General features: G+C 40.4%; 4 protein-coding genes and 2 long non-coding RNA genes across 17 annotated transcripts; 4 read left to right on the top strand and 2 right to left on the bottom strand.

Moving 5' to 3' along the window:
- Positions 1 to 4,666: 4,666 nt before the first annotated feature.
- PTPN21 (protein tyrosine phosphatase non-receptor type 21) lies at positions 4,667 to 83,159 on the bottom strand. The gene is made up of 19 exons (XM_003408808.4): positions 83,053 to 83,159; positions 81,788 to 82,167; positions 55,134 to 55,303; positions 50,806 to 50,903; positions 47,977 to 48,044; positions 47,107 to 47,177; positions 44,805 to 44,892; positions 44,335 to 44,423; positions 41,567 to 41,654; positions 40,629 to 40,708; positions 25,199 to 25,259; positions 24,457 to 24,541; positions 17,481 to 18,940; positions 12,118 to 12,255; positions 10,978 to 11,199; positions 8,926 to 9,054; positions 8,551 to 8,785; positions 7,955 to 8,115; positions 4,667 to 7,008 (listed from the first exon to the last, which is right to left on the bottom strand). The coding sequence occupies exons 2-19, from the start codon at positions 81,965 to 81,967 to the stop codon at positions 6,880 to 6,882; spliced, it is 3,552 nt and encodes a 1,183-aa protein (XP_003408856.1). The 5' UTR covers positions 81,968 to 82,167; positions 83,053 to 83,159; the 3' UTR covers positions 4,667 to 6,879.
- On the top strand, positions 55,182 to 74,091 carry LOC111750175 (uncharacterized). 4 transcript variants are annotated; one of them, XR_010323207.1, is made up of 4 exons: positions 55,182 to 55,294; positions 57,470 to 57,872; positions 62,643 to 62,683; positions 64,288 to 74,091. It is a non-coding gene; the product is annotated as an uncharacterized LOC111750175 (long non-coding RNA). The 4 variants fall into 4 exon arrangements; XR_002785346.2 differs by having other exon boundaries at positions 57,470 to 57,587; XR_002785345.2 differs by lacking the exon at positions 62,643 to 62,683.
- On the top strand, positions 82,590 to 85,935 carry LOC111750176 (uncharacterized). Its single transcript, XR_002785348.2, has 2 exons — positions 82,590 to 83,428; positions 83,778 to 85,935. It is a non-coding gene; the product is annotated as an uncharacterized LOC111750176 (long non-coding RNA).
- A 15,437-nt stretch (positions 85,936 to 101,372) lies between these two features.
- ZC3H14 (zinc finger CCCH-type containing 14) lies at positions 101,373 to 162,788 on the top strand. 9 transcript variants are annotated; one of them, XR_010323208.1, is made up of 18 exons: positions 101,373 to 101,500; positions 101,966 to 102,008; positions 116,136 to 116,250; positions 118,523 to 118,563; positions 119,064 to 119,259; positions 119,624 to 120,053; positions 120,718 to 120,878; positions 121,301 to 121,401; positions 122,986 to 123,144; positions 139,979 to 140,053; positions 144,681 to 144,843; positions 145,587 to 145,819; positions 149,009 to 149,129; positions 149,872 to 150,008; positions 150,261 to 150,352; positions 151,124 to 151,230; positions 151,808 to 151,972; positions 157,437 to 162,788. XR_010323208.1 is itself a non-coding variant. In XM_064292839.1 (17 exons), the coding sequence occupies exons 1-17, from the start codon at positions 101,465 to 101,467 to the stop codon at positions 151,812 to 151,814; spliced, it is 2,217 nt and encodes a 738-aa protein (XP_064148909.1). In that variant the 5' UTR covers positions 101,373 to 101,464; the 3' UTR covers positions 151,815 to 152,944. The 9 variants fall into 9 exon arrangements, 8 of the variants coding, with proteins under 8 accessions (XP_064148909.1, XP_064148910.1, XP_064148911.1 ...); XM_064292839.1 differs by lacking the exon at positions 157,437 to 162,788 and having other exon boundaries at positions 151,808 to 152,944; XM_064292840.1 differs by lacking the exon at positions 157,437 to 162,788 and having other exon boundaries at positions 150,264 to 150,352; positions 151,808 to 152,944.
- Positions 154,718 to 299,953, bottom strand: EML5 (EMAP like 5; the record flags this gene model as incomplete). The annotated part of the gene is made up of 42 exons (XM_064291859.1): positions 154,718 to 156,074; positions 156,770 to 156,923; positions 157,653 to 157,756; positions 158,070 to 158,232; positions 159,803 to 159,975; positions 160,149 to 160,337; positions 161,179 to 161,293; positions 162,784 to 162,941; positions 165,232 to 165,440; positions 166,149 to 166,322; positions 173,045 to 173,065; positions 179,485 to 179,583; positions 181,409 to 181,538; positions 182,682 to 182,760; positions 184,893 to 184,901; positions 186,998 to 187,012; positions 190,020 to 190,146; positions 190,798 to 190,999; positions 194,660 to 194,836; positions 195,704 to 195,792; positions 196,916 to 197,047; positions 197,772 to 197,924; positions 221,711 to 221,852; positions 226,776 to 226,903; positions 228,011 to 228,122; positions 228,763 to 228,965; positions 234,499 to 234,599; positions 235,806 to 235,899; positions 237,232 to 237,337; positions 239,684 to 239,870; positions 241,278 to 241,396; positions 242,105 to 242,211; positions 242,877 to 243,044; positions 253,007 to 253,219; positions 254,272 to 254,528; positions 261,865 to 262,002; positions 267,434 to 267,635; positions 269,177 to 269,312; positions 270,143 to 270,328; positions 273,074 to 273,142; positions 275,743 to 275,841; positions 299,699 to 299,953. Coding segments are annotated over 42 exons (5,850 nt in total), but the record flags the coding sequence as incomplete, so codon positions are not given.
- A 54,542-nt stretch (positions 299,954 to 354,495) lies between these two features.
- On the top strand, positions 354,496 to 401,497 carry TTC8 (tetratricopeptide repeat domain 8). Its single transcript, XM_003408812.4, has 14 exons — positions 354,496 to 354,658; positions 372,263 to 372,383; positions 373,454 to 373,517; positions 373,622 to 373,781; positions 374,005 to 374,094; positions 375,026 to 375,070; positions 377,964 to 378,049; positions 380,515 to 380,602; positions 383,425 to 383,535; positions 392,724 to 392,863; positions 394,405 to 394,579; positions 395,279 to 395,401; positions 398,448 to 398,531; positions 400,674 to 401,497. Exons 1-14 carry the CDS (start codon positions 354,545 to 354,547, stop codon positions 400,788 to 400,790), a joined length of 1,518 nt encoding a protein of 505 aa, XP_003408860.2. The 5' UTR covers positions 354,496 to 354,544; the 3' UTR covers positions 400,791 to 401,497.
- The last annotated feature ends 175,219 nt before the right edge of the window (positions 401,498 to 576,716 follow it).

A 576,716-nucleotide genomic window follows, 5' to 3' on the forward strand; every position in this document is an offset into this window, starting at 1 on the left:
GAAAAATCAGGACTACATTTATCTCTATGCAGTAGGATCTACGGTAAAAAAAAAAAAAAGGCAGCTTAAAATACACTATTATTTTCACACAAATCATATCTTGCTTCAAATATTTATTTTCATGGCAAAGATAGACTATAATATATTCATTTCACAGATATTCAGTCCTTCAAACTTTTTTGCCCATTAAATGTACACACTTTTACAAACCAATTACACTTAAGAAGAATCAAGCTCTTCTGATTATACATTTTTACATTCTTGATCACCAGTCGCACAAAACTCCTTTTTAAACTGGAAAATACTACTAGACAACTATACTACCATTTCAAAAGGGTGGAATTTCCACTGCATTGCTTAAATTACAGGGCAGCTTTTTAAGAAAGTATTTTGTGTAAATTTTCTCCAAATTTGGTTTTCAGTTTGTTAGGGCTTTTAAAATCATATCAACACGTTGCAATTTTTATTTAAATAAGACTTGCTATCTAGATGCTTAAAATGTGTTTTGCCAAATTTACTATGGGTGACATTTTAATTGCTTCTGTTTTTAACCAGGTTATACAACACATTTCTGATTTGTTATCATATAATTCTTTCATTTGAACTAAAAAGCTTTTATAAATTAGAATATTTCCCCCTATTAATAGCACAAAAGAGGAAAACATTGAAGTGTTTTTCACAGGAAAATATTTACTTATCTAACATGTGCCTGATAAAAATCCAAGTATTTTGTATGTTAATGTAGAAAATTAGCTGAGAACAAAGTAAAAACCAAAAATATATCCTAATGGCCCAATGCTAATCAATCTTTTGAGCAAGGCTTGACTATATATCCAAGTTTTGAAAAAGGTTTGATACGGTAACAAGTATTTTTACTTTTTCCCATTTTCGGTGTGTTGGGTAGAAATTGAGGATACTAATAAATGTGTAATAGATCGATTTTACCTTGAGAAGTTAAGCTTAGCTTTCATACCGAATTGAAAAAATCTCGTGTCTAAATTGATAACATTAACAAAAATTTTTTCAAAAACAACTGCAAATTAGTGTTTTATGATTGATTTTTTCTTTCCATTTTTTATTCAACATCATTTGAGAAGAACAGCTCCCATAATAGATGTCTTTAAAATGGGCACGCTAGTCAAAGCTGCATGATCTAAAAGCCTAATTGACACTTTTGTTTGACTCACATTGATTCAAGAGTTTTGTATTATTTTTAATCTTGTTTCTTTTAAATGTGTTCTGGAAATAAGTTTGTCACTTCTGGAGAGTATTTGGTTTTTTTCAGGCTATTTGTTGAACTGAACTACCATTGTACTGATACATTGTTCCAGTTAAAACCACAAAACCATTAGATCCTTTTGGGACACTTAATTCTAATATTAAATTACATTTTAATAAATATTACCGTAAAGTAAGTAAAAGATTTATGTACCATTCAATGGTCCATTAATTTCAAATGATTTCTAATAAACTTCCAGGGCAAGGAAATGTGGACACTCTCTTGGCATTTGGGGAAGCAGCCTGGCCTGTGATATGTGCACTCTTAGGAAAGAGGAGGGACTATGCTCATAGTCCTCAATCGTTTATTCACTTTTTCTCTGCTCAACAATGAGCTGATGGAAACAAAAAGCTAGTTATCACTAAGCCTGTACTAGACTCTTCAACCTACCCAAAACCTTGAGGCCTGGATAGATTCACGTTCTGGTTAACCCAGATAATTAGCCAACCTTCTGAATTTCTTTGGCTGTATAGAGTTACTCCAGAGTGTAAATACTGTAGATGTTTGTTTCCCCAGGTTGTAGACTGGGAATTTAAAGCACACATGCACACTTACATTTCAGTAGTATACACATTTGACAACTGAAATAAGGTCATCTTTTTGCATAGTTTAAAAACTACCTACCAGTTCAGTGAAAACTGCCGATTTCTTACCCTGGAATAGTGCTACATCTGTGCTATCATAGCCAGCACAGGGAAACCAAATTACATGTTCAAAGCCAAGGGGTTTTAGATTTTTAAACTTTTATATGACAACACAGTCATTTAATGGACGGCAAGTAGTAATGATCAAATTACTTATCTAATAATAAGTAATTTTCAGAAATTTGGATTGTATCAGCTATCGGGTTAGAAGTTCTACAGCTAGTTCCAACACAATTATTCCTGTCTTGTTATCCACTTGTACCAATTTATAATATTAAAGCATAATTTAAAATATGTGGTTACTTCCTCTTAACCCATCAAAATATTAGAAAAATTTTTACTCCAAATTTTTGAAAACTAAGTTAATTTTGCAAGCATACATGGATAATTTCAACATTTTTGGATACATGTCACACACGTGGACCTTATTTTACACGCATGTTATTAGACACAGCCTTTACCTCAGAGTCTTTGTCTTGGAACTACGGCTCCCTCAGCTGGGTGCTGAGACCCTGAACTTCCTTCTTGCCCATCCCTTACTTCCCATTTCATGCCAGTGACATCCCAAGGAAGGATATGTAAGTGGCAACAGGAAACACAGGGTTTTTTGTTTGTTTTTGCCATTTTCCCTCCTCCACCTCACACAGGCAGCATCCTGTTCACTTCCTATCTCCCATCCTGTCCCTTACCCCACAGGCTCCACTCAAGCTTCTGTAACAGATGCTGGGATATTCACTTATGTGGCGTTCTCGAGGGAAACACTGACCTATCTGCAGTTATCTGCAGTCTCTGCCCCTTGCCTGGCAGATGCACTGACCCACCACCAGGGTGCAGTAGGGAGAAATGCTGTATATGTGTTTTTGGCACACAGACTCTTGGCAGTTTGGTTCTGCACCACTGTTTACACTTCAGGTCCCCTAGGTTTAAATAAGCTTTAGGGAACAAGCCAAGAATTTGAAACCCATTTAGAGCATTATTTGCAAGGGAAAACATTATTATCTCAAAAATTCAACTTACAACCGAACCTTCAAAGCATAATTGTTACTTGTGAACTGCTTGTAATGTACCTAAAATTACGCCACTTTGACAATCCAAGGGCCCCTTCCAATGTTTCCGAAAATCCTCTCTCTATCCACCTACACCCAACACATATAAACTTTAAACAACTGGATATTCTGATTTCTCATTTCTCTACAAGTAATGGTACAAAAACCCAAGCCAAGCCCATTGCTGTCAAGTCGATTCTGACTTATAGCAACCCTTTAGGACAGAGTAGAACTTCCCCCATAGGGTTTCCAAGGAGCACCTGGTGGTTTCAAACTGCTGACCTTGTTTAGTAGCCAAACTCTTAACCACTGTGCCGCCAGCGTTTCCAGTAATGGTATAGATACTAGGTAAAGGGAGCCTTATCCACAGAATTTGAAAAACTCATGGGCTTTTGAGAAATGTTTCCCCAGCAAATTCCTAATGTATTCCTCTGTTTTTAAAATGTCTATTCCTCAGCTCAAAAAAGTCTCCAATTTATTTATTTTTTTTTAAACTTTAAACTAGAAAGGGATATTTTCATTTTGTTCTGCATGAAATCTTCTTAGTGGGAAGCAAATTCCCCTAAATTTAAATCTAAGAGTTCCTATAAAAAGTCTGGTTTTTAAAAAACTTTTAAAAAACAGTCATTCTTGTTTCCACTCGTTCATGGAAATCTCAAAGAATAAACTTGCTCTTGGTGAGATGTGGCTGACCTCCAGGTTTCTCAGTATTGTGAACATTTAACATATTAACCCATTTGAAATTACTGTTCTCTTCTGATGATGAAGTATCCACAGAAGAAGTGGCCATGCCAGGCTCTTATCACTCAGTCCTGCTCCACAGCACTCTCTGTTTGTGCTTCTGGCCAGACCTCGCTCTTTCTGGAAGTTTTAAGGAAGCATAGGTCCTTGTATTAATCCTGCCAAAGGGTCTTAAAACAAAAACAAAAACAAAAAAAACCCACTGCTGTCGAGTCGATTCCAATTCATAGCAACCCTATAGAGCACAGTAGTTTTCAAGGAGCGCCTGGTGGATTCAAACTGCCAACCTTTTAGTTAGCAGCGACTTAACCACTATGCTACCAGGGTTTCCGCCAAAGGGACTTAAGAGGGCTAAATTCTAAAGCTTTCTGAGCGCTTCACAGTAGATGTTACAGAAGAAAATAATTAATAATGATTGCAATTAACATTCCAAATGATATTCTAAAATGGGAATTTTCTTTGCTCAAAACTATCAACTAGAATGTCATCAAAAAGCCCCCACTAATTAGAAAAACTATGATGCCAGAGATGACCAAAACTGGTAAGTGAAAAATATGATTTATAATCTAATTTTTGTGAAATCTAATTTTTGGAAATTTTTATATAAAATTAATACCAAGGAACTAAAAGGCATGAATAAATGAAGCATTGTGTATGACTGGTAGACAATCACAGCCTCAGTTCAGACATGGTAAGCCTACAAAAACTCAATGTTCTACGTTTGCTCTTGAAAATCACATTATTTAAAAGTCTAATAATGTAGATTTATTTTTATTCAGAATGCTTACGTATTCACTAACGAATTAAAAGCTTAAAATTCAAAAGGGACAAAAAATCACATGGCTCTTAGCTGTCAAACATGCAAGATTTTAAGAGTAACAGATTTGAACAGTATAATTTTGCCCTCATAAGAAATTTACTTAGAATCAAATTATTACAGAGGGAAGACAAATAGATCATATATTACTCTTTAATTAGATTTTCCTTTTACAATATGTTCTTGTCAACAGGGCACTTCAAAATGTTTAAACCCGACAGAAACACACTTCTTTAAAAAAATGTGCCATCAGAGTCTTAGAAACATCCCTGTCCTTTGTACACTGTGGAGGTGAGAGAGGTTAGCATACAAACTTTTATTCCATTCTTCTGGGGAGCTCTTTCTGAATATCACCAATCAGGTCTATTTTTCTTTAAACTGAACTTTTTAAATAACAACTTTGGATTTAAAATTAACATTTTGCCCCTAAGTGAAACACATGCCTACTTTCAGCATTCACTTCCATTAACATCTTCTGAACTTTTCTCTGAAGTGGTTGGTCTCTGGGTAACTCAGAGTTAGGCTGACCTGCAGAGAGAGCAGGAAACGCGAGACGCCGTCTCATGACTAACAGCACACACGCAGTGGTCATAATAGTGAATAAACCTGCTTCAGGAGTTAGCACAGGAATCAGAACCATCCCTAGAATATTGTAGTTTGGGGAAATCGCCCAAGATTCTACATTTTGGAAGCTGTACACCGTGGAGAAGCAGCCTTAGAAGAAGGAAAAAAGTAGACGGTGCTCAGCCAAATGTACCAATTAGTCCTTGCCTACTCCACTCCAACTGTATCAGGCCATCCAGGCCTGGGCCAAAGGCGACACTCTCCCCCTTTAGTTCAACCCAGCTCTGTCCATTGGGATATGCCTACACGGGATGGGTGAGCTTTGGATGGGTGGTGGGTTGGGGGGTGAGCAGACTAAACAGCTAAAATTAACCTCTGGGTAAATTTAGGGGATTAAAGAGCTAAAATTCAAGTACCTCTTGAATACCACAGCAATCTCTGATGGCCCAACAAGTTTGGGCTGTGGTTTTGAGAAAAGAAGATAAAACTATTACTAATGATTTCCTTCTTTCAACCAAAAGAAAATAAAGCCTTTTCAAGGTTTCTTTGAATGATAATATAAACCTGACTTCATCTGTGAAAAAAGAATAAAGGTTTAGGTCAAAGAATCCCAAGGAAATAGAGTAAGTCCCCAAGCGTGACAGGCCCTGAATTTCCTGGGGATAGCTCTGGAGGCTCAGCCCCCACACTGGGCCTCCACTCTCCCTCCCAGCCTCGCAGTCTGAGTATAGATAACACTGTGTGTCTGTAACCGCAGAGGCCCCTGCGTCTACCCGCACCCCGCACGTACTCTCATCCTAGCCCTCCTACATACGCTGAGTCCTTATCTCTTCCAAAACACTCTTCTGAAACAATGTCCATCGTTATCATTGATACAGTTCACCTACAAAACAGCACATATATAAAAGCTCAAATTTATTGCTTTGAACAAAAAAAAAAAGTGCTTAAAACCATCATATACAGTTGTTTTTTTACTTCATTTTCAACCAACAAAACTCATTCAGGTTTATGAATAATACTGAAAAAATAGTGAATATGATTATTCTTTTTACATTTTAAATAATGTGTCCTCGTTCCCAACTTTTCCTTACATTAACTGACTCATTTCAGTGTCTTAATGAGTTGAGCTCTTCCTTGGAAAATACAGAAGGTACAAATATATAGAATTTTTAGGATAAAAAATTTTCTGAATATAAAAAATGCTTTCTATGTTTCAAAATAACACCTTCAGATTCTCTTTATAGTTCTGGGCTTGATAACTAAACCATAAGTACCCAAGGTTTTTTTTTAAAATAACAAAAGATAGTAATAAGGTTTTAAATACAAAGTTACACAGGAACCACTCATCACTGTGGGTCATCCTCGTGGAAAGTTCAGTTTCTTGCTAAACCCCCTCAATATTTTAGTCATAAAATAAAATTCCATTATCAAAAACTAGCTTTAAAATCTACACGCCTTAATGATTGCCAGAACTGCCCAGTGCAGCTTCAGTAAGATAGAGAATTGTCTAGAAGACACAACTTCCAAGATGCGTGCAAGTACTGCAAACCCGACAGAGCAGAGCAGGGCCGTGCCCTCTTCGTCAGCACCTTTCCCGAGTTCAAATCCCCCCTTGTGCTTTGCATATTTCCCTCCGTGCTCTGCCACCCATGCCGTACCGTCTCTGTCCCGATGTACTGCTCTGCGTGACTCAAGTGTCAAGGAGAAAGTACGAGTTAGGCAAGCACTTTTTTTTTTTTAGCTGTAAACGCTTCACATGATTGGGTCCCCGTAAGAAGCTGTGGGAGCTTATATGAGCCTCGAGCTTTTCAGGAACTGAATGAGAACTCTGTATACGAAGGTGTACTGGCACAGGGTCTGCACCATCATCATCCTCTGCTGCCTCAGAACGTCCAGCACTCTTGGGATATCCAGCACCTGGAGGGCGAGAAGGGCAATGAAGGCCACGCGCTCCCCCGGGGGGACGGGGGTGGGAGGATAGTGTCCTAGCAGAAGCCCGGTCAGGAGACAGACAGGCTTATAACTACACTAGCATCTTCTACAATAAAAAACCACAACAGCCTACTTCTGATTAGTTTTCACTACAACTAGACTGTCCCTGAAGGTCTGTTTCTTCACCGTCCCCTGGCCGTAGCTCACTGACTGTGTCTCGTTAGATATGAATTACCACATCTCGCCAAGTACCCAGCTTTCACAAAAATGCAGTGTGGTAAGTGCTATTGGTATCTAGCTCAGCAGTCCCCACACAGGGCTCTGACCAGCACTACTGTCCTTGAAATGTAACGAGGTGTTTCAGGGAAAAAGGGGTTCTGAGGTCAAATTTGACAAACACCGGGTAAAACAAAATTAAACAGCTTTATTTACTGTATTCATAGCAACCCCATGTGACAGAGTAGAACTGCCCCTAAAGGGTTTTCCTGGCTGTAATCTTTATGGGAGCAGATCACCAGGTCTTGGGTGGGTTTGAACCACCAACCTTTCGGTTAGCAGTTGAGTGCTTAACCATTTGCACCACCAGGACACGATGGCACCTAACAACAACCTGTATGAGTTCTCAGAGTCTTTAATATGCTAATAAGTATTGTGAATCTCCAAGGAGACATGGCCTTTGGTCAGAACCCAGTGCCATGGAGTCGATTCCAACTCATAGCGACCCTATAGGACAAGGTAGAAACTGCCCCACAGAGTTCCAGGGAGCGCCTGGCGGAGTCAGGAGTACCTAATAACACTTGAGGCCTCCAAGTCCAAGGAAATTTATTCAAAAAGAACTATCAGGCCACTACATCCCCCTCCTTCCCAGCTTGTTCCCACCCTCCTTCTGCCCTCAGCAAAAAGGGTGGGGCTTAACATAAAAAATAATCACCTCATTGTGTTCCAGACAGGCAATCATTATTTCTGACAAAATGACGACTCCAGTCCTTCCCACTCCAGCACTGCAATGGACCAGTAATGGAGGGTTGGGGCTTTTTGGTTCACTTGTACTATTTGTATGACGTCGAACAGACTGGATCTCTTCAAGGTATGCTGTGAAAATCAATAAAACAGAAAAATACAGAGGGATTAAGGCCTATCAAAATGATAACTCAATCTTCAGATTATCTCCAGTGATTGCGAAGACTCCAGATCAAGAGCTCAGGGTGCCTCTTAGTCAACCCCAATTACTAGCTGAGAGTGTGTGGTCTTGGGCAAGTCACTGACTGGGCTTCCACATTCTCACGTCCAAAAGAAATGCAGTAGAGACTCTCTGAGCGTCAGTTATATCACCCTACTTACTACCAAATTATACTTTTCAAAAAGTCTTCTCTTAAGCCTCCCCAAAACATTTGTGGTCTTTAAAATTAAGTCCAAAGCTTATACAAGACAACATAAATTAAGAAATAATTGAGAAACTTAAGTCCCCCTCTCTGCCACTGACTTACCAGCTCCAGAGGAGGCTGTCCTGGGAACTCAGACACTTACATAAAAATCCCTTGAGGTCCTCCGGACAGCCATGCTCAGGCCAATCTGTGTACTGGAGATGCCACACTGTCCTCTCCTGCCCTGTGAGAAGGTGTTTCATCTTCAAGCCTGTGGTGGCATAGCAGCCAGAATCTGTGCGGAACCGGGTGGTGATCTTAAACCTGCCATAGGTGACGGTGTTGTGCCTGGAACCAAGTCGTGGCCAATACCTGAAGCTCTTCTCTCTTCCACCCTCCTTAAAAGACAAGTACACACAGACAGCATGTCTGAAATCTAGAAATGAAATCCTATCCTTGAAAGGTCAGGACTCTATGTGATTAACATAAACCATCCTTCTGAGGCTGAGACACTTCACGAAGAGAAACGAGTACTTACCTCTTCTGCTGTCACCATTGCTATAATGGCAATTCCCTGTTCCCACACCATCTGCCAAAAATCCTGACATGTATTCTGTAATGGTCCCTGCGTGGCAATATAATCCCACTCGATTCCACTGATAGAGACCTGGAATTAGAAAAGGTAAAAATAGATATGTTGTTAGTTGCCATTGAGTCAATTTCGACTCATGGCAACCCCATGTGTGCAGGGCAGAACTGCTCCATGAGGTTTCCAAAGTTGTGACCTTTCGGGAGCAGATCATCAGGCCTTACTTCCGAGGCACCTCTGGGTGGATACTACCAACAAAAGTGAGCTGATCCAGAGAGGCTCAGCCAATTGCCCAAGGTCACAGAGACAGCGTGTGAGTTCACCGTACATTAGTTTATAAAGACATCAGTAATGGGTTAAGTGCGCTGCACATAATAAGAACTCAATAAACAGTTGTTACAGCTGCTGCTATGGTGGTAGTTTTTAAATAAATAAATTAAAAATAATACCAACATCACAGTACCCCAAATTTCAAACACAATTTCACCTCACAAAATACTAGTTAAACACATTGAAAAAAAGTATTAACAATTAAGCCAAAACCTAAGTTAAATATCCAGTTCCTAGAAAAAAAAACCCTCCTACTTAAGGTAGTCTCACCTGCGACCTTCTGAGTCAAGATCACTGCCACAATAATATTAAGTTTTCCACTTAAGATTCCACATCCCTGAGAACAGTCTGGACTTGTAGTCAGGAGACCTGGGGTAAATCTCAGCCCCACCAGTATTTAGTAACTACAGTGTTTTCCGAGTGTCCAATGGATGTAAAACCAGACCCCCCCCCCACAACCCTCCCCCCGTCAAGGCTCTGCACCCACTCAGGGGGCACGGGAAGAGGCAGGCACCATGACGGGTGCCAGGGTTACAACACAGAGCAAGAACTAGGAAGGAAGGGTCTAAAAGGCAGCCTGGAGGACAGGCGCCATCACTTATTTAGAATTAAGTAAACTGCGGTGGCTCAGCTGGTGGGTGGTAGACGGAGGAGGCAACTCAGATCCACCCCATTCTGAAGCTCACGCTTTTCCCATTATTCTTCAGCTGCTCCTTAAGACTCTGAAACATCAAGTTAGAGCTACTACCGTTCAGTCACGAGAGACATAGGGATGCGTTATTTTTTAAAAAGCTGTTTTTCAATAAATTATGTCTATATTAAAAAACAAAATAGTATGAGCATACATTCCCAAAAACCATCGAGGGGTACTGACATTCATAGGCAGGCTGATATGGCTTTTAGAAGTCTCAAGTGTCAAACTGCTCTCTTATCAAAATAGTACTTGCAACCTAAAGAAAGCGTGAGAAAAGAAAACACCACCTGACCAGATGCTCACTCACGGTAACGATGTCTCTCCTTCACAAAATAAAGAATTGAGTCTCTAGCCAGCAGCAACGAAGGGTAGACTGATGGAAGAGGAGAGAGCACCCAGCTTCATTTACCCACTTGCTGTGAATCATTACTTTTTCCATCCTAATGGCTCTAACTTTACCCCAATTAAATGGCATTTTACTGTTTCTAGGAAAGGACTGCTTCTTCTACACACAAATGACGTTTTAAAAAATGACTTATAGGTAGTCTGCAGAGAGAACAGATGGCAGCTTCGTAAATAACAGCTTTTGTGAACACGATCCAACACCCAGACGCTTTCGCTACGTAAAAATGCATGTAAGTCTATGATGAGAAACACGAACTAGCAATTCAGCTGCTCATGAGAGAACTTATGAGCCAGAACAGAGGTCTCCAGGTTTAGAAAGACAACTTTCTAAACCCAGGCAAGTAAGCGATCCCTCTGTCCTGGCACACGACGTGGGAGCAGTCGTTTCCCACGTGCAGAAAGTAGCTATGGCACCTGCCCTGGTGCAGGATTTCCCAGCTTAAATATAGAGCTTGTCACAATGGTTCAAAACTAGGGTGCTTTTAGAACAAGACAGGAATACGATTCTTACCCTTCTTGTAACTTAGCTCAAAACTGCACATGCCTTTTATCACTCTACATGTTCCTCTCACCTTAATATGTGATGCATTGATGTAACCAGTATTGTTTTCTTTAGTCGGGACCAACTCCACCCTGGCATCGTCATAAGGAAGGACATCTTGGAATCGATTTCTTTCTGCATTTTCAGGGAGCCGTGCTGTCGAGCACTCCCCATCGACTAGCCGTTTTTTAAGAATTCTTTCATATTCTGTGAATACCATTCCTTGTTCTAACCGCTGTTCCAGAATTTGACACTGAAAGACAGAACACACAGAATAACGTGAGTATTACCATGTGTTACGGTTGCACTCTGGCTGTACATATGAAATCTTGTTTTCTGCTTCAAGTCTAGCATTAGTCTAATGTTGAAAATTCTGGGTGAAACCAAAAACAAAAGTTGAAACAAGCCATGACAATAACAGTTAAAAGAACAAAAGAAATAATCTTATTGGTGAGAAATATTAATTCAAAATTCTACTTAAAGCTGGAAAGTGGCCTAGAGCAATTTCTTGAATTTATTTCTCTCTAAATCTACAATCAATCTCGTGACCCCTAAGACACAGAAGTTCTCCTGGAGAACAGCAACTCTAGAGAAAGATAATCAGTTCCAATCTCTATGCATAAACGCTTCAATTTCATGAAAAATGATATATAAGAAATTGAAAACAGTAGTAAATATTGGAAACTATCTCCAGGATCCAACTGTAAGCAAATTCATTTTTGCCTAGCATAATTCATGCTTGTCTGACTTTGACATAATAAAATCTCATAGGAAATACATCTCAATCTCAAAGGAAGTTTTGAAAAGTTTCCTGTTTACTCTTGGGGTAGATTTTCAACATAAGGAAAACAATTTGTTTTCTTTCCTACGTATACTCATATGCATTTGCAGATTTCGTCAAACTGCAAAACCATCAAAAATCAAGACTGCCACCAATGGTTGGAAGAAGGTAAAGAACAACATTCACAAACAAAATTAATCAACATTCTAGCCTGAAACTCTCTCTTAAGATATTAGCTAGAAATTTACCCCCATTCTGAAGCCCAGATAACAAAACTCCTTACTACTCATTTATAATTATTAAATAGATGAGAGAACCTCATGAAAGCATTTTGGCAGTATGTTCCTGATAGTCCCAGAGAAGACATGATACCCAATGTTGCATACGTACCCTTTCATCATTGGTTGCTCTAGTAGACACTTCCTTTCCTTCATCAGGTAAAGGCAACCGCGACAGAGAGAGTCCATTTAGAGCGGCCAATTTAAGAGGACCAATTTTTTTTGTACCTCCTTGACTCTTTTTCATTCCCTGTAAAAATATTTAATGTATATATGAAAAAAGTACAAATACGACACCCCTGAAAGGAAATTTCGATGGACTGAAGACTGGAAACAAGTAGGAGTGTTCTGCTTGCCAACAAGCACAAGAGAGATTACACGCCTTCACACGTTTGTTTAACCAACACTAGGAAGGAGACATTCCTTTCAAGGCCAAAGCCCTGATAAGTCTTCCAGATATCAGGTTTTGAAACTGAACTGGTTACAAGGCTGTGTTGTAACAAGAGGTTAGGTTCCAGGCAGACAGCATTCCTTCACAGAATTCCCGAATTTCAGCACAGGACACAAAATCAGTTGCAGTCACTTGAGAGTAACACGCTTTTAATAATTTCAAAAAACATAATTCTTAAAATCATTCTGAACAAATTAAATGCTTCTGGTGGTAGCTGTGTACTGCCTTCCCACATTCTATTCTCCATGCTGCAAGCTCGTGTCACCTGGGTTGGACTACCATACTTCTCAGAGCTGCCACACTTTTAAACCAAGAAAATACAGGGAGTGAAATCGCCACCATGACACCAGAGGGACAGAGTATAAAAGAAAGTGCCCACAGATGTCTGTCTCCTGAAAACAGGTGTTTCCTAAAATTATTGTTAAAGATAATTATTTTCCTCTCGAAGACAAATAAGTCTGAGAATACTAACTGTCCTTAGATATTCTACACCTCCTTGGAAGCCACAAGAACTGTAATGAGAGCAACCCAACTTGGAAGAAATGGTTTTCTCAGCTCTGTCTCATAAAAGAAATCAGTATTACTCCAGTTCGACCAGGCCAGAAAAAGCTGTAAGACCCCAGCATCAAGATATCAGAGCAAGAACAAAAGGAGAAGACATTTAGGTTAAAAAAAAGTTCTGTAAAATTGTTGCTATACAAGAGAGAATGAAGAAAACCAGACACAGGGAAAGATTAGTCTAAAGGACTAATGGACCACAACTACACGGCCTCCATCAGACTGAGTCCAGCACAACTAGATGGTGCCCCACTACCACTTACTGCTCTGATAAGGATCACAACACAGGGTTCCAGACAGAGCTGGGGAAACATGCAGAACAAAATTCTAACTCATAAAAAAAGGCCAAGCTTACAGGCCCGACAGAGACTAGAGAAACCCAAGAGTATGGCCCCCAGGCATTAGTTCAGTAATGAATTCACTCCTGAGCTTCGTCCTTCAGCCAAAGATTAGACAGGCCCATAAAACGACACGAGACTAAAGGGGCACACCATAGGGGCAGGGACTAGAAGGCAGGACACAGGAAAGCTGATAATGGGAAACCCAAGGTTGAGAAGGGGAGAGTGTTGATGTGTCGTGGGGTTGGTAACTAATTACCACAAAACAATATATGTGTACTAATTGTTTAACGAGAAGGTAGTTTGTTCTGTGAACCTTCATCTAGTGTACAATAAAAATAAATAATTGTTGCTATAATCGGAGAACTTGATTGGTACCTAACTCAAAAACGTAGCTGATTTTTTTTTCTTTTTTTAAATAATATTTTATTGAGATTTTGGTAAAAGTTTACACAGCAAGTTAGGTTCCCATTTGACAATTTTCACACAAATTGTTCAGTGACAGTAACGTTTATCACAATTTGTCAATATTCCCTTTAATTGTGTTCTGTTTGTTATGAATTAATTTTTAATTTCATAATTCACATTTTAAAATGAGCTCCCCAAATAATGAGATCTGGACTAGGAACAGGTAGTCTTGGGTTATATTCCCAGTCCAGCCTCTAACTGATCGAATGACTTTAGGTAAATCACTTTTCTTCTCTGCATCTCAGCTAGACAGACAGACAGACAAAGAAGTTCCTACTTAGTCTAAAATTTCATGAGTCTAATGTGAACTGAAAACAGTGGTATGCTGGTAAATGTTTAATAACTGGAGAGAAAGTTCTGATTTGTAGTGTTTGCCCATTTCTATCGTGTAAATACTCCCACCATATTCGATTTCAAACTATCAACATGACATCAGCTTGGCTTGCAAAATTCCTAAAAATGTATCAGTCAGCTCTCGCCAGCCAGGAGGAGCTGGCTCCAGCACGTCACTGCTTGAGAGTGACTCAAAATGTCCCACACTGATATGCTGGATGAAGTCGACTGACTATAAGGTCAGTTCTAAAGCCAGTATTTGACGAAAGTTGTATATACTCAAAACTAGCCTCAAATATCCCTTAAACCACCCTTAGACTACATGGTACATCATTTTAAATGCATATCCTGCACAGTGGTTTCTTATGGGTGAATCACCACGCAAGACTAAAGGGGCAAGAAAAAGAAAATCTGTGCGTAGCTGTACCAGCACTCAAACCATTCTGCCTTTAAAATAACAATCAAGTGCCTGCAGGTGGAGATGTGTGGAGAATTCTAAAGTCTTACCGCTTGTCGGCTATTTACTTCCCTGTTTTTAATATTAAGCCTCTACAAACTAAATTCACGTTAGTATATCTGTTTGTTGTAACAATTAAACAAGTATATCTGTTTGTTGTAACAATTAAACAAGATAATGGCAACCCCATGAAGAGGCCAAAGGACTTAGTAGGAGGTTAGACTCTTCAACTCTTGTGCAGTCAGCAAGTTAATATAAGATGCAACCTCAGAGTAGTAAGTTAACATTTACTGAGCACATTCTATATGCCAGGATCTTGTTTTTATTTCCCCAACAGCTCTTTGGGGTCATCTCACTTTACAGATGAGAAAATTGAGTCACAAAGAGATCAAACAGCTTGCCCACAGTCACAAAACTACTTCTTTGTATAAGGTGATCAATGGCAAAACAGAGAAAATCTTTCATTAAAATCAGTAATTCATGCTGGGCTGAGGGCTATGGGACCATGGTCTCGGGGAACATCTAGCTCAATTGGTATAACACAGTTTATAAAGAAAATGTTTTACATTCTCCTTTGATGAGTAGTGTCTGAGGTCTTAAAAGCCTGTGAGCAGCCATCTAAGATACTCCACTGGTCTCACCCATTCGGGAGGAAGAAGAATGAAGAAAACTAAAGATACAAGAGGAAGACTTGTCCAAAGGACTAATGGGCCACATCTATCACAGCCTGCACCAGACTGAGACCAGTACAACTCGATGGCGCCCAGCTACCACCACTGACTGCTCTGACAGGGATCACAGTAGAGGGCCCTGGACACAGCCGGTAATACAGAACCCAAGGGAGAGTGCTGACATGTCGTGGGGTTGTTAACCAACGTCATAAAACAATATGTGTACAATTTATTGAGAAACTAGTTTATTCTGTAAACCTTCATCTAAAGTACAATAAAAAAAATTAAATAAACAAATATACACAATTAAAGTACCTGGTTTTTGAAAAAAATCAGCAATTCAGCATCACAGAATTGAGAAAGCGTCTTTTCATGCTTGATGTTCTGAGGGCCTTTACACAAGGAGGAGACTCTCATGCAAAAATAAGGGGATCAAAACATACTCCAATCATACAACTGTGTTAATATTGTAGGTCTTCAAAATAAGTGAGAATAAAATTTGTATTTTCAGAGAACCAAATTGATCAAAGTCTTGAGATTTCACTAAGCCTGACCAGGAGCCGTTGAGAACACACAGGAACAAAATAGGCTTAAATATGGGGCTTTACTCAAAACAAGTACCTCTGAGGAACAGGCTCAGGTCACACAAAGAACAAGCTCTTGATGTAATGGGAAGAGGGTTAACTATAACTGGGCCCTGTCCAACTGGCTCAGGAACTCAGGTACAGTTAGTGTGGGAAACACCAAGCTCTGGCCTCACCCTGAATCACTGATCACCAGCCCGTGTTCTCAATCTCAGCCAATTTGACACACTGGCCTTTGCTGTTCAGGTAGGTGAGTAGGATTATACTCCCAGGAAGAATTAAAAATAAACTCAAAATTCTAACCCAAAGTGATGAAAAGAAAATAAACACATTAAATCCATCAAACTTTGTTAAGTAGCTTTAGTCTGTGTATGGGTGCTATAAAATCGTGTTTTTCCTGCTTATGAAGAGGTTCACAGCATTGCAGAGGATCTAAGACACCAGGCCAGCACCCCACTTCAGAGATGGGCCCTGCAGTCTAAGTATACAGTCTGGCAGAGACGGGGGAGGATCCTGGCCACCAGGACAATGGGAGCAAAGGTATAAAGGCAGCACGTGGGCGACAGAATGGATGTGCCAATCACTTTAGCTTGGCTACAGGCATGGGTACAGGGCATGGGGGCAGCAGGGTGGAAGTGTGAGCTGTGAGGGCAGGAAGCCTGTGCACCACCGCTAGATGACAGAGGGGACACGTCTGCATGACAAGATCCACAAGTGTTTGGCCAAAGGTTGGAGACTCAAAGTTAAAAAGTTTCCATGGAAAGACAGGGAATAGCAAGGCTTAGTCAAGCAATCATTACTGAAGAGAGGATCATACATGTAATACTTCGATGTAGAAAAGTAGAAAATAAGAGAAGGTGGCAAAGAAAAATATGGGTCTAAAATTCCAGCTCAGTCACTTACTAGTTGTGCAAACTTGGCCAAGTTAATGTAATGTCACAGAGTCTATTTCCTCATCTGCAAAACGGGACTAATAACAGGCTTCCCATAAACAAGGTGGTAAGGCAGACACTGTGCTCAGCACTGCTAATGAACGCTCTGAGAGAGGCGCCTATCCGTGTTTGTTTCAAACAGGTAAGAAGTGCTTAGCGGACAGTTACTGTTTCGATGTTGGGAAAACTTAGTTTAAAGGATGTTATTCCTAGTTGGGACCCCTGGTGGCACAGTGGTTAAACACTCCGCCGCTAAGCAAAAAGTCAGTGGTTCGAACTCACCAGCAGCTCCATGGGAGAAAGATACGGCAGTCTGCTTCCATAAAGACCACAGCCTTAGAAACAGTTCTATTCTGTCCTATAGGGTTGCTACAAGTCAGAATTGACTCAACAGCAACGGGTTTGGTTTTCATTTACTCCTAGTTAAGGAGTCCTGTCACAAACTGTTAAGCACTCACTACTAGCATAAAGATTGGCAGTTCAAACCCACCCAGAGGTGCCTTAGAAGACAGACCTGGTGATCTACTACTGAAAGGTCACAGCCTGGAAAATCCTATGGAGCAGTTCTACTCTGTATACGAGGGGTCCCCATGAGTGGGAATCAACTCGATGGCAACTACAAACGACAACATTCCTCGTTGCTTAGAGAGGGCCACACCGAAAGAGGCACACTGAACTCTTACCCCTAATGGCGGCAGTCCCTCCACGATGTTCTTCTTTCCCGAGAGGAGGTCGGACACAGGCCTTTTCTTCAGAGAATCCCTCCTTGCCCGGTACCTCCCTGATGTCGTGAGGTCGGACTCTGACATGGAGGGCATCAGCGGCCCATCTCTCCTAGGCCGCTGAGCTTCGGCCAGCATGCGAATGGGGCTGACGTCCCTCACCCTCTTCTCAGTCTCTGTGACATGGAGCTTGGGCTCGAGAATATGCAGAGGGCCGGCAAACGGAGCAACGGAACTGCAGGAATAGCTCAGCTGAGGCTCTTGGGAGTAATCGCCCGAGACAGCCAGGAGCTGCCGGGGCTCGTGCGCACAGGGAGACAGGGCCGCACAGGTTTTGTTCCCCTCTTCACAACCGTCCTCTTCTTCACTGCTGTGTACCAGCATAGTGGCGTCTGAAAGAGATTTCTTATGGCCACATCTCAGGCTTTCCTGCTCGTCAGTCTCTCCTGCTTTTGTTCTTTCCATGAGGACACCGGGCTGGGAGCCTGCTGAGGCTGCCCGCGGTGCCACATCCGCTGCCGAGGCAGACATGGTCCTCTCTTTAAGCCTCATGCCTTCAAAGCTGTGAGCCAGCCCAGCGATCTCAATGCTATTCCTCTTCCGTAACTGAGCGTGCCGGGCCGAGGTGAGCGGCTCGCTGACCTCCTGGAGAGAGTGGGCCACCGGCAAGCTGTCCTCCTGGAACGTCTGCACCGAGTGATGGACCCGCCGGGTGATGAGATCCGGGTTGCTGCTGCTTATGTAGAGGTGGCGCGACAGGTCCGGGGTGCTGTTGGCAGGTCTCGGGTACTGGTAAGGGGGGGGTGGGCGGTACACCTGTGTCTTCATGATGTTGGGAGCCGGGTAATCGTGGGCCTGGAGCTGCGCATTGGTCAGCTCGGGCACACTGACTGCCCCCACCACAGGCCGCCTCTCTGCAGGGTACGGATAGGGAGACTGGCTGTGGAAACTATAGTTTAAGTTGAATGGGTAGTGCACCGACTGGGGCGAGGTGAAGTGTGCATGCTCCCGAATTTCAGGCTGGCTGTAGACCAGGGCGTCGGGCCTGCTGTAAGCATATGAATTGCCAATGTTGAGATTTCGCAGCGAGTGACTCTGCCTTTCTGCGTGCATCATGCCTCTGTTCAGCTGCTTCATCACGGTCTCGTAATCCGGGGTAGGGCGGTAAGATGGGGGTATCAGGGCGCTATGCCGATGTGACGGGACACAGTCAGGTCTCATGACGTCACTTCCAGTAATACTCGGGTTAGAGGACATAGGGGAGGGCTGCAAGTAGGGCTGGGGATTATTTAAGGAGTTAGTGCTGTGTGCACTGTAGACGCTACCATTACGGATTCGACCACTGAGGTCAACCTGGGCTCTATCCAAACTTGTCTGAGAGTGACAATAGTATCCATTCTGGTTGTTCACAAACAGGTTATCTGGGAAAAAAAAAAAATATATATATATATATATATATATTTAAAATGTATTTAAAAATTTTTTTAATGTATTAAATTGGACCAATTACTACAGTCAAATACTGAGACAGGCACTGAACTGCTATGACATTCAATGTGGCTTATAAAAATCTATCAGCGAACCTGAGCACCTTGTTTCCCAGAGCCTCAGCTTCCTCATCTACAGAACAGGGACTCTGCCTGCTTTTGCTAGTCAGGAGCTGACACTCAATAAAGATTAACCAAATCTAAGGCCAATATGAAGAGAGCCATTCATTCCAAAACCTGCACACAACTGTTTATAGCAGCTTTACTCGTAACCACCAAAACTTGGAAGCAAACAAAATGTCCTTCAATATGGATAAACACTGCTACTTCCATAAATGGAATATTACTCAGTGATAAAAAGAAATGAGCTAATAAGCCATGAAAAGACATGGAGGAAACTTAAATGCATATTGCTAAGTGAAAAAAGCCAGTCTGAAAAGGTCACACAGTATATGATTCCAACTATATAACATTCCGGAAACTCTGATGGCATAGTGGTTAAATGGTACGGCTGCTAACCAAGAGGTCAGCGGTCCGAATCCACCAGGCACTCCTTGGCAACTCTATTGGGCAGTTCTACTCTGTCCAATAGGGTCGCTATGAGTCAGAATCGACTCAACGGCAGTGGGTTTGGTATATGACATTCTGGAGAACGAAAAACTACAGGGGCAGAAAAGATCAGTGGTTGTCAGGTATTCGAGGCAGGAGGGGGTGAGTGGGGAAGGAGAGAAGGATGAATAGGTGGAGCACAGGGCATTTTTAGGGCAGTGAAACTATTCTCCATGATACTATAAGGGTGGATACATGACATTATACATCTGGCAAAGCCCATAAAGTGACTCCTAATATAAACTACACACTTTAGTTAATAATAACGTACCAACAGCCATTTATCAGTTCTAACAAATGTATCACATTAATGCAAGATGTTAATAATAGGGGTAACTGTGTGGAGGGAGAGGGGGTATATGGGAGCTCTACTTTCTATGCAATTTTTCTGTAAACCTAAAACCGCTCTAAAAAAATAAAAGTTTTTTTTTTTTAAATACACTGGCATCACAAAACACTGTATTTTTATGAAAGTCAAAAACGTGTTTTACTAGAAATATGAAAAGGGCTTTCTAGAACTCTGGGAACTGGAGGCAGATAATAATGTTCAGGGTGTCAGGCTACTGACTCTGCTTTCTCTCCCTGGGTAGGAATGTGGCCTTCTTGATGCTGAGCTGGTTCAAGAACCAACTGTCTGTAGACACTTTGTTATACAGAATTCTAGATTGTTCGTATAGGATCTTCCAGAATGGCGATAAAAGCTTCGACTACAAAAGGGCAATGGTACAGCAGGATCTGAGCTCTTCCAGGTCCAACAGCATCTCCAATAGCTGTACATGCTGTGCCCTGTGCAGTGACCAAGAAGAACTAGGCCCCCTGCCCTAGCCACCACGCATCAGTAAGATAGGGGAGCCGTGGCTAACAGTCTGAGTCAGGCGCCAAGTCTAGTCTTACAATGGCTACCTGTATGGGCCTGCCAAGGGTTGCAAGGGGGCATGTTTGTTCCTGCCAATCTGTAGCTCACCTGAAACACTGCTGCTAATGAGGGTGATTTCTAACATCTCAAAGAAAATCAGCATCAAGTCCTTCAGATAACGGTTCCTTTGAAAAGTAATCTTTTTGTGATTCAAAGCTCCATGACAGTTTAAGTAACAAGTGATAACCAAAACGACAGACCAACCCTAGTATGTGGACTTTATTCTGACTGCACATGCAGCTACTCAAAGAAACAGCCCTCAGAAGGCCACATCGTGTTCTTCCTGCTGACACACAATGCTTCCTTGTCACTGTACTTTTCCTACATTTGTAACACTCTGCCATCTCTAAGTCTCTAGAGTCCTCCTTCTGCCCACTCTCACCACAGCTCAGTGGCTCTGGTGCTGATTCCCCATCTGGGCTGGAATAATACCCCCTGGTGGCACAGTGGTTAAGAGCTCGGCTGCTAACCAAAAGGTCGACAGTTCAAATCCACCAGCTGCTCCTTGGAAACTCTATGGAGCAGTTCTACTCTGTTCTACAGGGTCACTATGAGTTAGAATCGACTCAACAGCAACGAGTTTGGTTTTTGGTTTGGTCTGCCTGATGTCTCTGCCTCCAGGCTCCCTACACCCCACAAACCAGACTATCATCAGTGAGCCTGTGTAGGGATGCGGCCTCCTTGATGCTAAGCTGGTTTGGAAGTAACCAAAATGTCCTTCAGTATGGATAAACAAAGAGTTGTACATGCACACAATGGAATAATACTCAGCGATAAGAAGCCATGAAAAGACATCGAGGAAACTTAAATGCATAGTGCTAAGTGAAAAAAACCAGTCTGAAAAGGTCACATAGCATATGATTCCAACTATAGGAGATTCTGATAAAGAAAAAAGAGCCCTTCTGCCAGAACAAAGTCCACTTCCTAGACTGTGGTCTATTACTTTGATAATCACTTGTCACTTAAACCGTCATGGAGCTTCTGAATCACAAAAAGATTGCTTTTCAAAGGAACTGTTCTCTGAAGGACTTGATGCTGATTTTCTTTGAGATGTTAGCAATCACCCTCATTAGATGTAAAAGCATATCCTAAGAACGGAAGATGACTCAAGTACAGGTAAATAAAAGGGGAAAGGTGTGCACAAAAATCAGCAGAGCTCATGGAAAGGGGAAGAGAGCCATGTTGTAGGAGTCTGGAGATGGAAAGGGTCACCCCCAGCTCAGGCTGGCTTGATGGAGACAGAGAAGGGCTAATCGAGAACAGCCTCACAGAAGACATGGCGTTTCAGAGGCCTTGGAGTCCAGGTGGGTGGGGTAGGCATGTCCAGCTTTCATCAGGAGTCAGGTCTCTCTACTTCCAGGGGCACAAAGGGTTACTCCTCCTCACCATGACGTTAGACACATCCATGGTCAGCTAACAGTCAAGGAAAGTGAGCAGAGGGTTAAGAGCTAGTGCCATATCCATGCTCTCTTCCTTCTGCCACCCAACCAACCCCATTCCAGGAGGAAGAGTCCTCCCAGCCCGAGCCATTGAGGAAGGCAGAGACCCTCTGCCAGTGCAGAATGGACTGGTGACCTGATAAAAAAGTAAGCTTGGCTGTTTTAAGTTACTGAGAGTTTAGCATCATTTGTTACCACAGCCTAACCTAGCCTATCCTGACTAAACGGTAGCATGTGGACAGGAGGTGCAGGGGACAAGGGCATTCTGGGAGAAAGAACAACATGGGCAAAGCTGGGAGACCACTCTCAGAGCGCACACTCAGGTTGGCTCCTGCATCAGGTAGCTAGAGAGGAGTAAAATAACAATGGGAAGAAAGATTGGAAAAAGTAGGACAAAGGAAGATGGGGAGAGTCTTGAACACCAAGTCAAAGAATGATACTGTCAGGGCTGCATGTCAGGGAAACTAGCCTGGCAGCCAAGTGCTAGATGAACCAGGAGAGTGGAGATCGAAGATCTCAGTTCATGTGCTGCAACAGCTAGTGAGAAGATTAAAAAAGAAGGATTGGGTTGGATCAGGAGTGGAGGGAGGGGTAGGAGAAGGTGGTCTGCAAGAGATATTACATGAGGAAAGAGAAAGAGGCAATAGGATTTGTAACTGACTGGGTTATATGCAGTTTAGAATCCAAATAACCAGGACAGTGACTTCATGCTAAAATGAAGGAACATGGGAAGGACAAGCTTATGGAATATAGGGATAAGTTCAAATTTATTATTTATTTTCATTTTCATCATGTCATAACTCTGGTACTATGTACTGGGTATTTCCCATATGCCAGGTACTCCGTTGAGGGCTTGACATGGGCTAGCTCCCTTAATTGTCACAACCACCCTATGAGGCAGTTGGAAATGTTGGGCTGGAGCACAGGAGTGAGGATGGGAAAGAAAATATAGATGTGGCAGTCATCCCTACTGAAAGCCCAAATTTGGATGAGATTGCTATGGCAGCTTGCCAAAGAAGGGAAGAAGGTCACAGGCAGCCTTTGGGGCACCACGAAAGATACTGGCAGTGTAAGGAAAGGTGCAGGGTCAGAGAGGGAGGGAGGGAGGACTCAGAGTACTGGGAAGAGATTTTCAAGGAGAGAATGACTGGATTTGGGGGGGTGGATAAAGGGGGCCTGGGTGCTCTGGCCCTATAAGAGGACAACTTTAACAGAGCACCACAGGCAGAGGAAGAGGCAATCAGCAAGCAGAAGAAGCACACGGAGATTATTCTTAGAAGGGGATGATAAAGGAAAGAAAAAAATAAGTCATACCATAGTATACGGACAGAGGAGAGCAAAACACCTTCAGGATGTTTGTAGACTGAGGGGAATGAACGAGTAGCAAGGAGAGATTAACAAGGCAGAGAGAAGAGGAGAGGAAGGGGCTGGGGTCACATGTACAAAACAAGGGCAGACTGCAAGGAGGAGAGGAGAGTGAAGAAGAGACAAACACATCCTCAGGTGAACCCTCTTGGCAATCACACCCGAAAGCACTGCTCCTCAACTGCCTACCTCACCACGTGCAAATTCTCATCTTTACACATAACACCCGAGACAAACAAAGCACTCACAGCCATTCTTCTAGTCCCTCCACGCATCGCTGCCTAACAATTTCCTACCTGAGAGCCCACTGAATGGCTCTGCTCTCCGAACATTCCCTTCCTAATGCTGTGCCATGGGTACCATGGCATTCACTGTCCCCTAATACCAGAAGCAGCAATTCCAATCAAGTACCTGCCCACTACCCCTACCTGTTGAAATCCACCCATCTCTCAAAGTCCACTTCACCTTCGTCCAGTCTCCCCATCACGGTAAGAGTCCCTCTCGCACCGAAAGGTACAGCAATCGCGTGCTCTCTGTCATCAAACCAATCATGCTCTCTTTGTATTCAAGTTATTTGTGTACTTGTCTTATCCTCCTTCTTAAAATATTAGATTACTCATCTGCATAAATCTCCTTGGCCTTTAGTAGAGCCTTGTAGACAGAGTTTCCAGTAAATGTCTGTTAAATGAATGCCTGAGACTCAGCATCAGAGGTGCTGTCCTACACACAGCTCCCTTGTCACTTGAAAACTGCAAAAATAAAATGTCTAAACCTTTACAATAAAAAGTCCTCAGGCAGGGAAAAACCAAAGTGACCTTGGGACAACGTGTGCCACAAAGCAAGGATACGCTCAAGGACTAAAGGCACAGTGTTAGAAGGACAGCTCCCATTGATCAAATTTGGGATCAACCAAATGTCAAGTTTGATACTGCATATTTTCTACACATGTCGAAGAGAGTGCATCTAACGGCTTCTTCTCTGAATCCAGGATGGCTGTAATAATGACAACAATTTTGGGCATAAGTTCTGCCACAACTAGCCTGGCTTCAATATCTCCAGGCCCTCAAAAATTTATTAATAGTAATAATTTAACACGGCATTTCAGAGATAGTGTACTTTACCTTGGGAAGAAGTGTATGGTTCTGTATAATGTCCATTATAATGTAGCTGGGGTGGGGGAGGCATCCCATACGGCTGGGGTTTTGGCTAAGAAATGCAAAGTTGGAAACAGGGTTAGAACACATTGCCCCATACATATGCATTATATAATATACATAAAGTAATTCTCTGTTGGTTTCTTTCTCTCCATTAAAAAGCTTTTAAAGAGGTTCAATATATTACATGCAGAAAATAAGCATTTAGATGCTATAGCCCTTATCATTTCTAACATTTTCAATATCCATCTAATGCAATGCCAAGCCCTACACACTGATTCCAAGGGCACTGGATGACACAACAAAATAATCTACATGCAAAAAGTTAAAAGCAAAAAAGAATAGGCACCAATTTCCCCAATTATTGTATAAAACATTTGAATATAAAAGCTGGTATGTATTATATTTAACCTTATTAGACCAAGTTCAATAGTATTTTAAATACCTGCTAACTTATGATTACTCTTGACTCAGTAGTCAAAAGGATAACATTTTTAATATTAGGTTGGAGCTAAAATTTAAGTAGATGCAATATAATAAATATTAGATTGGATCTACAGAAAACTGTCATTTCTTTGGTTAAAAATTATCAAGTACCAGCACACTTTTATGGTTCAAATACAAAATCAAAAACCACTAAAGGCATGTTTTTTCAAGAAAAAATGGCATCACTAAAAGAAAAAAAAACACAGTTTTCTTTCTTTCTTACCAGAGACATCCTTGAAGAAGACCTCCTCCTAACTGGGTTCACTGTGACACTCTGAGTTTGCCTATAAAATAAGACATGTCTTTGAGAAGAGCCTGTTGTATAACTATACAGTATTCTTAATTCTACCAAAGTAAATTAAGGTTTAAAAAGGTAAAAAGACCCTGTAAACCTTCATCTGAAGTACAATTTAAAAAAAAAATTTTTTTTTAAGGTAAAAAGAAAATCTTTTAAAGCAAAAAAAACAAAACAAACCAATGACAAATTAGAGAAAAGAAAGGAGATTCTCTGTCCTCACCTGGGGCCTCGGCCCATTCCTGCACCCCTGACCCCTCCGACCACATTCTGGGGTTTGAGCCTCTTCCTGGAGCATCAGTGGCCTGTACCACCAGAGGGGTCACCAGGAGTGTCCTTCCCTAGCCCATCCAGAAAAAACTACTGGGTGGACATTAGAGGGGGAGAAAGAACACAAGGCTAGATCATCCACAGACTCATCCCAGGGGAAGCAGGTTCAGTGCAAGTACATCTCTCCTGTCACCTAGGTTGGCACTGAACATCTCCATTAACTGACCTGAGGAGTGACCATCAACTAGCTGCCCACAGGCTACAAATATAGTGATAAGTTTATACTTTGGTACTTCGGAACCTATATTTCGTGTAAGGAACTAAATTAGGGAAAGCAGTAAAGTAGAAAATTTGGTTTAGTGAGCCTAGGGTAAACCACTCCACATTTCTTTGTAAGAAACTTCTCTCTGATTGGCTTTAAATGTACATGTTTTTAAAAAGCCATGTATCAGAGGAGACTTCCGTTTCCAACCAAGATAGTGTAACACAAGCCAGATTTACCTTCCCACCCTAAACAACTATAAGAACTAGGAGAAAACAACAAGAGTTTTCAAACACTGGAAATCAAGCAGCACAGAACAGTGCCCCCTAAGAAAGGGGAAACAAGTGAGGTGAACCCTCCAATTGCCCATGTTTACTGCCTGAAGAGTTTCCAGCCTGCATCAAAGCGAGGGGAACCCAGCCATTCAATAAAGGCTGCTTAGGTCCCGCCTAAAAAGGCTTAAAAAGTAAGCTTTAAAATGTTCACACTGTTTCCAAGTAATTTAACCACAATCCAGAACAATGCTAAAATTATTTAAAGAATACCTGATGACCAACAAGGTAAAATTCACAATGTCTAGAATCTAATAAAACATAACCATGTATACAAAGAAATGGGGAAATACAACCTATAATAAGGAGCAAACTCAATCAATCAAGAAATTACACAGGTAATAGAAACAGTAGGCAAGGACATTAAAGCAATCATTATAACTATGTTCAGTGAAATAAAACACAAGCATGTTAAGGGAAGACATGAGACATATAAAAAGACCCAGAACAAACTTGTAGAGATGACAATTTCTGATATGAAAAATATACTACATGGAATTAACAGATCAGACAGTGCAGAAGAAAGTATCAGTGAAAGTGAAGATGTAATGACAGGAACTATCCAAAATGAAACACACAGAGAAGAACGAACAGGCCATCAGTGAACTGTAGAACAACTTCAAGCAGCCCGATGTAAATGTAATCCAAGTTCTGGAAACAGGCAACGGAAGAGGAGGAACAAAAAATATTTGAAGAAATAATGGAAAAATTCCTAAATCTGATGTAAACTGTAAGCCAACCAATGAGTCCTAACCAAAAGAAATATGAAGAGATCTGTATCAAGGTATATCGAATTGCTTAAAACCTACACTAAAGCAGAAAATCATAAAAGCAGCAGAAGAAATAGAAACATTACATGCTGAGAAAGAAAGAATGACAGGAGACTTTTCATTCAAAACAATATAAGCCAAAAGTCACTGGAGCAACATCTTTAAAGTACAGAAGGAAAAACAACAACCATCAGCCTACAATTCAAAAACGAAGGAAAAATAAAGACTTTTTATACATACAAAACTCCAACACTTAAAGACCTATACTACAAAAAGTACTAAAGGAAGTCCTTCAGGTAGAAGGAAAATGATACCACATATCTGGATCTACACTATGGACTAAAAAGCACTGGAAGTGATAAATATAAGAGTAAATGTACAATCATTTAAAAATATAATCTAATGCTTAAAAAAGGAGTCCTGGTGGCTAAATGGTTAAGCTCTCAGCTGCTAGTCAAAAGGTCAGCAGTTCAAACCCACCAGCCACTTTGCAGGAGAACGATGTGGCAGTCTGCTTTCATAAAGATTACAGCCTTGGAAACCCTATGGGGCAGTTCTACTCTGTCCTATAGGGTTGTTATGAGTCAGAATAGACTCAATAGCACACAGTAACAATGTTTAAAGAAAAGAAAAAAGAATGTACAAACCCGCTGCTCAGACTCACAGTGACCCTAGAGGACAAAGGAGAACTGCCCCATAGGGTTTCCAAGGAATGCATGGTAGATTCAAACTGCTGACCTTTTGGTTAGCAGCCTTAGTGCTTAACCATAATACCACCAGGGTTCCCAAAAGAATGTACAGCAGAGCAAAATGTATGAAACGATACCACAGAGGCTGAGAGAGGGGAAATGGAAGTATACTATAGGTTACTATACGCATGGTATTATAATATTACTTGAAAGTAGATTATGATAAGTTAAAGCTGTATACAACTAGCCAAAGAAAAACTTTTTTAAGAGGTACAGTCAGTTAGATCAGGAAAAAGAGAAAACACAAATTATCAAAAACAAGAATGAAAAAGGGGACATCACTATAGATCCTAAGGAAATCTGGTGGCTCAATGGTTAAGTGCTCATCTGCGAACCAAAAGGTCAAGAGTTCAAACTCACCAGCCACTCCGTGAGAAAAGACCAGGCAATCTGCTCCCGTTGTTCTACTTTGTCCTATAGGGTCACTATGAATTGGAACTGACTCGATGGCACACAAAAACTACAGAAACTACATACATTAACAGCATAAGGGAATATCATGAACAACTTTAGGCCAACTACTGACACTTTTAAAGGAAATGGACACATTCCTTGAAAGGCACAAACTAACAAAGATCATTCAAGAAAAAGCAGGTAATCCAAACAGCACTATTAAGTAAACTGAATTTGTTGTTAAAAATTTTCCACAAAAATAAATAAATAAATAAAACACCCAGGCCCAAATGGCGTCCTTGGTGAATTCATTCTATCAAACATTTAAGGAAGAAATAATATCAACTCTACATAAACTATTTCAGAAAGCTGAAGGGGAGGGCCGGAATTCTTTGAAGCCAGCATTAAGTACCCTGATACCAAAATCAGACAAAGACAAGTAGGAAAAAAAACAAAACCATAGACCAAAATCTTTCATGAAAAATTCTTAACAAAATTTTAGCAAATTGAATACATCATTACAAAGTGGGAATTACCCCAGGAATGCAAGACTGAGTTCAACACTCAAACATCAATGTAATTCATCATATTAATAGACCAAAAGGAAGATTTAAAATACAATCACCTCGATGGATACAGAAAAACCATTTTTTTAAACAATCAATGACCATTCATAAGAAAATAAACAATCAAATATATCAAATTCATGGATTGGAAGAATTGGTATTTTTAATATGCCAATTATCCTCAAACTGATCCGCAGATTCAACACAATTCCAGTCAAAATTCTATTAGGATTTTTTATAGGTATCAACAAACTGTTCTCAAATTTGTAGGAAAAGGCAAAGGAACTCAGATAACAAAGCAATTTGAAAAAGAACAAAATTTGAGGGCTAACAATACCTGATTTCAAGGCTTACTATAAAGCTACATTAATCAAGACAATGTGGTATTCGCAAAAGGAATTATAAATCAATAAAGCAGAATAAAGAGTTCAGAAATAGACACACGAACACGGTTAACTGATTTTTGGCAAAGGTGCACAGGAGCAAATGGACTGTAGACCTAAAGGTAAAACTAGGAAACTTACAGAAAGGTCAGTCAAGGGACAGCTGTGCCTGGCTAAACACCAGAATGAGGGGAAGGGGATGGAATGAGTTTAAAAGAATGCAGATGGCCTGTGTCCCAACAGCAGATATAGTTTGCTAATCTGTAACCAACATCAAAGGAGTTCGGGTGGTGAAATGATTAAGTATTAGGCTGCTAACCAAAAGATTCGCAGTTTGAACCCACCAGCAGCTCCACTGGAGAAAAGACCTGCCAATCTGCTCCCGTAAAGATTATAACCTAGGAAACCCTATGGGACAGTTCTACTCTGTTGGGTCCCTATGAGTAGAAATCAGTTAACAACCAACATCAATTGCTCATACGTCTTCATTATAGTCACACATCACTTAACATCCATGATCTGTCTGTGAAATAGGACATTATGTGATTTGGACGTTATGCAAACACCGTATTACAGTTTATATGGGCAGGCCCCCGTGTTCCATGCCTTGAGGAGCAGGAGCTGCCTGGGCCCCACAGCCTCCGTTCACTGGACAAAGCCCAAGAGCTGTATCCACTAGATACAGGAGGCCAGTCCTGCTGGGTGTGTGGCTGTGGCCAGGCAGGGGCTACACTGGCAGATGGATCGGAATTTTGTGCATGTCCGGGCGCAGAGAGGTGGTCATGGGGACTGAGTGGTGAGTGGATATACAGGTACTAGGAGCGCAGCTGGCAGTGGTGGCCCTGGCTGCCACCACCCTGCTGGTCTAGCTGCTTCCTGATCATGCACAGCCACCACCAGGAGCCAGAAGCCCACGAGTACCCCTGCCTGGCTGGCAAACATGGAAGTAGAGGAGCTGCAGCAGTGCACAGGGAGTGAATGGCTGCACAGCTTCTGGGTAGATGAATGAAGCCAGGAGGGAGGAAGAAGGAAGAAGAGGTAGAAGAGAGGCTCTGCTGGGATTGGGATGTGCCCTGGAGCCCCAGTGCTCATTTGCTCTTGGGGTTTGGAGTCTTTAAAACCATTGTTGTTGTTGTTGTGTTAGGTACCCTCAAGTTAGTTCCAACTCATAGTGACCCTATGTACAACAAAACACTGCCTGGTCCTGTACCATCCTCACAATCATTGTTATGCTTGAGCCCACTGTTGTGGCCACTGTGTCAACTACTAGGGGGAAATAATACACAAAAGGAGAACTGCTTTCCTGTTTTAAAAACAACAAAAAAAAAACCTTATGGGACCACAGATGTTTACGCGGTCAGACGTTGCCAGAACGGATGTTACGCAGTGATTGACTGTATTTCTCTAAATATCGTTCTCATAGCGCATGATATTTTTAAAGTGAACAGTTATCAGAAATACTGATTAAGGTGCTGTGTTTAGTTATTTGAACAAAGAATTACATTTTGGCTTTTAAAAAGCATAACAGAGGGAAATGCACGTGCTCCTTTCTCTCAGGATCACTACAGTGCAGAGAACCACAAAGCTTCACCATCCACAAACAGGCTGGTGCTAAAGGAGAAAAAAGGAATCTTGACCACCAAGCCCATAGTGATGGGAAGTTATCACCAGGTTCCATACTGAAAAGAAGGTCACTTATGTCCAGAAATGAAGTCTGCCTTTTGATGCCTTTTAAGAGCTGGTATTTGCTCGACATTGTATAACTTTGAATGCCAAACAATACTAAGGAATGCCAGACAGACGTTTATCAAATAATCAGATTTTTAACTCTTCACAGCAGATTCCAACTTTGAATTGATTAGGTTAAAAAGAAAGAAAAAAAAAAGACACATAAAAGTCCATTTGTAACTCTCTTGTTTTTAAACATAGGCAGAATTTTTTTTGATCTTGTTAGTGATGGGATATCTGTGCCTGTGCACATCTGCTCAGCTTTACTGAAAGTAAGATCTAGGACCTGGACCAAAGGAGGATGAAGAACACCAAGGACACAAGGTAATGACCCACCCAAGAGACAGAAAGGGCCACATAAACCAGAAACTCCATCAGCCTGAGACCAGAAGAACTAGATGGTGCCTGGCTATAACCGATGACCACCCTGACAGGGAACACAAGAGATAACCCCTGAGGGAGCAGGACAGCAGTAGGATGCAGACCCCAAGTTCTCGTGAAAAGACCAGACTTAACGGTCTGACTGAGACTAGAAGGACCCCAGTGGTCATGGCCCCCAGAGCTTCTGTTGGCCCAGCACAGGAACCGTTCCTGAAGCCAACTCTTCAGACATGGATTGGACTGGACAATGGGCTGGAGAGGGATGCTGGTGAGGAGTGAGCTTCTTGGATCAGGTGAACACTTGTGACTATGTTAGCATCTCCTGTCTAGGGGGGAGATGAGAGGGTAGAGGGGGTTAGAAGCTGGCGGAATGGACACAAAAAGACAGAGTGGAGGGCAGGAGCGGGCTGTCTCGTTGGGGGGGGAGCAATTGGGAGTATACAGCAAGGTGTATGTAAGTTTTTGTGTGAGAGACTGACTTGATTTGTAAACTTTCACTTAAAGCACAATAAAAATTAAAAAAGAAAATAACATCTAGAAACCTAAACACACTGGATTCTTGGCTTTGTTGATGACATGTCACATAATTTTATCAAAGCACTTCTTTTTAAACCTTTTACCATCTGTCCTGGCTCGTGGCACTAATGTGACACATAATTACTGATTACAAACATATTTTGAGGACTTTTAGATACGACACCAAAAGCATAAGCAGCAAAAAAGACAAAACAGATAAACTGGACTTCATCAAAAATTTTCAAAGCTTGTACATAAAAGGATTTTATCAACAAAAACAAGAGACAATCTATAGAATCAGTGAAAATATTTGGGAACCACATGCTTTATAAGTGTTTGGTGTCTATAAGACATAAATAACTACTATAACTCAACAACAAACGACAGCCCAATCTAAAAAATGGGCAAAGTATTTGAATAGACATGTCACCAAAAAAGACATACAAATGGCCAATAAGCACTTAAAAAGATGCTCAATATCGTTAATCATTACAGAAATGCAAATCAAAGCCACAATGAGATAATACTTTACACCCATTAGAAGGAATATTATTGGAGAAGTGGAAAACGGTAAGTGTTGGTGAGGATGTGGGGAAATTGGAACCCTCATCCATTGTTGGTGGGATTGTAAAATGGTACACCCGCTACGGAAAACAGTTTGGCGATCCCTCAAAGTTAAACATAGAATTGTCATATGATCAAACCATTCCACTCCAAGGTATACGCCCAGTAAGACTTGAAAGCAGGGAAACAAATACTTGCACACAAAATTTCAGTGTAGAACTATTCATTACAGCTGAAAGAAACAACCCAAATGTCTATCAACATATGAATGGATAAAGAAAATGTGGTATTTCCACACAATAGAATATGTATTCAGTCACAAAGAGAAATGAAGTTCTGATATACGCTAGACATGAATGAGCTTTGAGAACATACGCTGACAGAAATAAGTCAGATACAAAAGGACAACTATTGTATGATGTCACATGAAATATCTAGAATAGGCAAATACACAGACCAAAGTTTATTACTGTCTACCAGGGGCAGGTGGGAGGGGATAAGAGGGAGTTACTGTTTAAGGGCACTGAGTTTCTGTTAAAGGTGATAAAAAATGGGGGAATGGTGGTGATGGTTGTACAACATGGTGAATGTAATTAGTGTACCTGAATTACACACATAAAAATAGTTAAAATGGAAAATGGTCTGTTATATGTATTTTTACTAAAATTAAATTTAAAAAGTATTTTGAGACCTTTGGTTATAGTATTCTAGGGATTAATCACTAAAAACTTCACAATCACAATCCATTTAATCAGCAAATCGACCATAATATGGAGTCTCACGTCTCACAATTTAACATTATTCTTAGCACTCTAAAAACTGGAACCTTATATTCAAACTCTGAACGTTGACTTATTTTTATAAGACGTTTGAGATAAACGAAAACTGGTGCTTATTAGGAACTTAACATCAATTGGTGGAAACAATTGTTTTTCCTGTTGGTTTTTTGAAACTAAGTGTTTTCTTTAATCATTTCCTTTCATTTATCATTGAAATCTATTAAGGTTCTTGATGAAAACAGATGTCTCTTTTCCAAGTAAGCTCCATGCTGCCATTATTTACATTCATCAACAATAATAAAATGGATGTTAATTCTATTGTACTACAAAAGTACTTATATCTGTTGGCAAAGCACTGCGGGGTCCTAACTGGAGGCCTCCTTCATCAAATAAGTCTCCATGGTATATCTGGGCTTTGAAAAAAAAACCCTCCTTAACTACACATTAATATATTACTTAAAATCAATGTCCAGCATTTGAAGGCACTGCATTTTGCAGCCTTGAAGTTGACGCTTCCTCTAGAACTCCACTGCCAGAGCTAGGTGTAGGGAACAGAGTCCTCTGAAGTTTATATTCAGTCCCTCACAGACTCACTCTCTAGATGAAGTGAACTTCTGTTTCAAAGTACTGAAATTCACAAATGTGAGTTAAAGGACAGCTGAGAGAATCCGCTAGCAACAAACTCCAACAACATGTCCACAGTTGCTCAATCTGGAACAAAAATAAAACTTAAGTGTGTTAAATCCCAAATCCAAGGATTTGCTTAGGAGCGTAGGTGGCGACTCCCACCCACAACACCTATTCTGGCACCCTTGCTGGCAGCACCAAGTGTGGAGGCAAGCACTGCCCACTCCTGGGGCCAGTTCTGAAAAATACAACACCAAACAGTGCATGTTCCACCTACCAAACTGTCTGCCCCGAGGTAGCCTCACCATAAAGTCCAGTCTTCTAACTTCCTCTTTCTTCTTGGCAATGTTCTTGTAAGTGCAGTTTTCTTTGAGATCACCCATCCTAAGCTTAGTACACAAGAGAAAATGGTGTAACTACTGACTGAGTTTCTCAGGCTTTGGGGGGCAGTTACTACGCCGATCGGCACTGCTAAAAATGAGACAACTAAGGAACTCTTAGAAGAAATCGCTGGAATGTGTGCACTGGAGAAGACCAAACAAGAAAAGGCAGCCAGCCAGAGTAAAATAAATAATTATCCTTCAGTGAAATTATGCTAAGGACTGTAGATGACTATCTCTTGGCACCTGAATACCAACTCCATGAGGGCGCTTTGGTTACGCTGAGTTTACAGATGAGGAAACTGATAGTCAGATTAATAAACTGCTCCAAGTCACACCACTAACAAGCAGCAGAACTGGCATTTGAACCCAGACAGATCTGCCAGGTTCCTGAGCACAGGCTCCTAAACACTGATCATTTGTCTGACACCCTCCCCAATCCCAACCAAGTAAGTTCCATGGAGACAAGAGGACAGACCATGGTGTCTCTAGTGTCTGGCACACTGCCTAGCACACAAGGAAGCCCTCAAATGTTTGTTGAACAAATGAAGGACACAGTGAATGAGGAATGAAGATGATGCTTATTACTAAGCTTGACAGTGAAGCTCATATTTCTAGGAGTTTTCCGAATTTTGCTTTGCGAGCTAATTGTTTGCTTTCTTTTATGTTCATAGGTAATAAAAGGAGATGAATTTTTATATGAAAAAATGCACTGAAATGCCTAGAAAATGTTTGTCTCAATGACTTTCCTTTTGAGCTTGGGTAAAGGTAAGGAAGAACAAAAGTTCCCCTCTGGCCCTATACTAGGGTAGACCACAGCTGACTGTCCACGTGGCGTAAAGGTTGCTGACCTGGCTCTGTGACACCTACCCCTACTTGTCCTCACTCTCCCCCTGTTCTGGGGCTTAGGGTGGTAAAGAGAGGGTTGGAATAAGCTTTTTGACCCAATGGATTTACATTACTATCTCATTTAATTCCTAACTCTAAAACAACAGCAAGTAAAGGTCCCACAGTCCCCACCTTATAAATTAAAAAAAGGAAGACAGATTGTGATCAATACAACATTTTTAAGGCTTAAAACACTTGCACGATATAGAAAGATCATTCTGTTAACTAAAGTGCCTTTGTTTTGCTGGTAATAGGGAACCTAAGGTTGAGAAGGGAGAGTGCTGACATGTCATGGGGTGGTTAACCAATGTCATAAAACAATATGTATACTGTTTAATGAGAAACTAGTTTGTTTTGTAAACCTTCATCTAAAGTACAATAATTTAAAAAATAAAGTACCTTTGTTTCAAGGGCAGGGGGCAGGGAGAGGGTCAAGACTCTTGTATCCTGCCATTCTGTAAAAACTAAAATACAGTCATCTGGGTCAAGGTTAAATGAATTGCCTAAGTCCATCCAAAGCACTATTATATTATGTATCAGGACCAGGGCTGAGGGGTGGAGGGAGTCACTCTAGTAGTAGGGTCTGCCAGTCAGCCCCGGCCTGATGCAGGCTTCCAGAACCCACTGTTCAGTCCAGGCCTGCCGCAGCTATACAAAATATGCTTGTCGCACCTAAGTTTACCCATCTGGACCACAAGAACGAGTTCTACCAATACTTGAGAATTATCATAATATTAAATGTAACTAAATATTCTGGGTTAAGAGCCTTAAAAGAAATCACTATAAAAATGAGTTATTTTAATTTTACTACCCATGAAAATATTGAAAATGAAGGATCCATTTACTTCACCTGGGGAACAACAGCTCCCAACAAAACGTATTAATTTCCCCCAGAATGAAGTGGGTATCATTCATGATAAATAAAGACGGAGGAATAGTTTGTGAATATGGACTTCCATAATCTATTTAACATATAGTGATTACAAACAAAATCTGGAAAATAGCCCTTTAAACATAATTACTCCATTTTAAAAAGATCTTATTTTCCTTGTACAGGTACAGTATATGCAAACTGAATGTGGCATATATGTAGTTTCATTCGCACTTGACAATAAACAGTAATATTACAAAAATTAAGACTTCTCAGATTGAGCCAAGACAGCCCTGGTGGTGCAGTGGTTAAAGTACTCGGCCGCTAACAAGAAGGCTGGCAGTTCAAACCCGCCAGCTGCTCCTTGGGAGAAAAATGTGGGAGTCTGCTTCCATAAAGATTATAGTCTTGGAAACCCTATGGGGCAGTTCTACTCTGTCCTATAGGGTCACTATGAGTTGGAATCAACTTGATGACAATGAGTTTTTTTAGAGCCTGAGCCACTGACCACAAAGAAACAATCATGTACTTACTTTCCATATAAATATTTAAATCATTGCCAGGTGGCTATTTGCAAAAACATTCTTTAAAAGAAAAAAAATTTACAAATAAATGAATATGGATGCCTATTGGAAAGGGATTCTGATTTATGGTTTCTTCAAGGTGACTGATTCTCCACTACTTTCCAGAAAGGTAATGAATTTCAGTCAGGTAAGGATGGCTCAGTATTATGAACTCTTAAACTTATGAAAAGGTTGTGTTACGAAAGACTGCATATCTATTGCTTGAATCTCAGAGCACATTTCTGCACAGAAATAATGTCACACATTGTGGGGTAACCAGGCCAGCCCAGAGGAGCCCCAATGTACCACCCAGAACCAACAGCACCACCGAATCTAGCCACCAGGGGGAGCTGAATACACAAACACACACAGAACTCCAAAACCTGGCAGCACACAGGAGAGGCTTCCCTTAGCGGCAAAGAAAGCAGAGGTTCCTCCCCTGTCAGTTAAAAAAAAAAAAAGTCAGTTAGTGTCTACCAAAACCCCATCACCAGCCCCACAGTGACAACTCAGATGAAGACAAGTGTGGGAGGACGGAGAAGGGAAGAGAGGGGAACTGAAGCCCAAAGGGCTAAATGTAGGATGTTTCTCCTAAATGGAAGGACGCTCGTCACGTCCTTTCTTTTATTTCACAAGTCCCAAAAATGGACCTGGCTGTTTCTCTTCACACCACTGCTCCTGACCAGAGTTTTTTTCACGCTGTGAATCCTCATAAAACAGAAAGGACTTCACAGCCTTTTCCTTCCCCTCCTGGTCCCAGAGAACAAAATGTCTTTTTACGGTTTTTCCCCCTAGTTTATTATCAGCCATAAATGGAAAGCAGACAAGGAGCAAAGGGCTCTCTCCTCTGTGAACTCCCATCTCTGTCTCACTCAGGCTTCCATCATTCACCAAGCCCTCACGTACCAGGCACTTGCCAGACACAAGGGCACAAAGACGAGTGGGATGAGGCCCAGTCCTCAACGAGCTCCACGGACAACAGACAATGGAGCTCCACCTGAAAGCAGAGACATGAACTGAGCTCCTCTAACAGTCTAGCACGGTGGCTAAGAGCACAGGCTCCAATCTTGCTGCTTCCACTTACTAGTCACATGGCAGGGGCAGACACTGCACTGCTCTAAGTCTCTGCAGCTTCATCTCTAAAAAACCCATTAAAACCAAACCTACCACCATCGAGTGTCGATTCCAAATCATAGCAACCCTACAGGACAGGGTAGGACTGCCTATAGGGTTTCCAAGGAGTGCCTGATGGATTCAAAATGCCAACCTTTTGGTTAGCAACCATAGCTCTTAATCACTACGCCCCTCATCTCTAAAGGGGGGGTGTATGATGGTGCCAAAACAGGGTTACTGCAAGGATTTTGAGATGAAAGTGCTCAGCATAATGCTTGACACATACCCGAACCAATTGCCATCGAAATGATTCCAACTCATAGCAACCCTACAGGACAGATTAGAACTACCCATAGGGTACCTAGCCTGTAACTTTAAGGAAGCAGATCGCCATATATTTCTCCCACAGAGCAGCAGGTGGGTTCAAACCACCAACCTTCCGGTTAACAGCCAAGCACTTTAACCACTGTGCCACATAGTAAGCATTTGCTAGATCAGAATTATTGTTATAAAAAGGCAGGAAAAAAACCTAGAACTTTAGAGTGATATGAAGGACTAAGCAAACTAACTACTTGGTACAGTTCAAGGCAGCTGCGTTCAAACTGGATCTTCAAAAGTGACTAAGTTCATCAGGGCCACAGACGGATCCTGATAGAAGGGTAGAAAAATGTGAACCAGAACTCATATTCTTAGGAAGTCCAGACTTGCTGGAACAGTTGAAGACTAGAGGACTACCTGAGACTAATACCCTGAGATACTCCATAACCTTGAACAGAAACTGCCCCCAAGGTCACATTTTAGCTGAACAACAGATTGGCTCATAAAATAAAGAATATTACCTGTGAGTACCACGCATCTTTAAAAAATCATCTATATGAGACCAAAATTATACTGGTAAGGAGTGGGCTTCTTGGATCAAGTGGACACATGAGACTATGTGGGCAGCTCCTGTCTGGAGGGGAGATGAGAGATCAAAGAGGGTCAGAAGCTGGCCTAACGGACATGAAAATAGAGAGTGGCGAGAAGGAGTGTGCCGTCTCATTAGGCGGAGAGCAACTAGGAGTGTTTATAAATTTTTGTATGAGAGACTGACTTGATTTGTAAACTTTTCACTTAAAGCACAAATTAAAAAAAAAAAATCATCTATATGAGACCACATGATCAACAATTACCATAAAGCAAAGGTAAAAGAGTAAGGGGACAGGGAAAACAATTACTTGGAATGAAACATCCAGAATGGAATGAATGAGCATGTTAACACATTGTCAAAAATGTAACCAACTGTCAGAGAACAATTTGTGTAGTAATTGTTAAACGAGAATCTAATTTGCCGTGTAAACTTTCACCAAAAACACAATAAAATAATATTAAAAAAAAAAAAGAGAGTGACTAAAAGTTTGTCAGCAAGGCGGGAGAAGGGCATCCCAGCAAAGGCTTCAAGAGGGAATGGTAGATCAGGACTGCTGGGTTTTGGGGGCCAGGATTGAAAATAAGCTGGGTCGGGGGCAGATGAGCCCAGAGGAGGAGCAGCACAGGTGGTGGCACTTAACCCCATAGCTAACAGCAAGTGGGGAGGGGAGGCAGGGAACACGCTCAGTTGTGGTCCTGACCTATAACTGATAGCCATACTCCGTCCTTTGTTCCTCTATCCAGAAGACTGGCTGGAGACGGGTGAGGTGGCGCAGGCCAGATGGTCCAGGGGACAGAGGACAGTTTAAAGAAATGTTATGGAGATGGAGAGAAACTTTTCAGGTCTCAGTTTAGATGCAACGTCCATGGGAAAGCCTGCCTCTTCTATTGAGACTATATGGTGGTTGATACTAAGTTGTTAGCAGAAGGGGAGATAAAAATAGTCAGATTTCAGATATATTCTGAAGGGGTGGCTGATAAAATGTGGAGACGAATTGGATGTGGGATGAAGGAGAAACAGGAATTAAGTGTGACTTCCAGGTTTAGGCCTGAGGAACTAGGTGAATATCAAGTGCTGCCATTTGTCAAAATGGAAAAGAATAGGTGAGAAGCAGGTCTGGGGACAGGAATAGAAGGAAGAAGTCCAGAGCTCTGTTTTAAACATATCAAACTTGAGATGCCTCTTAGGTACCCAAATGGAATGTCAAGATGACAGCAGATGTATGAGTCAAGAGCTCAGAGAGAAGATGGGCCACACATAAGGTTTGATGTATCTTCAGTATATAGATGCTATTATAAGCCATGAGACAAGGTGAAATCCCCTAGAGAAGGAGTGTAGATAGACAAGACATCTAAGGACTCAACCAGCAAAGGCCACTGAGAAGAAACAGTTTAGAATGAGGAAAACCTGGAGAGGGTGGTATCCTGGCAGCCAAGAAGAACAGAGTTCAGGAAGGAGTAGTCAGTAGGTAAGTGCTACTGAGTGGTTGAATGAAAAAACTCCTGAAATGACCACTGGGGGAAGGTCACCGGTGACTGTGACAAGCAGGGTCAGCGGTGTGGCGGGCGAGGGGAAGCGGGGCCAGCAGTGTAGCAGGAGAGGGTCAGCGGGGTCAGCGGTGTAGCAGGCAAGAAGCGGGGTCAGCGGCGCGGCGGGCGAGGGGCAGCAGGGGCAGCGGTGTGGCAGTTGAGGGGCAGCGGGGTCAGCAGTGTGGCAGATGAAAGCAAGCAGGGTGAAAAGCAGACAGAAAGCACGTACCAGCACATACAGCTTTGTGAAGACATTTACTATACAGGAGAGCAGAGATACAGGCCGTGGCTAGTGGGGGATGTGGAATGAAGGACAAGGGTCTTCATATGTGAAACATCACAGCAGGTATGTACTGGGAAGGATCCAGTAAGGGGGAGCCCACGTGGGATAATCAAAATGCATATTAGGAAGAAGGGGCAGAAATTCTTCAAATGCCTTGAGAATCTAGATAATCTTTAATTGCTCAAAACGCTGACCAGGGACTGTTTGAAAAAAAAAAAAAACGAAGGGTAAAAAGGAATATCCTTTAAAAAATTGGTAACTTGTTGAAAGAAATCTTAGAGACATATGTAGTCACCGGAAGTTGGCCAAAGCGAAAATAAGAAAAAAAAATTAACGTCATTTTAACATGTAAAAAAAAAAAGATGTTATGATAAAAGTGTCATAAAAATAAGATGATATGCTTCTGATAAAACCTGCTTTTCTAGCTGATACAATGAAGCTCAAAACGAAAATGTGGACACTGATTATTTTCTCCCATGTCTGTGAGCAGGATATACTTACAGGCTACACTGGTTTAGTCTATAGAATTTGTGTCGAGCAACACAGAGTCTCCACACGTATTTTGCTGTTTCCATGTCTTCCTGGCAAACAAAATTGCATAAAGTGACATGAAAGTACATACACAACTTGATACTTTTCATGCAGAGCTTATCTGAGAACAAGACACAGTTGGGTGACAAAGTCCCTTTCAGTACACACACTGTGATTCTTTCATTTTCTGTGGTTAATACTTTGCCTTACCCTACGAATGCTACAATTCACATTTAAATTACCAAGACAGAAGAACATAAAATGTTCTAAGAGTATGACCCTTACATTAAGCACTTTCAAAATGACTTAAAATTTTTTAAATGATAAAAATATCAATTTTTATTCTTGACAAAGAGATACCCCAAAATAATTTTAAACAAAACAGTTGACTCTGCGACTGAATACTGCCTTTGTCAAGAGCGACAACAGCATAAAACCATAACCTGTTGCCACTGAGTCGACTTCAACTCATAGCGACCCTACAGGACAGGGTAGAACTGCCCCATAGGGTATCCAAGGAGGGGCTGGTGGATTCAAACTGCTGACCCTTTGTTTAGCAGCTGAGCTCTTTAATCACTGCGCTACCAGGGCTCCAATAACAGCATAGAACTGTTAAGATAATATTTCTGCAGATCTATTCATTTATCAATGGAAATTAAGAGATCAGTCCTCACTTTCCCCACTAGTCCCTTTCCTTTAAGTCATCACTATCAGTCGGCATTTATCCAAGGACTCATTCATTCTTTCAACAATGTTTACTGAGCACTGACATTCTGTCATGTGCTGTTATGCAAATTATAAAATAATATAACATTTTATAATACTTATCAAATTATAAAATACCATAATTTCAACACCATCCCCGAGGACACACACGCACTCCATGCAGATTCCTCATGTTTACTCACAGTTTGAAACTGGATGGTCTCCTCTTTATTGGCCAGCTCTAAAGCGAAAAAGGACTTGTTGTGGGACATGTTAGCAATATCATACCACCTAAAGAACAACAAATAGAGAACAGCAGCATGAGTGCTCATGTTTACGGCAGGAGAGAGAATGCACCAATTTTTCTTCCTAAACTTGATTCATAAGTTATTATTTGTTACACATTTTAGAAAGGGGACAGTTTTATTCAGCTAGCATTCATTCTCTAAAGTTACAACTGGCCGCAAAAAGTAAATGCATGTGAACTAAACAGGGCTTGGAACCAGTTCATTCCGGCATGAACTCCTGCTGAAAATGGGCGTTTCCACTCCAGATATACTGAATCAGAATCTACATTTTAACAGGATCCCCAGGTGCTTCTTATCTATACTAAATTTTGAGAACCACTGCTCTACTAGTAGTTCTCTGGAAACCTGTTAGAAATGTGAATTCTCAGCAGGAGTTTGAACCCGAATGAATGGGTCAAAGCCCTGAATTGCTAAATAAGTGGAGAGATGCAAAATCTATTTATCCTCATTTGCCTGATTAGCTCAATTCCTGTCTTAGCAGGTTGCCAAGGCCTCAATCATTCATTCAACGAATATTTTACAGGGCTTCGCCCTAGTGACACAGTGGTTAAGTGTTTGGCTGCCAACCAAAAGGTCGGCTGTTCGAATCCACCAGTCGCTCCTTAGAATCCCTATGGGGCAGTTCCACCTTGTTCTATAGGGTCACTATGAGTCAGAATCAACTCGATGGCAATGGGTTTGGGTTTTGGTTAATCTTTACAGAAGGAGGCTGCCACATTTTTCTCCCTCGGAGTGGCTGGTTGGTTCAAACTGGCAACCTTTTGGTTAGGAGCCAAGCGCTTAACCACTGTGCCACCAGGACTCCCAAAAGCTAGCATCATGGAGGGAAGTGGAAAGCAGGGATAAAGAAGCTGTTTAACACAGCAGTTAAGAGCTCAGGCTTGACATCAAGAATCTGAGTGCTAGTTCTGGTTATGCCCATTAATAACTGGGTGACCTTGGCCTCATCTCTTTCTAAGCCTCAATTTTCCTATGTGCAAAATGGCACTAATACCTACTGCCCAGAGTTGTGAGAATTACATACAAAAAGAGACAGAAACTACTCAGCATAGTGATTGGCTCAAAATAACCACTAAATAAATGGTAGCCCAAAAGAACCAAAACACATTTATAACATAGTAAGTTTTATAACTTTATAAAAACAAAATATTTAATTTTTCATCAAGAGATGATAGAACTGAAGTAGACAGAATCTCTAAGAGTAAAACTGTCAATATTTATATAAAACAATATTTAAGATTTTCTAGATTATGGATTTCAAGGAATTAAAAGGCAGGAATTGACCAACACAGCCCGATTCACTATCTATAAGACACAAATTGGAGCACAGACCAATATTAAGATGGAAATTTCAATCATACGTAATTTCATCGTTCAGAGTTGGTCTGTGTTTCTTGCTATATACATTCCAGGATCTCTTTAAGTGAACAGTATCACTTTTTTGTAATCAAAAAAAGAAATGTAACATTCAAAAAAGCAATTAAAATGTTCTTAGACGTTGTGGAGGGACCCCAGAGGTCATGGCCCCGGACTCTCTGTTAGCCCAAAACTAGGACCATTCCTGAAGCCAACTCTTCAGGCAAAGATTAGACTGGACTATCAGACATAAAACAATATGGGTGAGGAGTGTGCTTCTTAGCTCAAGGAGAGATGTGAGATTACACGGACAGCTCCTGTCTGGAGGCAAGATGGGCAGGGACAGGGGGACGGGAGCTGGTTGAATGGACATGGGAAATACAGGATGGAGGGAAGGAGTGTGCTATCACATTGTAGGGAGAGCATTAGGATCATGAGACAGTGTGTGTATAGGTTTTTGTATGAGAAACTGACTTGAACTGTGGACATTACATTCACTTAGAGCACAATACAAAAAAATGTTCGTGGATGTTGGTATTTTGAGATATTCTGGTACATAACTAGAGTCAGAGGAAACGCCTAGATTTTCCCCAAGAAAGAGCCCTGTAAACCAGAGCTCAAATGCAGAATGCACATCGAAACAAACAATGGCCACCACATGGCAAGAAAAGGGTCACACTTTTAAGCATTTCATAAACAGGCCATCATTCTCAGCATCATTTTTGGCACATTTGATTTTGAGGGAAGTAGATTATAAAAAGAATAGTTACATTCAGGGGGTATTTTATTCTAGCAAGGGAAAATTTCCATTTTCAAATCAGTTGAGAGACACTAGTGAGCAATTTAACTAGTATAAACCAACCCTTTGCCATCGAGTTGATTCCGACTCATAGAAACCCTATAGGACAGAGTAGAACTGCCCCACAGAGTTTCAAGGAGCAGCTGGTGGATTCACACTGCCAACCTTTTGGCTAGCAGCCAAGCTCTTAGCCACTGTGCCACGAGGGCTCCTTAACTAGTGTACCTCCAAAAGCCACTGCCTTTGAGTCAATTCTGACTCCTAGTGACCACATAGGGTTTCTAAGCCTGTATATCTTTATGGAAGCAGACTGCCACATCTTTCTCCCACAGAGCCCCTGGTGGTTTTAAACTGCCGACCTTTCAGTTAGCAGTCGATGTCTTTATTCACTTTATTCACTGTGCCATCAGGGCTCCTTTTAACTAGTACAGTACTAAAAAAAAAAAAAAAAAAATGCACCAACAGGAGCCACAGAAAATGTACTCTAAAGAAAGGTGTAGAAATATACCTGAATATCACAGGAGGCCTTCCGTTCTTGTGCTTCACAAAGATACCTTCAAGACAAGCACCGATGGATATATCACTTCCTTGGCTATCCTAAAAGGAGACAGCAGAGGAAACACTCTAGAAGCAGATGCACAAAACTACAACAACTACATCTAGTTCACTAAACTTCTTTCCCAGATATAAAGTGTTCAGGAGGTCCACACAGTAACTGTTTTGAAGGAAAAAATCTGAATGGTATAAATGCTCTATCTTGTAAACATATATGAAAATTAAAGAGTCGGGCCTCTCAAAGTACTCTGTGCAAAAAAAGGAATATGTGTTACTACAAAATCATGGTCATGAGGACCTCAGCTTTTACACTATCAGCCTTTTGCACATCTTTGGTCTTAACACATCAGAGCATCCTTGGGCTTCCCCATTGGAACTGCTGAGACTCACTACAGGCTGCCCAGCCGCTGCAGTGTAGCTTACCTTCGCAGGGTAGCTCTCTTCTCCATAGCCATCCATCCTCTCCACCTCCTGCATGTAGAGCATTTCAGCATCAGGAGCTGTGAGCCCTCTGCAACCCAAAAGAGGTTACTGAGATTGTTCACTAAACTAAAAATGAAAAGGAAAAAAAAAAAGCTTTTCCAAAAAAGTACATATCAATTTGGCAGAAAATACTATAAATATATCAAGCGTCTTAGCATCTCTAATTGTTTGTGTCAATCCATCAATATTTACTGAAAACCAACTACACGCAAAGCACTGTGCTGAATGCTGAGGGTTAGTTATATGAGAGCCTACCGCTTTGTACTTTCGGCAGGGGAGGTGGCAGCTGGGAATAAAAAAAAACTTAAAAACCTTCTTCAAGTGAAAGCCAGAATTTTTTCTAAACCACTGGGTAACTACTTATTATCTAAAATATCAGGCATTGCCAAGCATCATATGCTAAATGCCAAATAAGAGCAGGGAAAAGGGTCCGAGGAGGTCAGAGGACAGAGATCCCTGTTAGCTTGGGTGACTGGAGAGAACTGTGAGGAGGGGTATAAAGGCAGTGTGGGTAAAGAAGACGTGCTCAATCACATGAAGACTCGCCTCTCCAGCCCCATTCTCCCATTGCTCCCTTGCCCCCAATGCACCCATCCCAAATGCTTTGCATTTTTTTGAATACACCATGTTCCCTCACACCTCTGTGCTTCTGCACATGCTAATTCCTCTTCTTGGTATACCTATCAGCCCCTTGTGTACCCGGTCAAGCCCTAATATCCTGACTCAGCCCATGTATCATTTCTTTGTCACCTCCTGTAGTTCTCCCGAGTCTAGGTCAGATGCCTTGCTCTGTGCAGACCCACCACAGTCTGTGCTTACCTCTCCTGCTGCAACCAGACTGTGATGCCACAAACTACACTGCAGAACATATTCTAATTACTATCACAATCGCTTGTCCCATCTACTGGTAAGCTGCAAGGCAGGGAACGTATTCCTTAAAGGCAGGGAATTAGCCATTCCTCGGTATGCCCACAGCATCCAGCACTCTGCCTCATACAGAGCTACACTACCAAACTGTCTTTTAAGGAAATGCACAAATGAATGAAGGTGACAACAAAAGACAGGGCAATGTGTGCCTGAGGGAGAACAAGAAAATATTCACGAGCATTTGGGAAGGGGAGAAGAGATAAGAGGAAAGTGATATTTTAAGAAAATCAATCTTCCGTAAGGAGTCCCTAGGTGGCATAAAAGGTTAACTGCCCAAAGGCTGGCAGTTTGAACCCACCCAGAGGCACCTTGAAAGACAGGCCTGAAGGATCTGTCTCTGAAAGGTCACAGCCTTGAAAGCCGTACAGAGCAGTTCTACTATGCACACATGGGGTCACCACGAGTTGAAACTAACTCGACGGCAACCAACAACAACAACAACAACCTTTTGTAGGCAGCTGTATGGATTTGGTGGGAAGGGACTAGAAGCAAAACATTGTTTTTAAGGGAAGGGAATAAACAATCAGCTGTCATCAGTCAGATCTGGGGTCATACCCCACTTCTACCTCTCACTGAGTGTGTAACTTTGGGCAAGTTATTTAGCTTTTGTGAGCTTGGGTTCCCCATCTGTAAGATGGAGGTCACAACGTTTACTTTAAAGAGCAGTTATAAGAATTTAATTATACACACACATCGAAGGGGGGCAAGCAGAGAGAACTTACAACTGCGCGGCTGTTAGGGTTACATTAAAATGTAGCTTTAGAAGAGGGTTTTTTCTTACAGACAACATAACAGATTCACCATCAGAGAAAGTCAGTATCTACCAGCATACCGAAGCACGCAGAAACATAGGTCAGGACAATGCGCTCCGCCACTCTGAGCAGTTTCCCCAGGGGACGGAGATGTAGCCTCCAAAGGTGTGCAGGGAGAAATAACCTGTACCTGCTGCCATCGTAACAGAAAACAAATCTACTTAATCTTGTACTAACCTACACAGGATTAGGTTACCACGCTAGCCTTTAACTCATAAGGTAAAGACTTGGTACCCTTCAATAACAGGCCACTTTCAACTTTCTCAATTTTCTCATCAGTAAAACATGAAAAATTAAATGAGTTAATACGGTAAGTGCTTCGAACCCCACCTGGCACATAGTTAAGTGCTATGTAAATGCTGGTACTCATAGTACAAGCAGCAGTAATAGTAGTAGTAGCAGTAGTGACAAAAAAAAATCTGAATTTAATTGTCAATGCATTTTTCAGAAGTCAATAGGCGTGAGTTCTACACTATTTCCATCTCTTATTTCTCAGCATTTACCTGTATTTCTGATGTAGCGAGGCCACTTTTTGGGTTGCTTCTTCCAATACTTTTTCATCTTGTAACCAGCCCTGAACAAAACACACAGCAGGTAAGTACGTAAACAAATCAACCACATTTCTTAGGAAGAATCATTGCTACTGATTGTGCCCAACTCTTGTCACTTCCTGGCAAAAACACAAGTAAGCTTAATGATGTGGGAGATTTGCCTAAGTCTGTCATCAAGATTCAGGATCTTTTTAAGGAATTAAGTGGCTTCTGCTCAGGAGTCAAAGAACGTGCACTGTCTTCTCAATTCACCGAAGAAAACGTTTCAGCTGAGTGAGCACAGCAGGCTGGCATCCCGGTCGGCCAGCTCTGAGCCCAGCACATTAGCAGCATCTTGGGCATTCTCTGCCTCGCAGTAGAGGCACTCAGCAGAGCACAGTTTTCATGTCAAGTCCACCAACAGTGACTTAAAAAGTAGAAGGCAGTGTGTTTTTTGATACCTAAATCCTTTTCATTGGTGACAAGAAACCAAACCCATTTCAAAATAATTTTGTGAGGTTTCGAGCCTTCAGGTAAAAGGACGACATTGATGTGGTTCGTCAAAGGCTGGAGTTAATCCCTAACTTCAGACTCACATTCAAATATAAAACTAATTTCTCTGGCCAGAAAACAAGTGACAACAGAGCCTTCAGTTTCTGTGGGTTCACAAGAACCAAGAAGATAAGGAAAGTATTCACATTTCAGCTGTTTATAGGAGGTAACTGAATTCTTATTGCTATTCTGCCATAACGCAAAACTACCATATAGACTTCAAGTCCAGGGTTATTTAAGGTATGGGAATAAACTGTCTTTAAAAAGGCCCAGTGTAAAAGGACGACTTACCACAGGAAACAAGGCAAATTTCTGAAGAAAGTCCTGGGATTCATACTGATCAAAGTCACCAAAATCAGCTGTACAAAATGACAAATAGTCACCTGTCAATTCTATTTCATGTGCATGGCAGTACATTTAAAAAAAAAAACCAAACCCATTGCCATTGAGTCTATTCCGACTCATAGGTGACACTACAGGACAGAGTAGAACTGCCTCATAGGGTTTCCAGGGCTGTAATCTTTACTGAACCAGACTACCGCATCTTTCTACCATGGCGCAGATGGTGGGTTCAAATTGTCGACCTTTCAGTTAGCAGCCAAGTCTTAACCACTGTGCCACCAGGGCTCTTTTAGCAATGCACACAAAATTCCACATGTAGTATATAGATTGCATGCTTATGATTCAGAAGTCAAATCTTTCTTAACACAGTTATAAAGTGTGTATTTTTAAAATACCTTTTTTGAAAAAACATTAGATAGATCCATGTATCCAACCTTGGAAAAATGCTTATGACTAAAGTAAAAAACAAGTTACAAATGATATATAACAAAATCTCATTTTCATAATAAAGAACAAACCTACACTGTAATCAAGTAACCGCAGTGGCACAATGCTTAAGTACTCCGCTGCTAAGTAAAAGGTTGTCAACCCAAACTCACCCAGTAGCTCTGCGAGAGGGACCTGGCAATCTGCTCCCATGACAGCCTAGGAAACCCACAGGGCAATTCTATTCTGTCATATTGGGTCACTGAGTTGGAATCAACTCAACGGCACCTAACAACAGTAACAATGCTGTAATCATATATTCTTGTTGTTGTTAGCTGCCGTTGAGTAGGCTCTGACTCATAGCAACACTACGTACAACAGAACGAAACACTGCCCTGTCTGCAGTACATTCAACAACGTTCTGCTGCTATTCATAAGGTTTTCACTGGTCGATTTTTTCAGAAGTCGACTGGCAGGTCCTTCTTAAGTCTGTCTTAGTCTGGAAGTTCTGCTGACACCTGTCCACCATGGATGACCCTACTGGTATTTGAAATACCAGCAGCATAGCTTACAGCATCACGGCAACACACAAACCACCACAGCACAACCAACCGACAGACAAGTGGCGGTACTTACTTATTTACGCACTGGTAAATCCATCGTATGGATTTCATTTCAGGGGTTATTAGTAATAGTGATTACCTCTGGGAAATGGAATTAGGTCACGGGAATATATTATAGCAAGATATATTAGTTTTGAAATTTAAAAGTATTGAAAAAAAATTGACAGTTTAGCAAAAAGTTTATGAAGAACTAACTCTTAAAGCCACAGATGATACTTAAGAAACCTCAAAGTTTTCCTGAAAGGGAATGTGGCTCCATGTATATTAGGCATTTGTTTGTCTACAAGTAATAATATATGTCTGCATGCCTGCTGGTATCTGGAGGAATGTTGTTAATTGTTCTTCTGATTGAACTTCTATTCCCCATAAAATAAATGCTAGTTATTTTATGAAACAAGGTTCCATCAAGTACATACATACATGTCTAATACATGTAGATTGGGCAAGTGAGGAATAAAAGACTTAGACAATTCATAAATGTGAAATACAAAATCGTTATCTATTATTACTGCCGATGCTCTAAAATTCAGGACAACTGTTTAAGAAAGCAAACAAAATGAAGTGTACTGAAAATATAAGTGAACATAACCTCATTCATTGGTTGGGAGATCTTTCTTCCAAATGGCAGAGTAAGTACTCGAACTAGGGGAACACAAATATTGAATGCTTTATAAGTGTATAGAGACCATTTGAGGAGCTATGGAGGGTAGATGAGTTCCTGAAACTATTGCCCTGAGATAATCTTTAAAATTTAAACCAAAAATATCCCCGAGTCTTCTTAAAACCAAAAAATACTGTAGCTTAAAAAAAAAAAAAGCTTAACTAGTTTAAAAAAAAAAAGCCTGCCTTGAGCATTATGCTCTTTTAAGAACTCTCTGTATGGGATCAAATTGACAAACAGCAACTCAAAAGATTCGATAGGAACCTTAGGGGGCAGTGAGTTTATGGTAATGGGGGAGGAACGACTCAGAAAAGGAGGGTGAGAATGGTTGCACAACTCAAAGAATGTGATCATTGTGACTTAATTGTACATGTAGAAACCGTTGAATCCATATATATTTTGCTGTGTATATTCTCAACAACAACAAAATAAATCAAATGAAGAAAAAAATGTATAGAGACCAAAGTTCATTAGTGGTTACCAGGGGCGAGCAGAAGGGAAGGGAAAAGAGTCCAATGCTAGGGGACACTAAGCTTATTAAGGGTGATAGTATGATCTGGGACTAGATATGGGTGATGGTTGGACAACAGGATGAACAGAATTAATGTCCCTGAACCATACGCGTGAAGGCTACTAAAACGTCAACTGTTTTGTTGCATATATATTTTCCACAATAAAAAAAAATGCTTTTACACATATGCATTTCTGTTTATTTGACTATTTGCCCTGCTGTCATATGATAAGATGGTTAACCTTCCAGAAGTCTCACATTTTACTGAAGTAATCCAACTTCAGCGCTTTATTCTGTTGTACATGGGGTCACTATGTGTTGGAACCGACTCAATGGCACCTAACAACGACAAACCCAAATTCATTTTTTTTTCCTGAAGAAGTTCCTTAGATAATAGAATGACATTTTGCTAATATGTAAATACTACTAAAGATGTACACCCAAAAAAAAAAAATGTATACAGAAGGTTGATTACTTTAAAAATTCCTTGCCGCTTTTGTTACAACACACTTTCTAATCTTATAGAAGGATTTACATTATTGACTGTCTTTAATTACCTTGAACAGCTAAGCCTGCTAGCTGAATTGCTTGTTCTAGTGTACAAGGAATGTTTCCTTCCAAGATATCTTTCTTCAGTTGCAAATAATACTGATACCTATTAAAAAAAAAAAAAAGTCAATTTTTAAAAGCCAGTATCAACATTGCCTGCAATTAAGATACAATGCATTTCACTATAACTTAGTAGAGGAGCGTAAACCATAATGCCAGATGGTTTCAAAAAATGTCTGGAATGCCCCGGCCATATTCACACACACACAATTTAATCAATTTATTTAGTCACTTATCCCAAACTGTAGTTACTTCAAGGCTAAAACCATCTAGAAGACAACTGGTTATCGGTCTCATGCCCTTCATGTTTCTCTTTTCAACTGGAGAAAGAGAGAATCATTGCCCAATCTTGTACTTTAAAAACTCTTGTCTAGTAGATTGGGTATATTAGATTTTGCTGACCCAGTGTGGTAGAAATTCCCTAGCCCTGGAAAATTGGCCCAGAGCAAAATGGCTCCTGATATTTCAGAACAGACTTATGCTAAAATATTTGTTGATGAAACCCCTAAAAGAATAGCTGCTAAGATGCTTTTTCAATTCAAACATACCAACGATCATGGAGATGGCACAGGATGGAGTAATACTTCATTCCGTTATACATAAGGTCAAACTGCATTGAAGCCAACCCAATGGCAACTAAGAACAACAACATCTTAACAATATTAAGCCTTCCAACCTATGAACAAAATATATCTCCATCTATTTGTCTTAAGATCTCTCAACAATGTTTTGTAGTTCCCAGTATCTGGATTTTTCACATCTTTTGTCAGCTGTACCCCTAAATATTTCATAGTTTTGATGCTATGTATATGGTATTTGTTCAGTTGACAGTATATAGGAATATAATTGATCTTATACCGTCCTACCTTGATGAATTTAGTTTTAATTACAGTAGCTGTCTGTAAATTCCACTGGATTTCCCACATAGACATAAATGAGTGTCTACCCTGTAAATAATTCTGTTTCAGTGTAAATGCTAGTGCAAATGACTAAAAAAGACCTAAATGATACTTCTCCGTCTGTTGTTTTATTGCTTAATTTTACGTAGCCAGAAAAAAACCACCACCAAACCCTTTGCTGTTGAGTCGATTCTAACTCACAGCGATCCTACAGGACAGAGAAGAACTTTCCAAGAAGCGGCTGGTAGATTCAAACTGCCAACCTTTTTGATTAGAGGCCAAGCTCTTAACCACTGCCCTACCAGGGCTCTTGTGTAGCCCAAGACTTCAACAAAAGGAAGAAGAAAGTACATTGTTCTTGCTTTTCATTATTATACATAGTTGTAAAACATATGTAATAGTTGCAAATACTGGTGTGGGTGTGGGTGTGGGTGTGGGTGTGTAGGTGTGTATTTTTTTTCCCCTTTTAATGTTGGTATGCCCAGGTCCTGCTCTGTCTTCTTCCTAGTATCCACATACTCACCCTAAAAGACAGCTTCTACTCCCGAGGTTTTGACTAACCCCCAAATATAACGTACCCTCCAAGGTGGTGATGAATACCAGATCATCATCTCCAGTCCAGGCTTCGCTCTCCAGCCCGAGACCTGTACGCTCGCCTCCAGGAAGCTTGCCTTAAACCTTGGGGGTAGTCATGTGACTTAGTTCTGGCCAATGAGAGGTGAGTAGTAGCTTCAAGGGGAAGTGGGGCTTCCAGGAAGGCCTCTTAAAAGAAGGTGATTTCACTGAGAGTAGGGCTGATTTTACCTTTCCTGCTGCCTGGAATATGGTTTTAATAGCTAGACCTTCTTTAGATATGTTGGACTAAAAAGTAACCTAGTGAATGGAAACAATATGCTGAGGATGGCGGCACGGTAGGAGAAAGAGCATGGATCCCTCTTTGTGGAGCTATGATACAAGCTCTGCACAGCTGACCTCTGGACTGCTTTTACAGGAGAAGCCAATGATATTTCCGGTTTTCTGTGATATATGACCATACTTAGTCCTAAGTGATACAAGTTCTCCCTCTATTAGACTCTCCTACGCTTAATCAAGGAGACGTCTTGCTGATTGAATCTAACAGGCCCATTCTGTCTGAGCTCCTCCTATTGCTAAAGCCTTTGTTTAAACCCGTATTACTAGACTAATACTTAAATTACGGCATCAACTCTCCTAACTGGTGTCTTGCCACCTCTGATCTACCCTCCAGGATGGTTTCACAGTAATCTTTGTAAAAGTCAAATTTGATCATTCCATTCAAGTTCAAAAATGTCTTCTCCATTGTACCATAACTTCATAGCTGGCACATGCCAACTTATCGAGCTTCCTCTCTCCTCTAAATAACATCTGAAATTCCCTGAAAATATCAGCCTCTATCCATTTTCCCCCAGCTTTTTACACAAGCGATTTCCTCTAACTAGAAAATTCCTTCTAAAGTCAATAGAAAAGTCAGCTTCCTTATTGTTCTCATTCATAGTTTTCCACGTCCCGTTAGGAATTCCTTGCTTTAATGAAAGCATTTGTTATCATAATTTACAGTTCTTACTTACACAGACTGCCAGTTCCACCAGACTACGGAGCAACTCCTCCAGGGTAGGATTAAAGTCTATTCACTAATGTATTCACCTCCCACACCTGACCAAAGCTCCCAAATCACACCGTATCACATCCTTAATAAATGTTTAAATAAGTAAGTCAAGATGATCAGTTCATGTTGTTTGTCTCCTGGCTTCCACTTCTCTCCTCAATACAGACCTGTTTTACAGTCAGTATGGGTTTATCCCTATCACCTGTTCCTAGCTTTCCCTCCTCGTCCAGTAATTAATTGGCAAACACAGTACTTAAAAACAACATTCTGCAAAAACGGGACAGTGCCAAGTGCTTGCTATATGCAGGGCTTTTTCTGGGTATTATAGATATTGGAGCCCTGGTAGCCCAGTGGTTAAGAGCTTAGCCGCTAACCAAAAAATTAGCAATTCAAATCTACCAGTCACTTTCTGGAAACCCTATAGGGCAGTTCTACTCTGTCCTACAGGGTCGCTATGAGTCAGAATCAACTAGACAGCAAAGGGTTTGGTTTTTGGTTTTATTATAGATATTGTGGGAAAGGTAAAGCTAAAAGAAAACAAATATTTAAAATCTAGGAAAGAGATAAGACATGTACACTAATAACCATAATGAAAAAGGTCATGATAATTGACATCATAATCCAAGGACAGGCAAATCGCAGGACAGTGTGAAGATGGCAAAGCTCACACCTGCCTGGGGTCATAGAAGGCTTCATGGAGAAGGGGTCTTCTGAACTACAATTTGGAGGATGAATAGGATTCCACTGTATAAATGAGAGAAAGATCTAGGACACAGAGATGCAAAAGCATCAGGCATGTTCAGGGCACTGGAAGTAGTCCAGCTGGCCTCAAAAGTAATACTAAATAGGGTTAAAACAACAAAGTTGAGGTGGATTTCAGAGAACTTTGAAAAGCTGGCTCAAGATATAAGTTTTATTCCATTGTGTTTTGTTTTGTCTTCAAGGAAAAAAAAGAGGGAGAGAGGGAACATGTAGTTACCCCACCTCATTCCCTAATCTCATCTTCCCTTCCTGTTTTGATCCCCTTAAAGTACATGACGTATTGGCCAAAAGCTTCTGATCTTCAATGTCCCCTCACCTCACTTCACGGAGCCCTACTGGCATAACAGTTAAGTCCCCGGCTGCTAACCGCAAGGCTGGCAGTTCAAACCCACCCAGCTGCCCTGTGGGATAAAGACCTGGCAATCTACTTCTGTAAAGATTAAGAGCCAAAAAAACCCTATGAAACAATGTTTAGTTTTTAAATTACTGACCCGACAGAAATTGACTTGACAGTACCCAACAACAACAACACCCCACTTCTCACATACAAACACACATGCACACACACAGTCTACAGGGTACAGGTCCTGGAATCAAGAATTATAAGAACCCTGCTGCACACTGAAGAATGAGCAAGGTTTGGTACTTTTTTTTTTTTAATCTCCTCTCTCATTTCATTGTTACAAAGGATCAGAAACAAAACAACAAAAACATTAAAGGCACCATCACTACAAGAGGAGTTCTCAGCCAGGGTCAAAAGCTCATTTTCCCCTGAATCACTCCTCCGTGCCTAGGGAAGCCATAACTCATGCCGCACACAGTAAGACACACGGACGTAACCACGCAGCAGAACCTCCACGTAGAGCGTGGCTCCAAATGTGGGGCGGAAGGGCAACGTTTCAGTCTCGTCTCTTCTGACTGTGGCCTTACTTTCACTTTTTGACTCTCACCCGATTTACTTCCTAAAGGCAAACAGTGCCCTCCTTCTCACCTGGTAATCTCCTGCTGCAACTGCGAAACCGAAGGCACGTAAAACACCACTCCAAAATAGACGGTGGGTTCCACTGCGTATTTATCCAGCTGCTTCTTTAGAGGCTTCTCCAAATCTACCCACCGGCGCTGGTTCTGCTTGTTGTAGTACCAGAGGCTGAAGTAAGTGATCTGGAAAGAGGGAGGGTCACTGAAGGAGGCAATAATGTACAAAAGGAATCAATCACTTTAACTGCAATAAACCATGACCTGGGACCAAGGGACAGCAGTCTCCTATTGCCGCTCTTCTCAGAAAGGGCCAACTACTGAAAAAAAAAAAAGACTAGCTAAGGAGCTCTGATGGTGCCAACGGTTAAGCTCTCAGTTGCTAACAGAACAGTTCGAAGTTCGAACCCACCCAGGAGCTGTGCAAGAGAAAGAGAGCAATCTGCTCTCATAAAGATTACAGCCTAAAAAACCCTATGGGAAGTTCAACTCTGTCACGTGGGGTCGCTATGAGCACCCAACATCATCATTTATATCTAGAGACTCCTATTCAGGAAATAGAGGAAAAAGTCAGTTATGCTCACATACCATTTCTTGAACTCTGCACAAAATGCATTCATATAGTTTTACACGTTAGCCTAGAAATCAATGTAACGGGTGCTAGATTTTTCATACAAGTTTTCACAAAAATCAGTATGTTGAACAAATAGTTTAGTTTTTTTTAATTACTGATATATTAAATTTATTACATTATTTTAATATAAGCATAACTGGGCTTTGTCTTAGTTACTGAGCGCTGCTATAAGAGGAATACAAATGTGTGACTTTAACACAGATAAATTTATTCTCTCACAGTTTAGGAGGCCAGAAGCCCAAACTGAGGATGCTGGCCCTAGGGGAAGGCTTTCTCTCTGGTGGCTCCAGGGGAAGGTGCTTACTCCTTGGCTCCTTGGTGATCTTCATGAGGCATGGCATGTATCCTCTCCAGTCTCTGCTAGCTTGTTTTTTAATCTCTTTCACATCTCAAAAGAGATTAACTCAAGATACACCCTACACTAATCCTGCCTCAATAACATAACAAAGACAACTCACTCCCAAATAGGATATAGCCACAGGCATATAGGTTAGGATTTATAACACATGTTTTGGGGGGACACAAGTCAATCCGTAATAGGCTTCTATCAAGTAAAATTCTTCTGACTAAACACTGTTAACCCAAATTTTCACTACTCCGGAATTTGGCTTCTGTAAATAAATTATTTTATGTAAAATTATTTCATGTAAGTATTATAAATTCTAGCAGTTAGAGACACAGTCCTAACTCTTCTTGCCCCCAAAAGCTCATTAGATACAAATTTAAACAACTAATGCGATGGAGGTGAATTCTCTCTCACACACACAAAACGCTGTAGCTAAAGCAGTAAACTAACCTAAGTGTTTTTCTCAGAGCTTTAAAAAAAAGTTCAGAAATTAGCATTTAGACCTCATTTGCTGTGTAATGAAACCACTAAGGTAAATCCATACTGGCCCTGGGCCGGGTCAATCTGCAAGGGTATCAATGCACTTAATAGTCCCAAGACCTGAAATGACAGCCTCATGCCACTGCTAATATTTACCTCCAAATCAATGTACAGATCAAGGCAATTGGAAAACCACTACTTTGTAGATCTTAACTCTAGAGCAATGCTGTCAAATAGAACTTTCTACAATGATGTAAATTTCCTATATCTGTCCAATACAAAATGAAGGTCCAAGAGAAATGTTCAATACAAAAGCCAAATAGCCATGTGGGTATTGAGTACTCGAAATGTAGCTAGCACAATAGAGGGACTGAATTTTTAGTGTTATTTAATTTTAATTGACTCAAATCTAAATAGTCACCTGTGGCTAGTAGCTACTGTACTGGATAGTGCAGCCCTAGTGCAACAATAATAAAACTTAGAAATAGTAATACTCAAGCTATTTCTTTGACCTATAATCCTCAAATAAAAAAATGAATTTTTAATTTGCAAGGAAAAAGAACTATACAAACTTGCCCTCATTTTAATTTCATCTTACAATTTTTATCAACATTTTTGCTGTTAAAATATTTTAGGAGAGAAAAAACCATAAACTTTAAAATGAATCTATATCAAATAAGCTCCATAAGAGTGGGGAATATGCCCAATTTCCATTTATACCTACAAATCTCCTAAAATAATGCAGGAATTCAGTAACTACTTTGTTGAATAAAAGAATGAATATTCTCTTGCTTCTTAGTTGCTATGCAAGCCATCACATATGAATAGGTTTTTTGTCTTTTTTTTTATCGTGGTGAGTATGTAAGTAACAAAACGTTTGTCATTTCTACAGTCTTCACATGCACAGTTCCCTAACATCAATTACGTTCATCACGTCGGTCACCCATCGCCGTTAACCGTGGCTGAACTTTTTACCAGTGGAATATTTGTTAACATTTACTACGCACCAGGTGAGTTCTGAGACACTCAGGTATGCTGTGGATTGAATCTTCACCACTCCCCTCATGTACCAGCCATTTTCATCTGTGTGAAACGAGTGTATTTCCAAGTACTGTCCCTGGACCACCGCCATCAGAATCACCTGGAGAGCATCCTGGACCTTGTACCCCAGAGTTACTAAACCTCCAGTTAATTCCTGTGCCCATTAAAGTTTGAAAACCACTGCATTTGCCACACTGCCCCATCATCACGCAGGAGAAAAGGCACACAACCAATCCATGCTGGAAAACCTGGAGGTAAGGAGATCAAAACACACTTTAATGTGCCAGAAAGTCTGAATCCTATTGACAATTACTTTCTGGAGTTATGATTACATTTCAAATGATTACATTATATCTGTAAGGACAGAACACATACCACGTTTACAGAAAACAAGTACTGTTCCTTTCCTTTTAAACTCCTCTTACAAAAAAAGAAAAATCTGGTTTAACAGAAGGGACACGATGCTTAAAGTCCCAAGTCATGGGTTTGACTTCCAGCTTGGCCACTTAATAGCTATGGGAATTGGACAAGTCAATAGGTCCAATTCAGTGTTCTCAAGTGTAAAATGAAGTAATACTTCCCTCACAACTCCACCACAAGGACTAAAGAGGGGAAACCACACGAAAGCATTTTGCTACTAAAAAATCGCTGTATTTTTTTAAAAGATTATTTAGTCTCACTCCTCTGCCAAGCACCAACACCACCAATTGTAAAACCTCCCCCTCCCAAAAAGGAAAAAACTTTTCTAATTACAGTTATTTGGGTTGATTACAACACAATGAGTTTCTGTGAACTGTATGTTTGTTTTGTGTTCCATCCTAGAACCCAAGTCTCTAGACTAGATGTACCATGCTTGGTCTCAAACGCACACCACTGCTAAGCACTTAATTCCATAAACATTTATTTTTTGGCAAAAACACTAAAGGCTTTGTGCTAGGTCCAGGGTGGGTATCTTTAGGATCTAAAAACTGTTTTGGTCATAACAGCATTACAGTGCTTTTAACCAACATTAAAAAAATCTTTAAAAATCCTTTGTGTACATTACTTTTCCCTTTAAACAGCTGGACTTGAATGTCCCAAATCCAAGAATTTAAACAGACCTGTAAAACAATAGGGTTCTTCTGTAGTCTGTGGCTGTGCCTTTTTTTTTAACTGATTATGATATAATTAAACAGAAATACCTGCTGAAAAGCCTGCCAGAATTATACAAAATAGCACATTCTAAAATGAATCCTCTCAAAATGTGCTAAGTTTCTGAGATTTACTATGACTTGGTAAGTATTTATGTTAGCAATGCATTTATTACTCACGTCACACAGAGATAGAAAATCAGACAGAAACAGATAAATACATCTGTGAAATGACATCATTCGTTTTTCAAGATTACATGCCTTACAAGGAGTGGCAAAGAACATATCTAATTGTGCAGCAGCTGAAAAGAATGGTGGATTTAGCAAATTATTTGCTGATAAGCTATTTCAGATATAGGAGAGTCTAAGATTTTGGACGTTTGAACGTTGGTCCATTTTATGTTATAGAAAAGTTATTTGTTCTGGTTCTTGCTTCTCTATTCAAGTTCTATCTTAAGAAGTGGTTAAGGCTAGCCAAAATCAAGTTCATACCTCGTTAAATACTTCAACTGGGTATTGTATTTCTAAAACTGCTGCTAGAAATGTTTGTATGCATGTGAGTAACTAAAATCTTTTAACATTATAGTCCTTGAATTTCAGGCTTTCTTAGAATTTCTATATATAATCAAGTAATACTTCCGATCAGATAAGGTTTTATGACTGTAACAGGATTCGTTTCTAAGATGGGTAAGTGGAGCTTGGGCAACAAAATGTTGTGACTAATTCTCGTCAGGCAAAGAATTTTCAGCATGAGTTCATTTCTTTGGTTTGTCTTGGCTAACGATATTATGAATTTTATCTTTAAATATTTAAATATATCAATTTAAGTTCATTAGAAAAAAACCAAGAAAAGAAAAAATGAGCCAGAAGTAGATGAGCCTAGAATGAGTTAAATTTTCTATTTTCTCATATCTAAACTTAGGTCAAGGTTGTGTAGAGTTTGATGATTATCTGGCAACCTCAATTACCTGAGCATAATTAAGGAATGGACAACAGGTAAAATGAATTTGAGCAACGAAAAATATATGTCAAAGTCAAAGTTACATGGAAGTTCCCCCCTCCCTTATTTTACACATAGTTTTAGTGAGTTTAGTGATTTGGCTATCCAATTCAAAGTATTAAAAAAGTGACAAATAAAAGGAAAAACGTTAAATAAAACCACATTGGCAGCAGCAGCAGTGATGGGCAGTAAACACCCTATCAGCAAGGAAGAACACATGCATACAAACAAAAGTTCTTTAAAAAGAAGTTATAAAGAATTACAAGGGCAGGGAAACTAGAGTACTGGAAACGGAACAACCAGAACACAAACAGAATGATGACACATTGTGACAATGTAACTACAGAAATTGTCCAAAAAAATCCACTGCTGTCGAGTCGATTCTGACTCAGAGCAACCCTATAGAAATTGTCAAATGAGAACCTAATTTACTGCGTAAATTTTCACCAGAAACAGAATTTTTAAAAATTGTAAGGGCCCTCAAAACAGTTGTTTGGGCAAAAGTAAACTTTGGTTATTAGTGGTTATGAAGACCACTTCATTTCCCAAAGATGGTCAGGAAGATAACTTGTTTTATACATAGCTTTAACCAAAAGACTGGCCGTTCAAATCCACCAGGCGCTCCTTGGAAACTCTATGGGGCAGTTCTACTCTGTCCTATGGGGTCGCTATGAGTCGGAATTGACTCGACGGCAATAGGTCTTGGTACTTCAGCCAATTTAACTGCAGTTTTATTAATTCACTTGTAAATTTAAGCATATTTTCCAAAGCCAAATATGAAAAACTTTTCACTGTTTGCTATTCTGTTACCTGCTGTAATTTATGTGTTTTCAAAGGTCTGACTAGTGGCATAGTAACTAGCATAGTAGCTAATTACTTCCTCTAAGACACTATGCCTGCAATTCCAATAGGAGTACAGTGCAAAAACACTACAGTATTTGACTCCACCACTCACTAACTTTGGGGCAAGGCACTTCTCTTGATGAGTCTCAGTTTCTTCATAGCAAAAACAAAGAAAATAACACCTGACCTAACATCACCAAAGAGTTATGCCAAGGTACATCATAAACTATTATTGAGCTGATAAAACTCTTATACTTACTATGAGTATATAAATTAACAGATACTATCTCTTCAGGTGTGGCCAAAAGAATAGTAAACTTACCTCAAGCATGCTTCTTCCTCAAAAATATAACCACGCAAACAATAATCAAACTAAATTCTTCCTTTACATGCTTAAGTCAGGATATTATGGGATTTTTTATTTTTTTTAAGTACAAAGACCTCAACATGGATAGGCCCCCTGGGTGCCTTAAATGTCACCTATTATCAATCATTATTGGTCTTGGATATTTTCCCAGCATCATGTGTCCTCTCTTCCTTGAGTCCAAACCTCCTGGGTCATACCTGTCCTGGTGCTGTTTATGGACTTGGTTTAATAGTAATAAAACTTTTCCAAAGACTAGCCTTTAATTACCGGCTTTTTGTGCATGCCTTCCACCACTCCGTATTATCCAACTTCCCAGTACCTTTCTGGATAAGAAGCTTTAACTCCATGTGGTTTCTCTTTCTCCACAACTGTGTCTCTCACTGGGGACCAAAGCAAGTCGACTTGACTTCTCGGAAACTCATTGCGACTGATTCATCTGGCATCCTCTCCTTCTAGATTGATTCCCAATTATCACTGAACAGATTTTTATGAAACTTCTTCATTGTCAGATATTTTTACATTCTCTGTCTTTCTATTTTGCTCTGAACATCAGAAAAGTTTTCATAAAGTTATCCAATGATTTCTTCATATCTACTTAACATTTTTCATAGCTACGCTGCTAAACTGTACAGATAACTGTATCTGCTATGAATACTACAATGAAAACAAAAGTTCCATAGACCTTAGCTTCTTTTTCAGATACTATATGGGTGGCTTACTTCATGCTGAGACAAAGTGATTTGATAATCAAGATTTTTGTTCAAAGGAAAAGATGGTTTATAAATTTTTGAGTCTGGGTAAAAGATACAGTGCCCGAATCACAGTCTTCTAAAGAGACACCAGCTATTACAAGCAGGTCCAAATCCTGTCAGAATGTATAAAACCCTTTCCTAATCCCCCAGTCATTTCTTGTCTAATTATTTCAACAGTCTTTTTAGTTGTATTATTTTTAAAGCAGAGCAGAGGGACACACAAATTAGCTGGCGGGTTTTTTAAGCCCCTGGTGCATTGAGTTTGATAAAGTTAATCCCATATAAAACTGCAGATATAATTTTATCGTGATGCCATTCTTAGACTACGCAGAAGTCAGAAGACTTTTCATCAGGAAAGAGATGAGAGGAGATAGCACTAGATAAAGCCTATCCCTTGCAGAGAGATCATCTAACAAGGGTAGTTAACGAGTATTAACCTAATTCAAGGCCTGGAGTTTACCTCTACACTGAGTCTCCCATGAATAGTGGAGCATCTTACTTCTTCACTCTTTCCTTTTGACAGATGGTATGGTGGTCACATTGCCTCAGAGGCTGAACTTCTTCCTTTGTGTTTAGTTTTAACCACTTTCTTCTCTCCTTGATCAAAAAACATATCTATTTTACAGCCAAGGTAACGATATACAGTATCACTATACTCTACTCAACTATAAATGAGGACTCAAAAAATAACAATCAAAAGTATATATATCATGGTTTTTTAATTATAGTGAAACATTTATGAAGCTGAAGCTCAACTAACTGAACTCATCAAGTGGGCAGAATTTTTTTTTGTTGTAGCATTTAGTGTTCAGGAAAAGAGTCAAATGATAAGCCAATTTCAGGTATTTATTGAAAGAGGAATGTCCAAGGCTTGAATTGGGATCCTTGTCTTCACAGATGAATTACTCACATCTTTTCTATTACTGTCCTAGACAATAGGATGCTACGAAGAACACAAAGACCCTGCAACACAGTAAGATCATTTTTAAAGAAGTATATTATACTGTACTTTCTATCACTGAATTATACATGTAAAAACTGAATTGGCAAATATTTCATTATTTATTTTGTTACCACAATAAAAAAAGTATATGATACTCTACTTTCTAAGAAAAATGGATTAGTATCATAGGAAGAGTAATCAATTCATTGAATTAATGCTGACTGAACACCTAGTGTGTGTCAAACACTGTTCTAGGTACAGGGGATACAGCATTGAACAAAAGAGAATAAAATCCCTGTCCTTATGTAGCTTACACTCCAGTATAGGAAAGACGAAAAGTAAGTAAAAGATATGGCAGGCCAGATACCGATAACTGCCATGGAGAAAGATATTTAATTAAAAGGATTAAAACAATATCAACACATTTTTAACGAGTAAACTAGGATTAAATGATGAACATTTCACTACCCAGGAATGACAGAGGTCTGAGATATTATCACATACAGCTTCAATACAGGCAAAGGCTAACGCTTTGTTTTGTACTACCGCATAGAAGGTTAGGACCCACGCCATCCAGAGCCAGCGTAACTGAGGGTAAACCAGAACCTCCCCTTCTCCTGTCACTTTGGTTCATCAGTTTGTTGTACAGCAGAAACATTTTTTATATCCCATTGCAAAAAACTAGTCAGTCAGTCAGGCTTTCTCTTTATTCAAATCTCCTAAATTTGAGCCTCTTTGGGCTTGCCCATTAGCTTAATCCATAAATACATAAATATCTATGTTTTAGGGCAGTGGGTAAATAGTACCCTTTTTCTTTTTTATTGAGAAGACAGTGGGAAGACAGATAGCCTCAGGCTAATTCGGCCTATATTCCAGTGTTTAGGCTTCAATTAATTCACAGGGAAAAAAATTTTTTTAATGTTTTCCTGAACTCAGGTCTTAGTTATTCCCCTCTGTTTTGACTGGCCACGGACACTGAGCAGTGTGAGCAATATTTTTAGAAACTGTTTAACCTCACAGTATAAAGATGAAAAGGAAGAACTGAAATGAGTACATTTAGGAATAGCTGCCTATTCTTCCGCTATTCGCTTTTTGGCAGGTTTGAATTACAGTTGGTCCCTGTTACAAAGAAACATTGGCGATGTTAAGTGAGGGGGCCTGCAGGCAGATAGAGAGTATTAGAGGATTTTAAATACATTTTCACAAAGAATCTAGTCAAGGTTAATTCTTATTGCCAAAAAGAATATTATCTGACGTATTTTCCACTGCCTTAAAAAAAATACCACGACCCCACTGTTCTTAAATTAGTATTATCATAAAAATGTTATTTAAAAAATGTTAGAATTATAACACCAAGGAAATTACTTCTGTTGTTAAAAGCCTAAATACAGGCACATGAAGAAACACCTAGATTTCTGTTATTAAAAGCGGTACTTGTTTTTTTCATTAAATCATGGCTTTATGATACACGAAATAACATTTCTCCGCACATTTACAAGGTAGTTTTCTAGTTGTACCAAATACTTCTTCCATATACACAAATGTTACAGGCAAATAACAAAGCTGTTTGCTTTTTAGTTTTTATAGAAAAGCTATTTTTCCCTTTTTTATTAATAATATAAGGTTCCATTTAGCAAGGGCCACCACTGAAGAAGTCTGAGCTGCACTGAAGACACTGGTGAAAAGCAAGGCTCCAGGAACTGACAGAATACCAGTGGAGATGTCTCAACAAATGGATGCAGCACTGGAAGTACTCACTTGTCTCTGCCAAGAAATCTGGAAGACAGCTGCCTAGCCAACAGACTGGAAGAGATCCATATTTATGCCATTCCCAACAAAGGTGAGCCAACCAAATGCAGAAATTATTGAACAATATCACACACAACTAAAATGTTGCAGAAGATCATTCAAAAGCAGCTGCAGCAGTATATCCACAGGGAACTGCCAGAAACTTAAGCCAGATTCAGAAGAGGAGGTGAAACCAGGGATGTCATTGCTGATGTCAGATGGATCCTGGCTGAAAGTAGAGAATACCAGAAAAATGTTTATCTGTGTGACTATGCAAAGGCATTCAACTATGTGGATCATAACAAATTATGGGTAACACTGTGAAGAACGAGAATTCCAGAACACTTAATTGTGCTCATGAGGAACTTGTCCATAGATTAAGAGGCAGTTGTTTAAACAGAACAAAGTGATACTGTGTGGTTTAAATTCGAGAAAGGTGTGCGTCAGGGTTGTACCCTTTCACCACACCTATTCAATCTGCATGCCAAGTAAATAATCTGAGACGCTGGATGATATGAAGAAGAATGAGGCATCAGCATTGAAGGAAGCCTCATCAACAATCTGCGTTATGAAGAAGACAAAACCTTGCTTGCTGAAGAGGACTTGAAGTACTTACTGATGAAGATCAAAGACCACAGCCTTCAATATGGATTACACCTCAACATAAAGAAAACAAAAATCCTCACAACTGGACCAATAAGCAAAATTATGATAAATGGAGCAAAGTCTGAAGTTGTCAAGGATTTCATTTCACCTGGATTCACAATCAACACCCATGGAAGCAGCAGTCAAGAAGTCAAAACACACATTGCATGGCGCAAAGCAGCTGCAAAAAACCTCTTTAAAGTGTTGAAAAGCAAAGATATCACCTTGAAGACTAAGGTGCGCCTGACCCAAGCCCTGGTATTTTCAATCATCTTATGTGCATGTGAAAGCTGGATGATGAATAAGGAAGACCAAAGAAGAACTGACGCCTTTGAATTGTGGTGTTGGCAAAGAATATTAAATATATCACGGACTGCCAAAAAGAATGAATAAATCTGTCTTGGAAGAAGTACAACCAGAAGGCTCCTTGGAAGCAAGAATGGCGACACGACATCTCACATACTCTGGACATATTATCAGGAGGGATCAGTCCCTGGAGAAGGACATTATGCTTGGTAAAGTAGAGGGTCAGTGAAAAAGAGGAAGACCCTCAACGAGGTGGATTGACACGGTGGCTGCAACAAGGGGTTCAAGCATACCAAGGATTGTGAGGATGGTGCAGGACCAGGCAGTGTCTCCTTCTGTTGTACATAGGATCACTATGAGTCAGAACTGACTCGACAGCACCTAACAACATAACAACACCACAATTGAGTTTTAATGGGATTCCTCTTAAACGATGTTCCTCATCAACCACCAAGGCACAGAAAAAACAACCCACTGCAGACAAGTCAATTCCAACTCATAGTGACCCTATAGGACAGAGTAGAACTGCCCCATAGGATTTCCAAGGAGCCACTGGTGGATTCAAACTGCCGACCTTTTGGTTAGTAGTCAATCTCTTAACTACTGTGCCACCAGGGATTCAAGGCACAGAGGGCACCTCATGAAGTAAAGGTGTGTAACTCAGAAACATATAGCCAGTATTTTTTAGTGAGTCGGAATCAACTCAGTGGCAATGGGTTTGGCTTTTTTTTGTTTGTTTGCTTAAGTACCATAATGCCAGTTACATTTTATTCCAAGAAATGCTATGTAAAAATAGATAAGGCAAGATATTTTCATTATATTTAAAAGTAGAAAGGGATGAACTGGCATGAGTATGTATGCGCTATCGGGAAAACAGGAATTATTCTATAGTCATTATCCTCTATCCAAGGAATACAAATAAGTCTCAATGAAAACATAGATAATAAAGGTTAAATGACAGAAACATGACAAGCAGATTTTAAAATGGAATAACAATGTATAGTGGCTCCGTCCTCATGCTCATCACTCAGACTGTAGAAGAAAAACACTTGTGTGGTATGAGCTGCCACAGCGACCACTAAGAACACCTGCACGCACAGCGTTGATCCGCAGCCCTCAGTGTGGCAGCCAGCACTTCAAGGGACTCACAGCTCTACCACTGTTTCTCGTTGGGACACAGATTCTAACTCCGGGAGCCCCCCAAACTCATCCAAAAGCAGTGCAACCAGATATTGCTTTGGAGAACCTCTCAGCAGGGAATTCTCCTGGGGTATATTTCATCAGCCTGATACCTCCGACTCTGCCAGGAACAAGTCATGCGAGGCTTCCTATCCAACAGCTCTGCCCTAAGCGCTCCAGGCATTCCCGGAGGGGTCTTACTGGTCTAATTAGGATTCACATTTCTTCTTATGCTTATCCTTCTTTGCCTGATGTGGCTTCCAAAGCACAACTTCAAGCAAAACAATAAACTGCCATAATTAAAATAAGTGACAAAAAATTACCCTGAGAGTTCTTCAACAATCTCCAGCAGATCTGGGAGACTGCGGGCTGCCCATCACCTGCTCAAGGTTATACAACTGTGAGGAAAGATGCTGGTCAAGGGCTCAGAAAAACTACTCCAGTTGTGGCTCCTGCCATGTAGCTGTGAGCAAGTTACTTAACACCTCTGTGTCTCAGTTTACCCTTCTGTAAAATAGAGATGAAGATAATAGTACCTCACCCGTAGGATCGTTGGAGGAACAAAATAAGTGAAAACATTTAAGGCACTTACAAGAGTATCTCACACATAGGAAGTCCTCATACGATATTAGCTCTTATTATCATAGTTTTCCAGTCCCCTTAAACAGTATAAAATTTCACATGGTATCTTAATTAAAAAGAAAACAGTTGCCATTGAGTCAATTCTGAGTAATGGTGACCCCACATGTGTCAGAGTAGAACTGTGCTCCAGAGGGTTTTCAATGGCTGTGACCTTTCGGACGCAGATCACCAGGCCTTCCTTCTGAGGTACCTATGGGTGGATTTGAACCAACAATCTTTCTGTTAGCAGCCAAGCACTTAACCATTTATGTCGCCCAGGGATTCCTTCATCTGACATACTTGGTTTAACCTAAATTGATCTGGCAAGTCAAAAAAGTCTGAGCCATCTAAATAACTGTAACATGACTAAGTCAAGACAAGTTTTTATATTCACAGAGAAAATGAGCTTATGCTATCCAGCATGAGATTAGCCTGCTCGGTCAAAACTTATTCAAAATAACACAATTACTCTGTCCTATTCGTAAGTAAATCTAGACACCGTATACAAGTGATCTCAACTGAGTTAGAAAGTGGTAAATGTCCTTGATAGAAGTTATTTCTACTACATGCTGCTAATTCTCATATAGCATTTGCGATATACATAGGTTCTTCTAGTGAAATTAGCATCTTAAGCAAGAATTTAAATCAACTCTGGACAACCTGTCAGTTCACTGAAAGAGAAAGGAAATTTACGTGACATTTGTTTATGAATAGACTGCTTGGAGAACCAAATAGGAAAATATTTGCTCAACCAGCATATTGTTAAGAAAGCGCTATGAGTAAAGTCCATGTTTAACAGAAAAGAAAATACAGAGAATGTAGGATGTGTATCTGACAAGAAGAATGAAGGAGAGGGCTTATAATTAGCTGGGGAATTTGGTTCATATATATGCATGTGAAAGCTGGACAACAAATAAGGAAGACCAAAGAAGAAATGATGCATTTGAACTGTGGTGTTGGCAAAGATTACTAAATATACCATGGACTGCCAGAAGAACAAACAAATCTGTCTTGGAGGAAGTACAGCCAAAATGCTCCTTGGAAGCAGGGATGGCAAGACTTTGTCTCATGTATTTTGGACATTGCAGTGCAATGAATTACTTAATATGGCCCTCATAACCACAGTCTTTGTAACTCCCATCAAATGATTGAGTAGGACCATGTTAATAAGACAGATGGAGCCCTAACAAGGGGATTGGTTGGTTTTCCCATCCCACTAGGCTTAAAATAAGCCATCCCAGAGGCAAGATGGAAACCCTGGTAGCGTAGTGGTTAAGAGCTAGAGCTCTTAACTAAAAGGTCAGCAGTTCAAATCCACCAGGTGCTCCCTGGAAACCCAATGGGGTATTTCTACTCTGTCCTATAGGGTTACTATGGGTCAGAATCAACTCGACGGCAGTGGGTTTTAGTTTTAGAGGCAGGAGGAGAGGATCTTACCACCACCAAGGAAGAAGAGCCAGGAGCGGAGCACATCCTTTGGACCTGAGATCCCTGCCTGGAACCAAGAGACTGAGAGACAGAGCTGTAACACTGAAGATGGCAAGAAGCGGAGGCAGAGAAATGGTGGCAGGAGAGACCAGCAGGAGATGGCACAGTGGGCTTCCTGGCCAAAAGAGCAAGAAAGCTGAGTGCCGTTGGGCAGGAGACTTGCTGGTGGAGAAGAGTGCCTCTGGGCACTTACTGGAGCTAGGTTTGCCAACCCACAGAGCTAGTGCTGAGCACCTTCAGGCTGAGGCTTACTGGCAGAGTTGGGTACCTCTGGGCACTCAGAGGCAGAGCTAAAAGAGCTTTGTTACACTTGCCCGAGCAAGTAAGAGGCTGACGGGCCAGAGAGAGGCCAGCCTGTCTATGGGCATGGCTGAGAAGAGGCTATCCTGATGGAAGAACTGTATCCTGAGCATTCCTAAACCTGAATTATAACCTGTTACTTCCCCTAATAAACCCCATAACTATGAGTATGGTCTGTGAGATCTGTGTGGCCATTGCAATGAATTATCTAACTCAGCAAAGAAATGCTGTGGGAGGCACAGTTGGTGTCAGAATTGGTAAAGATGGCAGAGAGAAGTATGTCTGACCTCTACCTCAAAGGAATCAGCCTTGGGCTACTGATCCTGATTCTCCTTCCTCCTTGTGAAGTTAGAGGAGGTCAGACGCTGCTGCCGTGTTATTTTTACAAACATGTGATCAGGAAGGACCAGTCTCTGGAGAAGCGTATTATGCTTGGTAAAGTACAGGGTCAGCAAAAAAGAAGACGACCTTCAACTAGATGGACTGACACAGTGGCTGCAACGAAAGGCTCAAACATAGCAATGATTGTGAGGATGGCACAAGACTGCAGTGTTTCATTCTGTTGTACATGGGGTGGCTATAAGTTGGAACCAAATTAACAGCACCTAACAACAACAATCGCCAAAGCGTTACCATACACCTACTTCATAGGTAGACACAAAGGTGCCGCCAGGAGGGGAAGACTGATATGGATCTGTCATCAGGGGAGCAATGAAGAAATTCACACTCACAACCTCCTGTCTTTCCTCCCTGAAAGGGTTTTTCCTTAATAGCAGCTGAAAGGTTGGTGGTTCAAACCCACCCAGCAACTCCACAGAAGAAATAGGCCCGGCAATCTGCTTCTGTAAAGATTACAGCCAAGAAAATCCTGTGGAGAGACGTAAAAGACCTATACAAAGAAAACTACAAGACACTACTGCAAGAAACCAAAAGAGACCTACGCAAGTGGAAAAACATACCTTGGTCATGGATAGGAAGACTTAACATTGCAAAAACGTCTGTTCTACCAAAAACCATCTATAGATACAATGCAATTCCAATCCAAATTCCAACAACATTTTTTAATGAGATGGAAAAGCAAATCACCAACTTCATATGGAAGAGAAAGAGGCCCCAGATAAGTAAAGCATTACTGAAAAAGAAGAACAAAGTGGGAGGCCTCACTCTACCTGATTTTAGAACCTATTATACTGCCACAGTAGTCAAAACAGCCTGGTACTGGTACAACAACAGGCACATAGACCAATGGAACAGAATTAAGAATCCAGTCATAAATCCATCCACATATGAGCAGCTGATATTTGACAAAGGCTCAAAGTCAGTTAAACGGGGAAAAGACAGTCTTTTTAACAAATGGTGCTGGCATAACTGGATACCCATCTGCAAAAAAATGAAACAAGACCCATACCTCACACGATGCACAAAAACTAACTCAAAATGGATCAAAGACTTAAATATAAAATCGAAAACGATAAAGATAATGGAAGAAAAAATAGGGACAACACTAGGAGCCCTAATACGTGGCATGAACAATATATAAAACATTACTAAAAATACAGAAGAGAAACTAGATAACTGGGGAGCTCCTAAAAATCAAACACCTTTGCTTATCCAAAGACTGCACCAAAAGAGTAAAAAGATTACCTACAGACTGGGAAAAAGTTTTTGGATATCACATTTCCGATCAGCGCCTGATCTCTAAAATCTGCATGATACTGCAAAAACTCCACTACGAAAAGACAAATAACCCTATTAAAAAATGGGCAAAAGATATCAACAGGCACTTCACTAAAGAAGACACTCAGGCAGCGAACAGATACATGAGGAAATGTTCACGATTATTAGCCATTAGAGAAATGCAAATCAAAACTACAATGAGATTCCATCTCACTCCAACAAGGCTGCCATTAATCCAAAAAACACATAATAATAAATGTTGGAGAGGTTGTGGAGAGACAGGAACACTTATACACCGCTGGTGGGAATGTAAAATGGTACAACCACTTTGGAAATCGATTTGGCGCTTCCTTAAAAAGCTAGAAATAGAACTACCATACGATCCAGCAATCCCACTCTTTGGAATATATCCTAGAGAAGTAAGAGCCTTTACATGAACAGATATATGCACACCCATGTTCACTGCAGCACTGTTTACAACAGCAAAAAGATGGAAGCAACCAAGGTGCCCATCAATGGATGAAAAGATAAATAAATTATGGTATAGTCACACAATGGAATACTACGCATCGATGAAGAACAATGATGAATCCATGAAACATTTCAGAACATGGAGGAATCCGGAAGGCATTATGCTGAGTGAAATTAGTCTATTGCAAAAGGACAAATATTGTACAAGACCACTATTACAAGAACTCAAGAAATAGTTCAAACAGAGAAGAAAATATTCTTTGATGGTTATAAGAGGGGAAGGGAGGGAGAGGAGTTTTCACTAATTAAATAGTAGTTAAGAACTGTTTTAGGTGATGGGAAAGACAACACACAATACAGGAGAGGTCAGCACAACTGGAATAAACCAAAAGCAAAGAAGTTTCCTGAATAAACTGAATGCTTTGAAGGCCTGCATAGCAGGGGTGGGGGTTTAAGGACCATGGTTTCAGGGTACATCTAAATCAATCAGCACGATAAAATCTATTAAGATAACATTCTACATCCCATTCTGGAGAGTGGCATCTGGGGTCTTAAACTCTAGCAAGCAGCCATCTAAGATCCATCAATGGTCTCAACCCACCTGGAGCAAAGGAGAATGAAGAACGCCAAAGGCACAAGGTAATTATGAACCCAAGAGACAGAAAGGGCCACATAAACCAGAGACTACATCAGCCTGAGACCTGAAGAACTAGATGATGCCTGGCCACAACTGATGACTGCCCTGACAGGAAACACAACACAGAACCCCTGAGGGAGCAGGAGAGCAGTGGGATGCAGACCCCAAATTCTTGTAAAAAGACCAGACTTAATGGTCTGACTGAGACTAGAAGAACCCTGGAGGTCATGGTCCCCAGACCTTCTGTTAGCCCAAGACAGGAACCATTCCCAAAGCCAACTCTTCAGACAGGGATTGGACTGGACAATGGGACAGAAAATGATACTGGTGAAGAGTGAGCTTCTTGGATTCAAGTAGACAGATGAGCCTATGTTGGCATCTCCTGTCTGGAGGGGAGATGGGAGGGCGGAGAGGGGCTCAGAAGCTGGCCGAATGGGCACGAAAAGAGAAGAGTGGAGGGAAGAAGTGTGCTGTCTCACTAGGGGGAGAGCAATTAGGAGTATATAGCAAGATGTGTATAAATTTTTGTATGAGAGACTGACTTGATTTATAAACTCTCATTTAAAGCACAATAAAAATTAAAAAAGAAAGAAAGAAAAGAAAATCCTGTGGAGCAGTTCTATTCTGTAACACATGCGGCAGCCATGAGTTGGGGGTCAACTCAACAGCAGCTAACAACAACAACAAAGTTGTTTTAGGGAGGGAGTGAATAATCCACAAATGGCCTTTTCTGAGATCTGAAGATGAGGGCCACTGAAAAGGGGCATTTCGGGGTAGGGAGGTAGCATCTTTCACAGGTAAATTATTTTCTTAAAAATATGAAGGTCTTGAATTGTTCACAAATGTCACTTCCTGCCAGTACCTTCACTTTTGGGAAAGAAAGACTGAGGAGGAAAGGTCCTGTTATGCCAAGAGAAGGAGAAAGATTGCATCATTCGGGAGGCCTCCAGGCCCATGGCCAGAGCTCATGGATAGATCTGGGGGATCCATAAGCCTCCCGAAATTGTACCCAAAATTCTACATGTTTATTAGATTCTCAAAAAGCCCATGACCCCCATAAATTTAAAAGTCAAAATTCAAGCAGAAGTCTGACAAATGTGAACTCAAATTCTGGCTCTTCTAACAGCTGTGTGATCCTGAGCAAATCAACCAACCTTTCAGAACCTCAGTAACCTCACCTAAAATGGAAAAGATAATGCCTAACTCACTGTGAGGATTAAATAAGGTAATGCAGGCTAAGCTTCCAGCCCAATAATGTTCATCCACCCAAATGGAGAGCAGCAGGAGGCCACTGAAGCTTCTAGTATTATTATAAGAAATGGACTCTGAAACCACACACCAAGGACAATGACAGAACTGAGAGAGAGCCCCCAAAACGCTGTAAGTTCCCCCATGTCTGCCATTTTGTAACTCAACTCAGAGACCTCTCCATATGAGCAACTTCACGCTTAAGTCCATATGGTCATGAGACTACCCTATTGTGGCAAATTAATGGCGAGTGAGATTAAAGGACATTTTTGATCTCTCTTAACCGAAAAACTCAATAATATAAGAAAACCAACTAAGACCTTAAATGTATTAGACATTAAGCTAAGGTTGGGAGTTGCTGGATGGTGCAAATGATTAGCAAGCTCAGGTGCTAACCAAAAGGTTGGAGGTTCTAGTACAAGCAGAGGCACATCAGAAGGCATGGCAATCTACTTCCAAAAGGTCAGTCGTTGAAAACCTTATGAAGCCAGTTCTACTCTGACAAACATGGGGTTGCCATGAGTTGGAGTTGGTGGCAACTGGGTTGGTTTGTTTGTTTTTGGTTAAGCTAAAGTTGAGTAATACTCCATAATACTTCATTTCTTTAAATAAAAAGGTTTCCAAATTCTGTAATTACTATGTGATGATGTATTATGTACTTTAAAATGCACAGTATATCCATGATTCCATGTGTCATTCCTATACTAAAGTATGTGGCCAATTCTTAATTTTCTAGGCCAAATAAAAAAAGCAATAGAAAATCTAAAATTTGCAAAAAAATCCTTGATCATTTATCATTGGTTTTAGAAGGTGGAAAGCTTTATGTAGGTAGGGAGACCAATCTAACATTTAAATTTGCTTTCAGTAGTCCAACGGATCCAACTGAAAATATTTACTGAGCTTGTCTATACCTCTTACCACCGAAAAAAATCCTATTTGTTTTATAGCATACATACCCGAATGCATAACTACTTAGCCCAAAATGTTTACAGGTTTTATACTTTTACCTTACACATATTTCAGCTATTTTTAAAGTCCAAATGGAAACAGCTAGCACAGAAGGAAATCCACATGAAATTCTTGAGGTCTACTCAGGTAACGGTCAAGATAAGGTCAGTGGATATTTGGAATACCTAAGAAGCTAACTTAAAATAAAACAATCTGATGGCCAAGAACACTTTCTAAAGTTGTGCTTGAGAGTAATGGCTTGCATTCTATGCTTGGTTCCTCTCTATTCCAACATACCCCTTAGCTAAGAAATTTCCCCATCTGCCAGAAGGCATTATGAGGAGAATCTGTTCAAAGTCTGGCAAGGAAGCTGCCACTCCCTTTACATAGCAATCTTACCCAGGGACCTGCTAAAACTAGATCATTTTCTAAGTGTTTTAGAAGCAGCCTAAGGGAAGAAATAAAAGTCTAAAGAAAAATGTGCGTTTATGCCTGTATACAAAGCTTTGTAAATATTCAACTCTCTGAGGAAATAAATTCATCCCGCAAATTAAGGTTGACTTAACTGACGTGCTATCCATGCCCTTGGTTTGTGTTTTATTTTGTTTCTCTTTTTAAGATTGTGTTGACTTTCCCTGTATTATTTGTTCTTTCCTTCACCAAAGTTGATACTTGTCTACTATTTAGCGATCACCATGCCCTTTGAAACCCACTGCCATCAAGTCAATTCCAACTCATAGCGACCCTACAGGACAGAGTAGAACTGCCCCATAGGGTTTTCAAGGCTGTAATCTTTATAGAGGTAGACTGCCATATCTTTCTCCTGCAGAGTACCTGGTAGGTTCGAACCACTGAACTTTCAGTCAGCACCAGGGCTCGTTACTGTCCATGTAATCAATCTAAACTCAAAATAAGAATCTGAATTTTTAAACTAAGAAGACTTTTATTCAACAGCTATGTGCTGTAAGCCAATCAGGTACATGGCGCTATCCCAGGCACTGGTGACATAATAGTGAATACAACAGACAGTCCTACTCTGATGGAGCTTACATTCATTCTAAAGGACAAAAACTTGACACAGAATGCAATGTGCTTCGAATACAACTGACACATTTTATGCAGATTTGGGATAAACCACTAAAAAAAGAGAGATGCCATAGTAAGAACATCTAAATTTTGCTAGGTTTTTCACCTTATTCAACAGGCTATTACAGACATTTAGTGGTGGCTTAGTATTTATCTCGACTGCAAAATCATAACTAAAAATGCAGGCCACATATGGAGACAAGGATGAGGATTCTCATGTAGACAGACAGAAAATTCAGAAACAGCTGAAAGAATATTGTCCTCTAGGATTTCTGTTAGGAGCCCTTGGGTGCTGTGAATGGTTATGCTCCGTTACTAGTTGAAAGGTTGGCAGTTCGAACCCACCCAGGGGCACCAAGGAAGACAGACCTGGCAATCTGCTTCTGAAAGGTCACAGCCTTGAAAACGCTATGGAGTGCAGTTCCACTCTGTCCACGTGCGATCGCTGGGAGTCGGAACAGCCTCAACAGCAACCACCACCACCGCCACCGAGACGTAAGCTATGAAATCAACACGTAACGCACCACAGCAAAATATGGAAAATTACCTTCAAAAGGCTTCCAGGACTTCAGAGCTTCCCTGTACCCCAGGGATAAAAAAACTTAAAGAACTCGAACCAAATGTAAAATAAAGCTGAATGAGGATAAAGGAAGGCAGAGCGTATAAGAAAGAGTTCGCAAAGAATCTAATAAAATCCATGACGGCATAATAAAAATGTGACTTCAAAGTGTAATATCAGACCTGAAAAGAGCCCTTAAAAGAGATAAACCCTAAAGAAAAAAATTATATAAACAATCTAGAATTTCACAAAGTAATTTTTCTAAAAACCTAGGAGTTGGGCTGGGCACTGGAGGCTAGTGGAGAAGTAAGAACCTAGTCAAGCTTTTGCTGGTTTTCCTTTTTTTCTGGGCCATCAGGCAGTGACACTGTACCAATTACCTTCAGCTGGTATGAAAACAGCCGCTCCAACGTGACAGCTAAAACATGACGGCATGCTAAAACCGTGACGGTTCAGTAATGTGTAAAAGTGTGATTACCAGTGACCGCTATACTTGTGTGTACCAGAAAATATTTACAAACAAGCATATATTTTTAGTAATAGTGGAAACAATAAAATTATTTGCAAAAAAAAAAAAAACAGTTACTCTGAAGAGAAGTTGCTTGGTCACCACAACAGACAGATGGGAGTCAGAAATAACAGCAATACTGAAGACCGACATTTGAGAGTTTCCTAAACATCAGGTCCTCTGCTAATGTTCTACATTTACCCTTGAGTTCTCCTGACCACCATCAATTAGATGCTATTATTCCAATTTACAGATGAAAACCAGGTGGATTTGGGAAGTAATTTGCCCAAGGTCACACAGCTGATAACTGGCAGAGCTGGGAGTCAAACCTAAGCTTTTCTAACTCTACTGGCCAATGTCTTGATTTGTTAAACAGTCTTCTCAAGAAGCACACAGAGGCAGTGCCCACCTAAGTACCGCCCAAGAACATGGGTCTAGGCCTGGGGCAGGACTATCTCTCACTATGTAAGGCTTTCAGCACAACTTCCGTTCTCTGACTCTAACTCATGGTGACCCCGTGTATTTCAGGGTAAAACTGCACTCCAGAGGGTTTTCAGTGGCTGTGACCTTTTGGCCTTTCTCCCATGGGCGCCTCTGGGTGGATCTGAACTGCCAACCTTTCCGTTAGTAACTGAGTGAAGGAGCCCTGGTGACAACAATGGTTTAAGTGCTCGAAGGCTAACCAACAGGTCAGCAATTCCAACCCACCAGTGGCTCCTCAGGAGAAAAGACCCAGCAAAAAGACCAGGCGATCTGCTCCCCTAAAAATTACAGCCTAGGAAACCCTATGGGGCAGTTCTACACTGTGATACAGGGCTGGGCACACAACAACACCACCCTTTCTCTTACTCCATGATCACCAAACAAATTCTAGTTTGCTTGGCTCCCATGGGACCTACCTGCAGAGTGAGAATGGCCTGACCAGAGGGCATACATACTTGGAGCCTTTGGCAGTTCCACATTGCCTCATAAATTACTAACCTTCCACCCTGGTTTTCCACATCACTCTCAGTGGGCTGGGTAAACACACGTCGTCCTCCCTGAAGCCTCAGGATTTGACGCCTGCTGACCTGACGGCACTGGGTGGGTGGGACCTGACCCAGGACTCCAGACTGCTGAATCCGTCAAGGTGATACTGGTGGCCCAGGAGTGGGCATCCCCAGCTGACACCCTCTAGTCTCACCACCTCCTTCAAGCCTCTACAACATACACTTAAAAAAGTGGAAAATTCTCTAAAGGTATGTAAGGCTTTCTGTGCAACTTCCCTTCCGACTCCAGCTTATGGCAACCCCATGTGTTTCAGAGTAAAACTGCACTCCAGAGGGTTTTCAAAATCCGCCAAAGACTCTCCTAGCCTCTCCTGAAAAAGTCTTGTGAAACTCAGAATGAATGAAATGCAGAGAATTTCAACAGCTCTGAGAAGCTGTTGCTGTAATCAACTGCCACATTTCCCTAAGGGGATTAATTTTTTTTTCCATTTTTAAATGTCACTTCCCATAGTTCAAACAGGTTTAGAAACAAGTTAACACACACTAAGTTAACTAAACTGGATAAAAGTATATCAACCTTTTTAATTTTTAATGTACTATAAAATATCTCAGACATTCAACAAAGATGATGACTAAAAAAGCAAACACCCACATACTCACACACCCTGCTAAAAAAATAAAATACTACCAAACAAGTGAAGCCCCTGGGTATAGCTTTATAATGGTACTATTGTATAACCCTTGTCATTGTCATTATAGATGTGAAATGGTATTCACTTAAGGAAGAATTGTAGAGACTTTTTTTCCAATTTAAATTTGAGCAGTGACAAAGCTTATGCCAAACTGACACGCTGTAATTCTGAGTTTGCTTGGTGGGAGAATAGCCGGAGATACTAACATACCATTATTTCTTGGTATAAATCACATGCGTGCGATACATACACAAACTAAAAACAGGTGTTGGCCGCCTCAGACTGTTTCTGAACAGTCATTTGGTAAGATTAGGCCTGGGGCTTGAGCCTTCTGTTTACGTGCTACAGAGCAGCGCTTCTCAGCTTTAAGAGGACATGTTTGCTACACAAACTAACACCCTAATTCCGACTGCTGTTAAATGTTGAAAATTGCGGATTGTCTCTCCAAGGGCAAGAAATTTTCTACAAACCAGGCCTCTTCCCTCTCAAAGCATCCTATTCTGCTTAAAAAAAAAAAAAAAAAAGGCTCATAATATGCCCACAGTTGTAGGAAGCTGCTTTGTTCTCAGAGACTTATAACCACAAACAAGAGATGGCAACTTTTTTGGCCTTCGTAATGAACAGAGAAGCAAAGCAATACCTGTGTGTTCAGTTCGACCTGTATTCACTGAGCACATTCCAGGTCTGGTACTCTGGGTACAAAAGCAAATAAATTATAGCTCCTTAAGAAGCTGACTCTCTAGGAGTTTAGGCAGACCTGGTGTTGCATAAGGAAGAAAGAAAGGGGCGCGGGGGGGTGGGGGAAGGAGCCAAAATAGGAAAAACAGGTGAAAGGAGCAAAAAAGATGGAATAAGCATAACTAAGCAGGGACCGTCACTGAGGCCCACTCTCCTGGTTTACTTTCTAATTGGGCTTCTCCAGCTGTTTCTTCCCAAGGCTCCCCCTCCTCTAGTTAACCCTGAGCGGTCTCTAGGCCCTCTTTTTCTCCCCTGGGCAGCCTCATCCCCTGTCCCAGCTTTGATTACTGACCTAGGCTGATGATTCCCAAATCTCTTCCCTCCAGCCTGAATCTCTCACCTGAGTTACAGACCAGCATACCCATCTGTCTGCTCAATGTCACCAATTAGCATCTCAAAACTCAGTATTCCAAAACTGAACTCCCCACACGCCTCTCCTTGCACCCCTCAAACCTGCTCCACCTCTTATGTCTCCTCTCTCAGTTACAGTCCCCACCATCTCCTGGAAACCTGAGTATCTACCTGGACCCTTTGCTAGCTCTTTCCATCAACGCTTACTAGCTAAGTTTTTGTTATCGGTTAAATTGTGTCCCCAAAAAGGATATGTTGAAGTCTTAGCCCCCCGTGCCTGTGAATGTGACCTTATTTAGAAACAGGGTCTCTACTGGAACAGTGGTTAAAGTGGTTGGCTGCTAATCGAAAGGTTAGCAGTTTGAAAACGACCGGTGGCTCTAAGGGAGAAAGATGTGGCAGTCTGCTTCTGTAGAGATTTACAGCCTTGGAAACCCTATGAGTCAGAACTGACTTGACGGCAGTGGTGGTGGATAAATGTAATTAGTTAACATGAAGCCATACTGGAGTAGGGTGGGCCATAATCCAATATAACTGGTATCCTTATAAGAAGAAAAGGGAGACAGGGAGACACCAATGGAAGACGACCACGTGAGGATGGAAGCAGAGATCCGAGTCATGCCACCACAAGCCAAGAAATGCCTGGGGCTATGAGTAGGGGGAAAAGGCAAGGAAGGATCTTCATCTCAAGGTTTGGAGGGAGCATGGCCCTGCCAATACCTCGATTTTGGGTTTCTGCCCTCCAAAACTGTGGGAAAATAAATTTCTGTCATTTTAGGCTACTCAGTTTGCAGTACTTCACTACAGCAGTCCTGGGAAACTGAGACTGTCCTGAATCTCTCCAGACTTTACCCACTTCTTCCTACCCCCATCCAAATCTAGGTGGTCACCACCTACACCAAAACCACCCCTTCCTAATCATTCTCCAGAGGGATGTTTCTTTGCAAAACAGTAACACACCATCACTTAAAAACCTTTTTCTGGTGTCCTCACTTGTTGTTGTTGTTGTTAGGTGCCGTCGAGTCGGTTCCGACTCATAGCGACCCTATGCACAACAGAACGCAACACTTCCCGGTCCTGCGCCATCCTTAAAATCGTTGATATGCTTGAGCCCGTTGTTGCAGCCACTGTGTCAATCCACCTCGTTGAGGGTCTTCCTCTTTTCCGCTGACCCTATACTTTGCCAAGCATGATGTCCTTCTCCAGGGACTGATCTCTCCTTCAGGGAAAGTCCAAATCCTTTAACAAAAGCCCCACCTTCTAAGTCCCAACCTCTCGGCTTTCCCACTCCTCACTTCAGCCTCCAGGCAGATCAGCTGCTTTTGCCTCAGAGCCACTACTCGTGCAGTTCCTTTGGTTGGAACAGTCTTTTCCAGCCCCCAGAAGACTCCCCTGCCCAATTCTTCAGGTCCCAGCTCAGACACCACGTGTTCTGAGAATCTTTCTCTTTGCTGACCCCCCCTATAGCTCATAGCATCCTGTACTTGCTCTACGATAGCATGCATCATGCCTGTTTTCGTGTTGCTAGCAACACTAGGGTGAACTCCTAGTGTGTGCCTAGGGTGAACTTATAGGTCTTCAATGTTGAATAATCAAGATACAGGATAGTCACCAAGGACAAAGTTTATCTACTCCTGACTTTTTATGAAGTACATCAGCAGGATTTCCAGTTAGGAATATAATTTGGGCATTCAAGTAGAATAACCAGTTTCTCCATTTTACTGCTACCCTAGAACTAGGGGGCTAAAGGCAAGGAGAATCCTAGGTTTAATTATAGCCTTTTTCTTCAAGGCCTTAACTGGAATCAGCCATGAATACTGTGGTCCTATAAACAGTCATCTAAATGAAACCAAACAGTAAACATTTACCCTAGACTAAGGATGAGAAGGTAAGGGGGGACAGGAAAGCTAGATTAATATAAACAGAACAACCAGAATGGAAATAATGAGAATGCTCACACACTGTGAAAGAAGTAACCAATACCACTGAACAATATAGAAATTGTTAAATGAGAACCTAATTTGCCGTGTAAGCTTTCACCAAAAACACAGTAGTTTAAAAAAAAAAAAAGACATTATCTCGATACACGAGGCCCCCACAACTCTCTTACTGACAAAATTTTGAGGTTTTCCAGGGCGAACCTATGACTACGGGAATAGACTAGTTACTAGAGCTTATGGCTATGCAGACACATTAAATGACACAACCAGTTTAAGGGTGTGACATCACCGTTGTCCCCAAGGCTCAGACGAGGGAATTGGGGCTCAAACGGGTCAAATAATTTGTCCAAAGTCATGCAACTAGTTGGTGAGAAAACCAGATTCAAAATCCAGGCAGTATGTCTCTAGAATCTTGGCCCTGCCTGTGGTAAAAAGTCAATGAATATTTGCTGAGTGAATGTAAGTCAGTGAACTGTACAAGAGCAGGATGACCCATTTGGGATTGTATTAGAAAAGAAAAAGTTGGATAATCCAACATGCATTCGTATCTGATCATGGATTACATTTGGGGGGGAACAAATCTGCATTTTCAAAAGCTCAAAGAAAGAAAAAACAGTTGTCTTCCAGCAGATTCTCAGTCATGGTAACCCCATGTGCTTCACAGTAGAACTAGGCTCCAGAGGGTTTTCAGTGGCTGTGGTTTTTTTGGAAGTAGGTTATCTGGCCTTTTTTCCAAAAACTCGGGCACTGCTATTTCACATCAGGGGCACCCTCAAGGCAAGACATCTCACTCTGTAGGTATTCCTTCCTCACGGGGAGGGGGCTTGTAGGCTCAACTCATATCATGACCAGGGACATGTTTTAGTATCCTGTGGGCTAGAACACACAGACAGCATGCATGAAAGTGGTGAGAAGTAAGGAACAAAGTCAGGCCAGAGACACTGGACCTCCTTTGCTGCTTACCTCCCGCAACTCCAGTCTTTGGGCCACAGCCTCCAGGCTCTCCTGGCCAGTGCTCTCCACCGACAGCGTGAATTCCACAAACTCGTTGTTGAGCAGCTGGATCCGGGCAACCAGGCAGCTCTTGCTGGAGACGGTGTAGCGCCGGGTGCGTTTCAGTTTCAATCCAAATGGCAGTGGCATCTTCTTCTTCCTTCAAGAGTCTAGGGACAAGGAGGGAAAAGCACCCCCGCCAATCCAGCGGAGGTGATGCAGAGAGGAAGCAATCCTGTCCTGACGGGATGAGTCTGTCCGGTCTTGGGCTGCTCACCCAGCAGCCGCTGCTGCCATTAAAAAGCAATCGAGTCTCCAAAGGCCAGGTGAAGGGAGCATCCACTCCAGCGCTGAAGAAAAAGGGACGCTGGTTACATGGGCAATCTGGCAGCTCTGGGCTTGGCTTTTAAAAATACAAATCAACGAGACTGTGTCCTGAGAATAAGCTTTCCTTCTCCTCCGGAAAAAGAAGACACTGAATAGGATCTTGGAGGCAGTGGGCAAGCTTACCACCAGAGCTGAGAGCTGGATTGTCAGACTCCACCCCTCCTCATCCTACAAACGGTGATTACAACCATTGTAATGAGATAATCCCGGGCACCAAGGCAACGCCAAGTTTAGGAGCGCTCATTAGTGGTTCTCTTCCTTTTTTGGATAAAGTTTTGCTTTTTCATAGATAACACTTACTGGTCTTCCCCCCTCAACACTCCAAATATCAGGGTTCTTTATTTATTTATTTTGGTCCTTAAGGGAGATAACAAAAAAAAAAAAAAACACCACCCATTACCGTTGAGTCGATTCCGACTCATAGGGACCCTATAGGACAGAGCAGAAGTGCCCCATAGGGTTTCCAAGGAGCGCCTGGGAGATAAGCTGCTGACCTTTGGGCTGGCAGCCGTAGCTCTTAACCAGTACACCACCAGGGCTGGTTCAAGTCCCAGGCCCAGCCCCGTTAGGCAGATTAATCCCGGGTCCAGATGGAAGGTATAATTCCTCCCTCACATATGGCAGCTGAGAGGTTCAAGCGAGGTGAACCAAGCCAAAGTGCCTAACGAGCATTTGTAGAACCCTTTCTGGTTTACAATATTTCCTTCATCAAATTGATTTATTTGTAAAATCATAAGACCCTACAAATACTGGTTATGGGATTACCACCAGCACCGTGGCAGTTCTGAAAAGCGTGGCCCCGGCTCCTCTCCAGGGTGGGGTTGCCCAGAGAGGCGCTGACGCTTCACCTAAGCAGGGCCGCGGCCCAGAGGACGACACAGACGAGGCCTTAAACGCCATCCTGGGGGAAGGAGCTGCGGACCGAGCTGAGCAACCCCGTGCAGTCGCGCTCGGGCTCGGGCTCCTCCCGCAGCCTCCCCCCGGAAGAGGAGGTGGCGTTGCCGGGCCAACGGGCAGCCTCGGGAGGCCCGGAACCCTCCTAACGCGGCCGCGTTTCCGGACGGACACACCCGGTTGGACCGACCCCCCTCTGCTCCCGGAGGGAACATATAAAGGGCCCCACGCGAGCCCTACTGGCGGTGGAGAGGTTGGTGGAGTCCAGATTCGGAGCCACGGAATCCCAAAACACGCGACTTGGAACATTTTTAACCACGTCTGCTGATGGTAACTCCTGTATTGAGGAGGCACACTGGGGGCGGGCGGCAGCTGGGGGCTTTTATGTCAACTGGACTTTTTCTTTTTTCTCCCTAAACGAGCGGACAAAATCCCATATAGTTCCAGAATCCGGTGACGGCTTCCGCCCTTCCTTGCTGAAGGCTGCCCCGAGGAACAGCTGTTTAGTTCAGGGATGGGCTGAGCCAGGATTCGATCCCGGGTCCCTCACCCCAAGTCCTGTACTCCGCGCTCTCCTGGCTGGGTCTCAGCCAGAGGTGATGGGCGTCAGGGCTGGAGAGCAGGGTTTAGCTATTACGCTATACTTTGCCAAACTTCACATTTTGAAATTCCATTCCAGAAATGTATATCGTGGGATTTGTGAGAATTCAAAGACGACTCCTAAATCGTTGCTGCCCTTACAGAGTTTACAAGGATGCCGTTATTACCCAGCTGTGTCTCTAATAAAGACCCCCACCGAGGTTTTCTCTTTGCTTTTGTGTGTTCTGTTGTGTGCGTGTGTTTTGTTTTGGTTGTTGGTGGTTTTTCTTTGGTTTTGTTTCCTGGTTATCTCCAAAGAGCCAGAAAAAGAAAATAAAAGTTAAAAACAAGGGATAGAGGAGGAAGGCCACCGGAAAAATGGAACCATAAAAGGACTGTGTTAATTTAACAGCATTTGCTGAGTGCTTTCTGTAGGTAAAAGCACTATTCTAAGGAGGGAAATAGAAAATAACTATTATGAAAAGATACAGCCTCCACCTTCGTTAGTTTTCAACATGCTTTGTTGTTTCAGGGATACAAACTAAATAGATGAAGCAAAATGAAAGAAAAAAACAAATCAAATAACAACCTTAAATAATAAGCTTTCAACTAGAAAAGTGCCTGATAAGCCAGCAGTATTTGCTTAAGCTTAAAAAGATTATGTGTACTTAACATATCATAGACGCTAAATACCCTTTCATGAGATGAGGTTGTAATCTCAATTTTTATTTACAAATTATGGTAACTGGAAACAGGGCAGATTGAGTAATAGAGATGAAAAAGTAAGATATATCTATAGAGGAAAGATAAATATTTGTATGAAGGGATGTTCAAACACGGTAGTCTCTTCACTGTGAAGACAGAACCAAGCCTTGAAGGCAGTAAATGCTACACTATGTACCTTATGAACTTGAGCTCTTATTAAGCAAACTCAGGAGTAAAACTTTCAATTGTCCCTGAGATTTGAAATGTTTTACAGTATCAGGTTTAAGAAAAAGCTAATGTTTACTGAATTTTTTTTTCTTTTGGTAGATGTTATGTCATTGGAAAACTTAGGGTATGTGTCTATCAGTTTCATTTTTCCCCCATGATGTATTCAAGAGAATGGCATGATTTTTGCTTCTATGAGTCGGAATCGACTCGACGGCACTGGGTTCTGTATAAAACCCACTGTGTTAAAATCATCTTTCCCCTCATACAATATTTACAACATTATCAATGATTTACTGATCTTACTTTTCAGTTATATACAGTATTTGCTACCAAATGATGTCACAAAGTTTTGAATGTTTGAAGATAATGAAATTGAGAAGTAGAAATTAAAGTGCTTTTTTGGTCTATTTCAAGTGTAAAATAACGTGCAATAATTAAAAGGCATTTGGGTGTGGAATTATAAGTTATATAACTACTAAACTACACAGATAATTCATAAATATTAACTTTGAAGGAAAATACTAGGAGATACTTTGTTTTTTTTATGTAGAAAGAAAACAGATATATATTAAGTTCTGCTTTAGTACAAGCTTTCAAAAGGTAGTCTGAGCTATTTTGTGAGTTCGTTTTAATTTTTGCCCTCCACGACCTGTTCCAAAAGCTTCTCAAATACACTTTAATCCTGAATCCTGTAGACTTTTTCCTCTTGTTGCTAAGGTCCTCATCACAGGTCATTTTGCCAATATTGCTTTAAAATAAAATAATAAAGGGAGAGAGTATGTGGCATTTCTAGAGTAAGATCTAAATCTGTAGCATTAAACCAAATCTATGTTTCTCCTGGGAAAAAACATAATTGTGCGAAGATAAGAATAAAATACCCTAAAAACAAAACAGATCATTCTTTTCAGAGTAAAACTACTGACACGTCCTAAGCTTAAGAAATAAAATTCTGTCAGCAACTATTAAGCGTACCGCGGTTGTCACCTGGAGCACACGAGTTTCTGTTTTTGTTTTTAAAGCATTTGCGAGCAGACGCTATTACGATAAGGCTTTCTCAGGAAAGAGGAAAATAGGACGAGCTTGCCAATAGCGGCCAGTCTAATCAGGATTTGCAGAAATCACAAGTCGGAATTTGCAGACCCGAGAATTCTTTTTCCAGAGTAAACACTCTTTACTCGAAAACAAAAGTCGTCACCCACACAGTCCTTCCCTGCGCCCCCTCTCGCCCAAGTTACCCGGCAAACTTCACGTTTACATATTCCGAGAGACGCAAATACGCCTAAAACAGTCGGAACCCTGGTCCAGGAGCAAGCTGCAACAATCATTTGAGGGGCTCAGGACAGAAGTGCAAGCCGCCCTCTGTAAGCTACCCAAGTCTATCAGGCGGAGCCTGGGCAGGGCAGACTTCTCTCTTTGTTGCGCGCCTGCCATCGGGTAACCGCGACCCATCCTCCTGGACGCAAGGCTGTGACGCGCTCCGGGGTCCCCGCGCGCGGACGCACCCCAGCGCCCGGCACGCGCGCCTCCCGGCCGGGGCCCCGCGCCTCACCTGCTCCGGCTCCCGCATCCTCGGGGCCGCGCGCTCCTCAGCGGCCCGCCTCCCGGGGCCCCGCCGCGCCGCCGCCGCAGCCGCGCCCGCACTCCAGCCCGCGACGCGCCGCGCTCATGGGGCCCGCGCGCCTCACTTCCTGTCTCCCGAACCGCGGCCCGCAGACCATCCCCTGGGCACAGTCGGCCGGCGGCCACGGCGAGGGAGCGGCCCGGATCGGGGAGCCGCCGGCCGGAGCGCCTCACAAAGAAGCCCGCCGGGGGCGGCAGGAAGGCGGACGCACGGCCGGACACGGGACGCGCGGCCGGAGCAGCGGAGCGGCCGGCGGGCGTCCCTCCCCCTGGCCCCGCGGCGGATCCGGGCGGCGGCGGCCCGTGACCTCAGAGAGTTGGAATGCGGGCGGCGGGGCGCGGGCGCGGCGCGGGGGAGGCGCGGACAGCTGCGCCCGGCCGCCGGGGAGGGGGCGCGCCACGGCTTTTTATAAATCCTATGACCACTTATTTTAAGAGTTTCCAAATTAAGCGGGGCTTTTAATAAAATGAGGGGAGGGGGATATTACTTGAATTCCAGGTAAAGGGTTCTGGCCCTGTATTATCATTACCAAAAACCCGCTGCCATGGAGTTGTGACTTACAGCGACCCATAGGGTTTCAAAGACTGTAATCTTTTCGAAGTATATTGCCACATCTTTCTCCCGCAGAGCTGCTAGTGGCTTCCAACGACCCACCTTTTGGTTAACAGCCTAGTACTTTAACCACTGCCACTAGAGCTCCTGTGTGTTATTACTAGGTGCTTTGTAAAATGCAATTATACCTGGAGTTATTCATTTGCTCTTGTATATTCCTAGAGACAATTCAAATACTGTATTTCTTCTTTTCATAGTTACTTCTAAGGCTATATCCCCAAAAATTAGACATCGAACAATGCTGGGTCACAATGTCTAACCTCCAAGACACTCTTCACCACCAAGTAAAGATCGCTATTCCTAAAATAGCCTGTAAAACCAAAAACCAAACCTGTTGCCGTCCAGTCAATTGCGATTCACAGCGACCCTCTAGGACCCTCTACGTAGACCAAGAGCCAGTGGTTAGAACAGAACAAGGGGATACCGCATGGTTTAAAATCAGGAAAGGTGTGCAAGAGGGTTGTATCCTTTCACCATACTTATTCAATCTATATGCTGAGCAAATAATAAAGAAACTGGACTACATATAGAAGAATGCGACGTCAGGATTGGAGGAAGAACATTAACAACTTTACATGCGCAGGTGACACAAGCTTGTTTGCTTAAACCAAAGAAGACTTGAAGCACGCACTGATCAAAATCAAAGACTACAGCCTTTAGTATGGATTACATCTCAACATAAAGAGAACAAGTCCTCACAACTGGGCCAATAAGCAACATCATGGTAAATGGAGAAAGTATTGGAAGTTGTCAAAGATGTCGTTTTACTTGGATCTCATGGAAGCAGCAGTCAAGAAATCAAACAATGTATTACATTGAGCAAATCTGCTGCAAAAGACTTCTTTAAAGTGTTAAAAAGCAAAGATGTCACCTTGAGGCCTAAGGTGTACCTGACCCAAGCCATGGTATTTTCAGTCACCTCATATGCATGCAAGAGGTGGACAGTGAATAAGGAAGACCAAAGAATTGGAGCCTTTCAATTAACAATGTTGTCGAAGAACATTGAATATACCATGGACTGCCAGAAGGACAAACAAATCTGTCTTGGAAAAGTACAGCCAGTATGTTCCTCAGAATCAAGGATGGCTAGACTTTGTCTTATGATTTTGGACACGTTATCAGGAGAGACCAGTCCCTGAAGAAGGACATCATGCTTGGTAAAGTAGAGGGTCAGCGAAAAAGAGGAAGACCCTCAACAAGATGGATTGACACAGTGGCTGCAACAATGGGCTCAAACACATCAACGATTCTGAGGATGGTGTGGGGTTGGGTGGTTTTTCGTTTTGTTTTGCATGGGGTCCGCTATGAGATGGAACTGACTCGACAACACCTAACAACAAGAGCTGCCCCATAGGGTTTCCAAGGAAGCCAACTGCCACATCTTTCTCCTGAGTAACAGCTGGTAGGTTTAAATCTCTGACTTGCCTGTTAACAGTTGAGCGCTTAACCACTGCACCACCAAAGCTCCATCAAATAACCTGTAGGTCCCCAACAGAGAACCTTTCCTGAGTGTCATTAAAAACAGGCATTATACATGCCATATGTTTTTTTTTTATGTATATGCAATACAGAGTAGAGCTGATACGGGTGGAAACGCTAGGCTCAAATTGAAGGGTTCAAATCCCCGCTCCAACACTTACTAACTGGGTGAACTTGTGCAAATTTCTTAACCTCTCTGTACCCGCTTCCTTTCATGTAAAACAGGGATAATAATAATCACTATCCAATAAACCCAATACCAAACCCAGTGCCATCGAGTAGATTCCGACTCCTAGCAACCCTATAGGACAGAGTAGAACTGCCCTATAGAGTTTCCTCCTGGTGGATTCAAACTACCGACCCTTTGGTTAGCAGCTGTAGCACTTACCAGTATGCCACCAGCGTTTCCCACTATCCAATAACTTGTGTTAAATATGTGTGAAACTTTTCACTTAACTCCAGGCCCTCGTAGTGATGTTTATTATTATACTTTTATTGCATTGTATTATCATTAATGTATTGCAACACTTAAGCTAAGGAGTAAAGCTGTGTGACCTTAACACCATCACAATGGGGTGTTTGATCTTTCCTTAGCATATGGTTTGAGTGACTAGAGCAGAAAAGCTTTTAGTATGTGCAAATTTTAGTTTCAATGATTTTTAAATTCTTTTGTTTTTATGTCTCATTTCACTTAAATCTCATTTTCTTCAACAATTAACACTTATTGAATACGTACTACCCATAAGAGGTGGCTCCTACCAATGAGGAACTTTGGGCCTAATGGGTGATAAACACCCGCATACCCCTACATCTAGAAGGCCTAACTGGTGAGCCCTATGATCAGTGTACAGGTGTTATTGGAGAACAACGCTGGGCAAGATTCAGCTGGGCTCATGTAGCTAAAGGCAAGCAAGATAACATGCTCCTAACCCACCACCCTGACGACGCACTGTGGTGGCTTGCATGTTGGTCTGATGCTAGAAGCTTTGCCACCAGTACTTCAAATATCAGCAGGATCACCCACAGTGAACAAGTGTCAATGAATCATCCAGACTCAGGCCGACTAGGAAGAAAGGCCTGGCAATCTAATTTGAAAATCAGCCAATGAAAACCCTATGGATCACAACAGATTATTGTCCAATATAGTGCTAGAAGACAAGCCCCCTAGGTTGGAAGGCATTAAAAAAACAGTAGCTACAACAATGGACTCTAGCATACCAAAGATCATGAAGATGGTGTAGGACCAGCAACATTTTCTGTTCTGTTGCACATGGGGTTGTTATGAGTCGGAGCTGACTCAACTTGATGGCAATGGCAACTAACAACAACAAAATACTTCTAATAGAAAAAATAGGTTGATTCTATTTGTAATTGACATTTCATCTGAACATTTTGAGGGGGTCAATTTGTGCATGAGGGAAGAAAAGAGATGAAAATGGACTCCTAGGCTGGAAATAATGAAATTATGTGTGACTCCTCTTTTGCTTATCTCCAGCCTGTCCTCAAGTCTTGGATATTTCTTCCTTTGCAAGGTCTGATGGATTCTTTCCTCTGTTCCCTCTGGTATATTCTAATCCAAGCTCTCATTATTTTGCATCTGGATTATTGCAACAAGCTACTCTCTGCTGTCCTTACATCTGGTTTCTCTGTTCCCTCTTCTCTCTATATTAACACCAGGCTTACTTCTCCCTTGGCTTTTCACTCCCAGCGGATCCCCCGAAGGCTAAGCCCTTCGGCCTGACCTTCAGGACCTTCCTAAACTAGCCTTGTCTCTCTGACCACCTTTCTTCCTCTCTCCTCCCCAGCATGTACTCTCTGCCCGCATTAAGCTGTTTCCCCCAGTGGCATGTCCTGCCCCCCGCCCATTTGTCTAAGCCTTCCGCTTCTCTCCAAGGCTCAGTTCAAGGCTCTCTGCTTCCAAGACAACATTCTAGCCACACCATTCCACAGTGATCCCCACACTTGGCAAGAACTTTAAAAATGGTTTCATGGAGGCTTCTTTTATATCTCCTGGAATTCCTAGGACAGCACTGGGCAGAGAGTAGATACTAAATAAAAACTTGTTAATTGAATCGGGAAGAAAATAAAAGAATTTTAAAAATAGAAAATGAACATAAAACCCAAGTGAGGCTAGACAACGGAGTTGAGCATCCTCCCTCAGAGTCAACAGTTGTCATTTGCTGACCAAGTACTTAAGCTCTGTTTTCCCCCAACCCCGTTAATTTGGCAGCAGAATCCATATGACAAGTCACTTGAACAACTCTTTGAAAGTGTCAGAGATGAAATTATTATTGGCTCATGTTTTGGATGCAAGGATGCAAGGTAATTTATATGGTCCAACCCCAAAACATACAAAAGTGTCTAAATGAAAAGTACCCATCCCACCCTTCCTGCTAGACCCACAGCTCTTTTCCTGGGGGTAACCAGTGTGACAATATTCCCATGCATCCTTTAAGAGATATCCTGTATGTATATTAGCCATTGTATATATATGTATCGTACCTCTTGTTGGAGCCCTGGTGGTGCAGTAGTTAAGTGCTCAGCTGCTAACCCGTTAGATTGGCGGTTTGAAACCACCAGCTGTTCCGTGGGAGAAAGATGTGGCAGTCTGCTTGCATAAAGATCACCGTCTTGTGGGAACCATGTTCTTGGGGAACATCTAGCTCAATTGGCGTAACATAGGTTATAAAGAAAATGTTCTACATCCTGTTTTGGTGAGTAGCATCTGGGGTCTTAAAAGCTTGCAATTGGCCAGCCATCTAAGATACTCAACTGGTCTCATCCCATCTGGAGCAAGACAAAATGAAGAAAGCCAAAGACACAAAGAAAAGATTAATCCAAAGGACTGTTGGACCACAAGTACCACAGCCTCCACCGGACTGAGTCCAGCAGAACTAGATGGTGCCCTGCTACCACCACTGACTGCTCTGACAGGGATCAAGATAGAGGGTCCCAGACAGAGCTGGAGAAAAAAATGCAGAACAAAATTCTAACTCTCTCTGTCTCACACACACACACACACACAGACACACACACACACACACACACACAAAGACCACAAAGACCAGACTTACTGGTCTGACAGAGCCTGGAGAAACCCGGAGAGTATGGCCCCCGGACTCCCTTTTAGCTCAGTACTGAAGCCACTCCTGAGGTTCATCTTTCAGCCAAAGATTAGACAAGCCCATAAAACATGAGATTAAATGGGCACACCAGCCCGGGGGCAAGGACAAGAAGGCAGGAGGGAACAGGAAAGCTGGTAATGGGAAGCCCAAGGTTGAGAAGGTAAGAGTGTTGACATGTTGGGGGCCGGGGGGGTGGTGGGAACCAATACCACAAAACAATATGTGTATTAATTGTTTAATGAGAAACTAATTTGCTCCGTAAACCCTCATCTAAAATACAATTAAAAAAATAAAAGGATTACAGCCTTGGAAACCTTATGGGGCAGTTCTGTTCAATATGATTGCTATGAATTGGGATCGACTTGAGAGCAATGGGTTTTTTTTTTTTTTTTTTGGAGGGGGGTTTATCTCCTGCTGTTACCAAAGAAGTGGCGTATTATGTATACACTTCACGTGAGTATATTTCTTATTAAATAAAATTTAAAAGTGAAAGTCCTGCACAAAAAAAGATGCTCAATAAAGAAACAAACAAAAAAAAAAACAAACCTGTTACCATCAAGTCAATTCCAACTCATAGCCAACCTGTAGGACACAGTAGAAATGCCCCAACGGGTTTCCACCCGGTGGATTGGAACTGTCAACCTTTTGGTTAGCAGCAGAGCTGTTAACCACTGTCCCATCACTGCTCTAAAAATTGTGTTTTTTGTTGGTACATCGACTGGTATTTTCTTAGGAGTTAAGAAGTCAATCTGCTTTGATCGCTTGGTGAATACTTAATCAGGGATCTATATTAGTTTCCTAGGGTTAAGCCCTTGACTACAGGCTGAAATGTTGGCAGTTCGAACCCACTTAGAGGCATCTCAGAAGAAAGCCCTGGAGATCTGCTTCTGAAAGGTCACGGCCTTGAAAGCTCTATGGAGCAGTCCTACTCTGCAAACACAGTGTCGGTGTGAATCAGAATCGACTCAACAGCAACCAACGACAGCAACAATAGGATTGCTAAAACAAAGTAGGTGGCTTAAAAGGAGAGAAATTTATTGTCTCATAGTTCTAGAGACTAGAAGTCCAAAATTAAGGTGTCAGCTGGAGCAGTTCCTTCTGCAGACTCTGAGGGAGAATCTGCTCCATGCTTCTCTCCAGCTTCTGCTGACAACCAGTGATGCTTGGTGTTTCCTGGCTTGCAACTGCATTGCTCCAATTTCTCCTCTGTCTTCACATGGCTATCTTCCCTTTGTGTCTTTCTCTATCTCTTCTTGTCTTTTATGACACTACTCATATTGGATCAGGACCTACCTACTCCAGTATGACTTCATGTTAACTGAAAACATCTTCAAAGACCCTATTTCCAAAAAAGCCACATTCACAAGTACTTGGGGTTAGGACTTGAACATAAATTTTCAGGGGACACAATTCAATCCATAACAGGATCTTAATCAGTACATGGATGTTGAAAAACCAGCTGCCATTGAGTCAATTCTGACTCATGGCAACCCCATGTGTGTCAGAGTAAAAGTGGTCTCCATAGGATTTTCAGTGGCTGATTTTTCAGAATTAGATCACGGGCTTTTCTTCTAAGGTGTCCACAGGTGAACTCGAACCTCCAACCTTTCAGTTAGCAGCCAAACATGTTAACTGTTTGCACGACCCAGGGATGCTAACCACTATATAAATTACCATCCTCTTCAAGAATCTAAGTTGAACAAATGCCCCACTTCACAGAGATAATGTTCCCTGGAGGGAGGGGAGTAGTGGGAGCCAGAGCTGGAAAGGTGGAGTCTATTTTGGCTTCTGAATCCTTGCCATGTATGCTGCCAACCACATTCAACACCGCATTTGTTGAATGTGGTTGGCACATTCAAAGAGTGAGAATTTAGGGGACAGATTCCCCTGGACATCAAAGAAGTGATGGGCTTGACAATTTATTTGTTCAAATGAACAAGAAATAGAGAATTATGTTAGCTTCAGTAGCAAAAAATGGCTGCTGCAACTATAATTCCCAACACTTAGGGCTTTTGATCTAAGAACAGACTGGCCATGTGATATTCACCATCATACAACTTTATCCGTTCATCCATCTTTTATTGGAAACCAGATGCTGGCAGAATGAAAGTGAGTAAGATGTGTGCCCCACCTTCAAAGGCTCACTGTATGAACAATAGGTCACTATATAATTCTAGTAGACCAGGAATCTTGTTGTTGTTAGGAGCTGTCGAGTTGAAAAGATGCCCAGTTCTGTGCCATCTTTGCAATCATTGCTACATTTGAGCCCATTGTTGCAACCACTGTGTCAATCCATCTCTTTGAGGGTCTTCTTTTTGCTGACCCTGAATTTTACCAAGCATGGTGTTCTTCTCGGGGAATTAGATCCTCCTTGTAACATGTCCAAAGTAAGCGAAATGAAGTCTTACCATCCTTGTTTCTAAGGTGTGCTCTGGTTGTACTTCCCCCAACACAGATGTATTCATTCTTCTAGCAGTCCATGGTGTATTCAATATTGTTTGTCAACACCACAATTCAAATGCATCAATTCTTCTCTGCTCTTCCTTTTTCATTACCTAGGTGACACCAGGAAGTTTACTAAGCTGAAAAATCCAAACTGCTTGCTATTGAGTCATAAGGCCACACGTGTCAGAGTAGAACCATGCTCCATTTTTTCAAGGTTTTTCAAGACTGTGACCTTCCAGAAGTGAAAGTACTTCTGGCTGGGTTCAGACTGCCAACCTTTCAGTTAGTAGTCAAACGCTGAACTGTTTGTGCCACACAGGACTCCAGGGTATTTACCAATGAGTGTATATTCTAAGTGGATTGGTAATTCTAGGAGGGAGATATTAGTTTCCCTGGTTAATAAATGTGATCAGCTTCTGCCTGAGTTCAAAAGGAGGGATAAAGTTTTGCTGAAAGTAAACCACTGCTGCTTGGATGTGCAACAGCTGGATGGAATGCAAACCTGATACAAGGTCAGCGGGGCCAAGATTAGAGGATTTGGGGTTTCACAGAGTTGGTACTCAGGCTTCTGGCTTCAAAGCCAATGCTCTTTTCAGTCACCTCTCCTTTGGAAGACAGCCCAGAGCTTTCGTAGCTGGCACCGTGGTTCGCTGGAGGCTGGTTGTGATACTGCCCCCTAGAGCAAAATATGTCATTCTTCCTGAACCAGAGACCTTCCTTCCATGTTTGGTAGAAATTGTCAGTGTCCATATCTGTTGTTGTTGTTAGGTGCTGTCGAATCAGTTCCTACTCAGAGCGACCCTATTGTATAACAAAACGAAGCACTGCCTGGTCCTACACCATCCTCACAATCGTTAATATGCTTGAGCCCATTGTTGCAGCCATTGTGTTCATCCATTTCATTGAGGGTCTTCCTCTTTTTTGCTGACCCTCTACTTTAGCAAGCATGATGCCCTTCTCTAGAGACTGGTCCTTCCTGATAACATGTCCAAAATATGTGAGACAAGTCTCACCATCCTCACATGTAAGGAGCATTCTGGCTGTACTTTTTCCAAGACAGATTTGTTTGTTCTTCTGGCAGTCCATGGGTATATTCAAATATTCTTTGCCAACACCATAACTCAAAGGCATCAATTCTTCTTTGGTCTTCCTTATTCATTGTCCAGCTTTTGCATGCATATGAAGTGATTGAAAACACCATGGCTTGGGTCAGGCGCACCTTAGTCCTTAAAGTAACATCTTTGCTTTTTACCACTTTAAAGAGGTCTTTTGCAGCAGATTTGCCTAATGCAATGCATCATTTGATTTCTTGACTGCTGTTTCCTTGGGTGTTGATAGCGGATCCAAGTGAAATGAAATCCTGGATGATTTCAGTCTTTTCTCCATTATCATGATGTTGCTTATTGGTCCAGTCATGAGGATTTTTGTTTTCTTCATGTCGAGGTGTAATCCATACTGAAGGCTATAGTCTTTAACCTTCATCAGTAAGTACTTCAAGTCCTCTTCACTTTCAGCAAGCAAGGTTGTGTCACCTGCATAACGTAGGTTGTTAATGAATCTTCCTCCAATCCAGATGCCCTGTTCATCTTCATATAGTCCAGCTTCTTGGACTATTTGCCTAGCATATAGATTGAATAAATATGGTGAAAGGATACAACCCTGACACACACTTTCCTGACTTTAAACTACACATTATCCCCCTGTTCTGTTCAAATGACTTCCTCTTGATCTATGTTCAGGTTCCTCATGAGCACAATAAAGTGTTCCAGAATCCCCATTCTTTGCAATGTTACCCATAATTTGCTATGGTCCACACAGCTGAACGACTTTGCATACTCAATAAAACACACAGGTAAACATCTTTATGGTATTCTCTGCTTTCAGCCAGGATCCATTCGACATCAGCAATAATAGCCCTCATTCCACATCCTTTTCTGAGTCTACCTTGAATTTCTGGCAGTTCCCTGTCAATGTACAGCCGCAACCACTTTGGAATGATCTTCAGCAAAATTTTACTTGGGCGTGATATTAATGATATTGTTCAATAATTACCGCATTCAGTTGGATCACCTCTCTTTGGAATAGGCATAAATATGGATCTCTTCCAGTTGGTTGGCCAGGTAGCTGTCTTCTAAATTTCTTGGCATAAATGAGTAAACACTTCCAGCACTGCAACTGTTTGTTGAAACATCTCAGTCAGTATTCTGTCAATCCCCGGAGCCTTGTTTTTCACCAATGTCATCAGTGAAGCTTGTACTTCCTCCTTCAGTATCACCAGTTCTTGATCATATGCTACCTCTCGAAATGACTGAATGTCAACCAATTTTTTTTGGTACAGTGACTCCGTATATTCCTTCCAAAAGACTAAATGTCCACCTAGCTTAGTCTTTTCAAGTTGAATATCCCTCGTCCCTTTAATGGTTTCTCTCAGGGCATTATTGTGATCACCTTCAGCTGACGTATTATGGTTTGTGAAGCTTACAGGCACGGGGCATTGGTGGTTCAGCGGTAAAATTCTCACCCTTCTTGCAGGAGACCTGGGTTTGATCCCAAGCCAATGCCCCTGTCTCAGGCTGGGTTCTCTAGAGAAGCAAAACCAACATAGCATACAAATATACATAGAGAGACATTTATATTAAGAAAATGACTCTCACAGTTACAGAGGCTGGAACATGGGTCAGGCTGGAGGCTTCTCCTGATTCACTTACCCACAGCGGCTGGCTAGCCCAAGATCAGCGAGTCAGATAGCAGGACTCTGGCTCACAAGCTGAGAAGAGTAATGAATCCCAAGATCAGCAGGCAAGATGGAAGGTAAGCTGCTAGGTCAAGTCCAAGAAATGAAAGTCAGACGAACAGGAGCCAGTTGCACGATCCAGTGTGAACAAAAGCCCAAGAGCCTTGCCAGAAAGTCCACCTGGTGTTGGATGCAGGCCACATCCCTACGGAAACTCTCTTTCAACTGCTTGGCTACTCACAGCAGATCTCATCATGCAGGTGACCACAGTCTATCAGATCTCATCATGGAGGTGAGCACATCAGTATACATCTGCCAAACTATATCATAACTGCCAAACCCCTGAAGAACATGGCCCAGCCAAGTAGACACACAACCTTAAGCGTCACAGCCCCTCATGCGCAGTGACAACCTGTCTGTCTGTGGAGGCTTGCATGTTTCTATGATGCTGAATAGATTTCACCGGAGCGTCCAGACTAAGATAGGCTAGGAAAAAAGACCTGATGCCCTACTCCTGAAAAATCACCCCCCAAAAATTCTGTGGATCACAAATCCTGTGGATCAGTTGACCTGCACTGATCAGTTCATTCTGTTGTGTGTGGGGTCACCATGATTAGGGGTCAACTCAAACTCAACTTAGCGGTCATGCTCCCTCTGTGATCTGGACACAGTGCTTGGGAGATCTAAATGTACAAGTTCTTAAGCAGCCTCTGAGTCTCTTTTTCCAAAGTATCAAACTGGTCGTCTTAGTTAACTAGTGCTGCCATAACAGAAATACAGTACTGCAAATGCATGGCTGTAAAGAATAGACATTTATTGTCTCACAGTTTGAGAGTCTGGGCATCCAGATCAGAGCATCTACTGTAGAGGAGGATCCTTCCTTGTCCATAGCCCCAGGCGTTCCTTGGCGTTCCTTGCCTTATAGAGAGATCTTCACATGACATCTCTTTTTCCCCTGTGTGTGTCTCTCTGTGTCTGTACTCTCCTTACAAGATACCACTTACAAGGAATTAGATTTAGAATCCATCCTACTCAGTTATGATCTCATTAACAGAACAAAAGAAAAATCCCGCTCCCAAACACAGGCACAGGGGTTAGGTCTTCAGCATCTTCTTGGGGACACAATTCAATCCAAAATATTGCCCTAAAGGTTAAACCTATCTTGAATATATTTTAAGAAAACTTTCTCCATTCTTGAATACGTTTTAATGAAAATAATCTTTTTTATCCACAAAAATACACTTTCAATATTCTCTAAATATTGACTGAGAATTTTGTATCCAGTAACGGGAAAATATGTTCTTATTCTTAATTCTGAAATGGTGGGTAAAGAAATAGAAAAAATTTATCTGTCTTTAGCCATTGGATTGTGAGGGTCTTGAAAGCAGGGACTTGTTCTTGCTCAACTGTGTGCTTCTGGCTCCCAGCAAAGTATCTGGCTCAGTGTAGGTGTTTAATTTTTAATCAACAAACATAGTGCTGCTACAAGGCAGATGCAGTTTGAAATGCTTCATAAACATTAACTTATTTAATCCTCATAATAACCCTACGAAGATGAAACTAATGTCATACTATCTGTTGTAGGCTGGGTTCTCTACAGAAGCAAAGCCAGTGAAGTGTCAACATATATAGAGAGAGAGAAAGAGAGAGAGAGAGAGAGAGATTTATATTAAGGAAATGGCTCACACATTTGTAGAGCCTGGAAAGTTTCAAGTCCCTGGGTCAGGCTGGAGATTTCTCCTAAATCATGTAGCTGCAGGGGCTGGAAAATTCCAGGATTGACAGGTCAGACAACAGACTGCTGGCTCACAGACTGCATTTGCTGACAAATCCCAAGATCGGCAGGTAAACTGCTAGCTTAAGTCCCAAGAACCAGAGGGCAGTTGAACAGGATCCAGCTTCAGGATCCAGAGTGAGCAAAAGGCTGTGAGCCTTGCCAGAAAGTCCATCTATATTGGATGCAGGCCACGTCCCCCGAAACTCCTTTTTAACTAATTGGCTACTCAAAGCCGATCTCACCATGGAGGTAATCACATTATATTGGATCTCATCATAAAGGTGATTACATCATCATATGACGGCCAAACTACATCATAACTGCCAAACCACTGAGAATCATGGCCCAACCATTGACACACAACCTTAACGATCACACTGTCTTAGTTATCTAGTGCTGCAATAACAAAAATACCCCAAGTGGATGACTTTAACAAACAGAAATTTATTCTCTCACTGCTCAGGAGGCTAGAAGTCCAAATTCAGCGCGCTAGCTCTAGGAGGAAGTTTTTCTCTCTCTGTCAGCTCTGGAGGAAGGTTCTTTTCATGAATCTTCCCCTGGGTCTAGGAGCTTCTCAGCACAAGGACCCCAGTCCAAAAGACTCTCTCCACTCTTGGTTTTTCTTGCTTGGTGGTAATGCTGTCCCTTCCTTCTCTGCTTACTTCTCTCTTTTATACCTCAAAAGAGATTGACCCAAGATACAACCTAATCCTGTAGATTGTGTCCTGCCTAATTAACATAACTGCCTCTAATCCTGCCTCATTAATATCACAAACCAAAAAAAAAAAAAACCAAACCAGTTGCCATCCAGTCAATTCTGACTCATAGACATCCTATAGGAGAGAATAGAACTGCCCCATTGAGTTTCCAAGGAGCAGCTGGTGGATTTGAGCTGCTGAACTTTTGGTTATCAGCCAAACTCTTAACCATTGTGCTACCATGGTTCCATTAACATCATAGAGGTTAGGATTTACAACACATAGGATAATCACATTAGATCACAAAATGATGGACAACCACGCAATACTGGGAATCACAGCTTAGCCAAGATGACGTTCATTTTTGGGGGACTCAATTCAATCCGTAACACATATTCATGTCACAGATGTGGAAACTGAGGCACAGAGGGGCTAAGCAACTTGCCTAAGGACTTAGAGGTAGTGGCAGAGCTGGGATTCAAACCCAGGCTGTCTGACTCCCGCCTCCTTGTTCTTGTTCCCAGTCACTCTGCTCTGCTGCCTTCATCGATGCTGAATGAGAACACGATCATTGAATTGATCCATGAGGGATGCTTTCGTAACGGAGGTCTTTAATTTTATTTATTCTCCAAATATTTAATGAGTGCTTAGTATGTGTCTAGCATCCTGAAAGAAATTTTGGAGAAATACAAAGACCCATAGGAAGTTTCTAATTTTGGCAGGAAGGAAACCCACACTCACACGATTAGCATTACTGAACATATTGTTATACTAGTAGTTTCCACGTAGTGTTAGAGGAATTCAGAAGAAAGAATTATGTGAGATTATGAAGGGACTATGGGTCAGACAGATCCTAGGAGGCTCCCGTGATTCCTGCTCCTGTTGTTCACAATCTGTGTAATCCCTTTCCAGTGAATGTGGATGGGATCTTTGACTTTCTTCCAAAGGTGAACAGGTTTTCCAGGTGTAGTTAAGTTCTTAAATCAATTGATTTCGAGTCAGGCCCTGTGTGGGCCCGATTTAATCAGGTGAATGCCCTTAAAACGAGGACTAGGCCCTCCCTGAGCTGATAGACTCTTTGTTGGCTTGATTAAGTGAGCAGCAATGTTGGAGAAGACCACCTGACAAGGCACCGAGGGCAAGCCCAAGGGCAGCCTCACAAGGAAATAAATTCTTTCAACAACCTGAATGAGCTTGGAAGCTGATTTTTCTTCACCTCCAGTTGAGAACACAGCCTGCCCTCCTTGATTGCAGCCTTGTGAGACCCTGAGCAGAAGATCAATCCAGCTAAGCTGTGCCTGAACTCCTGATCCACAGAAACCGTGAGATAGTAAATGAATATTGCTTTAAGCTGCTACATTTGTGTAAATTGTATTCTTGAGAGTACAATTTACACAGATTTACTCTCAGGAATCAGTTGATATGGGGGAGAAGGGAAACCTCTCTCTGTGGCTACTCTGGTTCCCAGGTTTTGCGAATAGGGATGGAGAGAATTAAGCTGCAATTGATAGAAATAGGTGGGTCAAGAGTAGCAACCAGTCTGAGCCGGGAAAAGGAAGATGATGACTTCAGTTTTGATTTCGGAGAAAATACCAGCCAATGCCTGTAGTCGGCCGGAGTTTGAGAGTGGAATTGTGGTGAGAATTTGAGTCTGAAGGGAAATTTGGTCTTCATCAGCATTGAGGTGACAGGTGAAGTCCTGAGAATAAAACGGTCCTCCAAAAGAGGTTCAGAGAGATTGGAGAAGGAAAATGAGGACTAGATCTTGGGGAAAGGCCACTGATGGGCTTGGGATAAGAGGGGAGAACCAGATGTAGGAAAACCAGGCCATGTGTAGAGTCAAAGATCCGTTCTGTTTGCTGGATATTCCATTTTTCCCTCCAAGTGTAAATATAATGCAACGTCTAAGAGACAGGTTAAATATCTGGGTCAATATCACATTAATAGCTAGTGGAGGATGGATTCGAACTGAGATCTCACATCAAAGCGCCGGATCTTTCCGCTGCACATTTAATTCACTCTAAATTTCTAAAAGAGAGTAAGATGGATACGTGCAGGCCAGAAAAGCTGAACATGGAATGACCCTCCCGAGTCTCAGAGGGGCCCTCTATCCTCTCTGCCGCCAGCAGAGGGCGCAGGAGCTCAGGCTTCGTGGGCCGAGGCGTGCGCATGCGCATGCGCAGCCGCGCTCGCCCCTTGCTCGCTCCCGTGCGCCGGGCCGGCGGGGGCGGGGCACGCAGTGCGCGCGGCCGGGGGCGGAGCGGCGGCGGCGGCTGCAGCGGCGGGTCTGCGGAGTGGAGCCGGCACCGGGCTCTCGGTAGCGAAGCGCCGTCGGTGCCGAGCCTGCCGCCCGCCGCGGAGCCATGGAGATCGGCACCGAGATCAGCCGCAAGATCCGGGTGAGCGCCGGCCGGCGCCGGCCGGGGGAGGGAAGCGGGCCCCGGGCTGGGCCGCGGAGGGCAGGCGGGCGCGCGGTTGTCAGGAGTAACGGGGGCGGTGGGCCCGGCCTGGCCGTCGCGGCCTGGCCGCGCCGGGCGCTCCCGTCGGGCCGCGGGCCGGGGAGCGGCGCCTCCTCGCCCAGGCCACCTCGGGCCTGGGCGCAGCCGCGGCCTCGGACTGCGCGGCCGGGTGCGGGCGGAGAAGGAGCCCTCGGGAAACGGAAGGACGCGTGCCAGCCGGTGAGAGCCGCTCCGGGTCTGCGGCGGGAGGGGAGCGCGGCGGGGCGGGAGGGGGGCCGAGGCGCCTCCCTGCCGCCGAGGGGCAGCAGGAGCTGTGCGCGCCGTCGAAGTTGTGCCTGCGCTGCAGAATCGGTCTTGATTTGTAAGACTCACCTTTCTCATCTGCACGTTTTTTCCTCCCCTTAGAGTGCCATTAAAGGGAAATTGCAAGAATTAGGAGCTTACGTTGGTAAGTTTTTTGTTGTTCTAGTCGCTGTTAGCCAAATATAATTTAGAGTTTGCAGCCAAGTGAATTTTAGGGAATGCGTTTTTCCCATGGTGTTTTTGGAGAAAGCCCTAGTGTCTTTTCAGATCTTATTTTTTTCACACCGCTTCCTAATCGGGCGTTTGGAAATTGTTTGGCTACCTCTGTTAAGGTTCTATCATGTTTTCTTCAATGTTTCTCCGGTTTTATTTTATTTTTCCTAGTTTCATTTCCTTGTCTTGTTTTCAGAACTATTATTTTGTATATGAATGGTGGAGGCTTTCTGGCTTTTGCCTCTAATCGTTCAGCGAGTTTTATTTTCAGATCACTTTATTTTCTTCCTGCCCTTTTCTCTCTCACCTTGAGACAGTGACGTTTCCTCTCTCTCATTCTTTTGTGGTTTATAATTTGAGTGTTTACTCTGGGCCAGTTACTGTGCTTAACCGATGTATATTCATTAATGTGGTAATCGCCAGGAGAACATTGGAAGGTACGTGATAACATACACAATTATACAAGCGAGGAAACAGACTGCATACCTACTTAAGCAAGACTGGGTGTATTTGGCTCCAAAGCCGGTTCAGCCTATAAAAATAATAACTACCACTTATAAGGGCAATTATTAAAGTGTGGGAGACCCCAAGGGTGTCTGAGATCAAAGCTATTTTCATTGTAATATTAAGAAGGTACTCGTCGTTTTCACTATATTGATACTTGGACTGTGCACAAGCAATGGTGGGTAAAATTGTTGGTGTCTTAGCTTGCATCAAGATAGTGACACCAAACTCTTACTGGAAATCGTATTATTCATCTCCCTGCACTTGCAGTTAAAACAGAAAGAACCAATTTCACTTAAGAATGTCATTAAGTAAGCAGTAGCAATGTTTTTTAAACCCTGGCCTTTGAGTACACCTCTTTAATATTTAGTGAGTAAATACGAAGTACTCCGGAAGCACTAAAGTATGCTTTCTTATGAAAAAAGTTCTGTGTGATTGTTTGAGTGGAGAACTAAACTAGTCGCATTTGAATGGAATGTCATTTTTTAAAATTTATTTGTTGAGAATATGCACAGCAGAATGTAACCAATTCAGCGATTTCTACATGTACAGTTCAGTGTCATTGATTACATTTTTCGGGTTATGCAACCATTTGTTGTGGGAATTGAATCGAGTTCTTGCTTCTCACTGGTCAAGAATGAGCAGGTAAGGCACGAAGAGTTTTCCACATGAGTAAAGCTTTATTGGAGAGGCTTGCAAGCGGGGACGGGTAGGGCTTAAGCTACATACACTAACCCATGTCTCACAGAACAAAAGACTTGCCTGGGTTTTTAAAAGTTCTTGGGTGGGAAAAGATTCATGTTTATTCACAGGCATAGGCGGGGATACGTTAATTACGGTGTATGCACAGCAGCTTTCTAAGATGGCTCCTGTCCAGGAGGCCTCTGGGATTCATAGCAGGACTTATTATGGGGTGTCCACCTGAGCAGTCTCTCACTCCCTGAGTTTGATTTCCTGGCTGCTGCTGCAGCCCCTCACTGCCCTGGTGGAAAGTCACACGGCGTGGAAAGTCACACAGCGGTCACAGGTGGATGTTCTGAGTATGTCCTTGGGGCTGGTTTTCTTCAGCTGCTTCTGAAAGACAACTTTAAAGAAGTTTGCAGGCTATTTTCTGATACCCTGCCCCATTGTTCTGGGGACTGGCTTCGTTTCTTCGCAGTGGTCTGTTTCCTGTACTTTGCTTGGAGATCTGGGGGCTCCTCTGTTCCCTGTCTTGCACCCCACCCCCCCAGCCGCCGGAGACTTTAAACCCATAAATCTTTATGGGAATGTGGATGGAGATCTTTGCTTGTATGACTTCTTCATGCTGGACTGGGGCATTGTCTCTTGCTGCCTGATTTAAATTAGTGCACACTCTTGGGACCCTCTTGTTGGGGAATCACTTGGTAGCCTTGCATGACCAGGAGCTTGGCTTGAAGTTGTTGTAACGTGGCAGATATGAACTTTATCAAAAGCTTAAACAGGCAGGGGCTGAACATGAGTGGCTGTGGCTGCATTGTATACTGTTGTCCTGGTCAAGGTTCCAGACACTATGGTGGTAACTCTTGTGGCTAGGAGTACCAATGGTACCCGCCTTGTCTGGTGCAAGACTCCACTGGTGCCCTGGGTAGGAGTGGACATAATGCAGGGTGCAAGGCAAGATAGAGCAAGAAGAGTGTGGGCTTGGTTCTAGGTGCAAATGTACCACAGTCCCGGTGGGGTGGGGGGCACGTTATTACTATATTTTCTGAGGACTCTACATATAGCATTTCATATGGACTGAGTTTTAAATCCCCTGTAGTGGAAGCCCTAATTCTCATGAGGGCTGTGGTACTAACATAATCCACGGTTCCTGAGTTTTTTTGGCACAGCTTTGCCGATGTCCTTTTTAGAGTTCGATTCATCTTTTCTTCTTTTCCTCAGGACTAAGGATGCCAGGCTGTGTGTCTGTGAATGCTGGGCCCTTGTCAGGTTGTAGTGACCTTGGTAGTCCAAATCGGGGAATTATTTCTTTTCCACTTTTAAAGCCTTTTCAGTTCCAGTGGGAAAGGCTTCTACCCATCCAGTGAACGTATCTACAAACACCAACAGGTATTTTATTCCTTGCTTGGATGGCATAACAGTGAAGTCCATTTGCCAGTCCTCCCCTGGCTACGTACCCCAGTGTTGGACGGGTCTAGCCAGAGGTGGGGGTATAGGGTGGCTTTGTGGGCTGTTCCTCAGACAGATCTCACAACTGTTGGTAATTTGTTTAACTACTTTGTGTAGCTCTCTTTGTTTTACACATTTAGGTAGTAGTCTCAAGAGGGTGTCTCTGCCATGGTTTGTAGCATCATGAAAGGTTTTTACTATTGCCCATAATAAATACTCAGGCACATATGATACTCTTTCATACTTAATCTATCTTGTCGCATCATAAAAAAAACCCTTTCTTTCCTTTTGCCTTTTTAAGGAATGAGGGCCATTAATTGTGATGTCTATGCCATCTTTGCAGCAGCTTTAGCGGCCAAATTGGCCTTGAGATTCCTCACTGAATAGGCTCAGATACTCCGAGGCGTGGTAAAACGGTGGCAGGGTTCAAAGTTTGGCACACCTGTAAGTTTAACTCTGGGGTTTCTAGAAGGAGGGCCCAAAAAGGGTAGAAACCAAGTAATAGAGGGGAGTGCTTCTCGTACTGCCCACCATGTATCTTGGCCTCCCCTTCTTTTGTTTTTCAGTCTCATACTGTTTTTTTCTTTACATTCTCTGGCCCTCCTCACAGAAAAGGGGTAAAGTAAAGTTCCTTACTTTAGGTTTTCCGTCAACCCCAATGACTGTACAGTCACGACTGGAGAGTGGGCCAGGATTTTGGGTTAAAACAGAGAAGGTAGCTTCTGCGTCTAGGAAAATTCAATCTGCTTACCTCCCATGTTGAGAGTAACCCAAAAGCTCTGCTGGGGAAAGAGTGATGGTCTTCTGGCAGGGAGCGGAGTGGACCTCTGGGCCTTGTCAACAGGGCAGCTCTTCCTCTTCCTCTGAGAGGGACATTAGGTGATGTGAGCCTGCCTGGACTGGCCTCCAGGGGAGGTCAACTGGGTGCCATGTTTTTGGACGCTCAGGGCACTCTGCCTTCTCATGGCCTCTCTCTTTTTGCAGTACCCATAGTGGTCAGGGTCCCTACTCACCAGCCAATGAGGAAATTCTTGTGGAGGTCTTGGTCTTCAGGATTCTGTAGGGTTACCTCGAGGTGGGCCCTGAAGTGCTACTGCCAACAGTCAGGCCTTTTTCTTCTTTTTATCCTCCGCTGCCAGGTCCGTGTTGTTAAATACCTTAAAGGCTTCCTCAACCAGTCGTGAGAATGGAGCTTGGGTCCTGCCTCTATATTTTGCAGTTTCCTTCTAATATCTGCTGCAGACTGGGTAATAAAGTATATAGCTAGCAAAGTCTTTTATTCCAGGCTCTCAGGGTCAAAAAAAAAAAAAAAAAATTTTTTTTTTTTCCCTCAGTGTCAGTGTTAGTATATTTTCTAAAAGCCTCAATCAGCTTGATGAGGAAGACTGCTGGGTTCTCCTCTGCTGTCTGGGTAATTTCTTCCACCGTATCATAATTAACAGGCTTGGCTACATACTTCTGTATCGCACCTACGACACCTGTAACTAAATGGCTCTTTCCTTACCATCCCCATTGTAACGCCAATTCGACCCTGCATCGGGGACTGCTTCTTCTCTCGGTCTGAAAATAACATGTGTTGGTTGTGGGCGGTTAGCATCATCTGCCTGTTCTCTAGCCTTAGCCAGGGTCTTAGTCTTCTCATCTGTGCTACAATCGTGAGTTAAAATGGCCATCACATCTGCCCAGGTCAAATTATGTTCAAGCTGAGTTTCATGAACTCGTCCTTAAACCTCTCAGGGTCTTTTGACACACTCTTTAACTTTTCTTTGCACTGGCTTAAGTCTGAGACTGAAAATGGCACTTGAACCCAGGTTGTGCCCCTAGCCCCATAGTGATCTTTAAGAAATTTATCATAAGTAGGAATTTTCGTTACCATCCATACCCTGAGTGTTGGTCCAGTGGGCTTCTTTTTGACTCTTGTTTTACAGTGGGTAATGAATTTAACGTTATCTTTCTAATATTTACCATGAATGTTTAAAGATAATCCTGAAGTTCTCAAAATGTACTGTCTGTGCATTTATCAATCTAAACAAGAAATTGTCCAAGTAAATTCGCTACCATTTGAAAAGGGATCGTCTAAACTAGTGTGGGTGGATATATCACATAAAAAACATATGTAGAAGGAACACATCAAGTTTGTCTAGGGGAAACAAAATAAAGAAAAACTTATATGTGACAACCAAGTTTTCATTAGAGAATTCATGATTAGCAAGATAATACAGGATGGGCTTCTCCTGTTGGAGATCTTCAGTTAATCTGTTCAAAACTAAGTGTTCTGTCTGAGGGCAAGCTGCCCCTCCTTGGTTTACTTATTAACAGTCATGGGTCACTTACTCAGAAGCAGAAGTGGAATCTAAGACAAAATTGAGTCTGAGCCATGAGGTTGATCTCCTCTGAGAGCTTGATTTCTTTAAGATACATAATTTTCTGCATAAGCAAGAGGGTAGGAGTTTGATTACAAACGTTAGGTATTTTATACAACATTGTCTTTAAGGCTGATTAAACCAATTTCTGATTTACTGTAAACATAACTCTATTGAACTTTGGAGTCAGTTTTTCAAAACAGACTGAATTCTTCAAAACAAAGTGTGAAGCTCAGAGTAAAATGGTCTTGTTAGTTTATCTGGATTATTGTTTGACTCAAAGTGGCTTTCAGGAATCAGTTTTTTTTCCCCTCAAAGTTTGAGGTTCAGAAGGACACCCAAAGGCAGTGGCCTGTGTGGGTTGTCTCAACCTCTAAGAAAGCCAGAAATCTGGATTTTAAGAGAATAACTCTTTTATGGTTCTTCTTTTGGATCATGATCTTTTTATAGAATCTTTTGATCAAAAATATTCAATAAATTGGGCACTGTCTGGTTTTTAAGATCTCAGGCACCATACAGCAAATCAGGAGGTAGAATAGAAACACTAATATTAGGCCAGTTGTATGAAATAACCAATGAAACCATGACCCTCAGGCCTTTGAACCAAGGCAACAAATCTCATGAGGTGTTTGTTCACTCGTAAGCAGCATCAGTAACTGCTTTTCGTGTGTGTACCTCAGCAGCAGCTACATTCTGCCAAACCTAAGATTGCGTATTAATACACACACAGCAACGTTCATCTGTTAAGGCACAAACTGTTCCTTTAGAGAACTGCTAGGAAATCTAATGATATTCTAATTTGTAAAATCATAGTTCAGATTTCAGACACTTTTCTGGTTATGATATTTATAACTTTAAGTTTGTGAACAGGAACTTCTAATTTAAGAGTTACAGTGTCTAAACTTACTAGTTAGATAATTTAGGAGAAAAGAGGAATATGATTTCTTATCTCCAGAAAGTAGAACCTTAAAGCATTTTTTATTTACAGGAAGACTTCAAAAACATCAGCAATATTCCCACATAAAACCCATAGTATCATTTTGTTTACTCAGTCTTATGTAGTTAATTTCTTTCTGTTCCATGTGATACTGGATCAACCGCAGTCTGAACCCACTAGCATCTGCATAACAGAACTGGAAATTTTAATTGAGTCTAGTCACAGTCTCTTTCTTAAGTCTAATACAGCCCATCCTTTTTGTTGAGATGTTCTGGTCAAACGTTTTCAGAAAATCAGCAAAGTAAAAACTTACCTGTAGTTGACAAAACTTGATATGGTCATGATTAATTTATAAACATAATTCTTAATGGTGAAAGACCTGATGGAAGTTAATTACAAGCACAATGCAAAGACCAAATAAAATCAGTTAAGAAAAAAAAAAAAACTTAAGATAAAAATATTTCTAATAATAGCCATTAACCATATTTTTAAAGAACTTCAGATGTAACACAAAATAATCCCGAGACACAACACTGTACAGTCAGGATATGCCAGGAACGTACCAAGATTATCAAGTCTCTAAGTACCTGAATAGTAATAAAAATAACTTCATAGGTAAAGGATGTGAATTCTTTAATCAAGCCATTGGCTTTAATGGTGTTGGATTTGAAAAGTAAATGTGAAATTTGCAACCAAGTTAGCAATAAATAATGATATGTGTTTGCTGTCTAATATTAGGCAAGAACACAAAAGAAAATATAAATTTTAACCCAAAGAGAAAGAATCAGGCGCTTCTCATGATTTTAACAACACGTTCTATGTAATTTATAACATGTTAAATAAACCTTTTTAGCACTCTGTCTTCATAAAAAATTTTTTATGGCTTTCAGACTTGTCAGAAGTTTATCATAAGTTGCCAAGAAACAGTACTTCAGTTATTTAACCAAAGATCTTAAAAACCTTGGTTTTTTCTTCCTAAAGCCATGTGGCCTGATCTCTGACCCAGGAATCTTACTCTAATGACAGACTGAACCTTTGTCTTTGAAGCACATTACATAAAGAAGAGATTAACTCTTTAACTCGGTAATCAAAGAAAATTTTAACAGCGAGAAACCTAATTCTTTGTTTTATGTGTTATTCAACGTCAAAGCTCTTAACAGTCTCATAAATTGAACTGTTAGTGAGACAGGTAAAGTTTTTGACCATTATCAAGTAAATTTTTTTTTTTAAATAAACGTAAACATTCTTTGTTGCATACCTTTTATACTACACCCCTTTAAGTGGCAAAAAATGAACTCATTAGTTGACCCAGATATACACATGTATGTATCCTTTCTCTTGTGGTTTAAAAAGCAAAAAGCATATAAGCTTAAATTATGATGACTATCTGTTAACTCATTTTAACGTCAATAAGTTACCTAAAAGGTCTTAGAAATTATTTTAAGGGTGTATACGATAAAACATAACTAATTGAAATAAAGTTTCTTTAAATATTTCCAGTTTTCATTTGACGTTTACTATTTCTCATATTTTTCCAATCTAATTTTTATCAACTCACTTTGGAAATCACAAAGTCTCTGTTCAGCTGACTAATTCACTTATATGAATATAATCTTAAGTCTCTGGGTACTGTTGGAAACATTTTTCCAGGCCATTTCAGGCATGCTCATTGTGATTTCTGTTTGACCTTGGCAGTGGAGGGCTGGGGGCTGAGGAGGCCTGATCTTGCCCTTTTAACACTGGGTTAGAAGACAGGATTTTTTTTTTTTTGAAGACAGGATTAGCCCATTCTGACTCATTTACATATGTTTAAGTTGATGGAGGCGTTTTGAAAGGCTCTTTACCCAGTAAATACCAAAGCTCTTTAGCGATTTTGTAAATGAATCTTACCAATTCTTGGCTAGGGAGACTGGGGGCTGGAGGGATTCATCCCAGTTCATTTGCATATGTTTTAAGTGCACCTAGACATTTTGAAAGACAAAAGATAATTTCTCTTTTGCTGTTCTGGAACTGCTGCTTTTCTTTTAAGACAAAATTATCTTTTTTCTTTAAACCATCTAGAGCAAAAGATGACCAATTGCTCCGTAAACAGCCCAATCCATAAATTCTCAGGAGTCTTTATAAGCATGTTCTAATTTAATCTGAATTTCCTTTCACTAATTAATTTCTATGCAACACACACAAACTACAGATAAGATGCAGACAGAGGTGACCAAGGTAATCTTGCAGTCTCAACCTGCCAGACAGCTCTGGCCGTACATGAGACAAACGAACAGAAAGCACTCGGACTAGACAAGTCAGAAAGGAAAAGGGGGAACAAGGATGATCTTAGTAAGATCTAACACATTACTAGGAATATCTGAATCTCCACTTTGGTCTTCCAGATACTTCTTATCTCCTGTACCAAACAGAGGGGCTTCAATCTCTCAATCTAAACAGAGATGTCTACATCCATTCACCGGAAACGGTGAGCCATCTAGAGACAGACAATATCCAGACATGCAAAAATGACGCCTGAAACAAGTGGCTGGGCAAAAGGTCAGCTTGAGAGGAAAGGAAAGAGGAAAAGGGTCAGGCTGCAGTTCCCATCAAAGAGTGCACTTCCAGCAGACCAGAAATTCCCTACTCCCTGGGGTCAAAAAGAAGGCGTCCCTTGGTCCCTAGGGTCAGAAGACCTGTTGCATTGGGGACCCTCCGGGGAAGGCATGCTTTGGTCCCTAGGGTCAGAAAAACCGGTTGCATTGGGGACCCTCCGTTGACCTTTCAGTAGTAATTCTGGTGTGGCGCCCCCTAGCCCCTGAGGTTTAAGAAGGCATCTCTGGGTCCCTAGGCTTGGAAACCCATCACACTGGGGATCCTTCACCTTTCACTAGTGACTCCGGCCTCCACGGTATGAGACACCCATCCATGCGGGACTCCCGGGTAGCCTGACCCTTATCCACCACTTGGATTTCTATGAGTCCTTGTTATCGCGTTTCACGTTTCCAAGGAAAAACAGAAAAACAAAGTTTGCTTGGGACAAAAATAAAACTAAGGTTGGGTTGTGAGGAGTAAGGGGGAGAAGTCCTTACCTGGGGCGAGAAGAAATCAGTCTTGGCAGGTGCTTCGTTTGTCTGCTGGGGTCAGGCAGTTTTCCCCAGGCTGCCATGGGCCGGAGAACGAGACACAAAGGATTCCCTGTGCCTCCTGGCTCACCAGATTGTTGCCGGAATTGAATAAGGTTCTTGCGTCTTACTGGTGAAGAATAAGCAGGCAAGGCACGAAGAGTTTGCCACATGACCAAAGCTTTATTGAAGAGGATTGCAAGCGGAGATGAGGAGGGCCTCAGCTATGTTTACCCCTGTCTCACAGAACAAAAGACATGACTGGGTTTTTAAAAGTTTTGGGGCAGGAAAAGATTCCTGTTTATTCGTAGGCATAGGTGGGGATATGTTAACTACGGGTGTGCACGCAGCAGCTTTCTAAGATGGCTCCTGTCCCAGAGGCCTCGGATTCATAGCAGGACTTATTAGGGGGCGTCATGCCTGCTCAGTCTCTTGCTCCCCGAGTTCAATTTTGTGGCTGCTGCTGCAGTCCCTCACTGCCCCTGGTGGAAGGCCACACAGTGGTCACAGGTGGATGTTCTGTTTATGTCCCTGGGGCTGGTTTTCTTCAGCTGCTTCTGAAAGACAACTTTAAAGAAGTTTGCCCCGTTCTAGGGAATGGCTTTGTTTCTTCGCCCTGGCCCATTTCCTGTACTTTGTTTGCAGATTTGGGTTTCCCTCTGTTCCTCCTCTTAATTGATTACGTTGTTCAGGTTGTGTAACCATTCTCACCCTCATTTTCTGACTTGTCCCTCCCCCATTGACATAAACTCAGTGCTCCCTGAATTTCTTGTCTAATCTTTGGAGTTGATGTTGTAGATTTGATACCATATAGTTCTTAACGGAGCACAAAGCTCAAGGCAGACAGTCTTAACTAATTAAGCTAAGCTTTTGTTTGGTTTAAAGAAGATTTCAAGAGATATTTATGGTTTAAGGTTTAAAGAATATGTCAGGGCAATAGTTTTGGAAGTTCATCCAGCCTCAAAGACTCCAGAAAGTCTGGATTCCATGAGAATTTGGAATTGTGTTCTGAGTTTTCTCCCTTTTGATCAGGATTCTTATGTAAAATCTTTTTGATTAAAACATGTACTATAATTTTTAATTCCTAAGAAGGACTGAAAAACTGTGGTTATGTATGTACGCTTAGGTGTTTGGTAGAGAGTTTCTTGAAAGTGAGCAAAGGAAAGAACTGATAGTCTTTATTGCCAATGACAAAAGTTGAGCTTTCAAATGAAAATTAGAATTTTTTAAAATTTGTGTCTGCCTCCATGTTTAAAAACCTTCATGTTGAAATCAGTGGTGATATTGAGGAACGTGATTCTTTTTTTTTATTGTATAATGAAACATATCAACATGTCCACAGATTGTATAGCTTGTTTAACGAGTGGAAAACCTATTAAAGGTGCAGGTGGATCAGTGGGTTTTCGTGTAACGTTAAAAAAAGGTCCTTGGTGAAGTTTTAGCTTCCACATTGCAGCTAACTTCTATGAAACTACCAGTGGTCAAGCTTTAGTGTAGTATCACAGAAGAGTATCTCCATTACCTGAACAGGCTGTACAATACTCCTCTCTTTTCCAAATACACATGTGCTTGAGACCAGATTTTCTTCATGTTTTTCAATTAAAGCAACATATCACAACAGATTCAGAAGCAAAAATGAGAATCCAGTCGTTTTCTTTTAAGCCAGATTTTAAAGAAATTTGTGAAAATATGAAACAACAATCTTTGGGCTAAACCTTTTTTTTTATTTTTGTTTTGGAAAATATAGTTAATTTTCATGGAAATAATGTTGTTAACAGAATGGGTTTATTGTTAATGTGTACGCCTACTCCTCACTTACCGACTATCTAATTATCCAACATTTTGCATTTACGACAGTAGTAAAAAATTTAGTATCTGACTGTTTTGCACACTAACAGTATATGTCTGGCAGTAACCTTTTCATGACCAGTAGGACATATAGCACCCATCTACATTTTCCGCCTCTTGGGTCCAGAGGGATGTATGTGTCCCGCATAATATTTTGTGATCTGATATGGTCATCCTCCATCTTCACATGACACTGATCTCACATAACAACCTAGTTTTTGGAACCTAACCATGTCGGTAAGTGAGGAGTGGTTGTATTATTTTTGAATAAGTATCTTTAAGAATTCTTAACTTTAATTTCTACTGTGAATATCAATAAATCTAACCCACACAAACAGGAGGTCTTTGGAGTCTTTAATAGTTTTCAAGAAATGTAAAGGGGGTGTGAGACCCAAAAGTTTGAGAATTGTGAATTACGGGGTTCCTATCATGTACTGGGCGCATTTCATAAATTATCTGTTGTCAGAATTGTAAGGCTTTAACAGATGAGAAAATTGAGCACAGAGAGGTTAAAGATGAAGCTGAACCAGAATTTATTTATTTTTTTTATTCCTTTAACAGTTGATGGATGCCCCCTGTGTGCCAGGAACTTGCTTTGGATCAAAAAGAAATCCACAGAAAACTTACACTAAGAATTTTCTTTATTCTAGCACACGAAAGCACAAACATGTTCGAGTATAACTTCAATGTTATTAATGACTGCTATCATTTATACAAGGAGCCCTGGTAGTGCAGTGGTTAAGTGCTCAGCTGCTAACTGAAAGGTCAGGAGTTTGAACCCACCTAGTGGCTCGGTAAGAGAAAGATTGGCAGCCTTCTCCCCTAAAGATTACAGCCTAGAGAATCCTATGGGGCAGTTCTACTCCGTCACATTGGGTCGGTGTGAGTCAGAAATTGACACGATGGCACTGAACATCATCGTTTATACTCTGTGTACGTGGGGTTGCTATGAATCGGAATCCACTTGACAGCAACTGACAACAAAGTGATTTATCAAAAATTCCACATCAAGAATTTTGAGTTAGTTAAAAATCTGGGTAAAGTTTAACCTAATCTGAGATGGAAATGTAGTTGTCATAAAAATACGTGTTTTATAGTTTTCAAAGCATTTTTACTTAGCCTTTAAGGTTATGAAAACAGTTCTTCAGTAAGCACTTGAAATACCATTTTTAAGACATTGGATGGGATACAAAGGTGAACAACCCGTTTTAGAGATGGTTAGGTCTTCTGTGTGTGTTTGAAATGGAGCACCTCAGTGAGATGGCAGTTGTAATTCAGAACAGTCTTTCATTGACATTTTAGAAGTACGATCTTGAAAAAACCTTAAAAATTTTTACTGCAGTTATCTTTTCAGTATACTAATTTAAAATGAACCTGAGAAATCCTTCAGGATCCTGTAGGGCTATATCATGATGATATTTTACCTTTTTACTACGTCCTCGTTTCCCATTGCATATCTGCTGAGAAAAACCAAAACTAACCAAAGCAGTTGCTGTGGAGCCGATCCCAACTCAGCGCAGCCCCGTGTGTTTCAGAGGAGAACTTGCCTGGAGTTTCAGGGGCTGTGACCTTTCGGGAGTAGATTGCCAGGCATTTATTTTGAGGCTCCTTTGGGTGGATTTGAACTGCCAAGCTTTCAGTTAGTAGCTGAGTGCTTAACTCCCATCTACTGAGAGAACCACCTGTTGATTTCTAACAGCTTTATTGAGATAAAGTTTACGTGCATTAAACTGCACACGCTTAAAGTGTACACTTTGGTATGTTTTGATGTGTATGTACCCATGAAACCACTATAATCAGGATAATGAACATATCCATCACCCCTAAAAGTTTCCTGGGGCTGCTTTGTAATTCCATCCTTCCTACCCTTCTTTGCCCTCGCTTTGTACCCAAGCAACCACTGATCCCATTTTATAAAATTTTAGAAACTATGAACTAATACATAGTGACAAAAAGCCCAGTCTGTTTGTCTTCATCACTGACATCGTGAGGGAGAAAAATGGTCAAGGCTGCCAAAGTACCCACAATTTTTTGTCTGTTAACTTTTCCTGAATTGACTGGTGGCACATAGTAGGTTTTCAAGAAATTGTAGCATAAATCAGCTGCCAGGCTTATTTATCAAAATTGCCGGAAAGCATTGGGAGCCTTTTGATGATCTGCGTAGAGAACGTATGAGTGGGAATCGACTCGATGGCACTGGGTTTGGTTTTTGGTTTTATAGAGAACAATAAATGTGTACTTTTCCTTGGGGGCATCTTCTCACTTCATAATTTAAGTGTCCATCCGGCATTCTGATTTCTTTCTTTCCTTTCATAGATTGGGTTTTCTCAATATATTTGTGTCTTCTAGAACTGGATTTTTGGTATTTCTCCTTGAAACAGATGTCTGATAGTACTTCTGAAATGAACCTTTCTGCCTACATAGAAATACTATGAGTATTTAAGGTATTAAAGAAATCTAAGGGAGTTCTGAGTTTTTTGTGTGGGGGGGGGGGGTTAGGGTCCTGATGAGTGGCTTTTGCTTCCTTGTCTTTTTACTGTAGTGGGTTTGTTTCTTTATGTTTTTTGGTTCCTAGGCTCTTTCTTCATAACTCTGTGTAGGAGGGTATAAAAGTGGAAGAATGAATTGAGTTTGAAATTATTTAATGTTGAGATTGAATTCTTTAAATGATGTAGAGTTTTGGGGTGGTTTTTGATAACTTGATGTTGCTACAGATTTGTTACCCTGAGTAACTGAAACCTGGCTAAATAAAGGATGAAGATTTTCTGAGAAATTAGTATCATTTTGAAACATTCTAAATAAACACAAAACTAAACAAATCTCAATTTATACTTTCTGGGGAATGTCCAGATACCTTCTGAAAGCGTCTCTGAAATTAACGAGCATTAAAAGGATTCCTTTCATGGAAGTGAATGCACTCTCAAGTTTATAGTGTCCTTTAGCATATCTGGTTATGAGTGTTCTTTAGTTATGCACTGTTACCGTTTTTCTAGTCATTGAAATACCTAAAGAATAAAGAGAAAAAAAATCAAAAGCTATGTGTTCTTGTCCAACATAATTTCATTAGAGCTGAGATAGTGAATCTTCTTAGAGCTGTATCTGTATTTTCAGCATATCAATTTTAAGTAGAGGAAAACGTAAAAACCTTTTGATACCTTTTTCTTTTTAAATAGACGAAGAACTTCCTGATTACATTATGGTGATGGTGGCCAACAAGAAAAGCCAGGACCAAATGACAGAGGACCTGTCCCTGTTTCTAGGGAACAACACAATTCGATTCACTGTGTGGTATGTTTTTGAATATCTATTCCTCAGGCCACAATTTGGGACAAGCCAGAGTAGGCATTTTGTCTGGAAAAAGTCACTTGACAGGCAAGGTAGGTTAGGTTCAGTGTGAACAGGCAGGCTGTGAGTGATGAGAGCACGGTCTCAGAGCCAGACTGCCAGAGTTTAATCTTGCCTCTGCTGCTGGCCTCAGTTTCTGCATCTGTGAAATGGGCATAGTAAATCACCTCAGGATTGTTGTGGGGATTAAATGAGCTAATACATGTAAAGTGCTTACAATGTGCCTGTCACGTAGTGAGTCCTTTATATGTGTGAGCTGTAGTAACTGTTTCTTTTTTAAACTTCCGTATCTCATAATTCCTTTTCCTCCACCAAAGTAAATATGTATGTTGTTTGAGCTGGGTTGGCTTCTGTATTGCTTTTTCCAACAAGTTAACTCTATGGGGTGAGGTTTTTTTTTTTTTTTTTTTTTTAGCTTTTAAAAATTTTTTACCTCCTGTCTTCATTTAACAAACTAAAATCTTAATCATCTTCAAGGTTTGGAATTTTGAAATAGTCAACTTTCTTTTCAAGTATAAATTAACATACCTTTGGATGTCCCTTTTCAAACCACATATACCTTGTTTTAGAATTAGTGATGAAAAGTGTAAGATTCGGTTTAATGTCCTGGTATCTGCTCTGAGGTACAGTGAGGGATGGGGGAGGGTAATGATGTGGCCGAGAGTGGAGCAGGAAGTACTAATATAACCCTTAGACTACAACAAATTACAGTACTAGTCTTACAGGGTTGCTATGAGTCAGAATCGACTCGATGGCACTGGGTTTAGTTGATGATGAAGGAAAAGCTGAGCGAACAAAATGGCCTGCTTCATTTTTAAATTGCAGGAGACTGGGAGAAAGAATACTAAGATGAAACCCATTGCTGTTGAGTCGATTCTGTCTCGATAGGAGGTACTAAAGAGGTTGATGAAACTGGTTAGCTTCTTGTCTTTAACTCAGAATTTATCTTCAAGGTGTTTTTGCCCCAGCAGGCAACAATATGCTTTACAGTGCTCACGAAGTCTTGTGAAAAATTCCACACAGAATTTTCTGGGTTTATATTACACACACCCTGAAGAACATTGTTAGAGCGTGGTCCTCAGAGATTTTGATACACACAGTGCTTCAGCGTAGGTGACTGAATCCATTTGTTACAGTTTGTCCCCAGATTTTTTTTTTTTAAGTCTTCAGCATTACAAAGTACATTTTTATTACTAACTTTTTGTTCACCTCTTGGATCCCTTGGTTTTAATTTGAGTCCCAGTGATCTAAGGTGAGATTAACATAGTTGATCGTTTCTCAGATAACCTGATGGGCTGCTTTAGACAGATTTCTTACATAAACAGGTTAATGATGGAATCTGAATTTAAAATCAGATTAATTGAACTTTTTCACCTTTGAAATTCAGTTCTTTGAAATATACTGATGTGAGTGATGGTATCTCCATTTTGGCACTCTTTTTTCCTAAGTTTATTGTTCATAACACCAGCCCCAAATGGACTATCCTGATTCTTGGGAGCCCTGCAATAATTGTGTTCTTGGGGGCAGTGACGTGTGACTGGGTTCTGGGTGAAACAGTATTAAAATGAGATCTTTCTGATATTTTCAGCAAACGGCCCCTTGGAAGGACTGTAAGGCAAATTTGCTTCCTACATAACTATGACAGCAGCTTATGTTATAAGCAAGGTTGTGGTCTGTGTTTGCTTATAGTGTTAGTTTTGAAAGTAATAGTCATAGTGAAGTGGTATAGCATATTTTGGGATTATTTATAACTTTTTTCACCCCTCAGAATTAAGTCATCCAAGAAACCATGTAAGTAGCTAAATTTAAACTCTACTTAAGCAGTCACAGTGATTTATATAACATGTTCATGACACTTTATCCTGTTTTACTTTAAGCTACATTGAGGCTTTCAGTTGTTAGGAAACCAAGAACCAAGTTACATTCTTTGTAGGCCAGGATGGTGTGGACAGATGAGATCCTTAGTGTTATGGTTATAGAGGCTAGATGTTGAAAATAGGGAAGAAAAAGTAATCTGATTTTTGATTGGTCTGTGCAGTATTCATGTAAAACCTTTTTTATTAATGTGAAACTTGGAAATTAATATTATATTAAATAGCATTTATCAATATTTACCCAAATATTGATTTTTATAATGTCATCAAATTTACGGTGGCAGTTGAAATAAAATATTCCTTGATTAAGGAGGGCTTTAATATTTTCCTTTTTCTTTTAGGCTTCATGGTGTTTTAGATAAACTTCGCTCTGTTACAACTGGTAAGATTTGTAAAAACTAATTTTTTTTTTTATAGCATGTGATTTTTTTTCTAAAGTCAGCATTTATATTGCTTTGGAAAAAAATTTGGAAACCGTGATTAATTTGAAGATTTTTAGGAAGCATATGTTTTTATGAATTTAAGGGCAATAAATTTTTTTTATGTAATATAAGGAAATAATTATACAGGTAGGCAAAGATTCAGCCTCAAGGATGTCTCAGAATTTTATAATTGGAAATTATGTAAAAGTCTAGTATAATAAATTGGATAAATTATGATACGCACACACAAGACACATACACACATCAGTTTTCAAAAAATATGTGTGTATGTTTTTCCCCAAAAAATCACCATTGCAATAATTGGTGGGTTTTAGTTCTCTTTGTGCTTTTTTTATATTTTTCAAACTTTAAGAAACAGTGATTTTAAATTGATGATGAGGGAAGGGAAAGTTTGAAGAAATACGAATAGATGGAAAAGATCACGTCCTTTTCTTGCCAGAACCCTCTAGCCTGAAGTCATCCGACAGCAACATCTTTGATAGCAGCGTGTCGTTCAACAAGGGCAGCCTCAGTCGAGGAGATGAGAGAAAGCACGAAGCTGCAGTGCCCCCCCTTGCAGTTTCTAGCACCAGGTCTGAAAAAAGAGATTCCAGAGTTTCCACAAGTTCACAGGAGCAGAAAACCACCAGTGTCAGGTAAGAGTCCTGTGTAGATCTGCCCTGGGTAGTTGGGTATGTGTATGTGGTATCTAACATTAGTTTCTCTGTCTTGAAATTGCATTTTTTAGCAATTTTTGCAAACAGTGGGGTAGTCATGAGAAATTTTTTGAATGAAATAATGAATGGATAAGATGAGATTTGGATAAATATGATTACCTTTTATTTCAAATGTAGTAAATCAAAGTTTTAAAAAATTCGATTTCAAAGTAGTTTTTAATGGAATACATGAAAGGAGTACCCAAACTTTTCCATTAAAATGTTTTAAGTTAACTCTTCTTTGAAGACATGAAGATATTCTAAATTGATTATAACAAGTTTTTTTTTTTTTTTTTTTAAATAGACAGACTTATGATGATGGAGCTGCAACCCGACTGATGTCCACAGTGAAACCTCTGAGGGAGCCAGCACCCTCTGAAGATGTGATTGACATTAAGCCTGAGCCAGATGACCTCATTGATGAAGATCTCAATTTTGTGCAGGAGAATGCCTTATCTCAAAAAAAACCGACAGTGACACTCACATATGGGTCTTCTCGCCCGTCTATTGAAATTTATCGGCCACCTGCAAGTCGAAATGCAGACAGTGGTGCTCATTTAAACAGGTTGCAATTTCAGCAGCAGCAAAACAGTATTCATGCTGCCAAACAGGTCGATATCCAGAGCAGCCGGGTGTATGACGCTGGACGCGTGTGTGAACCGGAAGTGCTGAACAGCTTAGAGAAGACTTACGGTCCCTTCTTCAGAAACAGCTCAGAAAAAATGAGTATTGAGGTTTGTGTATGCTTTTAAATTCTGCTTGTTCGGCTGCAGTTTGGTAGTTCTTGATACTAAAATGTACATGAAGTAACTAGACATACAAGTCAACTTTATTTTATACCGATTTCTGTGCTACTCAGCATATTCCTCCAGTCAGATTTTCCACTTTGTGGTTGGTTTTATATCTTGTGTACCTTCCTATGTTGCCGGCACTTGGGATAGCAGATCTCAAATCTCAGGTTATCTTGCGGGTAGCCTGTAGGAGAGGTCCATGTTGAAATGACACTGTTGATACGTTTAAGATACTCTGTAATGTGATTATCTGTCACCGTCGTCATTATATTTCATACCTGAACATAACTTTTGGGAGGCTTTAGGTCAGTTTTGGATTTATTACGGCAATTTGCTCATAAGCAACCAAGTAACTCCGTTTTATTTGTTCCTCAGTAGTGCTTATCTGCAGCTGTTCCTAAATGAGTGTAAAACTCTAATTTTTATTTTTGTTCTTAGCTAAAAATTGGCTATTAGAGATAACACTTATATTTTTATTTAAAAAAAGCAGAAAATACCCCATGAGTTCTTCATATGGCTGGCTTTTATTAAAAAGGAGAAATAGTTTGTGATAAAACTTTGTTGTTTTCTGAGACTAGGTAAATATTTTTACATCTATCTATTGTAGGAAGAAAACTTTCGGAAGAGAAAGTTGCCTGTGGTGAGTTCAGTTATTAAAGTAAAAAAATTCAGTCACGATGGAGAAGAGGAGGAGGAAGATGATGATTATGGCTCCCGAGCAGGAAGCGTCTCCAGCAGCGTGTCAGTGCCAGCGAAGCCCGAGAGGAGGTACCTGAACAAGCCTGTAAACTAGTCCTCCACTGTCTGTGAGGTGGCCTCCAGCTGCCCGATGGAGCCTTGTGGGTTCTTGAGGAGGATAATCCTGAAAATAAATCATAATTTAATTTGATGACATGTAAGACTTCTGCACTGGTGTTTGAGAAGCACTTATATTAATGAGAGAGACATTGCCTAATGTGGAGATGATTGCAGAGAATATTACAAACCCTAATATGATGTGGAAACAACGGTTGATCAGATTCATTTAAAAAAAATTACAAGGTTCCAGTGTAGTTAGTATTCCCCAAAAACTACAGGTAGCCTGTTCAAAACCTAAGAGAAACCTGTAGGAGAAGCATAATGGATGGCTGTCACGAGAGAACTCAACTTTAATTAAAATTTAATAACAGTACCTTTCTTGTCCATTTTAGACCTTCACTTCCACCTTCTAAACAAGCTAACAAGAACCTCATTTTGAAAGCTATATCTGAAGCTCAAGAATCTGTAACAAAAACAACAAACTATTCTACAGGTAATTTAAATGTGTTATGTTTACGTTGCATAAATAAATGTAAGAGACATTTCTGTAACTCTTGAGTAAGGAAAATGAGTGCTTTCTAAGTTGTAAATAAAGGCTCCTGCCAGATGTCAGGACTAAAACGAGGCTCAGGGAAAAGGAGTTTTAAAAGATGGTTTGAGCAGTTGGAGAGACTTTCCCACCTGTCACTATAGTTCTTCGAGCACCATGCAACCCCTTTTACTCTCTCATTCCAATGAGTATGGGATGTATAATAAAAACATTTAAAGGGAGTTTTGATACAGATGGGACTTTAATATCAGTAGCATTAGACTTGACATTAGATATGTACGTAAAAGGGAGGAAAATTGGATAATATTAAGTGACCGAAGTTAGGGAAGTTTAAGATTAGTGTTACATGAATAGGTTGGTTTCTTTCCTTTCATTGGAACCCATTAATGCAACATAAGGCGAGAACTGATTGCAGTCCTAGCAGGGGTGCTAAATCATTTATGAGAGAATATAAAGGCAAAAAAAAAAAAAAGGCATTACATGTATTTAAAACAAAGGAGATGAATCAACTATCAGCTCGTCTTACAGAAAGTCATTCTGAAATGCAAACCAGATGATGATTGCTGTATTGTGTTGTCTGTAAATTCCATACTCTGCACCCCACTTGCTGTGGCCAGTGTGTCAAACTTCTATAAGCAAGCTGATGATGACTACCCTCTTCAGCATGTTTTTATTTCATTCCTGCCACGGATCTGATGGATATTCTTTCAGCATTGCTCTGCGTGTCCATCCTCTCTTGCCCCTCTTTTGGTGACTCCTTCCCAAGATAAAATAAACTGTTAGCCACAAACTTTTGATCCCAGTGGGTTTTGGAATATAGGATAAGGACTATCAAACAAAGCCCAACACTTGACATAAGGATTTACCTAATTTGCCTTCTTTTTCTGGTCCATTAGCAATGTTAGTCATTTCGAATGATGACAAATATGCGTACCATGACCTTGAAATTTTGTGCTTTTATAATAGTTGGCAATCCACAAGCTTTAAAGGAATAACATGGAAATTCTTTTTTTACACAGATGATCTAAATTAAAATTCTGAATTGATAAAAGATCGTAAAACAGAGTCTACGCTGCATTTAGCTACAGATAAATACATATGTGCAATAATGTGTTTATGGAATGTGGCTTAACATGTATAGTTGTGCGTGTACATACGTATATGTATATGGGTAATAGGTCAAGTATCTCTCAGAAGTGTTGTAAGAAAAAAATGAGGTGATGTTTATGAACTGTTTTGAACTCCTCATGTCCTGTACACAACGAGGAAGCATTTATATTTGATACGACATATCGGCCATTGGGAAACCCTGGTGGCATAGTGGTTAATGCTATGGCTGCTAACCAAAGGGTCGGTAGTTCGAATCCGCCAGGCACTCCTTGGAAACTCTGTGGGGCAGTTCTAGTCTGTCCTATAGGGTCGCAATGAGTTGGAATCAACTCGACAGCACTGGGTTTGGTTTTTTTTCTGGTATCGGCCGTTGAGTTTTGATGTGTCACTGAATTTACATTTCCTTTTATATAAAAGTCCCGCAGAAGCAGACACTTCCAGTTGCTCCTAGAACTCGAACTTCTCAAGAAGAATTGCTAGCAGAAGTGGTCCAGGCGCAAAGCAGGACCCCCAGGATAAGTCCCCCCATTAATAAAGAAGAGGAAACAAAAGGAGATAATATAGAAAAAAGTCAAGGTAATAACTGAAATATTTGACCCTTCATTACACTTTTTTTTTGTGAGGCATTAAATATTTTCCAGTGGGTTTTTATGAAATGCTACTTCTACTGTGGGGAAAGTGCTGATTAGGTCTAAAAATTGAATAAGAAGGGACCATGAGGAAACCTATACTTTTCAAAGATTTTTTTTTTAACTCTTGTTTGTTGCGGAAATGTTTAACATTCTCAAAAGTGGAAAGAAGAGTACAGTGAACTCCCATGAACCCAATGACTCAGCCTCAAAAATTACCAAAATACTGGCACTGTTTTACAAACCTCCTACTTAAAGATACATAGATAATTCACATTCTCCCTTCCCCTCTTTTTGCTAATCCTAGCTGTATTCTTTGAAGCTCAAAATCTTAGTTATCTTTAAGTCTCCCCTCCTAGCGTTCTGTTGCTGTGACCTGCCACATCTGCCGTATTGTCACCTTGGCCCTCCTTTGTCCCTTCTGTCTGGCATACTGCAGCTAGCTTCCAGCTAATCTTTTTCTCCCCGTTTCCTCTCATGTCTCCCCATTCCTGCACACATAGTTTCCTGTGTGACTTCCAAACTGTGACTCTGATCATCTGTCTCCCTTCCAAGAGCATTTACTATCCCCCCCATGCTTATTGCCCAGGACTAATGACAGCAGCCTGGCCTTTAGGCAGGCTCTATCGTCTGCCCTTGGGTCTGCCCAGCCCTTTTCCACTACTCTTCAGCCTGTTCCTTCTATTCCAATCAAAAAAGATTATTTTCTTCTGTTTCTCCTTATCTACAAAAATCTGAATTTTAAAACCCCAGCAAAAAAACTCTGGTCATTGTGTTATTTCTAATTTTATGTCCTTGTTTGTACTTTTTCTAATCTTGTAATACATTTTTTTATTCCTTCTCAACTGTGTCTTTAAATTGTTCCAAACGCATCTAAAAATTTACTTGTTCCATGAAGTCTTTTAAGTCCATCCTATATTTGGCACTAGGTTATATTTGTCTCTTCATTATCTATTTTTTAAAAATTTTTGACTGTATGTGCAATTTGCCATACTAGTATTATATGCCATTCTGATAAATGATAGACTGAGAACAAGAAAACCCCAAAATAGCCATTGGGTGCAACTGGAAAGTGTGAATGAGCCAATTTGGGAAGACCAACTGGAAGTTGGGAGGGATTTGGCCCAATGCAGTAGCAGGTGCGGATAACAGGCTGCAGTAAAGGCTCGAGGGCTGCAGCAGTCTGTTGTTGTTCGGTGCCGTTGAGTTGGATCCAACTCATAGCAACCCTATACTGCCTGGTCCTGTGCCTTCCTCACAGTCCTTGCTTTGTTTGAGTCCATTGTTAACAGCCACTGTGTCAGTCCATCTCATTGAGGGTCTTCCTCTTTTTCTCTGACCCTCCACCAAGCCTGATGTCCTTCTCTAGGGGACTAGTCCCTCCTGATAACATGTACAAAGTAGAGGAGCATTTCGGCTGTACTTCTTCCTAGACGGATTTGTTCATTCTTCTGCCAGTCCGTGGTGTATTCAGTGTTCTTCACCAACACCATAATTCAGATGCATGAATTCTTTGGTCTTCTTTATTGTCCGGCTTTCATATGCATATGAAAAAACAAAAAAAAATTTTTTTTTTTTCTTGAGATTGAAAATACCATGGGTTGGGTCAGGCACACTTCAGTCCTCAAAGTGACATCTTTGCTTTTTTTTTTAACACTTTCAAGAGGTCTTCTGCAGCAGATTTGCCCAGTGTAATACATTGTTTGATTTCTTGATTGTTGCTTTCATGGGTACCAATTATGGATCCAAGTAAAGTGAAATCCTTGATAACTTCAGTATTTTCTCTGTTTATCGTGATGTTACTTATTGGTCCACTTGTGAGACTCTGCTCTTTGATCTTCATCAGTAAGTGGTTCAACTCCTCTTTACTTTCAAAAAGCAAGGTTGTGTCGTCTGCATATTGCAGGTCATTAATGAGTCTTCTTCCAATCCTGTTGCCACGTTGTTCTTCATATAGCCCAGCTTCTCAGATTATTTGCTCAGTATACAGATTGAATAGGTCTGGTGAAAGGATTCAACCCTGATGCACACCTTTCCTGACTTTCAACCATGCGGTATCCCCGTGTTCTGTTGGAACGACTGCCTCTTGGTCTATGTTTACAGGATCCTCACGAGCACAAGTATTCTGGAATTCCCATTATTTGTAATGTTAGCCATAATTTATTAGGATACACACAGTCGAATGCCTTTGCATAGTCAATAAAACACAGATAAACATCTTTCTGGTTTTCTCTACATTCAGCCAAGATGCATCTGACATCATCAGTGATACCCCTTGTTCCATGTCCTCTTCTGAGTCCAACTTGAATTTCTGGCAGTTCTCTGCCAATGTACTGCTGCAACCATTTTTGAATTATCTTCAGCAAAATTTTACTTGCGTGTAACATTAATGATAGTGTTCGATAATTTCTGTATTCCGTCGGATCACCTTTCTTTGGAATGGGTACAAATAAGGGTCTCTTCCAGCTAGTTGGCCAGGTAGCTGTCTTATATTTCTTGGCATGGTCTCGTGTGAGCTTCCAGCGTTGCATCTGTTTGCTGAAACACTTCAGTTGGTACTCCATCAATTCCTGGAGCCTTGTTTTTCACCAATGCCTTCAGCGCAGCTTGGACTTTGTTCTTAAGTGGTTCTTGATCATACGCTGCCTCCTGAAATGGTTGAATGTTGACCACTTCTTTTTGGTACGGTGACTCTGTGTATTCCTTCTATCTTTTGATGCTTGCTGTGTCGTTCAATATTTTCCCTGTGATACTCTTCAATAGCGACTCGAGGCTTGAATTTTTTTCTTCAGTTCTTTCAGCTTAGGAAATGCTGAGCATGTTCTTACCTTTGTTTTGTAACTCTGGGTCTTTGCACATTTCATTATGGTATTTTGTCTTCTCGAGCCGCCTTTTGAAATCTTCTGTTCAGCTCTTTTACTTCATTCAGCTCTTTTACTTCATTCCTTCCTTTCATTTTAGCTACTCTATTTCTATTTCAAGAGAAAGTTTCAGAGTCTCTTCTGACATCCATTTTGTTTTTTTCTTTCTTGTCTTTTTAATGACCTTTTGTTTTCTTCCTGTGTGATGTCCTTGATATCATCTCACAACTCCTCTGGTCTTCAGTCATTAGTGTTCAATGAGTCAAATCTGTTCTTGAGATGGTTTCTAAATTTAGGTGGGATATATTCAAGGTCATACTTTGGGTCTCGTGGACCTGTTTAAATTTTTTTCAGCTTCAGCTTGAACTTGGCATGTTGTCAGTTGATGGTCTGTTCTGCAGTCAGCCCCTGGCCTTGTTCTGACTGATGGTACTAAGCTTCTCTATCATCTCTTTCTATAGTTATAGTTGATTTGATTCCTCTGTGTTCCATCTGGTGAGATCCATGTGTATAGTCACCATTTATGTTGTCAAAGATATTTCCAGTGACTAGTTGTTAACTTTACAAAATTCTATCATGGGATCTGTGGTGTCAGTTCTGTCGTGTGATATCCCATGTCATTTCTGTCACCAAGGCCATATTTTCCAACGTCTACTCTTCTTCGCTTCCACTTTTGCATTCCAATCACGAGTAATTATCAGTGCATCTTGATTGCATGTTTGATCAATTTCAGACTGCAGAAGTTGGTGAAAATCTCGTTTCCCTGTGTTTGGCATTTTTGATTGGTGTGTGAATTTGAATGTTGGTCATATTTACTGATCTCCCTTGTCCATGTATAGGTATTATCCTATCACTGACAGGGTTGTACTTCGGGATAGATCTTGAAATGTTCTGTTTGACAGTGAATGTGATGCTACTTATCTTTAATTTGTCATTCCCTGCATAGTAGACCATTTGATTGTCAGATCAAAGTGGCCAATACCAGTCCATTTCAGCTTACTAATGCCTAGGATATCGGTCATCAAGTGTTCCATTTCATTTTTGCCAACTTCTGGTTTTCCTAGATATTCTTTGTACATTCCAGGTTCTGACTTCTAAAGGCTGTTTGCAGCTTTTTCTTCTCATTTTGAGTCGTGCCACATGAGCAAATGAAGGCCCCGAAAGCTTTACTCCATCGACGTCATTAAGGTCGACTTTACTTTCAGGAGGCAGCTCTTCCCCATTTGTCTGTTGAGTGTCTTCCAACCTGAGGGGCTCATCTTCTGTCACTGTATCAGTGTTCCACTCTTACCCATAATAAGGTTTTCACTGGTCAGTTTTTTTCAGAAGTAGATCACCAGGTCCTTCTCCCTAGTCTGTAGAGTCTCCCCTGAAACCTGTCCACCATGGGGTGATCTGCTGGTATTTGAGATACCTGTGGCACAGCTTCTGGCATCACAGCAACATGCAGGCCACCACAGTATGACAAGCTGACAGATAAGTGGTGGCAGCAGTCTACTCTCTGTGGACTTTCAAATTTGATGAACCTGAGCTGGTGCTCCCTTCAAAGACAGGACTCTTCGTGGGAAGAAATTGCTTGTTTGTGGAATCAAATGTAACAGAGAAGAGACAGTAGAGATAAATAGAATATCAGGTAATAGTGGGGAAGGATACAGGTAGGAAATCTCAAAAAGCAAGATGCCATATTAACATGACAAAATCAACAGAAGGATGTCCTCTTTGAGGTTAGAAAAGCTGTCTGAACCCAACCTTGTAAAATGAGCAACAGAAATAAATGTGTCAAGGTCAGATTATATACAAAGTTAGTAAAAAGAGAAAAGATATTAGGACCATAGTCTCATGGGACAACTCAGTCAATTGGTGTAACATAGCTCACAAAAATCATGATCTGCCTCCTACTGAAATGAGTAGCCTCTGGGGTCTTGAAAGCTTTCGAGTGGCTGTCTAAGACACAGCTACAGGTCTTGACTTACCAGGAGCAAAACAGTAAGAAGGTAACCAAAAGCACAGCAAAGGAACAAGTCTACAAGACCCACAATGTCATCATCCATAAGACTAGAACTAGATGGTACCTGGCTACCATTGCTGACTGTTCTGTCCAGTGCTGCAGTAGTCGGTCCTAGATTGAATGGGAGAAATATATGGAGCAGAACTCAAATCCTTTAAAAAAAAACCTGGAACAGAGAACAGAGGACCCCTGAGACTATCGTCTTGAGACACTCTTTGATCCTAGAACTGAGCCTGTCACCTGAGATCACCGTTTTGTGAAATAGAGTGGCACACAAAATAAAGGATATTACCTGTAAGATCGGTGCCGTACTTAAAAACCATGAGTATGAGACCAAAAGGTCAAAAATTTCTCAAAATTAAAGATGAGAAGATAAGGGGGCAGGGAAAGTAGAGGACTGGAACGGGAACAAACAGAACACAAGGGGAATGTTGACACATGATAAATGCAACTAACGTCACTGAACAGTTCAGGTAGAAATTGTCAAATGAGAACCTAACTTGCTGAGGAAACTTTCACTAAAATCTCAAAATATTTTTTAAAAAAGATAATAAAGAATAGAACAAATAGTGTTACAGAGAAAGCAGGCTGCAAAAGCAGATCAAAACTAACATGCCATCTCAGAACGAGCTAGGAGTCTTTTAAGAAATGATACAAAACGTGAAAAACCTAAGAAATAATACACAACATGAAAAGCCCAAGAAATGATACAAGGAAAACCAAATATATCAGAATTAGGATGATTTAGAAATGAAGTGACAACTGAAGAATTAGAAATAAGAGGCAGAATCCATTGAGAAATGAAGACTAAACCAGCAACAACTCACATGTTGTGACGGTGAGAGCTGAGCAGTCGTGAGAGGCTGTACAGTCCACACAGGCTGACGTAGAAAGTTTGCAGACCCCTGCCTTAGTAGATGAGGGGAAATTATTTAAAATTATTGCAGCTAATAAGTGAAAACAAAATGCTAGAATTTGAGTTTGTCTTTTTTTTTTTTTTTTTAACTCCAGCCAGATATGAATCCAGGCATGGAGCATAATGGCTACTGAAACATTTTTTTTTTTTTTGAAGAACTGAAAATTTGTGTCTCCATGTGAAACAACAAGGCAGTACTGTAGTCTGGCCAGTAGGTGTGAACCTGAGTGATCAGGGCTCTGGATTGAGCAGTCAGCTTGCAGGAAGTGCAGAGGTAGAGGATGTGTTGAACTGTACCATGAGTGTTCAGTAAGCAAACTCCAGACCCTGGGACACTGTAAGCTAATCAGGCTGGGGCTTCCAGATGAAAAGACTTAAAAGGTAAAATAAAAGTAGCAAGGTTAAGAGTGTCTAGGGATGCACACTTGTGTGATAAAACCTTAAAGAAACTTAAGCCATTACTCTAAAAGGCAAGTAGTGCTTCCTTTTAGAAAGAGAGGCCTGTGGTCAGGGTGGACACATGGAGGGGCTTCTGGGTTGGCTGGCCAAGTTCTATTTAGTGACGTGGGTGGTGTTAAAACGGTGTTGGCCCTCTACAAATTCATGAAGCTAAATGTTTTGTGTAGTTTTGTGTATCATTGTTTTGTTTTAAAACAGAAAATTTTCAAAAAATTGCAGTGGTGTCAAGTGTCTTTGCTTATGAGGACTTTTACCATTCTTATTACAGTCATATATTCACAAGTACTTTGCAAGCAACCAAGATCTGTTACCGTGCTTACTTGCTATCTTAAAGCTTCATCTCTGACCGAATTTTAAAAATCTAAGTATGCAAATGTGTCGGTACAAGTTGTCTCATCTCTCCAGCCTGTTTTTCACTAGCCTACCACTCACAGTATTCATGCTTTTTTTTTTTTCCGTCTTAGAGCTGTGTGTCACTGGAAGTTAGTTTCATTTTGTCAGTTTTTTCAGAGACTTAGCAGCAACAAAAACAATTCTGGTTTTATTGCTTCTTTTTTTTTGTTTATTTTCTCTCTCATTGATTTCTGCTCTGATTTCTAATATGTCCTAAATTTTTTCCAACTTATTAATTTATCTTAGCCTGTTTTTTCAAATGTAAGCATTTCAGCTGGAAATTTTTCTTTGTGTATCACTTTTGCTGCATATCACAAGTTTTGATGTGTGACTTTCTCGTTATAATTCTAAATATCTTTAATTTCCATTCTGATTTTCATCTTTGACATGAGTTATTTGAAAATGTTTTCAATTTACAGTATTTGGAGGCTTTGTTTTTGTTATTTAATTTTTTTCTTATATACTACTGACTGCATTGCATGGTCAGATAACGCGATCTGTGTGATACATAATCTTTGAAAATTGTTAAGCTTGCTTAGTGCATAATCAATTTTGTACCTATCCACGTGCATTTTGGAAGAAAGTGAACTCTACTTGTTGGGTTGAGAATTATGCATGTGTTCAATAGGTCAAGTTCGACAGTTGTGTTCTTTTTGGTCTGCTTGATTTATTAATAATTGAGACAGGGTATTGAAATTGCCTACCAATATGAGGGGTTTAATTTAATTTCTCTATACATGGGTCAGTTCTTACTTTGTTTACTTTGAGGCGATTTATGTTAGGTGCATACATATTTTAAATGGTTGTATTTTTGTGCTAATAGAACCTTTCATCTTTATCTCTGACCCCCTATACCAAATGATGCTTTTATCATAAAGTCATGTTTTTGTGTGATATTAATGAAATCATTTAATTAGTATTTGTCTCATATCTTTTCCATGCTTTTATTTTCAGGTGTCTTTGTTCTTAGGCTTTAGGAATGTATCTCTCTCAAATATCATAAAGCTAGGTTTTTTTTTTTTTTTCCTTAAATCCAGTATAACAGCTTGTCTTTTATTGGAGAATTTAGACGATTTGCATTTATTAAAATTATTGATGTAGTTAAGACTGATTTCTACCATCTTCTCTTCTAATGAACATTGGCTTGCTTTTCCGTTTCTTTTTTCCTCCTCTTAACGCCTTTTTTTGGTTCATTAATTGCTGTTATTGTTGATTACTGCAATTTCCTGACTGGCTTGCAATTTAAACACTCAATTTCTGTTCTTTTTAGTGGTTACCTTTGGAATATTACCATGCAAATTTAATTTCATATTGTAAAAATTGATAATCCTGACCCTGTTCTCAAACAGTAAACAGACTTTGGAATCCTTTGGCTGCAGACTTTACCTCCTGACTATACATTATGTTTCTAACAATTTAATCTTTTTATTAATTGCATAAATTGGATATCATGGTTATTATTTTACCCATGCAGTGTTTGTGCAGATTTACCTACATGTTAATTCATTTTATTTATTCTCAGCTCTCTGTTATTTGGGCATCATCATTCTCCAATGTTCTGAAGTATATTTGAAGTATATTGCTGAGAGGTCTTTTTGGAATAGGCCTCTTGGTAAATTTCCCAAGAGTCTGTTTACACATGAGTGTTTTTATTTCTCCTTGTTCTTGTGCAGTAGTGTTGCTGAATACCCAAATCTAGGTTAAAAACATTTATTTGCTCTCATCAACCTGTTTATATCATTCCACTGTCTTTTGGCTTCCACTGTTTGTTGAACGGACTTCTGTCATTCTAATTGTCTGTCATTCCTTTGTAGGTGGTCTGTTCTTTCTCTCTGGCTGCTTTCAAGATCTCTTTGTCTTTGATGTTCTGAAGTTTCACTAAGATGTGTGTAGGCATGGATTTCTTTTTATTTTTTCTGTTTGGTACATGTTGTATAAAAAAATCACATATATATTTAAAATAAAATATTTTACATTATAAAGTATATGCTTACCATAGAAAATTTAGAAAAACAAATCAAGTACCTGCTGATAGATTTAAAAATAATCAAATAGTATGGAAACATTTAAAATAAAAAGCAGTATTACTTGTTGCATCCTTCTCTACAGGACCTTCACTTACCGGTTGTTGTTGTTGTTAGGTGCCGTCAAGCCGGTTCCAACTCATACCAACCCTATAGGATAGAGTAGAACTGCCCCATAGGTTTTCCAGGGAGCGGCTAGTGGATTTGAACTCCTGACCTTTTGGTTAGCAGCTGAGATCTTAACCACTACACCACCAGGGCTCTTCATGTCTGAGAAGTTACCATTTTTAAATGTTTCTGTTTTATGTATTTTAAAAATATTGCCATGCCTGTAATAATAAGCTTATACCACTGTTCCTTCATTCACCAACCATAGATGGTATCTGTTGACTTTTTACTATAATATGTAAAGATCTAATTCATTCACATCTTTGCCAGCCTTCAAGACCACATAGTGAAATCACTATTTTTAGGTCATTTATTGGCTACTTCTGTAATTTTAAATAGACTCAAATATGTATTTCTTGTTTGATTAACTATCTTTCAGTATATTTTGACTCCCAAAAGATACTGCTGTTTATGCCATTTTTGAACCCTTACATCTTCCTCATCCCACTTCTAAAATTTGTCATCTGTGCTTTTGTTTGGAAGCAAGGCCTAGTAATCTACTTCTGCAGGATCAGCCATTGAAAACTGTGTGAAGCACAGTTCTGCTCTGACACACGTGTTACCATGAGTTGGAATTGAGTAGACAGCAACTAGTTTTTGGTACTGTATGTTGTCAGAGTTGATCGTATTTAGATTTTGTTCTGTTTTCCTGGTTAAAGCTACTATGCTTTGTCTGTAGGTTGACCCTAAAAGTTGGCAACACTTAAGCGGCATTTGCATTATTAAGATTGTATAAATATTATTCATTACAGAGCTGTATTTACATTTTCTGTCTTGTATCGTTTTTTTTGTGTAGGGATTCCCTAGAGTTTTTTTTGGTTTTCCCCTATTGTACAGTTTTTTCTCCCCCCTCAGGTTCTAATATCTTTTAATTTTTTCCTTCTTCTTGCATTGTCCACCTGTATTACAACCTTAAAGGTCTATGATTTTATAGTACTAAGTCTTGACGTCCCGTTTTTTTCTTAGGTACCTTCTTCGTAGCACTCTCTCTCCTCTTTTTTGCTAATCTGACTGGTTACTTTCTAGGGTCTCCATGAGTCGAAATCAACTTGACGGCACTGGGTTTGGTTTTTTTGGTTTTTCTTAGTGTTCTGGAGTTTCATTATGGTATGTCTAGCTGCTAGTTGAGGAGCCCTGGCGGTGCAGTGGTTAAGTGCTCAGCTGCTAACCAAAAGGTCAGCAGTTGGAACTCACCAGCCTCTCCATGGGAGAAAGATGTGGCAGTCTGCTTCTGTAAAGTTTACAGCCTTGGAAACCCTATGGGGTAGTTCTGCTTTGTCCTGTAGGGTCCCTATGAGTTAGAATCGACTCGACAGCAGTGGATTTTAGGTGCTAGTCACTTTTGGGCTGAACACTTTGTGCATCATTTTAACTTGGAAATTAATTCCCTTCAGTTCAGAAAATTTCTCTCGCATTATTCTTTAAATATTTTCTTCTGTGTTTTCATCGTTCTCTTCTTTTGGAAATTGTTGAATGATAGACTTCCTAGATTGATCTTCTGTCTGCCCATCTCTTTTCTCTCCTTTTGACTTGCTCTTGTTGTTTTACTCTCTGGAATATTTTCTTGGCTGTATTTTCAACTCCTTTAATTGAATTTTTGTTTATTTAGGCAAGCATATTTTTTATTTCCACAAGCTTGCTCTTGTTCTCTGTTTTTCATGAGATCTTATTTTATGGATACAGTATTGTCTCAAATTTGTCTGAATATTCTAATTAGAGGGTTTTATCTTTTCAGAAAATTCTTTTGCCCCCAAAATTCTTTGGATAATTTCCTTCAAGGCCAATTTTTGTTTTCTTGTTTTTTGTCTTTTCTTTTATAGGCTTAAAAAAAAAAGTCTTTAAATATGTGGTTCCTGCTTTAAGAAAAAGCAGTACAAAGGCTTACCTAGAGTTGTGTGGGCTCAGCTTTGCTGTGGGCAGGCTTAGCTTTTCACGAAGCAGGCAGGGAGCTGCAGTTACCCACCACGGGCTTTGCAGTTGAGGAGCAGTTTCCCTGGGGGGTGCTGCCGTTGCCACTGGCTGTCTAGATTCTCCTCAGATAATTTGCTCAGTTTCTTTAGAAAAGAACCCTCTTTTAAAAATTAAAAATTTTAATTTTATCCTTTAAATGTCTGTGTGTGGCTGTATCATTCTCAGACCTTGTTTTCTGCTCCACTGCTGGCGTAGTGGTTAAGTGCTACAGCTGCTAACCAAAGGGTTGGCAGTTCAAATCCACCAGGTGCTCCTTGGAAACTCTATGGGGCAGTTCTACTCTGGCCTGTATAGGGTCGCTATGAGTTGGAATCGACTTGACGGCATTGGGTTTTTTTGGGGCTTTCTAAGTTGACTTTGCTCATTGCTCCAGCTTCTTTCGTTTGGATTGCCCTTTGGTCGTTTTGTCTAGACTCAAGGCTTTAAAAATCGTCTCTGGGTTGTCAACTCCCAAATTCATCTCTCTAGCCTGGACCTTGCCCTGATTTCTAAATTGTTTCAACTGCTTACTCTGCATTTCTTCTTGGATGTGAAATAAGGCATTTCAGGCTTATCTAAAACTAACTACTGGTCTTTCTCTCCATCCCGCTCTTCCTGCAGTCTTCCTCATTTTATTGATGGCGTCAATGGCAGCTCTGTCTTTCCAGTTGCTGGGGCCAGAAACCTAGTGCCTCTCTCTCTCCCTCTCCTTCCTCTGTCCTCATTTCCCTCTCCTATCCCCCTCCTGCCGTGCTTCACCATGTGCACATCTGCTTCTACATCCTGGTTTCGGCGACCGTCCGTGACTTGCCCTCCCTAGTGGAACAGCATCCCGCAGGTCTGTCCGCTGCCAGACTCACTCGCCTGGAGTCTGTTCCACAGAGGAGCAGGGCCATCCTTTGAGACTGCAGTTCAGAGCCTGCGCTCACTAGCCAGTATCTGTCTTCCAGAAGTTGTCGAAATCGCATCTACTATAGTCGTTTCCCCAACCCCTCATCTCTAAATCAGTGGTCTTCTCATTTTTGACCAAAGAAAATGTAAAAACTGAAATTTAAGGAGGATAAGACGGAGTTATAAGTATTTTTAATTTAATTTCTGGTATTTTCTTCGTGTACCTCAGTGGATGATCTTAAAAACTCAATTTGGAAATCACTGCTGTATGTTAAGGACTTAGGCCCTTTTAAAGTTCTTTAGTTCATTTTTACTGACTCTAGAAGGAGAGGCTAGAAATACATGTACTCAGTGTGTCGCGTTAGGCTGGAAACACCGAAATCCTCTTAGTAAAGAGGCTTTTTATATTCAGAGAAAGCAGGAATATCCCCCCCTTCATTCTGCCATTGCCTTCCTCAGAGATAAGCACTTCTAACAGTGTGATGTGTATCAGTGCAGTCTTCTAAGACATTTCTCATATGCACATGTGCATATTTTATAAACACACATCCGTATATGTGTATATAAAAGAGCAGCGACGGTGCATGGGTTTCCCTATGACGTGTTTCATTCCACTTTGTGTATGAAGAGAAGCCTGATAACGTAGTGGTTATGAATGTGGACTCTGGAACCAGGCTGCCTAGCTTTTATCCAGGCTTCTGCCACTTACTAGCTGACCTTCATCTCTCTGTGCTTCGTTTCCTAGTCTTATAAACAGGGATAACAGAAGCACCTACCACAACGTTATTGTGTGGATTAAATAAATGTTAAAATACGTAAACTTCCTTTGTTGGTAGATAATTACACAGGAAGCTTTGGAAGGATCTTTGCTTATTTTACATTTCAGAGTTGGACTGGGCACAGTGAGTGATACTGGAAACACCTTTTTAGATACCTTCTCTACGACTTGTTCTCTTAGACAGTTTTCCTGCTTTTCTCGTTGAAGCAGTGTTCACTACCCTCTAGTGAACCAGCTGGTTTTCAGGTGCTTCTTGACTGAGAATGTCCTGCTGAAAAAACTTGGCCTTAATGTTTGCAATAAATGTCATTTGTCAGCTAGTGCTCCTGAAGAATTCTGTGTGCACCCACAGCCCTGTTGGAAATTGCGCAAATTATTCTTTGTTTAAAAATTTTGAAGAATTAGTTTTCAGAAATGTGGAGAAATGAATAAAGGTTCTTACTATAAAAATTCCAGCACTTTCTCTTTATTCTGTCTTTCTGACCAACATCTATTTAACTGGGAAACCAAAGGCTGTAATTCTGTATTAGAATTCTTCTTTTGAAGAGGTTGTGGGGAATCATGTCCACCAACTTGGTATCCTGAAATTTTGGCTGATTTGTTGCTTAGAAGTCAAAACAAGCAGTCTCAAATTGAGGTCATGGAAAGACATTCTGTGTTCATGGATGGGAAGACTTTTTGTTAAGATGACGTTACTCCCCAAATTGATTTACAGATTCAACTCAATCTCTGTCAAAATCCCAGCTAACTTATTTGCAAAAAAATTGATAAGATGATCCGAAAATTCATTTGGAAATATAAGGGACCCAGATTATCCAAAACAATCTTGAAAAAGAATAACAAAGTTGGAGGACTCACACTTCCCTATTTCAGAATTTACTGCAAAGCTGTAATAATCAAAACTATGTGTTGTTGCATAAGGACAGACATATAGATCTGTGGTATAGAATTGAGAGTCCAGAAATAAACTCATGTATCTGTGATCAAATGCTTTTGACAAAGGAACCAAGACCGTTCAGTTGGAAAAGATTGGACTTCCTGACAGATGGTGCTGAGACAACTGGTTATCCCCATGGAAAAGAATGAAGTTAGACCCGACCTTCCACTATATACAAAAATGAACTCCAAATGGGTCAGAGACCTAAAACTGTAAAGCTCTTAGGAAAAAATATAAGGGTAAATCTTTGACCTCAGATTGGGCAGTGCTTTCTTAGATGTGACACCAAAAGTGCGGGTACCAAGAGAAAAAAATAAATTGAACTTCATCTAAAGTAAAAACTTTTGTGCTTCAGAGGATACTGTCTAGAAAGAAAAAGGACAGCCCACAGAACGGGAGAAAACGTGCCAATCTGATAATGGTGTCCTGTCAAACCTAGGCCAAGTCCTCGTTTCCTCCTCTACTTATTGAATTTATACCATATTATATCAGTGCAGTTGAATTCATTATTACCACATGTATTTTTAAGTGAATTTATCTATTGTCATGGGTCAGACCACCATCCCTGCCCTCTACCCACAAAGGAAATGCCGAGTACTGTCCTACACTATTTTCAAGGGGGAAATGAAACTCAAGATACTAGATAAAAACATGATTTAGAAATAATCTGAAGCTTGAAAATTATAGTTTAATAAAGGGGAAAAATACATTAAATTCACATCATGTTCAGGTAGTTGTCAATGTTATATTGCTGAATTTATGGCTCACCTTTTCAGTATCCCTGCCGTATAAGGTAAATAATAAAAAAAATTGTGTGTCACATGTCTATTTTCAGCCAATCAGGAGCCAGGATTATTTTTCGTATGTCACAATGGAGTTTATTGTTTGGAGAGGAGCTGCAAGTAGGACTTAGGAGATAAAGAGGGCCATGTATTAGGGTGTCTTAGTTGTAGTGAAGAGAAAATTGGTCAGGTTTGTTTAGTATTTTCAAATTTACTTTGAGTTCTGACTCTAGAAATGCACAACCCTGTCTTTTTAATTATTGGTTTTGAAATGTTACTTATTCTTAACGCTCCTTAAGGTAACAGCCTTGAGCACTGCTGCTACTTTTGATGAAACATTTTAATAGGCTGTGAAGAAAAGATGAGCGATTATTAAAGGAGACAGAGAATTTTATGAAGATGTCTTCAAGGTTTCAGTCATCATCTGTACCGATTGTCTTCTCCCCGGGGCCAGTCGATTTAGGTTCTGTAACAAATTCCTCTTGTTCGCTGAATGAGCTAGATAGTATTTCACATCTTTTAAGGAAAATATCAGCTGATATCAATGAAATCAAAGGAATGAAGGCAGCAATTTTGAGAGTAGAAGCCAATCTTTTTGATCTGAATGTTAGAGTATCACAGAATGAAGCAAAAATTTCATCTTTGGAGGTTAAAATGAATGAGTATTCAGCACCCACATCTGAATGCACCAGGCAGTTAGAAGATGTTGAAGAGGACCTTGGTTTTGCGTCGTCACAGTCAAGGACTACTGATGTGAAAATAATCGGCATCCTTAGAAATGTTGAGAAAGGTAAACCCTTCGTAGGATACGGTGTCTTCTGGGTACTTGTCCTTTATGTCTTTCTCCTGTAACTTGACTAGCTCAGTGGAGGCAGCAAGTCATAAAGAACTTGAATTTTTCCTGGACCTTGGGTAATGAATTTGGACTTCACATGATTTAACCTAGAAGCCTAGAGTTTATCACAATTCCATCCTTTATTAGTGTTTTGATCAGGTGGATTAGTGTAGAGATGAAGGAAAACTTGAAATGTGTGAGAATGGTTCTTTCATGTGTCTGAGTGAAATTATTTTCTAATGTTTAATTTCTTCATTCACTGTTCATGTTAAAGAGCCCTGTCGTAGTATTTGAACCTAGTACTTGGATCAGAAGACCTTTCTGTCTGTAACCTAGCATATGTCTGCTCCCCAAGCTGCCCTAGAGGGACACAAATGACCCCTGTGCTTCAGCTCTGATCCTTGCTGTGCTTTTGCCATGCTAATTTTAGAAGGAATTCACTTTTATTTTTTTTTGGCGGGGAGGGGCATACCACTAAAAGCATATCATAACTTAACGTTTTACAAAAAAACAGAAGCTGATAAAATTTCAAATTGAATATAGCTTTTAAAATTTAAAAACACTTTTTAATAAAACTTGGTACTTGCAAAGAGATTGCCAATTTATATGCTTGTATTGAGTGAGCAAAGCCTGTCCTTTCAGAACGACTGGTAACAGATGTACCAAAAGTTAATATGCAGACATCTTAATAATTAAGTACTTTGAACACTATCAAGTACATCCCTTTGTACACTGCAGTGTAACACGTTTGTTTTAAATCAGCAAGTGAGTGCCTAATATCTGCTAAGTACTCTGGTTTACAGAGAAGATTGATACCCTCCCATCCTTTGAGGAGCTTACTGTCAAACCTTGTACGAGATTGCAAACATACCGAAGATGGAGAAAATCAGTCTTAGGTCATTGTTTTGTTTTGCAATGTGGCTACTAGGGAATTACGAACCTGTGTAAGGAATAATACATACTATAGATTGAGCTGAAGAAGGACATCATGCTTGGTAAAGTAGAGGGTCAGCGAAAAAGAGGAAGACCCTCGATGAGATAGATTGGCACAATGGCTGCAGCAGCAGGCTCAAACATAACAGCGATTGTGAGGATGGCTCAGGATCGGGCAGTGTTTCACTGTGTTGTACATAGGGTCACTTAAGTAAGAACCGACTCAGCAGCACCCAGCAGCAATGTAGCTTGAGCATCTGTCCTTTTAGGTGATCCAAATGAGTGGCATACTTAGTCACCGGAGAACAGTTTGCCTTTTGGGAACTCCATGACTGGATAACTCTGGAGTGTCTTGTTTTGCAATTCCAGGAGGTTTTGTTACCTTCAAAGATGAGGAGTGAGGGGAAGGTAGGGGATGGGAAGGTGGGTCGTAATGGTGAGAGCTCAGGTGCTGGAGGAGCTGCTTGCCGTGTTTATCTTGCAGTTGGCTGTGGCCCACCTCCCACGGTGGGTCCAGGAAGTGCCTTCCCCTGGCTTTTCCACACTTGTATCTTTATTCCCAGCCTTTACCTCCAGTTCAAGAAAACTGACTTCCTGACTGACGTGGGAGAATCAGGAGTGTCTTACATTGCCATTTCTGGTTCAACCTTGAGTACAGCTTTTTGGCTCATAAAGATAGACCTTTTTTGGTAAATATTACTAAATTATATCACTGAAGCTTTAAGCTATTTTTAAGACTTTGAGTTAAGAGCCTAGAAGGATTATTTTTGCTTAATTTCTGGGAAACACACATACTGATATTGTTTGTTTTTTAAGGTTAGTGAAGTTTTAAAATTTATATTCTAGGACCTCAACAAAGGCAATTGTTTTCCCGACTGCAAATTGACCCAGTAATGGCAGAAACTCTGCAGATCAGTCAAGGTTGGTAATAATCTTTTCATTGTAGTCTAGCAGTTTCAGTTGCTCTTTCCACCTCATTTAATGTGTCTTGTATCCCTCAGATCTGCCCTCACACGCAGTATTTAGATCTGTGAAAAAATATTAGGGCTGGAAGACAAGGCCTTCATTTTCCTCATATTATGTGGTGTTTGTGTTTCCACTTCATTCAGAAACTTCCTTTCTTTGATGCCATGCTACCCAGGTCCCTGCCACCTATTGGCTGCTTACTCCCCAGCTCTCAGGGACGACTGAGTCCCTAACCTACTCTCTCCCTCTCTACCCAAGTCTCATGGTTGCCCTGAGCTGCTTTAGCATCCTTTCATTGGCCTGTTAACCTTATCTCCAGTGACCCTCACTTTTATTTCAGTTTAGAATCTCATCACCAGGGCCACTCCCTAGTACTTCTTGGAACCACTGTAATTTGCTTTACCTGTGTCCCCTGTCCCCAGCGCACACAGACACACACACACACTCGGTGACCTACTTTAGGACTGGGTCCAGAACCTTATTTATCTCCATTTCCTCAGTGCCCTGCCCCTGCTGGATGTCTGGTCAGTATCTGATAAATGCTGAATGAATAAAAGAAACCGGTGCATACCTGAAATCTCAAATTCAGAAATCTCTTTTCTCCCGCTTACTTATGTTTTCTCTAAGCCTACCCTTTGTTGGAAGCTCTGGTCCCTTGACCCCACCCTGTCAGCTTCCTGAATTTTCTTCCCTCTCAGTTAATGACTCCGCAGTTAGTGCCTGTATCCCTGACCCTTCCCTGGCCTCCTTCTCAGAGAAGGAGGCGTGCTTGTCTCCTCTGAGGGCCACCCTCCACCCAGATGCCAGGTCGTACCCATTTGCTGAACATTATAGTGTCGTCGCACCCCTGTAGCTTTCGTCTCTGCTGCCTGTTAGAAGTGTTTAGACACTCTCCATCCTTGGTTTTGCCCTCATCTCCAGCATTCCATCCTGCTTTCTGCCTAAGAGCATTTCCTTTCAAAGAGTTTGGCAGTCAGAGTCTGTGTATATCATATCCACTTCATAATATCTTGCTCGTTTTTTCTTTTCTGTTTCTTTTAAGTTTTATTTTTATCTAGAGTTTGATATAGTTTGAACATCATCATATAGTTCTCTGTGACTTATAAATGAATGCAGTCCTTTACTTACCTCCAATTTTTTATTTCAGAGAGCTCTTTTGTTTCTTCGTGTGCCTTTTTTTTTTTAAGAATATTGATTTTGTTTCATGGGTACGATACCTTCTTTAAAGACAGATTTTGATACTTTTTCCCTCTTTTTATGGTCTTATTTTCTTCAAGCTTTTTGTTTGCTTTGATTGCTGTCTTTCATGATAGATGTTTTCTTCAGATGTCTGGGGATCCTTGGCTGGATTATATCTAAGAGTGGACACTTAAAAGATGGTTGCTGATGGTCTTGGTTCCTGAGTCAGGGGGACTTTTGACTTCAACTTTGAATGTAGATCCTGCTGTGGGTAGTGATTTGTCTTGGCACTCTTTTGGGGGAACCCTTGATATCAGTGTCTTTAGGCATTTCCTCTTAGGTTGGTGGGGTTCTCCAAAGAAGGATATTTCAGACAATGCCTTGGCTACCCGAGCTCTGGAGCCAAGGAGAGAAATGGCGGGGGAGGCTCCTCAACACCAGTTATTGTGTGAAGTTCAGTTAACGTCCTCCATTTCTGCATGATATTTCTTCCTTCAGCGTGATTGCTGGCAGCCCTCTGTCTTAAGCTTCACTTTTCTCCAAGGGAGAATGTATGAAATTAGCAAAGGTTGTCAGAACTCAGACTCCTTTGTTTTAAAAAAGTATGTATTTGAATTGGTTTTGCTTAGCACCTTTCCGTCAGACACCATGATACTTCACTCATAGGCCTCTCCAGCAGTGATCAGCAGGGAAACACACCTGTAACCTTTCCACATACCTTGAACACAGAGTTAGGGGAATAGGTATGATAAGTATTAAAGACAGGAAAATAGATGAATAGAATTAGAGTTTGGGAAGAACTAACTGCAAGTAGTCCTCTTTTTGCCCTGTCTTTTCCTCCACCTTTTCCTCAGGTCCCCTTGCTGCCTTCCTCAGCTCGTGGAGGATTTGTGATCTGAGATGCTCCATGACTGGCTTAGGGTTCAGCTTTTGTGGATCTACTGAGTTAGTTTCTGCCCTTCCGTTTGCTTTCCATTATTAAAATTTATGGTAATTTTTCCTTTCCCAGTTATGTTCTTTGTGGGCTTATGACCCCTCCTCCCTTTTTAACCCTTCATTGACATTTTAATGGAGTTTTAGAAGGGAACAAGAGTAAACTCATGGGTTCAGCCTGCGGTCTTTACCCAGAAGACCTCATTTACACTCCCGGCTGCTGGCTTCCATTTGACCCAAGTGTTGATGTTTTAACCTTTACAGAGGTGGCCGGCAGCTCCTGAAGATTGTAAAGACCTATTTTCAGTCATCACCTTCCTAAAATCTGTAACGGGTGACACTTTAATTACCAGGCTTTCTTCCGTCTTCTGATCCTTTGGCTTCTAGGACTTCACTCTGTCTTTAGTCTCCTAATTATTCCTTTTCATTCCCCTTTATCAGCACCTCTCCTTCTCCACATTCTCACAAGATGCAAACTAGTAAAAGCGTTTGGCCTCGAGAAGTGCAGGGTGGTGAGAAGTCCAACGGCCCCTGGACCAAATCCTGGGCTCCACCAGGGCTGGCCGGGAGCCGTCAGTGCATCATTGAGTGAGTGAGCTGCAGGTGGGACATCTCTAATGGGGGAATATCTACTTCTGGGGCTTTGTGTGAGGCGGGGTCAGTGAGAGCGATGTCTAGCCCTGAAGACGTGCAGCTTATCGGGCTCTCTTATTTTACCTTCAGAGTCTACGTTGCTTGTCTTGTATCTTTACCTCTCCTGCTGAGGGTCAAGTCTGCATTTTCAACTTTTTCCTAAATATCTGCCTGAGAGCACCACAGGCTAAACAAATCTAAAATTAAGCTTACCTTTATCTTTGCCCCCTTTTAAATCTGCTCTTTTTCCTACCTTTATTTCCTGTCTCCATAAATGGCGTCATTATCTACCCGGTCTCTCCTCCTGCTATGTCTACGTCTGCCTTTGCTGTCTCCGCTGCCCCCTTCCAGGGATGGCGGTTGAAAATTGCAGCTGCTGTGAGCTGCTGGTGCCGATGGGAGTGTGGAGTGTGTCTTCTCTCCCCTCGGGTGTGTTAGACTAGGACAAGGGGTTGAGAATCTTTAACTCAGAGCCTCACCGTCTCTTCTGGGCAACAGCCTTTTAACGGATATCCAGGACTTCAGTCCATTCGTAGTTCTGGTTCCCTAAAAACTAATTTAATCCTGTCACTTCCCTACTTAGAAAACTTTGATTCCTTATTACTTTTAGACCAAAATCCAAACTCATTAAGACCTACAAGACCCTGCATTACCTGCATCAGCCTTCCTTGCCATCCACCTGCCCGACCCACCACACAGGCCCTTCCAACCACGCCACGTTTTTCCCTGTTTCTCAGACTCCTTGTGCCTCGTGCTGGCCTCTGCCTTTCTATGTCAGGTTTCCTCTGCCTGGAATGTTCTACCTGCTCCCATCGCGCTCTCTCCTTCCAGTTTCTTTCTGCCCATTTCCTTAATACTTGTTCCGTATGTTCCATCCTTGGTAAACTTTTCCTTAATTTTCCAGAATTAAGTAGGTTGCTTTGTATTCTGCCAACACCTTGTTCATGTCCTTTTTTGGGCCACCTTTTGGGTCATACTGTTCTGAAATTACATGTACGTCTATTTTTCTTCTTTGTGTACCGAGCACAGAGCTCTTAGGTATTCAGTAAATATTTGTTTAATGAATGAATGCAAATAATTGTTCTGTTCATTTTGGTCCCTGTTATTTAGCTGTTAACCTTAAAAGTAGTACAGCTCGTTAACTTTTTTGTCAGTTGATGGCATATTGATAGGCCATCCGTACCTACCCCAGGCTGCAGGTCTTGGCACGTTTTATGAAGTAGACAGGCCTGAAAAGGAAGTTGTAGATGATGTTAGCTTATGGCTGTGAGCATGAAGGTCAGTATTTTCCTTGCCATATCTCTTTAAATACCCATTCATCTTAAAATTCTCTTTCCAAGTAATTCTGTACCTACAAACAGGTAGAAATAGTATAAATTCAATATTTCATCAAGATGTATTCTTTGTAAGTGGTACTGTGCAAAATGATCAGACCGATTTTGAAAAGCAGGGAAGCAGTCTGCGTATCATAACTGTGTGTGATAGCATTAGGACTCTTAAACTAGCCATGCTTTTAGAAGAGATTGTTGTACAGAAAGTAAGTTTATATTGTTAATAATATCCCATTTGATGGCTCACAGAAGCTGTTTGTGTTGTGGGCAGGAAGTGTTAATTAGAATCACTTGGCAATGTGCCGGGTGAGGAAAAGACTACCTGAATTCTCTGAACAGTTGTCTGGCATAGAATCACAGCCTATTCGTGAGTAGGACCAGTTGTAATTTTCCTTTGAAAATGATCACAAATATGTAAAAGACTGACATTCTTCTCACATTGTGTGATGTTGGGGATGTAAGGTATATTCAAAAGTAAACATTTGTGGCCAATTTTTTTGGCTCAGATTACTATGACATGGAATCCATGGTCCATGCAGACACAAGATCATTTATTCTGAAGAAGCCAAAGCTGTCTGAGGAGATAGTAGTGGCACCAAACCACGAGTCGGGGATGAAGACTGCAGATACCCTTCGGGTACTTTCAGGACACCTTATGCAGACACCACGGTAGATGGTTTCTTTTTCTTGTGTAGCTCCTTTGTGTTGATTAGATAGTATAGGCTGAGCCTTAGTTCCCAGCTTCTCCCCTCCCGCCCCAGCCCTCATTGTATTGATGAAACAGCGAGGCCATGAATAGTAAGCCAGGTTCCATTTTCAAAAAGTCCAGTTCATCTTTCTTGTTCAGAAATCAGTTAGCCTGCAAATAAAAACTCAGCATATGATTTAGCTGTGTTAATAAGACTCTTTATACACATCCAGGAAATGAAACTTAAAAAGTCAGGTAACTAAAATCAGGAAATTTTTCTAGGGAGAGTTAGCAGATGGGGTGGAGGTGATTCTTCCCTTAGAAAATAGAGTAAGTAAAAGGAACGAACGTACAGATAACGAAACTAACGTAAATAAGAGCTGCTGGCCAGTATATTCACAGCATAGATGGTAATTTTTCAGTTTATTTCCGTGTGACTCTGTGAGGGTCAAATGGACTCTGGGGTTGGGGTTTAGGGGAGATTCTCTCAGTAAGTGCAGGCTGGAGGGTCATGGTTGGTGCTGTCGTAGTGACTGTCCATGGCACTGTCTTAGCAGCAGTCCCTTAATATGCCAAACTTAGAAGTCCTACCAAGACTTTTTTTTTTACTGGACAAATGCGAAGCAAGTCAGGGAGGGGTAGTTCTGCTGAAGAGCACTTTAGGAGGCATAGCTTTTTTGTGTTTGTTTCCCTAATTCTATGGTATTTTCTATCTGTCTGGCAGAGATCTTGTACAACCAGATAAACCTGCAAGTCCCAAGTTTATAGTGACGCTGGATGGTGTCCCCAGCCCCCCAGGATACATGTCAGATCAAGAGGAAGACATGTGCTTTGAAGGAATGAAACCAGTAAACCAAACTGCAGCCTCAAACAAGGGACTCAGAGGTCTCCTCCACCCACAGCAGTTGCAGTTGATGAGCAGGCAGCTTGAGGACCCAAATGGTAGCTTCTCCAACGGTGTGTTGAGAGCTCAGATGATCCCTTTTCCAGGGGGCTGTCGTTGTGAAGGGATCTTTGACATGTTTCTTGAACGAATATCCAGTGGTAGCCTTTTTTTTTTTAATTCCTTCAGACAAAAGTACCAGTTAAATTTGAGACTGTGATTCAAGTGCTAACATGGAGTTCAGCCATGGAGCCTTCTTAATTTTGCCTGTTGAAGGATGGATGCTCATTCTTGATGCCTTATTTACCTCTTTTTTTTTTAACTACTTATTTCCCTTTGTACTAGTGATAGTCTTTCCTGTAACTAATTTGATCTTGAGAGAAAAATTAATTTGGCTTTCAATGCTGTTTTTACCTCAATGAAATTTTCTTGAAAGGAGTTTCTTGCCTGAATTGTCAAAATACTTATTGGAGGTGCAGAAAGGACCTTATGTTTAAAGTTACATTGAAAGGTAATATTTGGCCGGAGGCAGATGAACTCAATTCGGATAGTGGCATGCCTCTAGGCAGGCCAATGTTCCTTACGACTGCTTCTTCTCTCCCTGGACGCCACGGGTGGCTGCAGCACCACCAATCGTTTTCATTCATGATAGAGAATGATAATCATGCCCCGCACACTGTTTGAAGTTTTAGAAAAACCTCTTCACTGGCAGGGAAGATAATTACTGAATCTTAAAAATGCACAGTTGCAAAGAAAAAACAGTACAGTAATGAACTTTGAAAAATTTCCCAAGTAATCCTTTTCGTGGCATAGTTACAAAAATGTATTGAATACCTTATTTAATTATGAAAAATATAATAGACATTAGGAAGAGATCATTAACTAAAAGCTGTACTGCCATGAGTCAGTAATGTAGTGTCATGGTTGTGCTCGATGGAGGGAGTTGTGATGCTGAAAATCTGACACCTTGATGTAAGGAGAAAGGGGGCTGGTCATGGAAATCTCAAGGTCTTTATGTCAATCAGGTAGAAGGACTTTTAAAAATGGCAACAGGTGGTAAGAACTGTAATGGTCAGGCAGTACAGATTTCTTGATGCCATTTTTTTTTCTAAAATGAGAGAATTTTTGGTTATCAGTTTGGTAGAATGATTTTCTTTGGCAGGCTAGAGTCTAGTTTTGTTTAAATGTCGATTTCCATGTTGGATCCACTGGTGTAGACATAGTAGCGGCAGCACTATGAATAGCACATTGGTGTGAAAACTCTTGCCTACGTTGAACAGGTGCCGGCCGATGCGGAGACCACTGCGGTCGGTGGGAAGCTGCCTCCCCCGTGGCTTTGATTTAGGCTCCTCTGCTGCTCAGGGATGAAGCTTTGGCTCCGGCCTCCATTGCTTGTCCCCTTCAAGCAGGGAGTTTGAAACCTTGTAACTGCTTGCCAGGTGTTTCAAAGGGTGCAACCAATGGCAGCAGCCTCTGTTTGAAGCCACCCCCACTGGCTATTATTATATGGCAGCACAGATTTTACAGTTTTCAATATTAAATGAATTTGCTTCTCGAAACTCAAGCAGGAAAAGTTTTAAGAGCTTATGAAGTAAATGTTAGTTGGAGACCTTTGTGTATATGACTTAACACGTTCCCATGTATTTTTTTCTTTCATATTGGTTGTAGTATCCAGCTGCTTAGCTCCAGCCAAACTGTTTTGTTAGTCTTCCCTTATTTATACTGGGCTGTCCTGCATATATCACAGTCTAACGTGTGTTAAGGGTAGGGCACGGCATACTTCTTTGCAGGGGTGACACAGGAACCATTTAAAAGTGGGGGAAACAACTCCCTCTAGCCTCACCCAGTTTTCTTTGGAACTAAGAATACTTTCATATCCCAGAACCAAAATGACTTTACTGATTATGTTTAAAGTAGCATGGGAAATTTATGTATTGGACATCATCATAATAGTTGTTTGATGATGCTCCCATCTGGGCTGTGTGGCTGATTGTGCCTTGTACACCTATCATGAAGACTGAACTTCAGTCATGAGACCGAGCTTCATGAAAGCAGTAAACACCGATAATACCAGCTGCTGCTGCTGTTAGGTTGTGATTGGTTGCCTATTTTGCATTCTTACATGTAGTCATCAAACTCTAAGGAAGACATGATTTTCTTTTTGTATAGATGAAGAAACAGAAGTTCAGAGATGTTAGATTTGCCCAAAATGTATAACTCAGCTATTAAGTTACAAAACCAAATTGGAACTTCTTGACCTAAGGCAAATGACTAAGAGAAATGGGATTGGAGCGCTACTTGATTTCGTAAACATGATTATAAACTATGATATGTAATACTCCTACATTTTTTTTTTTCTTTTTGGCTAGAATGTCTTGGGCCAGAAGTTGGCAGCTAATTAGAGTCTAAAGGTGTAATTTCATTTGTTTTATTCAGTGGTTTTAATTTTAGTTGCCAGTATTTAAAATGTAAATGTCAACATAAAAAGGTAGATTTTGGGCTTCCTTTCTGGCAACACAGGCCCCTCTTTCCCTTGTCAGAGTACCTGACACTGTAATTGGGCCTGAAATTGTGATTGGAGCAGCGGTGAGCCCTGCAGATGGTGTGTGTGCTTGTTCTCTCATTTGCTAGTGCCCACCTCTCCCTTTGTTTCCTCAACATGGAGATGTCGTTGCCATTCACTGTCTTAAACCAGCCTGGTGATCCCCTGGGCCTTGTGGGTAATGGTATTTGTGGCCCATTTAGGCAAAAGTGTCTCCCTCCCTTTTTAGACATTGCTGTGAGTTTATCACTTTGACTTAGAAACTACTTATAACCCAGTAATTGGAAACATTTTTGTATTTGGGCCACTTTGTAATCTGGCCTGAATGTTAGAGTTAATTCATATTCCCAGCCACCTTATATGTTTTCAGTTTCTGTGTGTTTTTATCAGCTCCTACTTGACATTCTTCGCTCTCTTACGTTTAACCCAGCTCTGAAATAATATTGAGAATTAGAGCTTAGTGCTAGGACTTTGGCTGCAGTTGCAGTAACAGAGTGCTTGTCCAGTTTACTTTTCACAACGAAAACGGCAGTCTACTTCCTGATAATCTTACAGGGTTCTACTACCAGTGTTCATCAGATTTTTTGGACTCATTTGTTTTGTGTCACTGTAAACATAAAAGAAAGTAAGATTTTAAGACTGGGGATTAAGGGAAATTTATTAAAGGGGCCACATACCAAATCGATCATAAGTAATGAGATACTTTTCTCTCCCTTCGTAGCTGAGATGAGTGAATTGAATGTGGCACAGAAACCGGAAAAACTTTTGGAGCGCTGCAAGTACTGGCCTGCCTGTAAAAATGGAGATGAGTGTGCTTACCATCACCCCGTCTCACCTTGCAAGTAAGTAGCATCAAACCGATTCAGGTGTTGAGGTTAACGTCTGTAGCTTATAGCTTGTTTATTTCTCTTTCGTATGGATAAGTTTCAGTAGCTTGTTACAGAGTTTTAAAACTAAATGCAGTGGCACTTGCCGTAGCCCTCCCCCGAACAGTATACTTCTGTTACGTGTGGTTGTTGGGGCTGCGGGCGAAGGGAAGTTGGAGAGGCTGCTTTGTGCCTCGAACCTGTGAGATACTGAATTTTCTGGTTTCTTTGAGGGTTTTGTAGATGATAACTGCCCTGGTTTGTATGTACTGTGTCCATACACACATACACAGATTATTTTGAAGAATTGGGAAAATTTTAGCTACAGTAATGAGAAAACGTTTTGGACTTAGGTTTTATTTTTTCGTACTTGCTGGCTGGTTCAATGTAATGAGCTTTGTGAGAGGACATTTAGGAGAATTTTTTTTAGTCCTGTGGGTAGAATCTCTCCATGTTCTAGCCTCTTTAAGGAACTTTTGGTGCGGGAATAATATGGATGTACATTCTGGGCAGACCATGGGATGGATCTCTTTAGCTGTAGCGTGGTGCCTTGCATGTAAGATATGCCCACTGTATTTATTGGTTTATTTCATTAATATTACAAATGTAGACTTTGAACAGAGGGTAAGCGGTGTGATTTTTATCAGACACAAAATCAGCAGTGATGATAGCGTATAAGGCGCTCTTAAATGTGAATAATACGGTTTTTGTTTCACAGAGCCTTTCCCAATTGTAAATTTGCTGAAAAATGTTTGTTTGTTCATCCAAATTGTAAATACGATGCAAAGTGTACCAAGCCAGATTGTCCCTTCACTCATATGAGCAGAAGAATTCCAGTACTGCCTCCAAAACCAGGTGAGTGACTTTGGGCACTACATTGAGTAAAAAATGGAAAATGACATTCTGTGAGTGTAAACTGAATTTAAAAAAAAAAAGAGTATTTAGAAATTTTTGACAGAATCAGTTAATGTAACCAGTTACGTGACATACATATATTCTGAAGGGTTTTATCTTGACTAATGTATAAACCTTATTCTAATTTTTAAAATGGTTCCCACCCCCATAAAAAACATCAGTAGATTTGCTCAATCTTTGTGTTTTTGTCAGCAGTTACAACACCAGCACCACCTTCTAGTACTCAGCTCTGCCGTTACTTCCCTGCTTGTAAGAAAATGGAATGTCCTTTCTATCATCCAAAAGTAAGAACTTTTATTTTCCCAAAGATCAATTTAGTGATAACTTCTCAATTCTGAGATCTGGAAGATGGCTAGTAAATTTAATGGCTTGCATTTTTTCCAGTCAGACTTTTTTTTTTTTTTGGTCAGAGATTGCTTGATAGCCTATAAGACCTTAAGTTATTCCTTAGATGTCACTGCGCCCCAGTCTGGCCTCTTAGACCGCTAAGTTCTCGGGAAAGGAGGCTCATCTTTGTATTAGTCACATTTTCCATTCTTCTCTTCCCCTAAGCATGAGGAGGGTGTGTTTTTATTTTTTACTTTACCTAATGCCAGAACTACAATGACATACTGCTCGATACCATCCAAGCTTGTAGTGATGGTGTTGTATCAGTGTGCTAAAGTTTGGTGTTATGTATCTCTGCTTGTTGAGAGTGCATAATCTCCCCGAGATAGCAGCCGGAAGACCATATGAAAGACCCTCACTTCTCTCAACTGTAACTGGGCAGAGTGACAAGTGGAAGGGATGTTGGGCAGTGTGTGCATAGATGACTCCTACCCTAGTTAGAAGACATTGGTATGTTAAGGTTCCCTTTGAAATTTCACTTGCCGTGATTCTTTGACTAGGATTTTCTGTCTTGGGGAGGGGGTGGTTCATTTACCAAGGCTTCAGTAGTCTTAAAATTAACATTACAGGCTGTATGTCATGGTTAGGGTGGGCTGGTTACTCTCATCTCAGATTGTTTTATATTTATATTAGCTTTACAAATATTGTTGAAACGATTCTGTCTTTAGCACTGTAGGTTTAACACTCAGTGTACAAGACCTGACTGTGCGTTTTACCATCCCACCATTACTGTACCACCACGACATGCCTTGAAATGGATTCGACCTCAAACCAGGTAAAGAATAAAATTAGTTTTTCCAGTGTCATTTCAAACACTTTTCTAATAGGTAGGCGGTTCCTCAAATTATAAAGTCATAAATATTGGGGAAATTGCAAGCTAGCAATTTGGCTTTTCTCCTCTGTTTAATTATATAAGGATCCTTTGAATAACAATTTAGTACAGTGACCAAATTTTGTTTTATCCAGTGATTGATTACCTAGGTCATCTCCAATTCAGATTGCTTTTACTCCTGATCGTCTACTAGGGGAACATATCCAAAGGCCTTTAGGAATCCATATATATATGTATATATATGTGTATACAGCTTATGAACATCAATTTATTTTCCTAGATATTAGCACTTATAAAACATTGAAAAGAAGTTGCAAAATATTTTAGTGTGGCCTATAAGTTTGTTATTATTATCTTCTGTGTACCTTACATAATTGAATTATCTTCTTAAAAAAAATCTGAAGTTTACACTGCAACTTGTAGACCAAATACTCACTGTCTGAAAATATTCAACATTAGCTGAGATATATGGTGTATATGGCTGCAAAGCAGTTTCACGTTGTTGGTTCTGTTTATTCAGTGAATGACACCCAGTCCTACCTGGCAGAAGATCATGGATTTTGGAAGTTGCCATCTCCTGATGAAAGATATTCTACAGAACTTGTCAAATCTTTGAAACTTGGAATATATTGCTTTCATAATAAGAAGTTTATTGCCTATCTGAAGTGTCTGATTTTTCAAGTTTGTAAGTTGTTTAGTGGTTTTAACATTGTTTTTGTTCATTTTGTTTTTACTATGAAAAGATGGTTTAAGGAAAAGCTAAAGTCTGTTGAAACATTTGAGGCATGTTTGTACACTGCTGTTTGAAGTATCAGCATTTATAATGTGATATTTTTGAAAACAGAAGCGTGGTCAAAAGTGTTGAGGTGGCCGTCATTCAGTTCTGTTTGTTGTTTGTTTGTTTTTTAAGTGACTTTACTTTGAAAAGCATACAGGCCTCTTAGGTTAAGTGCCACTTAGGTAAAATGGCTCCCCGACTCCTGGGAAGGACTAGAGAGGTAGACGTGTAGCATGGAAACGGTGGAAATGGCAAGTGCAAAAAATGTGAACAATTCCTTAAAATGCTTTCATTTACTATTAACATATGCTCTTTAAATAAATATTTTGGGGAACTACATTATCACAAAATTATACAAATTTTTTTACAAGTATATACATAAAGTATCAGAAAACAGATTTTAAACTCATAAGGTATAGCCATACATATATATTCTCACATTCTGAAAAATAACATTCTTAGAAATCACCCCACAGAAAATATACTTAGTTACTACTAAAGATAATTTTTGAAATATAAAAATTAGATTTAATAGTATATTTTAAATGACAACTATATAGAGATCGGATGGGTAAACCTCAAAATAGGACTAAACTTCTGGACTGTTGAATTAATATACAGAGTTGTGTGTGTATGGTTTCTAAAATTGTTAAGGCAAGGAGTGTCAAATGCTTTAGAATTAAATAACAAATGGATCACTGATTCAAAGACGTGATATATAGTTTTTTTTTTTTTTTAATTAAAACTACAAGGTGGTTAGAAAAGAATTAATGCAAAAGAGATAATACAGACTTAGACATTCTCAGGACCAAATTAAATCAGTGCTGTTTAAAAAAAAAAAATTGACTTGCTTAGTCATGTACCCAGGGAATAATAAAACCACATGTGTAAGAGAAAGTCTGTGTTCAAGAGCGTAAAGCCAGCAGTTAAAAGTTTTGTGGTCATTTGGTTTTCCAACGGAAGAAAAAAGAATTAACCAGTTATTAAACCATTGCGTAAGTTGCACTTTGCTGTGCTGATCTCAGAGAAAGACTTGAAACGTGAAGAAAGACAAAGCACACAGTAGCATAAAGCTGTCTATGTCTTTAGGCCTAGGTGCAGTGACAATCCTGTTTTCATTCAAAAAAGTTTATTCCATTGAACTTAAGGCGTTGTTCATTCCAGAGTTACTGAATTGATTCGTGTTTATCGTCTTTGCAGAAGTAATTTTGTTTTAAATTTCTGAAAATTCAGACTTTTCATTATTTATACATGGTATATAGCTGCATTCTTAGAGTTCTACTATAAAGAACATAAATGAAAAAAAAAGGGCTTAAGTGGTTTATTTTAGTCATTTTACGTGAAGGACATAACGTTAAAATCTGATCATTTTTGCTATTTAACAGACTACTAGAAAACACATTTAAGAGTGTACTGTTATCATTCTGTTGCTATGGTTTATGGGCAAGCTAAGATTGACCCTAAAACTTGTGTTGGATAATTTGGTCTAAAATGAACCACCATAAAAAAAGGGTCACAAAAAGGGATGGGATGCGTGTGGGTGGCAGTCCACGGCTTGTGCCTGAGGGCACAGTGTGCTTTGGCATGCATTGATACACAGACAACAGCTGGCCCTCCAGGTACCAGCAAGTGGCTCAGGTTACCAAGCCAGGAGCTTAATCAGGTACTGTACACAATTCTCTGGGCAGAGTCTAAATGGCCTATCACATTGATTAACCTTCCCTTGGTTGGTGGCTGGTACAAGCAGGGCAGTCACCGGGTGCCCTTTACTCATGATCTTCACTCCTGAAACTGACTACAGCAGTGAGTAAGGCTGGCTCTTACCAGGTTGGCCACGATGAAGAGCAAAAACGCAGCAGAAGCAATTTTATTCTGTGTAGTTTCTACCTATACAGTAACGGAAATGGAATTTCTCTTTAGCCAAAAGTTGGCAAATGTGACTCAGAAGGAAAATTTAAAACTCTGTAAGAGCCTCAAAAAATGGAAAATTTTCTTTTTATGGGAGTGTGGTTTAGGAAATTTTTAATTTATTGACTGAATGGAAATTTGATATTAATGCATTCTAAAATTCAGCTTAATTTAGGAGAACCCATTTATAGGACTAATGAAAGATTGTCATCTTAAGTTTCAGGCTTCCAGATGCCTTAATAGTTCAGACACAGCTATTCAGAGCTGTGAACTGATGAGCTTCACTCACTGGCCAGGCTTTCTGTAATATCATTCAGTCGTCTTTGTTTCTGATGTTCACAAGTGCTGGAGACAGAAATTAGCTGTCTGGAGGCTTCAGTATGTCTTGTCCAAACATACCTGGCTTTCCAGAAACCTGAGGGGAGGGGTCTTTCATGCTACAAAGATAATGAACGCGGGACCAATAGATCATCTTAAACTTCTTCACTTAGAAAAATATATTTTTTAATAGCAGTCTACATAATTTCCAGTCTTCAGGAAACTACAGATAGACTAACAGCAAATTCCTGAATGGTTAGTACTGATCTTTGGCAGCATTTAAGGTGAACAGGAGTAAGAATCTAAGAGTTCAGCCTCAAAATACCAGAAAGGAATTTTAATGACAAGCTTCACAAACGGACCTGCATTCATTCAGTGTGGATGGGATCTACGGGATGGCAGACATCTAACTGAACAAAGTTTTCCAGTAGAAAAAAAAAAAGCTATAAAAATTTTATTCCAATAGTTACTAAATTGTATAACTTTATAAATGTGAACTTAAACCTTTCACTTACATGTTAAGCAAAATGTTTATATTAGATTACATCTTCAAATATATTCAGTATTCCAGTTAGATAGCCGCTTAAAACTTTAAAAACTGTACACCATTGGAAATGGTTGTTTATCATGCTGCTTTTCCATTAATGAAGCTACCATCATGTTTTAATTTTTCAATTATAGAGATGGCTTTTGAACATAAAAAGATTGACAGCGGCTCAAAAATGAAAACAGTAATCATATACTACTCCTCCTGAATGCACAACTGCCAGGAGAGAAGTGTCCTCTATAAAAAGGGCTTTATTAATGCCTTAGAAGCATTGCATTCTCCAGTAAAACTTCTATTTCCTTAGGGAAAATAATATTTGCCTTTAAAAAACTGATCTTTTAGGGTGATGGTGGGTGTTTCCTTCTGGAAGTGCAAGGATAAAATATTTCATTAAACCATGAACCTTGAAAATAAAATATGAATGCTGAAAAGAAACAGAGTTTTGCTTAAAAAAAAAAAAATACCCAAGTTGGGTTTTAAGCTTTTGGTTGGTTGGTTGGTTGAGATGCGGCCCCCTAAGTCTGCCTGGCAGTTCTGCCGAATTGGCAGTCTACCCAGAAAAGGAGGGCTGGCTGCTGCCGCCACGTGTGCATTCAGTCCGTCCTCAAAATTCACCTATCTCGCAGTGTGTGAATTATGGACAGTTAGCCAAAGCGAATGGCACATATTTGGAACTTATCAGTCTTCTTTTGTGATTCTGGGACTTTGCCCCCATTACAATCTTGGGTTAGCACCACTTGACCAAGCAGGGTTTGTTTTTTTCCTCTCTCTAATTCTGGTCTCTCAAGGCTTTTAATTTATGTAGCATCTTCTCGGCATCCATATTTTTCAGTGAGGCGTATGTATACATTTCCAGATAAATAAACTGCAGTCAGAGAAAGAAATTGCAGTGAGTTCATTATATTTCTAGATTTTCAGAACAGTTTTTTATTTTCAATTGAGCTTTCCAATCACACGTGTAGAATTTTCCCTCAGCTTCTTTGATTCTGTGTCTGTATAGTACAGGACTCAGAGTAACCACCTGGTTATGCTGCCTTTGGCTTATAAACTCAGGTTGTAGAAGAAGTTACATTACATCTCTTAACAACCAGTAAAACACAGCCTGCTCCTTTCTTGGGCTGAGAAAGTTACCAACCTGCAGTCGTCACCTCCAGCACTGACAACATGGCGATCTCCACTGGTAAATCGGATGTTAGTCACGTGGGGCGAATGACCGAAGAACCTTTTGTGCTTTGCCTAAAAAAACAACAGTGAAAAACAAAGCTCAGGGCATGTGATGCACAAAAAGGCCAAAGGTTCCTTTATACATACTTGCAAAGTACAACTTGATTTCTATTTCTACCATTATTAAGAGTGCCAGAGATCACTACAAAAGTATGTTAGAAAAAGTGGAGGAAATGAGAAGAATGGGATATTACAGAATTAAAGTAGAATTAGTGAACAATCAATAAATGAGCCATGATCTCTATCACAAAGGCTCTGAAGAGAGAAGGGGGTTAGGACTGAAGCTAATGATTATGGTGCTTTTCAGAGGTAATGATGGATCTGCACTAAACACAACCCTGGTTATTTGGGCAGTCAGGTGTCTCCAGGCACTCTGAAATGTTTTTCTCTGAGGAATGTGAAACTTGGCAAATACACTGATTAAATGTTTGCCAAAAAGCCAATCAGTTTTATTAGGATAACTTCCAGAGATGGTATTACTGGGGGAAGGGAGAGGGAATATTTCAAATAGCTTTTTAGTTCAGGGTAATGGGTTTACAAGTAGGAAGTCTGGAAAGGAGGAATACAGGAGAAGTTTTAAAGTATTTTCAAATCAGGACAAAACAACGTATTTTAGCTATCAATTCATGAGGGAAAAGTACTGACGTGCTCAGTCATCTCAGTTGGGAGTAAAAGGATAGGAAATACTAAACCAGACACAGACTTACGAATTTTTCCGGGCATGGGAAGTCAAATAACTTAACCATGCCAAAATCGTCGCCTGTTACAAGGCTGACTCCTGAATGAGAAACGCAGGCACAGTTGACGTCTGCTCTATCAGCATGTCTGGACCAGATTCCCAAAACTTCATCTCCCAGAATACTGGAGGAAGAAATAAAACCAACCGTAGCAAACACAAGGTTACTCTATTGAAAAAAGGGAGTTTCTTGGCAATTAATCTCTTCAGTACCTAATCATGTTATTTAAAACAACAGGAAGTAAGGTGCATCATTGGGAGGCCTCTCCTCCCTCTTTAATGAAATTTTATAATTTAAAGGGCTTATAGACAATCATCCTTTAACAATTCAATAAATACTTCACAAAAATGGATACCAACTATTTTTTAAATTAAAACTGATGCTTAGGTTATGGGAATTTGATAGCATTTTTCACTTTCATTGATTAAAAGTGGATGCTCATGGTTACCTGTCTTAGCTAATCTGAACAAATTTTTAAGCTTCCATCTAATAGCTTCAGATAGCATTCCTTTAGATAGAAAAATAATAGTTGCCTAATAGCACCACATATATTTTTATTGCCTGTTATTAAGCCTTGTGTCAAGGAAAATATCCAGATATCTTTAAAGTCTAACTTTGATTTCCTTTCTTTTAAAAGGTAGCACACCCAGATAGCATGGAATGGCCAATCAGAAAGGACCCCAGCATGCACAAACCATTATTCTCTTCCTAGGAAGAATTCAAAGTATTGTAACAAAAGCCTGAGACTCAAGTACTATTCCCTACTGGGATGGCTCTAACTGCTGAGAAATAGGATTTTCCAGTCTTCCCAGCTGCCCTCAGTTCTTCCTTTCTGAACATATGAAGTGTTTACCTAGTCCACGTAGCCCAAGTAATTCTGTCAATGGCAGCCTGATCCAAAAGATGTTTTCCTGAAGGCACTTCATAGACATGCCGTTTATAGCAACCAGTGGAGACCTTTCATCATAATAAAATGGGACAAGAACTCCATTATGTGAGGTAAAATCCGCAAGAGGTTTATTGTGTGCGAGCAAAATGCTACTTGATTTACATTTCTAACATTGTTAATGCAAAGATCACTACCGAGATCTAAAAATGAGATATTACTGGGAAGAATGGGATATTACAGAATTAATGCCAAAATAATGAACAGTCAATAAATGTAAGCATTCAGGAGCTCTGGAACTCAGGAGCTTGAAACGCGTTCACGGCAGGAAATGTGAAAGCAGAACCACCTTTGTAAATTGGGCCGGTAGTACTGGTACTGTACCTGGAGATACCTGCTATCTGCAGAGAAGTCCATTTGAATGACAAAGCTTGGGATGTCTTTGCAGTAGCTGATTCTGTTAAGGGTGGGCCCCAGTGTCAGGTCATAAAAATCCACTGAGTTCTCACTGGAACCCACTGCTAGATATCGGGAATCTGGACTAAATCTGGATATGGAACAAAACATGTAAAAGGTGTGTGAGACCACACAAATTAGTGTAATTGTATATGTAAGACCAGTGGCTTCCTTTCTAGCTCTTGAAAATTAGTGATACGGCCTCAAACTTACAGACACAACTGATACAGAGGTTCATCTGTGTTACATGAAACAAGAAAGCCTTTCTATTTTACTTTAAATGTTTCCTGAATTCTCATCTCTCAAGTCATAAGACCGAAGAAGAGCTGATGCCTTAGAATTGTGGTGCTGGCGAAGAATACTGAATATGCACACTATGGACTACCAAACGAACGAACAAATCTGTCTTGGATGAAGTACTGCCAGAATGCTCCTGAGGAGCAAGGATGTTGAGACTACATCTCACATACTTTGAACATCTTATCAGGAGGGATCTGTCCATGGAGGACATGGTGCTGGGTAAAGTAGAAGGTCAGCAAAAAAGAGGAAGACCCTCAGTGAGATGGACTGACACAAGGGCTGCAAAAATGGGCTCAAGCATAGCAATGATCATGAGGATGGCACAGGACCGGGCAGTGTTTCATTCTGTTGTACACACGGTCGCTATGAGTTGGAGCCAACTCAGCAGCACCTGACAAGTCATTAAAAAAAAAAAAATTTTTTTTAAACCACTAACAATTACATAACCAAATTTGATAATTCACTAAAATAGGATTCTTTCATCTGGAAAGATGACATCTTAATAGCAAAAAACAGACTGGCTTAACACACCTCAGGAAATTAGAACGAAGTGACACTACTCGAAGCTTGGGAAACATTTCTTAAAAGACAAAGTACTATTTCACCTCGCAATCACGGGAGGGAGTATGGATGGGACAATTCAGTCTTTTGAAAATGTTCCCTGAGTCTTGTGGTGCCTTAGGGACGTGTGGAGGGCTAAGGAAAGCCCGCAGTTACTGTTTCATATCTTGAGGTTCTGAGTAAGGTTTCATTTCTAAGGAGTGTTTACTGATATGAAAAGAGTACAAGCTTTCAACAGACCTGGGTTAATGATCTACAGGTCGCACAGCAGTGTTCAGGAAGTGGCAGCCACTATTAAACTATGCTTAATGGAAAATACGGGTTTAAGAAAGTTTCATATTAACTCAGATTCTGGGACACAGCAGATGTTCAATGCGTGCTGAATGAACTATATATTCTCAATTTGAGATGATTAAGGGAATAATAAGCATTATTAAGGATATATTTGAGGGTAGAATTTCAGTTTTCCAGGTTGACAACTGACAGGCAAATGACTCTTAGCTATTATAGTGGCAGATAGTTCCTGACAAGATGAACTTAGTGGACGTGTCTGGTGTGACACTTAGCATCCAACATTCCCTAAGTGCTTGTATTAGACACTGTGGTGGTGCCCAGTGGACTTATAACTTACCGAGTAAACTAGTATATAAACAGGCATATTTCAGTGTACAATTTATGATGTGATAAAATGCTACAGGAACTTGGGACTGTTTTTGAAGGTGTAGCTAAGGACAATTTTTCAAATGCATGCTGGGTCATGTAAATATATACTGGAAATGCTGTTCCATTTGTTGACTGACCTGATATCATGGAGGGCACATCGTCTGTCTCTCTTCTTTCCCCATATTTTTAGAGAGCTCACTAGTAAAATAATAAATTCTCCATTTTTCATTCCAATGGCCACCATGTCTCCTTCAGGGCTGTAACACACAGTACGGGCAGCATGTCCCAAATTCACTTTGTTTAACATCTTCTGCATAATAACCAAAAGAGTCAAAGAGCTACATTAAGTATGGTACTCACAAACCACCTTCCCCCCAAAATTCTCAACGTAATTCTGAAGTAGTTCTTCTAAGTCCTAACAATTTAGGTCTTCCACTACCCTTCTTAGAAATTGTAACATTAAAAAAAATAGTTTGTACCTACTTTATCAGCAATATCCCAGAGTCTCACTGTCCCATCTTCTGCAGCAGAAAGGAAAAAGTCCCTGGAAGGATGTGTTGCTAGTCCCCAGATTGGTCCATCCACATGACCATTAACTAAAATATTACAGGCTGCATTTTTCTCTCCAATTTCAATTATTTCAGCATTTCTTGTCCCAACTAATATCTTGCCCTGAAACACAAATGGGACCAATACGTTTGATGTAATACAGTAGCTGCTCGTCTTAATCACATAAGAATGATGCCATTCTACTTGCAGAGAGCTTTCTGCTGTTCTTTATACTTTTTACTGGTCTTGTGACTTATCTAGCAGCAAGCTCACCATTTGCTCATGCAAACGTCTATGGCTAAGGTACACACCTGCGGGAGCGCTGGCTTGGTGGCATGTTACAGTCTGTGCTAAAGGACAGAGCTTTTCTCTAAGGCAATGCACTAGCTGCAGTAAGCGAAGTTTTGACTTTGACTAGGATATTTTAATCTTACGCTCTCCAGAGAGTAGGTGCATTTGGACTACAGGAAGAAAATACCGGGGCTTTTATTTATACTTAAAAAAAAAAAAAGCTTCTATTTAATACACAGACTGAAGATAATGTATCTAACTTACAAATACACTTACTGGGATGCATACATGTTCCACATTTTTATAGGAATATGTGTTGTTTTTTTAATGCAGACAGCTGCTCTACTCAAAATGAGTCAGCTAAGGAAATGCAACTCTGTCTATCATAGCTGAGTTAGCGGATTCAAGAAAATGTGTGGCTTCAAATCCAGGTGTTTAGAAAAGGTGAGAATAGCTTCCTATTCTAGGCACTGCACGGTGCAAAGGCTTTCATATGTGCGTGCCAACAGTGGAACTGTAAGGAGAGCAGCAGGGAAAAGGCAGAGTAAAACTGGCAAGCAAATCCCTCCTAAGAAATTCACATTGAGTATTCAGCAGCTGCAAAGGGCGAGAGAACCACAGTCATAACCGCCGTTTTCTGCTGCATGATGTGCGCTCCAGGAACACATCTTACTTTGCCTCTGCACACAGAACGAACACAATCTGTGACTTGTCCTGTCTCAAGCCTGAAGGCACGGCATCGCCTCAATTCCTGATCCCACAATTTAACTGCTCCTCCTTCTTTTGACCTAAGGAAAGAACAACCCAAACCAAAATAGGAATTTATTATTGCTTATTAACAATAATTTTTCATTATAAACACTAAACTATAAGCAAAATAACTAAAAAAGACTCTGAAACTTGTAATTTGCTTCTAATATCCTAAGCTCTCTATGGCAATTTTAAGATATACTGTATGGCAGTCAAGCTTTCAGCTTAAGCAAATTTTATAGTGTGAAAAGTTTTTTTGACATGAACATAAACACAATTATTCTGTCCATTTTTGTCTCAATTCTTGATGGAGGAAATGTACAAAATGATTTTTAACATTAAAGGGAGAATGGAAATGGAAGGCTAGATAATAGGATCACAGATACTATGACAGTGTACAGAGGAAAATCACTTACTGGAAAAGTTTAGCAGGCTACTAGTGAGTAGGAATGACCAAGATGAGACGACAGAAGGGGAAACTGTTTGGATACTACGCAAAAGGTAAAATCTAGCCCACTTAGGATTTTTCTCTTGAGACAACTGAATAAAAACACTCCTTCACTTCCTGTTCAATGCACTGCTAGTCTTCGAGAAAAAAAAAACATGTCCATGTACCATACTACACTCTGCCACTATGTCGAAGGCAAAAGCACAGCCGGGTTGAACTAATATATGTGAGTTCTTTCAGTCGTGTATTGAACTGTACTGACTACTACTTCATCACTTCCCTATCACTTTTTAACACGCACCTGCCTGTGTCAGTGGGAAATCACTTACAGGTACCAGTTACTGTTGGGAGATTTGAAAATCACTCAGAAAAAGGCTTCTCCACAGACTTAACTTTTGAGGTCTTTTATCATATAATTTAACAGTTTGCCTCAAGCAAAAGCAAACAAGGCAAAGCTTGTCTTCAGCACCTGCTTATCCTTTTCTTGGAGCCCTGCTGGCTCAGTGGTTAAGAGCTTGGCTGCTAACCAAAAGGTCAGCAGTTCAGATTCACCAGCAGCTCCTTGGAAACCCCATGGGGCAGTTCTTCTCTGTCCTGTAGGGTCACTATGACTTGGAACTGACTCAGTGGCACCTAACCACAACATCCTTTTCTAATGCAGCAGTATCTGTCATTTTGAACAAAATGACTTCCTATCAGTTTCAACAAAAAAGACAGTTAAGATGCAGTCTGGGTTCGATGCTCAGGTGGTTCCCCTATTACTCAGCAAATACTTACACAGGCATATATACAGACATTAAGAAAATCAAGTCTTGACCTGCAGGACAACTACCTGTCCACGCTCAGGACAGGTAGAGTTGAGGTTTAGCTATAATTAGAGAAAACCTGGAAGCAAATGAAGACCAGAAATAAGAAGCAACAGAAGGCACATAAAAGGCAAAAAAGCTGCGTATCAGAAGGAAAGTCAGAGAAGAGGATGACTGCTGTAGCCTAGAGGTAACTAGAATACTAACGGCAAACCTCAGGTAGATCACAAATGCGTACACACACAGTGAGGCTGTGAAAGGAAAGAGGACTCACGGCCTTTCTTTGCCACCAGTCACAATGAGTCCGTCTCGCAGGGTGGTGTACATGGCAAACACAGGCCCGTTGTGAGCTCTGGCCACGATTCGACACAATACGTGATCTTTCCACACACAGACATCACCACTGATGGTACCTGTAAACGTCAAGTTATTCTGAAAAGGAGTGGGGAGGGGGAGATAAACTCATCAAAAGTTCAAACAGAGTTCAAACAGATGTTAATTCTCTACATGTAACCCTGTCTCACCTTTGACACAAAGAGCAGGGAAGGTGGGAGAACCTGAACTTGAGGCTCAGCTTTGCCAGACCCGCTTCCCGTTCCAGTTCTACTGCGCAGTACCAGACAGAATAACCTTGGTCAAGACTTTCAACCTCTATGGGAATCTGAGTTTTCATGTGAAAAATGAGGGAGTTGGGTCTCTCGGGTCCTTCCAATCCTAAAGTACTATAATCCTAGTTTATATTGTTCCTTTGGATTGCTTCCCTCCAAGAGATACAGAGACTCTCATTAGTTACTGAGAGTGAAAAGGATAGGAAGTGAAGATAGCTTTTTATTATTTTCTCAAAGAAAGTGAAACCGTTACCTATAGGAAAGTTGCGGGAGTGTTTCGGATTTCACTAAGTCATGCAGTTATATACGAAATTAACACCTGCCGTGATTTCTTAAAATAGCAAAAGTTAATGTATTCCTTCAATCAAACAATCCAGAATAAGATTGATTTGTTAAGGTCCGAAAGTTTAATAATTGCTCTAGATCACCCTGAGAATTGTAATCCTGACTTAGTTCATGTACGCAGACACTGGGAAATCAAATCCTGCATCACATGCTATTTTCATCCCATTTTAACTTCATTTTTAGAGCAAGTAGTATAAGATCTTTCTTTCACAAAAACAATATGGAAAGACCAATAAGAATGGGAATTACAATGAAAACCATGAACTGAGATTTTTCTTTCCTCCTGTCTTTCTGAGAATACTAGATAGAGCTCTCTACACCAATCTAATGTTAGCTCCCAATTTTTCTGGCATTTATGACTGTTCCTCATATCTCATATTTGCATAACACTGACTTGTCACTAGGCACCATCATTAATTCACGCCTCAGTCTACGATGAGAATGTAAATGCTTTAGGTGCAGAAACCAGGATTTTACTGCCTTTGCTTTTTTCACAGCCCCTAGCATAAACGGAGCTCGAAAATACTTAAACTGACCATAAAGCCACCTTGCTATATCCTGTAGCAAACATTCTCACTGACCTCACTGTTGCTTCATACATAACAGGCAATGATGACTAAATCTTTAATCTTCAATTTTATTTCTTTTGGGAACGGGCAATTGCCTACATAAGGAATGTTATAGGTGAAGAAAGTTAATCTACGTGGACAAATTAAATGCCAGAAACGTGATCTGCAAAGGAGTTACTAGTAAGAATCCCCAGTATGTTTTGTAGTAAGAATCCCCAGTATGTTCAACTGAACTTTGACATGGTGTGTCCAACATTTTCAATGGTCTTTTTCTCAAAAACCTAAGTGCACTGAAAGGTTCTAAAATCATAATTTTCTTCTTTCAAATACTGTATACCCAGTGCCGTCGAGTCGATTCTGACTCATATCGACCCTATAGGACAGAGTAGAACTGCCCCATAGTTTCCAAGGAGCGCCTGGCAGATTTGAACTGCCAACCCTTTGGTTTGCTGCCGTAGCACTTAACCAGTATGCCACCAGGGTTTCCAAATACTGTATAAATGCTCTAAGAAGAATAATCCATGTAGTTTTTGGATGCGCTAGAGGATTTATAAGCCCTAGCCAAGGCAAAGTATTAAGGGGAAGGGTTGTGGACTGGAAAACCACAGGCAGATTAGGTGGGGCTGGGACAAAGCCAGGAGAGGGCTCCTGAACCCTCTTCTGTCCAGACAGGAATTGCTGCGCTCTCCTTTTTTCTACTTCCTTCTTCCTGTGAGTCGGATAATCTCCTTTTGTCTACTTCAGTCTTCCGGGGAATTACAGAAGCAATGCATTACGGTGACAGAAAGCAAAGACAAGCCTAAATACAAATACCACCTTAAATCACTTGAAAATCTTGTTTTTTTGATTTACTTTTCTTTTACTCTGACAAATAGGATGCTGAGAAACTACTAGGAAGGAAGAAATATTAGGACATTTAGGGTGATAATTACAAGATTAATGAAGGCTTTTGGAATCGTAATGGCCCAAGGACTCATGTTTCATCATAATCCTTCTCCCCTCTCATGAACTCTCCTTCTCACTCCCTGATTTTGACAGTATCAGATGTTTGAAAGACATGTGTAACCAGAACATATGTAATGAATAGCAGCTAACAGTGGCATATAAACCACCCTGATGCTAATCTATCAAAGGCAGGAACACCCAAAGTAGTTCGTGCCATTCCAAGTTACACCACCACAGGCATCTGGAGAGACATACTGCACCAAATGCTACAGCGAGCATGGTCTGCATGCGGACATCATCCAGGGTGCTCAGGAGCCCTTTTTTGCTCAGAAGAGCCCTGCCGGCCAGGGTCCAGAACTTCACATGTTTCACTCCCACAGACACAAACTGCGTATCTGAATCTGGTCTGAATTCTGCCACAAAAATACGTTGGTTGTGACCAGCTCTGTTGGCAATTTTGTCACCTGGTAAAGAAGATAATGATCTAGATTAGTAGAACCAAGCTAATTTTTACAAGATCAAATAGCTATTTAAAATACGTAGTTCAAAAACACAAATGCTTATGAGAAGATGAAGGTGCTGTCCCTTGCCCTGCGACCTAGCAATCACATGATGTACGGTTACTTGTGTAGAGGGTCCTTTTCACTATCTTCACAAGTGATGTGTATACTTTTGGAAAGCTTCATTACCATTTAAGGGCCATTTTTGATTTTAGGAACCTTATTTATTTATTTACTTTTTCCTATGTAGCTCCATGAACTTCATTTCATGAAAATATTTTGTCTAAAGCATGTTAAATAATATTAACCTATTTATCTTCTGGTTGCTATGAGTTGAAATTAATTCAACGGCAAAAAGTCTGGTTTTGGTTTTTATCATATAAAATATACTTCATTTTCATTCTTGGTTAAGATCCTCCCTAACAAATCAAATTAGTAGTTAGCAAAGACACTTAAGTACTGAAAAAAAATAGAAGTGAATTATTTATACTACTGATAAACTTTCATTAATCTGTTTTGTGAGCTTACATTTTCCCTGGAGTTTTCAAATGGTCCATGCTCACAGTAGTGAATAATGGTTTCACTCCTCAAGTTCAGGCAAGTATTAAATACAGCATTACTATTACCCTGGTATTCTTATTTTTAAAAACCACAAAGAAAAAAGAATCCTACCTTCCTGCCATCTCCAAATGGTAATAGTATGTTCTGGGTCTAGTCCCACAGACAGCAATAATTTGCCAGTAGCGCTGAAGCTGACTGAACACACGCCCTTTGAATGGTAGCATCTTAGTATAGACAAAGTCTGCTTGTTCACTGCATCCCAGATGTGGATAGAAGGGGCTGTAGCTAAATAAAGTCCAAAAGTTGTAATACACCTGTTAGAAATGTTTCCATTTCTAAAGCTGACGTATACTCATCTCTGAAACACAGAAAACTACATACCAAAGGAAGGCTATGTACTTAATACAGAACAATTCCTTAAGACTATGTTCTAAATTGTGTTTTTGGGAAAAAACAAGCAAATGAGTCAATCACATCTTCAAACAACTCCTCAAAAATAACACGTTTATATACATTTTTAACCTTTATATAACTACATGGCAAACTGTACAATTTTTTTATTGTGCTTTAGATGAAGGTTTGCAGAGAAAACTAATTTCTCATTAAACAATACACATATTTTGTCCCACGACTTATCAACACTCTCCCCTTCTTGTCCTGCGGTTCCCCATTTCCATTCATCCAGCTTTCCCGTCCCTTCCTGCCTTTTCGTCCTTGCCCCAGGCTGGTGTGCCCATTTAGTCTCGTATTCACGGTTGAGCTATGTGTATTATTGTTTTATGGGCCTGTCTAATCTTTGGCCGAAGAGTAAACCTGAGGAGTTGACTTCAGTACTGAGTTAAAAGGGTGTCTGGGCCCAGAGTCCAAGTATCTGTCAGACCAGTAAGTTCAGTCTGTTTTTTTAAGTTTGAATTTTGTTCTACATTTTTCTCCAGCTCTGTCTGATCCCTGTCAGAGCAGTCGGTGGTAGCTGGGCACCATCTAGTTGTGCTGGACTCAGTCTGTGGAGGCTGTGGTCCATTAGTGCTTTGGAACAGTTTTGCCCTTGTGTCTCTGATTTTCTGCATCCTCCCTTGCTCCAGATGGGTGGGACCAGTGGAATATCTTAGATGGTTGCTCACAAGCTTTTAAGACCCCAGACACCATGCACCAAGGCAGGATGTAGAACATTTTCTTTATAAACTATGTTATGCTAATTGAGCTAGATGTCCCCCAAGACCATGATCCCCAGCACTCAGCCCAGTAGTTCGGTCCCTCAGGGAGTCTGGATGTGTCTATGAAGCTTCTTTGACTTTGCCTTGGGTCAAGTTGTGCTGACTTCCCCAGTACTGCGTACTGTCTAACCCTTCACCAAGTTACCCCTTATCTATTGTCTAGTTAATGTTTTCCCTCCCCATCCATGCCTCCCCTCCTTTGTAGCCACCAAAGATTGTTTCTTTCCGTGTATAAACCTTTTCATGAGTTTTTATAACAGTGATCTCATATAGTATTTGGCCTTTTGTAATTGACTTATTTCATTCCACATAATGCCTTCCAGATTCATCCATGTTGTGAGATGTTTCACAGATTCATCATTGTTCTTTACCATTGTGTAGTATTCCATTGTGTGTACATACCATAGTTTGTTTATCCATTCATCTGTTGATGGGCATCTAGGTTGTTTCCCTCTTTTTGCTATTGTGAATAATGCTGCAATGAACATAGATGTGAACATGTCTATTCGTACGGCAGCTCTTATTCCTCCAGGATCTATTCCTAGGAGTGGTATTGCTGGATCATATGGTATTTCTATTTCTAGCTTTTTAAAGAAATGCCATATCGTTTTCCAAAATGTTTGTACTATTTTGCATTCCCACCAGCAGTGCATAAGAGTTCCAATCTCCCTGCAGCCTTCTCCAACATTATTTTCTGTTTTTGTGGTTTATGCCAGTAATGTCCAGGTGAGGTAGTATCTCGTTGCAGTTTTGATTTGCATTTCTCTAATGGCAGTGATCACGGGCATTTCCTCATGTGTCTGTTAGCTGCCTGAATGTCGTCTTTGGCGGACTATATGAATATTACACAATAAAACTACTAAGCCATAGTATATTCCGTATTAATGGTAACGAGAGAGATGAAAAGTGGAAACAATTGAGAAAGGCAGTAGGTGGAAAATCACTGGAACAGATCAACAAAAGAAATTGTCAAACATATAGACAGCTTTCTGGTAAAAAACTAAGTTCATGTTGTTTGTTTTAAAAAACAGAATTTCATAGGAGAAATAAATAAAATTGCTGACCTTTTAAAAATATTTATTCGTTGTTATTCATTTAGTGTAGCCTGTTTTTGCTGCTGAAAAAATTCTCCCAGTTCCCTGTATTTTCTAAATTTAAAAGTCATAGCTTTGCATTGTACATGTTTCATGAACTACACTAAAAAAGTGAATATTTAAGACAATTCTGCACGTAATTTGGTCTCAGAACATAACGTAAAATACTAAATTGTATTTACTCTGAATTATAAATCTGTCATAAATATTGCAGAAAAGTATTAATAGGGTAAGCTGCCCTGAAGAAAATAATTTAATGCAGAAAGAAATTTTGGTCTCTAAAGAAAATATTCTGATAAATTTAGACTATATTGTACACCATCTGCTATTTATAATACACAATTTGATAAACTAAATCTAACAGCTCTTCAAATAAAACAGCTAAAAAGTATTAAACCAGATACCTAAATTTGAGTATACTGAGTAAAACTTGTTAAAAGATTTAATGCAACTGTAAAAAAATCAAAATTATATGGAACTAGATATAAAAGTTTACCCTGTAATAAAATAGGGCATTTATTTGTAAAAGACTAATCAACATAATTTAAATATTGAATTTAAGTGCTGGACAAAAATTACAAACGTTCCCCACTGACGAAGAGTCAAAGTACTGTGAGGCACAGCTAAGATTCATCTCAATAAGGAATGCTGTTGTCATGTGCTGTCAAGTCGATTTTCAAATATTACACAATAATTACATTAAAAATTGGGGTACGTTCAGTACATTCAGAGTAGAACTGCCCCCATAGGTTTCCTAGGCTGTGATCTTTACAGGAGCAGGCTACTAGGTCTTATTTCCATGGAGCTGTTGAGTGCGTTCAAAACACCAACCTTTCAGTTAGCAGTTGAGCGTAATTTAAATTAAAAATGTTCGTATATGGTAGTAGATCACTCTGTAACTTTTTTTGCCAGTGATACATATAGAAGCATTGTAATATGTTTACAAAAAGCACCTCTGAGCAGTCCATATACTATATTTGCCAAAACGTGATGAGGTATGCAGATTTTCAAGAAACATCACTCAGTTATTTTTGCCTCCAAATTTCATATACCACAAATTACAAAGAGTTCCATTTATCTAAAATTTAAACAGCAAGTAATGTTCCATAAATTGAATTACTGAACTTTTCATATGCTTCTAAAAAGCTCAGTGAGATGGCAAGAAACAGATACCAGGAATTTACGTTGTAAAACGTATATATGTGTCTGTGTTGTAAGATGCCTACACATTTAGAGTGTTCTAAATTTACATCAGTAACAGTATTTGAAATTAAAATTACTGTAAATTCTCAGGGCCTCCCTAAATTACTAAAAAAGATTAAATTAAGTATATTTTATTTTCTTCTGTAATTTGAAAATGGCCATCCACGATGCTACCCTTACCCCCCACTTCTTGTGGGTTACCATGTATTGAGAGGAAGCGGAAGTGTGATTCAGGGAAAACAAACTGCACACTGGAGGGGAAACCTGGTTAGTTTGCGCCCACTGTGACAACACTCCCTTTGCCCCCTCTCTCCCACCACCCATATCGGCGATTTAGTGCGGTAACCCAGATTGAAGCCCATCGGCACATGGCATTCCCCTGGCATCTTCTTAGTACGTGGTTTGATGTGTGTCCTAAAGTGACTTAATCAGACTAAAAGGAAGGATTTTTAGGTCATGGTTCTGAAAAGGGTTTTTTCCCTTTCTCCACTGGTTGAATGCAAGGAAGTATGTAACTCCCACTGCGACCTGCAGCCGTTGCGTGACACAAATGCAACCATCTTATGAGTGAAGCCAATGCTGTGGATGGTAGCCTGGAAGAGATGGAAAGTACCTGGGTTCTGGATGACATTGTGGAGTTCCTGAATGAGCAAACTCAGGAGACCACCCTCCCTCTTGACTTTAGTTTGCTAATATATTTCCTTATGGAACCCTGGTGATGGGCTCTGAGTACAGAGTCTTCTGTTGTAAAGGGCACACAGAGGACACTCAAGACAGTTAACGGAAAACTGCCTATTCAAGACAGAGTCACTAGGGCTTATGACAGCACTCATTCCTTGAATCTCCGTAAGGATCAAAATTTTCAAATTCTTAGCTCCAGAGTCTTAGGTGGACTGACATAGCTTTGTCAGGGACAAAAGATGTTCCCATAGTGTCCTCTGAAAACATATCTAGTGCATCCAAATGATAGTTATACCGTATCTTTTCTAACATTTGTATTTATTCTCCCACATTCCAAAGTGACAGTTTCAAACCTTAATCCTCTTCAGAACGCCCACTTCCGCACCTCCTCACTCTCAGCCGATGAAAGAAACAGAAGTCATCAGACAGGAGCGTCCCTATTTTCCCACCCCTAAACTTACTGTATCTTCTTGCATTTGTACCTATACCCCATTCCTTCTTTGTGGCTAAAGTGTCGCTGTTCCTATCAGATGCCAATCCTTCCACTTTGCTCTGGACCCCATCTTCATTCATTTTCCCATGCACTGGGTCCTGTGAGTCCTTCTGGGGGAATAGGTGAGTGATCATGGAACCCCCAAAACAGGCTTCAGCCTGGAACCACTGCTTCAGGTCCCCTTTGGCTATAATTTTTCTGTATCATGCTTGGCTTAGCTGAATGTCATCACCCATGTGGTGGGGGGGAAGGGGGACCCACTTTTGGGTTTTATTGCTATCACCTTGTTTCATGTTTTTATTTTATTTATTGCCATCTCAAATCATCATGTTATTTTTAAAAAACTTATTTATTCTCTGTCTCCCTCTAGAGCAAGGGTCGGCAAACTTTATCTTCTAAGGGCCAGATAAGAAGCAAAATTGAAGATATTATGCAGGTACTTATATAACACCAACTTAATGGCAACGGGTTTTTTTGTTTGTTTGTTTTTATACGAGAGAAAACAAATGTCCACAACATTTTTATTGACAAAACTGAAAATATAATAAAGAAAAACTTTGCAATACATCTAATAAAAAGAATGGAATATTTTGAGGGATAACCTTTTGTTTGCTTAACTGAGGTTCAAAATTAGAGTTCTCCTCAAACTCTATTGTACATGCTCACTTTTTAATGCTGAGCTGATGTGTAGTAAGATTTTACTCATTTCAATCTTCAAAATGTCTTTTTACACAGATCTCACTGCCATCGAGTTGATTCCAACTCACGGTGACCCTATAGAACAGACTAGCACTGCCTCATAGGGTTTCCAGGGAGTGGCTAATGGATTCAAACTGCCAACCTTTTGGTTTAAATAGATGTTGTTGTTATTAGGTGCTGTCGAGTGGGTTCTGACTAGCGACCCCATGTACAACAGAACTAAACACTGCCCAGTTCCGCACCATCTTCACAATCATTGTTAGGCTTGAGCCCATTGTTGCAGCCACTGTGTCAATTCATCTCGTTGAGGGTCTTCCTCTTTTTCACTGACCCTCTACCAAGCATGATGTCCTTTTCCAAGGACTGGTCCTTCCTGACAACATGTCCAAAGTATGTGAGATGAAGTCTTGCCATCCTTGCTTCCAAGACAGATCTGTTCGTTTTTCTGGCAGTCCGTGGTATATTCAATATTCTTCGCCAACACCATAATTCAAATGCATCAATTATTCTTCGGTCTTCTTTACTCGTTGTCCAGTTTTTGCATGCATATGAGGTGACTGAAAACACCATGGCTTGGGTGAGGTGTACCTTAATGCTTAAAGTGACATCTTTTATTTTTTAAAACTTGTGCAGAGGATTTGTGCAGAGGATTTGCCTAATGCAATGCGTTGTTTGCATTTCTTGACTGCTATTTCCAAGGGTGTTGATTGTGGATCCAAGTAAAATGAAATCCTGGACAACTTCAATCTTTTCTCCATTTACCATGACGTTGTTTATTTGTCCAGTTGTGAGGATTTTTGTTTTCTTTATGTTGAGGTGTAATCCATACTGAAGGCTGTGGTCTTTGATCTTCATCAGTAAGTGTTTCAAGTCCTCTTTACTTTCTGCAAGCAAGATAGTGTCATCTGCATATCACAGGCTGTTAATGAGTCCTCCTCCAATCCTGATGCCCCATTCTTCTTCATATTGTCCAGTTTCTTGGATTATTTGCTCAGCATACAGACTGAATAAGTATGATGAAAGGATAAAACCCTGACGCACACCTTTCTTTTAAACCACGCAGTATCCCCTTGTTCTGTCCAAACAACTGCCTCTTGATCTATGTACAGGTTCCTCATGAGCACAATTTGGTGTTCTGCAATTCCCAGTCTTTGCAATGTTATCCATAATTTGTTATGATCCACATAACTGAGATAGTACATAGAAAATATATAATTTTTAAAGTTAAAAAACATTTTATTCTTAGGCAATAAAATTGAATGATTTACATTTAAGAATAAGCTTTAATCCCAATTCCACCTCCTACCATTCATATAATATTCATATAATATTGGTAGGTAAGAATTCTTGTGACAATTAAATGAGTGAATATATATATACAGTCCTTATAACAATGCTGGGCACACTTAAAAGGTCAAAATTTATTAGATTTAAAAGACAAAACTACTACTACTCCTATCATTATTGCAGATCGTGCTCACTGTCATTATATCGTAACGATGTCGTTTTCATTTTAAAAAATCACAAAATAGGTTGAAGCGTCTTATTAATCTATAAAAATTTGGGCTATCATAATGGAATATGGTATGATAATTAAAACAGAAAATGTTTAATTTTCCTTACCTGACATGTCTGCTGAATCACCTATAATGGAAAAGCAGCAAAAAAAAAAAAAAAAATCCATAAATAATATAAACACCAAAAGTAAAATTTGCAAAAACTCAATTATTATAAAAAAAGATCATTTTAAAATAATTTAAGTAATAAAATATTATATATATGTATCATTCATTTTATTACATTAAATTTAGTAAATTGCTTATGAGGTCACAAAAATAGTACACTCATTTCAACTCTACATACATATTAACATTCTATGTTTCACCTTTCAATCTTTCTTTGGGTCAAAACTTTATTTTCTTTGCATTTAATGAGTTATGTGAAATTTTAATAACATTAAAAAATTATTTATATGATTTTAATTGATATGACCTTTGTTTTAGGTTACAAAGTGCACTCTTAAAGGACCTTATGAGTTTCAATGCATTTCTATTTACAGGGAAGGAGACCTAAATTTTCTGAGTGAAATGATGTCAAAGGTTACCATGTAAGTCAAGAAAGAAAAAGTTCTTAATTCAGTCTACAAATTAACCCTTTTCTCAAGCATTTTTATTTTAACTAAAATTTTTTTTTATGAATAAAAGACTGCCAAGAAAGGAACTTTGAAAGCCTATGCTCATTATATTTGTGGTGGAAATATCAACCAAAATTTTAGAAGCAAAATTTTTTTTTAATTATTGGACTTTAGATGAAGGTTTACAGAACAAACTAACTTCTCATTAAACACTTAGTACACATACTGTTTTGTGACATTGGTTACGAACCCCACAACATGTCAACACTCTCCTCTTCTCGACCTTGGTTTCCCTATTACCAGTTTTCCTGTCCCCTCCTGCCTTCTAGGCCTTGCCCCTGGGCTGTTGTGCCCCTTTAGTCTCATTTTGTTTTATGGGCCTGTCTAATCTTTGGCTGAAGGGTGATCCTCAGGACTAACTTAATTACTGAGCTAAAAAGGTGTCCAGGGGCTATACTCTTGGGGTTTCTCCAGTCCCTGTCAGGCCAGTAAGTCTGGTCCTTTTTTGCGTGTTAGAATTTTGTTTTACTTTTTTTCCAGCTCTGTCTGGGACCCTCTATTGGGTAAAGAAGTAAAATTTTTTACCAAGAAAGAAAGGAGTAAAAGTTTAGGAATCCCTTGAAGATAGTTGATTGTTTTCTGCTTTGGCAGAGCCTTATATCCTATGAAATAATGATTTCAAGGGACATATTGATAATGTAGGCCCGTGGTGTCTTGACTTGGAATAGATGAAGGAAAATAATAAAGTACTTGGGCAGACCACACAAGAAATACTGTTTTTATTTCTGAACATGCTCTGATAACAACCAAATGGTAAGAGGCCTTCAAACTCTGCCCCACAAAGAATGGTTGAAAGACCGGGGATTTGATTTGGACAAGGTCAGGTTTGCCCCTGAATATCTACAGGGCCTGGAGCAAGAGTATGAACGAAGGCCTAAATATCACAGATATATTTTAAAATTATCACTCAAGCTAAAATTGTTAAATGAAATATGTTCTATCCTCCTATATTGACAAGTACACCTCTATAATGACCTGGAAGGCTTGGCTCAAATTAGAGCTTCTCGGAGTTTAGGGCAGCATGAGGCAGCCTTGGCCTGTCCCCTTTACTTCCTCCTCCCAGCTTCATCCACACCACAAGTGGCCAGGAAAGCTCATATGTGGGTTACCCATCTAAACTCCATCCACATCCACCCCAATGAACAGCTGACCCTTGGCCATCCTTTAGGATTGCACGCACTGGCTGTGCAGTCTATCTGTACTTGGGAGGATGGGCTCAGGGAAGAAGCTTGTGTAGGCCAGAAGTAAGCTCAGGACCATTTGGTAGAGAATTCTGGGGTTTCGGATTCCAGAGCACAGTTTAGAAAGAGGCGAGTTGGGTAGGTAGGTGGGGAGGTAGGCCCCCCACGAAGAGCAATTCCACTGTTCTCATGGACTTCTTGCTCCATGGAGCATATCTGGAGGATGTCCACAGTGGCCTTCCAAAGCATGGAGCTTAGAACAGAAGCCCCTCTTGCCTGGGTCTAAGGACAGTACTAGAGGAGACGCAGGGAGAATATGATAGCTGTCTCCAAATACTTGAGGATAATGCCATGGGAATAAACGATTGCATGTTCTAGGTGCCTCCAGAATGAGGACCAATGAACAGCACTCACAGACAGGCAGATTTCTGTTCCATATAGAGAAGCATTTTAAAGGAGGGGTTAGACTACTTCATCAGGCAGCGAGTGGTGGCGGTGTTCAAACACGTGTAGGAGAACCTTTATCAGAGGTGTGATGGGGAGATGGAAGCACCTAATATGGGCTGGACAAAATGATATATTTGGCCCTGAGGTTCCAAGGTTCTGAACAGGGAAAAGAAAATATGAGTGTAACTGGCTAAACTATCACAAAAGCAAACATTTCAATTCCTCTATCATCTATTTAATTTTTTAACAAAAAGAACTACAAATATATATATTTTTTAATAATTTTTATTGTGCTTTAAGTGAACGTTTACAAATCAAGTCAGTCTGTCACGTATAAGCTTATATACACCTTACTCCATACTCCCACTTACTCTCCCCCTAATGAGTCAGCCCTTCCAGTCTCTCCTTTTCTAACAATTTTGCCAGTTTCTAACCCTCTCTACTCTCCCATCTCCCCTCCAGACAGGAGATGCCAACACAGTCTCAAGTGTCCACCTGATACAAGTAGCTCACTCTTCATCAGCATCTCTCTCCAACCCATTGTCCAGTCCCTTCCATGTCTGATGACTTGTCTTTGGGAATGGTTCCTGTCCTGGGCCAACAGAAGGTTTGGGGACCATGACCGCCGGGATTCCTCTAGTCTCAGTCGGACCATTAAGTCTGGTCTTTTTATGAGAATTTGGGGTCTGCATCCCACTATTCTCCTGCTCCCTCAGGGGTTCTCTGTTGTGCTCCTGTCAGGGCAGTCATCGGTTGTGGCCGGGCACCATCTAGTTCTTCTGGTCTCAGGATGATGTAAGTCTCTGGTTCATGTGGCCCTTTCTGTCTCTTGGGCTCATAGTTGTTGTGTGACCTTGGTGTTCTTCATTCTCCTTTGATCCACGTGGGTTGAGACCAATTGATGCATCTTAAATGGCTGCTTGTTAGCATTTAAGACCCCAGATGCCACATTTCAAAGTAGGATGCAGAATGTTTTCATAATAGTATTATTTTGCCAATTGACTTAGAAGTCCCCTTAAGCCATAGTCCCCAAACCCCTGCCCTTGCTTCGGTGACTTTTGAAGCATTCAGTTTATCCCGGAAACTTCTTTGCTTTTGGTCCAGTCCATTTGAGCTGACCTTCTGTGTATTGAGTATTGTCCTTCCCTTCACCTAAAGTAGTTCTTATCTACTAACTAATCAGCAAAAAACTCTCTCCCACCCTCCCTCCCTCCCCTCCTCGTAACCACAAAAGTATGTGTTCTTCTCAGTTTATACTATTTCTCAAGATCTTATAATAGTGGTCTTATACAATATTTGTCCTTTTGCCTCTGACTCATTTCGCTCAGCATAATGCCTTCCAGGTTCCTCCATGTTATGAAATGTTTCACAGATTCGTCACTGTTCTTTATCGATGCGTAGTATTCCATTGTGTGAATATACCACAATTTATTTAACCATTCATCCGTTGATGGACATCTTGGTTGCTTCCAGCTTTTTGCTATTGTAAACAGAGCTGCAATAAACATGGGTGTGCATATATCTGTTTGTGTGAAGGCTCTTATTTCTCTAGGGTATATTCCGAGGAGTGGGATTTCTGGGTTGTATGGTAGAAGAACTACAAATATTTTAAACAGGATCTTGTGCTTTGTGGGTATTAAACAAGCTTGAAAGCAAAGTAACTACTGATACAATTCTCTTTAGGTTCAGAAGAGAAAAGTCCCTCCTCACGCTTCGGTCTCCCCTTGAGTCTATCTTACACTTAATTTAGTCATTCCAAACCAAACCCACTGCCGTCGAGCCGATTTTGACTCATAGCGACCCTATAGGGCAGAGCAGAACTGCCCTATAGAGTTTCCAAGGAGCGCCTGGCAGATTCAAACCACTGACCTTTTGGTTAGCAGCCATAGTGCTTAACCACTATGCCAGCAGGGTTTCCAATTTAGTCATTAGCAAAGAACTTTCGTTATCTCTTTTGTGGAAGGGTACTAGTAGGGAAGGGAGCAAAGACAGGCCTACATGCATGTTCTAAAATCCACCTCTGTCCCATGTACTACCCAGACATTAACTTGGAGAGAGAGGGGGTGGTGATTGGCCGTTCCACATATCCTATAGCATTGCCTTTCAAAATAAAGAGAATAAAGTGGGGAAAAGAGCATGACATTTCTTAACTAAAAGAGAAACTGCAGCAGTAATATATTAAATAAATTTGCTTAACAGAGAAATAGGAGGGTAAAGAAGAGGAAAAAGATCAAAGTTGAGAAATGAAACATGCCCTCTAGAATTCTATTCACAGAATGTAAATACAGGGGTTTCGTCTTTTTGTAAGCTGCTTATATGCCCAGCATGAAAACAATACCTCACAAACAGTAGGTGCTCAATAAAATTTGCTGAATGAATGAATTTACTCAGTAAACTTTAAGTAAGCAATAACTATGTACCACAGGCATTGAGCTGGGTGCTTTGATGACCAAAATGGTAACATGGCTTCTCTTCCATTAAAAGCTGGGCTTTGCTCCTCATGCAGAGTGAAAATAAAGCTTCATTTTAAAAAAACTTTAGCACAAACAGGGGTGGTTGCTGTTGTTGTGTGCCATCGAGTCAGTTCTGATTCACAGAGACCCTATATGACAGAAACCACAGGGTTTCCTTGGCTGTAATCTTTATGGAAGCAGATCACTAGCTCTTTTCTCCCGGGGGGTGGCTGGTGGGTTCAAACTGATTACCTTCTGGTTAGCAGCTGAACACTTAACCACTGTGCCACCACGGCTCCTTAAACGGGGGTTAGACATACGTGTTTATATGCAAGGATTAGAATATTTTATATATAATGGGTGGATTAATGGTCTATTTTCTTTTAAAAGTAGAACACTCTAGAGAAAGGAAAAATACAAGGATTTATGTGGCATAACACAGAAGCAACAGTCAGAAAATCAAACTACATACTGCACTGGGCAAATCTGTTGCAAAAGACCTCTTTAAAGTGTTAAAAAAGCAAAGATGTCACTCTGAGGACTAAGATGCACCTGACACAGGCCATGGTATTTTTAATCACCTCATATGGAAGTGAAAGCTGGACAATGAATAAGGAGACCGAAAAAGAACTGATGCCTTTGAGTTATGGTGTTGGTGAAGAATACTGAATATACCATGGACTGCCAGGAGATGGAACAAATCTGTCTCGGAAAAAAAACAGCTAGAATGCTCCTTAGATGCGAGGAAGGTGAGACTTTGTCTCACTTACTTTGGACATGCTATCAGTAGGGACCAGTTTCTTGAGAAGCACATCATGCTTTGTAAAGTAGGGAGTCAGCGAAAAAGAGGAAGACCCTCAATGAGACGGATTGATACGATGGCTGCAACGATGGACTCAAACACAGCAACAATTGTGAGGATGGCGCAGGACTGGGCAGTGTTCTGTTCTGTTGTACACAGGGAAGCTTCAGAACTAACTCGATGGTACCTAACAACAACAACTACATGGGGGATAACTGCAGAGCCAGGCAACACAAAGAACAAGTTTCTGACTGATCAATTTAATTACTTTTGTGACAAATGCAGATATTAAAAGCTTATCTTATTCAAGAAGAAAAAGACACCTGGAAAGCTACCTTAGGCCACTGAGATCCAACCAACCCAATGATTTCATTCATTTTTACAAACAACACCAGAGTTGTGAATAGCTGGTTAACTAAATCTATTATAAGCAGTATTCATGTTGTTGTTAGCTGCTGGTGAGCTGTCCCCCAACTCATGGCAATCCCATGTGTTACACAGTAAAACTGCTCCATAGGGTTTTCTTGGCTATAATCTTTATGGACGCAGTTTGCCAGGACTTTCTTTTGTAGAGCTGTTGGGTGGGTTCTTTTGTAGAGCTGTTGGGTGGGTTCTGCCCCTCACAGTCTAGTCACTTCTTGTCTCCCCTTATTTCCACTGCCTCCTCAATCCTTTCCTTCTGCTTTTTCTGCTGCAGACTTAAACGTTTTTGATGACCAGAAGTTTCTGCTAGAGGACTAAATCCAACTACTTCAAGTACTGCAAGATAGTTTATTTTGAATTCTGAATTATTTGAAGCAATTCAGATGACCAAAGTGGGAGAAAAGTATTTGGAAGCAAATAATACATTATTCAGTGTGCTTTCTGTACACGGACTTTAAGTAATCCACAAATACATCATATTTCCCTTCCCCTAGGATACTGAACTTATTTGAACAAGACAGATGGTTTCAAATGGTTTCTTTTTTTAAAATACAGAAACATACCTACTTGGCCAGTTGCCACTATGTTGATAAACTTGGGATGCTGATTTACAGTGAGGCATAGAATGTCATCATTATGTTCCTGATAAAAACTCTGAGTCCCTATAAAAAGAAGAATTTGAGAATTAAGTTTGAAAACTTTAATGTATAATAGTCAAATGCAACTTATTCAGTACAACGAAATACTCTGTTTAAGTTACTGGCTTATTTAATACGTATTTTTGAGCACTTACTATGTGTATATTATTATAAGGACAGAAAAATGAATCAGAAGTCTTTAAAGGGCTAGAGCACTGAAAGGGATAAACTATGTCATCCAAGGCTGAATACACCAAGTGCCACAAGAGAGTTAAGAATCGAAATGCTGTGAGAATTTGGAGCAGAAGACCATTATCATCACAGGCAGATGGCACTCCTGGACTAACCCAGGCAAATTCTGTAATTGTGAAGGTGGGTGGTGAAAGGCATTCCAGGCAGAGTTTAAACAACTTAAGCAAAGGCACAGAGGCAGGAGAGCACTGGGTATACAAATAAAAGGCTGTTTGACTGAAGCATGAGTCATGAAGAAGAAAATTGAGAAATACGGTTGAAAAGGCAAGTTAGAAATAAAATGGTGGAGGATTTTGAATCTCAGTCTATTACACTGTTTATTCTGTTGTCAGTGGAGAGGTGCCGAGTCAACAGCATTACTCCATCAGTAATGCAGTAGTGACAATGAAATGGCCTTAGCCGACTACGGCAGCAGTACCCACAGCAGGTGAGAAAAGGCAGGCTTAGCAAGTAAATGGAGATGTAGGAAATGAGGTCAGAACACTACACCAGGGCCAGATTATAAAGGACCATACATAACAGGTCTTCCAAAAGAAAAACAAAAACAAAACAAAAAATTCAATAATTACATTTAAAACAAACAATATTACTTTAAAACTTCTCCAATTGCCAGGGCCGAAAATTCAGTTGCAGGAGCAAAGAGTAAATATGTGCTGCTGGCTAAGTTGGCAGATCAGCTGTTCAGTGCTGCCTTACACCTCCATGGTTCCAGGACTACGAACACAGCCATGTTGCCCCAACCCACGAGACAGCCAGTAATCAGAAAATCAGAACTGCAGTGGGTGCCGATTCTCCCCTCTGGCCTCTCCTCTTGGCACGTCCCCCCAAGCCCCCCCAATTAGAAAGGTGATTAATTCTAAATCAGGAAATTCAAAACAAAGAACATTACAAGTATAAACATGAGAGTTTATTTACACATTCATCCCTTTCTGGTCTTTTCTTAGTCTTTCTCATTCTCTTTGAAGGATACCTGAAGCCTCAAATAAAGGGGATTTTCTCTCTAAGCAGTGCTTGTTAAATGGCCCAAGTTTTAAACGGGAAAATACCAGTGATTCTGTGTGATCCTGGTGACTCATTTTCTCTAGGAAACTAAAGCAGAAAGATCACAGTAATGATTAACATTGACCGGGGGCGGGGGGTGGGTAGTAACTCACATAATCTATTCTTTACCCATTTAGAGTGAAGTTATCAGAGGAAAAATCAGGAAAGGTGAACTCTATTTTTACCTCCTGTCTTAGGCTATAAAGTTTGAATTATATGTGATCATGCTGAATTCAAAATTCAGGCCTTGATGTCACTAGTGGGACTATGACACTGTGGTCATCGAATGATGCTAGGAGAACTTTATTTGCTCTTCAACAATCCAACTGGTTAAATAAATATCAAAAAATATCTTCTCACCTTCTTGGATCAAACAAGGTATCATCAGCAGAGTGACAGACACTCAATTTGCTTTGCTTTTAAGGCCTCAATAAAAATAGTCCCCCACCCGCCATCACTCAATTATTTATAGTTTTAACAACTGTGTCCAAAAAGAATTTTTAGCTTCTAAATAAAAATTTTAAAAAGTGGGAGGTAGAGAATTAGGTTTTCCTACCTGTAGCAACATTGTGCAGAATTCCAACAGATGCCGTGTGATAAATTATGTCATCACCATCATTTAAATAGTGAACATTGTTCCTACAGTCTCTGCCTCGATAGCCAAAAACAAGCTCCAATACAAGGTCCTACAACAATAATGATAAAACTGTTACACAATTATATTCTTCTTCATGTCTAAACTTTCACTATTACTTTGTTTTATACATAGTACTAGTGTCTTTCGTCAAAATAGAGGATGCATTTCATTTTACAAACTTGAAACCTAAAGATAAGCTAGACATCAGCTGAAATACACATTCCATATTTTTAAGAAACACCCTCCAGTTCTTTGATTATTGATTCTTTTAATCTACGTAAAGTTAAAGGAAAAAGGAATCATAATTTCATTTGATCCCCAAAATTTCAGTTCTCAAGATGTCAGGTAAATACTGAGATACCTCTTGGGTCCAGAAGAAGGATATTTCTATTTGTATTCATCGTTAAGCAAGTATCTGATCCGCATACATAACTCAGGATAAATTATGTTCAAGATCCAAATGGCACATTCAGCATCGGTGGACAAAGACCAGCAGAGCCTCTGACAAGGCACTCTAGAGTCCTGGCTGGTAATTCCGCTCCCGGAAGTGCCCATCTCACTGACGCTGGGGGGCTGGCCGGGGAAGGAGGCACAGTAATCCCCCTCCCACAGCTCCACCCCTGTTTTCAACCTGGTTCAGCACAGTTTGCTTACTTGCTGCTGATACTGGGATCGTGAAATGTTTGAGAGAACTTTCCTTATTCCCCACTTATTGTGGAAGGTTTTTTTGGTTAGAGACAGACAGAAGGAAAAGCAGAGCCTTCACTGAACCCTGAAGTAAATACATCATAAGGGGTAAACATTTCTGATTTGGCATAAGCATTCAATCTTTAACTTCTAGGCTTAAACCACTAAGTATGACACAGTCAAAATGTTTGTGCTTCCAACAGCAATAAATCATTTGTGTATATTTAAGTTTAGAAGTTCTTTAGGACGCAGGTCAATTCAGGGTATTATTCAGGGAGAAGTAAAAGAGGACAAGTGCAAAAAAAGAAAGGGAACAAAGGTTAATAAAAAACTCAAACTTGGGTAAGAGTTAAGCAATCAATTATCACAACCAAGCAAAACAGATTATTCAATATGCTTATTTTCATGATAACTAAACGATAAAACTTGTATGTTTTATAAAAGGAAAGAAATTCTGGATACATCCTGAAGTACAAGTTGACACTGGGAAAGGGGCTTTGCTCACCTCTATGGGTCTCTTTTTCTTGCCAACATTGTTTGTCTGGAGTTTCTCTGGCTGTGGTGGGGCCCTGCTCACGGGGGGCCTGAAACAGAGAAGTGAGAATGAGGAAAGGCACCCATCACCCTTCCCTGAGCCTCCCTCTCCTGTCCTCCAGAGAGATGTTGGCCACACCTCACAAACAGGAAGTCATTCTGTGTTCCTCAACAGACTGTGCCCTCTATCTTAGGTGGAAAGAAAAAAACACAACTTTTATTTTACTTGCTGTATGTTTTATCATATAAATAGCAGGGGAGCAGTTTATTTATAAACTAATACCCAAATGTTAACATACTCGAAAGTTTCTCGATGGCGTGCATTATCAACAAAGCCCTAGATCACTGCTCTAACAGGCTATCTTGAACGTGGTAGGTAATCAATATACTCTTCTTGAATTGAATGTTGATAGTATTTCTACAAACTTTCTATATTGTTGGCAACAAAAATCATGTCTGAGTTCAAACTTGTACTCATTATCTGCTCCTTAGTGCTTTTTACTTTCTCTGCCTCCTGAAGTCCCTAGCACTGGTTAACGACATCACCATTGGTTACTCAAGCAAGACATTTTACAGTCATCAAACCAAAACCAAACCCACTGCCATCAAGTTGATCCTAACTCATTGCGACCCTATAGGACAGAGTAGAACTTTCCTGTAGAGTTTGCAAGGAGTGCCTGGCGGATTCGAACTGCTGACCTCTTGGTTAACAGCCGTAGCACTTAACCACTACACCACCAGGGTTTCCTTTATAGTCACAGAGCATTGTAAACCATACAACACAGATTTGAACTGCCGACCTCTTGGTTAACAGCCGCAGCACTTAACCACTACGCCACCAGGGTTTCCTTTAAAGTCACAGAGCACTGTAAACCACACAACACTCTGTAAATGGTAATGGCTAGTACTACTGCCTCAGACTCCCCTTCCCTTATTCTCCCTACTTACTAAACATTTATCAGCTCTACCTACATAAAACCAAAGAACCAAACCCGCTGCCATTGAGTCGATTCCGATTCATAGTGACCCTATAGGACAGAGTAGAACTGTCCCATAGGGGTTCCAAGGAGTGGTTGGTGGATCTGAACTGCCAAATTTTTGGTTAGCAGCCTGGGCTCTTAATCATTGTGCCACCAGGCTCCTTCATCAGGTATAGAGTTCACAATTTGAACCATTTAAATGTGGAAGCTCTTCCCTAAAACTCTTTAATATTTAAAAATACTATTTACTTTATTATTTTTATTTCAAATTATATTAATAACCTGTATAATTATATTAATATCCTAAACAATGAATTTATTCAAAATCACACATCAACCACTTCCCCAATTTTAGATTAATATTCATTTTATAACAAATCAGGAAGTGATAAAGACTGACTTTTCTGTGGAAAAATATCCAACATTTATAAGTCTCATAAAATTAAAGACATAAAAATATATACACATCTTCAAAATTATTTTCAAGCTATACATATTTAAAAAATGAAGTGTCATGTCTTGAACACACAATATGAGTTGTATTTTCATATGTAATATAAGGCAATATGTAGTGCAGAGGCATGTCTGATCGGTGACATAAAAATTAAATTACTTATCAAGAATATAAAACAACTTTTAAAATTGTCACAGCAATTTTTGTCTCAAATCTTCTTCATATATATTTTTGAAATGTCCATAAGAAAAAATGGAACTGAATTTATAGTATTTAACATTTTAAAATGTTTCTGCTAGGACACTTTTGGAGAACGGTAGCAGCCTTGGCTGTTCTTCAAGTCAATGCTGTTGGTAACTTTACTCACTGTTACTGCCCAGCAGCTTTAATGAGGATCCAGACAAATAACAGGTCGTTTTTTATCTACACCATCCTTTGCAACAGTTAAGAATGTTTTAATTTTATAAAGACCATTTATATAAGTCATATTACTGTTTAAAATAAAATTTTACAACTTGTATAATTATACAAGTTAAATGGATAAAGTTTTGGTAAAGCAGTTACTTATGTAGTGTAAACCCAATAATTAAGATGCTATTCCCTTCAGCGATGCTAACTCCAAGGGGAAAAAAAAATCACAAAAGCTGAATGTGGGCAAAGAACAGCGAACAACACAGGTCATTAATGGTAAACATAGATGATAAAAATAGAAAATTAGGTCCTGTAAGCATAGCAAAGAGAGGATTACCTGGAACCCCTTTTCAGCAGCAGGTGAAGAAGAGAAAAGATGACAACACAAATTTGAATGCAGAACACTAGCAAAATACTTCCTGTTATAAAATCGTTTCACAAGTCCAGTGCAGATAAACTATACCGCATATATTAAAGGCCTATTTTTATTTCATGCTGCATGTAAGAGAAGGCTTAAGTTACTCCATTAATAGCAGGAAATTAGAAGACAAGAAAAATAAATGAGAATTCATCAGTATGTTCTTTGTTATTAAAGCCCGCCATTCTTATTTTTATGCAATGTAATGTGAATTTCAAACAAAATATCTAAGCTTATCTTTGTTCTTCCAAAAGGCAGTATAATGGTAGCAACTAATTTAAAAGGTTGGTGGCACTGGGGCTACTACTAAGGAAATTGTCTAAGGAGCCTAAGCCTCCCATACTCTGACCCAACAAACCAAACAAACTGCCGTCAAGTCGATTCCGACTCACAGCGACCCCATAAAGCAGAGTGAGTGATTTCAGGACCACACTGGATTTTGGATCTTGAGAATAATTTAAGCAACCTTTTAAAAGTTTTCCTTAATAGCATAATGACTGAAACAGAATCAGACGGGATCACAGAAGTCACCTCATTAATCCTCCTCCCCCGATGTCTAGGAATCTCCTTTACAGGTCTAGAACATACCTTTATAGCACCTGTGACAAGAGGTTATCCAAACTCTGCACTAACACAGCTTGTAATAGGGAGGTTCCAGTAAAAACCAGCTGCCCTCAGTCATCTGCCTGAGGGCGACTCCATATTCGGTGTCAGAGTAGAACTGTGCTCTCCAGGGGTCTTCAAATGCTGGTTTTTGGGCACAGATCACCAGGACTTTCTTCCAAGGTGCCTCTGGGTGGATCCCAACTTCCAACCTTTTGGTCAGTAGCACGGGTATGTTAACCGTTTGCACCGCCCAGGGACTCCAATAGGGAGAGTACTTACACACAGGAGTCACTCACATCCAAAACAGCAATTATGTCTCCCCTTAGTTTTCTTGTTCTTAAACAATTGACAGAGCAATTTATCTTTATATGAAGTGGCTTCCCAACCTTTCTTCATGCTGTGCTTCCTTCTAGACCAGTATAAAATGTCAATGTCCCCTTTAAATTCAGAGGTCAGTTCTGAATAAATTACTCTAGATATTAGGCTAGATCTGCACTCTTCATTTCTGTTAAAACAGCCTAAGATTAAGTGGGCCTTTTTAGAAGTTATACCATACTCCGGACTCATGTTAAGCTCTTGAGCAACTAAAACCTCAAGATTTTCACATGCCTACCTAGAAAATGCAGGATAGATGTTAGTCCTCTTAAATTTAACACTGTTTCATTCTCATGTTCTCATCTACGGAGATGATTCTATTTTTTTCTGTAATTTAGATGAACTCTTTTTCTAAATTTTATTTGCAAACCTGATATGTATCTTTTCTATTTTTATCCAATCGTCAATGACAATTTCTTCAACAGTACCCTATTAGAGGCCTCACGGCAGATTATTGTGTCTGTACACCACAGCACTAAGCGAAAGAGCCACCTCCCTCTGCGCGGCACTAAAGGGCTAAGCTAAGGAAGTACAGATGGCCAGAGAACTACGTTACAGGTCCGGAGAAAACAATTCCAATGTCCCTTGTGCTGACTGTAAAGGAATCAAACGGTCAGGGCAAGTTGGTTGCTTTCGATGGTGGCTATTTGATTGCTGACTGCTGACAGGCAGCCGCGTCACCTGACAACCCCCCGCGTGGCTGAGCAAGGCTTCCGTAAAGAGGCAAAGCCGCTCTTCACATACGGCAAGAAGTGCTGGTGCCCTGGTCCTGAGACTTTCTACAGTATAGGAGTTTGTGAAAAATTGTTAACAAACCAGATTATTATAATGAAGACTCTCAAACAATAACATCTACATACTGTATCTAAAAACGCAACTCTTTTGTAGAGTTTGTCCTATTTCATTTTCTAATTCTTTCTGGACAAATACAGTTCAATGTTTTACAGGAAAAGAGACATCAATACCTTAAAAATAATATAAACGCCAAAACAGAACAAAGACTAAATTTTAGAATAAAATATTTTCTTTAATAAAACACTTACCTTACTACTCCCTGCCTTCAAAAGGAGCAAGGGGAAAAACGGAGAAATATATATGAAAACTGATGATAAATAAAAATGTTTAACAGTTTATTAAACAGAATAGAAGTGCTATGTCAACAAAATTTTAAGGAAATACAGAACTACCTAAATTTTATGTCAAATTGCTTTGTACGTTTTTAAAATAATGCCTCTGGAAGGAAATCCGAGTGACAATTAACTACTTTAAATATAGAAGACTTGCTTTAAAAACATTTATAGAAAAACATAAAACATCATTTATGAAAAAAAATCCACAAAAGTATCAACCAAATACAGTAATCAATTCTTATTAGAAACATCTTTCTGTTAAGTGGATAAAAATTGTTAAGTATTTGTTTTAACTGCTCATAAAGTGTTTTGTTTCACCTTTGATGGCAGTAATATATTTAAAATATGAAACAATTATTTACACAGACCACATTATCTCCTCACAAATACATTCAAAACTGGTAATAAGAAACACCTCTTAATTTTTATCTCCTTTGATTCTTTCATTTTATAAAAACAAAGCATCCTAAATATTGAAAGCCTCCACTTCCTAATCTTAATGCCTGACAATGAAGTACAGCAGCAATAATGACGACTGCTGTCTAGGAGTCACATTACTCACTTCTGCCTTGGCAGAAGTAGAATTGAAATTATAAAGTAAACGAAAATGAAAAATAATTCCAAAAATAATTTAGAAAAAGTTAGCTGTGAAAAATGCAAGGTAATAGCAAAGATTACAATTGTGGCACTGCCACCCATTCTTTGTGAGTAGTAAAAATAAATCCGTCTGTCAGAACTTGGGTCACTTTGACAATGAGGGAAGAAATTTAAATTTAAGTGTTTTACCATGAATGAGATTAAGATTAGGGCACAATTTCTAATAAATGAAATTTATCTGATAAACGGTATTTTTCTTTAAAAATTTGATATAACAAATGAAAGATTTATGGACTATCTGGAGCTCCTTCCTTCCCTACAGAACATTTTTCATTATATGTGAGATATAATTTTCTTTAAATAACATTAAGCACTCTACAGCAAATATTCCAATTAGGAACCTTTACATTTGCATAAAAAAAAAACAAAACCAAACCCGCTGCCGTCGAGTTGATTCCGACTCATAGGGACCCTACAGGACAGAGTAGAACTGCCCGATCGAGTTTCCAAGGAACGCTTGGTGGATTCGAACTGCTGACCATACTTATATGTATTTCTCTAATTAGTAAATGTAGTATCAATTACTTTGTAAATATTTAACTTTAGAAATAGCATTTCGGTTTTAATCAAGTATCTCTCAGGTCACTCCATGTTGTATACCAAGGGAGGAGTACCTTGGCGAAAGCCTGCTAAGTTCTTTACATACATTATTTCATTTAAATTTGGAAATACTCCATAAATTTGGGATTATGATGCTCATTTACCACAGAAGAAAATGTGGTTTAGAGGGAATGAGCAATTTTTTCAATGTCATCCAACTAATACGTTAACCCACTTGTCTGACTCCAAAAACCAAGCCATTTCCCTTGTACCAAACGTCTTCAACTTGAATCCTGCACAAGTATTTAGGGCATAGTATATGATCAGCCTTCTTAAAACATACCGCTTATTGAATACTCTGCCTCTTTATACCTGCTGACAACATGGATGGTCGCTTCTCTACCCTTTTCCTTAGGTGACTCACACTTGCTTTTATCTGAGGTATTCCATCAGCAAGGATCCCTAGTGGTGCAGCAGTTAAGAGCTTGGCTGGTAACCAAAAGGTCGGCAGTTCAAACCCACCAACCACTCCTTAGACACCCTACAGGGTAGTTCTACTCTGTCCCCTAGGGTCGCTATGAGTTGGAATTGACTCAACGGCAACAGGTACAATATGGTACCATCAGCAAACGGGGCACCTGGAAGGGGAGCTATGGTAGGATCACAACCTCGACATTATACCTAGAAGTTCCCTTGGACGTTTGGGGCCAGTTAGTTCCACAGAATCTCTAGTTCTCCCCTTTCCCAACACTAACTTATATTTTACCCTACTAAGGTCATCTTTCATCAGAACATTATACCTATAGATACAATGCTTTTTGTAACATCATTTCTATCTAGCTGAGCTCCAACAGTCTTCGGCACTACTCTCAGGCTGTTCCTTCACTTGGATTTATCACAAATCCTGTTCAACTGTGAATGAACTGCCTTTAATTTTTAACCTTTCCCTCAAATACTGTAATGTTTTATAACGAAGCTTTCCCTATCACGGCTTTCTACAGAGGAGGTCGTCACTGGTATTCCTACCTGCCACTCCCTCTTATTCCTCATTGCTGTTTCGGGATAATTTTTCCTTCATTGTTTCTTAAAACTTCTTTGCTTCTGAACACCATGCCATCCACTGATGCATGTGCCTCTTAATAGTTGTCCAACTTCCCTAATATTTTAAAAGCACCTAATGATTTTAAAAATCATCTCTTCTCATAAATTTGCTCCACACATATCCTTATTTTCCCCTTATTTTTTACTTGTTGATTCTAAACAAAGACCAATAATTCTCATTAAAGACAAATTATACTTCAACCCCCTCTTTTGAGAAAATTTTGGGATAACGGTTATCCTTGATTAAAGGTACATGGATACAAAGGCCTTTTCAAAATGTAATCATTCCTCTGTTCACGTGCTTCCTAAAAAGCACTTGGCATTGGGTTAAATTTTTATTAAATCTCCTCCAGCACCATCACTTACATATATAAACATTAGCCAGTAAGATCACCTTAATCACACAGATTTTATATCTAGTATTATTCCCTAAGACACTTGAAAAGACTGTATCATCATCAAAAAGTATTTAAAGACAAGCCATGTCTTCAAGGTGGTGTCAGGAACTGTTTGAAGCGATAGAATACAGCTGTTCCTCGGTTTTTTTTTTTGGCAAGAAATCCATTTAATTAAACAATAAATTCAAGTTTTAATACAAATATCTTTTTCTTCATCTAATGTTAAATTTGATAGTTACCTCTCATCTGCTGAGGGTTCCTTCTGTTGTAAATGAGGCTTGATTCCGAACATTGGGCGGACATTGGTCGATAAGGCTCTGACGGTGTAACTGACTTCACTCTCCCTGGTGACATCACTGTCGTAGCCTACCACGAAAATATGAAAGTTATTCTCTAAGTGACAACTGAGGAAGATCAATTATGATCTTATAAGCTGAATACAAGAACGATCAAGAACATAAAATAAGTTAAATAAATTACATTTTAGCCAAATTATGAAAAACATGCAGTATAAATTATGTAGAAGAATGATTAATGATTATTAAGTAATAATAGCAGATAAACAATAAAAAATGTTATGTGAATAAATCCACATACCCCTAAGGATGTATCTGAAAATGCTAACAGAGATCACCCCTGGGGTGATCCAAGATACTGTGATAATTTACTACAAAATGTACTTCCTAGCTTTTCTGTAATGATCTGATATTAATTGATATATTAGAAAAAAAATACAAATTCTTTTAAAATATGAAGTTCAATAGTATAAAATTTATTTTAACAGTACTTATTTAAAATGTGATTGTCTTACATTTGTAGATGAAGCACATCTAAGTCATTAACGTATGCCAGCCTGTTAATCTCAAGTCACAAAACCAATTTTGGTGTTAAACAGAATCAAAACACTAAAAGCACAATTATTCAAACTTTATCATACCTGTTTTAACTTCTGCAGTTTAAATCAGTTCTGCTAAATTGTTTCCTACACTTTCATTAAAATATTTAAAAATGACATACCCCCATCTTCTTCAGAATCTATATCAGATTCTTCACTATCACAAGGCCTTTTTTCTCGATAGCCCTCCATTTCATTTGTCCAAACCATTAAAGACATATCTGTGCCTCCAAGGGTAACCAACATGCTGTCATCATAAGTCCAGCGAACATTTGTGACGTGTGTACTATGGGCCACATACCTCTTAAAGTTTCCAAATTTTCCCTAAAGATGAAAAAAAATTCAATCATAATCTTTCTGAGAAATTTTATTTGAAAATGTTAAATTATTTATTTCTTTTATTTCATTTTTAATATATGTTTAGAAATGAATCATTAGAACTTGTAAACACACTCTCACGCATTTTCTCATAAATACTGAAACTCAGTAGAACAAAAAATAATTCCTAAATCTGATGAGGACAGGATGAAACTACTAGTTTCATCCAGTGCTAGTGCCATGGGCACAACTCTTTTGGAAAGCAAATTGGTGCTCTGCATTAAAAGCATAAAAATGTTCTTACCTTTGACTCACCAACCCCCCCTTTAGGGACCTATGCTAAGAAAATGTTAAGTGTGAAAAAAATATTTACCATAGCATTTACTTATTGCAATAAGAAGTTTAAAACACGTTCAACGTTCAATAGAGTAATAGTTACAGTATATATCTATGGTATAAAAAAGAAAAAAACCAAACCCAGTGCCGTCGAGTCGATTCCGACTCGTAACGACCCTATAGGACAGAGTAGAACTGCCCCGTAGACTTTCCAAGGAGCGCCTGGTGGATTTGAACTGCCGGCCCTTGAGTTAGCAGTTGTAGCACTTAACCACTATGCCACCAGGGTTTAGTGTGTATCTATTAAAAATAATTAAGCTGGCATATCATTATAGGAAATAGACACAATGAGAACATAAGGATATAAATGCCTATATACGGCATGGCTATATTCATGAAAAATTATCAATCATTTATATTTATACCATCAATATCATTTATATTATCAATCATCTTTGACTTTAATTCATTATAAGCATTACACAGAGGAATATATATCAAGAAAACTCCAAGTTATAGATACTGGCAACTTTTATATTTAGAAAACTAGCATGACCAAGTTACATAAGTAAATTTCAGACCAATGTATCACAAGTAGGGCTTAGGTGGACATCTTTTCAAGGGGGTTAGAATTAAAAAAAAAAAAAAAACCCACCGTGATAACAGGTCACTGCATTTTCTGGGAATGAAGACTCTAAACTCAGGGAAACTGTTATCAAAGCACTGTATGAAGGTAGTTTCCCAAAGATCTTGAGATTCTTGCTACAGTGAGGTAAAGGAGGAATCTGTAGACCAATATCTTAGAATGCATTACTAAGGCACATACAACTCTCTGGAATGCTGGAGGTGAATTACTGACCAAAAAAATGTTTGGAACGCATTCTTATCCACTAAGTTTCTACCACGTAAGTGTATTTAAAACAGGGCTCAGTGAAATATTTTCTTGGGTGCCTGAGTTTTCTATTAGAACTTTTAAATCTGTGCTTTCATTTCAATGCTGATCTAAAAATATGTGAGCAGCAATTTTGGACTATCATGCACTGAATACTATGATTCCAGTGCCCTGTTTCAGACTCAGGCTTAAGATCGTGTTGGTGTCAGATTATAATATAGAACTTGATTTATTTATTTAATTTTCATTGAGCTTTAAGTGAAAGTTTACAAATCAAGTCAGTCTCTCACACAAAAACTTATATACACCTTGCTACACACTCACAATTACTCTTCTAATAAGACAGCTCGCTCCCTCCCTCCACTCTTTTTGTGTCCATATCATCAGCTTCTAACCCCCTCTGCCTTCTCATCTCCCCTCTAGGCAGGAGATTCCAACATAGTCTCAAGTGCCCACCTGATCCAAGAAGCTCACTCCTCACCAGCATCCCTCTCCCATCCACTGTCCCGTCCAATCCTGGTGTGAAGAGTTGGATTTGGGAATGGTTCATGTCCTGGGCCAACAGAAGGCCTGGGGGCCATGACTACTGGGGTCCTTCTAGTCTCAGTCAGACCGTTAAGTCTGGTCTTTTTATGAGAATTTGGGGTCTGCATCCCACTGCTCTCCTGCTCCCTCAGGGGCTCTCTGTTATATTCCCAGTCAGGACAGTCATTGGTTGTAGCTGGGCAGCATTTAGTTCTTCTGGTCTCAATCTTATGCAGTCTCTGGTTTATGTGGCCCTTTCTGTCTTTTGGGCTTGTAATTAGCTTGTGTCCTTGGTGTTCTTCATTCCCCTTCGATCCACGTGGATTGAGACCAACTGATGCATCTTAGATGGCCGCTTGCTAGCATTTAAGACCCCAGATGCCACTCTCCAAAGTGGGATGCAGAATGTTTTCTTAATAGGTTTTATCATGCCAATTGACTTAGATGTCCCCTGAAACCATGGTCTCTAAACCCTTGCCGCTGCTACGCTGGCCTTTGAAGCATTCAGTTTATTCAGGAAACTTCTTTGCTTTTGGTTTAGTCCAATTGTGCTGACCTCGCCTGTATTGTGTGTTGTCTTTCCTGTCACCTAAAGTAAGAACTTGATTTACGACATTAATAAGAAATAAACACATCTGGACTCCAAACATAAATTTTATTTTTGTGCTAAGCAAAAAATGACCTCCTGGCCTACAGACAAGCGTTTTGTAGTAATGTGAATAGAGAAAAGTGAAGAGAATTAATCGAGTCATCACACAGCACACAATAGCATAGGCATGTAGCACTATAAGGAACCTGTACATTTTGGTTCAAGCAAAATAACAGCATTCATCATGTTAAATTAACGTTTAATTTTAAAGGTGTTGTAGGTTTTTTGTATTTAACTGGTTAAAGCATTTATATCTACTGTTGTTAGGTGCTGTAGAGCCAATTCTGACTGATAGTGAGCCTAGGTACAACAGAGTGAAACCCTGCCCAGTCCTGTGCCATCCTCGGAATTGTTGCTATGCTTCAGCCCGTTGCTGAAGCCATGTGTCAATCCATCTCTTTGAGGCTCTTTCTCTCCTCTCTTTGGGGGACCCTCTACTTTACCAAGCATGATGTCTTCTCCAGGGATTGGTCCCTCCTGATAACAGGTCCAAAGTACATGGGAGAAGTCTCACTACCCTTGCCTCTAAGGGTTCTGGCTGTACTTCTTCCAAGTCAAATTTGTTCATTCTGCTGACAGTCCACGGTATATTCAATATTCATTGCCAAACCATAATTCAAAGGCATCAATTCTTCTTTGGTCTTCCTTATTCATTGTCCTGCTTTTGCATGCATATGAGGCAACTGAAAATACCATGGCTTGGGTCAGGCCCACCTTAGTCCTCAAAGTGACATCTTTGCCTTTTAACACTTTAAAGAGGTCTTTTGCAGCGGATTTGCCTAATGTAATATACTGTTTGATTTCCTGACTGCTGCTTCCGTGGGCATTGATTGTGGATCCAAGTAAAGTAAAATCAACGACAACATCAATATTTTCTGTTTATCATGATGTTTTTATTGGTCCAGTTGTGAGGGTTTTTGTTTCCTTTATGTTGAAGTGTAATCCATACTGACGGCTGTTAATGGTATGCATTTCATGAAAAGAATACTAAGATTACTTAAGCCGATATAGGGAATAAAAGGAATGCTTCCTTTAAAAGGATATTTAAATTACTCAAGACTGAGTAACACTGTACAATACACAACTTAAGGCACAGGATCATAAACTTAATAGTTCTTCTAGATAAAAGCTATTAATAGGATGCCAAGGATAACAAACATAATTCTGGGCATTTCATATCACAAGAATGAAATGCTATGAGATGGCATCACCTTAACTATGTTTATAATAATCATTATTAAGAAAGTTAAAGAAAAACACATACTTTAGTGGGAAATCTAAATAACTTTACAAATCCCAGATCATCCCCGGTAGCAAGGATCATTCTGTCACTGGTGAGACAAGAGGCAGTCACATCCGTGACTTCTCCAATTACTGGCCAAATGCCCTCACAGCATAAACCAAGCACACCTGTCCATGATGCCCAGCCAATTTTTTCTACCTAAAGAGAAAAAAAAAAATGCTGTCAGTATATATATAAACCTAAAAAATTAACAATGATTATATTTATTAGAGTCAAAAAAAGAACATGAACAATACATAATTTCTCTTTCTAACTCAAATCTAGGAAGTTAGTGGTCTTTGTTTAGTAGCTTCCAGAGTCTACTAGTTCTTGCAGGAAAATTTGAACCTAAGGTTATTTGAGATGCACTAATTATGTACCCACTGTATGTGCTAGATGCTGGGCACACAGTGATTGAAGAAGTTAAGACTTTTCCTGCCCTTCACATAATCAAGGAACATCTTCTGACGCTTATGTTTAAATTCCCACGGATGCATTATTGGCATAAGCATATTTTCCAACCAACCATTACCAGAAATTAATGACTTCCACTTACAGTCCCTTTCCCTTATTAAGCCACTTGCATGTTAAATTTGTTGAGCCTTTATTCTCAGGCCATGTAAAAAAAACTGCAAATATTGTTAGGCATAAACCTACACACATTTTTCTTGGTTGTGTGTGGTGTGTGTGTACGGGTGTTTTTGTAGTTTTTTAGATCAGGAATTTGCCAGCAAGTGCCTTAGACAGATTCAGCAGACATGAAGTATTCCAGTCTTAGAGGGCATGTCTTCTATTTGCTGTTGCATGCTTCTTGTTCTCTGAGAAAGGGAATTGAGCATACCTAGACATGTCAGTGATTTATTCCTGATCCATCTATGTATTCTGATCCAATAAAATAAACACACTCAATGAATATCTATAATTGGAGAACAGACTTTCCATGCAACTAAAGGAAGAAAGGTAGGCATCAATTTTCAACTATTCTTACTCATATAAACAACACCACGAGCACCACTATCTTCTTACCTCCACGCTGGGAATGATTTGTTTTTTCCCTCTGGGAGCTTCGAAGAATAATTGTTCTTTAGCACCAGTGTTGACTTGTAAAAGCTTTCCTTAAAAAAAAAAATTAAAAAAAAAAAAAATATATATACATCTAGTATCCTGCTTAAATTTTATGGGGAAAAATAAGCTTAAATATAAAAACCCATTTTCTTCAGCAGTCAACATATATTAAGAGCATTTCATTTTCTTAATCTCCATATAACTAAGTAATCAAATTAATAAACGGTTTAATTTTTGTGCATGTATATACATAAACGGAGCCCTGGCGACATGGGGGTGAAGAAGAACTAGGCTGCTAACCAAAAGGTCAGCAGTTTGAATCCACCAGCCACTCCTTGGAAACTCTATGGGGCCGTTCTACCCTGTCCTATAGGGTAGCTATGAGTCAGAGTCGGTTTGATGGCAACGGGTTTGGTTTTTGGTTTTGGCTTACATATATAAATACCATTTCTATTATACATTTGCAAAAAAAGAAAACCCTTAGAAACAAATGTTGAAGCGTTTTTTAAAAAAGTAAATGTAAATAATTTTTCTAACTACATTGGGAAAAAAATTTAATTTGCAACTCTAGGGTTAGTTAGATGAATAAGTAAAACAAAATCTTTTAAAGGGGAACATTTAAATATTTAACATTTATTCAAGCTTATTAAAGCTGACGCTTCGTGTCTAAATTCCCACTGATGCCTTACTGGTACAATCATATGCCACATACCATACATTCTGCTAAAAACAGACCTGCCCACATTACATTCTGTATTTTGTGCAATCATGACCGTATTTAGGGAATGTGTTTCATACCAACAATGGGAAAATGATTTTAAAATCCTCATTAATATTTCTCACTTTCCAGATTCAAAGTTACTACTTACATCAAATTTATCTGACAAAAACCACGACATCGCCATCACTAAAAATTATTTTTGCATAATATTTACATTATTTTACAAATTAAAGAGTTTATCGCAGTAATGTCATCATTTGGTGTGCTATCATTTGAATAACATTAGGTGAAATATTGAAAACTCTAAGCTCTACAGTGTTCATCCTTTAGATGTAAAGTAGTGGAAAATCATTTTGAGAATTATGTTTGTTTTTAACAATCTTTTTGAATCACTTGTTTCTCTAAAATATCACATGAAGCTTTACCAAATATTAAGTTATTTAAATTCTTACCTCTAGTATCCCAATCAATGTGGGTTATATAACTGGTAGCGCCTTTGCATATTCCTACTCGCTTACTGCTCACTACGTTGTATATATCTATAAAGCTGTCCTGGGATGCTACAGCTAGATACTTGCCAGACCCTGTAATAGAAACATATCTGCTTGACATTTTCTACCTTTGGAAATATTTTTACACTCTGTAACTGGGGTTACTTTGGTCTTAATATTTTTTCAAGAACTCTTAGGTGTTTCAAAAATTCTAACAAGACAGACGTGTCAAGTGACGAATATTAAAGTGTATTTTTCAAATATATTGTAATCAACAATTTTTTTTTTCTGGGGAAGTAGATCAGTGGAGAGCAAATGTTAAGAAATTATATGAAATGCAATTTTGATACACTCTGCACTTACCCAAAACAAAAAACCTCTGAACTTAGAAAAAATAGAACTAAACCAACAGAAGTAAATTTTACCTTAACATTAGTAATCTGTACATTACAGTCAGTTTTGTAGCAGATGATGAATATATGGAAATTGAGGGAATAAAATTAGTGCAAGTTCAAAAGCATATAAAGAAGACAGCCATCCAATCCTTTCGTTTCACAAATGAGGAACCTGTAGCTCAGAGAAGTGCCTTGACCTGAGACACATGGAAAATTTAGTGGCAGAACTGGCACTCAGCCAGATGATTTGCCATCCATCCAATCCAGGGCTCTTGACTCTCACCACACTGCCTTGTCCAGTCCAAAAAAAAAAAAAGGAAAATTCTAACAAAAAATATCAGTTAATATCAATGACACAGTGAGAGATTTACTGATTGCCAGATTCAAGTTAATAATCAAATAAGACTGAAATGGAATCTTACCAGGTGAAAATCGAATATCTGAAATAATATCTTTTCTGTGATGAAAAGACACAAGATCCTCTAGAGTATCTGCATTTGCCATTAAGAAACTTCCATCATTGAGGCCTACTGCCAAAGCTTTACCATCAGGGGAAAAACAGCAACACCTTCCACCTAAAAGAGAGAGTACTTATCAGGCAATTTTCTTTTATTAAAAAAAAATATATATATATACATATATATATTTTTATATATATATATATGTATATGTGCTTAAAGAACCTTTAATTTCAAGGGGATGCCAATACTTATTATGGCTTCAAATCAACACTAAAAAGGAGTCAAAAGACACAACAAAATTTTCTATTGAAATGAATGGTATGGAATTATAAGCAAGAATTGATACAAACCATTTCCTCTTTTGAATGCAACAAAACGCATACTAATATTTATACCTTAAAAGAAATTAAACTGATAAAGAATGTGAAATTTTAACTAAAATAAAAAGTCGAGGCGGGGCCAAGATGGCGGACTAGGTGGACGCTACCAGGGATCCCTCTTGCAACAAAGACTCGGAAAAACAAGTGAATCGATCACATACATAACAATCTACAAACCCTGAACAACAAACACAGATTTAGAGATTGAGAACGAACAAATACGGAGAGGCAGCGATTGTTTTCAGAGCTTGGAGCCAGCGTATCAGTCAGGTGACCTTCGGCGCCCGACTTGGGGCAAAGCCCAGGGCAGCAAGCAGACGGCATAAACAAGGGGCCCAGCCCTGGCCCCCGAACTCATTCCGGGAGGGGACCCAGCTGTTTCACGCGGGTGGCGTGGCGGCGTAGCCAGTGGGAAAAGTCCCCGGGAGGCAGTGACTGGTATTGGAGTGGGGAGAGAAGCGTCCCAGCCGGGGACCCGTCCCGTCGGGATTTTGGCGGACTGCGGGCACGGCATAAGTGCAGGGAGCAGCTCCATCCCCCTGAACTGACGCCGGGGGGGGGGGCCGCCGGTTCGCGTGGGCGGCGTGGCGGCACAGCCGGTGGGAGAAGTCCCTGGGAGGCAGTGACTGGTCTTGGAGCGGGGAGAGCAGCGTCCCAGCCGGGGAGCAGTCCCGCCGGGATTTTGGCGGGGCGCAAGCGCGGGGAGCAGCTCCACCCCCCTGAACTGACCCCGGGGGGGGCCCATCCGGTTCGCGTGGTCAGCATGGCAACGCAGCCAGTGGGAGAAGGTCCCGGGAGACAGTGACGGGTCTTGGAGCGGGGAGAGTGGCGTCCCAGCCGGGACGCGCGGTCGCGGTGCAGGCGTGGGGAGCTGCTCCGCTCGCCTGAGCTGACCCAGGGGGGGGAGGCCAGCCGGTTCGCGGAGGCGGCGTGGCGACGCGGTAGGCGGGACGGGGAGTCCCCGGGAGGCAGCGACTGATTTTGGAGTCGGGAGTGCACCAGCCCAGGCTGGCAGCAGAGGATCTGACCGTAACTCCAGTGGGCCAGACCCCCCGGGGGCAATCTCCACACAGACAGCACACATAGCCGACGCGCCCCGCGGAAATCTCAGATATAATAGTCATTCCAAGCAAGACAAGCAACTCTGGCTATATTCTGAGGTGCTACTCTCCTATCTCTCTGATCCCACCCCCACCCTCCCCAGGTGGCTTCATTAACATCCGAATAGCCTGAGCCAGAGGGAGAACTCTGATAGGGATCTGACTGCATTTTTTTTTTTAGCGGATTTTCTGGAAAAACTAGTTTCCCAGTGATGGCTCGGAGACAACAATCCATATCAAACCACTTAAAGAAGCAGACCATGACAGCTTCTCCAACCCCCCAAACAAAAGAATCAAAATCTTTCCCAAATGAAGATACAATCCTGGAATTATCAGATACAGAATATAAAAAACTAATTTACAGAATGCTTCAAGACATCACAAATGAAATAAGGCAAACTGCAGAAAAAGCCAAGGAACACACTGATAAAACTGTTGAAGAACTCAAAAAGATTATTCAAGAACATAGTGGAAAAATTAATAAGTTGCAAGAATCCATAGAGAGACAGCATGTAGAAATCCAAAAGATTAACAATAAAATTACAGAATTAGACAACGCAATAGGAAGTCAGAGGAGCAGACTCGAGCAATTAGAATGCAGACTGGGACATCTGGAGGACCAGGGAACCAACACCAACATAGCTGAAAAAAAATCAGATAAAAGAATTAAAAAAAATGAAGAAACCCTAAGAATCATGTGGGACTCTATCAAGAAGGATAACTTGTGGGTGATTGGAGTCCCAGAACAGGGAGGGGGGACAGAAAACACAGAGAAAATAGTTGAAGAACTCCTGACACAAAACTTCCCTGACATCATGAAAGACGAAAGGATATCTATCCAAGATGCTCATCGAACCCCATTTAAGATTGATCCAAAAAGAAAAACACCAAGACATATTATCATCAAACTCGCCAAAACCAAAGATAAACAGAAAATTTTAAAAGCAGCCAGGGAGAAAAGAAAGGTTTCCTTCAAGGGAGAATCAATAAGAATAAGTTCAGACTACTCAGCAGAAACCATGCAGGCAAGAAGGGAATGGGACGACATATACAGGGCACTGAAGGAGAAAAGCTGCCAGCCAAGGACCATATATCCAGCAAAACTCTCTCTGAAATATGAAGGCGAAATTAAGATATTTACAGATAAACACAAGTTTAGAGAATTTGCAAAAACCAAACCAAAGCTACAAGAAATACTAAAGGATATTGTTTGGTCAGAAAATCAATAATATCAGATACCAGCACAATACAAGGTCACAAAACAGAATGTCCTGATATCAACTCAAATAGGGAAATCACAAAAACAAACAAATTAAGATTAATTAAAAAAAAATAACAATACACATAACAGGGAATCATGGAAGTCAATAGGTAAAAGATCACAATAATCAAAAAAAAAAGAGGGACTAAATACAGGAGGCACTGAACTGCCAGATGGAGAGTGATACAAGGCGATATAGAATGATACAAGTTAGGTTTTTACTTAGAAAAATAGGGGTAAATAATAAGGTAACCACAAAAAGGTATAACAACTCCATAACTCAAGAAAAACGTAACGACTCAACTAACATAAAGTCAAATACTATGAAAATGAGGATCTCACAATTTACTAAGAAAAACGTCTCAGCACAAAAAAGTATGTGGAAAAATGAAATTGCCAACAACACACATGAAAAGGCATCAAAATGACAACACTAAAAACTTATTTATCTATAATTACGCTGAATGTAAATGAACTAAATGCACCAATAAAGAGACAGAGAGTCACGGACTGGATAAAGAAACACGATCCATCTATATGCTGCCTACAAGAGACACACCTTAGACTTAGAGACACAAACAAACTAAAACTCAAAGCATGGAAAAAAATATTTCAAGCAAACAATAAGCAAAAAAGAAGAGGAGTAGCAATATTAATTTCTGACAAAATAGACTTTAGACTTAAATCCACCACAAAGGATAAAGAAGGACACTATATAATGATAAAAGGGACAATTGATCAGGAAGACATAACCATATTAAATATTTATGTACCCAATGACAGGGCTGCAAGATACATAAATCAAATTTTAACAGAACTGAAAAGTGAGATAGACACCTCCACAATTATAGTAGGAGACTTCAACATACCACTATCGGAGAAGGACAGGACATCCAGTAAGAAGCTCAATAGAGACACAGAAGACCTACTTACAACAATCAACCAACTTGACCTCGTTGACTTATACAGAACTCTCCACCCAACTGCTGCAAAGTATACTTTTTTTTTCTAGCGCACATGGAGCATTCTCTAGAATAGACCACATATTAGGTCATAAAACAAACCTTTGCAGAATCCAAAACATCAAAATATTACAAAGCATCTTCTCAGACCACAAGGCAATAAAACTAGAAATCAATAACAGAAAAACTAGGGAAAAGAAATCAAATACTTGGAAAATGAACAATACCCTCCTGAAAAAAGACTGGGTTATACAAGACATCAAGGAGGGAATAAGGAAATTCATAGAATGCAGCGAGAATGAAAATACTTGCTATCAAAACCTCTGGGACACAGCAAAAGCAGTGCTCAGACGCCAATTTATATCGATAAATGCACACATACAAAAAGAAGAAAGAGCCAAAAGCAGAGAACTGTCCCTACAACTTGAACAAATAGAAAGTGAGCAACAAAAGAACCCATCAGGCACCAGAAGAAAACAAATAATAAAAATTAGAGCTGAACTAAGTGAATTAGAGAACAGAAAAACAATTGAAAGAATTAACAAAGCCAAAAGCTGCTTCTTTGAAAAAATTAACAAAATTGATAAACCATTGGCCAGACTGACTAAAGAAATACAGGAAAGGAAACAAATAACCCGAATAAGAAACGAGAAGGACCACATCACAACAGAACCAAATGAAATTAAAAGAATCATTTCAGATTACTACGAAAAATTATACTCTAACAAATTTGAAAACCTAGAAGAAATGGATGAATTCCTGGAAAAACACTACCTACCTAAACTAACACATTCAGAAGTAGAACAACTAAATAGACCCATAACAAAGAAAGAGATTGAAACGGTAATCAAAAAACTTCCAACAAAAAAAAGCCCCGGCCCGGACGGCTTCACTGCAGAGTTCTACCAAACTTTCAGAGAAGAGTTAACACCACTACTACTGAAGGTATTTCAAAGCATAGAAAGGGACGGAATACTACCCAACTCATTCTATGAAGCCACCATCTCCCTGATACCAAAACCAGGTAGAGACATTCCAAAAAAAGAAAATTACAGACCTATATCCCTCATGAACATAGATGCAAAAATCCTCAACAAAATTCTAGCCAATAGAATCCAACAACACATCAAAAAAATAATTCACCATGATCAAGTGGGATTTATACCAGGTATGCAAGGCTGGTGTAATATCAGAAAAACCATTAATGTAATCCATCACATAAATAAAACAAAAGATAGAAACCACATGATCTTATCAATTGACACAGAAAAGGCATTTGACAAAGTCCAACACCCATTTATGATAAAAACTCTTACCAAAATAGGAATTGAAGGAAAATTTCTCAACATAATAAAGGGCATCTATGCAAAGCCAACAGCCAATATCACTCTAAATGGAAAGAACCTGAAAGCATTTCCCTTGAGAACGGGAACCACACAAGGATGCCCTTTATCACCGCTCTTATTCAACATCGTACTTGAAGTCCTAGCCAGGGCAATTAGGCTAGACAAAGAAATAAAGGGTATCCGGATTGGAAAGGAGGAAGTAAAGTTATCACTATTTGCCGATGACATGATCTTATACACAGAAAACCCTAAGAAATCCTCCAGAAATCTACTGAAACTAATAGAAGAGTTTGGCAGAGTCTCAGGTTATAAAATAAACATACAAAAATCACTTGGATTCCTCTACATCAACAAAAAGAACATCGAAGAGGAAATAACCAAATCAATACCATTCACAGTAGCCCCCAAGAAGATAAAATACTTAGGAATAAATCTTACCAGGGATGTAAAAGACCTATACAAAGAAAACTATAAAACTCTGCTACAAGAAATTCAAAAGGACGTACTTAAGTGGAAAAACATACCCTGCTCATGGATAGGAACACTTAACATAGTAAAAATGTCTATTCTACCAAAAGCCATCTATACATATAATGCACTTCCGATCCAAATTCCAATGTCATATTTTAAGGGGATAGAGAAACAAATCACCAATTTCATATGGAAGGGAAAGAAGCCCCGGATAAGTAAAGCATTACTGAAAAAGAAGAAGAAAGTGGGAGGCCTCACTCTACCTGATTTCAGAAGCTATTATACAGCCACAGTAGTCAAAACAGCCTGGTACTGGTACAACAACAGGCACATAGACCAATGGAACAGAACTGAGAACCCAGATATAAATCCATCCACGTATGAGCAGCTGATATTTGACAAAGGAGCAGTGTCAGTCAATTGGGGAAAAGATAGTCTTTTTAACAAACGGTGCTGGCATAACTGGATATCCATTTGCAAAAGAATGAAACAGGACCCATACCTCACACCATGCACAAAAACTAACTCCAAGTGGATCAAAGACCTAAACATAAAGACTAAAACGATAAAGATCATGGAAGAAAAAATAGGGACAATCCTAGGAGCCCTAATACAAGGCATAAACAGAATACAAAACATTACCAAAAATGATGAAGAGAAACCAGATAACTGGGAGCTCCTAAAAATCAAACATCTATGCTCATCTAAAGACTTCACCAAAAGAGTAAAAAGACCACCTACAGACTGGGAAAGAATTTTCAGCTATGACATCTCAGACCAGTGCCTGATCTCTAAAATCTACATGATTCTGTCAAAACTCAACCACAAAAAGACAAACAACCCAATCAAGAAGTGGGCAAAGGATATGAACACACATTTCTCTAAAGAAGATATTCAGGCAGCCAACAGATACATGAGAAAATGCTCTCGATCATTAGCCATTAGAGAAATGCAAATTAAAACTATGATGAGATTCCATCTCACACCAACAAGGCTGGCATTAATCCAAAAAACACAAAATAATAAATGTTGGAGAGGCTGCAGAGAGACTGGAACTCTTATACACTGCTGGTGGGAATGTAAAATGGTACAACCACTTTGGAAATCTATCTGGCGTTATCTTAAACAGTTAGAAATAGAACTACCATACAACCCAGAAATCCCACTCCTCGGAATATACCCTAGAGATACGAGAGCCTTCACACAAACAGATATATGCACACCCATGTTTATTGCAGCTCTGTTTACAATAGCAAAAAGCTGGAAGCAACCAAGGTGTCCATCAACGGATGAATGGGTAAATAAATTGTGGTATATTCACACAATGGAATACTACGCATCGATAAAGAACAGTGACAAAATCTGTGAAACATTTCATAACATGGAGGAACCTGGAAGGCATTATGCTGAGCGAAATTAGTCAGAGGCAAAAGGACAAATATTGTATAAGACCACTATTATAAGATCTTGAGAAACAGTAAAAACTGAGAAGAACACATACTTTTGTGGTTACGAAGGGGGGAGGGAGGGAGGGAGGGAGAGGGTTTTTTATTGATTAATCAGTAGATAAGAACTGCTTTGGGTGAAGGGAAAGACAACACTCAATACATGGAAGGTCAGCTCAATTGGACTGGACCAAAAGCAAAGAAGTTTCCGGGATAAAATGAATGCTTCAGAGGTCAGCGGAGCAGGGGTGGGGGTCTGGGGAACATGGTTTGAGGGGACTTCTATGTCATTTGGCAAAATAATTCTATTATGAAAACATTCTGCATCCCACTTTGAAATGTGGCGTCTGGGGTCTTAAAGGCTAACAAGCGGCCATTTAAGATGCATCAATTGGTCTCAACCCACCTGGAACAAAGGAAAATGAAGAACACCAAGGTCACACGACAACTAAGAGCCCAAGAGACAGAAAGGGCCACATGAACCAGAGACCTACATCATCCTGAGACCAGAAGAACTAGTTTATGCCTGGCCACAATCGATGACTGCCGTGACAGGGAGCACAACAGAGAACTCCTGAGGGAACAGGAGATCAGTGGGATGCAGACCCCAAATTCTCATAAAAAGACCATACTTAATGGTCTGACTGAGACTAGAGGAATCCCGGCGGGGCCCCAGACCTCCTATTGGCACAGGACAGGAACCATCCCCGAAGACAACTCATCAGACATGAAAGGGACTGGTCAGTGGGTGGGAGAGAGACGCTGATGAAGAGTGAGCTAATTGTACCAGGTGGACACTTGAAAGTGTGTTGGCAGCTCTTGTCTGGAGGGGGGATGGGAGGATAGAGAGAGAGGGAAGCTGGCAAAATTGTCACGAAAGGAGAGACTGAAAGGGCTGACTCAATAGGGGAAGAGCAGGTGGGAGTACGGAGTAAGATGTATGTAAACTTATATGTGACAGACTGATTGGATTTGTAAACGTTCACTTGAAGCTTAATAAAAGTTAATAAAAAAAAATCAATGATACATGTAGAAGTTTTTTGGGGGGGGTGGGAGGTACCTTTGTAGTTTCTATCCAATGAATTCAAAATTTAAGAAATGATAATCATCTGTATAAAAATGTTTTTTTAAAAAATTTGATAGTAGGCAATTATTAATTTAAGCTAGGAAGATCTATCTAAATTTCAAAACAGCACATTAAGAAGTAATAATGTTAATATTAATTAAAAAAAAAATGGATTAGTGTTGCACTGGCAAACCAAAAATGGGCTTAATCAGACAGCAAGGGACTGCAGGCATATTCAAGCCCTGAGGCGTTTTGATTCTTGCGCAAAATTTGAAGCAGGAAGAATAGGGTGGGGCTGTTACAGAACGAAGAGATACAGGATGAACTGAGAACAAGTAGTCATGTAATTATCAAGCATATGTTGGTATGAAGAAATCTAAGCTGTGATTTCTGAAATTTAAGAATATATTTTATTATGAAAATTAAGCAAAGGGGAGCTCAGGGTTAGTAAGAGAATTGTCAAATCTTTCAGAAAGCTCTAAAAAAGATTAGTTCCAAGTTTTGAAAAATGTAAGGATAAAGTGGTAAAACATAGCTGGACAGAATTTTGTTGAAAAATAATCCAAACATTAAAAATAGAATGATTTAAAATGGACGAAACAAATATTTATGAATTACCTATACTGTGCCACGCATTGTGCTTGGCAAACGGGGCAACAGAACACAGTCCCATCCCTCTACGATACATTCTCAAGGGAGTAGGTAAGATAACAGACAAACAAATACACACATAATTGCAGGAAGTGATAAATTATACAGGGAAAAAGAAAGAGAGTGGGGAGAAAGGAGTTATTTTTAAGTCAGAGTGTTCACAGAAAGCCTCTGAGGAGGTATCATCAAACTGAATAAACCAGAGGGTCTGGTGTCAGAGCATTCAGCAGTGGAAACGGCAAGTACAGACGCTGTGAAGTCAATGAGCTCTGAGTACCTGCGCAATAAGGAGGCCAGCGTGACTAGGGTGGGATGGGCTGAGACAAAGAGATAGAAGGTGAGGTTGGAAAGTGAAGCAGGAGCCAGAATCCATAGGGTCTTCAAGGACAAAATTATGAATTTAGATGATATTCTGAATGGCATGAAGAGGTCCTGGAGGGATTTGAATCTGATGTACATTTTTAAAAGATCTTTCTGGCTCCTGAAATGAGAACAGGCTGTCAGTGGGGCTTGGAACAGTATAGAATGGAAGCAGGAAGAGCAATTAGGAGGGTGCTGCATTAATCCATTTTGAGAAGTAGTATAGCAAAGTGGTTGAGTGGTTGAGTGTTGGATGAGGGCCAGACAGTCTGGGTTCAAATCATGGTCGGCCCCTTACTAGATGAGTGACCACGGCCAAGTTACTCAATTATTTGTGCCTCTGTTCTTTCATCTATAATTGTACCTATACCACATAGCACTGACTGAAGATTAAATGAAAAGCTTCAACAATAGTGCCTGGCATACAGTAAGCACTCAGTAAATGTAGCTGCTATCATCATCATTTCATCTTCATCATTATCTAGTCAAAAGAAGATAATGACCGGAATAGGGTGTCAGCAATGGAGGTGATGGGAAGTGGTAGGATTTGGATATATGTGAAGACTGAGATGGCAAGGCTTTGATCAGCTGCATGTGGAATAAGAGAAAAAGATAAAAGTCAAGATAAGCCTGTTTTGGGCTTGATTTTAGTCAAAGAGAGTGCTGGAGGGACACTGCAAGGCCAAAGCAGGAGGAAGGGAGTTTTCTTTCTACTTCAGTGTGCCTGCAAGCCAGGGGATCACTGGGGGCTGGAAGGGGTAGTTTCTCTGCCACCATAACAGAAGATTTCATAGATCAGCGGTGGCCCAAGCCCTCTGGCAAGTTTCTTCACCACTGACAGGTTGTACGTTCCTGTGGCAGCCATACTCTCTCCAAGGAGATCTGAATCTCAGCCTGGGAGAGGAGTTCCTTCCTTATTCACTGTCCCTTAGCCCTATGGGCGGTGGCTGTTTTATGCATTTGCAACTTCTATACCCCTTAGAGGAGTCCCTGGGTGGCACAAATGGTTAAGCACTCAACAAAGGTTGAGTTCTAACCTTTTCCATGATCATCTCTGTTGAAGGGAGCCCATGTCAATGGTGCCACCTCCTGTAATCATTTCTCACCTACAGGTTGGAGGTTCTAACCCACCCAGACGCACCTCAGAAGAAAAGCCTGGCAATCTGCTTTCAAAAGATCACAGTCTTGAAAACCCTACGGAGTTCCTCTCTGCACACATGGGGTCGCCATGAGTCAGAATCAACTTGACAGCAACTGGTTTGGTTTTTGGTTTTGGATACCCCTTAGAATCCTCTTTTATCCCTTTTAGTAGTTAACCATCTTTTATTAATTAACACTTCTTCGTATTTAATCTTCCCTGTTTAAATTACTGGGGTGATTTCTGGCTCTTGACTGATACACAGTTGGTAATGCAGTGGCCCCAGGAGATAGACTATTAAAGATGGGAGTTTTGGGATTGGTTTAGTCATGCCTTTGGGCCTCTGCACAGTGCTCAGCCCATTGCCAATAGGAAATGGGATGCCAGTAATCCAAGGTATTCTGTAGGTTCACAATTAAGCAAATTATCTCCTGCAGTTGATTGTAGTGAAATGTCTAATGGAGTTAAGGACCTTGGGAGCCTAAGAGGCTGCTACCCTTGACCATTACAGTGATAATGATGACTACAACAACTGTGTCGTGTGACAGACCGCACTGGGGCATTTATAGAAAAAAAACAAACTCAGGTTCTTAAGCACTCAGCACAAGTCATGTTCTGAGTGCAAGAGAGTTTCTATGGCAACCCTAAAAGAATCTCTGACATCTTTTACCCATAAGGATGACACTGCTGAAAGTGAAATGCAAAATTTAACTGTACAGGTTGCAAATTTACAAGGTCAATTTAATTCACAGCTTTGCCAAGTTTCCTACGTGAAAGTTAGGGCACTGGTTGGGAAGTAACAGAAGTCTGAAACTTGGAATGGTGATATCTGGTTAGATCAGACAAAACTGAGAATTTTGAACTTCCGAATTATACTGATTTTTGCTTGCCAATGTAAGCAAATCCATCTGAAAAGACTGAATTTCTAGGGTAGTTGCCTTACAGGGGTGCTCATCCCTCTAAGAACCATCACAACCACCTGTTTGCTGACACTAGACCTGTAACTTGGATCAAATCTCAGCATGCTCTACGACAGAGGCAGACAAACTTTTCCTCCAAGGACCAGATAATAAATACTTTCAGCTTCACGGGCCATATGGTCTCTGTCACAACTGTTCAACCCTGCGACTGTAGTGCAAAAGCAACCCCAGATAACATGTCAATAAATAGGCGTGGCTGTGTTCCAATAAATCCTTAATTAAAAAATTAGGAGGTGGGTTAGATTTGATCCATGGGCTGACCCCTGATTTAGTGGAAGCAATCTAAGGTCTTAGAAAGGTAAGAATGTTGGAGTGAATTTATCATGCGTAACCTGCACACCCATCTACCAACTACATCCCCCTAGAAAGCCTAGAAAACAGTCCCTTCATGACGGCAATGAGGGGTACATTAATGAGCACAACATCTGAATCTCTGAAAAGCTCCGTTGATTGTTCCCCTATGTAGGTCAGAAATGACAGCAGGAGATGGCACCATTGACATGGGCTCCCTTCAACAGGGACAATCATGGAAAAGCAGAGACCAAGTTAGCAGCATTTAACTGCTGAAGATAGATGCTATTACCAAAAAGGGCAGCAGGGATATACTAATAATCATAACATTTTGGCCCTCAGAGATTTCTGCTGGTGGCTAATTAATCCAGTATCTTTAGGAATGAAATAGCCTACTAGATTAACATCTGATCTACATAAAAAACTCCAGATCTGGAGGCCAAAAATCTGATCCAAGTCAACACAATGGGGAGTCACAGACTCTCAACTAGTTTCCAGACCTAAGCCAGTTCAAATACTCAAGAGTCCTTTGCTTGAAGGGAAAGCCAGGTCCCACTGAGGAAGGACGCTGCAGGGCTGCCACACTATATAACATAAATCTTCCTCTGAGGGTCTGTGGCCACTTACTAGAATGACTATGAACTGGGGAAAAGAAATATATAAATCTTTCTCTTTTCCCAAAACATTGCTATTATCTACCAGTCAAAGGGGTGCTTATGGTGATCCAGTGATAGATGGAGTCTTAGCCCAAGTTTGAATCACAGTGGGCGTAGGTGGTCTGTGGGCCCCACCCAATTCCTGAATCTATAATTGGAACAGAGATACTTGGCAACTGGCAGAATCCTCCACATTGGCTCTATGATCCATGGGTAAGGGTCACTATGATAGGAAAGACTAATTGGAAGTCCCAGAACGTACTTTCCCTACCAAGAGAGTAAACCAGAAGTTAATAGCACAAGCCCGAGAATTGTAAACCGTTAGTGACACCACAAAAGGCTGGAAATATGCAGGGGTGGGGATACCTACCACGTCACTGTTTTAACTGGCCTGTTTGGTCTGTGCTGAAATCAGATGGATCCCAGATAGCAACCGTGGATAATCATAAATTTAATCAGCTGGTGATTCCAAGTAAAGCTGCTCTTCTAGATCTAGCACCTTTACTGGGATAAATTAACACAGCCCCTAGCATTTGGTACCCAGCTTTTGCCCTGACTAATGCTTTCTGCTCCATCCCAATTTACAAGGACCACCAGAAGCAGATTGCTTTTACCTGGCTTATACCTGTGTACACCTTCAAAGCCTTGCCTCATGGCTATTTCAACTCTCCTGCTCTCTGACCTAATTTAGTCTGCAGAGATCCTGATCTTGACATTCCACAGAACATCTCAATGGTCCACTACATTGATGACACTATGCTGATTTGATCCGGGGAGCGGGAAGCCACAAGTACTTTGGATGCCTTGGTAAGACATATGTACATTGAGAGTGGCAGATCAGGGGTTTGCCACTTTGGTAAAGTTATTGGGGGTCCAATGATCTGGAGTAAGTTAAGATATCCCCTCCAAGGAGAAAGACAATTTGCTGCACCTCCCACCACCTAACATGAAAAAGAAAGGGAGCAAAATACTTGGCAGTCCTTTTTGGAAGCAACATATACCGCATTTGAGTGATCTGCTTTTACGTCTACCAAGTCACGTATAATGCGTCCAGTTTCAGTGAAGACCCTAGCAAGAGAAGGCAAGGCTCTACTTGGGCCTTATGATCCAGCAGATCCAATGATACCAGAATAATCTCAACTCAAAGTGTCTGTGGTAAATAGGGATGCTGAACAGAGCCTGTGGCAAGCCACCAAAGGAGAATCATACTACAGGCCTCTAGGATTTGGGAGCAAATCCATGCCCTTCTTTATAACTATTTTCCTTTTGAGAAGCAGCTTCTGGCTTATTACTAGGCCTTGTTAAAGAGATAATCCCTAACCATGGGGTATCAGGTAACTCTGCGGCCTGAACTTCCTCTCATGAACTAGAAGTTACATGACCAACCAAGCTATAGATTGGGCATGCACAGCAGCAGTCTACCATCAAATGGGAACAGTATATAAAAGACAGGCTTGGGCAGATCTGGAAGTTAGTGGTAATTTGCATGAGCAGGCAGCTAAGAATCCTTCAACACCAGCTACAATGCCTCTTCTCTCCCTCAGTCTGTACCTATGGCCTCATGGTTGTTGTTTATAATCAGTTGACCAAAGAAGAAAAAAAACTGAGCCAGATTTACAGATGATTCTATGTAATATGTTGGTATCCACCTGAAAACATTTACAGTTGTGACCCCGAAGAACAGTAGTGAAGGTAGGTGGCGACACTTCAAGCAATACAATCGATAGTCTACGCTGCAGTAAGAGATGGTTGGAAGTACAGATTTACACTGATTTATTAGCAGCTGCTAACAATTCGGATAGCTAGGAACTAAGAAGAAACAGGATTGGAAGTTAGGAGACAAGTAAACCTGGAAAACAGATACGTAGATGAAACTCTTCACACTGTGAATATTTTTATGTCCTAGGGAATGTTCATGATGACACACCCTTGCGTACTGAAAGTCAATAGGGCTTGAAGCACTTACTGATGAAGATCAAAGACCACAGCCTTCAGTATGGATTACACCTCAACATAAAGAAAACCAAAATCATCACAACTGGACCAACAAGTAACATCGTGATAAATGGAGAAAAGTTGCCAAGGACTTCATTTTACTTGGATCTACAATCAACACCCATGGAAGCAGCAGTCAGGAAATCAAAGATATACTGCATTGTGCAAATCTGCTGCAAAAGACCTCTTTAAAGTGTTGAAAAGCAAAGATGTCACCTTGAAGACTAAGGTGTGCCTGACCCAAGTCATGGTGTTTTCAATCGCCTCCTATGCATGTAAAAGCTGGACAATGAATAAGGAAGACCAAAGAATTGACACCTTTGAATTGTAGTGTTGGCAAAGGATATTGAATACACCATGGACTTCCAAAAGAACATACAAATCTGTCTTGGAAGAAGTACAACCAGAACGCTCCTTAGAAGTAAACACGGTGACAGTAGGCATCTTACATACTTTGGTCATGTTATCAGGAGGGATCAGTCCCTGGAGAAGGACGTCATCCTTGGTAAAGTGGAGGGTCAGTGAAAAAAAGAGGAAGACTCTCAACGAGATGGACTGACACAGTGGCTACAACAACGGGCTCAAATATAGCAATTATTGTGAGGATGGTGCAGGACCAGGCATCTGTTGTACAAAGGGTCCACTATGAGTCGGACGGCACCTAACAACAAACAACAACAGGGAATGTTCACCAAAGGGAACCCACTGCAGGGGAGGTTCTCATTAATAAGACAGAAAAAAATGATACACTCTGTGGATATCAGTTAACCTGTTTCCCTATCCAGCTCAGCACTTGCTCAAGGGACCCATGGTGGCAAGGGCAGAGCCTATGCTTGGGCTCAAAAACACGGACTTCCCCTTACCAAGGCTGATTTTACTGCCATTACTGTTGGGTGTCTAAACTGCCAACAACAGAGAACATCAGAATCTCTGTTCTGGTACCACCCTCTGGAGGACCAGCTTACCATCTAGTGGCATGCTGATTACATGCAGACCCCTTTCATTATCCCCCATTGCCACTGAATGGATTCAGACTCATAGTAACCCTATAGGACAGAGGAGAATTGCCCCATAGGGTTTCCACGGAGTGGCTGGTGGATTCAAACTGCTAGAGTCCACAGAGTTGAGATCTACCCATGCTACTGCCCCGAGATCTTCTTTTGAACCTAGAGCCTGGAGAAAACTAGTTTCAGCTTTCATTAAAAAAAAAAAAAAGCCTAGCAAGTAGCTTGGTAAACTGTTTCGCCTTAGGCATTGGGCTGTCATGGACTGAACTGTGTCCACGGTAATGTGTGTCAGCTTGGTTAGGGCATGATTCCCAGTATTGTGTGCTTGTCCACCATTTTATCATCTGATCCTATCTCTACGATGTTAATGAGGTGGGATTAGTGGCAGTTTTGTTAACAAGGCAGGGTTCAATCTACAAGATTAAGTTGTGTTTTAAGTCAATCTCTTCTGAGATATAAGAGAGAGAAATGAGCAGAGAGACATGGGGACCTCATACCACCAAGAAACAAAAGCCAAGAGAATACCACGACCTTTTGATCTGGGGTCCCTGAGCTGAGAAGTTCCTCAGCCAGGGAAGATGGATGTCAAGGACCTTTCCCCAAAGCCAACAGAGAGAGAAAGCCATCCCCTGGAGCTGACACCCTAAATTTGGACTTCTAGCCTTCTAGACTGTGACAGAATAAATTTCTCTTTGTTAAAGCGATCCACTTGTGATATTTCTGTAATAGCAGCACTAGATAACTAAGACAGGCTCTTTTGGAGAATTGTCTATATGCAGCCAGTTTTGAGAAACAGAAACTCCAAAGTCAGACTAGAAGCTGTGTTCTACGGTAAAATGTTATTGTATAAACATACAGTTCTGATCCCATTTCCATGGCAATGTTGATAATATGAGGTATAAGAATCTTCGGAAGTTCTTTAACCTTTGAAACATTTTTGACCTTCAAGTTGAAATGTTACCCCAATTTGCAAATCGTGTATTAAATAATTTTTACTTTTGGCTTAGTATGATTTTTGTTTTAACAGTTCTTTGCTCTACTTTGTAATACCAGAGTTGGACCTTGTAGACATTTCTCTTTTGTCAGCTGAATGATGGTAAGCTTTGCCAACAGAGGGTGCTGAAGGGACACTACAAGGCGAGAGCAGGAGAAAGGGACTTCCCTTCCTTCTTCCTGTGTGCTGTTTAACGGGAGAGCCAGTGCACTGGCATGCGAAGGGCCTGGCAGCCTTTGCTTGCAGCCCTTCTGTGTCCTCCAGCAAGTTTCACCACCAGTACAGCAGCGGCCCCATGATTCAGCTGTGATTTGCATCCTCCAGCAAGATTTTCTGCCAAGACAGCAGTGGCCTTCACAGTTCAGCAGCCTTTGCCCTCTGGTAAATTTTCACCAGCATTGGCCTTCACCATTCAGCTGTGGTCTGCACCCTCTGGCAAACTTTTTCTTCACCCAGCAAGCAACCACTCTCACTGTCCCACATAGGCAAGCTCTTGGTCATTTACAGACTGAGTATTCTGTGGCAACTACACCCTTTCCAAAGAGATCTGAATTTCCTTTAAGTTTCTTCTTTGTTCATAATTCCTCGGCCCTAGGCCAAAAAAACCAGACCCATTGCCATCCAGTCCATTCTGACCCCTAGCAAGCCAACAGAAGCTGCTTTCTATGGCTGCCACTTCTATAGCCTTTTCAGTAGGTAACCACCTTTTAAACAAAACAAACTCATTGCTGTGGAGTTGATTCCGACTCATAGTGACCCTACAGGACAGAGTAGAGCTGCCCCAAGGAGCGGCTGGTTCATTCAAACCGCGGACCTTTTGGTTAGCAACCGTGCCTTTAACCAATGCGCCACCAGGGCTCCAAACTCATTGCTGCCGAGTTGATCCTGATTCATAGCAACCCTATATGACAGAGTAGAGCTGCCCCATAGAGTTTCCAAGGAGCAGCTGGTGGATTCCAACTGGCGAACTTTTGGTTAACAACCCTAGCTGTTAACCCACTGCACCACAAGGGCTAATTCTTTTAGTAAAATTTCCCTGTTCAAATGTCTAGTGAAGTCTCTGGCTTCTGACAGGGCAGTGATGGTTATAATCACCTAAAGTGTGAATATACATATGAAACAAAGAAGCTAAGAGAGAGGCCTGCAGCATTCCTATAGTAGAGATCAAGAATAAGAGGCAGAACCAGCAAAAGGAACAACAACAACAACAAAGCAGCCAGTAAAGTTGAGGTGGGGGGGGGGCGGAGGGGGGACAGACATTCATGGGTTCCAGGGCCGAGTGAAGAATGTATTTCAGAAAGGAGGGAATGCTGAATTGTGTCCAAAACTGCAGTAAGATACATAAGGAGAGGATGGCTGACTGACCAAGAGATCGGCAGCAGAGTTTTTTTTTTTTGGCAGCAGAGTTTTAATAGAGATGAAAGTCTAATCGGAGTGGGCTGTGGAACAACTGTCCCATGAAAACACACAGAGGTAAGCATCAACTATTTTGAGGAATTTCACTACAAAGGGGAGCAAAGAAACAGAAAGGTGATGAGACCAATCATGACCCACCACCCAAAAATGACAGTTGCCATGTTTTACTCAACTCTGATTCTGCTGCTGGGGCCTTGGTGGCACAGTGGTTAAGAGCTTAGCTGCTAACTAAAAGGTTGGCAGTTTGATTCCACCAGCCATTCCCTGGAAACCCTAAGGGGCAGTTGTACTCTGTCCCATAGGGTCACTATGATTTGGGATCAACTTGATGGCAACGGTCTTTTTTTTCAGTCTTACAGAAGTAGATTGCCAGGCCTTTCTTCTGCAGCACCACTGAGTGGATTCAAACTGCCAACCTTTTGGTTAGTAACTCGATGCAAGCCATTTGCGCCAACCAGGGACCTATTTAGCTTCCAGAACTGTGAAAAAATTAATTTCTGTTCTTCGAAGCTGCCTACTTGTGGTATTTAGGTTACAGCAGCACTAGCTAACTAAGACAGGTGTCCTGCATAAAACCAGAATTCTTAAAGGGATGTTATTTGCATTGTACTTATTACAATATAGACTTTCAAATTGTATGCTAATTTTAAGCTCCAAACACCAGTAGTAATGATGTAGTACCATCATTTCCACATTTAAGAAAAACCTGATATTTGAATCATTAGCACCTTGAGGCACCCTCAGAATTAAAATTAAACATGGGTTATGTAACGTATTCATTTTCTTACTTTTCTTCAACTTTATGAAGATGACAGTCAACTAGGCAAAGCTTCCACTGTGACAGTGATTCTTACTCTGGCTCAGGACTTTTGAACAAGTGGAATATGAACACAACAGAAATGAAATTCTAATGAATTAGAATTTTCTTTTATAAATCACATTAGAAAAACAATGAAAAATTGGAAATGCTTTCTTTTAAAAAATTAAATTAAAAAATAAATTTAAAAAGGGCTATAATCCTAACAACAACAATTTAAAAATACCAAAGCTATGAAATAAGAGGCAGCACTATCTGAAGATGAAAGGGACATAGGAAATCTGGAACTGGACTATCTTCTCACCATGACTCTGACTAATATAAAGTGTCATCAGTAAGGGCCTGTTAGGTAGCTGAGAAAATTTGCACAAAAATACTTTTATAACTCAATGATAATACCATTAATAAATTTTGCTTTTTAAGACTGCTTTTTCAAAAAGATCAATTATTTCATTTGTAATTTCAATTTTTTAAAATAATTTACTTATTAATTAAAATTATACACAGTTACATTTACATTTTTACTGAGTTATGGTGTCAGCAAAGAATACTGAATATACCATGGACTGCCACATGAATGAACAAATGTGTCTTGGAAGAAGTACAGCCAGAATGCTCCTTAGAAATGAGGATGGCAAGACTTCATCTTACATACTTTCGACATGTTATCAGGAGGGACCAGTCCCTGGAAAAGGACATCATGCTTGGTAAAGTAGAGGGTCAGCGAAAGACAGAAAGACCCTCAATGAGATGGACTGACACAGTGGCTGCAACAATGGGCTCAAACACAGCAATGATTGTGAGGATGGCGCAGGACCGGGCACTGTTTTGCTCTGTTGTACATAAAGTCGCTATGACTTGGAACCAACTCGACGGCACATAACAACATTTACATTTTTATAATTCTATCTTTTTACTTGATGGTTTGTTTATAAATTTTGCATTTAAATATACTGAATAATTTTTAATTTTATTTTACAATTCCTGAATACTTCAGGAAATAGAATATAGAGATTTAGCTACATGTTATTTAAAAAAAAAAAGCTATCTGTATTGTCATTTTGTTCCAGTGTTACAATCATATCTCTGGCTGTAAAGAAAGATACCAAGAAACAGGCTTGTCTATCCTTGCCTTCTAGATGAGGTGGGAAAAACCATAACTGGGAATGCACCAACACAGAACAGCTGATGCAGACCCTGGATTTGACTTTATACTAATTACATGATCTAGGCACTCTCAGTTTAAGAAACCATTAAAAAAAATAATAATAAAAAAAAATTAAAAAAAAAAATTTTTTTTTTGGATGGTAGCACCACAGGTACCTGGCAAATACTTCTTCGAAGGGCACACCCCTGGTCAGATCTCACCAGACTGCCATGAGTAAACAAAGTCCAAGCAAACATAAACTCACAATTCAAATTTTAAAGCACACAAGGAAATGAACCACCAGGAGAGAGTCAGCAGCAGCAAAAAAAAAAAAAATGCAGAAAGAAAAACAGCATTATCAGATCCTCAAGGAGGTCAGATCGTTAGATTTTATATTCTTTATTTTATAAATGGAGTTTAAAAAGTTAAAGACAAAAGAGGAAATCTAAAACATAAGCAAGGAATAAAATGTTATAAAAACATCAGACAAACTTGACAGAAAACAAAACAGAATAACAGAACTTCTAAAATGAGAAACAGGATTATGAAAATTAAATACCTAATGGATAGGTTAAACAGCAGATGTGAAAGAGCTGCTATAGAGAAAGTTAGCAGCTAGAATAAAGACCTGAAGAAATTACCCAGGATGCTGCACAAAGAAACAGACAGAAAACGTGAATGAAACCAAGATGTGGAATAATAGCACAGAATTAAAAAATAGAAAGCTTGTTAAAAATTTAGAATTGATTGTAATTAAAAGCTAAAACTAGGAGATACAAGTTTTTAACGGAACTTTCCAATATCTCATTATATACAAAAAGCCAAACCCGTTGCTATTGAGTCTATTCCGACTCATTGTGACCCTGCAGGACAGAGTAGAACTGCCCCATAGCATTTCCAAGGAGCAGCTGGTGGATTCTAACAGCCAACCTTTGGTTAGCTGCCATAGCTCTTAACCACTGTGTTACCAGGGCTCCATCTCATTACATAGAAAAGTAAAAAAGGCTGGAAAATATTTATAGACACTAAGAACATAAACATTAAGCAATGTTGCATATTTGTACTTCTTATTCTGTAACTGGAGCCCTGGGGGTGCAGTGGTTAAGAGCCCAGGCTGCTAACCAAAAGATTGGCAGCTCAAATCCACCAGCCGCTCCTTGGAAACCCTATGTGGCAATTCTACTCTATCCTTTATTGTTGTCTGTATAGGGTCTCTAGGGGTCAGAATTGACTTGATGGCAAGGGATTATTCTGTAATTGGTTACCATAAAATTTAGTCATTTGTCAGAAATTCTCCTATGATACTCTACTACAATGATGTTAAGACTTGGGATCAAAATATTTATTTACTCGTTTGTTGATAAAAACCATATTTGCTTACTGAATTTTTAAAAGAAATAACTGTTTATAATATTTAATCCATTGGGGCTTCAATAATCTTGTTACAATTAACCTGTATAAAACCATACATATCCCCTTGAAGTCAGAAAAATCTACCTGTTTTCCTCTTGTACTAAAGTGATGACAAAATTATAAACATAAAGGTGACTACAGCACAATACTTAAAAATTAAATAAAAAGTCATGATATTTCTCAACATCCTAATGCAAAGATCTAGTCCTAGAAGGAGCCAGTAATCCTGGCAGACAATTTTTCAGAACTGACATTAGACATAAATCCACAGATTCAGAAAGCACAACAAATCCTAAACAGAAAATAAATAAATAAATAAACCACATCCATACACCTTTTTTTTTTATACACCAACCAAACCAAAACCATTGCAGTCAAGTTGATTCCCACTCATAGCGACTCTATAGGACAGAGCAGAGCTGTCTCATTGAGTTTCGAAGGAGCATCTGGTGGATTCAAACTACCGACCTTTTGGTTAGCAACCGTAGCACTTAACCACTAAGCCACCAGGGTTTCCCATCCACACACAGTACTATTAAATGACAGAACTATGCAACAAAGTAAAAGAGAACAATGGAAAAAGTGGAATACTCTCTTTCAACCAAGAATCCTGGAAGCAGTTAAACTAGCATTCAAGAATGAGAGTAAAAAATCAAAATATGTTCAGAGTAGTAGCACATATCAAGGGCAGAGTGGGAGGGACAGTTCACCCGAGTGGCAGTACGTTGCCTGCAGAGAATTGAAAAAACAATTACGGCAAAACTGAATGAAAACCAGTCTTCTTTTTCAGAACTGTTGCAGTAATTCTAAAGAATGTCAATATCAAAACATTCCTCAGCCCCAATGCAGACCACTCGCACCACCCTGACTTCTGTGTGCTGCTGGTTCAGACAAAGGAAGCCGAGGGAGCTTCCAAGAGATCTTTATTAAGGAAATAATAAAACTGCATTTTACGAGGTAAGAAAATGATAAAAGAAAAATAAATCTGAAATGCAAGAAGGAAAAGTGAGCAAAGAACTGTATAAGCATACATAAACCTAAATAAACTACATTAAACAATAATACTAATGTCCAGTGGGAGGAGGTAAAAAAATAAATAAATAAATGAGAGAATGAAAACACTGGGCAGCAATAACTAAAAAGAAGGGGAGGACAGTGAATGAAGTTCACGTGTTGTAGAGACTGTGATTAGATTTTCAGTTAAGCATACATGTTAAATATTTAACAATAACCCTAAAACAAGAGGATAAAAAAAATTTTTTTTATATAGATTCTATAATTTCTATAATTTTTCAGGCAATAGAAGAAAAAAGAAATGATTGAATTACAAATTCATGCTATCTAACTTCGGCTTGGTCCTTATTGTGGCTAGACAATCCTTTCCTTCATCTGTTGCCTTGCTCATGTTTCCTACAGTCATTATTCCTGGCATTTTCAACCACAGCTCCTGCTCTAACATCCCCATCCCCATGCTATAAGGTAGCATCTCTTACCATTTTACTGTGGGGTATTTTCTTTTTTTTCTCATTTTGATAGTATATTCTATTTAATCCAATATATCCCAAAGAGTATCATTTCAACATCGAATCAACATTTAGAAAGTTATGAATGAGATATTTTGTATTCCTTTTGTGTGTTTATTTATTTTTTCTTTCTTTTTTTTTTTAGATGAAGATTTACAGAACAAACTAGCTTCTCATTAAACAATTAGTACACATATTGTTTTGTGACATTGGTTGCCAACCCCATGACATGTCAGCACTCTGCTTTCTCAACCTTGGGTTCCCTATTACCAGCTTTCCTGTTCCCTCCTACCTTCTCATCCTTGTCCCTGGGCTGGTGTGTCCATTTAGTCTCATTTTGTTTTATGGGCCTAATCTTTGGTTGAAGGGTGAACCTCAGGAGTGACCTCAGTACTGAGCTAAAAGGGTGTCCCCAGGGGCCATATTCTGGATGCTTCGCTTGTCTCTGTCAGACCAGTAAGTGGTCTTTGTTTTTGGCCGAGTTAGACGTTTGTTCTACATTTTTCTCCAGCTCTGTCCAGGACCATCTATTGTGATCCCTGTCAGAGCAGTCAGTGGTGGCAGCTGGGCACTATCTAGTTCTGCTGGACTCAGCCTGGTGGGGGCTGCAGTACTTGCGGTCCATTAGTCCTTTGGACTAATCTTTCCCTTGTGTCTTTGGTTTTCTTCATTCTTCCCTGCTCAAGACGGGGTGAGACCGGTGGAGTATCTTAGCCACTCATAAACTTTTAAGACTCCAGATGCTACTCACCCAAGTAGAATGCAGAATCTTTTCTTTATAAACTACATTATGCCAATTGAGGTAGATGTTCCTAGGGGCCCTGGTCCCCACAGCCCTCGACCCAGTAATTCAGTCCCTCAGGGAGTTTGGATGTATCTATGGAGCTTCCATGACCTTGCCTTGGACAAGCTGTGCTGGTTTCCCCAGTATTGTGTACTATCTTACTACTGTGGGGTATTTTCATCTGTTTACTGTAGCTGTCTGTATATTCTCATCTGCCCTAGGTCAACAGTAACAGCCTTCTTCCCACAACTGACCCCCTTATCTCTCTACACTGACCACATTTTCTGCCTCCTATAAATATGCTCAGTACTGTTTTACCCTAAAAAATCCTCCCCTCAACTCTGCTACCCCTTTTTAAGTTAGTGTCTTCTTTCTTTGTTTCAGCTTTGAATTACATATAATCCATAGTCATAAAGGGAAGAAAACTTGCTTCTGCTTACTTCTTATATTCTTATATTTTTTCTTCCATTATAAATTGAAAATTGGCTCAGTTTTAGGCAGTTATAGGAGATCTCATAAAGCAAAGACCGAGCACAATTAATTTTCTTTACACAGCATGATGCCCAAGTGGACACAGAATAAATATTTCGAAATATTTAAAGTCTTTATTTTATGTGCCTACTACTGCTTTCTTTTATGTGTAAGGGTTGGAAAATTGCCACTACTTAACCTGTGTCAAAATCTGAGAGTCTCTTACCCTTTTTCAGTTTCCGGACAGCCAACATACAATGACTGGGAGACAGATCCCATATTCTTAAGGTTTTATCGTCACTTACAGTAGCACAGATAGGTAGATAAGGATGTGTGGCCAAACCCCATACCTCTCCTTCCATGTGTCCCTATTAAAAAAGCATAGTTAAGATCAGTTTAACCTAGTGATATGTGTAAATATACTATAAAGGCCTTACTTAGAATAAAACTAAAGACAATATTCAATAATATATGATAATGGATAGAAAAATTATTCTGGATAAGTCTAACAAAGCTTTTCTACTTATCTTTGGAATACATCATAAAAGCCTTTTAATGGCTTTATCTTAACAATTACAGTACAAACAAGTTCCTGTTAAAATTAGTTTATGATCCTAAAATATTCTCTGGGTGGAAACAACATGCCCTGGAATGTTAATAACTGTGACATAGGAGGGACTTCTGGTGTGACAGAGGGATGAGCACCATGAACCCATTCACCAGTGGAACTGGTGAAAATTATTAACAACAACAAAAATCATTTAAAGTCCCTGGAAGTGATCCGAAGGACATACAGCAGATAAAGAAACATTTACTCTTAGTAGAAAAACTACTAAAATTTGGTGAGAATAGTGAGAGTTCGTGGTATCTAAACCAAGGCCTGCTCCTCCTCCCCCCCCCCGCCCCCCAACTTCAACTCATGTAGATGGAAACCCTACTGCAGAATGGAGCAGCCAAGAACACAGGGCTCTCTCCTCAGCAACCAATCCAAGGGCTACTAGCATTTCCCATCTGGCCCCCAGCTACCTGTTGCTGAGGCTAAGTTCTAAGAACTGTAGCCAAGAGGCAGGTGCGCCCTTCTTTGGCACAACCCCTATTTGTAGGATGGAGGGTCTACTTTGGGCACTGCACCACTGAGAATACTAGGGCCCTGATCACCCTTGATCCAGCTCATAGGGCAGTGGTTCCAAACTGGGAGAGTTACACCAAGGCCTGAGGCTACTGCCCTCCCCACTAAGTGTTCAGTTCCTAAAGCAGTGGTATCAGTGAGAGAAGCACACCATCATCTCCACTCCCAACTCTAGAGTCTGGGCTCAGAGATTTTGCGTGGAGGAAGAAGCACGCTGTAAAACAGAAAGTTCCTAAACTCCTGTCAAAGAAAATGACCGCATTTGCAACAAAGTGTGGAAAAATTCAGGCCTAAGGTTGCTTTCAAAAACAGTGGAGGCTGTGCTGCTAGGTAACTGGGAGAAGACTGGTAGAATGATTGACCATATAGGCTAAACTGTAGGTTGGCTATTAGTTTGGCCTAGAGAACTGGACAAAGAAACATCTGGGAAGAGCCTGCTTGCGGGGGGCAAGGGGGGGGTGGTCAGAAAAACTCTCAAACACTGCCCTAAGGAACTTTAGAAGTGCCCAAATTTGATTGGTTTAGTCTGTGGAACAATTTTTGACCCAGAGAATGCTGAAAACAACAGCATTATTAGCCAGCAATTAATGGAATTTAACAGCTGGATATACCATGATTATTGACTATATCATGGACTGCCAGAAGAACAGACAAATCTGTCTTGGAAGAAGTACAGCCAGAATGCTCCCTTGAAGCAAGGGCAGTGAGACTTCATCTCACATACTTTGGATATGTTGTCAGAAGGAACCGGTCTCCAGAGAAGGACATCAAGCTTGGTAAAGCAGAAGGCCAGAAAAAATGAGGAAGACCCTCAAAGGGATGGTTTGGCAGAGTGGCTGCAATAATGGGCTCAAGCATAGCAAGAGTGTGAGCATGGCACAGGACTGGGCAGTGTTTGTTCTGTTGTACACAGGGCTGCTATGAGTAGGAACCAACTCGACAGTACCTAACAACAACAAAGATGACTGCTGGAGGTTGTCAGAGAAAGACAAAAAGAGCCCTGCCCATCCAGGGTGACTGTGGCATGCCCAAGGCCGTGCCTCCTGTAGAGCAACATCAGAGGCTTAACAGTGTGGGGATGGGGAGAGACACCAGTGAAATAATTCAGCCAGTAACTAAACAAATAATCAAGCAAATAAGAAGTCCCAGAGGAAGGACGGCTACAATATACTTGCAAAATGTCCAGTTTCCAACAAAAAACTATGAGACATGCAAAGATATAGAAAAGCATGGCCCATAAAAAAAAAAAAAAAAAAATGGCCCATACAGAGGAATAAAAGCAGGCAATAGAAACTACCTGTGAAGAAGATTACTTAAAATAAGTAAAGAATGACAATGTCTTACCAAGCAGATAATATCAATAAAAAGGTAGAAAATAAAAAAATAAAAATTTTGTAATTAAAAAAATTCAATAAATGAAATGAAAAATTCACTAGACTTTTGGTCTTAGTAGATTTGAAGTGGCAGAAAAATTAGAAAACTTGTATACAGATCAATAGAGACTGTGCACTCCAGAACACGGAGAAAAAAGAATGAAGAAAAACAATAAAGCCTCAGCAAAAATGGGACATCATGAAGCACAGGAACATACGTGTATTGGGAGTGTAGAAGAAGAGGACAGAGAGAAATTACCAGAAAAAAAATTTGAAAAAATAATGGCAGAAAACTCCCTAATTTTGATGAAAAGCATTAATCTACTCATTTAAGAAACTCAACACAAAAAGATCCACACATGACACATCACAGCAAAAACGCTGATAGTCAAAGAAAAGAAGAAAGTCTTGAAAGCAGCAAGAGAAAAATGACTCATCATTTATAAGGCAACACTGATAAAATTAACAGTTGACTTAAATCATCAGAAAAAATGAAGGCTAGATAATGTATTCAATGTTTTCAAAGAAAGGGAGAATCCTATATTCAGCAATGCTCTCTTTCCGAAAACGAAGCAGAAATCAAGACATGCCAAGGTTAAAAAAAAAAACAAAAAGCTGAGAGAATTCATTGCTAGCAGACTCACTTTAAAATAAATGCTAAAGAAAGTTCTTCAGCCTCCTTAATTAGCTTTAATAATTTTTCAATTCATTCTCTTCAATCTTCTAGGTATAAGATCATATTATCTGCAAATACTGCCAGTGTTGCCCATTTATTTCTAACACACCGTTTATTGTTTTGTTCTGTTTTACTGGATTGGCTAAGACCTCACACACAATGTTGGACAATAATGAAGAGAGTTATGAATCCTTGTCATGTTTCTGATATAAAGGTTACAATAAAACATTTGAAATCTTTAACTCAATAAAATATATCAGAAATAACAGTATATCATTTATGACTTCTAAATCTTTTCTCACAACTATGAAATTGTGTTTTTGAAAAGTAACATCTATGGATCCATCTGTCAAAGTGTACTGTGTTAATATCTATCAATATTTTCCAAGAGATGAAAAACATGTTAAGTACCATGACTCCATGTTCTTTTTACTTCAAAGGGATATTATGTAACTGACTGGGTTTTGGGTATTAACAGTAAGAAACCTAAGTTTGACAGTTAATTTAATATATAATGTTCTGTCACTGGGTTACAGATTCTACTTGATATGCCAGGATATTATATTAACATTAAAGCATGTACAGTTTTCTCATCTATATATGCTCTTTAGTGTCTTAACAAGAGTGAAAGTAGGAGTTGGAGAAGAAATAATTCTGTACTGAGAAAGAAAATAATTTTTTCAGGGAAAAGGTAAATCAAAGTTTGGTTTTACTTTAGAGTTGTATAAGGACAATTTTTCATCAGGATAAATCATACCTCATTTATTGGATTGAGTTACTTATAACTGTATAATTATACTGTATTGACTCGTTTATAGTATCGACTTCTTTCCCCTCCTACTTTTCAGAAAAACATAATAAATACAGAGATGTATTTCTAAAATACAGCATTTCGAATGGAAATGTTAAGGATCACATGGCCAGCAGCTAATTCTGCTGTTTAATTTTAAATTTCTCCCACACAAATTTCTATATTTTTATTATTAACATCTTTTCACTGATAAATGTTTTCTCTACTACATTTTCATGCAAAGGATATACACCTTATCTATTTGTTTGCCAACCATGCCCTCCCCTCCCCCAAGGTATTGTCATAAGCACTGCTGTGCCGAACTTTTTTAACATGTTGCTGTAAAAAATTTACCATAGTGCAATTAGAAAAATATCTTGTGGGGGGAGTGTGGTTGGCAAACAACATAGAAGTTGCGAGTTATTTGCATAAAAATAGGTAATTGTTACGAGTTGAATTGTGTTTCCCCAAAAGATGTTAAACTCCTAACTCCCCGGTACCTGTGAATGACTTTATTTGCAAATAGGATTTTTGCAGATGCACTTGGTTAACATGAGGTCATACTGGAAGAGGATGGGGCCTGAGCCAATATGACTGGTGTCCTTATAAAAAGAGGAGAAGGGACAGAGACAGACAGACACAAAGGGAAGGTGGCCATGTGAAGACGGGGGCAGAGACTGGAGTTATGCTACCACAAACCCAGGAACATCTGGGACCACCAGAAGCTGGACGACACAAGGCAGGATCTTCCTGTAGAGCCTTTGAAAAGAGCATTGCCCTGCTAACACCCTCAGTTTGGATTTTCAGCCTCCAGAATGGTGAGAGAATAAATTTTCTGTTGTTTTAAGCCACCTACTTTGTGGTAATTTGTTACGGCAGCCCTAGCAAACTAATACTCCCATAAAAATTTAGTATACATTCAGATACTCATTTTTTGTTTTTCTAAGGTAGAAACTTGAGGGAAAAAAGAGTTAAGAGTGTTAGAGAAACAACAGCCTTAGGATCAACAAATATACTTCAAAGAAAATTAAATATGAAATAGAATGAGTTAATTACAACTGGATTTTCTTTCCATTGGTCTCTTACTTTGTGATAAGAAATTAAAGTATCAGCAATTAATCCACAAGACAATATGCATATTTATTTACTGATATTCACACATTTAGCTGTAATTGACTTAAAATTTTCTGTATACATTAACATTAACAATCGTCTCCTTAATTAATTTAACACTGTTTTTCAGCACTGTCAACTTTTAGCTCTTATGTATTGAAAGAATCAATTTTATACAAAGAAAAATGGCATATTAACATTTAAGATTACCTGGACCAGTAGTGTTACTGGGCCATTTTTATCAACTTCTAGTATTTCACCATTCTTTGTGCCAACTAAAATATGACCATGTCCTAATGATATGGCACGTATAGATGGGTTATCTTCCAAGAGAAGACCTGAAATGTTAAATGGAAACGTTCTTTTGGTATGAAGCTACTATAATACAAAGACATAAAATACAGCCAGAGATGCTAGTTTGACAGTGAAAATCATATTATAAGGTTGTCTTTGCCTATATTTTAAGTCTTCTAATAAACGTACTGCAATTTCCCCAACCATTCAATTTACTAGGCTCAAAAGTAAGTACCACCTATATACTAGTTCTATAATTCTGTACTATCCCAGACCTCCTCCTACCATTCTGACAACTGTTTTTTTGCTTCTTTTATTAGCCCCTCCTCATCTACCTCCTGCCCTGAATAAAAAAAACCTAAAATATTCTGATTAGTAACTTTAATTCAATTTAACTTAAGACATATCCATTTTTTTTTTTTTTTATGTCTATCATGTTCTAGGGAGGCCTGAGTGATACAGTGGTAAACATGGCAGACCCAGTTCCTGCCCTCAGAGAGCTTACAGTGAGGAAAACAGACCCTGCATGAGGAGCATACTGAAGAAGTTAGCATACAGCAATGGAATTTAACCTAGTTTTGGGTAGTTCATCCCAGAAGAAATAGTATTTGAGATCTGAAAAAAAAAACCAAAAAACGAGTATATGGTCAGGCAACTGGAGGGGGCAAGAGTGTGAGGAGAAAGGGGAAATTATAGGCTAAAGTAACAGCGTATGAAAATGCGCGGAGGCCAGAGAGTGTGGTGCAGTGCCTGAAAGAAAGAAATACACTGAAAGAGAAGGCAAAGGGGAGAAGGGTCTAGGAGGCTGGAGAGGCCAGGTCATTGAGGAACAAATGCCAGTTTGCAAACAAGTTCCTGACTGGTGGGAAATGTGATGCTTATGTGATGGCTTCCTATGGGAAATTAAAAAGGTTAAAAATTAGCAATAATATCCTATACTTGATTGATGTTTTACCACGTGCATCACAGAAAATAGATTTTGCAAGGATTGCAACGATTCTGGTATCCAGTTAAGGAGCTTCTCCCTTTTAACTCTGGTACCCTTCTAGTTAACAAGGAGAAACATATTCCAGGTGTTCTACCTCATTGACCAGGCACGTTAACGAGCAATTAATCTCTTTTCCTATGAGGTAAACTAAATATCAAATCACCTTTAGATCCTGGGGCCAAAGCGCCTCTTTTTATAGCATAAGTCTTGAGACATCTTTCAAAGGAATCATCCCAAAGAGCTACAACACCATCTTTCCCTCCAGTTACAAATCCCTATGAAAATAAAAGGTTCAAGTTAATAAAGACCTAAATATTAAAAAAAAAAAACCTCCTTTGTACTAAGAAAATTCTAGATGAAAGAATATTTATAGCTGAAGTTATATCTTATAAAGAATAGGAATTAGCATAAGAATCCATTTTATTTTATTTTTCTAAATACCAACATGGAATCTGCAAAGTATTAAGAGGGATGGACACTAAACATTCTACTTTTAGGACAGGACTTTAAAAAGCAGTTTCTAATTCAGAAGCACAGGGGGGTTTTCCCACTTTTGGCAAGTAAAGTATATTTTCTTACAGCCTTCATAACCTCATCCTTCGAAAAGAGGGGATAGGATATGGTGATTATACATAAAGCACTCAGCACAATGTCTGCCATTAAAGTAAGGGCCTAATAACTATTAAGTTAAACTTCTTTTTTAAACAGCTGACCTATTTCACTCTGTGTTCAGGAGTTTGAAAAGCAAGACAAAACAAGGTCAAGAAACTAAATCTGCCATTCTCCTGACAAGACTCCACAGATTATTACGGAGCGGCCCAGCCAGGTAGAAAGGAAACGTTCCGTTAACTTCTGAACACGCTCTATGCTCCAGGACCAAGTTATTTTTAACTATGAATAGCTTGGGTTACTTACTTTTTCCAATGCGTGCATACTGAACACTGGCCCATCATGCGCTTTAACTGTTTTCACAAGAAAGATGTCTCTCCAGATACACACATCTCCTGTGGACGTTCCAGAGAAGGCCATCTCTTCGGTCCATCCGTACACGGCACACATCATTGTGTCACTTTTCCCCGGTGTGCCTGTGTAGCCTTTCCTTCCAATCAATCCTCCACCTAGTCCATAAACAATATTATCAAAGTTCTACTTTCAAAACGTATAAAATTATAAAGCAGTAAAATTTCTTTTCTACTTCTTATTTTTTAAAAGAAAAATAAAAAAGACATGTAACCGTAAGAATAGTCAAAAAGAAGAATACTGTCTCTCAGTCAGTGATTTGGACAACACCTTGCCTGGCTGAAGTGGCCATACCCATGGCTACGTTTAGGCTATAGCTTTCTAGATAAACAAAAACATGGACTAAGTCAGTTTTAACTAGTCCTTAACACTTTTGACAATGCTTTTCAAAATTTTTATTATGACATTTAAGAATACTAAAAGGTGTAAATAAAAGCATACAATGAACACCTGTATATCTGCTATCAGCCTAAAACTAATTACCAAAACAATGGAAACATGCCAATCCCATCTCCTGTCTTCACTCCCTACTATCCTGAATGTGATATTATTTTCATGCATTCCTTTATACTTTTACTACATACTTAGGAATTCTTCAGCAATATGTCACATTATTTTTCATGTTTTAAAATTTTTTATAAATACAACACCATTTGTTTGCAACTTACAATTTTTATTCAACAATTTGCTGCAGAAATTTATACATGTTGATTTGTACCTCTAGAAAGCTTATTTTTAATACTATATAGTTACATAGTTTCACTATATGAACATAATACAGGTTTATGCATTTTCCTGTAAATTGGCCTTTAGTTGCTTCCAAGTTTTTACTGTTGAAAGCAATACTGTTTTAAATGTTTTTTCAGGGCCTCTCCTTTACAAGCGTTTCTCTGGGAATGTCATAGGGTGTGTGCAAAAGGGACAGCATATAGATAAGAGGGGTGTCAGCTCTTGCCCAGTTGTTCTCCAAAGATGGTATACTAACTCAAACTCCCATTAACAGTCAGGAATTCCTGTTGTTTCCTACCTTCAGGACACTTGGCCTTGTCAGGCTGGGGGATGTAAAATACCCACTGACTTATATTGTGGTTTTAATTTATTTGATTATTAAAAACCCTGATCATCTTTTCATATTTATTGACCACTCATTACCTAATGGTATCTTTTTCCCATTTTTCCAATTAAACTCATTCATTCATTCATGTACAACAGCCCCCATGCAGGAGTGTTACTGTAATCTTCAAGGAGCAATAGGGAAGTCAGTACAGAATAGGAAAATGTAAGGGAGACAGTAATGGGAGATAGGGTCAGACAGGTCAAAGGCTGCACTGAAGCCCTTATAAGGATTTAACTTTTACTCTAAATGAGATGGGAAACATTTCAGTGGCAGAAAAACAAAATCTGACATACAATTTATTAACAGGTTCATTCTGACTTCTGGGTTGAGAACAGATTGAAGAGGGTGGGCAGGGATGAAGAGTAAGAAGGCTACTTGAATTATCTGGGCAAATGATAAAGGTGGCACCTTGGTCCACATGGGGGGAGTTGGGAAGATGATGAAAAGTGGTCTGATTCCAAGTGTATTCCGAAAATTGTTTTTTCTTAATGCAGCAGCCAGAGTTAGCGACACAGCAAGAGCAGTTTAGGTGGAGTGGTGAGGGAAAAAAGCCTGATCAGACCTCTCCCAAGAAAAAAAAGAAGATAAACTGCAAATAAAAAGTTCAAACAACTCTTCAGAGGTATTTTATAATACAGCAAAGGAGAAAAACGGATTCGCAACTGGAGGGTAGAGCTGAGAGTTTTTGGTTTGTTTAGGGTAGACGAATAACACCACGCTTGTTTTTTTTTTTTTGTATACTGAAGGAAAAGATTCAGTAAAGAGGGAAAAATGAGGCAGAAAGGGAAGGGAAGAGGAGCTGGAACGATGCCCTTGAGTAGGTGAGAGGAGAAGGAATCCAGAGCACACATGGAGGGAGTGGCCTTCTCTGGAGCATGGATACACAGGGCAGAAAATTATCAGTCTACAGACCAATCCTGCCACCGCCTGTTTTTGTATGGTACTCACTGGAGCACATGAGCACTGTGAGCCGAGGAGACCAAGGTCCTTTCCCCTCTGCTCCCAGAGCATGCCTTCCCAGCTGGTGGCTGCACTTTGCAGCTGCCCAGGACCCACGCTGGTCACCACCTACAACTTGGGGGCTCTGCTAATGGCAACTGCCAGGCACTAAGCAGTGGAATCTCCAGTTGGGCTCTCCAGAAGGAGAGAAGACACACTGCCATCTGTTTGTCACTGAGGCAGGTCATAAAACTGACCGTGGTGCCCTCTACTCCAACCCACCAACCTCCTTCCCCTTAGCAGGCTGCTCTTGGAGAAAATGTCTAGGTCCAAATCAGGTAAGTCAGGGCAAGAATTTTAGTAATTCATGATTACTAAGTGCCAGGCCCTATGCTCTGAGAGCTTGTAAGCATTATCTCATTTAATCTCCACCATAATGTTATGTGCCAAATACTATTATCCCCATTTTACCAAGGAGGAAACAGAGTCAGACTAAGTAGCTTGCCCGAGCTCACAAAGCAATGCCTTCTGAGTCTTGCATTTCAGATCTATTAAGCAGTTAAGTTTCAGCTACTGTATTTTTATGCACTGTCTGTGTTTGTTTGATGGCAGAGCCCTCCCCCTCTTACGTGTGCTATGCTCGTTTTATTTTTCTACAGCAACATGTGGAAGAGGCTTGGCGTGGCAGCGCTTGTGCGGATGCCTCGTGGGGGAGGTGGGGAGGCGCAGCTGGCAAACAATTGCAGGAGGTGTGTGTTATTGGGTAAAAATACGGTAAGTATATTTACCTGAAATCAATTTCATATAAGTTCAAGCATCTTCCCAAATAGAGTTTGTGCCAGATTCATAGGCAGGCAGTGCCTGAATTAACAAACGTCTGACTTACGGACAACTCCGGACAACTCATACTTGCACTTTAATGTAATGTAAATTTGCCCTCACTTTGAAACTGCTGAACCAGCTCCTAACTCACAGCAAATTCTTCATCACAATCACCTTCACTTGCTTAAAATCACTGAAGAGGCTTTGAGCCTTTTTTGGCACTAAAACCAGAAAAACCAAACCCACTGCTGTCAAGTCGATTCTGACTCATAACAACCCTATAGGACAGAGTAGAACTGCCCCACAGAGTTTCCAAGGAACTCCTGGTGGATTTGAACTGCTGACCTCTTGGTTAGCAGCTGCAGCACTTAACCACTATGCAGCCAGGGTTTCCTTCTTGCACTAAAGTAAGGCTAAGTGAGAACCATATGCACCTGTTCCAGCTTACCTACACATTTGACTTAAAGATACCGTTAGGAACGGATCTCATTTGCAACCCTGGGACTGCCAGTATTGTATTCAGCATATACTTTTAAAAACAGTCTGACAATTAGGGATTCTGAAAAAACTGAGGAAGGAGAAAGATTTTGCCAAGCCTTCAATGTTTCTACGCTTAGGTTCCCTCTCCCCAGAAGAGGAGTGAGAGGGAAGAAAGGAAATATTTCTCCCCCAGCCCACTTTCTCACTCTCCCTATCCCAAAGGAGGTGAGTGGCTAGTCAGATGCGTCAAAGCCTGACAATCACTGAGCCACGCCTACTTTAGAGTCAAAAGCGTTACTATGTCTCAAGACCAGAAACTGAATCAGGCGCTCCTGCAATTTCTTGGGTCCCACCCTAACCTACTGTATCAGAAACTCTGGAGATGGGGCTTTTAACAAGCTTTTCAGGTGATTCTGCTGCACGCTGAAGTTTGAGAACCATTGTTCTGGAGTAAGGCCTGGGTACCCCCATAGTTCTATTTGTTCCTCCCATGATTGGGTGGATGAGACAGGCCTGTAGTCCTAATCCACGTAACTCTTTGGGTAAGCAGACTTGGGGTTTCTCTCCCCCATCACTGACATACCTGATCATGGAATTCTCAAAGCCCAGATCTGGGATAAGAAGCCCTGCTGGCGCAATGATCAAGCACTTGGCTGCCAACGGAAAGGTCCGCGGTTAGGCCCCACCAGTGGCTCCGCAGGAGAAAAGGCCTGTTGACCTGCTCCCATAAAGATTAAAGCCTAGGAAACCCGATAGGGGCAGCTCTACTCTGTCCTGTCGGATCACTGTGAGTCGGAATCGATTCAAGGGCACTCAGCAACAACAACGGATCTGGGATGGGAAGGAAGAAGCTCCGTTTTAGCCTCAGGCCTACGTCATGTTCTTCAATGCATTTGGAGGGCTGGATAGTGCTTACTCAGATTAATAACCTGAACCATAACTGCCATCGGCTTCAAGAGTGAGGAAGGCTGAAACGTGTAGCAAAGCTGTAACATTTATATTTATACGGTTTAATTTCAGTCTACCATATGCCTCATCAAACTTAAAGGGAAAAAGCTATTCAGTTGCAAACTTTTCATTTTAAACTTTTAAATCTCTTATTTTAAACAAATTTATGGGTATTTTCAAGGCAAAAATAATAAGGATTACTTGCTGGGTATTTATAGTTTTGAATAACTAAACCAAAAAACCAACCCCGCTGCCATCAAGTCGATTTTAACTCATAGCAACCCTACAGGACAGAGTAGAACTGCCCCACAGGGTTTCCAAGGAGTGGCTGGTAGATTCGAACTGCCGAACTTTTGGTTAGCAGCCAACCTCTTAACCACTAGGCCACTCAAATGAAAAAAAAAAAAAACCTTGTTTAAATGTATGAAAATGAAATTACAAATGTGTGAAATTACTTCTTTTCACTCTGTACATGTATTATGATAGTGATAAAATATTAAATATCAAGTTGGAAAACTGATTCATGTCCTATGTATTTCACAACCTGAAACTTATTTAAACTTGAGAAATGTCTTCACTCAGCCTATTCCTTTCTAATATTTGTTTGACTTCGTCCTATACTTACACATTTCATCAGAAAGGATTAAATTTACTCAGATTTTGATATCACACTGCTAAAATTCATAAGTATATTACTCTATTTAGAAAAGAGACTTTTTTTTTACTTAAAAATGTGACATCTTGTAAGACAGTTAATTTCCAGTTACAAATAACTAAAATAGTTATCAAAGTCCATTTCCATATCATTTTGCAGTATATAAAGAATTTCTACAAAATTTTTCCTTTTCAGTTTGGACTACAAAACATGTCTTTAACAGAAGGAATGAGTCTGGACAACATATGATTAATCTCATATCCAAATATGAATACTACATAAATGCAGATGATATATGAGGATAGAATAAATCGTACATTTGTCTAAAATGCACCGAGATTATATTAAATCACTTTAAAAATTAAGCTTTTTATTTTTGGGTGATTTTAGATTTTCAGAAAAGATTCAAAGATACTGCAGAGTCTTTTCTGAATACCCCTTAGCCAGCTTCCCCTAATGTTAACATCTTACATTACCATGAAACACTTGCCAAGACTCACAAACTGTGATATGTTCCAATCATCTCAACTCCAGACCGCATCCAGATTTCACCAATGTTCTTTTTCTGTTTCAGGATTCATTTCAGGATACCATATTGCATTTAGGTAAATCCCTCTTGAAAATAAAAATTTATTAAATACCAAAGAAGTAAAAAGAAGCACTTCCTTACCTGCTCTGCGCCAAAATCGCATGTGTTTAATTCCCGCTGTAATTAATTTATCAGGCACGTAGGGGTTGATCTTTACAACAAAGATTTTATCTTTACTTCCTCTGAAATAAACACAAAGACGTTTTAATAGCTATGTATCTGAAGGGACATCTCTCTTGTAATAATCATTTGCCTCATCTGCATTGTGTTTTGGATATTTTATTATTGAGAATTTGTTTACCACTTGCTTCTCAGGTTTGGGCTGCGAAATCATGCATTTGTATATTTGTTCTTTTGTCATTATTTTGGTATGTTAACTCTGCTCAACAGAATCTCAAAAGACAAGAACAGGGCAAATTAAACTTCTTCTGGATAGCACCAGCTGCACCTACTATACTACTGTGTATAGAGAATGTTATTTGTGGCATAAATGAGTTTAAGTTTTTTTTAATACGTTGTTACAGTTTATAACCCACTGCTGTGGAGCTGATTCTGACTCATAGCTACCCTATAGGACAGGGTTCCCAAGGCTGTAATCTTTATGGAAGCACACTGCCACATCTTTCTCCCACGGAGCAGCTGGTGGGTTCAACCCACTGACCTTTCAGTTAGCAGGGGGGCGCTTAACCACTGTGCCACCAGGGCTCCTTTGTTACAGTTTATAGCCTTTCCAAATATTACCTTAAACTATCCTTTATTTGGAAATTGTCTATACACTCTGAAAAAAGAATTTAACCATATTTTTAAAGTGCTTTAACTCCTCACTTCAAGGAATAGGAAGTTAAAAAGGGGCTCTGACACTGTAGACCATTTCCTCTTTTAAAGCAATTGTTAGTATTTTTTATTAATATAAAAATGATACATGCTCACTATAGAAAAGTTAGAAAATTTAGAAAAACATAACAGAAAATAAAAATAAACTGCAACTTATTTGTGATATGTTTGTACGTATCTTTTTCACTTAATTATAGAATATGATCATTTCACCGTTTAATGGCTGTATCATAGTCTATCATGCAGTAGAATGCACTCTACCTGTAAATGGAGATTTTAGACAATAGCTATTTCCAACACCATACCATAACTATATTAAAAAGTGAGCTCACACGGGATAAACCTACAAATGAATCCTGAAATCCTTTGTCTCTATATCACTACCAAAAAAAAAAAACAAACCCTATTATACTATTTATTCAACGGTGATAAAGATGGCAACAATAAAAAAGTATACATGTCTATTTGATTTAAAAATTGTTTTAATTAAAAACATTCTTGAAGCCCAAAGTAATTTCGATATTTTGCCAAGATGATGACAAGGTTTTCCCTACCTTGCTACTGAAAGCTTCTCTCCTTTCTTCCAGTCCCACAGCACAACAGTATGGCTATCATCTATTCCAACTGAAGCCAAACGTTTCCCATCCGCTGTGAAAATTAATCAGCGTGATATACTAAACATTAACATTCAGAAGATAAAAAAAATTCCATACATATTCTAAATCCACAGCACTATATTTAAATTTTTATAAAATAACGTTAAATGTTAGGCATGCACACACCTACAGCAAGAACCAGAATTTATAAGGGGAGGAAATGGAATGTGTGGCTAATTGCCTCCATGAATAACTGCCTCCTTCGCTATGAAGAAGTGGATGGTGCCCAGCTACCATCCCTGAACATTTTAGTCAAAGATTATATAGATAGATAGATCCTGATCAAAAGTGGGAAATGCAGAACAGAATTTTAAATTCTCATAAAATCCAGACTTTTTGGAGCCATGAAGGCTAGATGAACCCCTGAAACTACTGTCCTAAAATAATCTGTAAACCTTAAACCAAAAATATCCCCTGAAGTCTTCTTAAAACCAAACAATAGCTTAACTAGTAAATAATATCTGCCTTGAGCATTATACTCTTTTAAGAACTATCCACATGGGATCAAAATGTCAACGCAACTCAAAAGATTAAATAGGAAATTTAGGGGGCAGTGAGTTTATGTTAATGGGGGAGGAACAACTCAGAAAAAGAGGGGTGAAAATGGTTAAACAGCTCGAAGAATGTAATCAATGTCACTGAACTGTACATGTAGAAACTTGAATTGGTGTATGTTTTTGCTGTGTGTATTCTCAACAATAAAATAAATTATTTAAAAAATGTTCACTAGGCTGAAGACAAACCCTACAGAGATTTAAAAAATGTTCAGTAGGCTGAAGACAAACCCTACAGAGATATGACCTCAAATGAGATTACATTCACGGGTATAGGGGTAAGGATTTCAACACATATTTTGGGGGGACATAATTCAATCCACAACACTATCACTTCCTAGAAATGTTATAAAACAAATATTTCAGCTCTCACCTCTCTCTTTCTTAGCCCTTTTACCCTAAACATTTTCAAAGTTTACTCTGTGGCTATAAAGCATTAAATGAGGTCCGGGTTTGCCCAAAATGGAAGATTCATACTATTAGTGGTAATGGAGATGATTTTAGGTGTTATACAAACATTTTTCATTTTAATAGAAACATGTTTATTTTAACAGGTACTAAAAATTATACTCATTAGATTATAAACTAGACAGCAAAGTCGATTTTCATTTTTTTTTTTTTTAATTGCTTAGGATTCCAGTTAGCACATCTGATAACAACTGTGAAGACTGTGGCTAAATGACAAGTTTAAGCAACCCTGATTTATATTAAAATGCTATGTATTGCCTCTGCCTTTTGATCACTCACATTGAGGTAGAAAATGACCTTACCTGAGAAATCAACAGCACAGACACCGTATTGGTGGTAGCCCTTTAATACTGACAATGGTTTAATGGTCTCTGTATCCCATATGTGAACTGAAGGATCTCTACCTACCTAAAAGAGGAAGAATTAGAAAAGTCATTTTATACAACTAAATTATTTTCATATCTATTAAAAGGAAATAAAACGGAAAAATTTTCAACTCTGCTTAAGATCACATTTCCTGACAAGGGGGTGTTCTTTGTACTCTAGTCTCAAAAAAAAAAAAAAGATTCGTCATCTAAATTTCAAAACACAAAATGCTTCAGAAGCACTTTTCTTTCTTAATAAATATATATCTTATTCATTTTGAACAATTTCAAGAAACACATTTAATGTATTTTAGAAGTCTACGACTTTATAGAGATGGGACTGGCCGGTTTGTAATATAACACAGGAAAGAAATGGAAAACGCTGGGAGAAGCAGAGGAAGCAGGGTGAGCCAGCGCCTTGGGAGAAAGGCTTTGAGCCTCCATTGCCTAAAGCAGAAATGCTATCAGAAAGCAAAGCCAGAAGAAAGGATCTGTGGCTTGATGGGTGCTCTTGGCTCTGTGGCAGCATACTGACTTTTTATTTAATCTGACCTCAATTTCCTAAAGTTCCAGAATCATGGTAGGAAATAACCAGTTTCTACACGAGTCTTCATTCCAGTAGTACCAGAATACTGTTCATGCTCCTTGCCACAGCACATGGGTACATAACTGCTCCAAGAGGAACCATTTATATAAACTAAAAGTAAATGGTGTTCCAGAGGCTCCCATCTACCCTTTTGATTTGTTTTTCCACTAATGTCCATCGTGCACTTGACAATTTTAACACTTTGGGCTACTGAAGGTTCTTTAAATAAACTGTGCTCTTTTTTTTTTTGCCCTACTTTTATGCGTGATATAATACACTTAGACTACTTTCCCTAATTCCCCCTTAGTCAAGTGAACTACTCAGCTCAGACGGCATCATCTCTATGAAGGTTTCCCCATATTCTGCTAGGCACAATTAATCAGCCCTTCATTACACTGCTATAGGACTTTGTGCATATCTCTATACTAGTGGTTCTCAGTGTGGGGTGGGGTGGGCTTTGCATCCCAGGTGTCATTCGGCAATGTCTGAAGACATTTTTGGTTGTCACAACTGGTGGAGGGATGCTTCTGGCCAGGGGTAATGGCCAGGGATGCTGCTAAACAACCTACAAAGCACAGGATGATCACCCACAACAAAGAATTATACAGTCCAAAATGTCAACAGTGCCAAGATTGAGAAACCCTGATCTATAGTTACAACACTGCATGTCTGTCTTCCCCCTCAGAATATGTACTTACCATGGCAAGAAGATGTCTTATTTATCTTTATATTCTCTGGACATTTCCTGGTATATACCAAGTGTTCAATTAATGTTTTTTAGTAAATGGAGGAAGGGAGGGAGAAAAAAGAAGGGGGGTAAAAAAAAAGAAGGGAGGGAAGACTGGGAGAAAGAAAAAAGAGAATTTTCTCTCCTTTCAGAGAAGCTATATAGGATGATGCTAGTTGACCCCCAATATTCCCTAGAGGCAGTTCGAATCCACCAGGTGCTCTTTGGAAACTCTATGGGGCAGTTCTACCCTGTCCTATAGGGTCGCTATGAGTTGGAATCAACTCGACGGCACTGGGTTTGGTTTGTTTTTTTTTATTCCCTAGAAAGTACAGAGCCTTAGCTATATTTACACAGTGTTTGGAGCCAACCAGACAAAGAGGTTTAAGCTTTACTACTTGTTAGATGAGTGATCTTGAGCAAATTATTTAATTTCTCTAAACCTAAACTTCCTCATATATAAACTGGGGAATATTATCTTACTCTCAGAAGGCTGAGGTGAGCATAAAATGAATATATATTAAGAAACTTGTAAAGTATTTACTTACAGTAGGAACCTATTAGCATCACCCTTTCCCTTTCTTCTCTGAGAGTACCCATAGAAAAAGGTATCAGTTAAGACTTCTCAGTACTCTCTATTTCAATATTTGTGCTTTCTACTTTGGCTAAACCAGAATAGGTTACTACCACAGCTGTAAAACAAAAATAGCCATCCTGTTTGTCACAGAAGACTTGTTAGGTAATTCATTATATTATTTTAGATAACTCAACCTGAGCCAGATTTCTAGTTTCTATAATTTTTACTCATTAAGTTAAAAAAAATTTTAGTATCACCCTAACAGAAAGAAGACAAGCCAGAACTCTTGGTTCAAATTTAAATTAAAATAACACTACTTAAAACAATAAAACTACAAAGAAAACTACAAGAAGGAAAAAGCTGAGGTGAATTTTTATTAACAATATGAAAATAAAATCCTAGTCGAAAGAATTCTTTATTCTTCATTTCTTAGAATCCAAAAGTCATAAAAAGAAGTGGACTGACCCAACTTTAATACACAGAAAAAGGCCTAACCTACCTGGCCTGTTGCCACGTAGTCTTTCAAAGGATGAATGGCCAGGCAGAGAATATCATCATCATGACCCAGGTAAAAGCGCTGTGTGTTCTGTTGTCGATTATAAATGACACCCACTGCTGCCACATGGTACACAATTTCACCAATTTGAGTATAAAAGAGATTACTTCGGCAGTCATAACCTCTGTAACTAATATAGAAAACAAATCATAGTAAACTAACTTTGGCCTTTTATATGATCGATATGGAATATACAGAGAAGTTGGTACTTTTTGGGTTATTCAATTTCCAATTTTAAAGGACACTGGACAATTAAAAGAAAATATAAAAATCTCAGGTCCCATAAACTTTTATGAACTGCTCTGATTTGAAATAGCCACTAAATCCAAGCTGTAATAAAAAAAACAACGTGTAAAACACCACGCATGACCAGGAAAAAAAACCATACCCAGTGCCGTTGAGTCGATTGTGACTCATAGCGACCCCTATAGACAGAGTAGAACTGAGCCACAGGGTTTCCAAGGAGTAGCTGGAGGTTCTTTGAAATGCTGACCTTTTGGTTAGTGGCCTAGCTCTTAACCACCACACACTATTATTTATGTAAGTATAATATTAAACTTGTATACTATAAAACAAAAACAATTGCTTTTTTAAAAAATGAAAGGGTTTAGAAAATGATGTGTATTTGTATTTGTTTGTATATGCAAAAATACATCTGAAACTAAGTAAAAACGTACCTTTGGTGGAGTGCAATGCTGGTGGCAGGGCGGGAGGGCAGAGGTGGGAGGGAGATTTCCAAAGTCTACCCTTTCATGCACAACCATGATATATAATATATATTCCAAAAATAAATTTAAAAAACAAGTTTAAAATATTGTACACAACCAGGAGTAAATAGCTAAATCTTCTTAAAATGGTCAATATAATTTCATTTATAACAACCCTTCTTTGAGCGTCAAATTTGTGAAATGTAAACTATGTAGAAATATGCTGCCTGTTTTAACACTTGAGAAGAAATATTTTTACTAAGTAAATCTCTTTCACGTTCTTGAAAAGCATTATCAAGCGGGTAAGAAAATGGGTGCTGGATGAGGGGTAGGAAGGAACTGGATTGAAAAATTTGTTGTTGCCAAGCTGCAATGTGAGATCTGTGTTGCCAGGTGTTCTAAGAGAATCCAGAAATTCTACTGAAATTAAAATATGATGGCCACAATGCTAAGGTCAAAAGAAGCCACGCTATCATTCCAAATTAGATGTATTTGAGGGAGATGATTATTTCTTATATTTTATGTATTTTCATTTGTTTCAAAAAAGGTCTATTTCTATTACAGTAAATTTTGTAAGATAAACTGATTTTGTTTTTATTTGATAAACACTTATACAGCATTTATTATGTGTCACACAATGTTCTAAGTCACTACAAATACTGACTCATTTACTCTCATCAGAACTCTATGAAGTAGGTGCTGTTATTATCTCCACTTTACAGATGGTGAAACAAAGGCACAGACAGGGTAGGTCACTTGCTCAAAAGTTACACAGCTAGTAAGTGTGAACCAAAATCCAAACACATAAGTGAAAAACAGCTGTTTCATACCCATGAACGAAGTGCAATCGAAGACTATTTCCTGGAGCCGGATCTCTTCTTTTAGAAGTAGCACTTTTTTGTTTCTCTTTGCATTGCTCTTTAAGCTGAGGTAGATCTTCTTTGTAAACCTTTAAAAAACACGAACATAAGTTGGAATATTCTTAGACCATATATCAATAAGGGTGTTCATACACTCCTAATATCACTTTCATACACTGTGGTTACTGTTGATTATTAAGGCTTTAACAATTGTCTTAAATGACTAGGCACTTTATGAAACTTTTTGGAAAGAACTAATTTATATTTTTTTTTATATAGCACACTGACATATATTTAGTGTTCCAGGGAACTTTTATCTGTTATAAGAAACTATTTTAAAGGAAATAAATGGGAGTGTACTGTAACAAAACCTATAAAGACCAGACCCAATGCCATCGAGTTGATTCCAGCTCATAGAGTCATAGAGACCCTATAGGACAGAGTAGAACTGCCCCATAGAGTTTCCCAGGAGCACCTGGTGGATGTGAACTGCCGACCTCTTGGTTAGCAGCTGTAGCACTTAACCTCTACGCCACCAGGGTTTCCGACAAAACCTATAGACAAATGTAATACAAACACTCAAAGTATATCAGGCATTTACTATAAAAGAATATTTAACAGAAGTGTACTTTAACCCTTAAAGGAAGAAAATCAAAACAACCATAGATTGCTTGGAAAATTCAAAACCATAAAAGGTAACAATAAAAAAAAAAATTTTTTTTTTTTTTAAAAAGGGAGCAAGGTAAGAGAAGAAATCACGCCCTTCAAGGAGAAATCACAGGACAATAAAAGATTACCTGCCGACGGTGAGTGAGCTGCGTTTCTTGTTCAATTTCAGAATCCAGTTCTGGGACATCAGACAGATCTGAATCTGATTCATCACTATTAGAGTCAGCCAGACTTTCTGTAATTTTAAAAGATGAAATATTATGGCTTTAAAAAAGATTCCTTTCCAAAACAGCACTGCAAAATTAATGATTAAAAGCTGACTACTGTCAGCTGACATGGAGACAAGCCATCAATCAAATGAAATTATCTATTCAAGGGACACAGGTGTCAGTAAACTGCACTACAGACTATTCTTCCTCTCCACTCACTGCAAACTCAATAGCCCCTTTAAATCCTTTCCCTGGTTCCCCAGTGCTGCTATAGCAAATGTAAATGTCTGTCCAAATATAAGTGAATGTAACCTATAATTAACATGAAAAGCAGCTGAAAATACTACATGCAACAGGTGAATTAACAGATCACTTTTCTTTGTCAAAAAAGCACAGGCAATACCTAGATACCAGTCTTCTTCAGTATATATTACATATTTGTTTTGCTAATATAACTGTTTCTTTCCTCATCATTTAATAGATTTAAATGCAACCAAAAGCACTTTGTATTTCATGCTGTGTGACATCTGCCTTTAAACATACAGACCTAATATTTTAATACAAAATCTCTACTACTAATCAACTGTAGTGTTAGGTTATGAGGCTAGATAATGCTTCAACACTAAAATTGTCATCTTGGGATTACTGATGTTATTTGCAGGGAAGTTGTTTAGGTAGTGTGCCTACTCACCTTGGGGTGCTATATGAAGAGCATCTTTTAGTTTTCTTTCAGGAATAAATTTCCACTGAAAGACAGAGTGATCGGCTCCGCCAATAGAAATAACCCACTGATAATCATGTGACCATCTGACATTAGTTACATGAGCCGAATGGCCAATATATTTCTTAAACTTGGCCCCTACAACAAAAATACATCTTTAAATTGATAAACCAATGTCAACACAAATTATATAAATACTGCTTTAAACAACAATTTCTACACATGAACCATTGTATCCCCCTTCCATCATCTTAACAATTATGATCAAAGTGAAAAGTATTAATTCAAACACTTGTTGAATGAATAAATGAATGAACTTTCATCAATGGATGCAAATCTTCGTTCTACTAATTCACAATACAATTTGGTAGGAACCACCAGGGCTATAAGGCATCATTTTAGTGTTCTGAGAAAAACATGCATCTTCAAGGGGATCAGCTTTTTTTTTCATTTTAAAACATTTGAATATATTGGCCCGAGGTCTTCGGTTTTAAATAAAATTGAAAGCACCAAGTCTGCTCCACCTCTGCCCTCGCTACTCTCAATCCAAGCAGCGAGAAGAGCCCTTTAAAATGTAAATCACCAATAAAATACTAGCAAACCGAATCCAGCAACATATATAGAGGATTATATACTATGAATAAGTGGGATTTATGCCAGGAATGCTAGGTTCATTCAAAATACAAAATTCAATCAATGTAAAAAAAATTTTTTTTTAATATATCATATTAATCAAATAAAAGATAAAAGCCACATGATCATTTCAATAGATACAGAAAAGGCATTTGCCAAAATCTAACTTTCTTTTATGATAAAAACACTCAACAAACTAGGAATAGAAAAGAATTTCCTCAACCTGATAAAGAGCATCTATGAAAAGTCCACAGTTAACATTATACTTAATGGTTAAAGAATGAAAGCTTTCCCCCTAAGATCAGGAACAAGACAAGGATGTCTACTCTCACTACTTCTATTCGGTATTACACTGGAGTTTATAATCAGAGCAATTAGACCAAAAAAAAGAAGTAACAAGCACCTAGACTGGAAGGAGAGAAGTAAAACTATCTCTACTTGCACATGACGTGATCTCACATGTAGAAAATCCTAAGGAATCCACTAAAAAACTATGTGAACTAATAAGTTCATCAATATTACAGAGTATAAGATCAATGTACAAAATCATTTTTATTTGTATACACTAGCTACAAATGATCCAAAAATGAAATTAAGGAAACAATTCTATTTACAAAATTATAAAAAATAAAATACTTAAGTGCAAAATTTGTACACTGAAAACTACAAAACCTCATTGGAAGAAATAAAAGAGGACTCAAATAAGTGGAATGACATCATGTGTTCATGGTTTGAAGACTTAATATTGTTAAGGAATCAATAAGGCAATAATCCCCCAACTGATCTACAGATTCAGTGTAAACCCTATCAAAATCCCAGCTGGCTTTCTGCAGAAATTGACAAGCTGATTCTAAAACTCATATGAAAATGCAAGAGACCCAGAATAGCCAAAACAGTCTTGAAAAAGAACAAAATTGGAGGACTCACACGTCCCTGTTTCAAAATTTACTACAAAGCTATATTAATCAAGATTGTGTGGCACTGGCGTAAGGACAGACATAGATCAATGGAATAGAATTCACAGTCCAGAAATAAACCCATCAACTGATTTTCGACGACTGTGATGCCAAGACAGTTCAATGCCAGAAAGAACAGTCTTTTCAATATATGGTATTTTGGAGACACCTGGATATCCACGTGGTAAAGAATGAATTTGGACTTCTACCTCACACTATAAGTAAAGATAAACTTAGAATGAATCAAAGACCTAAATGTAAGAGCTGAAACTATAAAATCCTCAGAAGAAAACACATGTGTAAATATTTGTGGCCTTAGACTGGGTAATCGTTTTTAGACATGACACTAAAAACAAAAGCAGTAACAACAAAAAATAGACAGACTGGATTTCATCAGAATTAAAAACTTTTGTGCTTCAAAGGACACAAGAAGGAAGTAAAAAGCCAACCTACAGAATGGGAGAAAATATTCGCAAATCATATACCTAATATGGGTTTAATAATCCAGAATACCCACAACTCAACAACAAAACAAACAACCCAATTAAAAAATGGGCAAGGCATTTGAATAGACATTTTTCTAAGTTAAGATGTACAAATGGCCAATAAGCACATTAAAAGATGTTCAACATCCTACTTAGCAGGGAAATACAAATCAAAATAACCATGACATACCACATTACACCCACTAAAATGGCTAGAATAAAAAAGACAGATAATAGCAAGTGTTTACAAGGACGGGGAGAAGTTAGAACTGTCGTACATTGCCGGTGAGAATGTAAAACAGTGCAGTTGTTTTGGATAACATTTTGGCGGTTCCTCAAAAAGTTAAACGTATGACCTGGCATTCTACTCTTAGGGTATATCCCCAAAACAAGTAAAACATACGTCCACACAAAAACCTGTACCTGAATGTTTATAAACAATCCAATGTCTATCAACAGATGAGTGGATACACAAAATGTGGTATATCGTAGAATATTACTTGGCAATAAAAAAAAATGAAGTACTGATACATGCTCCAACATGGGTAATGAATGCTGAAAATATGAAAGAAGCCAGACTCCACCCCCCCAAAAGTCACATATTGTATGATTCCATTTATATGAAATATCCAGAACAAGCAAAGCCACAGAGACAGACGGGAGATTAGTGGTTGCCGGGGCTGCGGGAGCAGGGAATTGGGAATGACTACTACTGGGTAAGAGGTTTCTTCTTCGGGGGGAGGAAAATGTTCTGGAACTAGACAGCGGTGGTGGCTGCACAATCTTGTGAATATACTAAAAACCACTGAGCAGTATACTTTAAGAGGGTGAATTTTGTGATATGTGAATTATATTCCCATTTTTTAAAAAAGTAAATCAACTGGGGAACTTGGTTTGAGGGGACTTCTAAGTCAATGGGCAAAATAATTCTATTATGAAAACATTCTGCATCCCACTTTGAATTGTGGCGCCTGGGGTCCTAAATGCCAACAAGCGGCCATCTAAGATACATCAATTGGTTTCAACCCATCTGGAGCAAAGGCAAAGGAAGAACACCAAGGTCACACGACAACTAAGAACCCAAGAGACAGAAAGGGCCACATGAACCAGAGACCTACATTATCCTGAGACCAGAAGAACTAGTTGGTGCCCAGCCACAATCGATGTCTGCCCTGTCAGGGAGCACAACAGACAACTCCTGAGGGAGCAGGAGACCAATGGGATACAGTCCCCAAATTCTCATGAAAAGACCATACCTAATGGTATAACTGCGACTAGAGAAATCCCAGAGACAATGCTCCCCAGAACTTCTGATGGCACAGGACAGGAACCATCCCCGAAGACAAATCATCAGGCATGAAAAGGACTGGTCAGTGGGGGGGAGAGAGATGCTGATGAAGAGTGAGCTAATTAAATCAGGTGGACACTGGAGAGTGTGTTGGCAACTCTTGACTGGAGGGGGGATGGGAAGATAGAGAGAGAAGGAAGATGGCAAAATTGGCACGAAACGAGAGACTGTAAGGGCTGACTCAACAGGGGGAGAGCAAGTGGGAGAAGGGAGTGGGATGTATGTAAACCTACATGTGACAGACTGATTGGAATGGTAAATGTTCACTTGAAGCTTAATAAAAATTAATTAAAAAAATTAAAAAAAAAGTAAATCAAAGTACATTACTCTTCTGCTTCAAACCCCCCAATGACTCCTCATTCCTCTCTGAGTAGTCAGCCATATTCTACTTATAGGTCCTTAAAAAAAAAATTTGTCCAACCTTTGTCAGATTGACAAGCGGACAACTATCAATAGATTCTAACCTAAATGTAAGTAGCCTACATTTTCCCAGCACCCTGAGGACTTTCTGCTACACATTCCATAATAATTAAATAAGAAATAAGATGAACAACAAAACATGGAGACCTTCCTTCTGAAAATTATCATTTGTAATAGACTTGATTTTTGGTGAAACATTTCCCTCATATTTAAAAATTATGGCTTTAAAAAATCTATTCTTTCAAAAATATAATTTTGATAGTACTAAGGCCAGAGTTGTTAGATGGCATCCAGTTGGTTCCCAACTCATGGTGGCCCCATGCCTGGTTGTTCACCATCCCCACGGATCAGTTGTGGATTGGACCACTGTAATCCATAGGGTTTTCTTCGGCTAATTTTTCAAAAGCAGACCACCAGGCCTTTCTTCTTGGTCTGTTTTAGTCTAGAAGCTCTGCTGAAATTTGTTGAGCATCACAGCACATGAAAAGCTTCCATTGACAGATGGGTGGTGGCTGCACTTGAGGTGTATTGGTCAAGAATCAAACTGGGTCTTCCACATGGAAAGTGAGAATTGTACCACTGAACCACCAAGACCAGAGTAGACACACTAATTTAACTCAGAGGGGCTATTTTCCTTCAATTTCTTAATCTGAAAAATTTTAAACTTACAGAAAAATTGTAAGCCTAGTGCAAATAAACACCCAGAAACCCTTCAATTTAACCCATTGGCTGAATTCACCAATTTTAAATATTTTACCACATTTTAACCATTTGAGAGTTAGTTGCAGATAATATAAAATTTCACTCCTAAATATGTAAATACATATCTCCTAAAAACAAGGGCATTTTCCTACATAACTGCAATATAACCATCAAATGCACAAATTTAATATTAATAAAGTATTTTTAATATATGTTTTTATTCAAATATGCCCAATTATCCCAACAATGTCCTTTATAGCTATTTTCTAATCCAGGTATTTGTGGAATGTTCTTCAGTTTGGGTTTGTCTGATATTTCCTCATGATTAGACTTAGGTGATGTGTTCTTGGAACAGGTGATATTGTGTCTTTTTGGGTATATCATTTCAGGGAGCATAGTCAGTTCGAATCTGCCAGGCGCTCCTTGGAAACTCTATGGGGCAGTTCTACTCTGTCCTATAGGGTCGCTATGAGTTGCAATCAACTCAACGGCAACACATTTGGTTTTTGGCTTTTTTTAATGCTACATGTTGTTGTCAGGTGCCATCAAACGGGTTCCGACTCATAACGACCCTATCTACAACAGAAAAAACCACAGCCCAGTTCTGCGCCAACCTCACAATCATTGTATGCTTAAGCCAATTGTTGCAGCCACTGTGTCAATCCATCTTATTGAGGGTCTTCCTCTTATTCACTGACCCTCTGATTTACCAAGCATGATGTCCTTGTCCAGGGACTGGTCCTTCCTGATAACACGTCCAAAGTACATGAGATGACATCTTGCCATCCTTGCTTCTAAGGAGCATTCTGGATGTACTTTTTCCAAGACGGATGTGTTCCTTCTTCTGGCAGTGTATAGTATTTTCAACATTCTTCACCAATATCATAATTTAAAGGTATCAATTGTTTTTCAGTCTTCTTTATTCTTAATCCAGCTTTCACATGCATATGAGGTGACTGAAAATAACATGGCTTGCATCAGGTGCACTTTAATCTTTAAAGTGACATCTTTGCTATCTTTTGCAGTAGATTTGCCCAATGCGATATGTCTCTGATTTCTTGACTGCTGCTTCCGTGGGTGTTTATTGTGGATCCAAGTAAAATGAAACCCTCGACAACTTTAATCACTACTCCATTTATCATGATGTTGCTCATTGGTCCAGTTGTGAGGATTTTTCTTTTCTTTATGTTGAGGTGTAATGCATACTGAAGGCTGTGGTCTTTGATCTTCATTAGTACGTGCTTCAAGTCCTCTTCACTCGCAGTAAGCAAGGTTGTGTCATCTGCAAAACACAGGTTGTTAATGAGCCTTCCTCCAATCTTGATGCCCATTCTTCTTCATATAGTCCAGCTTCTCAGATTATTTGCTCAGCATAGAGACTGACTAAGTATGGTGAAAGGATACAACCCTGACGCACACCGTTCCTGACTTTAAACCATGCAGTATTCCCTTATTCTGTTCAAACAACTTCCTCTTTGTCTATGTACAAGTTCTTCAAGAACACAATTAAGTGTTCTGGAATTCCCATTCTTCACAGCATTATCCATAATTTGTTATGATCTACACAACTGAATGCCTTTGCATAGTCATTAAAACACAGATAAACATCTTTTTGGTATACTCTGCTTTCAGCCATGATCCATCTGACATCAGCAGTGATATCCCTGGTTCCACGTCCTCTTCTGAATCCGGCTTGAATTTCTGGCAGTTCCCTGTCAAAGAACTGCTGCAACTGCTTTTGAATGATCTTCAGCATATTTTCACTTGAGTATAATATTCATGATATTGTTTGATAATTTCCACATTCTATTAGATCACCTTTCTTAGGAATGGGCACAAATATAGATCTCTTCCAGTTGGTTGGCCAGGTAGCTGTCTTCCAAATTCTTGGCATAGATGAGTGAGCACCTTCAGCACTGCATCTCTTTGTTGAAACATCTCTATTGGTATTCCGTCAATTCCTGGAGCCTTGTTTTTTGCCAATGCCTTCAGTGCAGCTTGGGCTTTTTCTTCAATGCCATTGGTTTTTGGTCATATGCTACCTCCTGAAATGGTTGAATGTCAACCAATTCTTTCCGGTACAGTGACTCTGTATATTCTTTCCATCTTCTGTTGATGCTTCCTGTATTGTACAATATTTTCCCTGTAGAATCCTTCAATATTGCAACTTGAGGGTTGAATTTTTTTTTCTTCAGTTCTTTCAGCTAGAGAAATGCCAAGCGTGTTCTTCCCTTTTGGTTTTCTGTCTCCAGGTTTTTCATTATAATACTTTTTCTCAAGTCGCCCTTTGAAATCTTCTGTTCAGTTCTTTTACTTCATCATTTCTTCATTTCGCTTTAGCTATTCTACCTTCAAGAGTAAATTTTAGAGTCTCTTCTGACATCCATTTTTGTCTTTTCTTTCTTTCCTGTCTATTTAATAACCTTTTGCTTTGTTCATCTATGATGTCCTTAATATCATTCCACAACTCATCTGATCTTCAGTCATTAATGTTTAGCACATCAAATCTATTCTTGAGATGGTTTCTAAATTTAAGTGGGATATATTCAAGGTTATATTTTGGCCCTCGTGGACTTGTAATTTTCTTCAGCTTCAACTTGAACTTGCATATGAACAACTGATGGTCTGTTCTGCAGTTGGCTGATTTGTTCTGAGCTTCTCCATCGTATCTTTCCACAGATGTATTGATTTGAGTCCTGGATATTCCATCTGGCAAGGTCCATGTGTATAGTTACAGTTTGTATGCTGAAAAAAAGGTATTTGCAATGAAGTTGTTGGTCTTGCAAAATTCTATCATGCGCTCTCTGGAGTTGTTCCTACACTAAGGCCGTATTTTCCAACTACCGATCCTTCTTTGTTTCCAGCTTGTGCATTTCAATTACCAGTAATTATCAATGGATCTTGATTGCATGTTTGTTTCCCTTCAGACTGCAGAAGTTGATAAAAATCTTCAATTTCTCTATCTTTGGCCTTAGTGGTTGGTGCGTAAATTTGAATAACACTTGTATTAACTAGTTTTCCTTGTAGACATATGGATATTATCCTATCACTGACAGCACTGCACTTCAGGGTAGTCTGGTAATGTTCTTTTTGACAATGAACATAATGCCATTCCCCTTTATCATTCTGGTATCTTAGTCATCTAGTGCTGCTATTACGGAAATACCACAAGTGGGTGGTTTTAACAAAGAGAAATTTATTCTCTCACAGTCTAGTAGGTTAGAAATCCAAATTCAGGGTGCCAGCTCCAGGGGAAGGCTTTCTCTCTCTTTTGGCTCTGGGGGAAGGTCCTTGTCATCAATCTTCCCCAGCCTAGGAGCTTCAGAACAGGAACCGCAGATCCAAAGGACACACCATGCTCCAGGAATTGCTTTCTTATTGTTACGGGGTCTCCCATGTCTCTCTGCTCACATCTCTCTTTTATGTCTCAAGAGAGATTGACTTAGAATACAACCTAATCTTATAGATTGAGCCTTGGCCTCATTAACATAATTGACATTAATCCCACCTCATTAACATCATACAGGAAATTAACCTCATTACAACACACAGGAAAATCACATCAGATGACAAGATAGTGGACAATTGCACAGTACTGGGAATTATTGCCCAGCCAAGCTGACAGATATTTTTGGGGGACACAATTTAATCCATGACACCTGGCATAGTAGACCATATGGCTGTCCAATTCAAAATGGCCAAAACTAGTCCATTTCAGCTCACTAATGCCTAGGATATCAATTTTTATGCATTCTATTTCATTTTTTATGACTTCCAATTTTCCTAGATTCGTATTTCGTACATCCCACATTCCAATTATTAATGGATGTTTGCAGTTGTTTCTTCTCATTTTGAGTCATGCCACAGCAGCAAATGAAGGTCTCAAAACTTTACTCCATCTTTGTCATTAAAGTCAACTCTACTTTGAGGAAGCAGCTCTTTCCCAGTCATATTTTGAGTGTCTTCCAACCTGAGTGGCTCATCTTCCCGCACCACCAGACAATGGTCCACTGCTATTCATAAGGTTTTCACTGGCTAATACTTTTCAGAAGTAGACTGCCGGGTCCTTCTTCCTAGTCTGTCTTAGTCTGGAAGCTCCACTGAAACCTGTCCTCCATGGGTGACCCTGCTGGTACTTGAAATACTGGCGGCATAACTTTCAGCATCACAACAACATGTAAGCCACCCCAATACAACAAAATGAGAGATGAGTGGTGGTGTATGCTACATAAAAAAAAAAACCAAACCCAGTGCTGTCGAGTCGATTCTGACTCACAGGACAGAGCAGAACTCCCCATAGAGTTTCCAAGGAGCGCCTGGTGGATTTGAACTGTGACCCTTTGGTTAGCAGCTGTAGCACTTAACCACTACACCACCAGGGTTTCCGTATGCTGCATATTTGAATTAAATTACCTCAGCTATTTCCATAATCATTTTCACTAGAAAACACTTCAATATTTGTCCTCCACGTATTTCCACAAGTCATGTGAAAATCATTTTACTGCATTTGCTTTGGTCAATGCTTTAGGAATACATACTCATTGTCCCTAATATAAAGCCCCATACCATAGGTGACAGTTCTCTGAAAATCAAATCCTAGAAGAAAATTTATTTTTCCTAAGGAATAAGTATGCTTCGTCTTCTTTTTAGATAATATACAATGAAGACTATTTTGTGCCCTGCTTTATTTTGGTTTCCAGGAAGCTGAGAATATAATTGGATGTTTGACTATTGTCATTTTATTTATCTGGTTTTAATATTGTACTTCTGTTTATATTTCCCCTAGTTCTGATTCTCTATCCATATCTTAATACTTATGGACTTGTTATAAGCTTACTCAAATACTTTCTGGAACATGGTATAGAATGAATGAATTAATAAATGAATGTATACAGCATTTAATTATCTCTAGATCTATGAACAGAATGATTAATACCATCATTTTAGATAAGTTACAAGAAAAAAAAGAGGTAATACATAAAAATGTGTAGAAAATAATTAGACCCCTTATTTTTCTTATACCCCACTGTTACAGAAAATAAATAAATGTCAAAACAATACATGTTAAGGAATTAAGCAACACACACTCACACATAAAAACCAACCAACAAACCAATAGGTGACCCAAGCTTGTACAGCTGCCTACTTCCTCAGAATTCTTGAGAAAAAAATACAAAAAAAATCTCTGATTAAAAGTAATAAGCCATAAAAAAAGAATAACCATCACTGTATAGTCGGACTGTATGAAGCAATTCTGGAAGTGGAAAAGAAAAAATATATCCCTAACAGTATATTAAAAAATAATTTTCTAATAAAAATTGCATGACAAAAATAGAATGTAACATATGAAAATAATTTTTAATTAGAAAAATAAAAATTACTTTAGCTAATTATATTCATTTTCATGAAACCCTTTTACCAAATAATCAGTACATGTGTTTTTAAAAATATGATACCCTCTCATTTATCTCAAGACTAATTTCCTGTAAAATCTTAAATGTCCTTTCTAAGAGAGATATTATTTGATAATATTTTTTTATTTTCAAAGAAAAATACCTTTTCTTAAGCAAGGATATCGGAATAATTTTACAACTCCATAGTCATCAGCTGTAACTAAAACTTGGCCAACATAATTCCCATCTACTGAATTTACATCATTGGTATCTGAATACTTGGGCCAAATTCCATTTACTTCAAGGCCTGAAACACATGTCCATGAAGCCCAGTGAACACCTTTGGTTTCTTCTTTACTTGTTACCTCTTTTCCACCTAAAAATGAATCAGAGTCTTAATTTAAAAAGTTATTTCATCTGATTTTTATTCAAATACAAATTGTACTTAAAGCACGGTAAACGTCAAAGTTTTAAATATCTTTCTATTCCAGTTCAAACAGATCACATGCATAGGTGAGTTTGGGTGAGGAGAAGAGAGAATTAAATACATTAAAAAAGAAACAGCCACTACAAAAATTATACTGAATGAGACACACAGAGATTTGAATAGGTGTGGCCAGCAGGCTCGCCCATGTGGAGAATAAATCGTGATCTAGATTAGGCACAATAAGATTAGTTCTGAGAAAGAGGTAAACGCTACGAGAAAGTGGCAAATCTAGTATTAAAAAGGGCACCTAAGAAACATGGCTGAGGAAAAAGAAAGAACTGAGAAAGACCAAGGAGGAAGAGAAAGTGGGGAGTAACAAATTTACTCATTAAGTCCTAAGTAAAAGGACTTTAGGCCTCAATCTTCATTAAAGATTGTTAATGAAAAACTTTTGGGGAGATGCATTAATTTAATTATGCAGCTTGTCTTATTAAATAAGTTCTTGGAAGATAGTGACTAATTCACTGATATAATTTTTTTTGTAATTCTGCTTTTATCCTTTTCCTTTTAAATATCTGACAGTTTGTGTTTCAAATTTAATCTGTTAGCTATATTGTTAATATTTGCAAAGCTGACTACAGACAACCACAGCAAAGTGAAGAACGGTGACAGATTTGTAGCAATTATATTTAGTTAATTAGTTCTGCCCACAAAAATATTTTGACTTTCTAATATACTTTTTTACTTACACAGTATGGAATTTAACATGAAATAGGTCTGTCTTAGATCCTCCCAGCAAGAGTTTTAATTAAGAACCAAAAGGATTTCAAGGTAATAGAGCAGCCTTATAGAAAAGACCACAATGCCCATAACATCAGTTCAGATCTTCTTTGATTTCCTACAGTCAAATGTAACTTACACGCTGCTTTTAGTGAAATTCTAAAATAACTTATAGACATTAAAAATCTACACGTTACATATAATTCATTAGAAAATTTTACCTGGCATTCTATAAAAGAGTCTTTTCCCATTTCCATCATTTGTCTGTAAATATCTACTGTCTGAAGACCAGTCCAGGTGAGTGATGAAACTGAGTGATCCAACACATTCCCCAACCTTCTTGTAGCGCTGAGCAACTCCGTAAATATCAACTGAGCTGTCATTGCACCCAACGGCAAGGTAAGTTCCATCTGGTGAATATTTTAACTCATGAATTGCCTCCTTCCTATCTTTAATATGTACAACTTCCGTCATATCTCTGAAAGAGGACAAGGTAAGACCACATTTTAAAAAGTCATTACAGAATTAATTTCATTTTCAAATATGTCTAAAATTACTGTGAGAATGTAGAAACAATGTTTATAAACCATAAAATAAATATAAATGAGACCCATTAAAAAAAAAAGGCCATTGCCGCCGAGTCAATTCCAACTCATAGCAACCCTATAGGACAGAGTAGAACTGCCCCATAGGGTTTCCAAGGAGTGCCTGGTGGATTCAAACTGCTGACCTTTTGGTTAGTAGCTATAGCATGCTGTAGCTCTTAACCACTATACCACCAGGGTTTCCTTTTTTTTTTTTTTTTTTAATAAATGAGACAAGTAGCATTAATCCGAGAATAATCATTGGGCCTAACAGAAAAACAGAAACATATAGGGACGATATACACTGGAAGGAGAGAAAAATGATGAATTTCAGTTTCTGTATTACTTTATTTCTAAGTAGTTTAGGGACCATACTAAGTTTCTGGAGTCACACAATAAAGAAAATAAAGTCACAAATTTTTATGATAAAAGAAGTTCTTTGTAAATACTGAGTTTATAAGAAATGCTTAATTATAAATACTATAATTTTCAAATAAATTTTTATAATGAACCAAATGTACAAATTACATTCAGGAGATGAAGAAAAGAATAATTGATTCTTATCACTTCAATAATACATTGAATATACATCTTTATATAAAAAAAAATCTTTATATAGCTATCACTATATAAAGGTATGGAGCCCTGGTTTCATAGTGGTTAAGAGCTAAAGCTGCTAACCAAAAGGTCAGCAGTTTGAAACTACCAGGCGCTCCTTGGAAACTCTATGGGGCAGTTCTACTCTGTCCTATAGGGTTGCTATGACTCAGAATTGGCTTCATGGGAACGGGTTTGTTGTTTTTTTGGTTTTTTTTTGTATAAAGCTACATAAAAAACCGTTGCTGTCGAGCCAATTCCAACTCATAGCGACCTTATATGGCAGGGTAGAGCTGCCTCATAGGGTTTCCAAGGAGCCGCTGGTGGATTCAAGCTGCTGACCTTTTGGTTAGCAGTTGAGCTTTTAAACACACTGTGCAACCAAGGCAGATGTATTACTTTTATTTTAACCTTTGACTTTTATACAGGTTTATATAGCATTGCATTGGGCAAATCTGCTGCAAAAGACTTCTCGAAAGTGTTAAAAAGCAAAGATGTCACTTTAAGGGCTAAGGTGTGCCTGACCCAAGCCATGTTATTCTGAATTGCCTCATATGCATGTGAAAGCTGGGCAATGAATAAGGAAGATCAAAGAAGAATAGAGGCCTTTGAACTATGGTGTTGACAAAGAATATTGAATATACCATGGACTGCCAAAAGAATGAACAAATCTCTCTTGGAAGAAGTATAGCCAGAATGCTCCTTAGAAGCGAAGTTAGCGAGACTTCATCTTGCATACTTTGGATATGTTATCTAGAGGGACCAGTCCCTGGAGAAGGACATCATGCTTGGTAAGGTAGAAGGTCAAAGAAAAAGAGGAAGACCCTCAATGAGATGGGTTGACACAGCGGCTGCAACAGTAGGCTCAAGCATAACAACGATTCTGAGGATGGCACAAGACTGGGCTGTGTTTCTTACTGTTGCACAAAGGGTCGCTATGAGTTGGAATTGATTCAGTGGTACCTAACAACAATATTAAGCTACATAAAGATGTATAGTCACATTATTTTTATTTTAAACCTGATTTTTTAAAATAGAATCCAAATTCCTCTCAATTAAGTACCATATCAACCAATGAAGTTAAAATTTTTTTCCATGATGCTTTATAATTGAGTTTCCAAAATAATACTGGCATTGGGACAGCCATAAAAATGGTTAAACATTTAGTTAAATGCCGCTGAGTTTCCAAAGTTGTGGAGACAAAAGAGGAGGGAGAGAAGAGATGCAGGAGAGGGAGAGAGACAGGGAGGGAGAATTTCTGTGTTCACTCAGAGCCACTGATTTTTTTTCAATATAAATTTTGCATCACTTATCTAAAACGTTCTGAGGAGGTAATTTAAAAAAAAATACAAGAGTAAATGGATGTTTCCAAATTTCTAAAGTTTTCAAAACGCACAATTTACAGCAATCAGATTCAAATTTCTTTCAATAGCCCTTACGGAATTGTTACTTTGTGTCCAGCCACTAGGGATACAAAGAGGAACTCAACCTTCTTCTGTGGAGGTGGATATAAAATAATTATGATAAAATGTGATGAGTGCTAAAATAACATGTGAAGTTCTCTAAGAAATATTAAAAGCAGGGTAAAGAATAGACTAAAGGCAAAAACGAGCCAAGGAAGAGTGCTATGTGCTTTGAGCATAAAACTTGAGGAGCTGGCGAAGTATAAAGAGGAGGCAAGGTTTTCCCAGAGGACAACACAGCATGAGCCACAGCATGGAGCTGTGCAAGTACACAATATGTCTGAAGAATAACGGTAACGAAAGGCACATACAACAAGTAGGAAAGGAGTGACTCACGGGGTTAAAGACAGAAACTGAGGACAATCTGTGATGGATTTACTATGTTGCCAAGCAGTTTGTATTTGACTCTGGTGTTAATCATATAGAGATGAAAATCAGCCCCTTAACTAAAAGAAAACAAAGAAAAAACCATTCATGTGATAGAGACTGCTAGCAACTCACCAAATATTTATTTCCCCTTCTTCCTAGACTGAATTTCCTGGTCTCCCTTGCAGTTAGGGTGGCCATGTGCCTGAATTCTAGCTAAAGATACATGAGTAAAAATGATGCGAGCCATTTCCAAGTCATGCTTTTTAGGAAGCAGGCATGCTCCCTTCACACACTCTGGCTCCTTCAGTCGGCTAGATGTAGATATCTTGAATGGCCTAAGGGGTGGTGAAGCTACAACAAACGGGGAAGAGCCTGGGTCTTTGAATCACCTGTGGAAGAAAGCCACCATTGACTTGACCGTTACATGAGTATGCAATAACCTTCTGTTGTGTTTGAGCCACTATACCTCTGGGGGTCTGTTAATAACAGTAGTTAATGATTACCATAACAATATAGGCTACATATAGCAAAGGAACGCCAAGAGAGATATAGAATTGTAATATTTAAAGCTTCTGTTTTTTTTTTAAGCTTTCTTGGTTAAAACCACTTTTGCCTCAGACTCTACAACTTGCAACATTCACTTCCTCAGCACAGACTCGTACCTCTACCTTTCCCAGTGACTCTTCGCTTTAAGTTATAATTAAATTCATGCACCTAATCTCCCTTTATATCTAAATGGGGCAAGATGTTCAAGAAAGCATTTAAGGCACTATTTGATAGCTTTTACTTTTTATGCCTCCCAATAATTCCAATCTTATTCACAAACATTAGCTAAAAAGCTCCTGGGAAATTCATTAGAATTATGTGTATATTTTTCACAGCTTTTTTGTTCTAGGGACTTATCTGCTCTCGATTAACCAAAGAAACCTCTTATGTCCCAGGCTGTCTCTTGCTTCCTGCCACCATGCTCCCCAACCCCCAACACACACACGTTCATATACTAGAAACCACTAGTGATGGAGAAAGATTTTGATCAACTGATTGTCTACCAAAAACCAACCCCATTGTCCTTGGGTCGATTCAAACTCATAGCAACTCTATAGGACAGAGTAGAACTGCCCCATTTCCAAGGAGCGCCTGGTAGATTTGAACCGCCAACCTTTAGGTTAGCAGCTGAGCTCTTAACCACTGCACCAGCAGGGCTCCGACTGGTCTTATAGCATGTAGCATATTGCTGTGTTAGCGTTAAGAATTGTATGACTATCCTCTCTCAATAATAAGTTTTTCTGACAAATTTTGGGGAAAGAAGACAATTTACTAAAAATTTATTAATTAAAAAAATTCTAAATTAAGTCTTCTGGGAAACCGGTATTTGAATTCTACAGTTTCTTTAAGAAACAGAGGGAGCAAAAGCCTGGGAATACTCATACATTAACGCTTATTAACACATCATGGAAGTAAAGGAATACAGTGCTACTAAGAGCGTAGAATAGAGGAATCATTCCTCGCCAAGAGAATCAGAGGAGGCATACCAAAGGAAGTGGGGTTTAAACTCCAATCTAAGGCATCAATGGGACTTAGCTCAGCAAAAGACAGGGACTGGGAGGTAAACGGTCCACTTTCCAGCACAGACAGCAATACGCAAAAGAGTTAATGGCAACAGAAAGTATTCGAGATCAGTTTGAGAAGGTCAGTATGGATATATTGATAAAAGCAAAGGCGGCTTTGGTGTGAGATGAGTCCAATGAGGGCGGTTGAAGAAAAATCATGAAAGGCCCTATTATGGATTGAATTGTGTCTCCCAAAAATGTGTGTCAACTTGGGTAGGCCATGATTCCCAGTACTGTGTGACTGTCCACCATTATGTCATCTGATGTGATTTTTCTGTGTTGTAAATCCTACCTCTATGATGTTAATGAAGTGGGATTAGTGGCAGTTATGTTAATGAGGCAGGATGCAATCTACAAAATTTGGTTCTGTCTTATGGCAATCTCTTTTGAGATATAAAAGAGAGAAGTGAGCAGAGACAGGAGACCTCATAGCACCAAGAAAGAATCAGTGAGAGCATAGGGCATCCTTTGGACCTGGGGTCCCTGTGCTGAAAAATTCTTCAACTAGGGGAAGATTGATCACAAGGACCTTCCCCCAGAGCTGACAAGAGACAGAAGGCCTTTCCCTGGAGCTGGCACCCTGAATTTGGACTGCTAGCCTCCTAAACTGTGAGAGAATAAATTTCTTTTCATTAAAGCCATTCACTTGTGGAATTTGTGAGTTTAAGCTAGGGTAGGAAGTATCAATCAGATTACTAACCTAGTTTCAAGGTAAAAATCAAATTGAAGGAATGTAAGAGTAGAATGAAGACCAGTTAGAAGGCTACTGCAGATGGTGTCTGCTTGGACTTCAGAAAGAAGTGAACTGATTAGAAATATATACTATTATAATATGTATCATATATAGTTTAAAGTATGATAGTATGTAATATATAGTATATGTTAGAGACATTACAATTCTAATCTTATTCACAAACCTTAATTAAAAAGCTTCTGGAAGATTCATCGGGGAGGCAAAATCAACAGGACGTGGTGATAGATTAAGAATGGTGGGTTAGGGAGAGAGAGATACCAGGATAACACCTCAGTTTCTGGCTCGTACAAGGGAATGGACAATGGTGCCATTCACTAGGATAGGGCCCAGAGCAGAAGATCGGTTTGGGAGGGAGAATCAGGAGTACAGTTCTGGACATGCTGAGTTGGAGAGGCTTTTGAGGCATCCAAGCAATGTTAAGTAAACACCTGGATACACACAGCTGGAGTTTAGAGGAGAGATCAGGCCGAAGCTTTGCTTTTGGGGTCTTCAGGCTATGGTGGTAACTGGAGCCAAGGGCAGGATGAGACTACCTAGGGAGAAGACACAAAGTAGAAAAAAAGGAGATAATCTAGGTCTGATCTTTGAGGAACTCCAATATTTATTGTCTGAGTAGAAGATAATTAGCCTATAAAGAAAATGGAGCCAGAGAAGTAGGCTGAAAACAGAGAGTTAACACCTAAAAGCCAAGGAAGAGAATGTTTCCAGAACCAGCAAGTGGTTAAGAAGATCAAATACTACTGAAAAATCAAGTTACATGAAAACTGATACATGTTCCTGGGCTTTGGAGACACACGGTGCTATCAGCGAAGGCTTTTCAATGTAAAGATGAACGCAAAAGCCATATTGGAACGGAGGTAGAAAACTTGTGAGTTAACTGAAGAAGGAGAGCCAATAAATTTAGACATATTTTTGAGAATTTTACCATGAAAGGGAGGAGAGTAGAAATGTGATATAACTAGAAAGGGACTCAGGTTCAAAAGGAAATTTAAAATAGGAGATATATGAGCATGTTTTAATGATGTTGGGGGGAGGGCAAAAAAATTTAATGTGAAAAAATAATGGACAATACAAAGATTGTCTTTTTAAAGCCAGGAAACAAGTTTTGAGATTATTAGTCTCAAGAGGTGGGACAAACTATAAACAACCAAATCAATGCCAAAATTGTAACAGTGCTGAGAGCCTAACAGGGAGATTTCATAGTCTTTCGTCTCAGTCACCTTAGTTTTTGAAGCTGTTTTGGCAATATGGCATATTTATGGGACTCTGGAAAAACCTTTAATTAATCTTTAAAATTTATATGGTTAAGATGCAGTTTACAAAAATCCATTTAAGAGAAAAAATCTCAGCATATCTCATTGTAAAAACCTGTCCCAGAAAGCGAGGTCAGCACGTATAGAAGATGATGCATCTGAAAATATGTGAGTTGCTCTGCAAAGCTGAAAGAAAGAGACTGAGGTACAATCTCAGAGACTGAAGCTGGAGAGATTGAACGCCATCCTAAGGACAGTGAAAAGCCTTTGTCATGCTTTAGAAAGAGAAGGGATGTGATCAAATGTGCTTTTATAAAGGGTCACTATGACTACTGAGTGATAAAAAGACTCAAGGGAAGCAAAACAGAAGGCAAGGGAGACCAGTTATGAGGCTGTTCCACCAGTCCAGTTAAGAGATAACAGAAGCCTATATAAGATTAAAATGGTGAGAATGGAAGGAAACAGATTAATTTGGGAGCTATTCGAGAAGAGACTCTCCAGAACTCTGTGATTAACTAGACAAGGCAAGCAAAAGAAAGAAATGAATAAAATGGTTTCCGGGTTGGGTAACTCGGTGAATGGTCCAATTGTTCACTGAGCTAGAAAGAAAGATTTCATAAATATTTATCCTTGTGAACATATATGGATCTATGGCAAAATTTTAATGGCTATGCAGAATTCAACTGAATGCACTGTACCTATAATTCAATACAAGATATTAACTGCTTAACAAATATTTAAATTTTTATAATTGCCCCAAAAAAGGAAAGATGCGGGCATTTGTTTCAAAGCATAAAGCTACAAACAAAAAGACAAAACCATCTGGTCATTTTTAACAGCTTTATCACCCATTCCATCGATAGCAGAGGATCATTACTGTAAATCAGTAATACCAAGGAATGGTAGTCAAGACCCAAATTTGTAGTTCAAAATTTAAGTCTTTCATCTATGAAGCATTCTTGACCCTCCAAAATCAGGGCAATGTTTTTGAGTTGACATAATTTTATAACAAAAGGAATTTTTATAAATACATATTTTATATTTAATGAAATATATATTATATATCTGAAATATATATTAATAAGAAGGGGGAAGAGTAAAGGAAATGGATAAAATAATGAGTAGTACATATTTTATCTCATTTAACAGGAAATTAAGTTTCTATTTCTAGCCTAATACCATACCTTACTCGAAGTACAGTGAATGAGCCATCCTTCATTCCAAGAGCAAGATGAATTCCATCTACGTTTACAGCTGCAGAGCGAACTGGTTCTTCCATATTACACCTTGCTATTAATGCATGATCTACTAGGCTCCATATCCTGTAACATTTGAGAATGAAAAGGCAAGCAACAAAATTGGGAGATAATATTGCAAAACATGTATCTGATAAAAGCTTGTATCCAAAATATACACCAAAAAACTCTTAAAATAAGAAAACAACCCAATTAAAAAATGGGCAAAAGATATGGACAGATGGCAATATACAGATGGCAAACAATCAAATGAAAAGATGCTCAACATCATATGTTATTAGGGAAATGCAAGTTAACACAGGAAACCCTGGTGGCGTGGTGGTAAAGTGCTATGGCTGCTAACCAAAAGGTCGGCAGTTCAAATCTACCAGGTGCTCCTTGGAAACTCTATGTCGCAGTTCTACTCTGTCCTTTAGGGTCGCTAAGAGTCGGAATCGATTTGACCGCAACGGGTAAGGTATGGGTAAGTTAACACTATAATGAGATCCCACAACAAACATACTAGAATGGCTAAAACCCAAAAACTGTCAGCGCCAAATACTGATGAGGTTGTGGAGCCACAGGAATGCTCGTTCACTGCTAATGGGAATGCAAAATCGTACAGCCACTTCAGGAGATAGTTTGGCAGTTTCTTACAAAGCTAAACATCTAGTAATTGAAAACTTCTGTCCACACAAAACCTGCACATGAATGTTTACAGTAGCTTTACTCTTAGATGCCAAAAACTGGAAGCAATCTAGACGTCTTTCAATAGGTGAATGGATAAACAAACTGTGGTACATCCATAAAATCGAGTATTATTCATTGATAAAAGAAATGCGCTACATGAAAAGACTTGGAGGAACATTTAATTGCTAAGTGACAGAAATCAGCCTGAAAAAGCTATATACTGTATGATTTCCAACCACATGGCATTCTGGAAAAGGTAAAACTATAGAGATGGTAGAAAGATCAGTAGCTGCCAGAGGTTCAGAGGGAAGGAAAGAGAGATTAATAGGTGGATCACAGGGCATTTTAGAGCAGTGAAACTATTCTGCAGGATACTGTAATGGTGGATATATGACATTATGTATTTGTCAAAACCCAGAAAACAAAGAGTGAACCCTAATGTAAACTATGGACTTTAGTTAATGTATCAATATTGGTTCATTAATTTTAACAAATGTACCAACCACAATAATGCAAGGTGTAAGGACAGGAGAAACAGTGTACAGGGGCAAAGGGGTATATGGGAGCTCTCTGTACTTGCACTGAGCCAGAGAAGAAAGCTTCCTGTGCCACTTTTCTGTAAACCTAAAACTGCTCTAAACAAATCAAGTCCATTAAAAGTAACTTGTAGGATTATAGCTGAAATAGCACTTTGAGGGAACTTTTAAAATGCATATATTATAAAAGAAAAGTTCTGATTTAATATAAATGTCTACCCTAAGAGATTAGAAAAAAATCAGAAAAACAAAGCAGACTTTGAAAAAGCTTTATAATTGTATCTTTTAAAGTTTTGTCTTTCCTGTTTATTGCTGGCTTACAGGAAAAATGTTTTTATGTCCAGAAAACTTGCTAAACTCTCTTTTTAATTCCAATAATTTATCTGTATTTTCCTTTGGATTTTCTACATACACAACCACACCACCTGCAAATGACAGTCGTTTCTTCCTTTCATAAAAACACACGCACATACACACACAGAAACACATGTTTTTGGCTTTATTGTGCTGACAAAAGACTGAAGAGAATGGTGAAAGCAGGCTTCATTGCCTTCTTCCTCATCTCAAACGAAAGCTTTTAAGGCATATTTCAACACTATGCATGGTATCTGCTGAAGACCTTCTACCTCTCCCACAGGGGTCGGTAACCTACAGTCCTTGGCTCCAACCTGGTCCGCTGCCTGTTTTTTGTATAGCCTGTGAGCTAAGAATGACATCTACATTTTCAAATGGTTGAAAAAAAAAATCAAAAGAAGAATAAAATTTTCAACACACTAAAATTACATGAAACTCAAATTCCAGTGTCTATAAATAAAGTTTTATTTGAACACAACCACACTTATTTGTTTACATATTGTCTCTGGGTGGTATCAGGAGCACAAGTGTTTTGTGACTAGCTACTAACGGAAAGGTTGGTGGTTCAAACTGACCCAGAAGCTCCAAAGAAGACAGGCCTGGCGAACTGCTGCTGTAAAGATTACAGCCAAGAAAACCCTACGGAGCAGAGTTCCACTCTGCACACATAGGGTCACCATGAGTCGGGTGCTGACTCAATGGCAGCTAACAACAACAAATGGCTGATTTCAGAGGCAGACCTGAGTAGCTGCAAAACGAATGGTATGTGACATTCACATCACTCTGTTCTGCTGCTTAGCTTACCACAAATTGCAGTGACACAGTTATAACCTGACAGATTTTTTGAGTGCCACGTGTATCATTATACTCCAACCTATTATTATTGTTGCCAGTGTTTATAAATCACGCCAAAACAAGGGAGAAAAGTGGACTTAGAATGGTGCACTTTTTTTCTTGTGCTTTAAATCAAAGTTTGCAATTCAAGTCAGTTTCTCATATAAAAACTTATACACACATTGTTATGTGACCCTAGCTGGTCTCCCTATAATGTGACAGCACACTCCCCCTCTTCACTCCGTTATTTCCCATGAATGACACACTTTTAAGGCAGAGTGTTACTGAATTAAATGGCAAAGCATTGTGTTTATTATACAATGACACTAACTGTGCCAAAAGAATAAAAAAATATGTCGATATTACTAGACTAAACACTAGTCACATTTCCAACACTCAAGTTTCTCAGGAAAAGACAACTTTCAGTGCAGTCAGTGAGACAGAGGCAAAATATGCCAACCATGCTATCTAATTTTAATCTGGATTTCTAGACTAACAGTTATGTTTTTTGAGAAAAACATGTTTTTCCTAGGTGGCCAAAACCAGGATGTGAAACCATATGCCATAGTCCATGGTATGTTCAATATTCTTCACCAACAGCACAATTCAAAGGCGTCAATTCTTCTTCGGTCTTCCTTTTTCATTGTCCAGCTTTCACATGCATAGGAGGTGACTGAAAACACCACGAATTGGGTCAGGCGCACCTTAGTCTTCAGGGTGACATCTTTGCTTTTCAACACTTTAAAGAGGTCTTTTGCAGCAAATTTGCCCAATGCAACGCGTTTTTTGATTTCTTGACTGCTGCTTCCATGGGTGTTGATTGTGGATCCATGCAAAATGAAATCCTTGACAACTTCAATCTTTTCTCCGTTTAACATGATTTTGCAAGACAGTCAAAGAAAATACATGGAAGTATCTTGTTACCAGAATCTAAGCATCCTTTATCTGTAATCACTAACTATGCTATTAATAATAATCAGTAACCAGTCAGAATGTTATTATTATAATATTCACTGATTTTCCTATAATTGCCCTCCCTATGGTTTGGTTCCTCTTTTTACCCCATAAAAATACTTGTATAATGAAACTGCCCTGGGACTACCTGGTTCCATTTTCAATGGGCAATGTGGTTACCCAATTGGAAATTGTTTTAAATCCTTAATAAACCTCTCTGTTTTAATTTGAAATAGCGTTCGAGTTTTTCTCTACAACACAGGAAAACAATGGTCAGAAAAAAAATAGAAAATTGAAAACAGAATTTCTCATCACATGAGAATTTCTTCACAAAACCGAAAATGAGGCTGCAACCAAAGTGAATTCTGAGTGGTTCATTCATTAGCCAAGCAAGGAAAGCTGTTTACTGATAGTTGTTTGGATTAGAGCAGCTGAAGAAATGTGTTCAGAGAAAATAAACTTGTTTATGACCATTAGCCTTGCAGAACGAACAGTTGCTCAAACAATAGGAGGATACTGGGAGCAACACCAATTGTTGTTAGGTACCACGGAGCTGGTTCCAACTCACGGCGATGCTATGTACAACTGAATGAAACAATGCACAGTCCTGTGCTGTCCTCACGATTGCTGCTATGTTTGAGCTCGTTGTTGCAGCCACTCGGTCAATCAATTTCCTTGAGGGTCATCTTCTTTTTTCGTTGACCCTCTACCTTACCAAGCTTGATGTCCTTCTCCAGGGACTAGTCTCTCCTGATAACACATCCAAAGGAAGTGAAACAAAGTCTCTCGATCCTTGCTTCTAAGGAGCATTCTGATGGTACTTCTTCCAAGACAGATTTGTTTGTTATCCTTGCAGTCCATGGTATATTCAATATTCTTCGCCAACACCGTAATTCAAAGGCATCAGTTATTCTTTGCTCTTCCTTACTCATTGCCCAGCTTTCCCATGCACATGAAGCAATTGAAAATAACATGGCTTGGGTCAGGTGTACCTTAGCCCTCAAAGTGACATCTTTGCTTTTCAACACTTGAAAGGGGTCTTTTGCAGTAGATCTGCCCAATTCAATACGTCGTTTGATTTGCTGACTGCTGCTTCCATGGGCATCAACTGGCAACATCAATAATTAATTAAAAAGCAAGACAAATAATTTTGAGTGGCTTTCCTTGGATCTTGATGAGTCAAACAGGTATTATCAATACCACTCAGTTGTTGTTTATTTGGAGAGTCAATGTCAAGTTTGAGGTGACTGAAAAATTAGCCTCTGTGAACAACTACAGGTAAAAATACTTTCAAAGACATTGAGAAAACACTAATTCAATACAACCTAAAGTGGAATCGGCTAATATGTGCTATGATGGTAAAATATCTGTGGGAGCAGCAAAAAATAGCTTAGGTAGAGAAATTTGCAAAGCTTGTGAAAATACAAGGTACTTAAAGTCTACGTATTATTCTTTAACAAAAAATATTTGAAATCTATCACGTTATTAAACCAGTAGTGTTACTGGTGAACTTTATTTGCTTTCTTGTACTTAACGACTTCAGTTCTGTGAATTTTTGTCAGCAATAGAAGCTGAAAATCTTGACTTCCCTTACCACAAGGTAGTTGAATGGTTTAGTAGCGATAAAGTTTTATTGTGATCCTTTGAGCTCAGAGTCAAGATTGAAATTTTTCTGGGTGAGAAGAACCACCATTAACCACTACTACTGAACTCCACTGAAAGGCTGGCTTTGTAAATTAGTTTTGCTGCAGATTTGATAACGTTTCTTAATGAGTTCAACCTAAAATCACAAGGCAAATGCAGCACTTACATGTGGGACTCACATTGTGGTGAAGTCACAGGGACATCAACTCATGTTTGAATAACAACATCAAGCTGTTTTTTGGAAGCCAAATCTTCTTTCTCACACAAATTTGCAGTGGATATTTTTTCTTAGCTTAATCTATATATATAGGAGTCTCTGGGTGGTGCAAATGGTTAAGCACCAGGCTACTATCCAAAAGGTTGGTGGTTCAAACCCCCCTAGGGGAGTGTCAGAAGAAAGGCCTGTTGTAACATGAACAGATAAAATCTCCATCTAACTATTTTTTTTCCTTATTTTTATCTAAGGATAAACTCTAGCCTACACAAATACTTTATAATTTGCTTACCTGACTGAACGATCATCACTTCCAGTCACAGCCAAAGGTTTAGTAGGGTGGACAGCAAGTGCCCACAGTTCACCTTCACAGTGTCCTTGCATAATTAGGAAAGGCTTATTTCTTTCATGTACCACAATTTCAAAAATTTCACTGTCCTGCGTTCCAACTAGAATGTGGTCACCTCGCCAACAAACACTCCTCACAGACAAACCTAGTCAAAAGTGAATTGTGTTTAACATCAAGGCTACAATAATACAATGCTAATCTGCCTAAATTGATATTAATTTTTGTACCTTCTATGCCTGAGATATCGGACAGAAGAAACGTGCAAGTCCTTGCTCCACACTCACGTTTTCAGTTCTCCACATTGTCTTCTACGTGGAATGATATTTCTCTCATACATCTGATTTCTACCCATCCTTCAAGACATACACTCTTCTCCCTTCTACCTTGTCAAACAACGTCAGCTATAGTCTAGCCACTTCCTCAGCCAAAGTCTTATTAACAGCCTGCATCCCCCAGTAAGTAATTATTCAGGAACTACCTTTATGGAATTGTATCGAATTATTTTTCTCTTGTAATAACTGACTTTTCATTTGTCTATATTTCATTTCTCCAATTTGCTAAAAAATAATTGAGAAGAGAAACCTTTATTGCTCTGTATACCAGACAATCCCTTTGGGAACACTGGAAAAGCTTGTTTTTCTTAGTTTTCTTATGTGTATAGTAATAGGGCTAATAGAAAGGTACTGTGTACTTTACAATGTTGTGAGAATCAAATATGAAAAAGTATCAAATTATTTTATAAACTTTAGGCATAATAAAGTTCAGGAAAATGAATGAAAATAGAATACTATTAACACTGGGTATTTATTATGTGACATTCTTCTAAACATTTTACTATATTAACTCATTTAATCTTATGAGATAGGAAGTATTATTATTCTTATTTTTCAGATAAGCTTAAATAACTAGCCCAAGGTCACACACCTAGTGACTAGAATACAGTTTAAACACAAGTAAGTGTAACTCCCAGTGTTACTTCTGTAATACAATGCCACACTAATGAATAACGTGTTAATTTCTATAGGAAAAGATCCTACCTTATTACATCGATTTTTAAAAAATATATTCCCCAACTGCTGTCAAATTTGGATGAAGGAAAAACACATCTATACTCATTTAAATCACTATGAACAAAAGTTTCCCCACCTTCCCACACACTTTCTTTACAATAGCTTATATGTTAAATAAGGAGCCCTGGTAGCTCAGTTGTTAAGTGCTTGGTTGCTAACAGAAAGGTTGGTGGTTCGAACCTACCAGCCGCTCTGCAGGATAAAGATGGGGCAATCTTTCTGTAAAGACAACAGCTCAGGAAACCCTTTGGGACACATCTACTCTGTCCTACAAGGCTGTTATGAGTCAGAATCCACTCAATTGCATAAACATCTAGTTATGTTTAGCATTCCAATAGTAAAATATTTTCAAAATCCAACATTATCAAAGTACCTGTTACATCTCTCTATAAAATAGGTCCCATTATAATAAACAGTAAACCTAGATGCTCTTTAGGCAAAATTTCTCCTCTTTAACAGAAGGATTTCAATTAAACGTATACAGTATAAAGGGATAAATGTTAAGGCTCACTTATAATTATATTTATAAAACATTCATTTATGTTTATTGAAAGACAGAGACAATCCTCAGCACATTTAGAGCTCGCTTAGTTATAATATATTCTTTTGTTATTACCTTTATATCCCTGGTCTGTTTCCCTGAGATCAATCACAGTAATTGGTTTAAAAGTTAAATCCCAAAGACGAATACAACCATCTCTGCCACCAGTAGCAAAGCCTTCTTCACAAGCATTCATGCTAAAAATTCCTGCCTAAGAGAGGAAATGTTAATTTAACATATGCTTTCTAGGAATCTACTATATGAAGTTGAAAATCCATTTAAAAGAATTCTTATATGACATAGGTATAAACAAACACATCAGAAAGCAAAAAAGAAAATCTAGAAATAAATCTGTATGTATACAGAAACATAACCTATAACCAAATCAAAACCAAACCTCCTGCCGTCAAGACTGTGCCACTTGAAGATCTTATCGTTAACAATGTACCTAGCAGTTGTATGCCATCAAGCTCTCTTCACTTTGTGAAGGATCCAATTGCTGTAAAGCAAGAAGGTTAAAAAAAAAAACCTAAAAGGCTTTAACAATGGATCTTCTTAATTTGACAACTCATTTATATGAAAATCTCATGAAGTACAAAAATTAAATCCCTTTGTACCTCACCGAATGAATCAATGTTATTAAAAAAAAGTTATATTTTTTCTAGAACTGCCCCCAAATTATTTCCCACTGGTAAATGAGATTCAAGAGGCTCTAGCTTTAGTCTACTGTGGCTAATCTAGAATACTTTTAGGTTGAATTAAAAAAAAAAATTTTTTTTCATCACTACTTTGAGAAAGATACCATGCTAAAGCTATGGTTTTAGCAAAACACTGTTATACTAATTTCATATATATCTGTCTGACTAATTGTACACATTAAAATCTTGAAAATAAACAGGCAAATTAATTCAGTTCAAATACTATATTTCAAACAAATGAACTGATTAAAAACAGTATGCTATACTATGCAATCTGTTGTTTTAAGACAAGAAGGGATGTAGTTAACATTTAAAAGCATTTAAAATATTTAAACCTACTTACAGTATGGGCTCCTTGTATTGTTCGTATAAGATTGATTCCTTTCCAAACATATATATCTCCATTGAGTGCACCGGAATATGTTAATTCATCCCTTGCACAGGCTAGGCACAATATTGTCTGAAGGTCACCAGTTTTACCAAAGACACCTCGTTTTGGGGTCAGAGCATTTCCACATAAACTCCAGAACTAAAAAGCACAGAGTATTATCAAATTACCAAAGAAGGCTTATAAAATAGGACAAAACATTTCTATTACTTAATGCTCTATTACAGCAGTGGACTAGAAATTACCTAATAAATTCCCTTATGATATAATAGCAGCATTCAATGTTCACACCCTTATCCTAACGTTGTCCATAGCTATGTTACAGCAGAACAGCCACTAGTTTCAATCCTTACCTATAAGGATAAGAGGGCTGAAACTTCTGGGGAAAAAAATCTACATTGAACTTAGACAGGAAAAAGAACTGGGAATCGGTTAGCAATGAAAATGAAGATACCATACATTAAGAGGAAAAAGACTAAATCAAATGTTTGATCTCTGATGGAGGCAGTAAAGATGTGAAAAAATAACAGTTTTTTAAAAGGTCTAGAATGTTGCTCTCATTTATATTTTCAAAGCTGAGCAACTGCTTTGCTTGTGAAGCTTAAAAATAAGATAGATCCATCTGGGATGATTTGTTTATTCTTGGGAGAAGATAGGAAAGGTAAACATAAATCTTTATAATCAGGGTTTTGCTCTATTATATGGATTCAGGTAAATTTTAATCATTGGCAGAGAGAGAAATAAAAAATAAAAATTGGGCAGGGTAGGAATATACATTAAATACCTCTGCATAAAGAAATTAGGCCTAGAGAATAAATTAAATGTTATAATAAGTAAAGTACCACTTAAAAACATAATTTACTAATATTATACACTTTATTTTAAAACCTGAAGATTCAAAGAATTAAAAATTACTACAGTCATCCATTCAAATAACTGAGTACTTTTATGAATGAAACTTAAATGATTTCTGAACATAAAAGCTCCATAATTCCTGTGCGTAAGAATAGCTGGTCCTCTCCCTTTTCAGCAAGTCCCAATGTGAATCAATTATTTTCTTCTAAATCATTAATTCTCAAACTTGGCCGCACATTAGAATCACCTGGGGAAATTCTAAAACACAGGCTGCCTGTGCCCCAGCTGAGATCAACTGAGACAGAAGCTATGGAGAGTGAAGCCCAGGTATTCAAAGGATTTGGAGATACCGAGAGGGTTATGAACCACTGTTCTAGCATCCAGAGCAATGCTGTCCGACTGAACTTCCGGTGATGACAGAAATGTTCTATATCTATGTTGTCCAGTAATATAATCGCCAGCTACACGGGGCTCTTGGGCACTTCAAATGTGCTTGCTAATGTGACCGAAGAAATGAAATTTTCATTTTATTTAACTTTAATTAGCTTAAAACTAAATAGCTACATGCAGCTAGTGGCTACTGTACCAGACAGCACAGTTTCGGATCATCTCTAGGACTTAGTTTTCTAGCCTTTCAAAAGAAAGAATGTGAACCAAACCAGACCCACTAGGAATTAACCGTTATCACGATCTGTTGCACCAGACGGTGGAGGAAAAGCAAGTATTTCCAACTTGCAGCACTGATTTAAAAGTATATCAGTATAAACATAAAAATGAATATCATCACTGACTACATGGGCTTCAAAACCTGGACTATAATTACAAAGAAAAACCTGGGCTTTCATAAGCAAAGTAAACGATGGCTATCAAAGGCTGAGGTCAAATCGAAGAGCAAATATATTGAAAGGAAAAAGTAACACTTTCAGAAAGCCGACCAAGTGCTAGGCACTTTGATAAGCATTTGAACATATACTGTCTTAATTCTCGTCAACTCTATGAGAGCGGTAACAGCAGCCATAGCTTTCGTTTTTCTGCACCCATTTTTTTTTCTATTGTGTTTTAAGTCAAAGTTTACAATTCAAGTCAGCTTCTCATACAAAAACTTATACACACACTGTTATGTGACCCTAGTTGCTCTCCCTATGTGACAGCACACTCCTCCTCCCCACCCTGTCCATTCAACCAGCTCCTGTCCCCCTCTGCCTTCTCATCTCGCCTCCAGACAGGAGCTGCCCACATAGTCTCATGTGACTACTCGAGCTAAGAAGCACAATCCTCATCAGTATCATTTTAAGTCTTATAGTCCAGTCTAATCTTTATCTGAAGAGCTGGCTTCAGGAATGCTTTTAGTTTTGGGCTAACAGAGTTGGGGGGCCATGTCCTCTGGGGTCCCTCCAGTCTCAGCCAGATCATTAAGTCTGGTCTTTTTACTAGACTCTGAGGTCTGCATCCCACTTTTCTCCCGCTCCATGTGGGATTCTCTGTTATGTTCCCTGTCAGGGCAGTCATTGATGGTAGCCAGGCACCATCTAGTTCTTCTGGTCTCAGGCTGATAGTAGCCATAGTTTTAAGATGTGAAAACTAAAAGCTCACATCTTTTAGACCTGACTCATCTGAGGTCAAACAGCTAAGAAGTGGCAACGCCAGCTCTATCCATGTTACTTTTAGTATACCATTCTCTCTCTGTGATTAAAATTCTTAGTTTATCTGGTTTAATATTCTCACATTTTACTTTGTAAATGAAACGAACAAAAAAGATGAACATAGTGAATTCAAGTTCACTACACCGTAAGTTCCTGTATGGAGAGTGGTTCATTAATCTGCTATCTATATCCCTTATAACGCCTCCCACACAGTAGCTACACAACAAAGAAATATTTGTTGGATTGAGTGTAAGAACATTAAATCCTCGACGCTTAAAAAAGTAATGTCAGAATCTTAAAACTACCTTAAATTGTTAATAGTGTGATATGGACATGGGCCAGAGAGCTAAGTAAACATGACTATTATAAAACAAGATCTTTCCAGTACCTTGATATGTTTTACACCACAGCTGACAAGTTTATTTGGCAGGTACAAATCCCAAGAAATATCAAATATCTGTAAACAAATCAAATTTTTAGTTAAAATACTTGTTTCAGAATCATGTTAATATCATACCCAAAAGACCAAACAGCCCAAACCCCTAACTATTTGTGATGGTTAATGTTGTGTCGACTTGGCTGGGCCATGATTCTCAGTGGTTTGCAGTAACATAATGATGTAATTTGGCAGCTACATAATGATATAATTTGGCAGTTACGTTATGATATAGTTATCCTCCATTTTGTGATTTGATGTAATTATCCTCCATTTTGTGATCTGATGTAAGGGAGTTTCCTTGGGGGTGTGGCCTGTATCCAATATATATAAGGATGCACTGGCAAAGCTTTCCCTTGCTCTGTACTTGTACCCAGCTAGTCATCATCTGGCCTCTGCTTCTTGGCACTTGAGCCAGTGGCCTACCATATTGCCTACCCATCTTGGGATTCATCAGCCTCCAGAGCCTGTGGGCCAGTAACCTGCCGTCTGACCTGCCAATCTTGGGTTTTTCAGCCCCTGCAGCGACATGAGTCAAGAGAAGCCTCCAGACTGATACTTAACCCACAGACTTGGGACTTGCCAGCTTCTTCATCCAGGTGAGTCATTTCATTGAGATAAATCTCTCTGTGTCTACATATGGATAGATAGATATACACTTCACTGGTTTTGCTTCTCTAGAGAGCCCAGCCTGAGAGACTATCCTAATAAAATAAACCAGCTGCTGCCAAGTCAATTTTGACTCATGGTGACCCCAGGTATATCAGCCTAAAATGTGTTCCCTAGGGTTTTTTTTCAAAAGTAGTTTCTTTCAAAAGTTGATCTCCAGGACTTTCTTCTGAGGTGCCTCTGAGTGGATTCAAATCTCCAACCTTTTGGTTAGCAGCACAGCATACCAACTATTTGTACCACCCAGGAACTCTCAATAAACAACAATCCAAATCTCACATTTCAAAATTTTATGAAAAAATAAATACATAAATGCTAAAGAACAAAAACTATTTCTCAATTTTTATAAACTGTATGAAACAACTTGTAGAGCGAAAATTAACATCTCTATTTTTAATTTAAAAAAAAAAAAAAAAAACTTGGACCACAGATAGTAAGACCCAAGGCATAAGGGAAGGACCCTGGTGGCAGTAGGGTTAAGGGCTTGGCTGCTAACCAAAAGATCGGCAGTTTGAATCCACCAGATGCTCCGTGGTAGAAAGACGTGGCAGTCTGCTTCCACAAAGATTTACAGCCTTGGAAACCCCATGGGGCAGTTCAACTCTGTCCTATGGGTCGCCATGAGTCAGAATCAACTCGACGGCAGTGGGAGGACATAAGGCAGGTGCCTACACAATTTCCAGAGTGGAGAGATTCTGAATGGAACATACACTTACACTTATACAGTTAGAAATAACAGAAAAGAAAAATTTTTTTTTCTTTTATTATAGGGTACGTTTTTACAGCTATCACACAGAATTTCTCATACAAAGAATATAAATATGTATTTTACAGTAAATTTTTTTTTTTTTAGCTTCCTTACTGTTCACTTGGGTGAAACAAAATTAGCTTAAATTTAAATTTTGGAGACTCTCAGGCTTCTTTTCTAAGATTCCATAAATTCTAAATACACACAAATCATTTTATTACACAAGCAAAAACCCAGATGAAAGAAAATATGCATTAGAAACATGTAATTTAATAATAAATAAAAGAAAATTTAACTTTTGAAAAGTAATTCATTTATTCTTCTAACTGGTAGTCTTAACTGTATTTCTCTGACACCTGCATATTAACCTAAGAGTTAATCCCCCAGGGATAATGAAGAAAGACGACATCTTAGAAATTAATTTGAACAACTCACTATAATACAGATTATATGAAAATAGATCAATGCGACTTTAAAATACTAACCATAAAAATACTTTTTAAAATTGTATTGACTGTATCATTTTTCATAATAATTGGCCTATTTACTAAATCAAAAATTCTAATGTGTGAAACACTTTGAACTAAGTAAGTCAGAATATACAGCTATAAAAATAAATATAGCTAACACTTTAATATGCATTTAAACTATGGGTGTGAGTGTGTCGTAGGCCCCTTTGAGAATCTGCTGAAAAGTCAGTTTGTTCTCCAAAATGCAAATATACACAAAATTTTCTATACAATTTTTAGAGATTCATATAGTCCCCCTAAAATAGAATCATTAACTATGCCTCCTGTGCTGGATCAGGTTAGCAATATATTACCCAAAAATAATTAGACATTTATTTTAAGAGTTGATGATAAAATTTTTTTATCAGCATTTATAAAAATTGCATAACATTTTATTTAAAAATCTGACTACAAAGTATTCTTTACATTAATTTTATACTACTTAGGGTAAGAAATCTATTTTTAACTAGTCTTCAAATTTAAAAGTTTTGCCCTAACATTACTGAGCCATGTTTTTGAGTACTATGATACATACGCATTCTAAAATTTTATGGGTATTTACAATTGTACTTGAAGTTTTTAAATTACATAGAACCTGTATGCTAATAACAAAACACAGAAGAATAAAATCCCCTGACTCTTTTCTGGCCCTTTCCCACCCTGTACCCATTAGAACTCCAAAGGGGAATACTTACTCTATCTGTGTGACCAGGAGCCATAGATAACATTTTCCCCCTTTTCCAATCCCAAACACAAACTGCATTCTTTGAATCGAGTCCAACTGAAACCAAGCGCTGAATTACGTCCAAGGAGTCAAGGAAGAATAAAAAGGCAAACAAAGAAAAGAAGAACCATATTACAAATAACAAGAAAAGTCCGCTCATGGGTTTTATAAACATTGAAGCTTACACAACTATATTTTATAGACCTCATAAAGAAAGGCTAGATGTATTTCATCTTGTTAATATTTGCACGTACGTGTAGTTCTTCACATTAAGAAACAAAGACTTCCATTTCTAACAGTAGGACTGACAGATACCATGAACATCTCTCCTTCCAAAAACTAAAAATGCTACATAAAATGTGAAAACATCTTTTTAAATTCACCCTGAGATGGCAAGAAATTAAGAAATCTGAGAACAAAAATAAAGTGATTTCCATTAAGAATCCTGGAAAGTAAGAAAGCTCCTACACCTACTTTACCCTAGAGGTATCACCTGAATCCTGGTAATCCCGATTTTTGTTCTGCAGGCTGAACAGGAATACGAGATAGAGTATGGAGCCTGCCCAAGGTGAGGATTTGAATTGTACACCTCTGACTAAAGCAATGGCTCCCTGAGAGTAAGGGAAAACAAAAAGTAATCTCCTTTTAAAGAAGGGGCAGCAATAAATAAAAGGGGAGAAAAACCTCTCCTGAAAATTTGTAACCACAGGCAGCCTTCGCATGGTTTTATGATCTAAATTCACTTAACCGTGAATCTCTCAAGTGGAAAGTTTGATTGAGAGTGGCCCTAAGGGTCGGTAGTGCCTACAAGCATCTTCCATGCTCTAACATAGGCAAATGTAAATCTTCAGTGGAAAACTGCAACTTCGATTCAGGCTTCAAAAAGAATTCCTGTAAGTAGCAATTATAAAAACAAGCTTAAAATATAAACCAAAAATAAACAAATGAAAAAAACTCACAAACACAAGGAAATATGGGATCATGAGTGAGAATCAACAAGTCACAACAAACAGCAATTTCAGCCCTTCAAAAAAACATCAGACACTGGAATTACCAGATAACATAAAATAAGTTGAATGTGAACAGAGAAATAAAAGGGTTCAAAATACCTGTTTATGAACATGTAAGTAAAGAATGAGACTATAAAAAGTATCTAACAGAATTGAAAAGAAGCAGCAAACAGAACTTCTAAAACTGAAAAATGAAATTAAAAACTCAATAGTTAAGTAGCAGATTAGACGGAGATGAAGAGACAGAGAAAAGGAGAGACAGTAAGATGGAAAATATAAGAGAAGTTAGGAAACATGAAAGACAGACTTCTAGCCATGAATGAGTATCAGAGTATGAACTTGGCCTCCTGTTTTAAACAACTTGAATGAACCAAATTTTTCAGACATTGGTAACAGGAAGCTAAGCACTATGAACCGTGAGGCGGGGAAACAAACAAGGTGAGTTCTACAGTTGCCTTAAAAAAAAAAAGGAAAGAATCATTGCCATCTAGTCAATTCCGACTCACAGCGACCCTATTGCCTTAGCTTTGTCTAAGAGGTAATTTAGGACTACATCACAGTAAGGTGAAACTCCAATGAAGCCCGGCAGTCTTGCTGATTTTAGAAGACCAGACAGAGCCTGGAATTCAGCGAGGCCAAGATGCTTAGAATGTGTAGAGCAGAGTACTGAAGAGAAGAAACGAATGCAAAGCAGGAGCTGCACACAATCTGTTTATGGGTTCCCTCTCCCCCTGAATACACAGGATGAAAGACATGAGGCCACAGGAACAACAAATTCATGAAAAAGAACAATCACTGGGAACTAAAGTCAAACAATTCCCAGAGATCACAAAGATCAAGGAATTACTCAAATTCTCAATAGCTTGAGTAAACATATCTCTCTGAATTCACTGGGTATTCAGTAGAGATACCAGAATGGTCATACCTTAGCAGTGAAGCTAAACCAGCCCGAAAAGGGAAAGCTAGTCTAGTTCTTCACCAAAACATAAAAGCAAGCTTTCATGCAGATGAAACTCATCAGCAAGTAACTAAACTACCTGCAGAACAATGTCCAAAATGTCTTAAAAGGATACAACAAATCCAGCATTCAAAATGTAACATGCACAATGTTCAGCAGCTAATGAAAAAACTACTGAACATGTGAAGAAGTAGAAAAACATGACCAAAACCCAGAAGAAATATCAATCAATAGAAACAGAACCAACAATGACAGAGGTGATTATCAGGAGACATTAGCTGTTAAAATGGAAATCTTCAATATACTCAAAATTATTTTAAAACAAACATGAACAGAATAAAAACAGAAATGGAAGATACAAAAAAGAACATGTAGAACTTGTAAAAATAAACATTATAATATCTGAAATGAAAATTCACTCCAAAGGATTAATAGCAGCTTAGAAAATGCAAAAAAGACAAATGAACCTAAAGATACAGCAACAGGAACTATTCCAAATAAAACACAGAAAGAAAAACTAAAGCAGAATTAACAAAGTTTCAGAGACCCTTCAGAAAATGTCAAGTGGTCTAACATAGGTAACTGGGGCTCCAAAAGAAGAGGAAAGATGAAGGAAAAAAGTTAATGCACTTTTAAATAACTCAAGGGTTAAAGAATAAATCACAAAAATGTAAGAAAATTCTTTGAGCTAAAAGACACAAAAACAAAAAAAATTGTGACATGCACCTGAAACAATGCTTGGAGGAAAATTCACACCTTTTAACAATAGAAAAGTCTAAACCACAATGAGGTAACACTTCACACCCACTAGGATGGCTGGTGCCTCCCTCACCTCCTGGTGAGAAATGTGGAGAAACTGGAACCCTTGTGTATTACTAGTGGGAATATAAAATGATGCAGTTACCATGGAAAAGAGTTTGGCAGGTCCTCAAATATTCTGCTTCTAGATAGTACAATCAGAGTGCTCCTTAGAAGCAAGGATGGCGAGACTATATCTCACATACTTTGGACATTTGATTGGGAGGGATCAGTCTCGGGAGAAGGATATCATGCTTGGTAAATAAAGTAGTGGACCAGCGAAAAAGAGGAAGACTCTCAACGAGATGGGTTGACACAGTGGCTGCAACAATGGGTTCAAGCACAACAACGATTATGAGGACGGCACAGGACTGGGCAGTGTTTCATTCTGTTGCTGCACACAGGGTCACTATCAGTCGGAAATGGACTCGATGGCACCTAACAACAACACTTCTAGATATAAACGCAAAAGGACTGAAAACAGAGACTCAGGTATTTCTACTACAACGTTCACAGCAGCATTATACACCACAGCCAAAAGGTGGAAATAACCCAACTGTCATCCACAGATGAATATATGAATAAAATGTGTGACATACATAGCAATGCAATATTATTCAGTCATAAAAGAGAAAGAAGTTGTGATATATGCTACCTCATGCTGAGTGAAATAATCCAGACAAAACACCAAATGCTATACAATTCCCCTTACATGATATATCTAGAATAGGCAAACTCATAGAGACAGAAAGGAGATTAGAAGCTATCTGGATCTCTTGGGGCAGGAATGAAGTGGGAGCTACTTATTAATAGGTACAAAGTTTCTGTTTGGGATGATAAAAAAATTTCAGGAAGTAGATAACAATGACAGTTAAACAACACCGTGAATGTACTTAGTGCCACTGAATTGTATTAAAATAGTAAATTTGATGTTATATTTCAGTAGAAAGGAAGGAGCAATAGCAATCTATACACATTCTTTCCAAAATAGAGGAGGGGGAACACTTTCCAACTCATTTTACGAATCTATTATTACCCTGATACCTACACTATAAACATCCATTATAAGAAAACTGCAGGTTAATACCTCTCACGAGTATAATGCAAAATTCTTTAACAAAATGTTGGCAAATCAAAGCCAGAAATATATAAAAAGGATAATATACAATGACTAAAGTACACTATCACCTTGAAGGGTTTATCCCAAAAATGCAAGGTTGGTTTAACATTTGAAAAAAAAAAAAGCAATGCAATTTACCACAGAAACAGCACAAAGGAGGAAAACTATATGATCAGCTCAATAAATACAGAAACGGTATCTGACAAAATTCAACATCCATTCATGGAAAGACCCTCAGCAAACCAGAAACAAGAATGAACTTCCTCGACCCAATAAAGGATATCTATGAAAAACCTACAGTCAACATCTTATTTAAGGATGAAAGGCTGAATGTTTTCCCCGAGGTGTGAAATGAGGCAAAAATATTCCCTACAACATTTCTATTAAGCATTGCACTGGAGGTCCTAGTCATGATAAGAAAAGAAGCAAAAGACATAGAGACTAGAAAAGAAGTAAAACTGTCTTTATTCACAGATGCCATGATCATATATACAGAGAATTTTAAGAAACCCGTAAAAAAGTAGCACTAGTAAGTGAGTTTACCAAGGTCACAGACTACAAGTTCACTTTATAAAATCCAATTATATTTTTAAATGTTAGAAAGAAACAACTAAAAAATAAAATTTAAAAATATCACAAACCATGAAATATTTAGGGATAAAGTGAACAAAATACGTTAAGGCCCGTTCAAGTAAAATTTTCAAACACAGGTGAGAGAAATTGAAGATCTAAATGAATAGAAACACATCACACACATGGATTTGAAGCCTCAATATTGTGCAGATGTCAATTCTTTCCAAATTGATCTATAGACTCAATGCAACCCAATTCAAACTCCCAGCAGACTATTTTAAGGAAATTGAGAAGCTGATTTTCATGAAAATTCAAAGCAGCTAAAATTGCCAAAACAGTTTTGGGGATAAAAAGAACAAACTTTGAGGACTTACATGACTTGATTTCAAGATCTCCTATAAAGCTACAATAATGAAAATTGCGTGGTACCGGCGTAAGGACAAAAACAGAGAAGGGAAGAGAACACAGAATACAGAAATCGACCTGCACATTATATGATACCTTGATTTCTGGACAATGTTCTCCAAGTAATTCAATACAGCAAGAACAATCATTTCAACAAACTCAATAAATATAAAGAGAACAAAAGAACTTTAACCCTTACATAAAATACACACAAAAATTAACTTCAAGCACAGTATAATCTTAAATCTAAAAGATAAGCCTTTAAAACTTCGAGAAGCAAAGGGAAAAACATCTTTGCAACCTTGTTTTAGGCAAAAAATTCTTATACGAGACACAGAGAGAACAAACCATGAAGGAAAAGCTTATAAATTAGAGTTCATTACAATTAAAAGTTCTGCTCTTCAAAGCACACCAAGGAAAAAAAAAAAAAAGGCAACTCAAAAACTTAGAGAAGATATTTGCTATACACATATCTGATAAAGGACTCAAAATTGGAAAATATAAAGAACACTTGCAATTTATTAATACAAAGACAAACATCCCAATTTAATACTGTTGTTGCCGTCGAGTCGGTTATGATTTATAGCGACCATATGTACAACAGGAGAAAACACTAACCAGTCCTGCACCATCCTCAAAATCGTTGCTATGTTTGAGTTTATTGTTGCAGCCACTGTGTCAATCCATTTCGTTTAGAGTTTTCCTATTTTTTGCTGACCCTCTACTTTATTAAGCATGGTGTCCTTCTCCAGGGACTGGTCCTGATAACATGTCCAAAGTAGTTGTTGTTGTTAGGTGCCGTCGAGTCGGTTCCGACTCATAGCGACCATATAAGCACAACAGAACGAAACACTGCCCGGTCCTGTGCCATCCTTACACTCGTTGCTATGCTTGAGCCCATTGTTGCAGCCACTGTGTCAATCCATCTTGTTGAGGGCGTTCCTCTTTTCCGCTGACCCTCTACTTTGCCAAGCATGATGTCCTATTGCACAGACTGATCCCTCCTGACAACATGTCCAAAGTATGTTAAGACACAGTCTCGCCATCCTTGCGTCTAAGGAGCATTCTGGTTGTACTTCTTCCAAGACAGATTTATTCATTCTTCTGGCAGTCCATGGTATATTCAATATTCTTCGCCAACACCACAATTCAAAGGCGTCAATTTTCTTCAGCCTTCGTTATTCATCGTCCAGCTTTCACATGCACATGATGCAATTGAAAATACCATGGCTTGGGTCAGGCGCACCTTAGTCTTCAGGGTGACATCTTTGCTCTTCAACACTTTAAAGAGGTCCTTTGCAGCAGATTTGCCCAATGCAATGCGTATTTTGATTTCTTAACTGCTACTTCCATGGCTGTTGATTGTGGATCCAAGTAAAATGAAATCCTTGACAACTTCAATCTTTTCTCCATTTATCATGAAGTTGCTCACTGGTCCATTTGTGAGGATTTTTGTTTTCTTTATGTTGAGGTGTAACGCATACTGAAGGCTGTGGTCTTTGATCTTCATTAGTAAGTGCTTCAAGTCCTCTTCACTTTCAGCAAGCAAGGTTGTGTCATCTGCATAATGCAGGTTGTTAATGAGTCTTCCTCCAATCCTGATGCCCCGTTCTTCTTCATATAGTCCAGCTTCTCGGATTATCTGTTCAGCATACAGATTAAATAGGTAGGGTGAAAGAATACAACCCTGATGCACACCTTTCCTAACTTTAAACCAATCAGCATCCCCTTGTTCTGTGTGAACAACTGCCTCTTGATCTATGTAAAGATTCCTCATAAGCACAATTAAGTGTTCTGGAATTCCCATTCTTTGCAGTGTTATCCATAGTTTGTTATGATCCACACAGTCGAATGCCTTTGCATAGTCAATAAAACACAGGTAAACATCTTTCTGGTATTCTCTGCTTTCAGCCAGGATCCAGCTGACATCAGCAATGATATCCCTGGTTCCACGTCATCTTCTGAAACCGGTCTGAATTTCTGGCAGTTCCCTGTCAATATACTGCTGCAGCCACTTTTGCATGATCTTCAGCAAAATCTTGCTTGTGTGTGATATTAATGATATTGTTCTATAATTTCCACATTCAGTTGGATCACCTTTCTTGGGAATAGGCATAAATATGGATCTCTTCCAGTCAGTTGGCCAGGAAGCTGTCTTCCATATTTCTTGGCATAGATAAGTGAGCACCTCCAGCGCTGCATCTGTTTGTTGAAACATCTCAATTGATATTCCATCAATTCTTGGAGCCTTGTTTTTCGCCAATGCCTTCAGAGCAGCTTGGGCTTCTTCCTTCAGTACCCTTGGTTCCTGATCATATGCCACCTCTTGAAATGGCTGAATATCGACTAAGTCTTTTTGGTATAATGACTCTGTGTATTCCTTCCATCTTCTTTGGATGCTTCCTGTGTCATTTAATATTTTCCCTATAGAATCCCTCACTATTGCAACTCGAAGCTTGAATTTTTTCTTCAGTTCTTTCAGCTTGAGAAACGCCGAGCGTGTTCTTCCCTTTTGGTTTTCCATCTCCAGCTCTTTGCACATGTCATTATAATACTTGACTTTGTCTTCTCGAGAGGCCCTTTGAAATCTTCTGCTCAGTTCTTTTACTTCATCAATTCTTCCTTTTGCTTTAGAAGCTCGACGCTCAAGAGCAAGTTTCAGAGTCTCCTCTGACATCCATCTTGGTCTTTTCTTTCTTTCCTGTCTTTTCAGTGACCTCTTGCTTTCTTCATGGATGACGTCCTTGATGTCATTCCACAACTTGTCTGGTCTTCGGTCACTAGTGTTCAATGCGTCAAATCTATTCTTCAGATGGTCTCTAAATTCAGGTGGGATATACTCAAGGTCGTATTTTGGCTCTCATGGACTTGCTCTGATTTTCTTCAGTTTCAGCTTGAACTTGCATATGAGCAATTGATGGTCTGTTCCACAGTCAGCCCCTCACCTTAATGATGATATTGAGCTTTTCCATTGTCTCTTTCCACCGAGGTAGTCGATTTGATTTTTGTGTGTTCCATCTGGCGAGGTCCATGTGTATAGTCGCCATTTATGTTGGTGAAAGAAGGTATTTGCAACTAAGAAGTCACTGGTCTTGCAAAATTCTATCATTCGATCTCCGGCATTGTTTCTATCACCAAGGCCATGATTCCCAACTACTGATCCTTCTCCTTTGTTTCCAACTTTCGCATTCCAATTGCCAGTAATTATCAATGCATCTGGATTGCATATTCGATCAATTTCAGAGTTCAGCAGCTGATAAAAATCTTCTATTTCTTCATCTTTGGCCCTACTGGTTGGTGCATAAATTTGAATAACATTTGTATTAACTGGTCTTCCTTGTAGGCATAAGGATATTATCCTATCACTGACAGCATTGTACTTCAGGATAAATCTTGAAACGTTCTTTTTGACGATGAATGCAACACCATTCCTCTTCGAGTTGTCATTCCCAGCATAGTAGACTGTATGATTGTCCAATTCAAAATGGCCAATACCAGTCCATTTCAGCTCACTAATGCCTAGGATATCGATGTTTATGCATTCCATTTCATTTTTGATGATTTCCAATTTTCCTAGATTCATACTTCGTACATTCCAGGTTCCGATTATTAATGGATGTTTGCAGCTGTTTCTTCTCATTTTGAGTCGTGCCACGTCAGCAAATGAAGGTCCTGAAAGCTTTACTCCATCCATGTCATTAAGGTCGACTCTACTTTGAGAAGGTAGCTCTTCCCCAGTCATCTTTTGAGTGCCTTCCAACCTGGGGGGCTCATCTTCCAGCACTATATCAGACAATGTTCTGCTGTTATTCATAAAGTTTTCACTGGCTAATGCTTCTCAGAAGTAGACTGCCGGGTCCTTCTTCCTAGTCTGTCTTAGCCTGGAAACTCAGCTGAAACCTGTCCTCCATGGGTGACCCTGCTGGTATCTGAATACCGGTGGCATAGCTTCCAGCATCACAGCAACACACGAGCCCCCACAGTACGACAAACTGACAGACACGTGGTACAAAGTACATGAGATAAAGTTTTGCCACTCTTGATTCTAAGGAGTATTCCAGCTGTACTTCTTCCGAGACAGATTTGTTCATTCTTCTGGCAGTTCAGTGTATGTTCAATATTCTTTGCCAACACCATAATTCAAAGGCATCAGTTCTTCTATATTCTTTATTCATTGTCCAGCTTTCACATGCATATGATTGTTACTGAAAACACCATGGCTTGGGTCAGTCCCAAAGTGATATCTTTGCTTTTTAACACTTTAAAGAGGTCTTTTGCAGCAGATTTGCCCAATGCAAACATCGTTTGAATTCTTGACTGCTGCTTCCATGGGTGTTGATTGTGGAACCAAGTAAAAGGAAATCCTTGACAACTTCAAAATTTTCTCCATTTATCATGATGTTGTATGTTGGTTCAGGAGTGAGGATTTTTGTTTTCTTTATGTTGAGATGTCATCCACACTGAAGGGTATAGTCTTTGATCTTCATCAGTAAGTGCTTTTAAGTCATCTTCTCTTTCAGCAAGCAAGGTTGTGTCATCTACACATAGCAGTTTGTTAATGCATCTTCCTCCAATCCTGATGCAAAGTTTATAGTCCAGCTTCTGGGATTATTCATTCAGCATATGGATTGTATAAGTATGCTGAAAGGATACAACCCCAACGCACATCCTTCCTGACTTTAAACCATGCAGTATTCCCTTGTTCTGTTCGAACGACTGTGTCTTGGTCTATATACAGGTTCTTCATGAGCACAATTAAGTGTTCTGGAATTCCTATCCTTTGCAATATTATTCATAATTTGTTATGATCCACACAGTTGAATGCCTTTGCATAGTCAATAAAACACAGGAAACATCTTTCTGGTATTCTCTGCTTTCAGCCAAGATTCATCTGACATCAGCAATGAAACCCTCTGTTCCATGTCCTCTTCTTGAAACCAGCTTGAATTTCTTGCAGTTCCCTGTTGATGCACTTCTGCAACTGTTTTGGAATTATCTTCAGCAAAATTTTACTTGTGTGTAATACTAATGATATTGTTCGATAATATCTGCATTTTGTTGGATCACTTTTCTTTGGAATGGGCACAAATATGGACCTCTTCCAGTCATTTGACCAGGTAGCTGGCTTCCAAATTTCTTAGAATAGACGAGTGAGCGCTTCCAGCATTGCATCTGCCTGTTGAAACATGTCAATCGGTATTTTGCCAATTCCTGGAGCCTTGTTTTTCGCCAGTGCCTTCAGTGCAGCTTGGACTTTTCCCCTCAATACCACTGGTTCTCCTGAAACGGTTGCACGTTGAGCAATTTTTTTTGGCACGGTGACTCTGTATTCCTTCTATCTTCCTTTGATGCTTCCTGCATCATTTCAGTATTTTGCATCGTTTCAGTATTTTGCCCATAGACTCCTTTAATATTGCAACTTGAGGCTTGAATGTTTTCTTTAGTTCTTCAGCTTGAGAAATGCTGAGCGTGTTCTTCCCTTTTGGTTTTCTATCTCCAGGTCTTTACACGTATCATTATAATACCTTGTCTTCTCAAGCCTACCTCTGAAATCTTCTGTTCAGCTCTTTGACTTCATCATTTCTTCTGTTTGCTTTAGCTACCCTACATTCAGCAGCAAGTTTCAGAGTCTCTTCTGACATCCATTTTGGTCTTTTCTTTCTTTCTTGACTTTTTAATGACCTTTTGCTTTCTTCAGGTATGATGTCCTTGATGTCATACCACTACATGTCTCGTCTTTGGTCATTAGTGTTCAATGCATCAAATCTATTATTGAGATGGTCTCTCAATTCAGTTGGGATATTCTCAAGGTGGTACTTTGGCTCTCATGGACTTGTTTTTATTTTCTTCAGCTTCAACTTGAACTTGCATATGAGCAACTGGTGGTCTGTTCCACAGGTGCCCCCTGGTCTTGTTCTGACTAAAATTAAAAAGACTGACAACATCAAGTGATGGTGCAAACAGAGAACAACTAGAAATCTCATGTATTGCAGGCAGGAATGGAAAATGGTATGGTTGCTTTGGAAAACAGTTTGGCAATTCCTTGTAAAATTAAACATACACTTACCATAGAGCTCAACAGTTCTACTACTAGGTATTTACCCAAAAGAAATGGAAACATACATTCACCAAAGACTTGTCCACAAATGTCACAGAAGCTTTATTCATAATCACCCAAATCTGTAAACAATCAAGCATCCACCAACAAGTGAATGGATAAACAGATTGTAGAATATATCCATAAAATGGAGAAATATTAGCAATGAAAAGGAACAAACAACTGATACATGCAACGACATGGAAATACATAAATAAAATCATGCTGGGTGAAAAAAGCCAAACCAAAAAACAACTACATATTGTTTCAGTACATTTATATGAAACCCTAAAAAAGACTAATCTATGTTGACAGCAAGTATATCAGTGATAGCCGGTGGTTGGGGCTGAAGTGGGTGATTAATGACTGGAAAGGTGTTCAGGAAAACCTTTTGCAAGTATGGAAATGTTATCGATATTGATTTTGGTAGTAGTTATCAGTGTACTCATTTGTCAAAATTCTTTTAAATGCATGTTCAAGATGCGTACATTTTATTGTATGTAAATTATACCTCAGTGCCCTCACCATGATAAACGGATAAAATACTGAAGCTGTCAAAGATTTCATTTTACTCAGATTCACAACCAATACCCATGGAAGCAGCAGTTAAGAATTCAAATGACATATTTACATTAAAAAAAACCTCCTTAAAGTGTTAAAGAGCAAAGATGTCACCTTGAGGACTATGGAGCACCTGACCCCAGCCATGGTATTTTCCAGTCACCTCACACGCATGCGAAAGCTGGACAATGAATAACGAAGACCAAAGAATTGTTGTCTTTGAATTATGGTGTTGGCGAAGAATACTGAATGTACCATGGACTGCCAGAGGAAAGAACAAATTTGTCTTAGAAGCACAGCCAGAATGCACATTAGAAGCAAGGACGGTGAGACTTCATCTCATGTACTTTAGACATGTTATCAGGAGGGAACAGTCCCTGGAAAAGGACATCATGCTTGGTAAAGTAGAGGGTCAGTGAAAAAGAGGAAGACCTTCAATGTGATAAACTGACACAGTGGCTGCAACAATGGACTCAAATATAGTAATGATTTGTGAAGATTGTGCAGGTGTGGGCAGTGTTTTGTTTCATTGTACACACGGTTGCTACGAGTCGGAACCTACTCAACAGCACCTAACAGCAACAACATAAGGAGACCTGGTGACACAGTGATTAAGTGCTCTCGGCTGCTAACCAAAAGGTCAGCAGTTGAAACCCACCAGCAGCTCCATGGGAGAAAGATGTGGCCGTTTGCTTTTGTAAAGATTTACAGCCTTGGAAAGCCCATGGGGCACTTCTGTCCTATAGGGTCACTATGAGCTGGAATCGATTTGATGGCAGTGTGGTTTGGTTTTGAGTATATCTCAGTAGAGTTGACTTTTTAAAAGTCTAATTGACTCTGAAAAAGAAAAACATGGAAGATGGGTTGAGAAAATTAATATATGTCTAATAAGAGATTCTGACAGCAATGACAGAATGAGGATATAATATTCTAAGAGATAATGGCTAAAAATTCACCAGAATTATCCAGACATCAATCCTCAGATACAGAATAAATGCCAAGCAGCATAAGGAAAGAAGGAAGAGATAAAGAGAAGAAAGAAGGTAAGAGGGGAGAGAGGCAGAGCGGGAGGGAAGAACCCACACCTAGACACCCCATAGTTAAACTGCAGACCACCAAGGCAAAGAAAAAAAAAAGAGTTCCTAAAAAGGAATGGCGATTAGACTGACAGCTGACTATTCAACAACGGAAGCCAGTAAGAGGTGCAAAAAATCTGCAATTTGATAAAATAAAAGGTCAATTTGGAGTTGTATACCCAATAAAACAATCTTTCAAGAATGAAAGATAAGTAAGAGACTTACAAAAAAAGTTGAATACCATTTACCACTGACCTACTCAAAAGGGAATTCTACAGAATATATTTTAGCCAGAAGAGACTCTTCTGCTTCTCATCTCCAATTCATCAACAAACCATGTAGACCTACCTTCAAAATATTTCCAGCATCTGACTGCTTCTCACCACTTCTACCTCTCTGAACTAGATCCAATCCACCATTATTTCTCACATGCATTATTGTCACAGCCTCCAACATGGTCTTCCTGCTTCTTCTCTTGTCCCCATTTCCATCTATGGTTTATTCTCAATACAGTAGCCAGAGATATTCTTTTTAAAAAATAGGTCAGATCATGTCACTCCTTTCTCCAACATCTTCCTGCAGCAATTACATGGGGTTGGATAATTAAAAGGACTCTGTTATGGATTGAATTGTGACCCCAAAAAATATGTGTTATAAATTCTACTATACCTGTGGTATAGAACAGGATTTTCTTTGTTATGTTAATGAGGCAGTTTTAATGTAGAGTGTGTCTTAAATCAATCTCTTTTAAGATATAAAAGGGCAGAGTAAGCAAGCACTGATAAAACAGATAGGGGGAGATAAATGCCACATTCCATGAGATCTCCAAGGAACCAAGAAACTGAAGCTGAAAAGAGACAAGGACCTTCCCTCAGACCTGACAGAGAGAAACCCTTCCACTAGAGCTGGCACTCTGAATTCAGACTTCTCGCCTTCTAAACTGTGAGAAAATAAATTTCTGTTTGTTAAAGCCACCCACTTGTGGTATTTCTGTTACAGCAGCACTGGATGACTAAGACAGACTACAGGACACTAACAAGGTACACTGGTGAAAGATTTATTATCGACAAAAACAAGAGTAGAAAACATATGGTAATATCAGGGACGCCCTGAAACATCAAAGTGCAGCTCCCAGGGTCCTCTCCTAGTCAGTCACATAGCATGTGATTTACCTTTGGATAACGAACCAACAGGATATGTGTAAGATACCTCAGGAAAGCCAAGGTCCAAATTTACGGAGGGATCTTTTATATTTCACTGATGACACAGCCCAAAAGTGGCTATATAACCAGGTAAACCAGTGCAGTCCATTACTCTATGCTTTTGCATTAAACCACATAGACAAACTGGTACCAAACACCTCCAGGAAGATTTCTAACTTTAACCAGCACATCAAAAATCACTAGCTAGCTGGCCAATGGTCATCACCATGGTTCTGAAAGTCCCTAGAGAGAAGCATAGGGCCACTACAGACCAATTGCAAGTTAATCCTATCCTTACACACTTCCCAAATTACTTCATATAAAATCAAAAGTCTGTATATAATATGTACCTGCTACTTAATGCTCTAACCTCATTTCCTGCCAGTCTCTACCTAATTCACTGCTCTCCACCACAGCCTCCTTACCCCTCCTCAAATATTCCAGGCACACTCCTGATACTAAAGCATGTTTTCCCCAAAGCACTTACCACTATCTGTCATATTATATGCTGTGACAGTTAATGTCATGTGTCAACTTGGCTAGGCCGTGATTCTCAGTATTATATAATCATCCCCCATTTTGTAGTCTGATGTAAGGGGAGTTTCCCTGGGAGTGTGGCCTGCATCCCACATATATGCATGCTCTGGAAAAGCTCTCTCTTTTTCTCTCAATCCTGCATCTGACTCATCATCATTTGACCTCCAGTTCTTGGGACATGAGCCAACGGCCTGACGTCTGACTTGCTGATTTTCGGGCTCATCAGCCCCTGCAACCATGTGAGTCAGGAGAAGCCTTCATCCTGACACCTGACTCACAGATTTGGGACTTGCCAACCTCCACAACTGTGTGGGCCACTTCCTTGAAATAAATCTTTCTCTCTATATATTTATATACATATGCTTCACCAGTTTGTTCCTCTAGACAGGCCAACCTAAGACATATGCTTTATTTCTTTTTTTATGGTCTGTCTCTCCTGATTAGAGCATATGTTCTTTAATGGCAGAAATTCTTACATGGTTTGTTAACTGCCCTACTGACAGTACCCAGATTAGTATCTAATTCATGGCAAGAGTCTAATAAATATTTTCTAAATGAATGAACTACACCTACTTCTCATGTATAGGTTATCTTGTTATCTGACATTTTGCATTTACAACAATAGTAAAACACCTGCTATTTGACTATTTTGCACATTAATGACATACGTCTGGCAGTAACGAATGCTGAGGTGCGAGGCTAGAGTAATGCTGGCTGTGATGGTTAAGGTTATGTGTCAACTTGGCTAAGCCAGATTCTCAGTGGTTTGGCAGTTAAGTAATGATGTTATCTGGCAGTTATGTAATGATGTAATCATCTTCTACGCTAGATCTGATGTGGTCATCCTCCATTTTCACATAATGCCGATTTTCATATAACAACCTGATCTTTGGAAACTGACCAGGTTGATAAGTGAGCAGTAGGTGTACTGGGAAACATATCACAAATTTTAGCAAATATTGACTTTATAGAACAATAATATTAATTTATAGGGCAAAATAATGTAGTTTATATGTTAATAGGGAGGCACGCAGAGTTAAAATGCCCTGATGCCCCTGTATTATTCAGGATGGTAAAAATGTTAATTAACTTTAGACTTTGTTAGGTAAGCAAGCATCTTAATATATCTAGGAAACCCAGTAAAAGCTAGACATAGAGAAAATAATTTCTAAACTAGTAGAGGAAACAAAATGGAGTAAGAAAAAAATTTCAAAGATAGGACAAAAAGCGAGAAGTCAGAGAAACAGAAAAAGTGAGGCCGATAGAAAGCATAAAACAAGATGATAAATAAATCCGCTAATGTTCATAATATATGTGGATGGACTAAAGGCTCAAAAAGCACAGCCTGCAGATGAATTCAAAAACAAAAATCCAGCTACACAGCTATTTGCTATTTACAAGAGACACACTTGAAGCCTAAAAGAAGAAAAATATTGATGTGAAAAGAATGGGAAAGGATATACTAAGCAAATACTAACCAAATAAAAATGTGGTATTAGTTTTATTAATATCAGACAAAATAAACTCCAAAGCATTACAAGAAATAAAAGGGTCTCTGCACCTAGAAGACATAAAATGAAATTAGGTACATCTCATAAAATAGCCTCAAATTACATAAAGCAAAATTGTCAGCACCTGAAAGAAAAATCAGCAACTTTATCATCACAGACGACTTACGCATACTTCTGTCAATCCGATTAAAAAAAAAATATGAATACAACCAAAGAAGACTTTAACCACATACTTAATGGGTATATAAAACAGTGGCAGGCACACTAACCCAAAAGACCAAGCCCATAGCCAACGAGTTGATTCCAGCTCACTGTAAAAGTTTTATTGGAACACAGCCATGCCCACTTGTTTACGTGATCTCTATGGCTGCTTTTGCACTATAGGAGTAGAGCTGAATAGTTGCATCAGGGACTGCCTCGCTTGCAGGCTTAAAAAATTCATTATCTGGCCCAGTAAGAAAAAGTTTGCTGACCCCTGGTATGGAACACTCTGTCAACCCAACAAGTGGAGAATGCATATTCTAATTAGACAAAAAGGAATACTTAAAAAAACTGATGACATATTAGGCCATAAATCAAGCCTCTACACATTTCAAATAACTGGTTTTAGATTATAATGCAGTTAAGTTAAAAATTAATAAAATAGCTAGAAGCAAGCCATACATTTAAGAATTTAAAAGACCACCTACAAATAGTTCACAGGTCAAAGAAGAAATCACAAAGCAAATTAAAATTAAATGAAATTTCAATGAACAAAAACACTCCATATCAAAACTTATGGGATACAGCTACAATAGTGCTTAGAAGGATATTTATGTATTTATATCCATTTATTAGAAAAAAGAAAGGCTTAAAACCAATGAGCTAAGCGTACATCTCAAAAAGTTAAAAAATAAGAGAAGAACCCAAAGGAAGTAAAAAGAAGGAAATATTTATTAACTCAAGGAAAAAAAATATACCTATTACCATTCAAGAAGTTGAATCAGAAGTTCAAAATGTTTCCATGAAGAACACACCAAACCCAGAAGCTTTTCAGGTGATTTCTACCAATTTTTCAAAGAACAGATACTTATAAACAGATACTTTTAAAAAAAAAAAAGATAAGAGAAAAAGAGGAAATCTTGATACCAAACCAGAAAAGGACAGTACAACAATAATCCATTACTGGTCAATCTTATTCAATAAGAACATGTAAAAACCATAAACAAAAATGGACAAATATGATGCATCAAATGTACAAAAAAAAAAAAAAACACACCATGAAAATCAGACTTACCCCAAATGCAGAGTTGCTTTCACTCACACACACACACACCAATTCATGTAATTCATCACATTAACAGATTAAAGCAGAAAAAAAATCATAATAGTTTAAAAAAAATTGATAACATTCAACAGGCTTTCCTTATTTAAAAAAAATAAAAACAACTTTTAGTAGTGAGCCAGGAATAGAAGGCTCCATAGCTCCATATAGGCAATAACAAATTAGACCTCAGAGCACTTTCTTTGCAGTCCTGAAAACATATCAATGGTCAAAATCAACCTCCCAAAGCATAGGTTAGGAGCCCTAGTGGCACAGTGGTTAAGAGCTTGGCTTTTAACCAAAAGGTCAGCAGTTCGAGTCTACCAGCCATTCCTTGGAAACCCTACGGGGCAGTTCTACTCTGTCCTATAGGGTCGCTATGAGTCAAAATCATTTTGACGCCAATGGATTAAACATAGATTAAGCTACAGCAGAGAGGAAGAAGTGAAAATAGAGTAACTACTACCTCTTCTAGTTTTCTATCATTTTTAACTTTATCAGGTTTTCCTCATATTCGGCACAGACTAGGGAGCTGAGGAAGAGGATAAAGTTTTCCAGCAAAAGTAAAGCTTGAACCATATCTTGGAAGACAGAGCAACAGATGTCAGATACAAAAAGAGTGCATTTCAGAACAAGGGATACCAAGATTCTCTTAGAGAGAACATGGTGCTTTCAACAAAGTGCCAGTAATTCAGTATGGCTGAGGAGAGGAAAGTATCAGGACAGGAGGCTGGAGAGATAAGCCAGAGCCAGGAAAAAGAGTGGGCTTTGTTTTCTTGATAGGGCTGGAATAAAGAAAGAATTCAGTTTTACATATGTAAATATCTATAAGACATTCAAGAGGGTATGTGGAGTTGAAGAGACAAGCCTGGGTCACTGTTAGCTGATACAGGAGTTCAAATCATGGATGTAGGTAATCACTCAAAAAGAATAAGTAAAAGAAAAGAAGGCTACAGATTCCTGAAGAGCAGTAACATTTAAGAAGGAGACAGAGAGGCTCCTTTAAAGATAACTAATAAGTAAGAGCTGAAGAAGAAGAAGGACGGACGAAACCTCTATCCAGTTCCCCAAGTTCCTCCTACTCCTCCTGATCCTATTCCCAAACAAAATCCTATTTGTGTCCATCAATTGAATTCAAAGTATCTAGTAAAAATTCAAGCACACCAGAGTAGTCAAATAAGAGAAGTGTCCTAATCTACACACAATTAGAAGCATCCCTTGAGTTCCTGTAACTATGAAACATATTCAAATAATGGACAATTACACTTAAAAGATTCTAGTGTAGGGGTCCTGTGAGCTCAGTGTTCATTATGTAAGTACTAACTGTTACAATGTTGCAAAGGGAACTTACAAATTTTGCAAAAGATGTAGGATTTAATGGAGTAAGTATTGGTCAAGTCATGCATAGAGCCATGAGAAGTTAGGATCTGGCAGAGCAATAAAACAGAAAACTTTGAGGATGATAATATAATAGGTGTTTCAGCTATGTCTATATACTAAGAGATAACAAAAAATAACTGAAGCCCTCCAATGTTTTTTGCAAAAATGAACCTTCTTTATAATCATGTGGCAAAAGCCAAAAATAAACTGAAGCATTTCAATTTGTATCAGAATATAAATGACAAAATTATGTAAGAATATGACCAAAGACAAGTTGTGGAATGATATCAAGCACATGATACATGAAGAAAGCAAGAAGTCATTAAAAAGACAGGAAAGAAAGAAAAAAACAAAATGGATGTTAGAAGAGACTCTGAAACTTGCCCCTGAATGTGGAGTAGCTAAAGTGAATGGAAAAAAACAATGAAGTAAAAGAGCTGAACAGAAGATTTCAAAAGGGTGGTTCGAGAAGACAAAGTATTATAATGAAATGTGCAAACACCCAGAGGTTAAAAAGCCAAAAGGGAAGAACACTCTCTGCATTTCTCAAACTGAAAAACTGAAGAAAAAATTCAAGCTTCAAGTTGCAATACTGAAGAATTCTATGGGCAAAATGCTGAATGATACAGGAAGCATCAAAAGAACATGGACGAAATATAGAGTCACTGTACCAAAAACAATCAATCAGTGTTCAACCATTTCAGGAGGTAACATATGATCAAGAACAGATGACACTGAAGGAAGAGGTCCAAACTGCACTGAAAGCAGTGACAAAAAACAAGGTTACCGGAATTGACGGAATACCAATTGAGATGTTCTGACAAATAAATGCCTCCCTGGAAGCGCTCACTTGTCTAAGCCAAAAAAATTTGGAAGACAACTACCTGGCCAACCGACTGGAAGAGATCCATATTTGTGCCCATTCCAAAGAAAGGTGATCCAATACAATGCTAAAATTATCGAACAGTAATATTAATATTCCACACAAGTAAAATTCTGCTGAATATCATTCAAAAGCAGTTGTAGCAGTACATTGAGAAGGAACTGCCAGAAATTCAAGCCGGATTCAGAAGAGACATGGAGCAAGGAATATCATTGCTGATGTCAGATGGCTCATGGCTGAAAGCACAGAATACCAGAATAACCTGTGTTTTACTGACTATGCAAAGGCATTCAACTGTGCGGATCAAAACAAATTATGGATAACACTGCAAAGAATGGAAATTCCAGAACACTTAATTGTACTCATGAAGAACCTATACTTAGATCAAGAGGCAGTCGTTCAAACAGAACAAGGGGATACTGTGTGGTTTAAAGTCAGGAAAGGTGTGCGTCAGGGTTGTATCCTTTCGCCATACCTATTCAATCTGTATGCTGAGCAAATAATCCAATAAGCTGGACTAAATGAAGAAGAATGCAGCATCAGGATTGTAGGAAGACTCATCAACAACTTGTGATACACAGATAACACAACCTTGCTGCTGATAGTGAAGAGAACTTGAAATATGTACTGATGAAGATCAAAGACTACAGCCTTCAGTATGCTTTACACCTCAACATAAAGAAAACAAAAATCCTCATAACTGGACCAATAAGCAAAATCATGATAAAGGAGAAAATATTGAAGTTGTCAAGGATTTCATTTTACCTGGACCCACCACAATCAATGCCCATGAAAGTTAAGAAATCAAATGGCATATTGCATTGGGCAAATTTGTTGAAAAGATTGCTTTAAAGTGTTAAAAGCAAAGATATCACTTTAAGGACTAAGGTGCGCCTGACCCAAGCTATAGTGTTTTCAATCTCCTCATATGCATGTGAAAGCTAGATTATGAATAAGGAAGACCAAAGATGAATTTGAATTATGGTGTGGCAAAGAATACAGAATATACCATGGACTGCCACATCAATGAACAAATTTGTCATGGAAGAACTCCTGCCAGAATGCACATTAGAAACAATGATGGCGAGACTTCATCTCACATACTTTGGACCTGTTATCAGGAGGGACCGGTTCCTGAAGGAGGGCATCATGCTTCGTAAAGTAGAGGGTCAGAGAAAAAGAGGAAGACCCTCAGTGAAATGGACTGACACAGCGGCTCCAACAATGGGCTCAAGCATAACAATGACTGTGAGGATGGTGCAGGACTGGGCAATGTTTCATTCTGTTGTACACAGGGTCACTAAGAATCGGTATCTACTGAATGGCACTTAACAACACCAACATAATCATGGGATAAAAGCCAAAGTTAAACTGAAGCATTTTATTTTGTACCAGAATATAACTGACAAAATAATGTAAGAAAAAAATTAACGGTTTATTCTTATTCATTCTACAAATTAGCAAACAGTTACAATTTGTGGTGCAATGGATCACTTTTGTGTGCCCTTTCTAGACATGGTCCTATAACTACCACCCAAGTGAGTGGGTAAAAATGATTGGGTGGGACTGTGCAAATAAGGCAAATTTTGGCCCACCAATGGGACTGGTCAGTTCTGCCTTAAAAGAGAGCCAATTCCAGAGTAGAGAGAAGATCCCATCACCACCAAGGAAGAACAGCCAGGAGCAGAGAGCATGTCCTTTGGACTTGGCTGTGCTGAGAAGCTCCTGGAACCAGGAGACAGAGAGCTGTCAAGAAGCAGTGGCTCAGAAACAGTGGCAGGAGATGGTGTGGTGGGCTTTCCTTTGGACAGGAGGCTTGCTGGCAGAGTAGCATGCCTCTGGACACTTATTGGCAGGGTGAAAAGAGCTTTGTAACACTTGCCTGAGTAAGGCACAGGCCAAGGGGTCAGAAAGGCATTTCTGTGAGTACAGCTGAGAAGAGACTGTCCTGATGGAAGAACTGTACCCTGAGCATTCCTGAACCTGAACTGTAACCTGTTACTTCCTTAATAAACCCCATAACCGTGAGTATTGTCTGTGAGTTCTGTGTGGCCATTGCAATGAATTATGGAACACAGCAGAGAAGTAGAGAGTGCTGTGGGAGGGATGGTTGGTGTCAGAATTAGTAAAGATGGCAGAGAGTAGAGGTGTGTCTGACTTCCGCCTCATAGGAATCATCCTTGGGCTGTTGGTCTTGATTCTCTTTCCCCCTTGTGAAGTTAGAGGAGGTCAGATACCACCCCCACACCATTTTTATACAATTACAACTTAGATTTTGTTAAATATGAGAAGTGTATTTTTATAAATTATGTTACATTTTCAAGATAAAGTACCAATTTTTTCTTCCTCCTACTCCGATCTTCCATTTACTATGAAATTTTTGTCCTTGTTTTACATGGATTTGTATAAACAGCCATTCAAGCACTAATTATTCTCAATAAAGCAGACTGCCTGTATTAGCATGGATACTCAATCCAATTAGAAGAAAGCCTCTGGGAAAAAAGAACATTTAGCATTACCACGAACTAGGGAACTCATTCACTGGATTAATTTTAAAAGATTACTCATAGCTTCAAATCTAGTAGAAAATGCAAAAATTATGTACTTCCTACTTGGTATCTCATAGTTTATAGATATAACTATACTGATAGATAAGTTCTCTCAAATGTATAAGTTAAAGCATTTTTTTAATTAACATAATTTTAGAAAAAATTTTCACTTAACCTTCAACTGGTAGCAGTTCCTTACAATATTAGCTTTAACTGTTCTTGAAATCGATAAATTTTTTTAGAAGTCTCAATAACCACCTCCTAAGTTACAAGTTTGGGAGGCAGTAGAGCATTGTAGTTAAAAACATGAGCTTTGGAGTGTGACCAACCTGGGTTCCGCTTTGGCTCCATTTACTAGCTGTGTAACCTGGGGCAAGTTATTTAACCTCTCTAAGTCTCAGTTTCTTTATCTGTAAAATAGAGATAATAATAGTATCTATTTCATAGTGTTGTTGTGAGGATTAAACGAGATAATGCAGGCTTAGTACAATGCCTGGCACTTAAAAAAAATAACCTTTTGTTATTATGGTTTTTATAAGCTTAAATTTTTAAGTATCACATGAAGCTCTGCAATGGTAAAATACATGTACCCAAGACTTTTCATACAAGTTGCTCAAAATAAGCTAAATTTCAACTAGTGAAAGCTAAGGGAACGATTTCTCCTTAGATGTATGAGGCACTCCTCAACAATGCAATATATAACATCAAGAAAGGGCAACTTTTAAGGCCAAAGGAAAACATCTATATATAAAGTATACAGACATTTACAGTTAAAACATCTTGGACTTCACAACACCTTTCATAAGTGATTTTTAAAAACCTTACAGGTTTGTTTCTCGCTCCTGTGAAGTAGTTTAACCAGTAATCAGTTGCTGTCAAGTCAATTTTGACTAAGTATTATTCCCTTCCCTTTAAAGAGGAAAATGAAAGAAATTCTGATATGAGAAAGTTAATGGACTTGAAAGATAATAGCAAAATGAAACATAAATTGAGGTTCTCTAATTGCCCATCACTGCTGTGTAAAGATATCAAATCTAGAAGTATATTTTCCCAAAATAGGAGGTTTAGATCTTTATAGAATCCTTATCAGACTCTTATGAGAAAGTCATATTAATCTATGTTAGCCAAAGAATGTATTCCTGAGAAGTTTATATAAAACATCTACTGGCCAACATTTTGAAGGGAATATATACTGTAATCTGCTTCTGTAAAACCTAGATCTACCAAGTTTATGAACTGAAAAGAAAATAAATAAAAATTTTCTAAAAGTTCAAATGACTTTAATGTCTAATTTTAACGTAAGACTTTTTAAAGACTATAACTACAGCTGCAAAAATGCACTTTCCTACCACTCTTTAAATATGTTTTAGGTGTAACAAGTTTCATAAAACACCACAAAAAAAACTTTGGTTTGTTTAATATTTTTTAAATATTTGAGTAGAAGTAGATAAAAATTGGGAAACTGATCAGTCAGTAGAGTAGTTAAATCCTTGATTTTGAACTTTAATTTTTGCGTAAAAAATAGCTATTATAGGAATTGTCTCATATTTTTCAATAAAAAATATAACTTTAGATAACCTTTAAAATAACTGACAATTAAAATGTACACAGCTCTACACAGAGAAACTTAATTTTCCTAAATCATCTTTCATCTGTCCTATCACTACACTCTACCTAGAAAAGGCTGGTATGTAAAATTTTCTATACCAAGTAATACTCCACTCAGAATCTTTTTGGTTTTCACGGTAGTAATTAATTCAATTGAGAAGGTCTGATATGATAAAATAAAAAACCCTTGTTCTCATTTTTAATATACATCAACCACCCACTGCCCCCCGCCCCCCGCTGGACAAATACTTTTCATCACCTGTTTTCCAATTTAATATTTATAGATTTATAATCATTTCCTATAGTACCAACTTAAAAGAAGAAAGTTTAGAAAATGGAGAAAAATGATCACATACCTGCCCATCTAAGTCGAACGCTAAACAAGCTATACCATGTGTATGAACATCCTTCAGCACTGATATGGTCTGCACAGTGTATGAATCCCAGACACAGATATAAGGTTCTTTTCCAACTTGTCCTGTTGCTACTAATACTCGTTCAGGATGCAAAGCAAGGCTGCAAGATAAATAAATAAATGAGCAAACAGTCTTAAAGTAATTGCTTATAGAGCTTTTATAGCTTTTTATAACATTTGTACATGTTAAATATGAAAATTAGACCTTATCCATTTTCAATAATCTGGATTTAACATAAATTAACTTTTATACACAACAGTCTCAACAATGGGCTCAAATATATCAAAGATCATGAAAATGGTGCAGGACTGGGCAATGCTTCATTTTGTTATATATAAGGTCACCATGAGTCAGAGCCTACTCAACAGCACCTAAAAAAAAAAAAAAAATGTATGCTAAAAGTTACTAAGGAGTTCTGGTACCACAATGGTTCAGCACTGGGCTGCTAATCAAAAGGTCAGCTGTTCAAACGCACCAGTTGCTCTATGGAAGAAAGACCTGGCAATCTGCTCCAAAAAGATTATAGCTTAGGAAGCCCTATTGGGCAGTTCCACTCTGTTATTTAGGCTCACTATGAGCTATGAGTCAGAATCAACTTGATAGCATGCGACAACAAAAGTTACTACTTTAATAGTATACCTGATTAACAATTAATGATAGATTAATCATACCCTTCATAAACCCTGTTATATGATATAATGTGTGTAAATTTTTTAAGAAAAGAACTCTGACAAAGGATGAACCAAATCAGCAACAATGTAGTAGGAATGCTACCATGTGCTGTTTTCTCATTTGGTATTCACTGGTTTCCAAACCCTTTATCCCATTTTACTCTTCCTTTTATTAGATAAAGGTACACCAAATCTTAAAGTAGCTAAAATAGCATTTAGTAGCTATGCTAAAGATTAACATTCAACTAAACTGTAATATTAATCCTTAAATTACAAATCATTTTAAGAAAACAAAAAGGTCACTCATAATCTACATAAAGTAATTTATGAGTGGTGCCCTGGTGGCTTAGGGGTTAAGAGCTTGGCTGCTAACCAAAAAGTGGGCAGTTTGAATCCACCAGCCGATCCTTGGAAACTCTATGAGGCAGCTCTACTCTGTCCTATAGGGTCGCAATGAGTCTGAATCAAGAGTCTTTAAAAACAAAAGTATTCACAGTTGGTAATGGTTTTGACATTATACATGAAGAAAGCAAAAGGTCATCAAAAAGAAAGAAAAGATCAAAACAGATGTCAGAAGAGACTCTGAAACTTGCCACTGAATGTAGAGTAGCTAAAGCAAACAGAAGAAATGATGAAGTAAAACAGCCGAGCTGAAGGTTTCAAAGGGCAGCTTGAGAAGACAAAGTCAAGTATTATAATGAAATGTGCAAGGACTTGGAATTAGAAAGCCAAAAAGGAAGAACATGCTCAGCATTTCTCAAGCTGAAAGAACTGAAGAAAAATTCAAGTCTCGACTTGCAATATTGAGGGATTTTATGGGCAAAATACTGAACAAGGCAGGAAGCCTCAAAAGAAGATGGAAGGAATACACACCGTACCAGAAAGAATTTGTTAATGTTCAACCACTTCCAAAACCAAACCAAACCCACTGCCGTCGAGTTGATCCTGACTCATAGTGATCCTACAGAACAGAGAAGAACTGTCCCATATGGTTTTCAAGGAGCAGCTGGTAGATTTGAACTGTTGACTTTATGGCACACAGCAGAGCTCTTAAGCACTGTGCCACCAGGCTCCTTGATCGTTTCAGAAGGCAGCATATGATCAAGAACTAATGGTACTAAAGGAAGAAATACATACTGTGCTGATGGCGCTTGCAAAAGACAAGCCTCTAGAAATTGACGACATGCCAAATGAGCTGCTTGGCCACCTACTAGAAGAGATCCATATTCATGACCATGCCAAAGAAAGTCAATCAAACAGAAAGTGGCAATCATCAAATAATGTCATTAATATCATGTGCCAGCAAAATTCTGCTGAAGATAATTCAAAAACAACTGCAGCAGTACATCAACAGGGAAATGCCAAAAATTCAAGCCGGATTCAGTAGAGGGTGTGGAACGAGAGATATCGTTGCTGATGTCAGACAGATCTTGGCCAAATGCAGAGAATACCAGAAAGATGTCTATCTGTGTTCTATCAACTATGTGAAAGCATTTGACTGTATGGATCATAACAAATTATGGGTAACATTGTGTCATCAATTGAATTGTGTTCTCCAAAAAATGTGTATCAACTTGGCTAGGCCATGATTCCCAGTATTGTATGACTCTCCACCCTTTTGTGATTTTCCTCTGTGTTGTAACTCCTATCTCTATGGTGTTAATGAGATGGGTTTAGTAGTAGTTACATTAATGAGGCAGGACTCAATTTATAAGATTAGATTGTGTCTTAAGCCGATCTCTTTTGAGATATAAAAGAGAGAAGCGAGCAGAGAGACATGGGGACCTTATACCACCAAGAAAGCAGCACCAGGAGCAGAATGTATCTTTTGGATCCAGGGTTCCTGCAGGGAGAAGCTCCCAGACCAAGGATCTTCCTCCAGAGCCAACAGATAAAGCCTTCCCCTGAAGCTGGCACCGTGAATTTGGACTTCTAGCCTACTAAGACTGTGAGAGAATAAACTTCTGTTTGCTAAAGTCATCCACTTTTGGTATTTCTGTTATAGCAGCACTAGATAACTAAGACACATTACAAAGAATGGGGATTCCAGAACACTGAATTGTGCTCATGAGGAACCTGTACATGGATCAAGAGGCTGTCATTTGAATAGAACAAGAGAATACTGCATGATTTAAAATCACAAAAGGGGTGCAGCAGGGTTGTATACTTTCACCTTACTTATTCAAAGTATATGCTCAGCATATAATCCGAGAAGCTGGACTAAATAAGGAAGAACATCACACCAGGACTGGAGGAAGATTAACAACCTGTGACATGCAGATGACACAACCTTGCTTGCTGAAAGTGAAGATGACTTGAAGCACTTACTGATGAAGGTAAAAGACTACAGCCTTCTGTATGGATTATATCTGAACATAAAGAAAACAAAAATCTTTACAACTGGACAAATAAACAATACTGTAACAAATGGAGAAGAAACTGAAATTGTGGAAGAGTTCATTCTTCATATCAACAATCAATGCCCATGGAAGCAACAGTCATGAAATTAAATGACATATTGCACTGGGTAAATCTGTGGCAAAAGGCCTCTTTATAGTGTTAAAGACAAAGATGTCACTTTGATGACCAAAGTGCACCTGATCCAAGCTGTGATCTTTTCCATCACCCCAAATGCATGCAAAAGCTGGACAATAGAAAAGGAAGACTGAAAAAGAATTGACATTCGAATTGCAGTGTTGGCAAAGAATACTGAATACACCACTCATTGCCAAGCAAATCTGTCTTGGAGGAAGTACAGTCGGGATGCTCCTTAGAAGCATGGATGGCAAGACTTCATCTCACTTCCTTTAGACATGTCATCAGGGGAGACTAATCACTGGAAAAGGTCATCATGGTTGGTAAACTACAGGCTCAGTGGAAAAGAGGGAGATCCTCAATGAAAGGGACTGACCCAATGGCTGCAACAACTGGCTCAAACATAGCAACAACTGTGAGGATGGCACAGGACTGAGCAACGTTTAGTTCTGTTATACATAAGGCAACTATAAGACAGAGCCGACTTGACAATACCTAACAACCATAGTTTCAACAACAAATGGTTTATGTACAGTAGCAGAAATAGGGAGTGAGTATAAATTTCTCCTTGATAAAATTTTCTAGATAATTTAGATAACCAGATTTGCCTTTGAGAGGAAAAAAAAATCACTACTATCATCAGGCTAGAGGATGAACTAAAAGGGGAAAGTCAGGAGAGCAGTGTAGCAGAACTAACTGATTGGATACAGGGCGTAAGGGAAAGAGAGGAGTCTACAATGACTGTTGGATTTCTGGCCTGGGCATCTGGGTAGTTTGGGGAGGCATTCATCAAGTTAGGGAATACTGAATGAGTAATTAGAGGTAGGGAAGATGAGTGTTGCTATGGATATACTGAGTTCAAGTTAAATTACCCAAGAGAAAATGGATATATAACACTAAAGTTCATGACAGAGCTCTAATCAGGGATATCTAATACTAAGTTTGAGAGCAATGAGAATGAGAAAAGTATCAAGAACAGAAAGCTGAGTAAACATTTATAAAAGCAATAAGTTTTACTGAGTTCATATCATAGGCCAAACACTGTTCTAGAGCCTTTAAGCACATTATCTCAATTCCTTATGACAAGCCTATGGAATAAACGGCATTATTCCCGTTTACAAATTAGCAAACTGAGGCTCAAAAAAGAGGTTAAATAATTTTCCTAATATGACATATTTGGTAATAGTAAAGATAGTAATAAAAATAGCATGTAACAAGCTTAGAGGATTTACTTAGTTCCACGTTCTGTACTAAGTGTTTTTACATTCATATTATCTTAATTCTTACTAAAAAAAAAAAAACCTGTTGCTGTCAAGTCAATTCTGACTCCTAGTGACTTAATTCTTATAATAATTCTTAATTCTTATAACAACCTTGGATTGACACTTTAAATAACTTGTCCAATGTAGCAGATAAAGGATTCGAGTTTAGATCTGTCTGACATCAAAGCAAAGATTGTCATCACTGTATCAGGCTGCTCCCTCATGCATAAAACCAAGGAATTTTTAATTTCATTTTATGAGTAACGGAATCAACAGAGGTTTAAGACTTGAGTAAAAATACGATGAGTTTCGGTTTTAATACTGATAACTCTTGCAGGTACAAAGACTAACTTCGGTGGGAGGAGATTGGTAGCATTAACAGAGACTTTCATGCAGTGTAAAGTTTGCTGTACCATTTGTAGATTTAAGAGGGGAGGTGGAGACATCCCAAACTTAAAAATGAGCTATCTTCCAAGAGACAGAAAGGGCCACATAAACCTGAGACTACATCAGCCTGAGACCAGAAGAACTAGATGGTGCCCGGCTACAACCGATGACTGCCCTGACAGGGAGCACAACAGACAATCCCTGATGGAGCAGGAGAATAGTAGGATGCAGACCTCAAATTCTCATAAACAGACCAGACTTAATGGTCTGACTGAGACCAGAGGGACCCTGGGGGTCATGGTCCCTGGACCCTCTGTTAGCCAAAGTCTGGAACCATTCCCAAAGTCAACTCTTCAGACAGGGACTGGGCTGTACTATAAGACAGAAAATGATACTGGTGAGGAGTGAGCTTCTTGGCTCAAGTAGACACAGACTATGTGGGCAACTCCTGTCTGGAAGCAAGATGAGAATGCAGAGGGGGACAGGTGCTGGTTGAATGGACAAGGGGAATACAGAGTGGAGAGGAGGAGTGTGCTGTCTCATTAGGGAGAGAGCAGCTAGGTATACATAGTAAGATGTGTATTAAGTTTTTGTATGAGAGACTGGCTTTATTTGTAAACTTTCACTTAAAGCACAATAAAATAATAATAATAAAACAAAGGTGAAAAATGAGCTATCTTCCAAAATGAAATCTTTAAGACAGTATTTTTTTCTTCTATAGAAACAAACCCAAATCCACTGCCATTGACTCTATTCTGACTCAGAGTAACCAGATAGGATTTCCAAGGCTATAAATCTTTATAGAGGCAGACTGCCACATCTTTCTCTCATGCAGCAGCTGGTGGGTTCAAACTGCTGACCTTTCAGTTAGCCGTTGAGTATTTTAACCACTACACCACCAGGGCTCCTTCTATAGAAACTGTCTATGCTTATTAAGATCTCAGGCCAGATGACAAGAATCCATTTAATTCATAATATGGCTGATTTATAATACTGATGGTAATTGTACAGCTAGGGGTTCCAGCAGGAAACAAACACTCAAAAGGGGTATCTGAAGAGAGTTTAAGATGAGCTGTTTACAAGGTGTGAGCAGAATTAAGGGAAATCAACAATCATGCTAGGTCTAAAAAGATAAGGCTGGGGATCTTTCTGGGAACTGGATCAGAGCTTGCCCATGTAACAGGACCTGTGGGATGCCTCAGCATGGAAAACAGAGGACAAGGAGGCCTGGTTGATGTTGTTGATGTTCCTGGGACACATAGCAGGATAGAGATGGGTAGAGAGTGTATCTGGACAGACAAACAGAATATCCAGCTCAAGAATGCAAAATCTAACCATACTCTATACTATTGCTTATTAAAATTATACTGGGTTGTATCTAGTAACATCAGGGATATATATATCTCTATACCTATATGTATATATCCTCAAATATTCCCCCAACAGTGGGAAAAGAGGCAACCCTGTCCTATTTTATTTACTAGGTCTCATCATGAATTGTGGTGTTGGCGAAGAATATTGAATATACCATGGAATGCCAAAAGAGCGAACAAATCTGTCTTAGAAGAAGTACAACCAGAATGCTCCTTAGAAGCAAGGATGGCGAGACTCCGTCTTACATACTTTAGACATGTTGTCAGGAGGGATCAGTCCCTGGAGAAGGACATCATGCTTGGCAGAGTACAAACCAAAAAACCAAACCCAGTGCCATTGAGTCGATTCCGACTCATAGCAACCCTATAGGACAGAGTAGAACTGCCCCATAGAGTTTCCAAGGAGTGCCTGGCGGATTTGAACTACCAACCCTTTGGTTAGTAGCCGTAGCACTTAGCCACTATGCCACCAGGGTTTCCTGGCAGAGTACAAGGTCAGCAGAAAAGAGAAAGACCCTCAACGAGGTGGACTGACACAGTGGCTGCAACAATGAGCTCAAGCATAACGGTTGTAAGGATGGTACAGGTCCGGGCAGTGTCTTGTTCTGTTGTGCATAGGGTCGCTATGAGTCAGAACCAACTCGACAGCACCTTACAACAACAACAACAACAAGCCTCATCAACAAGAATGATTATCCTGTGGTTCCAAAAATGGAAAGTATGTAGGAGAGGAAGGTCCATGACTATTCGTAAGAAAATGGAAAAAGAAAGCCAGCCATCCTTAAGTTGTATCAGGAAGACTGGGCTTTAATAGCTAGGGAATGAATAAGCAGCTAGGGTACGTGTTATGGATTGAATTATGTCCCCCCAAAATCCGTGTCAACTTGGCTAGGCCATGATTCCCAGTATTGTGTGGTTGTCCACCATTTTGTGATCTGATGTGATTATCCTATGTGTTTGTAAATGATAACCTCTATGATGTTAATTAAGTAAGATTAGAGGCAGTTATGTTAATGAGGCACGACTCAAGATACAGGATTAGGTTGTATCTTTAGCCAATCTCTTCTGAGATATAAAAGACAATACTGAGCAGAGAGGAAAGGGACCTCATGCCACCAAGAAAGAAGCACCAGAAGTGAATTGCTTCCTTTGGAACCAGGGTCCCTGTGCTGAGAAGCTCCTAGACCAGGGGAATACTGATGTCAAGGACCTTCCACAGAACTGACAGAGAGGGAAAGCCTTCCCTGGGAGCTGAGATCCTAAATTAGAACTTTTAGCCTCCTAGATTGTGAGAGAAAAAATTTCTGTTTGTTAAAGTCATCCACTTGTGGTATTTCAGTTATGGCAGCTCTAGGTAACTAAGACAGTATGAGACTGTTTATAACTAAAAAAATTATAAACTGGGAAGAGAGGCAAGGTAAATTTCCTTCACAGTCACTGTCTCAGTGATTCAGATCTTAGACTACGAGATCACGGAGTCCTGATTTGTAAACCTGGCTACACCACTTAGATGCTTCACGACCTAAGTCAAGTCACCTAACTCATCTTAGCCTCAATTTCCTCATTTATAAACTGGGCGTAATTATACCCACCCTCAAAGGGTTCCTGCAAGGATTAAATAAGATAGCCCAAGTAAAGTTCTTAGCACCTGGCACAGAGTAAAGGGTTCAGTACTTAGCTACCATTATTTTAAAACTCAGCTTGTTTTTAATATTAAGGTTATTAAAAACTGCCTAAAAGTTATTAAATTGCCTAAGGGTATTAAAAACTATCTAAAGTGAAAGAAGAAATGATGAAGTCAAAGAGCTGAACAGAAGATTTCAAAGGGTGAGTTGAGAAGGCAAAGTAAAGTATTATAATGACATGTGCAAAGAGCTGGAGATAGAAAATCAAAAGGGAAGAACACGCTCAGCATTCCTCAAGCTGAATGAACTGAAGAAAAAATTCAAGCCTCAACTTGCAACACTGAAAGATTCTACAGGGAAAATATCAAATGACACAGAAGCATCAAAAGAAGATGGAAGGAATACACAGAGACACTATACCAAAAAGAACTTAGCAACGTTCAACTATTTCAGGAGGTCGCATACGATCAGAAACTGATGTTACTGAAGGAAGAGGTCCAAGCTGCACTGAAGGCACTGGCAAAAAACAAGCCTCCAGGAATTGACAGAATACCAACTGAGATGTTTCAACAAATGGATGCAGCACTGAAGTGTTTACTCAACTATGCCAAGAAATTTGGAAGACAGCCACCCGGCCAACCAACTGGAAGAGATCCATATATATGCCTATTCCAAAGAAAGGTGATTCAAATGAATGTGGAAATTATCGATCAATATCATTAATATCGGAAACCCTGGTGGTATACTGGTTAAGTGCTATGGCTGCTAACCAAAAGGTTGGCAGTTCAAATCCACCAGGTACTCCTTGGAAACTCTATAAGGCAGTTCTACTCTGTCCTATAGGGTCACTATGAGTTGGAATAGACGGCAATGAGTTTGGTTTTGGTTTATGATTAATATCACACACAAGTAAAATTTTACCGAAGATCATTCAAAAGAGGCTGCCACAGTTTATCAAGAGGGAACTGCCAGATATTCAAGCCAGATTCAGAGGAGGACATGGAACTAGGGATATCATAGCTGATGTCAGAAGGATCCTGGCTGAAAGGAGAGAATACGAGAATACCTGTGTTTTATTGACTTTGCAAAGGTATTCAACTATGTGGATCATAACAAATTACGGAAAACATTGCAAAGAATGGGAATTCCAGAACACTTAAGTTTGCTCATGAGGAACCTGTTACATAGATCAAGAGGTAGTTGTCTGAGCAGAACAACGGGATACTGCATGGTTTAAAGTCAGAAAAGGTATGTGTCAGGGTTCTATCCTTTCATGACACCTATTCGATCTGTATGTTGAGCAAATAATCCAAGAATCTGGACTCTATGAAGAAGAACGGGGCATCTGGATTGGAGGAAGGCTCATTAACAACCTCCATTATGCAGATGACATAATGTTGCTTGCTGAAAGTGAAGAGGACTTGAAGCACTTACTGATGAAGATCAAAGACCACAGCCTTCAGTATGGATTACACCTCAACACAAAGAAAACAAAAATCCTCATAGCTGAACCAATAAGCAACATCATGATAAACAGAGAAAATATTGAAGTTGTCAAGAATTTCATTTTACTTGGATCCACAATCAACACCCATGAAAGCAGCAGTCAAGAAATCAAAAGACTCATTGCACTGGGCAAATCTGCTGCAAAAGACCTCTTTACAGTGTTGAAAAGCAAAGATGTCATCTTGAAGACTAAGGTGTGCCTGACCCAAGTTACAGTGTTTTCAATCTCCTCTTAGGTATGCGAAAGCTGGACAATGAATAAGGAAGACCAAAGAAGAAATGACGCCTTTGAATTGTGGTGTTGGCAAAGAATATCGAATATGGACTGCCAAAAGAAGGAACAAATCTGTCTTGGAAAAAGTACAACCAGAATGCTACTTAAAAGCAAGTATGACGAGACTATGTCTCACATACACCAGGGATCTGTCTCTAGAGAAGGACATCATGCTTGATAGAGGGTCATGGAAAAAGATGAAGGCCTTCAACAAGATGGATTGACACAGTGGCTTCACCAAAGGGCTCACCCATAACAATGACTGTGAGAATGTTCAGGACCAGGCATTGTTTCGTTGTGTTGTACATAGTGTCGCTATGAGTCAAAGCCAACTCAACGGCACCTAAGAAGAACAACAAAAACTGCCTACCTATTGCTTGGACTTTATTTAGTTAGTTATTTAAGAACCTATTATGTGTACATTGCAATTTTATGAAGTCGTTGGTCTTGCAAAATTCTATCATCCGATCTCCGGCATTGTTTCTATCACCAAGGCCATATTTTCCAACTACTGATCCTTCTTCTTTGTTTCCAACTTTTGCATTCCAATTCTTTTTTATCAATGCATCTTGATTGCATGTTCAATCAATTTCAGACTGCAACAGCTGATAAAAATCTTGTATTTCTTCATCTTTGGCCCTACTGGTTGGTGCATAAATTTAAATAATAGTTGTATTAACTGGTCTTCCTTGTAGGTGTATGGATATTATCCTATCGCGGACGGCATTGTACTTCAGGACAGATCTTGAAACGCTCTTTTTGACGATGAATGCAACACCATTCCTCTTCAAGTTGTCATTCCCAGCATAGCAGACTATATGATTGTCCAATTCAAAACGGCCAATACCAGTCCATTTCAGCTCACTAATGCCTAGAATATCAATGTTTATGCATTCCATTCCATTTTTGACGATTTCCAATTTTCCTAGATTCATACTTTGTACATTCCAGGTTCTGATTATTAATGGATGTTTGCAGCTGTTTCTTCTCATTTTGAGTCATGCCTTGAAGACTAAGATGCGCCTGACCCAACCCATGGTATTTTCAATTGCATCATATGCATTTGAAAGCTGGACAATGAATAAGGAAGACCGAAGAAGAACTGACGCCTTTGAATTGTGGTGTTGGTGAAGAATATTGAATATACCATGAACTGCCAAAAGAACGAACAAATCTGTCTTAGAAGATGTACAACCAGAATGCTCCTCAGAAGCAAGGATGGCGAGACTGCGTCTTACATACTTTGGATATGTTGTCAGGAGGGATCAGTCCCTGGAGAAGGGCATCATGCTTGGCAGAGTACAGGGTCAGCGGAAAAGAGGAAGACCCTCAACAAGGTGGACTGACACAGTGGTTGCAACAATGAGCTCAAGCATAACAATGATTGTAAGGATGGTTCAGGACCCGGCAGTGTTTCGTTCTGTTGTGCGTAGGGTCGCTATGAGTCAGAACTGAATCGACGGCACCTAACAACATGTGTATATTACTATACTAAGTACGTTGCTGTTAGGTGCCATTGAGTCTAGGGCATACAACTAAATTAAACAGGACCCTGCCTTCATTAAGTAAATCTAATAGTAAAGACAAATATATAAACAAATGATGGCAATACATCATGCTATGTGCTATAAAGGTTATATTCAAAGTACACTAAGGGCGCTAAGGGGGAAACAGTTATCTTAAAGATGGTTATCAGGGAAAGCAGGATGATTTGTTGAGCTAACTGCTTATATATCTGGTATGATACTGTATGCAAGACTTCAATTTCTCATTAAATATTTATTGGTAAATTAATTCAGAGATTAAACAATAGTATGAAATGTTTCAGTCACTTCCAATTTTGATATTATTTACTTTTATTGAAGATGTATACTACTTTAACTTATTATTACACTATACTTAAAACATAACCCAAAAATATCTTTAAAGCAATTAACTGGAGCTAAATTTTTTAATGATTTAATTAAAATCAACAGCATTTACTGAATCCCTAAATATGCAAGGCTCTTTGCCAGTACTGGGGAACATAACTATGAGAGACACACAGTCCCAATTTTTTATATCAGATTCCCCTTCAAAATAGCTTTATATACCCAACTGTACTGTTAATTAAAGTATACAGAATCTTATCACCCACACACAAGATACAAGGAAATACTAGCTCCCAGACTCCATACACTATATCTGCTCCAAAACACTGGCAAAATTTCAAGTAATCAACTTTTTTGGATCTCTGGAAATTAACCAGAGGCCTCCAACAATCAAAGTAACCTTTATTCAAGAAAAATGTCTGGGTGAGAATGGTCACACAACTTAAAGAATGTAATCAATGCCATTGAACTATACATATAGAAATTGCTGAATTGGTATATGTTCTGCTGGGTATACTCTTAACAACAACGAAAAATAAATTATAAAAGCACACACACACAAAAGTGCCTGAATCTCAGTAACAAGTGAGCTTTGTGGCATTTTAACTCGCCTTATTCCCATCTGCCTCTCCCAAGTTCATGGTTGCCTTGAAAAACAACAGCCCCACAGTCACAGTGAAAATCAGCAAGCTAGCAGCCACTGGAGGAGTCAGAGTGGGTTTGGAGCACTCCGAAAGCACCACTATCAGAGAATTGTCACCATTTGACCTGTCTGGCAGTTTTCTGGAAAGCCCCACTCTCAGGGTTTGTCTTTATTTGACCTGAGTCAAAGCTTGCTCAATGTGAGTGGCTGTTTCCTCCAGGGCATTTGTCAAAATCAGCAGCAATTGTTTAAATTCACAGTTGTCTGAAGTGGTGATAGTAGTTGGGGCAAATAAGCTGGCCATAAAACTTAAAAGAGTAAGCAGGGAAACGAGATGTTCATAGGGTATTTGCAAAGCTCCAATATATTCTTGGAAATCCAGAAGGCCACACACACACCTAAGGCTGTGCACATGTCCAGGAAAGATGTGAGAAAGTCCTAAGATCTCATCTCTGGCTGACCTTGAGGCTCTAGGCAACCAGAAAGTGAAAGGTAGGACAGAGAGTAAATTGCCTGCCACAGCATTGAAGGCATGTCCCACCACATACACACAGGTCCTCAGCAAAACTTGGGAGACTTACTGGTTTCAGGAATCAGTCCAGTCATTAGCCTGGTGGCATAGTGGTTAAGAGTCTGGCTGCTAACCAAAAGGTTGGCAGTACAAATTCACCAGGCGTTCCTTGGAAACTCCATGGGACAGTTCTACTCTGTCCTATAGGGTCACTATGAGTCAGAATTGACTTGATGGCAATGGGATTGGTTTTTTTTTTTCAAGCTAACAGAGCAAAGACTTAAAAAGTCACTAAACAAACAGCAACATCAGTAAACTAGGGGAAGGAGGAAACTTATTTCCAGATATGTCACATTCTGCTATTTAAAAATGACCAATTTTCAACAAAAAAATTATGAGGCATGCAAAGAAATAAGAACGTATGGAAAATATGCACAGAAAATAAGCAAAGAAAACCATACCTGGGCTTCACTCTAGACCAATCAAATTAGAATTTCTGGGGGTCAGGTTTGGCCATTGGTGGTTTTTTGTTTTTAACTCCCCAAGTGATTCTACTATGCTGCCAGAATTAGAACTGGTAATCTAGAACAGTGTATCTCAAACTTTAGAATGCATCAAAATCAACTGGAAGGCTTATTAAAACAGATTGCTGGGCCCACACCTAGAATTTTTGATTCAGTATGCCTGGGGTTACCTGAAGGAGCCCTGGTGGCAAAGTGGTTAAGTGCTCGACTGCTAACTGAAAGGTCAGTGGTTCAAACCCACCAGCCAATCCATGGAAGAAAGATGTGGCAGTCTGCTTCTGTAAAGATTACAGCCTTAGAAACTCTATGGAGCAGTTCTACTCTGCCCTACAAGGTTGCTATGAGTCAGAATCCACTCAATGGCAACACGTTTGGGTTTGCGGTTTGGGGTGACCTGACAATTTGTATTTCTAACAAGTTCTGAAGTAATGTTAATGCTGCTGGTTAGAAGACCACACTGAAAACCACCAATCTAGAGCATGCTTCTCAAACTTTAATATGCTTATAAACTACCAGCAAAGGCTATTAAAATGCAGTCTAATTCATTAGATCTATGTGGGGGTCTGAGAATTGTATTTCTAACAAGCCCAGGTGAAGCTAAAGCTGCTACTCTGAGGTCCATACTTTTGAGTAGCAACAATAGAGAGCTGCCAGCCATGTGCGGTTTTTTTTTTTTTTTTAATTTTTATTGTCCTTTAAGTGAAAGTTTATGTATCAAATCAGTCTCTCACACCAAAACTTATATACACCTTGCTACATACTCCCAATTGTTCTCCCCCTAATCAGACAGCCTCTTGGGCTCGAAAGTACCTTGTGTCCTTGGTGTTCTTCATTCTCCTTTGATCCAGGTGGGTTAAGACCAGTTGATGCATCTTAGATGGCCACTTGGTAGCGTTTAAGACCCCAGATGCCTCTCTCCAAGGTGGGATGCAGAATGTTTTCTTAATAGATTTTATTATGCCAATTGACTTAGATGTCCCCTGAAACCATGGTCCCTAAACCCCCACCCCTGCTATGCTGGCCCATTCAGTTTATTCCAGAAACCTCTTTGCTTTTGGTTTATTCCAGTTGTGCTGACCTCATCTGTATTGTGTGCTGTCTTTCCCGTCATGTGCCTTTTTTTTTTTTAATAATTTTTATTGTGCTTTAAGTGAAAGTTTACAAATCAAGTCAGTCTGTCACATATAAGCTTATATACACCTTACTACATACTCCCATTTACTCTCCCCCAATGAGTCAGCCCGCTCCCTCCTTCCCGTCTCTCCTTTCGTGACCGTTTTGCCAGTTTCTAACCCTCTCTACCCTCCCATCTCCCCTCCAGACAGGAGACACCAACACAGTCTCAAGTGTCCACCTGATACAAGTAGCTCACTCTTTATCAGCATCTCTCTCCAACCCATTGTCCAGTCCCTTCCATGTCTGATGACTTGTCTTCGGGAATGGTTCCTGTCCTGGGCCAACAGAAGGTTTGGGGACCATGACCGCTGGGATTCTTCTAGTCTCAGTCAGACCACTAAGTCTGGTCTTTTTATGAGAATTTGGGGTCTGCATCCCACTGTTTTCCTGCGCCCTTAGGGGTTCTCTGTTGTGCTCCCTGTCAGGGCAGTCATCGGTTGTGGCCGTGCACCATCAGTTCTTCTAATCTCAGGATGATGTCTCTAGTTCATGTGGCCCTTTCTGTCTCTTGGGCTCATAGTTATCGTGTGACCTTGGTGTTCTTCATTCTCCTTTGATCCAGGTGGGTTGAGACCAATTGATGCATCTTAGATGGCCGCTTTTTAGCATTTAAGACCCCAGATGCCCATGTGCCGTTTTTTAACAGCTAATCAAACTAGGAGGTTCTGGAACAAATCTTGAAGGAGTCCAGTTTTGTGTACTAATAATGACATGCCTCATTTTGACTTCTTCCTATTTCCTCTTCTCCCTGATCACCTGAGCTTATAGTCTCCTGGGGAGTCTTGTGATTAAAATGTAATTATTGCAAAACAGCTAACATCTCCACTTGGGCGAAGTAGTCCTCATCTTACTAGATACAGCTGATCACTTCCTCCTACCTGAAACACTATCTTCAGTTGACTTCCAGGACCTGACACTCTCTTGGTTTTCCTCCTGCCTCTCTGGTTATGTTTCTGTCAGTTTTTCATCTCCCCTACATTTAAACATAGGAATCCATTTTCAGATCCTTTATCCATACTCACTCTCTCAGTGATTTCATCCAGGTTCCTGGCTTTAAATACTACCCATATGCTGGCATACTGCACTGGGCAAATCCACTGCAAAAGAACTCTTTAAAGAGTTAAAAAGCAAAGATGTCACTTTGAGGTGTAAGGTGTGCCTGATCCAACCTATGGAATTTTCAATCACCTCATATGCATGCGAAAGCTGGACAATGAATAGGGAAGACTGAAGAAAAATTGATGCCTTTGAATTATGGTGTTGGCGAAGAATATTGACTATACACGGACTGCCAGAAGAAGGAGCCCATCTCTCTTGGAAGAAGTATAGCCAGAATGCTCCTTGGAAGCGAGGATGACAAAGCTACATCTCACATACTTTGGACAAGTTATCAGCAGGGATCAATCCCTGGAGAAGGACATCATGCTTGGTAAAGTAGGGGGTCAGTGAAAAAGAAGTAGACCCTCAATGAGATGGATTAACACAGTGGTTGCAACAATGGGCTCAAACATAGCAAGCATTGCGACAATGGCACAAGACTAGGCAGTGTTTCATTCTCTTGTACATGGGGTCACTATGAGTCAGCGCCAACTTGACAGCACCTAACAACAACATATGATAACTCTTAAATTCATACCCATCCATCCAGACAGCTTCCTTAAATTGCAGACATGTATGTTCAACAGCTTTATTTACAACCCCTTTAAGTTGTCTTTAAAGGACCCCTGGTGGCATAGTCATGAAAGCAATCAACTGCTAACCGAAAGGTCAGTGGTTCAAAACCACCAGAAGCTGTGCGGAAGAAAGATGCGGCAGTCTGCTTCCACAGAGAGTTACAGCCTTGAAAGCCCTGTAGGATCGCTACGAGTCAGAATTGACTTGACAGCAGTGGGTTTTTTTGGTTGGGTTTAGCTGTCTATTACGTATGTCAAATGAAGACTTCTAAAATGGTTTCCCTCCCCACCCACAACAGAACACTTGCTCCTCTCATAGTCTTTCCCAATTTAGTAATGGAAACTCTTCCAGCTGTTCTAGCTAAAAAGTTGGTCATCATTGACCTTTCTTTTCTCTCACAACTTACACCTGATCGGTCAGTAAATCATGTTTTATCTTCAAAACGTATCCAAAACGTATCCACTCCCCAGTAGAATATATGCTCCATGAAAGTGGGGAGTTTCATCCGTTTGCCTTACTGCTGTATCGCTAGCACTGAGAATAGTCCCTGACCCCTCCCCACTGTCACCAGCTGGTTCAAGCCACCAGCATCTCTTAGCTTGATTAATGCAATGGTCTCCTAGGTGCTCCTTCCTGCTTCCTTCCTGCATGTCCTCCTTCAGTCAGTTCTCAATACGGTAGCCAGAATGACCCTGTTAAACCGCAAATCAACTCATGTCTGTAATTTGATTAAATTGCTTCAGTGACTTTCAATCTCACTCAGATAGGAAGACCAAAATCCTTTCAATAGCCTATAAGGTTTTGCACAATCTGCCCCCACCATTATCTCGTCAAAGTTCATTTCTTAAACTACTCTCCCCCGAGGTTCACTCTACTCCAGCCACACTAACTTTCTTACTGATCCTCAAACACACTTCAGGGATTTTACACTTGATGGTCCCTCTGCCTAATATGTCCTTCCCTCAGCCACACAGCACATTGCCTCACCTCCAGGCTCTACTCAAACATCACCTTTTCAGTAAGGCCTTCCTGCTACCCTATCTAAACACCTAGATAAACTCTTCCCAACACTCTGTATCTCACTTTCCTGATAAACTTTCCAAGATTAATTTATCTTGTTTATTCTATATCCACCCCCCGCCCCCAGTAGAATACACATGCCATGATAGTGGGGCATTTCTTCCGTTTGGCTCACTGCTGAGAATAAACCCATTGCCGTTGAGTTGATTCTGACACACGGCGAACCTACAGGTTGTTGTTGTTCTTAGGTGCTGTCCAGTCTGTTCCGACTCATAGCAACCCCATGCACAACAGAACTAAACAGTGCCCGGTCCTGTGCCAGCCTTACAATCGTTGTTACACTTGAGCCCATCGTTGCAGCCACTGTGTCAATCCATCTTGTTGAGGGCGTTCCTCTTTTCCGCTGACCCTCTACTTTGCCAAGCATGATGTCCTATTGCACAGACTGATCCCTCCTGACAACATGTCCAAAGCATGTAAGACACAGTCTCGCCATCCTTGCTTCTAAGGAGCATTCTGGTTGTACTTTTTCCAAGACAGATTTATTCATTCTTCTGGCAGTCCATGGTATATTCAATATTCTTCGCCAACACCACAATTCAAAGGCGTCAATTTTCTTCAGCCTTCGTTATTCATCGTCCAGCTTTCACATGCATATGATGTGATTGAAAATACCATGGCTTGGGTCAGGCTCACCTTAGTCTTCAGGGTGACATCTTTGCTCTTCAACACTTTGAAGAGGTCCTTTGCAGCAGATTTGCCCAATGCAATGTGTCTTTTGATTTCTTGACTGCTGCTTCCATGGCTGTTGATTGTGGATCCAAGTAAAATGAAATCCTTGACAACTTCAATCTTTTCTCCGTTTATCATGAAGTTGTGCATTGGTCCAGTTGTGAGGATTTTTGTTTTCTTTATGTTGAGGTACACATAAAGAAACCTATAGGACAGAGTAGAAATACCTCATAGGATTTCCAAGGATTGGCCGGTGGATTCGAACTGATGACCTGTTGATAAGCAGCTGATCTCTTAACCACTGTGCCACCAGGGCTCAAAATACAAAAAAAAAAACACCAAACCCACTGCCACTGAGTCGATTCCAACTCATAGTGACCCTATAGGACAGAGTAGAACTGCCCCATATGGTTTCCAAGGAGCGCCTGGTGGATTCGAACTGCCGACCTTTTGGTTAGCAGCCATAGCTCTTAACCACCATGCTACCAGGGTTTAGGGCTCAGAATAAAAAAAAAAATAGTCCCTGGTAAATAATAAGTGCTCAATAAATAGCTGCTGGAAGAAATAAATAAACCAAGAAATAGAGATGTCCTAGAAGCCACTTAAGAAAGTGTCTTAAGAAGGTGGGTTAACCAACCATGTCAAATAATGATGACGATGAGCCAAAAAAGATGAGAACAGAGAACAAGCTCCTGTATTTGGCAATGTGGACGTAATTGGTAACCTTGACAGGAGCCGCTTCAATAAAAAACAGAGTACAGCCAAGAGTAAACGGGTGAGAAGGAAATGAAGATGGTGAGTACATCAACTCTAATATTCTCTCATGCCACCAGACTATTACATAAGCTGTTACCTCTTTCCAAGCAAGCTTGGTGGTGCAGTGGTTAAAGTGCTCAGCTCCTAACCGAAAAGTCAGTGGTTCAAACCCACCAGCTGCTCCACAGCAGAAAGATGTGGCAGTCTGCTTCCATAAAGATTTGCAGCCTTGGAAACTGTATGGTGCAGTTCTACTCTTTCCTACAGGGTCGCTATGAGTCGGAATCAACCTGACAGCAGTGGGTTTGGTTTTGTACCTTTTTCCAGATCCCTATACCTTCACTCGTTCTGATAACTAATTTCTGTTTTCCATAAATACTCAGCTTAGGTATTATATTCTCTAGGAAACACCATTTTGAGCTGTTATGTCTTCATGTACATACCATATCACAGGTACACCAGTGATATCACTAGTATACACAGCATTCTAATCGATTCTCTACTTGGCTAACTGCACATTTAAACTCTAAGCAGAGACCCTTGCACAAAACTGATGCTCAAAAAAATTTCAGTAGTGAAAAAACACAAAATAGTAAGTTCTTAATAGTTTTTAACTTTTTTCTATTATTCCATACAGTGGGCTTAATTCAACTCTAGACATTATATTTTACTACTTGTCTGCATATTTATACATTGGGCGTTACAAAATAATAAAAAAGACAAATAGATACTGTAAGGCAAGTATAAAAATCTGGCTTTTCCTTAAATAATAAGGATATATTTAATATACATTTATGACGATTTGAACTATTATTCTGGATCATTCCTACCTTGCCCCCAAAACATCTCCTCATTGTATCCCCTAAACTATGCAGTATTTGCAAATGGAAAAACCACAAAGGTTTGTATATCCAGACACATAATATGAAATCTTACCAAATAGAACCACTGTACAGTCTAGAGCAGTTGAGTTCACCTAATTCTAATTATTTAAACACAGAGAGAGTTTACTAAATCAGTATGTATTCTAAATACTTCTGGAAGTACTCCTTCTAGATATTACACAATGGTTAAGAAAATTCTGGTATTAGGTGTAAGGGGAGAGTTTATGCCCATTTCTCAAACTCTTTATATCAAGAATTCTAAGTATGCATGCTTGGGGGTACAGCATGGCAGTGTGTTTCACAAACAGAATCACGTGGGGGCACTCTTAAAAATATATAGATTCCTGAGCTCCAACCACAGTGTATTCTGCCTTAGCGCATGAGAAAAAAAAAACCAGAAATTGGTAAAATGTTTCTCAAGTGATTCTGATGATGAGCCAGGTTTGGAAAATACTGAACACACATCTTGAAACATTAAGTAGGCTGTAAGCAGGTTTGCAGTCATTCCACCAGACCTTAAAAAGTTGCTACCGTGAAACATGTAAACACAAAAAATAATGATCCACCATGGAAATGTCATACATTTTGAATAGCTTTCCCAGCTATCATTTTGGCTTGTGTTGAAGAGCCACATAAATGAAGTTTCTATACTATAAATATAAAACCAAAAACCAAAAAAATATAGAGCTATCAAAAACCACTTTTACTAGATTACAATGAGGCTTGGTCAGATTTTGTTCTTAAGAGCATCACCTGTGAGAATTGAAAAAAATAGCTTTCCATTTTGTCTAAAGAAAAAAAAAGCCACACTTAAAATCAAAGAATAGTTATTTTCACATACACCCATATACTATAGTACACTTTTCAGAGTTTTTCACATTTTTAGACACATTTGAGCTCACTGCCATCTTGTGAGATACTTTTAACATGTTAAAAAAAAAAAAAAAAGCACATCAAATTCAATGCCTACAAAATACATAAACAAAGGACCCTGGCAGTTCACTGTGGAGGTTCACTCGCATACAAAAACCAGAATCAAGTACCAAAATGCACCAAGTTAACTACATCTCACTGATGGTCCACCTATCACTGATGGTGACAAATGATTTGAAAACTGTCAATGGTATCTACTACTTCAAGAACAAACTTGTCGAAAATGTGCTATAGGAACTAAGTAGAAGAGAAATTTTAACACTTTTTGGAAGACAACTGCAAAGTTGCAAAATATAGAGCAGTACAGATGTACAGATGCCCATCTACTAAAACAAGCAGCAGTTTAGTCTGTTTTATAACTTAGTCTTAAACCTGTGATAAACAGTTATCAGTCAGAATTTTCTCAGTATAACTTGAGATGTAGAAAAAAAGCAACTAAGAAAGAAAAAGCATCCAAAAAAGTCCTGTGTTATTTCTGGCACTGATATTAATTTCTACATAAACCATTGCAACTGGTAAACATACACACACCTAACTATAGGATGAATGACTAGAGAAGGATATACAAATGTACTGCGAAAAGAAATGAAACAGCCACAAGCAACACAAAAAAATTATGAGACAAGTCATGTGGCACCACCATTGGCAAATACCAGATGATATGAGATGACAGGAGAACGAGTATAGTAAGTGATAGATTGCTCATGATTCACTCTTTACAATCAATATAATACTTAAATGTTCAAAACCACAGAACAAAAACCTGCTGATTCTGGAAGAGTTTTAGCCCCAGACTAAGTCATACTTAACTGTTAGGTTTTACGTAAACTTCAAGCAAACATGGAAGCAAACGAGATGAAGAAAACAGCACTGTCTTTTTATTATGAAGGATACCACTACAGTATTACAGGTATCAATAGGACATTTTCTGCTGTGACACATTTGAAAATTAATGGATTAGTTTCTACACTTATAAGTCAGTCTCTGAATTGGAAAAAAAAAAATGACAGTTTTGAGTACTTGCCTGATTTAGTTGACAAACAAAAATAAACTCTGCCGTTACTGTTTTAAATAAAATTTCGAGAGCCCTTTACTGACTTGGAAGTTGCTATATTTTCAGTACCATATTAAACTTGTAGCACTAATGTCAAGATGCTATATGATTCAGATTTTACTACTCCATTTCAATTTTTCAGGAAACCTTTTTTATTGTTATAAATCATTGTTAAAAATGTATAATTTGCATAATCATAAGCATGTACTCAATTGTGGTAAAATCAGGGTATAGTTGTCATGTTTAAAGATTTTGAGATATACGTATGGGTTGTGCGACTACACCAAAAGAAGGCGAAAGCATCACTTAAAGTTTAGTGAGACACAATTACAAAAATTCCAGCAGTGTGATTACAGGTGAAAGACTCAACAAAACAATTTACTCCATCGAATAAATTATAGCTAGTTTCAGGAGACTCTAGTGCCATAAAGATCTTATAAACATCAATGAGTAAAAACAATAGAACGGCGCCATGAGAAGACCTCAAAACCCTTCATACCTAGCCCACCTACAGAATTCAACCTAATAAACCCCATATCTGGAGGAGGACTTCAGGCAAGGTTGCCTGAACTAGGTAGAGCTAGTATTTCCAGTGCTGCAGAAACCTAACGCATGGAAGAGAAGACAAGCCGGAATGAATTAGAAGAAAAAGACAAGAAACTAGGGTAAACTCTACTTTTGGGGTAAATAATATAAATATGATATGTAATTACTATTATTGAGTCAACAATCTGGACTATTATAATACGTCTGTAGCCTTGGTCATCTGACAAAAAGAATTCTAACTTGAGAAAAATATGAAACAACTTGTCAGTTTCCTTTCCAAAGTAATACACTAACTACAATTTGGAAAAGCTGCCCTTCAGCGTTGAAAAAGAGACAAACAAGTGAAAAACATCATCTCATTCCCTATTCCATAATCTCAAATTTTGCTTTCCTTATCTTTCCTCCATCTTTCACTGGCCTTTATTCGTCCTAGGCCTTCTTTTCCCTCTTACACATCACAGTTGTACAGAGATGCAAAATAGAACGACTGTGTTATTTATAGTATTTACCAGAGCCTCTTGCCCACAAGACATCAAACCAAGATACTTGATTTGAAATGCCCAATTTAAATTCTGTGGAACCTAAGTGAAGGAATAAAACTAAGTAACCGAGCCCAGTAACAGAATTTCTGTCCAAACCCCCAAGAGCAGCACACAAACACATTCTCAAACGTTTTAAATATACCCTCCCCTTGTAAAGGAAAAAAAGTGCCATCCTTCAGGCAATAAGCAGTGGCCTAGGATAATTTCTGCAGCTGTTAACTTTATTTCCCATAAAAGTTCTGAGACACTGATTGAAAATTCCATTTCAAATGTACCACTCACTAAAGAAATGTAAACAAGCACTGGGACCAACTTTAAGATACTGCCCAAGAAATAATAAGCGCCACCACCACCACCACCACCACCAAATATCGTGATTTAAATGAAAAATACAAAAATAAATTTATTTACGATTATTTCGATGACGATGGGACAAAAAAAAATCAGAGGTATTCTTTTGAACAGCTTTTTCAGATAAAACCTACCCCGGAACTGCCTTGGGTCTGCAACTGTCAGTGTCCTGTGAATTGCTTTTTTCTGTCTGTTGATAACAAAAGGCAGGGAAACCTGAACCAATAATGACGGTCAAGAGGTGAGTGCCACCGCCAAGATGTCACCCTGGGCGCGCTCCCTTGTCTAACCTCCGCTTCCTGTACTTTTACCAATTCTCTATTAGGTAAAGGATTTCCCCGTTGGCGCTTTAAGAATTCGTTTAATAAGAAATCTCCAGGGATTCAAAGGAATAAAGTGTTACCAAAATAACCTTTCTGCACTTTTCATAACGTTGACGGATGGAGACAGGTACAAACCATCAAACCCAACGCCCTGTGGGTCGGCAAACCTCATCTCCTCGCACCGACCCGAAAGAGTCTCTAGAATGCAAAGGTGGGGAAGCGTTTGCGGGGTGTTAGCAGGGTGAATTCGGGACAAGACCGTTGCGGATTTCTCTCTCGGGTGATGCTCCCTGCAGGAGAGGGTCACAGCACCCAGAAGGATGGGCAAGTGCAAGCTCGGGGAGCAGTTCGCAGGGGCGAAGGCGGCAGCCCCGCGCCCCGATACCTGATGATGTCGTCGCTGTGGCCCCGGTAGAACTTCTGCCGGTGCTCCCGCGGGCTGTACACCACGCCGACCCCCGCCACGAAGTACACGATCTCCTTGGCCGCCGTGTAGTAGAGGTTGTTGCGGCACTGGTGGCCCCGGTAGCCGTACACCCACTCGAGCCGCAGGTGGCAGCTCGGGGCGCTCCGGGCCGCCATGTCCGGGCGCCCACCCCGCCGCTCCAGCTCCGGCCCGCGGCGGCGGCGGGAGGCGGCCACGGCCGGCGACGAAAGCCCTCCCGCTCGCGGCCAGCCGGGGCGTCACGCCTGCCGCGTCCTCTAAGCCGCGCCCGGCAGGTGCATCTCGCGTCTTCTGGCCGCCGCCGCCGCCGCCTCAGCCCACCGGCTGGAGGAGAGCCCTCGGCGCGCGGAACATGCTGAGGGCCGCGGGCGCCGCCGGTCGTCAAGCGGGGTGGCCCTAGCGCTCCGCCGGCCTCGGTTCGGCTCGTGTCCACAGCCCGCAGAGCCCAGGCCGTGAGCGCAGCCGAGCGAGGACCCGCCTCCCGCCTCCTGCTCCTCAGCGGCGGCCCGCGCACCCCGCTTCCCCGCCCGGGTCACCTGCGGCGCTCGCGCCCCGCCGCGACCTCGTCGCTACAGCCCGACGGGCCCGCGCCGCGCGCCCCCGCACCTAGCAGAGCGGCGGGCGCGCGCCCTCGCGCTCCCCCGCCTCTCGCGGCCGTGGTTCGCCTCGCACTGGCGCCTGCGCGGCCCTACCCTTCAGAGACCCCCCCCATCCCCCTCTCCGCCGGGGCGGTGAAGGCGCTGGACTCCCGGGTCCACGGCCCTCCGGCCCCCCCAACACAGGGCTCCGCTGCCCTCCGCCCCCGACCGGGGCGAGCGACCTCAGCTGCCGTGGCCGTGTCCCCACCCGCGTGCAGGACGCGAAACTGCCCAGGACCGGAGCTGACCCTCGGCGACCCTGCTCCCAGGCCCCTGCTGCTGGCGGGCCTCGGCCTGGAAGCGCCGGTCAGCCGATCGAGGCCCCTACACCCGGCCAGGGCTGTGGTTGACCCCGGGACAATCAGCTCTAGGATGCGAGCCGCATTTTTCCTCCGTTATTTTCTGTTTGTTTTCACTTGCTAACTCTCAGTGTTCTGTGGACTCTACATTGGGTGGGGATAAAATCTGATTTAAGCATACATTTATTCATGTAGGTGACCTCAAAGCTGGAAGTAGAATTTAAATCATAAAATGACACGTCAGGGTCTATTTCCAAAAATATCAATGTTACCTAATTTTTTTTTTTTAATCTTGTTTTGGACATCACCGATAAACTTACTTCTTCTTTTATTCTGGCAAATATGTGAGACAACACTTGCCATTTCAGCATAATTAATGAGACATTAATTATGCTTATCATGTTGTTCAACCGTTATCCGTTTCCAGTTTTGTTTTTTTTTTTTCCATCACCCTTAACAAGCTCAGTGTCGCCTAAGCAATGAGTCCCCTTTTTCTGCCCACAAATAACCACTAATAAGCTTTGGTCTGTATACACTTGGCTGTTTTAGATATTTATGTAAGTGGTATCATACAATATTTGCCATTTGGTTTCTGACATTTCACTCTACTTAAAGTTTTCAAGATTCGTGTAATCACAATTTCATTCCTCTTTATAGTTGAGAATTACTCTGTTGTATGTGTGTACTACATTTTATTTATCCATTCATCTGTTGGGGGCATTTAGGTGGTTTCTACTCTTTTGGTTATTGTGGATAGTGTTACAGTGAACACTGGTTTACACATATCTGTTTGTGTTCCTGCCCTCAGTTCTTTTGAGTATATAACTACGAGAAAAATCATTGGATCATATGGTAATTCAAAGTTTGACTGTTCAAGAAACCTGCGAACTTTCCCACAGCAGCTGTACCACTTTACTGGTGGTACCAGAGGATGAACGGTACCTATTGCTTTCCGTTTTTTCAATTTACACGTCTTTGTCCTTGTGTTGTTAGTTGCCATTCAGTTGGCTCTGATTTATGGCGACCATGCGTATAATAGAATGAAACATCACCTGATCTGTGCCATCTCCTGATCTCTGATATGTTTGAGTCCATTGTTGTTTATATGTTTATAGCCAGCTTAGTGGGTAAAACGCCCCACATCTGTCGGTTTGTCATACTGTGGCGACTCGCTCATTGCTGTGTTGCTGGGAGCTGTGCCACTGGTGGAAACCCTGATGGCATAGTGGTTAAGTGCTATGGCTGCTAACCAAAAGGTCAGCAGTTTGAATCCACCATGCACTCTGTGGAAACTCTATGGGGCAGTTCTACTCTGCCCTATGAGGTCACGTATTTCAAATATCAGCAGGGTCACCCATGATGGACAGGTTTCAGCTGAGCTTCCAGACTAAAAGAGACTAAAAAGAAGGGCCTGTAGCAGTCTGCTTCTGAAAAAATTAACCAGTGAAAAACTTATGAATAGCAGTGGAACATTGCCTGGTAATAGTGCTGGAAGAGGAGCCCGTGAGGTTGGCAGGCACTCAAAATACAACTGAGGGAAGAGCTGCCTGCTCAAAGTAGAGTCAACGACCTTAATGAAGTGGCTGGAGTAAAGCTTTCAGGACCTTCAGTTGCTGAGGTGGGACAACTACAAATGAGAAGAAACAGCTGAAGACATTCATGAATACTCGGAACATGGAGTGTATGAAGTATGAATCTAGGAAAATTGGAAGTCATCAAAATGAAATGGGCCACGTAAAGAGTGATGATAGCCTAGGCATTAGTGAGCTGAAATGAACTGGTATTGGCCATTTTGAATTGGATAATCGTACAATCTACTCTGCCTGGAATGACAAATTGAAGAGAAATGGCCTTGCATTCATCATCAAAAAGAACATTTCAAAATCTGTCTTGAAGTAAAACACTGTCAGTGATAGGATAAAATCCATGTGCCTACAAGAAGACCAGTTAATACTATTATTCAAATTTAAGCACCAAGCACTAATTCCAAAGATGAGAAAATTGAAGATTTTTTAACCAACTTCTGCAACCTGAAATTGATCAAACATGCAATCAAAATGCATTGATAATTACTGGGTGATAGGAATGAGAAAGTTGGAAACCAAGAAAGATGGATACTTGGAAAATATAGCCTTGGTGATAGAAACAATGGTGGAGATCACATAGTAGCATTTTACAAGATCAATGACTTCTTCATTGCAAATTCCTTTCTTCAACAACATGAATGGTGACTATACATGTGGACTTTGCCAGATGGAACACACAGGAATCAAATTCACTATATCTGAGGAGAGATGATGGAGAAGCTCAATATCGTCAGTCAGACCAAGGCCAGGGGTTGACAGCGGAACAAACCATCAGTTGTTCATGCGCAAGTTCAAGTTGAAGCTGAAGAAAATTAGAACAAGTCCGCGAGAGCCAAAATACAACCCGGAGTATAACCTTCCTGAATTTAGAGACCAACTCAAGAATAGATTAGATACATTGAATGCTAGTGACCAAGGAACAGACAAGTTGTGGAGTGACATCAAGGAAATCATACATGAAGAAAGCAAGAGGTCATTAAAAAGACAAGAATGAAAGAAAAGACCAAAATGGATGTCAGAACAAACTCTGAAACTTGCTCTTCAACGTCAAGTAGCTAAAGTGAAAGGAAGAAATGATTAAGTCAAAGAGCTGAACAGAAGATTTCAAAGGACAGCTCGAGAAGATAAAGTATTATAACAACATGTGCAAAGACCTGGAGTTAGAAAACCAAAAGGGGAGAACATGCTCTGCATTTCTCAAACTGAAAGAACTGAAGAAAAAATTCAAGCCTCAAGTTACAATATTGAAGGATTCTGCAGTGAAAATACTGAATGATGCAGGAAACATCAAAAGAAGGTGGAAGGAATACACAGAGTCACTATACAAAAAGAATTGGTCGATGTTCAACCATTTCAGGAGGTAGCATACTATCAAGGACCTGAAGGAGGAGGTCCAAGCTACACTGAAGGCATTGGTAAAAAACAAGTCTCCAGGAATTGATGGAATACCAGTTGAGATATTTCACCAAATGAATACAGCCCTGGAAGTGCTCACTCATCTATGCCAAGAAATTTGGAAGACAGCTTCCTGGCCAACTGACTGGAAGAGATCCATATTTGTGCCCATTCCAAAGAAAGGTGATTCCACCGAATGTGGAAATTATTGAATAATATCATTAATATCACACACAAACAAAACACTACATCAACAGGGAACTGCCAGAAGTTTAAGTCAGACTCAGAAGAGGATGTAGAACAAAGGATATCATTGCTGATGTCAGATGGATCATGGCTGAAAGCAGAGAATACCAGAAAGATGTTTACCTGTGTTTTATTGACTATGCAAGGACACTCGATTGTATGCATCACAAAAAATTATGAATAATGTGCGAAGAATGGGAATTCCAGTACAGTTAATTGTGCTCATGAGGAACCTGCACTTATACCAACAGGCAGTCATTTGAACAGAGCAAGGGGATACTGCGTGGTTTAAAGTCAGGAAAGGTATGTGTCAGGGTTGTATCATTTCACTATATTTATTCAATCTGTACGCTGAGCAAATAATCTAAGAAGCTGGACTATATGAAGAAGAGTAGGTCATCAGGATTGGAGAAGGACTCATTAACAACTTGCATTATGCAGATGACACAACCTTGCTTGCTGAAAATGAAGATGACTTGAAGCACTGATGAAGATCAAAGACCACAGCCTTCATTATGGATTATACGTCAACATAAAGAAAACAAAAATCCTCACAACTGGACCAATAAGCAACATCATGATAAATGGAGAAAAGATTTAAGTTGTAAAGGATTTCATCTTACTTGGATCTATAATTGACGCCTACGGAGGCAGCAGTCAAGAAATCGAAAGACGCATTGCATCAGGCAAATGTGTTGAATAAGATCTCTTTAAAGTGTTTAAAAAAAGAAAGATGTCACCCTGAGGACTAAGGTGTGCCTGACCCAAGCCATGGTATTTCAGTCACCTCATATGTATGTCAAATCTGGACACTGAATAAGGAAGACGGAAGATGAATTGATGCATTTTAATTATGATGTTGGTGAAGAATACTGAATATACCATGGACTGCAAGGACAACAAACAAATTTGTTTTGGAAGAAGTACAGTCAGAATGCTCCTTAGAAACAAGGATAGTTGGATATATCATCAGGAGGGATAAGTCCCTGGAGAAGGACATCATGCTCAGTAGAGGGTCATTGGAGAAGTGGAAGACCCTTGGTGAGATGGATTGACATGGTGGCTGCAACAATGGGCTCAAGCATAACGATTGTGAGGTTGGCGCAGGACCAGGCAATGTTTCACCCTGTTGTACATAGCGTTGCTATGAGTCAGAAACAACTTGATGACACCTACAACAACAACATCAGGAAGGACCAGTCCCTGGAGAAGGATATTATGCTCAGTAAAATAGGTGGTCAGCAGAAAAGAGGAAGACCCTCAATGAGACAGATTGACACAGTGGCTGCAATAAGGATAACAGGGATTGTGAGGATGGCGCATGACCAAGCAGTGTTTCATTCAATTGTACATAGGGTTGCTACAAGTTGGAACCGACTTTAATGGCACCTACGAACAGCAACGGCGATGAAAATATAGCACAACGTGAAAAATGTAACTGATGTTGAATTGTAAATGTGAAAGTTGTGCTGGTGAATGTTTTGGTGACTGTATTTTTACTACATTGAAAAAAGCATATAAATTACATCGTGTATAAGTAAATCAAAGGAGCCCTTTCACTCAGTGGGTTAAGTGCTGGGCTGCTAACCAATAGGATGGCAATAATGGGTTTGGTTTTGGTTTCACAAGTAAACCAAAACCAATTGCCATCAGGTCGATTACAACTCATAGTGACCCTGTAGGACAGAGTAGAACTGTCCCGTAGGGTCTCCAAGGCTGTAAATCTTTACAGAAGCATACTGCCTCATCTTTTTCCCTGGGAGGGACTGGTGGGTTCAAGCTGCAGACCCTTCGGTTAGTGGCCGAGTGCTTAACATTGCACCACCAGGGCTCTTTTATAAGTAATCCAAAACCAAATCCAGTGCCATTGAATCGATTCCAACTCATAGCGACCCTATAGGACAGGGTAGAGCTGCCCCACAGAGTTTCCAAGGAGCACCTGGGGGATTTGAACTGCCAACCTTTTGGTTAGCAGCCGTAGGTCTTAACCACTACACTACCAGGGATTCCTTTATAAGTAATAAGCATATGTCAATCAAAAAAAATTTTTTAAAGGATCCTTTTCCTGTTTTTGTTGTAACTTCCAGTCTACATGCAGGGGAAAAGTGTCATTGAAGAGGAAGGAATTTGCATAAAGAGTGGAGAGTTTTAGCGAAGTCCACCAGGAAGGCTGAAAGTAGAAGTCAAATCCACCATAATCATCTAGCAGGGGAATCAAGAAAAATAATTCAGGAAAAACTGGCTGTAAGAACTTCATAACATTACCAAAGCTTTCAGACATCCTCAAGTGTATTATGCTCAAAAGTGATTAGCTATAAGACTCTTTTAATGAAACAGGACTGTCTTCATTTCCAGGGGCAGCAAAAAATAGAAGGGAGCGGTGCGTAAGAGTGGGGGAAATGTGCCCCATCCTCCCGCTAATCTTTCGCTCAGGATAACATGAGTCTCAGCAGAAAGAGAAGAGGAACACAGGTTGAATTTCTGGCACCTGTCACAAAGAAAAAAAGAAGTCAGATCCAAGAATTGACTCTGAAACCGTAGAAAGGCCTGTGAAGGTTTTGAGGACAAAGGAGACCAAAAACCCCTGCATAGGATTCCTGGACGAAGGCACATATAATTTCCCCTTGGTCGTCTGTACTTTGTTGTTTTAAAATAAGAATATGTGTGCTGATTCACTAGGGAGTTCCTTGAAATTCCCTGGTGAGGAAAAGAAAACGTTGTTGATTATTTAAATTTAAGCAGTGAGCTTAGAAAAGATTAAATATTTTGTTGGTATACGTTTGCGGTAGATGAATTACTTTTTACGTGCAATTTTTTTGAGATGTAGGCTGTAGAAGGCTGCAAAGTAGTTTTTTTTTTTATGTCTCAGAATTTTCAGCACCATGTCTTATGGATCCCATGATACATATTTAAGTACTCAGATTAATAACAGATTTAAGTAATTTATTTTTCCATAATCAAATTTTCCATCACAATTTTTAATGACCCCAGGGTGGACTGTGTAGCAAAAACATTCGTAATTAAACCATCCTCAACTGACAACTCAAGACCGAAAGAGACAGCTGGGGCCACAAAGGTGGCAAGAAAATGAACCATATGTGAATACGAGAGGAAGAATAAACAAGCCTTATCGGTTCTTACCCCTTCAACTTTATATAATTCATTGTTATTATTAATGTCACATCAGGAAGCTTAATCAGGATTTTATTGCTCTATGCGATTTCACCATCTGTATGCTTTGAAGCAATGCAAATAAGGATGTGAGGAGTAGACACAAAAATTCTATATGTTAACAACGGATATTTGTTAAGGATTTTAAACATAAGCTACGATGCCTTTTAGTAACCTATTTCTTAAAACTTTAGTTCCTAATATGGACTTTTATATACCACATATTTGAGTTATTTCTAAAATTCGAACCAATAGATTATTTGCTGACTAACAATTACATGTCAGTACTGTGCTAGGGGCCCTTGGTCTACAAAAGAAGTAGAAGGCAAAGCATATAAAACATAATATTCATAAATAAAATTTAGCCAACTTATAAATAATAATGATATTTTAGTCAGGTGTCCATAAAAATATTCCTGGAACCACACCTTTAATTAATCTGTTTTATGTATTAGGCTTACAGAGCCTGACATAGTGCCTGGCATTCCACCTGATGTTCCGGACGTATTTGTCAGGTATTAAATATAAGAGAATATTTCTGTAGTCACAATAGGATTCTTCTCAGTTTTATCTGGAATACTTGAAAATTCAAATCCTTTTGGATCTCTAATATTGTATTACTCAGGACTTCTTCAGTTGATTGTGACAAACCCACTCAAATTGGCTGAAGCAAAAAAAAAAAAGGACTTTTATTGCTTCACATGACTGAAAAATTCTAGAACTGGCACAATGTGCTTGGATCCTAGTGTTCAAGTGACACCATCAGAGCCAGGTCAGCAGAATGAACTCAGTTCTACTTTCCCATCCACCCCTCTGCAGCCACATCCTCCCAACTTCCACGCCATTTCTCAGTTCAAATTCTAATTATCTTTTCCCTAGGTTCTACCACTGGTTATCTGTAAAAATCATGTATCTGATCATGTCGCTTCCCTGTTTAGGAAGCTTTTCTAGAAGCAGTTTAGCAGTAGGCATCTTGAGTCTTGAAATGTACTTATACTTTGGCTCACTAATTTCTCATCTAGTTACCCGTCAAAATGTAATAATAAAAAATACAGATTAAGAGCCATGTACCAGAATGTTTATCATGGCATAACTTAGAAAAATCAGAATATGGAAACCAAAATGTCCAACCATAGAGAAAGCTTTAAAAAAAATTCAGTCAATGTGACGAAATAATTATAAAACTGTTGAAAATTTGGTAGTGATGGAAATTTCCCATAATAGAAGGTAATTTTTTTTTTTTTTAAGCAGGATATAAACATCTATGTACAGAATGAGCCCAGGCACAAAATATCCCAAAGACTGAGGGGGAAGAAATACCAAAATGTAAAGTTTTGTAATATGATGGGTATTTTTATATTTTTCTTGGTATATTTTCTAATGTCTTTAAAAACATATATGCAATGAAATGAGAAAATTTTATTTCTCAGAATTCCTCATGGGAAGGGAATTACATTGGTTTGGAAAAAATACCTTACTGGGTGGATGGCACAGAAGATGAGATCCCAAAGGAGCCTGACTATGGGGAGAACTGTTGTACATGAGGAATGAGGAAGAAACGGTTGCTTCAGGAAGAGGAAAGACGAGTGAAGTCAGAGAGATGGCAAAGGTACATGTTCTGCTATGTAACTCTCTCCAAGACTTGCAAAATTTTAAAGTTTCTAAACTCATGAAATGTTACCTGGGGTTTTTGTAATGGAAGCTGGAGAAACTGAGCTTTTCACCTGAGTTGATGTAAAAGGAAGCAAGATTCAACATGAAGACAATCTTCAAGGTGTTGGGGCAGGGGACGGGGAAGCTCAGGATTCAAATAGGTGGCAAATTTGGGGTTCCAGCCATGTTAAACTCTCCAAGCGGGAGGGAAGTCCCAGCTTACATCTGAATTACATACACTTATTGCTCTCATACCAGGAGCGCTGGTGGCACAGTGGTTAAAGTGCTTGGCTGCCAACCGAAAGGTTGGCAATTTGAACCCACCAGCCACTCTGCAGGAGAAAGACATGGCAATCTGCTTCCGTAAAGACTGGTTGCCTAGAAAACCCTATAGGGCAGTTCTACTCTATCCTGTAGGGTAGGAATCAACTTGGCAGCAGCAGAGTTTTTACTGCTTTCATAGGAGCCCTAGTGGTGCAGTGATTAAGAGCTCAGCTGCTAACCGAAAGGTCAGCAGTTCGAATCCACTAACTACTCCTTGGAAACCATATAGGGCAGTTCTACTCTGTGCTATAGGGCTGCTATGAGTTGAAATCAAGTTGACAGCAAAGGGCAAGGGTATTGCTTTCATAATAAGGAAAAAGTAACAAAAATAATTTTTAACAAAAGTTAAAAGAACAGTTGCCATTGAGTAGATTCTGACTCATGGCAACCTCATGTGTGTCAGCACAGAACTGTGCTCCATAGGGTGTTCAGTGGCTGATTTGTTGAATGTAGATTGCCAGGCCTTTCTCCTGAGGTGACTCTAGGTGGACTCAGACTCTAATCTTTCAGTTAGCAGCTGAGAATATTATCCATTTGCACCACTCAGGAACTCTCACCACCCAGGGGAGGTAGTTTCCAAATGACTGCAGAATAAAGGACCAGCTCCTCATGGTGGCATATAAAGCCTCCATCCTGTTTTATCAGAACTGCTGCCAGTCAGTTCCTCCCTACCCTGAACTGGCCCTGCTGCCCAATCATACTATAGTACTGGTCATTCCTAAAATTAGCTAAACTTTTTTAGAGCTCCCTCACATGCATGTTATCCACTTGGCCTATATGCTGTTTCATGACCTCAAGTATCCACTGTCAGCCTAGCAAATTCCTACTGATTCTCTGAGGGCCAGCTCAAATATACCACCTCTTCTTTGTAGTTTGCTGTGACATTCTAATCCACACACTGCAGAATTAATTAAAAACCAGTTATCATCAGGTAAACTCTGACTCATCGCAACCCCATGTGTGTAAGAGAACTGTGCCCTATAGGGTTTTCAATGGCTGATTTTTCAGAAGTAGACAGCCAGACTTTTCTTCCAAAGTGCCTCTGAGAGGGCTCAAACATCCAGCCTTCTGGTTAGTAGGCAAGCATGTTAACCATTTGCATCACCCAGGGACTCCATAGAGTTAATTAACTTTCATTTAAATTCCTGGTACGTTTTATAAAATCATACGTACCTCTCTAGTGATATTGAATTTTAGGAAATTATGTTTCTAGAATGTGTGTTTCTTTACAGCATGTGCTTACCTGTTATTCTTTTAGAATCTATAGTCCTCTTTCTTCACTTAGCCACTACCTTAGTCTAGATCCCAAGAAAACTGAGTCTGAGGTGATGACTTAGGCACCGATGTTTTCATTGGGAAGGGCAAACCTAGGGCGGTGAAATTGTGAAAAAAGGAAGTGAGGGAAGGAATGCTGTGAAGCAACATGAATTGATGTGTTATTGCCTGGCTACCACTTCATAAGAAGCTGTGAAGACACAGAGCAGGTCACTAGGCAGACCCAACTGCACACAGATTTCCCTCAATGGGCTGCAAGTAGAAATCGTGCTTTGGAATAGTCCATAGGAAGGAGGAAAGGGGAGGAGTTTAATTATCTAAAACGTCCTATCTCTTCTTTCCTGTTGGTTAAAGCTCACCCCATGAGGAGTTGGAGTTAATGCCCCAGGCTGCATCATCCAGCTTCTTCTGTGGTCTCTCAGCATGCCAAATTGTCAAGAATTGTGAAGAGTCTGAGATTTTACCCCACCTGAAAGCTAACAAGTTAGCCTGCCACAGTTTCATAGTTACTGGCAGAAAACATGAGTCTCCTGGGTCAGAGACAAAGGACTTCATATTCATGGCTGTAGCAAAAATAGATTGTCAGCATTTGCACTGGTTCTGCAAGCCCTATTTTCTCCAACGTAATTCAAAGAAGGCCAGATAATATCTACACACACGAGGAGTTGCTTTACAGGAGAAGAAACCCAACCAAGCTTAGGAAACCTAAATCTTTCATAATGGACAGAAGCTTGTCTGACCTTTGCCCAGGAGGGAGACATCTTTTTGTGTTAGTTACTATCGAGTTGATTTCTCCTCATGACAGCCCTACGTGTGCAGAGTAGAACTGCCCCATAGGGTTTAAAGCCTGTGACCTTTTGGAAGAAAATTGCCAGGCCTGTCTTCTGAGGTGTGTCTGAGTGGGTTCAAACTGCCAACTTTTTGGTTAGCAGCTGAGAGCTTAACCACTGCACCACCAGGGCTCCACAAATTTTGACAGGCATACAAAATTTATTTTTGCAGTAACAAGGAATGTTAAGGAGTAATGCAACACAATATAACAAACAGAGCAAACAAACCCATTGGCATCTAGTCTATTCTGACTCACAGCAACCCTGAAGGACAGAGTAGAACTGCCCCATACAGTTTCCAAGGAGTGGCTGGTGGATTCCAACTGTTGATCTTTTGGTTATCAGCCGTAGCTTTTAACCACTGTGTCACCAGAGCTCCGCAACACAATATACAGTGGTACAAATAGCTACAAGTAAAAAAGTAAGACGCATACCTTGACATTAGCCTAATAAAAGAAAACAAGAAAAATCCTTGCTCACCGAACTTTTAATAGAACAACTTCAGGGTCATAAATAGCTCTACTCAAACAATGTCATAATATTCAAAGATGTGATAAGTGGGGGTGCTTGCATAGATACTAGAAGACATTATTATATACTGTAGTAGTGATTATTCTGTAATTATTGCTGACTTGTTTTAAGTTGCTTCACGCTTCTAATTCCTTCAAGTATATCACCAAAAATTCTACCACTCGAAAACATGCCACAGAAACAAAAAGGTTAAGAACAACTACAATAATCATTCCTACACATAAACTGAGCACCCACGTGTGAATCACTGGGCTTGGCACTATGGGGGCGTAATCAAGGAAAATGAACACATAGTTGTGCTTTGAAGGATTTATGTTCCAAAGAGGAAAACAAAATAAAGACATAAGTGTTTTTAAAAATGAGTGAAAAAAATATATAAACAAGTGAAATACATATGTATAATTTATACATATTTTTAATACAACTAAACACCACATCTAAAAAATTATGAAGGATATAGAGTGCACATGCTCTTATCAAAAGAAACTTTTCTGAATTCTACTGATTCTTAAAGTCTACTGGACGGTTTTAAAAAATGGATGTAGGAAACAAATACAAGTAGATATTTTTTATACTTAAGTGTAAACTATTTATGATAAAATAAATCTTGTTGTTAGTTGCCGTTGAGTCCACTCTAACTCATAGTGACCTCATGTGTTATAAAGTAGAACTGCTCCACAGGATTTTCTTGGGTATCACCTTAACAGAAGCAGATTGCCAGGCCTAACTTCCCTGGTACCACTAGGTAGGTTCAAACCGCCAACTCTTTCCACTACCAGCTGATTTTAATAGAGGAGAACATTTCCTGGAGGGGCAAATACAGGAGAGTTTCAGAAAGTACTGTTCTAGAGGGAGAAGATATGATGATTGGAGAAGACAAAGTCAGGGCGTATACACAGACAGTAGTAAAATGTCACGTATGTTTTAAAGGCACAGACGTAGTATACTAAGAAAGTTTTTAGTCAACGAATGAAACACTATCCCTAAATAATATCTTTACATTTTGCACTAAAAAAATGTATTTTGTGTACTCTATGCATGTTCAATAAATACTTGATTCACATATTTTATAACCCTCTAAAAGTAAATATACTTGTAATAAATGTTTCTGAATATAGATTTGTTCATAATTCATTCTGCAATATAAAGCCATGTACTAAATATGACTAACTTAATTTAAAATTTCTTCTAAATTACAACATATCCAGCACAATGTTGAGATGTCACCTGCCAATTCCCATACTATAACCAAATACAAAATATTGTCATACTACTGAGCAGCTCAAATGTTATTTACTCCCTTTTTTGTGATCCTTCCTAGCACATCCTGGTTTATCTTCAAGATCTTATTGGCTTAGTGATTGAGCTCTCGGCTACTAACCAAAAGGTTAGCAGTTTGAATCTACCAGTCGCTCCTTGGAAACGCTAAGGAGCAGTTCTACTCTGTCCTATAGGGTGGCTATGAGTCGGAATCAACTCGATGACAACAGATTTAGTTTCGGTTTTAAGCAACAAAGTTCACTCCACTCAAAAACTTTAATATATAAAATATAAACATGGTAAGATTTGAACTATATGTTACTTAAATATCATTTTTGGGCAATTCTAATTACATCCCCTATGCCCACCAATTCCAACTGGAAATTCTCCAATGGCTTCCCACTACTTAAAGACCAAAATTCTTAAGAAGGCCAAGAAGCCAGCATGGTCTCACCCCTATTTCTCCACCCTCATTTCACACTGGTGGCATAGTGGTTAAGTGTTACAGCAGTTCGAATCCACCAGGCACTCCTTGGAAACTCTATGGGTCAGTTCTGCTCTGTCCTATAGGGTCACTATGAGTCGGAATTGACTCAAAGGCAATGGGATCCCCCTCCCCCCACTCATTCGGTGTTCTTGCCACCCTGATCTTCTTGATTTGGTTTCTAGACGGAGAGCATGATTAATAGGGTCAAATTCTGCTGAACCACCAACTATGTTTGGATTTAGCAGTGTGGAAGAGTACAGCCAATTAACAAATAATTTTTTATCTAGTCTCTAGTGTGGTGGTTTTCAACCTTGGCTACACCCTGAAGTTTGAAAGTATACCGATGCTCAGGCCTAAGTTCCAGAGATTTGAATTTAAATGGATTTATGTGAGTCCTGAGCACCTATAGTTTTTGAAAGTTACTCAGATGATCCACAAGCCTACATTTATGCAGCACTTATAGTGACAACAATACTGCATTAAAAAAAATTAAAGCATAATGCCAAACAATGTTAAATTTGAGATACAGAAAAATAAATGTTGTATAAAGTAAGACCAGAAGTATATTCTGCAGGACTAAGTTAAATTTAGAGAGTAGAAGTAATTTAATATGGGCCCTAATGCTGGTAGGTTAATAATTGGTAAGGAAAAAGGAGAACATTCCTTTGTATATAAGCTATTAAACTGAATATGAGGTACAGATGGAGATGGAGACCAGTGAAATGGTACATTTTAAGATTTTTATTAAAAAAGCAATACATAAATGTTTATTAAAAAATTCTAAACAATACAGAAAGTGTGCTTTTTTTCCCTAAAAGATAAATTTCCAGAAGACCACTAAGTCAAAGGGCTTTTATATTTGAAACTTTTGATTACTTTCCAGAAAGGTAATCAGAATTCTCACTAATCCTGCAGTAGATGAAAGGATGGGTTCCCCATATTTTACCAGGGTGATTGTTATCTTTCTAACTTTTTCTAGTTTGTTGGGTAAAAATAGTGAAATATAATTGCTGCTTTATTTTTTATTTCTCCCACCGGTAGAGAGGTGGAACATCATTTCGTATGTTCATTGGCCATTCAAATTCTGTTTCCATTACTTGCCCTTTAAAAAAAATTGAGCTGTTTGGTAGTGGTGGTGGTGGTGTAGTTGCCGTCAAGTGGGCTCTAACTCATGGCGACCTTAGGTATGACAGAAGGAAACTTTGCCCAATCCTGCACCATCCTAAGGATCATTGGTATGTTTGAGCTCCTTGTTTCCACTAATGTGTCAATCCATCTCACTGAGGCTTTTCCTCATTTTCGTTGACCCTCTACTTTACCAAACATGATGTCTTTTTCTAGCAATTGGTCTTTCTTGATGACATGTCCAAAGAAAGTAAGCCAAGTCTCACCATCTTCATTTCTAAGGAGAATTCTGGATGTATTTCTTCAAAACCTTATAAATGTTTAAAACTTGGAACTTCCAGGATGAAATAGAAACATTTTCAGAATATAAAGGGAAGGTGGAATACCAGAAAGTGTAAATATGACACACAAGAAGACAAAACATGTTTCCTCATGCAGCCAAATGTTCTACTTTTAAATGCTAACTCTAGTTAGTCATTCCTCTTCTCAGGTATCAGTGGTAGTGCAGGCGTTGCGGGGTCAGGATGTGAATGAGGGCAGGCAGTCTGAGGGGCAGACGACTCTTGTTGGATTCCCTCTTCATCACTTCTCTACTAAATTTATCTAGTCATTGACCATAAGGCTAGCACTTTGCTATGGACTCTAACAGCAAAGAGAGGGCCAAGGCCACGGGTTATGAAGAGAATGTGATAAAGATGCAGAGGTTCTTGAGGTGATAGTTTTCTGTTTGGATTTATGAGAAAATATAGGTATTGTATTCAGTTAAATAATCTAAATGATTGAATGCTAATATTTATCAACATGCTAATTAATATTTGGATCTTTGAACTTAGTTATCCATAAATTATATTATTAAATATGATATTATGAGAGATAAAGCAATTTATTCAACAAATATTTTTTGAGCTCCTATTATGTGCCATGATAAGGCACTGCAAATACAACAAAGTCCTTGACCTTGGTGCTTACATTCTGGGGGAAAAGAGATAGAGGCAGAGATTTGTTGTTGTTAGGTGCCCTTTGAGTTGGCTCCAACTCATAGTAACCTTAGGTGTAACAGAATGAACTGTTGCCTGGTCCTGCACCATCTTTATGATTATTGGTGTATCTGAGTCCATTGTTGTGTCTGTTATGTCAATTCATCTCATTGAGGGTTTCTCTCATTTTCTTTTACCAACCATGATATCCTTTTCTAGTGATGGATCTTTCCTTATGACTTGTCCAAAGTAAGCAAGCTGAAGTCTCACCATCCTGGCTTCTAAAGAGCATAGATGCATTCTTACACAATATGTTAGGTGATAATATCAAAAACCAGACCAAACCCATTGCCATCGAGTGGATTCCGACTCATGACAATCCTATAGGACAGAGTAGAACTGCCCCATAGAGTTTACAAGGAGCGTCTGGTGGATTTGAACTGCCAACCTTTTGGTTAGCAGCCATAGCAGTTAACCACTACACCACCAGCATTTCTCAGGTGGTAATAGGTGGGATAAAAAAATGCGGCAAGGAATGAGATGGGGGGTGGTTTGAATACTATGGTCAGGGAAGACCTCTTTAATGAAGTGGCATTTCAGTGGGGACCTTTATGAAGTGGTAGGAGGGGTGAAGCAAGTTTTATATGGGGAACAGTTTTATATCAGTGAAGAGCAAATGCAAAATGCCCTAGCCATATAATTTTATTTCACATTTTAAATATTTATTCCAAGATTCCTTTACAAACATAAATGCTACATGATAGGAATATTTCAGTTCGATTAACATGTCTTTGTTTTAGCTAAAGAATCCAGGCCTAATTTTTCTTTTTTTTGAAGATTTTAAAAGAATCGGCAATAGCCCATTAACGCTAAATAGAAACAAGGTGCTCATTCATACCATGTTCAATCACATAAGGATTTATACCAACTGAGTTCTCAGTTTACTTCAGTTGTTGAAAATTAAGTCATTTTCAGGCTGTAGGATCTGATTTTCAGAGTACAAGAAACTTGATGGAAAAAGCAATTGAATGTAATCAGCCACTCTTTATGTGCTGTTTAGGCTGCCCTATGTGACAGGCATCAAGGGGACTTGATAAGTGCTCCTCAGAACATCTAGATGAATAACCTTAGTGAAGAAGTAATTGCCTGTGAAATTCAGAAGGAAACAAGAAGGTTTAGTGTCAAAGGGAATGTTTAATAATTGTATTTTTACCTTCTTAAGAATTTTTTCCCAAAGTAACAGTTGATAACTCCATTGGAAAGCTACAAGAGGAAAGTTTATCTCGGCGGATGGTCAGTAATTTGAGGTTCATGCGATGCAGCTCACGTACAGAAACTGAGAAGCAGTTTATTTTCAGAGAAGTCGCTAGTTTTGCAATGCTTTTTGATTTGGAGTGTTACTATGGTGGTAGCACAGTGTTAAGAGAGAAAATTTCTCAACAGATTAGGGCAAATTATTGCTGATGTATTTGAAATGCCAGTTATATTAGATTTTTAATAGCATATTTATGTAGCAACTTTATAACATTAAATAGTTTTTTTCTATGAATAAAGGCTCACATAAGTTTGTCATCTACTTAGTCATCTACTGCTGCTGTGACAGAACTACCACAAGTGGATGGCTTTAACAAAGAGAAGTTTATTTCCTCACAATAAAGTAGGCTAAAAGTCCAAATTCAGGGTGTCAGCTCCAGGGGAAGGCTTTCTCTGTCTGGCAGCCTTCTCATTAATCTTTCTCCTGACTAGGAGCTTCTCCGAGCAGGGACTCTGGGTCCAAAGGACGCACTCTGCCCCAGCACTGCTTTCTTGGTGGTATGAGGTTCCTCTGTCTTTCTGCTCCCTTCTCTAGCTCAAGAGATTGCCTCAAGACACAATCCAATCTTGTAGATGGAGACCTGCCTCACTAACACAACTGCCGCCCATCCCCACTCATTAACATCAACCAAACCAAACCCATTGTCCTTGAGTCCATTCTGACTCATAGTGACCCTAAAAGACAGAGTAGAACTACCCCATAGAGATTCCAAGGAGCACCTGGTGAATTTGAACTGCAGACCTCTTGGTTAGCAGCCGTAGCTCTTAACCACTATGCCACCGTGGTTTCCATTAAATTCATAGAGGAAGGATTTACAACATATAGGAAAATCACAAAATACGAGGAATCATGGCCCAGCCAAATTGATACACACATTTTTGGCGGGACATAATTCAATCCATGACATTGACCATCAGGCACTGAATAGACAACTCAGAAACAATATTCAGTCTATACTAGAATTTAGCATATGGTGGCAGTTGTTGTTAGGTGCCGTCGAGTTGGTTCCGACTCATAGCGACCCTATGCACAACAGAACGCAACACTGCCCAGTCCTGCGCCATCCTTACAATTGTAGTTATGCTTGAGCCCACTGTTGCAGCCACTGTGTCAATCCACCTCATTGAGGGTCTTCCTCTTTCGGCCGACACTGTACTTTATCAAGCATGGCGGCCTTCTCCAGGGACTGATCCCTCCTGACAACATGTCCAAAGTATGTAAGACGCAGTCTCGCCAACCTTGCTTCTAAGGAGTGTTCTGGTTGTACTTCTTCTGAGACAGATTTGTTTATTTTTTTGGCAGTCCCTGGTATAGTCAATATCCTCCGTCAATGCCACAGTTCGAAGGCGTTAATTCTTCTTCTGTCTTCGTTACTCATTGTCCAGCTTTCACATGCATATGATGCAATTGAAAATACCTTGGCTTGGATCAGGCGCACCTTAATCTTCAAGGTGACATCTTTGTTCTTCAACACTTTGAAGAGGTCCTTTGCAGCAGATTTACCCAATGCAATGCATCTTTTGATTTCTTGACTGCTGCTTCCATGGCTGTTGATTGTGGATCCAAGTAAAATGAAATCCTTGACAACTTCAACCTTTTCTCCGTTTATCATGATGTTGCTCATTGGTCCAGTTGCGAGGATTTTTGTTTTCTTTATGTTGAGTTGTAATCCATACTGAAGGCTGTGGTCTTTGATCTTCATCGGTAAGTGCTTCAAGTCCTCTTCACTTTCAGCAAGCAAGATTGTGTCATCCGCATAACACAGGTTGTTAATGAGTTTTCCTCCAATCCTGATGCCCCGTTCTTCTTCATATAGTCCAGCTTCTTGGATTATTTGCTTAGCATGCAGATTGAATAGGTATGGTAAAAGCATACAACCCTGACTCACACCTTTCCTGACTTTAAACCAATCAGTGTCCCCTTGTTTTGTCTGAACAACTTCCACTTGATCTATGTAAAGGTTCCTCATGAGCACACTTAAGTGTTCTCGAATTCCCATTCTTCACAATGTTATCCATAATTTGTTATGATCCACACAGTCAAATGCCTTTGCATAGTCAATAAAACATAGGTAAACATCCTTCTGGTATACTCTGCTTTCAACCAGGATCCATCTGACATCAGCAATGATATCCCTGGTTCCATGTCCTCTTCTGAATCCAGCCTGAATTTCTGGCAGTTCCCTGGTGATATACTGCTGCAGCCACTTTTGAATGATCTTCAGCAAAATTTTGCTTGTGTGTGATATTAATGATATTGTTTGATAATTCCTGCATTTGGTTGGATCACCTTTCTTGGTAATAAGCATAAATATGGATCTCTTCCAGTCAGTTGGCCAGGAAGCTGTCTTCCATATTTCTTGGCATAGACAAGTGAGCACTTCCAGCGCTGCATCCCTTTGCTGAAATATCTCATTTGATATCCCGTCAATTCCTGGAGCCTTGTTTTTCACCAATGCCTTCAGTGCAGCTTGGACTTCTTCCTTCAGTACCATCGGTTCCTGATCATACGCTACCTCTTGAAATGTTTGAATGTCGACTAATTCTTTTTTGTATAAAGACTCTGTAATCCTTCCATCTTCTTTTGATGCTTCCTGTGTTGTTTAATATTTTCCCCATAGAATCCTTCACTATTGCAACTCGAGGCTTGAATTTTTTCTTCAGTTCATTTGGCCTGAGAAACGCAGAGCGTGTTCTTCCTTTTTGGTTTTCTATCTCAGGTCCTTGGCATATGTAGTAATATTTTACTTTGTCTTTTCGAGCTGCCCTTTGGAATCTTCTGTTCAGTTCTTTTACTTCATAACTTCTTCCTTTTGCTTTAGCTTCTCAACTTTCGAAGCAAGTTTCAGAGTCTTCTCTGATATCCATCTTGGTCTTTTCTTTCTTCTCTGTCTCTTCATGTATGATGTCCTTGATGTCATTCCACAACTTGTCTGGTCTTCAGCCAATACCAGTCCATTTCAGCTCACTAATGCCTAGGACATCGACATTTATGTGTTCCATTTTATTTTGACGATTTCCAATTTTCCTAGATTCATACTTCGTACATTCCAGGTCCCCATTATTAATGGATTTTTGCAGCTGTTTCTTCTCATTTTGAGTTGTGCCACGTGTCTGTCAGTTTGTCGTACTGTGGGGGCTTGTGTGTTACTGTGTTGCTGGAAGCCATGCCACTGGTATTCAGATACAAGCAGGGTCACCTACAGAGGACAGGTTTCTGCAGAGCTTCCAGGCTAAGGCAGACTACTTCTGAAAAGAATTAGCCTGTGAAGACCTTATGAATAGCAGCGGAACATTGTCTGATATAGTGTCAGAAGATGAGCCCGCCAGGTTAGGAGGCACTCAAAAGGTGACTGGGAAGAGTTGCCTCCTCAAATGGTTTTATAGAACCTAGTATAATGTCTAACCGGAGTATGAGCTCAATAAGTGGTAACCATTTATTACATTGATGTACAGACAAATCTGTTAGTCACTTTTCTTCATTTAAGTAATATCAAGTAGTGTTTACCTATATACTGCTGAGAATTATTTGTTCTGTAGATTTTTTTTTTGTTTAATTTAAAAAGCAGAACAAATTTCATGCTAGTGCTAATAGTGAGCTCGCTTTTTCATACAGAAGCCAAGAGTGTAGAAGTATCACTTCTGCCTAACCAAAAAGGCTGTAAACATTTTACCTCAGACTACACTCACTTTAGGGAAAAATTTCTACCCCAGAATCAGTGATTTAGCCACTGGCAGTAATAAAACTCCATCGTCTTTAAAAGGCTTACAGAGCATCTATTATACGGTAAAACCATTGCCGTGGAGTAGATTCTGACTCATAGTGACCCTATAGGACAGAATAGGACTGCCCCATAGGGTTTCCAAGGTGCTGTTGGTGGATTCGAACCAACGACCTTTCGGTTAGCGGCCAATCTCTTAACCACTGCGCCACCAGGGCTCCACATGGCAAAGCAGCCATAAATATAAAACATGTATTAAGTCAAATTTATATGCATATGGCTTTGCAAGTGTTTTAAAGCCATTTATAAGTATGACTGTGCCCTGAAAGAATAAGCTGCATCTGCTTAGGCCTCTTTCTCACCTCGGTCTATTGCACTCAGTTTTCTATGCTCCTTCTTCCGTGACTCCCTTGAAACTACTCTAGCAAATATTATAAATAAACACATAGTGGCAAATCTAGTGAAATTCACCTGGATGAAATTGAACCTCCTACCTTTTGGTTAGCTTAAAAAACCCATTGCCATCAAGTCGATTCCAACTCATAGCCCACCTTATAGGACATAGTAGAACTGCTCCATTGGGTTTCAAAGGAGCAGGTAGTGGATTCAAACTGCTGACCTTTAGTTTAGCAGCTGAGCTCTTAACTACTGCATCACCAGGGCTGCCAGTGACCCTATACATGCTCTTGAATCTTGCTGTTAACCTTGCTAGCTAGGTATTATTATTATCCTCATTTTAACAGATAAAAGAACTGAGACATAGAGATAGTTCTTTGTTTAACATCATTCAGTTTCTGCCACCTCAGAATTTAACCTGATTGAGCTGTCTCTTCTTTTTGAAATTCTCTCTATACTTGGGCTTCATGACGCCATGCTCATCTGGTTTTCCTTTTATACCTCCAACTGGTCCTTCTTGGTGTGTCTTATGTTTTCTCTTTTCATGATCTGCTCTTTAATGGTGGGAACCTGCAGGGTTCTGTCTCTGGCACTCTTCTCTTTTTATTCTGTTAACCGCCTGTGGGGTGATCTCCTCCTCTCCGTTGCTTTCAATGAGAAGATATATACTAATATGAATCCCAAATTTTATTGCCTTCCCTGACTTCTCTCCACTGCCTCTGACGTGTATCTTGAGTTATCGATAGTATTTCCACCCAGCAGTTCAAATCCACCAGCCACCCCTTGGAAACCCTGTGGGGCAGTTCTACTCTGTCCTATGGGGTCACTATGAGTCAGAATTGACTCAACAGCAATGGGCTTTTTTTTTTTTTTGGTCTTGGTCAAAGAGACACTTGAAATTATTTTGCCCCAAACTGAATTTAACCTACTTTTTTTCCAAACATATTCCTTCTCCTTTATCACTGATCTCGGTGACTAGTCCCCTATCCATGCACTCACAGCCTAGAAACCTGGGAGTTTTCCTAGCTTCTTACCTTTCCTTAGCCAAATGCCTTGATCATATCCAATCGGTGTCCAAGTCCTATTGATTCTACATCTCTAACGTATTTTGGACTCTTCTTTCTATCCCTATTACTCTCAGGATATTATAGCTCAACTATTGTGATGGCATTCAGTGTGCCAGTGTGCCAGTGTGCCTACCTTTGCTCTTAGCCAATCAAGTTGTTATATTTTCCTGGTGAAACTTGTCTGGTAGCTTTTCAATGAATGCATTAAAAGCCAAACTCCACACTCGTGATGATTTGGATTCAGCCCACCTTTATGTCTTCCCTCTTTCCACACATACTTTCCTAGCCACACAATTTCATACTGCTGTGAAGCCCTTCAATTTCTTCCATGCAGAAGTAGAATAGCCTTCATTGGGACCCTTGTAGGTTTTCATAATGGTTCTCATCACACTTTATTGAACTTCTTTGTTTAGATGCCTATTCACTCTTGTATCCCTGGCATCCTAAAGCAGGTACTGAAAAGCATTTTTTGCATAAATATATTCATTCAATGGATATTTATTAAGCACCTCCTTAAGACACTAAGACCAATTCCTTTGGTATTGCCTCAGAATACTCTGTCTTTAGCATATAAATTATATTGTCTGACTAAAAATCCTGGAGACATATACTTGCATACATTGCTAGTTTCTACCCCAAAGTGTTTTTTGCAAAGATATGTAATTGTAACTTACTTGAGTGAAACTGATTTGATATTCCCAACCACCCTATAAGGTAGCCACTATCATCACTGTCATCATTGTTATTGTCATCATCATCATCCCTATTTTATATGTTGTGTCTGAAATGTAATGGTGGCCTCAAATATACAACTAGGCAGGCTGTCACAGAGATCATGGAACTAAAAGGCTCAAAGACTGAATTCAGATGCTCAAATCACTTGGCTTCTTAAATCAACTTAAAACATACAGTGAGAAGAAAGGGAAAAGAAAGTCGGGTAAGTTAGCACATTTAGTGCAAGCAGATGGCAGGACCACACTACCCATGTTCATATGTTCTGACTCTTTGCCTTATCTGTCTTCACTAAGGATGGTGTGATTGAAAGAACCAGAGCTGAGAGTAGGCAAGAAAGTTCAGAGATGGAGGGCTTGTGATACCAATGCATGATTGCTCTAACAGAGAGATGAAGAGGCAAGTATGCACGGCTGCACCTATAGCTCACTGATGGCTTCCTGAGCAACAATGTATGCTCTAAGGACAGGACAAGTGGGCCAGAATGGGTGATACCAATGGGTGGCCAATCTGAGGTAGAAAAAACTGATCCATACTTTATGAGTATTTAAGCATTATTTTATTTTCCATCTCTTTCTATCTATAAAAAATACTTTCATCTGTTTCTTGTTTTTAATATGTTTAACACATCTATGTCAATTTATTCTATTTAACATGTCTCACTGGTTAATGATATACTTACTATTTATATATATTTCTTATGGGTTTCATCTATCCCATTTGTTTTTCTTCTTCCTTAAAGCAGAAATCAAACCTTAAATAATACAGCAAACACACATTACACCGATGAATCTGAGGCACAAGGCTGGTAAGTGAATTCCCTAAGGTCCCACAGCTAGAGCATGGCAGAGTCAGAGGAACTCCAGAGCCCACTTCTTAATCACCATCCTGTAAAGATCTTTAATTTGCCTGAGAAAACATAGCTAGTGAGTCTCCAACCTTGAGTCCATTACTCTTGGGACAGGAGATCTGTCTTGTTCATCTCTGTATCCTTGTCACTAATCATAGGGTCTGCACAAACATTTGTTGACCAAAATAATAACTCATTTTATACCTTTACATTAAAAAAAAAAAAAAAGGGGGTAATTATTCCAACATAACACTTAAGAATATTTAACCTGTGAGCATTTAAGGTTTAAACTGAATTTATCTAGAGATTATCTAGTTGTCAGAGAGCAGAAGATAAGGATCAGTGAGTTGAGATCTAGCTCTGATTGTGAAATTGACCCTTTCAAGGGGATTGAGGTGTTTCTCTGTGCTTCTTTTTCCCCAGTGGGAAAATGTTAGCTGCCGTCATGTAGGCCCTGGACCCACAGCCATCACATGCACAACTGAACAAAATGCTGCCGGGTTCTGTGCCAATTCTTATTTGCCCGCTCTATCAGGATCCGTTACAGCTATTACTATTCTTATCACTCCAAAAACCAAACCCAAACCCATTGCCACTGAGCCGATTCTGACTCACAGCAACCCTACACGACAGGGTAGGGTTTCCAAGGTGGGTTTGAACTGCTGACCTTTTGGTCAGCAGCTGAAAGATTAACCACTGTGCCACCAGGGCTCCTTCCTATCACTAGCATATCTTTTTTTTTTTTTTAAAACAATGGTTGCTGCATTCTTAGTTAGAAATTATTTTTAAAAAGCAACAAAGTCTATATATAAATTCACAAAATTAATTAACCATAAACGTATTAACATGAGCTAACAATAACAAATGTTTATAACCTTTAATAAAGGCCTATTTTATGTAACACTTCAGGATATGCTTAACATCTTGCAGTTTGCTAAGGATTCTACAACTTTCTCATCCACTTGACTTTTCTTAATGAAAAAAAAAAAGCTTTCTGAAAGAAGCTAAAACGGATTATATGCTCCTAACACCAAAAAAACCCCAAACCCAGTGCCTTCGAGTTGACTCCGACTCATAGCGACCCTATAGGACAGAGTAGAACTGCCCCATAGAGTTTCCAAGGAGCTCCTGGCGGATTCGAACTGCCGACCTCTTGGTTAGCGGCCATAGCACTTAACCACTACGCTACCAGGGTTTCCTATATCCTCCTAAATAATTTTTATAATTTTTGTTGTGCTTTAAGTGAAAGCTTACAAATCAAGTCAGTCTCTCACACAAAAACATACATACACCTTGCTACACACTACCAATTACTCTCCCCCTAATGCTAATAAGACAGCCTGCTCTCTCCCTCCACTCTCTCTTTTCGTGTCCATTTCACCAGCTTCTAACCCCCTCCACCCTCTCATCTCCCCTCCAGGCAGGAGATGCCAACATAGTCTCAAGTGTCCACCTGATCCAAGAAGCTCACTCCTCACCAGCATCCCTCTCCAACCCATTGTCCAGTCCAATCCATGTCTGAAGAGTTAGCTTCAGGAATGGTTCCTGTCCTGGGCCAACAGAAGGTTTGGGGGCCATGACCACAGAGGTCCTTCCAGTCTCAGTCAGACCATTAAGTCTGGTCTTTTTATGAGAACTTGGGGTCTGCATCCCACCACTCTCCTGCTCCCTCGAGGGTTCTCTGTTGTGCTCCCTGTCAGGGCAGTCATTGGTCGTAGCCGGGCACCATCTAGTTCTTCTGGTCTCACGATGATGTAGTCTCTGGTTCATGTGGCCCTTTCTGTCTCTTGGGCTCATAATTACCTTGTTTCCTTGGTGTTCTTCATTCTGCTTTGATCCAGGTGGGTTGAGACCAATTGATGCATCTTAGATGGTGCTTGCTAGCTTTTAAGAACCCAGGTGCCACTCTTCAAAATGGGATGCAGAATGTTTTCTTAATAGATTTTATTATGCCAATTGACTTAGACGTCCCCTGAAATCATGGTCCCCAAGCCCCTGTCCCTGCTACACTGGCCTTCGAAGCATTCAGTTCATTCAGGAAACTTCTTCGCTTTTGGTTTAGTCCAGTTGTGCTGACCTCCCCTGTATTGTGTGCTGTCTTTCCCTTCACCTAAAGTAGTTCTTATCTACTATCTAATTAGTGAATACCCCTCTCCCACCCTCCCTCCCTCCCTCCTCTCGTAACCACAAAAGAATGTTTTCTTCTCAGTTTAAACTATTTCTCAAGTTCTTATAATAGTGGTCTTGTACAATATTTGTCCTTTTGCAACTGACTAATTTCACGCAGCATAATGTCTTCCAGGGTCCTCCATGTTACAAAATGTTCCACAGATTCCTCACTGTTCTTTATCGATGGGTAGTATTTCATTGTGTGAGTATACCATAATTTATTTATCCTTTCATCCGTTGATGGGCACCTTGGTTGCTTCCATCTTTTCGCTGTTGTAAACAGTGCTGCAATAAACATGGGTGTGCATATATCTGTTCTTGTAAAGACTCTAATTTCTCTAGGATATATTCCAAGGAGTGGGATTGTTGGATAGTACGGTAGTTCTATTTCTAGCTTTTTAAAGAAGTGCCAAATCGATTTCCAAAGTGGTTGTACCATTTGACATTCCCACCAGCAGTGTAGGAGTGTTCCAATCTCTCCACAGCCTCTCCAACATTTATAATTTTGTGTTTTTTGGGTTAATGCCAGCCTTGTTGGAGTGAGATGAAATCTCATCGTAGTTTTGATCTGCATTTCTGTAATGGCTAATGATTGTGAACACTTCCTCATGTATCTGTTAGCTACCTGAATGTCTTCTTTAGTGAAGTGTCTATTCATATCTTTTGCCCATTTTTTAATTGGGTTATTTGTCTTTTTGTAGTTGAGTTTTTGCAGTATCATGTAGACTTTAGAGATCAGGTGCTGATTAGACATGTTATAGCTAAAAACTTCTTCCCAGTCTGTAGGTAGTCTTTTTACTCTTTTGGTGAAGTCTTTGGATTAGCATAGGTGTTCGATTTTTAGGTGCTCCCAGTTATCTAGTTTTTCTTCTGCATTGTTAATAATGTTTTGTATACTGTTTATGCCATGTATTAGGGCTCCTAAAGTTGTCCCTATTTTTTTCTTCCATGGTCTTTATCGTTTTAGATTTTGTATTTAGGTCTTTGATCCATTTTGAGTTAGTTTTTGTGCATGGAGTGAGGTATGGGTCTTGTTTCATTTTTTTGCAGATGGATACCCAGTTATGCCAGCACCATTTCTTAAAAAGACTGTCTTTTCCCTGTTTAACTGTTTTGGGGCCCTTGTCAAATATCAACTGGTCATATGAGGATGGATTTATGTCTGGATTCTCAATTCAGTTCCATTGGTCTATGTATCTGTTCTTGTACCAGTACCAGCCTGTTTTGACTACTGTGGCGGTATAATAGGTTCTAAAATCAGGTAAAGTAAGGCCTCCCACTTTGTTCTTCTTTTTCAGTAGTGCCTTATTTATCTGGGGCCTCTTTCCCTTCCATATGAAGTTGGTGATTGGTTTCTCCATCACATTAAAGAATGTCGTTGGGATTTGGATCGGAACTGCATTAAATGTATAGATAGCTTTTGGTAGAATAGATATTTTTATAATGTTAATTCTTCCTATCCATGAGCACGGTATGTTTTTCCACTTATGTAAGTCTCTTTTGGTTTCTTGCAGAAGTGTACTGTAGTTTTCTTTGTATAAATGTCTTTTACATCTCTGGTAAGATTTATTCCTAAGTATTTTATCTTCTTGGGGGCTACCATAAATGGCATTGATTTGGTGATTTCCTCTTTGATGTTCTTTTTGTTGGTGTAGAGGAATTCAATGCATTTTTGTATGTTTATCTTGTATCCGGATACTCTGCTGAACTCTACTGTTAGTTTCAGTAGTTTTCTTGAGGATTCCTCAGGGTTTTCTGTGTATAAGATCATGTCATCTGCAAACAGAGATACTTTTACTTCTTCCTTGCCAATCTGGATTCCCTTTATTTCTTTATTTAGCCTAATTGCTCTGGCTAGGACCTCCAACACACTGTTGAATAAAAGTGGTGATAAAAGGCATCCTTGTCTGGTTCCTGATCTCAATGGGAATGTTTTCAGGCTTTCTCCATTTAGGGTGATGACGGCTATTGGCTTTCTATAAATGCCCTTTATTATGCTGAGGAATTTTCCTTCTTTTCCTGAGAGTTTTTATCATGAATGGGTGTTGAACTTTGTCAAATGCCTTTTCTGCATCAGTTGATAAAATCATGTGATTCTTGTCTTTTGTTTTATTTATATGGTGGATTACATTAATTGTTTTTCTAATGTTGAACCATCCCTGCATACCTGGTATGAATCCCGCTTGGTCATGGTGAATTTTTTTTTGATATGTTGTTGAATTCTATTGGCTAGAATTTTGCTGAGGATTTTTGCATCTGTGTTCATTAGGGATATAGGTCCATAATTTTCTTTTCCTGTGGTGTCTTTACCTGGTTTTCGTATCAGGGGTATGGTGGCTTCACAGAATGAGTTTGATAGTATTCCGTCCTTTTCTATGCTCTGAAATACCTTTAGTAGTAGTGGTGTTAACTCTTCTCTGAAAGTTTGGTAGAACTCTGCAGTGAAGCCGTCCGGACCAGGGCTTTTTTTTGTTGGGGTTTTTTTTGATTACCGTTTCAATCTCTTCTTTTGTTATGGGTCTATTTAGTTGTTCTGCCTCTATTTGTGTTAGTTTAGGTAGGTAGTGTGTTTCTAGGAATTCATCCATTTCTTCTAGGTTTTCAAATTTGTTAGAGTACAATTTTTCATAGTAATCTGACATGATCCTTTTAATTTCAGTTGGGTCTGTTGTAATATCGCCCATCTCATTTCTTATTTGGGTTATTTGCTTCCTCCTGTTTTTCTTTGGAAAGGTTGGCCAGTGGTTTATTAATTTTGTTGATTTTTTCAAAAGCCAGCTTTTGGTCTTGTTAATTCTTTCAATTGTTTTTCTGTTTTCTATTTCATTTAGTTCTGCTCTAATTTTTATTATTTGTTTTCTTCTTGTGCCTGTGGATTTCTTTTATTGCTCTTTTGTTCAAGTTGTAGGGCTAATTCCTTGATTTTGGCCCTTTGTTCTTTTTGTATGTGTGCATTTATTGATATAAATTGGCCTCTGAGCACTGATTTTGCTGTGTCCCAAAGGTTCTGGTAGGAAGTGTTTTCATTCTCATTGGATTCTATGAATTTCTTTATTCCATCCTTAAGGTCTTCTATAATCCAGTCTTTTTTTGAGCAGGGTATTGTTCAGTTTCCAAGTATTTGATTTCTTTTCCTGTTATTGATTTCCACTTTTATGGCCTTATGGTCAGAGAAGATGCTTGTAATATTTCAATGTTTTGGATTCTGCTAAGGCTTGCTTTATGACCTAATATGTGGTCTATTCTAGAGAATGTTCCATGTGCCCTAGAAAAGAAAGCATACTTGTTTGCTGTTGGGTGGAGTGTTCTGTATATGTCTATGAGGTCAAGCTGGTTGGTTGTGGCATTTAGATCTTCCGTGTCTTTATTGAGCTTCTTTCTGGATGTCCTGTCCTTCACTGAAAGTGGTGTGTTGAAGTCTCCTACTGTTATTGTAGAGCTCTTTTCACTTTTCAATGCTGATAGAGTTTGTTTTATGTATCTTGCAGCCCTGTCTTTGGGTGCATAGATATTTAATATGGTTATATCTTCTAGGTGTATTGTCCCTTTATTCTCCTAAATAATTTTTAATATTTATTTATTTTCCCACTTACAAAAGTCTTGTTTCTCTCTAGGTAGTTGGCAATGATCTCAATTCATATAAAAAAAATAAGACCATTTAAAATTTAACACAGAAAGTATTTGGACAAAATATAGTATCTGCATTATGGTTTCTTTCCAAGTGGCTTGAGAACATTGTGCGTGGTTTGGATATTTTAAGAATCTTTCTCAATTTGTCTTTGTAAGAACTACTGTCAGGGCCCCTGGTGGCGCAGTGGTTAAAGCACTCAGCTGCTAACTGAAAGATCAGCAGTTTTGTTCTTAGGGAGAAAGCTAGAGATGGATTGACACAGTGGCTACAACAACAGTCTGAAACATAGCAACTATTGTGAGGATGGTACAGGACTGTGCAGTATCTTGTTCTGTTGTACAAAGGATGCCTATGAGTCAGAACCGACTCCACCACACCTAACAACATTGTCTGGTCATTTCTTATCTACAGAGGCAAAGGAAATTTAGATCTGATCAGAAGGTTCTGAAATATCTCCTCACTTGCGGTTGGATGGAAGCAAGGAAAAAAAGATCTTCTAGTCTTGCATAATAAAGTCTACCTGGATTTAGCCTGGTCACGCTCCTCTTTTCATAACTATTACCCTTAAAAATAATTCACCTGTGTAAATATCTAGAGGAAAGTCAGCATTGTGTCTGAAGAAATCACTGCAAAAGTGAGCATTTGACACACAGCATGTACCTGTAGTCAGACAGTATTTCGAAAAGTTTTGTTATTTTGTATGTATTCTCGTTTGGTAACAATGTCACCTGTTTATAATCCAAAATCCCTATGCATCGTCAAATTAACAGTATTAACAGCCTGTAATCACCCAGATTACAGGCCCAGCTCCCTAATTCCAAGTGGCTTTAGGTAATTTTTTTTCTCTGAGTCTATCTGTTTCTCATCTGTACAACGAGTGTATTGGACTAAGTAATCTCTAAACACCCTTTCAAGTCATACCTTGAGATTCAGTGAGGACATTGAGAAAGAGGCAAGAAAGTTTTAGGATTGGGGCTTTGGGTCCTGATGGGTGGGATGGTGTTTAAGAAGTTGTTCAATGTTTGTGGGGTCGGGAGGGTAAGAAATGAGAGGGGTAAGAACGTGCCAATGAGAGGAACAAAACAACATCCGTCGGAAGCTCAACTTCCAGGACTTCTCCGGGTAGGGCTTGCCCAGCAGCGCCTTCCGCTGCTACGCAACCGCGCGTCCTCGGGGAGAGTGAAGGACCCCGCTCGGAGGTGTCTAAGCTACTGCCTATTTGTTTGTCTTAGGTGTCTTTCTTTCGGAACGAATGACACCTGTGGTCTTTAAATGCACACATTTTTCTGCGCTCAAGCTTTGGCAAACCCCATTGCTGAGTCCTGCTCGCGGTAGTTTTTCTTTTTCCTCCTCTCAGGCAGGACGCGGGTGCCAGCCCGGTAAGGCCCCTGCCGCCGCGCGTTGCCGGGCAGAGCCGGACGCTGTGTGCTCTGCGCCTCTGCCCAGCCTGGCTCTGGCCCGGGGCCTGCGCGGGCTGCTCCGCCGCCGCCATGGGCCCGGAGATGGAGCCGCTGCTCCTGGCCTGGAGCTATTTCAGGCGCAGGAAGTTCCAGCTCTGCGCCGATCTGTGCACGCAGATGCTGGAGAAGTCTCCCTATGACCAGGTACCAGCAGACCCGTCAGGCCGGTGGATCCCGGAGATGAGGCTGGGGACCGAAGGGAGTCCTCCGGATCCCGGGTGGGGAGTCCAGGGAGGAAGGCCTAGGGCGAGGCTCACCGTACTGCCCGCAGAAACGCCTGGAGAGAGACCCCACGGAGCCGTGGCCTGCGAGTCCTTGCCAGCAGCGACCCCGGGGGGCTTACGATTACTGTGTCCTCACAGCCCCCTCCTCAAACTTCAACAGCCCCTTCCATTAAGTGTCCCAAAGTCAGAGCCCTGAGTTTTACTTTGCTGATGAATTTTGATACTGCCATCATACTTGTGTATGAATGGGCTCCTAAGCTCGCAGGGTATGCATTTCTAAACATAAAGACATGTAACTCACCGCCTCTATTAAAATAGACAACGGCCTTTTTTTTTCCTTTTGGATCAAACGTGTTATCCTCCTAGCTCATCTTCAGACGTTGTCCAAGAATGATTCTGGGCCCGTGAGTGCAATTTGAGGCAAATAGGAGAATTAGAGTAATGAAACTAAGGGGAAAACATACACTTATTATTAAGGAATTACCTGGGCAAGGGAGCTATAAATGTAGGATGGAGGGATGGGAAAGAAAGTTCACCTTGGAGACAGAATAATGGAATTGATTAATGGAGAACTTAAATAAACTACGGTGATATTGTACATAGTGAATGAAAAGGTCGTGTACTGTGTGTGTGAGAAGGTACAACGTGGTTGGGCAGGTAGCTCCTGATAGAGGCAAAAAAGAGCAAACAGAAGAATAGGAGTTGAGTTGTGGCAAGTTTGTCCTTGCTTCTAGTACATGCAGAATGAACTTACATAGTTCTAATTCTCTATAGTGTTGCCATGGACGTGTTAGGGAAAAAAAGGAATTGAAGGGAGTTAAAAAAGCCGAGGCAAGAGTGGGAAGACTTAGCAGGGTCCGCCTTAGCTCGCGGCAAATGGATAGAGGATAACCTGTTGAGGTGAACATTTTGTTCTTAGGATAGTACATCACCCCTGTAACAGTCCGTTTCGATGGTAATAGGCCAGGTTCTCTTCATGTTAGTTAACAGGAATTGGGATAAATTTGGTTCTGTAGACAAGCATTTTATCAAGTGTGTTCTTTGCCACAGTAGTTCTGCACAATGCTGTTAAATAAATAAATATAATGAAATAAAAAAGAAATTGCATGATCAAAAACTGTGATGATATATTGACTCCTTTGCACACATTGGTTACATTTGTACAAAAGCGTGTTAAGAACCTATGATATACCAGACACTTTTCTGGGCTCAATTGTTTGCAAGAACTTTACATGCTGTTTCCAGTTTTCCCTTGAGTTAGGGTAGTTTCCATTCTGTGTTCCACCAAGTGCTGCTCGGTGGAAGAAAGTTTCCTTAATAAATGCATTTGGGAAATGTATTTTTTCTCCTTAGGGATTCAGGATGCATTCTAAAGATTCTGAGACGTTCTAAAGGAAAGAAAGTTACCTTGTTTTGATCAATCCAACAGTACTGAAACTTACCTGAGGACTGATTTTTGGAGAAGGGACGGGGGCGAGTATCTCCCTCATTGTCATCCTGAGTGAGATGTTACAGCCTAGAGAAAAACTCTACAGGCAGAGCAGCAGAGTTTTTGTTGATGACTTAAGACCCTATAGCCTTGAGTCCCTGGTGATGCAGTGGTTGAAGCAATCGACTGCTAACCAAAAGATCAGTGGTTGAAAACCGCCAGCGGCTCCTCAGGAGAAAGCTGTGCTTCCGTAAAGATTTACAGCCTTGGAAACCCAGTGGGGTCGCTATGACTCGACAGCGGTGGGTTTAGTTTTTTTGGTTTTAGTCCTGAGTTCACAGTGACCTTCGGTTCTGCACATATGAATTGAGATTTAGTTGGTTCTGGGCAATGTGATGGACACTTTATATGTGCTGAATTCAGTGACTTTTTATTGAGAGTTTACTGGGTGTCAAGCCTAAGTTCTGTAAATGACATGTATGTCTAAAGCTTAGAATAACTTGCAAAAGAGGTAACAAAGATAGTAAAAAAATGAAACTCAGTGCGGTTGAGTCGATTCCGACTCGTAGCGACCCTATAGTAGTTAACATTTATTGAGCATTTAATGTGTCTGTCTTGGTGGTTTGTTTTTTAATTCTTAACAGTCTGAGGAAGTCGGTACTACTGTTTCCTCCATTTTACAGATTGAGCACATTGAGGCACAAGGTGAAATTAAGTTGTCCAAAGTTTAAACCAGTTTTGGGAAAGTGTACCCTGACTCATAGCAACCCGTGTGTGACCCCCATGTGTTTCAGAGTAGAACTGCGGCCCATATTGTTTTCATGGCTGTGATCTTTCAGAAGTAGATTGCCAGGGCCTTCTTCTGAGGGGCCTCGGGGTAGGCTTGAACTGCCAACCTTTCTGTTGGTAGTCTAGCGCTTAACCATTTGCCCCCACTGAGGGACTCCTATTCAAAGTTACATAGCTAATAAGCCATTCCCTTTTTATATAATATGTTGCCTCTTTCGCTCTTATCAGACTACATTCTCAAAATGGTGTATTTCTAACCTTTTCCCAGTATGCTTCCCTATCTGTTGCATCTTTTTAGAGGCTTCTGCTAAGTGTTAAAGAATTTTGACCTGTATCCGTGTTCTTGGATGAAAGACTTTGAGAAGGCCTGAAGGAAAGAAACCTGCCTAATTTTGATTAAGTCAGTAGTTTGAAACTGATTCCTCTTTGGGGAGACATGAGGACAAGTGTCTCTCTTGTTATCATCTTAGCGCGATGTTGCCACTTTGGGAAACATAGGCAAGCAGCAGTGTTTTTTAATAGTTAAGGAGGGGCTGTGGAGGAGGTCTTCCTGACTCCTTTCCTTTTCCCTAGGAAAACCAAACTAAACAAATTAAGTACTTCATTTAAAATCTCCCAAAGTGTAGGAACTTGGATTTTTTTTTTTGGCCTCTTGTTCAGTTCCCATTAGGCTCTCCTGGCCCTATTGGAAGATTGAGACTTGTTACAAGGTATTTTTGGTAGAAAGTAGCCCAGGTGGTGCAACAGTTGAGCTCTGGCTGCTAACTGAAAAGTCGGAGGTTGGAACCCACCAGGCATTCCTTGGGAGAAAGATGTGGCAATCTGCTTCTGTAAAGATTACACCCTAGGAAGCCCTATGGGGCAGTTCTACTCTGTGATGTGGGGCCACTAGGAGTTGGAATTCACCGGAAGGCAACGGGTTTTAGTAGGTTCTAAGATATATTTGGAAACCCTGGTGGCTGTAGTAGTTAAGGCTGCTAACCAAAGGGTCGGCAGTTCGAATCCACCATGCGCTCCTTGGAAAGCCTATGGGGTAGTTCTGCTCTGTCCTACAGGGTCGCTATGAGTCAGAATCGACTCCATGGCAACTTTTTTTTTTTTAAGGTGTATATTTGCGACCCTGGTGGCGCAGTGGGTAAGGGCTTGGCTGCTAACCAAAAGGTTGGTAGGTCAAATCCACCAGGCCCTCCTTGGAAGCCTTATGGGGCATTTCTACTCTGTCTTATAGCGTTGCTTTGAGCAGGAATAAACTTGACAGAAATTTTTTTTTTTTAAGGTGTATATTTACCTCTTCAGATAAATGTAATTGATTATAAGCACTCTTAATTCATTTCTTGTTTTGACGGTCAGTTTTTTTTTTTTTTTAATTTAAAAAATTAATTCTAAAATCTCTGGATTCCTCCAGGAGAGTGTTTGTAACAGTCATTGTCGTCATTGTTATTTTTTACGGTGCTTTCCTTGTTTCAGTGGGGGCGTTGAATGGTGGAGTAGCTCACAGCCTCTGAGGTCACAGAGCTGACACATCAGAGCAGAAGCGGATGGTCCTCAGCGCCCAGTTAGCTGGTTTACCTCTGCCTGCTCTTATCTGCATGGGCTTTTGCTGAGGCTTCTGCTTTTTAAAGTAGAGCACTTTTCCTGTGCCTCCAGACTGATTTACTGTGCCTGAATGACTTTGATGAAATGCCTGAACACCTGGAGGAATGTGGAACTTACAACATTTCTTCAGAGTGCCAAATGGATCCATTTTTGCTTTTAATTTTACAGAGAGCTTTTGTATTGAATAATGTTATTTTTTCACTTTTGGTTTTGCCTGTTTTTCTGCCTGATGAGGAGAAGCCCTTGCAAGTGATTTTTTATTTATTAATCTTTTTTACAAGGCTGGTTCAGGGAGCTTCATGGAGATAATATTTCAGCCTTGTTGGGATATCAGCCTGTTTGGATGAAGCCCACCTCTGTGACTGTTTCATCTACATGCAATTCCCCTTAAAGGGATGTACTTTTCATATAGTAGCATCAGAAATATTTAATTAGTGCCTTGTGCTTTCTGTTGGGACATCTGGATTTTATTTACTTTCGATTCTTGCCAACAAACATTTTGTAATCTGGAGTGAGTGGAACGTAGTTAGGGTGGCAAGAGGGATCTGATGGACCATGAAAAATAGAATAGTATGTTTCTGCAGAGTAATACATTTGTGTTTGGACACAAAGGACTGAAGGGTAGATTGAATAAAATAGCATGGTACTTGGTAATGGGGAAGGATCCTTGGGGAATATAGATTCTGTACTGCTTTTCCAAGACACAATGGTGAGGGACAGAGGGCAGGGTCTATAAGCATGAAGGGTATTAAGGTTCTGAACTGTTAAGAATAAAATAAGAAGACGGAGCAGGAGAAAAATGGGGTGTAGAACTCAAATTCATGGAAAAAGACCAGACTTACTGGTTAGACTGAGATTGGAGGAACCCTAGAAGACATGGACCCCAGACTCTCTTTTAACCCAGAACTAAAACCATTCCCGAAGCCAACTCTTCAGAAAAAGATTAGACTGGACTATAAGACATAAAATGATAACTCGTGAAGAGTGCTTCTTAGTTCAAATGGATATGTGAGACTAAATGGGCAGCTCCTGTCCAGAGGCAAGATGAGAAGGCAGAAAGGGATAGGAGCTGGTTGAATGGACACAAGAAATCTGGGGTGGGACGGGGGACTGGGCTGTCATATTATAGGGATGGCAACTAAGGCCACATAACAATACGTTTATAAATTTTCGTATGAGAAACTAACTTGAGCTGTAAAGTTTCACCTAAAGCACAATTAAAAAAAAAAAAGAATAACTGATTAATTTATCATACTTCCCTTTTTGGTAAAACACAGTGAGAACAACTAATTCATAGGAAGGTGTTGAAAGCGGTTAGAGTTGTAAGGTATAAAAGGGGGAAATGTAAAACGATCCACCACACAGCAGTATGACCTAGAGGGAACGCTTGCTTCTACAGCTCATGTCAGTCATCCCGATTAGTGGCTTAATCTGGTTACTGTTCTTTGTGTCCCATATGTCAGATCCATGGCCTTAAAACCAGCCCTGATTTTCCAGCTCTGTTATAATTAAGCAGTATATAAACCATGCAGATTTTTCAGACACCAGGGTTTTTCAGAGGCAACATGCTTTCATCAGTGAGGAAGATGCCTGATAGATTTTCAGAGTATTGGAATCAGTGATTCTGGGGTTGGGAGCCTTAGCTGTGTATCAGTATGGGGGTAAGAGCTTTTTCTAATCCATAGTCTCCTCCCTTCCCCATCTCTGCTTATAATGAGAGGTGTTACAGAGAGGTTGTTCTTAGGTATTGTGGAGTCGGTTCCGACTCATAGCAACACTATAGGACAGTGTAGAACTGCCCCATAGGGTTTCTAAGGAACAGATGGTGGATTTGAACTGCTGACCTTTGGTTAGCAGTGGAGCTCTTAACCACTACACCACCAGGGCTCCTTTCACGGAGAGAAGGGGGTTATTATTGTTATTTGAAAGCAAAGTCTGAAAGCCACTGGCTTAGATGAAAGGTGTGGAACCAGGGCTTCCTAAGTGAGCTATATACGTTAGTAGTTGGTTGAGACAATGATGGGGTGATCCAAGCCAGAAACACTTTCTTACGTGATTATCTATTTCCTCTTTGAGGCCACAGAGACTTAGCCAGATTTAATTCTGTAATCCTATACACTGCAGCCTGGGTTTTTTTTTATACACTGCAGGGCAGTTCATTTTATGAACTTGTATTCTTGCTGAGTTATACCAGTTACATTCCCACTTGGCTGCTTGATCACCAGATCTCCCTGCCCTTTGGAATCCATCCACTTCTTTATTCTCTTACCTTTTTTTCCCCTCCTGTGTATTATTAAATTCTTTATAACTACTAGTTTAGAAGTGGAGCTGGGTAGACTTATTAGCCAGAGTAAGTATTGGTGGCAATTAGGAAGCCACATTCAGAGTTGTCTGGAGATCTAATTCTCTGAAGTAATAGTAACAGTCTAAGAGGAAGCTGTACCCTAGGGAGGAAGGAAGGAAGCAACTGATGTGAATTGAAGTTGATGCTAATGAGTATTTGTGGTTCCAACCAGTCTGTCTACTTTTCACGCCCTCTAACTCAACCACGTTGAAGGACATTTTAATATGATGTGCCATAACTGGGACTTAGTTCTGGGTTCTGAAAAGGGAAGTACAGTGGCCCTCTGTATCCTTGGGCTCTGGATCCATGGATTCAACCAACCACCGTTCAAAAATATTTGGGAAAAAGAAAAAGTTCCAAAAAGCAAAAAACAGCCTCTGGTTTGTGATAAAGTGCTTGCAAAGACTGAGAAATCATTAAGCATTAACAACTGTTTCCGTAGCATTTGCCTTGTATTAGGTATTATTAAGTAATCTAGAGATTTAAAGTATACAGCAGGATGTATGTAGATTACATGTAAGTATGCCATTTTATACAAGGGACTTTAGCATCCTCACATTTTGGTATCTGTGGGGGTCCTGGAACCATTCCCCCTCGGATGCTGAGGGATGACTGTAATAGAGTTTGGTGCTCTTCTGTTCATTATGTAAATGTTTTTATGAGAAACTCTTTGTGATTGATAACTCCTTGTAAAGGTGCTATATACATACAGTGTATGTGAAAGAATTTTGAAAATTATTAAATATTCTTAAAAATGAAAGGTTTAATTATTAGTCCCTAAGACTGGCCTATGTAGTAGGCATTATTGCTCCAGTTTTTAGACAAGGACCAGGTAATGAAGATTGTATGACTTGTTCAAGGTCACACAGCTAGTAAGTGACTTCTTTAAGATCAGGTTCAGGTTTTTTTTGCTCCAGGCTGGTACATTTTACTCAACTGTGTTACACCCACTGAAATAATTTGCTTGATCAAGTGGATGGGTTAATTTACATCACAAAACTATAATTAAAAAAAAAATTGATAGAGACCCAAAAATAAAGACCTCAGTGATTTTTTTTTTTTTTTAGTTTTGTCATATCTGCAAATTAAAACATCCTGACTCTTCCTTCATAGTTCTGCCCCTGATGACTCTGGTTGCTCCACACCCTATAGGAGTCTACTTGCCATCATTCCTATGATCTCACATAGTAAACAAAGTGCGTGCTCTTGACCCAGAGTATCTAGGTTCAAATACTGGCTCTATACCTTGACCTCAAATATTCTTCATCTGTAAAATGGGGACAATAGTATACCTATCTCAAAGGGATGCTGTGAGAGTTAGGTTATTTAACACATGGTAAATGATCAAAAATGTTAATGCTATATAAAAAATATAGAGATATTTACATATAGAGATCTATCATTTATCTTTTTCTGAAAGGGTTGTTGGCTACCTGGATAGCATTTGGGAGGAAAGTGTCCAGTGAAATTGATGATGAAATGATGTTGAATATTGTTCATAAATCATAGGCACATGATAATTTCTAGAATAATCTCTTACCCTTTTCTCTGATTCCTTTCCAATCTCTATTCTAACATAACTTTGGCTTTTTTTCCCTCCTCCCATCATTTATATTTTGTGTATAACTTGAGCATAGAATTTAACATAACTGTATTGCAGTTTTTTTTTGTATTGCAATGTGCTTATTTATCTGTCTACTCTCATAGAAGGCAAGTTCCTCTAAGAGAGGCACTATGTCTTACTCGTCTTTGTGTTCTCACGCCTAATGGGATACCAGGGATGGCAGGAGCTCAGTGATTGTTGTGGAATTCATGTATTCTCTGCCTCACACCTGTTCAGGCCTTGCCTCTCCGTCTTCCACCCACCCACTCACTCATCTACCCATCCATCTATCCTCTCACCTATCTCTCTATTCTTCCCATTCCCGGAAAAAAAAAAAAAAAAAAAAGAACTGTTGCTGTCGAGTTGATTCTGACTCATGGAGTTTCCAGCGAGTGGCCGGTGGATTTGAGCTACTGACCTTTGAGTTAGCAGCCGGAGCACTTAACCACTGCACCACCAGGGCTCCCTCCGTCCCCCATTTGCTCTCATTCTCTAGTTCTGTTATTCTCCTCTCTGACCTTCTCATTTCCCTACACGCTCTTCATCTGTGTGGCAGATTGTACATGTGTCCCTGAGAGGTAGGAGAACACATCAGAGCTCGAGGGCCCCGGTCAGTGAACAGGGTCCTCTGAGGCCCAGCTGGCTGTTTTAGTTTGGGCCACTGGTGGAATCTTCAGCCCTCAGCACAACAAACCTCCAGCTTTACTTAGTATTGGTGGCTCCTGCCTTTCACCTTCTAGCCTTGCCTGGCCTTTTCCTCTCATGTGCCTAGCATGTGTCATACTAAATAAATTGCTTACTCTTGCGTGGTGACCAGATGGTGTGTACATTGCTTGCGCAGATAATGTATTCTTGAAAAAATACTTGGAGTATCATTGTTTTGTTTTTTTTTTTTTAGAATTGTCTACGGTTACCTTGGATAAACTTTTTTCTATGTAGAATTTACCTTGTATCTCTCTTAAACTTTACTCTTCAGCTCTATCTCATTTCCAACACTTTTGTTTTTGTCTCCAAGATGCACTGTCAAGAAAAAGCTTCTGGCTTCTCTCAGCTGTCTGTGTGACTGTGGATAAATTGCTTAACACCTCCCGATTTGTTTCCCTATCTGTAAAAGGGGTAAATACTTATCGGCCTACCTCAGATGGTTTTGATGAAACTCAAATGAGACAATGGACCATGCAGATGTGTATACAAAATAAACAGAACAAAGAATAGAAGGTGCTATGATGTAAAGGTATGGGTAGGGCAAACAGAGGGAAAGGGTTACTTCTTTCAGCTGTCATTTCACTCCCTGTATCAGTGTTTTCTCTAGGTATGAACCTTAGGCTCTAGGAAATCTGTACTTCTGGAGCTGAAAACTTGTAACTGCTCTGTGTTCTCTAGCTGTTGGTTTGTGCTCGGTTAAGCTCATTGCTAAATCGTCTCTAAATCCCACCCTCTAGGGCTCTCACGTTCTAGCCTTGCTTAGCCTTTTCCTCTCATGTGCCTAGCATGTGTCATACTCTTGCATGGCGACCAGATGGTGTGTACATTGCTTGCGCAGATAATGTATTCTTAAAAAAAATACTTGGAGTATCATTTTGGATTTTAGAGCTGTGGAAAGCAGGGAATTCCCCCCCCCCCATTTTTTTTCTGTTTCTTAGTAATTTCCCCAATAAAACATTGCTAGAGATTAAAGAAAAAAATCCAGTGTTTCAGCACCTGGCACTAATGTATATTAAAACCAAAAAGCCAAACCCGTTGCCATCGAGTCAATTCTGACTCATATAGTCTTTTTATAAAAACTTCTCAAAGCACATTATAGTTAGAATTAATTTACCTTTAGCCCCTAATCTCGTTATGTTTCTGTGGAAAGAAGGTTTATAGCATATGAATTTCCCTCCTCTTCCCTAAGTGGTTAAAGGCTGAATGTTTTAACCCCCATGAACTTAAAAAACTTAGGTGTGAATATAAGGAAATGTCTCTTTGGTATAGTTGTAAAATTAATTTCTCAGATACTATGTCTTCAGTAAACAAGTAATTAAGATACCTTCTTTTTGTGCTCTGAATGAAGTTAAATTAATTAGAATTTTTTCCTTATAGAAAATGTAGCTCTCTGGGTGTATATTAGTTTTATATAACTATGAGGAACATTTGTGGAGAAAGATTTAATATTTGAGTTTTTTTTATTGAGTCACTTTGAATCTACCTACAAATACTTGGTTAGCCATTAAGAAACTTTTTATTTTAGAACCTGTATTTGTTACAAATGTTTACTACCTTCTTAATGCTTCCCAGGAACCAGATCCAGAATTGCCAGTGTCTCAGGTAAAGGTTTAGCTGCAACCTTTAGCTTAGAGAATACTTTAGTTACTATTGCTTAGTTGTTGCTATAGATTAGAAAATTTGCTGTGTACTTGTGGTGTTATAAAATTGGCCATACCTACAATTCATTTTTTTTTATTATGGTAAGTATGTATATAACAAAACATTAGTCATTTCAGTATTTTTACATGTACATACCACACATTCTTTATCTTAAGTAAACTATCATATTTTTTAGTACATTTATATATATGGGAACCCTGGTGGTGTAGTGGTTACGAGCTTAGCTGCTAACCAAAAGGTCAGCAGTTCAAATCCACCAACCACTCCTTGGAAACCCTGTGGGGCAGTTCTGCTCGGTCCTATAGGGTCGCTATGACAACTACAACTTCTTTGTTTTTTTGGTTTTTGCGTATATGAGTGGCCATGCAGAACTAATGTACTCTCCTTATTAAGACTTGGAGCTTAAATAGAAATGACCATGACTGACCAGAGGATGAGAAGAATCAAGAAGGAGGGAAGGGGAACCATGGGCTTAGTTAGAAAGGGAGCCGAGTGGTCAGCAGAGCCACAAGTGCCTGAAAAGAATGCTGTGGGTAGGACGGTCTGTCCCGAGTAAACAGTAGTCGGACTCTGCTTGAAAGGCCTTGATTTTAACTGACCTGGCAGCTCAAAGAGGGAGGCGTCTGCTGGAGTAAGGAAGGAAGGGACTCTGGCCAGTCAGCAGTGTCCACCAAGTCCGTTTTGGTACGGATGGCAGGCAGCCAGAGAGACCTGCTAACTGGATGAGTTAGGGAATGAGTTGGGAGGGAGTGCTGGGAGAGAGGAGCCCAGGAGGGTTTCCATCAAGTCTGGGAATACAGAGAAGGGATATAGACAGCTGTAAATCAGAGAGCTTAAATATTGCCAGGTGTTTGCCCTGCCAAGTCGGATAGAATTTTAAGTATTTTTTATATAAATAAACGATTTGAACTCTTCATATGGGGCTCGGATGAGCGATCATCGAATCTGTTAGAAGAAAGCAATGTATAAAGTCCTCTTACGGTGTAGTATTAAACAGACACATAAATGGGTTAAAATGTGGCACTGTGTTCCTTGAAAGGATGACGTTTACCTTTGAAAGTTCATAATCACGATTTATAAACTCATAGGTGGGCAAACAGTTTTTGCATACTATGTGTACATGTCATTCAAGAAGGATTTAATTTGTAAATACAGGAAGTAATGTGACTTTTGTTTTCAATAATTTCGGAAGATTTTGATTACAATTAAATTAGCATAAATTAAAACATCAATAATTTGCATTGTAGGTATGGTTTAAAAACTGTAAATGGCCTTTAAAAGTTTAAAACTAGCACAGGGGCTTCATGAGGAACCTGTATTTAGTATTACCTTCATTGTCAGTTGCTATAGACTTAATTATTTTACATCTGGATTACTTTAGATCACTGGGCTCTGAATCTAAAAGAATAAAAAGAGAACAAGACTAACTGGATTCTTTTGAACTCACTATTATGTTTTGGAGCCCTGGGAGCGCAGTGGTTAAGAGCTCAGCTGCTAACCAAAAGGTTGGCAGTTCGAATCCACCACCTGCTGCGTGGAAACCCTATGAGGCAGTTCTGCCCTGTCCTGTGGGGTCTATATGACTTGATGGCAACAGTTTTTTTTTTTTTTTTTTTAATGCTTTTGGATTTTTTTAATTTTTGCACATTTTTACAACTTTGAAAGAAATGAGGCTTTACGATAACACTTCAATATTTTGTGCCTGCATTTCTGTTTTCAAAGAGTAAGGCAGAGCGTCAGATGTTAGCGATTCTTGGATGTCTAAATCAGATCAGACAGTTTCCGGTAGTCTTATTCTAATAATAATTTGGCAGAATTGTTTCCTATATACCTTAAAGGAGCCTTGGTGGCTTGTGGTTAAAGCTCTTAGCTGCTAACCAAAAGGTCGGTGGTGCAAAACCACCAGCCTCTCTGAGGGAGAAAGATGTGGCAATCTGCTTCTGTAAAGATTTAGAGCCTTGGAAACTCCATGGGGGCAGTTCTACCCTGTCCTGTAGGGTTGCTATGAGTCAGAATCAACTCGAAGGCCGTGCCTTGAATTACTGGCCTTGCATTCTGTATGAAGAGCAACAGAACATGTTTTCCTCAGTAGAGTAGCAGAGTTTTTACCTTTTCATATGTTTATTTTCATAACTGAATTCGATTAGCCTCACAGAAGATAGGGAATAAGTCAGTATCCTGATGCTGGCTGGCAGGTATTTGCCTTAAGAGTAACATAGACTCAGTACCTGAATGAGAAGGGATTTATTTCACAGATTAAGGAGTGAAAATAACTGATGTGATGGTTACTCATCTATGTTTTTTAGAAAAGGTTACTAGACGTAATCTTTTTTTTTTTTTTTTACCAATTTCACAGTGTAAATACTTCCAATATATATTCAAATGTATTTACATAAAGAACTTTTTTTTTTTAACTGCCTGACCCTAGCCATTTATTAACAAGTTAGAGGTATCTGATAAAACCAACTTATATTTTGATTCAGATTGAAAGGCAGTTTGGGTTTATTGTGTATGCTGGATTGTATATTTTAATCCCCAATTAGTTTTAAACTTTTTTTTTTTTTAAATAGAGGATTTTAGGACTGTAAAACATACTTGGCTTGTTTCCAAAATAAAATTCTGTATTACGTTAAAGCCAAAGCCCCATCTGCTGTTTTCATTAAAATCTCAAGAGTTCTTCACATTGCCAGGAGCAGTTCTTTGAATACAATCTGATGTGTAATCAAGCAGCGATAGGTGATTTTCAAGGTCATTTTTTTTGTCAGGACAGAAGAAAAGCCAGGAAAATTATCTTTCTCAAACACTGGTAAATTGAAAATTGAAAAATGGTATAAGTAGACTTTATTATAGATCTTTAAGAATCAAAAATTTTCAAACCATTGTTTCTATTTCTTAAGAATAGAATTTTGAGATTAATGGAATATCGATAGACATTGAAACAAATATAGATCTATTTACTTTTTTGAAAAATTGAATCCTTATGGGATGAAAATTTTTAAAAAGCTCCTAGTGGCTCCTATTTAAATTTTTTAAAAAGCCTTTATTCATTTGGTGGGGAGGGAATATTGAGTTTGTTTTCCTGTGTTTTGCAGAGGCTAATGTAGAAATTTTGTACCTCCTTATATTTCAGAAGTTAGTAGGAGGATGAACGTCAAGAAGCAACACCGTTGTTGTTAGGTGTCGTCAAGTCGGTCCTGACTCATAGAGACTGCCCAGTCTTGCGTCATCCTCACAACCATTGCTACGTTTGAGGCCATTGTTGCAGCCACTGTGTGAATCCATCTCATCAAGGGTCTTCCTCTCTTTCGCTGACTCTCTACTTTACCAAACATGATGTCTTTTTCCAGGAACTGGACTGCCCTGATAACATGTCCAAAGTATGAGAGACAAAGTCTCGCCGTCGTCACTTCTGGCTGTACTTCTTCCAAGACAGATTTGTTCTTTCTTCTGGCAGTCCATAGTATATTCAATATTCTCCGCCATCACTGTAATTCAAATGCATCGGTTCTTCTTCTGTCTTCCTTATTTATTGTCCAGCTTTCTCATGCGTAAGAGGTGATTGAAAATACCATAGCTGGAGTCAGTTGCACGTTAGTCCTCAAAGTGACATCTTTGCTTTTTAATACTTTAAAGAGGTCTTTTTCAGCAGATATGCCCAGTGCAAACTGACAAACTCACAGATGAGTGATGGGAAATAACACTAAAGACATGAAAATAGTAAAAACTAAACTATGTACCTGGATAATTAACAATTGCCTATATAAACGATACTGTAATTATAAAAACTTAGCTTTTAAAACTTGATTTAACTAGGACTCCAAAAATGGTAGTTCTGAATCTTCAATAGCTCCTCACTGTCAGGATGGAAAAAACCCATGTACCTACCTACCCATGAAGAAGAATGGGCATCAGGACTGGAGGAAGATTCATGAACAACCTGAATATGCAGGTGACACAACTTTGTTGAAAGTGAAGAGGACTTGAAGCATTTACTGATGAAAATCAAAGCCTTCCGTATGAACTATACCTCAACATAAAACAAAAATCCTCACAACTGGACCAATAAGCAACCTCATGATAAATGGAGAAAAATTGAAGTTGTCAAGGATTTATGTTACTTGTATCCATAATCAGCGCCCACTGAAGAAGCAGTCAAGAAATCAAACAACATATTACATTGAGTAAATCTGCAAAAGACCTCTTTAAAGTGTTAAAAAGTAAAGATGTCACCTTGAGGACTAAGGTGTGCCTGACCCAAGCCATGGTATTTTTAATCATCTCATATGCATGCACCGAAGAATTGACACCTTTGAATTGTAGTGTTGGCGAAGAATATTGAGTATACCATGGGCTGCCAAGAGAATGAACAAATCTGTCTCAGAAGAAGTACAACCAGGATGCTCCTTAGAAGCAAGGATGGTGAGACTACGTCTTACATACTTTGGATATGTTATCAGGAGGGATCAGTCCCTGGAGAAGGACATCACACTTGGTAAAGTACAGGGTCAGCGAAGAAGAGGAAGACCCTCAATGAGATGGATTGACACAGTGGCTGCAACAGTGGGCTTAAGCATAACAATAATTGTGAGCACAGCACAAGACCAGGCAGTGTTTCGTTCTACAGTACATAGGGTCGCTATGACTCGGAATCGACAGCCCCTAACAACAACATGCTTGCAAAAGCTGGACAATAAATAAGGAAGACTGAAGAAGAATTGATTCATTTGAATTATGGTATTGGCAAAGAATATTGAATATACCATGGACTTCCAGAATAAGTAACAAATCTGTCTTGGAAGAAGTACAGCCAGAGTGCTCCTTAGAAGTGAGAATGGGGAGACTTAGTCTCATGTACTTGGGACATGTTATCAGGGGGGCCCAGCCCCTGGAAAAGGACATCATGCTTGGCAAAGTACAGGGTTAATGAAAAAGTGGAAGACCCTTGACAAGATGGATTGACACAGTGGATGCAACAATGGGCTCAAACCGCAATGATTGTGAGGATAGGGCATGACTGAGCAGTGCTTTGCTCTGTTGCACATGGGGTTGCTGTGAGTCAAAATCGACTTGATGGCACCTAACAATGACAACAACAACCTCACTATGGCCTACAAGATCTACCATCTGGCCCCAACCTTTTCTCCAGCCTTTTCTCCTACTACTCCCTCAGCTAGACCTGACTCTTCAACCATACTCAGCTATTTGGAGTTGCCAAACACTCATGAGCCCTCCAGCTAGCCTGTCTTTGTCCTGTTGTCCCCTTAGCCTGGCACATGCTCCTCTGTCTTGGCCACTGGGCCAGAGCTTCTCTTTTACCCCTCCTTCTGCCCCCAGGCAGCTAGGTGCCTTTTCTCTGCCTTCCCATAGCTCACTATGATTTTTATATCACGATGACATTCTTTAGATCTAGAACTACGATTGTGGCTTCATCTTCACATTCCTGGGACCTGGCATGCAGTAGGTGTGCCCTGATAACATGGAACGAACCAAGCAGGCCCACTTCCTGCTTTACTGTTTGAACAGAAAATGCTACAGTCATTCTTCCTGCCCACTAGAGGGTGCTGAGCAAAGAGTGCCATTTTGAAAAAGGAAAGCCATCAGATACTTGCAAGGGAGTATGAACTGTGGGGTTTTAAAATAAATCCAGATGGCTTGTTTCCATCTTTGACATTAGATGAAGCCATTAGTCCAAGTAAGTGACGGCTTCTCTGACCCCTGGGTGTAGATCTAGCATCTTTCCTGATCTTCTATGAGTGAAAACCTCAGACTGTTTCTATACTTTGGTGACTCCTACAGTTCATTGTAATCCCATTTGGAATTGATTATATTCTACTCATTCACTTGTGTTAAATTCACACATGGTATCTGAAATATTTGATGTAAGTTACCTGATCAGAATCTAATAAACATCAACCAAAAATGCAAGCCAATAAAACCAGTCATCTAACCAAATATAATGTCACATTAGGGACTTAAATACATTGTGACAGCAGCCTTCTTCATTCCCATTAAAATGAAAGCATGAAGCCCAAAGTGTTGTTCTTTTTGTTTCTTTTTAAAATTTTTATGCGTGCATTCTGATTACTGTAGCCCATAAATGGGTATCTCCTTTTTAATTGCTTTAAAACTTCTTTTCTGTACCTCACACTTGTCATCTAATCACACACTGCTTTGCCTTCTCATTGGATCCAATAGGCAATGTATTCAGGGAAATTAGGATCCACGTTTTGATCTTCTCTCCTTTCCTCATCAGAACTGAGCCTGATGCTGTGTAATCAGGAGGTGCTCAGTACATACAGACTGACTGAGAGAATGAATCTCAGGTTCTTTCTGTCAGGACTTTCTGGACCTCCTGTAGCTCTCCTCTGTTCCTCTCTGTCCTTTTGCCTTCAATTTACTGCACAGCCATATCCCTGCATGCTGAGCCCTGGCCCCCCCACCCCAGAATCCCATGCTGCTACTTCTTCTATACTGCTGCTTCAGGAGTTGCCTTCTCCCGGAACCCTACATGGGACATCAAGCTCTTTTATCTACTGCTTCTATTCTGTAGTGATGCAAAAAGATAAACTTTCTGATAAAGAGTTTCATAAGGTTAACGAGAAATTTTATTGTGCATATTTTTACATCTGATTTTTCAAGCCAAAGCAAATATTCTAGGTCAACCTCCTTAATTACGTTTTCCATTGTTTGGGGGTTTTTTCCCCCATTCTTTCACGATTCTCTACTGACTAAATCACCAAGAAATGAATGTTGTATTGATTAGGTATTGGGAACTGGGAGAAATAGATCTTAGTTCAAGTCAAGCAACTTTTTTTGAATACTTATTATGTACGAAAACCATAGGTGTTGCGGAAAGTTCCAAAGTGAACAAGGTAAAAAGGCTTGCATCCTGGGGAAGGGGAGGAGCTAACATATACCCACATATTTATGGTGTTTGTCAGATACAGCAAGTGCATAGTAATAGAGGAATAAAGAGAATGCTCCTTGAGAAAGACAATAGGGAAGTAGTTTCAGAGTTGAGGGATCAGACCAGGGAGGCTTCCTGAAGGACTTGGCCCTGGAGGAGGGAGGCAGAAAGAACGCTGTGGTTGTAGCTCCTTCATTTGTCTGCAAAAGATTATTTCTAGCAAAATTTCCCTAACAATCTCTTATAAAAAGGAGTAGTAGAAGACTACCAGATAATTACCACACTGTTGTTTACTAGCAATTGATAAGGTGATTGTTTCTTAATTGATAATAATCTTTTTGTATTAGTTTCTTGACATGGCCTTTTAAATTAGCACAATACATTAAGTGGGAAGCATGTTTAATAAGAAAAGTATGACAAGGCTTCTACCAGCTATGCCGTATTGCTAATGCTATTTAATGTGTGTTTTATTTTATCCCTGGTTTTCAGGCTGCTTGGATTTTAAAAGCACGCGCCCTAACTGAAATGGTCTATGTAGATGAAATTGATGTATATCAGGAAGGAATTGCAGAAATGATGCTGGATGAAAATGCTATTGCTCAGGTTCCCCGTAAGTATTGATTTTTCAGTTAAATGAAATGCCATTAGGAGGAGAATACCTTAACGGTACATTCACGAAACAAAACATTACCTCAGGTAAATGGTCTTTATTCTGCCTTAGGCTTTCTTTCCACAATCGAATTATATTATTAAACTTAAGGTTTGAGGTTGGTGTATAACTGTTTTCTAATAAAAGCTGTATTTTCCAGTTGCTGTCGAGTCAGTTCCAACTCAGAGTAGCACCGTGCTCCGTGGGGTTTTCGTTGGCTGATTTTGGGGAAGTAGATCACCAGGCCTTTCTTCTGAGGCACATAACCTCTGGGTGGACTTGAACCCCCAACCTTTTGGTTAGCAGCTGAGCATGTTAACCATTTGTACCACCCAGGGACATTTTAAAATATTTTATAAAAATATGTTCTATCTCATCTGCTTATTTCACACAGGCTCTGAGAGTTAAGCAAATGAATCTGCTTGTCTTTTATGTGGTGAAAAGAGGAGACAGTGTTCACTAGATTAGTAAGTAAACACGAGTAAGCCCATGTGTACCTTGCTTACTGGTTAACCTGCTCCCGAACCATCATCTTGAGCTTCGAAGCGCACTAGTCTAGAATCTGAATCCCAGCTCTACTAACAGGTTGATTCATTGTACTTAACTCTCAGAGCCTGTGTAAAATGAGTTAATACTACCAACTTTACAGACTGGCGAGAATTAAATGTTATAGCATAAGTAACAAGATAAAAATCAAAACCCGTTGCCGTCGAGTTGATTCCGACTCGTAGCAACCCTGTAGGACAGAGTAGTACTGCCCCGTAGAGTTTCCAAGGAGCGCCTGTTAGATTCGAACTGCTGACCTTTTGGTTAGCAGCCGTAGCTCTTAACCACGACTCCACCAGGGTTTCCAAGTAACATGATAGGTATTCAATAAATATTAGTCTCAAACACATTTTCTTAAAATATATTTCTTGTTAGTAGTGTCCCTTTCACCTCGCTAGCTCAATTCTATAATTGCATTAGCTGACAGTTTTTAGAGATTAAACAATAAGTAATACAAAAATTGAGTTTGCCACCTCATCTTACAGGCCCTGGAACATCTTTGAAACTCCCTGGAACTAATCAGACAGGAGGGCCTAGTCCTGCTGTCAGGTATATACTTTTAATTTGTATCTTCTGCCCCTAAATATGGACCAGACTATATGAGAACCTTTCCTTTATGATCTTCATTTTAAACCAGTTGACAATCTTTACAGGCCAATCACGCAAGCTGGAAGACCAATTACAGGTTTCCTTAGGCCCAGCACACAAAGTGGAAGGCCAGGCACTATGGAACAGGCCATCAGAACACCCAGAACTGCCTACACGGCTCGTCCTATTACTAGCTCATCTGGGAGATTTGTCAGACTGGGCACAGTAAGTTCTATCTGCTTTGCTCTAGCTTTGTATTACCACATTAACTTTATATTATGTTACAATTTTTCACTGTTATTACAGTGGAGAATTCTATGGGAACGTTTAGAAAGTGATGCTTTTTATTTATTTTGTCTTTATAACTTTTATGCACATTAAACTCAGTCTGTGTTTTTCAAGAGAAAGTTTTAAATTTCACGTTCTATTTTTTCCTTTTTCCACTTAGGCTTCCATGCTTACAAATCCTGATGGACCTTTTATAAATTTATCTAGACTGAATTTAACAAAATACGCCCAGAAACCTAAATTAGCAAAGGTAGGTACTTAAATTGGTTTTAAGTTATGAAGTAATGTGAGAATTATGCTGATAATAGCATTGTAGGAAATGTATAAAAATTTGTGAAGGAAAGACCATGTCTTCATTGAAATGGAAATGTTTAACTACGCTAATACGTAAAATTTCCATTAGTCTTGAGTTAAGAAAAGTCAACCAGAAATAAAAAATATATACCATTATTATAGGAAATTCTTTTTCCCCTGATAAAGAACACTAATTTATAACAAAGAAAGCAGGTATGTATAATTATCTACCTGGAATGAAACTCTTAGGAGATTATCTGTGTGTGTGTGTGTTTCAGCTTGGACTGTCTTCAGAAGAATAATTGTCTATCCTTGTAGACCTTTAGGACTGTCAAAGGAAGATTAAAAAAAAAAATGTGTACTACTAATTAGTTAATTAACTAGGCATCTCAGTAGGGATTACTCATGCCAGACAGTGGCAAGCCAAAAACATTAGTAATTCTGACTACTCAAAGATTAAATGAACTCTTAACCACTGCACCAGTGATATGTAGACCAAAAAAAAAATAGGGTATAAAAAGTTGGCTGAACCTGTTTTGATCATGACAATCCTGAAGTTAGTCTTTAAGAAAGAAAAATCAACTTTTTACATGTTAGTTTCAAATAAAACAGCAAGTGTAGTGTGAAAATATTGTTCAAGTTTTTGAGCTTTCCAGTTTGTATCCTGTTAAAAACAGGACTCAGCCCTCAGTAACTGTATTTTTAAATGGATGATTGTAACAAATCGTGGCTAGACCTGTTACTTATAAATACCAGGCACTTTAGAGTATTCTGTTATTTTGGTTCAATCCAGCTCAAAATAGCCTTTGAGTTTTGATGTAGCAATAGAGTGCTATTGTTAAAATAAAATCTAATGTATTTTTGGCTTTTCTTTTTCCCCTTCATAGGCTTTGTTTGAGTATATCTTTCATCATGAAAATGATGTTAAGACTGTAAGTTTTGAATTCATACTATTTTATTGTAATTTTTTTTGACTTGGATGTTTAGATTCTGAAGTATTTTATTTCTCACCTTGTAAACTGATGGAACTGTTAAAGATTGAAGAATTACTAATACTTCCAAATCCACTGTCAATTTCAGTGGGAAAGTTAGTATAAACATTGAAATGATAAGAACTATGCATGGTCCATAGAGTATATGGATCTCCATTAAAGGGCAAGCTATAGATAATTGAGAATATGGCATAGCATCTTTGTGTTGGAATTTGTTTTTTATGCTAACGGTTAGCATTGTTGATCCACTTTTTTCTTTAGTTTATATAGTGTATTACAAGTTTACGAATACATGTATTTCTGGCTTCTTGTAGCACCTCCCCCACCCTTAACATTTTATGATGGAAAATGTCAAACTTTTAAAAGTGGAGACAATAGTTATAATGGGCCCATATTACTCATCATTCAGCTTCAACAATAATAATCTGCATTTATAAATTTTATATTTTCATTGTTGGGAGGGAACAGTAAAAGACCTAATATGCTAGAAACAAGCAACGTTGGGCACAATTTTTTACTCCTTTTGAAATAGATATTTATACTTCATGAAACAACACTCTTGAGAAGATTTGTTTAAGGGCTTTCTTTTAGACATTTGATAAGGGAAGAATTAAAAAAAATTAGACTAGTAAACAGTGGAATATTTCACAGATTTGTTGGATTCGTGAAGCTTTCACAAAGGAAAAATATTAGAGATTCATATATAGAGCCTCTGAATAGTGAGCAACGTATAAGAAGGGTTGTGAGTCCTCAGGGAGCTTAGTGTCCATTTGAAATCGTCACAAATGTTTTTACTAGTCTTCAGTTTAACCTCAGTTTTTATATGAAGAATGATCATTAAAATGTAATTTTTACTTTTCTTCTTTGTCTACAATTCATATAAATTTCCTTAATTGGTTGAATACAAACGTATGACTTTTTCAGGACCTTCTCTGAAAGCAATTATCATCAGCCTGTAATGAGCATTACGTTTAACCTTGGGAAGTTAGAATATGTAAAAAAAAAAAAATATATATATATATATATAATTACACCTTTTTCTGAACAATAGAAGGTCTGTTTATATAAAACATGAACGTGAATAAAATATATTTGCTGAAAAGGGCTTTATAAAGAGTAACTTAAAATTAATATGTTCAGATATTTACCAGGTTCTCCTGAATTGAGTTGATGGAAAATGTATTTCCTAGTATTTTCCAAAGATCATGCTAATTGAAGTTATACTTTTTACTTCCTTTTTTGCTTTCATTTTTACTTCTGCCTGGGGGAAAAATAAGCATATGAAAGTAGTGTTTTGAATTTTCATAGCTTTCAAGTATATAGAGGCTGATTTTTCTCAGCATGGTAAAACCATTCCTTTATAAAAAGCTTGCATATTTAGAGGTCTCCCCTGGAGCAAAAGAAGATGAGGAACACAAGGAAAAGTAATTAATTTTGCAGTAGGAGATCGAAGGAACTCTTCTGGCATTCATTTCAGAAAACAGTTAATATGAAGAAGTAGAGAATAATATTGATGCATTTTGAGATAATAGAACTGAAAATCTAAGAGTTACTTTAACTGAGTTGTTGGATATCATAATTATATTAACAGTGGCTAAAAAAGTAGATATTTTTCCAACTTGGAGAGAAAGAATAATATTATTAAAATATCTGAAACCTCTTTTAACTAATAACCCAAGCCTTTATCCACCAAATCTTTAGATGAGCTTCTAATTTCTGTGAGCTTCAAATTGTGTAAAAATTGATTTGCTTTCTTCTTTGTAAAAACAGTTTCTGTTTCTTCTGTATAAAATTCTAATTCCAATTAGAGTCATCTCTTGTCTGATCTTGAATAAACACTGTTGTTGTTAGTTGTCTTCAAGTCAATTCCAAGTTGTGGCAACTCTATGTGTGCAGAGTAGAACTGCTCCATAGGGTTTTCTTTTTATTGTTGTTGAAATTACACATACCAAAACATACACCAGCTTAATAATTTCTTCGTGTACGATTCAGTGACATCGATTATATTCTCCAAGTTGTGCAACCAGGCTGTGATCTTTTGGAAGCAGATTGCCAGGCCTGTCTTCCTAGGTGCCTCTGTGTGGGTTTGGCCCACTAGCCTTTCTGCTAGTGGTCGAGCACTACTTGTGCCACCCAGGGACTCCTTGAATAAACACTGCAAGGAATAAACTAGAAGATACTAGAGAAATGAGATAAACAGATGAAAATTAGGAAAGCAGTTAAGATCTTTTTCAGTCTGAAGCAGAGGAAAGTCTGACCCTGAGAATTACTGCAGAAGGCAGTGTGAGAGTAATGGAATGTAGAGTGTTGATGATGGCAGTTACTCAGTCACCCCAACTACTTTCACTCTTCTTTGTGACCCCATTTTTGAAACTTTTTTTTTTATTTGTTCACTTGATCTTTCTGTATTTTACTACATTCGTCTTTAATGTGGGGCCTGCAATTGGCCTGACCAACACACCAAACACTTGACTACCTCTGAGTTTGGAGGCATTTTGAATCATTAGACAGTAAATAAATGGTGGAGGAGGGTAAAAAAAATTGTGGACTTTAAAGTATCAATTTTATGCCTTGTCTAATAAGTTCTTATTCACATATTTTTTGCATCTGTTTCTCTTTGATCAATGTTTGTACCTCATCTGCTATCAGCCCTCTGGTCTGGAACTGATTATTTAGGGAAAATTGGTGGGGCCATCTGGAAACGTGAGCATCTGGAGTTTCTGTCTGATGTATAATGCATGTTTTGTTTGATGCTAATTATATGTTTTATTTTATTATTTATTGTTTCTAGTTAGAAAAGAAAATTCTAATCTAAAATGAATTCTTTCCAAAGGCCTTGGATTTGGCGGCCCTTTCCACAGAGCACTCTCAGTACAAGGACTGGTGGTGGAAAGTACAGATTGGAAAATGTTACTACAGGTAACAGAAAATTCTGATTATTTTTAGAGGGCTTAAAAGTGGCAACATATTTGAGAGTCTCCAATCTCTCTCTTTTAATAGATTTCCTCATGAAGAAATGAAGATTGTATGTTTGGCTAATTTGTATAAGGATTTACCTAACAATCACATGGTTGCATTAAGAACTGCTACTTTTTTGGTTGGTAACTTTTTAGAGCTGGGAGGAGGAAATGTGGAGACCATCAGATCAAACAGGCCTTTTTGGTTGAGGAAGCTGAGGCCAGAGAGGCTATGATTTGCATTAAGTGTTAGTAACGGACCTGGGACTAGAACCAGGGCTGCGGATTCCCAGTCCAGTCCTCTCAGCCCTCAAATCTTGTATTCACACTGATGCTGCCCATTTGTAAAGTGCTTTAGAATTAAGAGATGGCTTGTCTCGGCGTTACATTATCGCTTAAATCTCACAGCTCTCTGAGGTAGTTACTATCATTAGCCCTTCTTAAGGATGAAAAAAATCAAACCTCAGAAAGATAAAGTGACCTTCCAGATTGGTATACTTAGTAGTGCTTAAGTGCTGTGGCTGCTAACCAAAAGGTCGGCAGTTTGAATCTACGAGGTGCTCCTTGGAAACTCTATGGGGCAGTTCTACTCTGTCCTATAGGGTCGCTATGAGTCGAAATCTACTCGACGGCAACAGGTTTGGTTTGGTTTTTCATAATAGTGGCAGAGGAAGCCTTTGAGCTCAGCATCCTGATTCCAATTCGCTTGTTATTTCTGCAGTTTCATCTTATTTGTCTAGGACTTGAATATTCTTACATTAATTCACTTAATGTTTAAACATTTTTGATAGTACTAAAACTTGTCATTGAGTTGATTCCTACCCATAGCGACCCTGTAGGACAGAGTAGAACTGCCCCATACAGTTTCCAGGGAGTACCTGGTAGATTCAAACTGCCGACCTTTTTGGTTAGCAGCTATAGCTCTTAACCACTGCACCACCAGGGTTTCCTTGATAGTACTAGAAGAAGTAATATCTTGAGGATGCAGTAATGAAAAAACATATGACCCATCCTTCCTTCCTTCCTTTACTTTGTCTTCCAGGTATCTCAGTAACTCTGGTTGCTATTTTGTTTGTTTTTAAAATTTTATTTTTCAATCTCCATTGTTTAAAAAAAATTGACTTCTGTTTTCATATTCTTGTGTTCTATGTATTTTTAAATTTTAATCCCTTTTAAATCACTTTTGGAAAGAGGTAAGCTGTTAGATAAAAATACACAGACAGACTCTCCTGTCAAATTAGCCTTCACGGAATTCAGTGACCAGACGTTAGCCAAGTACTTGTGAGTTGCATGCTTAGTTAAAGTTATGTATCTAAATGTGCTGTTTTCAGAATTTTAGAGTTCTTTCCTAACATTTTATAAATACCCTGTGAATTTGTGGGATCTTTGAAGAGTCAGGGCCTTCTCCCACATCATGCATCTTCTAACTTTAGGCAAGTCTTTTGGGGTTACCTTTAGCCCCAAGTCTTCTAATAGCCATTTGGGTATCAGCCACACGAAGAATGCTTGAGGCTTAGGTTATGAAAAAAGATCAAAACTATTCTTTTAAGGCTTTAAAGGAAAGTAGCACAATGGAACGTATTTATATTGTTCTGATGTGATTGGGGATATGATTTTACAGAATAAAAGCCTTATCACAAAGCACCTAAGTAGCTCTTAGATGGCTAGGAATGAGCAGCTAGGAGGAAGACCACCCGGTCTGTTAAGGACAGGCTGAATGGAAGCTGTGTGTGCTCTAGTGATTGATTTAGCAGTAACAGAATGTTCCCTGAGCAGAAGAGATGGCTGCTGACATCAGGACAATCATCTTTAGACAAGGAGCAAATCTCAGATTCGTAGGTTAGGACAATTGGTATCAGCCACCAAAACAGGAACAGAAAAAAAGATTTCTAGAATAATGAGATGATGTAGCTACATTACTTCAAATGGCAACTTTACTTAGAATAGTTTAAGGATAGCTTTAAAAAATGGGCTTTGTCTCAGAGTAGAGGATGTTATCAAGGAAATGTCATCCTTCTGTTCTCCCAGGAAAAGGGAGACTCTTTAAGCATTTATTCAGGTCATGTGCTTTATGTCCAGCTGATCGTAAGCTCATTAGATGGTGAACTGATGTGACCTGGCTTACTGGCAGTTATTAGTCCTGCTGTGACTAGGCTTCAGATAGACTGTTTACATGCCATTTAGAGGCTGGATAGACAGTGGGTATGGGAGATGGTCATCTTTTTCCTAAACTAGATGAACATATATATTACTGTTAATATGTATATGTACGACCCTACCTTCTTTGATATATGCGTGCTCTTATAGGTGTAGTTTGTCTCTATTCATATCCTCAGGGTTGTGAATTTATTCAGGCTATGAATAAATGTTGTAGTATTTATTTTTAAGTCAAAAGTCTAATTTTTTTTTTTTTATGACTATTCTTAGGTTAGGAATGTATCGTGAAGCAGAAAAACAGTTTAAATCAGCCCTGAAGCAGCAGGAAATGGTGGATACATTTCTCTACTTGGCAAAAGTAAGTAAGTAGTCTTAATCTGAGTGACATTTGTCTTTTCAGAATAAATTAAAAGTCTAAATTCTGGCCAATGCTGGGGGAGAGTTGCCCGTTTCTTCAGAATATTTGGAAAGTTAGTATGTTCAGATTTGACTTATTTCTTTTATAGCAAGGGGAAAAGTGAGAACATGGAGGGCAATTACCTCAGGAGAAATGGATTGTCATGAAAAAGGAGAAGACTTCTTTGCAAGATTGCCTGTTAGGACAGAAGGAAACGCCACAGACTCATCACCCCCGTAGGTAGCAGGCCCCAGGGAGGCCCTCTTTTCTACCGCAGACTCTCTCCTACCTGAGTTGGCTGTCAAGAATAGGGGCAGTTTTTGTATAAGTCCTTAATTTCTCCAGTCTGCCATCAAAATGAAAACAATATTTCCCCTTTGTGGAGCACCTGCTCGGCGTGAGGCTTTGTATCAGGCCCATTCTGTATGCAGTTTATTTAACCCTCACACCAACCCTGTACAGTAGGTTTTCTCATTTTCTTTGTACATGGAAGGAAAATGAGGCTTAGAGAGCTTAAGTTTTTCAAGGTCATCTGGCTGCTAAGAGTCAACATTCAAACTCAGGTCTTTTGACCCTGGAGCCTGTCCACTGTCCCATAGTGCCCCCCACTGCCACACCAGAAATGAAGGAGCTGCCTAGAATTTTCACTGCTGGGATCAAGTTACTTCTTGACCCTCACCAAGGCTACTTTTAAAGAAAACAATTTGTCAAAGTAGTGGTTATGACATCATGTGGCTGTATCTTTAAGAGACTTTTAAATTCAAAACGTGTGGCAAAAGAGGTTCAAAAGACGGTGAGGTATGAAAAGAAGCACCACTGGTTCCTAAAAATGGTAATAAAAATTAGTATACTGAAAAGAAACAAAATGAAATTTATACTCTAAATTCACTATTAGAGTCTTAGTATGTTTACAGTGATTTTCAGAACTGTCGAAAACTATATGGTATTTAAATTTATATTCCACGCATTATATATTAAACTTAAAAAAAAAAAAAAAACAGTTGTCATTGAGTCAATTCTGACCATGGTGACCTCAGAAGAAAGGGCTGGCAATCTTCTTTTGAAAAACCAGCCACTGAAAACCCTATAGAGCACAGTTCTACTCTGACAAAGTAAAGTATTATAATGATATGTGCAAAGACCTGAAGATAGAAAACCAAAAGGGAAGAGCATGCTCAGCATTTCTCAGGCTGAAAGAACTGAAGAAAAAATTCAAGCTTTGAGTTGCAATATTGAAGAATTCTATAGGGGAAAATACTAAATGACACAGGAAGCATCAAAAGAAGATGGAAGTAATATACAGTTACTGTACCAAAAAGAATTCGTCAACATTCAACCATTTCAGGAGGTAGCATATGATCAGGAACCCATGGTACTGAAGAAAGAGGTCCAAGCTGCATTGAAGGCATTAGCGAAAAACAAGGCTCTAAGAACTGATGGAATACCAATAGAGATGTTTCAGTAAATGGATGCAGCACTGGAAGTGCTCACTCGTCTATGCCAAAAAATTTGGAAGATAGCCATCTGGCTAACTGGCTAGAAGAGATTCATATTTATGCCTATTGCCAAAAAGGTGATCCAACTGAATGCAGAAATTATCAAACGATGTCATTAATATCACGTGCAAGTAAAATTTTGCTGAACATTCTTCATCTCAGAGAACAGCATCACCATATATCCACCCATCAAAGCCGGAAATCTCAGCCACATCTAATCTGACGTGAAGTCCTATTGAAGTTACCTCTCACATCTCTCGGAAAATCATTTGTCCCATTATTGCCTTATTTTGAGCCATTTTCATCTTTTCAACCACAGCAGCCTTCCATTGATTTCTTTTTATTGCCTTTTTCTCTCTACTCTCTTCTATACATACACAGAATTTTCTTTTTAAAATGCAAATTGAACACAAATTAAACAATCAATGTTTCAATGGTTTAAATAGTAACTTTGTCAAGATATAACTCACCATAAAATTCACCCTTATAAAGCATATAATTCAGTGGTTTTTAGTATATTCACAGAGTTGTGCAGCTATCGACACAGGTTCCATTTTCAATACAGCACTGAACCTTCCCTACTCTTTGAACACTTGAGCTTCCACTAGCCCAAGCCTGTCTTTCTGTCCTCTTCTGGCATGAAACTCAGAGACAAACCCCACATGATGGTACTAACAGTAGCTGATGTTTGTGTCATTGAATCTTCAAGTGGTGGTTGTGAGGCTCTTTTCCATTTCCTAGATGAGGAAAATGAGACACAGAGAAGAAGAGTAACTTACTCAACCTCGTTCAGCTGGTTAATGTTGGAGCTGGGATTCCAACTCAGGCAGTCTGTTGTAGATGTTTTTCTGCACCTTGAAAATGCTCTTCTCTGACCACTGTCTAGCCCAACAGGTAGAGCTGTGGACTCTCTAACTTCTTTCAGAGCATTCATCACCCTGTACTGGAATCATGTGTTTGTAAGACTCACTATTCTACTGGGTCAGCTGAAGGAGAAAGAACCTTGTCTCGCTCACTTCTGTGTTTCCAGAGCCCTGTAATATACATGTTGCCTAGTAAGCCCACAGTAAGCATTTGTTGAAGTAATAAATGAATGATGTTCCATATTCAACATGTGGACACAAAACTATAAGCTCACTCTTAGAAATTTACTCTTGTACATTTCTGAAAATTTTGTAGTATAATTATCTAGGAGATAATTTGTTACAACTGTCTTTATAAACTTGTTATAACAAATACTGTTATTTTAAGAACTAATAATTTTTATTAAATGAATGTTGGTTTTAGGTTTATATCTCATTGGATCAGCCTGTGACTGCTTTGAATCTTTTCAAACAAGGTTTAGATAAGTTTCCAGGAGAAGTAACCCTACTTTGTGGAATTGCCAGGATCTATGAGGTAAAATACACTTTATTCAAAAAGTTGATGTAAAATTGAGGCCATGTGCTGCTTCAGAAAGCTCATAATCCCGTGGGTCTTAGCAAGGAGGCGGATAATTTATGAAATTGTGATTGTTGGCTTGTTAATTACCATTTGAGAAGAGATTTTAATGTATGTATTTTATAAAATTAAGTTTTTATTATAAAATATTTCAACTCTACGGGAGGGTACAGAGAATGGTATGAGATAGGGATTTAAATGCTCCCCCTCCTCCCCATATGGAGAACCAGTTGTTTCAGCACATTTGTTGTTCCTTGTCTCATGGTCTGTCATGTCAGATATCAGTTTTCCATATGTGGTGGGTATGTTTTGGGGCTCTCTATTCTGTTCTGTGGGTCTGTTTTTCTCTCCTCATATCAATATATACCATCTTAATTACTATAGCTTTATAATACTTAAAATCTGATAGGCTACCTTGTCCATCTTCCTCAGGAAAGTTGTGAATATTTTTGATCTTTTGCTTGTTCTTATAAATTCTGGAGTGATGTCAAATTCCATTTAAAACTCCATTGAGATACCATCCCTGCTGTGTAATTACTGTAACTTTACAATAATTCCTAATATCAGGTTGGGCAAATCCTACTACCTTGTTCTTCTTTTTCAAAGCTGGTTATCCTGGCTCTTTGCTCTGCCGTATTGGCTTTAGGATTGACCTATCAAGAACCATAGAAATAACCTGCGGGCATACTGATTGGAAGTGTATTAAATACATGAATGATGGGAGGGGGCAGCCTTTCTTCCCATTCTTAATCATGATATAACTCTGTTTACATAAGTCTTCTTTTTTTTTTGTCCTTCAGTAAATACTTTGCAATCGTATCCATAAAGATATTGTATTGAGCCTAAACCACATCAAACACTTTAGGTGCAGTGAGCCACTCTTACCATTGGGGAAAGTTTTATATCAATGTAGGGAACCAGCCAAATTCCCAGACACCAGCCAAGGGCCAGCCTTGGAACCAGACCTTTCTAAGAACAGCAGTTTCAGGCCTGCTATGTCAACTCTTCTGCACTGATGTATTCCTAGGTATAACTATGAATGGAATTTTTTTTTTTCCCCTATTGTATTTTCTAGTTGATTATTTTTGGTTATTTCTGCACTAGTTTTTAAAAGTTGATTTTATACCAGCAACCTGGATATTCTTTTTAAATTTTGATACTTTGATACTGTAGCTTCTCTGGAATTTTCTAAGTAAATAACCATCATCTGCAAATACAACTTCATTCTCTTCACTTCAGTTATTTTACCCTACTGTTTTTCGTATCTTATTATTTAGGACTTCCAATACAATATTGAACAGAAGCATCTCTGTTGTGTTTTAAATTCCTTAAAAATGGCATAATTTTTTGCTATATCTGGCTGATAGTGTGTAGCTGATTTTTCTTTTCTTCTTTATGCTTTTTGTATTTTCTATGATAAACGTGTATTTTTAAGTAAAAAAACAATAAATACTATTTTTAAATTGCCTTGAAAATTGTCTAAAAGTTCCCCTTTTGAAATATAATCTTGATAAGTGTATAAACAGAAGTATCTCTCTCAGCTTCTATTTTTTGTGATCTTAAATTGAATGTGAGCAAAACTTTGACCAAGAAGCTTAGAAAGGAAATAAAATAGAATTGAATTTTGAAGTCAGTGGAATTCATGCCTAGTGATGACCGTCTTGATGCCATCGGAGTTCTTTGACCTTCAGCTTGTGCCTCTGCACCTTTCAGTCCTGCCCCGTCTCTGCTCAGTCAGCAAGTCCTGCAGAAGGAGCTAGAGAGCTGTCTGCATCTTTGAAGTGTTGTTGCTGGTCAAAAGAACTCCTTGCTAGGCTCTGTTATAGTCACTGTTGCTATGAATGGGATAGAGAGTAGCTCTGGAGCAGATTCTTTTATCAGCTACCTTCCTGCCATCGCTGCTCTGAGTTGGGCCAAGAGGTAGAGGAACACGCGCTTTTGTTACGTGTACACAGGAAGGCTGTGTAAGAGAAGTAGAATTTGAGTGTGGCCTTGACGGAAGAAGGAAGTGGAGAAGAAAGCATCCCTGTTGTAGGGTCAAGTATGTCATGGCCCAAATAAGGTGATCAAGGACAAAGCACAGACCTGAAAGAGCTGGATGCGGTATTTCCCCTTGGATTTACAGTTAATTCTCCACTTGCCAAAGTTTACCTTACCAAAGTCAAATTCCTAGTGTGTTCTTTTTTTTTTTTCTTAAGTGGCAATGGACTTAATTAGTGAAGTTTGTTCCTCAGCCTTGCAGCCTACACTGCATATGCCTTTAGGGATTTGTGTTATCTACATCATGCTTTTCTCTGGAGGCATTCTCTTCCTTTATTTATCGCTTTCATCTTGGTATTGTATCTTTTAAATGTTTCCTGTTTTACAGTGAACGTTATTGTGCTGCCTATTGTTCATTGCTTGTTTTGTGCAGAAACTTGTTTAAAATAATTTATGCTGGCTAAATTTCTTTGGTTGTGGTTTTTATTTTTCTTGAGGCCTTTCTTTTATCCATGTAGAAGATGGATCTTTATCTGAGCTGTTCTGGTTGAAATTAGAAACCTTACCCTAGGAAGTATTATTCTAGTGGTTCTTGAACTTTACAGTGTATGCACAGTGCCCAGGAAGTTTGTTAGAAGTACAATCCCTACACTACCTGCTGAACCACAAGTCCTGGAAGGTGGAGCTTAGCCATTTGTATTTTGAACAAACTCTCTAGGTGGTTCGTATGCATAACAAAATTTGAGAAGCACTGCAGCATTCACTTTCTTAAGTTATTTTGCAATTTATTTTTTAATAAGTAAAACTTTAATTATAGTCAGTATTTTGTGAATTGGTTCAAAAATTACCACTGTAAAAATAACTTAAATGATACTAAGGTTATTTATATACTTGAAATGATACTTATATACTTGAAAATGTTATTTTAAGTCTACATTAATAATACTAGAGCTATTATAATTTAAACAATACTGATGCAGGAACAGATTAAAGGACCAAAATAGAATCCACATATGGTCAGACATATGAAAATTTAGGGTGTGATTAAGATTACCTGTTAAACCAATTGGATTAAAAAAAAAATTATATTGCCGCAAAAGACCTCTTTAAAATCTTAAAAGTCAAAGATGTCACTTTGACGACTAGGGTACACCTGACACAAGCTGTGGTCTTTTCAGTCGCAATGTATGCATGCGAAAGGTGGACAATGAAAAAGGAAAACCAAAAAAAAATGGACTCATTTGAATTATGGTGTTGGTGAAGAATATTGAATATACCGTGGGCTGCCAGAAGAATGAACAAACCTGTTTTGGAGGAAGTGGAGCTCCTTAAGAGTGAGGATGGTAAGACTTTGTTTTGCTTACTTTGGACCATGTTATCAAGAGGTACCAATCCCTGGAGAAGGACATCATGCTTCATAGAGGGTCAGCAAAAAAGTGGAAGACCCTCAATGAGATGAATTGATGCAGTGGCTGCAACAACGGGCTCAAACATAGCAACGATTGTGAGGATGACGCAGGACCTGGCAATGTTTTGTTCCGTTATACGTAGGGTCGCTATGAGTCAGAGCAGACTCAGTGGCACCTGACAGCAACAACAAAGCGTATGTAACAAACTTTGCTGTTTTAACAGTTTTTAAGACTGCAATTCAGTGGCATTAATTACACTCACAATGTTGTACAACTGTCACCACTATTTATTTCTAAAACTTCTTCATTACCTCAGACAGGCGGGAGGGATGGGGAGTTACTGCTGTTTGGACCGCAAAAGTTTTGGAGCCAGAAAGAGGGAAGGGAGGCGTGAGCCAGGTGGAGCCAGAGCGTGGGGCACCCCAGGTTCCAGACTGGAGTTAAATATCCTGGGTACGCCACTCTTCCCTCTGTGCAACCTGGACGAGCTGTGTGCAGTGAGGGTGTGTGGATCCATGGGGTTGCTAATGCACAAAACAGCAGGATAGTAGATTTTTTACTATTGTTGTAAATGTGAAATGAGGGATTAGGAGATAGTAATGAGTAGTAGGAATATTAGATTATTTAATAAATAGATAAAAAGTAGAGCTGGATGATTTCTTTCACTAAAAGAATATATTACTGCCAGATGACTCAGAGACTTAAATAAAATCATGAAAGTTCCAGAAGAAACACAGACAAATTATCTGTATAAACTTAGACACAAAGCATGACACAAAGTCAGAAATTGCTGATGGAGAAAGTTGATAAGTTGGAGTATGTAAAAGTTAAACTGTTGTATGCAGGACAGAAGCCCTGTTGGTGCAGTGGTTAAGAGTTTGGCTGCTAACCAAAAGGTCAGCAGTTTGCATCCACAGCCGCCCCTTGAAAAACCTATGAGGCAGTTCTGCTCTGTCCTACAGGGTCACTGTGAGTTGGAATCAACTTAATGGCAAAGGGTTTGGGTTTTTTGTATGCAAAACATACATGAATGCAAGGACATCATACATAAAGAAAGCAAGAGGTCATTAAAAAGATAGGAAAGAAAGAAAAGACCAAAATGGGTGTCAGAAGAGACTTTGAAACTTGCTCTTGCACATTGAAAAGCTAAAGCAAATGGAAGAAATGATGAAGTAAAAGAGCTAACAAAAGATTTCAATGGGCAGCTCGAGAAGACAAAATATTACAATGAAATGTGCAAAGACTTGGAGTTAGAAAACCAAAAGGGAGGAACACGATCAGCATTTCTCAAGCAGAAAGAACAGAAGAAAAAATTCAAGCCATGAGTTACTATATTGAAGGGTTCTATGGGCAAAATATTGAACAATGCAGGAAGCATCAAAAGAAGATGGAAAGAATACGCAGAATCACTGTACCAGAAAGAACTGGTCGACATTCAGCCATTTCGGTAGGTAACATATGATCAAGAACCAGTGGTACTGAAGGAAGAGAGATCCAAGCTGCACTGAAGGCATTGGTGCAAAACAGGGCTCCAGGAATTGATGGAATACCAATTAAGATGTTTCAACAAACAAATGTAGCACTGGAAACGCTCACTCGTCTATGCCGAGAAATTTGGAAGACAGCTACCTGGACAACCGACTGGAAGAGATCCATATTTGTACCCATTCCAAAGAAAAGTGATCCAACAAAATGCAGAAATTGTCAAACAATATCACACACAAGTAATTTTGCTCAAGATCATTCAAAAGTGGTGGTAGTGGTACATCAATAGGGAAATGCCAGAAATTCAAGCCAGATTCAGAAGAGGACATGGAACAAGATATATCATTGCTGATGTCAGATGGATCCTGCCTGAAAGTAGAGAATACCAGAATGTTGTTTACCTGTGTTTTATTGACTATGCCAAGGCCTTTGACTGTGTGGATCATAACAAATTATGGATAACATTGTGAAGAATAGAAATTCCAGAACACTTAATTGTGTTCATGAGGAACCTGTACTTAGACCAAGAAGCAGTCATTCGAACAGAACAAGGGGATACTGTGTGGTTTAAAGTTAAGAAAGGTGTGCTTTAGGGTTTAATCCTTCCACCATACTTATTCAATCTTTATGCTGAGCAAATAATCCAAGAAGCTGGACTATGTGAAGAATGGGGCATCAGGACTGGAGGAAGACTCATTAACAACCTGCAGTATGCACATGACACAACCTTGCTTGCTGAAAGTGAAGAGGACTTGAAGCACTTACTGATGAAGATCAAAGACCACAGCCTTCAGTATGGATTACACCTCAACATGAAGAAAACAAAAATCTTCACAACTGGACAAATAAGCAACATCATGATAAATGGAGAAAATATTGAAGTGTAAAGGATTTCATTTTACTTGGCTCCACAATCAACACCCATGGGAGCAGCAATCAGGAAATCAAAGGACACATTGCACTGGGTAAATCTGCTTCAAAAGACCTCGTTAAAAAGTGTTAGAAAGCGAAGATGTCACTTTAAGGACTAAGATGTTTTCAGTCGCCTCATATGCATGTGAAAGCTGGACAGCAAATAAGGAAGATCAAGGAAAAATTGATGCCTTTGAATTGTGGTATTGGAAAAAATTTTGAATATACTATGGACTGCAAGAAGAATGAACAAAACTGTCTTGGAAGAAGTACAACCAAAATGTTCCTTAGAAGCAAGGATGGTAAGCTTTAGTCTCACATACTTTGGATACGTTATCAGGAGGGACCAGGCCCTGGAGAAGGACATCATGCTTGGTAAAGTAGAGGGTCAGCGAAAAAGAGAAAGACCCTGAATGAGATAGATTGATACAGTGGCTGCACAGTGGACTCAAGCATAACAACAATTATGAGAATGGCACAGGACCGGTCAGTTTTTCGTCCTGTTGTACGTAGGGTCACTGTGAGTTGGAACTGACTTGATGGCACCTAACAACAACAACAAGATAGACGATTGGATTTAATGTATGAAAAACTCAGTGATATATCAGATTCATGTAGCAACTAATCTTTAAGAAATTACCTCTTCTGAATTTTGGGGTAGCACTAAAGAACAGTAGTGACAGTTACCTGAAAAGGCTGTTAAAATGCTCCTCCCTTTTCCAACTGCATATCTGTGAGACAGAGATACTATATTGTCTGTATGATACAAAATCTTACAATTGAATACAGAAGCAAACATGAGACTTCGTTTGTCTTCTGTGAAACCAGACATTAAAAGAGTTTCACAAAAATGTAATGCAAGCCACTTTTCCCACTATTATTTTTCAAGTATAGTTATTTTTTTAATAAGAATGTTATTTCTGTTAACCTATAATAGGTTTATTGCATGTTATTTGTTACACGTTTTTTAGGATTAATTAATGTTTCAAATATTAAATAAAAATTAAAAAGTTTTGTTTTCTAACATGGTAAATACCAATAGATACATCCTATAGAAACAAAACTTCCTGGGAGTCCCCAGCAGTTTTTAAGAGTTTTAAAAGGTTCCTAAGACCAAAAAGTTTGAGAACCACTATTGTAGTGGAAGAGTCCCCCACAAGGAAACAGGACGTTAAAGAAAATGTTTACGAGTCAATTTAATTCTTGCTTATTACTTTTTTAATATCCAAAATCACTAGATTTTGTGTTAAGAAAAGATATGTCTTGATCCCAAGGAAATTAACAATGTTTCGTGGATTCTGAAAACATTTTTTTTTTTTTTTTTGCATTTTAGTATCTCTGAAATTGGGGCACATCTTGCAATAGATGGCATCTTTTGATCACTGTGGCCAGGTAGCAGTTGTCAGGTAGTTGTCACCATCTGCTCCTGGTGGCATGGCTGGACAAACTGCAGTGTTTAAATGTTTCAGTCAACTAACCACTTAAGGACCATTTGAAGGAGGAAGACTGCCTGAGCCCTGGTTGTGTCTGAAAGCTTTCTTTGACAACTGCTAGTAACATCAAGGAGTCCTGGTGGCGCACAGGTTAAGAGCTCAGGCTGCTAACCAAAAAACTGGCAGTTTGAATCCACCGTCTGCTTCTTGGAAACCCTATGGGGCAGTTCTGCTCTGTCCTATAAGGGTCGCTATAAATTGGAATTGACTCAGTGGCAATAAGTTTGGTTTTTGGTTAGTAAGATCAAAAAAGCACAGGTGTCGACACTGCATGATGACTGTCAGTGGCTCTGGAGAAAATTCTGAAGAGAATAGTGGCGTATGCACGTAAGAAACACACCGCATCACCAATGCATATAATGATACTGTGTGGAAAAACTTGGATGTCGATGACTGAGTCAGAGAGTGATTGAGAAGTACTGGACTCTGCATGTGAGGAAGTTTTAGGAATACTATATCCAATTTGCCTTGCTTGTATTTTACTTTATAAAAAAGCATGCAAAAGGGTGATCTTTGATAAAATCTATGTCAGAGTAAGTCTAAATAAGTCTGTTAAAAAAACCAAACCAAACCCATTGCCATCGAGTCGATTGCCACTCATAGCGACTTTATAGGACAGAGTAGAACTGTACCATATGGTTTCCAGAGAACGCCTGGTGGATTTGAACTGCCAACCTTTTGGTTAGCAGCTGTACCTCTTAACCGCTACGCCACCAGGGTTTCCAACAAGTCTGTTGGTAAGTGTAAAGTAGAAATTGTACATTGTAAGAAAGTACTATGTGACGCTTCTTATAATCGATGGAATCTCTTAGATACAATAAAATATTTTGTGATTAAAATCTTTTAAAAAAATAGGTCCTCAGGAAAACAAATGAGTCCTTCACACAATAAATATTTACTTGAGAGGCAGAGAGAACTGTGTGAAGTGAGAGTGCTAGGGGAATCTTCATGAAGGGTATGGAGTTTGAAGTAGGCCTTGAAGATGGGTTTGAGAGATAGAACATTCATTAATAATGATAAACACATTTGTTTATGATTATCAGTATTTTGGAAGGAGTATTTAATAACTGTGGAAGATTTCTTTAGTCTTTAATTTTGCGTGTATTTCTGAACTTAGTCTGGGTTGCCGGCATCTTTTTCCCAGACTCCTAGTCTCCCTGCTACCCTTCCTCCCCACTTTGGGAAATCCTGCAGATAGCACTTCAGAAATGTAAACGTGACTATGTTAATCCCTGCTCTTACTCCTATGATGACTTTCCTTCAATTTAGAAAAAAGTTTGAATTCTTTACCATGGCCGACAAAGCCCCTGGCTGCCTCTCTGGTTTCCTTTCAGACCACTCTCCCTCTTCCCAGCCTCACTCACCTGTGTGGTTCTTGATACGTGTTGAGCGTCTTCCCATCTCAGCCTTGTACATTTGCTTTCCCCTTTGCCTATTACGATACATGCAATAAATGAATTCTCTCCCCCCAGATCTTCTCAGGTCTTGATGCCTTACTTCATTCAGGTCTCTGTTCAAATGGTACCTCCTCCGAAGTGATTCATTCGATGACCCCATCTAAAGCAGCACCTCCCTCTCTTTCTGTCTTCTTATCCTGCTCTGTTTCTCTTCACAGCACATATTCTTCCTGACATTATGTTACATATTTGTTCATCTCTTTGGCTCCCCTACCAGATGTCACCTCATGAGGACAGTGACTTTATCTTATTGTTCATCTTGTGTCCCCAAGGCCTAGAACAGAGCCTGACGCATGGTAGGCTCTCAACAAATATTTGCTGAATGAATGAACTTATATCAGTCAGAAAAAAATAATTTCTTGGCCAATCTGAGTAATAAAGTATTACTCTTCTGTCTTTTTGGAGAACAGGAAATGAACAATATGTCATCAGCAGCTGAATACTACAAAGAAGTTTTGAAACAAGACAATACTCACGTGGAAGCCATTGCATGTGTTGGAAGCAACCACTTTTATTCTGATCAACCAGAAGTAGCTCTCCGGTTTTACAGGTGTGCTTTAAATGTAATTTGTAGAACTGCTCTTCTGTGAAATATTGGAGTAACAATAATAAGATGAATGAAACAGTAGAGTAACAATGTATAGGCCATGTCTATATGAAACAAAAAATTCAAACACCAGATGTTGTATGAGCATTAAAGTAACAGCCAATAATTTGGAAGCACACAGATGTTTAGCATCCAGCAGAAACACACCTGGATAATGAACTGACTTCTTAACAACATATTGTATGAAATAGCCATTTTGTCATCAACCAGTAACAGCTTAATAGTTACTTGAAACACTTCTCATCATTACTGACTCCGTTAATACCATTAAACATAAGGCCACAGAGCTGGAAGAATGAAGAGATTTGCAAAAAACAGTTGGCCTGTGTTCAGAGCCTTGATGAAGACTTGAAACAGGATTACCTGTTTTAGGAAGCATTGTCAACTGTTGTCCAAATATTTTTTCAAAGTCTAAGTAAATTATGATCACTGGTTGCCCCTTGAGCACATTTTTTTTTCTTAATCCTGCATACGGTTTCTAATTAATTTTTAAATTATGATTCTCTCTCCAGCCCTTGGGTAACATACAAGAAGACAACTGGCAGCTGACAAGAGTTCTTTCCAAATATATGTTGGAAACGTAAAATATAGTAATATGAATGCTATCCTTTGTACATGTAGCTTGACTCTACCCTCCTGCCCCCACAGGGGGTAATGAGTTTCTCAGGGCAGCTGGGGTAGATTTTCATTTGCTTATTTGAGCTCCCTCATGCTTTGCCTTTTGAGCTTAATGGTGCATAGATGCAAAATAGGGTTATTGAGCTACAGTGTGAAAGCTAAGTGGATACCATAAGGATCCAACTGATGGTCTTATCTTCCTTGATGGAAGTTCCTTGGATGTCAGTAAAAAACCCTAGACATAGCTAAACCACAACATACAGATAAACAAAAACATGATCCAACTCAGATGAAAACTTAGAGGTAAAAATGCTAAATACAGTCCTAAAATTAGAATAGAGATGGATTGACACAGTGGCTGCACCAGTGGGCTCAAGCATAACAAGGGGTGTGAGCATGGCACAGGACTGGGTGGTGTTTTGCTCTGTGATACGTAGGGTCATTATGAGTCGTAACTGATTCAACGGCACTTAACAACAAAATTAGAATGGAAGGTGTTAGGAATTTTCCTATGCGCACCAGAGATGTATAAAGCTAAAATGTGTGGGTTTTACTTTCTGAGACTATTTCTTAATTTGGTTCTCTAACAAAGCTTTTGGAGAAAAAAAACTTGCCGTAAGTTTTTTTCTGACCTTACCGCTGGACATATTTCCCGCGACTAGTGCCATTGCAAAAGGCATACTTTTGTAGTCCCTTAAAAATTTTTTTTTTACTATTTACTGTATAACATTTTCTGTTTATATTTTATGGAAGTGTTAAAAATTATAAAATGAATTCATTTCTAACTTTGTAAAAGAGATATATATATATGTCTTAAAATTTGAAGACTTTCTGACACCAAAATTTGTGTACGCTTTTTCACAAAGACGGCTCCTGCAGATGGGTGTTTATAACTGCCAGCTTTTTAACAATCTGGGGCTCTGCTGCTTCTATGCCCAGCAGTATGATATGACTCTGACCTCATTTGAACGTGCCCTTTCTCTGGCCGAAAATGAAGAAGAGACAGCTGATGTCTGGTACAATTTGGGACACGTAGCTGTGGTATGTTGTTTCTCTAATGTAATTTCTTTTATGGAACAGGTAGCTGTAAGTTAGTTTGAAGAGATTTTCAAGTGTTGTAAATTCAGGTTTGATTACAGTCACATGTAGCAATTTAGAGGTTTCTGGCAGTCATCATAATTCATTTTATATTCCCAAGTTAAATCTTCTTAGAATTCACACCTGACTCCTATGAGTCAGTACTTCTTGCTTTCCCTTTGGTAGAGTAAAAGGTGTATAGTCGACCCAAAAAGCCAGATTTGAATTTGCCGAGCACTATGCTGAATCCGTGCAAATGAAGTGATGTGCAGACATACCTGGCTGTAGCCTTCTGCCATTTCACAGTTCCTCACTCTCTCCATTACTCATTTTTTGAGCCTTGTTCACCTTGCATCTTGTCATTAGTCCCTAAATAATATGGAATAACAACTATTTACTTAGCATTTACATTGTACCAGGTATTATAAGTAATCTAGAGATTATTTGAAGTATATGGGATGATGTATGTAGATTATATGCAAATACTTTGCCATTTTATATAAGGTAACTTGAGCATCCTTGAATTTTGGTATCTACGGGGGTGGGGGTCCTGGAACCAATCTCCCGCACATACCGAGGGACGACTCTCTGAAGAAAGATGGGAGGAGATGGCAGGAGGAAGAGTATGATTCATGTGTGTGAATACGTGCTTGTCTTTTGTAGGGAATAGGAGATATGAATTTGGCCCATCAGTGCTTCAGGCTGGCTCTGGTCAACAACAACAACCACGCCGAGGCCTACAACAACCTGGCCGTGCTGGAAATGCGGAAGGGCCATGTGGAACAGGTCAGTGAGCTGCTGAAAGACAGAGGACTGTTTGCTTTCTTCAGAGAAAAGCTATCATGTGTGACTGTTATTATATGCTATAATTTGAAAATAAACTCTAGAGTCTGACAGGCCTGCGTTTGAATCTCAGCCCAGTCACTTCCTAGCTATGTGACCTTGGACAAGTTACTTAACTTTCTGAGTCCAAAATAGAATACTTGATTTTGTTACGACAAATCTGCTCTTCCCCAGTCTTCCCTATCTTATTAAACTGTCCTATCATTCACTGCCTTCCATCCACCATCTGGTTGCTCAAGCCAAAGGCGTAGGAGCCACTCTTGAAGCCTTTCTCTTTCTACTGCCTTTCCCCTCTCTCCCCTCCTCCTTCATCATCCACCCATTAAATTTTTTTTATTCTGACTCGTAGTGACCCTATGGGACAGAGCAGAACTGTCCCATAGCGTTTCTAAGGCTATAGTCTTTATAGAAGCAGACTGCCACATCTTTCTCTTGCAGAGCTACTGGTGAGTTCAAATCGCTGACCTTCCTGTTTTCAGCTGAGCTCTTGAACCACTGTGACACCAGGACTCCTTCCATCATCCACAAGCCCTGTCAGTTCTACCTCCAAGCCAGGCCTTGAACATGGCCACTTTTCTCCGCTCTCACCACCCCTCCGCAGACCGCTATCGTCTCTTGCCTGGGCTACTACAAGAGCCTCCTAGCTGGTCCTTCTGTTTCCACTTCTGCCGCCTATAATACATCCCCACAGAGCAGCCAGAGGGCTTATTTTAAGTAAGATTTTCTTATTACCACTTTGCTTAATATCCTCTGATGGCTTCTCTTTACACTTGGAATAAAATCTGGACTTCAGACATAGCCTACAGGCCCCACGTCATCTGGCCTCTGTTCCCGCTCAGACCACATCTTCTGCCGCCCCTTTCCCACTTCCAGGCACTGTAGCTGCTTTGCTGTTCCACAGATATTTGATCCGCATTCTTACTTCAGGGCCTTTGGAGTGTTCTTCCTTCAGATCTTACAAAAGTTTCTGTTTGTCATTCAGATTTCAGCTTAAATGCCACCTCCTCAGAAAGGCCATCTCAAACATCAGTCCAAAGGAGCCCTCAGATGCTGTTACACCTCCCAGAATTTTTATTCACAGTTCTTATCATTTTATCAGATATTTTTATTTGTAGAATTTGTAATGTCAACCGGGGAACACCAAAAAAACCAAACCCAGTGCCGTCGAGTCGATTCCAACTCATAGCGACCCTACAGGACAGAGTAGAACTGCCCCATAGAGTTTCCAAGGAGCGCCTGGTGGATTCAAACTGCCAACCCTTTGGTTAGCAGCCGTAGCACTTAACCACTATGCCACCAGGGTTTCCTAACTGTGTGAAAGCAGGAACATTACCTGTATTAACAACTGGTATATTCTCAGCATCAAAAACAGTGCGTAGCACGTGGGATGTGCTCAGTGAATATTTGTGGAATGAATTCAGGATGCATAAAATAGGGTAATAACAGTACTAACCTAATGATGTTTTTATGAGGACTGCTGGCTTAGTAAAGCATAGAATTGAGCATGTGGTAGGTGCTTGATAAATTGCATTATTACTATATATAACAAAAAGTTTAAAATGCTAAATATAGTTATACAATATTAATGATAATCAAAGGTAGATATTATTATTATTTTAGATATTATTACATTCCCCAGTTTAGAGATGAAGAAACTGAGACTTAGGGAAGTTACCATATTTTCATGCAAATAACACACTCCTACGTTTGTTTGCCAACCTCGCCCTCCCCGACCAGGTATTTTCATAAGTGCGCTCTGCTGATTTTTTTATTGCAACATGTTAAAAAAAAAAAAAAACCCAGCGTAGCTGCGCTTATGAAAATACCTTACGGGGGAGGAAAACGTAGAAGCCACGCATTATTTGCGTAAAATGCAGTAATGACTCTATCCAAGGTCACAGACATAGTGAGCAGCAAGCTAGGAATTTAATCTCTAGCCTGGTCTCTTAAGCACAATGATAAACTTTTAACAAAACAAGGAAGAAATGTCATTGGATATTGCCATTATTTCATAGATGTCCCAAAAGTAAATAAGATGGATTTGTATTTTATAAACAAAACCTGTTGTAAAATGGCAACTTGTCGCATGAAACTTGTGCCCTTGTGCATAAGGAACAAGTGCCCTTGTAATTTTCTCTGTTCCCATATTTGTGACTTTCTGTGCCTCCTACTTATCATAGGTTATCTAGTATACAATCAATTTTAAATGTTTTGGTAAAATGTTTCATCATACTAACCTCATTTTATTATTAAAAATCAGTGTCTGCCATCCTATATGAACTGATAGCATTTTGTCTTCTGTGAAAAGCAAAAAAAGGATATGAATTTGTCACAAATAGAGGTTTTGGGTTTGGCTACGAAATGGACGGTTGCCCAGCCCCTGGGAACGCTGAGTTTGTGTTTTTTGAGTACCTTAAAGAAGAGATGGCTTGTCATTTTCAGAAAACCAGTCAGCAGTGTAATAACAAATGTTTGCTTGCTCATCCAGCACAGAAACTTGGGGTTTTGAAAATTAAGATAGTTTTTGGTTGTTACATTAGAAGACAAGTAATTGAGAGCCTAGTAAATCAACCAGCAGCAACAGACACTAGATTCAAAAGGCCTTTTGAAAAAACATTGGGGGGATTATATTTTGATTTGTATGTATATTGAAATCTCAACTTTACAAGAACAGATATTAAAATCTAAACTTTACAGATAACTTTAAATCTTTTTTTTTTTTTTTAAATCTACTCTAAATTTTCCACTCTCACATTTTGTTTTCTCTATCTCTTGAAACATTTTATAATTAACATGATTTGGGAAAGATAGATCGTTAATCATGTATCAGCAAATCTTATTGTATTTCATAATGAATGTGACCTGTATTTATCACGAGATCGTGCTAATATCCTAGGGAAGGACTCTTGCTCCCTCCCCCCTCAAAAAATCACAAATGGCAGTGCCGATAAGTGTTCATACGAAATGTTTGACTTTTCTTTTTCAACAGGCAAGGGCACTGTTACAAACTGCATCATCTTTAGCACCCCATCTGTATGAGCCGCATTTTAATTTTGCAACAATCTCTGATAAGGTATTCTCTGTCTTTATCAACGTATCATCTAATCTGTTTCTTTTTGTTTCTTGATTTAAAGACAAAGTACAGATAAGTAAGGAAACTCTAACCTTAGCTTCCTGAAAGAAAGGATTTTTAAAACATTTATTTTATGCACAGGTCTCACTTAAAGAAACAGTTTAATAAACTTTAAAGAAATTTATTATTGGATATTGACTAAACTTAATACCATTATCAGTTGACTCATTTTGTGTGCTTTACAATATGCCATTTAGTTATTAATGAAGTCCTTATTGGGTAACTCCTGATTTGGGGGGGACAGAGCAATTGGTTTTTATGGCAAGGAAATCTGGTACAGTATTTGTACATTATATTGCCACCAAGTCTCTAGCACAATTATTGTGAAATTAGGAATATTAGTGAAAGGTACTTTAGCTAGGAGCAGTATGGAAGAGGTGCAACTATTAATCCTGTGTTGCAAGTCAATTAATATCCAAAGGTGAAAGGAATCGTGTCATTTTTAATAATAAAAAGAAAGCAAGCAAAAGCATCTAATAACTTCAGCCTCATTTTTCTCTCTGCCATTTTTTAGAATTCAAGAGAATATTTGATAGCGAAATCACTGCTCTTATCATATCCAGGCCCTTTTGTCTGGATGTGTTTTGGTTTACGATTTATTTTCTTCTGTCAATATGAAACTAGTCTGCAGAAATATCAAGATAAAGGGTAGAGTCATTTATTAACAGTCAGTCATGAAACTTTTACCTGGAAACATGCCTTTTGCATGGAAGGCGAGTCTCTTTTAAGGAAAAGGAGATGGCTGAAAATGCTTGCTGCTAAGTAGGAGTCGTTATAGTCCAAAAGACATTATAAACGTATTTTTTGTAGCATGAATATGAAACTATCCTACCATTTCTATTTAAAAAATAAAATGAAGTGCCATTAATAAGTTGTCATTTTTGAGTACTTCGTAAACGCTAGATGCTGTACCTACCTGTTTCAATTCTCCTAGCAACCGTGTGACATAGGCATATCCCCAAACTTCCTTACTCATTTTTTCACACACCTGATGTTTTGCTTATTGAGCTGCTCCTATGTGCCAGGCAGTGTCCTAGGCACAGGAGATAAAGTAATTAGTCAAACAGACAAAAACCTTTACCCTCAGGCAGCTTACATTCTAATGGAACCCGAGGCTTATAGAGGTGAAAAAACTTCCCACAAGTCATGTGATAATGGCAAGTTTAGAATTGGTGCCCAGCTCCCCAGGACATCAGAGCTCAAGTTTTTTCCACTGCACTATGTTGCCACTTAGAGTTAAACCATTAAGGAAGATTTCTTTCAGGAATACTATTATATTTTAATAACATAGCACTCAAATGAGATACTTCTTTAAGCAAAAGATACAGTCCCATAAGAGAAAATTGTATGGTAAAAAGAAATACTGTGATTTTAAAAAGGTAACTTAATTTGTATTTTTAATCCATATACATGTTGCCAAAATTATCAGAATTATCTGTTTAACATATTAAAAATCTCTCTTGGCTTTAGAAATGTGTAAAGGAATGAAGGTACATTCAGGCAGATTCAGATACTCCGTGTGGTTTCCTTTGAGACCAGTCTCGAACACAAAGTTCATTGAAAATCAGAGTTATCCTTTATAAGTGTTTGAAACAGTTATCTTGCTAACATTATTGTGCTGGTATTATTTAAAACTTCCCAGATCATGTTGTTATAATGTAAATGAAATAGTTTTTGCTTGAAATTTATGTCTAAAATATAATACCCCAAGCAAAATAATGTCTTTGTGGTATATTACAAATAGTTTTCCCAAGCTGTATGGGGATGGCTGTTTTAGCATGCTAATGTCATTTTATGTTTATAGTACTGTCAGTGACAGGAAAAGAAAACACAAGCTTATGAATTCATAACTAGACAGCTTGTATGAAACATAAATTATTTATATAGTTGGCTGTTTTATCTTTCTCATATATTTTTCACAATCGAATTATAATCCAGGTGAGGGAATTTTAAAATCAAAGTAACGTAATCAAGCAATTGGACTTTTAAGAACCCATTGAGTCTTTACAGCATGCAGATAGTATGTCTTCTTTTGACTTCTTTACTCGCTTTTCCGTGGCCTTATTCTGGTGTTTCTTACAGATGGGAGATCTACAGAGAAGCTATGTTGCTGCTCAGAAGTCGGAAGCAGCGTTTCCAGACCATGTGGACACACAGCATTTAATCAAACAGTTAAGGCAGCACTTTGCCATGCTCTGATGGTCCTTACACCAAATATGTCCTTAGCAACGGGCATTCATTCTACAAGGGAAAGGGAGGTGTGTGTGTGTCTCTGTGTGTGTGTGACTAAAATACAAATATCTGCTTGATAGGGAAAGGGGTGTGTGTGTGTGTGACTAAAATACAAATATCTGATAGGGAAAGAGGGGTGTGTGTGTGTGACTAAAATACAGATATCTGCTTCATAAGTAAAGGGGTGTGTGTGTGTCTGTGTGTGTGTGTGAGAGAGAGACTAAAATACAAATATCTGCTTGATAGGAATGAAGGTGGCACATAAAAGAGTGTAAACGAGAATGTATAATAAAAACTTTATAATAATAGTAACTTTATAATATCATAAAATATGGGGCCTAAGCATTTGTAATTGGACCATGAAACCATTTCTCATAATGTATGGTAACTGTTTATAATGTTTAAAAAACATTTTAATGCGTTTCTTCAGATTTGTGTAAAAGCACATCTTTAATGTTCCTAAGCTGACCGTTAGCCATCATGTAGAGTAAGGGGTCTGAAATCTGCCTTAAAACCACACTTTTATGACTAAAAGTGTATGCTTATCATATGTAGAGATTTTAATTAGAGCTTAAAATTGTATTTAAACCTATTTTTTATTAAATACTTTACGTTTTCTTATATATTGTGCTTTAAAATAAATCAGTGTGTATACATCATCATTCTGTATTTTTTGTGAGTTTTTATTTCATTTATGTCAGATAAAAACAAGTTTTTCAGAAATCTAATAATCTTAGAAATCAAGTCATTGTTTTAATTTTATTTGAAATGATATGCTGCCAATTTTTCTGAAAAGGTATTTATGGGATATGACGTTGTTAATATAAGAAAGGCAGGATTAGATGTGGAGTGCACAGGCCAGGACCCCTACCCGTGGTCAGCCCCAGGAAGGCTAGGCTTTGTCCTAAGTCCTTGGTGTTGTGAATCTGGGAAAGGCTCTCAAACTTTACTGTACCTTGCTTAGTGGAACTCTAAGTGAATTGTTCACACAAGAAATATTTTAAAGGGATAGGGTCACTCAGACTTTGGACTTTGGGATCTGCCCATGTTACTTCTCATTTTCTTAACTTCATGGAAATTATTTGGTATGTATTTATATCCTGTTCAGATTCTGTTATGTTCTGACAGAACAAAAAAAGTTGAATTCAAAGAACTATAGGTTGTTAGAGGCCAGAAGTGAAGGAGCCCTGGTGGCACAATGGTTAAGTGGTCGGTTGCTAACTGAAAGGTCAGTGGTTCAAACCCACCAGCGGCTTCATAGGAGAAAAGACCTGGTGATCTGCTTCCATAAAGATTACAGCCTAGGAAACCCTATGGGGCAGTTCTGCTGTGTCCTGTAGGGTTGCTATGAGTTGGAATTGACTCGATGGCACACAACAGACGCTGGAAGTAATTCAGTGAATATGCAGACGAATCCGTTCGTGGGATAGATGAAGAAGGCAAGGCTCAGAGTTACACAGCTGGTTGGTGGTACAGTCACGACTAGAACCCAAGATCTTGTTCCTCCACTTTAGACTTGAACTTTTCCTGGTTCTCCATGATATATTAGTACTTGTTTAGCTCTTGAGAAAATACACTTCCGTATTTCCTAATCCTGTATTCAGTATTTAGATTCAAAGTTTATAATGTGAATTATTTTCTTAGTGTTAGTTACTTCAACAGCTCATAATAATGGCTAACATTTACGGAGAACATCCTATGTGCCTGGCACTGTTCTAAGCACTTTATGTGAATTAAATCATTTAATTCCCACTGTAGTCCTATGAAGTGCTGTTATTATTCCCAGTTTACTGATGAGAAAACTGAGGCACAAAGAAATCAAATAACTTGTCCAAAGCTATACATCTAGTAAATGGCAGAGCTGGGATTCAAAGCCATGGCCTCAGAGTTTGTGTTGTTAACCACTACGCTAAATCTCCTCTCAGTGTTTCTCCTTTAGACATAGTATCATAATTTAAAAATGAATATTACATTCATTAGTAATTTTGAATATTATAATAATGGAACATTAACACATAAAAAAAGAGTCTATTCCTGAGGTGATATGAAGAGATTTTATCTTGAAGTTATGTCAATTCAATGTGAACACCAATGCAAAGAATGAGTCAGGATGGCTAAGGGCAAAATAATAACATAATGCTGTACATCAAGACTTTACGTCTTTGTAACAACATTATTTCTGGACTGCATAACCCTGGGCTTCTGTGGCAACATTTCTATAGAAGGAACATTAGCCGTTGTCTTCTACCATGGCTAAGAGGTGTTCATTCCGTAGATACAAATTGTTCAGCCGAAATTAGCACCATTGAGCATTCTTCCAATTGATGAAAATAAAATCTGGCAAGAGTGCTTCCTGCGCTGAAAAATTCCTGAGGCTAGAAGTGTATTGTCTGCAAGTACATCACTTTTGAACAAGTCCTCTGATAGTAGCTGTTCTGTTCTATTTCCTAATGGTACTTCCCAGGATCAGAGCACCTACCACGATATGATTTATAGCCCATCACTACACCTAAGTAGTTCTCACTACCAACTCTTGGTTAATTTGAGGGATTTTTGTCAAGCAATACTGTAGTATGACTCACCTTGGAAAATAATGAACCCAGAAATTGAGTTTAGGTAAAAGGCCATTACTGGGTAGTTTTTTAATTCTGGGGGCTAGGAAAATTGGAATGGTCCGTGGGTATGTTCCATAATTCCAAAATGGTCACCCAGGCTCAGATTTTAGAAAATGATATATTGATGTGGCAATTTGGAAATAACTGCAGTTTCACATCATCCCATATAGATGGCATTAGTCCTATTTTGACTGAATTAAAAGCTTAAAACATTTTTGAAAGGTGCTGTCATTTCACTTCTCCAATGTTAAAGTCAATTTCTTGAGATTACAGAATAAGTATATTATAATCTTATAATCCATATTTCTTGCAATATGATCCTTTCCCTTACCTGAATCGAATTCTGACTAATGAGGAGGAATTAGTTGGTAAAGTAAAAATGAAGAGAATCCTTGGAGAAAGCAACCATGTTACCTCAGAGAAGAAAAGGCTAGACCTAGATAAACTTTGAGAAGAAAGGTTTTTGTTTTGTTTTGTTTTTGTCTGTTTAAATCAGAGAAGAGGCAGACCCTATTCCAGGGTTTGAAACTAGAGTTGCAATTGGCTTCAGTACCTTGTTCTACCCATTACACTTCTCCTTGCCCCTGGCCCGCTCCTCCTCTGATCCAAGAGCTTCCATTTCTGTCTACTGGACTGTTGATCTCTCTTTTTTTTAAATCACATGGTTCCCTTAAACCTGTACCCTTTCTAGTGCCACCCTATCTCCTTTGTGACAGCAGGTGACATATGTTGCCCACTTCCTCACTTTGCATTCACTTCTTGGCCCTCTTCTGTCTGGTATCCCCTCCCACCAGTCTACTGAAACTGCACGCATGGAGGTCACCAATGACTCCTGTCTAGAAAATCTAAAGGTTACTTTTTTTTCATGTAGAAGTTTTATTGAAATATAATTCACATACTTAAAGTGTTCTGTTCAGTGGGTTTTGGTATATTCACAGTAGAACAATCATCATTACAATAAATTTTTTTTTATAATTTTTATTGTGCTTTAAGTGAAAGTTTACAAATCAAGTCAGTCTCTCACACCAAAACTTACATACACCTTGCTACATACTCCCAGTTACTCTCCCCGCAATGAGACAGCCTGCTCCCTCCTTACACTCTATCTTTTTGTGTCCATTTTGCCAGCTTCTAAGCCCCTCTACCCTCCCATTTCCCTCCAGGCAGGAGGTGACAACATAGTCTCAAGTGTCCACCTGATCCAAGTAGCTCACGCCTCGCCAGCATCCCTCTCCTACCCATTGTCCAGTCCAATCCATGTCTGATGAGCCAGCTTCTGGAATGGTCCCTGTCCTCGGCCAACAGAAGGTCTGGGGGCCATGACCACCGGGGCCCTTCTAGTCTCAGACCGTTAAGTCTGGTCTTTTTATGAGAATTTTGGGTCTGCATCCTACTGTCCCCCTGCTCCCTCAGGGGTCCTCCGCTGTGTTCCTTGTCAGGGCAGTCATTGGTTGTGGCCGGGAACCATCTAGATCTTCTGGTCTCAGGATAATGTAGTCTCTGGTTCATGTAGCCCCTTCTGTCTCTTGCGCTCTTTATTACCTTGTGTCCATGGTGTTCTTCATTCTCCTTTGATCCAGGTGGGTTGAGACTCATTGATGCATCTTAGATGGTCGCTTGCTAGCATTTAAGACCCCAGACACCGCTCTTCAAAGTGGGACGCAGAATGTTTTCTTAATAGATTTTACTATGCTAATTGACTTAGATGTCCCCTGAAACCATGGTCCCCAGACCCCTGCCCCTGCTTCGCTAACCTTCGAAACATTCCGTTTATTCAGGAAACTTCTTTGCTTTTGGTTTAGTCCAGACTACAATAAATTTTAAATCATTTTTGGTGCTGTGTGCTGTCAAGTTGATTCCGGCTCATAGCCACCCTCTAGGACAGAGAGTAGAACTTCTCCATAGGGTTTTCAAGGCTGTAAATCTTTACAGAAGCAGATTGCCATGTCTTTCTCCCGCCGAATGGCTGGTGGGTTCAAACTGCCAACCTTTATTTTAGCAGCCAGACACTTAACCACTAAGCTAGGGGGCTCCTTAAAATAAATCACCCTGAAAAGAAACCGTTTACTCATTAGCAGTCACTTCCCATATCCCCTCAATCCCCCCGCCCCCCGCCCTGGGCAACCACAAATCTACTTTCTGTGTCTATAAATTTGCCTACCCTGAATAAAAAAAAATATTTCATATAAATGGATCATATAATATGTGGCCTTTTGTGACTACTTAACATGTTTTCAAGGTTCGTCCATGTTCTAGCATGTATCAATAATTCATTCTTTTTTTATTGCTGAATAATGTTTCATTGTATGACTACACCATACTTTATTCACTCATTGATCAGTCGATGGACATTTAGGTTGTTGCCACTTTTTGGATGGATCATGCTGCTATAAACGTTTGCATACAAGTTCTTGTGTGGACATGTTTTCATTTCTCTTTGTAGCAACTCCTCTGTTACATTTCGGAATAGTACTTCCCAGGGTCAGATCACCCATCATAATTTAAAGCCTCTCAATGAGGTCACAGAGGAGTAGAATTGCTGGGTCAAATGATACCTCTATGTTTAACATTTTGAAGAACTGTCAGACTGTATTATAAAAAGTGACCATCAATTTACATTTCCACCATCAACGTAGGAGGGTTCCAATTTTTCCACGTCCTTGCCAACACATTATTATCTGTCTTTTTGATCATAGCTGGGCTAGTGGGTATGAAGTGTTATCTCATTGTGGTTTTGATTTGCAGTTCCCTGATGGCTAATGATGTTAAACATCTTTTAATGTCCTTATTCATCATTTGTATATCTTCTTTGGAGAAATGTCTGTTCAGGTCTTTTGCTCATTTTTAAATGGGTTGTGTGCCTTTTTTTATGGGTTAAATGAGTTCTTTATATATACTACATACATGTTCCTTTTCAGATATATGATTAACAAATATTTTCTCTCATTCTGTGGTTTTTTGTTTTTTTTTTTTCACTTTCTTGATGGTATTCTTTGAAGTACAAATGTGTTTAATTTTGATGAAGTCTAAGTTATCTATTTTTTCTCATGCTGTTTGCATGGTTGGTTTCATATCTAATATTTGCCCAACCCAAGGTGACAAAGATTTACTCCTATATTCATTCTAAGAGTCTTATAGTTTTAGCTCTTACATGTAGGTCTTTGAACAATTTTGAGTTAATTTTGCTGTGTATTGTGAGAAAGGGGTCCAACTTCATTCTTTGCGGGTAGATATCCAGTTGTCCCATTGCCATTTGTTGAAAAAACTGGGAGTCCTAGCTAATGCAATAAGACAAAGAAAGAAATAAAAGGCACACAGCTTGGGAAGGGAGAAATAAAATGGTCTTCATTAACAGATAACATGATTGTCTACATAAAAAATTATAAAAGAATTTAAAAAAGCTATTGGAACTAATAAATGATTATAGCAAGGTCGTATGATATAAGGTTAACATACAAAAGTCAATTGATTTCCTATATACCAGCAATGAATAATTGGGATTTAAAATTAAAAATACAATGCCAATTATATTAGCACTGCCCCCCTCCCCCCAAATTAAATACTTGCGTACTGTAATGGTTAATGTTATGCTATGATTCTCAGTATTATGTAATTATCCTCCATTTTATGATCTGATATAAGGGGAGTTTCCATGGGGGCATGGCCTACATCCCATATATATGGACATTCTGGCAAAGCTCGTGCCAGCTCAATCCTGCATCCAATTCGTCATTCTCTGACCTCTGGTTCTTGGAATGTGAGCAGACAGACTGCCTCCTGACCTGCAGATCCTGGGGTTCACTAGCTCCCAAAATCCCATGACCCAGCAGCCTTCTGCCTGACCTGTTGATTTTGGGTTCATCAGCACTTGCAACCATGTGAGTCAAGAGAAGCCTCCAGCTTGATGCCTGACCCATGCATGTATCTGGGACTTGCCAGCCTCCACAATTGCGTGAGCTATTTCCTTGAAATAAATATATATTTATGGAGCCCTGGTGGCTTAGTGGTTAAAAGCTTGTCTACTAACCAAAAGGGTAGCAGTTCGAATCCACCAGCTCTACTCCTTATAAACCTTAGGGGGCAGTTCCACTTTGTCCTATAGGGTTGGTATTAGTTGAAATTGACTTGACGGCAACAGGTTTGGTTTTCTGGTTTATATATATATATGGTTTTATATATTTATATATGGTTTTATATATATATCTATATATATATTTGCTTCACTGGTTTTGCTCTTCTAGTGAACCCAGCCTAAGACACGTATAAAGCCAACAAAATACAGTCATGTGTCACTTAACAGCCATGATAGGTTCTGTGAAATAGGACATTATGTGATTTGGATATCATGTGAGCACTACGTTATATAAGTCAGTCCCCAGGTTGTGAACGTCCAACTTATGTACAAACCACAGTTATGAACGAACCCCCGTAAAGCCTAATATATTAAAAATTGAAGGTACATACAATGGTTCATAACAACAAACAGGCGCTAATTTTCTACATGCATTGAAACATTATTATTATTGCATTATTATGTTAAAGGCATTTTAGTGTATCTAGAAGTGTTTCTTTAATGCTTTTAATGTACTAGACCATCATATGCCTGGTAGCACAATCGCTTTGTATACAAGAGACATGATATACATGTGCTGTGCGTGGGAAGCTGTTACATTTGCTACATCCTGTTCTCTGATTGGATTTCTGAACTTACGGGACGACAGAGAGGTATATGCAGTCAGATGTTGCCCGAATGGACATTATGGGGCACGTGACTGTATGTATAAGGTATATATGAGAAAAAGTATAAAACTCTGATGGAAGAAGTCAAAGAAGATCTATATAAATAAGGAGACAGTCCATATTGATGAATAGGAAGACTCAATAATATTAAGGTGCCAGTTCTTCCAAACTTGATTTGTTATAGATTCAATGTGATCCCAATCAAAATCCCAGAAAGTTATTTTGTGGATATTGACAGATCTATATTAAAGTTTATATGGAAAGGCAAAAGATGCAGGATAGCCAACACAATATTGAAGAAGAACAAAGTTGAAGGACTGACACATGGCTGACACCAAGACTTACTATAAAGCTACAGTGATCAAGACTGTGTGGTATTGGTGAAAGAATAGATAAATAGGTCAATGGAATAGAATAAAGAGCCCAGAAATAGACCTATACAAATATAGTCAACCGATGCTTGGCAAAGGAACTAAGGAAATTCAGTGCAGAAAGGAAAGTCTTTTCAAGAAATGGTGCTGGAATAAGTGGACACCCACATACAAAAAATTAACCTAACATTGACTTTACACCCTTCATAAAAATCAACTCAAAATGGATCAATGACAAATGTAAAACACAAAACTATAAAACTTCTAGAAGAAAACATAGGAGAAAAGCTAGGTGATCTTGGGTTTGGCAACAACTTTTTAGACACAACACTAAAAGCACAATTCATGAAATAAAAAAATTGATGTGCTGGACTTCATTAAAATGAAAATACTTTGCTCTGCGAAGGACACTGTTAAGAGGTTGATGAGACAAGCCACAGAGTGGTAGAAAATATTTGCAAAATACAACCCTCTTAAAACTCAACAATAAGAAAACAAAAATTCAGTTTAAAAATGGGCTAAAATATGAACTAAAAAACAAAATAATTGCCATTGAGTCAATTTCGACTCAGAGTGACCCTATAGCACGGAGTAGAACTGCCCCATAGGGTTTCGAAGGCTGTAATCTTTATTGAAGCCGACACTCACATCCTTCTCCAACGGAGCGGCTATTGGGTTCAAGCCATCCACCTTTCGAGCTTTTGGATAGGAGCTGAGCACTTAACCAGTCCATCATTAGGGCTTCTTTTAAAGATATGAACAGCTACCTCATTAAAGAAGATATAAATGGCAAATAGTCATATGAAAAATGCCCAACATTATACGTCATTAAACCCAAAACCACTGAGTCAGTTCTGACTCCATGTGTCATTACCTGTTGCTGTTGAGTTGATTCCAATTCACAGCAAGTCTATAGGACAGAGTAGAGCTGCCCCATAGAGTTTCCAAGGAGCTCCTGGTGAATTTGAACTGCCGACCTCGTCATTAGCAGCTGTAGCTCTTAATCACAAATTACAACAATGAGATAGCACTATGTACCTATCAGAACATCAGTTACTGTCAAGTCAATCCAACTCATGGCGACCCCATGTGTGCCACAGTAGAACTGTGCTCCATAGAGTTTTCGATAGCTGAGCTTTCAGATACAGATTACCAGACCTTTCTTCCAAGGTGCCTGTGGATAGACTCAAACTTCCAACCCTTGTGTTAGCAGCTGAATAAGCTAACCAGAACTTCCAGACTAAGAGACTAGGAAGAAAGGCCTGGTGATCTCTCAAAAATAAGCCAAAGAAAATTCCATGCAACACAGTGGTCAGATCCACAAATGATCAGTGTGATGGTGCAGGACCAGGCAGCATTTAGTTCCATTGTACATGCGGTTACCACGAGTCAGGGCCTACTCAGCAACAGCTAACAACAAAAACATCTATTATTGTTAGGTGCTGCTGAGTCATCTCTGACTCATGACCATCTTATGTATAACAGTGCTGGGCCATCTTCATGATTGTTGGTATGTTTGAGCCCATTGTTGTGGCTATTGGGTCAATCCATCTCTTCGAGGGTTTCCCTTGTTTTTACTGACCCTCTACCAAACATGATGTCCTTCTGTAGTCGTTAGTTTTTCCTGATGATGTTTCCAAAGTAAGCAAGCTGAAGTCTAGCCGTCTTTGCTTCGAAGGAGCATTCTGGTTGTATTTCTCCTAAGACTGATTTGTTCATTCTTCTTCTAGCAGTCCATGGTATAGTTAATATTCTTCTTCAACACCATAATATGAGTGTGTCAATTCTTCTTCTTCTTTCATAACAGTAGCTTTCATGTGCATATGAGCATGGCTTGGGTCAGGCACAGGTTGGTCATCAAAGTGACATCTTTGCTTTTTAAAACTTTAAAGAGGCCTTTTGCAACACATTTGCCCAATGCAATACATTTTTTGATTTCTTGACTGCTGCTTCCACGGACATTGATTGTCGATCCAACTAGAATGAATTCATTGACAAATGCAGTTTTCCCCACCCTTATTAGAATAGCTAAAACCCAGAACAAAACACTGGTAACACCAAATGCTGGTGAGGAGACGAAGCACCAGGAACTTTCATTCTTTTTGATGGGAACGCAAAATGGTACAGCCACTTCGGAAATTTCTTACGAAGTTAAGCATGAGCTTACCAGAGGATCCCGCAACTAAGCTCCTACATATTTACCCTGAATGAGTTGAAAAATGTAAGTCTGCATAAAAACCTGCACACAAATGTTTATAGAAGCTTTATCCATAATTGCTAAAAATTGGAAGCAATTAAGATGTTCTTCAATAGGTGAATGGATAAATAAGTCAAAGTACCGCCATACAAAAAAATGAGCTATTAAACCACCAAAGGACATGGAGGAAACGTAAATGTATATTTCTAAGTGAAAGAAGCCAGTCTGAAAACACTACATACTCTATGATTCCAATTATATAGCGTTCTGGAAAGGATAAAACTACAGAATTAGTAAAAATAAAAGTGGTCGCTGGGCTGATTCTGATGCTCTCAGGGCATTTTTAGTGCAGTGAAACTGTTATAGTGGTGGGTCCATAATATTATGCATTTGTCAAAATCCCATAGAAACGCATAACACAAAGAGGGAACCCTAAGGTAAACTACGAACTTAGTGAGGTATCAGTATTTGTTCATCAGTTGTAACAAATGTAGCACACTAGTCCAGGATGTTAATAGTGAGGGAAGCTTTGTGTGATGGTGGGATGGGTGGAGGGAGAGGAGTATATGGAATTCTCTTTATTTCCTGAAAGGTTACAAGTTTTCTGTAACCATAAACTGCTCTAAAATTCTAGGAATTTTAGATAAAATATATAACATTTTATATAAAATTCTAGAAAATGCAACTAATCTACATTGGCAGAAAGATTAGTAGCTGCCTGGAACAGGAGGAGGGATGTAGGGTGGAACAGGAGGGAAGGATTGCCAAGGGGCAGGAGCAAACTTTTTGGGGGGTCATGGATATGGTCATTATCTTAATTGTGGAGATAGATTCACCAGTGTATACAAATGTCAATCTTCCATCACATTTTACACTTTCAATATTTGCAGTTTGTTGTATGTCATTTATATCTCAATAAAGCTGTTAAAAATATTCATAGGGCTCCATAGAAAAATTGACCCATAGAAAATGTCAATTTTACTCTAAAAAAATTATACCTCAATAGACCTGATTAAAAACAAAACAAATATCACTGTTGACTGAAATGCCATGCCATTTTTACAGACACTGTGTTATGAAAGTTTAAGCACTCTATAAACTTTTTCTCAATCAGCAGTATATGGGAGAAATCACTGGGTGAAGTGTCTTGACTTGAAGGATCAGTAAGATTTTGACAATCAGAAACAAGAGAGAGGGCACGGAGAGGCATTCCAGACAAGGCTAGTGGGTGAACATATTTTGGAACCATGATAATATGAACTTGTCTGGATGGAAGTTGGGTAATAGCTGTAAGGGCAGGCTGATCATGTGAGCTAACGTTGGTGGGGTGAGGAGGATTAGAATGTAGCGGGTTTTGAGTCCTAAGCTAAGGAGCTTAAGCTTTACCTGAAGGTTGAAAAGTTTGATGATTAATCTTTTTTGTCAGCTTGGTTAGGCTATTATTCTCAGTGATTAGGTGGACATTGGACTGATCACTCTTCTATAATGTAATATAATGTAATCACATTCATGATATGATCTGTTGTGATCAGCCAATTAGTCAAAAGGGAGTTTCCTTGGGGGTGGGCCTGTCTCCAGTGCATAAATGGGTGTTCTGGCAAGGCTCACACACTCTCTCTTGACCCTGCACTCTTCTTGTCACTTGAGCTTTTCTGTTCTTGGGACCTAAGCCTGAAGAAATCATCAGGGTGCTGCCTGACTGGCAGATTTTGGATTCTCCAGCCCCTGCAACCATGTGAGCCATCAGAAGCCTTCAGCCTGCCACCTGACCCACAGACCTGGGACTTGCCACCTCCCACAATTGCCTGAGCCATTTCCTTGAAGGAAATCTCTCTCTCTCTCTCTCTCTCTCTATTCTCTTCACTGGTTTTGCTCCTCTAGAGAGCCCAGACTAAGAAAAGAAGATGCAGGTATTTTTGTAAGAATTGATCTGAAGGCAATGTTTAGGATTAGTAGGAAAATACAAAGTTGGATATAGATTTTATATTAAGCTTTCTAGAAAAAGTGTGGAAATGAACATAAAAACCTAACCTAGTGTTGTCGAGTAAATATGGAAATGGACATATTTACATTAAACCCATTGCAGTTGAGTAGATTCAGACTCACAGAGACTATAGAGAACAGAGTAGAACTGCCCCGTAGGGTTTCCTAGGGTTTCTTTACAGAAGTAGACTGCCACATCTTTCTCCTGCAGAGTAGCTAGTGGGTTCAAACCACTGACCTTTTCGTTGCCACCTGAGTGCTTAACCACTGCACCAACAGAGCTTCTCATATTTACGCTGTTGTTGTTGTCAGGTGCCGTCGAGTCAGTTCCGACTCATAGCGACCCTATGCACAACAGAACCAAACACTGCCCGGTCCTGTACCATCCTTACAATCGTTGTTATGCTTGAGCCCATTGTTGCAGCCACTGTGTCAATCCACCTGGTTGAGGGTCTTCCTCTTTTCCGCTGACCCTGTACTCTGCCAAGCATGATGTCCTTCTCCAGGAACTGATCCCTCCTGACAACATGTCCAAAGTATGTAAGATGCAGTCTCGCTATCCTTGCTTCTAAGGAGCACCCCAGCTGCACTTCTTCCAAGACAAATTTGTTCGTTCTTTTGGCAGTCCATGGTATAGTCAATATTCTTTGCCAACACCACAATTCAAAGGCATCAACTCTTCTTCGGTCTTCCTTATTCACTGTCCAGCTTTCACATACATATGATGCGATTGAAAATACCATGGCTTGGGTCAGGCGCACCTTAGTCTTCAGGGTAATATTTTTGCTTTTCAACACTTTGAAGAGGTCCTTTGCAGCAGATTTACCCAATGCGATGTGTCTTTTGATTTCTTGACTGCTGCTTCCATGGCTGTTGATTGTGGATCCAAGTAAAATGAAATCCTTGACAACTTCAATCTTTTCTCCGTTTATCATGATGTTGCTCGTTGGTCCTGTTGTGAGGATTTTTGTTTTCTTTATGTTCAGGTGTAATCCGTATTGAAGGCTGTGGTTTTTGATCTTCATTAGTAAGTGCTTCAAGTCCTCTTCACTTTCAGCAAGGAAGGTTGTGTCATCTGCATAACGCAGGTTGTTAACGAGTCTTCCTCCAATCTTGATGCCCCGTTCTTCTTCATGTAGTCCAGCTTCTCAGATTATTTGTTCAGCATACAGATTAAATAGGTAGGGTGAAAGAATACAACACTGATGCACACCTTTCCTGACTTTAAACCAATCAGTATTCCCTTGTTCTGTCCGAACAACTGCTTCTTGATCTATGTAAAGGTTCCTCATGAGCACAATTAAGTGTTCTGGAATTCCCATTCTTTGCAGTGTTATCCATAGTTTGTTATGATCCACACAGTCGAATGCCTTTGCATAGTCAATAAAACACAGGTAAACAACCTTCTGGTATTCTCTGCTTTCAACCAGGATCCATCTGACATCAGCAATGATATATATCCCTGGTTCCACGTCCTCTTCTGAAACCGGCCTGATTTTCTGGCAGTTCCCTGTCGATATACTGCTGCAGCCGTTTTTGAATGATCTTCAGCAAAACTTTGCTTGTGTGTGATATTAATGATATTGTTCTATAATTTCCACATTTGGTTGGATCACCTTTTTGGGAATAGGCATAAATATGGATCTCTTCCAGTCAGTTGGCCAGGAAGCTGTCTTCCATATTTCTTGGCATAGACGAGTGAGCACCTCCAGTGCTGCATCTGTTTGTTGAAACATCTTAATTGATATTCCATCAATTCCTGGAGCCTTGTTTTTTGCCAATGCCTTCAGAGCTGCTTGGACTTCTTCCTTCAGTACCATCGGTTCCTGATCATATGCTACCTCTTGAAATGGTTGAACATCGACTAATTCTTTTTGGTGTAATGACTCCTGCATCCCCATGGAATCCTTCACTATTGCAACTTGAGGCTTGAGTTTTTTCTTCAGTTCTTTCAGCTTGAGAAACGTTGAGCGTGTTCTACTCTTTTGGTTTTCCATCTCCAGCTCTTTGCACATGTTATTTACACTAGATAATAAACATTATTTATAAACTTCACAGCATATGCAACTAATCAGATAGTTCATGCAACAGTTCTGCTTGGTTATAGCCTTTTCTCCTTCCCATCTGTGGTAAAAAGTGTAAAATTTTGCCTAGATGGTCATGGCTCATGCAAAGAACACTGAACCTCACAGATGGTGCTTCATTAATTACAGTTTACAACAAATAGTTTCCTTAACAAGATTGCTGTCTTTTTACAAATGCAGGGTTACTGGTATACAATATCTTTATATTTCATGAAACAGAGACTTGGGGGAAAGAAAAAAAATAAGATTTATCTCCAGGCTGCAGATTTCACCATCGTGATATTTGTTAAGACATTAGAATTAGTGTCTAGGTGGAGGCTGGTGTGATTCTGATGTGCCCTAATATTGGAGAACCATCTTGTTAGATGATTTCTAAGAGCATTTTCACCTCTAAATTCCTCAAAAATGAAACTACCAAAGCTCCCTCTAGAAGAAATAGGTTACTCAAGTAGTCTTATATCTATTAAATATTCTACCTATTAATAAAACTTTCCTACTTTCCCAAAGGAGGAAACCATGGGGGAGAGAGTGAGGTGGGAAGTTTCTCAAATGAGGAAAACTAATACATCATCTTCTATTCAGTAAGAACAGCAAGTTCAATTTGATTCAATACACATTTGGTGATCATTAGGTGTGTGCAAAGCATTACTGCATACACAGAGATTACCAAATTACAGCCCCTGCTTCCTAGGAGTATAGAGTCTCAGGAGAAGAGGCTATTGGGCACTTCACCCAACTCCAATGGGAGATGTCCCAGATTCCTGGTGAGGGAAGGCTTTAAACTGAAGGATCTGGGTCACTGGGACCCACTTAAAATACGGGTGAATAGAAGTGGGGAGAGAGAACATCATTATTACCATGTATTAAATGCCTACTCTGTAATCTTCACAATGATAAAAGTTATTATTATCTCCATTTTCCTGGTAACTACCTCAGGAAGGTTACATAACTTGCCCAAGGTTGCACAGAGAGTAAAAGGCGTAGCTGGGAATCTCAGCATCTTGGCATGCTATCTTCCATCAGTTTGGTAAGAACAGATAAACAGTAGCAAAAGTAGGGGGCGAGGTGGCAGCTTCCCACAAGTTTGATGGACATCAAAACGTAACAGGGAATGAAGGTTCACAAACAATGGGATGTCTCCCATCAGAATGGGTCCTGATATTACCGTATAGTTCTACAGGTCACACAGCACTTTCATGGCTCTCTCTGATTCTTTCAGTAACCCTGTTGGACTAGCAGGACAGCAATTTGTATCCTCATCTTACAAGATTTAGAGAGATGAAATGGTCCACCTGTGGAGACACATTGAAAACTTAAATTCAGGTCTTCTGTTCTCTACAACGCCAGCACATTTCCACTTTTGCAAGCACACAGCCTGTTAATAATATAGACACCAACTGAAAGGCAAAGCTGTGTTTATTAAACTTGCCAGGCAAGGGAGAGCCATGATGGAGAGCGTAGTCACCCCCAGCGGTATTTAGTATGTCCTTTTTTTTTTTCTCTGCACTTCTTATAGGCATCTCACAGAGTAAGCACCGAGAATGTTTCTCAGCTGTAAAGGAAGCAGGAAAAGATCCTGATTGCCTCTACTAGAAACAGGGTCACCTTAACGTTCTCTGCATTCTGACCTGTCCCAGCCTACCAAACCAAAAACCCGTGGCTGTCAAGTCAATTTGGAGTCATGGCGACCCCATGTGTTACAGAGTAGAACTGAGCTCCACAGGATTTTCCTGGAGCCATCTTTACAGAAGCAGACCTCCAGACCTTTCCTGTGTGGTGCCACTGGGTGGGTCCAAACTGCCAACCTTTTGGTTAGTAGTCAAGTGCAAACCATTTATACCACACGAAGACCTTGTCCCAGCTTATGGCACACTTATTCTGGTTAGATAATCCCAACAGAGTTTCAACCAGCAAATATTTCTCGAGGACTTTGAAAAGAACAATTTTCCTTGGTACTGTACTACGTCCTTGATACCGATCTCCCAGAACTAGCTTTCTTAGTTTTATATCCTTGAAGTTGAATAATGAGCAGCTCTTCCAGGTGGACAGTGATGTTCAGGGGCAGGAGCAGGCTTCATAAGGTGCGAAGGGACTGAGCAGAGAAAAGCTCAGGAGTCCGGGTCACTGCCTAAGAGGTTCATTGCAAGCATCAACTATGAAGTTAGAGCCTCCTGGCTTGCTTTTCTTTTTCTCTTTAAAATATTAACATGAATCTTGCATTCAACCCCCAGGACAAATCTGTATTTGCTTTAATACAAAAATAATATATTCCCACATCTTCAAATAGGAAGGGCTATATTTCAGCTGGAAACCCTGGTGGCGTCATGGTTAAGTGCTATGGCTGCTAATCAAAAGGTCAGCAGTTCGAATCCACCTGGCGTTCCTTGGAATCTCTATGGGGCAGTTCTCTGTCTTACAGGTTGCTATGAGTCGGAATTGACTCAACGGCAGCCGGTTTTGGGTGGATATATTTCAGCCTGTGGTTGTCCCGGCAGTATCCATACATTATCCTTCTATCCTGTCAGCTCTAGGATGAAGAATTCTGTGGCTGACGTTTTCCTCATTTTGCACCACCCCCTTTTTTTTTTTTTCCATCTCTCATTCTGGCTCCCACAGGGCTCAGGGTCCTCCTGTTTGGGATCTGTCGCCTGTTCTGGATCCTTGTTGCCACTCGCCAAAATTTACTTGCTCTGTCTCCTTCCCTCAAGGTCTTGGGGCCTTGAAAACGTTTTAGGTTAGTGCTCAGCTGCTAATGTAAAGATTGATGGTTCAAACAAACTTAGTGGTGCTGTGGAAGAAGGGCCTGGAGATCTGCTTCTGTAAAGATTACAACCAAGAAAACCCTACGAATCATAGTTCTACTCCGTGACACATGGGGTTGCCATGAGAGGGAACTGATTCAATGGCAACTTAATTTTTTTTTTGTCTCCTCTCAAGATTATGCCAAATTACTGTGTCATGTGAATGGTTTCATGTATTTCTCCCCCGTTAGTAAAATATCTGTGTTTTCACATGGCATTTCAGGCATTGGAGTGAATTTATATGAGAGATATTTTGGAACAAGATTAATCTCTCAGTATCCTCAACTCATTCCATGAAAGCAACTGCTCAGGCAGAGATACTGGGTTTGCAGCCTCAAGGAGGTCGTCCGAGAGGGCAGCTGGGGAAGTTATCGCTGCAGAAACCAGAAAGTTTTAGGTTCTGTTTATTCAAGGATCTCTTTTAAGCCTTTGTCATGGGATTCCTGGGACCTGTACTCTGGGGTTTTGAGTCTTCAAATCTGATGGAGGGATAGGACAATAATGGCAACAAGCTTAAAAGAAAAGTTGCCTGAGACCATGCTGGTCTCCAGGTTCCTGGTAAGCTAGAACATGGTGGCTATCCTTGGTTTACCCTTCTGGTTGCTCACTGAGAGTTGACTCCGTTTCTAGTATACACCCTGATAAAATTCTAGGACCTCCTCTCCCATGAGTAAAGGTGTTAATTACATTTTCAAAGCTGTAAACTCAACACAGTGTTTTGGAAGGTAGTGGGAGGATGAGTCAGTGTTTGGTGACGCTTTCTGTGCTGGCTTTGCTCACACATCATTTTCTGCCCACACAGTGTCACACAGATTACACCTTTGGGGTTGTGGGGTGGGGGGGGGGGGTGTTGTGAATGTATGTGTGCGTGTAGGTGTATGTACGGTGAAGGGAACCACATTCTTTTTTTTTTTTTTTCAATTCCAAGTTTTTTTGGTTAGCTCTCAACTATTCATTTTGAATCTTATTAAAGAATATTGCCTATACAATCTGTTTAGTGAGTTTGCTAAGCTTTTCTTTGGGGTCAAATTCGTGATTAATTTTGGTATGTGTTCTACGGACATGTAAATACATACATTCTCTACATGAGAGGTGTCTGATTATTTTTCTTTCTCTAATTACAAAATTACATAATCTATTTAAAAATTTTTATTACTCAATTTATCTATGTCTTACTCCCTTTTTAGTACATTAAATTCGTTAGATTCTGAAAGCATCTTAACCAACACACTTTGCCACAGGGTTTTGAGTATTAAATAAAATTATGCATGTGTATATGTAAAACAGGAGAACCTAGGTGGTGTGAGAAGTTAAATGCAGTTGGCTGCTTACCAACAGGCTGGTGATTTGAACCCACACACAGGTGCCTCAGAAGAAAGCCCCAGGGATCTATTTCTAAAAAATCAGCCATTGAAAACCCTGTGGAGCACAGTTTTACTCGGGCACACACCAGGTCGCCATGAGTCAGCATCGACTGGATGTCAACTGGTTTTTTTCTGGTACTAATAGAGCCTATGAGTCAGAATTAACTCGACGGCACTGGGTTTTTCTGGGTTATAGAGCCTAAGAGGGCAGTGGTGGTTCCATGGTAGAATTCTTGCCCTCCCTGCGGGAGACCCAGTTCAATTCCTGGCCAATGCATCTCGAGCACAGCCACCACATGTCTGTCAGTGGAGGTTTGAGTGTTGCTATGATACTGAACAGGTTTCAGCAGAACTTCCAGACTAAGGCAGGTTACGAAGGCCTGGTGGTCTACTTCTAAAATTCAGCCAATGAAAACCCTATGGATCACAATGGTCAGGCCTGCAACTGATCATAGAGATGGTGCAGGACCGGGCAGCATTCTGTTCTGGTGTGCATGACGTCACCACGAGTTGGGGGCTGACTGAACGGTAGCAGAGGTGGATTATCTAATAGACGAGGTAAGCACAGTGCTTACCTTGCTTACCAGATTATTTGTAGTGAACAATTTCACATTTTTTCATCACATCAAAGATGCTGCTTCTAGGTATGGCTGGCATCTGTCTTTCCCCCAACCCCACAGCATGTTCCTACAGAATCAAAGCCTCTTTTTGAATTTAAAATCCCTGACAGGGACGGATGACCCAGTAAACAAGGTAAGCACAGGCTTACCTGTGCTTACTTACTAATCCGTAGTGAAAATTTTCAATTTTTTCTTTTTTTTTACCAAAAATTGGGTAATCCACCCCTGGACCATAGACAACAACAACAACAAAAGAGCCTAACCCTACCCGTGGAAGAAGCTTACCTTGGTATGCTGTGTTTCTTATGTAGTGTGTTGTGAAGACCATCTGAATGAGAATCTCCTTGGGAAGGAGGTGCTTGTTAAAAATGGAAATTCCTGAGCCCTATACCCAGCCCTACTGAATCAGATTTTGGGGGAGGGCCACATTTTAGACATGCTCAATAGTTGAGCCCTCCATTGATTACGGTTTTAGAACTGTTTTTAGAAGGGGCATTGACTCATAGCTGAGTAATCACCAGGGCAATCAAAGAACCCATCACCTGCGCAGTGATCCAAGGGATTTCATGTTGATTATCTTTTACTTTCAATGGTAAGTTGGAAAAGGAAAAAATGAAAAGGCATAGTAAGTCATAATTTATTCATTAACACTACCCCACAAGTCCAGAAACTGCCTGACATGACGACTTTTCTATCTTGGTTATGTGTCCCTGCAGGCAACAGAGTGATGGGGTCATAGATCCCTTCAACAGACCAGAGGTGTGCTGGTCCTGGGTGGGCCTTGTCAGGGACACACTATCATTCCGACAGCCTTGCCAATGTGTGACAGGTGGGGCAAGCTCCAAGGCAACTGCTGTGTGCTAATGCTCTCCCAACCCTCATCAAGCAGAAGGGTCCATGAATTAACCAGCAAATCTGAGAAAGAAAAACAAAAGATATTTTGAATAATTTTAGGAAGAGAAGGATGGGTCGCCTTTAGAGCTCTAATATCGAAACATGGGAAAGGAGGAGGAGAGAGAGAGAATGAATTTTCCATCTTCCATTTTCTGCACTTCATTCTTCATAAATCAGTTTGGGATAAAGCTCAGGTGATGGGCCTTTTGTTGCCATGGTAATTACTCTGCTGTGTGCAGCCACCAAATGTGCCTCTAATTTTCCTACCAAAGCACACTCAAGGTCAACTAAGGATACGGAATGCCTGTCCTACATTCCTGGGGGAAAAGTTGGACTCTATCTGGCACTTGATCAAAATTTCTTTAAAATTCACTCCATTCCTTAAGACATTAGCTATGATTTAATACAAAAATAAAACAAGGAAGATTTGAACTCTGGCATGCAAAAAATATAACTTTATTTTTCGATAACTCAACTTAATTATGGAAATTACATTTATCCAAATGGAATAGTGTGGCAATTTAACCTCAGGCATTAGGGATTCAGTGAAGGTTCCGGGGGGTGTTACATAATACCAAGGTGTCGGAAGAGGACATCCAGATGGCAAACAGGTTGCCACTGAGACATCCCTTCTTTCTCTCCACACGGCCACCCTTGGTCCTGCCCTTCTCTCTACTGCTTCTGTGTCTTTTGGAGTGTATATATCTCTCTGAGATGCTGTTACGGTCCTCTGTGCATAAAACAGCCTCAGACATCCCCTTGGGGCCTTGAGGCTTTCTTAGGGCTCTGTCCACCAATCTCACTCTCTAGAACTCACCAAACTCTCTGCTTTCATCATTTCTTTGAATCCCCTTGAATCTTTTTCTAGTATGCCAGTAGGGAGGAATCCTTCTCGCTTTCATATTTCCCCCAAACATTTCATATATACCTCATCCTTTCTGTTGCCCAGATGCTTAGATTTTTGGAAATCCAGGAAGGCTATCTCAGTATTTTGCCCTGCCATATTTCTCCCCTGAGATGTTCCTTTGTTAGTTCATTCATTCAACAAATACTGAGCATCTGCTAAATGCTAGGTATTGTTCTAGGTAACAGAATTAAAAAAAAAAAAATGCATTGCCATCGAGTCGATTCAGATTCACAGCGACCCTATAGGACAGAGTAGAACTGCCCCATAGAGTTTCCAAGGAGCGCCTGGTACATTTGAACTGCCAACCTTTTGGTTAGCAGCTGTGGCACTTAACCACTATGCCACCGGTGTTTCCAGGGGACTACAATAGTGGATAAAATACACAAGACGCCATCATTGTGTGCCTTACATCCTGTTGAGGGGGGTACAGACAACAATCAGTGAACGTAGTAATTAGATTACACGGAGACTTAGAAGATGATACGTACTAGGGGAAAGTAGAAAATGAGAACGTGGGTCAGGACTATGAAGGAGTAGTGAGTTGCTATTTTAAATAGGGTAGATAGGGTAGGGGCCATTGAGGAGGCAACACATGAGCAAAGATTTAAAGAAGGGGAGGGAGTATGTTAAGTGGGTGTCTTGGGGAAGAGTGCTCCAGGCAGAGAGAATAGCTTAAGTAAAGACCCCAAGATGAGAGCATGATTGGTATTGTCCAAGGAGCAGCAAGCTGACCAGTATGGCTGGCGTTGAATGAGGAGGAAAGTAGCACAAGATGAGGTTGGAGATGTGTGTGTGTGGTGTTCGTGTTCTGTGAGCGTGTGTAGGGTATTGATGAACTGTGTAGGGTCTTGTAAGCAGTTTCAGTACTGATTTTTCCTGAGTGAGATGGGGAACCACTGGCAGATTTTGATTAAGAACATGTCTTAGTTATCTAGTGCTTCTATATCAGAAATACCACAGGCGGGTGGCTTTAACAAAGAGAAATTTATTGTCTCATGGTCTAGTAGGTTAGAAGTCTAAATTCAGGAAGTCAGTTCCAGGGGAAGGCTTTCTCTCTCTGTTGGCTCTTGGGGGAGGTATGTGTCATCAATCTTCCCCTGGTTGAGGAGCTTCTCAGCACAGGGACCCCAGATCCAAAGGACGCACTATGTTCCCAGTGCTTCTTTCTTGGTGGTATGAGATTTCCAAGTCTCTGCTCACTTCTCTCTTTTATCTTGAAAGAGATTGGTTTAAGACACAACCTAATCTTGTAGATTGAGTCCTGCCTCATCAACATAACTGCTGCTAATCCCACCTCATTAATATCATAGAGCTATGATTTACAACCCATAGGAAAATTACATCAGATGACAAAATGGTAATGATCCCTCAATACTGGGAATCATGGTCCAACCAAGTTGACAGAGACTTTTGGGGGACACAATTCAGCCCATGAGGGAATATCATCTGACTCGGGTTTTAAAAGGCTCTCTGTGGCTGCTGTGATGACAATAGACTGTAAGGAGGAAGAGGGAATCAGGTGACATGTCTGAAACTATTGCAGCAACCCACACACGAGACAGATCTGACTCTAATTTTCAAATAGAACAGAATTCCTGCAGATCGGATGTAAGGTTTTCGAGAAAGAGGGGAGTCAGGGATGACTACCATTAGCCTGAACCACTGGAAGACTTTTATTGAGCCAGGTTAGGCTGTGGGTGAAATAAATGTGGTGGTGAATCAGAAATTCAGTTTGGAAAGGTGATTTGGGGTGTCTATTAGACTTTTTTTTTTTTATTAGACATCAAGGTGGAGAAGTCTGCAGGGTAGTTTACTGTAGCAGTCTGGAGTTCAGGAGAGAAGTCTGGCCTTCAGAAATGGCTGTCTTGGGCAGAGCGATGGTGTCTCTAACCATAAGCTCACCAAAGGGGTGATTATAGAGAAGAGATGGCTGAGGATCAGCCCTGGGGTCCTGCAGTTCATAATTCTGGAGGACGAGGAGAACCCAGGTGATCAGTGATGCAAGAGAAAAATCCAGAATGTGGAGTCCTGGGAGCCGAGTGAAGAAAGTGTGAAAAAAGGGAGGGAACAATCCAAGTGTTCAATGCTGCTGGTCAACATGGTCAAGGGTGAGAAAAAGAACATGGGCCAATTACTGTCTCCCAACTATAGTCTGGCTGCAGCAGTAAAATGGACGGTCCAAGGAGAAGCACCATGTTTATCCTTGAGAAACCATCACCATGGTTTAAGAAGTATGGGCAGCATCCCCACTAGGGTAAATTCTCCTTCACTCCAACAGCCAAAAGTAGAGACCATCTAATTCTTCAAAAGCAGTTCCTTGGGAGTTTCGTATCATTATTTAACCTTCCTTTTTTTCTCTTAGTCTCCTCTGCCATCTTCCCTCCTTGCCACTAACTAGATGATACTAGATTAAACCCCTTTCAAGCATAGGCTTTATATGCTCTGTGTTTTGAGACCTCTCACATTATTAAAAGAACCCAAACTTGTTGCTGTCAAGTTGATTCTGTCTTACAATGCTCAGTAAATGTTGTTGTGCATGAAAAGGTATAATTGCGCAGTGGCAAAGAGCTTGGGGCTCGCAGTTGGGCAGACCTGTATTTCAGTCTTGGTACTGCTACTGATAAGTAAAACCCACTGCTGTTGAGTCAATTCTGACTCATAGTGACTCCATGGGGTTTCTAAGGCTGTAAATCTCTATGGAAGCAGACTGCCACACCTTTCTCTCAGGGAGTGGCTACTGGTTTCGAACCACCAAACTTTCGGTTAGCAGTCGATCACTTTAACCACTACTCTCCGTCTCTTAGTTTCCTCATCTGCAAACAGCTTAATCATGAAATTACTATGAGCATAAGATGAGTTAATGTGTAAATCCTGAACATGGTTCTTGGCACGTACTAACTACTCAGTTGTTGTTGTTAGTTGTGGTCTAGTCCATTCCAACTCATGGTGACTCCCTATGTGCAGAGTAGAACTGCTCCATAGTGTTTTCAAGTGTGCGACCTTTCAGAAGCAGATCTCCAGGCCTGTCTTCTGAGGCACTTCCGGAGGTGGCGGGGTGGGGGGGTGTGTTGAACTGCTACCCTTTTGGCTTGTAGTTGAGTGCTTAACCATTTGTACCACCCAGGGACTCCCAACTAGTCACTAAAGTGTGGTTATTATTAATAACTGATTTTAGGATGCAAGATAATTCCTTGTATTATGTGCCATTTTGTGCTATTTCCCCAGAATGGCACACATTTCTCCCAACACCATCATTAAGTGCATCTTTGTCCCAGCGGGGTTCTCTCAGGGGAGGGAGTGAGTCTGGAGCTTTGGGTAGGATGCCGAATCCTAGACCTGACTCTTCCCCTGTGCTATCTTGGGCCAGTAACTCAGCTTTCTCTCCATCAGCTTCCTCAACTGTAGGAAAAAAAGAAAAAGAATGTTGGGCTAGAATACCGCAAATTCCTTCCAACTCTAAAATGTCTTAATTTTGTGAAACCTTGGAAAAGGCTTATCTGAGACTTACTAAATTAACATGTAGTTCACGCTGTGGGGAGCTGGGATTTTAAAGGGTTATAATCTTCCTATCCCTCCAACTGCTTTGTTATATGATGCTTGATAAGTTCTTCTTTTCCCCACTGCTAGTGACAGTCATCACAAACCAAGGCTTTATAATATGTGACAGGTTTTTCAAGAGCTTTGCTTCCCAACAAGCCGAACACCCTTCAGGGATAAAGCAGGAAATTGTTTGCACAGAGCACTTCCTAGCACCATGGAGTCATTTTTAAAAAATGTGCTATAGTAACTGGATTTTGCAAATGGTCTTGCAATTTGATTCAGATAATGGAAACTTTATTAAATACTGGAGGGTATGTCCCACCACACGCTGCACCAATTAGCACCTTTTTTTTTAAGAATTCGACTTCTAAGTTCTGTAGATACCTCTCTTAGAACTCTTATAACTGCCTTACAATGACCCAGGTTTTATCTCTGGGGGCTTCCTACAGCTTTTGAATGAAATCTCAGCCATTTGCTGGGAATATCAGCATCCATTCTACTCAATGACTTGGCTGTTGTTTGTCTGGTTTAAGCTCCAGGAATATTGGGAGTCCTAGAGCAGGATGGAGTGGAGATGGGCTGGCATCTTACTGTTATTCCAGCTGTTTTTCATTAGCATTCATTCCGAATATAGAGATTTCCACTCAGGGGCTATTTAAAGTGTAGTTCCAACCATTATATGCTCAGAAGAAAGCTCATCTCTTTGTTTCTACCACTTCAAGTTCTTCCAGTGACAAACATCTTGGGTTTTTTTTTCTTTGTTATTGTTTTTTACATCTCTTTAGTTTATTAGGAGTCCCTGGGCAGTGCAAATGGGCAACTCACTTGATACCAACCAAAAAGTTGGAATATTGAGTCTACCCAGAGACACTTCAGAAGAAAGTCCTGGTGATCTGCTTCTGAAAAACCAGCCATTGAAAACCCTATGGAGCACAGTTCTGCTCTGACACAGGTGGGGTGGCAGTGAGTTAGAGTTGACTCGATGGCAACTGGCTTTTAATTTATTAAGTGCTGAGCCAATCAGGGAAACCTGGTGGCGTAGTGGTTAAGCGCTACAGCTGCTAACCAAATGGTTGGCAGTTCGAATCTGCCGGGCGCTCCTTGGAAACTCTATGGGGCAGTTCTACTCTGTCCTATGGGGTCACTTTAAGTCGGAATCGACTCGATGGCACTGGGTTTTGTTTTTTGGAGCCAATCAGGATTGCTGGTGAAAAACGATAGAAGTCAAGTCTGGCTAAGGTGAGTGAAAACAAATGTGCTGAAAGGATGTGAGATAGACCACGGAAATGACAAGATGGTTGGAGAGCCAGGCTCAAAGAACGGGCAGGAGCCAGGGCAGGAAGTATCACTGTGTACTGTATATCCCAAACATATTTTCGATGACTGATACATAATCATACTAATCATACTAGTTGCTGTTGAGTTGATTCTGACTTGTGGTGACCCCATGTGTGTCAGTAGAACTGTGCTCCGTGGGGTTTTCAATGGCTGTGTTTTTGTTTTTTTAATTTTTTAAATTGTACTTTAGATGAAGGTTTACAGAGCAAACTAGTTTCTCATTAAACGATTAATACACATAATGTTTTGTGACGTTGGTTGCCAACTCCGCAACATGTCAACACTCTCCCCTTCTAGACCCTGGGTTCCCCACTACCAGCTTTCCTGTCCTCTCCTGCCTTTCTGTCCTTGCCCCCGGGCTGGTGTACCCATTTAGTCTCGTTTTGTTTTATAGGCCTGTCCAATTTTCGGCTGAAGGTGGAACCTCAGGACTAACTTCATTATTGAGTTAAAAGGTGCCTGGGGGCCATATTCTCGTGGTTTCTCTAGTCTCTCTCAGACCAGTAGGTCTGGTCTTTTATTTTGTGTGTGTGTGTGAGTTAAAATTTTGTTCTACATTTTTCTCCAGCTCTGTCTGGGACCCTCTGTTGTGATCCCTGTCAGAGCAGTCGCTGGTGGTAGCCGGGTACCATCTAGTTGTGCTAGGCTCAGTCTGGTGGAGGCCGTGGTAGTTGTGGTCTAATTAGTCTTTTGGACTATCTTAGAAGGCTGCTTACAAGCTTTTAAGACCTCAGACACCACTCACTAAAGTAGAATGTAGAACATTTTCTTTATAAACTACGTTATACCAATTGAGCTAGATGTTCCCTGAGGCCATGGGCCCCACAGCAACGGCTGTTTTTTTTGGAAGCAGATCCCCAGGACTTTTTTCCCAGGCACCTCTGGGTGGACTTGAACCTCCAACCTTTTGGTTAGAAGCCAAATACATTAACTCTTCGAACCACCCAGGGACTCCTGATACATAATAGGTGCTCAATAAACAATTGTTGAATAAATGAATGAATGAGTATATCGAGAGACTTTCCAAATTTCCAGCCTGCTGATCAGACTAACGTCCTTCCTCCTGAAGAGGGAGGATTCTTTCTTGTTGGGAGAGAGGCTAGATCAGTCTGAATGAAGAAGTGCTGAGTGTGAAGGAAAGAGAAATGAAATAGCTGGGGCGGGGGTGACACCAGGAGGGAGGTGAGATGTGGGGTATGAGGGACACATCTACCAGAGGAAAGGGATGGGAATATACACGACATTAAGATCACCTGTGTGTTGATCCCCTTTCATGTCTTTTAAGAGATGTGAGAATAGACTCTCTTTATAATTACTCTAGGTTGTTGAACTTTGCTTTCTGAATATGTCACCACTTTCAGATTGAACCTCAGGGGTTTCTCAGTTTGAGTACGTTACATGGGATACTCAAATTGTCATCTTCCTTACCAAAAAAACCAAACCAGTTGCCACCAAGTCAATTTCAGCTCATGGCACGCCCATGTGTGTCAGAATAGAAATGTGCTCCCTAGGGTTTTAAATGGCTGGTTTTTCAGAAATAGATCACTGGGGCTTTCTTCTGAGGCACCTCTGGGTGGACTCGAACCATCGACCTTTTGGTTAGCAGCCAAGCTCTTAACCATTTGCACCACCCAAGGACTCGTTCTCACGTAAGACTTCTGATTTTATAGATAGCCCAGCCATTTGCCTGGTTTCAGAAGCCTTAAACTTGGAATCATCTCGAACTCTTTGTTTTTCTTTGACCCCAAAGACCAACCTGTCACCAAATCCTATTGATTCTTTACAATGTCTCTTGGCCCCTTATTTGGCATTATTAATTATACAATGTTTGCTTAGACCCTTGTTGTGTGCTGTTGAATCGGTTTCGACTCATAGTGACTGTAGTATAGAGTGGAACTGCCCCACAGGGTTTCCAAGGCTGTAATCTTCATGGAAGCAGACTGTCACATCTTCCTCCCACAAAGAAACCATCGACCTTTCAGTTAGCATCCGAGCATTGCCTGGGCTATACAAAACATCTAACTAGTCTCCCTGACTCTAGTTTCTTCTTACTACAATTCATCTTATACAGAGTTTGCCCAACCTATATAATGACCTGGCTGTTCAAAAATGCCTGCAGGTGATCAAATGCAAGATCCTCAGCCTGATGTGAAGTACTCGCTCTTTCCACTAGCTGGGCTTTTTCAATCTCACGCTTTTCTCTGCATATCTGCAGGCCGGTCTACATCCATCTACATCCATCACGCTGATTCCCCTCTCAGGATATTTCCTTTTACCTTTGTATTAAAACCTTTTAGTAGCTCCCCATTCCCTGCAGGAAAAGTTCCCATTTCTTAGCAGGACCCACAGGTTTTCCTGACCTGCATTTACCTCCAGCCCCAGTTTTGGCCACTGGCCCCAAATGCCAAGCCGTTTTATTCCTCAGTGCCAATCACATATGCTCTTTGATTCTAGAATGCCCATCCTCACTTCCCTTCTTTACAAACTCTTGTTTATCCTTTCAGAGTCCCTGGGTGGTGCAAATGGTTAACGTGCTAACCCAAAGGTTGGAGGTTCAAGTTCACCCCAAGGCACCTCGGAAGAAATGCCTGGCAATATGCTTCTGAAAAATCAGCCATTGAATACCCTATGGAGCACACTTCTACTCGGACACACATGGAATCTTCATGAGTCACAGTCAACTTGATGGTAATATTTATTTATTTATTTAAATTTATCCTTTAAGGTTTAACTCATTTGTTTTGTCAGTAACTATTGAGCAGCAATTATAGGTTACACACTACCCTGGGTTCAGTGAGCACGTCAGATAAGGGTCCTGCTTGTGGAGTTTACATTCTAGAGGGAGAAGAGCAACAATTAGTGAGAAGGAAATAATGAGGTCACTGCAGATAATGATAATTGCTGTTAAAGATATGAAACAAGGTGAAGTGCCAAAGCACAGAGGATGGGGTGCTCGTATGCCCTGGCAGCCAGGGAAGGCTGTCTTGGAGAAGGTGCTGTTCTCTCTGAGAAGGAACTAGCCATGCAAAGATAAGGGAAGAAGGTCATTCCAGGTAAAGAGAACAGCAAGTGCTAAGGTCCTGAGGCAGGAAATCTTAGGGTATTAGAGGAACAGAGAGAAGCCTAGGGGGCTTGAAGTATAATGAGTAAAGGAGAGAATAATACAGGTGTGGTTATTGTTGTTAGTTGCCATTGAGTCTATTCCCACTCATGGCAACCCCATGTATGCAGAGTAGAACCCCATGGCATTTTCAAGACTATGACTTTTCAGGAGCAGATTGCTTGGCCTGTCTTCCAAAGCACCTCTGGGTGGGTTCAAACCACCAACTTTTCAGCTAGTAGACAAGTGCTTAATCATTTGCACCATCCAGGGCCTCCTTATAGATGAGGTTAAAGAAATTGATAAGGGCCAGATCATGCAGTGTCTTGTAAGCCATGGAAAAGAGTTTGGATTTTTTGCTTCCTCTATTGAACCTTCAGTGACCTTCTGTCAGTAACCTTTAGACACGATTTCTGGATCCTGAGTCAGTCTACTGCTGAGTAAGTCTCGCTGGCCACCCGGTATTCTCCTCTCAACTTGCCTTTGTGGATCTCTGGTCATTGGTTCAGATATTCTTAGCAAATGAAATAAACTCTTTCTTTGTTTAAAGAATAGCATCAAATTCAAGTGAAAGTTTAAAAGGCAACTACTTGTCCATGAGGCTGTGCACAGGTAACATGTGATCCAGGTGACCGTATTCTCCGTATTTGCAAATTTAAAGACTCCAAAGACCTTCAGATATTGCCCTCAAAAGGTCTATTCTACCATCCTTGGTTATCAGCTGGTTGCTTATTTCTTTCAATTAGTTTATAAGCTCTTCGAAGGCAGGTTCTGTGTTTGAAGCTGCTTTGTCTACACATGTAAACTTTTATAAAGCACCGGAGACGTGGTTTATTTTATGTTGTTGTGAGGCGCCTTTGAGTTGATTTTGATTCATAGCAGCCCCACGTGACAGTGTGTAGAACTGATCCATAGGGTTTTAGAGGCTGTGATCTTTATGAGATCAGATCACCAGGTCTTTCTCCAGTTGAGTGGGGGTTGGGTGGGTTCGAACTGCCAACTTTTTGGTTAACAGCTGAGCACTTAACAGTTGCACCACCAGATCTCCTGCTGATTTCATGGCAGGTGCTTATTAAGTCTCTAATTAATTAATTTCACCATGAAGACTTTTGCTTACAATGACAGAGGGATTGGGCAAAGATGGTGTGTAGTGGATAATTGTCAGAGTTCACCCAGCATTTTGCGGGGAATTTTCCAAGATAAAAATCCTCTCCTTCTGCCCAAGATAGAAGCCAGCTTTCTTCTTCCAGCACCCCTTGCAGCTAGGGGACAGCTCTGTGATCTTGACTTCTCTAATCAAATGTACACATGTGGCACTTTGAATTGGAAGAAAGCAATGTGAATGTACTAGTTTCTTACTAGTACTACACGAAATTGCCATAAAGTGTGGCTTAACACAATGCAAATTTATTATCTTACAGTTCTGGGGGGTCAGAAACCTGAAATGGGTCTCCCTGGGCCACAGTCAATGTGACAGAAGGGCTGCATTCCTTTCTGAATACCAAAGGGGAGAATCCATTGCTTTGCCTTTTCCAGCTTCTGGAGGCTTCCTGCATTCCTTGCCTTGTAGCCCCTTTCCATCTTCAAAGCCAGGAATGGCCCACTGAGTCTTTCTTACACCTCAACACTCTGACACTGACCCTTCTGCCTCCGTCTTCCATATACATAAGGACCCTTGTGATTGCATTAGGCCCACCCAGATAAACAAGGATAAAAAACCCCGCCCATTTCAACCTGAATTCATCGCTACCTAAATTCCCCCTTGCCATGTAACAGAATGTATCGTAAGTGCTGGGGGTTAGGAAATAGGCATATTTGGGGTTCTTATTATTATGTCTAGAGGAGCCATGATGGTGCAGTGGTTAAGCACTCAGCTGCTAACCAAAAGGTTAGTGGTTCGAACCCACCAGCTGCTTCGCAGAAGAAAGACGTGCTAGTCTGCTTCTGTAAAAACCCTATGGGACAGTTCTTCTCTGTCTCATAGGGTCCCTATGTGTTCAAATTGACTCCACAGCAACTTTTTTTTTTTTAATTTAAGATATTATTATGCCTACCACAATGATGAAACAACCAGTTCCCAGAATCCAGTTTTCAAGTGTTGGGGGCAGCAAGGCATCCAGCTTCCGGGAGCAGAGGAGGGAAGGTCTGGCATCAAGAACCTGGTGTCAGTGGTGACAGCTGCAGAGTCTGTGCCCCAGGGCAGTGGCAGTGTCTCTGCTGGACCCTGCCTGCAACACAGCTCGCGTGTTGCATAGACTCTCAGCCAACTCCAGTCCTCCAGGAATTTCTGTAAGCAACCTAACGTCCTTTAATAAATTCCTTTTTGGTGTAAACTGCTAGAATGCCTTCTATTTTTCCCAGTTGAGAACTCCAGCCTATAGCATTCAGGGTAAAGGAAGCGAGGATGCTTTTGGCTAAGTGTTAGGGTTGAAAACTAATTGGGAATTACAAGTAAAATCTCTGCAAAGTTATAATTTAAGCCAGTGGGGGCATGATAGCTGGTTTACAAAAATTCAATTTGTTCACAGCCTCTTGGAAAGCAAAACAATGGAAGTAACATCGCTTTAAAATGGAAGGTGGGTATTTGGCAGCTTTTAACTTGTAAAGGAAAGATACTTTGACTCTAAAGTGCCCCAGTGGGATGGTTCATAGGCATTTAAAATAAGGCTATTCTCTTTCACTTACATTTATACTGACACACTACTTAATACTACTATACCTTTTCTAATACAAGCTGTGTTCCATTCACTCTCAGACCCCTTAGCATGTATAATGCCACACGAGTGTTCTACACTGAATTCCTGGCAACTGAAAGGGAGACTTTGAACTACTCGTAAACAGTGCAGTTTTTCCCAGGCTGTTTTCACGGCTGGCTCTTCACTTTTAATGTAACCATAGTACTAAGGATAAGACAGTTCTATCAGTGAGTTTCAGGGATAAAACTTGAGCTCTGGGCTGAGCACTGAGATAGAATCAATCCTTACTTCATTCTATCAATAACCCAGTAAATTAGGTATTATTGCACCTGTTTTACAGATGAGGAAACTGAGTCTCAGGAAAGTGACGTAACTTGCCCAAGCACTTGGATTGTGAAATCAATGTAGTGGATTGTAAATAGAAAAAAATCAGAGTACATGGTGCTTCATGAAACTTTAGTTTCATTTATATAGATAGGTGACCTGGTGGCACAGTGATTAAGAGCTCAGGCTGCTAACCAAAAAGGTCAGCAGTTCAAATCCACCAGTCACTTCTTGGAAACCCTATGGGGCAGTTCTAGTCTGTCCTATAAGGTCACTGTGAGTTGGAATTGACTCAATGGCAACAAGTTTGGTTTATATATATATATATGTTGGGGCCTTGGTGGCATAGTGGTTAAGAGCTCGGCTGCTAACCAAAATGTCAGCAGTTCAAATCCATCAGCCGCTCCTTGGAAACACTATAAGGTGGTTCTACTCTGTCCTATTGGGCAGCTATGAGTCAGAATTGACTCAAAGGCAGTGGGTATATACTATACTGGGTTGTGATATAAAATATATTTCTTATCATAAATTGCAGTAAAACACATTTGAAAGCTAATGATTTTATCCCAATCCCTTCATTTTTACATATGAGGAAAGAGAAGCATAGAAAGGTTGTTAAGTGACTTGGCCAAAATTATTCAGCTATTGAGAAGAAAAGAGGCCCAGTAATGAGGCCTCTGCTAGTCTATGTGTTTTTCTATCCCCATATAAAAATGGGCACTATGCTCCCTGTCTTGTCTACCTTATAGAATAGCTATGAAATCTCAATAAGATACCTTGAAATCTTTTTAAAAACCTTAAACCATTATACGTATGGAAGATATCTATATGTATCAGTTATAATTATCAGTCCGAAGAAAACCGCTCTAGGTATTCAAGCAGAGAGGGGTTTAATATAGGAATTAAGTCACAAAATTATTGGAAGGCATGAGGAGCAAAAAGCAGGGAGAGATGATGTCATCCAGAGTCCAGAATATGCACAAAATTGCTGCTGCCCCAACAGAGGCCAAGGTCCCTTCGGTCTCCACTCCTTAACTGTTGCCAGGGTCGGAAGGAGAATGGCTCTTGCTGTTTTCCCATCTTCTAACCCTGGTGAGTGCTTCTTGTCAACAGAACCTAAGGGATTTTCAGGCTTCCTCCTGTGCTTTGCTGGGGAGAGCATACAAAGCTAGGAAGGTGATTGAGAAGCACAGACAAATTCTAGCACAACGTTTAATCCAAGTTTTCTCGGTTCATGTTGTTGCTGTTAGCTGCTGACGAGTTGACCCTGAATCACGGTGACCTGACTCACGGCGAACCATGCACAATGGAACGAAACACTGTCTGGTCCTGTACCATTCCTTTGATTGGTTATGGATAGAACCATTGTGATCCATAAGATTTTCACTGGCTGATTTTTGGACAAAAATCGCCAGGTGTTTCTTCCTAGTCTCTCTTAGCCTGGAAGCTCCACTGAAACCTGTTCAGCATTATAGCAACAAGCAAGCCTCCACTGACAAACAGGTGGTGTCTGCACATGAGGTCCCTTGGCTGGGAATCACACCCAGATTTTCTGCGTGGAAGGCGAGAATTCTATCATTGGATCAGGAATGCCTCCTCAGTCCATAAAAAAAAAAAAAAAAAAAAACCCATTGCCGTGAAATCAATGTTGATTCATAGAGGCCCTATAAAAAACAACCAAACCAAACCCATTTCCATTAAGTCAATTGTGACTCATAGCAACCCTATAGGACAGAGTGGAACTGCCCCTACAGGTTCCAAGAAGCACCTGGTGGGTTCGAACTGCTAATCTATTGGTTAGCAGCCAAATGCTTAACCACTGAGCCACCAGGGCTCCTTCTCAGTCCATTCTGGGTCATATTAACAAAATCAGACAGTATTTCTCTGACCCTTGCCGCTCCACAGTTATGGTGTCTCCAGTTCTCTCTAAGGTTGTTGTTGGCTGCCATAGAGTTGGCCCCTGCTTCATGGCGACCTCAGGCACAATGGAACGAAACACCACTTGGTTCTGCGCCATCCCCATATGTAGTTGTGGACTGGACCGTTACGATCCACAGGGTTTTCACTGGGTGATTTTCGGAATTATATTGCCAAGTCTTTCTTCTCTAAGGTACCCTCCTGCTGTTCCTATTGGTCCTCTGAAGTGTCTCCCAGATGCTTGTAAACACACTACTCTTGGGTACGATGTAACTTCTGTTCTTCTTCTCTGGGGCCCCCTCTGGTGGTATCCACAACTTGAGGAGTTTTTAGGCTGGTGCCTGCCTTGAGAAGAGAGCCAAGATCATATACTCTGTGGCTTTCCCACCAGCCCTGCTGCTAAACAGTCTAGCACCAACTAAAGCTACAGCTGCTGCCATGACATAGTTGTCCCTGCCATCCAGGATGCTGCTGCCATCATCCACATGAGCTGCCAGTTCTACCACGATGTGCCAACTGGAGATGACAACATCAGCTACTAAGGCTGTCTGAGCCACTGCTCTCCCTCCAGCAAAGACCACCGCCCCCAAGTGCTAAGTCTATGTGCTATTGTGATACCACGTCATTAACATGGCACTGCCATTGAGGCTGGCTCCATTGCCACACTCTGTGGATGTCACTGAAGAACCATTGCACCCATGGCGTGCTCAACTGGTTTGTTCTGTGGAAGTCTCTTCTAATTGCTCCTATTGTTTCAGTGAAATAAACAAGCTCATCAGCTGAGAGTGAGGAGGAGGGAGGAAGTACTGGAGGTTTGAGGAAAAAGGAGAAAGTTGTGAAGTAATTATCCAGATGAGTGATAGAGAGGATTGCCAACAAGTGGGAAGAACCACCTTGGACTTGGGTGAGAAATTGAATGTGAGAACAGCCAGCCTGGTTGTGGGCTTTTCTCCAGCCACATTCAGCCACTTGGGTGCAGGAGCAGAATAAGTGGAGGGTTGGAGTTTTGCAAGGAGAGTGAACTGGAGAGAGAGAATGGCAAAGGCGAGGAGGTTGAAGGTGTATGCAGGGAGTAAGGGTGATGATGGACTGTTGGGTCTAAGCCTGGAAAGGGGTGAAGTGAGGGCACGAGTGCAGTGAGGGCCAGTGACAGAGAAGCAGGATCAGTGGGTTGGAGGTGCCAGTGTGGTTTGGTTCAGGCCCCAAATTATACTCGGAGTCATATTTCCTTCTGTCAATGGGGTCATGCTGCTGGACCAGGCTTATGGTCAAGGCTTTTTGTCCCCATAGATTCAGTTGTTTTTCAGAAGACTCTGGTACCCCTCATGCAGACTCCTGACACACTCTCCCCACTGGATATGAAGTGCAGCTGAGATTCCCGCTCCATGTTTCTAAACTCTGAATATTCGACTTGAAATCTCACCAGTTCTAGCTGACATGGTAAGTCTGGGTCTACCTTTAGGCAGGCCACCTTATAGAGATTTCTCTCCTCCCCTACCTTCCGTATCCCTAAATACCTTCTATGAGCAAGGTGACTCACCTAAGTTGACTGTCTTACTTAATCAAGCTATCAAAATTCAAACTGCAGTGTGAAAAAGGTGCAGGCTCAGTTTAGATGCCAACTCATTGGAAAATTGGCCCCTCCAGACTATAATTAGGAGAGAAAGTACCCACAATGGATCCAAATGGAATAAAGGAGGAGGAGACGGAGGTAAGGGCCAAAGGGACAGGGAAGTATCAACACTACATCTCTCAGAGGTGCTTCTTTTCCTTCTTCCCTTGCCATCTCGGCCAGTGGGAGCTCCTACTCCTCAGGAGCTGCCTCCCTCTTTGCGACCCCTCCATTGCATCCTTGGGGTGCAGCGGGGGTGGGGGACAAGCTAACATCATGTAGTGTTGGGGTGAGTGGGGTGAGCCAGGGGTCCTGCAGAAGCCATGGGGTAAATCATAGTGGGAGACTCTCCTGTTCCCTCTCCTTCTCTGCGTCCAAGATTTTGATCCAAAACAAAAGAGATTACATTGAATGTCAAGGTCGGTCTTCAGAAGAAACAGAAAAGGGAAGTGCAAAAATGATAAAAGTGGAGGTTAACCAGTTACTGTTGTGGGTTCTGACTCATGGCAACCCCATGTGTGTTAGAGTAGAACTGTGCTCCATAGGATTTTCAGTGGCTGATTTTTCAGAAGCAGACTGCCAGGCCTTTCTTCTGAAGCATCTGTGGTTGGACTCGAACTTCCAAACTTTCAGTTAGTAGTCAGACATGTTAACCATTAACTGTTTGCACTGTCCAGGGGCTCTAAGGTAGAGGTAGGAGCCTCTAATGAAGGAGGTGGGGCATCTGGCCCACTTGCTGATTAAAGTGCATGTTATGAAGGGTCTGGGGGTACTATTGTGGTAGCTGCTATGAATTTCAGACCTTTTGGAGTGGGTAGAGGAGGGTGCTTTTTCAGCTTTGCTGCCTTACTAAACGGCTGACAGTCACGGCAGGGCAGTGCAGAAATCCCAGAGCTTTGGGCCAGGATGGCTCCTGATTGTGGTCACTGTATTATTGAACTCCCTGGCTGGATGGGACTTTGAAAGGCATTGTACACAGTGGTTAAGAAGATGCTTTTTGATATTGGCCAACCAAAAACCAAAACCAAACCCAGTGCTGTTGAGTTGATTCTGACTCCTAGCAATCCTATAGGACAGAGTAGAACTGGTCCATAGAGTTTCCAAGGAGCGCCTGGTGGATTCGAACTGCCGACCCTTTGGTTAGCAGCTGTAGCACTTAACCACTACACCAGCAGGGTTTCCAATATTGGCCAAAGGTAGGTTTAACTCCTGGCTCTGACACAAGTCATGTGAGCTCAAGGAAGTTAGTTTTCTTGCTGAGCCTCAGTTTTCTCATTGACAAAATGGTGATAATATTTACCTCCTCGACTAAATGAGATTATGTGGCTGACCTAGTGTAGGCTCTGAAAACGTGACAATTATTATCGCTCCAGCTCTATGTTTGAAAGTAAGGTCATGTTTCAATCACTGAGAGGACATTTAGTTCTAATTTTAGAGTTTGCCCCTTGTGAACTCTCGTGTACTGCTGGGTGGGTATACATTGGTAGAGACCTTCTGGAAAGCCATCTGGCAATACTTAATAAAATGAAGAGTACGCATACCTTACAACACAACAGCCATCTCCCGCTCCAGTTCCATAGATTCACAAGGTAACATGTAAGAGGATGTTCATGCCAGTGTTGTTTGTTGCAGGCAGCTGAGTGTCCCTCACTAGAGGAATGGATAAGTACAATGTGGCAGCTGCACATTCTGGAATACTACACAGCAGTAATACTTAGCAACAATGGCTAAGGTACATATACAAGAACACAGATAGGTCTTAAAAATATGAGAAGGAGTACCTGGAGCAAAGGAGAATGAAGAATGCCAAAGGCAGAAGGTAATCATGAGCATAAGAGACAGAAAGGGCCTCATAAATCAGAGACTACATCAGCCTGAGACCAGAAGAACTAGATGGTGCCTGGCTACAACTGATGACTGCCATGACAGGGAACACAACACAGAATCCCTGATAGAGCAGAAGAGCAGTGGGATGCAGACCTCAAATTCTTGTAAAAAAGGCCAAACTTAATGCACTGACTGAGACTAGAGGAACCCTCGAGGTCGTGGTCCCCAGACCTTCTGTGGGCCCAAGACGGGAACCAGTCACAAAGCCAACTTTTCGGACAGGCATTGGACTGGACTATGGGATAAAAAATGATACTGATGAGGAGTGAGCTTCTCAGCTCAAGTGGACACATGAGACCATGTGGTCAGCTCCTGTCCGGAAGGGAGATGAGAAGGCAGAGGGGGACAGAAGCCGGCTGAATGGACACAGGGTATACAGGGTGGAGAGAAGGAGTATGCTGTCTCATTAGGGGGAGAGCAACTAGGAGTACATAGCAAGATGTATACAAATTTTTGTATGACAGACTGACTTGATTTGTAAACTTTCACTTAAAGCACAATAAAAAAAATATAGGATGAAGCAAAAAAATAAAAAGTAGTACACGAAATGAGATCTATAGCATAGTACATTTATATAAGTAAAACTCATACACACTAAACCAAACTACTAATTTTACAGGGATACTTACATAATTTTTTTTTTTTTACTTACATAATAAGGACATAGCAGCACACTAGATGGGTGTTTATGGATGGGGGAACAGGAGCAGTGCATGGAGAGGGGTTGTGCATGGATGGATGGTGATTTGTTCCATGAACTGTCTACACTATAAAGCCACAGTCCCACATACAGCAAAGAGAAAACAGGAAATGAAGAGAAGTTTGCCCAGGGGTTGCCTTACCCAGAGCTTCTTTCAGTTTCTAAAAATCATTTTCACATCAATGGTAATTTAAGTCCCCCAGCCCCACCACCAATTATGACAGAGGTGACTATCAACCAATTCTTGGTGTTCCATTCTTCCAGAGTCTTCCCATGGTGGTTGTGAACCAAGGATGGTTGTGAGATAAAAGGTAAGCCAGTTTTCCCTTGTCACCTCTGTCCATGGTGCCATCTTTGATTTTCAATTTAATAGTCACAGAAATGAATTCAGCTTGTTTGAGGGAGTACAGGTATAGGCAAATGGGTGTCATTTGCTCTCTGTGGGCATCCTGTTGATTGGCATGGGGGGTGGTGATGGGAGGTGTTGGTTCACGTCTCACTGTTTTCCTGGTGTCTCTCCTCGTACTGTGGACCACTCTGTCTTAAACCATGGAATGGTGTTTTTTGAATTTCTAGAATGACTGCTTCTCTTGTGGCTTATCCTTGCCAGGGAGAGTCCCACTCAGAAGTAAGGAGGTTTCTCAGGTCAAATTCGACAGTAGAAAACAAAGAGGAATGTGCACCTGGGGCTGCAAAATAGAACGGAGTCCTCCAAATGAATTCTAAATTCCACAGGGCACCACGCCGTCTCCACACTGTCTCTATACCCGAGGATGAGCTGGTAAATGTTTGACAGTGGACTGTTGGGGTACCCGGTTACCGTTGTGGACTCTGACTCATGGCAACCCCATGTGTGTTAGAGTAGAACTGTGCTCCATAGGATTTTCAATGGCAGATCTTTCAGAAGCAGACTGCCAGGCCTTTCTTCTGAAGCACCTGCGGTTGGACTTGAACCTCCAACCTTTCAGTTAATAGTCAAACATGTTCACCATTAACCAATTTCAACTTTTCCAATGGGAGGTCACTGAAAGCAAAGCAGGAAGAGATGTGCACAATCTGCTCGTGTGAGCTGGCTCCAGCATAGCACCAAGGTTTCATTGTCAGCAAATGTGAAGGCTAGTAGGCTTCATCTCTCATTCTGATTAGAACCGTGGAAGGACCCAGAGAAGTACAAGGCATAGGGTGCAAGCTCTGAGGAGTTAGGCAAAGATAAATTTCTCTGCATCAAAAAGGAGAGATAGATTGAGAAGATCTCTGCAGTGTGTGACCAGGAAGAGAGACACAGGACAAAGTATCACATGGGGTGTTTCTGGGGGGTAGGGGTGGGAAGCAGGTAAAAATCTTGCTTGCTATTTATTACTGTGTAATTGAAAATGAAAACAAATAAAAGTGCTTAAAAAAGTATTCTGTGCTTATGCAATATAAACTTCCCTGTAGCATCTTTTAAGAAATCTTTAGTAAAATCTTCAGACTAATTCTTCACTTAAAGTTATTTGAGTAGATTTGGTTTGGGGGACACAATGAAGTGTTGAGTTCTGCTGTGAGGCTGTTATAGGACGAAGCTGGTCTGCTTCTAAGAGGGCAGCCACAGCCTCGCCCATCTAATAATAATCTCTTATTTATTCAAATCAACAATTACTAGGAGGTAAGCCACCTGAGACAAGCCACCTGAGACAAGGACTTTGTTTGGATCCCCGCCGTGTCACTAGTGCCTAGAAAATTGTCTGGCACATGGAAGGTGTTCAGTAAATACCATTTGAGTGTTGTCGCTCTCACATCTCTAGAAGGTGTCTAACACAGCATTATCCAATAAAACTTCCTGCAATGACGGAAGTGTTCTATATTTATGTATCCAGTATGGCAGCCACTAGCCACACAAACTATCCCACCAGTATTTCAAATACCAACAGGGTCACGCATGAAGGACAAGTTTCAGCTGAACTTGCAGACTAAGTCAGGCTACGGAGAAAGGCCTGGTAATCTACTGCTGAAAATTAGCCAATGAAAACCTTATGCTTTGCAACAGAATATTGTCTAATATAGGGCTAGAAGATGAGCCCCCTAGGTTGGAAGACACTCAAAACACACAGTGGCCACAATAATAGACTTCAGCATACCAACAACTGTGAAGATGGCACAGGACTGGGCGACGTTTCATTCTGTTATGCTTGGGGTCGCCATGAGTCAGAGCTGACTCAACAGCACCTGACAGCGGTAACAAGCCACATATGGCTGTTAAACACTGCAGTTAACAAGCCGAGTTTGAAACTTAATCTAAATTAAATTGAAATGACCATACTTGGTGAGGGGCTACTGTGACAGAGAGCACAGCAAACACCTTGCTACTCAGGTGGTGATGTTCAGACCAGCAGCACTGGCATCGCCTGGAAGCTTGTTAGAAATGCAGAATCTCAGGCTCCCCGCCCCCCCCCCCCCCCCGACCTAATGAATCCGGATCTGCATTCCTTCCTCCTGTGTTTGTCCACCAGCAAAGTCCGCCCTGAAGCGCTGCTCTAACAGACATTAGTATGGTCAAACACTTTATTTCATTTGATCCTCGTTAAAAAAAATTTACATTGCAGGCATCACTCTTCCTGGCTCTGGCATAGCACCAAGGTTTCATTGCCAGCAAATGTGATGGCTAGTGGGCTTCATCTGTCGTTCTGATTAGAACTGTGGAAGGACCCAGAGAAGTACAAGGCATAAGGTGCAAGCACAGAGTCCATATTTAAAGTCACGCTTGCTTTCAATCAGATAAAGAGGTCCCTTGGTTGCTCGGGAGCTATCTAATAAATAAAACAAGCTGTAGCTTTCAGGTTTTCTTTTGTCTTTCGCATCATATAAAAAGGGTTGGAGAGATTTTTAACAAGCTTGGAGATTAGATTTTGATTGGTTTGGTTAAAAATTCCCTTTGGCAAGTTCTATAAGGTCTCTGGGTGGTACAAATGGTCTGCATTTGGCTGCTAACTGAAAGGTTGACTGTTTGAACCCACCCATTGGTGTTGCGGAAGAAAGGGCTGGTGACCTGCTTCCATCAAGAAAAGCCTTTGGAGCAGTTCTACTCTGTAATGCGTGGGGTTTCCGTGAGTTGGAATCAACTAGACAGTAACAGGTTTGGTTGTCTGGGTCTGGCAAGTCTTAAGCGTGAAAGTGCAACTCTGTCCTGAATGCCTGAAGGTGAGGTAAGATGACAAAGAGAAATGAACAGTGACTTCAAATATGAATTACAAGTCAACAGGGTTACGAGGACTCACACTCCATACTATAAGGTTTGGTTTGCTGTCCAGCAGGCATCTCTCCGTAGGAAGCTCTGGGTTAATGTTAAATAAACACATACACTTATTTAATGATGGTGAATGAGTCTTCCAAGCAAAGCTGGGGACCCTGCTCTAAGTCTGAGCTGGTCAGTCACCGGGTTTTCACTGAGGACACTTCCTTCTTTAGAGCAACCCATTTCCTGTCCAGCCTACACTACTTCATTGGCCTTGTCTTTATAGAACTCAAACCCTGGAGTGAAACGCCTTGTTATAAAAATTTTTAGGGAAGCTAGGTGTGTGTAAGAGCCCTGGTGGTGCAGTGGTTAAGTGCTTAGCTGGCAACCGAAAGGCCGGTGGTTCAAACCCACCAGCTGTTCCTTGGGAGAAAAATGTGGCAGTCTACTTCTGTAAAGATTATAGCCTTGGATAATGGGTTTACCTGGTTTGGAGGTAATAAGTGAGAAAGAATAAGCAAAGGAACAAATACACAGAAAAAGAATAATAACATTCAGAATTATCAACCAAGCCCTGAAACAATAGCCATCACCTCCTCCTGGCTCACCCACCCTATGACCTGCTCCTCCTCTGTTCTCTAGCATCGAAAACGGCTACTATCCCACCCAGGCACCAGAGCCAGGAGCCCTTCAGGCATTTTTGACTCATCTCTGCAATTACTTTTTTTTTCTAGATTTTATTTATTTTGTAGTGGTTGAGAATATATACAACAAAACATGCCAATTCAACAGTTTCTGCATTACAGTTTAGTGACATTGACCACATTCTTTGAGTTGTGCAACCATTCTCACCCTCCTTTTCTGAGTTGCTCCTCCTCCATTAATATAAACTTACTACCCCCTAAGATTCCTGTCTAATCTTTCCAGTTGTTATTGTCAATTTGATCCCATATAGATAGTTCTTAAAAGAGCATAATGCTCAAGGCTGATCTTTTTTACTAGTTAAGCTGAATTATTGTTCAGTTTTAAGATGACTTCAGAAGATATTTTTGGTTTAAGGTTTAAAGATTATCTCAGGGCAATAGTTTCATGGGTTCAATATTCATGGCACGCGAATTCTGTTCTACATTTCTCCCCTTTTGATAAGGATGCTTCTATGGAATCTTTGATCAAAATATTCAGTAATGGTAGCCGGGCACCATCCAGTTCTTCTGGTTTCATGGAAAAGAAGGCAGTTGTTTATGGAAGTAATTAGCAACACATTCCCTCTCCTCCGCCTACTCCTGACCCTCGTTCTTCCTCTGTTGTTCCAGGTGAATAGAGACCAATTAATGTGCCTTGGATGGCCACTTGCAAGCTTTTAAGACCCCATGTACTGCACAACGAACTAGGAGATCAAACAGAAGTGCTAAGCACGTTGAATTATTAGGCCAATTAACTGGGATGTCCCATGAAACCATGGTCCTAAACCTCCAAACCAAGGAACCAAATGCCATGAGGTGTTTGTATACAGCAGCCTCAGCAACTGTTCTTTTTTTGTTGTTGTTATAAATATATCTATCACACAACTCTTGCCAATTCAACTTTTTACAGATGTACAGATTGACAGTGATTACGATAACTGGCTGCGCAACCCTAGTCTTAATCAATGCTATTTTTCCATCACTGTTAACCCAACTTTCCCCCCTCCCTACCACCCCTAGTAATAACTAATAAACTATGGCCTATATAGATTTGCCTTTTCTTGTCTTTTCATATAAGTGAGGTCATACAATATTTGTCCTTTTGTAATTTGCTCATTTCACTCAGTATAATGTCTTCAAGCTCCATCCATACTGTAGCATGTATCAAGACTTTATTTCCCTTATGGCTGAGTAGTATTCCATGGTATGTATGCACCACATTTTGTTTATCTGTTCATGTGTTGACTGGCATTTAGGTTTCCACCTTTTGGCTATTGTGAATAGTGCTACAATGAATATTGGTGCACAAGTCTATTTTCGAGTCACTGCTTTGAAGTCTTTTGGGTATATACCCAGGAGTGGAATTGCTGCATCATATGGTGGTTCTGTTTTTAGCTTTTTGAGGAACCACCACACCACACTGTTTTCCACAAAGGCTGTACCATTTTGTACTCCCATCAGCGATGGATACCCAGTGCCGTCAAGTCGATTCTGACTCATAGCCACCCTATAGGACAGAGTAGAACTGCCCCATAGAGTTTCCAAGGAGCACCTGGCGGATTTGAACTGCCGACCCTTTGGTTAGCAGCCGTAGCACTTAACCACTATGCCACCAGGGTTTCCCAGCGATGGATAAGGATTGCAATTTCCCTATATCCCTACCAGCATTTTTTTTTTTTTAAATCATAGCCATCCTGTCGGAGTGAAATGATACCTCATTGTAGCTTTGATTTGCATCTCTCTGATGGCTAATGATGCTGAGCATCTTTTCATGTGTTTAGTGGCCATTTGAATGTTCTCTTTGGTGAAATGTCTATTCAAGTTCTTTGCCCATTTTATGATTGGGTTGTTTTTCTTTTTGTTGTTGTTGAAGTTTTTTATGTATTTTAGTTATTAGATTCTTGTCAGATATATGATTTCCAAATATATTCTCCAGCCAGTAGCTTATCGTCTCACTTTTTTTGGTAAAGCCTTTTGATGAACAAAAGTTTTTAATTTTTGTGAGGTCCCATTTATTTATTTTGTCTTTTGCTGTTTGTGCTTTTGTTATTATATTAGATAATCTATTGCTGAAAACTAGACCTGACAGCATTTCCTATGCTTGTTCTTCTAAGAATTTTATGGTTTTAGTTTGCTCATTAGGTCCTTAATCCATTTTTAATTTATTTTTGTGTATGGTGTGAGGCATGGATCCTGTTTCATTTCTCTGTATGTGGAAATCCAGTTTTCCCAGCACCATTTATTGAAGAGACTCTTCTTTCTTCATTGAATAGACGTAGCGTCCTTGTCAAAAATCAGTTGACCACAGATGTGTGGGTTTATTTCTGGACTCTCAATTCTATTCCATTGGTATATGTGTTTATCATTATGCCAGTACCAGGCTGTTTTAATTACTGTAGATATAGAACATTTTAAAACCAGGAAGTGTGAGTCCTCCTACTTTGTTCTTTTTCAGCATTTCTTTAGCTATTTGGGGCCTCTTGCCATTCCATATAAATTTGAGGATTGGTTTTTCTATTTCTGTAAAGAAGGCTGTTGGAGTTTTGATTGAGATTGCATTGAATCTATAGGTTGCTTTGGGTAGTATTGACAACTTAACAATATTATGTTCTCCAATCCATGAACATGGAGCATCTTCCCATTTTTTAAGTCTCTTTTAATCTCTTTCAGCAGTGTTTTGGTTTTTATTGTATGAGTCCTTCACATTCCTGGTTAGATTTATTCCTAGGAATTTTAATCTCTTAAAGGCTATTGTAAATGAACTTGTTTCCCTAACTCCCTTTCAGATTTCTCTATTGCTTGTGTACAGAAACCCAATTAATTTTTGTTTGTTGACCTTGAACCCTGAAACTTTACTATATTTCTCTATTAGCTCTATAAGTTTTCCTGTGGACTGTGGCATTTTCTATATACAGGATCATATCATCCATGAATAGAGATAATTTTACTTCTTCTTTTCCAATCTGGGTACCTTTTATTTCTTTTTCTTTTCTTATTGCTAAGGCTAGGACTTCTAATAGAAGTGGTGAGAGCAGGCACCCTTGTTCCTGATTTCAAGGGGGAAGCTCTCGGTCTTCCTCCATTAAGTATAATGTTGGCTGTTGGCTTTTCATATATACCCTGAACTGTACTGAGGAATTTCTCTTCTATTCCAATCTTCTTTAGGGTTTTCATTAAGATACGGTGTTGGATTTTATCAAATGCTTTTGCCGCATCCATAGAGATGACTATGTTGTTCTTTTTCTTTGTTCTGTTGATAGGGTGTAGTACATAGACTAGAATAATCCATCTGTCCATGGCGTATGACTCTTTTAATATGCCTTTGGATTCTCTTTGCTGATATTTTGTTGAGGCTTTTTACATCTATATTCATAAGCTATGTTGGCCTCTAGTTTTCTTTTCTCATGGTGTCTTTGTCTGGTTTGGGCATCAGGGTTATGCTTACTTCATAGAATGAATTAGGGAGTATTCCTTCCTTCTCTATCTTTTGAAAGAGTTTAGACAGTATTGGTGTCGATTCTTCTCTAAATATTTGGTATAATTTCCCACCGAAAACTTTTTGTCTAGGATTTTTTTTGTTGGGAGGTTTTTGATCACTGATTCTATCTCTTCACTTGTTCTGGGTCTGTTGAGACTTTCTGTTTCCTCTTGAGTCAGTTTGGGTAGGTTGTGTGCATCTAAGAATTTGGCCATTTCATCTAGGTTATCAAGTTTGTTGCCCTACAGTTATTCCTAATATTCCATCACAATTCTCTTTATTTCTCTCATGTCAGTTGTAATGTCCCCCTTTTCATTTTTTATTTTTGTTATTTGTATCTTTTCTTTGTCAGTCTATCCAAAGGTATGTCAATTTTATTGATCTTTTCAAAGAACCAATTTCTGCTTTTATTCATTCTATTGTTTTTCTGTTTTCAATTTTATTTATTTCTGCTCTGATCTTTGTTGTTTCCTTTCTTCTGTTAGACTTAGGGTTAGTTTGTGCTTTTCTTTCTAGTTCCTGGAGTTATCAAGTAAGGCTGTTAACTTGAGATCTTTCTTCTTTTTTGTGTAGGCATTTATAGGCTTTCCTCTGAGTACTGTCTTTGCTGCATAGCATAAGTTTTGGTATGTTGTCCTTTCATTCTCATTTGATTCTAAGTAATTTGTGATTTCTTCCTTGACCCATTGGTAATTTAATAGTGTGTTGTTTAATTTTCATATGTTTGTGTATTTTCCAGGTTTTTTCCATTTCTCATTTCTAGCTTCACTCCATTGTTGTCAGAGAAAATACTTTGCATGATTTCAATCTTTTTATGTTTGTCAAGATTTGCTTTGTGATCTAAAATATGGTCTATCCTGGAGAATGATCCATATGCACTGGAGTAGAATGTATATTGTGCTGTTTTTGGGTGGAGTGTGCTATATATATGTTTGTTAAGTCTAGTTGGTTTATGGTGTCATTGAGGTCCTCTGTTTCCTTGTTGATCTTCTTTCTAGATGTTCTGTTCAATATTGAAAGTGGCATATGGAATTCTGCAACTATTATTGTAGTACTATCTATTTCTCCCTTCAGTTCTACCAGTGTTTATATATTTAGGTGCCCCAATGTTGGGTGCATATATATATTTATGATTGCTAATCTTCTTGATTAATTGACCTTCTTATCACCACATAGTGTCCAACTTTATCTCTTCTAACAGATTTTGTCTTAAAGTCTACTTTGTCTGGTATTGGCATTGCCACCCCTACTCTCTTTTGGTTATTATTTGCATGGAATACTTTTTCCATCCTTTATTGTCAACCTATTTGTGTAGTTGAGTTTAAGGTGTGTCTCTTGTAAAAGGCATATAGTTGGATCATTTTTTTTTTAATCCATTCTGCCCCCCTTTGCCTTTTGATTGGAGCATTTAGTCCATTTACAGTCACTGTAATTACTAATAAGAAGTGACTTGCTCCTGCCATTTTGTTGTTAAGCCTTCTTTGACTTTGTCCTTTAGTATTGCTTGTTTTTGTGTGTTCATTGTAGTGAAACTTTTTGGTTCCCTTCTCCTTTCCTTTTGTGTTTTTTTTTAATATATTTTCTTAATGGTTGTCATGAATATTACATTTAAGAGCTTGTATTTATAATATTCTAGGGTAAGTTGCTACCAACTTAACTTCAACAACATACAAGAAATTCTATATCCAGGAATGGTAACTCCTCTCTCCCCATTTCTGTTGTTGTTATCATTAATTATGTCTTTATATTTTATGTGCTCTGTAACATAATTTTATCCTTGCTTTTTATATATTTGTTATTAAAAAGCATAAAGGACAAAACATTTAGAATTATCAAGTATGAAAACCTTTTACTAGCCCTTATACTTGTCCATGCATTTCCCTTTATTCAGGATCTTTCTTTTTAGGTATAGCTTTGAATTACTTTCTAGTGTCTTTTCCCTTCCATCTACAGAACTCCTATTAGTATTTTTTGTAGGGCCTATCTGGTGGATATGAACTCTCAGCTTCTGTTTGTCTGGGGATGTTTTAATTTCACCCTCATTCTTGAAAAATAGTTTAGTTGGGTATGGTAGTCTTGGGTGACAGTTTTTTTTTTTTTTTCTCCTTTTAGCACTTTAAACATATCATTCCATTGCCTTATGGTCTCCAATTTTCTGAGGAAAAATTGACAATCTTATTGGGCATCCTTTGTATGTGACTGTTTGCTTCTCTCTCACTGCTTTCAGGATTCTCTTTTTACCTGAAAATTTTGAGAGCCTAACTATGGTGTATAGCTATGAGTTGGAATCAACAGGTTTTTTTGAACTAAGATGTGTCTTGGTATAGATTTCTTTGGGTTTATTTTGCTTGGTGTTCTTTGAGCTTCTTGGATTTGTAGATTTGTGTCTTTCATTCTCTTTTTTCTCTAAATTAGATTGGGAAAATTTTCTGCCATTATTTCTTCAAATATCCTTTCTGTCCCTTTCTCTCTCTCTCTTCTACTTCTGGAATTCCCATGATGCATATATTAGGTCTCTTGTTAAAAACAAACAAACCTGTTGCCATTGAGTCAATTCTGACTCATAGCAACCCTATAGGACAGAGTAGAACTACCCTGTAGGGTTTCCAAGGAGCAGCTGATGAATTCAAACTGCCAACCTTTTGGTTAGCAGCCGAGCTCTTAACCACTGTGCTGCTATGGGTCTAGGTCTCTTGTTGGTGTCCCATAATTCCATGAAACTGTGCTTCATCTTCTTGAGCCTCCATTCTTGTCGACCTTCAGTGTCTCTAATTTTACCCATCTGATACTCTAATTCACAGACTCTTTCTTCTGCCTGATTAAATCTGTTGTAAGTCTTTCTATTGTTTTTTCATTTCAGTTATTGTCCCTTTCATTTGCAATATCTCTTTTTTTAGATCCTCATTTTTTGTTCTTGCATTGTTTTTCTTATTTTTCTTAGCTTTCTGTCTGTTTTTCCTTAGTTTTAAAATTATGTTTAATGTTGTTGTATTATACTCTTCCATTTTTTTTCATTATTTTGGGCCCCCCAGATGCACTTCACTCACTTGGTCATGTTCGTTTGGATGGGGTACTTTTTGTCTGTTCTTTGTGTGTCCTGTGATTTTTTGTTAGGATGTTGGGATTTTTGAGAATGTCAATTTTCTCGGTTTTCCCCAGTATTTGGTGTTTTTGCCCACACTACTTTCTGCAAGAACTCTTAGATGGGCAGAGCCTTTGGCCTCTGCTTACCATTTCCTCTTCCTGTCTATGATAGCTCCTTCTCCCTATCTACAGTCACCCTTGACTCATTCTTCTCCCTCACCTTTCACATTTAATTGGTCATCCAGTCTGGTCCATTGCAGCTTTTCAATAGCTCCAACTCCGTTCCATCTTTTCTGTTCTTAGAGTCAGAGTTACAGTCTTTGTCATTTACCTGGAATTCTGCAATTGCCTCATAAACTACCTCCTCCTAACTCCATCTTAAATTCCATCTCTCATCAATTCATTCTTTATCCAAAAACATTGGGCAATCACATCCAGATTCAGGCTTCCAACTACTATTTTTAAGGTATTTGCTTCAATATGTACTTAGATCAATACGTCCAGCCCAGTCTTTGTCCTTAAATTTCAGTCCCAGATATTTCATGTGCTTGTTGAACCGGATCCTTCCATGCTCTCATTACTGTTCTCCATGCCTTAACTCTTACTCCAGTCCCTGCCATGGGACCCAGTTCTACCAGGCCTCAACAAATTTAACAGAGGTGCAACCTGATTTCTCCTCTTCCTAACCCCAAACTGGAAACTACACAAATGCTCATCCAATAGGATGGATAAATAAATTGTGGTATAATCACACAATGGTATACTACACAATGAGAGTGAATACACTATAACTACACTCGATAAAATAATTTCACAAACGTAATGTTCAGCAAAAAACAGACACAAACTTATACATGCTGTGAGACTTCATTTATGTAAAACATCAGAACAAACAAAACTATTCTGTCATTAGAAGTAAGGTCATACCTGGGGGTGAAGGAGCAGTGACTAGGAGGGGTCATGACGGGAGCTTCTAAGAGGCTTCCAATGGGCTTGTAATGTTCTTCTTTTTTGTTAATCTGGGTGCCATTTGCATGGGCATGTTCACCTTGTAAAAATTCACCAACCTATAACTTATAATTTGTATATTTTTCTGTATCGTGTTATTTTAAACTAAAATATTTACTTTGAAAAGTTAAATAATTTTCCTGGCTATTTAAAACTTACGCAAGAATTTATTAGTCTAAAAATAAGAAATAGAAGAAAGAAAATAAATAAATAACAATTGCAACAGCAGAATAATCCAAACCATAGCGTTGATGAAAGTACTTACCATATTTTTATGCAAATAATGCACACCTTCTACCTTTGTTTGCGAACCACTCTCTCCCCCCAGGAACTATTTTCATAAGGGCGGCTATGCCAATTTTTTTACATGTTGCTGTGGGGGAGAGCAGTTGGCAAACAAAGGTGTACATTATTTGCTCAAAAATATGATAATTTCACTCAACTTTAATCCGTGCATAGAAAATAGCCCATTTTGGCCATTTAGTTTCTATGCAGTTAGCTCCAAAGAGTGTCCGAATCCTGTGCTCACAGAAGAAGCTTCTTGCAAGGAAGAAGCTGTATGTTGTTGAATAATTTATTGCTCCAACCCACATTGGAAGGTTAAGGCGATGGGCTGCAGGACATAGTTCTTAGCAGCTTTGAAGTCTTATTGCATTATTTCTACATAATGCAAATTGACAAGGACTCTAAATTAGGCAACTAACTAGAAAATGAGGTCTGAAAGCCAGCCTTATTAGCAGCCAGGAATCTGGCCTGAAAGACTTGTTTGTCACCAGGACATGGGTGGAGAGTATTTTCCATGCAGGAAATGGAGAGAAGAAGGTCAAATGTATAAACCAGGGAATAGATACGGGGTTGCAAATTTTTTCTGTGTTTATTCAACAAACATTTATATAGCACTTTCTATATGCCAGACACTCTCTAAGTATGCACTCAATGAATATGGATTGAAAGATTTCTAAGAAGACTCTCCTCTCTCCTTTATTCCCCCACTCCTAACACATCTGTCATGTTGCGCTATTGCTAGTGCCTGAGCTTCCATCATTGACATTTATTCTTTTGGGTTAAGCACTGTGCTTTCTCCAGTGTCCCTTATAAAAGTGCAGATACACCTACAAGGTGTCTGTAAGTCAACATCCAAGTGTAAAATTTCATCTAACTTTCTGCAAAGGGAATAATGACAGCACTGAGGGCCTAGGAGGGAAAAAAGACACCCAAAGAGGTGGTGGGGCTTGAAGGCAAGTTTCACTGACTTTGCTGTTCTATCTCAACAGAGTGAGCCAACTGCTCACTGTGGCATGCTGTGACTCCACCTATGCATTCCGTATGTTTGAATCCTTAATGAATGCAAGACCTCATCCTGGGTGTCGTGTGGAATATAATAGCTGCACAGTCCTCAGTATCCCTTACGTGTTGTGGTTTTTAATTCACAAAACCCTTTCTCATCTGATTCTCCAGGGTCACTACTTTTATTCCAATTAACCATAAAGAAAGTTGGGTTCAGAAAGTTTTTGTCAGTTGCCCAGAGGCTAGCGAGTGTTGGCTCTGGGCTTAGAACCCAGGTTTTCCATTCATGTCTGTGGAGTAGCTGGAGGAGGAGCTGGAGAAGGAAAGAGGGATACTACAACAAACAATTTTTATGATTAGGTGTTAACATGAAAATTGTTAAGCGTATGATGAAAAAGACCTTAGAGAAAGCATGGTGAAAGCCAGGGTCAGTCTGATCAGTATGTGATTAAGCCTTTAGGAACTGGACCATGAGAGGCTTGAGGAAGTGGTCAGAGTATGGTGTGTCTTAGTTATATAGTACTGCTATAACAGAAATACCACAGATGACTTTAACAAACAGAAATTTATTTATTCTTTCACAGTCTAGGAGGCTAGAAGTCCAAATTCAGGGCACCAGCTCCAAGGTCCTTGTCATCAATCTTTCTTTGGTCTAGGAGCTTCTCCGTGTGGGAACCTCAGGTCCAAAGGATGTGCTCTGCTCCTAGTGCTGCTTTCTTGGTGGTATCAGGTAACCCAGTCTCTCTGCCTGCTTCTGTCTTTTATATCTCAAAAAAAGATTGGCTTAAGACAAAATCTAACCTTGTAGATGGAATCCTGCCTCATCAACATAACTGCTGCTAATCCCATCCTATTAACATCACAGAGAGGATTTATAACACAGGAAAATCACATTAGATGACAAAATGATGGACAATCACACAATACTGGGAATCATGGGCTAGCCAAGTTGACAGATATTTTGGGGGGACACAATTCAATCCATGACATAGTGTCTGTCTCTTTCTGTGTGACAGAGTAGTCCCCACCCTGAACTCCATCTTGGATGGTGGGCTTCTTAGCCACTGCCAAATCCAGAGGACCAATTCTTAATCATCTGTTTTCTGTCCCAAGTGCCAGCCTATTAAGCCCAACCTGGCCCCTGGCCACAGTGCACGGTCAGGGTCAAAGAAGGTGACATTCCCGAGTAAAGACACATAGAGCTCAGGCTCCAGATTAACTGCCAAAGGGCCACCATCCAAGTGAACATTATATTTGGAAAGATCGTAGGGCAAAACTGTCCCTCAAAATTGCAATAGGAAGAGAAAGAAAATAAGAACTTCACCTAAGCTCATATTATTTATAAACAAAAACTGTTTGGGGTGTAAGTGAGTCAAGTCACACTTCCCATTCCTGCTTTGGCCACTTAGCTTGGCAGGGAGGAACACGTCTTTTTTATAATCACAGATTTAAAGCAGAAGCTTGGGTTATAAAGGAGTGGGCTGGACATGATACGGTTGGAGAGGGAAGAGTGTGAATGGCTCAGCACACCCTGGAGAAAACTTCAAGTGCAATCTGGTGAGAGTCAAGAATGACTCCATGACTATGAATGTCATCTGCTTACCTGCTTGGACACATGAGTGTGACCCATCTTGGGTGCAGGCTCATGGATCACACCTATTTGCCTTATTTCATTTGGACAGATTAATTTTTTTCATCTGGTCTCATGATCTCATGACTAGACCCATCTTTTTAGCATCTCAGCATGCAAATAACCTCCGAAAGGACAGAGTCTATAGAGCATTGTTCTTGTTTGGCTCCAAAGTCCCAAGAAATCACTTTTAGTGGAGGTCTTGATCAAATCCTGATTTTTAGTGTACAAAGGCTGGAGAATTTAGGATAGAGCTCAGTATTTCCTTTTCCTCCAGCTCATCTATCACCTCTAGAAGTAGATTGTCTAGAGTCCTTTAGGAATCATCAAGACCACTCTGCAGGAAAGGGAAAGCCTGCGACAATGCCAAGGAACCTGGGAAGGAGCATTGTTTCATTAAGGATCAAAGGAGTGGAGGCCCAAGGCTTATCTCTCATCAGAGCAGCTGGCTTTGTGTCCTCCGCCTACCTCTCTGACTGTTCTTTTATGTAGTGGAAATACGGTTCTTTGGAATCAGTAGATGATCTAATGGGCTGGAGGAGCCTTGTTCTAAGTGGTATTTGTGGTGTATGAATGTGACCATGACCTCCTTCTGTGAAAGCACTGGAGTTGTTTCATGGCCTGCCTGTGGCTCTCATTAGCCTTCTAATTGAACACCCGAAGATGAGGGAAGGTCAGGTCTGGAAAGCATGTGTGTTCTTGCCGTCCCTTCTTAAGCAAAACAAAGGTAACATTCAGATCAAAGGGAGGCAGAACCTCTGCAGAAAGTGAGATTTAAATAAAAAATGGAAATACTTTGAGAAAGGGCACTTTATTTTTAGAAAAGAAAAGGAATTAGGAGAAGATAATGGTTGCCATGGCAATGGCAGAGCACTGCCTATATTCTATAGACACAGCTTTAAATGTGATGTGGGGAACAAAATGGACTCCCCAGTGACTTTCTGAGAAAATACAGAGGGAAATAAACACGCTGCCCAGAAACAATTTCTCACATTCGTCCAACTGCCGTTTCACTGCCATTTTATAGGTGCCTTACTCAGAGCCCTGAATTAACTCAAAAACCCATTTTAATGTTTGGCACAAAAATCCATGGTAAATGAGAGTCTGCATTTCTTTTTTCTTCTCTGTTCCTAATTGTGCTTTAAAAATTGAATGGAGAGCAGCAGACCCAGAAGCATGGCTTGGAAGCCTGTGATTCTTAATTTAAGGGAGAGATAATGCAGGCAGCAACGCAAAATATGGCCTGCAATCCTTGAATTAACCTAGAAGGACAAAATGGATTGGTTGCCAACTTTGAAATGCCTGGAGATGGCATACAAAAAATACAAATTTCTGTCTTCTTGTGAAAATTTAGATCTGAACCATTCTGGACCTTCCTTTTCATGTGGCAAAAGCCAGCCACAGTTCCCTCACATCCCAGTCATATTCTTCTGCCTAATATCCAGATTGGGTGATCTATTTCTATTATTGTCTGGTCTTTATGGACATTTGGGTTTGGAACCCTCATATAACCAAAGACCTCCTTCTAGGCCCTACCCTAGTTGCCATTGAGTCGATTACAACTCATGAAAACCCCATGTGTGTCAGAGTAGAACAGTGCTCCCTAGGTTTTTCAATGGCTGATTTTTTTGAAGTAGATTGCCAGGCCTTCTTTCTGAGGCAGCTCTGGGTGGACTCAAGTCTTTTGTTTAGCAGCAAGTGCATTAACCCTTTGCATCACCCAAGGACTCCCCCTCTAGATCAGTGGCTCTCAAACTTTAGCATGCATCAGCATTACCCAGAACGCTTGTTAAAACATAGATTGCTGGATCCCACCCCCCAGATTTACTGCTTCTGTGAACCTGAGCTTTTGCATTTTTAATAAGTTCCCAGGTGATGCGCATCCATGCTCCTGGCCAAAGGACCACACTTTGAAAACCACTGCTGTAGATTAATGGTTCTGATTTTCTTCAAAGAAATTTATGTTAAGTTTAACAAACTGGGAAAATTTTTTTATTCATTGGAATTTCTTTGCAGAAGAGGACCATATTTCGGAGGGAAGAAACATTCTGCTCTTGCTACAAAAGCTGTTTGTTAGGCTGCTTTGCTGAAACAAGGTGAGAAATGAGAAAGGAAAGGAGGGAAGGGGGAGAGAGAGAAGAAAGGTGGTTTTAGGGTAAAGTCATTGGGAGAGGGTGTCCTTGCTGTGACTCCAGAGACCTGCAGATGCCTTAGTGAAGGCTTTAGACTTTCTCTAACCACGGAATCAAGACGTTTGAGCCATGTTTCTTCAGATCTCAGAGGAGCAGGGAGGCCCCAACTGAAGTTGGGTTCCATAAGGAAAAGTTCATCTGAGTAAAAGTGTAGAATTCATTTTGTCCATTTTTAATCATCAAAAACTACATGTATGATAAAGAATTAGAGCTTCTGCTCAGTGCAAGATAACATTCAACCGGTTTGTTCCAATTCGAACTGCTTCTGAGAATTTGCATTTCTACCCTCAGATATACTGAATCAGAGTCTACATTTTAACATTTCTAACAAGTTCCCAGGAAGTTATACATAAGAATCAACTGAGGATCAAGTTAAAATGTAGATACTGATTCAGTATACTGGGGTAGAAATGCAAATTCTCAGCAGGAGCTTGAACAGGAATGAACCAGTTTGAAGCCCTGGTTTAATTCTAGACAAGAGTAACAGCACTTAACATTTTAGGTTGTCTGTGCAGGTTTATAGAGGAGGGTCTTTGTTGGTCTCTTCTTGAAATGTTGATAATTCTTGAAACTTCATTATTTCCTTTGAAGACATCCAGGGATCTGAGGTTGACTGGGAACCATTGTTTTAGATCACACAGCACCCAAAATTGAGATGATAAACTCCTAAAGGACTTTTGAGATGCTTCCTGGGCTAATGTTGGGTCAAACACTGACGGGTAACATTGTGTGTCAACTTGGCTGGCCATAGTTCTCAGTGTTTATATGTGATCATTCCCATGATGGAATCTGTTGTGAGTAGCCAATCAGTTGAAAGGGAGTTTCCTTGGGGGTGTGGCCTGCATCTGAATATAAGCAGACATCCTGGCTTTTTTGCTCAGTCTGGTCCTGCAACTGCCTCCTCTTTGTCTGACCTCTGGTTCTTGGAACTTGAGCTATCAGCTTTACTGTCCATCTTGGGAGTCATCAATCTTCACAGCCTCTGAGCCGGAGCCCTGCTCTCTGATCTGCCAGTCTTGGGATTCATCCGTCTTCACAGTCTATGAGCAAGAGCCTTGCTCTCCAACCTACTCATCTTGGGTTCACCAGCCCCTGCAGCTACATGAATTGAGAGAAGCCTTTATACTGATCCATGGACTTGGGGTGTTCCAGCCTCTACAATTGCATGAGCCGTTTCCTTGATATAAATCTCTCTATGTACATATTTATATACTTTACTGGTCTTGTTTCTCTAGAGAACCCAGCCTAAGACAAACACAGAGGGAGTTCCTGTGACTACCGGCCCATGGAGGGCCATGTTGGAGGCGAGCGTTAAAAAATAGTTAAAATGGCCATTTCATTTTTTGTTTCCAAAACATTTCTGTTATTATTGAGTATACACTATTACATATGTGAACACATTATGTAGATGGTAATATGTTATTCAAATATCTTTCATTTACTGTGCAGCCCTGGTGGCACAAACCCACCCAGCAGTGCCACAGAGGAAAGGCCTAGTGATCTGCTTCTATAAATATTTTGCAGAAGCCAAGAAACCTATACGGAGAAGTTCTACTCTGAAACACATGGGGTCACTTTCAGCCTAAATTGGCTTGATGGCAAAGTATTATGTGGCCAAGTTTACATGTACTTCTTAGTTTAATATTTATACAACCCTGAGAGGTAAATATTTTATCCCCATTTTACTGAAAGAAAAATATGTTCAGAGAGCTTTAATAACTTTCCAAGGCCATTCAGCTGATAAGTGGTAGGGTCAAGATTTGAACCCAGATCTGTCTGACTCCAGATTTCTTGCTGTTTTTTTCTAACCACCCCTCTGGTCCTCTGCTTCTCAAATGAAAGGGGTTGCTTTTATTATTGTTATTTCTACAGCTTTAGACTGTGACAGGAGGCTCTAGGTGGCACTCAACTTGTAACTGAAAGGTTGGCAGTTCAAATCCACTCAGAGATGCCTTGGAAGACGGGCCTGGGGACATGTCTGAAAGGTCACTGCTTTGAAAACCCTTTGAAACAATTCTACTCTGCATACATGGAGTTGCCATAAGTCAGAATCAACTTGATGGCAACTAACAACAACAGAGTAAGACAAGTGATATTCTGGTTCATCTCTATTTGTTCAACATTTAAAACCTATCCTCCCTCCCCAAGAAAGACGTAAACGAAGAATCTGCAGTCCTTTCCTTTGAATGGCAGGTAGCACTGCATTTCGAAGCTTAAACTCTAAAGGGTAATGGTGGTCTTTGAAAATGGCTGCATGTCTCCAGCCCTCTGTGATTTTTCCAAGAATATTTTCAGCAGACAATCACTAGGTTTTATGAGTGAGAAGGTTTCAGTTGGCTCGCAGTGAATTTAACCTCTCAATTTCCCTCCGTTGTTTTGACACGCTAAAATGAGATTCAAATGAGACACTACAATAATGACCGATTTCCCTGTCCCCTTCCATTTTCTCCTTTCTCACAGCTGGCGTCATTCATGTGCCCATAAACTAGCTCCTCTTCGCAGCTCAGGAGTTAACTGTGAGCTGGGAGACCGAGCTCAACCCAAAATGGCAGCTACACAACTCCTAATTCTGCTTTGCTCTGCTCTGTTTTGTCATTTTGAATGAAGAAAAAAAAGAAAAAAAAAGGCCATTTAGAGGACAGCTGTTCATTTTTCCTCTTTGTACACACTGTAAGAAAGAACTGAAAGAACTGAAGAGAAGGCTGTAATTTTTGCTATGAGCTTTCTATGGAGAAAACTCTCTGGCATCGGGCATTTTGTTAACCAGAACGCCCAGTTAATCAGCATTCCAGCTGATCTAGAATAAACTGTTTACAAATGCTTAGAATGTTGATCCTGAGGATAATTTTGAAGTATTTTAAGGGCCACTCACCTGGATTGCTTGCCAGTAGTCTCCCTCCACCCCACCTATCACTCCACAGTGAATCTGATCATGTCACAATCTGCTTTCAATTGTTCCCCTCTGAGATCTTTTAGTAAAGTGATTGACTGCTAAGTGAAACATCGGTGATTTGAAACCACCAATGACTCCATGGGAGAAAGATGTGGCAGTCTACTTCTGTAGAGATTTACAGCCTTGGAAACCCTATAGGATTGCTATGAGTCAGAATTGGCTCCATGGCTGTGGGCTTGGCTGGAGGTCTTTTATGACCATGCACCTGCTAGCTTTTCCAATCTTGTACTAATAGATCTTCCTGCTTCCACATGCTGTGCAGAACTTAAGCTGGATCATGTCATTCAACACAATCCAACTCTGTACCCCCACTTGCATTGCCCCCACCACCATGACTTCCCATTGCAGGCAGAATGAAATCTCAAGTGCTCATGTTGGTCAAAAAAAAAAAAAAAAAAAAAATTGCAGAAGCCTCTTTAATTAGCCACTTGTTGTCTCTCTAGTCTCATCCCTCAATGTTTTTTCTTGTTCTCACTCTCACTATGCTCCAGCCACTCTGGTCTTCACACTGTTCCAAGCTCAACTCAAGGCCTTTGCACTTCCTACTTCCTTGATCTGGCACATTCTTCTCCCAGATATATGCGTGGCTCACTCCTCAGTCCCCTAGGTTATCACCAAATGTCACCTTGTCAGAGAGGCCTCTCTTTATAGATACAGTAATCCCTGTCACTCATATATTTATCATTACAGGTCACTGTGAGTTGGGATCAACTCCACAGTGGTGGGTTTGGTTTTTGTTGGGTTTGGTCACTTGTATCCTTTCACCTTGCTTTAGTGGTTTTGTCATCACACCTGAAATTACATGTTTGTTGTTTATTTTTCTTATCGTCTATCTCCCCCACTAAGGTGCAGTTGTAGAGACTACTGTGTGCCCCATGGTAGACACATGCTCAGAACTTCTAAAAATGAATCTCCTTCCACATCTCCCTCAGCACCACACACTCTAGTGAGTCCGGAGAACTTACAAGCCTCAACTTGTTAGGCAGTGTCACACCTTTGGCCTTAAACATGTTTTGTTTTAACTGAGGAATAACTTATTCTATGCCCTCCTTGCACATTTTTCTCTCTTCTTTTCTTTTCTTTTTTCTCTCTAAGGAGAGGCCTTATCACAGTTAGAGTTTTCCATTTAATTGCATGTTTCTTTGATTCATGCCTGTCTCCCTCACTAAACCATAAGCCCTATGAGAGCAGGGGTATATCTTAATTTATTTACAATAGTTTCCAGAACACTTAGAGCAACAACAACCACAACAAAAACCCTACTGCCAACGTGTCGATTCTGACTCTCATAGCAACCCTCTAGGGGCACAGCAGAACTGCCTCACAGGGTTTCCAAGGCTGTAAATCTTTATGGAAGCAGACTGCCACATCTTCTCCCACAGAGGGGCTGGTGGGCTCAAACAGCCAACCTTTTGATTAGCAACCATGCGCTTTAACCACTGCGCCATTAGGCTCCCTAAGGCTTAGAACAGTACATAGCATATTGTAGGCACTTTATAAATATTCAATGAGTTAAGGAGTTAAAAATCACCAATGTACCTCCTACAAAGAGCCCTGGCAGTGCAGAGGTTAAGCACTTGCCTGCTAACAGAAAGGTCAGCTGTTAGAACCCACCAACTGCTCCAGGGGAAAAAGATGTGGCAATCTGCTTCTGTAAAGATTACAACCTTGGAAACTCTACAGAGGCAGTTCTACTCTATCCTATAGGATCACTATGAGTTGGAATCGACTCAACAGCAACAGGTTTGGTTTCGGTGCCTTCCCCTCCCATGGGAATAAGTCATCATCCTTGTCATTGTTCTTCATTAGTTTCTATAGCACTGAGTGGGCCAAGTGACCAAGAACCAAGAGTCTGGCAAGGCCACTGGCCTATCATGTTTGGAGAGATTTTTCTCTGTCCCCTGCCTATTTCCTTATTTTAAATGTCAGCACATTGGTGTCAGGCCAAGACTGAGGGTGCCAATTAGATCTATTATTGTGTGAGACGGTGTCTTAGTTGCCCAAAGCTGTCAGAACTAAAATACCACAAATGGGGTGGCCTTAAAGAACAGAAATTTATTGTCTCACAGTTTTGAAGACTTGAAGTCCAAGTCCAAGTATTGGCTGTAGGAGTGGTATCGGCTCTCTTTGTCAGCAGCCCCAGGTGTTCTTTGACATTCCTTGGACTGTATGTAGGTGGTTCCTCATATGGTCTCCTACCCCTGTGTATGTCTGTGTCTACTCTGCTATGTTCATAAGACACCACTCTGAAGGGATTAGGCTTAGGACCCATCCTACTTCCGTATGACCTCTTTAACATAACAAAAGAAAACCCCTATTTCTAAACAGAGTCATATTAACAAGCACATCTGCAGGGCTGAGGACTTGAACATACGTGTTTGGGGGACACAATTCAATCTATAACAGATGGCTAATAAAAATCAGAGGATAGAATTAATCTTCACTCTGGCTGTTTCTTGGAGCTCTGAGTCCCTGGATGGGACTTGGTAATTTACCCCCTCGGTATCATTCTGGGAAACCGGGTGGCGTAATACTTAAGAGCTATGGCTGCTAAGCAAAAGTTCAGCAGTTTGATTCCACCAGGTGCTCCTTGGAAACCCTATGGGGCAGTTCTATTCTGTCCTATGGGGTAGCTATGAGTCGAAATCGACTCGAAGGCATCAGGTTTTTTTTGGTGTCATTCTGCACCCTGATTGACTGATTGCTAAATATCTGGCCATTCCAGTTTTTGTTTTATTAATTTTCTTCCTGCTCCTAATATCATTAGAACAAACCTCTGTGGGTTTTAACTAAATTATATGACTGTCCATCTCTGAAATAAATGTATTTCCCTAGAGATAAAAGGTTGGCCATTGTTTCTGCTAAATCAGATGGTGTTTTATTTCAGAAGAAAATTGTTCATTGCAAGTTGAGGCCAACCACGCAGTGACAGCCAGTGCTGTGGAAGGTCTCATCTTCCTCCCGGGGTGTCATGAAGGAACAAGCTGCAAGTGCTGGGAGCTGGAACACAACCACACTCAAAACTTGACTACACATACCATTTTTAGACGCATGGGGCTCCTGTGTCTCCTACTGTTTTCTTGAATAACCTCACCACATCCCCGAAGAACACATATCAACCAATTGCCATCCAAGTGGCCTGAATCTGCAGAGATGGGCTATATTTGTATGAAAATAGTTTTCACAGGACTAAATGGCTTTCTCTATAATGTGCCAGGAAGTAATGCCACAATATGGCCAGGAGAGGCTTCCAGAAACTAACAGCACCTGAGTCCCATTAAAAACCTTTGAGTCTGACAATCAGGCTGGTGCTTGCACCTGGCTCCTGTTTAAAGCCCATTTTCTGCCTTATTGCTCAAGGGGATCATCTTGGTAACATGAAACTCCTGAAATCTCCCTGCTTCATCAAAATGTTCCAGTTGCTTTGGGAATATGTAAAGTTTGTGAAAACCCAAATTTCTTTTGCCTTGAGACCTTGCCCTTTGAAATTCCCTAAGAATTTCTCATGAGAGTTTTAGTCTGTGTATAACCCAGGTCTAGTCTTATGTAGGAAACCCTGGTGGCATAGTGGCTAAGTGCTACAGCTGCTAACCAAAGGGTCAGCAGTTCGAATCTGCCAGGCGCTCCTTGGAAACTCTATGGGGCAGTTCTACTCTGTCCAGTAGGGTCGCTATGAGTCGGAATTGACTCGATGGCACTGGGTTTTTTTTTTGGCTTTTAGTCTTACGTAAAGGCTCTATGTAGAAACACCAGTCCAGAGAAGTAGCTCAGTAGGGTGGGAAATGAATGGCTGCCTACCCAAACCCATACCCCTCTTGCTTTGTGTTTCAGGGGAAATAGGACCCATCTTTAGATCCAGAAGATGAACCTTGTTTAGATTAAGCCAATCATATTAATTTCAACCCCTTTATGAATGTTTAGTTTAAGGACAAGTATGTGACCAAGTTATAGTCACTGAAACGTGAGAAGGTTCATCTTGATATTAAAACAAGCTCAAAGAAAGTGCAATCTCTTTCATACTTGACTATTGTGTGAGGAGCACCTTGGAAGCTTCTGTGATATCTTGTGATCATTTGACAAGACAAAGATGAAAATAAAAGACAATATATTAGGATGGCAGAATAACAGGATAGGAAGTATCCATCTCCTTGATGAGCCTTGTGAGGCTATGCAGTTTATGAATGTGATAAGGGCAGAGAATATGGGGGATAGGGGTGGTTTGAGAGTAAGTGGTGAAAAGCAACCTAATCCTGACATGAAGGAACAGTGTGAAAACCAAGGCAGCAATTGAAATTTTGTAGCAAAATCCTAATGATAATGATAAGGGTATCGAGTACTTTTAATAAGGAAGGTTGTATTCATAAACTAGTCTCTGGGTGGCACAAATGGTTAAATGCCCAACTATTGACTAAAAGGTTGGTGGTTCAAACCCACCCAGAGGTGCCCAGAAGACAGGCCTGGCAATCTGCTTCCAAAAGTTCTATTCTGACACACATGCAGTCACCATGAATCAGAATCAATTTCACAGCAACCAACAACAACAATCCATAAACTAAAAAAAAATGCCTAAAACCTACAATACTTTCAGAAAAAACAGCTGTCTTGGTATGCAGCTTCCAAGAGGACAAAGCAAGATCCAAGAGATAAAGTTGATGACACGAATAAGAAGTATAACTGAGACATAAATTAAGCCCTCAGGCTACTGAACTGTGACATCCCTGGAGTTCAAGTTTCAACTGAGTTTTGTATAGGTGTCCAAGATGTCATTGTTCAAATATCTATCTATCCTATTATATCCTGAGCTTGAGGAAAGAAAGCACCTCTTATCTTTGCATTCCTAGGACTTATCATAGTATTCGGTATGGGTAGGAGCTTAAAGAAAGCCTTTTGAATGAATAAAATCCCTAATTAATTGTATATGTCAAAAATGTTTAATTTGTTGAGCCAATATCCATCATATACAAGATAAAATGCAGTTAGAAGTTTATTATTATTGTACTATTACATAAGCCATTCTCAAATATCCATCCTCCAACACTTCTTATTCCTCTCGTTTTTTTTTCTTAGCACTTATCCCTACCTAATATTCACTGAACTGGTCAATGTTCAACCACTTCAGAAGGTAGCATGTGATCAAGAATCGATAGTATTGAAGGATGAAGTCCAAACTACACTGAAGACATTGGCAAAAAACAAGGCTCCAGGAATTGATGGGATACCAACTGAAATGTTTCAACAAACAGATGCAACCCTGGAAGTGTTCATTCATCTATACCAAGAAATTTGGAAGACGGCTGGCTACCTGCTGGAAGAGATCCATATTTGTGCCCATTGCAAAAAAAGTGATCCAACAGAATGCAGAAATTATTGAACAATATCACTAATATCACACACAAGTAAAATTTTGCTGAAGAGCATTAAAAAATGGTCGCAGAAGTACATCGACAGGGAACTGCCAGAAATTCAAGCCAGGTTCAGAAAAGGATGTGGAATGAGGAATATCATTGCTGATATCAGGTGGATCTTGGCTGAAAGCAGAGAATACCAGAAAGATGTTTACCTGTGTTTTGTTGACTATGCAAAGGCATTCGACTGTGTGGATCATAACAAATTATGGATAACATCGTGAAGAATGGGAATTCCAGAACACTTAATTGTGCTCATGCAGAACCTGTACATAGACCAAGAGACAGTCATTTGAACAGAACAAGGAGCTACTGCATGGTTTAAAATCAGGAAAGGTGTGCATCAGGGTTGTATACTTTCACAATACTTATTCAATCTGTGTACTGAGCAAAAAATTCAAGAAACTGGACTGTATGAAGAATGAGACATCAGAATTGGAGGAAGACTCATTAACAACCTGCCAAATGCAGATGACACAACATTGCTAGCTGAAAGCAAAGAGCACTTGATTGCACCTCAACATAAAGAAAACAAAAATCCTCACAACTGGACCAATAAGCAACATTATGACAAACAGAGAAAGGATTAAAGTTGTCATGGATTTCATTTTACTTGAATTCACAATCAACGCCCATGAAAACAGCAGTCAAGAAATCAAATGACATATTGCATTGGGCAAATCTGCTGCAAAAGACCTCTGTAAAGTATTAAAAAGCAATATGTCAATTTGAAGACTAAGGTTTGCCTGACCCAAGCCAGGCCATTTTCAATCTCCTCATATGCATGTGAAAGCTGGACAATGAATAAGGCAGACTGAAGAAGAAATAATGGCTTCAAATTACCGTGTTGGCAAAGAATATTGAACATACCATGGACTGCCAGAAGAATGAACAAATCTGTCTCGGAAGAAGTACAGCCAGAATGCTCATTAGAAGTGAGGATGGTGAGACTTTGTCTCATGTACTTTGGGCATGATTTCAGAAGGGACCAATCCTTGGCGAAGGACATCATGCTTGGTAAAAGTACAGGGTCAGTGAAAAAGAGAAAGACCCTTAACAAGATGGATTGACACAATGGCTGCAACAGTAGGCTGCAACATAGCAACAATTGTGAGAGTGGCCAGGACTGGGCAGCGTTTTGTTCTGTTGTACATACGTAGAGTTGCTATAAGTTGGAATAGACTCAATGGCACCCAACAACAACAACATTCATACTCTATCAGACAATGTTCTGCTACTATTCATAAGGTTTTCACCAGCGAATTCTTTTTCAGAAGTAGACTGCTAGGTCCTTCTTTTTATCTTAGTCTGGAAGCTCAGCTGAAACCTGTCCACCTTGGGTGACCTTGCTGATATTTCAATACCGGAGGCATCACAGCAACTTGCGAACTCCACAGCATGACAAACTGACAGACACGTGGGAGATTCATACAATATGTATTACTTATTAATATTTTTTCCCCCACTGTAACATGAAATTTATGTGGGCAGAGATTTTTGTCTGTTTTGTTCATTACTTGTGGTGGCCATGACAATGTGTTTCTCAGGTCTCTGACTATGAGGAAGGTAATTGACCGAAGGTCTCGGCTCCTGCACTCTGAAATACAACATTGCATTTGCACTAGGCCATAATTCTTGCAGGTTGCCCTCAGCCAGTGACTGAGCATGGCATGGATGCTAAGGCAGAGCTGTTTCTGGGAGATACAGGAATCCTCTGATGGGAGATTTTGGCTCAGGGACTCCCAAACCACCTTGCCGTACTCTTCTAGAACTGGACTTCAGTCTAAGATGCTTACACCCTACCTTCCTTCCTTCCCTACCTCCTTCGCTCAGAATCAGACCTGCATCATGGCCTGACAACTGTCCCAGCCTTCTCCTGGGTTCCTCCCCCTGACCCTTCCCCCTCCAATTTTTCCTCACAGGTATCCTTTTAATGAATCTCTTGTACAGCTAATCTCATTTTGGTGTCTACTTCTCAAAGGGCACAGACTAGCACCTTACTGTATCTCCAGTTCCTAGGGTACGGTACACGCTCCAATGATATTTGCTAAATGAACTTAGGAATCACATGGATATGAGTGCAATGCTATGGATGTGATATTCCACTGATCACCAGGAGTGGTTCATCTGATATGGGTGGTAGGAGGCTGTTCCCTTCCTCTCATTTGCTTGACTTCTCTTTCAAAGTCCTAAGATTAATGACCCACCAGATAAAAGAGACCTATGCTTCAGTCAAGGGTGTATGAATGACTATGCTTCTTTGCCTAGGTTTTTTAAGCTTTCAAGTAATCTCTTTTTGTTTAAAATTTCAATAGAAGAATACGAACCAGGTTATTTATCTGTCGATGACCTAATCATCACTTGATGATCATCTGGCCATGGTTCTGCCCCAATAGGGATAGGCTGTTGATAACTGAGTTTACTTATACCCCAGAGATGTAAGGGGAGATGAAAGGGATTATAAACATGTGATGTTAACCATAGGCAGGGTTGTTCTAGAGACGCAAGGCTCGCGGGGAAAAAAATCACGTTTTGTGAACTTTGGGGGCACCCCTGATTATTATTTACAGGTAGTAGAGGTCAAATGAAAACGAGAGAAACCCTCCATGAGATGCGCTGACACAATAGCCACAACAATGGTCTCAAACTTACCAATGGCCAGGAAGATGGCGCAGGACCAGGCAACGTTTTGTTGTGTTATTCGTAAGGTCACCATGAGTTGGAGCTGGTTCGGCAACTAACAACAACAACAACAATATTAGACATAAATGTATGGAAAGAATGGCCCTGAAGGAGAAGAGGAGAAGCAAAACGAAGCTGAAGGAGTAGATATGGAACAGCTGAGAAGCTGTCCACTCTTTGTCTCCATGATAGTTGGGATTGACAATGGGCTGAAAATGGTGTGTACATGAGCTTCATGTACTTTTTAGATTTTAATGCCAATTGATTAAGCCATGCCCCAGGACCCTCTTGTTGCTTAGAGAGTCACTGACTTTAGTGAGGAAGACTCTGCAAAGTACAGGTCCTAGGGCAACGGCCCCAATTCACCCCCTTCCATCCACTCCCCCTCCGATTCTGCCGACAAGATTCTGACTCTCGAGCATCTTTGTCTGCTGTTGGTGGAATGCTATCTGCTCCTAAGGCAGCTGCCTCTCCACCTTCTGCCACCAGATAGTCTCTCAACCTTTAGAAGCCTAAACAAGGCTCCTCCAGCCCTACAACTCAAATCAAGGTCTCTGAGTGGTCCCTTTGAGGCACTGCCACTGGTTGGAGGTAAAGGGAAAGCACTTTCCTCTCCACCACAGCAGGTGTGGAGCTGGGTGCTTCCCAGACCCAGAAAGTTGATAGATCTTGCTAGGGGAATTATTAATTCTACATACCAAAAAAAAAAAAAAAAAAAGAAGAACTAATGCTACCTGTGGCAATAAGAATGAATCTCACAGGTGTAGAACGAACAAAAGCAGCCAGAATGAAAGATGATACTGTATGGCTCCACTTATACAAAGTTCAAGAACAAGAATCTGTGGTGATAGGACAACAGCTACCTCATCAACTTACGATTTGTGCACTTTACTGTAAATATGCCATTTCTCAATACCAAAACCAAACCAAACCCATTGCTGTTCAGTCGATTTCAACTCATAGCGACCCTACAGGACAGAGTAGAATCCTGATCCATAGAGTTTCCAAGAAGTGGCAGGTGGATTCGAACAGCCGACCTTTTGCTTAGCAGCCGAGCTCTTAACCACGGTGCCACTAGGGTTCCTCATCCCTCAATAGAAAATTAAAATTCTTTTCCCTGGTGTCTCCAGCCTCAAACTCTAAAAATGCTGGAGGTAGGTGATCCCTGCATACTGAGCCATTTTAACAGTCTTTTTGCCTGTCTTGCGTACACCTCCGTTCAGGATGTGGAGGTAGTGATATACAGTGTATTATCCTCAGCCTCTGAAAAACAGGGCCCACAGCATCAGTGATATGTGTGTGTGTGTGTGTGTGTGTGTGCAATTCTGAAGACAGCTTTCAAGGCACAGCTCTGGTTGTGGGAATGTCCCTTCAATTGCCCCATAGGCAGCAGCAGTGAGCACCTCTCTTCTGTTGGGGCTGGAGCTAGAAAGGAGGAAAATGGCAGCCACCATTTAACAGTAAAAAGGACTATTTGTGCACTCTCAGGAGAGCTCCAGAAACTTCCACAAATACCTGAGTGAGACTTTAGGAGGAGCTGGTAGTACTGCAACGTGAGTTCTAGGTGGGGGCAAGAGTCCCAGAGAGGCAGTTCATTTCTGCTAGTAAGGTCCCATCTTTAACACTAGGCATGTGTAACCTGAGGGGGGCTAAAAGGTAATGAATCACTTCCAGGTTCAGGCTGATTTAAGTCTCTGTTTCGCTTCCTCCCTCTCCTTCCCTCCCACTCTCTTTTTTCTTCCCTCCCTCCCTCCTTCCTTCCATGTTGAAGGAAAAAACCATGTCCTCAAAGTCAATCTAATCAGCTTGAGCATGATATGAGGAGAAAAGAGTTGCAGAGACCTAGAACCTTCCAGTTCACTGGAAATTGAACGATTGGAGGCATTAAGGGGAAGGCTGTGCCAGGCTGCGGAGCTGCACAGCTGCTCAGGGTGCAGCGATCTACAGGGTGTCTCTGCGATGCAGCTTGTACTCAGTCTTTAATGACAGGGTCCTTCAGCAGCACATCCTCCTCGCCGCTCAAGACACTGCCCTCATGAAGTGGGCTGTACCGGGGCTGAGAGCCACCAGGACATGGAAAAGAATTCTGAGGACAGACGCCCAGGGCAAGACTAACTGCCTCCCTGGATCAGCTCTCGTGATAGAAACTTTTGCCGAATGCAAGCTCTTTTGGTGAGACTGGAAATGCTAAAATGTGCAGCTATACAAGTGCCCCTCCCCAAATGATATCTTTCCTCCACTTCTGGGGACAGGCAACAGCAAAGAGAGCCACTGACAATCCCTCTGCTTCCTGATGAGCCGATGCAGAGACACAGAGCTTTGATCCAGGAGTGGCAAGGGTTCAAAGCTGTCTGTTCCTGATGGTAGCTGTAGACATTGTGTCCTTGCAGGCAGGAGCAAGCAGGTGCAAGGGGTGGCTTCAGGGCCCTCTGACTATGTGTCATTGTGATTGTCCTCCTGGGACTCCTGGAGGTTACAGGCACGCAGAGGCAAGAGAATGAATGAGAACAGAATTAAGACCTGGCCCCCTATTGAACGCTCAGGTTGGGATAACCAGACCTCGTTGCTGTTTCCTCAGAAACCAGCAGGGTTTCAAACTAGTTCATTCAGGTTTGAACCCCAGCTGAGAATTTGCATTTGTCATAAGTTTCCAGGTAATGCTAATGGTGCTGGTTAGGGACCAATTCTGAGAACCTAGTAGAACAGTGATTCTCAAAGTTTATCATACATAAGAATCACCAGGGGATTTTGTTAAAATGTAGATTCTGATTCAGTATATCTGGGGTGGAGATGCAAATTCTCAACAGGGGTTTGAACCGGAATGAACCATTTGGAACCCTGAAAACTAGGTCCTCCCAGGCTTTCTATGCTAGCTGTTTGGGCAAAGGGCTTGTGTGGCCACAGTGAGAGAGATGGACTCAGCCACAACTGTCCCTGTCCAGGGCTCAGGAAGACTGTGTTCTAGTCCCAGTTACAGGTATTACCAGCTGTAAGACCTTGGGCTAGTTATTTTAACCTCTCCAGTGCCTCATTTTTCTCAGCTGTGAAGTGAAGGTAATAAACTGTTTCCTGCCTTTAACCAGTGAGATGCTTTGAGAATAAAACCAAATGGTATGTGTGGAAGCACTTTTTAAATTTAAAGCCTTGTGCAGATACAAACCTTAGATCAAAAGAACCCATTTTAGTGTTGGGATAATATGATAATATTCTAAGAACCAGTTCAGTGAATCTTTACATGGATTTCCCTAGGTAATCAGATCCATGGAATATTTTAGGGTTCACCTGACAACTTCATCATCATCCTTGGGAATGTCTGTGATAAGACAAAATAAGCCAAATTCCTTCTCTTCCTAGTCCACTAGGCTCTTCTCTGTAGGCAAAATAATACTAGAAAGGGCTCTGGAGTCAGACTCCCTGGGTTCAATTCCCAGCCCTGCCACATCCTGGTATTGGAACTTTAGGCAATTATTTAACCTTTAAGTTTTTAAAATGTGGATGTAATGATATGCCTGAGCAGTCAGGGTTGGAGGATGGACGTGTTGCAGGTTGAGGCAAGGACATGGCTGGGGCCATCCTAGCCCAGTAGCCTTCTCCCTACCCCGTGGGCACAGCAGATGTTCGGTAAGGGTTTGTGGACTGGTTTATTTTCTGTTGCTTTTGCTCAAGAGTTTGGTGTTGACTGGGCTCAGCTGGGCGGTTCTCACCTGGTGTATCTCAAGCAGTGGCAGTCAGACGATGACAAGGCTGGGATCATCTCAAGGCTTCTTGTGCCTGGGCTGGAAAGACTAGCTGGAAGCTAGATCAGCTGGAGGTCCAATATCTCCTTCTTCCCCTCTCCCCCAGTTCCTCCTGCTTTTCTCCCTCTCTTTCTTTCCCTATCTCCTCCCTCCATGTTGTTTCATGGTAGCTGAACTTCTTAGCTGGTGGCTGAAAGCTCCCAGAGTGAGCTTGCCTAAGAAACTGATAGAAGCTGTGCAGACTATTCTAACCCAGCTTCTTAAGTAACACAGCTGATTTCTATTTGTCAGGCAGTCACAAGGGCTCACCAGTTTCAAGGGGAGGGGACATAGACTTCATCTCTTGATGAGAGGAATGTTGAAAAACTTGAGGCCATGCTTTAGAAGCAGCCACCACCGGTGTCTGGCCACACTCCCAGTCTCTACAATGGGGATGCAGTCACTGAGCATCTGCCAGGCACTCCATTCACACTACTTTCCCTCTGCTGTTTCTCCTAACCCCACTCCTCCACTTGCAACTCAGTTTCCATGGGGACTAAACTTGGCATCTTATCCTGGACTCAATTTTGGCAGTAGGCTCTCTAGGAGCCTTCCTTCCTCCCCTTCTTCTACCCCTCTAACCAACAGCTGGGATGGCTGTAATCCCTCTGTTTCTCTGTGCCCCTTGTGCATCATGCCAGCCAGTGATCTTCATCATAATGTTTGCTGGTTCTTCACATGGCTGGTTCCTTCTTGTCTTCAAATATCAACTTTGTGTCACCTCCAGGACTTAATACAGGTTTCCTGTTAGTCTCTATCCCAGCATTCCCTGTATTTTCCTTGAAATCCTTATTATGATCTAAAATTATTTTGTCTATTTTTGGTGGATCATTCCCACTGGAATGTAGGTTTCCTAAATGTAGGCATCTTGTCTACCTCGTTCACCTTTGATTCCCTAACATCCAAAACAAAGTCTGACATATAGGAAGTGTTTGTGGTAGGCTGATTGATGTACCCCTTCCCCAAGACATCCAGTTCCTAATTCCTGGAATCTGTGAATATTATGTAATGTGGCTAAAAGGGACTTTGCAGATAAGATTAAAAATCTTGAGATTGGAAGGTTATCCTGGAGTATCAGATGGATCCTAAATGCAATCACAAGTGTTCTTAGAAGAGGGAGGCAGACAGAATTTGATCCAGAAGATAAGAACAACATGTGACAGAGGCAAGAGAAGCAGATTTCAGGGAGAAAAAATGCTTCCCAGCTGGCTTTGAAGATGAAGGAAGGGGCCAGAAGCTAAGGATTGCTGGAGGCCTCTGTTGTTGCTGTTGTTAGGTGTCATAGAGTCAATTTTTGACTCATAGTGACCCCATGTGACAGAGTAGAACTTCCCCATAGGGTTTCCTAGGCTGTAGTCTTTACAGGAGCAGATTGCCAGGTCTTTTCTCCAGAGGAACTGCTGAGTGGGTTCGAACTGCCATCAGGTTCCAAAGGGCTGGGTTTCAGCTGCCACCAGGGCTCCTTCAACTGAAAAGCCAAGGAAACGGATTCTTCTTGGGAGTCTGTAGAGGGAGTGGGGTCCTGCTGATATCTTGATTTCGGGCCAGTGAAATCTATTTCAGATTTTTGTCCTCCAAAATTATAAGAGAATACATTTGTGTGGTTTTAAGCCATTGATTTTATGGTAATTTCTTATAGCAGACATGAGATACTAATACAGCCTTCAATAAAAATATGTTGACAAATTGTTTGTTAACAAAGTCTGTTGTATTCTATTCAGTGAATATTGCCCCTAGCTTTCCATGTGAGGGGCATGGGGTTCCTCGGTAGTCTTTGCCCTCAAGATTCTCATAGTCTTTCAGAGAGACCAGTCTAAGAATGGGAAATAAACAGACAAAAAGCAGAGAACCACATAAGGCAGAAAAACATTAAAGCATGGAATTGACAATAAATGTCAAGATAATATTTTGTTTCCTCTCTATAACTACACCCTGTCATTTCCTTCATATCATCACAATCTGTGATTTTTTTTTTAATTTGCTTATTAGTAGTTTACTGTCTCCCCTTCTAAAATGTAAGCTCCATTCTCCAAGGATGTGTGAAATAAACAGCTATGAACAGAAAACCATACTAGGAAAATAAGCTATACCCTGACTGCTAAATTAAACATACATGTCGGAACGTGGCGTTACTTAGAGAGGAGAGCAACAAGTTGGCAGAAATCTAGGTGGGGGTGGCACTTGCACTGGAGGGCCGAAGACATATGGGTATGGTTCCGCTGCTGTGCATGCCCTGGCCACGGCTAGGGACTCCCCCCACCCCCAACCAAGGATGTAGTGGAGGGAGAAGAGAGGACCCACTGGATGGGACCCGCTGAGCCCGTGACCAGGCCACCTCCTGTAGCTGTCTAGAGGACCAGCCTGCCTGCCTGGCTTTATTCAGGAAAGTTTCCTCGTTACTTCCTCCTTATTTTTGTGGCGTGGAACAGAACTCAGCTGGGGATTCCCAGAAGCAGCCTCCTAAGCTCCGCCCCCCTGTCATCACAGGCAGGGCCAGATTAAGGCATAAAAAAATAAAAATAAATCTGTGGTGCCCCCTCTGCTTACTCACACGTTTGAATGGGATATGTGAATTTCACATATACATGTTTGTATTTATGTTTGTGTGTGTCTTAACTATCCATGATGTAATTCTTTTTAAATGCGGTTTTAATATCAGTGATTGAAAGCAAAAGTGGCGTATGCCATTTTAGTGGAATGAGGTAAACTGGATTATAAAATTTTTATAAATCCACTCTGAGTAAATACTCTGAGAAGTTGCACTATATGAAGAACACAGAATCAGGATTGGAGGAAGACTCATTAACAACTCGTGACATGCACATGACAACCTTGCTTGCTGAAAGTGAAGAGGACTTGAAGCACTTACTGATAAAGATCAAAGGCCACAGCCTTCAGTACGGATTAAATCTCTACATAAAGAAAACAAAAATCCTCACAACTGGACCAATAAGCAACATCATGATAAACTGAGAAAAGATTGACGTTGTCATGGATTGAATTATGTCCTCCCCAAAACGTGTGTATCAACTGGGCTGGGCCCTGATTTCCAGTATTGTGTGATTTTCCTGTATGTTGTAAATCCTGCCTCTATGATGTTAATGAGGGAGGATGGGCTGCAGTTGTGTTCGTGAGGCAGAACTCAACCTACAGGACTGGATTGTGTCTGGAGGCAATCTCTTGAGATATAAAAGGTAGAAGCAGGCAGAGAGACAGGGGGACCTCATACCACCAAGAAAGCAGCACCAGGAGCAGAGTGTGTCCTTTGGACCTGGGGTCTCTGATCCTGAGATGCTCCCAGACCAAGGGAAGACTGATGACAAGGACCTTCCTCCAGACTTGACGGAGAGAAGAAAGCCTTCCCCTGGAGCTGATGCCCTGAATTTGGACTTGTAAGCTATTAGACTATGAGAAAATAAATTTCTCTTTGTTAAAACCATCCATTTGTGGTATTTCTATTATAGCAGCAGACTAAGACAAGACCCATGGAAGCAGCAGTTAAGAAATCAAACAATGCATTGCATTGGGCAATTCTGCTGCCAAAGACCTCTTTAAAGTGTTAAAAAGCAAAGATGAGCCGGTTCTAATTTATGGTGACCCCTGTGCCCTGTGTTACAGAGTAGAACTGCTCTACAGGGTTTTCTTGACTGTAATTTTTACTGAAGGAGCCCTAGTGGCACAGTGGTTAAGTGCTCGACTTCTAACCGACATGTGGGCGATTCAAACCCACCAACAGTTATCTTTTGAAAGCTGGTCTTCCTTCCATGACCCTGCTGGGTGGATTCCTGCTGCCAATCTTTAGGTTACTAGACTGGCACAATCTATTTGCATCACTCAGGGACCTCCACAAAGGCGCAGGGGTTACGATTCCAACACATGTTTGAAGGGAAAAAATTCAATCCACTATTGTTGTTGGGTGCCATCGAGTTGGCTCCAACTCATAGCAGCCCTATGCACAACAGAATGAAACACTGCCCAATCCTGCGTCATCCTTACAATCGTTGTTATGCTTGAGCCCATTGCTGGAGCCACTGTGTCAGTCCTCATCGAGGATTGTCATGGATTGAATTGTGTCCCCTCAAAATATCTGTCAACTTGGCTGGGTCATGATTCCCAGTATTGTATGATTGTCTACCATTTTGTCATCTGATATGATTTCCCTATGTGTTGTAAATCCTATCGCTAGGATGTAATGAGACGGATTAGTGGCAGTTATATTGATGAGATCTACAAGATTAAGTACTGTCTTAAGCCAATCTCTTTTGAGATATAAAAGAGACCAGACAGACATGGGGGACCTCATACCATCAAGAAAGCAGTGCTGGGAGCAGAGGCATCCCTTGGACTCAGGGTTCCTGCACAGAGAAACTTCTAGTCCTGGGGAAGATTGGTGACAAGGACGGTCCTCCAGAGCTGACAGAGAGAGAAAGCCTTCCCCTGGAGCTGACACCCTGAATTTGGACTTTGTGAGAAAATAAATTTCTCTTTGTTGATCTTGTTTGGAAATAGGGTTTTCTATGTTATATTAATTGGATCATACCTGAATAGGGTGAATTCTAAATCTAATCACTGTGAGTTATACAAAGAGCAGGTAAGATACACACACACACACACACACACACACACACACACACACAGGGAAGAGAGCTGAAATAGACAAGAAAGGATCTACCGCTAGAGCCACACCAAGAATTCAGGCTTTTAGCCTCCAGAACCATGAGAAAATAAGTTTCTATTCCATAAAGGTACCCACATGTGGTATCTATCTGTGTGTCTGTCTCCCGCCTGTGTGTATCTTTATGCCTATTCTGCTGTTTTTATAACTCAGAACTGATTAGGTCTAGGACCCACCCAACTCTAGTACAACCTCATTAGCATGACAAAAGAAAGCCCTTTTCCGAACAGGATCACATCCACAGATACAGAGGTTAGGATTTCAACACATGTTTTGAAGGGGACACAATTCAATTCATAACAAGCATCCATAAATAAAGTTTTGTTGGAACACAGCCACGCTCATTTGTTTACATGTCATTTGGGGCTGTGTTAGCACTACAATGGCAGAGTTGAGTAGATGCAACAGAGACAGTCTGTCCCACAAAGCAGAAAATATTTACTATCTGGTCCTTTACAGAAAAATGTGCCAACCCCTGAACTAGAGACTCAAAAGATTGATGATGACTGACGAGTAGGTGATTGAATAAATGGTCTCCTCTGCTCACGCTACACAAGCTGACTTGTGCTATCAGCCATTTTTATAGGTGAGTTCCTTGAGGGCAGGGGTCAGCTGGTATTAGAAATGTCAGTGCTGATTTACAGCACAGAAACCAGGGAGTGGGAGGCCTGTAAACACTGGTGCACCTTTGTGGATGGATCCAGAGTCCTTTTGACCCTGGCCTGGAGGCCGACCTTGGATTGCTGAAGAGCATTCTCTCAGGTGAGAGGCCACCTCTCCACGTGCTGTGGAAGGGATGTGAGGCCATCAGACCTGCTAGGAGAACAGGGAAAGTTGCTAGGTCAGTAGCTGAACAAAGCATTTGACTTTCATGTGGAAAAAAGCACAGGGCCAAGGATGCACCTCAGAGGAACAGCTCTTGGGGAGAAATGGTAGACTCTGGATACTGAGAGAGCCCCATTGGAACCTCATGTTTGATTCTTTCTAACTTGGTGAATTTAGCACCAGCTGCTGAACCTCTGCTTTCTCATCTCTAAAGTGTGGACATTAATACCTCCTTTATATAGGGCTAAGAAGCTCTGGTGGTGTAGTGGTTAAGCGCTTGGCTGCCAACCAAAAGGTCAGTGGTTCAAATTCACCAGCTGGTCCTTGGAAACCTATGGGGCAGTTCTACTCTGTCCTGTAGGGTTGCTTTGAGTGAGAATTGACTCGACAGCAAAGGGTTTTTTGTTTGTTTATATAGGGCTAAGGGGAAACCCTGCTGGCACAGTAGTCAAGAGCTATAGCTGTTAACCAAAAGGTCAGCAGTTCGAATCCACCAGGTGCTCGTTGGAAACCCTATGGGGCAGTTCTACTCTGTCCTTTAAGGTTGCTATGAGTCAGAATTGACTCAACGGCAATGGGTTTGGTTTGGTTTTTTGGAGTGGTTGTTTTTCTAATAAGGCTAAGGAGCCCTGGTGGTACTGTGGTTAAGCACTCAACTGCTAACTGAAAGGTTGGTGGTTTGAACCCCCCAGCTGCTCTGCGGAAGAAAGATGTGACAGTCTGCTTCCGTAAAGATTACAGCCTTGCGAGCCCTATGGAGCATTTCTACTCTGTCCTATAGGGTTGCTATGAGTCGGAATCAGCTTGATGGAAATGGGTTTGGTTTTTGTCTTGACATAGGGCTGTCCTCAGAACTAAGAAAGATGACATTATGGATTGAATTGTGTCCCTCAAAAAGATATGTGAAAGTTCCAACCCCTGTGCCAGTGAATGTGCTCTTATTCAGGCAAATGAGGTCTTTCTTTGCAGATGTTATCAGTTAAGGAAGTCCTACCAAAGCAGGGTGGGTACTTACCCAAATGCTTTCTGAGTGGCATCTTATTTTTTCAAAGTAGATCTCCAGGCCTTTCTTCCTAGTCCTTCTTAGTCTTGAAGCTCCTCTGAATCTATTCAGCATCATAGCAACACGCAAGCCTCTGCTGACAGATGGGTGGTGGCTGTGCATGGCTACACATTGCTGAGAATTGAACCCAGGTCTCCTGCATGGAAGGCAAGAATTCTGCAGCTGAACCACACATATACTGTGTAGATAGATAGATAGACTGAATGCTTTTCCACAATGCAATATAATGGAATCACTTCCATCTGATGTGATCAGCCAATCAGTTGTAAGGGGAGTTTCCTTGGGGGTGTGGCCTGTATTCTCTCTCTATATATATAGACATTCTGACAGAGCTCGCTCACTTGTTCTGGATCATGCATCTGACTCATCATCCTCTGACCTAATACTTAACTGCTGTTCCAATCTTGTCGAAAAGACAGTGTATGGAGATTTATTGAAAGGTAGGACAATGGTTAGTCCATGTAGATTGCCCCAAAGATGCCCCTTGTGCTTGTCTACAGAGGTCCTTCAGATCTGGGCTTTCTCCCTATTACTGCAGGGTCACAGTAAGATGTCTGCCTAGTCTCACAAACCAGCCATCCCTTCTCTGGGTCTTGTTGGCTCTACCCAGAAAGCAGACTGCTGGGCTCCCTGTTTAGGAACCCTCTGGTGTCTATACCCCACCACTTCCCCGCCACTTTCCCTTCCCACAGTCCAGGGGACTTCATGTGCTTGGTCTTCAGGGAACACTTCCCTTCTTCCCAACATTTAGCTGAGTCCTCTCTGACACCCTCTAAGGCTTCAGGCTTTCAGAAACCAAAGGCAGAAGGAGGCTCCTGGATTGCTGTCACAGCCTTCCAGAGATACCCAGGCTGCTTGAAAGAGGAGAAGGGCAATGCAAGAATATATCAGGAAAGAGAAAGTTATTAAAACAAAATCATCCTGACCCACATTTCTTAGGTCAGAGCAAGCTGTAAACGTGGTCTGCTCCTTTAAGAAATGTAGCCTTTTTGTGAGAGGTCATAGTGCTAACTATATTATCACAGAGAACCTCTTATTTTCAGGGACCTAGAATAAAATTAGAATATTGTACAAAGCAATCCTTCATTCAGATAATAATGGCTCAACAAATTAGAGAATCTACAAGCTTTACGGCTTTGAATTTATGTTGTCATTAACTCGACTTGAATTCCTACTGGTTTTCAGTGTTGTACAGGGATGCTGAATAGACCTCAATTTGATTCAATGAAATTTTCCTGCCCACCTACTGGGCTAGTCCTGGTGGATTTTGAAGATGATACTGTCCTCATCCTAAATAGTATGCTAAATAGCATGAAATTTATCTTACTAATTAGATTAATTGAGAGAAGCCAGTTTAAACTACTAACAAGTTAACCTATTAAGATTTTAGGGGAGGGGGGAAAGGCCATTAAATACTTTTTAAAAGTAAATAAACAGAATAGGACCACCTGGTTGTGTGCTTTCCCCAGTCAGGAAGGCAGTAAATCAGCACCTAGAACATCTGCTGAAAGAACACTCTTGGATACTTTGCTATTCCTTCTCCCATCTTCAGCAGCCCAGCCAAGACAGGTGATATTTTGGAAAGGCAGACCCAGACAAATGGTATACCCACGATTCAAGGCATTCTAAGTTCTCATTTGGACCAGGTCAAACCACCTGGGCTGCACACTTGTACCTCATTAGTTTTGCCCTTGCACAAATGTCTTCACAGAGCCAGTATAGTTGAATAGAGTAACAAGGAGTGGAAAGAACATGGAGAATTTTTTTTTTTTTTTTGGAGTCAGACAGACTGGAGGTTCCATTCCAGCTGCTCTTCCTGAAAAAAAAAAAAAAAAAGCTCTTCCTACTTACTGTATAATCTTGGGTAAAGAGCTCAGTACTTCCTCTGGGAAAGCACCCCTGACTCCTGCCTCTGCTGGAAATATATCCTTCCCTCCTCCGTGGTACTTCACGGTGTTGTTGTTGAGTGCTGTTGAGTTGATTTTCAACTCATAGCACGTGACAGAGTAGAGCTGCCCCCATAGAATCTCCTAGTCTACTCTCTTTACAAGAGGGTAGAGTACCTGGTCTTTCTCCCAGAGAGTTGCTGGGTACATTCCAACTGCCAACCTTTCAGTTAGCAGCCACACACTTAACCGTTGCGCCACCAGGGCTCCCTACATCAACTTGTATTATTGCGATGTATCTTACCAGACACATTTATTTCATCACTGGCTTGTCTTCTCCTAGCACCTCGGCAAGCAGAAGCACAGTGAATTGTCCCTATATCCCCAAGATGTAGCACAGAGCCCGGATGTGGTTAGGATGCTCCTCTACATCTGGTGCTCTGAGGAAGCTGCTACATCTGTCACTGGTTCTTGTTGAGCAACACTGTCACAGACTCATCTAAGTATGACTTGGCCCCTGAGAGCATGACCCAGGATTGCCAAGGCCAAAGTAATGGGAGGCTAATGAAGGAGAGAGGCAATGCCTTCCATGTGGGAGACCTAGGTTAGATTCCCAGCCAATACACCTGATGTATAACAACCACCCATCTGCCTTTGGAGGCTTGCGTGTTCCTATGATGCTAGACAGATTTCAGCAGAATTTCCAGACTAAGACAGACTAGGAAGAGAGACCTGGTGATCTACTTGCAGAACATCAGTCAATGAAAACACTATGGATCACAATGATTCGATCTGCAACTGATCATGGAGATGTCGTAGGTCCAGGCAGCTTTTCATTCCATCATACGTGGGTTCCCCATGAGTTGGGGGATGACAATGCAGCTAAAAACAATAATAAAGCAGACCCAGATTCTAGTCTGCAAGCCCATTATTCAGACAGCTGCCCACCAGTAATATGATTCTCAATGCTCTGGTCTCTGTCCAGTCCCTCCAAAGGGAAGCAGTCCTGGCAGGGAGTCTATCTGGGCACCAGAGGGCTCTGGTTAATGAGACATTTCCTTTGGATTGCACTCTCTCCTGTATTGTAGTAATAAGAGAATGTTACAACTTTGTAGGTAGAGGCACTTGGACAGTTATGTGAGGCTGAATATGTCCTATTTTTAAGGCTCATACGCTCTAGAGTTATTCTCCAAAGAGTATGAGCTACCATTTACATTCATATCCACATACATTTTGTGTAGCATAAAAGTAGCTCTCTAAGTCTTTTGGATCAAAACCTGACCTCTCCGAGTTTCCATTTCCTGAACTGTAGAGGGTCAACAATAGACTCAAACATAACAACAATTGTGTGGATGGTGTAGGACTGGGCAGCATTTTGTTCTGTCATACATGGGGTTACTATGTGTCAGAATCAACACGATGGCCCCTAACAACAACAGCTGTAAAATGAGAATAATAATATTTATCATTATTATTGTTATATAAAAAAAAACTGTTATTATTGTATGGATAATAATAACTATTACTATCCATACAATAATAACAATGTTATAATCTGGCTTCACCAATTTCTTTATGTGGGTTTAACGAGAAACTGTAAGGAAAACTGCCCCGTCAGTGGCCAACACTGTAGGCCCTCAACAAATGGTAGCCACTGGACTCTTAAGCTGTGCTCTTGGCATTTATGGAAGGTCATTTGCAGACCTATACTTACGGACTTCAGTGCAATGTCCACACAAGAACCTGGATTGCTATCAGGGTTCACCTGACAGAAACACGTGATGAAGAAGAGCAAGGAAGTGAAAGGTCCCCTAAAAGGATAAAAATCCTGTCAGGTAAGTAGGACATGAGCTATACTGATTGAATTTAGTGACAACATTAAAGAATGCTGTGACCCAAGGAGGGTTTGGGCAGCCATGAGAGAAAAGGGGCAAATGTTGCCTGTGGTTGTTCAGACATTGTCTAGGGGAGAAGCATCTCAGCCAGAAGATTTCTATGATTTCCAATCTCTAGGCAAAACTATTCCATCCATGAGATGTGGCAGTAGCTGGTCTTAATTTGATGCCATTATTAGTTTATCATTTAACCCTTTCAAGGTCCAATTACTTTCTGCTTTAAATTTTTTGTTGATACCATGTGTTTTCCATAGTGAAATGCATGCTGAATCATTGAGTGTGTTTAAATTTTTGGTTGGTAATACAGATGTTGAGAAATACCATTTGAAAATACATGATTCGTGGGAGCCTGTCTGGCCCATCAACCTTGGGTAGCAGGGATTATTACAGGGCACCTTCCATTTGGGTGCATGGGGCACCTCTGGTTTTGCTTAATACCCTGCCTATTTTGCTTCGATGAATGTTTCTTTCATCTTTCACTGATACACAAGCCCTCATGGGAGGAAAGGAAATAGTTTCAGCGGGAAAAGTCTACTCCCAAAGAACTCCAGAGGCATAAAAAGTGGATGGAATGCCATATGTTCCACGAGTCGCAAAAAGGTTAACTCCCCCCTAATTTCTTGTTTTCCAAGCAATCTTTAGACTTCTGAGTAGATCTTCCTACAGAGGAAAATAAACTTATCAAAAGGTTTTTGAGTCATTTTCACCCCTGTGACAGAGATTTCTCATGAAAAACCTGAAGCTGACTTTAGATGAAGACTTGGCTTCCCAAGTATCTTAACAAGAGGGAGAAAATGCACAGATGATGCTAGCGGAGGCACACATGGTCTTTGTAACTGTGGCCTTACTTACAGTTGCTGCTTGTCTCCATTTCACGTGCGTTTTGGTTGACTTAGTCTTCTAGGTCTTGGTCACTCCTGGCACTAAAACAAGGCCCCAGGGCTTATAAAAGCAATAAAGGCCTGCCATGGATGACACCACAATGACAGCTCTGATTCATCCCTTCTACTGATTCCCACAGAGCTGTTTTTTGCCCTCACTGCAAAACTTATCAAGAACCTTCAATTATGCTTTTCACTTTCTCCAATATCCATGGTGACCATGTTTTCTAAAACAGAAATTGGACATGCTGGGTAAGTGTATGCGTGGAAAACAATGGGATATGAGAACAATTAAAAAATTCAGAACATGTGGCTATTATGCTTATATGTGGTCCCAGGGAAAGAAATGTAGAATTTAATTCTGGAATAAACTTTGCTATATTAAGGAAGTGATATAGTTGCTTCTTTAGTAAAACTAATTTTTTTTTCCTTTTGGTCCTAGCTATCAAGAAGTTCAATATTAAATCTGTTATTTAATCATAGCAACTGCATAAATTCTTTTACTTGCTCCTAATTTTCTTGTCCTATCCCTCTGATTATACCACAACTACAGCTGCTCAGGAGAATGACTGCCTATCCATAGCAGGGACTGCTTGGTCCCACCCCATGTTCATTCTCCTCTTCTTCCTTATTAATGAAACTTCCCTTTTGGTGAGGAGTGGCCATGTGACTAAGGTTTGGCCAATGTGCTGTAAGCAAAAGTTTTGTGTGGTATTTCCAGGAGGGCACTGACCTAGCTTAGGGAGGATTCTTTTGTCTTTCCCCTCTTCATCCTTCCTGTTGACTGGATAGTATCACTGGCACACCAGCAGCTGCCTGGGACCATGAGGTGTCCCAAAGAATGGATGGAAGCCAGCACTAGCATGACAGAACAAAATGATGGGTCCCTGGATTCCTGATGCCTAGAAAGTCACTGTGACAGCTCTGGCCTGGCTGACCTCAGATGTCTTTTAGGGGAGCCAGAACTAAACTTTTACTTTGTTGAAGTCACTGTGGGTTTTCTAATAAATTTACTGCAAAGGACCTCTTTAAAGTATTGAAAAGCAAAGATGTCACCTTGAAGACGAAGGTGCACCTGACCCAAGCCATGACATATTCAGTTCCATCCTATGTATGTGAAAACTGGACAATGAATAAGGAAGACTGAAGAAGAACTGATGCCTTTGAATTGTGGTGTTGGCGAAGAATATTGAATATACCATGAACTGCCAAAAGAATGAACAAATCTGTCTTGGAAGAAGTACAACCAGAATGTTCCTTAGAAGCAAGGATGGCGAGACTGCGTCTTACATACTTTGGACATGTTGTCAGGAGGGATCAGTCTCTGGAGAAGGACCTCATGCTTGGTAAAGTATAGGGTCAGCGGGAAAGAGGAAGACCTCAACGAGGTGGACTGTCACAGTGGCTGCAACAATGAGCTCAAGCATAACAACGATTGTAAGGATGGTGCAGGAGCGGGCAGTGTATCGTTCTGTTGTACATAGGGTCGCTATGAGTCAGAACCTACTCAATGACACTTAACAACAATGATAAATTTGCTACACTATTTGCAGGGCTTCCCGGAGCATTTAAAAATGAATTTCAGATTTACCACCTGTTTTAAGACAGACCATCCCAAAAACATACTCTGAATTTGCTGAAAATATGTCCCAGCATTTTTATGTGATGTGGTAATGAGATAAACAGTTAATTTGACCTATGTTTAGATCCCCTTTGCTGTAGGCTGGCTTAAGCCCTTTATGGAAAGACCTGGAGTATAAATAAAAAAAGCAACAGTGATATTAAGCAAAGCAGAAAAATATCACCAAGTGGTAGCCTCCTTTAATTTGCTTTAATGAAAATATTAAAGTTTTTGAAATTAGCACTTGTGTGTAAAAGAAATTGCCTAATGAATATTTATTCTATCAAGTATATAGAATCTTCCCTTAAGACCTTATTTATATCATTCACCTGCTGAGAAAAACCACTTTTTCTTAGATTAAACCGAGATAAATACTAGCCTACTCTCTGTCCAAAGTGTCATAAATTCTGTATTAGGGAACTAATGAGATTTAATGAAGTCCAAATTAAGTCTTATAGTGCTTTAGAGAGAATCTTTCTTTCTTCTTAACCCTAGGTCTTTCCACTCATCTTCAAAGGAAGCTTTAATAAGAAGTAATAAATCCCAGCATGATGGTGATTAAATTTCATGAGGCATTTTTGCAAAACGGTAAATTCAGTCAGAAGAGCAGATATTTTTCTTTCTCAACCAAACTAAGAGTTAAATCCTCCTCCAGATCTTGGCATAAATGGTGACATTTTGGTTCTTTTTATAACTGAGTATAATGTTTTTAAGGGAGCCCCAATGGCGCGGTAGTTAAGAGCTGGGCTGCTAACCAAAAGGTCAGCAGTTTCAATCTACCAGCTGCTCCTTGGAAACGTATGGGACAGTTCTGCTCTGTCCTATAGGGTTGTTAAGTGTCAGAATTGACTCGATGGCAATGGGTTTGGTTTTCTTTTTTGTTGAGCGGGGGTGGTACCATCAGTTTGCACTTGTCTACTAACCCAAAGGTTGGCAACTCGAACCCACCCAGCAGCACCATGGAAGAAAGGCCTGTCAATCTGTTTCAGTAAAGATTGTTGCTGTGTGACATATTGACCCCACAGGACAAAGTAGAACTGCCCTGTAGGATTTCTAAGGCTGTAACCTTTGGTCGGCAGTTCAAATCCGCCAGGTTCTCCTTGGAAACTCTATGGGGCAGTTCTACTCTGTCCTATAGGGTCACTATGAGTCGGAATCGACTCGACGGCAGTGGGTTTTGGAACCTTTACGGCAGCAGATCGCCAGGTCTTTTCTCCCACAGAGGGGCTGAAGGGTTCAAACCGCCAACCTTTTGGTTAACAGCCAAGCACTTAACAGTTGCACCACCAGGCTCCTTCGGTATAGATTACAGCCAAGAAAGCCCTCTGGAGCAGCTCTACTCTGTAACATGTGGAGTCGCCGTTAGTCAGAATCAACTCTACGGCAACAGGTTTTTTGTTTTTGTTTTTCTGGGGGGTTACATGTTTTTAAATACCTTTAAGAGAAAAGGGCGAAATTTTAACTACTGACTTTAAAAACAGGGGCCCCACATTGTCTTTCCTTCTACTGTACAACGGCACACACACACAAAGAGTTGCTATTCGGACACCTTGAGGTCTAATCATGGCCCTGAGCGTAGAACGCAGCTCTAAAAATCTGAATTCTGTGTTTTAAGTGAGAAGCACCAGCTTGGAAATAATTTCTCATAGTCGCTATAGGTTTCCCAGTGCCCTGGCAATAAGAAACAGCAGCTCCATGGCAGGGTTTTAAATGACCTACATTTAAAATGTGGTCCAGCCCATCAGGATTAGAGGGGGAGATATGCTGTGGCACCGACTGTTTATCAGGACAAGCAGACTCCAGATCCTTCCTGCCTGGCTTCTCTATCTCACCATCTGCATAACTGCTGATTCATTAGGCAGGTGTCTCTCCTGCTGCTGGAAGGGACATTTGTTCTCTATAATTTGCCACTTTTCCAAGTGGCTAAGGGAAATTAGACTCATTGCTGGATACTAGAGGCAAGCAAGGCTGGGAATGATGTGGGTGCACTAATGTCAGCCCTTACCCATATAAACGCCATCCATGGGGTCAAGGCTGAACGGGCGAATGGCTTCCCAGCTAACTTAGATTGGGCACCTACAGCAACAACTAACATCCATTATGAATTTCTTGGACTAGACCTAATTTAAATGCTGCATTCTGTTGTCCCCACGTTTGTCAGACTACGTATTTTGAGTTTAAGTTTAGAGAATATTGTCAGTATAAACTCCCAAAAGAAAAACCAAACCCATTGCTGTCAAGCCGATTCCGACTCACAGAGACTCGATAGGACAGAGTAGAACTGCCCCATATGGTTTCCACGGAGTGCCTGCTGACCTTTTGGTTAGCTCTTAACTACTATGCCACCAGGGTTTCCACTGTCAGTGTATTCAAGGTTAAAATATATTGCTCAGAGAATGTGTCTTATGAGTATGGCCAAGTCATTATAGCTGAGAAGCCAGAAGGCTGGAAGAGCAATGCCCACACATTTCCAAGGAGAGCTCAGGATTATGAATACCCAAATTCAGCAGTGTCTAAGAGATGACGTATTAAGTCCCTTTCACCCTTGATGTTGGCCAAGGTTCTCCTTTTCACCTTAGTTTTTGTATGTCCTACTTGTCCTGTACCTCAAACAAATTATAGTACCTCAAACCCCTGGACACAGTGATTGGACTAAGAGGTGGCCAAAATTAGGACAAAGTCCTTGTCTATTGTATGATACAGACATTTGTTTATTCATCAAATATTTACACCATTCTGGGTACTGGAGAAGTAATAATGGACAAGACAGATGTGATGCCTCTCTTTATGGAGTTTACATGATGGGTAGAGGTGTGGAAGTTGGGAGGCCAACAGTAAAATAAATGAACAAGATGATTTGTGAGAATTTTCATAATAAATTTGTTATTGACCCTAAGATCAATGAATTAAGAGATACAATTTGCATTACCCTGATTGCCATTGGTGACAACAGACTTGTTACTGGGGGTTAGTCTCTAATGAGCAGGGAGATAGCTACTGGGAACAGAACACTGGGGCACAAAGCAATGTGAGTGCCACTTTCTTTGTACACCTGTTCACATTGGTTTACTGTGTGTTATGAACTATGATGCCAGAAAAGTTGCAAGATCAAGAGGCCAAAGGTAACTGAAGTTTGGAGGGTATCTTAGTTTTCTAGGACTGCCATAAGAAGTTAGCACAAAGCAGGTGGTTTTAAAGTACAGAAAATTATCTTATAGCTCTGCAGGCTGGAAGTCCAAACCAGGGTATCGGCCATGTTGATTCCTTCCACGGACTTTAAGAGAGGCTGCTGGCAATCTTTGGTGTTCCTTTGCTGTTTATAGATGCATCTGACTCTATCACTGCATCACCCCTGTTTTCCCACTGTATGACTCCCTTTTTATAGGACACCACTCAGAAGGCATTCCAGCTGCAGTCGAGTTGATTCCAGTTCATAGTGACCCTAGGACCTACCTTACTCTGGTATGACATTGTTAACTAATAACATCTGCAAAGAAAAATCCTATTTCCCGAAACAAGGTCACATTCGCAGGTATGGGGTAGGACTTCAACATATTTTTTGGGGGGATACAACTGAATCCATAACAGAGAGGTTCATGAGTTTGCAGCTTGTGGGGCAAATGAGATATTTGTGTTCATTTTTGTCTTTCTTAATCAAGCAATTTGATATTTTACCTTGTAATCACTAAATACTCTGATAGTTACAAAGCACTTTCATTATGGAAATTCTTGAAGGAAAACATACTTTGTTATTGTGAGCATGAAACACTCTAACCTAGCCCACTTTTATCTTCCACTGAATTGATTGGATTTATAATTCAATTTTGATAAAGTAAGTTTTCCTTGGAACCCAATTACCTTTTTATAGCATATCAGTCTGCATAAAAATGCAATGCAGAACTTGCTACAACAGAGGAACACATAAAAGATGACAGTAATCCAAAATAATTCTGCCTAGAGGTGAGTGGGTGGGTCGAGGGAGTGTCAGGGGAAGTTGGAAAAGGGGTGACATTTAAGGTGGAGAAAAAATAAATACCAGTTCCCCAAGAGGACGGAATGGAAAAGGTTATTTCCAGAAAAGGGAATAACTCGAATGTACCAAGGCATGGAGAGGTGAAACACATGTCATATGCAGGGAACAATGGAAGCATTGCTATGAGTTGGACAAATATAACTGAACGAGTGACAGGTGCTGTGCTAGGCAATGGACACTGGATGCAAAGAACAGAGATGCCCTGGAAAGGTAGGCTAGAGAGAGGAGATAGGCTGGAAGGCCTTGTGCGTTATTGCTTCAGAGTTTGCACTTGTTTCTGAAGACAATGCGGAGGCAAGTGTGTTTTCTAAGCTGGAATGGTGTGAGGAGGAAGGCTGTGTAGAAAAAGAATGCAAACAGAATGGTAGAGGATGGATTCAAGAGAAGAGAAATGCGAAGCAGGGAATCTAGTTAGAAGGATATTCAGTAGCCCAGGCCGGGGTATTTAGTTGGTGGTGGCAATGGTGATGGGGTGGAGTGGGGGTGGGCAGTAGTGATGTGTGGTTTGAGGGAGCCCCATCAACACATCTAGCCCTACTTCCTGGAACCCACAAGATCCATTTCCCCAGCTTCCCAGCTATTCTTGTCATCGCTTGCTCTAATTTTCAAAGTATTAAAGAAAAAAAAAAACTGAAAGCTAAATTGGCCTCTCTTTTCCAGAGCTATTACTTTAGCCAAGATAAAGGCTCCTTTTAGTTTTCAGGGTCTCATCTCTTCTTTTCAAGGTAAAAATAGAAAACAGATTAATGTTCTGAGTATGAATCCTAAAAAGGATTTCTACTTTCTCCCCGTGGGATGATAAATTTAAAGGGCACTGGGATCTAGGAACTGCCTGAGTGACAGTCTCCTGCTTGATGTGTTCTTTTTTTAGTTGAGCCAGCAGTCAAAGACGTCTCCATGTGCTCTGCTATGGGATTGGTCGTTGTTGTTGAGCATGTTCATTCTCTTTTGCATAGCAGACCAGCTTTGAGTCACTTCGATTATTATTTCAGGTTAGATGAAGGTGAGGATGGTGAGACAGGAGGAGATAGGAGCCTATTTTAGCAATTGCTGCAAAAATTAACTTAGTTTGCAATGAAGATGTCTATTCTATTAGCCTCAATCCCTTGGGGCATGCTCAGAACAGCAGCATCTCTGTTCCAGTCCCTCAAAAGTTCCTCTGCCCTAGAATTGCAACCCACTTTGTGCTGCTGCCCATTCTGCTGGACCCCCCCCACCCCCCACCCCACCAGAAGCACCACCAGGATTACCACTCAGGAGCCTCTGGCTGAGAGCTGTAAATGAGCCCTTAGACTCGCGTTAGAGGAGCCGACTAATCCAGCCTGAAAATAATGAAACTTTGCTCCCAATGACTCATCTAAAAATCTCTTCTAAGCCTTCTTATCCCTAGACCCAGGGATATTAACTGCAGGGGAGAGGGGCAGAAGAGGCTCTGGGTCATTTAGCCTCAGAGGTGATGTAAACCAGAAAGCAAACCCTAGCACACTCCAGTGCTCAGGAAGACAGAAGGGACTGGTGGATGGTGGCCTGACTCTTTGGCACCTCCATGAGAAATACCAGCTTACGCTAGAGATGACCAGGCCCATATGGGCATTCTTAAAGTCTCCTTTTTCATCCTTTCTGAAATTGCTGATAAAATCATACATTGTCCTTGTCTGTTATCTCAGTAAGGTGTTGCTTTAAAAATAAATTGCCTTGGCTTTCACTATTCAAACTCCTCTGAGGCCTTGTCATCATCATCCTCCTCACCATCATCATAACCCTATGCTGTTTAAGCCCAGGGACAAATTTTTCTTAGCCCTAAAAAAAAAAAACACCAAACCCATTGCCATTGAGTCAATTTTGACTCATAGTGACCCTACTGGACAGGGTAGAACTGCCCCATAGGGTTTCCCAGGAGCAGCTGATGACTTCGAACTGACAACCTTTTGGTTAGCAGCTGAGCTCTTAACTGCTCCCCCACTAGAGCTACTTTTTTGCCCTAGAACTATAGATTTTTAGAGCCAGAAACAGTCTATTTGAGATTGCAATAGTAATCTATTTTTCCCTGCACAGTGTCCTTTCTCTTCTCTTGTAGTTAATTGATTCCTAATTTTCCTTTGAAAAGCCATTATACCTCTCCTTCCTTCCCGAACTTTTAAGGCAACTTTCAGGCCTTTTGTGACAGGCATTTTTTTTAACTGAGAATAAAATTTCAATTCTGTTTGGGGCAGCAATGTGCGAAAAGCTTGCTTTCCCAACTTCCCTTCCAGTTAAAGGTGGTCACGTACATTTAATGGCCAGTGAGACGTAAATGGAAGTCTGCTGAGGGATTCTGGGAAGGCTTTTGCATTTCATGCTAAAAGGGGACAAATGCACCTTAAATGCAGACATGATGACTGGAGCTACAGGATCCCATTGATTCGAAAGGCACAACAGAATCACAATTCATTGACCCTTGATTTCATTGCCACTAATTTAATGCTGGTGACTACTTACTTTCAGATATGTTATTATGTGAGAAAAATAAACTCATACCGGTTTAAACCACTATTAGCCAGGTATTCAATTACTTGCAGATGAGTGCATTTCTGATACAACCGACCTTACACTAACAGGATATCAGCTCCCAGAAGAGCAATTCACCCCATTGCCCATCTCACCTGTGTCCGTGGAGGGTACCAAGGATATTTTAGAGAACAAATCTCAGGGGAGTTGGCTTGGCTACTCAAGGAACTCATCCTATTGCCAGGGCAGGGAGTGTTGCTACCTTTCTCCAACGGGATATGACATATGCTATGGACTGTTGTTGTTAGTTGCGATCAAGTTGGCCTTTGACTCAAGGTGACCCCATGCACAATGGAACAAGATGCTTCCTGGTCCTGTACCATTCCCGTAACTGGTTGCAGATCAGATCCTTTTGATCCATAAAGACTTCATTGGCTGATTTCCAGAAGTAGATCTCTAGGCCTTTCCTCCTAGTCTGTCTTAATCTGGAAGCTCTGCTGAAACCTATTCAGCATCATAGCAACAAGCAACAGACTTGTGATGGCTTCACGTGAGGTGCATTGGCTAGGGATTGAACTCAGGTCTCCCACATGGAGCCCAGCTTCTCGGGTTATTTGCTCAGCATACATCTTCTTCGTATTGCTGGACTATATGAAGAAGAACGGGTCATCAGAATTGGAGGAAGACTCATTAACAACCTGTGTTACGCTGATGACGCAACCTTGCTTGCTGAAAGCAAAGAGGACTTGAAGCACTTACTGATGAAGATCAAAGACCACAGCCTTCAATATGGATTACACCTCAACATAAGAACAAAAATCCTCACAACTTGACCAATGAGCAACATCATGATAAATGGAGAAAAGATTGAAGTTGTCAAGGATTTCATTTTATTTGGATCCACAATAAACACCCATGGAAGCAGCAGTCAAGAAATCGAAAGATGCATTGCATTGGGCAAATCTGCTGCAAAGGACCTCTTTAAAGTGTTGAAAAGCAAAGATGTCACCTTGAAGACAGGTGTGCAGGACTCAAGCCGTGGTATTTTCAATCGCATCATATACATGTGAAAGCTGGACAATGAATAAGGAAGACTGAAGAAGAATTGACGCCTTTGAATTGTGGTGTTGGTGAAGATTATTGAATATACCGTGGACTGCCAGAAGAATGAACAAATCTGTCTTGGAAAAAGTACAACCAGAATGCTCCTTAGAAGCAAGGAAGGCGAGACTGCGTCTTACATACTTTGGACATGTTGTCAGAAGGGGTCAGTTCCTGGAGAAGGACATCATGCTTGGTAAAGTACAGGGTCAGTGGAAAAGAGAAAGACCTTCAATGAGGTGGACTGACACAGTGGCTGCAATAATGGGCTCAAGCGTAGCAACGATTGTGAGGATGGCGCAGGATAGGGCAGTGTTTTGTTCTGTTGTGCATAGCAGCACTATGAGTCGAAACTGACTCAACAGCACCTAACAACAACAACTCCCACATGGAAGGCAAAAATTCTACCACTGAACCACCAATGACTAAGGACCATTATTTATTGATTCACTTTTTCAAATGAAAGTTTTAACTGCACTTTTCCTGTTTTCTCAGCATTAGCGTTTGCTGGTGAATTGTTAAATATGTCATTTATTCCAAAGCTGTAAACCATGAAGAGCCACACTTAATCTGGTAGAAAGACTACACATCATCAAGAAACCTTGGGATTGCAGTGGATACAGTAAATAGACAACACTTTGGGCTGTCTCTTTTTAGAGGATGAAGTGACTTAATTTAGTGTCACACATGGAGTAGCTGAATTATGTTTATCAGGGTATTTTTGAATTTAGGAAGAATTGGTGTAAGGGAGATGAACAGCGAAGGGGTGGATTGTAATGGACATCTGCTCTTTTGCATTCTTGGTATCCACTGACTCTTTCTCTGATAGCAGTACCCAGACTTTTCTTTACAGAACCATCCCTCCACTCTCAGCCAATATGTATTGGCAGAGATGGCCATATCCCGAGCTTCAGGGAGGGCAGGTGATGTAGCCCAGACAAATCCCAATATTTATTCTTCTGGCCACTGTGAGTGGTTCAGTGATCAACTCATGCTTCAATAAAGCCTAATGAGTCAGCAATGGGAGTTTTGCTGAGATTGTTAGGAAAGAAGCTAGTTATTTTTATTGCCAAGTTGGTAGACTGAAAATCTGGAGCTACTGGTAGGCATCTTTGGCATTAATTTGTAAAAGCCTGCCTGAGAAGGAAGCCAAGATTGAAGGAAAAAAGAGCAAGAGACAGAAAGAGAGACTGATTTTGATGATATAATTTGAGCTCCTGGATCCAGCTGACCTTGACGCTAACCTTGGAATTTTCAGTTACATAATGCAATAAATTCCCTTTTTTATTTTAGGTAATTTGGGTAGCATTTTTGCAACTTGCAGCAGAAAGAACCCTAATAAGAGAATTATCTAGTTTCACAACCTTATTTTATAGGTGGAGAATATAAAACTCAAAGAGGGCAAATGACTTTGCTAGGACCCCATAGTTATTTAATGTCTATAATCTATGTCTCCTGGCTCATGGACCATGCAATTCTTTTCATTCAAACTATTGCAAATGGACCAGAACTATGGGAATTCAAAGAAAGAAGAGATGATTGCCAATTGAGATGAGCGCCAATTGAGATGAGCAAGAAATATTTCACAGAACGGCTAGAATAGAACCTAAGAACGACCCTGGTGTTTTAGATGAGTGGGAAGAAGGTGAAGGGCACTCTAGAAAAAGCAGACGATATGAGGAAACACGTGGAGAGGCGAAAGGCAAAAGGATAGTTAGGGTGGAACAAATACAGTTTTTCTAGAGCAAAGGTTTTGCATAGGGGATTGTTGTTGTTGTTGTAAGGTGCCGTAGAGTGGGTTCCAACTCACAGCAACCCTATGCACAACATAACAAAGCTCTGCCCAGTCCCGTGGCATCCTCACAATCATCATTATGCTTGAGCCCATTGTTGCAGCCAGTGTTAATCCATCTTGTTGAAGGTCTTCCTCTTTTTTACTGACCCTCTACCAAGCCTGATGTCCTTCTCCAGGGACTGGTCCATTCTGATAACATGTCCAAAGTAAGTGAGAGGAAGTCTCATCATTCTTGCTTCTAAGAAGCATTCTGGCTATACTTCTTCCCAAGACAGATTTGTTCATTCTTCTGGCAGTACATGGTATATTCAATATTCTTCCCAACACCATAATTCAAAGGTATCCATTTTTCTTTGGTCTTCTTTATTCATTGTCCAGCTTTCACATGCATATGAGGCAATTGAAAACGCCATGGCTTGGGTCAGGTACGCTTTAGTCTTCAAGTTGATATCTTTGCTTTTCAACACTTTAAAGAGTTCTTTTGCAGCAGATTTGCCCTATGCAATACATTGTTTGATTTCTTGACAGCTGCTTCCATGGGCGTTGATTGTGGGTCCAAGTAAAATGAAACCCTTGACAACTCTAATCTTTTCTCCACTTACAATAATGTTGCTTTTTGGTCCAGTTGTGAGGATTTTTGTTTTCTTTATGTTGTGGTGTAATCCATACTGAAGGCTATAAAAATAGTCTTTGGTATTCGTTGGTAAGTACTTCAAGTCCTCTCTGCTTTCAGCAAGCAAGGTTGTGTCATCTGCATATTGCAGATTGCTAATATGTCTTCCTCCAATCCTGATGCTGCGTTCTTCTTCATATAATCCAGTTCTTTTGGTTATTTGCTCAGCACACAGTTTGAATAAGTATGTTGAAAGGATATGGCCCTGACACTCACCTTTCCTGATTTTAAACCGCACAGTATCCCCTGTTCTGTTTGAACGACTGCCTCTTGATCTATTTACAGGTTCCTCATGAGCACAATTAAATGTAATTAAGTGTAGGATTAGTTTATTCAAGTGAAAAAGAATGAGATAGAACAAAAAGAGAGGAAAAAAAGCATGAGGAAGGAAAAAAGGGAAGACACTGAGGAGAGAAAAATGGAACAATCAAGGAAAAAGAGACAGTCAAAGAGGAGAAAGAGAAATAAAAGAACTAAATTAATACTTAAGCACCTATTGTGTGCTCCAGACACTGAATTAAATGTTTCATATTCAATTTTTAATTCTCACAAAACTAATATAGTATTTTTATTCCTGTTTTACTAATGATGAGATGTTAAGTGACTTGTTAAAAGTCACATCACAGAAGCCCACTCTACAAAGGCAGGATACCCACCCAGGGCTGTCTCCTTCAAATTCCTCCCCACTCCATCACTGGGATCTTTGCCCACAGAGCTCAAATTGAAGAGAGAGAAGTGACATCCCAGTCAATTCGACAAAAATGGAACCATTTTCCACAGAGTTAGCCTGGGCTAGTGATTCAAATCACCTTCAGTCACCAGATTTGCTCTTTAGAAGCCAACAAAACCATTGTTTTAATTCTGTAAGCATCCATAATTTATTATTTTAACACAGTGGAAACTCTCTTTGCCTATGGAAAAGTATGCTTTTACCTTCCAAGGCAGAGGACAAGTAAGCTGATCAGCACCTGAAGAACTTTCATGGGACAGGACTTGCAGTTTTGTCTCAGAAAGCTGAAAATTGTGTTTCCCGTGAGTGGGACCATTGCGTTGTCTTGTGGTCACAAAGGATCCATGTTACCCTCTCCTCACCTGTGGAGGATTAGAGGTGGCCACACATTCTTTGACATTCCTTCCACTGAGTGATGGATCTATATCCTTTCCTATTAATCTGAATGGGCTCTTGACTACTCTTGACTGCTCTTGACCAATAGAATAAGAAGAATATGTGACACTGTGCCAGTTTCCAGGCCTGAAGAGCCACTTTCTGCCTCTGGAAACATGAGTGGAACCCTGAGTCATGATGAAGATGTCTGATTATCCTGTTGGATAGACCACGAGGAGAGGTCTTAACACTACATGGAAAGGAAGAGGAGTCTACCCGTGCCCACCAATGCCCCAGACATGTGAGTGAAGCCGTCTTGGACCCTCCAGACTAAACCAGCTGCCAGCTAAATATCAGATAGAGCAGAAGAATTGCCCAGCTAAGCCCTGCCCAAATTCTCCCATAGATCATGAGCATAATGAAATAAAATGATTCTTATTTCAAGCCACTAAATTTAGGGCTTTTATTAGACAGCAGTAGATAACCAGAACCTCACTAGATAATGGAGCCTTCTCTGGAGAGTGGAACAGAGAGGAGTGTCTTCATTGAGGTGGGGGGTGGGGAATTGTCATTCCACTTCTCCTTGAAATAGTCACAGAACTGAAAGACTAAAAGAAAGGTATAATTAGAGGGATCTCCACCTCCCACCCTCACACCCAGCAATGCAGGGTAATTTGGAAAGGAGAAATCCTAACTGGAGGTGTTTTTGAAATGAGCAGTGTCAGCGCCTGGGTTGCACAAACTTCTTTAGTCGTTTTGGAAAGACCTTTTCCTTTAGTGTGAAAAAAAATGACAGGCTGGAGCGTCAACCTGGAGCTTCTGCCATCCTGTGAGTGGAGCAGGGGTCAGGCCTTAGTGACCCATCTGAAGAGGGGGATGCATTCCCCCTGCCCCTACAACCTGCAGCCAGGGTGCTTAGGGCTTGGCAAGAGAAGGCTCAGGTAGGACCAGACTAAGCTTGGATAAGTGAGAAGAGAAATTCTCTGCCTTGAGACAATGTGGATTTTGACATGGAAGGTGCTTTGGAGTCTTAGGCAAAGATGGGAAAGGAATAATCTTTCGACAAGGCTATTAAATGCATATATTTTCCTTCATTCCTTCCACAAATACTGAGCCAGTACAGGGACCTATTAGCTCTTAGAAAAATGTGGGGTATGTATGTGTGTGTTTTAAGGAGTTCTTTTTTTTTTTTTAACTTGTGCATATAAAGATATAAGCTGAAATGAATTTAGATGAACTGACAGGATACCTATGATTTGCTTCAAAATAATCCTGGGATAGAGAAGTAGGTAGAAATAGAAATGCAATAAGATTGGCCATGAATTGATTAGTTATTCTACCTAGGAAGGATCTTCTGACTTCTCAGAACAGTTTCCTACATGCAGTAACTCACTAGTTTCCTTTCATTCAAAATTTCCACTGCAACAAGAGGAAGGAGAACAGGAGCAGCCTTCTCAAAATGACCAATAATTAGACCTTGGCTCAGAGTAAGACAAAGCATCCGTTCCAGTTCCCAGCTGTCCTTGAATAGACTCAATCACGCCAGCTGCATCTGCCTGCTGGTGTCAGGGGCAATTAGGGTACAAGTCCCTGGGGACTGAGGGAGAGGCAGCATCTGGTCAGGGAAAGAGTATGGACCTAGGAGTCAGACAGGTACCCATTATTTACTAAATAGAATCACAAATCTGGGGAGGTAGAGTCTGTCATCACATTTTTCCGATGTAGTAAGTGAGAGTATACAAGATATGTATCTCCTATACAAGAGAAATAAATTGTCTAGAATTCAGTTAGTCAGTGGAAAATGCTAGGTCTTCTATTTCCAAAGGGATAGCTTTTTCCTATTGCTACTTTTTAAATTACAAGTAAAAGAAATTGTGGGCTTACGAAACTGAATTTCTGAGGTGAAATTGGCTTCAGGAGTGGCTAGATCTAGGGATTCAAGTGATGTTTCAAGACTCTATCACTGTGACCCTGTCTGTCTCTTGGCTCTGTTGTCTTACCCTCTCTTTGCTCATTGGCCTCATATTCTCCTGCTTTGGGTAGGATCTTGTCACAGAGCAGGAAAAATGACTTACAGTAAAGAAAGACTTCCAATCTGCAACCCAAATGGAAGGGTAACTTCTCTCTTCCAATGTCCATGTATCAAATATCTTAAACTCCAGTTGTACCTGCTGAGTCTCCTAACCACCCCTCGAACCAGTCACAGGGAACAGATGTGAGGCACCACGATTGTCTAGACCTGAGACATTTTTCCAGCCCATAACTAGGGATGGAAGGACCCTAAGATTGGTTGTCCCACCAGAATACATGAGATAGGGGAGGAGGAGTTCTTCAGTGGTGAAGGGAGTGTTTGGCACACTAAATGGGACAGGAGTCCTCCCCTAGCCCCTTATGGGCCCTGGCCAGGATGCAGTAGAGGCTGCCTCCATCAGATGGTCAGGCCCTGCCTGCCTAGTGCCTGGCACAGTGCCCAGCACGGAGGTGTTGACTGCATGAACCAAGACTGTTGCTTACCAGCTTGACAGATGCCCCTCTGGCCCTAACCCTCAGTCTCACTATCAGTTTTCTCTGTGGTCCTGCATTGTGTCAACCCAGAGCTCTTTGGGGGTTGTCTTAGTTTCCCAGTGTTGCTGTAACAAAAAAATCACAAACGGGTCGCATTAAAGACCATAAACTAATTTTCTCACAGTTCCGGAAGCAGTAAGTCTGACTTCAGAGCATGGCTTTAGGGGGAGATCCTTCCTTGTCTACGTTACCGTCTAAGAGTTGGCAATCCTTGGCATTCCTAGGCTCGTCGATGCATCTGCCACGTGTGCAGGTCTTTGTATCACGTTTTCCTCTCCCTGTGATTGTGTCTATTCTGCTTTTTTTTTTTTCTTTCTTAAATATATAACTCAGAAGTGATTAGGTTTAGGACCCACCCTACTCTGGTATGACCTTATTACCATAACAACAACAACAAAAAAACACACTATTTCCAAATAGGATCACATCCATAGGTACAGGGGCATATATATGCAATACATATTGTGGGGGCACACAATTCAATCCATAAAGGGGGTAAGCCAGAAACAACTCTCCTTGGAGATCTGTTTACCTGAGGAGGCTGGGCCAAGAGTATCCTGGGATGGAGTGAGGGATGGTAATAACCTTTCCATAACTGGTGGTATATATAGTATTCCAACCACTTTTTATGCCTCCGAAGTTCTTTTGGAAGGAGGTAACCTGATTTTAATGCATTTAGCCTCAAGGTGGGAGCCTTTTGAAATGTGTGTAAGTCAAGAAAGCTGAGTCTGGGCCTCATTTTTTTGTGTAGATTGAGCATTGTCTTAGGTGATAGCTCCTGGATGAGTGAATTTTCTAAACTTTTGACAGGTTCGTGTTTTTTTCTGCTAGACAAGCCTCCTCACTACGTTTCCCAGTTACTAAGTCCTTGTAAGAATGCACTTATTGAAAGAATAAGCTATTCCTAGTCTTCATTTGGAAACCCTGGTGGCGTAGTGGTTAAGTGCTTCGGCTGCCAACCTAAGGGTCAGCAGTTTGAATCTGCCAGGCACTCCTTGGAAACTCTATGGGGCAGTTCTACGCTGTCCTATAGGGTTGCTATGAGTTGGAATCAACTCAACAGTACCGGGTTTGGGTTTGTTGGTTTTTAGTCTTCATTCATAGTGGCCGTTTTCTCCCTGAGGCCATTCATTGTTTGGTGTTACTGGCTCCCTTCTTTTCTAACTTCTGAACACTATAAGTAAGAGCCAACTCAACAGCAACAGGTCAACAGGTTTTATTTAAGATGTACAATCAGTAGGACTTGGTGACTGATTTAAAATGAAGGAAAGAATCGGCAGTACTTTGAGCTTTCTAGCTGAGCAAAAAAGTGAATAGCGGTACCATTATCAGAGAAAGAGACTACAGGAGGCTCAGGGTCTGGTTCCCACCATGGCCAGCATCCCTTTGTTTCTCTGGGCTCACTGGATGAGCATCCTGAACGTTGAGGGCAAGTACCAATCCTTTCTCATCTTTGTAAACCTTCTAGATCAGCCAGGGCAGAATCTCGTAGAGTCGTGGTATTCGTTTAATTAATGAGGAGGCCACAGTGTCCTCATTTGCTAAATTGTCAGAACAAATGAAACAGTATGAAATGGCTAAAATAAAATTCAAACCCTACTTGGGCCAATAAAGCCTGGCACAATCTAGCCCCTGCCTACCTCTCTGACTTCATCTACTGCTTTCTCTCCTGATTAGCGCACTCCAGCCGTATCAGTTTCTTGCTGGTATATAAACACCAAATCCATTCCCAGTTCAAGGTCTTTGAAATTACCATTCCCTCTGCCAGGTAGCAAAAACTAGTTACCATTCAAATTGACCCTAACTCACGGCAACCCCAACTCATGGCGACCCCATATGTGTCAGAGTAGAACTGTGCTCCATAGAGTTTTTAATGGTTGATTTTTTTTTTTGTGGAAGTGGATCTCCAGGCCTTTCTTCCAAGGTGCCTCAGGGTGGACTTGAACCTCCAACCTTTGGTTAGCAGCCGAGCGCATTGACCATTTACACCACCCAAGTACTCTTCAGCCAGGTACACCCTTCCCTTATAATTCTGAATAGTTTGCCTCTTCACTCAGTTCCTCAGAGAGGTCTTCATTGGCATCTCTAACATAGCTCCCCAATCCCACCATAACTCTACCCCCTTACACTGCTCTATCTTCTTTATAGCACTAATCACTCCTGAAATTATATTAGTTGTTTATCTCTCCCACTAGTTTATGAGCCCCATGAGGGCAAGGACCTTATTGCTCTTGTTTCCTGCACGTAACGTTCTTGTGGAACGGAACCTGGCGCACAGTAGGAGCTCAGTCAAAATGCTGACTGAACAAATGAGTGGGGAGATTGATCACAGTGGTCTCTAAGATTCTTTCCAAGAGTCTTTTCTTTTTTCTCACAGTTTCCACAGTACCTTCCTTGTTTCCAGATGGTCTTCATATAGTTGCAAAGTTGACTGAAGGCTAAATTCTGGGTACTAAAAAATTTAAATGGAGTCTACACGTTTGCTTTAACACCCTGCATAAAAAAAAAAAAATAGCTGCTGCTATTTCTTTTTATTCCAAATAGCACCTTTGCTCTTGACTCTTCATGAAGCGTCTTAAGAATTTATCACAGAGAGCCTGGATGAACTGCATTGCATTTCTGTGTGTGTAACATGGTCTGGGAACCTATGCGTGAGAGCTGAGAAAGGGAGGGAGGGAAAGGGAAGGTGGATTGTTTGCCTGACCCCTCGCTATCAGTCCAGGTCTCAGATAGCTGGAGCCTGGTGTTTGCCTGAAAATTCCTGCCTTTGTCAATATATATATATATATATATATATAGTCAATGCTAGTGCTTTCCTTCTTTCTCTCTCATTACCATTTTCATTATCTCCCCATGCTTTACATAAGCATTTGACCTTTTCTGATCTTTCTTAGTCTATAAAGCTCCCCTGAGTGTTTTAGGCTGCTTTATTCCTACAGCTGGTTCCCAATTTTTCAGACTTTAGCAGGAGCTGGTCAGTAATTCGTCTTACAATTTCTCTATTAGGTATATCTTTTGTTTTGTCTTAGGTAAAGCACTGAGAGATTAAAATGCATATAAAGAGCATGGGCTTTGGAGTCAGCCAGGTTTTAGTGGGAATCCTGATGCCATTGCTTTCTAGCTGTGTGACTTTAACCAAATAAGTTATCCTCTCTGAGTCCAGCTTTTGTCAAAGTGTACTTTTATAAAAGCATGACTCTTGGACAAACATACGGTGAATATAAGTAAAAGGCTTGCTTGACTCCTTAAGGAGGCAACTTGCATGATGGCAAAGCTGGTTCAAAGAGCATTCAAAGAACAGATGTTTATTTAAGATACTTAGGAACAGCTATTTTGTCAGTCAGGAAAAGAAGGCTGAAATAAAACCGTTGAGTTAGACACAAAAACTGGTGAATGCTCCAAAGGGCGACAGAATTGTAATCTTGGGTCTGTCTTTTCTACTGGACAGATGTAATTTGCATCTCTAGTTAATGTTTTGCAGCTTACCAGTCTTTCTTAAGCTGATATACACAGCAACTTTGCAGAGTTGTTGTTGTTAGCTGTTGTCCAGTCAGTCCTCAATTCACGGTGACCCCATGTACAATGGGATAGGACCGTTGTAATCCACACAGTTTTCATTGGCTGATTTTTTTGGAAGTACCAGGCCTTTCTTCCTAGCCTGTCTTCAAGTGGAAGTTCTGACGAAACCTGTTTATCATCATAATGACGTGCAAGCCTCCACTGACAGACGAGTGGTGGCTGTGTATGAGGTACATTGGCAGGGAATCAAACCCAGCTCTCCCTCATGGAAGATGAGAATTCTACCACTGAACCACTACTGCCTTCGGTATGTAACTTTGCAGAGTCTGGGCCCTATTTAATGATAAATAGCAAATCAAGCAAAGGTACCTTTTCCTGGAGAATTAGATAATCCCTGGGAGTATCCAAAGGAGCCCTTGCGGCGTGAGCTCAGCTGCTAATTGAAAGGTCATTTGTTCAAACTCACCATCTGCTCTGCAGGAGAAAGATATTGAGAGTCAGCAACACACATGCCTCTGACATGGTCTGTTTCCCTAAAGATTACAGCCTTGGAAACCCTAGGGGGCAGCTCTACTCTGTCCTATACGGTTGCTATGAGTTGGAATTGACTTGATGGCAATGGGTTTGGATTTTTGGTTTTGCAGTATCTGTTAGACAATGCCCCAATACAGCATTCAAAGACGTGTGACATCCTTTGCCTTTGTCCAAGTTTTGAAAAACTTTTGTTTACAGTTTTTTTGTCCACAAAATAGGGATACTGAAAGTTGCATTGCAGAGCACAAAAAAAGATAGTATAGCTAACAGCATGATAGGCCCTTCTTTCTTGGCCAGCTAGATCAATAGCTTATCAGACTGTTGACAGTTACTAATTTCTTGTCATGTATCAGTAGCAACATGGGGCAGAGAGGTGTCCTTCTTCCAACCTTTGAGTTTCTGAAGACTCCATCTTCTTCTCTTTGCTGCTCAACCCCTAAGGATGGTAGCTGCTTCCTGCAGTTACTATATGTCAGTTAGCTCAGTGCTCCCCTTTAATGTCTTTCCTTCCTCCAACATCTGCTTAATATATTCCCCGTATTATACTCTCTCTGTTAAGCTAACAAGTATGGTTTCTGTTTTCCTAACTGGACCCTGACTGTTACAGGTGAAGAAGGAGCATATATTTCCCCAAATTCCTGGAGATAAGTTTCCTATTAAAACATGACACAAGTTCTAAAACTACATTTATTTGTACATTCAGAGTTGTTTTCTTTTTTTTTACTGCTACTAGAAAGCATTTGTTGAATTTTTTTCTACAAGCAACATGATTTCAAAGCATTTTCATATATTATCTTATTTAATCCTCAAAGCAATCCTACAATCTATTTATTACTCTCATTCTCATTTTAAAGATGGGGAAACTAAAGTTCAGAAAGGCTGAGTTACTCATCCAATACTCCACTAGTAAGTGGCGTGGCTGGAATTCAAACCCAGTCCACTTGAATCTGCTCTTCTTCTTAAATTGTAGCACGTGAGTCATAGGTCTTATTTGTTTTGTGACAATTTAAAAAGGGTAAGCTTTCCATCAAGATAAAAAGTAAAAGCCTATGAGCTTCAGGAGCATTTAACAGGAATCACCGGGGACCAAGAGATGGAAGAAAAAATACCTTGGTGTGCTGATATTGTTCAGGACCATGGATAGTGAGAACCTGCTTCTCTCGCCCCCATTTCTCACTGGGCAGGTTGCCCTGCATCAATCACTCTGTAGGTTGTGCCCTGCAAAAGGGTAGCTGAGGGGGTAATGGTGGGCTCTGATTACCAAGCTGTACAACCTAGTACACAGCCATGACTCCTCTGGAGAAGAAGGGTCTTTTTAAAGCTTTCTCATAGAAGCTCTATGGGCTAGCTGTGTTACCGTGAGTCGTGGTCAAAAAAATTGAAAATAATCCTAAGGTTCAGTAGCTGCAAGCTGGACATAGCAAGAGTGAGACACAGGTAGGCTGAGTTTTGGTGAAGAGAGGAGGGAAAAGTAATATCTGAGGAATTTGGAAAGCAAATTTGAGAGAGAGCTTTGGAAAAAAAGCACGAGGTTATTAAGTGCTTGAGGAGAAAGGAGGTTAAAGAGGAAAGGAGATTATTTAGTGGAGCAAATTTCCCAGACCCAATGATTTTGTCTAAGTCTGGTCTGAACCTTATATCCAAGATACCAAACAGAGACAAAGATTTGGAATCAGAAGACTTTTGAACTTGAACTTAAAGGTAGATGTAGCATTTCATTCGTCATTGTATCCTTAGCATAAGGTGCTGTGTTCTGAGCATAAGGTGCAAGTTAATTGTATATTGAGCTGAACTATCTACAGATTCCATGCAGTCTTGGACTGGTCTTTCTAAAAATGTCTGAGACTGTTCCTTTACCTGCAAAATAGGATTCTGTTTTCTTCAAAGGGTTATTGTGAGGATCAAATACAATAATCAAGGTGGATGAGCTATGTTAAGTGGTAAATAACTGTTGTTTGTTGTGTAATTACTGCAATGAGAATAGACTGGTCCCCTCTTTCATTTACGGAGAGTAGAAGGAATTGTGGAATTCGTAGGAAAACATTTTTCAGGAACTAGAAGTAGATTTAAAAGATTGCCCGTACAAATGCTGTATGAAAACCAGGATTCTATACTGAAAAAGAAGGATCTGTGAGGTATTTTTATAATTAAAATGGTATAAACACATTCCATTTTTTAAACACTTGGTTTTACTTAGTAAACGCAACCTCTAAACCTTCAGAAAGAAGGTTTCTTCCTCCTAAATATTTGATTTGTTTGGAAACTTGCTAGCTGACACTTCTTCAAAATTCTGCGTTCAAAACAAACCTACCAGGCAAACTCCGACAGGAGGTGCAACCCCTTGATCTCTGAATTCAGGTTAAGGTATTAACAAGCTGCATACATTATTTCAAAACTATGTAGTAACCATAACTCAAGATAAAAGCCAAGAAAAACGTAACGACTCAACCAACATAAAGTCAAACACTATGAAAATAAGGACCTCACAATTTACTAAGAAAAACGTCTCAGCACAAAAAAATATGTGGAAAAATGAAATTGTCAACAACACACATAAAAAGGCATCAAAATGACAGAACTAAAAACTTATTTATCTATAATTACGCTGAATGTAAATGGACTAAATGCACCAGTAAAGAGACAGAGAGTCACGGACTGGATAAAGAAACACGATCCATCTATATGCTGCCTACAAGAGACACACCTTAGACTTAGAGACACAAACTAAAACTCAAAGGATGGAAAAAATATATCAAGCAAACAATGAGCAAAAAGGAAGAGTAGCAATATTAATTTCTGACAAAATAGACTTTAGACTTAAATCCACCACAAAGGATAAAGAAGGACACTATATAATGATAAAAGGGACAACTGATCAGGAAGACATAACCATATTAAATATTTATGCACCCAATGACAGGGCTGCAAGATACATAAATCAAATTTTAACAGAATTGAAAAGTGAGATAGACACCTCCACAATTATAGTAGGAGACTTCAACACACCACTTTCAGAGAAGAACAGGACATCCAGTAAGAAGCTCAATAGAGACACGGAAGACCTACCGACAATAATCAACCAACTTGACCTCATTGACTTATACAGAACTCTCCACCCAGCTGCTGCAAAATATACTTTTTTTTCTAGCACACATGGAACATTCTCTAGAATAGACCACATATTAGGTCATAAAACAAACCTTTGCAGAATCCAAAACATCGAAATATTACAAAGCATCTTCTCAGATCACAAGGCAATAAAACTAGAAATCAATAACAGAAAAACTAGGGAAAAGAAATCAAATACTTGGAAAATGAACAATACCCTCCTGAAAAAAGACTGGGTTATAGAAGACATCAAGGAGGGAATAAGGAAATTCATAGAAAGCAACGAGAATGAAAATACTTCCTATCAAAACCTCTGGGACACAGCAAAAGCAGTGCTCAGAGGCCAATTTATATCGATAAATGCACACATACAAAAAGAAGAAAGAGCCAAAAGCAGACAACTGTCCCTACAACTTGAACAAATAGAAAGGGAGCAACAAAAGAATCCATCAGGCACCAGAAGAAAACAAATAATAAAAATTAGAGCTGAACTAAATGAATCAGAGAACAGAAAAACAATTGAAAGAATTAACAAAGCCAAAAGCTGGTTCTTTGAAAAAATCAACAAAATTGATAAACCATTGGCTAGACTGACTAAAGAAATACAGGAAAGGAAACAAATAACCTGAATAAGAAACGAGAAGGACCACATCACAACAGACCCGACTGAAATTAAAAGAATCATATCAGATTATTACGAAAAATTGTACTCTAACAAATTTGAAAGCCTAGAAGAAATGGATGAATTCCTGGAAAACACTACCTACCTAAACTAACACATTCAGAAGTAGAACAACTAAATAGACCCATAACAAAAAAAGAGATTGAAACGGTAATCAAAAAACTTCCAACAAAAAAAAGTCCTGGCCCGGACGGCTTCACTGCAGAGTTCTACCAAACTTTCAGAGAAGAGATAACACCACTACTACTAAAGGTATTTCAAAGCATAGAAAATGACAGAATACTACCCAACTCATTCTATGAAGCCACCATCTCCCTGATACCAAAACCAGGTAAAGACATTACAAAAAAAGAAAATTATAGACCTATATCCCTCATGAACATAGATGCAAAAATCCTCAACAAAATTCTAGCCAATAGAATCCAACAACACATCAAAAAAATAATTCACCATGATCAAGTGGGATTTATACCAGGTATGCAAGCCTGGTTTAATATTAGAAAAACCATTAATGTAATCCATCACATAAATAAAACAAAAGACAAAAACCACATGATCTTATCAATTGATGCAGAAAAGGCATTTGACAAAGTCCAACACCCATTTATGAGAAAAACTCTTACCAAAATAGGAATTGAAGGAAAATTCCTCAACGTAATAAAGGGCATCTATGCAAAGTCAACAGCCAATAGCACTCTAAATGAGGACAACCTGAAGGCATTTCCCTTGAGAACGGGAGCCAGACAAGGATGCCCTTTATCACCGCTCTTATTCAACATCGTGCTTGAAGTCCTAGCCAGGGCAATTAGGCTAGACAAAGAAATAAAAGGTAACTGGATTGGCAAGGAGGAAGTAAAGTTATCACTATTTGCAGATGACATGATCTTATACACAGAAAACCCTAAGGAATCCTCCAGAAAACTACTGAAACTAATAGAAGAGTTTGGCAGAGTCTCAGGTTATAAAATAAACATACAAAAATCACTTGGATTCCTCTACATCAACAAAAAGAACACTGAAGAGGAAATCACCAAATCAATACCATTCACAGTAGCCCCCAAGAAGATAAAATACTTAGGAATAAATCTTACCAAGGATGTAAAAGACCTATACAAAGAAAACTACAAAGCTCTACTACAAGAAATTCAAAAGGACATACTTAAATGGAAAAACATACCTTGCTCATGGATAGGAAGACTTAACATAGTAAAAATGTCTATTCTACCAAAAGCCATCTATACATATAACGCACTTCCGATCCAAATTCCAATGTCATATTTTAAGGGGATAGAGAAACAAATCACCAATTTCATATGGAAGGGAAAGAAGCCCCGGATAAGCAAAGCATTACTGAAAAAGAAGAAGAAAGTGGGAGGCCTTACTCTACCTGATTTCAGAACCTATTATACAGCCACAGTAGTCAAAACAGCCTGGTACTGGTACAACAACAGGCACATAGACCAATGGAACAGAACTGAGAACCCAGATATAAATCCATCCACGTATGAGCAGCTGATATTTGACAAAGGAGCAGTGTCAGTTAATTGGGGAAAAGATAGTCTTTTTAACACATGGTGCTAGCATAACTGGATATCCATTTGCAAAAGAATGAAACAGGACCCATACCTCACACCATGCACAAAAACTAACTCCAAGTGGATCAAAGACCTAAACATAAAGACTAAAACGATAAAGATCATGGAAGAAAAAATAGGGACAATCCTAGGAGCCCTAATACAAGGCATAAACAGAATACAAAACATTACCAAAAATGAAGAAGAGAAACCCGATAACTGGGAGCTCCTAAAAATCAAACACCTATGCTCATCTAAAGACTTCACCAAAAGAGTAAAAAGACCACCTACAGACTGGGAAAGAATTTTCAGCTATGACATCTCTGACCGGCGCCTGATCTCTAAAATCTACATGATTCTATCAAAACTCAACCACAAAAGACAAACAACCCAATCAAGAAGTGGGCAAAGGATATGAACACACATTTCACTAAAGAAGATATTCAGGCAGCTAACAGATACATGAGAAAATGCTCTCGATCATTAGCCATTAGAGAAATGCAAATTAAAACTACAATGAGATTCCATCTCACACCAACAAGGCTGGCATTAATCCAAAAAACACAAAATAATAAATGTTGGAGAGGCTGCGGAGAGATTGGAACTCTTATACACTGCTGGTGGGAATGTCAAATGGTACAACCACTTTGGAAATCTATCTGGCGTTATCTTAAACAGTTAGAAATAGAACTACCATACAACCCAGAAATCCCACTCCTCGGAATATACCCTAGAGATAGATACAAGAGCCTTCACACAAACAGATATATGCACACCCATGTTTATTGCAGCTCTGTTTACAATAGCAAAAAGCTGGAAGCAACCAAGGTGTCCATCAATGGATGAATGGGTAAATAAATTGTGGTATATTCACACAATGGAATACTACGCATCGATAAAGAACAGTGACGAATCTGTGAAACATTTCATAACATGGAGGAACCTGGAAGGCATTATGCTGAGCAAAATGAGTCAGAGGCAAAAGGACAAATATTGTATAAGACCACTATTATAAGATCTTGAGAAATAGTAAAAACTGAGAAGAACACATACTTTTGTGGTTACGAAGGGGGGAGGGAGGGAGGGAGGGAGGGAGAGGGTTTTTTATTGATTAATCAGTAGATAAGAACTGCTTTAGGTGAAGGGAAGGACAACACTCAATACATGGAAGGTCAGCTCAGTTGGACTGGACCAAAAGCAAAGAAGTTTCCGGGATAAAATGAATGCTTCAAAGGTCAGCGGAGCAAGGGCGGGGGTCTGGGGAACATGGTTTGAGGGGACTTCTAAGTCAATTGGCAAAATAATTCTATTATGAAAACAGTCTGCATCCCACTTTGAAATGTGGCGTCTGGGGTCTTAAATGCTAACAAGCGGCCATCTAAGATGCATCAATTGGTCTCAACCCACCTGGAACAAAGGAAAATGAAGAACACCAAGGTCACACGGCAACTAAGAGCCCAAGAGACAGAAAGGGCCACATGAACCAGAGACCTACATCATCCTGAGACCAGAAGAACTAGTTGGTGCCTGGCCACAATCGATGACTGCCCTGACAGGGAGCACAACAGAGAACTCCTGAGGGAGCAGGAGATCAGTGGGATGCAGACCCCAAATTCTCATAAAAAGACCATACTTAATGGTCTGACTGAGACTGGAGGAATCCCGGTGGCCATGGTCCCCAGACCTCCTGTTGGCACAGGACAGGAACCATCCCCGAAGACAACTCATCAGACATGAAAGGGACTGGTCAGTGGGTGGGAGAGAGATGCTGATGAAGAGTGAGCTAATTATATGAGGTGGACACTTGAGATTGTGTTGGCATCTCTTGTCTGGAGGGGGGATGGGAGGATAGAGAGAGAGGGAAGCTGGCAGAATGGTCACGAAAGGAGAGACTGAAAGGGCTGACTCAATAGGGGGAGAGCAAGTGGGAGTACAGAGTAAGATGTATGTAAACTTATATGTGACAGACTGATTGGATTTGTAAACGTTCACTTGAAGCTTAATAACAGTTAATAAAAAAAAAAACTATGTAGTAAGGGTGGGACTCTGGTGGGTGGTGAGGAAATAAGCAGAGAGAGAGAGGGAGGGGGAAAGGGAGAGACAAGAAAAAGATCAAAAGCTTCCCAAGCCCAAGCAAATTTAGAAGCTTTTACATTTCAAGACACCTGCTGTTTAAGACTAAAATATCCATTTTGAATCTTTAAATAGATGAGCGCTGAAGTGACACCATTGATGTTACTCTGGAAAACACTGGTCCATTAGGGTGATTTTTCACAACATTCTTTCCAAAGATGTAAATGTTATTGGTTTCAAACAAGGAAAGCGATGACAACACTCTAAGTCACATTTCCCCAGCTATTCTTTTCACAGCATAAATTAATGATCTCGCGGTTTGCATTGACAGGTACTCAGGTGTTTATTCAGCTGTCTCTGGTGAAATACAGCATTTTGGGGGGGGTAGCACATTTACAAATAAAGAGAAAACAACCTGTAATCCCTCATAAAGGGTAGCCACAGTTCCGCTCCATTTCCTGAAATGGCATTATCTTGAGCACTTCCTTCATGTATGCATAAACAGAGCACAGCTTCATTAGTTCAGGTACGTGCAGAGCATAAATATTGCATGGGATACATTATCCAGGCCCCACGAGGAAGAGCACCTCGGCCTTCCTATCCCAGGTATAAGGATGAAGAGGAAGGTGGTATGGACAAGGTAAGAGATCACCCACTGGTTTCTGATGAGTCTAGGTCATACAAAGAAAAAGCATTTTGCCCAACACAGGAGTAGAGTGGAAAATGGAGTGCCACAGTTAGAAATTTCCTTGAGCAGGAGAGCATCCATGCATGCAAGAGACAGATAATTACTATCTACCCTGATTGCTGCCTCCTTGAAAGCAAAAAGATAACCCCTGAGAATACTAAAAATACTTGTCTCCTTGAGTTGCGCCCTGATATTATTGGCAGTCTATTTGCAGTTGCAACAATTACTGAATGCCTACTGTGTGCCAGGGGTTGGGCCATGGACTATGGATACAAAGACAATAAAGACACTTCTCCCATTGAGGAGCTCACAATTTCATTGAGACCAACAGTCAGGGCTCTTGGTTACAACAGAACCCACTTCTGGGTAAGTTAGGCAGAAAAGAAATATATTAAAGGGATATTGTGTGGCTTGTAGAATGCGGCACAAAATCTGAGGAGGCTGGAGAACTCACCTTAATAGCCAGGACCAGGGCTTGGAATCATGCCACAGGGCTGGTTCTATGAAGCCACCACTGGTACCACTGACATGGGGCCCTAGTCATGGCCATTGCAACAGTTGCCACCCTGGCCAGAAGGGGGCCCCAGGGCCCCCGCCTCTTAGTGCCCCAAGCTTCTGGTTCAAGTCTGGGGTAGGGCATCTAATTTGAAAAGACTAGTCAGGAGGCCTCACTTTAGCTGAAAGGAAGATGGGGAGAGTGGGTATCTGATATTTTTGTTTTCTGTAGTGGGAAGAAGGCACTGCTTACAGAGGTGGAGGATGCTCCAAGCATATGAAAGAAGTTCAGATGCTAAGCAGTGAAAAGGAATCACAAGTGTCCAGTCCAGACCAATAAAAATATATCTCAGAATATTACAGGAAGTGGACAAGAATGGCATGCACAGGGGGCTTTAGGAGCACTAAGTAGGAGGGTAGAGGGAATTTAGGCCAACTGGTGTTGGAGGGAAGGATTCCTGGAGGGAAAGATACATAGTCTGAAAGGGAGCTAAGAGTGAGCCCAGGGAACGCAGGAGAGAGGGTCCTTCAGTTCAGGAGGGTTTTCGATTTCCAGAGAAGAGAGAGTGGGGTGGAGACTGGATGGGGTTGAGCTGAAGTGTTGCATAGGAGTATTGAGATGCTCTTACACTCCCTGGTGGGAGCCTAGAGTTTATTTTATTGGCACTGGAAACCATGAGAAGGCTTTCAGTATGGGAATACTATGATAAAATTTTTCAATTTAGGCAGATAACTTTTACAGCAGTTTGCGGGGTGGGTTGAGGGAGGCAAACTGGTCAGGGAGACCAGCTGGAAGCTGTTGTAATTGGTTAAGAGATGACAAGGACCTGAGCTAAAATGGAAAGGAGGGGCTGGATTTGGGAAATATTTACGAGGCCACAGCAGCGAGAATTAATCCTAGAGCAGTTGCGAAGGATGAGGAGGATCCCATAACAACTCTTAAGTCCCATCCGGGTGTCTGTGAAAGTGGTGGCACCACTGTCTAGCAGAGAGAAGTAGAAGAGGAAGGGATAGACTGGGGAGGGGAAGATAATGGGTTCACCTTTGGACAGGTTGGACAGGTGCCCGTGGGATGTACAAGATGTCAAGTTGGCAGTTGGACACAAGTCAGAGTTCAGGAGAAAGATTAGAGTGAAGATATCATCTGGGGCATTATCCTGATGGTAAAAGCTACAAGACCATGGGCTTTTCCAAGTTAAGTATGTAGAGGGAGAAAGGTAAGAGCAGAATCCTTGAGAACAAACACCCATATTTAAGGAATGGACACTGGAAAAGAGCCAAGGAAGAAGCTAGAGCATAAGCCAGAGAGATGGACCATTCCAATGATCTGTGGTCCACAGTTCTAGAGCTGAGAGGTCAAGTATCAGCTGGACTGAAGAATTTCCCTTGGGATTTAAGTATTTGTTCAGTCTCATACTCAATGGCCCAGCAATATGTACACACATATAAACAATAAATACTTGAGCAGATGGAAATGCAGATTTAATGTACATAAAAATTTCCCTTAACAACTTCTCCCCATAACAGGTCTTGAAAAGTTATTACACTTTCTGAGGAACAACCTCCAATTTTTTCAGTATAATTCTTTTTTCTCCTCTAAACACTCTAAACACCCTACAAGAAAAAAAATTTTTTTTTGGACATTTCTTTTCTGGCAAAGACATACTCACCAGTGGACTGGACACTCCAGTTTCTGACCATCTCATGGACCAATTTTAAATCATGCTCCATGTTGGAAGAACCCAAATGTTTGCTTTGCAAATATCGACACCCAACAGAGGGGGACGGAAAAGGTAACATCTTCTATCTCTTCAGGCTGTCATATGCCTGTGCTATTTCCAGGTCTTTCAAAGTACTCCTTGTAATGGGCCTTTATTTTGCCCTGAAGGTGTTTTTCTCTACCTTTATATGTAAGTGCAGTTTTAGTCCAAAAATATCACGAGTCCGCCTCAAAAGTTGAAAAACTCTTGAAGAAATGAAGCAGAAAGTACCACCTTCTAATGAATGGCTCCCTTGCCCCCTCTCCTTTACACCTACCACCTACAATCAGATCATCTCTTGTTCCTTTGGTGAGTGTGATAAACCATCACTGCATTTCATTTTGTACAAGCTGTATTAATGTATTTTCAAATGATTGCCCATTACTTATATAAACTTATTTTCATTGTTCAATTTTATACGTATCTTTTTCTATCTGTGAAAATTGATTTCCTACAGCACAGAGGATGTAGGATTTGAATATTCTAGGCTATCTGGAAGAAATATGTATTATATCGGCATTCTAGTTTTGTCAGTTGGTCAGCATCTGTGAGTTAGGGGGAACCAGTCCCCTTTGAGTCTGATAAACCCCAGATGGACTTCCACTACCATCATGACTTCTACCACTGCTAAGCATTTGTTTATCACATGTGGTACCAGGGCCAAACACTTGACATACGTCATCTTAATTTATTTTTATGCCAACCTTACCAGATAGACATTGCTAACCCCATTTATAGATTAGGAAAACGAGGCTCAGAGAGTTTAAAGAACTTGGAGCCTTTGAAAAAGCAATCCTAAGCATTAGATCCTAGGCCAGGGGACTCCACCAAGGCCAACTCGAGGCCTTGCCAAAGCGGCAAGCAAAGCTAAAGCCTCTGTCATTAACACTATTCCTCCAGGCAGGAGGTACTGTTGCTCTGGGTCTGGGCAGATGGCCTCTCTTGTCTCCCCAGAGAGAACATTCACTTACGTGTTTGTCTTATGACAAACGAGGGAAAAGCTACGCAACCAAACGTAATAAGATTCTAACAAACAAAATGGATTCTTGATTACAAGGGTTGCTCTGCATCTAAGCAGAGCCCTCTAGCTGTCTTTATCTAACTCTGTTTCCCAAACCAGCTGAGATTTGTTATTGCATTAGGCCTCATTTGGGTATGCTGACCATTCTAAGGGCATCTGGCTTCCTTCAAGGCTAAGATATACTGACATCCTGGCAGGAAGGCAATAGAACTAACAAGGTACCACTTAGAAAGACATCCAAGCCTTCATGGCAGTAAGGAGGGGAAGGTTGGTCCTGAGAAGAGTTGACTATGTTAATAATAACAGTAATAATAATATAGTTATAACAATGGTAGTTAAAAAGAAGGAGAGAATGTCAGACTCTGTGCTGGGGGTTCTGTGGACCTTCAATGAACTGACAGCTCACCCAGGCAGAGATGGGCACCTATGATGTCCCAAGAGGGGCAGGAAAAACACAGAATTCAGCGGTTCTTTGTCTTCATGAATTGTGATCTCCTTCAACTGATTACCGTAGGAATTTTCCTTTCGGGCTGGCGAAGCGCCAAGGGGCAGAGCTGGAGACATCCGGGGAGAGTGCTGAGGGGTCATCTGGAGGGCACTGCTGTTGGTGAGTCAGAGAGAGGAGGGTGGCTGGGCACCGGCTCACCGCCCTAACTGCATTAGCACCTTGGCTCAGTTCACAACTAGCCTGCATGGAGGGCCGGGAATGGAAAGGTCTGATTTAATTTCATCCAAGATCATGTCCTCGTCCTCCTCGTGACAAAACCGCTAACATCGTGAGCTCCAGTCTTTCCTCCCTTCCACACAGAAGGCCCATTCATTGCCCTCAAGGATGACCCAGCACTGGCTCAGGTACACCAATATGTGCAGCACATGCACACTTGGTTCCCAACCTTGTGAAGCTTCCTGACCCCTGGCCAACTTCCTGACCTCTGTCTCAGAGAGTCCATTCCACTTACTGCTACTTTCAGTGGTCCACCCTACCTACAACCTCATCCGGTATGCTGTAAATGCTCCTAGTTAGTTAGTCACTTAGGTGGTTTTACAGGGAGAAGGGGTTGCCCAACTAGATGGTAAGTTACTTGGTCCTTGTTTATATAACCTATCTTACCTTGATTCAGTTCCTGGCCAAAGCACCTTATGAGTAGCAACCATCCATCAGTGGAGGCTTTCCGTTTTGCTATGATGCTGAACAGGTTTCAGTAGAGCTTCCAAACTAAGATGAACTAGGAATAAAGGTCTGGATTTCTTAAAAAAATCGGCAGATGAAAACCCTATGAATCGCAATGGTATGATCCCATTGTTCATGGGGTCACCACGAGTTGAGGACCAACTTGATGGCAGCTAACAACAACCTTCTTCATGGAACCTCGAGGTCAGCACCCCCTCTGGAGAATCACTCTTCTTTGGTATACTTGGGAAGGAGTTTGTCTCACGTGCACTCCTGAGTTGGGCCCATGTCTCAGCCACTTCTCTCCAACATTCACAGCTGCATGTTGCATCTCTGCTCACTTGGCTGAAGTCCACCTCGGTCCCTTCCAATGATGCATGAATTCAAGGCTGGGTGAACTGTTGCTTGACTGATTATTTGGAGAGAAACAGAAAGGACAATGCTGTAGCCGACACAACAGATACTTTAAAAGTAGAATATTAGACCCCCATGTCCTACAAGGCCTTTCAGCCCCCACTACCAAGAATCCGTCCCTTTTCTATACAGGTCCCCTGCATGCCACTCAGTGCCATCTCTCTCCCAATCCCTTCTTCATGAGCAGTCCCCAAAGCCCCCCATTTTTTATTATATAGAGAACTTTTAGTTCTCTTTATGCCATGCCTTTGGGGTTGTGTGCTGAGGACTCTCTTTTGACAACCAAATGACTCACCAAGAATTTTGCTGAATAAAAGCTCTTCTAATCTGGAAGAAAGTCATGCCATTCCCTTAAGAAAGCAGATGTAGTTACAGGCAGTTGTGATTGGAATTCTCTACTAAATCATTATCTTTCTTGATAGGTAGCAGAATGGGCACATGGAGAAAACCCCAACTAATACTCATTCATTCTTTAGAATTTCTTTGCTAGTATCATTCTTGCTCAGATTTCTTGGGCCGAGTTAACAGGATGGAGGTGCCTGAGTGTTTGTTCATCCTAAGAAGCCCTCTCTGTAACAGACAATGCCCTATATCTCAGTTACCCAACAAAATAAGTTTGTTTCTCACTAACCTACAGCTCCAATGTGGGTCAGAGGTGCTCTAATCCATGCAGTGATTCAGGGACTCAGGTTCCTTCCATTTTGTGGCCCCACCTATTTCTAGGATATCGGAACCCTCTCCCTTCAGCAGGCCAGTGGGAAAGACAGCAAGGATTGCTTGTGGAAGGTTTACGTGGACCATGCCCGAATGTGGTGGTCATCATTTTGGCTCATATACTATTGGCCGGAATTCAGTTACACGGCCACAATTAATTCCAGGAGTGTGCAGGAAGAAGTGTAGACTATGGGTGCTGGTGAACTCTAGTACTCTAGCAGTATCTGCCATATTCTTTTAGGGGTAGCTTCCCTCTACTCCAGAGTCCCTCAATTGTGCAAATGGTTAATGCATTCAGCTGCTAACCAAAAAGTTGGAGGTTCAAGTTCTCCCAGAAAAACCTTGGAAGAAAGATTTGATGATCTACTTCCAAAAAAGCAGCATTGAAAACCCTGTGGAGCACAGTTTTACTCTGACACACATGGGGTTGCTATGCATCAGAGTTGACTCGACAACAACAGGTAATGATAATAGAAGTTCCCTTTACTCCAAATTGGAGCTCCTTCCAGTGGTCCATTCAAGTTTAAAAAGAAACCCTGCTACCTTTCATGGGTGAGAAAGTTGCCATAAAGCTGAAGCCTCCTACTCTTTCCAGACAACTCCATAGAAGTCAGAAGCAAAGGAGAAGGCAAAGAGCAGTATCCTAACATTAGAAGGAGGACTACTGAGCCTTCCCAGTATACATATTTGTTATTGTTGTTAGGTGCTGTCTAGTTGGTTCCAACTCATGATGAACCTATGTACAAGAGAAGGAAATACGGCATGGTCCTGCACCATTGTTGCAATCATTGTTATGCTTGAGCTCATTGTTGCAGCCACTGTGTTAATTCATCTCATCGAAGGTCTTCTTTTTCACTGACCCTCCACTTTACCAAGCATGATGTCCTTCTCCATGGACTGATCCCTCCTGATAAAGTGTCCAAAGTAAGTGAGACATAGTCTTGCCATCCTTGCTTCTAAGGAGTATTCTGGTTGTACTCTTTCCAAGACAGATTTGTTCATTCTTTTGGCAGTTCATGGTACGCATATTCAATATTTTTTGCCAACACCACAATTCAAAGGCGTCTTTGGTCTTCCTTATTCATTGTCCAGCTTTCACATGCATGAGAGGCGATTGAAAACATCATGGCTTGGGTCAGGCTCACCTTAGTCTTCAAGGTGACATCTTTGCTTTTCAACACTTTAAAGAGGTCTTTTGCAGCAGATTTACCCAATGCAATGCATCTTTTTGATTTCTCGACTGCTACTTCCATAGGTTTTGATTGTGGATCCAAGTAAAATGAAATCCTTGACAACGTCAACCTTTTCTTTATTTATCATGATGTTAAGTTTTTTTTTTTTTTTATGTTGAGGTGTAATCCATACTGCTGGCTGTGGTCTTTGATCTTCATGTCCTCTTCACTTTCAGCAAGCAAGGTTGTGTCATCTGCATATTGCAGGTTGTTAACGAGTCTTCCTCTGATCCTGATGCCTCATTCTTCTTCATGTAGTCCAGCTTCTTGGATTATTTACTCAGCATACAGATTGCCTTGGTGATGACAGTGGTTAAGTGTCCAGCTGCTAACCAAAAGTTGTGTGGTTGGAATCCATCAGCTGCTCCTTGGAAACCTCATGGGGCAGTTCTACCCTGTCCTATAGGGTCACTATGAGTCAGAATCGACTTGATGGCTGTGGCGATGGGTTCCTATCATGATGCATTGAGCTACAGTAGCGGCTCAACAGACGATGGTTCCATATATAGATATGGCGGTCACATAATTTTCATAAGTTAGTGTGTTACTCCTTCCTCCTATTTTCCTCCAAACACAGCAGAGAAATAGGCATTTACTCTTTCTCCTCTGCTTTCCTACATGTGGAAGTCTTGCCTTCAAAGCATCAGAAGAAACTATGTTTATCCCCAAACAAAAATAAATCCTTATGAAATCAAAGCAACTTAATGGGACGAGGCTAAAATGTACTCAACTATCTCTTGCTACTGAAGATGTATAAGGAATATAAATAAATGTACACGGTGCAATTCACTTTGCTGAAGCATAAAAATTATAGGGTTTCAATCTACAGAAAGAAAGTGAAGAGCTTTTTGACACTAGGTAAGTACATTGTGTGCAATTGTTTCCTGGTGCTCCTGGAAGGGAAACTCCCTGGAAAGAAAGCTTGGTATCCAGAGAGAAGAGCACACAGAAGGTGACCCTTCATCCCAGTATGCCCGGTGTAGCTGTGGGTTATGCCTGTTCTGGCAGTGTAGTTACTGATAGCCCCTTTACTCTCAAATGTATCCCAGTTGGGGTGATAATTTATATGTCATGGAGGGAAGGCACTTGAATACAGAGCAAATTTGTTAGCACCTAACTTTACTGCTAAGGCAGATATGCTTGTAAACAACATCAGGAAAATGGCTAAGTAAACCATAGCTTATCCCTAAGGAGGAAACCACCAAATGATGACAATGAACAGCATTTTAAAACTCTTAGGACACAGAGTATTACGACAGCCTCTTAATTGGTTTTCTTACCTCCAGGCTTGCCCCCTCTAATGTGTTCAGGGCCACCATGTACAGTGACACAGATTGCACCGTGCACAACTCCAGGAGATGGCATTCCCACAGACCAAGATGAGACTGGTGCATGCATTTGAGTTGTGTACTACCCAACCTGTGCAACTGTACAGGGCACTCCTGAATGTATTTCCCGCACTGCAGCCTCAATGCTTGTTCTTAAAATGAACACACTGAACACGATGTTCCCTGCTTACAACCGCTCAGTGCCTCCCCTGACCTCAGAATCCATACGCAATAAATGCTTCCTGAATTTAAGTCAAAAAAAGTAGAAGAAAAATAGTATGTATGCTGTGATTATAATATGTAAAAACACTTAAGCAAAGGGAACACATTTAGAAGGAATTATACCAAAATGACGAGAGCGGTCGTGTTTGTGTGGAGAAATTATTGATGGCTCTTTTTTTTTTTCTATTTGAGTTTTCTCTACTTCCCAAATTTTCTTTAGTGCAACTATATTATAACTTTTAAAAGTATGATTTAAAAATACACACCATGTAACATTTTAATTCTCAGCCCAAAGCTGGCTTGTTTCAGGCTATACCCAAAAAGAACAGATTTCCTTGTAACAAAAGATTTGGAAAGGTGCCCCGGAGTTGCCCCTACTGGGATTTGACCTATATGTTGTTAATTGGGGAATGTGGCCACCCTAGGGAATGGTTCATTACTGCTCTGTGGGGTTTCAATAATGAGCACAATAGTCATCTTGGCAGGCTGGAATTCCCCAGATGGCAAGGCTGCCCTGGGGATCCGCGTTACAAAGATGTCCTATAGATAGAATGCTGCAGAAAGTGAGGTCTGGACACCTTTTATTGACAAAAGGCCACCTGGTATTATTTCCTAGTTCTTAGCTTCACTCAGGAGAAAGGCAGCCAAACACCTGAGGATATTTATAGCCCAGGGTAACAGCCTCTCAGGGTCAAAAGAGAATCATACATCTGCTGGTGTTCATTAGCTGAAGAGCTGTGTCTTACCTGTGGTCTTGTGACAGGGGCTAGTTCTGGGACAGAGAATTACTGAGGAGGGGCATGATGTGGTGAGCTTGCAAATGGTGGGACTAGGAGAAGGACAACATGCTTGGTAAAGTAGAGGGTCAGCAAAAAAGAGGAAGACCCTCAACAAAATGAATTGGCACAGTGGCTGCAAAGACAGGCTCAAGCATAACAATTGTGAGCATGGCACAGGACCAGGCAGTGTTTTGCTCTTTTGTACATAGGGTCACCATGAGTCAAAACTGACTTGATGGCACCTGACAACAACAAGGGGATAAAGAGCAAGTGCTACTAGTAGATACTGAGCTCTCGTGTGTGGCAGACGCTGCAGGGCCTTTTAATAGACCTCCTTGTGGCCTCCTCAACAATCCTTCCCCACCCACTGCTTTCTTTCTGCAGAGCACCTCCCTTTGTAAAGGCCGAAAGTGCTATAAATCTGCTTTCTCAGGCTCCCTTGCAGCTAAAACATGTAACCCCATCTTGGCAAATGGGACTGAGGAAAAGGCTGCTGGTAAGGGTTCATGTCTACATGTGATGAGTGGAACTGTGGCAGCCATTTTGTGACCATGAGGAAACCAACCTAGATCCAAAGTCAAAATACCCTGGGGATACTCACTGCCATTAAGTTAATTCTGACTTATAATGACCCTGTAGGACAGAGGAGAACTGCCCTATAGGGTTCCCAAGCCTATAAATCTTTACAGAAGCAGACTGTCACATCTTTCTATCTTTCTACCTTTAAGCGGAACCCCCGGCTTTTCAGTTAGCGACTGAGCACTTTAACCACTCCACCACCAGGGCTCACGCTAGGGATAGCAGAACAGAAATGTGCAAAGAGACTGAACCTTTGATGATATAGTTTGGCAGGCCAGCCAATCATAAAACTACCCTACCCCTGAACATCTAGCTATGTGAGAAAATACGCCCCCTTTAGTTGGGTATCCTGTTGCTTGTAGCCAAAGGCAACCAACACTCCTCTAATTGTCATGAGAACCCTACAATGATTGTCTTATTATCCCCATTTTATGGACGAGTGAACTGTAAACTCAGAAGGTCATCTGGCATCAAAAGCTGTGTTCTTTCCACCATACACTATGCTTATTGCATTCTTTCTCTGATAGCTAGGGGCTGTTTATTACAGCAGTTAGTATTTCTTGGTCATACAAAGGCTGAAGAAGATGCCAAGCGCCATGTTCATAACTCCAGGCCAGAGTCCTGGCTGAATTGCAGACTCACCTGGGGAGCTTTAAATGTTCTGGTACCCAGGCTGCAGACCAGAACTACTAAAGCAGAAACCCTGGGGGTGGACTCCAGACATCAATGTTCGTGAGCTCCAGTGTGTTTCCAATGTGCCACCATCACCGGTGAGCTCCACTGTTCTGTGCAGAGCATCACAGGATGGCTTTTAAGCAGAACCAAAAAGGAAAAAACCAAACGCAGTGCCGTCGAGTCGATTCCAACTCATAGCGACCCTGTAGGACAGAGTAGAACTGCCCGATAGAGTTTCTAAGGAGCGCCTGGCGGATTCGAACTGCTGACCCTTTGGTTAGCAACCGTAGCACTTAACTACTACGCCACCAGGGTTTCCATTTAAGTAGAAGTAGCTTGAAATTATTTAAATCCAATATGTGAAAAGATGGTAATCTCTTTAAAGGCAAGGGATAAGTTCACCTTTGAATCTCGTTTCTTCCCCCGCTGCTAGTTAAACTCAGCCTAGTTTCTTACAGTATTTAAAAAGGCGATGTGCATTTTGCTGGGGTTTGGGTGGTGGATAGCCCTGATTTGTAGAATTTGCCAATTCCCACAGTGTAAATACTCCCTCCGTGGCTGATTTCAGGCTACCAATGTGTTGTGAACTCCTGGCAAAATTCCTGAAAATGTAACAATCTGCTGGCAAAGTTGTCAAGTTCTGTGGCTCCTAACCTAAATGCGGGCAGCTTAAATCCACCAGGCGCTCCCTGGAAACTGTATAAGGCAGTCCTACTCTGTCCTACAGGGTCGCTATGAGTCAGAATCCACCTGGTGGCAACAGGTTTGGTTTTTTTTGTTTGTTTCTTTGTTTGTAACAATCTGCTTTCATGAGCCAGCTTCATCCTACCATTGATAAGGTAGGAGTCACATATCAAGTGACTTCAGGGCACAGGAAAGTAACTCAAATGAGTGAGACTGACCAGATATGAGGCATTGGGAAATGGTGGGGACTATGGCAAACTGCATAGCAAATGCATTCTAATTCAAACATCTGGGGAGACCCTGTCTATAATAGAGAGCTGTTTGCAGATTGAATTTAGCCCCTACAAGTCGCATTTTAAGTAATTGATGGATGTTTGCTAAATGAATGAATGCATAAACTGAAAAGTCTGTAACTGATTTTTTTCTAAATAATTTTTATTGTGCTTTAAGTGAAAGTTTACAAATTAAGTCAGTCTCTCACACAAAAAATTATAAAAACCTTGCTACATACTCCCAATTACTCTCCTCATAATGAGACAGCCCACTCCCTCCCTCCACTCTCTCTTTTCATATCCATTTCGCCAGCTTCTAACCCCCTCTACCCTCTCATCTCACCTCCAGGAAGGAGATACCAACATAGCCTCAAATGCCCACCTGATCCAAGAAGCTCACTCCTCACCAGCATCCCTCTCCCACCCATTGTCCCGTCCAATCCATGTCTGAAGAGTTGGCTTTGGGAATGGTTCCTGTCCTGGGCCAGCAGAAGGTCTGGAGGCCATGACCACCAGGGTCCTTCCAGTCTCAGTCAGACCATAAAGTCTGGTCTTTTTATGAGAATTTGGGGTCTGCATCCCACTGCTCTCCTCTCCTTCAGGGGGTTCTCTGTTATGTTCCCTGTCAGGACAGTCATCAGTTGTAGCCAGGCACCATCTAGTTCTTCTGGTCTCAGGATGATGCAGTCTTTGGTTCATGTGGCCCTTTCTGTCTCTCGGGTTCACAATTATCTTGTGTCCTTAGTGTTCTTCATTCTCCTTTGATCCAGGTGAGTTGAGACTCATTGATGCATCTTAGATGGCCGCTTGCTAGCGTTTAAGATCCCAGACACCACTCTTCAAAGTGGGATGCAGAATGTTTTCTTAATAGATTTTATTATGCCAATTGACTTAGACGTCCCCTGAAACCATGGTCCCTAAACCTCTGCCCCTGCTACGCTGGCCTTCGAAGCATTCAGTTTATTCAGGAAACTTCTTTGCTTTTGGTTTAGCCCAGTCGTGCTGACCTCCCCTGCATTGTGTGTTGTCTTTCCCTTCACCTAAAGTAGCTCTTATCTACTGTCTAATTAGTGAATACGCCCTCCCTCCCCCCTTTCCTAACCACAAAAGAGTGTTTTCTCCTCAGTTTAAACTATTTCTCAAGTTCTTATAATAGTGGTCTTATACAACATTTGTCCTTTTGCAACTGCCTAATTTCACTCAGCATAATGCCTTCCAGGTCCCTCCATGTTATGAAATGTTTCACAGATTCCTCACGGTTCTTTATCGATGTGTGGTATTCCATTGTGTGAATATACCATAATTTATTTATCCATTCATCTGTTGATGGGCACCTTGTTTGCTTCCATCTTTTTGCTATTGTAAACTGTGCTGCAATAAACATGGGTGTGCATATATCTGTTTGCATAAAGACTCTTATTTTTCTAGGATATATTCTGAGGAGTGGGATTGCTGGGTTGTATGGTAGTTCTTTTTCTAGCTTTTTAAGGAAGCGCCAAATCGATTTCCAAAGTGGTTGTACCATTTGACATTCCCACCAGCAGTGTAGAAGTGTTCCAATCTCTCCACAGCCTCTCCAACATTTATTATTTTGTGTTTTTTGGATTAATGCCAGTCTCGTTGGAGTGAGATGAAATCTCATCGTAGTTTTGATCTGCATTTCTGTAATCGCTAATGATCTGTTAGCTATCTGAATGTCTTCTTTAGTGAAGTATCTATTCATATCTTTTGCCCATTTTTTAATTGGGTTATTTGTCTTTTTGGAGTTGAGTTTTTGCAGCATTATGTAGATTTTAGAGATCAAGCGCTGACTGGAAATGTCATAGCTAAAAACTTTTTCCCAGTCTGTAGGTAGTCTTTCTACTCTTTTGGTGAAGTCTTTGGTTGAGCATAAGTGTTTGATTTTTAGGAGCTCCCAATTATCTAGTTTTTCTTCTGCTTTGTTAGTAATGTTTTGTATACCATTTATGCCATGTATTAGGGCTTCTAATGTTGTCCCTATTTTTTCTTCCGTGATCTTTAACATTTTAGGTTTTATATTTAGGTCTTTGATTCATTTTGAGTTAGTTTTTGTGCATGGAGTGAGGTATATGGGTCTTGTTTCCTTTTTTTGCAGATGGATATCCAGTTATGCCAGCACCATTTATTAAAAAGACTGTCTTTTCCCCATTTAACTGTTTTGGGGCCTTTGTCAAATATCAACTGATCATATGTGGATGGATTTACGTCTGGATTCTCAATTCAGTTCCATTGGTCTACGTATCTGTTCTTGTACCAGTACCAGGCTGTTTTGACTACTGTGGCGGTATAATAGGTTCTAAAATCAGGTAAAGTAAGGCCTCCCACTTTGTTCTTCTTTTTCAGTAATGCCTTATTTATCCGGGGCCTCTTTCCCTTCCATATGAAGCTGGTGATTGGTTTCTCCATCTCATTAAAGAATGTCGTTGGAATTTGGATTGGAATTGCATTAAATGTATAGATTGCTTTTGGTAAAATAGACATTTTTATAATATTAAGTCTTCCTATCCATGAGCAAGGTATGTTTTTCCACTTATGTAAGTCTCTTTTGGTTTCTTGCAGAAGTGTATTGTAGTTTTCTTTGTATAAGTCTTTTACATCTCTGGTAAGATTTATTCCTAAGTATTTTATCTTCTTGGGGGCTACTGTAAATGGCATTAATTTGGTGATTTCTTCTTTGATGTTCTTTTTGTTGGTGTAGAGGAATTCAATGCATTTTTGTATGTTTATCTTGTATCCTGATACTCTGCTGAACTCTTCTGTTAGTTTCAGTAGTTTTCTTGAGGGTTCCTTAGGGTTTTCTGTGTATAAGATCATGTCATCTGCAAATAGAGATTCTTTTAGTTCTTCCTTGCCAATCTGGATGCCCTTTATTTCTTTATCTAGCCTAATTGCTCTGGCTAGGACTTCCAGCACAATGTTGAATAAGAGCGGTGATAAAGGGCATCCTTGTCTGGTTCCTGATCTCAGTGGGAATGTTTCCAGGCTCTCTCCATTTAGGGTGATGTTGGCTGTTGGCTTTATATAAATGCCCTTTATTATGTTGAGGAATTTTCCTTCTATTCCTATTTTGCTGAGAGTTTTTATCATGAGTGAGTGTTGAACTTTGTCAAATGCCTTTTCTGCATCAATTGATAAAATCATGCGATTCTTGTCTTCTGTTTTATTTATGTGGTGGATTACATTAATTGTTTTTCTAATGTTGAACCATCCCTGCATCCAAACCCAAATGAAACCCACTGCCCTCGAGTCGATTCTGACTCATAGAGACCCTATAGAACAGAGTAGAACTGCCCCTGCATACCTGGTATGAACCCCACTTGGTCATGGTGAATTATTTTTTTGATATGTTGTTGAATTCTATCGGCTAGAATTTTGTTGAGGATTTTTGCATCTGTGTTCATGAGGGATATAGGTCTATAATTTTCTTTTCTTGTGGTGTCTTTACCTGGTTTTGGTTTCACGGATATGGTGGCTTCATAGAATGAGTTTGGTAGTATTCCATCCTTTTCTATGCTCTGAAATACCTTTAGTAGTAGTGGTGTTAACTCTTCTCTGAAAGTTTGGTAGAACTCTGTGGTGAAGCAGTCTGGACCAGGGCTTTTTTTTGTTGGGAGTTTTTCGATTACCTTTTCAATCTCTTCTTTTGTTATGGGTCTATTTAGTTGTTCTACCTCTGTTTGTGTTAGTTTAGGTAGGTAGTGTGTTTCTAGGAATTCACCCATTTCTTCTAGGTTTACAAATTTGTTAGAGTACAATTTCTCATGGTAATCTGATATGACTCTTTTACTTTCAGTTGGGTCTGTTGTAATATCACCCATCTCATTTCTTATTTGGGTTATATGCCTCCTCTCCAGTTTTTCTTTTGTCATTTTGGCCAGTGGTTTATCAATTTTGTTGATTTTTTCAAAAACCAGCTTTTGGTCTTGTTAATTCTTTCAATTGTTTTTCTGTTTTCTATTTCATTTAGTTCTGCTCTAATTTTTATTATTTGTTTTCTTCTGGTGCCTGTGGGTTTCTTTTGTTGCTCTCTTTCTACTTGTTCAAGTTGTAGGGATAATTCTTTGATTTTGGCCCTTTCTTCTTTTTGTATGTGTGCATTTATTGATATAAATTGGCCTCTGAGCACTGATTTTGCTGTGTCCCAAAGGTTCTGATAGGAAGTGTTTTCATTCTCATTGGATTCTCTGAATTTCTTTATTCCATCCTTAAAGTCTTCTATAATCCAGTCTTTTTTGAGCAGGGTATTGTTCAGTTTCCAAGTGTTTGATTTCTTTTCCCTGCTTTTCCTGTTATTGATTTCCACTTTTATAGCCTTACGGTCAGAGAAGATGCTTTGTAATATTTCAATGTTTTGGATTCTGCTAAGGCTTGCTCTATGACCTAATATGTGGTCAATTCTAGAGAATGTTCCATGTGCCCTAGAAAAGAAAGTATAGTTGGTTGCTGTTGGGTGGAGTGTTCTGTACATGTCTATGAGTTCAAGTTGGTTGATTGTGGCATTTGATCTTCCGTGTCTTTATTGAGCTTCTTTCTGGATGTCCTGTCCTTCACTGAAAGTGGTGTGTTGAAGTCTCCTACTATGATTGTGGAGTTATCTATCTCACTTTTCAATGCCGATAGAGTTTGTTTTATGTATTTGCAGCCCTGTCATTGGGTGCATAAATATTTAATATGGTTATATCTTCTTGATGTATCGTCCCTTTAATCATTATGTAGTGTCCTTCACTATCCTTCATGATGGATTTAACTTTAAAGTCTATTTTGTCAGAAATTAGTATTGCCACTCCTGATCTTTTTTGATTGTTGTTTGCTTGATATATTTTTTTCTATCCTTTGAGTTTTAGTTTGTTCGTGTCTCTAAGTCTAAGGTGTGTCTCTTGTAGACAGCATATAGATGGATCTTGTTTTTTAATCCGTTCTACCACTCTCTCTGTCTCTTTATTGGTGCATTTAGCCCATTTACGTTCAGGGTAATTATGGATGAGTATGAATTTAGTGCTATCATTTTGATGTCTTTTTTTGTGTGTTGTTGACAGTTTCTTTTTTCCACTTAATTTTATGTGCTGAGTAGATTATCTTTATATATTGTCCTTTCCTCATATTTGTTGTTGTTGATTTTGTTTCTGCTGAGTCTGTATTTTTCCCTTGTATTTTATTTTGATGAGTAGGATAGTTTGGCTCCTTTGTGGTTACCTTATTATTTATCCCTATTTTTCTAAATTTAAAACTAACATTTATTTCTTTGTATTGCCGTATCTTCCTCTCCATATGGAAGGTATATGATTACATTTCTTAGTCCCTTTTTATTATTTTAATTTTGTCTTCTTTTATTTAATAACATCGCTGTCACCCTGTGTTGGGCTTTTTTTTTCCTTTTTAATCTTGCTTTGTTTTTTTGATTTCTGTGTCTCGGTTGACTTCTGGTTGCTCTGCCCAGTGCTGTAGTCTTGGGTTGATACCTGATATTATTGATTTTCTAACCAAAGAGCTCCCTTTAGTATTTCTTGTAGTTTTGGTTTGGTTTTTACAAATTCCCTCAACTTGTGTTTATCTGGAAATGACTTCATTTCACCTTCATATTTAAGAGACAGTTTTGCTGGGTATACGATTCTTGGCAGGCAATTTTTTTCCTTCAATTTTTAAACTATGTCATCCTATTGCCTTCTTGCCTGCATGGTTTCTGCCAAGTAGTCTGAGCTTATTCTTACTGGCTCTCCTTTGTAGGTGACTTTTCATTTATCCCTTGCTGCTCTTATAATTGTCTCTTTATCTTTTGTTTTGGCAAGTTTGATTATAATATGTCTTGGTGACTTTCTTTTAAGATCTACCTTAAGTGGAGTTTGATGAGCATCTTGGATAGATATCTTCTAATCTTTCACAATATCAGGGAAGTTTTCTGCCAACAAATCTTCAACAATTCTCTCTGTATTTTCTGTTCTCCCTCCCTGTTCTGGTACTCCAATCACTCGTCAGTTATTTCTCTTGATAGAGTCCCACATGATTCTTAAGGTTTCTTCATTTTTTTAAATTCTTTTATCTGATTTTTCTTCAAATATATTAATGCCAAGTGATTTATCTTCGAGTTCAGAAATTCTGGCTTCTACTTGCTCAATTCTGCTCCTCTGACTTTCTATTGAGTTGTCTACTTCTGTAATTTTACTGTTAATCTTCTGAATTTCTGATTGCTGTCTGTCTATGGATTTTTCCAGCTTATTAAACTTTTCCTTATGTTCCTGAATAATCATTCTAATTTCTTCAATTGCTTTGTGTGTGTTCCTTGGCTTGTTCTGCATATCATCTCATTTTCTTCCTGATGTCTTGAAGAGCTCTGTATATTAAACTTTTGTATTCTGGCTCTGGTAATTCCAGGAATGCACTTTCATCTAGAAAGTCCCTGGATTGTTTGTTTTCGGAGTTTGTTGAGGTGATCATGGTCTGTTTCTTTATGTCACTTGATATTGACTGTTGTCTCTGAGCCCTCTGTAAGTTATTGTATTAGTTTATGTTTGCTTACTGTGTCGTAGCTTCTTGCTTTGTTTTGTTTTGATGTACCCAAATGGGTTGGTTGAGTGAGCTAGCTTGATTATTTTTGCCTTTGGAGCTCTGACGTTCTGTCCCCAGATGGCTAGAGCTGTTTTCAGGTATTTCAGTCTAGGAATCCATTCAGTTTTCTTGTATGAATTCAGCTCAGGTTTCCAGGTAGCTGATCATCAAGTGTGTGGTACAGGCTCTGTCCTACAGTCTTAGAGGGGCAGGGGTGATTGGCGTATATACCGGTATCTGATTGCAGCAGGGGTCACGCTCTGAACAAGGCAGGGGGCTGAGAACCGACCCCCAAGTGTCTCTGAGGAAAGCGCTTCCTTGTTCCCCAGAACGTGCAGGTGGGTGGGTTCTGCAGACGGACCATGGGCACCCAAATTTTTTGGTTGTAAGGACTGGGAAGTACCAGTTATCCTTGGACCCTTGTCGCGGGTGGCTGGGTGACCTGAGTGGAGCTACCAGTCCTTAGGTCCCTGATGTGGGAAGGTGAGGACCTTGTTTAATAGGTAAAGCAATGTCAAACATCAAACACCCACCTCTCCACTGCACAGCTGAAATGGTTGGAGTCTGCCAACAAGGGCCTATTCTCCCAAAATAGGCCCACACAGATCCATGCAGAGGGAGAAGGTGCTCAAAGTACATGGACTGTTTATGCCTGGGCAGGAGCTGCTTCTGTCCTGAGCTCCCCCAGTTAATGGAGCTAGCAAATTATCTCTTCCTCCAATTGCAAATTTTTTTCTTTCCCAAGGACGGGAGAATGGCTCTAGGTGCTCAACAGTGCCTATCTTAGGCCCAGGGAATTCAGCTGCTGAAGCCAGCTTGGGGGTGGGGGGGCGTGGTAAAATATACGGAAGTACTTAGCTTTTGCCGAGAGCACCCTTCTTCTCAGGTTCCAGAGGTGTGAGTAGGCTGTGTGGCTGGCTGCTTCTCCCTGAGGAAACTGCAGCCGAATGATAGTATCAGTCCACCATTGCTGCTCCAGGAATGGTGCCTGAGGGCTCCCGGTGATTCAGGTTCGGTAACTCCTCTCTGCTTCTGAACGGTCTCTTCTTCCCCCTGCCCCTCAGTTCATTTTCTAAGCTTGCCTTTGAAGCTCAGGGCTCCCAGCTTGTCACAAATATGCTCGTTTCACTTGTTTTTTCAGGTCTTCGTTGTAAAGAGGGCTCACCAGAAGCATCTGTCTATTCCACCATCTTTTCTCCTCCTCCTGTAACTGAATTTTTTAATGTTAATTTAATTTGATTTTATTTGCTCTTACATCCTTTCCCAGCTAGTTGGCTTGCAACTCAGGCTAAGGGATCCCACTTTCAGGACTTACTCTGGAGAAACTGCTGCTGCCCCTCTGGCTCTGAGCATCCCTAGAGATTCCCTCTAGCCAGAAGCAGAAGCAAGGGCTGTTCGGTGTTGGATGCGGCTGCTTCTGCTTGGTGCAGTCACTGGCCTTGAAAAGTGGCCAGGTTTGGGGTCCATTTTAGAGGCAGAGCTGTGCAATAATGGAGTTGGTTTCAGGAGGGCCTCCCTTCATTATCCAGGGCCTGGATCAGCTGAGTTAAGGATCACAGACACCTCCCACCCTTGGGGTATGCCATGGAAACAAACTTTACCCCTAAGTCCTCCTACTCCTCTGAGATAATAGTTGTGACAGAGTCTTTGCAAATCTCACCCAATAGTGGAAAACATGTCAGGTCAATGCTAGTTGAATGAGTAGAAACTCCTAGTGGAAATCTCAGAGTCTCTGGGTGGCTCAAACAGTTAAGCACTTGACTAGTAGGTGAAAGGTTGGTAGTTGGAACCCACCTACAGGCACCTTGGAAGGCAGTCCCGGCAGTCTGCTTCAAAAGGTCACAGCCTTGGAAACTCTATGAAACAGTTCTACTCTGCACACACGGGGCCACCTTGAGTCAGAATCGACCTCATGGCAACTAACAACAGTGCAAACCTCTCTTGCTCACTTCAGACCCCATCTTGTGTTTCATTCCTACCCTTCTGCCCCCAAGATTGGGTCCTTTGCTGTCTGCAGCAGAGCCCCTCCAGACATCTGGACTGCAGCTCACCTCTCCCTTGATCCTTGGCCTATGTTCACCTTCTGGGTCTGGTCTTGGTCTGTCAGCAGCTTCTGGGTGGTCCAGGCCCTGGGGCTAAGGTCAGAGCACCCCTTCTGCACATGGGTGGCTCTGGGCTTCGGTCACCCCAGCCTCAGCGTTCTTGGCTCTTGGCAGAACTGGCTGCTGCCCTTTGCCCTGGTGGTCTGAAGAGACCACTCCCAATGAACATGATTTGTTCTGTGAATCATAAAAACTCCACGCTGCCTGCCCCCTGCTTGGTGAGACCTTATAGATGTGAAGCCTCATTACTCCTCATTATAGCCCCTGAGAGAGAAGGCTATTTATAACCTGCACTGTACAAACTCACAAGCAGGAGGGTCTCACAGGCATTTTATGGTGTGGATGGGCAAGTTGCTGGTGTGAGAACCAGCTCACAGGTTTGTCAACAGTCAGACATCCCAGGCTCCACAGATCACCTTTTAGAAGCCTGATGGGGAGTGTTTGCAATACTGGAAAAATCACAGGGGTTAGAGCTGGAAGGGATGTTAGGGTCAGTTAGACTTAATCCTTGTAAACTACTTGAGGCCAAGAAATTCTGTTGTATGTGTCTCCCTATGCCCTGGGCCTGCCACTCGAATATATTTGTAGCAGAAGGTATTCCAGAGAAGTCAGGTATGTTGCCCAAGCCCTCAGCAGGTGAGAGTGTGAACCAGAGGCCCAGACTCCTGACCCCTGGCCTGAGATGCCAGGCTCCACCTCTGATAAAACCAGTACTTAGCGAGCCAGGATGGAAACCTTCAAGAGGCATGTGATCCCAAAGAAGACAAATCTACACAAAGTTCTCAATAATAGATCTCTGGCAGTGCAATATAGGGAGTCAAAAGGCTTTAAACTATAAATGTGAAAGCATGAGAGATTTATATTACGCAATCATTATGGATTGAATTATGTTCCCGAAAAGGATATGCTGAAGTTCTGACTCACCTAGAGATGCCTCAGAAGACAGTCCCGGCAATCTGCTTCAAAATCTTACAGCCTTGGAAACCCTGTGACTGACTCCTGTACCTGTGAATGTGATTTTTTTTTAAAAAAAAAATAATATCTTTCTTTGAAGATATCAGTTAGGTCATACTGGAGTAGGGTGGGCCCTAGTCCTCTATGACTGGTGTCTTACAAAAGGGGAGGATAGACACAGAGAAAGACACACACACACAGGTGGAAGACAAGCACCAAGTGACAATAGAGGCAGATGCATCTATAAGCAGGAAAAGAATGCCAAGGATTGCCAGCAGCCACCAGAAATGAGGCAAGAGGCACGGAACAGTTCCTTTCCCAAAGCCCTTAGGAGGAATCAACCCTGATTTGGACTTCTAGCCTCCAGAACTGTGAGAAAACAAACTTCTGTTCTTTAAACCCCCCACTTCATGGTATTTTGTTAGCACAGCCCTAGGAGACTAAGACAGCATCTTTATTCATTCAACTAGCATTGATCTCATTCTGTTGGAACTGACTCGACGGCACCTAATAGCAACAACAACAGCATTGACCTGACTTGTTTTTCACTGCAGGGTGAGATTTGCAAAGACTCGGTCACGCTTTGTCTAGGAATATATGGGCAGTCTCTAAAGGGTGGGAAGGTTTAAGAGGTACTGTCTGTTTATACCCAAGGAAGGAAAGCGTCCATGGATCCTTAGGTCAGCTGATCCAGGCACTGGACAATGAGGAGAGGCCCTTGTGAAGCAGATTCACTACCATAAGGCTCTGCCACCAAAATCTAAGCTGAACCTGACCGATTCCCTCTATTGCCTCCAACTTCATCCAAGTTGCTACCACTTCTCACCTGGATGGCTTCATCAGCCTCTCCATTAGTTCATCTGCTTTCATTCTTACCTGCCTTCCATGCACAGTGGCCAGAGAGACTAAGCCAGATTCTTCCCCTCCCCTGCTTAAAATCCTCCAAGAGGTCCCATTTCCCACTGAATTCTAAACCCTCACCCATGAAGTCAGACATAAGCTGCTTCCTGCCTCCTTCTGTGACCTTCTCTCCTACCATCTTCCTCCCCTCGCTCTCTGCCCTCCAGCCATGCCGTTCTCCTTTCCAACCTTTGAAACCCACTTGGTTTTCCTCTACCTGGAAAGTTCTTCCTCCAGATCTCCCTCTTGCTGGCTCCTCCTTGTCATTCAGGTCTTAGGACAAATCCAGCTCTCCCCATCCCCACCAACCACTTGTTCCCATTGCTAGAACTTAAGTGCTATCAGATATTATCTTGCTTACATCATTTTTTTGTATTGTAAGGTACACGGGAGGAGAATCCTTATCTTGTCAAGTTCATTCCTGTGTCCCTAGCACCTAAAATGGGATCACCTCATAGTATGTGCTCAATGAAAAGCTGTTGAATGACAGAATTGTCTAAAGATAAAAAGGTGGAGTCCGAATGTGTTGAAATGTGTCCTCCAAATTTCACAAGATAAAACTCTTGTAGAATCTATAATGTTAACAATAATGATAATAATAACAATACATATGGTAGAGACAAAGTGCTTACTAAATATTCCACCTGCCCCTAACATTTCCCAGGATCCTTGAGGTTCAGTACACTAGTTCTCAACAGTGAGACATGTTAGAAGTAATGTGTGTCACTTCTGGGTGGTGGTAATGAAAAGCCTGGATGGGTTTCTGCTGCCTTTCTTCCCTTACTGTTATATGTTCCACTGGACATAGCTATGAAGTGGTGGGTCCTGACTGTGGAGTACAGCCCTCTTTCCTCTTGTCTCCTCAACCTATGGAGATGTTATGGATTGAACTGTATTCCCCAAAAATTGTTGTCACCTTGGCTAGGTCTTGATTCCCAGTATTATGTGATTGTCTACCATTTTGTCATCTGATGTAATTTTCCTACCTGTTGTATATCCTACCTTTGTGATGTTAATGAGGTGGGACTAGTGGCAGTTAACATTAATGATGCAGGACTCAATCTACAAGATTAGATTGTGTCTTAAATCAATCTCTTTTGAGATATAAAAGACAGAAGTGAGCAGAGAGTCATGGGAACCTCATACCACCAAGAAAGTAGCAACAGGAGCAGAGCGCATCCTTTGGATCTGGGGTTCCTGCACTGAGAAGCCCCCTAATCAGGGGAAGATTGATGACAAGGACCTTCCCTCAGAGCTGACAGAGAGAGAAAGCCTTCCCCTAGAACTGAGGACCTGAACTCGGACTTCCAGCCTACTAGACTGTGAGAGAATAAACTTTTATTTGTTGAAGCCATCCATTTGTGGTATTTCTGTTGTAGCAGCGCTAGTTGACTAAGACAGGAGGAGACATAGCTTGAATGAGAAATTAAGTTCAGTGAGTAAAGCCACTGAGATATGGGGGCTTATGTGTTACTGTACCACACCTAACCTATCCTGACTAATGCAATACCTCACACGTTATGAGTTATTGCATGACAGGACCTTTGTTTATATTATCTCACTCTTTATAGCAACCTTATATGATGGATATAATTGTTATTCTCATTTTACAGATGAGGAAGCTGAAGATACAGAGAGGTTGAACAACTTGCTTGAAGTCACCCCCAGTTAGATCTGGACTTGTGCTACATCCGCCAATAAATTCTCTTTTCGCTCAAGCCAGTTTGACTTGGGTTTCAGTCCCTTCCAACTGAAAGTTCCTGACTCAAGTACTACCATCATACTGGAGACACACTCAATTTGGAAATATTTATTTTCATTCTATTTCCCGAAGTCCCTAGAGTCAACCATCAAATTAGTCCCAGATGGTTAATCAGTGTCAACCAAATTTTTTCAGAATAAAAAGTGACATTTTTGTTTGAGTTAACATTCCTCCTGCCTACTCTCCCAAGCACTTGGTATTTCAGAGTTTCCACCTACATTTTCACTGAGGTCTCACTTGGAAAAAACAAGAAGCACCTTAACTGTTTTTAACTGTATATTCCAAGTGGACTCTGACTCCTCGAGGGCAGGACTTAGAGCATATCATGTTCCCAGAGCGTAGCACAGAGCCTGACACCCAGGGGTAGTTCCATCAGAGCGAGACTTGACAATGCCCAGCCGGCATGCACAGCCATGAGGCAGGAAATTCTGATTTCAATCCAAGCTGTCAGGCCCCAGAGCCCATGCTTTTAAAAAATGTTTTTATTTAATTCTTTTGTACATGACAATATACACAGCAAAGAATATACCATTTCAACAAATTCTATATATATAATTCAGTGACATTGTTTACATTCAAGTTATATAACTATTTTTACTATCCCTTTCCAAATTATTCCACCAACATATAGTCACTGGCCTCTAAGCTTCTCATCTAACCTTTTAAGATATTGTTGTCAATTTGATTCTACATAGATAAATCTTCCAAAGAGCACAGTTCTCAAGACATACATACTTTACTAAACAAGCTAACATGTTTGTTTCAAAGTAGACTTCCCAGAAAAGTTTTCGTTTGAGGCTTAAGGTTTAAAGATTATCTCAGAGGAATATTTTTGGGTGTTCATCCAGCCTCAATGGCTCCAGAAAATCTGTATTACATTGAGAATTTACAATTCTGTTCTATTTTTTCCCCCTTTTGATCATGCTTTTAATCACTCCACCATACTTTTAAGAAATATTCCACATTGTGGGTTAAGGTTTTTCAATAGAAAAGATAAAATATGAAATCCTTTTTAATGATTATCATAAGAGCATCTTCAAGATAAAACTAATTTAAGGGCATGCTGCTCCTGTCCTGACTCACTGTTCTTTGTCTTTTAATAAGCAGTAATTGAATGAAGCTGCAAGCAGGTCTGCTTTATGGAGCTAGTTTGCTATTATGCCAACTCATTTAAAAACGTATGGATCTTGCTGCTTCAGACCTGAGGTCATATTGATTCTGAAATATGCACCACTAATTGCTGAGAGTCTGATGCTCAGAGGAAAATAAAAGAAAAAAGCTCTCATGTCAATATTTGTTACCAACCTTGACAAATAAACATTTTAAGTGATGGTGACTTTGTCCTCTTTTAAAGCTTTAATTACTGGCTTGCACACACTGCCATCATTTTGTTCTTGTTTGTTTTTAATAGTCTATAATCCATTTTAATTACATTCTTTGCTTATCAAGATCAGATTCCTGAACAAGAGATAGAACAAAATTTAACTTCTGCCTTCCCGCCACCCCCCCACCCTTTCCTCATCCAAAGCCTGAAAAATCTTAGCTGGGATTGGAAAACATCTTAAAGCAAAAAGTTGCTCTGTAAGCTTAAAACAAACAAAACCATTAAAAGGATATTTCTCACGACCTTTTCCAATCTGTCAGTACATTGACTAAAGTACTTAGACACACCTGCATCCTATATTAAACTTAGAATGGGAAACTTGTTGTGCATTTTAAGTGGCTGTGTGTGGCAAAAGGCAGGAAACTAGTAGAATAAGGACAATGTTTTTCTTGACCCAAGTGATGAGACCATGAGTACCTCACTTTGTAATAATTAATTAATCTTGCACATTTATGTTTTGTGCACCTCTCCACATTAGCATTACATGTCTATAGAAATGTTATTTAAAACAGTGAACTCATCTGGGTATTTAGAGTGATATTGTGCTTTTGTTAAAAGCAATCACTTAAGGACAGCCAGGGGTCTTTTTTTTTTTTTTTAATCACTTCTGCTCCTATTTTCATTTTATAGATCTGGACTTACAAAAGTAGGAATAGTGAGGATTCCTGCCATGTAGAAAGACATCACCAAAACATAAATCATAGATTCTCCTTTCTTTCCTCCTTCCTCCCATTCACCAACGTTCTATAAGCATACATCGCCAGCTGTCTGGGGTAGGACGGAGCTCTGGTGGAGCAGTGGTTAAGAGCTACGGCTGCTAACCAAAGGGTCGGCAGTTCAAATCCACCAGTCGCTCCTTGGAAACTCTATGGGGCAGTTCTACTGTGTCCTATAGGGTGGCTATGAGTTGGTATTAACTTGATGGCAACAGGTCTTTTTGTGTGTGGTAAGTTAAATTATTGTTCCCAATTCTTCACTCCCCTGTAATAGAATTATGCACGTACGCCCTTTGCCATGCAATGCACCCGCTGTGGGCTGAGCATAATTCCCCATCACATTGACCTTGGGCTTAGCCAGCTCACTTGCTTGGCCAGTGGAGGGTGAGCAGATGTGATACAAGCAGAGGTTTTTAAAATGTGCTTGCGAGGCTTGGCTGGCTTCTGGTGTGTTGATGAATCTATCATGGAAAGCACTAGGAAACCGCTGTCCCTTCACCCTGTTCTCCAGAATAAACACACATGGAATAGACTTGAATTCAACTCACAGTCCCCTCAGCCTGAAGCAGAGCTACTCAGCTCGGTCCAGCCCATATCAGCTCATTAGTAACTGTGCTGGGTCTGGGGAACCTTGGGGATCATGGAGACTGTGAGGAGTCTGTGGCTCAAAACTATGTAGGACGTTATTTGCCTTTTTCACTTTCATTGTCTCAGTAGTGTATAGTGGAATATTTTTATTTACTTGTTGTTGTTGAGAATATACGCAGAAAACATATACCAATTCAACAGTTTCTACATGTACAATTTAGTGACATTGATTACATTTTTTAAAGTTGTGTAACCTCCTTACTCTCCCCTTCGGAATTGTTCCTTCTCCGTTAACATAAACTCACCGCCCACTAAGTTTCCTATATAATCTTTCAAGTTGCTGTTGTCGATTGATCCCATATGGACAGATTTTGAGAGAGCACGATGCTCAAGGTAGACGTTCTTTACTAGTGAAGCTAAACTGTTGTTTGGTTTTATGAAAGCTTCAGGGAATGTTTTTTATTTAAGGTTTAAAGATTATCTCAGGGTAATAATTTTAGGGATTTATCCAGCCTAAAAAAAAAACAAAAAACTTTTTTTTTTTTTTCCCATGGCACCAGAAAGTCTAGATTCCATGAGAATTTGAAATTTTGTTCTGTATTTTCTCTTTTTTGATCAGGATTCTTCTATAGAATATTTGATCCAATGGCCAAGTGAAAATAGATAGGTTAGACGTAGTCGTTAAAGGTTATACAGTTGTTAAACAGAAGAAAGTAAGCAAAGGAGAGGAATTTGCAAATTAGAGAGCTCATCCAAATAAAATCCCTGAAAATTCAACAATTGGTATCCAGGGAGATAATAATAGAAGAATGAGCAAGTTCACTAAAAAAAAATTTATTATTGATTTTTACAGAAAAAAAATTATTAACTTAACGTGAACTCTAGCCTAAAACAAACTCTCATTTACCTGCTGGTCTAAGGACAGGTAACAATTATTGAGCATTTTGCTAGGTAGTTAGTACATACTGGGACCCAGGTGGCACAGTGGTTAAGAGCTCAGGCTGCTAACCAAAAGGCTGGCAGTTCGAATCCACCAGGCACTCCTTGGAAACCCTATGGGGTGGTTCTATTCTGTCCTATAGGGTCACTATCAGTCAAAATCAACTAGACAGCAATGGGTTTGGTCTTTTGGCTTTTTTTAGTATATACTATTCATTTAATATGCAAAATGTTCTCAAGTATTTTTAACTGCCTTTTACAGATAAGGAAACAGAGATGTTCAGAGAGGTGAAGTCGCTTGATCAAAGTCACACAGCTAGTATGTATTTATCTTAACTCAAGTACAACCATCAGACTGGAAACAAGCTTGATTTGGAAATATTTCTTTACATTTTATTTACCAAAGTCCCTAGAGTCAACCATAAAATTGGTCCCAGACAGTTAATAAATGTCAACAAGTGCTTTCAAAGAGTAGTATTTTTGTTTGAGTTAAATCCACACAGTAAGATTCTTCCTCCCTTCTTTCCAAACAGTATTTCAGAACTTCCACCTACATTTTCACTGAGGTCTCCCTTGGAAAAAACAGGAAGCACCTTAACTGTTTTTAACTCTATTTTCCAAATGGACTCTGACTCCTTGAGGGCAGGATTTAGGTCTTCTCATATTCCCAGAGCCTAGCACACAGTCTGACACCCAGTGGTGGTTCCATCAGAGCGAGACTTGACAATGCCCAGCCGGCATGCACAGCCATGAGGTAGAAAGGCAGACACCTTCCCACACTCTGTCTGGCTGTGTGTGTGACTCACCAGGTTCCTGCTGAGAGAAGGGCAGCCAGGGCCTCCCAGAAAGTGAGTCAGCAATATGATTGGGCAATCTGAGACCACCTGGTATGGTCCACCAGCCTCCTCAGCCATATGCTCCTCTCCTCCATCACCTGCCCCCTCCTTTTCTCTTTCTAGCTCCTTCCTCCTCCTTCATTTCTTTTCTTTCTCCTGTCCAAGTTTCCCCACTCTCCGCGTCTGTCAAAAACTTGGGAGTGCTTCCACAGGCACTGTGTGCCCTCATACTGGTCCTCAGAGGTATGCTAGATCTAGTTTTACCCACAAGTAAAGACAACCAGATAGGGATCCCAAGGGGCTACTATCTGTGTGAAGACAGATTTACCAAGTGAGGACTCTTCAACCTGGAAAACAAGGGCTATAAAGGGACATACATAAGAAGCATGATGGCTACTATATTAGTTATGTTTCTGTGAAACAAATCACCCCAAAACTTAGTGGTTTGAAACAACATTAATATTTATGATCTCTCAGGAATTTTTGGGGGTTAGTAATTTGGACAGGGTGCAATGGGGTAGCTTGTCTCTAGTCCACCATGCCCAGCACTCAGCTGGAAGACTCCAAAGATAGCGGTTGGAGTCTACCATCTGAAGGGTTGTAGACTCACATGGCTGGAGGTTGGTGCTGGCTGTGGGCAGAGACCTCAGCTGGGTAGTTGGTTGAAACACCTATTTATGGCCTCTCCAAGTGGCCTGAGCTTCCTTACAACACGGTGGCTGGGTTCTAATAGCAAGTATCCCACAAGAAAAAGAGAACCAGGCAGAAGTTGTATCCTTTTTATGACCTAGCCCAGGAGTCCTACATTTCTGCAGCACTCTATTGGCTGGAACCAACTCAACCAGAATGAATGTTCTGATCCAATAGCCATGTCTATTTGCCATCTCTACGCCAAACCAACGCTCTCATTTTTACAGATGAGATCACTGAGGAGCAGAGAATTGCCTGAGATTACCCAATAGTGGCAGAATCAGGCCTAGAAGTGAGGCCTTTTGTCTTTTATCTTGCTAGGTACATCCCTTACCCTTTGGGCTAAAGAACTTGAAGCTCACCTCTCAACCTGAGTCAGAGACATTCCTAAGCTGGGGTCCTTGCTCTTGCCCATGATGGAATTTCTCCATCGTCTTTGCTACCAGACAAGGAGAGGACCATTGGCTGAGGCTATGGGGCTGAGCCATTTTCTCACCCTTCACTCACATGCCAGAAAGTAAAAGAGAAACAGGGGGACAGTTATTTTCTTTTAGAAACATCAGTGGTAGCTACACTCTTTTGGTCTCGCTTTCTGACCACTGAGCCTGAACTCCGTGTCCTTCTCCGGGGAGATTAGGAACGTGAATCATTTACCTCTGGAAAGCACAGAGACAAAAACTCACAGCCACCGACAAGCTCCCGCACCAGGCTAACTATTTAAGACAGCACTACAGACATCTATTCTGTGTTCAGTTAAGTCAGCCACACTTGCTTCCCCTTCCCACCTTCCTGCAGATGCCAAAAGCCATTGGTGCCTATAGAGGCCTGCTGTTGGGCTGTGAAGGCTGAAGAGACACTGTTCTCACTCTCTCAGGTCTGTTTTAAGAATCTGGTTGTGGTTGTTGGGTGGTGCAATTGGTTAAGTGCTCAACTACTGACTGAAAGGTTGGCGGTTTGAACCTACCCAGAGGCTCCTTGGAAGAAAGGCCTGAAGATATGCTTCTGAAAGTTTGCATCCTTGAAAACCCCTTGGGGGCAGTTCTACTCTGCACACATGCGGTCACCATGAGATGGAATCAACTTGCTAACAACAGGTTTTTGTTTTTGTTTTTTCTGTTTGTCCTTGTTGTGGAAAGGAGGGTAGAGGGACTTGGATTATTTTCAGTCTCCTTGGCTGAGCCTGGCAGGGGCAGGACTAGGGTGAGGGTGAGCACCTTCTGAAATTTTGGACCCTAGGTACCTCCCTTGCCTCACCCTGGTCCCAGTCCTGTACTCCAGAGAAAAGTTTGCTGAAGACATTGTGAGCGGCCATCTAAGATACTCTACTGGTCCCACCCTTTCTGGAGCAAGGGAGAATGAAGAAAACCAAAGACACAAGGGAAAGATTAGTCCAAAGGACAAATGGACCACATCTACCACGGCCTCCACAAGACTGAGTCCAGCACAACTAGATGGTGTCCAGCTACCACCACCAACTGCTTTGACAAGGATCACAATAGAGGGTCCCAGACAGGGCTGGTGAAAAATGTAGAACAAAATACTAACTCACAAAAAGAGACCAGACTTACTGGCCTGACAGAGACTGGGGAAACCCCTAGAGTATGGCTCCCAGACACCCTTTTAACTCAGTAATGAAGCCATTCCTGAGATTCACCCGTCAGCCAAAGATCAGACAAAATGAGACTAAAAGGGAACACCAGCCCAGGGGCAAGGACTAGAAGGCAGGAGAGATCAGGAAAGCTGGTAACAGGGAACCCAACGTTGAGAGGGAGAGAGTGTTGACGTGTCACGGGGTTGGCAACCAATGTTGCAAAACAATAGTGTATTAACGGTTTAATGAGAAACTAATTTGGCCTGTAAACCCTCATCTAAAGCACAGTTTAAAAAAAAAAAAAAAAGAAGTTTCTTGAAGACTCCCTGGCAGAATTTCCAAGGACCCTAAGAAGTGAATCTTCTGAGGCTGGGATAAGTGCGGGGAAGCTGAGGCACCCCATGGTTGTGTTATAGGGGCCCTTTTAAGCCATAGAACCTGGATTGGATTCCAGGTTCTTCTTTCCAGCTCTGCGACTTTGGGAAGTCCATTCGACTTCTCCTGGTCCTAGTTTCTTCATCTGTAAAAGAGGGGCAATAATTATACTTTCTTGTTGTGAGAATGGAAAATAGTCATGGATATAAAAGTGCTTTGGAAATGACAAAGTATTATGTAAATGTTGGATATTATTATTCATTTTTAATAATATAAATAATAAATTATAATATATAATTAAGTAGTAGGAAAGATTTTTAAGCTGGGATTTTTCCCATGTCTCTTTGCCTTCATCTGCTTATTGAACTCTGCATTTGCTCATTTCCTTCCTAACAAGGAAGGGTTATTTCATGTTAGGAGAGAGGCCATATAATTCATAATACCAACTCGTTGCTGTTGAGCCAGTCCCAACTCATGGTGGCCCTTTGGGTGTCACAATAACACTGTGATCCATAGGTTTTCAATGGCTCATTTTTCAGAAGTAATTACCAGGCCCTGCTTCTAAGCTACCTCTGGGTGGACTGGAACCTCCAGCCTTTCGATTAACAGCCAATTGGGTTAACTGTTTGCTCCATCTAGGGACTCTGATAAGGGGATGGAAAAAGAGACCAAGGGGAGTGAGACAGAAAAGCTACATGGGAGTGTTGGTAGTTGAAGAGAGAGAAGCTTACGAAGTGTTGTGATAGATTAAGATTGGGTCCAACCTTTGGTGTTCTCTCGGATGCAAATATAGGATTTTAATTATGTCTTAATTACTTTTGCTTGCTATTGCAATTCTGTTCTTAGTCTGGACCACAGGGTCTCCAAATATGTAGGGAATATAATAATAATAATGATAGCAAAAGTGGTTGGTAAATTCTGCCTCTTCACTCAGGATGTTCAAGGTCAAATCTATAATAAGGTGAGATGAATTACCCAGAACCAGGTGGCAGCCACTGCGAGGGTGCAAGGTGACATGGTGGGGTCAAAGACCCCGCATGGCTGAGGAGAAACCTCGAGCCTCCGAGTCCATCAGGGACCTTGCACTGTCCACGAAAACTCTCAGGATGGTGTTTAAGCCAGGACAGATTGTACTTTTCGCATAATTGATTTTACGGCAATAATGAAAACATTTGAAGGAGGACAAAAATCTCTGACAATCCTACTGCCCTGTTTTCATTTTTGAGCTTCCTTTCAGCTTAAGATGGTATTTTTAACCTGTCACTGTCACAAGGAGGGGCCCTGGTGGTACAGTGGTTAAGTGCTCAGCTGCTAACCAAGAGGTTTGAACCCACCAGCCACTCCTTGGGAAGAAGATGTGGCAGCCTGCTTCCATAAAGATTTATAGCCTTGGAAACCCTATGGAGCAGTTCTACTCTGTCCTATAGGGTCACTATGAGTCATATCAACTCGATGGCAATGGGTTTGCTGCCACAAGGAACAAAATTTGGAAAAGTGTTCTTATAGCTGGACTGAGGTCCAAGTTCTGGGTGTCTTCAGACCAAAGGACGACTTCTGGGAAGAAAAGAGAAGAAACGGCTGAACATTTCCTTAGCCTTTAGTTAGATGCACTCCCAACTCTGGCACAGCCCCTGCCATTGCACCCCAGGTATCAGCTAAGGCCACAGGCTGGCCCCACTTGTGTATGGAGAGTGAGTTACGAAAGCTCGGGTCCAGAAAGGGGAACAGCTATTCAGTCCCTGAGACTGAATTTTAATTGCTCTGTCTGAACTGTCAGACATTAGATCATACCCTAAGAGGCAGCAGTACTTTTGATTAAGCATCTTTATCTTCTGGTAAGTTTTTTAGCTCTTTGTTGTTGATATCATAAGCAGGCACCAAATGTCCAATTGATTCAAAAGCTGGAGTTGCTCAGGCTAACACTGTGGACAACTCTGAATTTACATTCTTCCCCCTAAATTTGCCTTCTTTCTAGTGTCTTCTTTCTGGTAAACGGCACCCAGCAAAATCATGGTCAGTACCTACTCATCACTCCATTCAACCTGCTGCTGAGTCATGTTGGTTCCACAGGTGAGATAGTTCCCTCATCCTTCTCCACCTTTCCATTCTCACGGCTCTAGTCTGGGCCTGTTGTGGACTGAATTTTGTTTCCCAAGTAGTGTTGAAGTCCTAAGCCCTGTGCCTGTAAATATGACTGTCTTAGTCATCTAGTGCTGCTATAACAGAAATACCACAAGTGGATGGCTTCAACAAAGAGAACTTTATTCTCTCACGGTTTAGGAGGTTAGAAGTCCAATTTCTGGGCACTAGCTCTAGGGCAATGCTTTCTGTCTTTTTCAGCTCTGAGGAAATGTTCTTGTCATCAGTCTTCCCCTGGCCCAGGAGCTTCTTAGCACAGGGACCTCAGGTCCAAAAGACGAGTTCTGCTCCCAGCTCTTCTTTCTTGGTGGCATGGGGTTCCTCTCCTCTCTGCTTAATTCTCTTTTATACCTCAAAAGAGATTGACTCGAGATATAACCTAATCCTATAGATTGAGTCCTGCCTCATTAACGTAACTGCCTCTAATACTGCCTCATTAACACCATAAAAAAAAAAAAAACCCATGGCCATCAAGTTGATTCAGACTCATAGCAGCCCTATAGGACAGAGTAGAACTGCCCCATAGAGTTTCCAAGGAACACCTGGTGGATTCGAACTGCTGACCTTTTGGTTAGCAGCTGTAGCTCTTAACCACCACACCACCAGGGTTTCCCATTATCATAGAGGTTAGGATTTACAACACATAGGATAATCACATCAAACCACAAAATGGTGGACAACCACACAACATTGGGAATCATGGCCTAGCCAAGTTGACACATATTTTGGCGGGACACAATTCAATCCACAACATTGATCATGTTTGGAAATAGATGTTTTCTTTTGTTATGTCAATGAGGTTGTACCAGAGTAAAGTGTGTCCTAAACCTAATCACTTCTGGGTTATAGAAATAGCACAATAGACACAGAGATAGACACAGGGGCAAGACAGATGCAAAGGACCACCAAGGAACTCCTCAGCTACCAACAAGGAAGGAACTTCCCCTAGAGCTACTCCCTGAATCTGGACCATTAACCTCCAGAACTGTGAGAAAATAAATTTCTGTTCTTTAAAACCACCCGCTTGTACTATTTCTCTTACGGCAGCACTAGGAAGCTAAAACAGGGCCCTTGTCTGCCTTACCTGGACTCTCACGAGAGCCTCCTAAATGGCCTCCCGGTCTCCAAGGCTGCCTTCCTCCAGGCCATAGGTACCGCTGTGGAAAGGATCATGTCCCGACCCAAATCCCCACCAAAAGCCCTCCCAACCCCTGCTCATGGCATTAGGGTCTTCCCTGCTCTGGTCCAACCTCTTTTCCTTACCCTTGCCCTCCCTCTAACAGCATCCCATGCAGTGTCTCAAGCAAGCATGTAAATCCCCTCTTATTACCTTTGGCGTTACTTTTTCCTTCACCAGAGAGGCTTTCCATGCCCTCCGCCAATCAGTACTTCAATGACCAGCAACCCAGTCTATGACAGCGTATGTACAAACCTGGCTGGGCTCAGATCCCTAAGTGTAATCTTCACCCAGAGATTTCTTTGATCAGATGCTTCTCTGTGTAGACTTTCTCCGCTTTCCAGAAGATCAGAAGCCTTTATTTTAGCAGCAGATCCTGTCGCTGGGCTGTCAGGTGCTGTGCAGTGGTTTTTCTATCCATGGATGAGGGGAGCCCGCTTGCCACAGCATCAGCATCTCGCTCCCAGCTTGGCACCTGAATTCTAAAGCTGGGATGCCTCCTTTAAGGCCTAAAAACAGCTCCTGTAGGAGAGAAGTGGGAGATGATATGGGAAAGGAAGGATAGGAACAGATTGTTGAGGCTGGGACATTGAGGAAGTTACACTTTATTCTGCAGGGAGCGTCACAGAATTCCAGGATGAAAGGAATGCTGGCGGAAGGTTAATCCGTACACACACTATGCTAAATAGTTAGATTATGGACAGATAAGTTTTCCCAGTGGGGAAAGAGAGAGCAAATACAGCAATGAGCCCAGACATTAACTGTTTCAGTCACATAGATTAAGTTACAAACAAATTGTCATCAAATCAACACTCAGAGAGTCATCAGAGAAGGCAAGGATGGCAAAACACATTCATTTACACACATGTGAAGAGAAGAGGTGTTTTCATTAGACAAAGTGTTCCCTCCTCCCAGGCCCATCACCATCACTGCCTTCTGTGGATGGACAGCTGACAGTCTATACCCAAGAAGATACCTGTTATGGATTGAATTATGTCCACCCAAAATATGTGTTGTAAATCTTAACCCCTATACCTGTGGTTATAATCTCATTTGGGAATGGGTTTTCTCTGTTATGTTAACGAGGCTATATTAGCATATGGTGTCTTTTGAGCCAATCTCTTTGGAGATATAAAAGGAGCAGAATAAACAAGCAGAGATGGGGGATAGGTAGATGCCAAGTCACATGGAGGTCGCCAAGGAACAGAAGCTCAAAAGAGACAGGGACTTTTCTCCAAAGCCTGCCTCTAGAGCTGACACCCTGAATTTAGGCTTCTAGCCTCCTAACTGTGAGAATTTCTTGGCATAGCCTATGCCAAGAAATTTGGAAGACAGCTACCTGGCCAACCAACTGGAAGAGATCTGTATTTATGCTTATTCCAAAGAAAGGTGATCCAATGGATGTGGAAATTATTGAACAAGATCATTAATATCATACACAGTAAAATTTTGCTGAAGATCATTCAAAAGCAGTTGCAGCGGTACACCGACGTGGAACTGCCAGAAATTCAAGCCCGACTTAGAAGAAGACATGCAACCAGGGATATCACTGCTGTTGTCAGATGGATCTTGGCTGAAAGTAGAGAATACCAGAAGGATGTTTACCTGTGTTTTATTGACTATGCAAAGGCATCCAACTGTGTGGATCATAACAGATTATGGGTAACATTGAGAAGAATGAGATTTCCAGAATGCTTAATTGTACTCATGAGGAATTTGCACACGGATTAAGAGGCAGTCGTTCAAACAGAACAAGGGGATACTGTGTGGTTTAAAGTCAGGAAAGTGTACATCAGGGTTGTATCCTGTCACCATACTTATTCAATCTGTATCCTGAGCAAATAATCTGAGAAGCTGGACTATATGAAGAAGAATGTGGCATCAAGATTGGAGGAAGACTTATTAACAACCTATGTTATGCAGATGACACCATCTTGCTTGCTGAAAGTGAAGAGAACTTGAAACACTGATAAAGATCAAAGACCACAGCCTTCAGTATCGATTACAGCTCAACATAAAGAAAACAAAAATCCTCACAACTAGGCCAATAAGCAACATCATGATAAAAGGAAAAAAGATAGAAGCTGTCAAGGATGTCATTTTACTTGGCTCCACAATTACCATCCATGGAAGCAACAGTCAAGAAATCAAAAGATGCATTGCACTGGGCAAATCTGCTACAAAAGACCTCTTTAAAGTATTAAAAAGCAAAGAAGTCAACTTGAAGACTAAGGTCTGTCTGACCCAAGCCATGGCGTTTTCAATTTCCTCATACGCATGGGAAAGCTAGATGATGAATAAGAGAAACTGAAGAAGAATCGTTATATTTGAATTGTGGTGTTGGCAAAGAATACTGAATATACCATGGCCTGCCAAAGAACAAACAAATTTGTCTTGGAGGAAGTACAACCAGAATGCTCCTTAGAAGCAAGGATGGCGAGACTACATCTCACATACTTTGAGCATGTTATCAAGATGGATCTGTCCCTGGAGAAGGACATCACGCTTGGTAAAGTGGAGGGTCAATGAAAAAGAGGAAGACCCTCAACGAGATGGATTGACACAGTGGCTGCAACAATGGGCTCAAGCATAACAATGATTAAGGATGGCACAGGATGGGGCAGTGTTTCATTATAGGGTAGCTATAAGTTGGAACTAACTCAAAAGCACCTGACAACAACTGAGAAAATTAATTTCTGTCCCTTAAAGTCATCAATTTTTGGTATTTCTGTTATGGCAGCACTAGATAACTAAGACAGTCATCCATCACATCACAGGTTTCTGGATGACTCTTTGCAGGTCTCAGAAGAAGTCAATGTTGTCAGAAACTGGTTCTTGTGGTTATAAATGAATTTTAGTGAGTGGGTGAATTTGCAAATATCGAATCCACACATAATGAAGACCAACTATATTTGGCTTACCTGGTTATTTTCATACAGGAAAGCAGGCTACATGCTTGAATCTTTTATTTACCACTTCCAGAATAACTACCCTAGGTGGTGCAAAAGGTTAATACACTCAGTTGCTAACAGAAAAGTTGGAGTTTCAAATCTACCCAGAGATGCCTAAGAAGAAAGACCTGGCAATCTACTTCCAAAATATTCCAAAATACAGCCACTGAAAACACTATGGGGGTGCAGTTTTGCTCTGAAACACACGAAGTTGCCATGAGTTGGTGTTCAGTCAACTGGCAATTGATTTGGTTTTGGTTTAACTGAGGTTGTGCTAGAACCAGACAAACTGTACAGGAAGACAAAGAATGGGGAAGGCATGAGCAGGACTTGCAGGCCAGAAAGAGGCCAGTCAGGAGGGGTAGAGGCTTCCCCCACTGTGCTTATCAACTCCTGTCCAAGGAACCCCCAGCCATTTTTATCACTCTGGAGGAAGCAATAAACCTTCTGGTGAGTGGGGTCCCAATGGCTGACGCAGATTCCCCTTTGCCAGCGCCAATCTCTGAGAGGTGGAAGGCTGAACCAACTTTCCATATGCTCAGAACCATCGCTTCTGACAGCTCCCAGCTGATTGTCAAAACAAGCTCCTCTGTCAAAGAAAGGCTACTGAGAAGGAAAACTTAGAGATACACTCTATTATAGATTTTCATTTAGAATGTCTGTGGATGATATTTGTTTTCTTGGTCTGGCTGACTCCCTCAGTCATCGGAGAACCGCTCTTTCTACTTCACGTGGTTCTGAGAGACCCAATCATAGCACCTTCCGCATCCCCCTGGTCACATGATTGAGGCCTGACCAATCATAGAATTCCATTCTCTTGCCTCCAGCTATTTAGTCAAGAGGAGGGAACATGACCCAAGCAGGACCAATCAGAGTCTTGCATGAATGCTGTGATGCTATGAACCCTGACAGAGAGGTTGTTACTCTTTCTCTGGAATAGTGGAAATCCAGCGCTGCTGGAGGCCATTTTTCCCACCTCATGCAGAGAAGAACCTCTGAGAAGGACACAAACCCAGAGGAAAGCAAAGCTGAGAGTTGGAAAGATAATGACAGAGACCTGTCCATATTGTTTAAGCACCCTAATCCAGCTACATCTTAGTCATCTAGTACTGCCATAACAAATACCACAAATGGATGGCTTTAACAAAGAGAAATTTATTTTCTCAGTCTAGTAGGTTACAAGTCCAAATTCAGGGTGTCACCTCCAGGGGAAGGCTTTCTCTCTTTGGCATCTCTGGAGGAATGTCTTTGTCCTCAGTCTTCCCCGAGGAGCTTCTCAGGCATAGGGACCCCATGTCCAAAGGACACACTCTGCTCCTGGTGCTGGTTTCTTGGTGGTATGAGGTCCCCAAATCTCTGCTTGCTTCTCTTTCCTTTCATCTCTTAGGAGATAAGAGGTGGTGCAGGCCACACCCCGGGGAAACTCCCTTTACGTTGGATCAGGGAGGTGACCTGAGTAAGGGTGGTGTTACAATCCCACCGTAATCCTCTCAACATAAAATTACAATCACAAAATGGAGGACAACCACACAATACTGGGAATCATGGCGTAACCAAGTTGATAAACACATTTTTTGGGGGACATAATTCAGTCCATGACAAGTTATGACTGAAAACACCTCAACACGAGGACTTCTGAGCTATGTGAACTGAAAAAAAGTAATTAGACTTCTGTCACATGCAACAGCTCCTAACACAGAGTCCAGTCGAAACTGGGTATCAAGGTATATTCTTCCCAGGAAACTCAACAGGTGTCTCTCACAATGCTGTTGAAAAAGGGTATCAGATCAACTGAGGAGCTGATGAAACTTTTGGTGAAAGGTAAATAATAAACACAGAACGCTGTTTGGCTTTCTCTTCTTGTCATTCTTGCTAGCTACCTAGAATCAAAGTGAGTGCAAAAATCCGATTCTAGCCCATGATGGGTACGAACTAGGTCTCTGGCATCATGTACCTGAGCTAATTTTGAAGGCAAAGGCTCTCCTCGATTCTTAAAATAAAACGCCCCTCCGCCCTTGTGTCAATCATGCAGCCAATTAAGACGCCTGGAAATGACAAACCACCAGATTGTCAAGGTAGATTCAAGACACAGAAGGAGTTTCTGATGGCTGGATAATTACACTGTCATCTCGCTGCAGGGCCTGAGGTGCTTGCTGGGGAGGGGGATTGGGAGGTGCCCAGGAGTATTTTTTTTTTTAATAATTTTTATTTTGCTTTAAGTGAAAGTTTACAAATCAAGTCAGTCTCTTGCATATCAACTTATATACACCTTACTCCATACTCCCACTTACTCTCCCCCTAATGAGTCAGCCCGCTCCCTCCTTCCAGTCTCTCTTCTTGTGACTGTTTTGCCAGTTTCTAACCTCCCTCTACCCTCCCATCGCCCCTCCAGACAGGAGATGCCAACATAGTCTCAAGTGTCCACGTGATGCAAGTAGCTCACTCCTCATCAGCATCTCTCTCCAGCCCATTGTCCAGTCCAATCCACGTCTGCTGAGTTGGCTTCAGAAATGGCTCCTGTCTGGGCCAACAGAAGGTTTGGGAACCATGACCGCTGAGATTCTTCTAGTCTTAGTCAGACCATTAAGTCTGGTCTTTTTATGAGAATTTGTGGGGTCTGCATCCCACTGTTCACCTGCTTTCTCAGGAGTTCTCTGTTGTGATCCCTGTGAGGGCAGTCATTGGTTGTGGCTGGGCACCACCTAGTTCTTCTGGTCTCAGGATGATGTAGTCTTTAGTTCCTGTGGCCCTTTCTGTTGCCCAGGAGTACTTTAACAGGTAGTTGAGGGAGCAGACTCGCCTGGAACGCTCACCTGCTTGGTCCAGAGCAGCCACTGAATGTTGAAGAGGGAGACCGGGGGTGGATTGTCCTGACATCTAAAAGTAGCCAAAGTGGACTCCAATCAAGCAACCCACTAGGCTTGCAAACCACGGGTACATTCAACAACTCATCTGCCCAGGGGATACGGGAGTGAGGATTTGTTGGAAACAGAGTTTACGTGCCCAGCTATTTACTTGCCTTTCCTCAGGGAGCCCCCACAATCGGTTCTGAACTTTTTAAAGCAAGTCTCACATTCAGATTTGATTCCTCCCAACCTACACCTCTTCCCAGCCAGTCCACAGAAATCCCCATGAACAATGACCACCCTCCTCACCCCAGAGACTAAAACCAAAACTAGTTGCTGTCTAGTCAAGTCTAACTCCTGGAGACCCTATGTGTTACAGTAGAACGGCTCCGTAGGGTATTCTTGGCTGTAATCTTTATGGAAGCAGATCATCAGGGCTTTCTTCTGCTGTGCTGCTGGGTGGGTTCAAACCGGCAACCTTTAGGTTAGTAGTCAAATGCTAGCCATTTGCAACTCTCAGGGACCTTTTCCCAGAGGCCAAGAGAGACCCAACTGAAAGAGACCTCACAGCTCCTAGCAACAAATAACCAGCTGAGCTGTTCCTAGTTTATGGTGAATTAGGCCCCTCCTTCCCTCGCTCTGGAGTCCCTGTTGTTGTTAGGTGCCGTCAAGTTAGTTCTGACTCATAGCGACCCTATGTACGACAGAATGAAGCCCTGCTCCGTCCTGAGCCATCCTCACAATTGCTATGCTTGAGCCCATTCTTGCAGCCACTGTGTCAATCCATCTCATTGAGGGTCTTCCTCTTTTTCCCTGACCCTCTACTTTACCAAGCATGATGTCCTTCTTCATGAACTGATCCCTCATGATGACATGTCCAAATTAAGTGAGATGTAGTCTTGCCATCCTTGCTTCTAATGAGCATTCTGGTTGTACTTCTTCCGACACAGATTTGTTCGTTCTTTTGGCAGTCCACGTTATGTTCAATATTCCTTGCCAACACCACAATTCAAAGATATCAACTGTTCTTCAGTTTCCCTTATTCATCGTCCAGCTTTCCTATGCATATGAGGCCATTGAAAACACCATGGCTTGGGTCAGATGCACCTTAGTCTTTGTCATGGATTGAATTGTGTCCCCCCAAAATATCTGTCAGGTTGCCTAGGTCATGATTCCCAGTATTGTATGATTGTCTACATTTTGTCATCGGATGTGATTTCCCTATGTGTTATATGTAAATCCTGTTCACTATGATGTAATGAGATGGAGTAGTGGCAGTTATATTGATGAGACCTACAAGATTAGATAGTGTCTTAAGTCAATCTCTTTTGAGATATAAAATAGAGAAGCTAGCAGAGAAACAGGGATCCTCATACTACCAAGAAAGCAGTGCCCGGAGCAGAGTGTATCCTTTGGACCTGAGGTTCCTGCACTGAGAAGCTCTAGACCAAGGGAAGATTGACAACAAGGACCTTTCTCCAGAGCCCACAGAGAGAGAAAGCCTTCCCCTGGAGCTGATGCCCTGAATTTGGACTTGTAGCCCACTGGACTGTGATAGAATAAATTTCTCTTTGTTGAAGCTATCCACTTGTGGTACTTCTGTTATAGCAGCCCTAGATGACCAAGACAGTCTTCAAGGTAACACTTCTGCTTTTCAACACTTTAAAGAGGTCTTTTGCAGCAGATTTGCCCAATGGAAAGCATCTTTTGATTTCTTGACTCATGCTTCCATGGGTGTTGATTGTGGATCCAAGTCAAATGAAATCCTTGACAACTTCAATCTTTTCTGCATTTATCACAGTGTTGCTTATTGGTCCAGTTGTGAAGATTTTTGTTTTCTTTAAGTTGAGGTGTAATCCATACTGAAGGCTGTAGTCTCTGATCTTCATCAGTAAGTGCTTCCTCTTCACTTTCAGCAAGCAAGATTGTGTCATCTGCATAATGTGGGTTGTTAATAAGTCTTCCTCCAATCCTGATGCCACATTCTTCTTCATATAGTCCAGCTTCTTGGATTATTTGCTCAGCATACAGGTTGAATGGGTATGGTGAAAGAATACAGCCCTGATGCACACCTTTCCTGACTTTAAACCACACTTTATCCCCTTGTTCTGTACGAATGACTGCCCCTTGATTTATGTACGTGTTCTTCACGGGCACAATTAAGCGTTCTGGAATTCCCATTCTTCGCAGTGTTATCTATAATTTGAAGTCCCTGGGTAGTGCAAACAGTTAACACACCCAGCAGCTTCCTGAAAGGTTGGAGGCTTGAGCCTACCCAGAGGTACCCGGGAAGAAAGGCTTAATGGTCTGCTTCCAAAAAAACCAGCCACTGAGAACCCTGTGGAGCACAGTTCTACTCTGACACGCATGAGGTCGCCATGAGTCGGAGTTGGCTCAGTGGCAACTGGTTTGGTTTCCCATATGCTGCTTGGGAGAAGTGGGTCCTTCTTACTTTGGGGCAGGGAGTCGAAAAACTGGTGCCGTAAAAATCCTATGTTTATGTACACATGTGGTGCCCAGAGCCGATCTGTAAGGGGTAACAAACATCATTGGAAATACAATGAGATGAAGAAAATGTTTTTTTGTCAATATTTCTCAGGGAAGAAATATTTTAATATGCTGCCTGCAACTGTTGGTGTTTAAGCCACCTTCTCAAGAGCGTGGGGCCATGAATCAAGATCTCCTCCACCTTGAGATCAGAAGAACTAGATGGTGCCTGGCTACCACTAGTGACCGTTCTGATCAGGGTCGTAATAGCTGGATCCTGATAGAAAGGGAGAAAAATGTGGAACAGAACTTCAAATTCTCAAAGAATCCATACTTACTGGGGCCACTGAGACGGTAAGAAACCCTTGAGATTATTGCAAGGCTTTTGTTCTACTGGGTGAGGAGCACAGGCCTGGGGCCAGAGGGAAATTACTGTGGACTACTCGGGGAGGCAGCAGCTGACCCTTGACAGACCACTAAGCCTTCCCTCCAAATATAGGTTGAAAGTATGTCCAGCTTATTGATTAGGGGAAAGCAGACACTCTCTCATGGTAGGAGTTCAAATCAGTACAGGACAGTTTGGCAGTCTCTATCAAGAATAAAATATACTTTCTCTTGGACTCAACAATTTCTAAGAATTCACCAATTCAGCTTCTAGGAACTCATCATATAGGTATACTTACGCAAAGATGTACGTGCAAGGAGGTTTTCTCCAGCATTGCTTACGACGACCTAAATTTGTCAATGACCCCAGCAATGGGGGCTGTTTGGATAAACTAAGGACCATCTGTAGGAGGAAATACCGTGCAACTGTAAGAGACAATGAGAGATCATTGTGAGCTGGTGTGGAATCCTCTTCAAAATGAGGGAATAAAATCAGGCATAGGGCAGTGTGCAGAGTATGTTCTCATTTGTGAACACAAAAGTAGAGAATCGGGTGTATGTGTGTGTGCGTGTGTGTGTGTGCCTGGAATATACCTGAAGGAGAGAGAGGAAAGTTTGTCTGGGACGGTGCCTGGGAGGTTGGAGGTATGAAGTAGAAATTGTTTTAAATTTTTTACTATGGGCATTTATTATTTGTTCAGTTAAAAAAAAAAGTTAATAAAAAGAGAAAGAGAACAAACATTGGTTTGAAAGAGCTGACAAATTATTAGCCTGCCAAAGGCACCCACAGTCTTTGATCTTGTCTCTCCAGCCCCCGTATCCCTATTGCCAAAGCCAAGGTACTGGATCTGGCTTTCCCACACACCCCACAGGCTGGTATTGCCCACTCCCATCCTGTTCTCCCTCGAGGCCCTGTGTATGTCCTTCTAAGGCAGATTGATTTCACCAGGTTATGAATGGAGGTGTGGGAATGTGAGGAGTCCCTATGTAGTGCAAATGGTTAATGTGCTTGGCTTGTAACTGCAAGATTGGTGGTTCAAGTCCACTCAGAGGTGCCTCAGAGGAAAGGCCTGGAGATCTCATTCCAAAAAATCAGCCATTGAAAACCCTGTGGAGCACAGTTCTCCTCTGGCACGCATGGGGTCACCATCTGGAATCAACTCTACAGCAACGGTTTGACGGGGGTGGGGGTGGGGTTGTGGGAGGACCATCAGTGATTTGTTCCAGGCACAAACCAAAGCAGCACAAACCTCAGCCCACAGTCAAACAGTCCAGGGTTCAAATCTTGGCTATGTGACCTTGAGCAAGTCACCTAACCACTCTGAGTCTCAAGTTGTTCATCTGAGAGGCGGGGATAGCGCGATTTACAGCACCGACCATGGAGGGTTGCGGTGAGATTCAAAATAAAAAGTGAGAATCTAGGAGACGGTGCTTTGGAAAACCCAGATGTTGTTAGGCGCTGTCAGGTCAATTCCGAGTCATGGCAGCCCCGTGTGACAGAGTACAACTGCCCCACAGGGTTTTCTATTATAGGAGCAGATTGCCAGGTCTTTCTCCTGTGGAGGCACTGGGAGGGTTGGAACTGCCAACTTTTGGTTAGCAGCCAAGTGCTTAACTGTTGAGCCACCAGGGCTCCTGAAAACCCTAATGCACTCCCCTCCTGGGGGATGGTCCTGATTCCACCTTAGACCCCTGGGTAGGTGGAAGACCTCTGCCTGAGGAGTGTAGACCAACAGGGCTCGTCCTACAGAATCTTGAGAGCTCATGGCTGCCTGGTTCTATTACCCAGAATATGTTCTGTGTGCCTGGGTTTCTAGTCTATAAAACAGAGTTCACAAAACATAAAGTTAATAGACAAGGTTGTGCAGGATTTAATTAACATTGTGGTACATGGAGAACTTCTTTAAAAAAAAAAAAAAATGTCTATTAGGAAGCCGTGGTCTCTTGACTACAGATGCTGAACCAACAGTGCTGCCCCGACTCGAACAAAATCACCCTTTCTTGGCTCAGACACTGAAAGCACTGCACGACTGTGTACCTGAGCCAGAGGTGGAATAAATGTAAAAGACGGCTGTGCGCTGTGTAAATCAGCCTGGTCTATGGGCAGGGGCTGGCAGAAGAATTGGAGATAAAGCCACAGCCGCTGGAGGCAAGCAAGCTCTTCTGCAGGCTAATGGGCAGGCTCAAAGCTTCCCATTCCCTCTGTGGCTGGGTTTGGGCCAGTCACTACATTACACCCTTGCCAACTAAAAACACATCCAGACTTTGATAGGGAGAAGCTTTATTCCAAAAGAAAAGGGGAGGGACTATTGCAGCAGTTGGGAAGGGAGGCTACTATCATACGGGGAACACTCTGACCATAAGATCTTCAAGCATCTCTGAGAGTGAGGGAAAAGTGTTCTCTTTTACAGAGACTGAAAGTAAACAAGGCTAAAAAACCCAGGTGTGGGGAAGTGGGATGAGTGGGTGACATCATACAATAGTGAATCAGAACGTTTGACTCTGAAGCCAGCCTAGTCTATAAGAGGTGCCTTTGAAGAGGGGTAGTATATAGGCTCAGGGTCCCTGAGAGGTACAACTGGTTAACACACTCAGCTGCTAGCCAAAAGGACGTAGGTTCCAGGTCACCCAGAGGCACCTCAGAAGAAAGGCCTGGCTAAAACCCTAAGGAGGACGGTCCTACTCTTCAACACATGGGGGTCATCATGAGTTGGAATTGCCTTGAAGGCAAGTGGTTTATGCTGGCTCAGGCTGGGCCTGGGCCAAGGCTCAGGGACTTAGGAGAAGGAGAAAACTTAACCCAAGTTTTGTTAAGAAATGAAGCATTTTGTTTCTAATTATCAGTGGGGGTAAGCAATTCAGTTACTCACTTATGAGGCAAGGAACGAGGTCTGCTGTGGTAGTGCAGTGGTTAAAGTCTTCAGCTACTAACCAAAGGTTGGCAGTTTGAACCCAACAGTTGCTCTGCGGGAGAAAGATGTGGCAGTCTGCTTCCGTAAAGATTACATCCTTGAAAACCCTGAGAGAGGCAGTTCTACTCTTTCCTATAGAGTTGCCCTGAGTCGAAATTGACAATTTTTTTTTTTTCTTGGTTTTGTGCTCTGACAGGGATCACAACAGAGCGTCCCAGACAGAGTGGAAGAAAAATGTAGAACAAAATTCAAATTCACAAAAAATGACCAGACTTACTGGTTTGACAGAGACTAGCGGAATCTCCAAGAATATGGCCCCTGGGCTTCCTGCTAACTCAGAACAGAAACCACTTCCAAAGTCTACCTTTCAGCCAAAGACTAGACAGGCCTATAAAACAAACAGTAACACAGGTAAGAAACGTGCTTCTTAGTTCATTCAAGAATATGAGATCAAATGGGCAGCCCTTGCCCAAAAGCAAAGACAAGAAGGCAGGAAGGGACAGAAAACCTGGACAAGTGGACACAGGGAACCTGGGGTGGAAAGGGAAAGGAGGAGAGTGCTGACACAATGTGGGGACTGCAACCAAAGTCACAAAACAATTAGTGTATAAATTTTTTAATGAGAAATTAATTCATGCTATAAACTTTCACCTGAAACAATAAAATTTAAAAAAAAAAGAAAGAAAGATCAGCGGTTTGAACCCACCAGTCGCTCCTCAGGAGAAGGATGTGGCAGTCTGCTCCCATAAAGCCTACAGCCTTGGAAACCCTGTGAGTCCTCTAGCCTTGTCACAGGTAAACAATGGCCATCCTTGAGTCTTAACTAACTCTTATGGGAAGGAATGGTTATTTGCAGTGTCATGGCTGGAATTTTGTCCCCCCAGAATATGTGTATCAATTTGGCTAGGCCATGATGCCCAGTGTCGTGTGGTTGCCCACTATTTTGTCATCTGATGTATTTTGCTATGTGTTGTAAATCCCATCTCTAAGGTGTTTATGAGATGGTATTCGGGACAGTTATTTTAATAAGGCAAGACTCAGTTTACAAGACTGGATTGTGTCTTAAGCCAATCTCTTTTGAGATATAAAAGAGAGAGGTGAGCAGAGAGACAGGGGACCCTCATACCACCAAGAAAGCAGTGCTGGGAGCAAAGCTCATCCTTTGGACCCAGGGTTCCTGTTCGAAGAAGCTCCTAGACCAAGGAAAGATTGACAGCAAGGATCAACCTCCAGAGAGAGTGGCTTCACCTGGAGCTGGCACCCTGAATTCAGACTTCTAGCCTATTAGACTGTGAGAGAATACACTTCTGTTTGTTGAAGCCATTCACTTCTGGTATTTCTGTTATAGCAGCACTAGATGACTAAGACATGCAATACGCCATTTTCCTGAACACAAAGGATGGGGAGATTTCTTTAACCATGACTATTTTCCGGCAAAGGAGCCCTGATGATTCAGTGGTTAAGCTCTCAGCTGCTAACCGAAAGGTCAGTGGTTGGAACTCACCAGCCGCTCTGAGGGAGAAAGATGTGGCAGCCTGCCTCCATAAAGATTACAGCTTTGGAAGCCCTATACGGCAGCTCTACTCTGTCCTACAAGGTTGCTATGAGTCAGAATCAACTCAATGGCAGCGGGTTTTTTTCTTTTTTTCCAGTATCACAGGGTTCAGGTTAAATTCAATGTCAACACCATACTGGGCGGTATCAACACCATCCCAGGCTGAAAGGGAGGACAGCATCTCTTACATTTTCCCCCAAATCCATTGTGCCAGGTCAAAACAACACTTCACACAGCTTCTGAAAAGATAAATGCTCTTCAGTTTCCTTAGACTCAATTCGAAGCGAAGAATCCACTCTCCCTGTAGTTGGTGTTACAGTGGTTGTGTAAGGAAGTTCTAACCCCGCCATTTGCTAACTAGGTGACCTTGAGTAAGTTATTAAACTCTCTAAGCCTTGGTTTCCACATCTACAAAATGTGGATAATACCAAGTTTCCTCAATTCCAAGATGGTGATTTTCAACATTTCTGAAATCAAGCTGGGTCTTATAATTAAAGTGTATATTTAATTTACTTCTGCTTCTATTATTCCCAGACTCCTGCAATATAATTGATATTTCTTTTTTAACAGCTTTATTAATATTAATAGCTTTATTCACATACCGTACAATTTACCAATTTAAATTGTACAGTTCAATGGTTTTTCTTAGCATTGTACAACCATTATCACTACAATCAGCTTCTGAACATTTTCATCACCCCAAAAAGAAACTGTACCCATTGGCAGTCACTCACCATTTTCCCAAAAGCTCCCAGCCCTATGTAAGCACTAACCTATTTTCTGTCTGTGTAGATTTACCTATTCTGGACACTCCATATAAATGGAATCATGCAATTAATTAATTCTTTGTGACTGGCCTCTTTCATGTGTCATGATGTTTTCAAGGTTTGTCCATGTCGTACAATATATCAGCACTTTGTTTCTTCTTATTGCCCAATAATATTCCATTGTATGGTGTCTTAGTCATCTAGTGCTGCTGTAACAGAAATACCACAAGTGGGTGGCTTTAACAAAGAGAAGTTTATTCTCTCACAGTCCAGTAGGCTGTAAGTCCTTATTCAGGATGCCGGGTTCCGGGGAAGGTTTTCTTTCTCTGTTGACTCTGGAGGAAGGTTCTTGTCATCAGTCTTCCCTTGGTCTGGGAGTATCTCAGCACAGGAACCTCAGGTCCAAAGGATGTGCTCTGCTCCTGGTGCTGCTTTCTTGGTGGAATGAGGTTTCCAAGTCTCTCTGCTCGTTTCTCTCTTTTATATCTCAAAAGACATTAGCTTAAGGCACTACCGAATCTTGTAGATCTCATCAATATAACTGCCACTAAGCCATCTTATTACATCATAGTGATAAGATTTACAATGTAAAGGGAAATCACATCAGAAGATTAAAAAATGGTAGACAATCATACAAGGGAATTATGACCTACCCAAGCTGATGGATACCTTGGGGGACACAATTCAATCCATGACATCTGGATATACCACATCATGCTTATCCATATTATCCATGATGGTTCTTTCCTCTTTTCAGCTGTCTTGAATAATACTGCCATGAACATTTGTGTGCAAGTCTTTGCATGGACGTATGCTTTCATTTGGGTGGAAAGGGGTAGATCTTCATCTCATGTACTTTGGACATGTTATCAGGAGGGACCAGTCCCTGGAGAAGGACATCATGCTTAGTAAAGTAGATGGTCAGTGAAAAAGAGGAAGACCCTCAATGAGATGGAGTAACACAGTGGCTGCAACAATGGGCTCAAACATAGCAATGATTGTGAGGATGGTGCAAGGCCAGGCAGCATTTTATTCTGTTGTAAATACGGTCACTATGAGTTGGAACCAACTCAATGGCTCCTAATAGCAACATACCCAGGAGTGGAATTTCTCGGTCATATAATCATTCTATGCTTTAATTGTCAGACTGTGTTCCAAAGCAACTGCGCCATTTTACATTCCCACCAGCAGTGTAGGAGGGTTCCAATTCTCCACGTCCTCGTCAACTATAAAAGTGGTATGACAACCTCCTCTAACTTCATGAGGGGCGAGAGCATCATGACCAACAGCCCAAGGCGGATCCCTACAAGGCAGAAGTCAAACATACCTCCACTCGCCAACTTTTTTTTTTTTTTTTTTACCAATTCTGACACCAATTGTCCGTCCTGCAACACTCTAATTCTCTGCTGGGTTCAACAATTCATTGCAATGGCCACACAGAATTCACAGACCATACTCACAGTTATGGGGTTTATTAGGGAAAAAACAGATTACATTTCAGGATAGAATTGACTCAGGATACAGGTCTTTGATCAGGACAGCCTCTTCTCAGCCTGCGGGCAGGCAGGCCTCCCTCTGGCCCTTGGCCTCTTGGGCCAGCCTCTGCCCTGCTCGGGCAAGTGTTATGAAGATCTTTAGCTCTGCCAATAAGTGCCGGGAGGTATTCCACTCTGCCAATAAGCCTTGGCTGGAAGGTGCTCAACTCTCTCTCCGTGGGTAGGCAAGCCTAGCTCTACCAAGTGCCTGGAGACACCCCTCTCTGCCATTAAGCCTCCTGCCTGAAGGCTAGCGGCATAAATAAAGTTCAAGGGTCTGGTTACCTGACAATCAGATTCCTTCTTTGCCCTTGGGGTGAGGGGTTGTTTAGGATGGGCACTTTTTTTTTTTCCTCATTAGTCTTTGCCAAGCCGTAATTTCTATTCCTAGGTATTTGAACCCAGGCATAAGACATACTCTCAAATGTTTTCTAAGTTTTTCATAGGTTTTTATTCTGTCTTTATAGTCAAGCTCTTTGAGGACAGAGACCAAGCCTTAAATTCCTTTTGAATCTTCCACAGAAGCAGGGAAAATATTTGTCACATAGAACAGACCTGACAAACACAATTTACTTCTGTCTTAGCTTCCTACTGCTGCTGTAACAGAAATACCAAAGTGGGTGGCTTTAAAAAAAAGAAAATTATTTTCTTATAGTTTAGGAGGCTAACCAACCAAAAAACCAAACCTGTTGCCATTGAGTTGATTCTGACTCACAGAGACGCTATAGGACAGAGTACAGCTGCCCTGTAGGGTTTCCAAGGAATGGCGGGTGGATTCAAACTGCCAGTCCTATGGTCAGCAGCCAACCGCTTAACCACCGCACCACCAGGGCTCCGGACTCAGGGCACTGGCTCTAGGGGAAGTCTCTGGGGGAAGATTCTTCTCTCAGCTTCTATAGCCCTGGCGTTCCTTGGTTCCTTGGCAATCGTCACATGGTGCCTATTTTCCCCATTTGTGTTTGTTCCTGTATCTAATCCACTCTCGTTAAAACTCAGAAGTGATTAGGCTTAGGACATACTCTACACTCATGTGGCCTCATTAACATAACAAGAAAAACCCTATTCCCAAAGGGGATTACATCCACAGGTATAAGGGTTAGGATTCCAACACATATTTGGGGGAACAACTCAATTCATAACACTTTACCTTAATTTCTACCCTTTTGTAAAATTGTCAGATTTGAGGCTTGGCTTGTCCACCACCACATTCCCTAAGCAGCGGGAGAAGGGAACGAGGGCAACAAACACTTAGATAAGACAAAAAACTGAGGCCCAAAGGCCTGGGGTCACCTGAGTCCCTGGTTTCAGCTGCCCCATGTGGCTTGACAGTTGCCTTTGCATGATGTGACAGAAGGGTTTAAATGAGTGAGCTGAATGTGGTGTTGAAAGAGAAGAAAGCCTGCCATGCCGATATTTTTTTCAAAACTCCGTGGGAAAAGTGAGATCGACAAAAGAGACTTTGTCGATATCTAATGTCACAAAGCAGATCACTCCACATAGCATTCATTGCCTGTCACTCCCTGATGCTGTTTGAAAAGAGATATTGACAAAGCATGTCGTTTGGCATCAGCAGATGGCACTGCCACACGTGCCCCCCAGGGTATGACAAACACCATCCTCGGCTCGGAGAAGCTGTGCTGCCAGGAGTCTTCTTCTCACCAGTGAAGACGACATGACAAAAGCTTTGAGTTCAGATATTCTATCCTCTTCTTCAAACCTGCACCCCAAATTCCCATTTGGGGCATCACTAACATAGCACCGAGAACACACTGCTCACCAAAGACAGAAAAGCAATAGCTCGTTGTATTTGCAAAAAATCTAAATCAATAGCAATCATTTAGCACAGACCCTGGCGCATCCTAAATGCCCGATACACACTTGCTGTTGTTCTGTTCCACCACCTGTCAGTCAGTTTGTCATACTGTGATGGCTTGTGTTTTGCTGTGATGCTGAAAGCTATGCCACTGGTATTTCAGATACCAACAGGGTCACGCATGGCAAACAGGTTTGAGTGGAGCTTCCGGACTAAAACAGAGTTATGAGGAAAGGCATGGTGATCTACTTCTGAAAATTAGCCATTGAAAACCCTATGGATCACAATAGAATACTGTCCGATACAGTGCTGGAAGATGAGTCCCCTAGGTTGAACTGAAAATACACAGTGGCCGCAACAATGGACTCGAACGTACCCCTGGTCTCTAAGATGGACCTCATTTGGTTCTGTTGTACATGGAGCTGCCATGAGTCAAAACTGACTCGACAGCAACTCACAACAGCATTGTTCTATTACTGTTATTACTGTTACAGAGCTTTGAGAGTGTCTACCTGTAAAACTAAGCCCTCAAATTGGGTAATTTTTTACACTGGGTTTCCTCGGTAAAGATGAGTAGGGCTTTCTTGTTTTTGTTGTAGAGAAATAATCTGGTGGCTGTAAACCATTTTGTACGAGGTGTCCCACTCTGCACACAAGTGAAATGAGTTGTTCATCGAAGTTAATGGGCATGTTTGTGGCTCAGGGACTCGAGCAAGGCAGGTGTCAGTCAATATTCATTCCTGGAAAGACTGGGAGTCCCTAACGGCACCTGGTGCTGTTCTAGGCGCGGGTGATACCGATACGCGTAGGCCAGTCTCTGCCTCTGAGGCGCTGACTGACTAGCGGCAGGAGGTAAACAAGTCACTCCATGGTGGAGTGTGTGGGCTGCTCTGAGGGAGGGGCCTTCCTAAATGGGTGACATTTGAGTGGATCTAGAAGGATAAATAATTCATCAGGCAGCCAGGAGAAAAACACTCTCAGAATCTGTTTCTTTATCTGTAATTTGAAGATAAAAAGAACAGCTTCCTCACAGGAGGCAGGAGAGCCTGACCAAGGGCGAGGACCTCTGCCTAGTGGCTCTGAGACGTTGGGAAAACTATCCTAATAGCAGCTAACAGTTAAGCCCTAGTGTTTCATGGACAAAAAAGGTGACTCTGATAACAGAACCTACCTCACAGAGTTTTGTCGTGAGGATTAGAAAAGATGACCCATGTAAAGCATCTGACACAACACTTAGCACATATTAAAAGACCAAACCCGTCATAGTAGAGTCGATTCCAACTCATAGTGACCCTATAGGACAGAGTCAAACTGCCCCAAGTCTGTAATCCTTATGGAAGCAGACTGCCACATCTTTCTCCTCCAGAGCAACTGGTAGGTTTGAAGCGCTGACCTTTCAGTTAACAGCCCAGTGTTTAACCACTGCACCACCAGGGCCCCTTGCTACGCATTATGCACCCAGTAATTGCTGAACCGGTATGACTATTACAATGAGCTTGTGAGGATCGAATGAAACGTGAGGTGTGGGAATCATTTGCGACACTAAATCTCTGGGATTATTATCCCAGGCAGAGGGACAAGCTCGTGTAAAGTCAGGGACACTAACGGAGGACTGATTAATCTCAGAGTCATTTGGTGTGATTGATACGGATGGTGAATGACAGGAAAGGGGTGCTATTTGAACTGAACCATCAGCTGATCAAAGTTCTTGCTTTAATCGGTTGTGTGATTAAACATATAAAACACAGATCACAAGACAAAATTACTGTGACCATAATTTTATTTGAGTTGATACGTTTCCATTTCCAATAACAACACTAACAAAAATAACTAGCATAATATTCATATATAACGTATATAAGAAATATAAAGAACATTTAAAAATAATAAGGCCCAGGTATTTTTTTTTTTTTACTCCCTACCCAGATGCTTCAGACCTTCATTTTCTTTAAAAAAGAAAGAAAGAAAGAAATGACAAATTCCACTAAATGTTACAGATTCCTGACTCCGCAGGTGTGTGTGTGACCCTAGACAAGATAACGTCTCTGTGCCTCACTTTTCTCATCTGGATAGTGGGACTAATAATATCATTTACTTACAATTTTTTTTAAACACTAAATGTGTAGTTGATGGATCCTACTTAGACGTCACAAGTGCTTTAAAAGCGTTCGCTGTTATTAGTAATCGCAAGAGCGAGAACATGCGGTTTTAGAAAGTTGGAAGTAGCTTGCACAAAATTCAGACTTTATGATGGTCACCATAACCCTGCACACCCCTACAATCCTCTCAGCAGGCCAGAAAAATTAACCTCGGGCTCTCAGTGAAAGCCTCCCCTCTGCCCCTATTCCTTCACGTGGTGGCGTTGAAATAGTGAAGATAAAAAGCTGTGGGACACAAGGATGCGCCTCAAAGACAGGGAGCTGGACCCCTCCTGCGACCCTATTTTACAGAGAAGGAAGCAGTCCGGGAGCCCAGCAGAGGGCGTGGTGGCAACAGGGAGCGTTTGGAAGAACCGCTGGAAGTGCGTTATCTTCCCACGTCCCCAGCTTTCCCTGTCCCGCTCAATAAAAAAGCTCTCCCCACCCCCTTCCCTCCAAGGCTGGAAGAGAGAAGCAAAAGAGATCTGGGGGCCGCGTCTCCTCCCAATGGATGGATTTGGGAGACAAACAGACCTGGCTTTTCCCATCACTTATTAACAGAATGACCTTGGGCAAATTAGTCTCTTTTGGCCTCATTTTCTGCAGGTATAAATAGTAAACCGCCCATAAGGTTAGTTTCTAACAGGAGTTTAGCACAAAGCCTAACTCAAGTGAGCCGCATAAATAAGAGCTTAAAATTGAGAGGGGCGAGGAGGGATGCCTCAGGAACGAGGGATGCTCGGGGTGTTGCTTAACTATCTTTCCACCATCCCAGGACCTCATGGGCAAAGCGCTGGAAAATTCCAGGGTCTCGACAGTGTAAGCGCTAAGGCCAGCCCCCTGGGGTCATTCCTAGGATCGCATACCCTGGTGAAGACTGGGCCAAGGTGTCAAGGTGCGGCAGCCACTGTCCTCAGGATGCTCCTTGCTGCCCATCACCCCTAACCATCTGGACACCCCTCCTCCGGAGCTGCCGGCTATTTCCCTCTCCCTGGCCCTCCGGACACAAGCTAGACCCGGATGGGTCGATCCGCTAGCCAGGGAGGAGGCGAGGGAAAAACAGCAGCGCCCCCAGGTGGCTGGGCACAGGGAGCAAGCATCCTTGCAGCCCCAGGGAGACTCGAACTCATGACCCTTTACAAGACCCGAGTTCTCGTAACGCTTTGACGGTCTACGACTATATAGATGACGGTCTTGGACGCTTGGATGTGCGCCGCGCCACCGGATGTCCTCCTTCGGGAGCGGAGCCGTGTCTGGCCGCGATGCCCTCTGAACTGTGCACGCCATACGAGCACCAGCAGGCACCAGGAGAGGGGTGCCGTCTCTGCTCCGTCCACACTGCACCTGGTGACGCTAGAGGGGACTGCAAAGAAGCTTGGGGCGGGAGGGGGGCACTGAACCAGATGGGTCCCCCACTGCTCCCCTTCCTTACGAGTCACATACATGCCCCGCCGCTCCGCCAGCGCAGGACCCGGGAGCTGGCCGGAGGCGCTTTGATGTCGACAGGCCACACGGTGGCGCTGCCGCACCGCTGGCTGGTGGAGGCCGCGGGGAGAAGGGTGCCCCCCAGGCGGGGTTGTCTAGAGTTCGTACGTGGCTCTCCTCCCAACCCACCCACCCCCACCTTGTTCCTCCCTAGGGGCTAGTCCGGGAACACCGGCGCCTGCAAGACTCCGAAGCAAGGTGTGAATCATTCCACCACCGCTACACCGCAACGTAGCCACACATGCCTTCTGGGCACATTTGCTTACAGTGACCCCGGAGCTGAGCCCCTTGGGTTCTTCTTTTATGGATAGGAAAACTGAGGCCCACAGAATCAGGAATCCGGGTTAGTCTTAGTTGAGAGGCACGCAAGCCCGTGTCCTGGCCATAAAAAGAACGGGAGGGACGAGCCCGAAGGGATTTGGAACTTGATGAGCCTTGTCCTGGTAATGGACACAACACCCTGGGAAGTCCAAGTTAACCCCGTTTTGCATGTGAGGAAATGAGGCTCAATATATGGCAAAACCACACTGTTCAGAGCTGGCATTCAACCCCAGGGCTGTTTGAAGAACTTTGCTGCTAAGGTTTCCCTGCCTCCTACATTCCTGGCTTTAAGATGCCTTTTCATTGTTTGAGAGTGACTTACAATGAGAGTTGTGTTTTACATTTCTACCCTATACACACTCACACACACACACACTCACTCACACTCACACACGCAGGTATGTATAACTGAGAACACCACGTCCTTAATTGGTACCGTGAACTCTATTTTCTATTATACTATGTCTTGTCTTTCTTCCTCCCTTTCTTTCAGTGGTGGTTGTTGTCCAGGAAGACGATAACACTGCTCACTAATGGGTCCTTAGCCACAGTGTGAAAGCCACAATCACAGGTGCTAGCTGGGATCTTTAACTGTAAAAGTCAGCGGAGAGTTGTCTATGTAGGAGGCCAAAGTCAAGACCAGGAGACTGATGTGCACACGAATCGCCTGGGGATGTCTTTAAAGGGCAGATCCTGACTCAGTACATCTGGATGGGGCCTGAGTCCTACATTTCTAACAAGTTCCCTGATGATGCTGACCATGCCACAGTCAGACTGGCCAAGTCTCCCCCAGGACCTCACCATCAAATGTGTTACAATTCTGAGATCAAACTCTGCCAAACACACAAACATTTATTAATAAGCCTGTCCTTGTGAGTCCCTGCCTTCTGTCCTTTTAAGACCTTCAACCCTCATCCCTTTTATGGCCTATGGCAGAGAGTGGCCAAAATCCACTCTCCCCTTCTTCTGTGGTAGGCAGATGCTGCTGAGCCAGGGACCTCACTTTGCAGGCTCCCTTCATCCAGGATGAAGATAGAGCCAATGGGGTGTGAGCAGAAAGGAAGTATACAACTCCCAGCCATTTCCAAGTTAAAACTCAAGCCATGTGTTCCTGTGTTTCCTTCTTTTGCCTTCCTACAGGCAGAAAAGAATTAGTCGATATTCAACCATTTCAAGAGGTGGCACATGATCGAGAACCAATGGTACTGAAGGAAGAAGTCCAAGCTGCTCTGAAGACATTGAAGCACTTACTAATGAAGATCAAAGATCACAGCCTTCAGTATGGATTACACCTCAACATAAAGAAAACAGAAATCCTCACAACTGGACTAACGAGCAACATCATGATAAATGGAGAAAAGATTGACGTTGTTAAGGATTTCATTTTACTTGGATCCACAATCAACAGCCATGGAAGCAGCAGTCGAGAAATCAAAAGACGCGTTGCATTGGGCAAATCTGCTGCAAAGGACCTCTTCAAAATGTTGAAGAGCAAAGATGTCACCCTGAAGACTAAGGTGCGCCTGACCCAAGCCATGGTATTTTCAATCACATCATATGCGTGTAAAAGCTGGACAATGAATAAGGAAGGCCGAAGAAGAGTAGACGCCTTTGAATTGTGGTGTTGGTGAAGAATATTGAATAGACCATGGACTGCCAAAAAAACGAAGTCTTGGAAGAAGTGTGGCCAGAATGCTCCTTAGAGGCAAGGATGGCGAGACTGCGTCTTACATACTTAGGACGTGTTGTCATGAGGGATCAGTCCCTGGAGAAGGACATCATGCTAGGCAGAGTACAGGGTCAGCGGAAAAGAGGAAGACCCTCAACAAGGTGGATTGACAGTGGCTGCAACAATGAGCTCGAGCATGACAACGATTGTGGGAATGGCGCAGGACGGGGCAGTGTTTCGTTCTGTTGTCCATAGGCTCGCTATGAGTCAGAACCGACTCGATGGCACCTTACAACAACAACACAGGCAGAAAAATGGAAGGCCTGTCGCTCAGCTCTGAGCCAGAATCGACTGCAGCGGGTTTGGTTTTGTTTTTTTATAGCTCAGTGGGTTTGGTTTTGTTTTTTTATAGCTCAGCTCTGCCCTTGCAGGGAAAGACAATGCCCTAGGGGATGACACAGCAACGAGAGAGAAGGAACCTGGATCTCCGAATCATTGCATAGAGCAGAGCTGCCTCATCGATGCTGGAAGCTACGCCACCAGTATTTCGAATACCAGCAGGGTCACCCATGTTGGACAGGTTTTAGCAGAGTTTCCAGACTAAGGCAGACTAGGAAGAAAGGCCTAAAAATTAGCCAATGAAAACCCCATTGATTAGAACAGAATATTGTATGATTGAACTGAAATATGCCAACAATCATGAAGATGATTCAAGATGAGGCAATGTTTTGTTCTTTTATACACAGAGTCACCATGAGTCGGAGCCAACTAGATAGCAGCTAACAGCAACAACAATGAGTTATCTAAGTTCCTCCGAGGCAAATGCAACAATATTCTAATGGCAGAATAAACTAAATTTTTCATCCGATTAGAAGACAGAATTCTCTGTTAAGTGTGTGGAGGGAGGAAGGGAAAATAGGACCAAATCTTAGACCGAAGATATTAGAGTCTAATGCTACTTTCTAGCTATATCTTTCTAGTTATCCACATACCATTAACACCACTCATTTCACCGACAAAAAATATTTTAATAGCTCTCAATTAACCAACCCTCTAGGGATGATTTAGAAAGTAACTTTTGAAGTGTGGGTTCCTTCCCATATTCACTAATTGTCCCTGCCCACTTGGACATCCCTTAACTGTAACTAACATGCACACATACCTCCTGTAGCATGAGGAAATCAGAAGATGCATTGCATTGGGCAAATCTGCTGCAAAAGACCTCTTTAAAGTCTTAAAAAGCAAGATGTCACCTTGAAGACTAAGTTGCACTTGACTCAAGCCACGGTGTTTTCAATAGCCTCGGATGCATACAATAGTGGATGCAGAATAAGGAAGACTGAAGAAGAACTGACATCTTTGAACTGTGGTGTCGGCGAAGGATATTGAATATACCATGGACTGCTAGAAGAACAAACAAATCTGTCTTGGAAGAAGTACAGCCAGAATGCTCCTTAAAAGCAAGGATGGGGAGACCATGTCTCACATACTTTGGACATGTTATCAGGAGGGATCAGTCCCTGGAGAAGGACATCATGCATGTTAGAGGGTCAGTGAAAAAGAGGAAGACCCTCAACGAGATGGATTGACACAGCGGCTGCAACAGTGGGCTAAAACATAACAGTGATTGTGAGGATGGTGCAGGACCGGGCAGTGTTTCGTTCTGTTTAACACAGGGTGGCTGAGTTGGAATCGACTCAACAGCACCTAACAACAACAACAACACACCTCCGATACCTTTACTTAGGCATTTTAAAGTCACTGACAGACGTTTTTTCTCATTCAGTATGCTGCAACAACAGTGGCTACTTAGCTCCCCTCTCCTCATTTCCTTTATTACTTTAAAGAAATCTGGCTCAGGCTCCATTTCAGTTATGATGGAAATCCCCTGCCCTCCATATTTCTAAGAATTCTGTGTGGGGCTGTCATGGATTGAATTGTGTCCCCCCAAAATATCTGTCAACTTGGCTGGGTCATGATTCCCAGTATTGTATGATTGTCTACCATTTTGTCATCTGATATGATTTCCCTATGTGTTGTAAATCCTATCCCTATGATGTAATGAGATGGATCAGTGGCGGTTATATTGATGAGATCTACAACATTAGATAGAGCCTTAAGCCAATCCCTCTTGAGATACAAATGAGAGAAGTGAGCAGAGAGACAGGGGGACCTCGTACCACCAAGAAAGCAGTGCTGGGAGCAGAACACCAGCTTTCGACCTGAGGTTCCTGCTCTGAGAAACTCCCACTCCAGGGGAAGACTGATGACAAGAACCTTCCTCCAGAGCTGACAGAGGGAGAAAGCCTTCCCCGGGGCCAGTGTCCTGAATTTGTACTTCTAACCTACTGGACTGTGAGAGAATAAACTTCTCTTTCTTAAAGCCATCCACTTGTGGTACTTCTGTTATAGCAGCACTAGATGACTAAGACAGGGGGCCTACATTGTCCTTAACACTTTGTTCCCCCATTTCTTGCTCCTCCTGATTCTCTACGGCTCCACACTGGGGCCTCCTGCCCTGTGGTTGTCTCCTCTCTCTGCCCCACATCACTTCTGGTAAGGACTGGAGCATAATGGCGGGCGTTGGGGGTTTGCATGGCAGTGTGGTGGCACAAATTATTTAATACTTTAATACTGGACATCCTTATTTGTGGAATCCTTCAGTCATCTTCCCTTCAGGGTATTTCTCACTGGTGTGCCATCTCCTTAGCTAAGTTCTCTCACTTCCTAGCAGGGTTCTCTCTTACTCTGCCTCCATGTATCTATGGTTTCTCTTTGTCTGACACCCCCCCCCCCCCCACTGCACTGTGGCCACTTAGCCAGAACAAACCAAGTACCTCTGACATGTTAAAATATGTCTATTAACCCACTTGGAAACCCTGATGGCATAGTGGTTAAGAGTTTGGCTGCTAACCAAAAGGTCAGCAGTTCAAATCTACCAAGCACTCCTTGGAAACCCTATGGGGCAGTTGTACTCTATCCTAGAGGGTCGCCAATGAGTCAGAATTGTCTTGACGGCAACGGGTTTGGTTTTGGTTTTATTATCCCACTATCGTTCTCCCTCACTCTGTTCATTTCCCTAGGGTTATCTTTTCATACTAACTGGGCCATCAGGGCATTTTGCTTAACACAAATAAGCACACAAACAAGCGCACAAAAAGGCCAGCTCACAAAATAACTTCTTTCCCCTCCCCAACCACACACAAATCTGATCAGGGTATTTCTTTGCTTAAATCCCTGCAGTAGCTCTTCTCTAGCCTGTGCTCATCACCATTGCCATGGTGACAGGGCCCTTGGTGACCTGGCCTGCCCCCTTCCTTTCAGCCCGATATCTAACTGTTGCCCATAACACCTCCTGTGCCATTTACACCCAGCCACTTACCGTTGCCTCACTGGGCCCAGCTTAGCTCTCTCCTTTGTTCCCTCACACTCCTTGCCTCCTGTGCCTCAAGAGCCTCTCCTTGACTCTGCGCAGTTGGTTGATGCCTCACCTCCTCTGGGAAGCCTTCCCTGACCTATGTGGTCCCCTATCCCCTCTGCACACGTCTATCCTAACACTTAAAACTCACCTCAGTAGTATTAGCTTCATTTATCTCTGTCCCCCACTAGGTGGAATTCCTCGAGGGCAGGAGCACATCTGACTTAGTTTTGTATCCTAGTGACAAGCACATAGAAGGTCTTCCATGCATGTTTGTTAAATGACTTCCATCACTTGCCTGGCTAGGTGAAATCCCACTAAAGGAATGCCTGGAACAGACAAAGAAAGGGGGGCGGGGCTTGAGAGGCACCATGCAGCTTCCAGGCCGTGGAAGAAGGGGACTTTCTGGGCAGCAGGTCCAGGCTCAGTCAAGACAGTCATTGGCTCTCAGCCTTTAGTTTTCTTTAAAACTGGTAAGCCAGCTCCCCAAACCCCAGATCCCACTCCGTCCTCTTTTTCTATTTCTCTGTCTCTCTCCCTCTCCCTGTCTGGGACAGGTCTTTGTGTCTCCTTCTGTCTCTACCTTTAACATCCCAACAGTCATCCAATGTTAACTGTACCCTGTCTTCCATGGGATGGGCCAAACAAGGGACACTAGAGGTGGGTTTGTCCTAACCCTGAACCTTAGTTTCCCAAAAGGGGCCCCTAACATTTTGGTGACCATAGAGGAGATATCTCTTGAAAGAGGGGTCAGGGAATTTCAGAGTTTCTAAATGCCTTTTGAGAGATATTACTCTCTTGGCCCCTCTTTCAAACTTACTGGAACACCAAGAAGACTGTACCCTGTCGTGATGGAGGGGCTATATTGGTCAGGATAATCTCAAATCATGGTAACAACATCTCTGGGATGAGATTTCAAACCATGAAGATGGTTTGAAATCTCCCATGACATACCTATTATAAGTCAGCAGATGGGCTTGAATCATTGTCAGGTCTTGGCTGATGGAACAGTCCCTGTCTCAATACCGTTCCTGAAAGAGAGCTCTGGTGGAGCCTGCGCTGGCAATTAAATGCTCTGGCCCTGGAGGCATTCATTTCACTTCTACTCACAGTTCATTGGCCAGAGCTAGTCACATGGCCAAACCCAACCACGAGGGGTCCAGGAAGTGCATTTCCACCATCTGCTCAGAAGGTAAACCCAAGGTAAAGGCCACAGTAATGACTATCACAGGGGGTGAAGAAAGGAAATCTCAGGGGGCAAAGGGTGGAAATGGAGGCTTTAAGAGAATCAGACAAATCTGATTGTCCTTGAAGCACAGCAGCTCCAATCTTTGGTTAGCGTCAAATAGAGTAAGGCAACTGTAGGCATCAATCTGGGCTTAAATATGGAGGAAGGAAGATGTCCATCGGTGCTCCTGTGGTGCATTTCTTCTTCCCCAAATGCCTTTCTTCTAGGCCTGCCCAAACCCAACTTAGCCTTTAAGGACCCCTCTTTCCTAGAAATTATCCCTGGTAAATACAACCAGCATTGAGCTTTCTACTTCTGTCCACTTTCACATTGGTATTTAACCATATATATATATTTTTTAACCTGATATCATACTCTAGACTGTCTGGTGGTATCCTTCCATCGCTGTGTTTTGATGTGGTCTCTTCTTCCTCATGACAAATTCTTTGAGTTCAGAGTCAATCTCCAATCGGTCTCTGTATCACCCACTGCATGGGTCTAGGTATTCACCCGATACTTATTAGATCCTTATAATGTATTCCACCCCAGGAAGGTAAAAACCATCACAAAAAAATGAATGCAAAAGGGGGATTTAAGGATGAGAAAGATGGTCCCAGGGAGGAACTCTCAGTGTCAGGGTGCCCAGTATATGCTTAAATTAAATCAGATCATCCTTCAACATTTAAAACAACATTGTCTATTTTCTTTATGACAATGTTATCATCCATTTAAGTGATGGCTTCATCCATTTAAGTGATGGCTTCATAGAGGTGAATCTGTCCAGTATCCTATAGCCCTCTGTTGTCCCATATGAACAGTCTAGCCAGATGTGCATTGGGAAGCTTTAAAGTTTTAAAAAGCAAAGATGTCACTTTGATTACTAAGGTGCACCTGACTCAAGCCATGGTCTTTTCAATCGCCTAATATGCATATGAAAACTGGACAATGAAAAAGAAAGACAGAAAAATAACTGAGGCATTCAAATTGTGGTATGCGTGAAGAATATCAAATATACTGTGGAGTGCCAGAAGAACCAGCAAGTCAGTCTTAGAAGAAGTGCAACCAGAATGCTCCTTAGAAGCGAGAATGGCAAGGCTTTGGCTTGCTTACTTTGGATACGTTATCAGGAAAAGACTAATCCCTAGAAAAGGGCATGAAGTTTGGTAGAGGATCAGCAATAATGAGGGAAACCCTCAAAAAGATAGGTACACATAACAGGCACAGCAATGGACTTGAACATACCAAGGATCCTGACAATGGCACAGGACTGGGCAAGGCTTTTGTTCTGTTACACATAAGGGCGCCATGAGTTGGAGCCAACTTGACGGCAACTAAAAACAACAGAGCCACACGCGGATACTGATCATTTGAAACGCGGCTAGTGAGACCGAGGAACTGAATTTTTAACTGAATTGAGATGAGCTGTAAGCACAAAATATACATCAGATTTCAAAGACTTAGTATGAAAAAAAAGTGTAAGATATCTTGCTAATATTCTTCTATTGATTACATGTTGAAATGATATTTAAGATATATTGGATTAAATACAATTTTTCATCATAAATAATTTCACTTCTTTTTTTACTTTTTTTCTACTGTGACTACTAGAAAATTTTAAATTACGTAGTATTGGTCAGCATGACTCTAGAAAGCCCAGGGCAGGATTAGAGTAAAATTACCCTCTTTTAAGTTGCCACTAAGGGAGCCCTGGTGGTGCAGTGGTTAAAGTGTTTGGCTGCTAACCGTAAGATCGGTGGTTCGTACTTACCAGCTTCTCCGAGGGAGAAAGATGTGGCAGTCTGCTTCCGTAAAGGTTTACATCCCTGAAAACCCTATGAGGCAGTTCTACTCTGTTGTATAGGGTCGCTGTGAGTCAGAACCGACTCAATGGCTGGGTTTGGTTTTTGGTTTAAGTTGTCATTTCAAAAGCTACAATTTATCAACTGATCAAATCCTATTTTGTACAAGTATTCACACGAGTGGCTTTTGAAGGTTTGGGTTTTTTTATTTTTGCTTCTGTTTATTCACCTTTTTCTTTCCTCCCAAATCTGTGACTATCAACCAAATTAAAAGGATCTTATTTATTCCACAAACCGTTATCCAAATATTAACTAAATAGCAATTGCTGCAGTGTGTTTTACACACACATCACGCACTCTACAGGGGCCAACGTTTTCCCATGTGTAAAGTGACATGTCTGATTGCTGGATTAAGCAACGGAAATTAATTATTACAGTAATTACTCAGTCACTAAATATTTGAAAGCTAGACCAGACACAGCCGTTCTGGGAGCCACCTTCAGCTTCCCGAGTGCGTTAGTATCGACAGGGCAAATCATGCCGATATATTTTTAAATACTTTTTTTTGTTGCCTTTGCCAGTGTGAGCCAGGTGCATTAGTTTTGGTCAGCAGAAGGATGTCCACCTATTTCACAGAGAAAAGACGGCTGGGTTCTGGCACCCCTCTCCAGGTTAGGAGAATGTCAAATGCCTGAAAATTAGAAACTTTTGTCTCCAGAGTAGCCATTCTGTTGGGTATCAGCATCCACAGGGTATCAACATGTGCAGTATGAAACCAGTAGCTGGACAGTGACAGGAACCAGAAAGTGCCTGCTAGGACGGGCTCTCACCCAAGCCCAAGCCGCCATCCTGTAGCCTGGGAATTCTCATGGTGCAGGAAGCCATGCCCAGCTGCCATTGGGTGGTCCCATGGGATTCAGTCTAAGCCATCGCTTTTTGTTTTCTCTCTCCATCATATCCCTGACACCTGGGGCCCCCAGAGTATCACCTGCATTCTTCCCTGAGGCAAAGTCTACTTAGGATAGAGAAGAGATTTCCTTTCCTGAACAAATCCAGATCAAGACCGAGGATTTCAAAAAGCAGCTCTACACCACGGGCCTTCTCTAGTATGAAAATAAGTTCCTCTCACTCCTCACCCGTCTCTTTCTGCCGTGGGGCTCTGCCTTCATTCAGGAGGTGCACGATGGTTAACACAGTTGAAATCATCCTGGAGGCTTCAAAACAGAGATCTACAGAATGAGAAATATTTGAGCCAGACGGCGCAAACACTTTGCTCTCAACTGCTAACTGGAAAGTTGTTCTTGTTAGGTGCCGTTGAGTGGGTTCCGACTCATAGCAACCCTAACTACAACAGAACAAAACACTGCCTGGTCCTGCGCTCTCACAATCGTTCTTATGCTTGAGACCATTGTTGCAGCCACTGTGTCAATCTATCTTGTTGAGGGCCTTGCTCTTTTTTGCTGACACTCTACTTTACCAAGTATGATGTCTTTCTCCAGGGACTGATCCCTCCTGACAACAGGTCAAAAGTATGTGAGATGTAGTCTTGCCATTCTTGCTTCTAAGGAGCATTCTGGTTGTACTTCTTCCAAGACAGCTTTGCCAACACCACAATTCAAAGATGTCAATTCTTCTTCGGTCTTTGTTATTTATTGTCCAGCTTTCACATGCAAATGAGGCTATTGAAAACACCATGGCTTAGGTCAGGCGAGCCTTTAGTCTTCATGGTGATATCTTTGCTTTTCAACACTTTAAGAGGTTTTTTGAAGCAGATTTGCCCAAAGCAATGTGTCTTTTGATTGTCAACTATCTGCTTTAATGGGTGTTGATTATAGATCCAAGTAAAATGAAATCCTTGACAACTTCAATCTTTTCTCCATTTATCACGATGTTGCTCATTGGTCCAGTTGTGAGGATTTTTGTTTTCTTTATGTTGAGGTGTAATCCATACTCAAGGTTGTGATCTTTGATCTTCGCCAGTAAGTGCTTCAAGTCCTCTTCACTTTCAGCAAGCAAGGTTGTATCATCTGCATAATGCAGGTTAATGAGCCGTCCTCCAATCCTGATGCCCCGTTCTTCTTTATAGAGTCCAGCTTCTCGTACTATTTGCTCAGCATAGAGACTGAATAGCTATGGTGAAAGGATACAACCCTGATGCGCACCTTTCCTGAACAAGTATCCCCTTGTTCTGTCCGAACGACTGCCTCTTGATCTGTGTATAGGTTCCTTATAAGCACAATTAAGTGTTCTGGAATTCCCACTCTTTGCAATGTTATCCATAATTTGTTATGATCCGCACAGTCGAATGCCTTTCCGTAGACAATGAAACACAGGTAAACATCTTTCTGCTATTCTCTGCTTTCAGCCAGGATCCATCTGACATCAGCAACAATATCCCTGGTTCCACGTCCTCTTCTGAATCTGGCCTGAATTTCTGGCATTTCCCTGTGGATATACTGCTGCAGCCACTTTTGAATGATCTTCAGCAAAATTTTCTTATGTGTGATATTAATGATATTGTTTGATAATCTCCACATTCTGTTGGATCACCTTTCTTGGGAATAGGCATAAATATGGATCTCTTCCAGTCGGTCAGCCAAGTAGCTGTCTTCCGAATTTCTTGGCATAGACTAGTGAGCACTTCCTGCACTGCAATTGTTTGTTGAAACATCTCATTTGATATTCCATCAGTTCTTAGAGCCTTGTTTTCCCCAATGCCTTCAGAGCAGCTTGGACTTCTTCCTTCAGTACCATCGATTCCTGGTCATATGCCACCTCCTGAAGTGTTTGAATGTCAACCAATTCTTTTTGGTATGACTGTGTATTCCTTCCATCTTCTTTTGATGCTTCCTGTGTGGTTTAATATTTTCCCCCATAGAATCCTTCACTAATGCAACTCAAGACTTGAATTTTTTCTTCCGTTCTTTCAGCTTGAGAAATGCCGAGTGGGTTCTTCCCTCTAGGTTTTCTATCTCCAGGCCTTTGTGCATGTCATTATAATACTTTGTCTTCTTGAGCCACACTTTGAAATCTTCTGTTGAGCTCTTTTACTTCATCATTTTTCATTTTGCTTTAGCTACTTGACGTTCAAGAGAAAGTTTCAGAGTCTCTTCTGACATTCATTTTGGTCTTTTCTTTCTTTCCCGTCTTTTTAATGACCTTTTGCTTTCTCCATATATGATGAGCTTGATATCATTCCACGACTCCTCTGGTCTTTAGCCAATACCAGTCCATTTCAGCTCACTAAGGCCTAGGATTTTGATGTTCTTGTGTTCCATTTCATTTCTGATGATTTCCGATTTTCCTAGATTTATCTTCGTACATTCCACATTAGTATTATTAATGGATGCTTACAGCTGTTTTTTCTCATTTTGAGTCATGCCACATCAGCAAATGAAATTCTCTAAACGTGACTCCACCCATGTCATTAAGGTCAGCTCTACTTTGAGGAAGCAGCTCTTCCCCAATCATATTTTGAGTGCCTTCCAACCTGGAGGGCTCATCTTCCGGCACTATATCAGACAATGTTCTGCTGCTATTCATAAAGTTTCCACTGGCTAATGCTTTTCAGAAGTAGACAGCTGGGTCCTTCTTCCTAGTCTGTCTTAGTCTGGAAGCTCAGCTGAAACCTGTCTGTCATGGGTGACCCTGCTGGTATCTGAATACCAATGGCATAGCTTCCAGCATCACAACAACACACAAGCCCCCACAGTACGACAAACTGACAGACATGTGGGGGAACAGAAGGATAGGCAGTTCGAAACCACCAGCAGCTCTGAGGGAGAAAGATGCGGCAGTCTGCTTCTGGAGAGATTTACAGCCTTGAAAACCCTATGGAGTCACTATGAGTCAGAATCAACTCAATGGCAGTGTTTCCCCCCACCCTCAGTGGCACCATGGAAGAAAAAAAAAAGGCTTGGTAATCTGCTTCCATAAAGATTACAGCCAAGAAAACCCTATGGGGCAGTTCTATCTTGTAACATACAGGGTTGCCATGAGTCGTAGTTGACTCCATGGCAACCAGTTTGGTTTTGTTTGATTTTTGGGGGCAGGGAGGTACTTTTTGTACTTTTAATGGGTTTGAGCTCAAAGACATGGAGGTGTTTACACAACTTTTGCACATTTTTTTTTCATAAGTCATCCAGTTAAGCCACCCCTTTAGGATATCTGGGGTTACCAGGTATTCACCGAGACACAATTCCATTGTTCCTGCTTGAAAACTATCCGTTTAACTCTGAGAACTATTAGACCACATGTCAGAGAGTATTAAAGGTAGTGGTTGCACTAACAGCCAAACAAGGAATTCCAGCTTGCCCAGATGTCAGAAAGGCTGCCTCACTCATCTAGAGTTTTCATTCTGCAGGTCAAGGCCAGAAGTGTTTCAACCTTCTGCAAAACAGTGAGCTCTCCCAGCGAATATACTAGCCCAGCGTTACAAATCCAGACGATTCCTGTTCCTCTTGAAAGTATCATCACCTATTAATTAAAAAGAAAATAATAGCAATAATAACAGTAATAACAGCTGTATGCGGCACTTTATTTTCAGGTACTGTGCTAAGACATTTAGAGTATTCTTTTATTTAATCTTTATGTATTAATTCAGAATACATTGTTTGAGTGACAACGGTCTTGACAAGTCCCTCTCTTGTGGAGCTCTCAT

The sequence above is a fragment of the Loxodonta africana genome, chromosome 10 (assembly GCF_030014295.1).
Source record: "Loxodonta africana isolate mLoxAfr1 chromosome 10, mLoxAfr1.hap2, whole genome shotgun sequence".
Classification (NCBI taxonomy): Eukaryota; Metazoa; Chordata; class Mammalia; order Proboscidea; family Elephantidae; genus Loxodonta; species Loxodonta africana.

Bases quoted from the DNA above. Each gene is read 5' to 3' on its own strand.
- PTPN21 (XM_003408808.4), bottom strand. From the start codon at position 81,967: ATGCCACTGCCATTTGGATTGAAACTGAAACGCACCCGGCGCTACACC. The intron at 41,655-44,334 runs GTATATTTCTAC...GTTGTTCTTTAG, and splicing joins AGGCCTCCTGTGATATTCAG to GTGGTATGATATTGCTAACA. The intron at 7,009-7,954 runs GTGATTATTTTT...CTCGCCCTCCAG, and splicing joins CCTGTCTGGAACACAATGAG to GTGCTGGATATCCCAAGAGT.
- ZC3H14 (XM_064292839.1), top strand. From the start codon at position 101,465: ATGGAGATCGGCACCGAGATCAGCCGCAAGATCCGG. The intron at 119,260-119,623 runs GTAAGAGTCCTG...TTTTTTAAATAG, and splicing joins CAGAAAACCACCAGTGTCAG to ACAGACTTATGATGATGGAG. The intron at 123,145-139,978 runs GTAATAACTGAA...TTTATATTCTAG, and splicing joins TAATATAGAAAAAAGTCAAG to GACCTCAACAAAGGCAATTG.
- TTC8 (XM_003408812.4), top strand. From the start codon at position 354,545: ATGGGCCCGGAGATGGAGCCGCTGCTCCTGGCCTGGAGCTATTTCAGG. The intron at 374,095-375,025 runs GTAGGTACTTAA...TCCCCTTCATAG, and splicing joins AGAAACCTAAATTAGCAAAG to GCTTTGTTTGAGTATATCTT. The intron at 380,603-383,424 runs GTAAGTAAGTAG...TGTTGGTTTTAG, and splicing joins CATTTCTCTACTTGGCAAAA to GTTTATATCTCATTGGATCA.